This window comes from Bufo gargarizans, chromosome 5 (genome assembly GCF_014858855.1).
Source record: "Bufo gargarizans isolate SCDJY-AF-19 chromosome 5, ASM1485885v1, whole genome shotgun sequence".
In the NCBI taxonomy this organism is placed as follows: Eukaryota; Metazoa; Chordata; class Amphibia; order Anura; family Bufonidae; genus Bufo; species Bufo gargarizans.
Window position 1 is genome coordinate 301,636,240 of NC_058084.1, and position 576,716 is coordinate 302,212,955.

At 41.8% G+C, this 576,716-nt stretch overlaps 1 protein-coding gene across 4 annotated transcripts; it reads left to right on the forward strand.

The window, feature by feature from the left end:
- The first annotated feature begins 112,683 nt into the window (after window positions 1-112,683).
- On the forward strand, window positions 112,684-473,881 carry LOC122938642 (cadherin-6-like). 4 transcript variants are annotated; one of them, XM_044294304.1, is made up of 12 exons: window positions 112,684-112,798; window positions 242,266-242,637; window positions 338,513-338,807; window positions 360,491-360,610; window positions 368,918-369,085; window positions 371,889-372,076; window positions 403,286-403,539; window positions 425,839-425,975; window positions 440,017-440,138; window positions 456,283-456,400; window positions 459,685-459,936; window positions 472,308-473,881. In XM_044294304.1, the coding sequence occupies exons 2-12, from the start codon at window positions 242,404-242,406 to the stop codon at window positions 472,796-472,798; spliced, it is 2,379 nt and encodes a 792-aa protein (XP_044150239.1). In that variant the 5' UTR covers window positions 112,684-112,798; window positions 242,266-242,403; the 3' UTR covers window positions 472,799-473,881. The 4 variants fall into 4 exon arrangements, with proteins under 4 accessions (XP_044150239.1, XP_044150240.1, XP_044150241.1 ...); XM_044294305.1 differs by lacking the exon at window positions 112,684-112,798 and adding an exon at window positions 112,997-113,106; XM_044294306.1 differs by lacking the exon at window positions 112,684-112,798 and adding an exon at window positions 149,083-149,144.
- Window positions 473,882-576,716: the final 102,835 nt, after the last annotated feature.

Here is a 576,716-nt window from a genome sequence, read left to right on the forward strand (position 1 = left end):
TTTCTCCAATCTCTGACCCTGACACACACAGAAGGTATTAGACAGATGTCTCTTATCAATGCAGACACCCTCTATATAAAAAGCATTGAATATTATAGAAAATTTTTAGTAATTTTCAGTTATATTTCCCCAATCTCTGGACCTGACATATAGAAGTTATAATACAGATATCACTAGTCACTGCAGATACCTTCTATAGAAAAATTATTAAAAATGATGGAAAAATATAGTAATTTTCAGTTATATTTCTTCAATCTCTGGCACTGACACACAGAAAGTATTGGACAGATGTCTCTAGTCACTGCAGACACCCTCTATATAAAAATTATTGAAATTGATGGAAATAAATTGTAGTTTTGATTATATTTCTCAAATCTCTGGCCCTGTCACACAGAAGGTATAGGACAGATGTTAGAAGTCACTGCAGACACCCTCTATATAAAAAGTATTGACAATTATGAAAAAAATATAGTAATTTTCAGTTATATTTCTCACATCTCTGGCCCTGCCACACAGAAGGTATTGGACAGATGTCTCTAGTCACTGCCGACACCCTATATATAAAAAGTATTGAAAATGATGGAAAAAATATAGTCATTTGCCGTTATATTTCTCCAATCTCTCCAATATTTCTCCAATTAACCTAATCATTTGAGCTTATGTGGCTAATATTTTTTTATAAATATGCATACATTATAGACATTAAAAAGATCATGTCAACTTTTATTACTTTAAAGGGTAACTGTTATATTTTTTGCTAGTTTATTAGAGCTAGGCATATATACATGAGTTAGTCTGTCAATGATTGTCAAAAGATCTGTAATTACCTTATAATAACAGCTTTCATTAATGTCCTCTGTCCCTTTCCACTGCTCCCTTAAAAGACTGTTGCTAGGGCTTTTCTGTCTTCCTTTCAGTATGAACAGAAGACAGAGGAGCGGTCTTCCACACTGCAAGCCTATATTAGGCTTCAGAGTAAGGAGGCCTGTCTCTCAGTAATCCAATCTGATTGGCTGGCAGGGAGCTGCTTGCTACAGCAAGTGTGCATGGGAAGTGAGGGGAAGCAGTTTTGGCCACAGAGAACTGGCAGAGGAGCCATCTTGAGAAGGTCCTCATATTGTAAATGTTTAAACAGCCTTAGGGTCCATTCACACGTCCGCAAAATGGATCCGCATCCGTTCCGCAATTTTGCGGAACGGGTGCAGACCCATTCATTTTCAATGGGGCCGGAATGTGCTGTCCGCATCCACATTTGCGGATCCGCACTTCCGCATCCGTGCTTCCGTTTCCACAAAAAAAAGAACATGTCCTAGAACAGGCAAATTCTATTAGTGCCGGCAATGTGCGGTCCGCAAAATGCGGAACGCACATTGCCGCTTTCCGTGTTTTGTGGATCCGTGGCTCCGTGTACCCGCAAAACACATTGCGGACGTGTGAATGGAGCCTAAACTAAGGGAAAAACTGAAGGAAAATAGTGGTATGTTAAGAAACGAAAGATTACTTTATGCATAATGCTGCTGCAGCAGTAACACATGACAAAATAGATTTTTGATAAAAAGATGACAGTTACATACAACAGCCTATTATTTACTTAAATGCTATGTACACATAAACAGGCAATTTTTTATTATTGCATTTTACTCATTTTTGGCTAAAAAATCTTTTTCAATTTGCCTTTATTCAAAATATTTAGCTGTTCTATCGCAAAGGGTTAACTGTTTTCTAGCTCTGTGACTGGTACTTTCACTTTCGATTTGTGTTCATCATCTAATAAGCCTTATCTCTAAACTACTGATAGGTAGTTAAGCCACATTCTTATCAGTAAGATAATGAGTGTTCCTAATGTCAGAGAGCAGAGTTAAGGAGTCTGTGTGCTCTTGGTATGGTGGACAAGACAGAAAATCCTAAGGGTGCTACTAGAGCATCTCAGCTATGTACAGAAAAAGGACTCCATATTTTGTTTAAAAGATCAATTCAAAACATTATTTTTAGCTCAAAATTAGTACAATGCAATAATAAAAAAAGTTGTACATAGCCTTTAAGACAGATAGATAGATCACCCCTGTGAACAGTTAAGCAAGACAAATATAAAATGATTGTTTGAGAAAAAAGTAGTAGGACTAGCTCACTCTTATGTGACAGCGAACAGGTGCTCTAGTCCAAATGGCTGTATCACCCGTACAGAGAAAAATATTGAAATTACTTGTAAATTGTGGACTGGCACTCTGTATGTGTGGCTTCAAATGAATACATAATAATTATGGTAATCACACTCAAATTTAATAAATGAAAAACAATCGTAATGACACTATAAAACTATTAAACATTTAACAAACATATGCATGCTCACACATATTAAATATTGTAGGAAAAATACGTCATAAATCGTATATGCAAGTAGTTCATAAAATAAATGAGGGTGGTTTTCTAATGAGACTGAACTAAATCTTTGTATTTGATTTAAAAGTTCGCTTAAAGTGCCTTCAGCTGTTATTGTGGCTTGCAGCTTGCAGGCCAAGATTTTCTTAAAGGGGATGAAAAACAATCCTGAATACTGTTCACCAGTTACTGCTTGATTATAGTTGTTTGCGGTTTAAATGTCCAGACCTTAGTTTATGTCTATGATGGAAAAACAAGTACTGGTATACTGGTATGTACTTTAATCACCGCCTATACAGGTCTTACCTGCTTCTAGGTGGATAAGAATATTCGTGTTCCAAGATATGGCATTACATACCCGACCTAAAAGTTGCTGCTGTGTTCGTTTCTCCACGCTATTCAGGCAGACGCCGGCATATCACGTGGTCTGTATCAGGAAACAGGTTTGTATCTCGCAGCAAAGTATCGCAGGAACTTGGTGTTGAAAATGGGATCCGAAATTTTTGGGGGGATCCGAATTTTTTTTTCTTATTTGGAGCGCTCCAATTTTTAGTAAGATTGATTTTAATAGATCATCCGTATAAAGGCCTTTTCTTAGTCCAGTGGGAGTTCTCAGCTGGTTACGCCAGACGCGTTTCGGGGACCTCTTACCCCTTCCTCAGTGGCAGCTCCCCAAAAGGCTTAAAGTTAAAGATGACACATTCCCTTTGTATTTGAAGCTAAAAAATTTATTTTCATCTTCTACATTTTCAAAATAACAACAAATGTAAAGGACTGTGGGGGCTAGCTCTAGTAGACAGGATTAGCAGACGCAGTATAGAGGCAACAACAAGTTCTTTGGATCAAACAGTTCAGTGTTTTATTTACATTGTAGGCAAGTGACAAAACAAGCAGTCATATTCAAACAAAAAAGTCACCTTGCGGTATTGGTTTTAATTCACACCTCGTGGCAATTCTGCCTCAAATAGTCCCTGCTCATAGCAGCACCAACCTGTTTTCACGCCAAACAGGTAGCAAGACTTCATCCAGACACAAGGCTCCCAGATCCCAACACAGAGATATGGCGCTTCTGAGCCCAGCTGCCTATTTAAGGACAGCCAGATGCTGCCAAAAATTTGACCTCCCCTGGTGGTATTTCAGCCCAGCTGCACATGCTAGGAGGAAAATACCTGTTCTCCCAGACCAAACCTCTCACTGTGTCACAGGGCCCAAAGCAAACTTTGGGGCCTCTGCACAGTTAGTAGCACCGCTTTTTGCAAGTATCACAGCTTATAAACGCTTTTTGTCTTGTTTTAAAATTGTTTTTATTGTTTTCCAACAAGAAATACGTAACAGAGAGGTCAGCATTTCTTACAACCTTTTGGAGGTATACACATAGCCTGCTCACACATTATAAACATATGATTGTAATGGCAAATGATTACCATATTCAGTCTCATCTAGATGATAATTTCAAATACAACTCATCTGCTTATCTCAATACACAGACACATGAGTATCCATTAGAGATCTAGTCGGATTACCTCTAAACACAACAATGTATAAAGGAACAAAGACGGGGGGGGGGGGTAAAAGCAAAAGAGGGAAAGAAGAGAAGTGGGGAGGTGGGGGGTAGAGATTAGCATTACAAAACACAGAATTCCATCGAGGCAGGCGCAGAGTGTAATGTCTTGTACGGACTCCAACTAGGAGCGACCATAAAAAAGTGCTCACAACTAAAGAAAATCCATTCAAAGGGAATCAACTCAAAGGGAGGGGTCTCACTTTCGCAGATAGCTCCACCTACTGTAAGGACTCATGTCCCGGAAAAATTTGTAAACGTTTTCCAGGGATTCCAAACCTGTTCGAACTGCATAGGGGTGCGAGCATCCCAATGTGCAATTTGTTAGAGGCGATAAAGTTGATCACATTTGAGGATCCAATTTTGAATAGTTGGCGGGTTTGGTTGTTTCCATGTTATTGCCAGCATAAGTCTAGCTGCCGCTAGCAAAGTGTTACATAGCGAACGTATATGTTTGGGGTACCTGAATTCCTCTAAGACTCCTAAAAGGCAAATCTTCGGGGAAATAGATAATTTCAAGTTGCAAATGTCAGATATATGTTTACAAATCTCATGCCAGTAATAAGTTATCTTGGTACATTTCCACCAGATATGTGTGTGCGTACCTATTTCTAGGTTGCATCTCCAGCACATAGGACTGCACTCAGGAAACATGCGATGAAGTCTTTGAGGTGTATAATACCATCTTGTTAAAACTGTATAGCTGTTCTCTTGCAGTTTGATATAAACGCTTTTTGGAGCCAGCGAAGAGTCTTTCATTTCTGGTTTGAGGGATTTTAATCCATTCTTCCTTGCAAAAGTCTTCAAGTACTGTGAGGTTTCTGGTCCCTCTTGCATACACTGCTCTTTCCATGTCTGTCCACAGATCTTCAGTGATTGTCAGATCAGGGGACTGTGAGGCCCATGGTAAAACCTTCAAATTGCTTCTTTTGAAGTAACCTATTGTGGATTTTGAGGTGTGTTTAGAATCATTATTTTTTGTAGAAGCCATCCTCTTTTCAACTTCAACTTTTATACAGTTGGTGTTATGTTTGCTTCCAGAATTTGCAGGAATTTTTCATTGAATACATTCTTCCCTCTCCTCGTGAAATGTACCCTGTGCCATTGGCTGCAACACAACCTCAAACCATGACTGATTCACCCCCATGCTTAATGTTTGGAAATATGTTCTTTTCATGAAATTCTGTGCTTTTTTTATCCAAATACCTTTGTGGCAAAGGGTTCTATTTTAACCTATGTTACACTATGTTACTATGTAAGCCTCATTGGTCCACAGGACTTGTTTCCATAATGCATCAGGCTTGTTTAGACTTCTGATGCTGAATTTTGCGGTAATGATGCAGGGGAGGTTTTCTTCTGATGACTCTTCCATGAAGGCCATATTTGTGCAGGTGTCACTCAATAGTAAAACGATGTACCACAACTTCATAGTCTGCTAAATCTTCCTGAAAGTCTTTGGGAGTCAAGTGGGAGTTCTGAATTTCCTTTTTTTTTAGCAAACCTATGAGTAGCTGTCTCAGAATTTTTTTTTTATCTTAGAGACCTTCCCTTGACCTCCACTGTTCCTGTTAACTACCATTTCTAAATGAAGAACATTTTGAATTGAAGAATTGGCAACAATCCTCCTTTTCAGTGTATTAGACAACTGCTTAGAAGAACCTATGTTTTTTGGTGCTAGGTTAGAGGAGTCTGTGTATTTATAAAGCTTTGAAATCACCTTGCCTTTCCTAAAATTAATTGTGAATAAGCCTTAACCCTAAAAGTCTATTTAAAGGGGTTGTCCAGGATTAGGGACATTGCTCTAATAGTACAAGTGTGGCATACACATTACATACAAGCATGTAGTACCTATGGCACAGATTTCTGCAGCCCTGTTTTCATCTTTGAAATTCATGGACGGAAGTTACTGGTTTCTTCTCCTCATTGACGTACTGGTTCCCTTGCAGGCAAGCAAAGCTTCCTCTTCCCCTGCTCAGTAATTTATGCAGAGTGGATGGAGGGGCGGTAACTAGGCTGGCCGACATTGCGCTAAGCCCCGCCCCTCCAGTCCGGTGACATCACCGTGCAAGGAACTTTAGAATGAATGGAGGTGAATATTGATGAGAGGCTGAGTTACAGCTGCTGGCCGACATCCCGCTAAGCCCTGCCCCTTTACATCCCGCTAAGCCCCGCCCCTCAAGTCCAGTGATGTCACCTGGCAAAGAGCTTTATAATGAATGGGGGCAAATATTGATGAGGGGGCGGAGTTACAGCAGAGCAGAGAGACAGCTGTAACCACCTGATGCTGCGCTGCCCCAGGACCCACAGGGCAGTGCAGCCGTAAGTTAGGGAAAGATAAACATATATATAAACAATGAGTAGGGGACCGTTGGAGCCACATAGAAGTGTCAAAAATAGTTGAAAATATATGGAGGCCTTTATTTAGATGTACATTGTGAGTTCTACTTTATTTAGATGTGCATTGTAATTTCATATCTTAAATTGTCAATGGTGGACACTGTTTTAAGACATGCAGCCCACAATCTCATTCTGTCTAGCCCTGTCAATCAAAGGGGGAGGGGGGAAATGTAGCAGCAGAGCTCTAAGAGTTAAGCCAACACCTCAGTGCTCCAACTGCTTAAAGGGGTTGTCAGGGTTCAGAGCTGAACATGGACATACTCATAGTTTCACCCAGGCAGCCCCCCTGATGCTAGCATCGGTGCATCTCATGCTCCGATGCTCCCCCATATGTTAGGGCAAGGGCTCTATTGTTTACAACACACTGCCGGGCGGAAGCTTCTGCCCGGCAATGTGTTCGGTGACATCACCAGCTCTGATGGGCGTGCTTTAGCGCTGCCCTAGCCATTTTACTGGCTAGGGGAGCGCTAACGCCCGCCAATTTGTGCCGGTGACGTAACTGGGTTTGTCACCAGAACTCCTAAAAATGCCTTTGCCCTGCACGATTTAGTGCAGGGCAAAGGAGAGCATCGGAGCATGAACTGCTCCGATGCTCAAGTCAGGGGGGCTGCCTGGGTGAAAATGGAGCTATGTCCGAGTTCAGCTCTCATCCTGGACAACCCCTTTAATTTGCATAAAGATAAAAGTAACAATATCTCCACTACACTGCAAAATACAGATAAAAGAAAGATATTGTTTTCATCATGATCAACTCTACCAGTCAAAATACCTGGTTTAATATACTAAAATAGGCTCTTTAATATTATGTTTTTGCATATTTTTTTATCAATACACTTGCCTCCTCAATCTCTAAATAATATGACTTCAACAGTATCAATAATTGTGTAAGTTCTGCTAAAGAGAACAAAGAGAATACTTGTAAACCAAAGGGTAAAGTGACATTTCAAGGGAGAGCAGGCATCAGGTGGCACAGAACTAAAAATATAAATATGCATGTTGCTCGGTGACCTTTTCCAAGGTTTCATTAAACCACAGCGATCCTGGAATAAAATTGGTACAGAAAAGCTGATTTAGGTTTAGGAATGTCTTCTAGGTTTTAACTGGAAACGTTACAAATGTAATGCTATTGCTGTGCCCTGGATTTGCAGTCTACAGAGTTCTATAAATTACCCTACTGGTATCAATAGAATACTTAGCTGCTAGATTTGGCACATTCATTATGTGTCACAGGGCACACTCAACTATATGAAAGTGCTGTGGGGGCCCTTAGGGCTTACTGTCAATAACATGTAACCCTATTTTCTATTTGTATGGTCGTTAGTTTATAAACTATCCATACTGTATGGAACGGTAAAAGGCTGGGTTAAATAAGATGAAATATTAGGATATCTAAAGATGTGGAAAATATTATAATGGGAGCAGTATTTATATGTATCTTGGTAATTCTGAGAATACTCAGTGAGGCTGTAATTATACAGCACCATTAAATATTATTACCTCACCAATGACATGTTTCTCCTGGGCACAACATAGAATCGGAATATGGTTTTAAATATAGCTAAGATGAGCAGGGAAAATTGTACAGTAATCTCGTATTGAACCTCTCTGCTGTAACCATATCTGATAAAGATGCATTTTCTAGTAAACTGCATATGTTATGGTTTCCCAAAGCAGATATATCATTTCATGGCCATTTCATAGCTTGACAAGTATAGCTATCATATCACCCAGGTATCCTGACAAATGCGACAAGATTTTCCACTCAAGTCAACACATCTTAATTGCTGATATCTGAATATTTTTGAACTTCTTAATTTGCAGCCCATAAATCTGCACATAATTCAGGAGTCACGAGTAAGAATTTTCTTTTTTTTTGTTTTTCTTTTTTACATTTACTGCATTTTGGATAAATTATGCTATTATCAATTACTTGTAAACTTTTGAAAAGAAAAAAAGTTTGCCTAGTAAATCAATGTGGATTTTTGACATGTACAAACTGTCATTTTAAGCATTCGCATTAGCTTTTGAGATATAAATGTATCAAATACATTACAAAAATCGAGGGAGACATTCAGAGCCATTAATAGGAGGGAGAAAAGAAATAAGCAAAGGAAAGGAAAGAAAATGTAACACAAAGCTAAGAAAGTGAATAACGAGAGTGCTGAAAATGGGTTTATACAAAAATCATAGGCCCCCACAGGAGATTTTAGAGTCGATCCTCCCTGAAACTTATGTCTGTTAATGTAAAGACTCTTTTAGATGTCTGTGTCCATGATGATGTCCTTGACATGCTGGTCAGTAGTTCATCTGTGAAGGGTCTGTGTTTGGTCCGTGTGTCCTTTTGTTGCCCTCTGTGTGTCATCTGTATTTCACACACACACACACACACACTGTGTTAAAAATTCGTTTTCAGAGCATCTCCTATCAATGGTCTGTGAAAATCACTGACAGTACACAAATGCCAAATATGGTTACACTGGTTAAAAAAGACACACCAAGTTCAACCTTGTTCACCCCAAAAGTTATATTTTGGATGTATATAAGTAGGGATGAACGAAGCAAGCTTCAAATGCAAGATCAAAAATCACATTGCTCCAAAATTTGTTTTAATGCTGTACGGAGATCCGTCTCTATACCGCATTAAGATTTATGCACTTCAGTTATCACCGAAGTCTTGCAGGACTTTGGTGAATAACTTCGGGGTTTGATTTTTGAACTTTAAAACTTGGTTCCGAAGTTTGCTTTAGTACCAAAGTGCCAATCGGTACCAATGTCGACATCAGATACCTGTTTTAAAAAAGCTTTCAAGTTTAAGAATCAAATATCGAAGTTATTCACCAAAGTCTCGTGAGACTTCGACGATAACTAAATTCGCCTCACTGAAGAGATTAGACGGATCTCCACACAGCATTAAAATACATTTTTGAGAGAAGCAACTTCTGACCTTGCATCTGAAGCTCACTTCGCTTATCACTATATATATATATGCTGTAAAAGTGCCATAAGTATACTGATTAATCTCCTTCAGTGAGGGCCATATCCGATTGTAAATGATAAGACTCATGGATACCTGCAGCCACCAGTAATGGGAGCCTAGTTGATATGAATTTATTTTATCAACACCTTACCTCCCTGACTGAAGCATGAGTCACCAGTATTTAATGCAGGAGCATTCTTTGACAAGCCATTCTAATTGAATAAGGCAGTCAGATGTCTAGCAAAACGTGTTTCAAGAAAAAAGTCTGGTCGCTCAGACTTATTACTACTGATATACTTCAACCAAACTCAATAGGTTATGCATAAACCTCTATGTGATAGCTACAAGAAATTCATTTGAAAGTCAGAAATCTGTGAAAGTAGCTTAGTGCCAGCCCCCTTTCTACCATGGGAAAAATTGCAGTTGCACGGTCTGCCCTATGTAAGGTACACCACTGGTTCTGAACAGTTTAAAGTTACCTCTTGACTATCCTTTATTAAAGCTTTTTTGCCTCAGTATATGTATTGCATCTACCTGATAATTAGAGATTAGTGAATTTCTCTAAAATTCGATTTGGCTGGTTTGCCAAATTTTTCTAAAACATTTGGTTTGATCCAAATTTATTTGCGGCAAATTGCATAAAAAATGGCTATTTCCTGGCTGCAGAGAGCCTTTATAGTGGTGAAGAACACTGTGCCTTGCAGCAACATGCATAGGGAGTCTGCTGTGGTAGTGAAACAATACTGTGAGTCAGTATGACATGCAGATGACAGGCGTTGCTCTTTGAATCACTGCACACTTCACTTATTTGGGCAGTTACGGGTCAACAACTGACCAAATAACTCAAGCCTTACAGGTTAATGTTAGCGTCAAGAAGAAGCGCACTCCTTTTACACCATCGGCAACTGATTCCACATAGATGTCTACAGAACCTGTTCTATAAAAAGCTTATATTAGTAGAGCCCCCCAGCAGAGTGGAGAGGGTGTCAGCACTAAGTTTGTGTTGACGTCACTGATTATTTTGCCCTTCCTTCTTCAGAACAATAACCCCAAAAAAACAGATTCTGTCTGTGGAGCATCCGCCTTCATTCAGTCAGCATTAAGTCATTAATACATCAGTATTTCTAAAGCCCAAAAAAAACTGGAGGGGATCCAAAACAAAGATAACACGTGAATGGAAAATTTGCATGTATTCTGTGTTTTGTACCCACTCCTACCTTTGGCTACCAAATCATAAGCCAATTCTGGTGCAAAATAGGGACCATGTCATGCAGGCCTTACAGCTGTTACATAGACATCATCTGTTGTGCGTCTAATTTTTCCTTCCTTCTGACAGATCAGAAGAAGGGTCAAATAAATCATGATGTCAGCCAGGCCGAAAGGCAAAATAGTGGCCCAGTCATGAAGTGGGGAGGGTGGGAACAGCATGAGAAGTCCACAGAGTGGCATTATAACATAGTAGTGAGGTGGAAGCAGCATAAGGAAACCACAGAGTGGCTCAATGACAGAGTCTGGAGGTGACAGCAGCATCAGGAGGCCACCGTGGCACAATGACAGTGTGGATGTGGCAGCAGCAGCAGCATGAGGAGACCAAAAAGTGGCAATAGGACAGAGTGTGGAGGTGGCGGTGGCAGCAGCATCAGGAGGAGGCCACAGGATGGCACAATGACAGTGTGGAGGTGGCAGGAGCGTCAGGAGGCCACAGAGTGGCACAATGACATAGTGTGGACGTGGGAGCAGCTATAAAAGCGCAGTTGTTTGCACATGTCGCTATTGCTTGACAAAGGCTCCATAGAGAGCTGAAACTTTGCTGTCACATGGGTTAATAAATCACCTGTTTTTCTTTATGAACTTCTGGAGTGCTGCCTTCTTTTTTCTCAAGATAACTAACAAGACCTTGGTTGTTGGTCCTTTGAAGGTTTTTTTGCACCTGTATTTGCTGTCTGTTTTTATTTTATATATATATATATATATATATATATATATATATGACATCATCACCGGTCTCTAACTCAGGAGGTACACTCCTTAAATATAGGAAATCACACAAACAAAATGGAGTGCAACCACAACAATTTTCCAAGAGTAAAAATTACAATTTATTTATATCTCAGTAAAACAACATATATTATAATACATAAATATGTGTAAGCAGGGACAAATCACAGTCATGCATCACCTTGCCAACAGACCCATAGCACTAATGTTGCCAAGATATACTCCCTTGCACTATACTATCTGGAAAAATCCTAGCAAATTAAGTCCAAATGAAGGGATATGAACTATGGCAGGGGTGGCCAACCTTACAGACACAAAGAGCCAGAAAACAAAATCGTATGACTGCCAGGAGCCACAAGCTATCCGTTTACACAAATATGCGTGCACACGACAGTATTACTGCAATTGAGTTATCAAACATTTAAAAGTGCATTTAAACCACCTTTCCTACCTGTAGTGTAAACAGCTTTAGTGAGAATTCTGGCAATCTTTGTTTTTCACAATGTGTTTCAAGATTGCTCAGATGACGCCCCATGCTCAGATGCTCAGGGGTGATTTGACATAGGGGAGATGTGAGCATGGGGTGTCCGATTTTTCGTGTCTTATATGAGCACTGGTGAGGCTTATTTTGTGGGTCTGATGAGGATTTGGGGGTCTAAGGCTACTTTCACACTAGCGTTCGTTGGTCCGCTCGTGAGCTCCGTTTGAAGGAGCTCACGAGCGGACCCGAACGCAGCCGTCCAGCCCTGATGCAGTCTGAATGGAGCGGATCCGCTCAGACTGCATCAGTCTGGCGGCGTTCAGCCTCCGCTCCGCTCGCCTCCGCACGGACAGGCGGACAGCTGAACGCTGCTTGCAGCGTTCGGGTGTCCGCCTGGCCGTGCGGAGGCGTGCGGATCCGTGCGGATCCGTCCAGACTTACAATGTAAGTCAATGGGGACGGATCCGTTTGAAGATGCCACAATATGGCTCAATCTTCAGGCGGATCCGTCCCCCATTGACTTTACATTGAAAGTCTGGACGGATCCGTACGAGGCTATTTTCACACTTAGCTGTTATATGCTAAAAATAATGCAGACGGATCCGTTCTGAACGGAGCCTCCGTCTGCATTATTATGATCGGATCCGTTCAGAACGGATCCGATCGAACGCTAGTGTGAAAGTAGCCTTATCTGAGCTCATACTACCCCCATGTCAGATAAGACCCCCAGATCAGTACTTTAATAAAATAAAACTGTGTAGGAGGCTTATCCTACCTCTGCTGCCGCTGCTCTGAAGACTTTGGCGCCCTCTCCACAGTGACCTGACGTGCACAGCGTCAGGTCAGAGCGCGGGCCTTCACGTATTAGGGGGGGGGGGCCTGCGCCACCAATGACATGTCAATTAACTGCCGCGGATCTCAGCTATAGAGGTCGGGTGCGGGCTAAATTATTCTGCAGCCTGCACCCGCCTACTGTATTTGAATAAATGAGTGCGTTACCTTCATTGGTGGCAGTGGCCACAGCCCCTCCCCTCCTCTTTCCCTCTGTATTCTTATTGGTGGCAGCGGCAGCAGCACAGGGGGTAGGGCGGACTGCTTTCTTCTTCCTTCTCCCCTGTACTGCTAATATTTTGATCCCCGATCCCCTGCGAGCCGCATATGTAAACGAGAGCGCGCTCCTCTGAGAGCCGCAGGTTAAGGTGCAAGGAGCCGCATGCGGCTCGCGAGCCGCGGGTTGGCCACCCCTGAACTATGGCGATCAAATCAATTGCACGTATGCCTCCCATGTAAATGTGTCCCTCACTTATGCAGCTCTAATCCCAAAGATCAACAAAGCCGAAAGGTGCATAACATGAATAAGAAACATACTGAAATTGCAGGGGCTGCGGGCAAGGTGAAGATACTCCTCAACGCGCGTTTCGCGTATAGTTTGCTTCCTCAGGAGGAGTTAACAATCAGGGGCGTCAGGAGGCCACAGAGTGGCACAATGACATAGTGTGGACGTGGGAGCAGCTATAAAAGCGCAGTTGTTTGCACATGTCACTATGGCTTGACAAAGGCTCCATAGAGAGAGCTGAAACTTTGCTGTCACATGGGTTAATAAATCACCTGTTTTTCTTTATGAACTTCTGGAGTGCTGCCTTCTTTTTTCTCAAGATAACTAACAAGACCTTGGTTGTTGGTCCTTTGAAGGTTTTTTTGCACCTGTATTTGCTGTCTGTTTTTATTTTATTTATATATATATATATATATATATATATATATATATATATACACACACACATCTACACAACATCTCGGGGACAGCCATAGCAGATACATATATTCACATGTATGTAATAACTGGGGCATACATACATCTATATATAGGCATACCCAATTATAATATATATATATATATATATATATATATATATATATATTTTTTTATATACAGATGTGTGGAATATAAGGGGAATACACACATCTATATATTTACACATACCTGGGCCCATACTGGCCATACATATAACACAGGATCTGTGGTATCTGTCATTCTAATCCTGTCTGTGATGATAACTGCTGAAACATGATATGTAGAGTCCACAAAGTGATGCCTATTAATAGGTCTAGTGGCCAGAATGAAAACTGTAGGACTTTATGTTCTTTTTTTTTTTTTTATTAAAGTCATGGAAAACTAAAATACCCACCCAAAATTATTTTTACATATATTGAACATAAAAATGTGTTCTATACAATAGGTCATTTTATGATTATACATTCCATTTAAAAACAGGATTAACAGGATGCCTGAAAATAGGATCAGTCTGTATCATGTTTTTTGACAGGACAGGGAGTGGAAGGCTGTGTTTTTTTGTAAAAAAAAACAGGACACTTCAACAGAATAATGAATAGTCTTTTTGCAGTATGTTTTTGTGATGATATCAAACTGATAAAAAAAAAACTGCAGCAAAGGGAATCAGTTTGAAGAAAGAAATACAAAAAAAACCTTTTGCATGGATGTGCCACTACACACATAGTTATTCCATTATGCCACTAGCGTAACAGTCCATGCTTGAGCTAGAAGTGCATATCCCTTTTAGTTTTTTTTTTGCATGTATCGACAGAGGACAGTTAGAAACAGTGTGACAATCAACAGCGGAAATAAAATAAATTTTTTATTGCAATATAAATTAATGTCATTGGAATTATTTTTAAAAAGATGGTTTAATAGCGTAACCTTGCAAGAAACTTTGGAAATATCTGAAAATATTTTTTCAAAAAGTAACAAAATACGATTTGACAATAAAAATAGTTTTGTAAAATTGCAAAGTGCTTTGGACAATATGATATTGCTTGGATTTTTTTTACAGTTTATTGGTAAATTCCACTGTGATTTTCAGAATGACACGAGGCACAGTCCTGTGGCTATGGGCAGCACAACTTGAGAGGTAGCTATTTCCTCATACAGAACAGATGTCAATGTTATTTTCTATTTGAGGAAAAGAAAAATGATCTTAGAAAATAAGAAAATACTGAAGTAAGGTTAAATGAGGTGACTGCAATTGTCTAGTGTAGACACATTATACACTTCAAAAAAAAAAAAAAACATAGGCTACATAAAGTTATGTGTCTAATGGATGATGATGGAGTAAAGTTTGAATTTCTAGGAGTCCAAATGAGTAAATCTAAGCCGATTTTTACATTGTGATTTTCCACAATGTATGTGCCGCAAGTAAAAATCTGCTCAAACTCCAACCATAGATACCAATAACTATGGAAGAAATTAGCTGTTATTGCTCTAAGAATATCATTACATGAACAGACAGACATTAAAAAACATAATTGTATAATATGCAAAACAAAAATTTTGAGAACTAAAAATTATGTATAATATTGAAATTGAAAAAGGTAGTTATGACTTGTCTATAGAATATGTCTGATAGGTAAGATTCCCACCTTAAAAAGGTTTTATGGTTTCATGATTTGGTTACCCATCCCCAGCATACATTAGGTCTTCAGTATCAGACCAGCTGTTTGAAAGGACAAGGTGCACTCTCTGTGTCCTCTTCAGTGTACAAATTCTGTGCAAAATAATAGCAGTCTAACATCTCTGATGTGTTTAATTACTGTTTTTGGCATAAAAGATAATAAATACAACATGGGAAAAAGTTCATTGTGTAGTCGAGTAATGAGCAACCAACACAATCAACAGTCATGACATGCACGCTGCTAATTGGTTGTGAATGACTAATTTAATGAAAGGGGCGTGTTCAAATAAATAGCAGTGTGGACTTCAATTAGTGAGGTTAATTATTCTGTGAAGAAACAGGTGTGAATTATGGCCCTTTTTAAAGACGGAGGGCAGCAAATGTAATATCTGCTGGTTTTAGCCCTTGCTCAGTGAGTAAAATGTCTCATTCCAGACATTGTACCGAATGCATTAAATGGCAAACAAAACCCAAAATACGTGGAAAAGAAAATAAATACTACCATCTGTGTAGATCACACAATAGCAAGAATGGCAAATAATGATTAGCTCCAGAGAAATCAAAAGAAGATCTTCAGTTACCCGTGGGTAGTGCAACAATCAGAAGAAGCCTACATGAAGCCAAACTATTTGCAAGAAACCCTCTTAAAGTACAATTTCTGAGAAAAATACATGTATTGAAAAGGTTATAGTTTGCCAAAGAACACGCTGACTGGCCTAAAGAGAAGTGGTGCAACATTCAATGGACAGATGAGAGCAAGTTTCCTCTTATTGGGTCTAAAGGCTGCAGACAGTTTGTGAGATGACCCATAAACACTGAATTCAAGCCATAGAACACTGACTGGAAAACATGGAGGTGCCAGCATAACGGTTTGGGGATTGGGGTTTCTCATACTCTGGAGTCAGGCCAATTTATCGCATACCAGGCACCATGGACCAGGTTGAATATATCAAAATACTGGAAGAGGTCATGTTGCCTTATGCTGAAGAAGAAATGCCCTTGAAATGGGTTTTTCAGCAGGACAACGACTCCAAACACACCATCCAGCGGGCAACAATCCTGGTTCCAGACCAAGATTGATGGTATGAAGTAGCCAGCCCAATAACCTGACCTCGATCCAATTTAGAATTTGTGGAGTGATATCCCAAACCCAAGAATGTAGTCCAGTCAGCTGTAAAGCAGTTATCAGAAATAAAGGTTATACAAAGAAATATTAGCTCAGTGATTTAACAGAAAATGTAAATCTGTAGATACATTTCAGTTTATAGTGGAAATTTTGGAGTATGTAACTGAAAATAAAAACACTGCTATTTTTGAACAGCCTATTATTCCCCTTTCTTCATTTTCAGTTAAAAAAAATTGGCATTTTGTTCATGTTTTCATTTGAAAATGAACGTGCAGTGCTCCCAGTGCCCTTGGAAATAAATGCTATTATGAGGAATTAGCTTTTTCTCAGTTGTTTTAAACACACTGCTATTATTTTGCACATGTATACCTCCATATTTTAGCAACAGAGCAGGATAATTACAATTTGTCCTCCCATTCACTTGAATGAGGGAGGAAGCTATAGTTACCATGCATTCTGCATTGATGAATATAGTGAACATTATGGCCACTTATATGTTGTCATTTTTTTTTCTTACACAATTTTTTCATGTTTTCCCTTTATTTTCCTGCAACACCAATGAGCATGGAGTGGACAAATGATGGATTATTATTTATAGAATCCTAGTTCTGGATGAAGGTATTACTAACTGTGTTAACATAATAACTTGTCATATTTATAAAGCATGATATGCAACGGTTACAACTGAATGTTATTATGCACTGTGCATGTAGGAACCATCAAAGTGAGTAAGTGTATTGAAAATACACTACGTGTCTCAAAGTTGGCATCATTGACTCAATATTTTTCATCCTTTTTATTCAGATATAAACATATTTTAATTTCTTTGTTCTTGTATAGGCAACATGTGCTACTCTCGAGCCTCTCTCTACTACATGAGAATAGAGAAAGAGAAAGAATAAAGGATTTCCTCCTTTGCCTCCTGTGTCTCCCCCTGAATCTTGTAAAGGAGATGTGAAAGGGGAGACGGTCTTTAAATATTTATACAATTTTCTCTTGTCTCTTTTCTAAGCAGATGTCTATATATTGTGGGATGGTACCAAGGGAGAGGAGGAAATCTGAGAACCTCTTAGTTAAGTAAGGTTATGTGCAGGATATGGTTTCTACTAATTTTCCATATATGAATGAAAAGGGAGAGAAAAGATTGGTGAAGACTGTCCCTTCCAAACTTCCACAAGTTCCTTGTAGGCTTCTGATCTTCTAAAATGTGCTTTGGATACTGTCTGTTCCAACAAAGCAGTAGTTATTTACAGAAGCAAAATGTTAAGATACTCTACTGGTTGTTAAAATATCCTATGGCTTCAATGTTCTCCCAATATAAAGCAAAGTTTGAGCTTCCCAAGATAGAACTCAATGCCACGATTTATTAATATTTTTATTTTAAACATTATTTAAAAGTTGTGAGATTGAAAACACTAAAAATTGTACTCTAAATCATGTGAGCAGTGTAGCATACTAGCAACATTTTCCATAAGCTGGATAAGCTGCACAAAGGTATGTCTAATGACTTCAAAAAGCTTGTCCCATACACTTAAAAAGAATATTGGCTGGGTTTGCTTTTAATGAATGAGCTGATTTTTGTAAGATGTTTTAGCTTGAATTTGCGGTAAATGCCAAGTTTTAATGGAACATTGAGTGCTGCCTCTATCTATACTTTTCTGTCACAAAGTTAATTGAAAAAAAACTTCATTGTATTTTCAGGATGGGAATGTTTGAAGATGCAACAACATATTTTTAATTTGAAATCAAAATAATTAGATAGAGAAGCAAATATGTGGATTATTTCCACAGGCTACACAAATGGCTTGATACCAGAAGACAAGAAGGGGTCAGGCACAGATCTTATTAGGCATTAAATGTTGTAAATATCTGCCTCATCTGCCCCTGTTTGATTCCTGAAAGTAAGTATTCATGTCTTTTGGACTGAGCATGACCAGAGTATATAATAAAAAAAATAACATTAATAAGTGAAAGAAAAAGGCAAGTAAAGAAATTCTGCATTTTAGTAGACAGTGACCCAAGTTAACCAATGTGTCTGTGCTTAGAATCTGCTTAAAAAGAGGCACAAACTGATACAATTAGGGATTGAACAACTGACTTTTTCTGTAAGAAGTAACCTGGGCAAAGGAACTCTCCTGCACACTGTGGAACTATAGCTTCCATGAGACTCTGTCTAATAGAGCCTGCTGCAGAAAGCCAGCACTGTTTTGATTTACACATGTGCAGTGCAGTGAGACGTCAGCCAGTGGATCCCTTTAAGATGTTATCAGTGCTTAAAAGTTTTTGTTGTGACGCCATTTGCATTTCAGCAATGAGGGATTAGGTCCCTGTAGTTGGTGGTACTGGTGGTACCCAGTAGTAGGAATGCCAGAGCGGTGTAAGGGTTGCCTATAGTGTCCCTTTAGGTGCGGATTTTGCACTTGTCATGGTGCTCCTACCTGGATATCCTGAACCCCGGGTGTAGTCGTCCGCAGCGGTGCAACTGAAATGGTTAGGTGGTAAGGATGAGGGTGAAATAATTTGAGTCCATACTTGTATTAACGTTAAAAAACAGCTTTACTTGGCATAAACTTTCATCAAGGAACAATCTTCCAAACATTATCTTGGCTGTCAGCAGATTTTGGCTGAAGTTCTGGCAGGCAAACACTCTCAGCTCTGCTACATCTGAACTCTCTCAGCCCTGCTATGTTGGCTGGATCAAATAGGAACTCTTTTCTACTTTCTGCTGCAACTTAATCTTCTGTAGTCTGACTCTATCTTTATCTTGTTCTGTATCTTTAGCTCTATCTTTATCCAGGGAATATTTCCTCCTGGCTCTGAAGCTCTTTACTCTTTTCCTTTGGGCCTAGCCGGGCAGAAGGTGCTCTGCTGGCTGGCACACAGCCTTCCCTTGCAGGGGCTGCTCTAGTCTGCTCTTCACTAACTAAAACCTCCCTCTCTAGAGAGGGCTGGAAAGGCTAGAAGGTTCCACTCCAGGGAAACTAGCTCTGCCAAGATTGACGCCATCTGCTGGTGAACCAGGCACATTACATTTTAACAGTCATTTGCAAGGAAATATACATACACATTATGTAGGATATGGCAATAAATATGCAAGATGATACAGAATCAACCTTAGGATATCAACCTTCGGAGTGCACAAAAAGGTGGTAATGACACTCTGGGGTATTACAAATGCTTGCGCTGAGTATCTGGTGAGTAGAGATGGCCTTGCGGTTCGCCCAGCGGTCGTTTAGTGGCAAACTTTGCTTGTTAGTGGTTCGCTGAACAGGCGAACATATGGCGATGTTCACCGGCTCCAAATTCTTTTACATTGTGAAGAACTTTGACCCATCTGGAACTTTGACATACAGATGTAGGATCTTACAAATTGCTCAAGAGTCTAATTTAGTCGTCCCGTCTGACCATTGATATCGGGGTGAAAAGCAGACGAAAAGGCCAAAGAAATCCCAATTCTCTGACAGAAAGCTCTCCAGAATTTAGAAACAAATTGAACGCCTCTGTCAGAAACAATATTTTCCGGGATCCCGTGAAGCCGTACAATGTGATCAATAAAAACAGTAGCTAGACTCTTAGCACTAGGAAGTTTACTCAGAGGAACGAAATGTGGCATTTTACAAAATCTGTCAACCACTACCCAAACCACTGACTTATCCTCAGAAGACGGCAGGTCAGTAATGCAATCCATAGAAATATGCGACCAGGGCTTACTGGGAATGGGTAGTGGTTGTAACTCTCCGGCAGGACGTGTCCTAGGAGTTTTGGATCTGGCGAACACTTCACAAGCAGATACATATGCATTGACGTCTCTTAACAAAGTAGGCCACCAGTATGATCTAGAAGCATACTCACGAGTGCCTTCCATGCCAGGGTGACCACATAAAACTGAATCGTGACACTCACCCAACAACTGGAGCCGAAAATGCGCGGGAACGAATAACTTATCTGAAGGTGTATGTGCAGGTGCTAGATGTTGAGCTGATTCAATATCAGAGGCCAAATTAGATGATACTGATGCCATGCTGATATTGGCTGGAAGGATGGGTTCCGGAGGGGTATCGGAGGACTGAAAGGCAGAAAAACTTCTTGACAAGGCATCGGCCTTTATGTTCTTACTTCCTGGCCTATAAGTAATGGAAAAAGTACAAACCAGATTCCCAAAAAGTTGGGACACTAAACAAATTGTGAATAAAAACTGAATGCAATGATGTGGAGATGGCAAATGTCAATATTTTATTTGTAATAGAACGTAGATGACAGATCAAACGTTTAATCCGAGTAAATGTATCATTTTAAAGGAAAAATACGTTGATTCAAATTTTCACGGTGTCAACAAATCCCAAAAAAGTTGGGACAAGTAGCAATAAGAGGCTGGAAAAAGTAAATTTGAGCATAACGAAGAGCTGGAAGACCAATTAACACTAATTAGGTCAATTGGCAACATGATTGGGTATAAAAAGAGCGTCTCAGAGTGGCAGTGTCTCTCAGAAGCCAAGATGGGTAGAGGATCACCAATTCTCACAATGTTGCGCAGAAAGATAGTGGAGCAATATCAGAAAGGTGTTACCCAGCAAAAAATTGCAAAGACTTTGCATCTATCATCATCAACTGTGCATAACATCATCCGAAGATTCAGAGAATCTGGAACAATCTCTGTGCGTAAGGGTCAAGGCCGTAAAACCATACTGGATGCCCGTGATCTCCGGGCCCTTAAACGACACTGCACCACAAACAGGAATGCTACTGTAAAGGAAATCACAGAATGGGCTCAGGAATACTTCCAGAAACCATTGTCAGTGAACACAATCCACCGTGCCATCCGCCGTTGCCAGCTGAAACTCTACAGTGCAAAGAAGAAGCAATTTCTAAGCAAGATCCACAAGCTCAGGCGTTTTCACTGGGCCAGGGATCATTTAAAATGGAGTATGGCAAAATGGAAGACTGTTCTGTGGTCAGACGAGTCACAATTCGAAGTTCTTTTTGGAAATCTGGGACGCCATGTCATCCGGACCAAAGAGGACAAGGACAACCCAAGTTGTTAATAACGCTCAGTTCAGAAGCCTGCATCTCTGATGGTATGGGGTTGCATGAGTGCGTGTGGCATGGGCAGCTTGCATGTCTGGAAAGGCACCATCAATGCAGAAAAATATATTCAGGTTCTAGAACAACATATGCTCCCATCCAGACGTCATCTCTTTCAGGGAAGACTCTGCATTTTTCAACAAGATAATGCCAGATCACATTCTGCATCAATCACAACATCATGGCTGCGTAGGAGAAGGATCCGGGTACTGAAATGGCCAGTCTGCAGTCCAGATCTTTCACCTTTAGAGAACATTTGGCGCATCATAAAGAGGAAGGTGCAACAAAGAAGGCCCAAGATGATTGAACAGTTAGAGGCCTGTATTAGACAAGAATGGGAGAGCATTCCTATTTCTAAACTTGAGAAACTGGTCTCCTCGGTCCCCAGACGTCTGTTGAGTGTTGTAAGAAGAAGGGGAGATGCCACACAGTGGTGAAAATGGCCTTGTCCCAACTTTTTGGGGATTTGTTGACACCATGAAATTCTGATTCAACATATTTTCCCCTTAAAATGGTACATTTTCTCAGTTTAAACTTTTGTTCCGTGATTTATGTTCTATTCTGAATAAAATATTAGAAGTTGGCACCTCCACATCATTGCATTCAGTTTTTATTCACGATTTGTATAGTGTCCCAACTTTTTTGGAATCCGGTTTGTACATTGAGCAAAGAATAATGCCCATCTGGCTTGACGAGGGTTTAGACACTTAGCGGACTCAAGAAATAAAAAATTCTTATGATCAGTAAGAACGATAATTGTATGTTTTGCCCCCTCCAAAAAATGTCTCCATTCCTCAAATGCCCACTTAATAGCTAGCAACTCATGGTTCCCAATATCATAATTCCTTTCTGTAGGAGAACATTTTCTGGAGAAAAATGCACAGGGTCTGAGGTTAGAGAAGTTAGAAGGTCCTTTGGACAGTACATCCCCTACTCCATCCTCAGAGGCATCTACCTCCACCATAAAAGGTTCCTCCAGATTTGGTGGAATTAAGACTGGGGCACTACTAAAACTTCTTTTAAGATTCTCGAAGGCTTCAATGGCTTCCTCAGACCAATTGACTAGATCCGCCCCTTTCTTGGTAAGATCTGTTAACAGTTTGGCGATAATGGAATTTTTTTAAATAAACTTACGAAAATTGGAAAAACCCAAAAAGCGCTGTAAGGCTTTAAGGGATGATGGCCTCACCCACTCCTGGATTGCCCGTACCTTCCCAGCATCCATTTTGAAAGATTCAGGAGTGAGGACATACCCAAGATACAGAATCTCCTGTACTCTAAAATGCATTTATCAAGTTTAACTGATAATTGGTTAACTCTTAAAATGTCTAGTACTTGTCTTATATGTCTCACATGCAAGTCCCAGGTCGGAGAAAAAATCTGAATATCATCAAGATAGACTATTAAAAACTTCCCAATGAATTCCATGAAAATGTCGTTCATGAAATTTTGGAAGACGGCTGGGGCATTAATAAGCCCGAAAGGCATGACTAGGTATTCAAAATGTCCCTCAGGAGTATTAAATGCCGTCTTCCATTCATCTCTCTCCTTAATTCGGATTAAATTGTAGGCTCCCCTCAAGTCGAGTTTGGAAAACCAGGCAGCTCCTAAAACCTGATTGAATAGGTCGGGAACTAAAGGGAATATTGATATTTAACAGTGATCTTATTTAATTCACGGTAATCAATACAGGGTCTGAGTCTTCCGTCCTTTTTCTTACCAAAAAAGAACCCCGCACCCATTGGAGATACCGAGGGCCTAATGTGCCCCTTGCTCAAACTCTCTTTAATATATTCCCTCATTGAATTTTGTTCGGCACCAGATAGATTATAAATTCTTCCTTTGGGATATTGGGACCCGGATACTAATTCAATAGCACAATCATATGGTCTATGGGGTGGTAATTCTTTCAGCTCGGATGATGAAAACACATCAGCATAATCTCTAAAATATGGTGGAAGGGTTTGGGATACAGTATGAACCCCTGCTAAAACAACCGATAAACAGGACTTACACTGAGAACCCCATCTTTCTATCTCACCAGTAGCCTAATTAATAACCGGACTATGTAATTGGAGCCAGGGCATACCTAATACTACATTTATGGGTAGATAAAGTCGAGCACCAAGTGATGAGGCCGAATACAGATCCTCGCTCACGAAGCTAAGCAGCAGGTCTGAGGCTGATGGGAGACCGAGTGCGCCTTCGGTGCCCCATTACAGTTGTCATGCTGTGCTGTGGCTGTTGTGCCTGGAAGCCAAGAGCCACACCGGTCCTGCCCTCCTTTCAGCTTTGCGGTCATAGGCCGATCAGTGGTTAACCCCGCTTAATTGTTGGTAAGGTGGTGTGCATTGCCAAATACCCCGGGGTCCAGGGGTCTTGCTGCAGGCCAGGATTGGCAATTTTAGAAGATCTTTCAAGACCATGGCTCGCCTTGCTAAAATTCAGCAGCGACAACACCTGTCCGTCATACGTCTGATTTGTGACTGCCCGACGCACTGGAACTCCACCTTGTATATGCTTGATATGCTGCTCCAGCAGAAACGTGCAGTTAACGACTTCCTGTACAAACTCTGCGGCAGGACAGGTTCTGGGAGCTTGTTTTTTTTTTCACTGCGTCAGTGGCTGCTCATGCGCATCTCATGCATCTCATATTTTGATTTCAAACTACTTCTCACGCATTAGGGCCCCTAAAATGCCAGGACAGTATAACTACTGTGGGGCATAGTGCGTTCATGGAAGTTTTTATTTTTTGTCACAAAAATCATCATTTTCCGCTAACTTGTGACAAAAAAAAAAAATTCTAGGAACTCGCCATGCCCCTCACGGAATACCTTGGGGTGTCGTCTTTCCAAAATGTTTGTACTGCCCTAGCATTTGAGGGTCTCCGCAATCATTACATGTATGGCCAGCATTAGGAGTTTCTGCTATTCTCCTTATATTGAGCATATAGGTAATGAGATTATTTTTTTCCGTTCAGCCTCTGGGCTGAAAGAAAAAATGAACGGCACAGATTTCTTCATTCGCATCGATCAATGTGGATGAAAAAAATCTCTGCCAAAAAGGCGTCTGCCAGGACATAGGAGCTCCGCCCAACATCCATACCCACTTAGCTCGTATGCCCTGGCAAACCCGATTTCTCCATTCACATCAATAGATGTGGATGAATAAATCATTGTCGGGATTATTTTTTTTTTATATACAAAGTGTTTGCCAAACCATATGAACACTGCCGCCCCCTCAGCTCATATGCCTCGGCAAACTTATCTTTTACTGCAGAGGAGAAATCTTGTCTTGCAGCGCCGCATACACCAACTTTTGTGTAATCTGACAGCAGCGCAATGCTTCTGTCAGAATGCACATCAGTGCTGCAGCTAGTCGATCGGTTGGTCCACCTGGAAGGTAAAAAAAACAAAACAAAAAATAAAAAACCAGGCCGCAACGCAATACATTTATTAACTTTATAATAACATTTGAACGGAACATATGAACTTTATTAAACTTTTTGAACAGAACGTTAACTTTTTTGCTTACTGGTGATTTTTTTATTTTATTTTTTTACCTTTATAGGACAAACCTCTCCTTCCCAATGGGACAATGTGCAAAGCGCAAATCGCCCAGAGATGTGGCGAAGTACATTATGCACTTTGTCCCAGGTGAAAGGAGAGGTTTGCAGCAGCTCTGTGTGAATGGGCCCTAATAGCCCTGTGTGCCTGTCCTGTGAGATGCAATCCCTATGCTAAGTGTACCTATGTGTGGTACTTCCGGAAACACTCCCCTAAGCATAGGACAAGGTGGTCAGGGCAGTCAGGACAGAAATAGCGGGTGTCACGCCTTATTCCACTCCTGCTACAGACACAACGGTTGGATTGAGGTACCAGCAACGACATTGGGGAAATAAAGAGCCAACATTTGGTCATTGAAGTCCACCCCTCCCATGAGTGAATTATAGTCGTGGACACAGAGGGGCTTTTCAATGACACTGGTTGCTCGTTCAATTTGTATTGTCGTGTCTGCGTGAATGGAGGAGAGCATGTAAACGTCACGCTTGTCTCTCCATTTCACCGCAAGCAGTTCTTCATTACACAAGGCAGCCCTCTCTCCCCTTGCAAGACGGGTGGTAACGAGCCGTTGGGGGAAGCCCCGGCAACTAGGTCGCGCGGTGCCACAGCATCCAATCTGTTCTAGGAACAAATGCCTGAAGAGGGGCACACTTGTGTAGAAATTGTCCACATAAAGATGGTACCCCTTGCCAAATAAGGGTGACACCAAGTCCCAGACTGTCTTCCCACTGCTCCCCAGGTAGTCAGGGCAACCGACCGGCTCCAGGGTCTGATCTTTACCCTCATAGATCCGAAATTTGTGGGTATAGTCTGTGGCCCTTTCACAGAGCTTATACAATTTGACCCCATACCGGGCGCGCTTGCTTGGTATGTATTGTTTGAAGCCAAGGCGCCCGGTAAAATGTATAAGGGACTCGTCTACGCAGATGTTTTGCTCAGAGGTATACAAATCTGCAAATTTGGTGTTGAAGTGGTCTATGAGGGGCCGAATTTTGTGGAGCCGGTCAAAAGCTGGGTGGCCTCTGGGACGGGAGGTAGTGCAGGAAACGCAGGATGGCCTCAAATCGTGCCCTGGACATGGCAGCAGAGAACATGGGCATGTGATGAATTGGGTTCGTGGACCAATATGACCGCAATTCATGCTTTTTGGTTAGACCCATGTTGAGGAGAAGGCCCAGAAAATGTTTTAATTCGGAAACTTAGACAGGTTTCCACCGGAAAGGCTGGGCATAATAGCTTCCCGGGTTGGCAGATATAAATTGAGTGGCATACCGATTTGTTTCTGCCACGACTCTGTCCAAGAGCTCCGCAGTCAAGAACAGTTAAAAAAAATCCCAATGCCGAACCGATCTGAGCTGTCTCAACCCGAACTCCAGACTGGGCGGTGAAAGGGGGAACTAATGGTGTGGCTGAAGTTGGGGACTGCCAATCAGGGTTTGACAGAACCTCAGGGAACTCTAGGGGCTGTCTGTGCGGTGGCTGCGACGGGGTAACTATTGCACGTGCCACCGTACCAGCTTCAACTGCCCTTCTGGTGCTCGCCACTTCACCCTGTTGTACGGCAGTGCTGGTACTAGATCCAGGGTGGGCTGCACTGCTGGTGTTTGCCTCACCATGTAATCCGACAGCGCCAGCCCCACTCTGCTGCCCTTGAAGCGGATCCTGCGCAAGCTGTGGTGTAGCAACACGGGGCCGGGTACGCCTGTTGGTATCAGGGACCTCAACCTCCTCGTCCGAACTTTGGGTCAGACTGCCACTGCTTTCTACAGGTTCATATTCTGACCCACTGGATTCGTCAGATGAGGGTTCCCATTCCTCATCCGACTGGGTCAGAAGCCTGTAGGCCTCTTTAGAATACCCCTTGTTTGATATTTGGACTACTAAATTTAGGGGGTATTCCCTGAGACTATCCAAGAAAGAAAGCAAGCCTGTCTTACAAAAAGGAGGCTAGCGAAGTACCGGAGGCCGCTGCGATTGATAAAAAATATCAAAACTGATTTTTTTTTATCGCCGCAGCGCTTGTAAAGTGATTGTGCAGTGATAAAAAAATAGATATATTGTGTCACTGCGGCGGGGCGGGCGTGGGTTGAACGCACGTGTGGGCGACCGATCAGGCCTGATCGGGCAAACACTGCATTTTGGGTGGAGGGCGAACTAAGGTGACACTAATACTATTATAGATCTGACTGTGATCAGTTTTGATCACTTACAGATACTATAAAAGTACAAATGCGGATTAGCTATACGCTAATCAGCGAATCAGTGACTGCGGTGTGGTCTGCTGGGCGCTAAATGATTGCTAACTACCTAACCAAGGGGCCTAAACTATCCTAAAACCGTCAGTCAATACCAGTGAAAAAAAAAAAGTGACAGTTTACACTGATCACTTTTTTCCCTTTCACTAGGTGATTGACAGGGGCGATCAAGGGGTTAATTGGGGTGATGGGGGGTGATCTGGGGGCTAAGTGTGCTGTTTGGTGTACTCACTGTGATGTCTGCTCCTCAGCTGGAACCAACCGACCAAAAGAACCAGCAGAGGAGCAGAGAAGCCATTTAACACCTTATATTTATAAATATAAGGTGTTAAATGGCTTGTGATTCATTTTTTTAAAACTCATCAGCCTGCCAGCGATGATCATTGGCTGGCAGGCTGATGATCACTCTTACTTTTGCCGAATCGCGATGCGCATGCGCGGGCCGGCTGTGAGCGTCATCTCGTGTCTCGCGAGATGACGCATATATGCGTGACTCTGCCTCAGACAGCTGCCTCCGGACTGCGATCCTGCGTTAGGCGGTGCGGAGGCGGTTAATTTGTTTTGCGGAGCTGTAGAATGGAAGAAAAAAGCCCCATAGAAGTGAATAGGTCTGCATCTAATATGCAAAAAAAACTGATCCGCACTTTTACAGACAGCAAACGGCTGTCTGAATGAGACCTTGCAGCCGAGTACCAACAAAGATCAAGGCGTATAGTGTAGTAGTCCATGAGGTCATAAAGGAACCCGAAGTAACAATTTTTTGTAGACAGATGATTTAACCCCTTCAGTACCAAGCGACTTTTCACCTTAAATCCCAGGCCGATTTTTGCAAATCTCTATATGTCATTATATGTGGTAATAACATTGAAACGCTTCTACTTATCAAAGCCATTCTGATACTGTTTTTTCGTGACACATTGTACTTCATGACAGTCATAAATTTGATTGATAAAAAATTGGTTGCACAACTTTATACATACAAACAATAGAGCTGAGAAATGGGGATCATTCTAAATGAAAGTGGTTGTCATGCCTTCAGCAAGTTTATTGTTAATTTATGCATAGCTTTCATACATAGTTAATATGTTTTCTGTATCATACAATTGCAGTTATTCATACTACAAGTTTGGTCTACTTCAGCTTCCATATCTTAGTGACATCATCATCCCTGCACATAGCAGCCATTTTCTTCATTCACAGTCATCACTACATGAGGATAGCACATGGCTTGGAAGCCTCTTGAGACATCCTCTACATCTAAGCTCACAGTAGCATCGCTGGTATGTCACATAGCCACATTGCAGCCTGTTTGCATCTGTTTTCATATACATTTTGCATATTCTTTTCCTCTCCTTTATAGCAGCTTATAGTTAGCAGATAGGAATCATGCTCTGGTTTAAATATGTATCTGTGTTTGTATGTGCATTGCTATGCACAAAAATGTATTATATGCATTACTCTATGTCAGACCCCATTAGTAAGCGCATAGTTTTTTCTGTTCCCCAGTTTTACCACACTGATTTACATCCTTGCAATAAAGATAAAGTTGGACGTTACTCTATTGTCAATTCATTGCCGGGATAAGGTTTAGCTGTCTGTCAAGCTATGTACCTTCACACATAAGGAGGACAGAACAGTAAAACAGCAGCTGCTTACGAGCTAGATATGTGGAACTGCGACTCCCTGACCACAGTGAAACAACGGCTTCTTACAAGCTAGATACTAGAAACTGTGATTCCTCAAACCCTGCGAGTCAACAACCTCTAACAAGCTGGACCGCATGGTACTGAACCCTGCAAAGTGCAGCATCGTCATCCACGACAGTTGCAAGTGTGCAAACCTGTTCGCAGTGTCATTATGTCATCAAGAGAATCCGAACTGTACAAGACGAGGTCTCGCGTCTCGGCTAGCTCCAGAAGTACAAAGAGATCAGTGAGCAGCTCTACGGTCGCTATTGCCCATGCAAAAGCTGAAGCAACCAAAACCCGCGCGACATTTGCTGAGCAAGAAAGACAGTTAAAGGTGGAGAAAGCAAGCATGGAAGCAACTCTGGCTGAACAACAAGCAGCTCTGGAAAAACTAGCTGTGGAAAAGGAATCTGCAGCTGCTGTAGCAGAGGCAGAAGCGTTAGAAGAAGCAGCAAACTCTGCAAGTGATAGACCCAGCAGCATAGTTGGGCCTGAACCTGATCATAACGATAACTTGCAACGCACTTCAGATTACGTCATGCAGCATGCGGAGTCAGATGACAGCCTAAATTCAAGTCCAAAAGCAGCGTCAACCCCTGCTGAAGAACCCCGCTTTGAACGAGACAACTGTTTCATAGGACTTCCAACGCAACCTGCATTCAGACCTGCAAATGATCGCAGTATAGTCAAATCCTTTAAGAAAGAACAAGTATATGGTGACTACTACAGCAACAATCCACCAAACAAAGAACCAGGTATGTCAGAGTTCCTAAAATTCCTTGCCCAACATCAGTTAATAACCAAGGGGCTCTCCAAGTTTGATGACAGACCTGAAAGATATAGGTCATGGCGATCATCATTCAGAAATACAATGACCTAGATGTGTCTGCATGTGAAAAAATTGATCTTCTTGTCAAGTGGCTAGGAAATAATTGGCAGAGCATGCCAAACGGATTAGAGCCATTAATATTAACTACCCAAGCACTGGGTTAAATATGATATGGAAGAGACTTGAGGACTGTTACGGTTCACCAGAAGTAATAGAGAATGCACTCTTCAAAAGAATTGAGGATTCCCCCAAAATCCAGAACAAAGGGTTCCAGAAACTGAGAGAACTGAGTGATCTGCTGACAGAACTCCAAGTTGCCAAAGCTGAAGGAGAGTTACAAGGTCTGGCATTTTTAGATACTGCACATGGTGTAAACCCCATAGTACAAAAACTACCATATAACCTGCAAGAGATTGCTCAAGGCTTCAGGTACAAGCAACAGCACAACGTCCCATTTCCTCCATTCTCTTTCTTTGTGGACTTCGTGCACCAGCAAACAAAGACTAGGAATGATCCCAGCTTTGACATCTCAATGTTTGACACCACTTACCCCAAACCAGGTAGGCCTGTCTTACTCCGTAACATGAAAGGTACACCTATTGCAGTACACAAGACCAGTGTATCTTCCAAAGACCCCTCAAACAAAACCTACAGTACCTCAGAGACTGAGAAGAATGTCCCCTACATAAGAAACCACACATTGCTGAAATGCAGAGGATTTAGAGAAAAACTTCTCAGGGACCGCAAAACTTTCCTCAAGGAGAACCATATTACAGGTGTTGTGCATCAACCTCTCATCGTAAACATCAAATGCTCTGAATGCAACCATGAAGAGCACAATACAGCCTTACACCCTGGGCCAGCTCCATGGACTTTCACACCCTCAGAACAGGCCGTAGAACACGATGGGGAGAAGAGAGACACAGTACCTCCTGAAGTGACACCCCAGTGCACCGAAGTCTTCGGAAAAGGTCTTAGTAACAAATCTTGCTCCAAGATCTGTCTTGTCACAGTTTATCCTATTGGGCATAAAGAGAAAGCGGTAAGGTTGTATGCCATCCTTAATGATCAGATTAACAGATATCTTGCTAACTCGACTATCTTTGATATCTTTAATATTAAAGAACATAGTTTTCCATATTCACTTAAAACTTGCACAGCTGTGAGTGAAGAAAAAGGAAGAAGAACTACTGGCTTCCAAACCGAATCCCTAAATGGTGAAGCGTCCCTACCGTTGCCTACCTTGATCGAATGCAATCGGATGCCTAATAGTAGAGAAGAGATTCATACACCTGAGGCAGCATTACATCTTGGACATCTAAAATCCATAGCACATGTCATACCTGCACTCAACCCAGAGGCCCAAATAATACTTCTGCTAGGAAGAGATATCATAATAGTCCACAAGGTGAGAAAACAAATAAACGGTCCTCACGATTCTCCATATGCCCAGAAGCTTGACCTGGGGTGGGTCATTATAGGTGATGTCTGCTTAGGAAATGTTCACAAGCCTACCACAGTGAATTCTCTTTACACGAATACCTTGGCTAACAGACGCCCATCCCTCTTTCAGCCTTGTCCTAACAGATCAGATTCCTTGTAAGAGAGAATCCGACAAGTGTGCTGTATCCTAACTTTTCAGAAATCGAGAACCTTCCTTGTGGTGAAGACCAAGACCACTTGGGGTGCACGGTGTTCCAGAGGACAAAGGAAGACTACAAGATAGCTCCCTCTATTGAAGATGAGGCCTTCTTAAACATAATGGAGCAAGGATTCTTCAAGGATAAAACGAACACCTGGGTTGCACCACTACCTTTCAAAACACAGAGACGTCATCTTCCCAACAACAGAGATTGAGCCTTTAAAAGCTTCTGTTCACTCCAATGCAACTTTCAGAAAAGACCAGAAATAATTGAACATTATTTTGTATTCATGGACAAGATATTGGAGAACCGTCATGCAGAAGAAGCTCCACCCCTAAAAGAAAAGGAAGAATGCTGGTACTTACCAATCTTTGGCGTTTACCACCCCAAGAAGCCAGGACAAATCCGAGTGGTATTTGACTCTAGTTCACAATATGAGGGAGTCTCTCTCAATGATGTTCTTTTGACAGGACCAGACCTCAACAACACACTTCTCGGTGTCCTCATCAGATTCCGCAAAGAACCCATTGCTGTAGTTGCAGACATACAACAAATGTTCTATTGTTTCCTAGTTAAAGAAGAGCACAGGAGCTTCTTAAGATTCTTTTGGTATAAGGACAACGACTCTACCCAAGACCTCATAGAATATCGCATGAAGGTGCATGTTTTCAGCAACAGCCCATCTCCTGCAGTCGCTATTCTATTAATGGACTCAGACTTTCTGCCCAAGAAGGTGAAAAAGTCTATGGGGAGGATGTTAAAAGGTTTGTTGAAAGAGACTTCTATGTAGATGATGGCTTAAAGTCGCTTCCCTCACCAGAGGCCGCAATCGGTCTACTCAAAAGGACTCAAAGTATGCATGCCTGTTCAAACCTCTGGCTACATAAGATAGCTTCAAACAGCAAAGTTGTTATGAGGCCTTTCCTACTCAAGATAATGCCAGTGATTTGAAGGATCTAGACTTGGAAACAGACCCATTACCCATGCAGCGCAGCCTAGGGCTCAGCTGGGACCTCAAGTCTGACACCTTTACTTTTCAGGTCGACCAAGAACAAAAACTCTTCACACGACTTGGAGTCCTGTCCACCATTAACAGTCTATACGATCCACTTGGGTTTGCAGCCCCTGTGATCATCTAAGACTGCTCAGGGAGCTAACCACAGATATATGTGATTGGGATTTGCCACATCCCTCAGAGAAAGAGGCACTATGGGTAACATGGAGAGATTCTCTAAAGGCATTATCTAAAGTGCGTATACATAGCTCACTTCTCTCCTGCTGAGGTTCAGTCCAAGCAGCTGTGCATGTTTTGTGATGCCTCAGTAAAAGCAATTCGCTGCAGTTGTTTACCTTAAAACGATAAACATTAAAGGCCAAGTCCAAATTGGCTTTACAATGGGCAAAGCTGTCACCAAGTCCTGAGCTTACCATACCAAGATTGGAACTTTGTGCTGCTGTTCTAGCAGTAGAGATAGCAGATCTGAAATAGATGTAAATCTTGATAGTACAATATTTTACATGGACAGCAAATTAGTGTTGGGCTACATCTACAATGAGACTATAAGATTTTATGTCTATGTTCATAACAGAGTCCAAAGAATAAGGAGGTCTACACAGCCTACCCAGTGGCACTATGTACCAACTGACCTCAACCCTGCAGACCATACTACAAGAGCCATTCCTGCAGCCCACCTTAAAGATACCACATGGCTCACAGGACCACCATTCCTCTACAAACCTGTGCTTGGCACTCTTCAGAAAGACAAATTTGAACTACTGGAACCAAATGTTGATGCAGAGATTTGTCCTCATGAGAGAGCTTGGATCCAAATGATTCAACAAGTTTTCTACATCGAGATCACTGAACAGAGATATAGCTGGCTTAATCCACATAGCCAAATCTTTCATAACCACACCTACAGGATCAGAGCACTGCAAAGGTTGTCATTACTTGTCACAAGGCTCATACAGTAGACAAGCTCACACAGGCAAGAGATGTTATCATCCGTTGTATCCAACATGAAGTTTATGCTCAAAACTTGGACTCATCCGAAATCAAAACGGTGTTCCTAAAGACAGTTCACTCAGAAGACTTGACCCCTTAGCAGATGGCTTCTGGAATAAATGGAGGAAACAATTCCTCTCTACACTACATGTCCGGAATAAATGGCAAACCAGCAAACCCAACATGGAGGTTGGTAATGTTGTCCTTGTCAAAGACCCTCAGTCGAAAAGAAATGACTGGCCTTTGGGACTGATAACCAAGGTGTTCCCAAGTGAAGAAGGGAAGGTCAGAAAGGTAGAAGTTAAAGTCTGAAGGTAACATGAGTCTGAAGTAAATCAACAACAGAATGGCTTAAACAGAAGAAAATATGCCTTCTGGAGTGGCCCAGTCAGAATCCTGACCTCAACCCGATTGAGATTCTGTGGCATGACCTCAATAAAGCAATTCACACCAGACATCCCAAGAATATTGCTGAACTGGAACAGTTATGTAAAGAGGAATGGTCAAGAATTACTCCTGACCGTTGTGTACGTCTGATCTGCAACTACAGGAAACATTTGGTTGAAGTTATTGCTACCAAAGGAGGTTCAACCAGTTATTAAATCCAAGGGTTCACATACTTTTTCCACCTGCACTGTAAATGTTTACATGGTGTGTTCAATAAAAACATGGTAACATTTAATTCTTTGTGTGTTATTAGTTAAAGCAGACTGTGATTGTCTATTGTTGTGACTTAGATGAAGATCAGATCACATTTTATGACCAATTTGTGCAGAAATCCATATCATTCCAAAGGGTTTGCATACTTTTTCTTGCAACTGTATGTTTTCTGTATCATTCTCTGTTGATTGTGTAACAGCTCCATCTAGTGGCCATTTTACATACAATTGCAGCTATTCATACTACAAGTTTGGTCTACTTCAGCTTCCATATCTTAGTGACATCATCATCCCTGCACATAGCAGCCATTTTCTTCATTCACAGTCATCACTGCATGAGGATAGCAAATGGCTTGGAAGCCTCTTGAGACATCATCTACATCTAAGCTTACAGTAGCATCGCTGGTATGTCATATAGCCACATTACAGCATGTATGCATCTGTTTTCATATGTATTTTGCATATACTTTTCCTCTCCTTTATAGCAGCTTATAGTTAGCAGCTAGGGACCATGCTTGCTATGCAGATAGGAATCATGCTCTGGTTTAGATATGTATCTGTGTTTGTATGTGCATTGCTATGTACAGAAATGTATTATATGTATTACTATATGTCAGACCCCATTAGTTAAGCGCATAGTTTTTTTCTGTTCCCCAGTTTTACCACACTGATTTACATCCTTGCAATAAAGATAAAGTTGGACGTTACTCCATTGTCAATTCATTGCCGGGATAAGGTTTAGCTGTCTGTCAAGCTATGTACCTTTACACATAAGGAGGACAGAACAGTGGTATTATAGCTACTATAAATGGAAAAATGAAAGCTCTTAGCGCACATTTTTGATCAAACGAGTGTCGGGCCCATCTACCAGGCGTCAAGGTGGATTCCTCAGACGGGTACCTAACACTAATATACTGCCTCTCTTGAAATTACCTAAGCCTACATTTTCAGGGCAGTGTAGGAACCAGCTACATTTGTGCTCTGCTCAGAAGACCCAGGCAGATCGGCGTTGCTCAGTCTAAAAGAGGTGCTACCCTCAATATATACTACAAGAAAATTTTGACTAGCATATTCATATACATAGTCACAGGGATACCATATGACAACAATGAGGTAGAAGTGAAAGAATTTTATCAAGAAGGTTGGTAATTTGCCAATACAATATATTTACAAAAATGATCACTGGCACATAATTAACAGATTAAACAGTGATCATTGTGATGGGAATACCACTGTAATCAATTTTTTCAAGCAAGGGTTAACAGCAAAAATAAACTCAATATATATTACTCTTATTCTGCAGTTTACAGAAATACCTTATATATGGTGGTAACCTGCTCTATGGGCATGTGGCAGTGGTCAGAAGAAATAGAGCGGCAAATGGATTTTTTAGGCAGATTTCTCTAGAATATTTTTTAGGCACCATTTTGTATTTGAAAAGACCTTGACGTACCCCTACAGTGGAAACCCTCAAAAAGTGACCGCATTTTGGAAACTGTACCCCTTAAAGAATATATTAAGGGGGGTCCTGAGCATTTTGACCCCCTAAGCGTTTGGAAACACTTGGCTGTAAAAATGAAAAGTTTTGTTTCTTCCAATAAAATATTGCTTTAGCCCCAAATTTTTAATTTTTGCAAGGGGTAACAGGAGAAAAAGCACCCCATAATTTATTACCCATTATCTCCTGAATACTGCAAAACCCCATATGTGGTGGTGAACTGCTGTGGGGACACATGGCAGGACTCAGAAAGGAAGGAGCGCCATATAGCTTTTGCAGCGCACATTTTGATGGATAGGTTTACGGGTGCCATTGCTTTTTATTTTTTAAGTGATTGTCTTATGTGGGGGCACATTTTTTGTGGGATGATGTGACGGTTTGATTTGTACCATTTTGGGGTAGACTTTCTGATCGCTTGGTATAAAACTTTTTGTGAGGCAAGGTGAAAAAAATGCCTGTTTTTGTATTTTTATTTTTAATTTTTTTTTACAGAATTTACCTGAGGCGGCATTTAATGTGATATTTTTATAGAGCAGGTTTTTACAGACGCGGCGATACCTAATATGTCTATCATTTTTATTTTTTAAGTTTTACACAGTGAAATCATTTATGAAGATTTTTTGAGAGCCCTATTTTTTTTGGGGGGGGCTATTTTCTTAGGTAGGGGTTCATTTTTTGCAGGATGAGATGATGGTTTGATTGGTACTATTTTGGGGTACATAAGACTTTTTGATCGCTTGGAATTAAACTTTTTGTGATTTAAGGTGACAAAAATGGCTTTTTTGGCAAAGTTTTTTTTTTTTTTTACAGCATTCACCTGAGGGGTTAGGTCATGTAATATTTTTAAAGAGCAGGTCATTACGGACAATAATATCATTTTTGAAACAAAAAAAAATCATGTTTTAGTGTCTCTATAGTCTGAGAGCAATAGTTTATTTTTTGGGCAATTGTCTTAGGTAGGGTATCATTTTTGCAGAATGAGATGACGGTTTGATTGGCACTATTTTGGGGTGCATATGACTTTTTGATCGCTTGCTATTATACAATTTTTTTAGGAAATTTTGTATGAAGGTAAGAACAGTGGAGTTCCCCAGGCCATCAAAGAGGTTTGGCATGGGTCTGACACAGCCTTCTTTGTTCAGTAGTTCTGATATAGGTATAGTTGAGAGTCTAATTGGAAGAGGGCACATCTCTTTCAAAGCCGTAGGGGCTAAGTCTATTATGTCTCTTAAGGTGAGGAGAGGTGAGGGAGTTGTTAATAGTTTATTATATGAAGAGAACCAGTCCCAGACTGATAATGTGCTCCATATCATGGGATTCAGAATTTGTTGAGGTAATGGGAGGTGTTTGCCTGATAGTAAGAGAGCTCGGGGAGAAGAGGGGAGGAAGGTTTTTTCCATGTGGACCCACGCTTTATGTGGGGGAGATCTGAACCAGTCCACTACTCTGGCTAGATGTATGGCTTTCATATACATTTCTGGATCAGGAAGATGAATTCCCCCCAGTCGTTTAGGCTTGGTAAGAGTGTCAAAGGAGATTCTAGGACGCCGTCCTTTCCAGGTGAACTTACGGATTGCTTTATTGAAATTAATAAAGAAGGATTTCGGAATTTTGATTGGGAGGGATTGCATTATATAAGCCAGTCTGGGCAAAACCAACGCAGAAACCATGTTTTTCATGCCAAACCAGGAGAGGTATGGGAGGTCCAACGAGTGCATCTGAGAGATCATAGAGTGTAAGAGTGGTAGGTAGTTGAGTTTGTATAAGTCTGCAGTGTTAGGGGAGAGTTTCACGCTAAGGTAAGTTAGCTGTTGTGTGGACCAATTAAAAGGAGAATGAGATTGGAGGGACTTAAGAGCTGACAGGGAGAAGCCCCTGTGGAGGAGTTGGAATTTAGCAAGATTGACTTTAAAATTAGATAGGGAGCCAAACAGGTCTGGTAAAGATAGGATAGCTGGGAGGGAATTTTTCGGGTTTGTTGTAAGGATCAAAAGGTCATCAGCAAAGGCTGCCAGTTTGATTTCTTGATACCCAACACGGAGACCTATAATATTTTTGTTGTTGTCTTAAGGCCTGCAGTAACGTTTCCATGACCAGTACGAAGATGAGGGGAGATAGGGGGCAGCCCTGTCTAGTACCATTTTTAATGCGGAAGCAAAGGGATAGAATGCCATTCACTGACACAGATGCCGAAGAAGAGTGGTACATAGCAGTAACTGCGTTAGACAATTTTTCCGGGATATTAAACTTAGCAAGGGTAAGGTTAATATATGACCAGTAAATTCTGTCAAAAAGCTTTTTCGGCATCTGTGCCAAGCATGACTAGTGGGGCTGCCTTTTGGGATGAAAAATATAAATCATTCAAAATTTTTATTACATTGCCTTTCCCCTCTAATAGGCTGCAGGAACTGCTATAGCCTATTAGCTAACATTTTGGCCAATAATTTAAGATCAGTGTTTAATATAGAGATGGGACGGTAATTAGAGCAGAATGATGGGTCTTTACCAGGTTTTGGGATGATTGTTATAGTGGCTTTAGTCATGTCAGCTGAAATAGGAGTGTTAAGGAGGGCTCTGTTGCATACTGGGAGAAAATGAGGTAGGAGTATATCTGAAAAGGATCGGTAGTAGGAGAGTGGTAGGCCATCTGGACCTAGACATTTCCCTGTTAGGGAAGATTTGCGTGCCTCTAATAAGTCTGACGAGGTAAAAGGAGCGGCAAGCAAGTTATGTTGTGAGGGTGAGAGAGTTGGGAGATCTAATGATTTGAGAAAGGAGGAGATATTGTGCTCTTTGTCATACCGAGGGTCTGGGAGAGGTGGAGAGGGGAGGTTGTAGAGGGATTCGTAGTAGAGCTTGAATTGTTCTGCGATATCTTCTGATCGAAACAGTGTAGAACCAGAAGGGGCAGTAATGCTCTGTACGTAATTTGCAAGTTTTCTACGTTTGATTCTCTGCATTTGGTATTTTGTGGCTTTGTCTCCATGGGCGAAAATCTTTTGTTGAGAGGATAAGTAACGCATTGAGCATATTCTTTAATTCAGTTTTAAGGGATGTTAACTCAGACAGGTGGAGCTGAAGTAGAGATATGTTATGGTTTTTTTCTAAGGAGTTAATCCTTGAAAGGAGGGAGTTTAGCTTTTTTCAGATTCTCTCTTTAGATAAGAGCCTTTAGATAAGAGCCTCTTATATAGGCTTTATGTGCATCCCATAGTACGTTAGGGGAGGTGGAGGGGGTTTGGTTTATGGTGAAATATTCTTTCAGGAGAGATGTTATACAGTTTTTGTGTAGATCGTTACCCAGAATGGACTCATTGAACCTCCAGCAGGAATTCTTACCCGATCCCGAGGGATAGCGGAGGGTGCAGAAGATGGGTGAGTGGTCAGAAAGCGTCATAGCCCCTATTCGTGCTGAGGAACAGAGTTGCAGATGCTCCTTCGACACTAATATATAGTCAATTCTGCTGTAGGAATTGTTAGCTGAGGAATAAAAAGAATAATCAATGACATTAGGATTCAAGCATCTCTATATATCAACAAGCCCTAGGTTAAACAATCTAGCCAGAGTAGATCGGATCGCCCTAGATGATAGAGCAGACTTCTTTGAGGAGGTATCAATCAGAGGGTTAAGGGCTAAATTTAGATTGCCTGCCAAGATAAGGATGCCCTCCCTATTTATCTCCACCAAGGAGAGAAGTTCAGCAATCCATCGAGGTTGGTCAGCATTGGGTCCATAGGCGTTAACAAAAGTATAGAGCGTCTGGCCTATTTGGCCTTTCAGGATAATGTAACGACCCTCTGGGTCCTGGATATGGTTTAGATATGTGAAGGGGATACCTCTGTGAAACCCAATGCTGACTCCTCTAGAAGCTGCACATTAGCATCACAGTTGTACCATGTCGGGAATTTAGAAAAGGAAAGGTTAGGGTAGTTGTTGTGTTTGTAGTGGGTTTCTTGGAGGAATACTACTGAACCATTTTCCTTCCATAGAAGGGAGAATATTTGGCAGCGTTTAGAGGGAGACCTTAGACCCTTTACATTATAGGATACTACATTTAAATCTGTCATGACTTGTCTGGATAAAGGCAGCAAACAAAGCTGAGAATAGGTATTGTGGCAATTATGGAGAGCCCAACATTATAACTAAAGAAAATAAAAACTAAAACTAATAACCTTATTGAAGAGGTTAGTACCATAGCGAATGATTGCACAGTTATAATCTGGTACAATCTGGTACAGTCTGGTATATCCAACGGAGAAGTATCCAGTGCGTTGAAAGCCTCTGGGAGATCCGAAAAGGAGGAGATAGTAATCCTTTTACCGGAGACAATAAATGAAAGTCCAAATGGGAAGGACCATTTGTAAGGAATCTGTTTCTCTTTAAGGAGAGATGTGAGAGGCCTTAAGATTCTTCTTTTTTGTAAGGTGGATGGAGATAGGTCCCGGTAGATCTGGATAGGGACCTCGTCCAGGAGGATGGATGGCGCAGCTCTGGCCACTTTCAGAATCACTTCTTTATCCTGAAAATTCAGGAAATGGCTAATAACGTCCCTTGGAGTATCGCTTTGTTTAGGACGCGGGCGTAGTGCTCGGTGTGCCCTTTCAATAATTAGCATGGAAGGATCAAAGTCCCCTAGTAGGGATACAACTATCTTCATGATAGCGGCTGGGATGTCTGTGACCAATTCAGGGATCCCCCTGAAACGGAGGTTGTTTCGCCTGCCACGGTTCTCCTGGTCTTCCAGGGATGTATAGAGCTGGTTTATATGTGTTTGACATATTGAAAGGGATTGCTTGACCGCAGCGCTGTGATCTAGGGTCGCAGCTTGCGTGGTTTCTAGTGAGTCCACCCTGTGGCCTATCTGTTGGACTTCATGAGCCACCTCCTGAAGATTGGAGTAGATGGGGTGTAAAGCCTCTTCCAGGGCTTGTTTAATAAAGCGACAGGAGATCGGGAGGTTCTGTGACTCACCGGCTTCTCCTGAATCATCTTCACAGTCGGATTGGCCTGATGCACAAGAACACGCAGTGCTGCTGATAGCCGCCCCCTCCACAGAACCTGTTCTGTTACACACTGAAACAAGTAATGCCACCGTGCCGAGGGGTGAGGTGGCAACAGCATGAGGAGTTAAAACTGTGGCCCAGTCACAGGGTGGCGAGAGTGGGAATCGCATGAGAAATCCCATGGGAAATCCCATGAGGAATCACATGTGTCGTCAGTAGAGATGAGCGAATCGAAGCTGACGAAGTGGAATTTGTTCTGAATGTCAGGAAAAATGTGATATGCACCAAATGCGAATTTCCTCACACTACGTGGTAACATAGAAACATAGTAACATAGTATATAAGGCCGAAAAAAGACATTTGTCCATCCAGTTCGGCCTGTTATCCTGCAAGTTGATCCAGAGGAAGGCAAAAGAAAACCCTGTGAGGTAGAAACCAATTTTTCCCACTTAAGGGGGAAAAAAATTCCTTCCCGATTCCATTCGGGCAATCAGAATAATTCCCTGGATCAACGACCCATCTCTAGTAACTATAGCCTGTAATATTACTACACTCCAGAAATACATCCAGGCCCAGCTAGAACTCTTTTAGTGAACTCACCATCACCACCTCCTCAGGCAGAGGGTTCCATAGTCTCACTGCTCTTACCGTAAAGAATCCTCTTCTATGCTTGTGTACAAACCTTCTTTCCTCGAGGTGCAGAGGAGGTCCCCTTGTCACAGTCACAGTCCTGGGGATAAATAGATGATGGAGAGCTCTCTGTACTGACTTCTGATATATTTATACATAGTTATTAGATCTCCCCTCAGTCGTCTTTTTTCTAAAGTGAATAACCCTAATTTTGATAATCTTTCAGGGTACTGTAATTCCCTCATTCCCGTAATTACTTTAGTTGCCCTCCTCTGAACCCTCTCCAGCTCTGCTATGTCTGCCTTGTTCACAGGAGCCCAGGACTGTACACAGTACTCCATGAGTGGTCTGACCAGTGATTTGCAAAGTGGTAGGATTATGTTCTCATCATGGGCATCTATGCCCCTTTTTATGCAACACATTATGTTATTGGCCTTGGCAGCAGCTGCCTGATACTGTTTTTTACAGCTTAGTTTGCTGTTCACTAAAATTCCTAGGTCCTTTTCCATGTCAGTGTTACCCAGTGTTTTACCATTTAATATGTACGGGTGACTTGTATTATTCATTCCCATGTGCATAACCTTACATTTGTCAGTGTTAAACCTCATCTGCCACTTCTCTGCCCAAGCCTCCAAGCTATCCAGTTCCATTTATAGCAGTATATTGTCCTCTTCAGTGTTAATTACTTTACACAGTTTATTGTCATCTGCAAAAATTTATATTTTACTGTGCAAGCCTTCTACAAGATCATTAATAAATATATTGAAGAGGATAGGGCCCAGTACTGACCCTGAGGTACTCCATTAGTGACACTGACACAATCTGAGTGTGTACCATTAATAACCACCCTCTGTTCTCTATTACTGAGCCAGTTACTTACCCACATACAGACATTTTCTCCCAGTCCGAGCATTCTAATTTTGTATACTAACCTTTTATGCGGTACAGTGTAAAATGCTTTGGAGAAGTCCAGATATACGACATCCATTGATTCGCCGCTGTCAAGTCTTGAACTTACCTCCTCATAGAAACTGATTAAATTAGTTTGACATGACTGATCCCTCATGAAGCCATGCTGATATGGCGTTATTTGCCTATTTTCATTGAGGTGCTCCAAGATAGCATCTCTTAGAAAACCTTCAAACAGTTTATTCACGACAGATGTTAAACTAATCGGCCTATAGCTCCTTTTTTTTAACCCTTTTTGAATATTGGCACCACATTTGCTATACGCCAATCCTGTGGAACACTCCTTGTCAGTATACAGTATACAGTCCTTAAGCATCAGAAATAAGGGACTGGCTATGACATTACTTCTCTTAGGATACGGGGGAGTGTGCCATCCAGTCCTGGCTATTTGTTTATTTTAATCTTGTTAAGACGCCGCTGTACTTCTTCCTGGGCACTTTTAATGGGGAATTTACTTTTACATTCTGCGTTTCATCTGACAGTTTATTTACTTTAGTGAATACAGTGGAGAAAAAAATATTTAATAGCTTTGCTTTCTCCTCATCACTCTCTGCAACTCCCCCCTCATCACTCTGTAAAGGGGTGACACCTTCAGATTTATATTTTTTACCATTTATATAATTGAAGAACATTTTAGAGTTAGTTTTACTCTCTTTGGCAATTAATCTCTCGGTCTCTAGTTTGGCCGCTTTTATTTGTTTTTTACATATTCAATTTGTTTCCTTTTCAGTGTTTCCTCACTATCCTCCTGTTTTAGTGATTTAAATGCTTTCTTTTTTGTCATTTATTGCCTTCTTTACAGTTCTTTTTATCCACATTGGTTTCTTCTTGTTCCTTAACCTTTTATTTCCATAACGTATGTACCTCTCACAATTAGATTTTAGGATGCATTTAAAAAATATCCCATTTTGTGACTGTATTTTTATTTTTGAGGACTTTGTCTCAGTTAGTTAGGCCTATGGCATCTCTCAGTTGGCTAAATTTAGCTTTTTTGAAGTTTGGTATTTTTGTTCCTCCTTGAAGAAACACTCTTTTAAATGATAATTGAAAGGTTATTACTTTATGGTCACTATTTCTCAGGTGTCCCCCAACCTGCACATTTGTTGTTCTGTCAGGTCTATTGGTTAATACTAAGTCTAGTATGGCCATCCCTCTAATTGGGTCCTGAACCAGTTGGGAAAGTTAATTGTCTTTGGTTATTGCCAAGAACCTGTTTCCTTTATGAACCCTAATGTAACCCTGTACATTAACCACCCAGTCATAGCTATCATCCAGCCATGTCTCAGTTATTCCCACTATGTCATAGTCCTCCCCACACATCACTAATTCCAGTTCATCTGTTTTATTACTCAGGCTTCTGGCATTAGTATACATACATTTAAAAGGTTTATGTATATTTTTTACCCTACACCTTTCCTTCTGAACTGCTCTAGTCCCTCCATCCATTTCTCACCAAGGTCCCAATACCTTGCCCCCGGTCTCTATCTATACTATCTTCCCCTCCTATAACGTCCCTAGTTTAAACACTCCTCCAACCTTCTAGCCATCTTCTCGCCCAACACAGCCGCCCCTTCCCAATTGAGGTGCAGCCCATCCCTACGATAGAGCCTGTAGCCAACAGAAAAGTCAGGCCAGTTCTCCAGGAACCCAAACCCATTCTTCCTACACCAGTTCTTGAGCCACTTGTTTACCTCCCTAATCTCCCGCTGCCTTTCTTGTGTGGCTCATGGTACCGGCAGTATTTCGGAAAATACTACCTTTGAGGTCCTTGCCCTAAGCTTTTGACCTTGTAAAATGATTTACAAGTGCAGGGAAAGATTATTCAAGGTGTAGGGAAAGGATGGGGAGGAATCATTACACAGCATTTCTGTTGAACAGGGTTCAGTCGGGGAGGTGACAGCCTGGGTAATAGGAACATTACAATAGGAACATTGGGGATCCAAATTGCCATTATATAGCTCTGTAATTCCATCAAACTGTTCTTATTAGAGTGCAAGAGCTGTTTGGTACAGGCATTTACAGGGGTTATTACAAATAAATATTTATATGTTTTATTTGCCCTAGTGCAGTGCAGTTATATGTTCTAAAGCATTTTGTGGCTTGTATTAGTGGGAAAAAAGGGCTCAGCAGTGCAGTTATCTGTTTTAAAGCCCTTTTTTGTGTGTATTAGTGGAAAAAGGAAAAATATCGTTGCCACTCAGCGGTGCAGTAATATATTCTAAAGCTCAGTTTAGAATATGTTTTATATGTTTTATTTGCCCTAGTGCAGTGCAGTTATATGTTCTAAAGCATTTTGTGGCTTGTATTAGTGGGAAAAAAGGGCTCAGCAGTGCAGTTATCTGTTTTAAAGCCCTTTTTTGTGTGTATTAGTGGAAAAAGGAAAAATATCGTTGCCACTCAGCGGTGCAGTAATATATTCTAAAGCTCAGTTTGCCGTGTATTACTGGCGAAATAAAATTAGGGCCTAATTGCCGTTCTGTGGTGCATTACTGGAAAAAGGAAAAATATCGTTGTCGCTCAGCGGTGCAGTGATATATTCTAAAGCCCAGTTTGCTGTGTATCAGTGGCGAAATAAAAATATACCGTATTTTTCGCCCTATAAGACTCACCCCCCTCCAAAAAAAGTGGGGGAAAAATATCAGTCCGTCTTATGGGGCGAATGCTGCATTTTGCTGAACTGGTAATGATACAGTTGTGTATCAGCTGAGAGAGAGGAGGGGCTGGGGGCCGGCATCTGGTTTTATGATAACAGCGGGGCCCGTGCAGTGACTGTATTCTACTACACGGGCCCCGCTCACTGTATATACCGTAATCTTATCTATAATTGTGGCATTGTTAATAGTAATCAGCGCTGTGTATTACTTACAACAAGTGCTCGGTAGCAGGGAGGAGGCAGGACGGGAGGACGGGCGCTGGCAGCGTGCCTGCGCTGCCCACTTTATGAATGAAGCAGGCGGCGCGGGCGCATGACATAGTGACTCACGCTGCCAGCGCCCATCCTCCTGGCCTGCCTCCGCCCTCCTCTCTGCTACCGAGCGCTTGTTGTAAGTAATACACAGCGCTGATTACTATTAACAATGCCAAAATTATAGATAAGATTACGGTATATACAGTGAGCGTGAGTGTAGTAGAAGACAGTCACTGCACGGGCCATGGTGTCATTATAAAATCAGATGCGACCTCCACCCCCTGTATTGGGGGTCATTCACACTACAGTGACACTGTTATGGGGGGCATCTGTGGATGACACATATATGTGTCATTCACAGATCCCCCCATAACAGTGTCATCCACAGATCCCCATAACAGTGTCATCCAGAGACCCCAATAAGAGCCATCCAGAGATCCCCATAACAGTGTCACCCACAGATCCCCCATAACAGTGTCACCCACAGATCCCCCATAACAGTGTCACCCACAGATCCCCCATAACAGTGTCACTCACAGATCCCCCATAATAGTGTCACCCACAGATCCCCCATAACAGTGTCCTCAACAGATCCCCCATAATAGTGTCATCCACAGACCACCATTAGTTCAAAACCCACCAAAAGCACACCTTTTTGTTCAAAATATTTTTCTTCTTATTTTCCTCCTCAAAAACCTAGGTGCGTCTTATAGGGCGAAAAATAAGGTAAAAAATTATTGCCTAATTGCAATTCTGCGGTGCAGTGAAATATTCTAAAACCCAGTTTGCCGTGTATTACTGGCAAAATAAAAATATATTCGGCATTCAGCATTGCACTTATCTATAGAAAAGCCTTTTGTGTAAAAGTAGGAAAAAATTAAGGCCCTAATTGCCGTTCTGCGGTGCAGTGAAATATTCTAAAGCCGAATTTGCCGTGTATTAGTGGCAAAATTAAAATATATTCACAGTACATCGTTGCACTTATCTATTGAAAAGCCTTTTTTGTAATGTAAAAATAGAAAAACATTAGGGCCTAATTGCTGTTCAGCGGTGCAGTGATATACTCTAAAGCCCAGTTTTCCGTGTATTAGTGGCAAAATAAAAAATATTGACTCTAACATTTGGTTATTTGATCTAACAGTATGTCATACAGAGAAGTGCCAGGCCCTGCACAGGGGAATGGCAGAGGCCTAAATGTTTCTGGAGCAGGCAGAGATCGCAGCAGAGTAAGATGCCGTGGCAGCAGGGGTCAATTCGAGAGGCCGGAGATCCCAGAGTTAGCTAGCGGTCGTTTCGTGACCAGCAACCCAAAGGTTTTAGAATGGTTGACTCGATCTTCGACTTTGTCGCAAGTGACATCAGACACCCCCAGCCAAGAGTTGGTAGGTTTGTCAGATGCAACTATTATTTGGCATGGCCCAGGAGCATGCCCTGTGCCCTCCCCTGTCCTCAACCTGCCTCTGTCCTTTTCTTCTCCCTCACCGCGAGAAATATTATATGCTGTAGGCTCGGCTCCACTTTAAAGCGAGGAAGAGCTACTAGAGGACCGTCAGCAGCTACTGGCCAGCCAACATGTGGAGGAGACACCCGCCGCTTCGTCTGCTAGACGGTCAAGTAGTAATGAGGAGAGTGGCGTGGGAGTTGGTGTTGAGAGCGGTCAGGCTCCTGACCCAGAGACTGTTGAGGAGCACATCAGTGACGTGCAGACAGTACTCGATGATGATGATGTAGCTGATCACACTTGAGAGACAGGTGACGAAGGGGCTTCATCATCATCGGGAAAAGAGGGTGGCAGCTTGCCCGTGAGCCAGCGGCAGAGTCAGCAAGTTGCTAGCATGGGCGGGAGACAGCAGGGTGGCAGCAGTGGGAGGTCAGTAGCCAAACATGCCTGGGGTAGACCACCTGCTTTGCGGGAGACTACCGGCCCGGGAAGTAGCGGTGAAGGGGGTTCAAGGAGGCAGCAGCGGTAACAGTCAGTCAGTGCGTAGTGTCGGAGGTAAAATCACCTACTCGGTGGTGTGGCAGATTTTTTTAAGCCGCCGGAGGAGGTGAACGTGGCCATATGTAGAATCTGTGGGCAGAGGGTAAAGCGTGGCCAGGGTGCCAATGTTGGCACTACGGCCCTGCGTCAACATATGTAGCATCACCATAAAGTGGCCTGGGAGAACCGTGGCTCCTATGTGGTAATCCAGTCTGCTGCATCAACCATTAGCACACACCCGGTTTCTGTCAGTCAAGGCTTCACCACCTCAGCCGAAGGGAGCTGTCTGTTTTTCCCATCATCTGCCGGTCCTGATGCTTTTGCTCCTCCTACTCCTCGTCACGCATTCCGTCAGCAACAGTATGCTTGCACTCATCCAACGGCGCAGAAGTTGAACATGCTCCTGGCCAAGTTGCTGGTGCTGCAGTAGCTCCCTTTCCATTTCAGAGAACCGATCGCTTGTGCAGAGCCGAGGTGGAGAGTCTTAAGCCGTCATTTCTTTGATAAAAAAGCAGTTCCAGCCCTGCACAAATATGTAGAACAGAAGGTGGGCCAGTCCTTGAGTCTGTCAGTGTCTACGAAAGTGCATGGCAGTGCCGACATGTGGAGCTGTAACTATGGTCAGGGACAGTGCATGTCTTTTACGGCCCACTGGGTGAATGTGGGCCCTGCACAGTTACACCAGCAACTTGGCCAGGTGACGCCGCTTCCACTTCCATGTTGCCACGCCGTTGATCAAGCAACAAATGTCCGCTTCTGCCACCTCATCCTTCACCGTGTCCTCAGCCTCCACTGCAGGGACAATTCACAGTGCCCCTCCAGCATACCACATGTGTAGCGCACGGCGGTGTCATGCTGTTCTGCGCCTCGTTTGCCTGAGCGAACAGAGTCACACATGCGAGGAACTGCTCCATGTCCTTCAGCAAGAAATCGAATCCTGGCTTTCTCCGCGACAACTCAAAATCAGAACCATGGTGACCGACAACGGGAAGAACATTATGTCAGCGCCGATCAAGGAGGGCTAAGCCATGTGCCCTGCATGGAAATATGTTCAATCTGGTTGTCAAGTGGTTCTTGAAGTCTTCCAACCATCTGTAAGACATCCTAAAAATAACCAGGAAACTGTGCATGCACTTCAGCCACTCATACACCATAAAGCACACCCTCCTTGAGCTGCAGCAGCAGAACGGCATCCCCCAACATAGGCTGATATGCAATGTTTTCACCAGTAGGAATTCCACTCTCCATATGTTAGACCGACTATACGAACAGAGAAAGGCCATAAACGATTTCTTGATGATTCAAGCGGACAGTACTTCCCTGTGTAACTTCGATGTCCGCCAGTGCCAGCTCAAGCGTGACACCTTCCGTTTGCTCAGGACCTTTGAGGAGGCCACGTTATTTGTCAGTCGCCAGGACTACTGGATGAACAATGTCATTCCACTGCTTCATGTCCTGGAACAGATGCAGGTAAATATGGTTGGTCAGGGGACTGTAGACGTGGCGCCTAGATCTCACAGCCACATGAGCCCTGTGGGGGCTGAACTGGAGGAGGAGGACATTGGAGCACAAGCAATGTGTAGTGAAATGGGTGGTTTTTCTACATAGGTGACAGGAGAGGATGAGCAGGAGCAGCCAGAGGAGCTACAGGGTGGTGAGAAAGATGAGGCAGAGGACCCAGATGCACCGCGGCAGTATGCAGTGGAGATGGAGGCAGGGAGTCCCTCCTAGTCACTTGCGCAAATGGCCCGCTGCATGCTCACTTGCTTGGGTAGTGACAGCCAAAATTTTCACCATTCAGCAGAGGGATGACTTTTGGCTACCCACCTTGTTAGACCCTCGCTACCAGTACAAAATGGGGGCCTTTTTTACACCCGCTGAGAGGGAGGACAAACTGAACTACTATAGAGACATCCTATGTAGTCAGTTGGCCACTGCCTATCTGCGCCATCATCCATCCTATCACAGGTCTGACAAGGGGGGCCATCTGCGCTCATGTTCCACTGACATGGCTGCTGGGGGGGTGGCACGAGCAATACCAGCTCCATCAGCGCAGCCTGAGTCTACAGTCGCTGATGAGCAGCTTTCTTCACCCGCCTACTGAAGAAACTATTCACCAGCAGCAGTATGTAGACCTGGAGCAGAACCTGAACCAGCAGGTCGAGGCATACTTGGAGTGCACCCTGCCAGCCGACATTGAAGATCCGCTGGACTACTGGGCAGCCAAACTGGATTTGTGGCTGCAACTGGCCGAGTTTGTCTTGGAGAACTTGCTTGTCCACCCAAAATGTGGAGAGACTAACCTTTGTCAAAATGAATCAGGCGTGGATCAGCCAGGATTTCCAACCACCAATTCCTGATGCATTTAGACTAGATAATCCATGGTGCCACTCCAACACTTTGACAAAAGAGACTGGTTTCGTCTGGCTACCTGCCTCAGCTATTATTCTGATGCTGCCACCTGCCTGATGACACACATCTGATGCCAAGTGCTTCTTATTTCACCCACCATCTTTAGCTGGTACTGGTATTGCTACCCACCTCCACACTATGTATGTCACCTTGCCACTCTGTGGTCTCCTGATGCTGCTCCTACTTCTACTTTGTCAACTTGCCACTCTGTGGCCTTCTGATGCTGCCGCCACCTCCACTCTATGTCACCTAGCCACTCTGTGGACTCCTGATACTGCAGCCACCTTTAAACTATGTCACCTTGCCACTCTGTGGTCTCCTCATGTTGCTCCTAGCTCCACTCTATGGCCTCCTGATGCTGCCACCACCTCCACACTATGTCATTGTGCCACTCTGTTGCCTCCTGATGCTGCCACCACCACCACACTCTTTCATTGTGCTACTCTGTTGCCTCCTGATGCTTGAGTCACCTACAGATTCTGTGATTGGGCCAGTCTGTGGTCTCCTCATACTGCTGCCACCTCCACACTATGTCAGAATGGTGAGGTGACAGCAGCATGAGGAGACTACAGAGTGGTGAGGTGGCAGCAGCATGAGGAGACCACAGTGTTGTGAGGTGGCAGCAGCATGAGGAGAGTGGCCCAGTGACATAGTGATGAGGTGGCAGTAGCCTGAAGAGACCACAGAGTGGTGAGGTGGCAGCAGCATGAGGAGACCACAGAGTGGTGAGGTGGCAGCAGAATGAGGAGACCACAGAGTTTTGAGGTGGCAGCAGCATGAGGAGACCACAGATTGGCCCAGTGACAGAGTGGGGAGGTGGGGGCAATACTAGTACCAGCTGAAAATGGTGGGTGGCAGTTGGAGCACCATCAGGCCGGTGGCAGCATCGGAATAGTAGCTGAAGCAGGTAGCCAGAAGAAACCGGTCTCTTTTGACAAAGTTTAGGTGTGGCACCATTGAGGAACTAGTCTGATCCATCACGCACTGGTGTGAAATCCTGGCTGATCCATGCCTGATTCATTTTCACAAAGGTCAGTTTATCCACATTTTGGGTCGACAAGCAAGTTGTTCTTGGGGTAACTATGGCCCCCACCACACTAAACACCCACTATGATGCCACACTACGGGCCAGGCAGGAAAGCTTGACCAGGGCAAACTTGGCCAGTTGCGGCCACAAATCGAGTTTGACTGCCCAGTAGTCCAGGGGATCTTCAATGTGGGGTGGCAGGGTGCAGTCCAAGTATGCCACAACCTGCTGGTTCAGGTTCTGCTCCATATCTACCTGCTGCTGCTGGTGAGTAGTTTCTTCAGTAGGCGAGTGAAGAAAACTGCTCATCAGTGACTCTAGACTTAAGTTGCTGCTGATGGAGCTAGTACTGCAGCTGTCCCCCACCCACCCCCAGCAGCCATGGCAGTGGAACATGAGCGCAGAGGGCCCACCCTCGTCAGACCTGCGTGAGGATGGGCGATGACGCCCACAGATAGCAGCCAACTGACTACATAGGATGTCTCGATTGTAGTTCAGTTTGTTGTTTGTCCTCCCCCTCACTGGATGTTAAAATGGACCCAATTTTGCACCGATGGTCTAACATGGTGGAGAGCCAGTAGTCATCCCTCTGCCACATTTTCTTCATCACCCTGTAGCTTCTCCAGCTGCTCCTGATCCTCCTGTCCTGTCACCTGTTTAGAAATACCACCCATTTCTCTACACATTGCTTGTGCTCGAATGTCCTCCTCACCCTTCTCTAGTTCAACAGGGCTAATGTGGCCATGAGATTTAGGCACCACGTCCCCTGTCCCCTGGCCAGCAAGATTTAGCAGCATCTGTTCCAGGACATAAAGCTGTAGAATGATGTTGTTCATCCAGTAGTCCTGGCAACTGACAAATAAAGTGGCCTCCTCAAAAGGCCCAAGCAAATGGCAGGTGTAACGCATGAGCTGCCACTGGCTAACATCGAAGTTACATAGTGAAGTACCTCTGTCCACCTGTATCATCAAGAAATTGTTTATGGCCTTTCTCTGTTCATATAGTCGGTCCAACATATGGAGGGTGGAGTTCCAATGGGTGGAAACGTTGCATATCAGACAATGTTGGGAAACGCCATTCTGCCTTTGCAGCTCAAGGAGGGTGTGCTTTGCAGTGTAAGAGTGGCGGAAGTGCATGCACAGTTTCTAGGCCATTTTTAGAATGTCTTGCCAATGGGTCGAAGACTTTAGGAACCTCTGTACAATCAGATTGAACACATGCGCCATGCAGGGTACATGGCTCAGACCTCCTTGACACAGCACAATGTTCTTCCCGTTGTTGGTGACTGTTCTGCCCAGCCGAGTTTGAGAATCATTAGAGATCACGTCTGCCTTAGTTTTGGTATTTCTGTAGTGATTAGTGTGATTATAGCACCATCTAGCGGTGTCAAGTTGTATTACACTTTGTTTTCCTGTTACAAAGACTACTGCATTGTGGGAGTGCAAATAATCCTGGGAAAGAAAAGTCTCCAGTCACCAGGACACATCATTAGAGCTCTCCTATGCATGTCTCCCTCTCAAACTCCACCACCCTTGTAAAAGCATATCTGGTGAGAGATCTACCTTTGTTTCAGGAATATTATGTTATGCAGAGCTGTTCAGTCAGTTGTAACTGTTATTCTGGGAGTTGTTACTACTGTTACTACTGTTAGTTAGACATGTAGTCCTATGTTAGGCAGCCATTTTACCATGTGCTTCAGTGTTATGCAAAAGTTCATGAGATTCTATACGTTATACTTATACATGTTATTTGTATTCTTGTAGTTTTACCAAACAATCCTGTTTTGCCAATCAAACAATTGTTACCAATAAACAAGTTAGACTACAAAGAATAGTCCTCTTATTTGGAAGACAGGAATGGTTTATGCTGAATGTCAGACTGCACACGTGTATGAAGACAGAACAGTGACCATGCTTCCAATTTAGAGTTGTCCAGGAGAAAGCCAGGATTCGATTTCTTGATGAAGGATGCGGAGCAGTTCCTCCCCTGTGTGACTTAGTTTGCACAGGCAAACTAGGTGCAGAACAGTGTGACACCACCGTGCCCTACAAATGTAGTATGCTGGAGGAGCACTGTGAATTGTCCCTGCAGTGGAGGCTGAGGAGACGGTGGAGGATGAGGAGGCAGAGGTGGACAATGTCGCAGGACCAACAGCGTGAGAACATGCAGGCAGCAGCGGCGTCACCTGGCCAAGTTGCTGGTGTGGCTGGGTAGGAACCACATTTACCCAATGGGCCATAAAGGACATATATTGTCCTTGACCGTAGTTACAGCTCCACATGTCGGCGCTGCCATGACAGGCTCAAGGACTGGCTCACCTTCTGTTCTACATATGGGTGCTGGGCCTGGTACTGCATTATTCGCAAAGAAATGACGGCTTGGGACTCTCCACCTCAGCTCGGCACAAGCCATCAGTTCTCTGAAATGTGCAGAGTCCACCACTTGGAAAGGGAGGGACTGCATTACCAGCAACTTGGCCAGGAGCACGTTCAGCTTCTGCGCTGTTGGATGAGTGCACAGGTACATCGCTTTGGTGATCGATTGCTGATGAGGAGTAGGAGGATAAGGAGCAGGAAAATTAGGACCAGTAGATGATGGGAATGACAGACAGCTCCGTTCGGCTGAGGTGGTGGAGCCTTGACTGCATGAAATCGGGTGCGTGCCACTGGGTGATGCAGCGGTTGCTGCGGGAGGCTGGACCACCACATTGGAGCCATGGTTCTCCCAGGCCACTTTATGGTGACGCTGCATTTGTTGATGCAGGGCTGTGGTGCCAACATTGGCTCCCTGGCCACTCTTCACCTTCTGCCCACATATTCATCAAATGGCCATGTTCAGCTCCTCCCACGGCTTAACAAAAAATTGTCACACCGCCAAGTATGGTATTTTCCCCCCAACAATCCACACTGACTGCCTGCTACAGCTATCTCTGTGAACCCCTGCACTGCTACCTTCCGGGCAGGTAGGCTCCTACAAAATGGGCGGTCTACCCCAGGCATGTTTCGCTCCCTACTTTCCATTGCTGCCACCCTGCTGACTCACAACCACACTACCACCTTGCTGGCTCAGCCACTGCCTTACGCGCAAGATGCCACCCTCTTCTCCTGATGATGATGAAGCCCCTTCTTCATCCGGCTCCGAAGTGCGATCGGCTACATCATCTTCCACTACTGCACATCACTGATGTCCCTCTCAACAGTCTCAGGGCCAAGAGTCTGACCGCTCACAACACCAGCTCCCACGCGCCTCTCATCATCACTACTTGCCCGCCTACCGGAGGAAGCAGCGGATCTCTCCTCCAGATATTGGCTGGGCAGTAGCTGCTCACTGTCCTCTAGTAGCTTGTCCTCACTGAAAAGTGGAGCCGAATATATGGAATATAATACTTCTCAAGCCGAGAGGATAGAAAATGACAGAGGCAGGTTCAAGACAGGTGAGGGCACAGGGCCTGCTCCCGGGCCATGCCAAATAAGTGTTGTGTCAGAAGAACCCACCGACTTTTGGCTGGGGATGTCTGATGTCACTTGCGACGAAGTAGAGGACCTAGTCAACCACTCATGCACCGCTGGGTTGCTGGTCAAGACACAACCACTAGATGACACTGGGAGCTCAGACCTCTCGCTGTGACTCTTGCTTCCACCCCTCCCCCCTTCTTCTGCTGCTACTTGTGCCTACGCCAGAAATATTTGGGCTACTGCCCGTTCCCTTTGAAGGGCCTGTGAAATAATTAAATTAAATTAAAAGTAAATTAATACACCCCAAAAATGGTTGTAAGTTCACTGCAAAATGGCTAATAAGACTAGGTTTTTTCTTATTAATATACCCCAAAAATGTCTATGAAACAATGTACATTCATCGCAAAACAGCTAATAAGACATACTTTTTTTCTTATTAATACACCACAACATTGTCTATAAAACAATGTACATTCATCGCAAAACGGCTAATAAGACATACTTTTTTTCTCATTAATACATCACAAAAATGTCTCTGAAACAATGTACGTTCATCGCAAAACGGCTAATAATACGTCCTTTTTTTTTCTTATTAATACACCACAAAAATGTCTATGAAACAATGTACGTTCACCGCTGAACGTCTAATAACATACTTTTTTCCTATTAATATACCAGAAAAATGTCTATAAAACGATATACGTTCACCGCAGAACGGCTGATAAGACATACGTATAGTTACTAATAATACACCCTGTAAATGGCTGTATCACACATCACTTGCACCCCAATAGCAAGCACAGTTTGCTGGAATTACTAAGCTATCATATAGTGCAAAACTAAAAGTAGCAGTATAACAGCAATTTGGATCCCCAATAAGTTCAGTAAGGTGTAATAGAATTGCTCCTATTACCCAGGCTGTACACTCCCTTATTGGACCCTGTTCTCCTTTTATAGTGTGGATAATGCCTCCCTATCCTTTCCCTAAACTTCTAATGATCTTTCCCGTCCCTGAACTTCTAAATCTTTTTTTTTTTTTTTGATGATTAGTCTTTCCTACACTGAAAAATGGCAGAATCCAAGATGGCTGAGGCTATTTATAGGGCTGTGACATCAGAGGGTCTGGCTGGCTGCTGATTGGCTGCATGCATGGCCTTGTGGGTGATCCCTCGTTCCCAGAGTTCTTAGCTCCATGTTCTAACATGTGCAGCAGCCATTTTAGGAAAGAAATGCAATTCATTACAACGAAGCATGAGGAAATTCGTCTTCGGTGCAAATAAAATGTTTCCTGAAATTCGGATCGAATTCCACTTCGTCAACTTCGATTCGCTCATCTCTACTTGATGGAACAATGAATTCTGAATTATACTAGCAAATTCTAAAAGAAAATGTCAGGGCATCTGAATGTGAGCTGAATCTCATTCACCTACTTTTGCCATTCACAGACATGTGATATTGGATCATTTTCCTCAATACCTACCAAGTCTAATACTTTTGACTAATTTGTTTGATTTGGTTATTTATATCTACATTTAGGACTTGTGTGAAAATGTGATGTAGTACGCAGAAATATAGACAATTCTGAAAGGTTCACAAACTTTCAAGCACCATTGTATTTCTTGTTACTTTATATCATTAAACCCATTAATATTGTCTGTGGTTCTACCAAGTTGTGATAATAAGCCACTGATGGAAGTGATAAAATGTTCCAGTTTACACCATGTCAAAATTTTATATGAAAGATATTTTGGTTCTAAACAAATTACTAATTAGTTAAAGTGTAACTGAATTAGTTTTTGTAATAACATTTCATGTAAAGTGTCTCCTTAGCAACCTTCTAACTGAGCATTGTGTAGGAAAATCAACAATAAGGCTTATAGCCTTCCTGGCTCTGCTCTCCCTGACCCAGCCATTGCCTCCTTACATGTACTATATATTTTAATAAAAACTATGGGGGGAATTTATTAAGTGATATATGGCCACAATAGTGGCCTATTAAAGTCACAGATTTAGGCGTATGCCACTTTTGCGGAAAAATCTTTGACTTTTCCCCATTCACACTACTTTTTTGAAGGGGACAGAAAAGGGGGCATGCCAAGGAAGCGCCAAATTTATGACCGGCATGGAAAGTGCCGGTCTTAAAAAATGTTCCCCTATAATTTTAAACGTTTCTCTGCCTATCTGAGTAGGTCCAGTACCAATCGCTGGTAGCAGTGCTGATCTCTGGCAACAGCACTGCACTCTATTTTACCAGTGCATCTTTGGTTAATAATGGGAAGGTAGGGGTGCTGCTGTCCGCAATCAGCGCTGACGTTAGATATACAGGAACTCTTACTGCTCTCTTCCCAGTGCTAACTGGGTAAGAATATTAGACATGTGCAGAGACAGAGGCTTAGGCAGGGACAGGAGAGGTTGGATTTTAATTATCATTTGCTGCACTTTACATGCCATTTTCTAATAAAAGTTTACATAATAAGCATATTACAAAAACATATTACAATAAATTCATTGTCCCTACATAATTAAGAAAAATGACAGTTAACAGTTTAAGTAATCAAATGACCTTATGCCCAAGTATAATGAGAAATATATGTATTAGCTAATCTTAAATCAGTGAACATACAATGCTTTCAATAATAACTACAGTATGTACTGTATGTAATATTGTGAGTTGTCTCTTTGTCCATCTACACACATTAGCAATGTTTGAATACAATCAGTTCACCCAACCATGCAGATTTAGCTACTATTCGGGTAGTTTTAGGAAATCACACTATTTATCAGACTTTCTAGCTGTCCCAGGCATGTGCATTTATCTGGCTGATAGGCCTCCCAGACATGACATCACCACAGTCAATCAAAATCAATCAGCAGAGTGGTGCAAGATGACAAGACTGGGATGGCCCCTGGAGCTAAGAAATCTACACATGTGACAATCTCCTTGAAAAGTCTTTTATACCTAGTGCATGTTTTGTCTAGTCAATGAGTAATTGGCCTCAACTATGATGAAGAAGAATGCCAGGTAGTATTGGTGTTCTTGTGATTAAGTCTTTACACGCATTGTTCAATTAGAAGACAACACAATTCTTACATTAAAAAAACTAAAACATAGGGTATGTAATTTGTCCAGTGAATCTAATGACACACATCGACTTTATTTAAAGCGCCATAATACTGACATTATAGGCATCTAGATGATTACGTAGATTAATGATAAAATAATTGCTATATTAAAATAATAACTATTATTATTAATAATACACAATATTTTATAACTGATTGTATACATACACGATACATTTTAACAGTTGAGAATCTTGGCTGCCACATGATAGATTGGCCTACTTCCTTGTATTCATAGGTCATATAAAAGGTTTAGAGAGTCATTTTCCTGTCTTCTTTCTTTTGTAATTTAGCCATTGGAGATAACGCTTGCAAGTTAACTGTGCTCAATATCTGGAATTTCTGTACAAGATAAAATATTGTTTAGTGTGCCCGTTCCACTGGATATTTTTTAAGATAATTATCTGTCTGTACTATTGCTATTGGTCAAAATTCACTGAGCCATATAATACAAAATTCTCCAGAAAAATAGGCTGTACACAACGCAGTTGATATCATAATCTTTCACACATTTTGCCATAGAAATGCTTTTACTAGAATGAAGTGGAAAGCTATTTATTTAAGTACACCTCTATTGTATCTGGAGTTTGAGAAAGACAAGGATACAACGTTTGTCGGTGGTTATTCATGCAGAAGACAGAGCATTACCTCACCTCTATATCATAAAATTATTGAGTTACTCGCAGAGTCACGTATCGGTCTAGACTGTGGTTCTTACACTCTCAAGCACTTATTCAAGGGGCAAATAATGGCTTCCTCTTATATTCACTATACAGGTATAATGAAAATGTTAATAAAATGATTTCATAAACAGACAAGCAGAAAGACCAGCGGAAAGTCTGAATGAGCATGCTCACTTAGCTATCCACCTTTTGCCACTAATCACCCACCGTTGGTTGAGTTATAGTTTTCTTGTTTAAAAGAGGGTATTTAATGCAAACTAGTGTCCGCAGCAATACACTGACTTCTGAGCGAGGTCTCCAACAGAAGCCCTGAGTCGTCATCTCATTTGTATTCACTGCACAATATATTCTTTCATGGGCAGCACAGACACAAAAAGACAATGACCTTTAGATGTCTGATACGTAGTGCTCTAGGCAACATAGCTTTAATAATACAGCTGTATATCACGTCATTTCAGGATTTGCACAGTCACATTAAATAATCATTGAGTAATCTGCTGGTGTTGTGCCTCATTAACGCGGCAACTACATTAACTCAAGTGACTGCTATATTCAGAGACAGACATAGCCCACAGAAGACCTCTGGCCTGAACTGTAACAGGCAACTGCCTGGGTATTTAGGGACTATAACATTGAGGGCTTATTGTTAGGATAAATAAAAAATGAAGATGGCACATGCCCTCATCCTTAAGGCCATCAATTGGTGGGGGCTTCATCTCCAGGACCCTAACAATCAGCATAATAAAAGTGCCGCAGCATCCCCTTCATTGCTTATATAGTCAGAGCAGCTGGTACATAGGAGGACAGATCCTGATACTGCAGCTTGACCCATTCAAGTGAACAGACCAAAGGTTGGGCCCCCACATGGTGAACATTGAAGGCCCATTAAGTATGGGAGTAATTCTCTGCTTTATGGTTTAACTATCCTAAAGGCCCTTTTACATGGGCCTATGATCGATAAACATTCATTTGGACATTCATTCCTGACAACTGGTCTGTGTAAATTCAAACAATCACATTCAAACACCTGAGCTACCGTTGATGGTAGCACATTGCTTTGTGTAAATGGACATGTACTGCCAACAATAATGAAAGTACATGTGATCACAACAACAATTGTTCGGTCACATACAGTGCTGATGGTTGCTCCATGTACAGGTAAATGAAGCCAAACAAGAACTATCAACATCCTATACTCATTTTGGGCAGACGATCTGCTATTGTAAACCGATTTTAAGGATAGGTCATCAATGTTACAGTCCTGAAAACCCCTTTAAGTGCTCATTGTTGATCACCACCACCTTTGCGACTCTCTAGTGAAACTATAACCATAACATTTATTTGGGAGTGCTTTAATTCACTCACCTTCCCTCAAGATGGGTCGTAAAGCGATCGGAGGTCCCCCAAGAGTGAACAGAAGCCAGAAAACGCCAGCATTCAGAAGTTTTTTTGCTCCCAGCCGTCTACAACGGGCCTGCCGGCTACACCTAAGATGGGCTACACCTAAGATGGCCGCCGGAGTGCCTCTCCCTACAGCGGATCGTGGAGCACGCTCCACTCCCTCGGATAGGGAATCAGGGAGCCCGACTTCAGGTATCTCTGCAGGTGAGTGGGACCTCCGCTCCCAATTGCTAGCCCTCCCCACTAAGGAAGACCTGGAAAGGTCTGTCTTCCGGCTAGAACAGACTTACCGCTCCGAAATGGAGACACTCAAACGGGAAATCAAACATCTGGGAAATCGTGTGGAGGCCTCTGAAAAGGTTCAGGAGGCTGTTCATGGTCAATTAGAAGACCATCATGCAGCTCTGACGGCCCATACGCAACACGTTTCTCATCTGATGTCCCATATAGATGATATGGAGAATCATCACCACAGGAACAACTTGCGCATACGAGGGGTTGCAGAGTTGGTTACTACCGCTGACCTGGAGGCCACAATACAATCCTTATCTGGCTCTATCTTAGAGGATTCGACCCCCATGCCCATTCAGTTGGACCGTGTTGATAGAACACTAGGTCCCAAATCTAATGATGCGGCCAGACCAAGAGATATTGTTTGCTGCGTACATTTTTTCAAGATTAAAGAGGACATTCTGCAAGGCGAGCAGACAATCTGGAGGTGGGGGGCTCTCCCATACAAATTCTCCCGGACCTCTTAAGACAGACCCTACAACTACACAGAGTGGTGAGACCTCTGCTCTCGCTTCTAAAAGAGAAGGACATCATCTATAGATGGGGGTACCCATTCCAGCTTATTGCCAGGAAAGATGGCCGGTCAGCGACGTTTAGAGATCCGGAGGACTTACCTAAGTTTCTGGAGACTTTCTCGCTGCCAACGGTCTCATTGCCCGAGTGGCCAACAATTCGACTTCCAGCTCCTCTTCCTTCCAAGGAGCTTTGGTCTCAGGTGTCGCCCAGGGCCTCCAGGCAGAAGAAGGCACCGTGACTTTTGTCCCTCTATACTGTAGGCTTGAGTTTGTAAGCTTGGCTCTGGTTCGCAATCTTTGGTGGCCTGAGCCAGGTTCCCAATTTTAAAGGGCTGTTCTATACAGTTTAGCATGTTTGGCTTCCCCTGTTATTTTAAGAGGTCTCTGTTATCCTGGCAAACCTTCATTAGGTTCAGTGAGTCTTTGTGTGTAGGGACTCTGCGGTGGAAAGAGGTATTGTCATGTTCTCATCATATCAGGTTTAGCGAAGTTAATATGCTTTATTATGCTTATTATTCCAAGCACAGGGATGGGGGGGACTTCGCTCACACTGGGCTTCCTTTTCTCCCACGGTTATATTTGGTGGCAGGTGGGGTGTTTTTTTTCCTTCCTTACTGGCTGCTAGCTTGTGTACAGCTATACCACAGTACCATTGGTACAACATGGTATTTTTGTTTTATTTGTGTGTCTTGTCTCCCCTGGTTTGCTGTGTCTTCCCTCATGTGTCCTCTACCCTTCCATATTCCTTGGTTTCCATACCTTCTGCCTGTTCGCTTGCTAACAGTGCTATGACCTCTATCAAGACGTTCTCGGACAATACGAATGGCCTAAACGATCCAGCCAAAAGGAACCAAATTTTGTACAGCCTCCACAAGCAGAAGGTGGGTATTGCCCTCCTACATGAGATGCATTTTAAGTCAGGACATGTTCCTGCATGTAAAAACAAGGACTTCTCGATCTGGGATCATAGCACATGATGTTTCTAAATCCAGAGGGGTGTCTATTGCAATACATAAAACAGTTCCTTGCACCATTTTGAATACTGTTTATGACTGTCAAGGTAGACATTTATTCTTGAAAGTATCCATATACTCAAGAATCCTTGTGATTGCTAATGTATACTTCCTTAACACAGGTCAGCTGACTTTTGCCTCTGAGGCCTTTGCAGCTCTGGAGGACTTTGCAGATGGTCTACCATTCATTATGGGCGGGGATATTAATCTTCCCCTAGATGTCAGACTGGATACTTCCACAGGTAGGTCCTCTATCTCTCCTGGGGTGGCCCGGGGACTCTTGAGACACCTGCACTCCTTACGCCTGGCCGATGCATGACGTATCCTCCACCCTACGAATAAGGACTTTACATTCTTTCCCCTATCCCATAATTCATATCACCCCCTTGACTATATTTTTATATCTCACTGTCTGCTAGATTTACACCCGGGGGCAGGCAGGGGTGGGGGGTCTTCGAAACTTAACGATTATGTGATTAGAGACCCTGTCTGCGTGGCAGACATCAAGACTGCTATCTTGGACTTCGTGGAGGTGCATAAATTAGATGCCTCTAGTCCTACCATCTGTAACGGTCGCGTACACACACACACACAGGGGGGAGGGAAGTGACCACTGCGCTCCACCCTTACCCCTGGCCCTGCCTACTTGCCTCGCGAGTCCTAATGACAGGGGACAACTGGGTGGCAATCCCTAGCTTGAACTAAGTGCAGGGATGACAGACAGACAAACAACAGAATGTGAACGGACCGAGTCAATACCAGGAAAGCTACAAAGGACAAATGGAGCAAGCAGAGAATAGTCAGGAGAAGCCAGGGGTCATAAATACCAGGAGAGTCGTGAAGTACCAAAGGAGTAAGCAGAGGATCGTCAGGAGGAGGCCGGGGTCAGAATACCAGGAGAGCAGCAAAGTACACAAGGAGCAGGCAGAGGATCGTCAGGAAACAGCAGGAGGTAAGTACACCAGGAAATACAACATCACAGGTGGAACCTAAATGTGTAAACCTGTGGCCAGCAGGCTGCCTGTATTTATAGTGGGGAGTGAGGGTCATGTGACGTGGCCAGCGTCACATGACCGACAGACCAACCAGTCGAGCACCGAGTGATCAGCTCGGCGCTCAAGGCAGACTTAGGAGCAGGGAACCTCCCAGCTAGCAAAGCCGCCCTGGGAACGAGGTCAAGCACAGGATCCTCGCTCCCGAAGCTAAGCAGCAGGTCTGCGGCTAATGGGAGACCGAGTGCACCTTCAGAACCCTGTAACACCATGCAATGGGAGGCATTAAAATGCATAATCAGAGGTAGACTGATATCCCATGCTTCCAGGCTGAAGAAGATGCGTTCCACAGAGATTGCAGAACTCCTGCAGAAATTGGCCAATTTGGAGCAACACCATAAAAAAGACCCTTCATTGTTAGTGTTTCGCGAGCTTAGTGACACCAGATCTGCTTTACGGAAAATTATAGACCAAAAATACCTGGGGGCCAGAGATAAACTCAGGAAACGTTTCTACGGTTATGGGGACAAGAGTGGTAAACTTTTAGCCAGAATGTTACGTGCGAGACAACCAGTCACCTACATCCCTTCAATTAATTGCAGGAATGGGGGAAAGGTCCATACTACTAGGGATATTTTGCAAGAGTTCCAATCTTACTATGAAAGCCATTATAATTTGAAAGGGAAGTATGCTGATTTGGCTCTGGACCAGAAAGTTCAGAAAATTAGGCATTATATTTATTATAAGTCTTCCGTCAGCTGTGGTTTGTAAGAAAAAAAAAATCAAGCTTATGTCCACATGGTATAGGATGCCAGTTGTCTTGCATTCCTTCTACCCAACTTGCTTGGATTTATGTTGGAGATATGGAAGGGAAAGGGGTACCATGTCTCACATTTGGTGGCAGTGTCCTAAAGTGTCCCCATTTTGGGAAGCATTGAACGACCTATACAATCAGGTTACAGGTACCTAGTCGAAGTGGTCCCTGGAGGGGAGTCTGCTATCCATACTTCCCGGATCCATTCAAACGTTAAAGAAGGGCCTTCTGAGATTTTTGGTGCAGGCCGCGCGTTTGGTTGTGCCTAGACACTGGAAGTCTCGGGACGTTCCACACATTAAAGAATGGTTAGACACTTTTGAAAACATACGTAGGATGGAGGAATTAATGGTTGCAGATGAAGGTACCGATAGGAAGTATCTTAAAACGTGGACCCCTTGGTTTCTATTTAAGGATACTCAGGCATTTCTTAGTTGGCTAGCTCAGGCTGATAGTAGCGGGTAACTATGACAGATACCCACCTTTACACAGTGTTACCTTCCCTCTTGTGTTCCCCTTCCCCTGTCAATTTGGTGTTGTCATTGTCTTAAGTGTTCTTGTTTTGTGGAATATGCTTTATTTCATTTTCTGCTCCATAAGAAGTTAATATAGATTTATGCTGTTCAATTTCAGTGTCACCTACAGTGGTTTATATGTATTATGATCTCAATTTGATAGAATTATTGTATGTCAGCTGTACTGCTGCTTTCAATATGACTTCCTTATTAAAAGTAATTGAACAACATTATTTGGTGGACTGCAAAACTTATGTATTCCATATAGATAATTATTGCAGTATGTAATCCAGAAGAATGCACTGTAATTTTTGTAAGAATGGTGTACCCAGGCCAATAATATTGCCCAACTATATTATGAATTTAGGTAGATCTAGCTGCCATGATATTTTTCTGCTAATTTTGGTTGCATGCAACTTTACAGCCCGTGAAGGATATGTCCATCAAAGGTGAAAACATGTTCGCACACTGTTGATGATTCTACATACCGCCACCATAGATATATAAAAATGTAATAAACAAGGGTTAAAAACAACTTTCAAAGCAAAATTGAAAATCCACCCTGCCACAAATAGATTTCACTAAAGAGAACAATAAAGTCAAGCATGAAAAAAAACCTGATTCTGAATGTAATAAATTAATTCAATGAGCATCCATAACATTTGGTGGATAGTGGGTCTTTATTTTATTTATCTCTATTTTTTTCAATGGCCTGTATTTCTTTCTGGACCTCATGTCCTTGAATGTAGAAACATACATACAGCTGGTTCACAAAAGCAGGCTTCTTCCTAATGCCTTCAAGCTATCTTTTCCCTCAGCCTTTAGATTTTTACCAAGGAGGAACTTTGTGTAAGCATAGCAATACTGCACAATTTTCACAAAGGAGATAATACAGAAGAGTCCCAGATGACTTGGCAAAATCTTCGAATAGCCTGCAGTTCTATAAAGCAAATTGTACACCGAAATACTCTGTAGACTTTCAAAATACAAATTAACTTTGCAACTTTATAACTGAGAACTGCAGGAGGTTGGTAATAGAGGCAGTATAGAAACTACCCAAATAGCTAAACCTAGGCCACAGGACCACATTCCAATTGTGTTTTTGCCCACAGATTTTTTTTCCAAAACTTGAGTCAAACAGGTAAGCGATGTATAAAGTCGGGCTCTATGTTCCTCTTACCTGCGGGGAACTGTTCAGCTTTTGTTGCGCTCTGCTCATACTACACCATTGATTGTTATTAAAAGTGCAATCCAATAAAAAAAACATGCACCATCTATCCATCTATCTACAATACAGAGCTCAGCTGTCTGCATCAGTCTATAGACTTTGAATGGAGTGGAAGGGTGAAAGCATGACCAATGCTCCATGCAAATTCCTCCGTAGTGGGGGCTCGGATTCCCACTCTAGCAATCTATTCTGTGGACAGATGATAAATGTTTGTCATGGGATAACCTCTTGTAATGGTTCCATGACAGCTTTGACAGGTCTACTGTGGAGAGGAGTGTAATAAATTCTGACGGAGCTCACCGGCATATAATGGGTCTATCAGGTCTACATTAGTTTTCTTTTTTATGGTAAAGTAGAGCAGCAGACTACACTATTCTTGCTGTCAAAACACAACAGAAACTAGACAGAACTCAGACTAGCAATGGTGTGAACACAGATAAAACACAAACAGCTAGGGCACCATACTGCAACCGTTTCTGTGTCACGGTGACAGACGAGAGGGCTGCTTTTTTGAATTACTATGATGATGATGATTGCTTTTTTTTTCCATTTTAAATTAGTTACTTCTCAATGTGATGCAAAGGGGTATAATCACAACCAGGAGCATTTACTGAAACTCACTCACCAGTGCAATCCTACACACATTTTACCATAAGACGGTTAATGGTTACAGATGCGGCTGCTGGAGGCAATTTTTACAGTTTCTAATGAAAACATCTGCTGACTGATGAGTTTTTGACATACACAGCTTTGTGGCTGTGAATGATTTCAGGAAATTATTTGCTATATCTTCTAGGAACTGCACTATCTTTGCTGCAGAAAATGTACTTTTATATCATTCTGTCCCATCACACCCTTTGACACTTAGAAGATGAAATTATATAATAATATGACAGCGGCTCTTCATGATGTCCCTTGATTTCCTGTTATCATGAAACATATAAATGGTGCTGCAGTTGAGTCATTGCCCATTCATTTCTGCTTACTTTCTTCAATTTCAATTTGGCAAGCCTTCTCTGCATGCTGTTAAAAAATAAAGATGTATTAGGCTACTGTCACATCTGCATTTTCCTTTCCAGTCTTGAGATCAGGCAAAACATCTCAAAGCCAAAGGAGACTGCTTCAGTTTTGTTCCCATTCATTGTCAATGGGGACAAAACTGAACAAACCAGAACGGAGTGCACTAGAGCACATTCCCTTCTGGTTTGTTGTGTTCTCATGCCAGACACAAAACAACTGCAAGCAGTAATTTTGTGTGAGGCATGGTACAATTAACAAAACCATATAAGTCCAGCGCTTATTTACTTACAATGGTTTTAGTGTCAGATCCGGCATGTTCATTTTTGTTATAATACAACGGAGTCCGTTCTGAATGGATGCAGCCATTTGTAATATTCAAACGGATGCGTTTTGCTGTGGTTTTGCGATACCATGAAGGATCTCAAAACTGACAGCAAAACTGCATATGTGAAAGTAGCCTAAATATGTGTACGTTAAGGATATGGCTACATGGCGATTTGGGGTGTGATACATTTTGCATGCCCAAGTATCGCAGTGTTGCAGCCCTGCCACAGGAATGAATGTAGTTTCTGCATGATTTGCAAATTTGCTGCGACACGCAAATCGCTAAAAAATCCAGACTTTTTTTCTGTACACAGCTTACATGCTCTAGTAGCACCCTTTGGATTTTCTGTCTTTTCCGTCAGACCAGGAGTAGACAGACTCCTTATCTCTGCTCTCTGACATTATAAACACTCATTATAGATCAGATCTTATCTTACTGATAAGAATGTGGCTTAAAAAAGTGACCTTTCGGTAGTTTAGAGATAAGGTTTATTAGATGACCGACACAAAGTTAAAGTACCAGTCACACAGCTAGAAAAACAGTTAACCCTTTGTGACAGAACAGCTCAATATATTAGTAAAGGCCAATTTAAAAATTGCCTCCAAAGGTATACGTAGCCTTTAAGGTCAGGACTCTATTTGGCCATTCCAAAACACAAATCTTCTACAACAATTTTTTACTTGAATTACTTGTGGGTTTTAGTTCATTGTTTTGTTGCATCACTGAATGGTTCTTCACCTTGAGGTCATGGACTGCTGCCCTTACATTCACCTGTCAAATGTTTTGATACCTATTATAAATCATTGTTTCCTCATTGATCTCAAAGCATCAAAGGAGCTCAAATGTTGATGCTCCCTACACCATGCTTCACAGTTGGGATGATGCTTGCTGCGCAGTGTTGTTTTTTGCTACAAGAAAAGTTGTGCACATGTGCTATAAAGTTTCACTTCTGTATCAACTATCCAGAGAATATTTTTCCAGAAGCATTGTTTTACATCTGGGCCATCTCAGCCATAGTTGAGATAGGCCACAATGTTTTTTAGACAGTGTTGGCTTCCTTCATGTGTCCTTCAATGACATTATGCTTGTTCTGTATTTTCCTAGTAGTGGGCACATGAACAGAGACTTTTGTAGCATGTAGATACTTCTGTAGATCCTGTACTGTAAAAATCGCCACAATCCTAGGGAAAGTAACAACAGTCTTTCATTTTCTTAGTAGAAAATGTGTCTCTCCATGAATTGATGTACATCAAGGTCTTTAGCATTGGGGTGGGATTGGGGGGGGTGGAGGGCATAGTGTGGGTGTGGCCAGTTTACTGATGTAAATGATGACTGAAATCTATGGCAGCTAGAAGCTGGATCATATTTCAGTCTATGGGCATGGACTGCCAGAGGAAGTGCCCAATTTATGACAAGACTTGTGCCTGGTCATAAATTAGACACATCCTTCAGCGGTGTGGGAAATATCAAAGACTGACATATAATGCTGGTCTTTGATAAATGACCCCCAATGTGCCAATAAAAAGACATGAACTGTATTATTTGTGCAATTCTGTAAACAGTACTTCTCTGTAGAGCAGAGCAGCAAACGTGAATAGCTTTTTGCCCTGCTCTTTAGAAAAGGACTCAAGCCTCAACAGTAGCATGGCAGCAAAGCTAAGAATTGACAATTGAGAACTGAGACTCATTCTGCCCAGCAGCTCTGGTTACCAATAGCACCAAGGGGGGACATGGAAGCAAGAATTATGAACATTACACAGTACGTTACTTTAAAACAGCTATTAACTGTTTTTCGTGACTTTTGGCATGAAAATGATTCATGGAGTGCCAGTTAACTGTAGTTTGCTGATGGTTAAAAAATAAATTTGTAAAACTGTGTAAATGAGCAGAAAATCTAACTCTGTATATGTGCCATTTCAGTTCTGTGAATAGTTCGGAAACACCCCTAAGGGAACTGTTGCAAAGGAAGTTAGTGATTGTCACCCTGCATCTGTAGTGTTCAAGATTGAACAGCTAAGTAGAATGTTAATAGACTTCAAATGAAAGAGATTATCAATAAGCCTTGAGTACCCAGGATAGTAGGCTTAGATAAATACTTATGGCATTTGTTCATGACCAAGGAAACATTAGCATTGCTCTCTGGCATCACCCATTTCCATTTGAACCAAAGGTCCTCCAAGAAGGTCTTTGGATGGAAGTACCTATGTCTACAATTCGGCTTACAACAATACAAGGAATATTCACTTTCAAAGATCCTTTCCATAGTGTAACCTTGCTCCCCTGTGATTGTAAAACTTTCTTAATTTTTGCAGTTAGGGACCATCTGTTTCTTTTAATTTGGATGCAATCATTAGTCTATTTAATGGTGCTATGGCAAGTTGCCTCTTCCCCATAGAGACTTCTCAAAATATCAGTATTATGTCTCAACAAGTCTGTGCATGTGCATTGGAGTGAAAGGGATGCTATAAAGATGCAATGCATGATATTTAGTTAGGACATTGGATCATCAGTCCTTTCTGTGACACCTATACACAACTAGGCAAAATATAACTGAGGCATTCTGCATGTCCTGTTGTGCTGCCATTTTAAATTGCTAAGGAACAGCAATATTAAACTATGGTCCCAAAATGCCCCCCAGGCAATGTCACCAGGAGGGAAATAGAAAGAGAGCACTACACAGAGACAATGTATTAGATGCATTAACGCCTTGTTCAGTAATAAGCGTGTAAGGAACCCCATCCCACACAAATCTGAGTCTGTCAAGGGGGAATTATTGAAGGGTCGAGGAAGTGGCATCAATTAAAATTGTCAGCTAAGTTCTGCTTCCAATTGCTGCTTTTAATGTGGCTTTTCAGCCATCATCATATATTATACTGTAGTTGGATTCAGATTAATTCGATCGATTAATATTTTGCAAGTCTGTGTTATAATATATAGAAGAATTTGGCAAGTTGAAGAAATACATTTCATTTCATAAACTACTAATATGTTTAGCTACTCAAAAAATATGAAGCATAGTGTGCCAGTGATTGGCTGTACAGACATCTCCTGGGTGTCGAGAGGCACAAGAAGAAGAGACCAGCAGGACCAGGACTGTAGGAACAGGAGCGGCAAGGGATCACAGGAGTAGAGTATGATTTCTTTTTGCTTTTTTTATGCCACTCAGACCCTTTAAATAAATGATCACAGACCAAAACCCTTGGTGTACCTTATGTATTGGAGGTCACACACCTAATAACTTCTACCTAGACAGCCTGCTCATGCCTTAGTCTGCTCACCCAGACAGATATAGCATTATTGTCTTCTTCTGTAATATAACCATTTATAGCAGGAAAATGGTTTTAACTTTAATCGAGGGACTGAGTGTACGTTGTAAATATTCCTTACAAGACTACTTCCCTAAACTAGTAATAAAATATATATTTTTTCATGACAGTGTTCTTTAAGAGTAGGCTCCAATATTATATAACCTTACCAATGGACCTTTGCTGTGTAGCATGAAACTGCCAATGTAATTTCCACCTAACGTTGCACACTCCCATAACTATTGAGAATGAGAGGTCACCACAGGTGATCAATCCTATATGAGTGTACACCACATTCAGCTTCACACACCCTCCGCACAGGTCATGATTTCAGATGATACAGTACATTTACAAAGATCCTGTAATAAACAAGTGCAACATACAAATTCAGCTAAAACATGCACGTGCTCTGTATTTTTGGCAATATCTAAATTCTGGATGCTGAAGACACATTTTTACGTTGACCTCCAAATCTCTCAAGTGATAATGTCAACACCTGCAGGAAATAGCCTAGAGATCAAATTGGTCAGCATGGTAGGTTAGCACTAGTGTCTCACAGCGCTGGGGTCCTAGGTTTGAATCCCACCAAGGACAACATGCATGGAGTCTGTCTGCTTTCCCTGTGTTCGTGAGGGTTTGCTTCCACACTCCAAAGACATACAGATAGGGAACAAGCAATAATAATGTCTATAAAGCACTGCAGAAAATGTTACAGCTATTTAAGTGAGTAAAATAAAACAAAAGATAACATGCAGGCGATCTTGTCCACACTTCAGGTCAGTCTACAGCATTTCATGTATGTTCCTGAAGCAATTTTAAATTCCCCCTCACCCCCACCCTCCAGACCTGTGAAGGGATCTGCTATGGCTAGTCACTGGTTGCAATGGCAATGTCACTCTGTCCATTCTCAAAGTTCACATGCAGGGACAGAAGCGCAGTGAGCTGGTGGTTAGCAGGTAAGTGTGCTTTACTTCATAGGTCCAGCGGAGAGGGGGCATTTAAAATAGAAGGGAATCCCAGATAACACCTTTGAAGAAACCCTGCAGTGGACACACAACCTTAATCTCCTGCTGATTTGCTCCATCTACGGCTGGAGATCAGAGGTGTGGTTTAGCTAATTGTTTTGTCCTACTGCAGACAGGGCAGAAGATCAGGCTTCTGATCTCGCCAGTTATCTTACAGCCAGACACAAGACAATGAGGAGGAAGGGGATATGACTGAGCTTCTGGAACATACTGAGAAGATTTTTCAATACATTTCTTAGTATTAATTGTAACATGACAAAATATGATTGAAAGAAAAGAAGAGATTGATGGAGAAAAGGTTGAGATATTTTTTCTATTCTTATGTGCGTCTTCTATCCACATAAAAATGGTTAGTGTACCTAAGGATCAGAAGAATATTTTTAAAGGGGTTGTCTGTTTTTTTTAATCCCACCCATAGCCAGTAGGACCTGCTAAGGGAAACATATTTACCTGGTCGTTGCTGCTCGGTTCATTCTCCCTGACTCCTGAGCCCTTTACACTGCACTTCTGTCCCCATCTGTCAACATTTGCACAATGGGATCACATACTCCACTGAAGCTAATGACTGGCAGAGGCACATGACCCTATCTGATGTAGACAAACAGGGATCAGAAATTCAGTGCAGAGAGCCTGGGAGCAAGAACCGAGTGGTGGGGGACAGGTTAAATATATGTTACAATGATGGTTTGCGAGCACCAGTTTCCTGTATGTGAAAAAGGGCTATTATGCATTGTTTATCATCTTACTCTGCAGTACTGCAAGGGTTATCCTCCTCTTGCTGAGTGTGCAACTACAAGGCTGTGTCTAATTGTTAACCAGCCAGGGCTATATATTCGGTGCTCTTTGGTTCATTCCTTGCCTCAGCAATTGGTCTCCCATGGATCCTGCCTGGTCCTCTGGTCTGCCAAACCCTGTAATAGAGCTATATATTTTCATCTGTCTGTGTACTGACTTCTGCCTGACTCTAGGACTCTGTTTCTCTGTCACCTGGACTGACCTGTACCCGTTCACAGTGTTGACCATGAGCCGCCTGCCCAAACTCTGAGCTGAATTATGGATTTTCATGAAGTCTGCCTACCCTGACCTCAGCAATTTTCCTGACTACAAGTATAGTTTGATTCCTTGGCATTCTGCACCAGTTTCTCGGACTTCTGTGGGTGGGTCAGCAACCAACCACATGGAGACTACTCAAAGAGGTAACAGTCTGAAGTGTTCCCTGCAGCGAAAGCCAGATCCCTCTATAGGTGTTAAAGGGTGAATAGCAAAGAGCCATCAGGATAAAGCCCTTAGGATTAGCCCTAAGCCAAATCTGTTGGCACAGTGAGTCCACATCCACTGATTGTGAAAGTAGGGTTCTCTTCACAGGTCCCACTGGCTGGGGTTGAAATAAAAAATAAAAAAATCCCAGACAACATCTTTAAAGTAGAAATGTGGGCTGGCTCACAGTATTTTCGCATAAAATTTTATTAATAACTAACAAACAGTCTTTGTGTCATCATATCAGCATATATAAACATATATAAACATGTAATTTACATAGGTATGTGCGGAGCTCACGCACAGACTTCAATAGCTGGAGTACTCCTAAGTATAGGACCAGAATGGCTATATTGGGGCTGCAAGAAATGGTTACTTATACCGCTTAAATGTCCAGGACGTAAGTCTCAATTGTCAGGTAATTGAGACACAGTTGTAACACAGTGGCTACAGCGATTGCGATACGTCCTTGATGTAATGTCTACAAGAACGGTTTCTCTGTACGGGTATCCTGTAGTAAATCTAGACCGCTTTTGTTGTAAGCAATATCCCACTTACTTTTGGCTGTCAGCTTGCAGCACAAGACCTCAGACCCGTTCGTTCACTCAGCGTCCCACGTGTCCAGCCAGGTAGTTGATCGCTGGAAGATGACGTAGGTGCCCGTGGCCGTCAAGCACACGGAAGGTGGCTGAGCTGAGCTGAACTGGTGGTTGGCTGGGCCTGTCTGTTCGGCAGTCGAGGATACAGCACAATTTGACCTTAAATTTATGATGATAATTGAATATAGCAGCATAAGTTTTAGTCCATTTGGTAGATGGTTGATGAATACAAAAGGCTTTCAGATGGTTTGTAGCGTCTTCAAATCCTTGTAGATGTTGTAAAGGTTGAAGATTAAAGAAAGTCCTTTTCTTGCATATTAAATGAAAAAACCGCACCTGTAGCCTTGGTCTCTATACACACTAGACGCGTTTCGGAAACAAGTTCCTTCCTCAGTAGACAATCATAGAATGCTGCATGTAGACACAAGACTTGACTTAAATACCCTTTTGGGGTTAACATAAAGGCTGGACCGGATTGTGGACTGGGCTGATTATACAGCCTCATTACGCATCTTCACAATATATACAATGGATTTCCACAGATTAAATACGATATAGATCTCACTAGCATATTTATATATTACTGTGCATAATCTTTATTGAGTATACTGGACAACCATGACACATACTAAATTATATCATAATAATCCGTATTGCAATATTGTAGGTTCAATGGAAGACATGAATCAAACTATGCATGAAGCTGTTCTTATGTCTATAGCTTTCTTCATGTATTACATTGATCCACACACTTCGGTACATGTTTGCATTATTCAGAAAAATATTGTAAAAATAAAAATAAAACTACATATAAAAATAGCATTAAAATAAAATAAAAATAAAATACATCTATGAAAAATAATAGATATACTTTAAAAATTTATTAAATATAGACCTATAAATGAAAACATATAGATAAAAAATATAGATAAAAAACATAAAATAATCTCATGCTGGGACAGTTATGTGTGGCTTGAAGGAGAGAAGGGGAGGGATGCAGGAGGGGTCGGTGCGCTGGTAAACAGCCCAGCACCGACTCCCCATGTAAGCCAACCCATCTCTCCTAGAGGAATCCAAAGATTTCAATCTCCGAGTTTAGACCCTGTGGCATCAAGGACCCAAACTCGAATATTTTCTTGGATTCCAATCTGGACATTTTAGCCACAAAATCTCCTCCTCTCCAGTCTTGTTTTACAGACTGGATGGCCATATATCTCATTTTACTTGGATCACCTGCATGGAATAGTTTAAAATGTTTGGATAGAGGATGCGTTTCAGATTGCTTTTTGATATTATTAATATGTTCAGATATTCTGGTCTTGAATATCCTTTTTGTACGACCAATATACTGTTTTGGGCATGGGCACTGAATGATATAGATTACTGACTTACTGTTACATGACAGAATATCTTTTATTTCCCATTTAAAGTTATTGGATGTTGATACTATTTGTTTTGTATTTTTGTCAAAGTGTGTCTGTCTGCAATTCTGACAGCAGCCACACCTATAGAAGCCTTTTAAATTATCCCAAGGAGTTATCATTGATTTAACTTGATATTTTCTTATGGTGGGAGCCACTTGTAATCCCAAATTGGGGGCCCGAGTGTAAACTATTGGCGGATGTGCCGGAAGTATAGGGCCTAAAACTTTATCATCTTTTAATAGATGCCAATGATTATGGACTATATTGCTCACCATTTTATAATCTTTATTGTACGGTAATATTATTTTGGCCGTGCTATCTTGCTCTTGTGTGGTAATAGATGCTTCTTTAGGTTTAAAAAATAGGGCTCTGTCTAGTTGCCTTACTCTTTGAATTGAGTTCTCCAACAAATTAATGGGATACTCTTTTGCCAGAAATTGTACTTTCATATTCTGTGCCTCTGCCTCAAATTGTTCCTCTGCCGTACAATTCCTTCTCAAACGCCTAAATTGGCTAAAAGGGACATTCAAGAGCCACCTAGGGAGGTGACAGCTTGTATTTAAATAAAGCTGTTTTTGGCCACATCTTTTTGGTACGTGCTGCAGACAAAAGTTTCATTCTTCTTTTCAATATGCAAATCCAAAAAATCCACTGTGTTTGGATCAACATTAGCTATAAATCTCAAATTTAACTTGTTGGTATTTATATTTTCAATAAACTCCAACAATGATGCATGGGATCCCTTCCAGACTAACAGAATATCATCAATGTAGCGCCGCCATAGGACCAGGTCCGCTCCAAGCTGTGGGGTAATGATGTCTTTTTCCCAAGATGCCATGAATAAATTGGCATAACTCGGAGCGAACCTGGTACCCATGGCGGTGCCTGTAGTCTGTAGATAATAATTGGATCCAAATTGGAAATAGTTGTGGTTTAGCACAAAATTGATCCCGTCCAGTATAAATTGAAGTTGTTCAGTTGCAAGGTTCCCCTTATAGCTCAGGATTTTAGACACTGCCTGTATACCCTGATTGTGATTGATGCTTGTATACAGAGAGCTCACGTCCAATGTAGCAAGCATCCAATCTGGGTGACAGTACATATTTTCCAACAGTGTCACTACTGTAGAGGTATCCCCAAGATACGAAGGAGTGTCTCTGACATAGGGTTGTAGAAACCTGTCCAGATATTGGGACAGGTTAGATGTTAATGATCCTATGCCAGAGACTATAGGCCGTCCCGGAGGGTTGGCCAAGTCCTTATGTATCTTGGGGATACAATAAAAGATGGGTAATCTTTTTTGTGTACCTAAAATGAAATTATATTCTTTATCATTTAGAATTCCCATTTCTTTAGCTTTATTGCACAACAATGTTAATTGTTTGCAATATAATGTTAGGGGATCCTCTTGCAGCTGCATATACGTTGAAATATCAGACAACTGTCTGAGGCACTCTTCATTGTATTTTACAGTGTCCAAGATCACAATAGCCCCTCCCTTATCGGCTGGGCGTATTGTGATCTCTAGATCTTCCTGCAGTTGCTTAATCGCCTGGATTTCTTGTTGGGAAAGATTTACATTTCCCTTCTGTTTTGGATTCAATTTTCTTATGTCTGCCTCAACAGCTCCTCTGAATGTGACCAATTCCTTACTTAGTTCTTGTTTGGGATACATCCTTGATTTAAGTTTTACATCGACATGTTGATATTAAGTTGTCACTATTTCAGACTGATATAACTTTTTCATAAAATATTTTTTACAACATAATTTTTTGATATATTTTTCAATTCCAATATATGAATCGAATTTGTTGAGTTTAGCACTAGGGGCAAATTTTAACCCTTTAGGACAACAGTGCTTTTTGTGAAGGGGTAAGTTCCTTTTATACTCAAATTGATTATATTATCTCCTATGATTTTACTAGCTTTTGTTGTGGACCCTCGTTTATTTCTACTTCTTCGTGTTCTCTTTTGCGTGTGGTGGTGTTCGATTGTGTGAAAGGATTGTGTATTTGTGCTTGTGCTGTGAATATTCTTGGTCGCATGTTCAGTGGTGGATCCTTTGTGTGTGTTTCTAATGTTAGTTCTTTGGACAATGTTGGTGTTGGGTCTAGTTCCTTGGATAGGGAAAAAGACCAAGGAATCTTGGGCTGTGGTGTCTGTTTCTCTATAGTATTCCTGTGGTGCTGTGATTGTGAATAGGCCCCTTTCTGCTGTTGTTTCAGATGTTGATAATTTTGTTTGGGTTTGTATTTTTGATATTCTTGTTTTTTCAATCTCGGACTTTTTACTCAATAAAGATTATGCACAGTAATATATAAATATGCTAGTGAGATCTATATCGTATTTAATCTGTGGAAATCCATTGTATATATTGTGAAGATGCGTAATGAGGCTGTATAATCAGCCCAGTCCACAATCCGGTCCAGCCTTTATGTTAACCCCAAAAGGGTATTTAAGTCAAGTCTTGTGTCTACATGCAGCATTCTATGATTGTCTACTGAGGAAGGAACTTGTTTCCGAAACGCGTCTAGTGTGTATAGAGACCAAGGCTACAGGTGCGGTTTTTTCATTTAATATGCAAGAAAAGGACTTTCTTTAATCTTCAACCTTTACAACATCTACAAGGATTTGAAGACGCTACAAACCATCTGAAAGCCTTTTGTATTCATCAACCATCTACCAAATGGACTAAAACTTATGCTGCTATATTCAATTATCATCATAAATTTAAGGTCAAATTGTGCTGTATCCTCGACTGCCGAACAGACAGGCCCAGCCAACCACCAGTTCAGCTCAGCTCAGCCACCTTCCGTGTGCTTGACGGCCACGGGCACCTACGTCATCTTCCAGCGATCAACTACCTGGCTGGACACGTGGGACGCTGAGTGAACGAACGGGTCTGAGGTCTTGTGCTGCAAGCTGACAGCCAAAAGTAAGTGGGATATTGCTTACAACAAAAGCGGTCTAGATTTACTACAGGATACCCGTACAGAGAAACCGTTCTTGTAAACATTACATCAAGGACGTATCGCAATCGCTGTAGCCACTGTGTTACAACTGTGTCTCAATTACCTGACAATTGAGACTTACGTCCTGGACATTTAAGCGGTATAAGTAACCATTTCTTGCAGCCCCAATATAGCCATTCTGGTCCTATACTTAGGAGTACTCCAGCTATTGAAGTCTGTGCGTGAGCTCCGCACATACCTATGTAAATTACATGTTTATATATGTTTATATATGCTGATATGATGACACAAAGACTGTTTGTTAGTTATTAATAAAATTTTATGCGAAAATACTGTGAGCCAGCCCACATTTCTATTTTATCTATTCCTATTTTTCAGCTGGTAACTGAAGGGCCGAGCTCCAGTAGTTTGCTGGTAGAGCCTTTCTTAATTATTTGTTAGTAGTATATTTCTTACCATATAGAAAGTGCTCCCAGCAGTTTTGCATCATTTTTAGTAGTGTTTAGTGGTTTATTATTTTACAATATTTGAGTGTATTACTGTGTACTCGTTTATAAAAATGGATATTTGGCAATATATGGCGTTAAAAGAAGAAAAAATTGAGAAATTTGTTTTTTTAGATGGTTCAGATAATGTATCTAAACAGATAGGGACATCCCAACCAAATATGTATGATACATTTAAAACGCTAGAAAAAGTACTAATGCGAAAATTAAGACACCAGTGGGAGGTCAGATCATTAACCCAATATCTGAAAGCTGGAATCACCCCACAAGGGTTGACATTGTTTAAAACTCCCGCTTCAGATTTATGTGGGGAAAAATTTGACTCCCAATGGGAATGTTTTTTCAAAATACAGTCTACTGCACTAGTACAACTAGTAATACAAAGAAGAGAAGAATTGATAGTTGAGTTAGAGCAACTAATAAAAGAGAAAAGGACAATTATGGATACTTTTAGGAAGGACGATGAATATTTAAGACTCCAAAATGAATTATTTATGAAATTGGATAAAATAGAACAGGAGATTATTGAGAAAAAAATTAAAAAATTTACAATAACATCACGAAAACAGAGTAATACTCATAAAAACTCCATTTTAAAATCTGGTAGTAATGAACTAGGAGCTAATGATGTATCCATCCCAGTTAGGAATGTTCTCAATGACACAAAAAATCATTTAAAAAATGTTTTAAAAAATGATCCTAATTCTTCAAAGAATAAAAATAAGTCAGATATAGGTGTAACATCAAATGGAGCTTATAGTACATCGTCTTTTTTAGTAAAAAGTCCGAGATTGAAAAAACAAGAATATCAAAAATACAAACCCAAACAAAATTATCAACATCTGAAACAACAGCAGAAAGGGGCCTATTCACAATCACAGCACCACAGGAATACTATAGAGAAACAGACACCACAGCCCAAGATTCCTTGGTCTTTTTCCCTATCCAAGGAACTAGACCCAACACCAACATTGTCCAAAGAACTAACATTAGAAACACACACAAAGGATCCACCACTGAACATGCGACCAAGAATATTCACAGCACAAGCACAAATACACAATCCTTTCACACAATCGAACACCACCACACGCAAAAGAGAACACGAAGAAGTAGAAATAAACGAGGGTCCACAACAAAAGCTAGTAAAATCATAGGAGATAATATAATCAATTTGAGCAAAAAGGAACTTACCCCTTCACAAAAAGTACTGTTGTCCAAAGGGTTAAAATTTGCCCCTAGTGCTAAACTCAACAAATTCGATTCATATATTGGAATTGAAAAATATATCAAAAAATTATGTTGTAAAAAATATTTTATGAAAAGTATATATCAGTCTGAAATAGTGACAACTAATTATCAACATGTTGATGTAAAACTCAAATCAAGGATGTATCCCAAACAAGAACTTAAGTAAGGAATTGGTCACATTCAGAGGAGCCGTTGAGGCAGACATAAGAAAATTGAATCCAAAACAGAAGGGAAATGTAAATCTTTCCCAACAAGAAATCCAGGCGATTAAGCAATTGCAGGAAGATCTAGAGATCACAATACGCCCAGCCGATAAGGGAGGGGCAATTGTGATCTTGGACACTGTAAAATACAATGAAGAGTGCCTCAGACAGTTGTCTGATATTTCAACGTATATGCAGTTGCAAGAGGATCCCCTAACATCATATTGCAAACAACTAACATTGTTGTGCAACAAAGCTAAAGAAACGGGAATTCTAAACGATAAAGAATATAATTTCATTTTAGGCACACAGAAAAGATTACCCATCTTTTATTGTATCCCCAAGATACATAAGGACTTGGCCAACCCTCCGGGACGGCCTATAGTCTCTGGCATAGGATCATTAACATCTAACCTGTCCCAATATCTGGACAGGTTTCTACAACCCTATGTCAGAGACACTCCTTCGTATCTTGGGGATACCTCTACAGTAGTGACACTGTTGGAAAATATGTACTGTCACCCAGATTGGATGCTTGCTACATTGGACGTAAGCTCTCTGTATACAAGCATCAATCACAATCAGGGTATACAGGCAGTGTCTAAAATCCTGAGTTATAAGGGGAACCTTGCAACTGAACAACTTCAATTTATACTGGACGGGATCAATTTTGTGCTAAACCACAATTATTTCCAATTTGGATCCAATTATTATCTACAGACTACAGGCACCGCCATGGGTACCAGGTTCGCTCCGAGTTATGCCAATTTATTCATGGCATCTTGGGAAAAAGACATCATTACCCCAAAGCTTGGAGCGGACCTGGTCCTATGGCGGCGCTACATTGATGATATTCTGTTAGTCTGGAAGGGATCCCATGCATCACTGTTGGAGTTTATTGAAAATATAAATACCAACAAGTTAAATTTGAGATTTATAGCTAACGTTGATCCAAACACAGTGGATTTTTTGGATTTGCACATTGAAAAGAAGAATGAAACTTTTGTCTGCAGCACGTACCAAAAAGATGTGGCCAAAAATAGCTTTATTCTAAATACAAGCTGTCACCTCCCTAGGTGGCTCTTGAATGTCCCTTTTAGCCAATTTAGGCGTTTGAGAAGGAATTGTACGGCAGAGGAACAATTTGAGGCAGAGGCACTGAATATGAAAGCACAATTTCTGGCAAAAGAGTATCCCAATAATTTGTTGGAGAACTCAATTCAAAGAGTAAGGCAACTAGACAGAGCCCTAATTTTTAAACCCAAAGAAGCATCTATTACCACACAAGAGAAAGATAGCACGGCCAAAATAATATTACCGTACAATAAAGATTATAAAATGGTGAGCAATATAGTCCACAATCATTGGCATCTATTAAAAGACGATAAAGTTTTAGGCCCCATACTTCCGGCACATCCGCCAATAGTCTACACTCGGGCCCCCAATTTGGGATTACAAGTGGCTCCCACCATAAGAAAATATCAAGTTAAATCAATGATAACTCCTTGGGATAACTTAAAAGGCTTCTATAGGTGTGGCTGCTGTCAGAATTGTAGACAGACACACTTTGACAAAAATACAAAACAAATAGTGTCAACATCCAATAACTTTAAATGGGAAATAAAAGATATTCTGTCATGTAACAGTAAGTCAGTAATCTATATCATTCAGTGCCCATGCCCAAAACAGTATATTGGTCGTACAAAAAGGATATTCAAGACCAGAATATCTGAACATATTAATAATATCAAAAAGCAATCTGAAACGCATCCTTATCCAAACATTTTAAACTATTCCATGCAGGTGATCCAAGTAAAATGAGATATATGGCCATCCAGTCTGTAAAACAAGACTGGAGAGGAGGAGATTTTGTGGCTAAAATGTCCAGATTGGAATCCAAGAAAATATTCGAGTTTGGGTCCTTGATGCCACAGGGTCTAAACTCGGAGATTGAAATCTTTGGATTCCTCTAGGAGAGATGGGTTGGCTTACATGGGGAGTCGGTGCTGGGCTGTTTTCCAGCGCACCGACCCCTCCTGCATCCCTTCCCTTCTCTCCTTCAAGCCACACATAACTGTCCCAGCATGAGATTATTTTATGTTTTTTATCTATATTTTTTATCTATATGTTTTCATTATAGGTCTATATTTAATAAATTTTTAAAGTATATCTATTATTTTTCATAGATGTATTTTATTTTTATTTATTTTAATGCTATTTTTATATGTAGTTTTATTTTTTATTTTTACAATATTTTTTCTGAATAATGCAAACATGTACCGAAGTGTGTGGATCAATGTAATACATGAAGAAAGCTATAGACATAAGAACAGCTTCATGCATAGTTTGATTCATGTCTTCCATTGAACCTACAATATTGCAATACGGATTATTATGATATAATTTAGTATGTGTCATGGTTGTCCAGTATACTCAATAAAGATTATGCACAGTATATATAAATATGCTAGTGAGATCTATATCGTATTTAATCTGTGGAAATCCATTGTATATATTGTGAAGATGCGTAATGAGGCTGTATAATCAGCCCAGTCCACAATCCGGTCCAGCCTTTATGTTAACCCCAAAAGGGTATTTAAGTCAAGTCTTGTGTCTACATGCAGCATTCTATGATTGTCTACTGAGGAAGGAACTTGTTTCCGAAACGCGTCTAGTGTGTATAGAGACCAAGGCTATAGGTGCGGTTTTTTTCATTTAATATGCAAGAAAAGGACTTTCTTTAATCTTCAACCTTTGCAACATCTACAAGGATTTGAAGACGCTACAAACCATCTGAAAGCTTTTTGTATTCATTAACCATCTACCAAATGGACTAAAACTTATGCTGCTATATTCAATACCATCACAAGTTTAAGGTCAAACTGTGCTGTATCCACGACTGCCGGCCAGACAGGCCCAGCTAACCACCAGCTCAGCTCAGCTTAACCACCTTCCGTGTGCTTGACGGCCACGGGCACCTACGTCATCTTCCAGCGATTAACTACCTGGCTGGACACGTGGGACGCTGAGTGAACGAACGGGTCTGAGGTCTTGTGCTGCAAGCCGACAGCCAAAAGTAAGTGGAATATTGCTTACAACAAAAGCGGTCCTAGATTTACTACAGGATACCCGTACAGAGAAACCTTTCTTGTAAGAATTACAGCAAGGACGTATTGCAATCGCTGTAGCTACTGTGTTACAACTGTGTCTCAATTACCTGACAATTGAGACTCACGTCCTGGACATTCAAGCGGTATAAGTAACCATTTCTTGCAGCCCCAATATAGCCATTCTGGTCCTATACTTAGGAGTACTCCAGCTATTGAAGTCTGTGCGTGAGCTCCGCACATACCTATGTAATTACATGTTTATATATGTTTATATATGCTGATATGATGACACAAAGACTGTTTGTTAGTTATTAATAAAATTTTATGCGAAAATACTGTGAGCCAGCCCACATTTCTATTTTATCTATTCCTATTTTTCAGCTGGTAACTGAAGGGCCGAGCTCCAGTAGTTTGCTGGTAGAGCCTTTCTTAATTATTTGTTAGTAGTAACATCTTTAAAGTGTAACTGCCATTTCATTTTTTATTTCTTAATGGTATAGTATACCCTGCTGTATAGGTGCTTTTGTGATTTAGAATTTGATCATTTTCAGTTTTACCTGCTAATAACTCATCTCACAGCGTTGCCGTGTGCAGTCTGTCTTCTCAGTATTATAACAAGAGACGGATGAGCTCTGGGAGGAGGAGCTCAGCCCTTACAGCCTGGAGCTGGGCTGAGGCAGAAAGTGGAGAGGGTGGGCTGCTTTAGATAGTGATATCTTCTCAATGGTAGCAGCTAGAAATATGCAACTGGTCTTGTTTGAAAGCTGACAAGACCAGAATGATAGCTCTAGTTCAAACAACATAGGAGAAATCACTGTTAGAAATAGAGTCAGGAATTATCACGGGTAAGATCTGCTTTTACTTTCAGCTTCATTCACAGCATCCCGATCTCTGTCATTGATATCTTCCCCTGTAGTGAACAGATTTATATAATTCTGGTATTGTCAGAAAGCTTTGAATGTCAGCTAGTACCAAACCATAGATCTAAGCAGCTAAAGCAGGGCTTGTCATTGGTTAGCTGTATGTGAGGATACACACTGCTCTGGGTACTATGGAAAGTTATCTTCGTACTGATTGGTCATGTCAGGAGAGCAAGGGCTTATGGAAAGTGAGAGAAGTACAGGATGGCCTCAAGGAAAGGTCAAATTAGCTGAAAAATGCAGGTTCATGAATATCTTCCCTTCAGCATCACATATGTTAGGAATTTTATTTTTGGTAGTAAAATGGCAGTTACACTTTAACTCTCACTAACATGAATAATGCATCTTGTTTTTAAGAGTTATAACTACTAACATGCAGCTGGTCATGCTATGCAATCTATAAAAAGGGAGCAGCATATATGTATAGATACATGGTGACATGTGGTCACCAGCTGCAGAAGATACATTCTAGTTGATTAGAAGTTAACAGAATCCATTATTTGCAATGGAGAACTCTCTCTTGTATTCCGCTTCCTAGTTATTAATATGCCTCTAAATTTGTAAATTTCTAATTTAGAATTATTTTCTTCTTCTCATCACTTTCTTTGGTGGTGTGGACTGGAAACATCATATCTGTTAGTGTGCATATACTTCTCTGGTTGTATATTAAGACTGCTAGGGGAATTCTGATTTAATTTGGAGATAGAAACATAGAATGTGTCGGCAGATAAGAACCATTTGGCCCATCTAGTCTGCCCAATATACTAAATACTATGGATAGCCCCTGGCCCTATCTTATATGAAGGATGGCCTTATGCCTATCCCATGCATGATTAAACTCCTCCACTGTATTTGCAGCTACCACTTCTGCAGGAAGGCTATTCCATGCATCCACTACTCTCTCAGTAAAGTAATACTTCCTGATATTACTTTTAAACCTTTGCCCCTCTAATTTAAAACTATGTCCTCTTGTAGCAGTTCTTCTTCTTTTAAATAGTCTCTCCTCTTTTACCTTGTTGATTCCCTTTATGTATTTAAAAGTTTCTATCATATCCCCTCTGTCTCGTCTTTCTTCCAAGCTATACATGTTAAGGTCCTTTAATCTTTCCTGGTACGTTTTATCCTGCAATCCATGTACCAGTTTAGTAGCTCTTCTCTGAACTCTCTCCAAAATATCAATATCCTTCTGGAGATATGGTCTCCAGTACTGAGCACAATACTCCAAATGAGGTCTCACTAGTGCTCTGTAGAGCGGCATGAGCACCTCCCTCTTTCTACTGGTAATTCCTCTCCCTATACACCCAAGCATTCTGCTAGCATTTCCTGCTGCTCTATGACATTGTCTGCCTACCTTTAAGTCTTCTGAAATAGTGATCCCTAAATCCCTTTCCTCAGATACTGAGGTTAGGACTGTATCACTGATTTTATATTCTGCTCTTGGGTTTTTACATCCCAGGTGCATTATCTTGTACTTATCAACATTACATTTTAGTTGCCAGATTTTTGACCATTCCTCTAGAATTCCTAAGTCCTTTTCCATTTGGTGTATCTCTCCATGAACATCAACCCTGTAACAAATTTTTGTGTCATCAGCAAAAAGACACACCTTTACCATTCAGGCCTTCTGCAATTTTGCTGATAAAGATATTAAACAATATGGGTCCCAGAACAGATCCCTGAGGTACCCCACTGGTAACAAGACCTTGGTCTGAATATACTCCATTGACTACAACCCTCTGTTGCCTGTCCCTCAGCCACTGCCTAATCCATTCAACAATATGGAAGTCCAAGCCCAAAGACTGCACTTTATTGATAAGCCTTCTATTTCTCTTCTGCCTGTGCTTTAGAAGCTCTTATAACTTGTTTGGCCTCTCTCTGCCTAATCTTATAAATTTGTCTGTCATCCTCGTTTTAATTTTTTTATAATTCCTAAATGCTATCTTTTTGTTTTTAATGATTTTGGCCACTTCTGCTGAGTACCACAGTGGTCTCTTCCTTTTTTTGCTTTTACTGACAAGCCTAATGCAATTTTCTGTTGCCTTCAATAGTGCCACTTTTAAGTAGTCCCATTTCTCCTGGACTCCAATGAAACTGTTCCAGTCTGATAGGGACTCGTATACCACTAATCTAATTTTAGAAAAGTCAGTTTTTCTAAAATCTAAAACTTTTGTTTGTGTGGTGTGACTCAGTGACTGTACTTATAGTAAACCACACTGACTGGTGATCACTAGATCCCAAGCTTTCCCCTACAGTAATATCAGATACCAAATTCCCATTTGTGAATACTAAATCTAAAATGGCCTCCTTCCGGGTTGGCTCCTCCACTACTTGCTGTAGAGATAATCCCAGTAGGGAATTTAGAATATCTGTACTCCTGGCAGAACTAGCTATTTTGGTTTTCCAGTTTCCATCTGGAAGATTGAAGTCTCCCATAATGATAACTTCCCCCTTCAATGTCATTTTAGCTATTTCCTCAACTAGTAGATCATCTAATTCTTTGACTTGGCTAGGTGTTCTATATATATCACACCTACACAAGTTACCTTATGATTATCAAGCTGCAAGGTAACCCAAACTGACTCTAAATTGTTCTCGCTAACTTGTATCAAATTAGATTTTATGCTATCTTTCACATACAGGGCCACCCCTCCCCTTCTTGCCTTCTCTGTCTTTCCTGTATACAGGGAGTGCAGAATTATTAGGCAAATGAGTATTTTGACCACATCATCCTCTTTATGCATGTTGTCTTACTCCAAGCTGTATAGGCTCGAAAGCCTACTACCAATTAAGCATATTAGGTGATGTGCATCTCTGTAATGAGAAGGGGTGTGGTCTAATGACATCAACACCCTATATCAGGTGTGCATAATTATTAGGCAACTTCCTTTCCTTTGGCAAAATGGGTCAAAAGAAGGACTTGACAGGCTCAGAAAAGGCAAAAATAGTGAGATATCTTGCAGAGGGATGCAGCACTCTTAAAATTGCAAAGCTTCTGAGGCGTGATCATCGAACAATCAAGCGTTTCATTCAAAATAGTCAACAGGGTCGCAAGAAGCGTGTGGAAAAACCAAGGCGCAAAATAACTGCCCATGAACTGAGAAAAGTCAAGCGTGCAGCTGCCAAGATGCCACTTGCCACCAGTTTGGCCATATTTCAGAGCTGCAACATCACTGGAGTGCCCAAAAGCACAAGGTGTGCAATACTCAGAGACATGGCCAAGGTAAGAAAGGCTGAAAGACGACCACCACTGAACAAGACACACAAGCTGAAACGTCAAGACTGGGCCAAGAAATATCTCAAGACTGATTTTTCTAAGGTTTTATGGACTAATGAAATGAGAGTGAGTCTTGATGGGCCAGATGGATGGGCCCGTGGCTGGATTGGTAAAGGGCAGAGAGCTCCAGTCCGACTCAGACGCCAGCAAGGTGGAGGAGGAGTACTGGTTTGGGCTGGTATCATCAAAGATGAGCTTGTGGGGCCTTTTCGGGTTGAGGATGGAGTCAAGCTCAACTCCCAGTCCTACTGCCAGTTTCTGGAAGACACCTTCTTCAAGCAGTGGTACAGGAAGAAGTCTGCATCCTTCAAGAAAAACATGATTTTCATGCAGGACAATGCTCCATCACACGCGTCCAAGTACTCCACAGCGTGGCTGGCAAGAAAGGGTATAAAAGAAGGGGGAGGGGGGGGGGGAAAGGGGGTTATGCTGCCGGTATCTTCTCAGTCCTTAAAAGCTGTGTACTAGGTTGTACACAATGTGATACCTCTTGGCGCAAAACCACAATTGCGAGTGACGTCTTTTTGAAAGGTATTTATTCAGGTGACCTCTCAAGAATGGGATCTAAAAACACTAGACATAATTAAACATTTTGTGCCATTTCTTTGTGCTGTTTAAACAACTTAATATGTCTGATATCTTAGCTGTTGGGTAGAACTCATCCAAGTTTACTTCTTACATGCCAGGAGACCACTGTAGACAATGAAAATAAAGTGGAGTATACAGAGTGCCAATCTACCCCAAGCTGCCTGCACTTGCGTTCTGTTAAATACTAAAGCATAACTCTACTTTTGCAGCATTTTACCATTAAACATCTATCCAAGCCATGTGTAGTGTAACCAGCAGTGTTGATCGCGAATATTGTAATCGCAAATTTTTATAGCGAATATTGGCACTTTGAGAATTTGCAAATATCTAGAATATAGTGCTATATCTTTGTAATCGCGAATATTCTAGATTTTTTTTTCATCAGTACCCATGATCTCTCACTGCTTCTTGCTTGTGGGCCAATGAGAAGGCTGCAATATCTCTGACTTTAGGAGTAGTGTTGATCGCAAATTTTCGTATCGCACATTTTTATTGCGAATGTTCAGATTTTCACAATCAAGAAAATAATGAATGGAGATCACAAATTCTTGAATTTGCGAATATATAACGAATATTTACCCAAATATTTGCAAAATATCGCAAATTTGAATATTGCCACTGCCGCTCACCACTGGTAAGCAGCAGTGATGTGGAACTGCAGATCCCAAAATGTCCAAAGTTCTTGTAACAAAAAAGGTGAGAAGGGGGAAGCAATCAGTTAATAACTGCTACAACATTTGTTCATCGTAGCTCGCTATGTATTAGGAATATTGACTCTGACCACAGAATATAACTGTATATAACACACTTCATGGACCTATTTGTCTTGATGTGCTTGGTGGACAACCCCTTTAAATGATACACCATGCACTATCCTGTAGACAGAACTTGGAGTCTTTAATCCTGAATATCCCATGGATGCACATGTGAATAGGAAGCTATCCGCCTCTTCCCATACATACAAAGCATGTATACAGTACAGCAACATTTTGACCGCCGCAGTAGCTGAGTCTTTGTGAAGCCTATACAGTAGTAGACTCGACACGCAAATTGGTCTGTCTTCATACACGTTCGCATAGTGTGCAGTCTGACATTCAGCATAAATCATTCCTGTCTTCCAAATAAGAGTGTTGCAGCATGATAGAAAAAATGGAGGTAGAAAAAAATAAATTAGGAAGCATCAAGGAGACTACAGATGGGTAGAAGACGATGATTAAACGGAGGGGTAGGTATAGGGTGATAAGTATACCGTTATCAAGGCTGCACCCCAAGGCAATGTGAAGCAGTATCCAAAAGTGTAATGCAAAGTATGTGCAAAAATGAGAAAAAGGAGGAGAATTGCATATAGTCCTCTTATGAGCTCAGGTGGAATCAGAGGGGGGAAGAAGAAAGATACGCAGGGGCGCCAGGAAAGCGGTGTGGGCAAATGAATGAATTACATGGTGTCAGAATGGTGTCTATTGGAACAAATCAACCACCAGCAGAATTATGAAGATTGGCGATCAAAAACAATACATTAGGGTTATAGATTGATAATGGTGTGGCAAAGGGGTATAAATAAAATCATATTATAAAGTAAAAATAAAAATAAAGATAAAAATGAAAATAAGATGAGAAATTGTTGCAGCAAGTGGGGGACTTACTTCACCAGGGAGGGAGGTATAGGATAAGCATAATACACCTATACCTTCTCCTCCCCCGACGAGATCGCTTGTCAGATGGTATAGAATCGCCTCCCTGTCCCAAGAAGAATGGTAACCAGGGTTCCAGTGGGAAGACTTTTTATTAGTTTACAGCTCAACGCGTTTTGGGGTATATATCCCCATTTCTCAAGAACAAGATAAAATATAGTATACATACTGGCTGACGTGAAATCAAATTTTTCTTAACCCTGCTGGGCAGAACACAAATTCTAGGGAAGGTCTAACCTGGCGTGCAAAATTCAGTTGACAGATATTATGGGGATGTCTAATCTCAACCTATTTTTGAAAAATAGCCAGCCATCAATCAGATTATGATCACGTTCACCACTTTTGAAGCCAACTATACATTTCCACTGCAGCCACACAAGTTTCCTGTGACCCCCACCTCCTCCAAATGTAGTACTACACGGTGCTCATTAAAATGAATGGCAGTCCATGTAATATATAGAATGGGCGAGGTCCTCCAAAGTAGAACTACCAGGATCCCCCACTGTGATGTCTATATGCTGTAGTATATTTATTAGACCACCTGCAATACTATCCTCATTATATTGAAAACAAAAATTTCTTATGGGGTTAGTCTCCTCTAGAAAACCCCTTTTTATATCCTCTATTAGGACACATACCATAAGACAGGGGTCCTGCCAGGGATGCTTCAAGCCTTTTTGCTCCTTGAGTCAGACTGAAATGTTACCACCAGCACTTACCAAAATAACTGCCCCCTATTTTCAGGTAAAGGTGGTGCTTCGGCCAAATTTTTCATCTTCCTCATTGTACAACCCTGGGGCCTTTCCCCTGTTTCAAGACCAACTTAGCTGAAAATGTTCACTTTTTGGTTTATGACAACCCCCTAATGGAGTTTGTGACTATTTTTGCAAAAAGACAAAGTGATAAATCTAGAGCAAAACTACGGTAATTACCATAGAAAAGTATGCCCAGTTGCCCACTATCTTATCCACTTTTCAAACGTGGTGACAGCGTTGAAAAATTGCAAAAAGGCACAAATGTTGGCGCAAAACAAGATCTGTGCCAAAATTTGCAACTTTTTAACTCTAGAAAAATGGCATGCATTTCCCCTTAGAACAAAAGGCGGAATTTATCATAAAAAGGAGCTTTACACCAGCCTATGATATCCCCTGCACTGCAGGCGGGTGCACCTAACTTATAACGAAGCACACGCATCTTCTGGCAGTCCATATGCCAACTCGGAGCTGCCATTGATTTCAGTCTTTTACGCCAGAAAACTGATGTAACTAAAGATACATTAACCCTCCTCGTTCACCCTTTTCTGAAAGATGGTGAGGGCTCCATAGAAACGCCAGTTGCCACTCCTAGATTTAGGAGCAATGGCATTTTTAAAGTCGTAAAAACAAGTTTTGCAACTTTTGTATGTAAAAAATAAATACAAAACTGGCATAAATTCCCACCAAAATGTGCTGGTATAAGATTTGCCAAATATTTTAAGACATATTATAATTAATACATTTGTATTATCTTTGCTTTTGGTGTAAAATATAGTATAATCTGTTGAGCCATCAGAGGCCATGCCCCTCCAACTAAACCTGCCACACTTAAAAAAAAAAACTAAGTGTTGTGAGCGATATAAAAAAAAGCACAAAAAGGTCACAAATATTTCCGCAATTTGAGCTTCTGTAAAAAACGGAGACTTTTTGACAACTGACACCTCTTTTCTAGCGCAAAGGTCATGATACATTCCTACTTATGTGTTATATTGTGACATAAACTAGCATCTGTCAGCAGATTTGTACCTATGAAACTGGCTTGTAGGAACAAATCTTGCACACACTGGGGGTCATTTACTAAGGATACTTTCACACTAGCGTTTTAGTTTTCCGATATTGAGATCCGTCATAGGGGCTCAATAGCGGAAAAAACGCTTCAATTTTGTCCCCATTCATTGTCAATGGAGAAAAAACTGAACGGAACAGAACGGAATGCTCCAAAATGCATTCCATCCCATGTAGTTGCATTCCTATACCAGAGAGCAAACAGCAACATGCTGTAGTTTGCTTTCCAACCTGGGATACGGAGCAAGGTGGATCCGGCATGACCCACAATGCAAGTCAATGGGGACGAATCAGTTTTCTCTGCCACAATAGAAAACGGATTCATCCTCTATTCACTTTCAATGGAGGATCCGTCTTGGCAATGTTAAAGATAATACAACCGGATCCGTTCGTAACGGATGCAGATGGTTGTCTTATCAGTCATGGGGGTCTGACACCTGGGACCGCTGCCAATGAGCTGTTTGAGAAGGTACCGTTGCTACTATTAGCGTTGCCTAAGCAATGTGGCATTGCTTTCATCGATCACGTGGCCTAGGGCAGCTCAGCCCCATTGAAGTGAATGGGGCTGAGCTGCTATACCAAGCATAGCCACTGTACAATGTATGGCACTGTGCTTAGTGAACTGAGATAAGGCTCCTAGTGTCGGACCCCCATGAAAAAAGGTGCTGTTTTTTATAAACTCAAGAAAACGGATCAACCACATTAGACACATCCTGAACTTTTGAAGAGGCAAAACACAAATCTAACAGGGCTCGAGTATTTGTATCCACAAAACTGATACTGATGTGTGAAGCCCTATAGTGGGGATCTTGTAGTGACAGTAATAGTACTAGCAGTGATATTATCAGTAACGGAAGCGTTTTTGCTGAACCCTGCCGGATCCAGTAAAAACGCTAGTGTGAAAGTAGCCTTAGGCCGGCTTTTTACGCTGGTCTTTGATTCCCTCCTATGCTGCCACAACTTCCGGCTAATTTATGATGGGGTGTGCGAGTCTCTTGATAAATAGCCACACTGACTGTACGGTTTGCTGCATCTTATGTCTTTGCAGGTTTACATTTTTCTGGCCGCACATTAGTTGTGGGGGTTTTTGTGGCTTTTCCATATATAAACATCAGTAATAAACAGCACTATTAATATCTTGCTTTGTGTTGTGGTTTTATGTGTGCTTTCTAATGCTTTGTGACCAAATCCTTGTGTGAAAGAACCCTAAGGCCTTGTTCAAACAGTGTTAAAACAGGGATTAGATGCAAAGGAGAACTGAAGAATATGCTTTTTCATTGTGCTTTTCTCTGTTAAAGGGGTTTTCTGAGATATTTTCACTGAAGACCTATCATCTGGATAAGTCATCAGTAGCTACTCAGCGGGGTCTGACACCCGGGACCCCTGCTGATCAGCTGTTTGAGTAGGTACCGTCGCTAGTAGTAGCGTTGCCTAATCACAAGGCCTAGGGCAGCTCAGCCCCATTGAAGTGAATGGGGCTGAGCTGCTATACCAAGCATAGCCACTGTAGAATGTATGGCACTGTGCTTGGTGAACTGAGATAAGGCTCCGAGCTCCAGTGCCATCTCAAACAGCTGATCGACGGGGGTCCTAGTGTCGGACCCCCATCAATCAGATACTGATGACCTATACAGAGGATAGGTCATCAATTTAAATATTCTTCTGCTAAAGTATAATGTGAAGGCTATTCTATCTTTTTGCGGAACGATAGTACGGGACGAAACCCCACGGAAGGGTTCCATTCTGTGGTTGGGTCCGCATCCGTGGTGCGGAATGCCCACGGAATGGTGCTTATGTATTGAAGCCCGTATTTGGCGGGCCGCAATACGACAACGGGCCGCACAAGCCACTTTTTGTCATTTTGTCTTTTTCTGATATGCTAATGAAACTCCAAGGTGCCCAGAGGGTCATTTTTTTCCCCTCTCTGGCGCCCAGTGACGCCACCCTGCAGTGCCCAGCCCGCCTTAATTTGAAGCCCAAGAACGCCTCCTGATCCTGAAATAACCTCCCACAGCCCCGGCAAACAGTTCCACCTCCTCGCCACGTCATCTTCTACCTTCAAGAAAAGCCCCGTTCTTCTTCCTGTTGGCCACCAGAAATCTCGAGCAGGCTCAGTACCGCCTGTGCGATCATCAAGCTCCTGAGGCAGGGGGCGTCACTGGGCTCCAGAGGACCACTGCAGGAAATAAGGTACTTTATTAAACATGGCAATGTTGAAACTCAAAAAACGGATCAACCACATTAGGCACATCCTGAACTTTTGTAGAGGCAAAACATGAATTTAACAGGGTTCGAGTATTTGCATCCACAAAACTGATACTGATGTGTGAAGCCCTATAGTGGGGATCTTGTAGTGACAGTAATAGTACTAGCAGTGTTATTGGTATTAAAAGGGATGATAATTATCATGATGATAATAATAGTGTAATCTTAATAATGATGGTGAAAATAATAGGAATAAGGTAATATGTATAGTAATAATGGTAAGGCCTCAGGCACACAACAGTATTTTTCAGCCATGTACAAGCCGCATTTGTTGCGACAGCACACTGACCCATTCATTTGTATGGGGCCACGGACATATTTTATGTGGATCCATGTGGCTGTATCAAGAGCAGGTCCTACTCTTGTCCGCATTGTGGATGAGAATAGCCCTTTCTACTGATGGGACTGAGGAAAGTACGGAATGCTCACGGAAGGAATACATATTTTTCTGATCCATTGTTTGCAGACCAAAAACCGGACCCCGGCAAGTGCGTAAGCGTAATAGTGCTAATAATACTGATAATGGTAGTGCAATGATAGTGATGATGAGAATATTTACAATATGATAATGTAATAATAATAATAGTGAGAGTAATTACAATATGATAATTTACTAATAATAGTGAAGAGAATAGTAGTAATAGTGCTAATGATATAAATTATAATGTAATAATAACAGTGATAATGTAATAATGCTAATGATGACTGGAATTAATAACACTAATACTGATGACAATAATAGTGATAATGTAATAATAATAGTGATGATGATGATGATTACAGCAGTGCTATATATAACATACTAGCAGAAGGACCCGACTTCTCACGGGTATATTTCATCTATTTCATTTAATGTTTATGTGTGTCGTTTAAAAGATATCAACAGTATCCCCCATAACATTTACCTCTACAGCACACTGCCCCCTTAACAGTGAACTCCGCAGCACCCCACCTCCTTAAAAGAGAACTCCACCGCACCTCACCCCTTAACACTGACCCCCCCAGTGCCTCGCCTCCTTAAAATGGGACCTCCACAGGAGCCCATCCCCTTAACTTTGACCTTCCCAGCAGCCCGCCCCTTTAACAATGAGTTTCACAGGACCCCACTCCCTTGACATTGATCTCCTCAGGGGCCCGCCCCCTTAACAGTGACCTATACAGCACCCCGCCCCTTAACACTGACTCTAGGACACCTAGGACGTACCGTTCCTGAAATATTCCCAAAAAATGACCAGCATTAGCCAATAGAAGGCAGCAAGCCTTTCACTGAAATCCGACCTGCACATGTCCCTTATTAGCCAATAGAAGCTCGCAGGTCCTACTCCAGGTTGCCATAACAACTGATCACAGGTTTTAGCAGTACGCAGGTTCTTAAATATTCAGTCATATGACGTATGACGGCACAACTACACTGCTACATGCATGGGGGGCAGAGGCCACTATTAAACAGACGGGCGCTGTGGAGTTTACTGCTAAAGGGGTGGGCACTGTGGTGGTCACTGTTAAAGGGGCTGGCACTGTGGAAGTCACTGTTAAAGGGACGGGCACTGTGGAGGTCACTGTTAAAGGGGTGGCCACTATGAAGGTCACTGTTATAGGGGTGATCAATGTTAAAGGGGTGGGCACTGTGCAGGTCACTGTTAAAGGGGCAGACACTGTGGAGGTCACTGTTAAAGGGACAGGCAATGTGGAGGTCACTGGTAAATGTGCAGGCACTGTGGAAGTCTCTGCTAAAGGGGCGGGCACTGTGGAGGTCACTGTTAAAGGGGCTGGCACTGTGGAAGTCAGTGTTAAAGGGACGGGCACTGTGGAGGTCAGTGTTAAAGGGATGGCCACTATGAAGGTCACTGTTAAAGGGGTGATCAATGTTAAAGGGGCGGGCACTGTGGAGGGCACTGTTAAAGGGGCAGACACTGTGGAGGTCACTGTTAAAGGGACAGGCAATGTGGAGGTCACTGTTAAATGTGCGGGCACTTTGGAAGTCTCTGATAAAGGGGCGGGCACTGTAGAGGTCACTGTTAAAGGGGCAGACACTGTGGAGGTCACTGTTAAAGGGACAGGCAATGTGGAGGTCACTGTTAAATGTGCGGGCACTGTGGAAGTCACTGTTAAAGGGGTGGCCGTTATGAAGGTCACTGTTAAAGGGGTAATCAATGTTAAAGGGGCAGGCACTGTGGAGGTCACTGTTAAAGGGACAGACACTGTGGAGGTCACTGTTAAAGGGACAGGCAATGTGGAGGTCACTGTTAAATGGTCGGCCACTATGAAGGTCACTGTTAAAGGAGTGGTCAATGTTAAAGGGGTGGGTACTTTGGAAGTCACTGTTAAAGAAGCGGGCACTGTAGAGGTCACTGTTAAAGGAGCAGACACTGTGGAGGTCACTGATAAATGGGCGGGCACTGTGAAGGTCACTGTTAAAGGGGCAGCCACTATGAGGTTCACTGTTAAAGGGGCGGGCACTGTGGAGGTCACTGTTAAAGGGGCAGGCATTGTGGAGGTCACTGTTAAAGGGGCAAGCAATGTGGAGGTCACTGTTAAATGTGCGGGCACTGTGGAAGTCTCTATTAAAGATGGGGGGCACTGTGAAGGTCACTGTTAAAGGGGCGGCCAGTATGAAGGACACTGTTAAAGGGGCGAACACTGTGGAGATCACTATTAAAGGGGCGACACTGTGGAGGTCACCGTTAAAGATGCGGGCACTGTGGAAGTCACTGTTAAAGCGGCGGGTACTGTGGAGGTCACTGTTAAAAAGGCAGCCACTATGAAGGTCACTATTAAAGGGGTGGCCAATGTTAAAGGGGCAGGCACTGTGGAGGTCACTGTTAAAGGGGCGGGCACTATGAAGGTCACTGTTAAAGGGACTGGCACTGTGGAGGTTACTGTTAAAGGGATGGTCAATGTTAAAGGGGCGGGCACTGTGGAGGTCACTGTTAAAGGGACTGGCACTGTGGAGGTCACTGTTAAAGGGACAGGCTCTATGAAGGTCACTGTTAAAGAGGCGGGCACTGTGGAGTTCACTGTTAAAGGTCTGGGCACTTTGTAGGTCACTGTTAAAGGGGCGGGCATTTTGGATGTCACTGTTAAAGGGGCGGGCATTTTGGAGGTCACTGTTAAAGGGAAGTCACTGTGAAGGTCACTGTTAAAGGGGCAGCCACTATAAAGCAAAAACTGTTAAAGGGGTGGTGAATGTTAAAGGGGCAGGCACTGTGGAGATCACTGGTAAAGGGGCGAGCACTGTGGAAGTCACTGTTAAAGGGGTGGGCACTGTGAAGGTCACTGTTAAAGAAGTGATCAATGTTAAAAAGGCGGGCACTGTTGAGGTCACTGTTAAAAAGGCAGGTACTGTGGAGGTCACTGTTAAAAGGTCAGGCACTATGAAGGTCACTGTTAAAGAGGCGGGCACTGTGAAAGTCAATGCTAAAGAGGTGATCACTATTAAAGGGGCGGGCACTGTGGAGGTCACTGTTAAAAGGGCAGCGACTGTGGAGGTCACTGTTAAAAGGGCAGGCACTGTGGAGGTGACAATGAAAGGGGCAGGCACTGTGGAGGTCACTGTTAAAGGGGTGGGCATTGTGAAGGTCACTGTTAAAGGGGCAAACACTGTGGAAGTCACTGTTAAAGGGTCTTGCAGTAGGTAGACCAGCATTTGCTGAGGTGCACGCCGCGTGGGATAGGACCAGCCCCTCCACTCACTTTGACACCTTTCAATATGACATTGATCTGAATCATTTTTTCCGCAAATTGCGATTGAAAGTCCATTTTCTGGATCAAGGCAATAGGACAGCTGGTCCGGACGATGGTGAGGGACCGTGTGTCCTCCGTCTGCATGATTTGGGTTTAAAGAATCCAAGTAAATTCATGCCTCCTAAATTCTACCATCCGGTGGAGACTTATATAGAATTGGTCTATAAAGACATTAAGAAACATTTAGATGGGATCAAGAAAGGTGAATGGCGATTCACACACAATGTGACACCACAAGAACGGATTGCAATTAAATCATTGATGGATGATAAGAGGGTCGTATTAAAGCCAGCTGACAAAGGGGGCGCTATTGTCCTTATGGATAGGACAAAATATGTGGCAGAAGTGAACCGACAACTTTCAGATTATAATACATATGAACCTTTGACAACTGATCCAGTTTTTCGTATTAAAGAAAAAATACTGAGAGTTGTGGATCACTTTGCCACATTAGGCATTTTTGATAAAAACATGCATACCTTCTTGATAAATCAAACACCTATAACACCTGTGTTTTACGTGCTCCCCAAAGTCCATAAAACCTTAATAGACCCCCCAGGCCGCCCAATAGTGGCCTCAGTGGGATCCATCTTATCTCCGTTAGCTATAGTACTTGAGAAAATCCTAACACCCTTGATTAGGGATATTTCATCATATCTAGCAGACACACAGCATTTTCTCAGTACTATCTTTGAAATGGGTTCAGTACCGGCGGACAGTTTGTTGGTGACAATTGATGTGGTCAGCCTGTATACCTCCATTGAACACAGTGGAGGTATCCAGGCTGTTAAAACATTTTTGGAAAAAAGTGATTATTCCATTATCGAACGAGAATTCTTTATAGAACTTCTCCACCTGGTTCTATATGAAAATTATTTTATGTTTGAAGACCAATATTATTTACAGAAACGGGGGACCGCGATGGGTTCGAATGTGGCCCCGCCCTATGCAAATGCATATATGTCGAAATTTGAAGATGAATTCGTATACAACAGTCAATGGTATCATAACCACATTTTGTTGTGGAAAAGATTTATCGATGATGTTTTTTGCATATGGGCGGGGTCACAGGAGGCCCTTACATCCTTCACCTTCCATCTGAACCAGGCATGCATTGGTCTACAGTTCACGGTTACATGCGATGATCACACTGTCAGTTTTTTGGACACTAGGGTGATTAAGGATCCTTTAGGCAATCTCTCTATTGATTTACACCGTAAAGAGACAGATAGGAATAGCATCCTGCATTTCACCAGTGCACATCCACCCTCTTTAAAAAGAGCCATCCCGAAATCCCAGTACCAGAGGGTCAGACGAATTGTGTCAGATCCCTCAATACGGGAACTCAGAATCCACCAAATGACCACGAGATTCAAAGAAAGAGGGTATCTACCCTCAATCTTAACACAAACTTTAGACGGTTTAGAAACCCCTGTCAGCTCTGATAAAGAACAAACTAACAATCAAAGAGTGGCATTGATCCATAAATACCATCCGTTTAATAAGAAATTGGATAATGTTATAAGGAAACACTGGCATCTACTAGAGAAAGCGTACCCCCAGATTGGAGAGTTTAAAAATCCGCCCCTCATCTGTAACAAAAAGAATCAAAGCTACAGGGATAAACTGGTACGTGCAGATATTGGGAGCACTCGTGGAGCCCTCAAACAGAGTGTACTGGTCACACAGCGGAAGGGGACCTTTCCGTGCCTGCATTGCTTCCAATGTTCTAATATAATTAAAGGTCCCAATATATATCACCCACACACTGGACGCACATACCCTGTGAACGGCTTTTTTACATGCGACTCAGCTAACGTTATATACTTGATTAAATGTCCATGTGGGCTGCTATATATTGGTGAAACAATACAGAACATTAGGGATCGGATTGGGAAGCATAAGTCAACCATTAGGACCAAAAACTTACTTTTGCCCATCCCCTCCCATTTTGAGAAATATCATCATACTATTGCCCAATTAAAATTTCAGGTTATAGAACAAGTTATGAGGCCCAGACGGGGAGGTGACATCAAAAAACTGCTGCTACGTCGAGAGGCCTACTGGATTCACACCCTAGATACCCTTCATCCAAGGGGTCTCAATAGAGATTACGAAATTATGCATATTTAATTTCTGGTTCTGTTTACTCATGCATTTTTTGTTTGTCATTTATCATTTTTCTAGACATCTGTTCATTGAAGAATTTCTCAGCTACACTGGTATTTATTATTTACTATTCATCAGTATGTGTTCTAATATCAGTGCCGCCCACTTGAGTGACTAACCCTTGATTTGTATACCTAATTGAAATGTACCACCCCTTATGGGCGGTGATGCCACTGGGAGACTCCCTATCCTTAATCATTGATGCCTGTATATAGGGGTGCACCGAAATTTCGGCGGCCGAAAATATCGGCCGAGAATGCACCTAATCTGTTTCTGCCGATATTTTTACATATCGGCCGGAAATAGCAGGGAGGAGCTGGGGGCCGGTGCGTTCACTGTGCTCCGGCCCCCAGCTCCAGTAGTTATAAAATGTTGTACAATTAATAAGCATTCTATTAATTTGGCCCCCCTCTGCAGTATTACATTCAATACAGCCACATCCTACTCACAGGGCTGTGCTGGCCGGCCGGGCAGACGAGCGGCAGCATCACGACTGACGTCACATGCCTGCGCCGCCTCCTTCATTCAGAAAGTAGGCCGGGCACATGACGTCAGTCGTGACGCTGCCGCTCCTCTGCCCGGCCGGCCAGCATTAAGATGACAGCCCTGTGAGTATGATGTGGCTGTATTGAATGTAATACTGCAGAGGGGGGCCAAATGAATAGATTTCTTATTAATTGTACAACATTTTATAACTACTGGAGCTGGGGGCCGGAGAACAGTGAACGCACCGGCCCCCAGCTCCTCCTCCCAGTTCCTCCCCGCTATTTTCTATTAATCTATTAATTGTACAATGGGGGCTGTGGATGGCACTGTTATGGGGTGGGGGTCTGTGGATGGCACTGTTATGGGGTGGGTGGGGGTCTGTGGATGGCACTGTTATGGGGTGGGTGGGGGTCTGTGGATGGCACTGTTATGGGGTGGGTGGGGGTCTGTGGATGGCACTGTTATGAGGTGGGGGGGTCTGTGGATGGCACTGTTATGGGGTGGGTGGGGGTCTGTGGATGGCACTGTTATGGGGTGGGTGGGGGTCTGTGGATGGCACTGTTATGGGGTGGGTGGGGGTCTGTGGATGGCACTGTTATGGGGTGGGTGGGGGTCTGTGGATGGCACTGTTATGGGGTGGGTGGGGGTCTGTGGATGGCACTGTTATGGGGTGGGTGGGGGTCTGTGGATGGCACTGTTATGAGGTGGGGGGGTCTGTGGATGGCACTGTTATGAGGTGGGGGGGGTCTGTGGATGGCACTGTTATGGGGTGGGTGGGGGTCTGTGGATGGCACTGTTATGGGGTGGGTGGGGGTCTGTGGATGGCACTGTTATGAGGTGGGGGGGTCTGTGGATGGCACTGTTATGGGGTGGGGGGTCTTTTAAAAGTATTTGGGCAAAAAGGCAGTTTCGGTTTCGGTTTCGGTCAAGGGGTATCCTGAATTTTCGGTTTCGGTTTCGGACCAGAATTTTCATTTCGGTGCACCCCTACCTGTATATATATGTGCTTTTGACCATGTAAATTCACCTGTTGAAAAAGGCAGTTGCCGAAACGCGTCCTTGATGATGGGACATATTTGATTTGTTAAAATAAAATTCTTTGAAGACTAAAGTCACGTCTGCTGGGATTCTCTATTACACTGTTAAAGGGTCGGCCACTATGAAGGTCACTGTTAAAGGGGCGGTCAATGTTAAAGGGGTGGGTACTTTGGAGGTCACTGTTAAAGAAGCGGGCACTGTAGAGGTCACTGTTAAAGGAGCAGACACTGTGGAGGTCACTGATAAATGGGCGGGCACTGTGAAGGTCACTGTTAAAGGGGCAGCCACTATGAGGTTCACTGTTAAAGGGGTGGTCAATGTTAAAGGGGCGGGCACTGTGGAGGTCACTGTTAAAGGGGCAGGCATTGTGGAGGTCACTGTTAAAGGGGCGAACACTGTGAAAGTCACTAATAAAGGGGCAGGCACTATGGGGGTCTCTGTTAAAGGGACGGGCACTGTGGAAGTCACTGTTAAAGAGGCGGGCACTGTGAAGGTCACGTTTACAGGGTCGGCCACTATAAAGGTAACTGTAAAAGGGGTGGTCAATGTTAAAGGGGTGGGCACTGTGGAGGTCACTGTTAAAGGGGCAGTCACTGTTAAAGGGACAGGCATTGTGGAGGTCACTGTTAAAGGGGCGAACACTGTGGAAGTCACTATTAAAGGGGCGGGCACTATGGAGGTCTCTGTTAAAGGGACGGGCACTGTGGAAGTCACTGTTAAAGAGGCGGGCACTGTGAAGGTCACGTTTACAGGGTTGGCAACTATAAAGGTAACTGTTAAAGGGGTGGTCAATGTTAAAGGGGTGGGCACTGTGGAGGTCACTGTTAAAGGGGCAGCCACTATGAGGTTCACTGTTAAAGGGGTGGTCAATGTTAAAGGGGTGGGCACTGTGGAGGTCACTGTTAAAGGGGCGGGCACTGTGGAGGTCACTGTTAAAGGGGCGGTCACTGTTAAAGGGACAGGCATTGTGGAGGTCACTGTTAAAGGGGTGAACACTGTGGAAGTCACTATTAAAGGGGCGGGCACTATGGAGGTCTCTGTTAAAGGGACGGGCACTGTGGAAGTCACTGTTAAAGAGGCGAGCACTGTGAAGGTCACTGTTAAAGGGGTGGGCATTGTGAAGGTCACTGTTAAAGGGGCAAACACTGTGAAAGTCACTATTAAAGGGGTGGGCACTATGGAGGTCACTGTCAAAGGGATGGGCACTGTGGAAGTCACTGTCAAAGGGTCGGCCACTATGAAGGTCACTGTTAAAGGGGTGGTCAATGTTAAAGGGGTGGGCACTGGGGAGGTCACTGTTAAAGGAGCAGACACTGTGAAGGTCACTGTTAAATAGGCAGGCACTGTGGACGTCACTGTTAAAGGGGCGGTCACTATTAATAGGATGGGCAATTTGGAAGTCACTGTTAAAGGGGCAACCACTATGAAGGTCACTGTTAACTGTTGACCAATGTTAAAGGGGTAGGCACTGTGGAGGTCACTGTTAAAGGGGTGGGCACTGTGGAAGTCACTGTTAAAGGGGCAGGCACTGTGGAGGTCACTGTTAAAGGGGCGGCCACTATGAAGGTCACTGTTAAAAGGGTGGCCAATGTTAAAGGGGTGGGCACTGTGAAGGTCACTGTTAAAGGGGCAGGAACTGTTAAAGGGCTGGCACTGTGGAGGTCACTGTTAAAGGGGCGGGCACTGTGGAAGACACTGTTAAAGTGGTGGACACTTTGAAGGTCACTGTTAAAGGGGCAGCCACTATGAAGGTCACTATTAAAGGGGTGGTCAATGTTAAAGGGGAGGGCACTGTAGAGGTCACTGTTAAAGGGGCAGGTACTGTTAAAGGAGCGGGCACTGTGTAGGTCACTGTTAAAAGGGCGGGCACTGTGTAGGTCACTGTTAAAGGGGCGGACACTATGGAGGTCACTGTTAAAGGGGCGGGCACTGTGGAGATCACTGTTAAAGGGGCGGGCACTGTGGTGGTCATTGTTAAAGGGGCAGGCACTGTAGAGGTCACTGTTATGGGGGAAACTGTTGTTATCTTTTTACGACACACAGAAACATAAAATGAAATAGATGAAATATACCTGTGTGAAGCCGGGTCCTTCTGCTAGTCTCTTATATACAGGTCCTTCTAAAAAAAATTGCATATTGTGATAAAGTTCATTATTTTCTGTAATGTACTGATAAACATTAGACTTTCATATATTTTAGATTCATTACACACCAACTGAAGTAGTTCAAGCCTTTTATTGTTTTAATATTGATGATTTTGGCATACAGCTCATGAAAACCCCAAATTCCTATCTAAAATAATTAGCATATCATGAAAAGGTTCTCTAAACGAGCTATTAACCTAATCATCTGAATCAACTAATTAACTCTAAACACCTGCGGCTTTTAAAAACTCCCAGCCTGGTTCATTACTCAAAACCGCAATCATGGGTAAGACTGCCGACCTGACTGCTGTCCAGAAGGCCATCATTGACACCCTCAAGCAAGAGGGTAAGACACAGAAAGAAATTTCTGAACAAATAGGCTGTTCCCAGAGTGCTGTATCAAGGCACCTCAGTGGGAAGTCTGTGGGAAGGAAAAAGTGTGGCAGAAAACGCTGCACAACGAGAAGAGGTGACCGGACCCTGAGGAAGATTGTGGAGAAGGACCGATTCCAGACCTTGGGGGACCTGCGGAAGCAGTGGACTGAGTCTGGAGTAGAAACATCCAGAGCCACCGTGTACAGGCGTGTGCAGGAAATGGGCTACAGATGCCGCATTCCCCAGGTCAAGCCACTTTTGAACCAGAAACAGCGGCAGAAGCGCCTGACCTGGGCTACAGAGAAGCAGCACTGGACTGTTGCATGTCATTCAGAAATCAAGGTGCCAGAGTCTGGAGGAAGACTGGGGAGAGGGAAATGCTAAAATGCCTGAAGTCCAGTGTCAAGTACCCACAGTCAGTGATGGTCTGGGGTACCATGTCAGCTGCTGGTGTTGGTCCACTGTGTTTTATCAAGGGCAGGGTCAATGCAGCTAGCTATCAGGAGATTTTGGAGCACTTCATGCTTCCATCTGCTGAAAAGCTTTATGGAGATGAAGATTTCATTTTTCAGCACGACCTGGCACCTGCTCACAGTGCCAAAACCACTGGTAAATGGTTTACTGACCATGGTATTACTGTGCTCAATTGGCCTGCCAACTCTCCTGACCTGAACCCCATAGAGAATCTGTGGGATATTGGGAAGAGAAAGTTGAGAGACGCAAGACCCAACACTCTGGATGAGCTTAAGGCCGCTATCGAAGCATCCTGGGCCTTCATAACACCTCAGCAGTGCCACGGGCTGATTGCCTCCATGCCACGCCGCATTGAAGCAGTCATTTCTGCAAAAGGATTCCCGACCAAGTATTGAGTGCATAACTGAACATAATTATTTGAAGGTTGACTTTTTTGTATTAAAAACACTTTTCTTTTATTGGTCGGATGAAATATGCTAATTTTTTTAGATAGGAAATTTGGGTTTTCATGAGCTGTATGCCAAAATCATCAATATTAAAACAATAAAAGGCTTGAACTACTTCAGTTGGTGTGTAATGAATCTAAAATATATGAAAGTCTAATGTTACAGAAAATGTTACAGAAAATAATGAACTTTATCACAATATGCTAACTTTTTTAGAAGGACCTGTATATAAAAATGAGTTTCTGTTTGTCTGTCTGTCCGTTCTTTATGAGCGCTCATACAACTGGACCGATCTTCACCAAATTTGGCATATAGGTACATCTGTGTCCAGTAAGGTTTTAGACCGGGTCTCAGCTCTCTAGGACTTACTTTTCTTGAGATATTCCCAAAAAATACAAATATGGCATCACATGACCTGCATTAACCAATAGGAGCCTGCAGGTCTTTCTCCTTATATTCCAACTGCCATACACGCGGTCACATGAGACTTATCAGCCAATAGAAGCTAGCAGGTCCTTCAGTTTTTACATGCACACAGTTTTACACCAGGTTTCCATAACAACCCAGACATTTTTCTTTATTGCTGTTCACTGCTAAGGGTGGATGTCACAGTTAAGAGGATGGTCAGCTATGGAGGACAGTGTTAAGGGGCAGAGTGCTGTAGAGGTCACTGTTAATGGGGCGTGTTAAAGGGGCGGCCCTGTGGAGGTTAATGTTAAGGTGGCAGGGGACTGTGGAGGTCACTATTAAAGGGACAGCCGCTGTGGGGGTAACTTTTAAGACAGCGGGGTATTGTGAAGGTCACTGTTAAGGGAGTGGGGTACTGTCGCAGTCACTCTTAAAGGGGTAGGTGCTGTGGAGGTCTCTGTTAAGTGGGCAGGGGACGATGGAGGTCACAGTTAAGGGGATGGTCTGCTATGGAGGTCAATGTTAAGGGGCCTTGTGCTGTAGAGGTCACTGTAGAGGTCATTTTTCTAATACAAATGTATGATTTCAGAAATTAAAGCATATTACAAAAATGGTCAGTATCACTGCCCTATACATTGCACAAATAAAAGTAGAATAAACGTTACACTTTAATAGTGATAATGTACTAATAATAGTGATGATCACAATAATGATAATGTAATAATAATTGTAATAACGACTAGTATTACTTATACTACTAGTCATAATGTCATAAAAATAGTGATAATGTAATAATAGTGATGATGACAATAGTGACATACTAATACTAATAGTGATGCTGATAACAGTCAGAATTTAATAATAACAGGGATGATAATAATAATGATAATTAAATAATAATTGTAATAATGACTGGCAAACATTATACTACTAGTGTTAATTTAATAATAATAATAATAATGATGATGACTTAAAATAATAACACTACTAATGACTGGTATTAGAAACAGTACTAGAGATGATGACTGGTGTTAATAACACTAATAGTGATGAAGACTAGTATTAATAAAGCTAATAGTGATGGTGAGTGGTATTAATTACACTAATAGTGATGATGAATGGTATTAATAAAGCTCATAGTGATGGTGAGTGGTATTAATTACACTAATAGTGATGATGACTGGTATTAATAAAGCTAATAGTGATGGTGAGTGGTATTAATAAAGCTAATAGTGATGGTGAGTGGTATTAATTACACTAATAGTGATGGTGAGTGGTATTAATTACACTAATAGTGATGGTGAGTGGTATTAATAAAGCTAATAGTGATGGTGAGTGGTATTAATTACACTAATAGTGATGGTGAGTGGTATTAATTACACTAATAGTGATGGTGAGTGGTATTAATAAAGCTAATAGTGATGGTGAGTGGTATTAATTACACTAATAGTGATGGTGAGTGGTATTAATTACACTAATAGTGATGATGACTGGTATTAATAAAGCTAATAGTGATGGTGAGTGGTATTAATAAAGCTAATAGTGATGGTGAGTGGTATTAATTACACTAATAGTGATGGTGAGTGGTATTAATTACACTAATAGTGATGATGACTGGTATTAATAAAGCTAATAGTGATGGTGAGTGGTATTAATAAAGCTAATAGTGATGGTGAGTGGTATTAATTACACTAATAGTGATAAAGACTGATATTAATACCTCTAAGGCCTCATGCACACGACCGTTGTTGTGTTCCGCTCCGTAAAATGGGATTCCGTTGTTCCGTGATCCGTTTCCGTGTGTCTTCCTTTATTTTTGGAGGATCATCAGACAGAAGGAAAGTAACAAAAAAAAAAGTCTAAGTCAAGTTTGCCATGCAAATGATAGGAAAAAAACTGACGCGGACGCGCGGACGCGGATGACAATCTTGTGTGCCTCTGCGTTTTTTCACGGACCCATTGACTTGAATGGGTCCGCAAACCGTCTTCCGTGAAAAAAATAGGACAGGTTATATTTTTTTGACAGACTAAAACGCGGATGACAAACGGTGCATTAGCCGAGTTTTCAATGGACCCATTGAAAGTCAATGGGCCAGCAGAAAATCACGAAAAACTGAACAACGGACACGGAATGAAACAACGGTCGTGTGCATGAGGCCTAATAGTGATGATGACTATGATTAATAACAACAATAGTGATAATGACTGGTATGAATAACACTTGATGATGACTGGTATTATTAAGACTATAGTGATAGTCTTATTAGTATAAAATACTATAGTGATGGTGACTGGTATATAAAATACTAATAGTGATGACTGGTATTAATAAAACTATAGTGATTATGACTGGTACTAATAGTGATGGTGACTGGTATAACACTAATACGGATGGTGACTGTAATTAATAACACTAGAGTGATGGTGACTGGTATGAATACCACTAATAGTGATGATGTCTGGTATTAGTAACACAATAGTGATGATGGCTGGTATTATTAACATTATACTGATGGCAACTGGTATTAATAACACTAATAGTAATGGTGACTGGTATTAGTAACACTATAGTGATGATGGCTGGTATTATTAACACTAATAATGATGAGGACTGGTACATATAATATCATAGTGATGAGGACTGGTATATATAATATTATAGTGATGATGGCTGGTATTATTAACACTAATGCTTCATTCACACGTCAGTATTTTGGTCAGTGATTTCCATCAGTGATTTTGAGCTAAAACCAGGTGCGGCTCTAAACACACATCAGGTGCGGATCTTTCCCTTATTCCTTATGTCTGTGGAGGCTCCAGTCCTGGTTTTAGCTCACAATCACTGATGGAAATCTCTGACCAAAATACTGATGTGTGAATGAGGCTTAATAGTGATGAGGACTGACACTTTAACCACTAATAGTGATGGTGACTGGTATATATAAAACTATAGTGATGATGACAGGTATTAATAAAACTAATAGTGAAGAGGACTGGTATATATAATATTATAGTGATGATGACAGGCACAAATAATATTATAGTGATGAGAACAGGTACATATAATACTATACTGATGAGGACTGGTACATATATATAACACTAATAGTGATGGTGATTAGTATACTGTATATAATACTATAGTGATGTGCACTGGTATTAGTAACACTAATAGTGATGAGGACTGGCATTAATACCACTAATAGTAATGGTGACTAGTATATATAATACTATAGTGTTGAGGACTGGTGCATATAATATTATAGTGATGATGACTGGTACATAAAATATTATAGTGATGATGACTGGCACTAACACCACTTACAGTGATAAAGAACTGGCACTAACACTACTTACAGTGATGATGATTAGTATATATAATACTATAGTGATGAGGACTGTTACATATAATATTATTGTGATGATGACTGGCACTAACACCACTATTAGTGATAAAGAACTGGCACTAACACCACTTACAGTGATGATGATTAGTATATATAATACTATAGTGATGAGGACTGGCAAATATGATATTATAGTGATGATGACTGGCACTAACACCACTATTAGTGATAAAGAACGGGCACTAATACCACTAATAGTGATGGTGACTAGTATATATAATACTATAGTGATGATGACTGGCATTAATACTGTTAATAATGATGGTGACTAGTATATATAATACTATAGTGATGAGGACTGGCATTAATACCACTAATAGTGATGGTGACTAGTATATATACAAAGTAATACTATAGTGATGAGGGCTGGTACATATAATATTATAGTGATGATGACTGGCACTAAAACCACTTATAGTGATAAAGAACTGGCACTAATACCACTAATAATGATGGTGTCCATTACATATAATATTATAGTGATGATGACTGGCACTAACACCACTTATAGTGATAAAAAAACTGTCACTAATACCACTAATAGTAATGGAAATTAGTATATATAATACTAAAGTGATGAGGGCTGGTATCTATAATATTATAGTGATGATGACTGGTTCATATAATATTATAGTGATGAGGACTGGTACATATAATACTATAGTGATGAGGACTGGCACTAATACCACTAATAGTGATGAGGACTGGTACATATAATACTATAGTGATGAGGACTGGTATTAATACCACTAATAGTGATGAGGACAAGTATATATAATATTATAGTGATGAACACTGGTACATATAATACTAAAATGATGATGACTGGCACTAACACCACTAATAGTGATACAGAACTGGCACTAATACAACTAATAGTGATGAGGACTGGTACATATAATATTATAGTGATGAGAACTGGTACATATAATACTCTAGTGATGAGGACTAGTACATATAATACTATAGTGATGAGGACTGGTACATATAATACTATAGTGATGATGACTGGTACATATAATAATAGAGTGATGAGGACTGGCACATATAATATTATAGTGATGATGACTGGTACATATAATACTATAGTAATTAGGACTGGTACATATAATACTATAGTGATGAGGACTGGTATATATAATACTATAGTGATGAGGACTGGTATATATAACATTATAGTGATGATGATTGGTACATATAATACTATAGTGATGAGGACCGGTACATATAATACTATAGTCATGAGGACCGGTACATATAATACTATAGTGATGAGGACTGGTACATATGATATTATAGTGATGCTGACTGGCACCAATACCACTAATAGTGATGGTGACTAGTATATATAATACTATAGTGATGAGAACTGGTATATATTATACTATAGTGATGAGGACTGGTACTTATAATACTATAATGATGAGGACTTGTATATATAATATTATAGTGATGACTGGCACTAATACAGCTAATAGTGATGATGACTGGCACTAATACCACTAATAGTGATGACGACTGGCACATATAATACTATAGTGATGAGGACTGGTATATATAATACTATAGTGATGAGGACTGGCACATATAATACTATAGTGATGGGAACAGATACATATAATACTAATAGTGATGATGACTGCCACTAATACCACTAATAGTTATGAGGACTGGTACATATAATGCTATAGTGATGAGGACTGGTACATATAATACTATAGTGATGAGGACTGGTACATATAATACTATAGTGATGAGGACTGGTATATATAATACTATAGTGATGAGGACTGGCACATATAATACTATAGTGATGAGGATTGGTACATATAATACTATAGTGATGATGACTGGCACATATAATATTATAGTGATGATGACTGGTACATATAATACTATTGTGATGAGGACTGGTATATATAATACTATAGTGATGAGGACTGGCACATATAATATTATAGTGATGATGACTGGCACATATATTATAGTTTTGAGGAGTGACACTAATACACCAAAATGATACACAACGGACAACACTAGCTAATTCCTCAGGCCGATGTTAAAAGCTGAGAACTTTGACAATATCTTCCAGTCAGGAACATATCGGAGCCCCTCATGCACCACGTCACGGTGTCTCAGCACGCATGGGGTCCTACCACTAACCTGCCTGTGGTGTGTGAACAGGGTCTGAGCAATGCTAGAAATTACCTCACAGCCAGGCTCTCACATGCCTCCATAGTGGTATCACCAATGCATTGTGAGGTAAAATGAAGCTGTGAGACGCACCCACAACAGACCATGTGACACAGAAGCCACCAGGTGCAAAAGAATGCTACCAACAAAATACATAAAGACAAAAACCTCCCTGAAAAAAGTGGCATAAATGGGTGGAAATGCTCCAAACCCAGACACTGTAGCGCGTCTATAACTGGGTGAGCAATTCCTCCGCATGCGGTCCGCAGACAACAGCACCTGCACAATGTATCACTTTGTGTAGGATGTCCTTGTGGTGCATGTGGTCCGCACTAGCATCCTCCATTGTACGCATTTTTTTGCTGGGGATTGCTGTTGTCTGCGGACCGCATGCGGAGGAATTGCTCCCCCGGTTATACACGCGCTACAGTGTCTGGGTTTGGAGCATTTCCACCCGTTTAGGCCACTTTTTTCAGTGAGATTTTTGACTGGCACTAATACCAATAATAGTGATGAGGACTGGCACTAACACCACTAATAGTGATAAAGAACTGGAACTAATACTACTAATAGTGATGAGGACTGGTATATATAATACTATAGTTATGAGGACTGGTACATATAATACTATAGTGATGAGGACTGGTACATATAATATTATAGTGATGAGGACTGGTATATATAATACTATAGTTATGAGGACTGGTACATATAATACTATAGTGATGAGGACTGGTACATATAATATTATAGTGATGAGGACTGGTATATATAATACTATAGTGATGAGGACTGGAACATATAATATTATAGTGATGAGGACTGGAACATATAACATTATAGTGATGAGGACTGGCACATATGATATTATAGTGATGAGGACTGGCACATATAATACTATAGTGATGATGACTGGCACATATAATACTATAGTGATGATGACTGGTATATATAATACTATAGTGATGAGGATGGGTATTAATACCACTAATAGTCATGATGACTGGTACATATAATACTATAGTGATGATGACTGGCACATATAATACTATAGTGATGAGGATTGGTACATATAATAATATAGTGATGATGACTGGTATATATAAAACTATAGTGATGAGGACTGGTACATATAATACTATAGTGAAGAGGACTGGCCCTAATACCACTAATAGTGATGATGACTGGTACATATAATACTATAGTGATGATGACTAGTACATATAATACTATAGTGATGATCACTGGTACATATAATAGTATAGTGATGAGGACTGGTACATATAATACTCTAGTGATGATGACTGGCACTAATACCACTAATAGTGATGATGACTGGCACATATAATACTATAGTGATGATGACTGGCACTAATACCACTAATAGTGATGATGACTGGCACATATAATACTATAGTGATGAGGACTGGTACATATAATACTATAGTGATGAGGACTGGTACATATAATACTATAGTGATGATGACTGGCACATATAATACTATAGTGATGAGGACTGGTATATATAATACTATAGTGATGATTACTGGTATATATAAAACTATAGTGATGAGGACTGTTACATATAATACTATAGTGATTAGGACTGGTACATATAATATTATAGTGATGATGACTGGTACATATAATATGATGACTGGCAGATATAATACTATAGTGATGATGACTGGTACATACAATATTATAGTGATGACTGGCACTAATACAGCTAATAGTGATGATGACTGGCACTAATACCACTAATAGTGATGACGACTGGCACATATAATACTATAGTGATGAGGACTGGTATATATAATACTATAGTGATGAGGACTGGTATATATAATACTATAGTGATGAGGACTGGTACATATAATACTATAGTGATGAGGACTGGCACATATAATACTATAGTGATGAGGACTGGCACATATAATATTATAGTGATGAGGACTGGCACATATAATATTATAGTGATGAGGACTGGCACATATAATATTATAGTGATGAGGACTGGTACATATAATGCTATAGTGATGAGGACTGGTACATATAATATTATAGTGATGAGGACTGGCACATATAATACTATAGTGATGAGGACTGGTACATATAATACTATAGTGATGAGGACTGGCACATATAATACTATAGTGATGAGGACTGGCACATATAATACTATAGTGATGATGACTGGCACATATAATATTATAGTGATGATGACTGGCACATATAATACTATAGTGATGATGACTGGCACTAATACCACTAATAGTGATGATGACTGGCACATATAATACTATAGTGATGAGGACTGGTACATATAATACTATAGTGATGAGGACTGGTACATATAATACTATAGTGATGATGACTGGCACATATAATACTATAGTGATGAGGACTGGTATATATAATACTATAGTGATGATTACTGGTATATATAAAACTATAGTGATGAGGACTGTTACATATAATACTATAGTGATTAGGACTGGTACATATAATATTATAGTGATGATGACTGGTACATATAATATGATGACTGGCAGATATAATACTATAGTGATGATGACTGGTACATACAATATTATAGTGATGACTGGCACTAATACAGCTAATAGTGATGATGACTGGCACTAATACCACTAATAGTGATGACGACTGGCACATATAATACTATAGTGATGAGGACTGGTATATATAATACTATAGTGATGAGGACTGGTATATATAATACTATAGTGATGAGGACTGGTACATATAATACTATAGTGATGAGGACTGGCACATATAATACTATAGTGATGAGGACTGGCACATATAATATTATAGTGATGAGGACTGGCACATATAATATTATAGTGATGAGGACTGGCACATATAATATTATAGTGATGAGGACTGGTACATATAATGCTATAGTGATGAGGACTGGAACATATAATATTATAGTGATGAGGACTGGCACATATAATACTATAGTGATGAGGACTGGCACATATAATATTATAGTGATGAGGACTGGCACATATAATATTATAGTGATGAGGACTGGCACATATAATATTATAGTGATGAGGACTGGTACATATAATACTATAGTGATGAGGACTGGTACATATAATACTATAGTGATGAGGACTGGCACATATAATACTATAGTGATGAGGACTGGTACATATAATACTATAGTGATGAGGACTGGCACATATAATATTATAGTGATGAGGACTGGCACATATAATATTATAGTGATGAGGACTGGTACATATAATGCTATAGTGATGATGACTGGCACATATAATACTATACTGATGAGGAGAGGTACATATAATACTATAGTGGTGATGACTGGCACTACCATGGTGAGACTGCAAACTTCCACGTGCAGCAGAGGGTGGGTGCTGGAGGAGCTCTGACCTTCGCGTGGCTGCTCCCTCCACACTTCACAGAAAGTCCTTCTCTGAGGGGATCTCTGACAAAGCCCCGCCCCCTCCCACATCAGTGTGTGCTCCTTAACCCCTTGCTCCGCAGTCCGCGCTGCAGCTCCAGTACCGGCAGCACAGTCTCGGAGCTCGGGGAGGGCGCTCAGCTCTGCCTCTCCCCCATTATTAAGCAGCCCCATGGTTGCTTCTCCCTGAGTTACAAGTGATGCTGTGCAGAGGCTGAGGAGGTCCATCTACTGTGCAGGAGGAGGAGTGACAGCACAGTACCACAGCCGGCGCTCTGCCCAGCGGCCACTCACTCAGGAGGCTCACCCCGCGGACACCTCACCCGGCCGGTAAGGACACGAGGACCTCTGCCTTCCTCCTCCGTGCTGTGACTAGGGCTTCTGCTGTAGAAAGTTGCTGCCTGCTTGGCAGGTTATTGAAGGTCACCTCACTCGGAGGGATGCCCGGTGCCCTGCACGGCTGGCGGCAGCGGACTAGCGTGCACCGCCGCGGTCACACTCAGCGGTCTGCGACATATGTGTATGGGTGCTGCTGCTGAGGTGTCGTGTCGTGGGACCCTGCTGTACTAATAGTAACGGCTGACTGCTAGAGGGGGTCTCCAGCCGGGCTGCTTCCACCCAGGGGAACTGGGCACCAGGTATGTCCCCATAGTCACCTTACTGTACCCCCTATGGATGAAGCTAGTGGGAAGAAGTATGCCCCCATAGTCACCTTACTGTACCCCTATGGATGAAGCTAGTGGGAAGAAGTATGCCCCCATAGTCACCTTACTATACCCCTATGGATGAAGCTAGTGGGAAGAAGTATGCCCCCATAGTCACCTTACTGTACCCCTATGGATGAAGCTAGTGGGAAGAAGTATGCCCCCATAGTCACCTTACTATACCCCTATGGATGAAGCTAGTGGGAAGAAGTATGCCCCCATAGTCACCTTACTGTACCCCTATGGATGAAGCTAGTGGGAAGAAGTATGCCCCCATAGTCACCTTACTGTACCCCTATGGATGAAGCTAGTGGGAAGAAGTATGCCCCCATAGTCACCTTACTGTACCCCTATGGATGAAGCTAGTGGGAAGAAGTATGCCCCCATAGTCACCTTACTATACCCCTATGGATGAAGCTAGTGGGAAGAAGTATGCCCCCATAGTGATCTTACTGTACCCCTATGGATGAAGCTAGTGGGAAGAAGTATGCCCCCATAGTGATCTTACTATAGATGAAGTTAATGAGACTAGGTATGACCCCCATATACATGTAGCTATGCCCCCCATAGCCACCTTACTATACCCCCTATGGATGAAGCTAGGGGGACAGGTATGTCCCCACATAGTCACTATACCTGACTATACCCCCTATGGATTAGACTGTTGGGTGGAGTAAGATAATATACTTTAGTAACATTAATGCTGTGATATCATACCTGGTGCTCCTGGGGGTGTATAGATGGGACATTACTGATATCATACCTGGTGCTCCTGGGGGTGTATAGATGGGACAATACTGATATCATACCTGGTGCTCCTGGGGGTGTATAGATGGGACATTATTGATATCATACCTGGTGCTCCTGGGGGTGTATAGATGGGACATTACTGATATACCTGGTGATGCTGGGGGTGTATAGATGAGACATTACTGATATCATACCTGGTGCTGCTGGGGGTGTATAGATGGGACATTATTGATATCATACCTGGTGCTCCTGGGGGTGTATAGATGGGACATTACTGATATACCTGGTGATGCTGGGGGTGTATAGATGGGACATTACTGATATCATACCTGGTGCTGCTGGTGGGGTATAGATGGGACATTACTGATATCATACCTGGTGCTGCTGGAGATGTATAGATGGGACATTTTGGATATCATACCTGGTGCTCCTGGAGGTGTATAGATGGGACATTACTGATATCATACCTGGTGCTCCTGGAGGTGTATAGATGGGACAGTACTGATATAATACCTGGTGCTGCTGGGGGTGTATAGATAGGACATTATGAATATCATACCTGGTGCTCCTGGGGGTGTATAGATGGGACATTACTGATATCATACCTGGTGCTCCTGGGGGTGTATAGATGGGACATTACTGATATCATACCTGGTGCTCCTGGGGGTGTATAGATGGGACATTATGGATATCATACCTGGTGCTCCTGGGGGTGTATAGATAGGACATTATGGGTATCATACCTGGTGCTCCTGGGGGTGTATAGATGGGACATTTTGGATATCATACCTGGTGCTCCTGGGGGTGTATAGATAGGACATTATGGGTATCATACCTGGTGCTCCTGGGGGTGTATAGATAGGACATTATGGATATCATACCTGGTGCTCCTGGGGGTGTATAGATAGGACATTATGGATATCATACCTGGTGCTCCTGGGGGTGTATAGATGGGACATTTTGGATATCATACCTGGTGCTCCTGGGGGTGTATAGATAGGACATTATGGGTATCATACCTGGTGCTCCTGGGGGTGTATAGATAGGACATTATGGATATCATACCTGGTGCTCCTGGGGGTGTATAGATAGGACATTATGGATATCATACCTGGTGCTCCTGGGGGTGTATAGATAGGACATTATGGATATCATACCTGGTGCTCCTGGGGGTGTATAGATGGGACATTACTGATATCATACCTGGTGCTCCTGGGGGTGTATAGATGGGACATTACTGATATCATACCTGGTGCTCCTGGGGGTGTATAGATGGGACATTACTGATATCATACCTGGTGCTCCTGGGTGTGTATAGATGGGACACTATGTATATGATACGATGTCATTTTATATATATATATATATCTATATATATCTCATAGATGTGATCTCTGCTCTTCCGAGTCACGTTGCTTTGCCTATAGATATATATGGTATTAATTAGGGCCTCTAACGTCTCCTCACTTTCATGTTACTTTGCTGTGACTGTAGCCGCCAAGTCATAGTGAAGGGTGTCAGTGGTGACAAAGGTGACGTGCCATCTCCCTATAGAAGAGGCGACATTTGTTAGATCTCTGCAATTACTGGATTTTTAGTTGGAGGCATCCTTTGCTGCTTGTATGACCTCCTTGGAAAGAATAATGGTATTTTGCTTGGAGAAAGGGAAGCAGTCACATAATAGAGTCACAGGCTGAAAGAAGGACAATTCTGCCTGCATGTGGCGTCGAATGTAGCAGAGCCGAGCAGGTATCCGCTCGCCTCTACCTGCCTTTTCGGTGGATACTCCCAGCGCTCGGCTCCCTGCACTAATTCTAGATAATGACATTAATCTGATTTGCACACCTCACTGCACAGACGTCTATGTGAAGGGGGGGGGGAGAAGTCATGTCTGTGCCAGGCGGGTTCCTCTCACAATGCACCGCTCTTTTTTTATTTATTCATGTGAAAAGTGGGACAAATGACAAGAAAGGCAAATGAAAGAGTCAAACCTGTGCCCAGATCTTCTCCAATAGGGAAGCATTAAAGGGGCTGTCTCCCTTCAACAAGTGGCGTCTATCTACTACAAGGCACTTACTAATGTATTGTGGTCGTCCATATTGCCTCCTTCGCTGGCTGGATTCATTTTTTCTTCACATTATACACTGGGGTGACGACCACCCTGCAGTCCAGCTTTGGTGGTCGTGCTTGCACACTGACTGTGGGAGCTCACATAGTGACGCATGCGCAGCAGCGATGGCCATAAACTCTGGCTACAAGCAGAGTATAATGACTCTATAGACAATCCCAGCCCCTTAGTAAGTGTCTTGTAGTAACTTTCTCTACATGATAAATGGCACAGAAAGGGCTCTGCAAACACTAACTATTGATTGAAGTGAAATGGGATCCATACTGTTGTAGGGCAATGCTATTACAGCAGCACTGGGACTCGCTGCTTACTGTTTTCTTCTGCCGTCTTCAGTTGTCCTTTAAGGAACGGGCACGCTTCCTTGTCTCCCGGGAATGCCCTGTCCCTCTGGGTTCTGCAGGAAAACCAATTTGGAGCCATCAGCTCAGTCAAATACGTCCACGGCTGAGAAGAAATTGACATATGCAGTATTTTCCCTCATCACAGTCGCAGGATTCACGCCGGTCAGAGCAATTTGCTGGCTCCAGATATTTCGCATTGGGCATACCTTGTATTGTGGCAGCGAGAAAAGAGGATTAGGGGGGAATTAACGAAAAAATAGTAATTAAGAAGTTAGTGGAAGTGGATTTCTGACGGAAAGTGACTGTGGGCCCTCCCGCTCGGCTCCTGTGGGACCGAACTAATGTTCCAGTCTGATTTCTCTTTGAAGCAAATGCCTATTCCCCGGGGAAATGTGATTCTCCTCTCTCCGCTCCCAGTCTCTTCCCATCAAAGGAGACCCTCTCATTTATTTGACTGCCTTGGATGTGGGTTACTTCTAATTAAGCCAGGACATGAGGTTTTCAGCAGACTGCGCTTGCACAGTATTCAGAAGTTACCGCAATTATGTATTAGCTTATTGTGCGCTTCCCTGGCTGCTAGGCGTCCATTCACACTGCACGCAGGACCCCCAGACAAGACCATGAGAGAGCATCACACGCCAAATTTGGACGCTTTCTCTTTCTTTTTTTTAGCGTTTTTATTCTCTCTCAGTTGGCTCTACTGGCGGGCGGCCAAATGAGTCAAATAGAGAGCTTTCAGAAATGAAACAGCGAGCGCTCGAGATGCCATTAGTTTTCCATTTCCTTGCACTCTTCGAGGGAAAGCATGTGGCCATATTAGAATTAGGCAGAAAGTTCTGCATGGAGAATCAATATTCCCGCTGATGAAATGCAGAACTTGCCTTGCTATTGAACGGCAAGTGTAGCCTCTGAAATGTGCTCCGGCGCAGATAAAATTCAGGGAGGGAGGGGGGGGGGGGGGGTCGCTTCATTTACTTCTCGCCTAGTCATGAGGCTACTATATTCTAGCAGGTTTACAATAGGTCGATGCAGGATGTGTCACATTATCACATTTCTGATGTAGAATAGGAAGGAGCTGACATCCAGTATGTGCCACTTGTCCAGGCAGGCCAACCATTATCTTCTGAAGATAAGGGCTCCTTCTTTGAGCTTCAGAGTGAAGTCTAGTGGATTTATAGCTCAGGTGGCATTGGGGGGCATCCAGATGCTGCACCTTCTCCTGCCCTCTTACATGAGCTCTGGAGCTTTCCCGTTGGATGTATGTTCTCTGGTCAGGGGCTCAGGAAATATATTCCAGGGTAGGAGCTGCTAACAAGGAAACTTCTTTCTGAAGCTGAGCTCAAAGGGCCAGGGCATGACTAATTCACTCTGCATGAGGTGGCTTGCTCATCACACAAGATCAGGGCTGGTGGCTTCTGTGACAAGCTCAGAGCGTGCACTTAAATCCGCTCAAGCTCGCCAATTCTGTTATCTGGGTGTAATGTTTGCAGCTGGTTGGCAGCACGCGGGCTTCTCCAGCAGCTTGTTATGTGGTGCAGTAGATGCTTTGGCTCAGAAGAAGGTGACATTATTCTCTGTGATATTTAGTAAGAAACGCTCGCATGTTTCAAGGTGAAAGTAGAGGTGAGCGTGAAACAGTCCCCTTCTTCCTGCACAATGACTGCGGAGACTGATTAATCATGATGATGGTGGTGGATCCGTTCCTAGGAGCTGGTGAAAAGAAAGGGCTGGCATTTCAGCCTCATCTGGAGTCGAGCTGATGGAGAGTAGTCATTTGAGGTTAGGATGTAGCTCTCTTCTAGATTTCTTGTAACGGTGCCCGGGTGAGAGCAATCTTCATTACTTTAGAACCAATTTGATGTAAAGTGGTCAGCCTAACATAAAGGAGGCCATTTCCATTCTGCTGGTCAGTCTGGGAATGTTTCTCGATAGAGTAAATCAATGCGCTGTGTGCTCTCGTATTCTGCAGAATTGTATTATTTCAGTACACAGACAGCAGCGGGCGTGGATTCTACTTACATTGTACTCCATGGCCGTTAATGTTGCAATATGTTCATTAAAAGGTTAACGAATGAAAGAAAAAGAGAATACATTTTAGGGAGAAATTTGCCCCTGGAGTTTTGGCGCAGACACCAAGCCATGGTTCCAGCGGCCGCCGCATGGAGTCTGCCTCCCATTGTTTTCATTGGAAGGCCGCGCTGGAGGTTTAAAGCCGGGACGGCGGGCTGCCAGTGCTTGAAGCTGTGGCAGATGTCCGATGGCAGCCTAGCTCCATTCAGTGGCGCTAAGCCACGATAACATCCACGGCACCTAAAGTGAACACCTGTGGCAGAAACGGGGGTGTACGTGGCCCCAGGTCTGGCTCAAGAATCTCCTCCAATCAGGAATCCATGTTCTGCTTGTTGCCCTAATGTCTGTCACGACCATGGTCATGGTCGTGACTCCTGAACCGCAGGCTGTTGCCTGCGGTTTGGTTGTTTCAACCACAGGTGAGGGCCGCTACTATGTTGCCTCACTTGTGGTTGCCGCGGGCAACAAGTTGTTATTTTGTATGTTGCAGCATAGCAGCCTGAGCTGGTGCTAGGCAGCTTGCTGCAATGTGCATGCGGTTGCACCTGGCAACCTGTCTTTGTTAGGTGTGTGTTTAGTATGTCTGGTGTGCACAGGGTTTTAGTTATGTGTGCACTTTCCCCTTTAAGTGGCTTCCATCCCTTGCCTGGTGTAGGAAGGGTTAACTCCCTCTTTGTGTGAACACTGGGTGTGTCTGTGTGTGGGTGTGGCTACATGGGCTATTTAGCCTCAGTTGAGAGCAGAGGTCTGAGGGGTACTCCAGGCATGTTGCTGGAGTCATCCTCCTGGTTTGGATACCATCTGCCAGTCAGCGCCACCCTTGTGGTCATAAATGTTATATGTGATGTTTAGTTGTTTTCCTTTTCATATTTTATGCACCTATGGATCTGGGTTCCTGTGTGTGTGCTGTGTCCGTTTATGTTTGGGTGTGGACACTGGCTTGTATTGCACGGGATCCAGTCAGTGTGTCTGTGGCAGGTAGGTGTGGAAGTGCTTTTCATCTTCCTGCCATATCCATAGGCTGTTTATGTTCTTATCCCCTTGCAGCTTGGCTAGTGAGACTCCTGTTCTTCCGTGCCTAGGAGGAACAGGTCGTCTTACCCTGCTCCTTGTTCCAGGGCAATCCTGAGGGCTAGCAAGGACCCCAAGGTTTCCGGTGTATCAGGGTTGGCTCATATGGTTAGGAGTCAGGGTCAGGTTAGGGACGCAATAGGAGGTGACCTGCTCCCTAATTCTGTTGTCCTAGCCGAGCAGCCAATAACATCTTCTGGCATTGCACGGCTGAGGGTCTTCCCCATCCTCAACCGTAACAATGCCCCTTTTAATACTTGCGCACCAGTATTAGACCATGCTTGTGGTAGGATAGGCTTTCAGAAGGCTTGATTGAACAACTGCCAAGGACCCTCTGGAGTACCGCAGGCCCTCAATACACATTACTTTGCATGCTGGATCACACATTGGGTGCTGTTATATGGTATTCTGCGTCTCTAGCATGAGATCTGGAGCAGCTCCTCCTGTGAAGGGCCCGGGCATATGTACATTACAATACAAGGATGGACTATTCATTTCAGTGACTCCTTGGTGTCCTTCAGTGCAGGGCCGGTTCTAGGTGAAATGAGGCTCTGGGGTTCTTGATGACTTTTACAGAAGAAACTGTATATTGTGTGGCAATATACACATATAGGATATAGTGTATCCTATATGTGTATAACAAACATATTTCATATGAAAACTTACAATTACTTGGCTTGGCCCTTGGGGATCTCGGACACCACTTCAACACTTTGGCCGGGGGCTCGGCGGAGCTGATGTGTTTTATCCTAATGAGAAAGATTTCATAATAAGGATTTGGAGAAGGGGCAGAGGAATAGCAGAGCAGAGAGAGGCTGGTGTTGCTACTAGGGGGCTCATACCATGAGGGAGTAATAAAGCCCACCATAATCCCCCCCCCCCCCATTAGTAATAATTCTCCTTATAATGTGACAGTGCAAAAAATGCCCCCAGTTGAGCTAATGTCCCCATAGTGCCCCATAATGTGCCAGTATAAAATACTCTTATATAGTGCCCCCAGTAAATGCCCCATAGTGCTCCTCTGCCCTCTTCTGCCTAGTGCCCCCCATAATGTACCAGTATAAAATGTCCCATATATAGTGCCCCAGTAGATGCCCTCAGTGTCCTGCATAATTTGTAAGTATAAAATACCCCTTCTCAGTGCCCCTGTAGATTACCCCATAGTACCCACCATAATGTGTCCCAGTATAAAATTCCCCTATACAGAGCCCCCCATATAAAATAACCGTTCTTTGTGGCCTCAGTAGATGCCCCTATAGTGCCCACCAATAATGTGCCAGTAAGAAGTGACCCCATAGTTGTCCCCCAATAATGTGCCAGTAGCCAGAGCCCCCCTATATCATGTGCCAGTAGCCAAAGCCTCCCCTATATCATGTGCCAGTAGCCAGAGCCCCCCCTATATCATGTGCCAGTAGCCAGAGCCCCCCTATATCATGTGCTAGTAGCCAGAGCCCTCCCTATCATGTGCCAGTAGCCTGATCCTCCCCATCAACATGTGCCAGTAGCCATAGGCCCCCCTATCATGTGCCAGTAGCCTGATCCTCGCCATCAACATGTGCCAGTAACCATAGGCCCCCCTATCATGTGCCAGTAGCCTGAACCCTCCCATCATGTGCCAGTAGCCATAGGCCACCCCATCAATATGTGCCAGTAGCCTGAACCACCCCATCAACATGTGCCAGTAGCCATAGGGCCCCCCTATCATGTGCCATTAGCCAGAGCCCCCCTTATCATGTGCCAGTAGCCAGAGCCCCCCTTATCATGTGCCAATAGCCAGAGCCCCCCCTATCATGTGCCTGTAGCCATAGCCCCCCTATCATGTGTCAGTAGCCTGAGCCCCCTCATCAACATGTGCCAGTAGCCATAGGGCCCCCTGTAAATAAAGCCAGTGTCACCCAGTGTGATGATCATATGATCAGGTGTCCCGGCACGGAGTATGTGATGGCCTGTGGCTTTCCATTTCACTAGTAAAAGGATCTGTTCCGATAATGAGAGTATATTGGGGTTCATGCAGTTTCCTAAAATGTAAGTGAAACCTACAAATTAACATCCTTTCATCGGTATCATTTTTGTTGTATCCAATATCCTTCTCCATGGAAGATTTGTCTTTGCTCCTCCAAAGGGGTTTATTTCAATTTTTTCCAAAAGTGTAGCGATGAGAAAACAGCCTACTCACACCTAAGGCTTCCGTCACATCTCCCCTAGGCATCGCGTCATAGACCAATGCAATACAAGACAAATCCAGATCTGTCAAATGAATGAAGGCAACGCCTCCCGACTGACCATAATGGGGCTCCGTCAGTGTCCATCATCTGATCAGACTAAATAGTACATTTTCTATGGAAGATACAGTGGTGGCTCCTAATGGAGAGTCCAATGTAGATGTGAAGGACACCTCATCCTACAGCTCCTTGGTATATGTTCTATAGGAGCATTCCTCATCTATGTACAGGATATAGAAAATCTCCAGCACTTTATTAGTATCTTTAAAGGGAACCTGTCACCTCCCAAAACCATCCCAAGCCGCCAGCAGTACCTGCGTGTAGCCAGCAGTGCTTTTCTGATGATGCCTTTCTTCCTGAAGGTAGATGCAGCAAAAGTACTGAAAACGTTGTTTTAACCCCTGCCGGCATTCTTCTCCACACAAGCTTTAAGTCATGGGGACAGCAGCCTCCTTGCTTCACGTCACAGTAACCACGCCCCCTTCCCTGCCCCTTGGCTGTGACTGGCAGTTCAGCTGGCTTTGCCGAACTCTCTGCATAAGCGCTGTCAGTCACAGCAAAGGGGCAGGGAAGGGGGCGGAGTTACTGTGACGTGAAGCAAGGAGGCCGCTGTCCCCATGACTTAAAGCTTGTGTGGAGAAGAGTGCCGGCAGGGGATAAAACAACGTTTTCAGTACTTTTGCTGGATCTGACTTCAGGAAGAAGGGCATCATCAGAAACGCACTGCTGGCTACACGCAGGTACTGCTGGCGGCTTGGGATGGTTTTGGGAGGTGACAGGTTCCCTTTAATAGCAAAATCCCCTCTTATTGATACGGCCCTCAGCATCTAATAGACCCCATTCTAGTCTCCCACTTTAATGTCCCCTTGACACTGGCTCATGGGACGTCCTTTACTTACCTGGAAACCAAGTGACAAGTAAATGATATTACCTACAGTCCCAATGGAACATAAACATAAGAGAGCCATCTGAATGGATCCAGCAGCAAATTAAAATGTGCACGATCCTCACAATATCTCCAGTTTTCTTCCACAGGCGAGCTACGGGGAGCTTGGGTTAAACTTTAAGCAATAACAGCAGGCCATGATGCCATGCATGGATCCTTATCTCAGCAACCTCTCATGCTGCCTACTGGCTTTACATTTTATTTTTTTGTGTGTTATTCGTCTAAAAAAAATATATATATTTTTAATAGATTCTTCCTCAGACAAAGAACACCCACACTAAAATCGGTACCTTTCCCACCAGCCTGTGGAGATCATAGTCCTCTTCGATTCTGTATTACATCCACGTGCTGCCGGCTACATGGAAACTGAAAGTCTACATACAATATTAAACATCATCTGATTTTTGACACCCATCAAGTTGTAGGTGTCAGCTTTACCTATTATGAAAGCTGTGCTATGTGTAATAATGGTCTACTACCAGCGGCTGCTCCAGGAATTGATATTTAGGTGGAAGAGGTCATTAATCATTTTTTTCTTTTTTTTTTTTACATCTCATGCATTTAGTAAAACATTTGATTGCATTTCTATCAATGGCATACAAATAATAATTATGTCTCTTGACATTTTTTATTTGAAATGGATACAAAATGCTCTATATTCACAGAAATGGCTCTTAATATATGTAAATTTAGTACTAGTGGCATACTTATTACAAAATCAATCACTGAGGTCTAGGACATAGAGCATCGCTTTATCATACGGTATGCATCAAATCAGTGTTCAAGCAAGTGTGACAGGTATGCGTTAGCGTTTCCTTTACACATAGATATGTCTGTATGTGGCTGCACCTGAGGGGTTAACTGCTGCTGCTGATCGCAGCTCCCTGTCAGAGGCAGGGTGCCGGCTATGTGATTCTGCGCTGAAACACCGGCCTCCTGTATTAGACGTTAATTATCATTGGTGGCGCAGTGCGCCCTCTCCAGTATCAAAAAGATTGGTGGCGCAGCACATCATCCCCCATCCCCAGTATTAAAATCATTGGTGGTGCAGTGTGTCCCCCCCACCCCTCAGTATTAAACTCATTGGTGGCAGTGGCCAAAGGGTCCCCTCCCCGCCTCTTCATTGGTGGTGCAGTGGCAGCTTCTGATCGGAGCCCCAGCGGTGTAATCCTCGGGCTATGATCGGTTTCCATGGTGGCCAAGACTCTACTGAAGCCCTGGCTGCCATGGTAATCTCCCTGCTGCTGTGTGCACTATGCACAGGGCTGCAGGGAGAGTGTGAAGTCCTGTTCACCCTAATAGAGCTCTATCAGGGTTAATAGGACAAGGGATTAAAAGATCCCAGGTTCTAGCCCCTAAGGAGGGGATATAGTTATTAAATAAAAAGTTTTAAAAAAAAGTAAAAAAAAAAACACCTAAATATTAAGTATAAAATCACCCCCTTTCCCAATTTTACATATAAAATATATAAACAATAAATAAATAAATAAACATATCACATATTGCCACGTCCGAAAAGTCCAAACTATTAATATATATATATATATATATATATATATATATATATATATAAAAATATCCTATGTGGTGAACGCAGTAACAGAATAATTTTTTTTTCAAAAAAAAAAATTGCACAGAATATCGGTATAAGTTATTGGCTATCGGCTCTAAAAAATCTATATCGGTTGATCCCTAATGTACATGGCAATAAATTGTAGCAGAGTGTGTAGTTTATTAGTCTCCTACACCCTCTGTTAAGTAACAATGTGCACTTAGGTTCAAAGTTTTCCTAAACTTTGGACCAAATTCTGCTTCGCTCATCACTACTAGATACCTCTCATGAATAAGGCACACATTTTCTTGAATAAATCAGACCCTTTTTTCTAAATCTAGAGAACTCCTTTAAATAAACTTTTGAGTTTGAGAATATTTTGAGAGTAAATTTGCACCCAGTGGTGTATGCAGGATTTCATGAAGGGTTAAGGGCCTCTACAGCCGATAAATACACATATACTGTATACACACAGGCACAACTCATTCACAACGATGGGCGCATGCACACACGTGTGCCCATATTGCTCCCTTTCTACGTTTCCATATTAGTTGGCGAACAGTTGATACCAGAATTAATATTTCTCATTGTTAGGCTAGGGCCACATGGCAGCTTGGGGTCACCTAAACAGATGTTGCGCTCCCGATTGCACCTAATGATATTGACTATGGTTCCATAGAAATCCACCACACAGGGCCACAGTCAGTCATTGTAGTTAGGGATCCACTGCGTGTTCCCTCAGCAGCACAGGGGGAAAGGAAGCAGTGTCTCCCCCTGTGCTGCCGCTAATGAGAGGAAGGAGGACAAGAGAAGGGGAGGGGCTATGGCCACTGCACCACCAATGAAGATAACTCATTCATTAATTCATATACAGAAGGCGGGAGCTGTCTGCAGAATCACATAGCCGGCTACCGACCAATGATTAATACTGGGGGTCTTGGAGGGGTGCACTGCGCCACCAATGAAGAGAAATCTCTCATTATGAGCGGTAGCTGCGATCTGCGGTAGTTAACCCCTCAGGTGCTGCGGATTGCAGCTACCGCCCATAGAGGTTGGGAGCCGGCTATGTGATTCTGCAGCCAGCTCCCGCCTCCTGTATATGAATTAATGAGAAATTTCTCTTCATTGGTGGCGCAGTGCGCCCCCCCAGTATTAATCATTGGTGGCGCAGTGCACCGCCCAAGCCCCCCAGTATTAATCATTGGAGGCGCAGTGCGCCCCCCACCCCAGTATTAAAAGCATTGGTGGCGCAGTGCGCCCCCCAGTATTAATCATTGGTGGCAGTGGCCACAGGGTCTCCTCCTCCTCCGATCGGAGCCCCAGCAGTGTAATCCTGGGGCTCCGATTGGTTACCATGGCAGCCAGGACGCTATTGAAGCCCTGGCTGCCATGGTAAGCTCTATGCTGCTGTGTGCACAAAGCACCGAGCAGCAGGGACAGTGTGGGCTCCTATTCACCCTCATAGAGATCTATCAAGGTGTTCTTCTAGTCCCTAAGGGGGCTAAAAGTTAGTTAAAAAAACAAAACAAAAAAAAACACCAAAATATTAAGTATAAATGAAAAAGAAAGATTTACAAAAAAAAAAATAACTACACGTTAACAATAAACGTATTAATTTACAGCAGATTCTTTCAGGATGGGTCATCAATACCTGATTGATGGGGGTCTGGTTCTTGGGACCCCTGTCGTTCAGCTGTTGGAAGGCGCCATGTTATCCTGCTGAGGGCTGTGGCCTCACATGGACTTTGAAGTGAATGGTATTTGGCGTCAGTACCAAGCAGAGCCGCTATACAATGCGCAGTGCTGTGTTTATATACTATGAAGAGGCCACCCTACAGCCCCTATAAACTGCTTATTGCGGGGCGCTTGGCATCAGACTCCCACCGATCAAATGTCAATGGTTTAATTTAACAAACATATTCCTGACACTGAACAGACCAAGAAGAAATGCAAAGTATGCATCCAGTAGATGAACGTCACAAAGCATGGTAGGCATACAGTAAAAATGTAAGTGTGTAAATGTGAGCAAAACCGCTCTCTTCTGATAAGAAATCCTGCTAATATTTACATACGGCAAGACCACCTAAGGAAATGTTTCTACAAGGCTGCTAGCAGAGAATTAATCTTCCGGACACCATGTTATGTTTAAGCAGAGCTACGTTTCAGGCTTTTCATCCAGATTGTACAGCTTATTCTTTCTTTTTATTGCTGCCAGGCTTTATTCCAGACCCCAATTTAATACAAATATAACAGTTTACACAATCAGAAAAAACACTGGAGAAGCAGCTAATAACAAAGGCAGGCGGCGGTGCTCCTTGACATTGCCTATACATCCAGGTCTTTGTGAAGGCCACGGCTGATATACTGTTCAATGCTGGAAGTAGTAGTCAGGTGCACACGTGTAGTGAATATGTATGGTTAGGACGCAAGCATTCCTGGCTATATGCTTTCTGTGTGGTTTCAGCCCATATTCACTGTTCCTTATGATTAGAAACAGTCTAGTAATTCGATTTTGGACAGGTAGCACAAACTACCAAGTCTAGCAGAGAACATTTTTTCACTTCAGCTCAGTTACATCCATACATTCTAAGCTCTTTCATTATGGGCAGCAGTGTCTGTGACCTCAGTCAGACCACCAGTCCAGAACTTGCTCTCCTGTGTAGGCAGAATGAAAGTCTCCTCACATATCTTGTATTCAGGGCTAATGGGACTTAAAAAAAAAAAAAAGACTTTAGTGGTCTTTTAGGTTTGTTAGGGTTAGGTTTAAATCAAGGGTTGTTGGGGTGGTGGACATTTTGGGTATTGCTTATGGGTTGGCTGGATTTTTCAGACACAACCCTCCTCTCTGTTCTCGGACACCTCTCCTCCAGACCAGGCTCTACCCCTCTTGTTCCTTTAGAGTCCTCCTATACATAGAGTGCATGACTTCTCCAGGGATCAGGAGTGCTGTTATTTAAAAGATCCCTACAATTATTATCTGCAGACTTACTTACAATCCCTCCTGTGACAGAGGTTAGAACATCTTAGAGACTTGCATCACGTAAGGTTATCTGACAGCCTCTCGCTTTTCACTTTGCAGTGTTGTTGTTTGTATGACCACACCTCTTGTTTCAGGTGTAGCTTTTGGTCATTCCTGTTCCTCTATTAAGTCTGGAATCACACCTCTTACCATGCGGTTGATATTATCTGCCTGGAGTTGGTGTGTTGTCCTCTTCTGAGTTACTGCTCATCCATTTTCTATTGAAGATAAGTGCACTCCCCTTTGTATTTGGTTTCCCCTTTTGCTCATTGTTTTCTAGGCCTCAGGAAGACGTTGGTTCGTTCATCTGGGAAGGAACCAGTGGTCTGAAACCCTGTCACTACTCCTAGGGATTTTTAGGGTATCTAGGGCCTAGGTATCTGGTGTATGAATAGTCCCACACCTTCAGGGTCTATTCATACTGACAGGAGTCAGGGCTAGGTTTAGGGTTTCCTAGGTGGTGACCTTTTCCTTTCCCTAGCCGTGAGGCTTAGTTTCGGGTCATTTTCCTTCTGTTGTCATTCTGGTGTTCCTCCCCTCGCCATACATTGTGACACTTACATACAAAATCCCTTACTCACACTACCTGTCAGTACTATCTGTGTGTGCTGTATTCAAGTTGTCCGTTGTATTCAAGTTGTCCACTGTATTCTAAGCTTACTGCTTGTAGGAGCCAATGGGGAAAACCTATCAGAAGCAGGAGGCAGTGGAAGAAGCAGCCTCTTATAGGAATATACAGAACTTCCTGGATACATCACTTTCAGATGGTATCAAATGGCAGTGTACATGAGGGCAGTTTTGCAAACCTCTTATCATCCTGGCCTCATACTGCTTTTCCCTGCTTCCTGCTTGTGATTGATGTCTCCCTGTCATGTGAGAGTAGTAAGAAGAAGAAGCATCTCTTGGAATACAATGGAGGCTTTGCAGTTTAGAGGGGAAATGTTCTGAGTTGCTGATCTCTATAACCTGGTGCCCATAAATAGGATTCATAGTAAGGGCAGTTTGATGAGCCACCACCCCCTTTGCCTCTGGAAAGCTAGAGGCATAATAGGAATTGCAGGCTGCAGTAGGGGAACCAATATGGAAGACAGACCATGTATGTTGGCTCAACTAGTAGAAGTATACACAAGACATGCACATGAGCCTCACTCCTTCATAATAGCCTGCACAATGTAGTCAGAAACATATTGCTGGAGTGCTTGTTTCCTTTTTGCACTCACTGCCTGCATTGGTATATACCCACAAACAGGCTGTGAAGAAAGAGACAAAGTATTATTTTAAATGTGAGTGGGAATTCCTGAGGGTTTTCTGCACTTCTTTGTTTACTCCCTGGAGTTTTACACCTGACTTGACAGGTGATGAGCAAACTAGAAAGCTAGTGAAACCTGCACGCCTTAACGGTCGCTTGATGGAAAAAAATTAGCAGAACAATATTTCATTTTTTTTTCTTAGTACTGAATCTCTCTATATTTTGTTTCCTATCTGTACGTACCACCACTTATATTACCAGGCTTACACAATTTAGTGACCTTTTGAGGGAGATTTATCAAGACTGGTATTTTCTATGCAGTTTTTTTTTATTTATTTTTTATCCCCTGCGCCAACAAAGGATGCACTTAGGGGTTGTCCTGGTTCAGACCTCAGATGCTCATGTCAGAGGCGCTGAGTGGAGGAAGAAGGGCGCATGTCCAGTTTCAACTCTGAACCCGGACAGTCCCTTTAATGAAGTGCATCCTCCGGCAGGCTGAGCAAAAGTCTATGCCAGTTGATTGGTGACATAGATTTCAGTCGTCATTAACGCCTGAAAACTGGTTTAAATGAAGATAAAAATTCCTGGGCCAATGGCTCCGCCCACATCATGATCGCCTTTTTTGGGAATGGACGAGAGTGGTTATTAAACGCCATTTGCACAACATTTTTTGCACAAATGGCATCTAAATACTTTTTATGCCAGCTTTATGGCCTATGGGAATGATAACGCTCCCACTTTGATGGGTGCCTTGGTAGAGTGCAGGCAGCGCTGACGAGCAGCAGGCATCATTCTCTGTAGAGCTATATGTTTATGGTAAATGAGAACTGCTGATCCATGTCTAAGTAAGGACTCACAACACACATGAGGTATCCAGTATTTACAGGTCTTTTTTTGTGGACTGAATATCAGATGCATTTTTATAAAGTGGGATAAGAATGTATGAATCTTTTACTGTAAGTTGGCGCATATAATAATTGGAGAATTGCAATCCCTTGTCCAAAAGCTGTATAGCTTATTGAAGATTGGGATGAGTACTGCAATAGGGTCAATCGCAGCCCAGCGATGCAATACGTTTCCGTAGGACTTTTTGTTTAAGCATATTTTTGATCCAGAGCACTATATCAGCGCAGCCTGTCTATTGTAGTCTATTCGGTCCCTGCCACCCGCACCATTAATCCTGAAACTGAACAGAGCTCCAGATCACCGCAGGAGCCCAGCACTGACTGAAGTCGGGCTCCCACTGTAAGGCTACTTTCACACTTGCGGCAGAGTGATCCGGCAGTTCCGTCGCTGGAACTGGCTGCCGGATCAGGCAATCTGCATGTAAACGGACAGCATTTGTAGACGGATCCGGATGCAGATCCGTCTCACAAATGCATTGCAAGAACGGATCCGTCTCTCTGTTTGTCATACGGACAAACGGATCAGTTTCTATTTTTTTTCACATTTTTACCGGTCTGCGCATTTTTACTGGATCCGGCACTAATACATTTCAATGTAAATTAATGCCATTCCGGCAACTGATCCGGAATTTTGGACGGAGAGAATACCGCAGGTATTTCCTCCTTTCAAAAAGCCGTTCAGTGACTGAACTGAAGATATCCTGATGCATCCTGAACGGATTTCTCCCTATTCAGATACATGGGGAGGAAACCGATCAGTTATTTTCCGGTATTGAGCCCCTATGACGGAACTCAGTGTCAGGAAAGAGAAACGGTAGTGTGAAAGTACCCTAAGGATGCAGCTTCCCGCCATTTCTCCTGCTGCGGCCCCTGGACTCTGTGCTCCTGGCATGTAATGTCCTCCATCGTCCCACAGTGACAGCAGCAGCCTGGTCCTGGAGTGTCGGGTCCAGGCCCTGCATCGGTTGCTCAGTGAAAGGACTCAGTAACATCCTACCTGATAGGAGCAAGTAAGAAACGTCAGACAGGACCACTCTGGTGTCACTGTTGGAGGGACACTAGTCATCACTGTTAGGGGGACACTGGCTGTCACCGTTGGGGGAGCACTCTGCTGTCACCGTTGGGGGAGCACTCTGCTGTCACCGTTGGGGGAGCACTCTGCTGTCACCGTTGGGGGAGCACTCTGCTGTCACCGTAGGAGGACAATAGAGGAAATAGTGTCAGAAAACCCATGGGTGCGCAGCGCACTTTTACTCTTGATTGATGGGTAGTAAATGTTATATATAGACATGATGTGGCATTAGTCGTCAGCCATGCTGGAAGTACATTATGGTCAGGGCTGTCTTCAGTATGCCATAGCCTTTGCTGAGGCACCACCGCATATCTTTATTCTTGTACCTTTCCTTTTGGTCTTAGTTCTGTTTGTTAAAAACTTCAGTAAAAATGTAGCAGACATATTGATTGTAAAACACATTGAACTCTAAATAGCTAGTCGGGTAATTTTTAGTATTTCCAGTGTATGGGAATTCTGTAGGTACTATTGGTAGAAACACAGCAACAACTGTTAAACCTTTTTGAATCATTAGTTAATTTGAGGTCATTTCATCATTTATGTAACTTCTTGGTTTCAGTAAACAAGTTGGTGCCAAAATGAAGAGTCAGTTTGCAAATGAAAGTAGTGAAGATGGAGGCAGGTTGCCATGGAGAACAAGGAGTGACAGCACCGTTGTCTACCAGTTTCCTTGTCTTCCAAGTCAGTCCTTTACTTAGTCACAGTCAAATCAGTGCCAGCTAAACAAATAAGAGAAGGCCTCCAGAAGGCTTGTCATTATACAGTGGGCACTACTGAATAATGCATGCATGCCAGGCCTGCTTACTGAGCTCCATGCGCTCTCTGTAATCTAGTATATCATAGAAACACCAGGCGCTGGAAATTGCTTTTATGCTTTAGAGTTTAGACTGTCATTGGGCCAATTTACTAATCCTGAGAGCAATTTGTAGAAATAATCAGTCGGCACCCTGGAAGGTGGTGCTCGTATCCTGGGTCGCAGGCCCATACATCCCAGTAGAAGAAGTTGATCAGCACTCACTTGTTAATGCTAATAAATCTTCACTTTATTGCCATAAACAAAGTACAGCCAAATGTGACGCGTTTCGGCTAAACAGCCTTTTTCAAGCAAGTGATTTATTAGCATCACAAAGTGGGCGATGATCCACTTATCTCCATATTTTGAGATACAAACCAACAGAAAAAATGGCGTGGTGTTACACAGGCACGAAGTGCTCAACCCCATATGCACTGTGGCCCGTTGTTACTGGCGATCTCAACCAAAAATGCATACAGTGGAGGATGCCTGCAGCGGACCACAAGTACCACAATAGACATCTTACACAAGATAGCAATTATGTGGATGTGAAAATCAATATAACACTATATATTTGCAATATAACACAACAATATTTGCAAAGACAGGTGCACTTTGCGGTCTTACTAAACCCTCAAACTGATGTTAAAATTGAGAGATTAGCCAAACATATCCTACTATGGAGGACATGTCTGAGCCCGAGCACCGAGCCAAGGTTTCTCAAGTAGCTCGGGTCCTAACACTCACCTACCTGAGCCGTGTGGTCCGACTCACAGACAACTCACCAGTTACCTCCAGCATGTAGCCATGCTAGCTATGGGAGGAGGGAGGAATCTGCGAGTCCCACTCAAGGCTGTCTAATATGGCCCAGGCTTCACAGGTGCACCTAAATGTAGCCTGTAGATGGAAAACAGGAACATTTAAAGGGATTCTGTCAGCAAGATTTTTGATATGGAGCTGTTCATATCATCCTATCAGTCTCCATTATCTAATTAAAAATATACAAGTTTTGCCCCCACCTGTCCTGCGCCCTAAATCCAGTGGTCAGTGCCCGCGAGCGAAGTGCACAGACAGCTGGTGCATGCGCGCTTCGTTCGCTGAAGCTACTGGCAGCACACCACACGAGCGCTGACCAGTGGATTTAGGGCGCATCTGCGAGATTACGGCGCACCATTGGCGATGAGAGTAGTGCATAATTAGCAGTGGGGAGGCGCTGGGCTACGAGATAAGGGGCGCGGCTGGGCACAAATGGCCAGAAGGACAGCCCCTTGGACACGTTAGTAAGGTAATTAGCATATTAATAAAACCAATTTTTATCAAAAATGAAAGGACAGGTGGGGTAAAACTAGTATATTTTTAATTAGATAATGGAGACTCAGAGGATGATATGAACAGCTCCATATTGAAAATCTTGCTGACAGAATCCCTTTAAATTGGAGTTAATACACCTCCAGGCATCTCTATATACAAACCAGCAGGAAGTGCTCAAACCCATATGCAGTTGAGCATATATATACAGGGGAGCAAATCCTACACTTGTGGCCCGTTGCTAATGGCGATCCCCAGCAAAAATGCATACAGTGGAAGATGCCCGCAGCGGACCACAAGTCCTCAGACATGTCCTCCACAGTAGGATATGTTAGCTAATCTCTCAATTTTAACATCAGTATGCGGTTTAGTAAGACCGCAGAGTGCACCTGTCTTTGCAAATGTGTCACGGCTGAGGATGGGGAAAAGCCTCAGCCACGCGATGCCAGAAGATGGTAGGTCGCTACTTGGCCAGGACCACAGAATTAGGGAGCAGGTCACCTCCTGGAGCTTCCCTAATCTGACCCTGACTCCTAGCTACATGGGCCGACCTTGAAGGTAGGAGGGCTCATGCTCAGGAACCTCGGATCCCTACTTACCATCCGCAGATCCCTGAGCTAGGAGCTGGGTAGACAGCCCGTTCCTCCTGGACACAGAGATACAGGAGTCTAAAGTGGCCAAGCTGCAAGGGGATAGGAACATGACCGGCTTATGGATATGGCAGGAGGATGAAGAGTACTTCCACACCTACCTGCCACAGACACACAGACTGGATCCCGTGCAATACAAGCTAGTGTCCACACCCAAACATAAATGGACACAGCACACACACAGACACACAGGAACCCAGATCCATAGGTGCATAAAATATGAAAGAGAAAAGAACATCAACTGAACATCACATATAACATTTTATGACCACAAGGGTGGCCCTCACTGGCAGATGGTATTAGAGACCAGGAGGGTGCCTCCAGCTTACAACAAGGCTGGAGTACCCCTCAGACATCAGCTCTCAACTGAGGTTAAATAGCCCATGTAGCCACACCCACACAGTCACACCCAGTGTACACACACTAGGAAGGAAGTTAACTCTTCCAACACCAGAGAAGGGAAGAAAGCCACTTAAAGGGGACGTGAACCCATAAATAAACCTTGTGCACAGAAACAAGGCACACCTAAATAGACAGGTTGCCAGGTGCAACCGCATGCACAACATAGCAAGCTGCCTCGCGACAGCTCAGGCTGCTATGCTGCCACATAAACAATGTTGCCAGCGGCAACCACAGGTGAGGCAACATACTACAGCCCTCACCTGTGATTGACAACCAGAACCAGACCGGAGGCAACTGCATGCGGTTACAGGAGTCATGACCATGGTCGTGACAAAATGTTATTATATTTATATATTTTGAGAATATAAACTGACCAGATGATATTTTGGGGCATGATGTTCCACTTAAACTATTCCCCTTTTCGCTAAGTGACACCCCGTTCTGGCTAAGCCACACCCATTTGTCACAAAAAGTGTCTAAATCATGAAGTATAAGTGGTGGACACCAAGAGCACCAGACTTCTAGTTCAGTTTGATTTGTAAATCTGCCCCATTTTGTTATGTGAAAGAGTGAAAATCCGTAAAAAGGGACGTTGCCATTTATGTTACTATCTGGGGTGACACTAATTATTCTATCTGGTGTTTCCTCTCTCCCCCTTCCTTTTTCCCGTCTTTTCCTTCAGTCTTGAATGCTGATGCCCTCTCTGCTTTCTTTATATCATACATTTTGTGGAATCAGGTCATTGAGCTTTTATTTGTTACACGAGGCTATCATGTACCCTAGCTTTAAGGCTGAACCCCTGAGAATGACAGTCTAAGGCTACTTTCACACTGGAGTTTCGGCTTTCCGTTTGTGAGATCCGTTCAGGGATCTCACAAGCGGTCCAAAACTGATCAGTTTTGCCCTAATGCATTGTGAATGCTAAAGGATCGGCTCAGAATGTATCAGTTTGCCTCCGTTCTGTCTCCATTCCTCTTTGGAGGCGGAAGCGTTGTGGTGTCCGTCTGACGAAACGGAGCCAAACGGATCCGTCCTGGCACACAATGCAAGTCAATGGGGATGGATCCATTTTCTATGACACAATCTGGCACAATAGAAAACTGATCCCGTCCTCCATTGACTTTCAATGGTGTTCAAGACGGATCCGTCTTGGCTATGTTACAGATAATACAACCGGATCCGTTCTGAACGGATGCAGATGTTTGTATTATCTGAACTGATCCCTCTGTGCAGATCCATGACGGATCCGCACCAAACGCGAGTGTGAAAGTAGCCTAATGTGTATGGGGAGCTCATGACACTCCTTGGACAGATTACGTTTGGGGAGTGAAGGATTGGGCTGAATGAATATTTTTTCCAGATCCTCTTGTTCTCCCAGGAGGCAAGCAATCGCCAGAAGTGTCTAGCAGTAGCTTTGTCCCCTCCCCCATGAAATACACGTACACGGCCAAGCTGAACATGTATGTATATGGGGGAATTGGGCAAACAGCTGCTGAATGTGTACGGCCGCCCATAGTCCTACTGTTCTTAAGTGATATGTCGTCTAAGGGCCTAAGATGTGACCTAAGGCTCCCTGGCTGAGAACTTGTTTGGCTCTATGGACTGTTGTCATGTAAAAAGGTTAATAAAATAATTTATAACAAAAGCGGAATGTATCAGTGTGCCGCATCCCAGAATAACTCCTTCTAGCTGGTGTAAAGCACCACGGCTAGGACTCCGCTGACCCTTACCCACTATGTTGCAGACACAGATGTGACAGTTTGTGACAGAAATTAGTGCTTTTTTTAGCAAATAATATCAGCATGCCTGATGAAAAGATGAAGTCAGCTTTTATTTCCGCTGAATGAATGTGCAGCACGGCATAAAGACTGGAGTGATTTCCCCACTGGCGGTCGGGGCAGGCTGTCGGGCTTATTGCAGCTTGATGATATGTTTTATGGGGTTGTCTTCTGAAAGTAGAAGCCTCTTTACACAGTGCAGCCTTTCTATTTGGAGTCTTCTTTACCAGATGATTCTCCCGTCTCTTCTCACTTCTGTCTTGCTGTCTGGTTGAATTCCTTATCTTAAAGTTTTCAGCAGCTGCAGTATTTGCAAAACAGCTTGGAAATTTTGGCGACTACAAACATAAAGAGAAAAAAACGAGTGGCAAAGCGAGCTCATAGCCATCTGATGTCTGGTCCCAGCAGATCCACCTTGTGAATTACTTGGAGGCACTGCCAATAACTGAGCGGTGAGCGTCAAGACGGTTCTAAAGCAAGTGAAATTGACTTGACGTGCGGTTAACAATTAGATATTACAGATGGTATTTCATTTCCCTTTTTTTATTTTCAAGTAAATGGAAGCATGATTGATTAATTAAGAAATGTTGACGCAAGAAGCATGGCTGAGCCATTACATTATCACTTCGTTCTCCATTAAGTAGTTGCCATCTTTAACTCATAATTTTTATTTTTTTAGCTCCAATCTACTGTACCAATTGCTTGTGCTTCGTGAGGTTTTTTAAAAAGAAAAACACATGCTTTAGTTACTGTAACAAGCATCGGACTACTGATGCCCACTGTAGGTTCTTAGGTGAAGCAGAACCGGGCACATTGAATTTGACGTATCTGAGTTGTGTTGTGTCCAGGAAGCTAACCAAAAAGACAAAGGGCCCATCTTCCACAGAAAGGAGGGTAGTCAGCACCCATATGGTGGGTATCCGTAGCCAGAGTAAAGCTCCTGTGGCACGATAGCTTTCTCATACCTTGCCTGAATGGTTTTCAGTCTTTAGCCCTGTGTGTCATTAGAGGCTACATTTCAGACTTGTGTGATCTTCATAACCCAGCCATCTTAGGCTTTCCCAGCATATAGTATTCGGTAAGCAAGTCATACACTTAGGGTTGTTGCGATACCAAAATTTTGATTCGATTTCGATACCATAAAAAAGTATTGAGATACTCAATACCATTCGAAGCAACGTGAAAAAAATAACACACCAAACAAGCCGTGTGCATTCTGCATTTAAAAAAATGGCGAATCGTGCAGTTTTAATCTATTGATTTTTTTCTATTCCAGCGTTCACCGCATAGGAGATTTTTATTAGTTTGGACTTTTCAGACATGGCGATATGTGATATGTTTATTTATTGTTTATATATTTTATATGTAAAATTAGGAAAGGGGGTGATTTATACTTAATAATTGTCATATTCACCATAGTAGAGCTCTATTAGGGTGACTAGGACTTCACACTCTCCCTGCTGCCCTGTGGGAGAAGCCATGGCTGCCATGGTAACCGATCGGAGCCTCTGGATTACACTGCTGGGGCTCCAATCAGAAGCTGCCACTGCCACCAATGAGGAGGAGGGGAGAGGACCCTGTGGCCACTGCCACCAATGATTTTATTGCTGGGGGGTTGAGGGGGGGAGCGCACTGTGCTACCAATGATTTTAATACTGGGGGGTAAGGGGTGGGGGGCACACTGCGCCGCCAATGTTTTTAATACTGGAGAGGGGCAGGCGCACTGTGCCACTAATGATAATTAACCTTTAATACAGGAGGCGGGTGCTGGGAGCTGCTATCAGCGGCAGTTAACCCCTTAGGGTTAATGTGATTCTGCTGCCGTCACCTGTATTTGTATTAAATGTTAACTTTCCTTGGTGGCTCAGTGCACCCGCCCCTCCTCCGCCTCTCTCTCATCTTATTGGCAGCAGCAGCACAGGGGGAAGGGAGAAAGTGACTCCTTCTCCCCTGTGCTGCTGAGGAGAACATGTGCGCGCTGACAGCAACGCGTATCATGTTCTCTGATGCTAGGCTGCGCAGTATAGATACCGGGACAAAAGTATTGATTGGGTATCGACATTTCGATACCCGCAACAACCCTACATACACTTAGTTCATTGCTTTTGGCAGCAATGCTTTCCCCCAGAAGCAGCAGAACTCCATTGGCCTAGTTTTGGGAAATGATTGTGGGGGAGGCCTTGGACATAGTCCCCCTTTATCATGCCCCAAAAACTCCTCCAATGGCTCTTGACCACTAGTAATGCACATGTAGGACTGTACCTGTATTAAATGGGATGGACAATTTATGTCTTTTTGCATGGTGTTAAACCAGAACACTACACCCTAGAATTCTGCCCAGCACCCTAGAGCAGCCCCAGCAGACAGACTGTAGCCTGCAGCATACAGACCTCCTAGGCCACTGCCAGAGTGGCTTACCAGTGCCAGCTTATATGTCTGCCTGCCACAGACACAGCGTAGATACCAGGGGCGCCATTATCTGCCATAAAGTTCAGGCAGAATAAAAGGTTAATGGGAGTCTCCCAGACATTTCAGGAGAGTAGGCCCCAGTGAGAGGTATAAGTCTGGCATCCACTTTCACCGGCCATATCAAGTTGCCACCTTGAAAAGGGGGTTGTCATGTTAAGACAGCTGCTCTAAGATTTGTACTTTTTACTTATTTGTTAGAAATTCAGGCGTTACGAAGCTTAATGGAGCCTATGCTGTGAAATGTAACCCGCACACGCTCAGCAGCTCCGATGAAAACCATTATTTTTAATTCGCGGATTTGTAAAGAAAAGTATATATACATTGTCACCCCAGGGATTAATGACACATTACAGCTCAAGCTTTTAATTGCTATGTTAGACATCTGCAACAATAGAAAATGAATAAAAAGCGGAACCATAGAAAGAACGCTTGTGCATGCTCAGATCTCCCAGATAGGAACCTGTATCTACCAGGAATTAGTCTGAGGGTATAATACGGAGGAGGGGAACCTATGTGTTTCTTAGTACTATTATTATTATAGCTCATAAAGCACTAATACTACCAGTAACACAGCACATTTCAGCAGGAGCGTGCAGTATAGTTTACGGACAGGAGCATCCAGAGGAAAGGCTTAGAAATCAGTGCACAGTTCTTGTCCTTCGAAGCTACAGAGAAGATTCCAAGGCGGCCATTCCCAGGGCAGATGCCCTCTCTTTCACCAGATGTCCTGAATACACTGTACATATATTCTCAAAGTTCAGATACGTCCAAATTAACCGGAAAAAAAGATGTATATTTGTACCTAATACCTTAAAACTTCAGGTGACTTGGTTGATATATATTTACGTACGTTTATTTGGTCATATAAATATTTTAATTTTATATATACTGTGTGTGTGTATATATATATATATATATAAAGAAACAATATCCAAAAAATACAGCAGTGTGCCAGCAGTCACAAACATGACTAATGTTCAGCAAAATATAATGAAAAAAATTATAATACTGCTGCAGTCCCAGGTAGTGAAAATGTGGCGTCCGTTATTCACCTATGTGTGTGTATACACTCACCTAAAGAATTATTAGGAACACCATACTAATACGGTGTTGGACCCCCTTTTGCCTTCAGAACTGCCTTAATTCTACGTGGCATTGATTCAACAAGGTGCTGATAGCATTCTTTAGAAATGTTGGCCATATTGATAGGATAGCATCTTGCAGTTGATGGAGATTTGAGGGATGCACATCCAGGGCACGAAGCTCCCGTTCCACCACATCCCAAAGATGCTCTATTGGGTTGAGATCTGGTGACTGTGGGGGCCATTTCAGTACAGTGAACTCATTGTCATGTTCAAGAAACCAATTTGAAATGATTCGAGCTTTGTGAAATGGTGCATTATCCTGCTGGAAGTAGCCATCAGAGGATGGGTACATGGTGGTCATGAAGGGATGGGCATGGTCAGAAAGAATGCTCAGGTAGCCCGTGGCATTTAAACAATGGCCAATTGGCACTAAGGAGCCTAAAGTGTGCCCAGAAAACATCCCCCACACCATTACACCACCACCACCAGCCTGCACAGTGGTAACAAGGCATGATGGATACATGTTCTCATTCTGTTTACGCCAAATTCGGACCCTACCATTTGAATATCTCAACAGAAATCGAGACTCATCAGCCCAGGCAACATTTTTCCAGTCTTCAACAGTCCAATTTTGGTGAGCTCGTGCAAATTGTAGCCTCTTTTTCCTATTTGTAGTGGAGATGAGTGGTACCCGGTGTGGTCTTCTGCTGTTGTAGCCCATCCGCCTCAAGGTTGTGCGTGTTGTGGCTTCACAAATGCTTTGCTGCATACCTCGGTTGTGACGAGTGGTTATTTCAGTCAATGTTGCTCTTCTATCAGCTTGAATCAGTCGGCCCATTCTCCTCTGACCTCTAGCATCAACAAGGCATTTTCGCCCACAGGACTGCCGCTTACTGGATGTATTTCCCTTTTCACACCATTCTTTGTAAACCCTAGAAACGGTTGTGCGTGAAAATCCCAGTAACTGAGCAGATTGTGAAACACTCAGACCGGCCCGTCTGGCACCAGCAACCATGCCATGCCCAAAATTGCTTAAATCACCTTTCTTTCCCATTCTGACATTCAGTTTGGAGTTCAGGAGATTGTCTTGACCAGGACCACAACCCTATATGCATTGAAGCAACTGCCATGTGATTGGTTGACTAGATAATCGCATTAATGAGAAATAGAACAGGTGTTCCTAATAATTCTTTAGGTGAGTGTATATATGAAGCCTGGTGTAGAAGTAAGAACCGTTTGTCACTAGCAGAAGCAGATTCTTTATCGGCATATTATTCTAATGTGCTACTTCTTTTTAATTTTCTCCTTTATTTATAGATCTATTCTGTTTTTCCCCAGATGTCTGCATAATCTATTATTACGGGTATATAGATGAAAAATGTATCTCATATCACATTCCAGTAACTGCAATCTCTTGCTGGAAAAAATCATCTATCTTTGCTGACTTGAGGTCCCATAATGCACTCAGGTAGCCGCATAAGAGTACTGCTAAAAGTGCCTAAACAATAAAAAACATCTGTAATGGGGAAGAACTAAATCGTTGTGCCGTAAAATTATGTTGTACTTCTTACATGAATACTGGAACTGATTTATGTATGATTTTTTTTATTAAAAAAACACTGGCACTTTCCAGTGTTTTTTTGACATGTGATGCTAACTTACCAGCAGTATTATAGCAGTGTAATTGGATTCATTCCCACTCCTATACATTGCTTTTCATCATGGGCACCTATGTCATGTGATCTTCGGTCTAACCACCGTTCCAGACTTTGCTCTTCTGTGTAGACAGGAGATAGTCTATACATTGTGGCTGACTTACTGTGACCTACAAGATGTGCCAGTTCCCTCCTGGCAGCTCTCAGATGCCATCACCACCAAGCTCTACCCAATTGGTTCCTCTGTGTCACTAGTTTCTGCCTTATCTAATGAAGCAGGAGTGCAGTGATGTAGTAGGCAGTCCATACAATCATTAGCTGCAGTTATAAAACGCCCTGACTCTCGGCGTCTGTCTATACTATCAGTGAGTGCTGTATGCAGAATCCCCAGTTTGTTTCTATGAGATGCAGCTTCACACTGCTCTCCTTTGCCTCCTGCTTGTATGATCTGACAGGAAGAACCCACAAGCAGCGGTAGGGGAGACAGGGTGAAGTTGCTTTACAGAGACTCCTGAGGGTGAGATAAAGGAAAGATAGTACTAGGTCACTGATCTGTCACTTGCCCTTAGATAGGACTCTGAACATAGAGAGTGTAGTGTGATGAGACTCTGATCTCTCTCTATGAAAAGCCAGTGGAATAATGAAAATGTGGGGTGGAATAGGGGAACGACATCAGAGAGGAAGAAGGAATCAAGATGATAGGCAGCCCGTAAATGGCTCATCAACCTAAGCAGGAGATACACAAGACACTTGACATTGTTCTTTAATAATAGCCTATGCTGCACAAAAAATTGCTGGAGTGCTTCTTTAAACCACTGTGATGAGATGAAAACTTATTCAATGAAGACGGTCAAAAGTGGTGACAGATTCACTTGAAGTGTGTTTTGATCTTGGATAAGCCAGTTATGCTCCTGAGTCCGTAGCTTGCATTTTATCTTAGCTTTACTTTATAGAAATTAGGGATCGACCAATATTGATTTTTTAGAGCCGATATCGATAATCTGTGAACTTTCAAGGCCGATAGCTGATAATTTATGCCGATATTTTATATCTCATAATATATATTATATTAGTTGGTACTCACTGAGGTGGTGGAAATTTGCATTTGGCACTAGTAGATTAAAAATGTAAATTATAAATTAGTAAAGCCCTTAGTTGGTAGTCAATTTATAATTTACATTTATAATATACTAGTGCCAAATGACAATTTCTACACCATCCTCCCCTCCTCACTGACTTTATTAACCTCTATCAGACCCCAGATCAGACCTTTATTAACCCCTATCAGACCTCAGATGAATAAAATAAAAAACTCCTCACCTCTGCTGCGCCGCGGCTCCTCTTCATCTCCGTCTCGCTCCCCTGTGTTTTCCGGCCCGCGCTGCACTGTCACCTGGCAGCGTTCAGCGCCTGGTTATAGTGCGCGCACTACGTCCTGACGCTGTACGGGGTCAAGACAGTGCATCGCGGGCCCTATCAAAGAAGACCAGGGAGGGTGAGTATCGGAAGCACTTGCTGCGCTTCTTCCCCGCTCCCGGCACCCGATGCATACTAGTGTGTGCTTCCATATCGGAAGCGCTCACTAGTATTCGCTTTATATACATTATCGGTATATCAGCAAGGTTAGATGCCGATACCAATAATGTACAAAATCCTGAATATCGGCCGATAATATCGGTACTTCCGATAATTGGTCAATCCCTAATAGAAATGCCTATGGGCAAATTTAGTAATCCTATGAGTGACACACTTTAGACTTGCGCCAAAGTTGTCACAGTGGCTCAGGCTGGATAATACATTTTGGATAGATACTTTTGTGTAACTCTATGCCAACTATTGTTTGGCTTTGAAACTGAATTGTATCGCAATTTTAATGCAACGCGGCACATATTGTACTTTTTCCCTATGAAGCCCTGCCCATTTCCCGTTGAGCCACACCTCATTCACCGTCTAAACCTAGATGCACCAAATTAGTAAATGTGGCCCATTGTCTCCTTTTTTCTGGCATGTATTTTACACTCAAAGGACTTGTGTGTGAATAATTACAAAAAGATGGTTGTCTTCTTCTATGAGCAGTGCCACATCTATCCATGGGTCATGTCTGCTGTCGAAGCTCATCTCCATCGATCAGAATAGGGAGGAGCTGCTATACTATATGCAACCTGTAGACACGTATGGCATGGAATGTTTTTTGGAAGTAATCCTGGATAACCCCTTGAACTCGGTGCCTGGTCTATGGCAGCCTGGATGTATCTATATAAATCAGATAAGGTGTTTTTTTCTTACAGTGGTCTTTAGTAGGAAAACTTCTGCTGACAATAGACGTAAAGCTTTTCCATGTCCCAGCTGTTGTTGTAATATAGCCTCGTAGTCTCTACACCGCCTTAGGGCACTCACATGAAGTAATGACCACTCCACGGGTTTGATAATCTGCCACATGTTCATTATCCTTGCCGTACTCTTATCTGCAAGTAGTAGCTGAAAATCCCCTGCAGGAATTCAGAGCTTCAGCTTTACATTTCTGTGAAATTTGAGGTCAGGATTTGCTCCTGCAGATCCTGACCAGGTGTACTTGGTGTCTGAAGGCTCCATAGGCTCGCTTTACACAGCCTGTCCGGGGAGGCTCCTGTTGCAAGGACGTTTTACTTCTGTTGGGAACAGAACTACTGTATATTATGGTACTTTTATTACTTTTATTTCCATTATAGGCAATCTGTCACCTCCAGCAACCCCTACCTAATAAGTACAGCCATATATGTATACAACACCTCCCTATTGACGCGCACCCCCATCTCCAGGCGCTATACAATGTAAATGCTGCAAGACGGCTGCGGTTCACCGGAGCTCTGGTGAGTGCGTGGCTTCCTCAAAGAGCTGATCGGCAGGGGTCCAGGGTCCTACCGATCAGATACCGATGACCTATGCTGAGAATGGGTCAGCAGATAAAAAATTGGATTTTGACAAATTAGTGACCAATGATGCTACTAACAAGGTCTGGATTATCTGGGGCTAGCATTATTAAGGCATACAGGGATTTGATGTTTACGAGGGGCCACAAACCATCTGGTTTTATTTGTTTGAAGTATGTGACACTTTTAAGACACCTAAAGTCTGACTGTCAGACAGAGAAGCAGCCATACTTGTAGGGGGGAGGGAGGAGGGTATTTTTAGTCTCATTTATCCACAGGTGTGTGAATTATTCATTCCACTTCACCGTGTCAGTAAGATTACGTTTCCTGAGCTGGAGAGGTAGCAAACAAAAACTTCAGAGCATCCTCCTCCTAATCACACCTTCCTAAATTTAGCTGCAGTTACTGATGTAACTTTTCTGAATCCAGGATGTTTAAAACACATTATTCATGGCTCTAAAAGGGGTCATCAGAGCACCTTCCATAATCTCCGGATAAAATACATTGGCTGGATTTTTTTCTCTGTTCCTGCATGTGCTCGGCATGATGTCTATCTTCTTTACAAATGCAAATGAAGTTTTAAAGATCTAAACGATGATGTCCAGATAATCCCTGTTAATGCTCAGTAAAATCTAATCCCACACTTTCTCCTAGTTCATTTGGAGGGAAGTATGTGTGATGACAGCTTTCACATTTGTAAGGCACAAACCACCAGGAAATCCACCCAAACAAATGTTACGTCTTGGCAGGAGCCCCTGCCTGAAGATCTCCAGAAGGTCTTTTGAAATCAGTGCTGTGGAACACGTCTTTATACTGAAGTCAAGCAGTGAAGTGAAGAAGTGGAAGAAAGAATCAAAGTTTAAACAACATACAGCTTCAATGTATACAATCAGTCAATGGAAACCATGCCCCACATGCCGCGTTCCTTAGAAGGTTCTTTCACTTCTGTGATTAAGATCACTCCCATGGGAGTCCAGATCTGATCATATCCCCTTCTGCCTCTGTCACATTAGAAGATGGTTTTCAGAACACCATTTTCTGTATTTAAAACAGAGAGGATATTGAGGGTGAAAGGCAGATGAAAGCACATATTCCCCGAAAGGAAGGCTTCTTTTATTGTCTTAAAGGGATTGGCCACTTTCTGTCTGCTTGTCATCCATGTGTATGTAAGTTCACTATATGGCACTTACTTATATAGCCTTTGTTGATATTCTTTGCTGTGTGCTATGTTTCATAAGAAGTGCCCCCTTATTAGGCAAATCTTCCACATACAGGTCCTGTTCACAAGATGGCCGCCGATGGAGGGTCATGTGACCAAACACGTTACTCAAACACATTGCTCCTCTTTTATTCACACACGCTGCACCTGCGCTAAACTTCCAACAGCGCAAGTGCAGTGTATTTGAATGGAGGAGACATCACATGAAGGTGATATGCTTGGTCACAAGACCGTGGGCAGGACCTCCATGGGGACAGAACAAAAGACTTGGACGACAAGGGGACATATCTTCTGAAATAAAGAAAATTATGCAGCCTATCAACAAAGGCTATATTAACAAGTACCATTTAATCATCTTACAAACTCATTGGTCAAAGTAAACAGAAAGTGGACAATCCCTTTAAGAAATGGCCTGTGATATGTGGACTGAAATGTTCAGTAGCAGGCTTTGATATTATGGGTCAGAATATATATAAAGAAATAAGGCGTGATGGTGAACAGATCAAAAAGACATTTCTTAGTGTCTCTTCAAGGCTTTGCAGGCACTGATGAAGTCCATGGTTTCCTTTGATTATAAATTCAGTATCACTGATGCACATCAGCATCAAAGTGCTATCCTTTGCTTAAATATTCCCTAAACTCCTTTCTTTTCACCCATTTTTTTTCTGAAAATGCTGATCCATCTATCTTCACACCTCATCTATTGCATTAATAATATACTTTATAATTTAGAAGGTATTCAAAAATTGAATATATTTCAAAGCGCTTGCTCAGTTGGCCCGAGGCTACACAAATCTTGATTGGGCTACCAAACTTTCCAGCTCAGGATCCCAACCGTCTTAGCGCTTTAGGCAGCATTTTTATTAAACTTAGTATTAAACAATACTGCCTAGAGACTGATTAACAATTTATGTCTTCCTTAAGAAAGGATTAACGGTGCTCTATCATTTTGATATTTAAATCTTTATTTAAATTTCATTCTGAATGCCAGTTATAAACCTATAAATTGTAATATAGTGAATTAACTAAGACACCTGCTTTGCATTTTTGTTGTTTCCAAACAATCTAAGTTTGCACTTCATGTATGTATTCCTCCCTATTCTCCCTATTTTTACACTGTATATTAACCCCTTAATGACCAGGACTGAAAAGGCCTTGAAGGGACTATCCAACTCTTTGTAACTAATGACCTATCCTCAGGATAGGTCATCAGCATCTGATCTTTGGGGTCTGACACCTGGAACCCCAGCCGATCAGCTGTTTGAGAAGGCCCTGGCGTTCCTGTGAGCAAGTGAAGTTAAGGGGGCAGAGCCTCATCCAGGCCACGTGACCAATGGTCTTGACCTCACTGGCCTAGGGTAACCAGCAAAAAGGCCACGGCATTCAAAGGAGCACCGGGACCTTCTTGAACAGCTGATGGACAAGGGGTCCCGTGTTTCAGACCTCAACTGATCAGCTGCTTATGACCTATCCAGATAGGCCATCAGTCAAAAAGAATGGAATAACCCCTTTAATGACCAGATAAATTTTTATGGTTTAGCGCATATGGTGGCTTAACTTTTGTAAGTTTTTTATTTTATTTAGTGAAGTAATTTTTCACAACTTTTTTGTTCTATTTTTTTTCAGCGTTTTTTTCCCCCTTTTTTAGTAATTGTTTTCACACTATAGCTCCTTATACTTTAAATATACAAATGACCCCCAAAATAAATTATAATAATGGGCTCCCTATTTTGTTTCAGTCATTTTGATATGTAATATGTATAGTTTCACGCTAAAGGGACAATAAAGATAATGATTTTGGTTGTTGCACTTTTTCATTGTGTAACTGGAGCATCAAAAGGAGACCCAGTTACAGTGAAAAGGCAGAGCTCATCGAGGTTTGCTTAGGCCCTGCAGTTCTCGTGTGCCTGAGACATCCGGTGATCACCTGATCAACAGTTCCAGTAGACCTGTGAGCGCTATGCAAAGAGAAAAGGAGAAGACAGATACGGTGATAAATTGCTTCTGCCTTTTCCTCAGGGTCCCTGGCTGTTACTGACAGCCGGGGACCTGACCTGGTCCTGCTAGATTGCAGGAGCTATAATCTAGCACCATAAATGTACAGGCGCTCTGGGTTAAAGCTGGTGGTTGGTCATTTAACCCCTTTGATGTTATAATAACCTCTACAAAACTTATAGAGTGAGAGGAGCTGAGCGATTAATGTATAATTTTGTGGCAAAAGAGAAATTACTCTGTACTACTATATTGCTGTGATCTCATGGGCACTGTAACTATGCCCACTTGTTCTGGAGCAGGACCACAGCTGTAAAACACAACCGCAGTCCCACTCTAACAATGGATATCAAGCAAACCTCAGATCTCCGCAGTTTAACCTCTTGTTATCAATTTCTGATTATGGAATGCAATGGGGCTCTGTTGATGCTCTGTGATCCATGCTCATACCTTGCATGGATAGACAGCCCAGGGTCCATTGAAGGTGGGCCTTATCTCCAGCCTATGTCCTAACATATACTTATAAGTACAGACTAATGGGATTTAAAAAATGATAACAATTAAAAATATTTGTTAAAAAAACAACATTAAAATGCACACACACACATACACTATTTTTTTTTACTTATAATAACCTTTTAGCTATTAGAGATTCCTCACAGTTGAAATCTCCTGGCCTGGACAGATTCCTCTATGATTTTATAACATATGTGGATGTATTGGCTCCTATATGAAGGGATTTATATAATGTTGCTATGAGGACTGGTTAGATGCCAGAGTTTACCTGGAGGCCCAAATTATTGTATATTGATATTAAAAAGTCTAAAAACAAATAATAAATTAGACACAAAGAGTCTGGCAAAAAATCCTGTCATCTAGATTAAGATTATAGCCTCTTTGTCTATAACGATCAATGTAGATGTATGCCATCTCCACAAATGTCAGTCGGCTGTCTGGGTATTTACAGCTGGGATTGCAAGCAGATGGGCGGGATGGCTGCTCCATCCTGTCCCTGTATGCTGTTAGGGTGTTTGAGAGAGTCCAGTGGCCCTTCCTATTATTCATTTTAAGAACTTTGGTTTAGGAGTCAGACTTAAAAATTGGACGTGTTATATAGTAGGCTTAAAGCGGCTATCCAACTCTTTGTAACTGATTGCCTATCCTCTTAATAGGTCATCAGCATCTGATCGGTGGGGGTCTGACACCCGTGCCCCCCGCCATTCAACTGTTTAAAATGGCATGTGCTCCTGTGGGTGCCGCAGAATTCTTGCCGCTTACCCTAGGCCAGTGATGTCATGACCATTGGTCACGTGGCCTGAGTGCAGCTCAACCCCATTCAAGTTAAACTTTGGCAGAATGTAGTCTTTTTTTTCTTTTCCCAATTCCACCCCATTTGGATTTTTTTTCCATCTTCCCATTACATAATATGCAATATTAAATGCTGCCTTTAGAAAGTACTACTTAAACCACAAAAAAAAAAAAAAAACAAGCCCTGATACGTCTATGTGAACAGAAAAATGAAAAAGGTTAAGAAAGGTGAACATGAGGTGATCCTTATAGAAATGGTCCTATAGGCAGAGAGTGCCTGTCACCACAAAATACAATGCAATCTGGACGCATGTTATAGAGCATATATTTTTTTTTGTGGGAAAAGATTCAGTAAAACCTGTAATTTTTACATTTATATCTCTGCTTTTAACACTTTCTGTGAAGAGCTATCGGTACAAGAGGGCGGTGTTATCAGTGACTGACAGCTATCAATCACTGATAACCCCTCCCCCTGTACCAATAGCTGTTCACAGAAGGTATAAAAGGTAGGTTTTACTGGCTCTTTTCCAACAAAACTATACATTAATCACTCAGCTCCCCCCCCTCTATAACATTTTATGGTGACAGGTTCTCTTTAAATTTCCCTTTGTGGACGTAACAGAAATGTTCCTGACTGTTTAACGTTGTTCTTATTATCTTTTAATTATGAGGTATTTTTTAAATAATATTTCATAAATGCTTCACTATCTAGTATTTGCTCTGCCCCTAACTAAGATAGGAGAGAGTAAAGACCGAGTACCATTGCTAACAAACTAATGTAGGTAAAAGGAAGGAGATAAGGAGGTCTCCCACGTCCAGGAACACAATGATAACTGAGCCGCCTGTTTAATGGTAACCATTATCTTTCCACTGGGAACTGTGGCTGATTATCTGAAGAATAGGCATATTAGAGGATGAGGCAATTAAATAGACTGCAATCTTACGCCAGTTTTTAATTATGTTTCTACAGCAAGAAAGTGACTTGGCAGCTTCCATTTTTTTTTCTTCCAAGGCAAAATGGGAACTTGCAATCCCTTACACGGAAATATCCATTTTCTTCCAAGGCTAGAGACTAGTAAGTACGTAATCACTGAACCGTTATCGGCATTGTGTTTTAAGAGATACAAGAAGACGTGTAACTTATTAGGAAAGCTGTGATTTACCAGTATTTTCTGTCCCAATAATTGTCTGACGTTACAGGCATATCGGATATGATAATAGGTGAGCGTGGCATTTTCAGGCATGTGAGGTAACAAATGCCATCCGTTGTTAATTAGCTGATGTCTGTCAGGGGGAAAATGACTATATAGTAATTACTGTCACTGCAAGATCTCATGCTACACACATATATGAGGGGAAAATGGAGAACTAATACAGCGATGCACGTCTGCATAAGTAATGCCTTCTGGGAGTAGAAGTATCCTGGGATATTCGGAGAGGCAGCTTTAGCAGTAGGTGTACTCAGGGGCGTAGCTAAAGGTGCCCTGGTGCAAGAGTGGCCAGGGGCAGGGAAGCACATAGCCTTCATGCTGCCTGAGGCAAAAATTGAAACGGCACCTCCATCCCTCCATGCCAAATTCCTGACCTAACCCCTTCCCTCCAGCCGGCAACTTGACCAGTATGCATTTGCTATAATACTGGTGTCTTCTTATGTGGCACAATGGTCTTTGGGCCCCCTCAGGCTCCTGGGCCCAGTAGCGACTGCTACCTCTGCACCCCCTATAGCTACTCCCTTGGGTGTACTAGAGTTTTGCCAATGGGTGAAAGAGGTTTAAAGTTGTCACCTTTTCTACATTGCATGGAAGGCAAATCTTACTTCATACATGAGCAAAATATAGATGGAAGACCAGGCAGATATTTCTTGTCCTCCATAAAGTTGTTGGGATTTCTAGTCAGCTTCTCCTGGAGCTTGTGGACAGCCAATATTGCCGCTCTGATAGTAGCTATCTGCATGTTTTACACATATTGCCTAGATATACAGGAGATAGATACAACAGTATAAATGACCATATAAAGAAGAAATAAATGCCCCCCTCCTATTATCGTAGCGTAATCTTCTCAGATGAAATCATTGTATCCTTGTAGTGAACGACATTCCTGATCTTGTGGGGCTTAAAGGGGTTTTCTGACAATAGCGGAAAATTGACTAATTGGATGAACTGGCATAAAATAACCAAACAATTTATAACAACCTGATAAATATGCCGTTGCGCCAATGGTGGCGATCCAGTGCTTCTCGCATATCTTTCTTTACCTGGCTTCACATCTGTCTACCCACATGAAAACTGCAGCCTGTCAGTGGCCTTGGCTCTCTTGAACCATTGAGACCATTGATTAAAGGGGTTAAGCCCCTCCTATAGATCATACTTACCCCGCCCCCTGGCACCCGTATCACTCTGGATCCCTGCACTGCTGTCACTGCATCTCCCCTTTGTACAGATGAAAACATCCTCCGACGGGGATGCAGCCAATGCAGGCCACGATGGTGACCAGCCCCCTTGCATCACGGGTGACATGTTTTGATCCATGCGACGGGGAGATGCAACGGCGGCCGTGCAGGGATCTGAAGTGATGCGGGTGGTGGGGAGTGGGTGGGGCATTTTCAGAATTGGATAACCCCTTTAACTGGAATGGTCATCTCTGTAGACAGACAAGTGCAGGAAGCAAAACTCAGCAGAGCGCAGTGGAGAGGCAGCATTGAAGTGGCAGGGGATTTATCTGATGCGTATAGGTTCTTTTGTTTTTTTATGCCATTTCCTTCATTCAGTCAGTTTTCAGTCTCATGCACATGACCATTGCTGTTTTGCAGTCCGCCAACCGTGGATCCGCAAAATACATAAACCGGTCGTGTGCATCCCACTCCTTCCTCTGTCTCTATTATAGACACACTTATTCTTAGCCACAGAATGGACAAGAGTAGGACATGTACAGTTATTTGTGGAACGGATGCGGACAGAACACATGACATTCGACTGCTGTCCGCATTTTTGTGGCCCCATGGAAATGAATCACACATGGACCCAGAATGTGGTCATGTGCATAAAGCCCTCTTATGATTTTGGAAACCTCTTTAAATACTTCAGCCCATCTGAACAGACTGAGCTGTAGTGTAAAGCATGAAGAAATGACAGCAGAAGCCTGAGCCACTGATGAGAGAAGAGATGCATTAGTTAAAATGAATTAAATAGTGGCTGACCTATCACCCAAGGCTGTGTAAAAATGTATTTTCTCTATGCCGTATGCAATGCAGGTTCCTTAGTCAGATTTACTTCCTATTAACTGAAGTTTTATAAGGATACAACATTGAATTGTGCCAAACACTGTTAGAAGCTGGAGTTGATTTTTTTCTCACCGCATCCTTAGGGATCTATATAAATTACCCTGAAAAGTTAAGCCAGCTGTAAACTTTATGGTGCAGTGCTTCCTTGGCACCCATAGTTAGTGTTGATCTGCTTTTCAGATCTTCCAGCGCCAAATGCTATGTTTAATGTATAACAGACTGTAAGCTACTTAGCATAAATGGCAGATAGGGATCTCAACCAGGTGTACAGTAGGTTGGCTTTCCTACAAGACTGGGGTACCTTCATCTATTCTCCTGCAGGATGGTCCTTGTAGCCATCTGCTGTGCGGGGATAGCAAATAAATAATGGGTATAGCTGTATTGTAATTGTGGGGCTGCAACATGTCTACAGCCTCATTCACATGATCATATTTCATATGTGTAATAGTTCCACTATTCTGATGGCATAAAAGGAGTACATATTGTTTCATGCTTGTGGATTCTGGATATTATCTCAGCGCTTAGTTTTGTCCTCACAGTGGCACTACTACTACTGAATTTCTGGTTCACTGTCATGTATACAGTTGCAAGAAAAAGTATGTGAACCCTTTGGAATGATATGGATTTCTGCACAAATTGGTCATAAAATGTGATCTGATCTTCAGGATGAGGTTTTGATGTTGGTATGCTGTGCCTCTTTTTCTCCACACATAGTGTTGTGTGTTTCTTCCAAACAACTCAACTTTGGTTTCATCTGTCCACAGAATATTTTGCCAGTACTGCTGTGGAACATCCAGGTGCTCTTGTGCAAACTGTAAACGTGCAGCAATGTTTTTTTTAGACAGCAGTGGCTCCCTCTGTGATATCCTCCCATGAAATCCATTCTTGTTTAGTGTTTTACGTATCGTAGATTCGCTAACAGGGATGTTAGCATATGCCAGAGACTTTTGTAAGTCTTTAGCTGACACTCTAGGATTCTTCTTCACCTCATTGAGCAGTCTGCGCTGTGCTCTTGCAGTCATCTTTACAGGACGGCCACTCCTAGGGAGAGTAGCAGCAGTGCTGAACTTTCTCCATTTATAGACAATTTGTCTTACCGTGGACTGATAAACAGCAAGGCTTTAGGAGATACTTTTATAACCTTTTCCAGCTTTATGCAAGTCAACAATTCTTAATTGTGGGTCTTCTGAGAGCACTTTTGTGCGAGGCATCATTCAAATCAGGCAATGCTTCTTGTGAAAAGCAAACCCAGAACTGGTGTGTGTTTTTTATAGGGCAGGACAGCTGTAACCAACACCTCCAATCTCATCTCATTGATTGGACAGTTGGCTGACACCTCACTCCACTTAGCTCTTGTAAATGTCATTAGTTCACATACTTTTTCCACCTGCACTGTGAATGTTTACATGGTGTGTTCAATAAAAACATGATAACATTTAATTCTTTGTGTGTTATTAGTTTAAGCAGACTGTGATTGTCTAATGTTGTGACTTAGATGAAGATCAGATCACATTTTATGACCAATATGTGCAGAAATCCATATAATTCCAAAGTTCAGTCCAGAAGGAGAATGTCTTGTCACTAATATACTGCACATAGTAAGGCATGGGATATCCCTTTTACTATTCCAGCAGTGGTCTGAAGTCATTAGCAAAAAAACTATTTAAAGGGGTTTTCAGCATTTTAATATCAGACCAATATCAGATTGGCAGGGGTCTGACAGTCGGCACCCCTGCTGATCAGCTGTGTGTGGAGAACGCGCCGTGCATGTGTTCCATCTACTGGCTCTCTTTCTTCTTGCTACTGCAATGTAGACAGCATGCAGGAAGAGAGACAGGAGACAACAAGTGTGCATGGCGCATTCCTTTTCATCATACAGGATAGGTCATCAATATTAAAAGCCTGGAAAATACATATTTGGTATCACCGTAATTTAATTGACCCATAGAATAAAAGTAACATGTGAATATCAAAAATTTCAAGTGAAAAAATAAATAAAAAAATAGCAGAACAGCTTTTAGTCCCATTTCCACCCCCCAAAAAGTTATGCAAAGTTAATTAGTACATTTTATATGAACCTCAAAATGGTGTCACTAAAAATACATTTAATTCCGCAAAAAAAAGCAATCTTTGTATGACTACAAAATTATAAAAGGGTTCTTGGGGAATGATTTAAAATAGCCGCCAGCAACCCTTCGTAAAATATGAGCATGACCGGTTACCTCCACTTGCATAGCTGCCTAGGTGGTTCAGGGGGCGTGACCTCACTATACTCTAAGCTCTGGCCCTCATATACCACACATTGGTGAGTGTTCCTGTCAGGCTGCTCAGTCATAATGGCATATTGTAGGCAGTATCACACTACTGTTCTCTCTACCTAGGGGGAGAGGGGGGTGAGGCCTAGGTAGAAAATGTTGCAGATACAGATAGATGTTAGTTTAAAGTCAATGGGGAAACCTGAAATGTAGTACAAACAGCTTTTTTTTTAAGTTTTTTTCTTCTTCATTTTTGGGCTCAGTGGCCTTCCTTTTTTTTTCAAAACTGAGCCCCCCAAAAAACACAAAAGGTATGGGGGGAATTTATCACACCGTACACTCAAGAATTTCGGCTGAAAAAAAGTCACAAAATAGTGCTTTTATGAATTTTTGGATTTATTTGAACAACAATTTGTGGCTTTTTGCATTTTTACACCACTCAGTGTAACATTTTTTGAAAACTGAGCTTGGTAAGTTATATTAATCAATTCCACTCCAGATTTTAAGGGTGGAGGGGAGTAGGAAAATAAAAAAATGGGGATCTGGACACCTTATCTACAGTGTTATTCATGTATTACGGTACTTTAGATAATAGTCCACGATTGTGGTGACAGATTCCCTTTATAGGGGTTTTCCAAGACTTCTATACTGATGACCTATACTCTTGATACTCCTCACTTCCTCCCATCAGCATGAGCCTGGAGATCAGAGGTCCTCTATCACTCAATGGTCCTGCTACTTTGCTAAAAATTTGTCTGAAATTGATTTATAATGTCAGATCCATACATGGATTTGAAAGTTTTCATACATTAAGTCGGTATTGGGTTGTTGTCCCAGAAGAAACTTTGTACTTGCGTATTGTCACACTCGGCTGCTTTCCCTTTTCTTTGGAATGTGCTATATATTATAATGTTTGCTTCTTTCTAATGCTTGTAATGTTATTTTTGGCTTCATTGATCATAGCTTCCCTGCAATGTTGTTCTGGGTATTTAGAAATATTAGAGAGAAACCCATAATTTTAGCAAATGTCAGTGCACAAATTTACATATGCACTGCATATTGCTGCTCTTTGACAATGAACTGTTCCCTGCGCGAGTGAGAAACCAAGAGACTAGCGGTTGCCAGAACCAGCATCATGTGGAAAACAAACTATGATAATATCAAAAGCAACAACACTAACAGCAAGAAAGCTGAGAACAGAGGCGCGGCTGGAGTTTCCTTTCTGTAATTACAGAACATTACACAAATAGAAATTTTTCTGCTCCTTCTTCTCACATTTAGACATCATATTATACACTATAAAACTGAACAACTTCCACTTGCTACAGTATTATAGTGTGACTTAGTCACTCCGTGTACCTTATCCATCCGTGTGCCAGTATATGTCCAAGCATACGGTAATAGCTGATTCAATGGGCCAGTAATTCACGCTGTGAGATCCAAGAAATTAATATCCCACATTGATAGAGAAACATATATATGCATCACTATATAGAAAGTAGAAGACAGAGGTAGATGGTTGCTTTGTACCCTGTGTGACTGGGGGCTAAACATCGGGTCTTATGTATCTGGATAGAGTATTATCACATATTGATTAGATATGTGAAAGCTTAAAGGGGTTTTACACCTTTGATTGGTCTTTTGGCGAGACCCAACCGGGTCGCCGAACCTGTGGAGGGAAGCATACTTAGTATCCTTGTCACCGGGTTCTAGCTCCTTTGGTCCCCTGCTGCTTCACTCTGGTCCTACACGTCAAAATCCATTTTAACGTGGGTGACTTGTCCCCATGCATCACATGACCCATTGATGTGATGCATGGGGGAAATATCACTGCAGCAACCAATGATTGACTGCAACAGCAAATCTTATCCCCATCAAATTGGATGTTTACAAGCAGGACCAGAGCACAGGAACATCAGCAGAGCACCGAAGGAGCAGGAACCCAGCAGCAGGATGCAGGTAACTCTGCTTCCCTCCATAGGTCTGGGGACATGGCGCATTCTGGCCAAAAGGCTCTTCAAAGATGGACAACCCCTTTAAAGGGGGGCTGCCAGCAGTTTTGATCATGCCATATTTCTGACAGCAATTAGGTAGTGGCTGAGGTGAGCAGTAAAAACATACTTAATGTGGAGCTTTTATCTTCAGAAGGGAATAAAATGTCAGGTTCTGAGCCTGCAAGTCATTGGAGGTGGACCTTAATTTTGACTTTCTCTCACATTCCCTCCCCTTGCTCTGAGTGACAGCTGTAGCCTTCTCAAACAACTGATTGTGTGGGGGGGGGGGGGGGGGGTTCCATCTGTCGGATGCCCACTGATCAGATACTGATGACCTATAGGTCATCGGTATTAAAAAGCCAGAGAACACCTTTAAAAGAACTCAAAACCCTTAACAAAGTGACTGCAGCTGAAACATAAAATAGCAAGCAGCACACCTTAAAATATAACCAGAAGAAGCATTTTTCAAATCTTTAAGAGATCCATAAATTTGCTGATCTTCACATCCACATTTTGCTACATTCTGAAAGCTTTAGAATGTCTTTTAATCACATCTGTTTCTTTGGAACAAATCCTTTCAGCGTTTGAGGGATTTACGACAGGTTGCTAGACGCTTCCTGAAATCAATTAATGAGGAAAACTGTCAACAGTGGAAAGCTTGGACAGGAAAAGCTCATGATGAGTTAAATAAGAGAGGCTTCTCATATATGGATGAATAATCTCACAAGTAAATCCTTTGAAAAAACACAAAGTAGCACATTGCCTTTTTTGGATTATTATGCTTTAAGCTCCAGCGCTGATACATGTTTACCTTCCCTTTTAGATTACTCCAGCAGGAACGGTCTTCACTTTGATGGCTTGAAATTGTCTCTGTGTAGTGAGAACCGAGAGGTTTTTTTATGAAAAACTTACTTCACCATTGTGGTCTGCATTGTTCTTTTCTGTCTATCATGAAGCAAAATGTGGAAATATTCCAGGGCAATTATGAGAAATGGGTTTGTCCCATAGTTATTTTTACATGACTTGAACAGTTATCTTACGTGACATCTGAGAATTTCTGGATCCGTTTGCTTCTGGTAGAGTTCTGTGATGGAGCCATTATTCATAAATATTCTCTTGACCCATTTACTTTCTAGCCTATTTTTATACAGAGGTAATGCATGCCATGCATCAAATGGTATAGAATGTAGTTTTGGGAATCTTTGTTGCCTCCCTGTAGATCGATATTTTAAGAATTCCTTGTATAATTTGGTCATAATACAAGATGCTTTTTTTCTTTTCAGAAACAGGTCTCCTGAATTGTAAGGTTTTTGTGTCGTAACGTGGCTTTAGATTTAGTAATATCCGGTTTATGTTGCTTTTAATGGACCAAATTACATTGCCACACCGTTCTACCTGACTGGAGTGGTAGTGCGCATGTCGGACCACTACTCCATTCACTTCTGTGGGACAGTCCCATAGATGTAAGTGGAGCAGTGGACCAACATGCGCTCAATCCCATCATTCAGAGTGAGAACTCAGGGACCATCCTGTCTCAGGATCACTGGGGTCTTCCAATGATCCGATCCAGTTACCACCTATATTGTAGTTCGAAACTAAGCACAAAATTATGCTGGTTGTAATTGATAACAGTCAAGCTTGTCTGACATCCTTAAAGGGGTTGTGCATGTTATCGCGGCTCAGTACCATTGAAGGTTTGACGCCATTTTCAGAAGAGAGCAGTTATTTTGTTAATCTTTTGCAACCTTGTTTAACTTACCATACATCACAGTAGACAATTCACTACATCAGATTACTGTATAGTTCTTAGGTTAAAAATCACTTTCCCAAAATATAAATCACCAGTACAAGAGTTCTGCACCCAGAAAGGACTGAAGGGAGATTTCATCACAGAAACATGGAGAATTGTGGATGGATGTAAGCTTAAGCAGGAGTAAGATGATTTCAGTGTACATTTTCTATCTGATATGAATACAGTGTAGATATTGAGCTACAGAGGCTTAAATTAAGATGCAAATCTGTCATCATTTATGACTTACTAGAATACTATACTGGTTATGTGTCTCAGATTTGCTTTGGAGATGTTAAACCCCTTTTATTAATGCTTAGAATTCCCCAAAAAACTATATTAAGATATCTTGTTTCCCCTTTCTAATGAGTTTATTTTTCTAACTGGTGGGCAATTTAGTCTGTCCGTCCCCAGAGGTTCCATAATTTACAATTTAATTCTGACATTAAGTTCTCCCAAATCTTCATCCTAACCTTAGAAAGGCCTAGAGGAATTGAAAAGATCTAACATTACCAAATCAACCATAGAAGCTCCTCCACACTTAATATGTCCACAATTTCAATGAAGCAGAAACTCTGTAATCTGAATCCTAATTGAAGACAGGTTTCCCTTCATTTTCAGTGTGGAGGTCAAATTACGGCAAAATGCATTCCAATTTTCTGGGAAATGAAAGCGGTCTCCTGGTAAAGTTAAACCTATATCTAAAAGAAAACATGTCCTCTGTGCTTCCCATAGGCTACACTGTTAGTCATTGTCATGGAATATATGTAAAATAAGGGCTTGACCTTAGCTGGCCATACACATTATACTTTTGTCTGAACCCACTGAGATCAAGTTCTCGAGAACTGATATAGGTGGGGAGCTCCAGTCTTTCCCCGACATCATCTGACATCATCATTAATATTTTTGCCTATCCTTTTGTTCTCCTGGGTGATAAGCCACTACCAAAACTATCTGGTGGAGCTTTCTTTGCTCTCCCCATACCATACACTTTCAGCCGAGCAGCTATTGAATGTGTGTGTCCAGCTTAAGAGTCCTATTAGATGAACTGCTCTCTAATGGAGAGCAAGTGATGCGTTAGAGAGTCGTTTGTATTGAAAAAAAAAGGTTCAACTTCATACACCATACAGTTTCTGTAGCTTATCTATCTGTACTGTATCGTCTTATCCCTCTGCCTACATATGGGTACCTTTATGGCTATAGTTTGTTCTACTTATCGAAAGTTGGATGAAACAGGAGGTACCTGTTATAAAGATAAAGTTAACATCTCTTTGTATTAGTTTGTATCCCTCTGATTGTACTAGCTAGATCTTCTACCTGTGCTGCTGCCTCCTACATGAGTGGAAAATTACATTTTCACCTGTGGTGGACCAAGATAAGATAGTTCCTGCCAGATAGAGAGAAAATGTTACTTTTTTTTTAACCTTATTTCACTTACATTACTTGTAACACAGTGTCACAAACTAACGTTAAGCAGGTAAGGTTGGGCCTAGATATCCTTATGCTCAAGGGTATAACGGTCCTAATTGAAGTAAATTGACTTTGAAACATTGAGCACTTCTTTGAGAAGAGCACCCCTGGACAAGGTGATGGATTTTCAGTTCCTTTATTTTCCCTGGATTTCGCCCCTCTTCCGTTAGACCATTTCTTGGGTATTTGCCTCGAAGATGCATTGCTATACAGTTGCATACTCATTGTATTAACTATGAATTGTGTTCATTTTCCTTGCCCATTTTTTAGATTGGTTGCCTCTCCATAGATTTACTTCTGTCTGTGAACTGCCTGAATTGAGATCCCTACATTAGAAGCACTGTATCTGGAAAATGAGTTTCACCTGTGACATGGCCCTAGAGGGTGTTAGAGGAACTTTGGATTGAGGCACATTTGGCTTATTTAGGAGGTCATGACTATTACACCAAAATATAAGGTTTATGTTTTCTTATGTGGAGGCTAGCTGAACTAGGTATCTCAATAGAGGTTTATGATCAGGGATAACAGTTCATCCAGGCGAAAAAGCACAGACTTGTGGTTTTATTATAATAAATAATTGTTATACTAATAATAACATTATTTTAGATTGTTATTGCGTTGTTTTAGTATTCATAATCTTATTATACAGTCAATAAAAGAACACACCTGCCTGATATATCACACGCAAAGAAGCAACTAAGTGACACAAGTGAAGTTTACATTGTTATCTCTGTGATGTCATTCATACACCTTACACTGCACAGGAACATATTGTGACAAAACCTTAATCTTTAGACCTCCATGGTGACAAAGGGATTATCAAGCAGGGAATGAATCATTCTGACACATTCATCCATCTACTATTGATGAAATAATCTGAACTGGTGTCAGCAGATCCACAAGACATACACTGGTAGGTGACTCGAGGAGTAGAGGTAATGCACCTTCTGCAGTCTAATTTATATACCTCTATAAATATTTTCTGTGACCCATTACTCTGTCATCGTAGTGTCGACAATACATAAAGAAATACGTGGCTAGGATGATTTCTGCATGCTGATAATAATGACAGATTGTTTTTTTATATTTTAATAGTTGTGTGCATTTATTTTAAAGGGCTGTTGCTTAAACCCTTTATATCTTGCTTATTGAAAGATACATCTGAAAAAGGAAAAAAAAAAGATTGAAACATATGCTGCTTTATCTGCATAGAATAAGATATACTGCTAGGCTATTAAAATACCGGTATGTGGCAACTGTAATCGAGGCATTTGGCAGTGCTACTACAGTACCCATTGACTTTTAATGGCCGGCTGCATCTCTGTAATGCACACTGGATGAGTCCTATGGACTGAAAGACATTCCTTTTAGCTGCTCTTTGCTGTGGCTAATAGATGAGGTTCTGGAGTGGGGGACCCTCTCCATTATTTCAGAATACCTAGTAAGCATATTTAGAAATGGAGTGAAATTGGAAAAAAAAAATTGTATAGGTTTTGTTATTACTGTGCTCCTTTTGAGGTAAAATTGACCCATGACCTTCATTATCTGGGTTAGTACGATTACCACAATACCACATTTGTAAAGTCTTTCTTGTGTTTTAATATAAAAAAAAAATAACTTTGGAAAAAATTATTATTTTCTTTTCATGGCCATATTGGGAGGTGCCATTTTTTGGAAGGTGAAATGACAAAATTGGGGAATTGTCCGTTACTCAGTTCATCACATGGCATAAATATTTTTATATTTTCATAGTTCTGGCATTTTTGCATGCAGCAATGCCTATAATATATTTTTTTATTATTTATTTTTATTGTGGGGAAAGGGGGGGGGGGTGATACAAATTTTTAATACTTTTTTTATATTTTTTAAGACTTTTTTTCTACTTTGTTTTATAATGCAGTGGTTAGATTGACACTGCTATATAGCAATGGAAATAAATCCATTCACAGACAGAAGATTCAGCAGGCTCTGGTCCTTCACAGACAGCAAATTGTCGGCTGCTGGAGCCATTCCAGGCCTAGAAGTGCCACACTTCTGGGTTTTGCACTCTCAGATACCGTAGCCACTTTTGACCACTGCATTTGAGGGGTTAAATGCCTGTGATCGCTTTATCGCCGAACTTTGTCATTATCCCTATGTGTCCATCTTCAATAGCCATATTAACAGATAAAAAAAAAAAAAACACTTGTTTAATATGGTTACAATGGCAGTGAGGACCTTGGGTAATTAGGTGCTGGTTTACAAAGGATTTGAAATCCTTTTGCAGACTATGGGGTGCTGTTTTGTTTCAGTTTGTAGGTATAAGCTTCAACACAATATTGTTAATTACATCACGCATCATTACGCAGATCTCATAGGACCCCATAGCAAAACTTAGTAAGGACCCCCCTGCCCCACTCAGTTTCCCATTACAGCAACAATCACTCCCAGGCAAAGCACAGCATAACACCTCAGATTTCTGGCAAATGTATGATTTTTTTAAGCAAAATGCAGGATGTGCGGCTGGCTGATGGAGTCCGCAGGAGACGGACCGCGTCTACTTCCCAGCATGCACTGGGAGGGACCTAACATCACACACAGCGTCCGCCAGCGCGCTGATGATGTGTGCATGCAAGGCCCTGGCCAGTGCAGCGCGGTGCCGAGTCAGGAGGCCACAGAGCGGTGAGTGAGAAGCTTCTTCAATTGACTACCGCTCTGTGGTCATCTATCGCGATAGGGCAATAAAGTCAAAATCTATGTTGTTGCCCAAATTTATATTGTTTATATCGTATATCGTTTATATCGATCACTCCTACATACATATAATGTCGACTGTGTCTTGAACAATAAGAATATGAAGACTAAAGGGTGTATTAAACCGTCAGATTATCAGATCGTCACTAATGAGGAGAACACTGCATATAATAGCAGCGGTCTCCTCCACAAACGAGCATGCGATTGCTGGGATCGTCTGCACGATCGCTGTACGTAACATTAAGAGTTAACATTCTAATTTGAGGCAACTAAATACTTGTCGTTTAGGATCAATTGCAAAACAATAAGATACATAACAATGTATTTCTTCCTGTGTTTTTGTAGATAAATACGAACAATAGCGCCTCAAGTTCAGAACAAAAGGACTAACGGTATAATGACATGTATCAAATGCAATTACTTTCAGTACAAACGGTTTCCTCTTTTTTTTAACAAGGGAAAAGAGACAGTGTTGTGTACCAAGAAGAAGAGATGGGGATTTTAACTAGTGGGAACTGTCTTTTGTGGCGCTTCTATTATAGTCCTTAAAAATTCCAAAGGGTGCATCATCTTTCTCTGTTAATACATATCTAAGGCAACTATTCATGAATGACTGAATAGAACAAAATGTCTGTAAATGCCTGTAAAAGCGCTTGTCGGAGTTATGTCAAAGATCCCAGAAAAGCAGCATTTGTGATAACATACTGTATATCACCAACCGCTAATGCTGCTCCGCTCCTCCCCGCTGCAGTGCCAGCCTTCCATATTACTCCTTGTGACTGCTGCAGCCGGTCACTAACCTCAGTGGTCATGTGCCATATATCGCTGAGGCAGTGAGGAAGATCGGAGCAGCTGCGCTAGACCTGTCAGGGGATAAAATACTTATTTATTGTATCACAAATGCTGCCTTGCAGATTTTATTTTTAATACTTCAGGCAATCCTTTTTAAAGTGAATCAGTTATTGAGGGTGGCATATTATCGGGAAAAGGTCTCCTGTACTATTAGCCAAACTGGTGAAAATAAAATACAGTACTATGCACCTTGTCTAGAAGAACCTCATAAAGAAGTCCACTATATTCATAAGGGGAGTCATTGATGGCTGCCTTGTACAGTAAACATGCAGATGCTGTACACTCTTTTAGCCTACAGAGGGACGTTATATTTTATACATTTTTACATTAAACTGGCATTACAGCAGGATACCTTTTTAGAAAAGTGTCCTAATGGTTTAAAAAAGTTAAGAAGGCATACTCCCCCTCACTGATTACCTGCTGCTTCCGTTCCAACGCTTACTGGGCCTCCATTGGCCTCTGATTCCTGGTTCTAGCTCAACACACAGGAAATGGCAAGAATGCTCACCATCTCAGACAGGTGGTTCCCTGAGTGGCAATTTCAGGCCATTTCCTGTGTGTTGGGCCAGGACAAGAAGCAGGGACCAGTAGATTTGGGTTGGATAAAGTTACATGAAATACAGGGAGTGCAGAATTATTAGGCAAGTTGTATTTTTGAGGATTAATTTTATTATTGAACAACAACCATGTTCTCAATGAACCCAAAAAACTCATTAATATCAAAGCTGAATATTTTTGGAAGTAGTTTTTAGTTTGTTTTTAGTTTTAGCTATTTTAGGGGGATATCTGTGTGTGCAGGTGACTATTACTGTACATAATTATTAGGCAACTTAACAAAAAACAAATATATACCCATTTCAATTATTTATTTTTACCAGTGAAACCAATATAACATCTCAACATTCACAAATATACATTTCTGAAATTCAAAACAAACAAAAACAAATCAGTGACCAATATAGCCACCTTTCTTTGCAAGGACACTCAAAAGCCTGCCATCCATGGATTCTGTCAGTGTTTTGATCTGTTCACCATCAACATTGCGTGCAGCAGCAACCACAGCCTCCCAGACACTGTTCAGAGAGGTGTACTGTTTTCCCTCCTTGTAAATCTCACATTTGATGATGGACCACAGGTTCTCAATGGGGTTCAGATCAGGTGAACAAGGAGGCCATGTCATTAGATTTTCTTCTTTTATACCCTTTCTTGCCAGCCACGTTGTGGAGTACTTGGACGCGTGCAATGGAGCATTGTCCTGCATGAAAATCATGTTTTTCTTACCTTGCAGACTTCTTCCTGTACCACTGCTTGAAGAAGGTGTCTTCCAGAAACTGGCAGTAGGACTGGGAGTTGAGCTTGACTCCATCCTCAACCCAAAAAGGCCCCACAAGCTCATCTTTGATGATACCAGCCCAAACCAGTACTCCACCTCCACCTTGCTGGCGTCTGAGTCGGACTGGAGCTCTCTGCCCTTTACCAATCCAGCCATCTGGCCCATCAAGACTCACTCTCATTTCATCAGTCCATAAAACCATAGAAAAATCAGTCTTGAGATATTTCTTGGCCCAGTCTTGACGTTTCAGCTTGTGTGTCTTGTTCAGTGGTGGTCGTCTTTCAGCCTTTCTTACCTTGGCCATGTCTCTGAGTATTGCACACCTTGTGCTTTTGGGCACTCCAGTGATGTTGCAGCTCTGAAATATGGCCAAACTGGTGGCAAGTGGCATCTTGGCAGCTGCACGCTTGACTTTTCTCAGTTCATGGGCAGTTATTTTGCGCCTTGGTTTTTCCACACGCTTCTTGCGACCCTGTTGACTATTTTGAATGAAACGCTTGATTGTTCGATGATCACGCTTCAGAAGCTTTGCAATTTTAAGCGTGCTGCATCCCTCTGCAAGATATCTCACTATTTTTGACTTTTCTGAGCCTGTCAAGTCCTTCTTTTGACCCATTTTGCCAAAGGAAAGGAAGTTGCCTAATAATTATGCACACCTGATATAGGGTGTTGATGTCATTAGACCACACCCCTTCTCATTACAGAGATGCACATCACCTAATATGCTTAATTGGTAGTAGGCTTTCGAGCCTATACAGCTTGGAGTAAGACAACATGCATAAAGAGGATGATGTGGTCAAAATACTCATTTGCCTAATAATTCTGCACGTAGTGTATCATGTAGATTATCACCACAGATCAAAAGTCTTATAGAACTGAAATCTGAATCTGCATATGGACCTTGAAAAAAACGCATTCCAAAGCAGAGAGTCACGTGGGTCACATAGATTGTGCCTTTGCCCACCAGTCAATTCATGCTACTCTCCTTCACTTATGTAGTATTTTGGTGACACTCTATTTTAATTAGTAGATGTTATATTATAGCTAAAATTATGAACTGTATTATTAATTTGTTAATTATTTGATGTATGATTTTTTTCAGTATGTTAATTATTTTGGCTGTATAGTCATTTCTTTTCTTATATATTGTTTATTATGTATTGCATTTTCTTTACACATTGAACTTTAATTCACCATTATCATAATCATATATTATAATTGGAAGAGTGATTCATCTTTAATGTGCTGCATATTTGTATGCAGTGGTTTACTTTTTCGACATATGCTGTATCCCCTTAATCTTTATTAGCCATTCCTGCAAAGCCTTGTAGACATGTTCTTCAAACTACTCCTGATGTCAAAGTAAGATCCATATGGATGCTAGGACCCAGCCAAACATTGACCAGAACATCACACTTTTGTGAAACAATGCATACATTCATAAATGTGATTTATCAGATCAACGCCCCATTGTAGGCACTTTCAGTAGCAGACATAGGTCACCATAGGTACAGTTCTTCTGTGGAAGCAGACCAGATGAGATAGCTATTGCCCCTCATGCTCATTAATGAGCATTGGGCAACCTTGACCCTACCATCGGTTCATCAGTTGTTCTACTGCTTTGGAAATGCTCTGACCCAGTTGTCACAAGATGGTTCTTGTCAAAGTCGGTCAGATCTTTACACTTGACTAATTTATCTACTTCCAGCAACTTCAAGATCTGACTGTTCACTGGCTGGCTAATATTTCTTACCCATTGATTTCTGCTTGTAGTGGTTTTATATATATATATATATATATATATATATACACACACATGCACTGTATAGCGGATTTAACCATTGCTAAAGCAGTGAGTCGACCTTTATCAAGACTGGCATTCCCATACGCCAGTCTTGACTTCCTGTTAGTGGTAGTGAGATGCGCCTAATTTATTATTCATCTTTTGTGCACCAGAACCTCAGATCTATGCCAGCTAGGAGTTGGCATAGACTTGAACTATAACTGATGCCAGTTTCTGCCATAAGTTATAGTAAATCTGGCAAACGGTACAGGCCCCACCCCTTTTCAGTAAGCCCAACCCATTCCCACTTTAGAAGAGTGTCCAGAAGCTCAAAAAGTTGCAGTTTATGGCACAATAATGCTGTGCGCCATAATTTGCAACTATTTCATGCCACAAAGTGGTTTTAAAGTATTAACAAATCTCCCCAATGTCTTTAATTAAGAATAACAAGGAATAAGGAAATTACTCAATAGTGATTACAGAAAGGATGTTTGAGTAAAATACTCATTACATTTCCCTTGATGGCAAGTAGTACGCATTGGCACAGATGTAATGCCTTTAGAAGTCATGGTTTGTATTTGCAGTACTAAGTAGATGTGTGCTACAAGAGCCCCCATGGCAATGGAGCACAATGTGGAATGAAGAAAATAGCCTACAAACTATCCTTTGGCAGAAGACTGCTTAGCACAAAAGGGCCGGATCCTGTGGGTCTGTTTCATTAAAGTATCATAACTCATTACCTGCCTTGCAATGCCATCTGTCATGGGATCACATTCAACCATTGCACATTAATGAATCCCTCATGTCCCCTGTCATGTCACTTAAATTGAAAAATCCTGGAGGAAGAAATCTCTCATTTCCGACAATCTTTTTTTCCTCTATCTTTATTAGTACAGTATTTCTTAAATAAATTCTTAATAACTGATTATGTGATTATAATTAAAATTGATAGAACAAGGTTTTTTCCACTCAGTTTTTAAGCATTGCATGTTCTCTATCTTTCGATATTGTTGACTACTAGTGGTCCCTCTCGACAGTTCCTGCTACTAACCTTGACACATACAATGTGGCTCTAGAGACTCACTGGACCTGTTTTTGCTTTTTAGGTTTCTCATTAAAGAGGTTTCCATAAGTAGAATATTAATGACCCAGCTCCAGGATAGGCCATCCATACCTGATCTGTAGAGATCCGACTCCCTTCACATCCGCTGATCGGTTGTTTGTAGAGGCCACGGCGCCCTGTTCAGGAATGTGGTTTCTTCCTATGCTAGCAACGTCACGTTCATTGGTCACATAGCTTATGTGCGGCTCAATCAGTGAATAGCTCGGGCTGCAATGCCAAACACAGCCATTATACAATGTAAGGTGCTGTGCTTGGTATGCCATGCGGGTCAAGCAGCGCTCACCAGAACATCTGATCAGTGGCAGTGCCTTGTATCAGAAAACCACCGATCAAATATTACTGACCTATCCTGAGTTCGTTAATATTCTTCTCTTATAAAACCCCTTTAATATGAAAGATGAAGAGTAGACAGTCGTTCAAATACTGAGTAGAGAGAATAGATCATTACAAGGACTACTATACATTAAATCTCATACATGTATTAAATATGCCAAGGAAATTGTTTCTCGCATGGCTACCTTTGCACAAGCCATCAGTTTTTATGAAGAAAAACCTGTGGTGTCTTTGAGGAATTTTTATTTTACATAATGTGATGGGTTGAAAATTGGTTTGTAATTAGGAAAGTATGCGAAAAGGGTTTTTCATTGATGTTTCCCAGTAATCCAGGGCTGAAACCCCTTACTGAAACCTTCAGAAATAAAGCCTACACAGAAAAGGGTTAATGGGAGAGCAATTTCGTGTACATATTGGAACATAATAGTATCATTTAGAAACTTACTGTTTTCTGGACTACAAGACACTTTTTTTAGGCAGAAAATAATGCCTGTGTCTTATAGTCAGTCATGGTGGTCCAGCAGTGACAGACCTCCCAGTCTGCTTCCTTCTTAATCTGGCAGAGTGCTCATCCAGCACTTTGTCCGATATCAGCTGATGCGAATGCCATGTTCTGATCAGCAGCCACAGTGTTAGGCACCAACTCAGCCCCGGACATTCTCACCTCCCTTTCTGCAGTTGTTCCAACAGTAGATCCTAGTTGGGCTAACTTTTTGTTCGACACTCTTGCATGAGTAAAGGGAACCCATCACCTGGTTTGTGACAACTAAATCAACAGCATACAGGTGATGCGCTGGGGTTTAGGGTCCCACACCTGCCCATGACAAACCCATCTGCCCCTGCAAAAGAAAGTAAATGAAAATCAAACTTATTGGGAGAAATGTCCAGTACTCTTCTCCAGCGATGTTAGAAGCATGAGCACTGTGTCTATGGAGCTCCATAGCGCATGTACTCATTGTGTGGTACTTGTACAGTGAAGCAAGGAGTGCCATCCATGGCTTCATTGGTGTAGTGGTGTAGTGTGTAGACTGATGCAGTGTGTCCTGAACTCTTCTCCCAGAAAGTTTAAATTTCATTTACTTTCTTTGGTGGGGACAGGTGGCAGGTTTTGCAACCTAAACTGGTGGTTTAGTGGCCTCAAGCCAGGTGACAAGTTCCTTTTACTCTTTTCCGACTTTTGACCTAATAATATAGTGACCACGGCATCTGAGAGAGGAAAACCCAGAAGTGCTTCACTTCTGTGTCTGGAATGGCTTCCCCAGGCAGCAGTTGGGGGAGTCATTTTTTATCTGTGAAAGTCCAGGCCCTGCTGAGGCACTGATGCCTTTCACAGATATATTTCAATGTAGGCCAGCAGGTGGCAGCACTTCATTTGAAAATTCCATTACTTTTTACAAATTCTAATCCAATGATTATATGTTATAGTCACTTAGGGTGACTTATAAAAGTAAAAAAAATAAACATCATAGGCATTGCCATGTCCGAAAACACCTGTATTATAGCATAACAGAAAAAAAAAAAAATCGAAATGGGTGATTCAGTTTTTTCATCGCTTCTTCTCCACACATTTTTTTTAATAAAAAGTAATCAAAAAGTCATACACACCACAAAATGTTGTACCTGAAAAGTAAAGATCGCCCCATAAAAAATGAGCCCCCTCTGTAGACATAACTAAAAGTTATGGGGGTCAGAATATGGTGATGAAAAAGAAAGTAATTTTTTTCAGGATTAAAACACAAAAAAATAATGCATAAGTGGTATTGCTGTAATCGTACTGACTTGGAGAATGAAGAGCGCAAGTCAGGTTCCATGCATACTGAACCCCGTTAAAGAAAAACTCGTGGCGGAATTGTGAATGTTATCCCTATTCCAATCCATTTGGATTTTTTTTTCCAGCCTCCCACTACATCCTGTGCAACCTTATATGGTGCCATTAGAAAGTACAACTTGTCTAGCAAAAAACAAGCCCTCATCCGGCCATGTGAATGACAAAGTAAAAAGTTATGGCTCCAAGAAGGCAGGGAGTAAATAACGAAAGTGGAAAATGCCCAGGGGTAGAAGGGGTTAAATAACGGAGGAAGCTTAGTAGCATATGATATTAGCTTTGTGTTATTCTCTGCATCATTTTTTATTTTATATAGAGCTACCGTATGTTTCTATAGCACCTCTATAAATGTATCTATCTCCAGCATCTGTCTAGCTGTATGTCTGTCTATCTGTCTAGCTCTCATCATTCTACCTATCATGTTTCTGATTATTATGCCTCTACCTACGTAGCTGGCTCTTTGCCTGCCCATCCTAGATAAATGTGTTTGTATATGTGAAATTGTGTGTATATATATATATATATATATATATATATATACAGACGTGGACAAAATTGTTGGTACCCTTTGGTCAATGAAAGAAAAAGTCACAATGGTCACAGAAATAACTTTAATCTGACAAAAGTAATAATAAATTAAAATTCTATAAATGTTAACCAATGAAAGTCAGACATTGTTTTTCAACCATGCTTCAACAGAATTATGTAAAAAAATAAACTCATGAAACAAGCATGGACAAAAATGATGGTACCCCTAACTTAATATTTTGTTGCGCAACCTTTTGAGGCAATCACTGCAATCAAACGCTTCCTGTAACTGTCAATGAGACATCTGCACCTCTCAGCAGGTATTTTGGCCCACTCCTCATGAGCAAACTGCTCCAGTTGTGTCCGGTTTGAAGGGTGCCTTTTCCAGACTGCATGTTTCAGCTCCTTCCAAAGATGCTCAATAGGATTGAGGTCAGGGCTCATAGAAGGCCACTTTAGAATAGTCCAATTTTTTCCTCTTAGCCATTCTTGGGTGTTTTTAGCGGTGTGTTTTGGGTCATTGTCCTGTTGCAAGACCCATGACCTGCGACTGAGACCAAGCTTTCTGACACTGGCTAGTACATTTCTCTCTAGAATTCCTTGATAGTCTTGAGATTTCATTGTACCCTGCACAGATTCAAGACACCCTGTGCCAGACGCAGCAAAGCAGCCCCAGAACATAACAGAGCCTCCTCCATGTTTCACAGTAGGGACAGTGTTCTTTTCTTGATATGCTTCATTTTTTCGTCTGTGAACATACAGCTGATGTGCCTTGGCAAAAACTTCGATTTTTGTCTCATCTGTCCACAGGACATTCTCCCAGAAGCTTTGTGGCTTGTCAACATGTAGTTTGGCATATTCCAGTCTTGCTTTTTTATGATTCGTTTTCAACAATGGTGTCCTCCTTGGTCGTCTCCCATGTAGTCCACTTTGGCTCAAACAACGACGGATGGTGCGATCTGACACTGATGTTCCTTGAGCATGAAGTTCACCTTGAATCTCTTTAGAAGTCTTTCTAGGCTCTTTTGTTACCATTCGGATTATCCGTCTCTTAGATTTGTCATCAATTTTCCTCCTGCGGCCACGTCCAGGGAGGTTGGCTACAGTCCCATGGATCTTAAACTTATGAATAATATGTGCAACTGTACTCACAGGAACATCTAGTTGCTTGGAGATGGTCTTATAGCCTTTACCTTTAACATGCTTGTCTATAATTTTCTTTCTGATCTCTTGAGACAGCTCTTTCCTTTGCTTCCTCTGGTCCATGTCGAGTGTGGTACACACCATATCACCAAACAACACAGTGATTACCTGGAGCCATATATATAGGCCCAATGGCTGATTACAAGGTTGTAGACACCTGTGATGCTAATTAGTGGACACACCTTGAATTAACATGTCCCTTTGGTCACATTATGTTCTGTGTTTTCTAGGGGTACCATCATTTTTGTCCATGCCTGTTTCATGAGTTTATTTTTTTACATAATTCTGTTGAAGCATGGTTGAAAAACAATGTCTGACTTTCATTGGTTAACATTTATAGAATTTTAATTTATTATTACTTTTGTCAGATTAAAGTTATTTCTGTGACCATTGTGACTTTTTCTTTCATTGACCAAAGGGTACCAACAATTTTGTCCACGTCTGTATATATGTTGCCATTTACTGGATTGAATGCTAATTTCATTTTACAAGCTTTACATTATCTTTACCACCTTTGGGAAAACAGAACAAAAGTATTATTTGATTTGGAAAACACTTGTGTCTCCTGAGTAAAGTATGAGTGCATTAGATAAAGATTTAAATTGCATTATGCATCATTGCATCCAGCAGGCTAAAAGTACAGAATGACAACACATTTTACCCTCCCAAATCTATGAGCAGCCAGAATAGACCGCCATGGAGAAAATGTATCAAAGCTGTGCTTCAGCCTTGTTCCAGACAGCAGAGCTAAAAATAATATTGCACCTGCATTTTTACTTTTCAGACAATGGAAGTGTTTTCTTTTAATGTTGTCTTTGAGTAAATGTTGGATAAGTCCTTAACGTCTTAAATGTTTTATTAGTTCCCCAAAGGCAGGCTAAAAATTACAAGACGTACGGCACTTTTTTCAAGGCAGAAAATGTATCTAAACCCTTCATTCTTGGCCCCTGCATAAATAAAGAGGAAATGAATTATCTCTGAGGACGGGAGCACAGATGTATGTTGAGAGCTGTAAATTACATAGAAAGGAAATTAGTTTAGCGGTTTAACATTGTACAGTGACCATCAGCAATCAATATCTGTGATGCTGGTGTATATTTAGAGGCAAATATGCGTGTTTATATCTCCCATATCTAGATTAGCGCCAAACTAGTCAAAACTGTAAAAAGCTCCGTGAAGTAGTCATCGCCGCACCATATGATGCCTTTCTTGTAACCTTGGAGTGACTAGTGACAGCAGGCAGAAAGCTCTGTGGAATTTTAGGCTGTCAAAATTTACAAATAACGTAAGATGCTCTGTACCTACTTTCAACAGTATAGATATATGGGTGCCGAGGTGGCATTCTGATGCCTAAGGGGCCTAAAGGACTGTCTGCCACATTTAAAGACACCAGTATTAAACATAGCATATGGTAGGTGGGGTTTCTTTTACACATTGTGCATTGGGACTCTTGAGCTTCCAAGCACTTCGTTGCATGCGTTTACCACCAATATAATGATATAATTGAAATATTGATCAAAACCCAGTGCTTTTGCACAAATTTGAATATATGTTTTTAGGAACCCCAGTTATGTGTATAATGCCGTTAGTAAAAACTGAGTTTGTTACTCCTACAACAACTCTGCAAATAGCCCCTATTAATAATGAGAAATACTCACATTAATTATCAAGCGAAAATCTTTATTATTGGTAAAATATATAAGACATAGTGAACACAAAAGGGAGGAGGTGGCTGCAAGACCACCTCACCCCCAACCCCTGATCACACTAGAGAAACCCAGGTCATGAGTCAACAAGGATAATAGTATAGTATCCACAGGTGGTAGTTGTGCATTCAGACCAGGTGGCATGTACTGGCTAGTGCACCAGTTCAATTAACAATCCCGGACATGTGCAACAGTGATATAGGAAGAGGTCGCCAGACCAAATTATAAATAAAAATAATTAAAGTGACAGTGCAAATAAGGGAGCTGATTTTTAATATGCATCCGCATGTTAACGAGGCGTACTACATCTCGCTGGAGAAAAATATATCTTCAAGGGTGCTGAAAATAAGAAAGACCAAGACAAGAATTTATTTTTATTTTTTTGTTAAAATACACATAAAGAATACCCACATTCAATCTTAATGAATAAAACAGCGCAATCATAAAAAGGACCTGAGGTTCTAAAACTAAGTTTGTTCACGTGAACAACTAATTCTGAAGGCGTTTGGTTTAATAGTAACCATATTTGACAGCGTTATCACCAACGGTATTGTGAAGTAAGGCTCTAACATGAAGGTTAAAAGTATAGAAAAGCATTTCCATTTTTGATCATGTAATAATCCACTGGACAAGTTAGTTCTCCTCCCAAAAGAAAGAGTACAGAATGACCTTTAATTACACTTCTCTGAAAGAGTCATGCAAGTAAGTTTTCCTTCTAAATCGACAAGAAAACAGAGTGTCTAAAGAGAAAATTGTCCTAGTTAGCTGAGTGGCCTTTGTTGAGGTATTGGGAGTACTATTTCTCATTAGGGAGACCACCTAGTATGAATGAGGAGTATTGTAGTCCAGCCAATGCTGCTCTGCATTTCTAGGAAAAATATATGGAAGTTTGCATATTATACTTCTACTGGCATCATATAGACTTAGTGTTCATTGCTTTTTGGAAGAAAGGCTAATTTGAATATCTTTCCCCAAAACCCAAGGGTTGGCTCTTCATTATTCATGCCCAACCTATCTCTCCATCCAACTGGCAGATATGAAATATGATCTTTATGACTTCATGCATGTACCGAAGAAGTTACCAGCACAGGCATACTTCCATAATTCATGTTTCACTATATATATCTTATCGACACTAATTATGAGCCATAGTGTTTACAGGAGATGAGATCATTGTTAAGCCGGGACTCATGCAGTGAGGTATGGGGTGTTTGGGCTTCATGTGAAGCCCTTGATATACCAAACACGATTATGAAAATTATTAGGTCCTAACAGGACTGATTTACAGACTATTATATAGTGACCCATATTCCTATGTAAAGCTATGACTGTCACTAAGCCCCTTGCTGTGAGTGCAGCCACAGTGTCTGCACCCTTCATGAATTTCCATAGGATTGAGTGATTTGAGAGTGTGAGGAACCGTGCGTACCTAACAGTTCCAATGGTGTTGGCATCGGGTAGGCAGATGCTAATAGAATCAGAAAAAGAGAATGTTTATCTATCCACAAATTAATGCAGACCTCATGGAGCCAAAGGGGTCATCATTACCATATCAATAAGACCATCTCAATAGGGGATCCCTCCCTAGCAAAATACAATATTACCATTCGATATATAATGGAACATATGACATAACTAAAAAATCACATAACAGATTTTGTGTGATACAAGATGTACAAGATGGCCATCTGCTATCATATACATTAGATACATTTTGGCCAAACCAACTGATTACAACATGACAGGCACCATCTAATATGTATGGAGCCATCAGACAGCAGATGTTGGGGTAGATAAGGATTGGGCAGTTAGATTTCAATGGTTGATCCTTTTGTTTTTGAGAAATAAGCTACTAACAAGAATCTGTCAGCTGCTTTCTCTCCTCCCCTTGTTGAGGAGATATGCACACTTGACCGACCTAAGTGGACATGTGCATGAGGGTTGGAAGCGAAAGCTGAATAATGAGTATGGCCAGCTTTATGTCCATTGCCTTTGTGTTGTTGATGTATATTCCCATTTCTTAAATGGTTTCACATTGTCTTTGTGACAGTGGTTGTATGCTGCAGTCCCTGATGTCATGGATGAAGTGTTTGGAGTCAGTTCTTGTCTAGCGATTTTTGTGCTTACTGACCATTGCTTTAGTACTTTAAGCTTAAAAGTATATACCAGACAGCACAATTGTGTAGGTCCTCTGCCTAGGTGTTCAACAGGGGACTGCCAACTCTTCCAGTGTGCATGCAAGAAGAAAAAGGCAGAACTGCCCACCAAAGATTTTCATATTGCTCTAATATGGGATTTTATTCACAAATTGGTTCAAAAGCATGAAAAAATGCTTGGAGCTACTCAAATGTTATGTACAGTACATTATTTCAGGTCCTTAAAGAGGACCTTTCATGGATCCAGACTTTATAAACTAAGTATCAGGGTATTTAGGGCATACAGCGGGGATCTAATAGCGTTAACAATTTTTTCTGGGCACCGCTCCGTTAGCCCGCTGTGGCCCCCCGTTAAATTCTCCCGCCCTGTATGCAAATTTTTGCATCGGTACAGGGAGGAGGAGACTGCCCTGTTTCTCAATGGGCGTCTCCTTCTCCCTGGCTGTGCCGCGATCCTATCACAGCGGAGAGCGTTACAGCCAGGGAGAAAAAAAAAACCTCCCCTTCTCCCTGGCTGTGATGTTCTCCGCTGTGATTGGACAGCTCGCAGCCAGGGAGAAGAAGATGCCTATTGAGAAACAGGGCAGTCTCTTCCTCCCTGTACCGATGCAAAAATTTGCCTACAGGGCGGGATCATTTAACGGGGGCCACAGCGGGTGAACGGAGAGATGCCCAGAAAAAATAGCTAGCGCTATTAGATCCACGCTGTATGCCCTACATACCCTGATACTTAGTTTATAAAGTCTGGACCCATGAAAGGTCCTCTTTAATCCTTCTTCAGGCCTTGATCAGGTCACCGTTACATATAAGTGACAGTCTCAGACTTGATCAAGTGATAAGAGACACCTGAATGTAGACTGCTTCAGGAGAGATCTGCCTTTCTTTCTACCTTTTACACTGTAGAGTAAAATAGAATAGGACAAACTGATCACATCCAGAAATATCTCGGTATAGTGAGAAGACACGATTAGAGAGGCTAGGTGTTAATCCATCAGTCTTGTACTCGCTGTAAGAAACAGACACAATAATATTTTAATCAGGAAAAAAAACGAATGGCTGCCGCAGTTTTGAACCTTGTTTGCTTTGTTATAAAGACAGTGACCCAGTTCTGATAAATTGCTCTAAAAAAGCTAATGTGACATAATAAAAAAGAGTAAGTGTAAACTAAATGTAAAAAAATAAACTGTGTATGAAACGGGGGATACAAAAGGAACGAATGTTAAAGAAAGTTCAGGCTACCAGTGCAATTATGAATTCATTAGGAATGTAAATTCCATTATCTAAGTAATAATGGAGCTGAAGGAACAGATAAAAGAATATGTTATTTTATAATTTTAGCGAAACAAAACACTGTCATGCAAGTCTATTACTCTGGGTGTCAATAATTTAATCAGGCTCTGAAATCTACACTTTAATTGTAAGAATTTCCAAACAGATCTTTATAAGAAGCTTTTGAAAGTGGGTGCCGATTCGTGTCTAGGAAGAGAAAATGTGTTTCACGTCTTCATCTGCATTATATGGTCGCCACAAATCATGTTATGAGCTCAAAGCAATTGTGTCTCCATTTCCACAGCAAATTGTAGGCCCTGCAGACATCTCACTTGGCTTAGTGAATAAGAAATTCATATCCCTTATCTCTCATTGTCTTCACCCACCAAAGACAGTTTCAAGGTTATTGCTAACTTTGAAATCGCTAAATAGGTTTAAATATAATACAAAAAGTTACACACGGAGAAATGCCATGCCGGTGTGCCATGCTGTATTATGTCAGCAGAATGCCCAGACCATTGTGCTGAATATGAGCAGGGATTATCTTTTCACACAGCTGGAATATCCACCTACCGATGATTTCTCAAGGACAACATTGTTTTAAAGGGCATCTGTCAGCAGATTTGTTCCTATGAAACTGGCTGACCTGTTGATTGTGCGCTTGGCAGCTTGAAGGCATCTGTGTTCATATGTGCCTGCAGCCTCTAGGAGCTACGGGGGCATTGCCGTTACACCTAGAGGTTCTACTTTATCTGCACTTTGATTGACAGGGCCAGGCAGACATGACCACATGTATCCTGCCTGGCCCTGTCAATCAAAGTGGAGGGTGTAGCAGTTGTAGAGAACAGAGCCTATAGGTGTAACTGCAACGCCCTCATTGCACCTAGAGGCTCATTTGCATATATTAAAACATCATTTTTCCCAGCAATGCGGGAACATATGAACATGGGACCAACACAGATGCCTCCAGCTGCCAGGTGCACATGTAACAGGTCAGCCAGGTTCATAGGTACATGCCCTTTAAATTGGTCACAAGCTAGAACTGGACATGAACATGGCTGAACAATCAAATTCTTCTAATAGAGAAATGCAAAGACTCCATTACAGGCCATTATGTACCCAGGTTTACACATGACGATAGGATAGGATGTTGATCTGCTCTGTACATCTACGTACAGACATAGAGAACTGCCTCTTACATGCCTAGTATATTGCATCAGATATATGATGCCATGTGCACTATTTTAACACCTGGGCACCATGCCACATATAACTTGCCTATGTAACTACAGAGTACTACTGTTTGGGCTGTGTTATATTTCAGATTATGGCAGCGCTCTGTGACTAATACGGCGATGCCTGCAGAAACGATTCCAATGGTTGAATGAGAAATCCTTTAGTTTCGTTGCCCTGGTTTTTATATATTACCTAGCTGTGCATTTATATAGTATTAACTATTATCTGCAGCTTACGTTGTGCAGCTGTGTGAATGTTAGTGAGAGTGACATTGTTTCTGGCTGCTACTACAGACAGTGGGAAACATGTATGTTTGACGTCATGTATTTGATGTAAAAAAGGTGCAAATTATGGTGCGTGCCAGACTTGTAGCATCATTTGTGTCTTTTCACTGGTCTTGACACTTTTAAAAAGTAGTGCGAAAAGTAGCCGGGGATTAGGGGGAGGACATGGCCCGCAGCTGACAGGCGTAAATTATCATTCTTAGCTGCCATAGATTTACCTTTCTGGAATACCGACTGCCGGGAATGCGCCAAATTTATTAAAGTGACCTGTCCCCCTTATTAACCCTTTCATGACCAAGGGTCATTGATGCCCCAATGTCCAGGTCAAAATTTACAAATCTGACATGCGTCACTTTATGTGGTAATAGCTTTGGAACACTTTTACTTATCCACGCCATTCTGAGATTGTTTTCTCGTGACACATTGTACTTCATGACAGTCATAAATTTGAGTCAATATATATCACCTTTATTTATGAAAAAATCCCATATTTACCCAAAAATTGTAAAAATTTGCAATTTTCTAAACTTCAATTTCTCTGCTTCGAAAACAGAAAGTGATACCTCATAAAATATTTATTACATAACATTCCCCATATGTCTACTTTATGTTGGCATCATTTTGGAAATGTTATTTTATTTTTTTAGGACGTTAGAAGGCTTAGAAGTTTAGAAGCAATTCTTAAAATTTTTAAGAAAATTTCCAAAACCCACTTTTTAAGGACCAGTTCAGCTCTGAAGTCACTTTGTGGGGCTTACATAGTGGAAACCCCCATAAATGACCCAATTATGGAAACTACACCCCTCAAGTTACTTAAAACCAATTTTACAAACGTTATTAACCCTTTAGGTGTTCCACAAGAATTAAAGGAAAATGGAGATGAAATTTCTAGATTTCACTTTTTTAGCAGATTTTCTATTTTATTAATTTTTTTTCTTTAACACATTAACTGTTAACAGCCAAACAAAACTCAATATTTATTACTCTGATTCTGCGGTTTACAGAAACACCCCACATGTGGTCGTAAACTGCTGTACGGGCACACGGCAGGGCGCAGAAGGAAAGGAATGCCATACGGTTTTTGGAAGGCAGATTTTGCTGGATTGGTTTTCTGAACGCCATATGTTTTTTATTTTTCTACCGATCGTCTTGTGCAGGGGCTCATTTTTTGCAGAAAGAGTTGAGGTTTTTATTGGTACCATTTTTGGGTACATAGGATTTTTTGATCATTCATTATTACACTTTATGGGACAAGGTGGCCAAAAATTGGCTGTTTTGGAACAGTTTTTTTTTTTTTTTTTTTACAGCGTTCATCTGAGGGGTTAGGTCATGTGACAGTTTTATAGCGCAGATCGTTACGGACGTGGCAATACCCAATATGTATACCTTTTCTTATTTATTTAAGTTTTACACAATAATAACATTTCTGAAACCAAAAAAATGATGTTTTAGTGTCTCCATAGTCTGAGAGCCATAGCTTTTTATTTTTTGGGTGATTGTCTTAAATATGGGCTAATTTTTTGTGGGATTAGGTAACGGTTTGATTGGTACTATTTTGGGGTATATACGCCTTTTTTGATCGCTTGGTGTTGCACTTTTTGTGATGTAAGGTTACAAAAATGGCTTATTTTTTTACACCGTTTTTATTTTTTATGGTGTTTATTGGACGGTGTTGATGATGTGATATATTTATAGAGATGGTCGTTACGGACGCGGTGACACCCAATATGTGTGGTTTTTTTTTGTTTTGTTTTTTTATAGGAAAAGGAAATTTATTTTTTACATTTTTATTTATTTATTTTCACTTTTTTTTTTTTTATCAGTTCCCTCTTGGATCTTGAAGATCCAGTGGGGCTGATGGTTGTACTATACTTTGCAATGCTCTTGCATTGCAAAGTATAATACAATCAGTAGGTGGCAGCACTGGACGCCTATGCCATGGCAACCGGACGCCTTTGCAAAGCGTCCGGTTGCCATGGCAACCATCGGGCGCTGCGATCGCAGCAGCCCTGATGGTTGAGAGAGAGGGAGCCCTCTCCCTCTATTAACCCTATGGATGCCGCTACTGCGGCATCTATTGGGTTACAGCAGTGTCAGCATAGAGCTGACACACGCTGCTGATGGCGGCGGCTCAGGAATGGAGCCGCCGCCATCACACACAGAAGGGGGACCGCATCGGGGGCAGGGGACGGGGCATCGCTGGAAACTGGGGAGAGGAGAGGGGGGCAGCATTTCATTACCTACAGGAAGGGGCTGCAGGAAGGGGCGGACCGCATCGGGAGGAACTAGCAGAAGATGGACAAGAAGGGGGCGCAGGTCGGGGCAGGAGGGGGCGGACCGCATCGGGGGGGGGGGGGGCAGGACAAGAACGGGGCACAGATCGGGGGCTTCAAGGGGGCACGGGGGCTTCAGGACACATTACCGATTTCAGGCTCTGATCTGCAGAGCGCAGATCAGAGCCTGAAACCGGCATTTTTTTCACACAGCGATCCGATTAGTTAGTCTGCACAGACTAACCAATCGGATCGATTGCCGGCAAGGGGCCACTCTGATTGGTCCCTTGCCGGCATTACTGCACTGTATGCTGTCCGTGACAGCAGCAGTGCAGGGACAGAAGCTTTAATCCAAGCGCTTTGCAGCGCTTGGATTAAAGAGCTGCCAGAACGTTTATATACGTGGTAGCTGCACGGGGTATGTGCAGCTATCACGTATATATACAGATTGCAGTCGTGAAGGGGTTAAGTTTTGTGCATTAAATGCCGTTGGACTTCATACTAAGACAGGCTAAAGTCTCAGTATATCTACCCCAGGATTTCAAGACAACCTTAATACCCTTACATAATACCCACTACTCCAGGAAGACATCTTTCCTTGCAAAATAGTAGTAGAAATGTAGTAGTAATATATGCCTCCAACATTGCAGCATACAGAGGGCATTTCACATTCCTGTTATTCTTTAAGTTCTGCCCCGTTTTTGCCCTTTATCTTCTGCCATGTCTTTGTTTAATCCCTTCGGACCATGTAGCCTGTAGTTGAGAAGCATCTTAATAGAAAGGGTTTTCATTATGGTGCAGTCCTGTAGCTCGCTTCTTGCCTGTTTGATTCCATTACTGCTGCAGACCTGCTTTGGGCTTAAATACATTATTCAAACATAATGCATTTAAAAAAGGTTTCTGGTTCTATACAATTATAGGTTACGGCTCCGTGGTGACTTCACCTGCAAGACGTGTAAACTCGGTGCTCCTGCCGTCGGATTACAATGCTGTCTATACAGGAAAACCTTTCTGGTGATGGGTGCGAGAGTTCTGACTAACTTTTAGCCATAGGAAACCATATTGTGCCACTAGGTTAACGGCGTGGAAATTCATGCAGTGCCATGGAATCTACCCTACGGGTCCACAGTTCTCTCCATATGGAAACTAGCAAGAATTGACATGTCAATTCTTTGTTTTCTGCAATGCGGATTCAGTTCCACATGTGAAAATTGAAAACCACGGGAAGCTTATTGTAATCTGATTTTTTATTTTTTTTTAAATGCATGCATATGCCTTTAAAGGGGTGCACAACAGTTTTTTGTTGATTGGTACAGGCCGATACAGAGTGGATACATGAATTGGGAGGAATGGTGGGTACTACAGTGGTTCCTCCCTCATCCAGGTCTACTGATTATCAGCAGCACACCTCTGATTACACAGCCAAGAATCGGACATCTTTCATTCTGCTAAAGATGTCAATCAGGTGGAAAATTTGTATCTGCTTTTTATTGACTGCTTGGCAGCACGATTATACAGGCTACTTTTCAAGAACGCGTGTAATTGACTCTTAACTCGTGCAGTGTAATAGGGGCTTAAAGGATAACTGTTTTCATAAAAAAAATATATATTTTAGCATATGTTACTGCTGCAGCAGCATTATGCATAAATCAATCTTTAGTTTCTTCATTTACCACTCTTTTCCTTTAGTTTTCCCCTTAGTTACGGCTGTCTTGAATCCTACAATATGAGGATCTTCTCAAGATGGCTCCTCTGCCAGTTCTCTGAGGCCAAAACTGCCTTCCCTTACTTCCCATACACACTTGCTGTAGCCAGCTTCCTGCCAGCCAATCAGATTGGGTTACTGAAAGACACGCCTCCTCACTCTGAAGCCTAATGCAGGCATGCAGTGTGAAGGACCGCTCCTCTGTCTTCTGTTTACATTAAGTTGGGAGACAGATGAGCCCTAGCAACGGTCTTTTAAGGGAGCAGTGGAAAGGGACAGGAGACATTAATGAAAGCTGTTATTATAAGGTAATTACAGATCTTTTAGCATTCATTGTCAGACTAACTCAGGTATACATGCCTAGCTCTAATAAATTAGCAAATAAAAATATGACCATTATCCTTTAAGTGGCGACATTTCTTTCACTGCACTCCTACCTGCTATTCATAAATGAGCGCTTTCCTTCACTGCAGGGGGCAGCACTCATTGGTTATTACCGTCTCCTGTCTGACAGCGATAGGTTATATCTGTGTGACAGATGCCATGTAGTAACCAGTAGGCACTTTGCCTTACTAGCAGGGAAGGTGCTCACTAGTTAACTCTTTAATGACTAGGTCTTAAAAGATTACTACCAGTAATTGCCCCCCCCACCCACCCAATGCACATTTCTTCAGTCCAACTGTCCAAACAGAACCAGGGCCGGCTAGTATACTGGCACTGGGACGGGTGAGATGGTGCCTGGGATGGATCCGACCCAGTTTAATCAACCAACCTACCAGTAACTGGCCCCCTCACACCCCCCAAATGCACATTTCTCCAGTCCAACTGTCCAAACAGAACCAGGGCGGGCTAGTATACTGGCACTGGGATGGGTGAGATGGTGCCTGGGATGGATCCAATCCAGTTTAATCAGCCAACCTACCAGTAACTGGTTGGTTGATTAAACTGGATCGGATCCATCCCAGGCACCATCTCACCCATCCCAGTGCCAGTATACTCGCCTGCCCTGGTTCTGTTTGGACAGTTGGACTGGAGAAATTTGCATGGGGGGGGGGGTGGAAGTTGTGCAGAAATTACGTCAAAGTCAGCAAGTGTCATATGGGGCGGGCCCTTATTGTTTTCCGCCCCAGAGCCGCATTTCACCTAGAACCGGCTCTGGGGAGGGGGGATAGAAAGAAAATAAATAAATAATGATGAGATATACTTGAACATGGCACTAAATAGAGGTGCATAATCCAGTATGTTCTCAGAAACCATTAGACAGTATGATCCACAGAAAAAGGAAAAAGAAGAAAAAAAAAAAAAAGGAAAAAAAGGGGGGGATTTGAACAAAAAACAAATAGTAAAATATAAACAAAAATGTATCCAAAAAGATGCACGAATAGTAAAGAATCCAATCCACTAACTAATATGCAACAATGAATTGCCAAATATGAATGGCCATGATTGATAAATATGTACAGGGCAACAAAAGTATTAAATTAGCCTTCTATTTGGATGATATCATCAGATTGTATACACAATTCATTGCTGCATAGATCACTAAACATGTGTACTAAACATGTGTACATTAAATCAACTACATAATCAATCCCCTACTTTATAAAAAAAATAATCCCTAATTATGTGAACTATGCAATTATTTATTTAAAGTTATTATTTTATAAGATTAGATTTATTGTGACAATATCATTTTATCTCTCTCTCTCTTCTCACCTTTCCATTCTATCTCACCCTGTGCTATATTATTTTGGATTATTTATCTTTTATTGTGCATCTCTTTTCATATTGCACCCTTATTAGCATTTATATTTATATTTAACTATTGCGCTTTATTTTTTATTATATAATTTATTATTGTTTTGTATTTTTATTTTATTTTTTATTTATTTTTTATACTTTATTATCCATTTTGTTTTTTAATTAATTGAAGTTTTTGATATATTATTTAATTTACTTTTTATTCCTTATACTTTATTTTTCATTTAATTCTATACCCTATACATTATTATTGATTTGATTTTTTCTATATATTATTTACTATATTATATATTTTTGATTTTATTTTTTAGTGTTTTAGTATTTTTTCGTATCCTCTATTTTCTATATTTTTATAAATTATTTATTTTATGATTTTGTATTATTTATATGTATTTTTATTATTTTTTATATAAATTATTGATTTATATTATACATTAATAATACCAAAGAAGAAAAAGGAAAAAAAAAAAAGGGAAAAAAAAACACTTTGTCACATTGCCCACAGAGCACCCACACAAGGCCAGAGGGGAGGGGGAGAGTTCTGCATACAATAAATTATTGCAAATGTTGGATTAGAATGATATAATTCAAAACAAGTACTATGTATACATGCATAAAAACTTGAGCAATAAGTCCTTCGCTGTATATCCATGTGAAGGGATCTTGGACAACAATCCAGGGAAATCCTTTCTATTTCATGCTGAACTATTCCAAGTAGGGGGAGGAGAAAGAATATAAATTCCGGCGACGACCAAAGTGGAGAACCAGTGATCTTGTGCTGAGAAAACGTAAACAATGTGAAAATCTAAAGAAAAAGGATGAAAAACAAATATGTGTGAATGAAATATTACCCAACATAAAAACCTATGAATAAAAGTTCCTTGTTAAGACCCTGCAGAGACAGACTATCTAAATTATTAATCCATCGGGATTCAGCTTTAAGCAAGCATTGTGTCATATGTGTACCCCTAATATTATGCTGGACCCTTTCTAAACCCACCACCTCCAAACCATTGTACTTACCACCATGGTAATCTAAAAAGTGTGTGGCCACAGAAGTGAGAGGTTTCTCCTTTTCAGCCCTATCCCGGGCAGCCAGAATGATGTTGGACATATGTTGCTGGATCCCTTTCCGCAATTCCTGTGAGGTTTGCCCCACATATATTTTCCTGCATGGACAAATTATGCCGTATACGATGTTCCTATTGCGGCAGTTTACATAGTGATTAAGGCGTATACATTGCTCATCGTTTATGAAGTTATCCTTGCCCAACATAAAAGGGCAAACATTGCATTGGCCACACGGATGTGTGCCCTTTAGTTTGACCCCTCTCCCCAGCCCTCGCGTAGGGTGCTGAAAATGACTCTGTACGAGTTGGTCTTTGAGAGAAGGTGCGTTGCGTGCAATAATCTTTGGTTTGTTATGCACATAGGGCAGCAGCCTTTGATCAGACATGAGCAGGAACCAATGGTTCTCCAAGATCTTATAGAGTGCTGCCCACTGATTGTTGTAGCGGGTGATAAGATGTACTTTGCCATCCCTGATTTGGGGTCTTGGGGTGAACATAAGGCTTTTTAATACATTATTAGCAATTGTTTTTGTTGGAGAGAACTACAAAATGTTTAAGAAGGTCAAAACAATAGCTCCTCATTTTTTAAGGGGTTTTCTACGCATTATGAAAAATATAATCATTCCTTGGAACTGTTGAAGAAAGATAGTTTAGTACTTAATGGTCCCTTGCCACGCCGATGCCATTGTCCCCACTGCACTGGCACAGGCTAGGCGTTTTTCGGCTCGGGTCCCGACTTTTTTTACCTGTTCAGCTGCATTTGCTACCCAAGTGGAAGAGCTCGGAGCCAGTACAATTGAAGTAGGGACGAGGGCATTGGTGGAGCCAGGGTTGGGTAAGTACTAACTAAACAGGTCTGAGGAATTATTGCATTTTTCATAAATAGATAATTCATATTCGTAAATGCATTATTCATAAATAGATAATTAAAATGAGTTCTCTTTTTTTTGTGTCGTCATTTTGAGATATAACATATATATTTTAATGTGAACTGGGCGATAATGACAAGGGTTTCATTTTGCATGGGCATATTTATTTTGTATTTTTTTTATTTATTTATATATTTTTGACATATAATATGTTCCCCCAATGAGGTCATTAAAAGATCTCTGAGGGATAATAAAACTTTTTTTAAATTTTCCACTATTATCACTTTAAGGGTCCATTCACACGTCCGTGGTGTTTAACGGACCCGCAAATTGCGGATTCGCAACACACCCGGCCGGCACCCCCTATAGAAATGCCTATTCTTGTCCGCAGATGCGGACAAGAATAGGACATGTTCTATGTTTTGCGGAGCTGCAGACCGGAAGATCGGGGCCGAAACCTGGAAGTTCGGGTCTGCACCCTTTACGCAAAATAGTGGAACTGGTGCGGACCCTTTTGGGGACGTGTGAATGGGGCCTAACTGGGGAATCCAAAGGATTTTGCCCATGAAGTAGTAAACGCTGTTAAAAACGCACTTGGTTTTACCGTGTTTGCTGCTGGTTTGTAATTTGGTTATTGGCCATGCAGTTTATTAAAGTGAAATACATTTATTTTTTCTTATCCTTGAAAAATTACACAGCAAATAACCAAATCACAAAACTGCAGCAAACCCATTAGAACTGAGCGCGGTATTAAACACCTTTTTTAATGCAATTTTGACTGTGTGGTTAAAAACATCTCATGTAAATCTACCCTTGCAGCTGCCAGTAACATATGAACCTACTGCTCAAGTCCAAAGGCGTCTCAATCATTGGATGGTGCATGCTATGATTGGAAATATCTTGAGTGGCCTGAACACAAATGAGTTTAACATCGCTTATCTGAATGAGCCATGACTCTTTACGTTGCCTGATGTTCAGGCACATTATCTCTAACGAACGTTCGTACGGACGCTCGTTAGCAATAATCTGATTGTGTAAAGGTGCCGCCAATTACCTGATGAACGAGCGAAATGATCATTGGTGCAGTTACCTAAATCATGATTCTGTATGGGAATGAGAGATGGCAATACCGATGGACCCTTACTCTGTGGCCAGTGTTTTTCTTTTTTTCTGACAAGCTTTACTACTTTTCGTGTGAGCGTTTACATTATGGAATGGTCTGCTTTGTGCCAGACAGAGAAATTATCTGCTAGTTGGCATTGTAGATGTGGGTCATATACTGGCTTCACCTTTCTTCTCATCTGACTGCTTTGAAGGTCTCCTTATCACTTACATTTTGTTAACTGCAGCACCAAGTCAAGAGATTTAACCCTTACACAGCCTCCCTGTACAGATTACTGTTACATTAGCTGTAGAATAACTGTGTGAGGGTTAAATCTCCTGACTTGTAGCTACTATATATGTTATTGACAAGGAGACCTGCTGAAGAGCACTGAGAAGCAACACTAAGGTGAAATAATCAACATAAATATTTTTTTTCTATGTGAAGTGCTAACCCCCTCCTTCCTGACACCCTAGGCACGTGCCCTCATGTGCCTTGTTGTAAATACAACTGTGCTCATAACACTGTATGTGCCTCTGAGCTGAAGCATCTCCAAACCAAACAAATATGTTTTTATCATAAATTAGACTTAGCTTTAAAAGCAGATATGTGCCACTGACAATTTATTGCGAAGACAAATCTCTTTGAAGAGAAATGTTTGCGGTATTAAAAGCTCACATCAGAACTTCACATAAAAATAAATCTCAGGTAGGTTTACTAAAGGTCCTGCAAATGCCAAAGATGAAAGTTGCAATTAGATTCACAGCAAGCACAATACTATTTAGCAAAGCTACTCATTGCAAATGCAGAAGAGAACCCATGGACGATGTGTCTGGGCTCTTATTCTGTGTACAGAAATTCCAGCACAAAAAGCTTCACCGCTTCTGTCTAGTTCTAATCCAATAAAACCTCTAAAAGAGACAAGTCATTTGTCATGTAGAAGCATTAGGTAAGCATATCAGCACATTAGAAATGCATTCTAAAACAGCCTTTACTTAAGGACACCAGCGAGAACCACAACTCTGTGTATGCACTCGTATACAGCATAGCCAGGAATATAAAACTCAAGAAGCAGTTGGGATTTTACACTACTGGTAGCTTATGCTTAAAGGCATAGTATATATGCCAAGCTGTACTAGTAGCTGTACTAGTTATTTAAAAAGCCAGGGGCTATGTGGTTATGCAAAAATGTGGCCAAAGACTAAGAGACTAAGGTAACTTAGAGCATACCAAAACGTTTAGATAATTGTTCAGGGTAAACTGCCTTATGTGTATATATTAGTGATGGTCAGTTCGCAGTGTTCGCCAGTGAACACATGCGGGCTGCCATCTTTAGTAAGGTAGACTCACCCATCCGGCGATGCACAGGTAAGCCCTTAACTGTGCCTGTGCCGGGAATCGGTCTGAAATCAAATGCAGTCACCGGGAGCAGGCAGTTCCGAGAACAGCCCGATGAAGGCCCCCAGCGGCTGTTCTTGGAACTGCCTGCTCCCGGTGTTTACCTGTGCATCGCCGGACGGATGAGTCTAGCTTACTAAAGATGGCAGCCCACATGTGTTCGCTGGCGAACACTGCAAACTGTCCATCACTGTCAGTGATCACACTGTTTTGGCCATTGTATGACTTCACATGAAGACAGCAGATTTCACTCCTTACTCACTATCTCTGCAGCAGCATATAGAGAAGTAGTGAGTAGTATAGATGTGAATAAAGCAGTTGGGATGAGATAGAAAACATACTATTCCCTGCTGAATCATTCCAATGCTGTCTGATCTCTGTATACTTCCTCTTCGCTCCCCTCTCCATGGCTCCATCGAGATGATGTTATCTGAACCTTCAGTGAATAGGCAGCCTGTCTTGATCGGATTTCTTATACATTTCAAAGAGAATGATAGTTTAGGAAAGGTGGAGGGGGTACAGCTGATTATTCTAGAACAAGACATTTGACTCTATTACGATATATCAAAAAGTTATTTTTATATTCATACTGTTCCTTGGACTTAGTAGTGTGAAAGTACATTGACTATTTGACAAGCGCATTGCTACTTCAATGCCTGCATCCAAACTTTGTCTAAAGGGGTTTTCCAGGACTTAAAAAAACCTAGTCCTCAGGAAAGGTCATCAATATCTGATTGGCAGGGGTCCAAATTCTGGCACCTCTGCTAATCAGCTGTTTTAAGAGAACACAGCACTTGTGCATCGTGAATGGAACGGAGCAGCGGTGTCGGCGACATGCAGGTAAACGGTGAGCAGAATGCAAAGCTCATAGGAGCACTGTGGTTTCTTCAAACAGCTGATTGGCAGAGGTTCCTGGAGTCAGACCTCTGCCGATCTGATATCTGGATGGGTCATCAATATGGAAACCTGGCAACCTCTTTAAAGTTACAGAAAGTTAGCACATCCTATAAAATGAAGTAAATGTGCAGATTTGCATTGCTGTGACTGAAAATGCAAAAGTAAAACCAAACACAATGCAACAGCACTCATTGAATAAATAGATTGTACATTTTCTCTAATTGTATATCCACTGTCTACATTACATACATATGAGGCACTTAGCAAATATTTTTCTCTTTCTTTCTTTCCTTCTTTCATTCTTTCTTTCTTTCTTCTTTTGATTTGCTATAGGTATAGGGAATACCTAATATATTTTACCGAACAACTGATTTCTTAGTTAAGGAACATGAATGAAGAGTGAGAAAAGAACCACCTAAAGAGATTAGTGTGTGTTCCAGAACAAATTAGGTTTTTAACAGAAAATCTATTCTGCTGCTGAAAAATACCTTGGGCTATAGAGTGTTTTCTAGCAAGAGATGTGCCTCATGGAGTAGAAAATACAATAATATACCTACTCTTCTTGAAATCGTATAGAAACTCATGTGGGAGCCAGGAACAACACAAGGTTCTGACGATGAATATATTCCGAATATAGGAGCATGCTAGCTTTTCCTGTTCTCGCAGCAGTATATGCATTTTCCTTCTTGTGGTGCTTATTAGTCTTTTTATATTACGGATGAACGCATAGCTGGAGAACAGGCGTATCAGGGAATTGTTGACCTATGTAGTGCTGTAGTTTTCTGCGACTAAACCCTTAGCACTTTGTCTCTGCTCTCTAGAGTAAAATATGTCTTGGTTTCCTAAAGCTAAAATGTGAACTTGATAAAGGGTATTAGGTCTGTGTAAATATTTTACATCATGCTTCTTTCTTTGGTTCCGGTTGAATTGTTTAATGATTTTTTAAATATAGGTCCGCGCTGCAACACTTCCTAAACCCCAGTGATGCACTAAAAGGATTTCTATTCTTATCACCCATCATTCCTAATGCAGCCAGGGACCCTTTGTTTCACTGAAAGTAGATTCTCGTTTAATTTCAGCCCACTGATTATTTACATAACCACGTGTCATATTTAATCTCTGATACGTGAAATGCCATCTGACAAGCTTGTAGGCTCAATCTTAGAGTGTCTTTCATAAAGGATAGAGCTCCCTCAAGAGGACACAGATTAATTGCAGCCCTCCTCTAAGGTTCTTCATTAGTAGACCCGCAAGAAACTCCTTTAATTTGTCAGCTTTTATCTTAAACCATAGCGATGACATCTTCATAGCATTCCTCAGTCCAGCGTATCGGAAAAGGGTTAAGAGGCAGGAGTAAGCCTGGCAATAAGTAAGCCGAGTTAATAATCTAGAGCCAATTAATAGGCACTAACCACAGCGCTGTTATCGAAACAACACCATGCAGAGTCTGCCATTTATAGCAATAAAAGTTATCCAGCAAAGTCTTGGAGGTGTTAATGTGCTAATTCCAGCCAAACCTCCCACTGATGTGAGTAGGGAGCTTAATGAATTATTTGTGGAAGAAGACATGGAGATTTCAAGGCAAATTAGAGCATTGTTATCTAAAAGCCAGTGCCCAGGTCCCCAAGTGCGCAGGTTTCCTGGATATAGTCATGGCCAAGGCAAGGGAATCAGTAAGCCCACAATGTCGGCTGAAATTTGCTAATGACAGAGTTTCCTGTGTCCATGCAAGAGAGCTCTTAATTTCTGAACTCTCAGGATGGGCCCGGCTTCTTAACCTCGTTACACCTGCAGATATGTTAATGCACTTTGCCTGATTCAAGTTGTTAATGCACGCTTTAATTTTCAGATGAACTTTTGTGTTTGCTAAGCATTATCCTGTATACTATTAGCTCGGTGTCCTTCAACAGATGTGAGGAGCGTCCAAATCACTGAGCAGCTTAGAGCTGAGGCTACACAGCCACTGAAAGCCGAGTGCAAACCGAGGGTCCAATGGTACTTTTAGCTATTTTCTATAGTAAAACCCTGGGAAACTTTCCAGCATGGTTGACTGCAACCGTCGTGCCTAAAAGGAATCATTGAAGTTACACTGCAGATTCTATTGCAATTCACACATGAATTTAACTCGCCTCGTCTAAAGGATACATTACATTACTTCTGGTGAATTTCTGTAATATGACCCCTGTTTTTTCCATTGAAATTATTCCCTTTTAGCTGTTATTGTTCTTCATATTACCGTTTGGTACCACTTCAGCAGTGTTTAGCGTTTAGACATGACATTTCCTTTGCCCTTACTAAAACACTTTTGTTTCTAAAAGTTACTATGGTAATAATATCATAGAAGGTTATTGCTGTTTATGCAGTGCCTTAGTATTATCCTATAAGCTATTCAATGGTAAATAGTTTTTTTTTTTTTTTTTTAAGATTGAGTGTACCGATCTACAAGCATGTAGAAATACCGTTTGTGCCTATTTGTGGCACTATGTTATTTCTCTAGTTTTAGAACATATTTTTAGAACATAATTGCTGATTTGTGGGAATATACAGGTAAACTGACCGGCGTACATTTGTAAAATAATGTGAAGTTGTGTAAGTTCCAAATTCAATTATTACTAATGTAGTAAAAAAAATAAAATAAGATGCAGAAAAAAAACACAAATAAAGACAACCATGATGAATGTTACTTGGAGATAAGTCCGGCAGCCATTTGTAGAGCAGAGATTGTGCATTTTTATGCATCAGAAATACTTCCCATTCAGATCACTGCGCTTTTTCAAAACCCAGTTGCTATATTATATGAGCTGTCTGACTTATTAAAAAATATCCTCCACATCAGGAATTGTCATAAAATAATATAAAGAAATGTATCTCCCTAAGGAGCTTTTGTGAATTTTCTGCTTTCTGTTTTTTGGTGCAGATCCACGTCAAAAGTCTCGAACTGGAAATGCAGTTTTGTATTGTAGTGAAAACCCATTGGTAAAAAAAAAAAGACTCATTAAAAACCACAAAAAAAAGCTGAGAAAACATGCGGATTCTGCACTCATTTTTTGGCGTGTTTTTCAAAATCCGTCATGTGAACTGGCCCTTCTGAAGTTTTCCTCTTTTCTTTTTTTCTATCAAAATAAACCTCTTTGTACCTCCATACGATATTGGATGCATATGGAGGTATAGTAGAAGCCCTGTGTACCTCTATGGGAGGCCTCTTATGGCTCCATACAATTTAGAGCCCTAAAGCCTCATGTACATGGCCGTTTGCCGACCATCGCCATATTGCGACCCAGCAAATTGCGGTCCCCAATGCACGGAACCGCCGCATAATGGCCGTGTGCATGAGGCCTAATACAGTTTAGGCATAAGCACTTAAATGTCCTTGTAGAGGACAGTATTCAATACACTGAACACTGCCTTCATACATCGATTCCAGCTACTGAATATAGCACATTGCAGTGAAATCCTTTCCAAAAATGCCATTAAGTAGAGTATCTGCAGTCTGCTTGAATCCGCACTAATTATTAACGCCATGACCGCAAGGATTCTCCAGTTAATTATCAACCATAGTTTATAACTCGCTGTCATTACATGCACCTCATGGGTACTGCATATTCCCCATGGACCCTCCTACATGACATGATAGGCTAACAGACTAATTAGGTTATGATACAATTTTACTCTGAATTATTATTGAAATTTGTGATTGTTAATGGTAACATATACTGTAAACTGACCGGCCATAGCACTGCCTAATGTGTAGGTCCCCTTTATATCATCAAAATAGCCCTAACCCATCTAGGTATGGATTACACAAGACCTCTGAAAATGTCCTGTGAAAGTGTCTTGTGATATCTTGCACCAAGATATTAGCAGCAGATACTTTAAGTCCTATAACTGTGGGGTTGGGCCTCCATGGATTAGATGTATTTTTCAAGCACAGATGTTTGATTAGATTGAGTGCTAGATGGCCTCCCACACCCCTCCAATCTAACCTTAACTCTGATGCCTGGTTAATCTGCCTCTCCCCTCCTTTCTCCTCTACCTTTCCCTCTGCCTATCCTTTTACTGCCTCCCCATTGCCCAGCAAATTCAGCCTAAAGGGATTCTGACACCAGATTTAACCCTATTAAGCTAGCTGACATTAGCGATGTGCTCAGATAAACCTAACTAGCCTATTCCTACTTTCATCTATGCCCCCATTACGCTGGAAATCTAACTTTTGTAATATGCTAATTAGCCTCTAGGAGCAGGGGGGCGTTGTTCCTGCTCCTAGTTTCTCCGTTCTCCCACCTTTGTCGCCTCCCTCCATGTCCTCATTGACAAGACCAGGCAGCGCTCGCATCTGTCTGCAAGCCCTGTGCTCTGGTGAAATCTCACACCGTTCAGCATTCTCACCGCTGAACGGCACAAGATTTCACCAGAGCACAGGGCTGGCAGACAGATGCGAGCGCTGCCTGGTCTTGTCAATGAGGACTTGGAGGGAGGCGACAAAGGTTGAAGAAGGGAGCTTCTAGGAGCAGGAACAACCCCCTCCCCGCTTCCAGAGGCTAATTGGCATATTATAAAAGTTAGATTTCTGGCGTAACAGGGGCATAGATGAAAGTAGGCGTAGGCTAGTTAGGTTTAGCTGACATTAGCACATCGCTAATGTCAGCTAAGGTAGTTTAATAGGGTTAAATCTGGTGACAGAAACCCTTTAAATTACTAACAATATTTAAGGCCCTCTACAATCTGTTCCTTCCTTTCTCACCTACTTTCCCGATGCATCCTCATATATGATTTCTGATCCTCACAAGACCTCCTTCTTTGCTTTCCGTTGTCTGTTCCTCACTCAATCATCTTCAAAATTTCTCATTTGCATCTCCTTACACTGGAACTCACTACTCAAGCTTTACACTCTCCCCAATACTCAAAACTTCAAGAAGAACCTAAAAAGTCACCACCTCAGGAAAATGTACCACACAGCCACACAAGTATCTTTCACCCTCACCTGCTATCGCAGTGATGGCGAACCTATGGCACGGGTGCCAGAGGCGGCACTCGGAGCCCTCTCTGTGGGCACCCACACCCTGGAAAAAGTCTGAGTGTACCAATATGCCTTAGACCTTTCCTGCCATTCATCAGCGCAGGACGCACCCTGAACAGCACAGGCAGCGCACTGAATGTAGACAGGCTATTATAGCTACTACATGATAAAGTACATGAAAGATATACTATATTGGACTGTAGGATTCAGGATAACTTGCCACGTTGGCACTTTGCGATAAATAAGGGGGTTTTGCGGTTGCGGTTTGGGCACTCGGTCTCTAAAAGGTTCGCCATCACTGTGCTATCGCCTTCACTCTTCTCTTGTAGATTGTAACCCCTTGTGGGCAGGGTCTTCACCCCGTTTATACCAGTCTATTAATAAGTCAAAACTTATTGTAATTTTTTTTATATTGTGCGCCCCTTTTAGATGTACAGTGCCTTTGAATAAATAATAATCTTGTGGACTTGGAGGCCAAATCAACACGTTGAGCTGTTTGTCATGTTCCTCAGACTACTCAACAATGTTTGCAGTGTGGCATTATGTTGTAGAATGAGACCACTGTCATTAGGGAATACTGTTGCCTTGAAGGGGTCTGTACCTTTGTTTTCTAGAGCTTTTTTATTAGTGTTTGTTAAATGTGAATAAAACAGTAGATGAAACTGTCACAATAATGATTTCTTTGTTGTATTTACTTATTTATATTCAATTTTCAGAGCCAAGTGATTTTCCAGTGCATTTTAATTGTAGTCTCAGTGTATAATACTTACAGGATTCAGTCTCTGTGCATATTTAAGTTGAAGTTGTGACAATCAATAAGATGAGGTGAGTTAATGAATGAAAAGTGTGTTGTCTTGTGTGAGAATGATCAGAGGAGTCATTCTGAAGAACTCCACCAAATCAAGTCAAGCCAGACATTAGTGCAAGTTAAAAACATCCATTATTATTCACTGGGGCTTTATTTAGATTGATACTTTTATGTTGTTTTGGGTCAAAGCACAACATGTTGATGTAGTTATCTTCAATCATTTAATTAAATGTGGTTTTTCAATGGCTCATTATTTTCGTTAGATCTAACTTTCATACATGCAAGTTCGCTCACTCTCTGTTCCCTTTTAGATTTAGAGAACAAAGTCAGCAAACAGTAAATAAGGGATGGCGGTCTCTGGTTTCTTATGCGTATGGAAAATGCTAATCTGGTGCTAGGCTTCATGGCCTTCATATGATTGTACGGTGACCTGTACGCACAGAAATGTGTTTTTAACAGGCAATATATTAAACAGCACATCAGCAAATGTAGGACATGGAATCTGCACATGGCCAATGGGTGTGTATCTGCAGTGAAGCGGCAAGATTTTTACATATTTCTTCTAAAAATGTAATCTATTTTATAAGTGTTTGCTGTTGTTAAACAAGATTATCTATACAATTCCCATTCTTTGCTTTTAATTGCACGCAACTCAAATACATGTGTATGTGCAGGTATATAGAAAAAGACACTTGTCACTTTAACCAACAAAATGGCCATAGCTTACAATTTTTAATGGAGGCTAAGCTTAAATAAAATGTAAAGATTAAAAAAACACTAGCAGCACTGTTCTAATATTACAGTATAAAAGCAGACCAAACAGGTAGAAACTGCACCACATGTGTCATACATGCCCACCCTGGTAAATTAAGCATATTTGGGGGAATTTGAAGTCAGTTTTGCTTGAGTCTGCGTTAGAGTATTTTATGCCACATTTATCAAATGTCACAGGTTGTTTGATAAATTTGTGTTATCCTTAAACCTAAAACTTTTGTCTACAAAAGCTACTCCAGTTTCTCTACTCCACCCTCCTGGAGTGAGATTGCGACTTTTTTAGCGATTTTTAAAAAGTCTCAATGATAAATCTGGAGTGAAACTCAATAACATAGCTAACCACACCCACTTTTCCACCCATATTTCAAAACTGGAGCGAGTGGTGTAAAAACGCAAAAAGTCACAAAATTTACTTTTTGAAGCCAGAATTCTGGAGTGAAGGCATGATAAATCTGCCCCATTGTGTTGGCAGACACTTTTCTCTTCCTTCGATCATTTTTTGACTGGTGTACCTTACATCCTCTGGTGGTACATTTTATGTCTCCTCTTAGTCTTGCCTCTTTTTCTAGACATCTGTTGAAGGACACATAAAAAGTGTCTAAAACACATAATTTTGCATGTTCCATGTATGACCCTTTTTTGACACATTTTGTATAATAAATGCTTCCCAATTTGTCCCTTTTCCATTTATGCAAATTGGGTTTCAAACTGCAAACAATTTGTGTTTTTCTAGAGGCCTTCACTTTTATCTTTCCGTCCTTGTTCCCACCCCGGTGCCTAGACTAGAGGTCCCCAACCTTTTTTACTTCTTGAGCCACGTTCAACTTTGAGTAGCTGTCAAGAGCCAAGTCCAATTTAAAAAGCATGCAAGGCACAGGCAAGATAGTAAAGAGAACCTGTCAGCATGAAAATGTGGTATCTGCAGGCGGTATGTTATAGAGCAGGAGGAGCTGAGCAGGTTGATTGTTAGACTACAGTGATACAGCCATATGCATTTTACAGATGCCGGCCTTGTGCATCCCACACTTATCGCGAGCCCCATTGTCAAAATGCATATTCTTCTAAAAACAGACAAGAATACAACATGTTCTATAATTTGCTGAACGGATGCCAACAGCACACAGATGACATACATGTGATATCTGCAATTTGTTCGGCCCCATAAAAAGTAATGGGTCAGCAACCTGCAAAAAAACTGACGCTGACTCTAAATACGGTTGTGTGAATGAGGCCTCAGTTTTGTGGAAAAAGATCCAGTATCACTGATTGACAGCGGTGATTGAGCTACCCCATCATTTAACCCCTCATGTGCCACAATCAACACTGATCCTGGCACCTGTGAGTGAAGCATAGGGATGTGGTTGAAATCGATGGTCTCCGATTGGTTGCCATGGCAGCCTGGACGCAGCTGAAGCGCTTCAAGCCTGTCAAGGCAATATCCATGCTGAGCTATGCACAATCCTATTCACCCTTATTTGTGGTCAAGGCTACGGCCAAGAGATATCCGAAGAACCCTAGGGAGAGAAGCCACGGGAACAACCTAACCCAGCTAGGCGTGTCTTAGCTAACTTGACTAAATGGCTTGTTGTGTGCCCTCGTATATGAAGAGCCTCCGCCCCTCCCATAAATGCAGGCTGACTAATCAGCCTTACCAACATATCTCTCTTAGGCCACTTGCAAACGACCGTATGGCATTTTCAGTGTTTTGCGGTCCATTTTTCACGGATCCGTTGTACAGTTTTTTGTTTCCGTTGTTTTTCTGTATGGTTTCCATAAGTGATCCATTGTTTGCATAACATAACATTTTTAATCATTAATGTAATGTACAGTAATATATTTTTAACAGTATACACACATGGGCAAAGTGGGCATGGATCCGCAAAAAACGGATGACATACGGATGTGTTCCGCATGCATTCCGTTTTTTTTGCGGACCCATTGACTTGAATGGAACTACGGATTGTTATTTGCTGGCAATAATAGGACAAGTTCTATTTGTCAGCGGAACGGAAATATGGAAACGGAATGCATACAGAGTACATTCAGTTTTTTTGTTTGCGGAAAGCGGAACCATTGAAATGAATGGTTCGCCATACGGACCGCAAACGGAAATATGCAAAAACAGAACAAAAAAATGTTTGTGTGCAAGAGGCCTTAGGGTGAATAGGAGAGGAGATCAAACGATCCCATGTACTAGCCCCCTAAGGGGTCTAATAGTTATAAAATAAAAAGTGAAGAGTAAAAAAATAAGTAAAATACAAAACATTTAAATAAGCCCCCGTTTCCCGATTTTACATCTAAAAATATATTAACAATAAAAAAATAAACATATTAGTTATTGCTGCGTCCGAAAAAAGTCTGAACTATTAAAACATAAAAAAAAAAAAATTCTGTCTGGTGAATGCCGTAACTGAAAAAAAAGTGAAACACATGCGATTAGCCATTTTTTAGTCACATACTGCCCCTCCCACCCAAATTTTTTTTAATAACAATGATTAAAAAGTTGTATGTACTACTATACAGGCAGTGCAGAATTATTAGCCAAGTTGTATTTTTGAGGATTAATTTTATTATTGAACAACAACCATGTTCTCAATGAACCCAAAAAACTCATTAATATCAAAGCTGAATATTTTTGGAAGTAGTTTTTAGTTTGTTTTTAGTTTTAGCTATTTTAGGGGGATATCTGTGTGTGCAGGTGACTATTACTGTGCATAACTATTAGGCAACTTAACAAAAAACAAATATATACCCATTTCAATTATTTATTTTTACCAGTGAAACCAATATAACATCTCAACATTCACAAATATACATTTCTGACATTCAAAAACAAAACAAAAACAAATCAGTGACCAATATAGCCACCTTTCTTTGCAAGGACACTCAAAAGACTGCCATCCATGGATTCTGTCAGTGTTTTGATCTGTTCACCATCAACATTGCGTGCAGCAGCAACCACAGCCTCCCAGACACTGTTCAGAGAGGTGTACTGTTTTCCCTCCTTGTAAATCTCACATTTGATGATGGACCACAGGTTCTCAATGGGGTTCAGATCAGGTGAACAAGGAGGCCATGTCATTAGATTTTCTTCTTTTATACCCTTTCTTGCCAGCCACGCTGTGGAGTACTTGGACACGTGTGATGGAGCATTGTCCTGCATGAAAATCATGTTTTTCTTGAAGGATGCAGACTTCTTCCTGTACCACTGCTTGAAGAAGGTGTCTTCCAGAAACTGGCAGTAGGACTGGGAGTTGAGCTTGACTCCATCCTCAACCCGAAAAGGCCACACAAGCTCATCTTTGATGATACCAGCCCAAACCAGTACTCCACCTCTACCTTGCTGGCGTCTGAGTCGGACTGGAGCTCTCTGCCCTTTAGCAATCCAGCCACGGGCCCATCCATCTGGCCCATCAAGGCTCACTCTCATTTCATCAGTCCATAAAACCTTTGAAAAATCAGTCTTGAGATATTTCTTGGCCCAGTCTTGACGTTTCAGCTTGTGTGTCTTGTTCAGTGGTGGTCGTCTTTCAGCCTTTCTTACCTTGGCCATGTCTCTGAGTATTGCACACCTTGTGCTTTTGGGCACTCCAGTGATGTTGCAGCTCTGAAATATGGCCAAACTGGTGGCAAGTGGCATCTTGGCAGCTGCACGCTTGACTTTTCTCAGTTCATGGGCAGTTATTTTGCGCCTTGGTTTTTCCACACGCTTCTTGCGAACCTGTTGACTATTTTGAATGAAACGCTTGATTGTTCGATGATCACGCTTCAGATTTTAAGAGTGCTGCATCCCTCTGCAAGATATCTCACTATTTTTGACTTTTCTGAGCCTGTCAAGTCCTTCTTTTGACCCATTTTGCCAAAGGAAAGGAAGTTGCCTAATAATTATGCACACCCGATATAGGGTGTTTATGTCATTAGACCACACCCCTTCTCATTACAGAGATGCACATCACCTAATATGCTTAATTGGTAGTAGGCTTTCGAGCCTATACAGCTTGGAGTAAGACAACATGCATAAAGAGGATGATGTGGTCAAAATACTCATTTGCCTAATAATTCTGCACTCCCTGTACAATAAACACCAATAGAAACTACAGTTCATTACGCAAAAGAACAAGCCCTCATACAGCTCTGTAGACCGAAATATAAAAAAGTTGTCTGTCAGAAAATGGCAATGCCAAAAAGTTTTATTTTTGCTATTTTTTTTTTTTAAGTTGTAAAATAAAATAAAAACTTAGCAAATTTGGTTTCACTGGATTCGTATTGAGCCATAGAATAAGGACATCATATTATTTTTAGCGCACTGTGAACTCTGTGATGTCAAAACCCCAAAAACCTTGGAGGGATTATGTGTGTTTTTTTTTTTTTTTTCAATTTAACTCCACAAATAATGTTGTATATTTTATATTATATATTATACTTTAGTTACTGGACATCTGCCCTGTACACACAACCTATTCTGTATATACAACATTTATTGAATATTTGACAGTTTCTATTTTTCACTGTAGTTACCCCATTTCTAGAAGAGCCTCATTCACCAATATTAATACAGACGCTAACGTTTCTGCCGGCTTCTCATGGCGTAGACGTTCCCATGTGCTCCACGTAGAAAGTATAGAATATGAGATGAGCATGTTGCAAGTTGATCTGAAGTTGTCTGGGTGCCTTGTGTAGGTTCACTGAATGAATATGTATTTTCTTCATGCCTCACACTACGAGTCCTTCATCCCTCCTAATGAAAGCACTTGCAGGCCATATTTATTGCAGATGAACATTAAGCAATTCAGGTTTGTTTGTTCCCAATTAAATTGCTTGTTTGGAAATATCAGAATATCCCAGCTCTCCAATTATTACTAATGTGCATATGCCGGCGTGCCAGGGCCAAGATACTCCTTCTCATAATGTTTCTGTAAAGATCTGGGAAAGCCGCTCACCACGTAGAACTGAAGGCATGTTTTTAGAAGTAACCTTTATCTGTTAAGAATGTCAATAATTTTAGAAAAATTGCTTCAATGATTTAAATGTCAGGGACAATTTGCAAATAACTCATTTGCCGTGTGAAGAGGACACGATGAGAAACTAAAGTTTAACATATTAGTAATAGGGACAGCTCTCTTCTAGTCCATTGGTTTTCTCTACATGGATCAAATTATCAATTTCATGGTGTCTACCAGTTCAACTTTCTACCATCGGGTCTCAAATGCATGTAAAGGAATGTCTGTGTTGATTCTGATTCTTTTCTTCTAAGTCATAGCTCCCTTGTTTCCTCCGTTCTTACATGATAGTGGCCTTCCTGCCCAGACAAATAGCAGAATCCATGTAAAAATGAATGGTATATGGTGTGAGGCTCCTATGTCACCAGAATCTCTGCTGAAATCTCAGCCACTCTGGGTCCCACCTTCTAGTGCATGCGCAGTAAAACCAAGCAAGTTTGCTCTGGCTTTCACAGTGTACTGTGCATGCCTAGGAAGCCAGGAGACAGAGTATGATTTCGACAGAGATTCTGGTGACATCAGTCACATCATAATGGGTTTCACTGCAGCCCAGACTGTATAATTATTCACAGGTAAGGCACCCACATGACTAGTAGGAGGTAATTTTCGTATAGCACATGCATGTATGTGTTTTTATTTTATTTTATTTTTTTACTTCTTCAATATCAGACAGTTTATCTTAAACCATATTGCTAAACTGTTGGTGGTGGGTTAGTAGAAGAAAAAAAGTGACAGGATCCCTTTAAATACGTACATCCAGAAAGGTTCGTAGCTCCCCTCAACGAGCACTGACTTTTTACGTTATAGTCCATTAACAACATCACTACAACAATGTCTGAAAAAGTTATTATTTTGTTCTGATCCTGTATCATATTGAAAACAAAACTTTCAAAATATGTAAATATATTAATGTCTGTGTATCCAAAAAGATCAGCCAATACTCACTCCTACTCCTCGCAGTCTGTCTGGACTACTGACCGCAAATGAAGCCTTCCTTACCTTTTTGTACCATCTGTAATAGAAGATCAAGAACAATAAACCTCTTGGTTAAGCCTCACCCCCACACCTCTACCATCTGAAAATAGAAGGGATCCATTCAAAATTAGACCTATGTCCACTGCAAGATTTCTACTGCTTGTTTTAACAGAATTCTGAAACGTTTACTGTCTGTGACACACCATGACCAAGTGACGACACAAGTAAACTCAAAAAGCATCTTTTAAATGAACTTTCCAGTTATTGAAGATAAAGATTTATACAAAATCTATATCACCATTTGAGAAAGTAGTTGCCCCCCTCTCCCCTAATCAACTGATTCAGCCACTGTCACAGTGCGGTTCACTGTGACACTGTGTTGCCATGTAGGCTGGCTGCCAGCACTCCTGGGTACTGTCTGTGGGCCATTACCTGTGTCTGCTGGTTGCTTGGGTGATGCTTGCTGGCTGAGGCCTTTTATAGTTTGTGAACTGTGTCCTGTGAATTTGTGTACTCCCTGTGTCTTATATGACAGTGCGGTTCACTGTGACACTGTATTGCCATGTAGGCTGGCTGCATGCACCTTTGCGTAATGGCTGTGGTTTATATTCCTGTGTATGCTGGTTGCTTGGGTGGTGCGTGCTGGCTGTGGCTTTCTTAGTGTGTGAACTTTGTGAATATTGTGCTCCTTGTGTATGTATCACAGTGCAGTTTACTGTGACCCTTTGTTGCTGTGTAGGCTGGCTGCCTTTCCGCTTGCGTACTGGCTGCAGTTGGCATCCCATGTTGGTTGCTTGTGTGTTGCGTACTGGCTGTTAGCCGTTACTCGTGTATGTTGGTTGCTTAGGTGATGCATGCTGGCTGAGGCCTTTTATAGTTTGTGAACTGTGTCCTGTGAATTTGTGTACTCCCTGTGTCTTATATGACAGTGCGGTTCACTGTGACACTGTATTGCCATGTAGGCTGGCTGCATGCACCTTTGCGTAATGGCTGCTGTTTACATTCCTGTGTATGCTGGTTGCTTGGGTGGTGCGTGCTGGCTGCGGCTTTCTTAGTGTGTGAACTTTGTGAATATTGTGCTCCTTGTGTATGTATCACAGTGCAGTTTACTATGACCCTGTGTTGCTGTGTAGGCTGGCTACCTTTCCACTTGCGTACTGGCTGCAGTTGACATCCCCATGTTGGTTGCTTGTGTGTTACTTACTGGCTGCGGGCCATTACTCGTGTATATATACCGATTTGAAGGAGTAAGGGAAAATGAAATATAGCTTGATTTGAAGAACATATACTACAATAGTACACAAATACTCAATTTTATTAAGAGAATCACAAAAGACACATGATCAGCACTGGTCACAAATAAGACAATACATACAGGTTACAAGACATGTTTAAAAACCAAGTGAACCGATGGTAGGCTGCCAATACAAATATCCAGAGTAAAGTGCAAGTGCATAGTTATACCCAAAAGGTCATAAGTGGTGGACATATAGTGTCCAAACGCTATAGCTATTGGACACCACTAATATCCACATGTATATATGTGTCAAAATCTTTGCCACTGGCCAGTGGCAAAGATTTTGACACATATATACATGTGGATATTAGTGGTGTCCAATAGCTATAGCGTTTGGACACTATATGTCCACCACTTATGACCTTTTGGGTATAACTATGCACTTGCACTTTACTCTGGATATTTGTATTGGCAGCCTACCATCGGTTCACTTGGTTTTTAAACATGTCTTGTAACCTGTATGTATTGTCTTATTTGTGACCAGTGCTGATCATGTGTCTTTTGTGATTCTCTTAATAAAATTGAGTATTTGTGTACTATTGTAGTATATGTTCTTCAAATCAAGCTATATTTCATTTTCCCTTACTCCTTCAAATCGGTATATATATTCTAATTAGGGGTAAGCCCGCAATTTTGTTAGGGCTATATATAGGTTCTCATTACTCGTGTATGTTGGTTGCTTGGGTAGTGCGTGCTGGATACGGACTTTTATAGTGTGTGAACTGTGTCCTGTGAATTTGTGTATTACCTGTATCTGTATCACAGTGCGGTTCACTGTGACACTGTGTTGCCTTGTAGGCTGGCTGTCTGAACTCTTGCGTAGTGGCTGTGGTACGTTCCAGTGTTTGTTGGTTGCTTGGGTGGTACGTGCTGGCATCGGTCTGTTAGTGTGTAAACTGTGCTCTTTGTATTGTGTTCTCTCTGTGGTAGGGTTAATTCTTCCCTTAGCCTGTGTTTGATTACATGGGTTCCTCATGGGTTCCGGGCTATGTACATTTCTGTGTTGCTCTTTCTTACTACGTCTTTGTATGTCCAGATTGGTCTGTATGTGCTGTGCATTAGTTCTGCATGGGTTCAAGGCAATGTATTTATGTTGTTTGCATGTCCTGATCTGTCTGTGTGTGCCATGCAACAGTTCTACATGGGTTCCAGGCAATGTATCAATGTTGCCTGTATGTCCTGATCTGTCTGTGTGCCATGCATCAGTTCCGCATGGGCTTCAGACAATGTATCAATTAGGGTTGAAACGATTACTCTATTGAATTGAGAAATCTGACACAAAAAAATCCTCGATGCAAATTTTTTCCATCAAGGATTCGTTTGTGTCATGTGACCACGGACCGGCCCGTAGCACATTGCAACCTCCGCCAGGCACAGCTGCGGCCTCTCATCTCTCCCACTGCTTGAACCAGTCTGTGCGCTTCCGTCTGTTCATCAAGAAAATGGCCGCCGTCTACTTTGTATGGAGGCACTTTGTATGCTGCTCACCCTCTAGCGGCCGCAATGGCATGTGGTTGCTATGGGGACGGGAGCTTCACTCTGGAGATCACGTTTGTGTATTTCAGTTTAACTGAGTTTCATAGTGATCATTTGGAGATCAGTGCTGCAGGTATTCTACTGATTTCCCCATCTGTATATGTATGCAAGCGAGGCCATCCCTCCATTAACTTCTATGGAGCTGATGGAAATAGCCGAGCCAGTGCTTGGCTATTTTCCGCACTCTCTTAGGAATTAATGGAGAGCAGCCATGCATGCACGGTGTGCCACCCAAGTTCAAATCACTCTCCTTTTCTTAGGCCTCTTTCTCACGGGCGTTGTGTGTGAGGGCCGAATAAGATGCGGGTGTGTTGCGGGAAAATGCTTGATTTTTCCGCGCGATTGCAAATCGTTTTGATGCGTTTTGCACGCATGTGAGAATAATTGGCATGTTTGGTACCCAGACCCGAACCTCGAGTACTTTACAGAAGTTCGGGTTTGGGTTAGGTGTTCTGTAGATTTTATTATTTTACCTTTTAACATGATTATAAGGGAAAATAATAGCATTCTTAATACAGAATGCTTAGTAAAATGTCCATTGAGGGGTTAAAAATAATAAACAAATTTAACTCACCCCATCCACTTGGTCGTGTAGCAGAGAGATTTTAGCGCATATCAGCGCAGAGCTTAACGCTGAATACAAGATTTTTTGACACCCAAGTATTTCTTTTATCTTTTCTTATTTAACAACTTTATTGGTATATAAAACAAATACACAAAGAAGAGTTGAGTAGACACTTAATATAGTTAATACCTTTTTTTCCTCCAGTAAAAACACTAGTGTGAATACTATAAGTAGTTTGATGATCTGAAATATTCAAATATGCCAAATATGCAAAAATAGAAAGGAATTGGGGGGACAAATCAGTATACACAACTCTATACTAAGTCACTATACCAACACCACCATCCCTCTGTCCTTATCGGTAGAGGGACAGCAATCATCGATTTTTCCCAGATTGGCACATAGGACAAAAAGTTGACTGCCAATCCCTATTAGCAGCCATACGCGTCATCCAGCCTTCATGGAAATAGATGTAACTAAGAAAGAACTACAAATGTTAACAGAAAAGACCATACCAATTGTCTGTTTCTAAGCGGAATGACCACACGTATAGGGTCATTTATCAAACTGGTATAAAGTAGAAGTGGCTTAGTTGCCCATAGCAACCAACCAGATTCATTTTTCATTTTTGACAGCTTCTTTGGAAAATGAAAGATGGCATCTGATTGGTTGCTAAGGGCAGCTAAGCCAGTTCTACTTTGCACCAGTTTGATAAATGACCCCATTAGTGTACATTTTAATAGTATGTGAATACAATTTTCTATCTGTTCTTGTAGACAGTACACAAGGTCTATAGGCCATGAAGTTGTGATCAAAATGACTTGAACCACAGTATTGAACTTATTACATGTACTCATCCACATCAAATGCATGGAAATATGGTAGGGTACATCTGTCTTATTGCATGCAACACAACTTTTTTTAATCAGTACTGTCACATCCAGCATTTCTGCCAATACCTTCCAATGTATTCAGATGTATTTTGCTTGTACAGAACCTCTTGGGAACTGCATAACTATGTGCATGCCCTAAAGCAGAATTGTTTTGCCGACTGTCCCTTTTCTACGGTGGTCCCAGGCTGGAGGGTTTGGAGAATATATTTCCCAGAGTTTATCCATGTTTTTCAATACCAAAGAATTGCCAAGTGTTTTATCTTTCATTTTCGGGATAGTTTTCTCTGTCTTCAGATTAGGCTGAAGATGCAGTCAGGTAAAGGCTCACAGTAACATGCTACTAAATTAACAGTTTGTGTTCTCATTCATGTGAAAAGCGCATTGCTATATGGAGGAATAAATTTAGCTCTTCCGTATAAATACGGCACTTTTGATGATTCTGCATATGGAATATCTACGAGTTAATGCTTCTGTACCTGGATTATCTCTAATGTTGACGGCACTATAAACAGTATGTTTTAGGCCTCATGCACGCGCCATTTCGTGGGCGTTATGTGCATTGGGGACCACAATTTTGACGTGCGGCAGCCGAGACAGATCGAGATCCATTCGGGCCTCATGCACATGGCCGTTGCCTGGCCGTATTGCGGCCCGCAAACAGCGGGTCTGCAATATGTGGGCACCGGCCGTGTGCTCCCCGCATCACGGATGCGGACCCATTCACTTGAATGGGTCCGCATTCCGGAGCTGCGGTGCGGAATGGAGGCACAGAACCCCACTGAAGTACTACGGTGTGGACGGATCAAGGACCCATTCTGTAGTACTACCGTGGGGTTTCGTGCCTCTATTCCGCACTGCAGCTCCGGACTTGAATGGGTCCACATCCGTGATGCGGGAAGCGCACGACCGGTACCCGCATATTGCGGAACGGCTGTTTCCGGGCAGCAATACGGCCACAGCCAGGCAACGGCCGTGAGCACGAGGCCTTAATGTGATGAAAAGATCTATCTCAGCTAAATACTAAATATAGTTGTACATGCCTGTGACTGTGAAAAGAAAATGTCTTATGTTGATGAATGCTGGGAATCAGTAACTATGATTTTTATTTGCTGATGCTTTTAAAGCTTGGCTCACATTTGCCACTATTTTTGTTGGGTATGTGAGCAAATTATATTTTATGTCTTTTTCACTCATATTTTTGTACTAAAACAATATGCTGAAAATATAATTTTTTATATTTTTTTTATTATACATTTATATTTTCAGTTTTGTCACACGTGTGGAGGCACGTATTAACTCATATCACTGCTCTGAACTACGATCAGCAGTTTATAGATTTGTCTTACCACACCCACATGAACATAAGTCAGAAAACAACTGCTTTGTTTCAATGAGAAGCATGCTCAGAGATGACTGTACAGGGAGGGGGTGAGCTGTGACCATCACACATTGTGAATTGGTGCGTCCTGTGTTATCTTTCTCAAGCTTTACAGTAGAGGTGTTACCGTTTATTGTTTTTCTGCATGTAATGATAGTGTGATGACTACTGAGAAGTGATCTTTACAGAGCAGGAAGGGTCAGCCTATTATGAGGTAGTGGCAAGTGGCAATGCTGCAGTATTTCAGGATCTTTCAAATATAGATAATGACACTGAAAATTAAAAAGCACAATAGCATTGTAAAAAAATATGTTTAACAAAAATAATTTTAATTGGTATGGACAACTTTGCAATTCTAAAGCGAACCTTTCACCAGGATTTCACTTAATAAACTATTACCAGTACCTTATAGATTATCCTCATTGTGTTTCAATGCATTCTTGTGCCGCTTTCCTGGGATGGATATTCATGAAAAAAACGACTTATAAAGTCCTCGTCTAGAGCTCCTGAAGTCACGCTAGGAGTCAAGGGGGTAGCCCTTCCCTCACTCCAGGCTGTAACTCCCCTGCCCTAACCCCGCCTCTAAGTAGTGTAACTGACACCCGGCTCAGTTGCCGGGACCGCGCTTGTACAGGTGGCGCATGCGCCGTCGGACTCAAGCGCAATCCTGTAACTGAATCGCGCGTGAGGAAGAGAAGACAGGCACATTTAATGCAGGCTGCTGAGTTCCATTCAGAATGAAATCTGTCCGTTGAGCTCTCTGACTGCTCACCATTCCTTGTGCATTCCGCAAATCTGGAGATGCGGAATGGAAGCACGGAAATGAACACTACGGAAGCACTACGGGAGTGCTTCCTGGGGTTCCGTGCCTCGGCACTGTAAAAAGATAGAAAATGCTCTATATTTTTGAGGAACGGAGGGATCACGGACCCATTCAAGTGAATGGGTCCACGATCCCCATGCGGCTGCCCCACGGACGGTGCTTGTGCATTGCGGACCGCAATTTGCGATTCACAACACGGGCACCTGCTTCACATATAACATTATAACGAGACCTTATAATGATATTGTGTACAGAGCAATAAATTGATTCTTTGTTCCAGCAGCCATAACAATTATTTTCTTCTAGGTTTTCTTTGTAAACTCTTAGAAATCGGGATGGCAGTGAATGCAGCTCAAATTTAAAGTAAAGCTACTCGATTTCTAACAGCTATATCTCACGATAATGGAGATAATGCTGTGATATCTCCAGCTGCTACCAATTCTGAGATATCAGCAGCTAAGCTGCCCTTTCCTCCTCAACCTGTTGCCAGAGCTATGCTCCGTCTGAACTGTCAAGTGTCTTTCCAAAAGCCAGAGCAGAGTCAACCAGTGAACTCAGTGCCAATTATAACCTGAAGCTTTTAAGTAAACTTTAGGGGAATTTATTATGACCTGCAGTCCAGGATAGTAACATAAGGCTAAAAAAAATACAACTATCTCCCCAGTTCAGTCACAAAATAGGAGTTTGTGACTCTGGGCTTATTTGCGCAAACATTTTGTGATATATTAGATTGTTGCTCCAGACACACTTTTTTTGAAATATGTGAAACTGAATATGGTTAGCCTATCAAGCCTGATTTATCTTTTTAATCTGATTTAACTTAACAAAAACTTGCACAAATTTTCACAATCTACTTTAGTAAAAGGGTAGCATAGAAAGTGGAGTAATATTTGAAAACAGAAGACTTAAAGGGGTTATTGTGGCAGGCGCAGCGCTATGAATTTTTATATCTCTAAATTTTAATCTAACCAGGCTGTCTATTACTCTGTACTTCCTATAGCACCGTTCTATGGAAATAGTATGTTTAACCCCTTAAGGACTCAGCCCTATTTCACCTTAAGGACTTGGCAATTTTTTGCAAATCTGACCAATGTCACTTTAAGTGCTCATAACTTTAAAACGCTTTGACTTACCCAGGCCATTCTGAGATTGTTTTTTCGTCACATATTGTACTTCATGACACTGCTAAAATTGGGTCAAAAAAGTTAATTTCTTTGCATAAAAAAGTAGAAAAAAAATGTTGAAAAATTTGCAAATTTCAAAGTTTCAGTTTCTATACTTCTGTAATACATAGTAATACCCCCAAAAATTGCGATAACTTTACATTGCCCATATGTCTACTTCATGTTTGTAGCATTTTGGGAATTATATTTTATTTTTGGGGGATGTTACAAGGCTTAGAAGTTTAGAAGCAAATTTAGAAATTTTTCAGAAATCTTCAAAATCCCACTTTTTATGGACCAGTTCAGGTTTGAAGTCATATTGTGAGGCTTAGATAATAGAAACCTCCCAACAATGACCCCATTCTAGAAACTACACCCCTCAAGGTATTCAAAACTGTTTTTTCAAACTTTATTAACCCTTTAGGTCTTCCACAAGAGTTAATGGCAGATTGAGAAACAATTTCAAAATTTCAATTTTTTGGAAAATTTTCCAATATCTATTTTTTCCAGGAGTAAAACAAGGGTTAGCTGCCAAACAAAACACTAAATGGGTTGCCATGATTCTCTAGTTTGCAGAAACACCCCATATGTGGTTGTAAACTACTGTTTGGCCGAATGGGAGGACATAGAAGGAGGGGAACACCATATGGGTTTTGGAAGGCAGATTTTGCAGGACTGGTTTTGTTTCAACCATGTCCCATTTGAAGCCCCCCGTTGCACCCCTAGAATAGAAATTTCAAAAAAGTGACTCCATCTAAGAAAGTACACCCCTCAAGGTATATAAAACTGGGTTTACAAACTTTGTTAACCCTTTAGGTGTTCCACAAGAGTTAATGGCAGATGGAGAAACAATTTCGAAATTTCAATTTTTTGGAAAAATTTCCAATATAATCAATTTTTTCCAGGAGTAAAACAAGGGTTAACTGCCAAACAAAACTCAAAATTGGTTGCCTTGATTCTGTAGTTTGCAGAAACACCCCATATGTGGTCGTAAACTACTGTTTGGCCGAACGGGAGGACATAGAAGGAGGGGAACACCATATGGGTTTTGGAAGGCAGATTTTGCAGGACTGGTTTTGTTTCAACCATGTCCCATTTGAAGCCCCCTGTTGCACCCCTTGAATAGAAATTTCAAAAAAGTGACTCCATCTAAGAAAGTACACCCCTCAAGGTATTCAAAACTGGGTTTACAAACTTTGTTAACCCTTTAGGTGTTCCACAAGAGTTAATGGCAGATGGAGAAACAATTTTGAAATTTCTATTTTTTTGAAAATTTTCCATTTTAACCCTTACTTTATTACTGGAAAAAATGGGTTAACAGCCAAACCAAACTCAAAATGGGTTGCCCTGATTCAGTAGTTTGCAGAAACACCCCATATGTGGTCATAAACTACTATTTGGCTAAATGGCAGGACATAGAAGGAGGGGAACACCATATGGTTTTTGGAAGGCAGATTTTGCTGGACTGGTTTATTTACACCATGTACCCTTTCAAGCCCCCTGATGCACCCCTAGAGTAGAACTTTCATAAAAGTGACCCCATCTAGGAAACTACGTGATAAGGTGGTTGTTGTTTTGGGACTATTTTAGGGGTAAATATGATTTATGGTTGCTCTATATTACTCTTTTTTGAGGCATTGTAACAAAAAAATGTAATTCTAAAATTGTTTCTACATTCGCTATTTAGTTTTGTGGAACACCTAAAGGGTTAACATAGTTTGTAAAGTAACTTTTGAATACCTTGAGGGGTGTAGTTTCTTAGATGGGGTCACTTTTGGAGTTTCTAGTCTAGGCTACATCAGGGGGGGCTTCTAATGGGACATGGTGTCCAAAAAAAAACTGTCCATCAAAATCTGTATTCCAGAAACCGTATGGCGTTCCCTTCGTTCTATGCCCTGCCGTGCGGCTATATAGCCATTTACGACCACATATGGGGTGTTTCTGCAAACTACAGAATCGGGGCAATAAATATTGAGTTTTGTTTGGCTGTTAACCCTTGCTCTATTACCGGCAAAAAGGATTCAAATGGAAATTTTGCCCAAAAATGGGTGTTTTGGCACCGTTTTTATTTTATATTTTTAACACCGTTCATCCGAGGCGTTTGGTCAAAAGTAATTTTTATAGCGACGACTTTTACGCACGCGACGATGCCCAATATGTATGGCTCTCAGACTTTGGAGACACTAAGCAGGCATCCTAAAACTGCGGCCCTCCAGATGTTGTAAAACTACAATTCCCACCATGCCCTGCTGATGGCTGTAGGTTGTCTGGGCATGCTGGGAGTTATAGTTTTACAACATCTGGAGGGCCGCAGTTTGAGGATGCCTGCACTAAAACTAATATTTTTTTGGGGGAAAAAAATTGTTTCTGTGTCTCCAAAGTCTGAGAGCCATAGTGTTTTATGTTCTCTAGTGGACTGTTGGGGATTATAAAAATTTAATAAGCAATCGATAACGCAGAGGCCATGATGATCGGGGCACGTGTCGCACTGAGTGGTGGTGTCCTTCCGTATCCCCCTCCTGCGACACACTCTGCACTTTTTTTGGGTTCGTCCCTTCTTTCCAGTATGGGGGACCACACCTGGAAAGTGTTGGCCAGGGACGATCCGGGCGCCTCCGCCTTGAGGACTGCCTCATAGAACTGGAGGAATGTCCCTGTGCTGCCAGCACTTCGGGATAGTACAAAAGAGTTGTACATGGCAACCTGTACCAAGTAGACCACAACTTTTTTGTACCATGCCCGGGTTTTGCGCATGGCGTTATATTGCTTGAGGACTTGATCAGAGAGATCAACTCCTCCCATATACCGATTGTAGTTGACGATACAATCGGGCTTGAGGACCGTTGCCGTGGTACCTCACACAGAGACTGGGGTGGTGCTGTTACCGTGGATTGTGGACAGCATAAGGACATCCCTCTTGTCCTTATACCTGACCAGCAACAGGTTTCCACTGGTAAGTGCACGGTTCTCACCCCTGGGGATAGGTACCTGGAGGAGGTAGGCAGGGAGGCCGCGTTGATTTGTCCGCACGGTCCCACAAGCGAACGTGGATCTGGCGGCAAGGGACCTGAACAAGGGAATGCTGGTATAAAAGTTATCCACGTACAAGTGCTAACCGTTATCCGGCAGTGGGTACATAAGGTCCCACACGAGTTTCCTGCTAACACCCAGAGTGGGGGGACATTCTGAGGGTTGAATACGGGAATCTCGCCCCTCGTACACACGAAATTTGTAAGTGTACCCTGAGGTACTCTCACAAATTTTGTATAGCTTCACGCCATACCTCGCCCGCTTTGTGGGAATATATTGGTGGAAACTGAGTCTCCCCTTGAACGCAATGAGAGACTCATCAACCGCGACCTCCCTTCCAGGTACGTAGGCCTCCATGAATTTGGCCCCAAAGTGATCGATGACCGGCCGCATCTTATACAGCCGGTCATAGGCAGGATCACCTCGGGGTGGACATGCTGCATTATCGGAATAATGCAGACATTTCCGGATGGCCTCAAACCAGGGATGTGTCATTACCATACTGTACAGTGGGGTCTGGTACAGGACGTCCCCACTCCAGTATTGCCTGACACTGGGTTTTTGGACTAGACCCATATGCAGCACGAGGCCCCAAAATGTCCTCATCTCGGCTGCACTGACCGGCGTCCAGCCACCAGGTCTAGCTAAAAATGAGCCTGGGTTTTGAGCGACGAACTGTTGGGTGTACAGATTCGTCTTCTCCACCATCAGATTCACCAGTGGTTTACTGAAAAAAAAACTAAAATAGTCAATTTCAGTAAACCCCACTATGGGAATCTGGATTCCAGGATTGCCAGCAAAATCCGGAATCTCAGGCTCAAAGTCCACTGGGGGACACCAGCTAAGTTCATTGGCAGGGGGCTCCGGTGAACTTATTTGGTGGGCCAGGAAACCAGTACGAACCCCAGGGCGGCTCGTACTAGGGTGGGCCACAGGATCCCTAGCATGTGGGGCCCCTGGCTCCGCCTGGCGGCGCATCAGCCGCCTTGGTGGCTCATCGTCATCCGATGATGATGAGGAGGATGCGGATGATAAAAGGAATGTGGGGTCATCCTCATCCTCACTGGGGCTCTCAGAGTCGGAGGCAATCTGGGCGTATGTCTCCTCGGCCAAGAACATCCATGCGTGTGTGGAAAACTTTATTCTATGTGCGCGTGTGTGGGGGCAACGGGTGTTCGCGTACTTAAAAAAGGGAAAAAAAAGGGCAAGTGTTAGGAAAAAAAAAAGTTCAAACTTGCTGATCAGCGGTACAACGCTGATCAGCGGTGGGGTGGTGGGGCGGGCGATGCGCTAACAGTGGACGGACGCTAAAAAGTGCCGACCAGTCAGTGCACTCAGAAAAAAAAAAGTGGTGGTAAAGGGGCTGGTGGTGAAGGGGGGGGGCTGGTGTTGGGGCTGGTGGTGGTGGGGGGCTGGTAGTGGGGGGCAAGTGGCAGGGGGGTCTGGGGTCTGAGAGATGGATCAAAGAAAGTTTGGAATAAAAGTGCTTTTTTTTCCCCTAACTTTTCCCTTCTTTCCCTGCCTAACGGTGCCTCTCCCTCACTGACCCTAACCTACCTGGGTGGCGATGGGTGCAGGAGGGTGATGGATGGCGATTAGGGGGACACGGGAGCTGGTGCTGGACGATGCTGCCGGGTGCTCGTGCAGAACAGGAAGAGGAGGGGAGAGAGGAGCGCAGGAAGTTTGAATCTCGCGCCTCTCTCCCCTGCACCAATCAGCACCCTGGACAGCAGTGTTCAGCACCAGGGCCAGCACCGCCTCTGCAGATCTTCGCACTGTGATTGGTGGTGTGTAATCACGCTACTGATCACAGTGTTTTTCCGGTTCATCGGGTCACAGGACATCGGAATGGACCGGAAATGCAGAAAACCGCAGGTCTGAATTGACCTGCGGTTTTCTGCGATCGCCAATACGGGGGGGCAAATGACCCCCCCCTGCGTCATTACGGGATGCCAGCTGAATGATTTCAGCCAGCATCCCGTTGCGATTAACCCCCCGCGGCGCCGGAATCTCGATTTAAAGTTAGGATGTATCAGTACGCCTTGAGTCCTTAAGGACTCGGGAAATAGGGCGTACCGGTATGCCCTGCGTCCTGAACGGGTTAAAGAGTACACCAAATGCTTGAAATAACTTCTTTATTAACTTCAAATTGTCTTCATATAACACTGCCACCTCCACAGCAGATAGTCCATGAACATAACACGTGTTGAAAATATATCACAAAATTGCGGTATGATTAAGATGGTGGTTCAACTGTTCAATGTTGTCATTCAACATAAAATGGTGGATATTTTTCTCTCTTGAGTATCTGTACTCACTTTGAGATATTTAAGCACTTTATGATCTCTCTGAGAGGTTTATCTGAGCTTTAACAGCTCTACTGGCTAAACTAGGTTTGCAGTAACTATTTGCAGATTGGTTGAGTATGATCTGGTATGGTTGTATGCAATTTAGATTGCAATATGGATCTGAATGCTTGCAATTTGTAGCTTGCAATTTGTATTTGCAATTGGTGGAACTATTTTGGCCTCTTGTTCCCATAAAACTGGATTCTGACTGGAACTGTGTGTTTGTTCAGCTCCTCTCTCTGGTGAGTAATGATTCCATCAGCTCCTGCTAGGGGAATGCCCAGACAGTCTGTGTGTGAGGCTGGCTGTGATTGGTGAAAACTCTTGCTGTGTGAGAAGCTGGCTGTGATTGGTCTAGGCATCTGCCCAGCAACAACAGATTAACACTATGCTTTCTGTTGTTTCTGTTTCGTCACTGAGCTTACCTTACATTACAAAATTATATTTTTCTGCTTCTGTGAACACTAAATATAACAGTTATATGACATCCAAAACATTATGTCACAGTAAATAATTCTGCTTTTGTCTTTAACACATAAATATAGGAACTGTATTTAGGTTATTAGCAGGTCTACCTGTATACACATATAAGCTATACTAGCAACCTAGGACAGGTCTTAGCTGGCCAGCTACAGTTATCTCATGATTAATCTAAAAAATTAAAATAGTACATCATATAGTACAGTACATGACAAGCTCTCCATACTCTTACTATACTACTGTAATATTGTATATTTTATGGAAGGCTTTGAACAATTTTTAACTACATGCTGTTACAAAAGTCTTCAAAGGTGGTTCAACTGTTCAATGTTGTCATTCAACATAAAATGGTGGATATTTTTCTCTCTTGAGTATCTGTACTCGCTTTAAGTTATTTAAGCACTTTATGATCTCTCTAAGGTACTCAATGGTACTGGTTTGAAAATTGTGAATGTTTTTCATGGGACAACCAAATTTTTTGAATATTATGTGATTTGATCAATTTGGCACACGTTACCATAACACTGACTCCTGCAAAACTGACTTTAAAAATCCCTCTCATTATTACTTCCTTTATTTTTATAAGAAATGATAAACCATCATAAAGTTGGACAAACATTGTTTAGTGGCCAATCTTTATAAAGATTAAGCTTACTAAGACCCCAAGCTAAAAATTGCAGAGACTGGTGCTTAGAGGTTCCGGTTTTGTTGACAAGAGCAGCTGTTCTTACAACACTGCCTCTATAATAAGTCTACATGATTTTTTTCCTCTGTTTAAAGCCATTAAAGACACATGAATAATCCTGTAAACTAATCAAATACAGTTCAGCAATTAAACTGCATATTCATCAACATTTCAGTTTCAAAAACGATGAAATGCATTTTAATCGGGTTACTTTGTAATGCTGACAAAAATGTGCTAAATTCTCCATAGTGTTGAAAAATGAATAGCAGCAATCTCAAAATATGCTAGTGTTTATAAGTGATGGAAAAAACAAAAGATATAATTGTCATGGATGACTTCAAGGGGTTGCCCCATGAAAATGATTGTGCATTTTCCAAATCAGCACCTGGATCTGAATACTTTGGTATTTACATGTAATTCAGAATTTGGTATGGCATGTGACCTATTCAATAAAATTTATCTAGCGCCATCTGATATTTGTTCTTTTCGTTATTTTTCCATCCTGCATGACTGAGATGATCACACATGTTCAGTTTAAATCTTCAACTATTACCAGCATAACCTCTTAGAAGCTGTGGCACTTACAGGGAAAGATCTACAGCAGAAAGGACACACCCTCTATACTGCCAACCTGAAATAAATCTAGCAGAATAATTGGAGCTATGAATGGGGATATCTGTGATGTGAGGAGAAGGAGAGGTTTTTTGCTTTCTTAGGAAGATATCTTCATATACTATATGATGTCTGAATTTCATGTTTTACATTAATCATGGCATAATCTCTTTAAGTTATGGATTGCAGACCTTCCCTGGCTTATACTGCTGTCTTAATGGACACTTTAAAAACTTACCCACTCTTTGTCCCCTTTCAGTAATTGACTTTATGCTTGTGAAGATGTATTCATATGTATTAAAGTACAGTTAATGTTAAGGGCAGTGGGTGTGGACTATGGCTGCAACGATTACTTGATGTAATCAATGCAAAAAAATCCTCTATGCAATTTCCCTGCATCGAGGATTAGTTTAAATTGCGTGACCACTGAGCGTGAGTGAAGTCTCTCTAACTGCTGGCCTCCCGTCAGCACTGCGCTACTCTGACCAGGGCCTGGTGTGCATACTAGGGTTGTTGCGGGTATCGAAATTTCGATACCCAATCGATACTTTTGTCCCGGTATCGATACGATACCGGGATTTCCGTTTTTTCGATACTGGGCTGCGCTTCTGCGCAGTCTAGTATCTCTGAACATGAGCGCGCTGCTATCGGCGCGCTCATGTTCTCTCTCAGCAGCACGGGGAGAAGGAAGCTGTCCTCCCTCCCCCTGTGCTGCTGCCGCTGCCACCAATGAGAAGCGAGGGGCGGAGGAGGGGCGGCAATGAGAAGAGAGGGGCGGAGGAGGGGCGGCAATGAGAAGAGAGGGGCGGAGGAGGGGCGGCAATGAGAAGAGAGGGGCGGCAATGAGAAGAGAGGGGCGGAGGAGGGGCGGGCGCACTGCGCCACCAATGATAGGATTATTTCCACACAGAGCGGCGCCCAGCGATGTCTCAGCACTCACCATTAGTCCTGGGCGCCGCTCCGTTCGCCTGCAGTGCTCCATTACTGTCTCCTCTCCTGCTCCACATGCTGCTGATTACTATCGGAGCGATGGGAGGAGACATCAGCTTCACTAGTGGGCGTTCCTTCTCCCTGCGCTGCGATTGGACAGCGCTACAGCCAGGGAGAAGGAACGCCCACTAGTGAATCTGATGTCTCCTCCCATCGCTCCGATAGTAATCAGCAGCATGTGGAGCAGGAGAGGAGACAGTAATGGAGCACTGCAGGCGAACGGAGCGGCGCCCAGGACTAATGGTGAGTGCTGGGACATCGCTGGGCGCCGCTCTGTGTGGAAATAATCCTATCATTGGTGGCGCAGTGCGCCCGCCCCTCCTCCGCCCCTCTCTTCTCATTGCCGCCCCTCTCTTCTCATTGCCGCCCCTCCTCCGCCCCTCTCCCCCTGCTGTGAATTTCACACTTTGCAGCGCAAATGGTAAAATCAGCGGTGGGTTTTGCTGCCGGTTTCCATGGGTTTCGCTGCAGAAATGCAGTAAGATTCACAGCAGACTTACCCTTGAGTGCGCCCAAAGCAGCGGAAATTGAGCAGATTTGCTTTTGGGTTTCGGCTCCAGCTCCTGGTGAACATGAAGCAGTATACCCCTCCTCTGTCACTACCTGACATACTGTACCAGGTCCTGTGCCAGTCTTTGTATAACCAGGCTGTCTGCAATGTCCTCTCAGGAAATCAGGTTGTACAGAGACTGGCATGGGATGAAGGGAGGGCAGTATAGCTATTTTTATTTAGGACTTTTGCTGTGGCTGCATGGGTAATTCAGCAAAATGTGGAACATTTTAGGATTGCTGAGGATATGCCACCTACTTCTAAAACGGGGCTCACAAAATGAACGAAAGCGAAGCGGACAGGTGCAGCCACCCTCGATTCACTTCTGTGGAAGTTCCGAAAATATTTCCGGCAGTCCTATAGAGGTGAACGGAGGAGATGGGCATGCTTGGAGCACTCTGCTGTTCTTGGATCTCCCACAGAAGAGAGCGGAGAGCACGCCGCGCAGTGCGCTCTAGTTCTCTTTGGGGGTCCCGTTCCAGAGGACATTGGTTGTATATCCTAGTGACGTGCCACCCCTTCTAATGGAGAAAAATCTGCAACAATCCTGTCAGAAATGGACAGGCTGTGGATTTAAAAATGTATGCAGATGGCTTTGCATAAATCTTACTCACTTTCTCCTACTATAATCAGCTGCATATTTTTGTATGCAAATCCAAATGGAAAATCCGCAGCGCTTCAGTAAAAGGGGGTCCACAGCATATCCACCAGATCCTCAGCCATGTTTGTGGTTTTTAGCCATTGGTGGTGCAGTGGCAGCTTCTGATCGGAGCCCCAGCTGTGTAAGCCTGGGGCTCCGATCGGTTACCATGGCAGCCAGGACGCTACAGAAGCCCTGGTTGCCATGGTAACATCCCTGATGCTGTGTGCACAAGGCACAGAGCAGCAGGGACAGTGTGAAGTCCTATTCACCCTGATAGAGATCTATCAGGCTGAATAGGAAAAGGGATGAAAGATCCCAGGTTCTAGCCCCTAAGGGGGAAATAGTTATTAAATAAAAAGTGTAAAAAAAACAAACAAAAAACACTAAAATATGAAGTATAAATCACCCCCTTTTCCCAATTTCACATATAAAATATATAAATAATAAACATATTACATCGCCACGTCAGAAAAGTCCACACTATTAAAATATATTAAAAAAATCTAGGTGGTGAATGCCGGAACAGAAAAAATAAAATCAAAACTGCGCGATTCGCCATTTTTAAAAATGAGGAATGCACGTGGCTTTTTTTGTTTATTTTTTTCGCGTGGTATCGAATGGTATCGAGTATCGCAATACTTTTTCATGGTATCGAAACCGAATCAAAAAATTGGTATCGCAACAACTCTAGTGCATACATCGTCAGCACGCTGCCTGACGCTGTGTGTGACATCAGGTCCCTTCCAGTGCCTGCTGGGAAGAAGACGCGATCCATCTCCTGCGGACTCCATGTCAGTGCACTGCCAGGAAAGGTAAGTATAAAGTTAGCAGGGGCTTGAATCTGCCGGCGCGGGGATGGCGGAGGGAAATTGGTAAAAAAAATTATTAAAAATAGTCTAGAAGTAGGAGAAAGTAGGGGCAGATTGATTTCAACCAGACCCCGGTACATCACCATACCTGCGGAGGGAAGTATACTTACCTGCTCCCCTTCACAGGATTCTGTCAAATGTACCGCTGGAGCCAATGACTGGCCTTAGCAATATGTCCCCCATACTTGACATGACCCATTGACGTTATGCATGGGGACATATCAATGTAGCATAGTCCATAATCGGCATGCTTTTAATGAATTTGGCTTGGTTGGCAGGTGAAGAGATTCCATCTAATGCCAGGTCACCTGTTAATAATGGTTTGGCACAGATATTTCACTAATACTATATATCATTCCATTAATCCAATATTGGTAAAGGACTGTCTTGTAAATATCTGAGCTACATCATTTTCTTTCAAACTAATACGTGATTAGTTAACATCTTTACATGTGGAAGATCTAATTAGATTCTTCCATGGAGCAACTTTGTTCTCTTCATGATGATTTCTATTTGATATAACTCAGTAACAATCTTTGCATTGTGTGAAATAAAATAACATTTCAGGAAGGCGACCTTTTTTTATTTTTAAACCTGATGCAGCGGGTTCAGTTGAAGAGAGAGTAACAGCCACAATCACTCCACAATTGCACATTACCTGTCATTCAGTTTAATGTAGTATAATTTATCAAGGCAGCTACATCACATTAATGAATCTCCCATTGCAGCAAGTTTTGCAGAGGAAAAAACTAAAATTTGAGTTTACATAACATGAGGATTACTGACTACAGATGAAGGTTTTTCTGCGATCAGGCAGAGAAAATAGCCTGGCAACAATTATTATCTCGCTTGGTTTATGAGTGTTAGGCATCACGTGTGAATAATGTGTACAGTGAAGTATGTTAGAATGGTTAGCCATAATCCTATAATTCAACCAATCATCAATTTTAGTAGTTGCTTTTATTGCTTATTAAATTGCTTTGTATCCTTTAGTTTATTCCTGATACACTAAAATGTAAATTTTAAAATGAGCAGAATAAAAGGGAAAGAAAAAAATAATGTCTTGAATATGAAAATGGCTACCGTATATTGCTTCCTATTCCAAATGGCATCTCTCCAAATAGATTGTAATTTTAAAATGTTTCATTTATTAATCTTTAAATATAGATATCATGTAAGTTGTTTATTGGGAATAAAACAAGTATCTAAGCAATTTAGTTACACATTTCATTCATATTTAGGACTGTTTAACAACATATAGAAAAAGTAATGGGTGGTAAAATAAATTCCACGTGCCAGGTGTTTCAAAAAGTACTTAATTATTAAGCCAATTTAATACTTTATATTCAACTTTGGAACCAATATACAATACAAGAACAAAGCTACATTTAGTATACAACCTACAAATACACCCTAATAAAAAAAAAGCGTTCAAGTTTATCCAATATACCACTAAAGGAATCCATATTGGTAGAACACATTAATACACTTACTTACATGTATAATACAAAATTAGTAAAAAAAAAAAAAAAAAAGAAAGATACCTACTACTCCCCTACTCAAGGAACCGAGAGCAGAATAGGAAAAGTGAAAAAAAATACTGCTTACCAGCATGTATCAGAGTGCCACACCGCCCCTGTGTTTCTCTGTGCTTTGTCAGGAGGTTTTATTGGAGACTGTGACTCCAGTGTCTCTGTACGTTGTATAATCAGTACCATAAAAAAAATTAAAAGCAGATAGAGGTTCTTCATGGGTAGAGTAGCTTTAAAACTATTTGACAACTTGAAATGTTCCCTTTTTTGCTGTTGCTGTCATCAAGAACTTGTTAGGGGATAATCTGTTTAAAATGATGATTTATTTGTGTTAGACTGAACTGTCTTGTTTGGGGTCCTTCAGGTTTAAATGAGTTCTCAGAACTACTGATATTGATGACCTATCCTCCGGATCTGAATGGTGGGTGTCTGACACGCGGCACCATCACTGATCACCAGTGGTGGCAGAAACTACAAACAGTTCCATACACTTTGTAGTGGCTGTGTCAGTGTACTTCACTATGCTGGCACCAGAAATTACAAAGTATACAGGGCCATCTGCTTCCATCAGTACACTATTAGATTCCAGCACCAGGGCAGCTGATAAGTGGGGGTGCCAGTGTAGCCCAGACAACCACATTAAATACACAATGACTGTGTTTTTATGCCTGAAGAAAGACCTGGTCCAAGTAAGAAGCGCATTATTTATAACATCATTTTATTTTAATTTTTAACCCCTGTATGGCGCTGGCAGAGCCTTTAAAGATGGCGCCCACTCCTGAGCGCTGTGGACACCATAGCCGCGGGTGGCCGCCTGCTTCTTATTAGCAGACACCCACGGCTCATGTCCGCAAGCTGGTAATAATGCCGTTCGCGGACAATTAACCCCTCAGATGCTGTGGTCAATCCTGACCATTGTATATGAGCGCATGAAACATAGCGCAAGTTTCTGGTGATGCTCCGGCTCCCCTGTGTGGCGATCGGTGGAGCCGGAGCGTGTGTGCACCAGCCCCTGTCTTTGTGAATGACAGGAGGCTGCTGCATAATATTTCCTATGGAGTCCTTGCCTGTAATAGGGCTCCATAAGAAAGTAGTAAAATCATAGATCCCAATGCAAGTGCATTGGAGTTTATGATAATAGCAATCTAATCTCTGCATGTTATAGTTCCCTATGGGGAAAAAAAAAGTGTAAAAATAAAGGTTTTAAAAATAAAAAAACATAAAAATTCTAATCACCCCCTTTTCCCAAAATAAAAATAAAAGAGCTAAAAAAAATAAAAAAACGCCCATAGTATTATTATTATACACACTTATATAGCGCTACTAATTCCGCAGCGCTTTACAGACATTATCATCCAACTGTCCCCAATGGGGCTCACAATCTAAGTTCCCTATCAGTATGTCTTTGGAGTGTGGGAGGAAACCGGAGTACCCGGAGGAAACCCACGCAAACATGGGGAGAACATACAAACTCCATGCTGATGTTGCCCTTGGTCGGATTCGAACCTAGGACCCCAGCGCTACAAGGCACCAGTGCTAACCACTGAGCCACCATGCTGCCCATGTATAGAAATATATTCCCCATACAGCAAACAGCAAAACGGAAAAAAGCGTCCAAATGGCCGATAGGCCATTTTTGGTTGCTTCATTTTCTGCAAAACAATTTAATAAAAAGTAATCAAAAAGTTCAGATCGCCCCGCAAGTAATGAGCCCTCTGTACACAAAGTTATATGGGTCAAAATATGGCGACACAAAAAAATAAAACTGATTTTTTTCCCCTACTTTTTAATTTCTAAGCACTATCAAAACGCAGGAAAAACTATACATATAAGGTATCAACAGATTCGTACTGACCTGTAGAATAAAAGTAACTGGTCAGTTTTATCGTACATCGAATGTCGTAAATGAAAAGAAAACTTAAATCTGTGGTGGAATTGCTTTTTTTCTTTGCAATTTTACCCCATTTAGAATTGTTTTCCCGCTTCCTACTACATCATATGCAATATTAAATGGTGGCATTGGAAAGTACAACTTGTCCCGCAGAAATCAAGCCCTTATATGGCTATGTGAACAGAAAAATAAAAAAGTTATAGCTCTGGTAAGGCAAGGATTGCAAAACGGAAATGCAAAAAAAACAAAAAAAACTCTGGGCCTGAAAGGGTTAAATGAATCCATAACAAAACCCTTGATGACAGCGGCCAATTTGTTTTGGTCTGTATTAATAGAAAACTACAAGTATAGTATGTGTGATGTGTGATAGCATACAGCAGAACAAAGTACAATAAACACATGGTAATAGAGAGTTGGAAGAGATGGCTGATAGATGAGTATATAGGATTCAGAGAACGTTTATATGAGAGGGTAAACATTTATACCATGTCTACTGTGTATTGTATAACTGCCTGGCGGGTGCAGAAAACATAGATCCACTAGGCAGTCTGCATAGTCTCCATACAGTTTGTTGAAATGGTGACTCCGCTTGCTGTTATAAGTGCCATTTACATTCGCATGGCTCTTGTGAAAGACCTTACAAAGAACCTTACAGATCTCCATCCAGAAACTAATTTATGTGAATTCCAACAGCCACAGTGAAATACTGCGTGAGCTTTTGGGGGGTATATTTACTGCTCAGAAACATATCCTCTAACAGTGAAATGCTGTGTGAGCTTTTGGGGGGTATATTTACTGCTCAGAAACATATCCTCTAACAGTGAAATACTGTGTGAGCTTTTGGGGGGTATATTTACTGCTCAGAAACATATCCTCTGACAGTGAAATGCTGTGTGAGCTTTTGGGGGGTATATTTACTGCTCAGAAACATATCCTCTAACAGTGAAATACTGCGTGAGCTTTTGGGGGGTATATTTACTGCTCAGAAACATATCCTCTAACAGTGAAATACTGTGTGAGCTTTTGGGGGGTATATTTACTGCTCAGAAACATATCCTCTAACAGTGAAATACTGTGTGAGCTTTTGGGGGGTATATTTACTGCTCAGAAACATATCCTCTGACAGTGAAATGCTGTGTGAGCTTTTGGGGGGTATATTTACTGCTCAGAAACATATCCTCTAACAGTGAAATACTGTGTGAGCTTTTGGGGGGTATATTTACTGCTCAGAAACATATCCTCTGACAGTGAAATACTGTGTGAGCTTTTGGGGGGTATATTTACTGCTCAGAAACATATCCTCTAACAGTGAAATACTGTGTGAGCTTTTGGGGGGGGGGGTATATTTACTGCTCAGAAACATATCCTCTGACAGTGAAATGCTGTGTGAGCTTTTGGGGGGTATATTTACTGCTCAGAAACATATCCTCTAACAGTGAAATGCTGTGTGAGCTTTTGGGGGGTATATTTACTGCTCAGAAACATTTCCTCTAACAGTGAAATACTGCGTGAGCTTTTGGGGGGTATATTTACTGCTCAGAAACATTTCCTCTAACAGTGAAATGCTGTGTGAGCTTTTGGGGGGTATATTTACTGCTCAGAAACATATCCTCTAACAGTGAAATGCTGTGTGAGCTTTTGGGGGGTATATTTACTGCTCAGAAACATTTCCTCTAACAGTGAAATACTGCGTGAGCTTTTGGGGGGTATATTTACTGCTCAGAAACATTTCCTCTAACAGTGAAATACTGTGTGAGCTTTTGGGGGGTATATTTACTGCTCAGAAACATATCCTCTAACAGTGAAATGCTGTGGGAGCTTTTGGGGGGTATATTTACTGCTCAGAAACATATCCTCTGACAGTGAAATACTGTGTGAGCTTTTGGGGGGTATATTTACTGCTCAGAAACATATCCTCTGACAGTGAAATGCTGTGTGAGCTTTTGGGGGGTATATTTACTGCTCAGAAACATATCCTCTAACAGTGAAATACTGTGTGAGCTTTTGGGGGGTATATTTACTGCTCAGAAACATATCCTCTGACAGTGAAATGCTGTGTTAGCTTTGGAGGGGTATATTTACTGCTCAGAAACATATCCTCTGACAGTGAAATGCTGTGGGAGCTTTTGGGGGGTATATTTACTGCTCAGAAACATATCCTCTGACAGTGAAATGCTGTGTTAGCTTTTGGGGGGTATATTTACTGCTCAGAAACATATCCTCTGACAGTGAAATGCTGTGTGAGCTTTTGGGAGGGTTATATTTACTGCTCAGAAACATATCCTCTGACAGTGAAATGCTGTGTGAGCTTTTGGGGGGTATATTTACTGCTCAGAAACATATCCTCTAACAGTGAAATACTGTGTGAGCTTTTGGGGGGTATATTTACTGCTCAGAAACATATCCTCTGACAGTGAAATACTGTGTGAGCTTTTGGGGGGTATATTTACTGCTCAGAAACATATCCTCTAACAGTGAAATACTGTGTGAGCTTTTGGGGGGGGGGGGGGGTATATTTAATGCTCAGAAACATATCCTCTGACAGTGAAATGCTGTGTGAGCTTTTGGGGGGTATATTTACTGCTCAGAAACATATCCTCTAACAGTGAAATGCTGTGTGAGCTTTTGGGAGGGTATATTTACTGCTCAGAAACATATCCTCTGACAGTGAAATGCTGTGTGAGCTTTTGGGGGGTATATTTACTGCTCAGAAACATATCCTCTAACAGTGAAATACTGTGTGAGCTTTTGGGGGGTATATTTACTGCTCAGAAACATATCCTCTGACAGTGAAATACTGTGTGAGCTTTTGGGGGGTATATTTACTGCTCAGAAACATATCCTCTAACAGTGAAATACTGTGTGAGCTTTTGGGGGGGGGGGTATATTTACTGCTCAGAAACATATCCTCTGACAGTGAAATACTGTGTGAGCTTTTGGGGGGTATATTTACTGCTCAGAAACATATCCTCTAACAGTGAAATACTGTGTGAGCTTTTGGGGGGTATATTTACTGCTCAGAAACATATCCTCTGACAGTGAAATACTGTGTGAGCTTTTGGGGGGTATATTTACTGCTCAGAAACATATCCTCTAACAGTGAAATACTGTGTGAGCTTTTGGGGGGGGGGGTATATTTACTGCTCAGAAACATATCCTCTGACAGTGAAATGCTGTGTGAGCTTTTGGGGGGTATATTTACTGCTCAGAAACATATCCTCTAACAGTGAAATGCTGTGTGAGCTTTTGGGGGGTATATTTACTGCTCAGAAACATTTCCTCTAACAGTGAAATACTGCGTGAGCTTTTGGGGGGTATATTTACTGCTCAGAAACATTTCCTCTAACAGTGAAATACTGCGTGAGCTTTTGGGGGGTATATTTACTGCTCAGAAACATTTCCTCTAACAGTGAAATACTGCGTGAGCTTTTGGGGGGTATATTTACTGCTCAGAAACATTTCCTCTAACAGTGAAATGCTGTGGGAGCTTTTGGGGGGTATATTTACTGCTCAGAAACATATCCTCTAACAGTGAAATGCTGTGGGAGCTTTTGGGGGGTATATTTACTGCTCAGAAACATATCCTCTGACAGTGAAATACTGTGTGAGCTTTTGGGGGGTATATTTACTGCTCAGAAACATATCCTCTGACAGTGAAATGCTGTGTGAGCTTTTGGGGGGTATATTTACTGCTCAGAAACATATCCTCTGACAGTGAAATGCTGTGTGAGCTTTTGGGGGGTATATTTACTGCTCAGAAACATATCCTCTGACAGTGAAATGCTGTGTGAGCTTTTGGGAGGGGTATATTTACTGCTCAGAAACATATCCTCTGACAGTGAAATGCTGTGGGAGCTTTTGGGGGGTATATTTACTGCTCAGAAACATATCCTCTAACAGTGAAATGCCGTGTGAGCTTTTGGGGGGTATATTTACTGCTCAGAAACATATCCTCTGACAGTGAAATGCTGTGTGAGCTTTTGGGAGGGTTATATTTACTGCTCAGAAACATATCCTCTGACAGTGAAATACTGTGTGAGCTTTTGGGGGGTATATTTACTGCTCAGAAACATATCCTCTAACAGTGAAATACTGTGTGAGCTTTTGGGGGGTATATTTACTGCTCAGAAACATATCCTCTGACAGTGAAATACTGTGTGAGCTTTTGGGGGGTATATTTACTGCTCAGAAACATATCCTCTAACAGTGAAATACTGTGTGAGCTTTTGGGGGGGGGGGGTATATTTACTGCTCAGAAACATATCCTCTGACAGTGAAATGCTGTGTGAGCTTTTGGGGGGTATATTTACTGCTCAGAAACATATCCTCTAACAGTGAAATGCTGTGTGAGCTTTTGGGGGGTATATTTACTGCTCAGAAACATTTCCTCTAACAGTGAAATACTGCGTGAGCTTTTGGGGGGTATATTTACTGCTCAGAAACATTTCCTCTAACAGTGAAATGCTGTGTGAGCTTTTGGGGGGTATATTTACTGCTCAGAAACATATCCTCTAACAGTGAAATGCTGTGTGAGCTTTTGGGGGGTATATTTACTGCTCAGAAACATTTCCTCTAACAGTGAAATACTGCGTGAGCTTTTGGGGGGTATATTTACTGCTCAGAAACATTTCCTCTAACAGTGAAATACTGTGTGAGCTTTTGGGGGGTATATTTACTGCTCAGAAACATATCCTCTAACAGTGAAATGCTGTGGGAGCTTTTGGGGGGTATATTTACTGCTCAGAAACATATCCTCTGACAGTGAAATACTGTGTGAGCTTTTGGGGGGTATATTTACTGCTCAGAAACATATCCTCTGACAGTGAAATGCTGTGTGAGCTTTTGGGGGGTATATTTACTGCTCAGAAACATATCCTCTAACAGTGAAATACTGTGTGAGCTTTTGGGGGGTATATTTACTGCTCAGAAACATATCCTCTGACAGTGAAATGCTGTGTGAGCTTTTGGGGGGGGTATATTTACTGCTCAGAAACATATCCTCTGACAGTGAAATGCTGTGGGAGCTTTTGGGGGGTATATTTACTGCTCAGAAACATATCCTCTGACAGTGAAATTCTGTGTGAGCTTTTGGGGGGTATATTTACTGCTCAGAAACATATCCTCTGACAGTGAAATGCTGTGTGAGCTTTTGGGAGGGTTATATTTACTGCTCAGAAACATATCCTCTGACAGTGAAATGCTGTGTGAGCTTTTGGGGGGTATATTTACTGCTCAGAAACATATCCTCTAACAGTGAAATACTGTGTGAGCTTTTGGGGGGTATATTTACTGCTCAGAAACATATCCTCTGACAGTGAAATACTGTGTGAGCTTTTGGGGGGTATATTTACTGCTCAGAAACATATCCTCTAACAGTGAAATACTGTGTGAGCTTTTGGGGGGGGGGGGGTATATTTACTGCTCAGAAACATATCCTCTGACAGTGAAATGCTGTGTGAGCTTTTGGGGGGTATATTTACTGCTCAGAAACATATCCTCTAACAGTGAAATGCTGTGTGAGCTTTTGGGAGGGTATATTTACTGCTCAGAAACATATCCTCTGACAGTGAAATGCTGTGTGAGCTTTTGGGGGGTATATTTACTGCTCAGAAACATATCCTCTAACAGTGAAATACTGTGTGAGCTTTTGGGGGGTATATTTACTGCTCAGAAACATATCCTCTGACAGTGAAATACTGTGTGAGCTTTTGGGGGGTATATTTACTGCTCAGAAACATATCCTCTAACAGTGAAATACTGTGTGAGCTTTTGGGGGGGGGGGGGTATATTTACTGCTCAGAAACATATCCTCTGACAGTGAAATACTGTGTGAGCTTTTGGGGGGTATATTTACTGCTCAGAAACATATCCTCTAACAGTGAAATACTGTGTGAGCTTTTGGGGGGTATATTTACTGCTCAGAAACATATCCTCTGACAGTGAAATACTGTGTGAGCTTTTGGGGGGTATATTTACTGCTCAGAAACATATCCTCTAACAGTGAAATACTGTGTGAGCTTTTGGGGGGGGGGGGGTATATTTACTGCTCAGAAACATATCCTCTGACAGTGAAATGCTGTGTGAGCTTTTGGGGGGTATATTTACTGCTCAGAAACATATCCTCTAACAGTGAAATGCTGTGTGAGCTTTTGGGGGGTATATTTACTGCTCAGAAACATTTCCTCTAACAGTGAAATACTGCGTGAGCTTTTGGGGGGTATATTTACTGCTCAGAAACATTTCCTCTAACAGTGAAATACTGCGTGAGCTTTTGGGGGGTATATTTACTGCTCAGAAACATTTCCTCTAACAGTGAAATACTGCGTGAGCTTTTGGGGGGTATATTTACTGCTCAGAAACATTTCCTCTAACAGTGAAATGCTGTGGGAGCTTTTGGGGGGTATATTCAGTGGTGTATCTTGGTTTTGTGCTGCCCTAGGCGAGACTAAACTCGGGCACCCCCTAATATAAATTTGACCCACCCCTTCCTGTCAAGGCCAAAGTTTTTGAAGACAGCAGGCTCAGGGATTAGTGCATTTGTGCCCGGGGCCTGGCCTCAGTGTTCACGGTGACCGAGTGCAGGATCCGTTCTGCACTTGGAGGAGATAAGGCTCACCCTAGCGTTGCCGGCCCGTGATTCCACCTCCGTGTGACGTCACGACGGCAACGCGCGAATGCAAAAGGCAGGGGAGGTCGGGAGGAAGTCAGGAGGAGGAGGAAGTAAGTCTTTCAACTCCTTCAATATGCGGCACCGGCGATGCCGCTCGCATAGTGAAGGATCGGACAAGGGGCAAAAAATATTTAGCATATTGTGTAACTATCACTAAGCAAACAAGGCATTTTGCCGCCCCATTGGCAAGTGCCGCCCTAGGCAAATGCCTTGTTTGCCTTGTGATAGATACACCCCTGGGTATATTTACTGCTCAGAAACATATCCTCTAACAGTGAAATGCTGTGGGAGCTTTTGGGGGGTATATTTACTGCTCAGAAACATATCCTCTGACAGTGAAATACTGTGAGAGCTTTTGGGGGGTATATTTACTGCTCAGAAACATATCCTCTAACAGTGAAATGCTGTGTGAGCTTTTGGGGGGTATATTTACTGCTCAGAAACATATCCTCTGACAGTGAAATGCTGTGTGAGCTTTTGGGGGGTATATTTACTGCTCAGAAACATATCCTCTGACAGTGAAATACTGTGTGAGCTTTTGGGGGGGTATATTTACTGCTCAGAAACATATCCTCTGACAGTGAAATGACTGTGTGAGCTTTTGGGGGGTATATTTACTGCTCAGAAACATATCCTCTAACAGTGAAATGCTGTGTGAGCTTTTGGGGGTATATTTACTGCTCAGAAACATATCCTCTGACAGTGAAATGCTGTGTGAGCTTTTGGGGGGTATATTTACTGCTCAGAAACATTATCCTCTAACAGTGAAATGCTGTGTGAGCTTTTGGGGGGTATATTTACTGCTCAGAAACATATCCTCTGACAGTGAAATACTGTGTGAGCTTTTGGGGGGTATATTTACTGCTCAGAAACATATCCTCTAACAGTGAAATACTGCTGTGAGCTTTTGGGGGTATATTTACTGCTCAGAAACATATCCTCTGACAGTGAAATGCTGTGTGAGCTTTTGGGAGGGGTATATTTACTGCTCAGAAACATATCCTCTGACAGTGAAATGCTGTGGGAGCTTTTGGGGGGTATATTTACTGCTCAGAAACATATCCTCTAACAGTGAAATACTGCGTGAGCTTTTGGGGGGTATATTTACTGCTCAGAAACATATCCTCTGACAGTGAAATACTGTGTGAGCTTTTGGGGGGTATATTTACTGCTCAGAAACATATCCTCTGAACATTGAAATACTGCGTGAGCTTTTGGGGGGGTATATTTACTGCTCAGAAACATATCCTCTGACAGTGAAATGCTGTGTGAGCTTTTGGGGGGTATATTTACTGCTCAGAAACATATCCTCTAACAGTGAAATACTGTGTGAGCTTTTGGGGGGTATATTTACTGCTCAGAAACATATCCTCTAACAGTGAAATGCTGTGTGAGCTTTTGGGGGGTATATTTACTGCTCAGAAACATATCCTCTAACAGTGAAATACTGTGTGAGCTTTTGGGGGGTATGTTACTGCTCAGAAACATATCCTCTGACAGTGAAATACTGTGTGAGCTTTTGGGGGGGTATATTTACTGCTCAGAAACATATCCTCTGACAGTGAAATACTGCGTGAGCTTTTGGGGGGTATGTTTACTGCTCAGAAACATTTCCTCTAACAGTGAAATGCTGTGGGAGCTTTTGGGGGGTATGTTTACTGCTCAGAAACATATCCTCTAACAGTGAAATACTGCGTGAGCTTTTGGGGGGTATATTTACTGCTCAGAAACATATCCTCTAACAGTGAAATACTGCGTGAGCTTTTGGGGGGTATATTTACTGCTCAGAAACATATCCTCTAACAGTGAAATACTGTGTGAGCTTTTGGGGGGTATATTTACTGCTCAGAAACATATCCTCTGACAGTGAAATACTGCGTGAGCTTTTGGGGGGTATATTTACTGCTCAGAAACATATCCTCTGACAGTGAAATACTGTGTGAGCTTTTGGGGGGTATATTTACTGCTCAGAAACATATCCTCTAACAGTGAAATGCTGTGTGAGCTTTTGGGGGGTATATTTACTGCTCAGAAACATATCCTCTAACAGTGAAATACTGCGTGAGCTTTTGGGGGGGGGGGTATATTTACTGCTCAGAAACATATCCTCTGAGACTTGAAGGCAGTTGTTATAAAAGTACTTTTAGTCCGGCTGCCTCTCGGCGTGCGCTTCCGTGCTGCCACCGGAACTCATCCCTCATTATAGTCAATGGGGATGGAGCGGCAGTCCGGGGGCACACGTGAACTAGCGGCAGGACGGATCCGACAGGCTGTTCACCCGCTGCAACAGCCTGCTGGAGTCCACTGCCGCTAGTGTGAAAGTACCATTGGATCTTTTTTAATATTTTGCTGTTATTATTCCAAGGGTCATCGTGTGCTAACTTGAAATGTATAAAATTTGAAGAAATATATATAACAATAGATCTGAAGGTTGAGCCTCACATCTCTGATGTCCGTAGACATCTCTAATCCTGTTAAACTTTTGTAGTTTGGTTGTTTTCCCACAATTCATTTTGTAAAGAAAAGGTGTCAAATATGAGCCTTCCAGCAATTTGCTAATTGGTGTCATCCTCAAAGAGGTGAGACTGAACATCTCTGATATATACTTTGTTATGCTGAAAGCTGTTGTCGAAGTGCAAGTTAAGTAAAGGATATGTATGACCACTACTCTTTTCTTTCCACTGGGCTTTACCATTAACATTGATCCTGCATGACCCTACTTTCCGTTCCATAGAAGTGATTCATCTACCAGTAAATAGCCCTTGCTCAGCACAGACTGACAGTGGTAGCAAATCACCTTTGACGAGCTCCTACAAAAAAAGACCACCCATACTTCTGAACAGTTTTCTTTTTTCAGTTCACTTTACATTTCTTCCCGATAAGAAAAGCTAGAAGATTGCAATTAGCTTCATTAAAATTACTAGGAATAGTACAGGGGCTAACAGTTGGGGTTTCAATAAGAATATACCGCCACAGCATAGCAATATTTTTAAATTGATTTCCTGTGTTGTAGAAGAAATGAAATGTTGATTAGTGTGATCAAGGCTATAACAGTACAGGATTAGTCTTCTGGAGCAAGTAATCCTTCTTGTTATTCATTTAAAAGCTCCTACCGTCTAGAATAAATAACATTTCTAATCATTTTATACGTTAAGTAATTTTAATGCAAGTACATATACATGCAATTGTCAAAGTCATTGATTTTTCAATTTCTATTATTTTAAGTGTACTGTTTTATATAATAATATTTTGTCAATTTTATTTTTTTCTTTTTCTTCAAAAATGTTGTAGCCCTTGCATGTATACATGACCTGTTTTAACTGCTTTGAAATGTACATAAGTGTAATTAAAGTTGGCCATACGCATTAACTAGTTGGTTGATGGTTGAACACCAATTGAATAAACAATCATTTGGTGTACAGTAGTTTTTATTTTGCTGATTGTCTTTCATTGGTCAGCTAAAACAATCATTCACTGTTAAATTGTTTTGGCTAAAATCGTCTGTTTTGATCAACTTTGACTAATATGGCCACCTTAAGGGTATTTAGTTAGTGATTTGCCTGCAGCACAGTATACCAAGTGTGGTAGAGATTCCTAAGATTAGTTTTCGCTGCTACTTAATTTGCTATTCATATACATTAAAGGGGTATTCCAGTTCAAAAAGAAACTCCGGCCTTACTATAGATTTGTCTTTGTTTTTTCACCTTGAAAATAATGATGTTTTTTAAGCAACTCAAATAAATTTGTTCAAGTGGGAGTACAGGATGCCTTAAAGGGGTTTTCTAGGATTTTAAAAATGTTGGCCTATCTTCAGTATAGGCTATCATTAGCTGATTGACAAGGGTCCCGCACCTGGTGCTGGGGAAACCCTTTAAACTTCTTGAATATAACTGAAGAACTCTTGGGCGTGCTTAAGCAGCTGGCTTGCTCATTTGTAATTTAAAACAATTATAATTGTCTACTATAATCACTTCATTTTATTATAGAATATATGAAGAAGAAAAGCATCTGTATGAAGTAACATTGAAATGTATCAACAGTGTTTTGATCTTTCCAATGCTGGACATCTGAAGGAGTGACTGCATTTCCAGTGCAGATCTAGAGGCTGTCAGATGGCACACGGAGGTCCTGTGGCTCCATACTAGGGAGGCATGGGCTATTTTCATACTGCCTTATAGTGGTCTGTGCCGCACCATGTTATGTAATCATTCTACCCTGCTTATAAAGTATGTACAGAATCCGACAGTAGAGCTGTAAAGCACCCAGAACTTTAAAGGGCACTGCACTGTGACTCCATACAATTTATACATTGTATGAACCCGTATTGTGTGTGACGCCTAATATTTTAGTATTTTATGCATTTGTAACTCTATCATTATAATATTAATTACATATTAAAGTTTTTTTTTTTATTGATGACCTATCCTTTGGATAGGTTATTAGGATTTGAACGTTGGGGGGGTCCGACACCCGTAACCCCCACCAATCAGCTGTTTCAGAAGGCACTGGCGCTCCTGTGAGCACCACGGCCATCTCTTTGATTTTCCTAGGCCCAGTGACGACACGTTCATCGATCGTGGGGCGGAGCTGCAATACCAAGCACCACTGCTATACAATGTACGGCTTTGTTCTTGGTAAGCTGCTCACAGGAGCACTGCTGCGTTCTCACAACAGTTGTTCGACAGGGGTCTTGTGTATCGGACCCCCACCGTTCAGATACTGATCTCCTATCTAGAAGATAGGTCATCAGTAAATAAGTCTCTAAAAACCATTTGAATGTACACAAAGTGTGCACTAAACTATTAATAACATGAAAATGACTCATACTATAAGAAGATAACGAGGAATTCTTCGGCATAGGACATCCTGGGTTACATTTATATTCTTCTCCTGTAGTTTAGATAAAAACCCACTGTTAAAAGGGGGCTGTGTCACCAATCTTTACATCACTATTTTCCTTTTGACTGTAAAAGTCCATTTCTAGTAAAGAAACATTAAAAACCAGCATGACACAACGCAATCTAAACATCTAAGCGTTCAAGTATCCCACAAAGAAATGAGGCGTTTCATACAGAAATATATTTTCACAAGATGATTTGTATAATCATGCCATATGAGATATGAAAAGAAAATGGAGGTTGAGCGTAATTTTATTTGTTTATTGAAGCAGAAGGCTCAGCAGTCTGCTTACTGTGTTGTCTTTGCCATCTTTATTCTGTATGTGAGAAGGTTTACGGAGTGAGCTGGATGATGATCAGATATACAAGTTTGTGGCCTGAAGATAAGACTGTAGCCAAATGATGACGGCTTCTGAGAATACATGAAATGTAGTCATTTAAAGTCACTAATGACTTTACTTTTAGCGATGAGTTCTTGGCTAACTCTTTGAGGATGCCCTCCCAAACAGAAATGAATTACAACTAAATCTAATATGACAAATTTATCACAAATGACAATTTTACGAACACTGTATAGTATCTGGCTCTCATAAGCAGGAGTTTGTTTTTCTTAATAATTAAATGTGCATTTAAACAGGCCGAGGAGCAGCAGATTGTCTGGAAGGAAGTGTCTTTCCCGATAGTCATCTGCTCGTTAAGTGGAGGTGAAGCGCTGCATTTACATGCAAAGATTACCTCCTATAGTCTTAGCCTGAGTACATTGCCTCAGAGGTATCCCTCTGTGTAGAGTTATCATACAGCAACAGCCACCAGCCCTTTCTGAACTAGACAGGTAGAATCAAGAGAGAGAGGCAAGCAAATGCATTTAGATCAGGGCTTGCTAACATGTATGGGAAATGTATGAAACACTAAGGGGAAGATTAAAGAGGTTATGCCGTGACTGATGTAAAAATGAAAAGTACATGACAATACCTTTCTAACAGAGCCAGAACCAGCCATGTACCTCACGTGGATCCAGAGATCTCCCCATTCTGGCTCCAATTGTTCTGCTAGATCAGGGATGCTCAACCTGCAGCTCTCCAGCTGTTGTAAAACTACAACTCCCACAATGCCCTTGTGTAGGATGATAGCTGTAGGTTGTCAGGGAATGATGGGAGTTGTAGTTTTGCAACAGCTGGAGGGCCACAGGTTGAGCATGGCTGTGCTAGATAATCTTCAGCCTGGCAGCTATGGGGATGTGCCCTTTCTGCTGAAGTTGTCTCCCTGTAACTGCCACAGCTTCTATCAGAACATATGGCTGGTGGCAGTTGAAGATTTAAATTGAACATGTGCAACCAACTCAGTGAGACGGACAAAAAATAAGAAAAAGAACAAACAGCAGGTGGTGCTATACAGATACATTTTATTGAATAACTCAGTGGTTATGCTACATTTATATTACATGTACTGTAATTACTAAAGTATTCAGATCCAGGTGCTGGTTTGAAAAATGTAGAATATGTTTCGTGACACAACCCCTTTAAGCTAGAGTTCTGCCAAACTTAACCCACATTTATTAAGGCTTTTAGACAGACATTTCTGATGGGTCCAACATGGGGTGTGGTTTCTGGAAAAGATGAACATAAACAAAAGGTGGTATAAGCTCCTGTATCTTACCGCTATCATGTTAACTGAAATATACCTGGCCTAGTCCCTTATATTTAGTGATATACTCACAGATATTACATACAGATATTTTGGGACTTGTGGTCATCCTTTCTAGCCAGTGGCCCTATGAGCTATCCCTTCAGTCCTCCATGCAAGATTTAATAGGTCACAGAACATGGGGTTATCTGAAAGCAGACGATACCTTATAATATTACTCATGTAACCAATAAGTCAATAGGTTGTGGTTTTACTCATTCAGTAAATCATGCCGATGATTATATTAATTGTTGTTACTAAGTAAGTTCAGGCTCCAGATTTTGCAGAATGTAATGATTGGTAAGAACCATGCAAGTAGAATAATGAGTCCCAAGAGCAATGAGTCATGGTCAAGTTAATGTCTTCTCCCTGCATGTAAATTATTAATAATTAGACATAATAAATATAATATTGTTCATAGGTGTGTACAGATCTTGTGTGATATCTGTATAATCCGCAGCTCAATGGACCATCAGTGTAACCGAATATAGCATAAGATGTACTAATACAAATTGATGTCACCTACTATAGTTCAGTAAATGTGCAGAAAGTATCCAGAACGTGAATGCATACAGTGACACGGAGAAGAATCCGGAACTGCCCTTTCAGAGGAACACTACCTAATATGTCTTGTGGACGATCACTCCCAAGATGTTGGTACATGTCCCAGCAAGAAATCTGTAACATCCCAAGGGAAAACACGCCTGAGGATGTCATCAGACAGAAGAGACTTGAAAGGATACAGAAATGAGAATAGAGGGGAGGGTGTAGGATGGGAAGAGGAAAAAGAAACAAAATGGCTTATGGAGAAAGAAATAGAAAGACAAGAGTCACAGTCAGTTTTGAAAAGCCTGATGTTAGCACCTTACTACGGTACATTTATTTTTACTAATTATACACAAGTCAAAATAAAGGAGCTGGAGTCGGACATTTTGCTTACTGACTCCATAGGCCAGGGCAAAGCAGTCACAGTTGCCGAGAGTCTCACCTCATAACTGCTGAGGAATACATACTAGAGATTTACATAGAGATTAATTGTTGTAACCCTTAAAAGAAGATTAGAAAAAGATGGCAGCTTTCTTCCCGAAACAGAAGCACCACTGCACTCAGGTTGTGTGTGATATTGTGGTCCTGCCCCATTGACTCCAATGGAGCCGAGCTGCAATACCACACACAACTAGGGATGAGTGAACCCCAACTTCACCAGGTTCGGTGTTTGGGTGGGTTGGGAAAACGGAATATAATGGGATATAACGGAATTCGTAGACGGAATAAGGCGAACTTTGGATTCGTTCATCTCTACACACAACCCATAGATACAGGTGGTGCTGTCTTTGGCAGAATGCAGCCATGTAGTTCTAATCCTGGACAACTCCTTTAAATAAAATCTATTGACATTCAACATGGAGGTAAACTGATTTGACTTGTTTATCTTTTGAAAATGAGGTTCCCTCCGTTGTTTAGTCCGATTAATGAGTTCTAATGAGATAAAGAAGGTATAGAATCTAAGCCATGGCTAGAAATGGTGGACAGTTTTATACTGAAAAGCTATTGTAGGGCTCCAGTCATTAGGATAGCGACAGTGTAAGAGATCCCCATTAAAGGGGTTGGCCACCTTCTGGCTACTTGTGACTAATGTGTATGTAAGATGTTTATTAAACTCCCAACAGAACACGTGTACATGGCAAGTGCAGTGTATTTGAATGGAGGAGCCATCACTTGGAGATTATTTCCCTGGTCACATGACCCTCCAGCAGCAGCCATTTTATGGACAAGACCTCTGGGCATACCTTATAAAATATAGACAATAGTGCAGACTATATTAGTAAGTGCCAAATAATCATCTCACAAACACATTGGTCAACAGTAACCAGAAAGTGGCCAACCCCTTTAAATGAAGTCACTGTATCATCAATGTCCACATGAAGTGGCAGAAGAAGAGTCAAAAGAACCAAAGTTTCAGTGGGAGTTAAAATAACTCAGTAGAGGTGATATATAAAAATTTGTGTGTAAAGAAAAACTGGCCTAATTGCCCAGAGCAACCAATCAGATTCCGTCTTCCATTTTCCAAAGCTCTGAAAAACGAAAGGTGGAATCTGATTGGTTGCTATGGGCAGTTTTGATAAATCTTCCCCAGTGGGTGATGTGAAATTCCCCTTACTAATTGACCTGACCAATAAACCCTGGGACTTATTACCGATTTTCTACTTTTCCAAGACCTACTTTAGATAGCTCTTAAATCTGCATAGGTTAGTCACAAGCAAGGGTGCACTTCTTCATTTTCATTGCACAGATATTAATATAGATTTTCATCCCTTTGCTATTGTATATTTAGCAGTGTGTTAACAGGATCTGCAAGTGAATGGGGCAAGTAAATGAAGAAGATTTATTAAGCTATAAAGCGCCAGAATTGATAATTGTGTCAGCATTCCTGGGATGTTTTATACATAATTATTGCCCAATAACTTTTAAGTTGGAAAGAGAATGAAGAGAGCGCGGCTTTCCGCATGCACACCTCATCGCCGTCGGATTAGCCGCCGAAAGATCATTACATTTCTCAAGTGCCTCCTTAATTAGGATTTTGCTGTAACCTTTGCAGCTTAAATAAGTTTACCAGACAACGCGCGGTGAGGTGGTAAAACAAGAAAACCCTTTCTGTCATTTCCTACTTGCGCGCTTACTTGGTGACTATATGTCAAGTGCTCGGCAACTGGTAATAAATGTCACAGAAATCAGAGCGCGTCCCGCAGTAACAGTGTCTTTGTGTCAGGTTCTTCAGGAAGGCGGTGTCGTTACAGTCTTATTTATTTATCTAGGAGTCAATTAGACCTGGAAATAAAGCCGTTTTCCTGAGCGGTAATATTTTGGATATTTTCTAAGTGGACATTAAGCGGCAGTAACGATAATGCAAGTGACTAATTATAAGGCTTGCTGTCGTTGGCGGAAAGCAAGAGCTGATTAGTCACATCTAATGAAATAAAAAGCAGATGTTTTCTTGGGAAGTGCTTAACTACATGTTTCTGCGCTGGAAATACAACCGCGATTGCAGCAGTTGCTTGTGTCATAGTCATTAATTGGTAGCTTCTAATAGGACGTTGTGCCGCTCCTGTGGATACAGTAACCCCTGTGTACCGTCTCATTTTCCAACCGCTTGGGCAGACACTTGACACTCTTTACCTTTGCCAGCAGTAAATTGCTGAGAGAATACATCATATCCGTGGGCACAAATGGCTGCACTGTTTAACAATGTAAGGGGTATATTTAGATAGAAGAAAGTTCTGCCTATATACAGTATATATATATATATAATCTTTCTCTATGACACCCCGTTGTGAAGCATGTGGTTTGATTTTCTAGTACATGCAGATCATACTGTCTTCTTTTTTCTGTAATTGTACCTAGGAGAATAGAGCAGCATGCATTAATGTCATGGTGGTTATAATAGGGCAGAGAGAAAGGCAAAGAGCGAGGATGCAGTTGAAACGGAGGGGAAAGGAAAGAGCCTTGCAGTGCCAGGCAATTGCACATTTCAGGCCCTGCGATTTCTGACAGATTCAGAATGACCCACCAGCCGGGTGACAGGTTTCGGAGGACAACATAATTATTAGTGTGACTTGAATGCTGAGACCCCATTTCATTGGGCTTGAAACAACTGTCTTATACTTTTTTTTCTAGTAATGATAACCTCTACGTTGAATTGGTTTTGTTTAGTTTTACTTGTCAGTTCTCCATCGGTGACATGTGACACTACAGCTCCATACTGTGCTTCATTAATGGCTGAGGACCAGTGCGGTATTCTGTGCACCACCTAGCAAATGTTTACTGGTTTAATATGAAACTGTATTGTCCTTAACTGTTTCCGTGGAATGAAAGACAAAGTTTCCATGCTGCCTTATAGGAGATGGAGCTATTTTCACATTTTAAAGATTTTTTTTTATTATTTTTTTTAAACGTTTGTCCAGCATGCTTTGGGGCACATTTATTAAGACCGGCGTTTTAGATGCTGGTCTTAATAAAGCCCTAAACTGGCGGCGGCGCCGAAGTTATGAAGAGGCGCAAACCTCACCATAACTTCAGCGCATCCAGTGCCAGTTCTAAATGTAAGACAGTTTCTGAACTATCTTACATTTAGACCATTTTCCACTTATTAGCTTTCTGTGGCCATCCCCTCCCTGGCTGCTTTTATTGACAGGGGCCAGACAGTGGCAAACAAGTGAGCAGAGGATGACCACAGAAAGGAGTGGAGCATGGGTGCAACAAGAGCAACGGTGACACCCTCATTGCACCAAAGACCTAATATGCATATTGAGAAAAAAATATCATTACTTAAAGGGAACCTGTCACCGGGATTTTGTGTATAGAGGTGAGGACATGGGTTGCTAGATGGCCGCTAGCACATCCGCAATACCCAGTCCCATAGCTCTGTGTGCTTTTATTGTGTAAAAAACCTGATTTGATACATATGCAAATTAACCTGATATGTATCATGTACGTGAGATGAGTCAGGGACAGGACTCATCTCAGGTTAATTTGCATATGTATCAGATCTTTTTTCTTACACAATAAAAGCACACAGAGCTATGGGGACTGGGTATTGCGGATGTGCTAGCGGCCATCTAGCAGCCCATGTCCTCAGCACAAAATCCCAGTGACAGGTTCCCTTTAAGAACAGAGCCTCAGATCAACCAAAGAAAAACATCATTTTAATCAGGTGGACCACAGCTATGTGTGTATGCAAACAGCTGGAATGGGATGTTGCTGGTGACAGATTCCCTTCATGTCTGAGAGTAAAGCTTTAGATTATAAACTCCACTGGAGATGGGGACTAGGTAATTGCAACCTGAAAACTACACCTTGCAGTATTTTGGGCTGTATAAGCAACAATACATGATTCATTTAATATTTGGTAACTTGTCAACAGCTGTAATGTAAGTTCCTGTAGCTACAAGTGCTTACGCTGATGACACTTAAACAATGTGTATTTATTTGTATTTTTTAATTTTTTTACAAATGGATTTTTTTTTTCTTCCTTTTTTGGACTTTTGGCAAGGCAAACAGCCTCACGACTTTATAAGTCATGATATTGACTCCAAAACAGAAGGGGATGACTGTAATGCTCTTCTGTAAGCATCTCTATATGGTCCTGTCGAGAGCACAATAGAGCTATCACAGCAGCAGTAAACTGACAATTAATAACCTAGAAAGACAGTATGTTGTATTTGATTGTCAGTGGTATAGTACTCCAGTATTTAAATAGGAAAAAAGGTTTTCTATGAATATTGGAGGTCATTTATTATCCTGAAATATGCTATGGTTAGTTGTGCCACAATCTGCGACTTTTCACTGCTCATGCCAGATCTAAAAAGTGGGCGTGATGTAGGTGGGGAAGGAGACTGGCCAGCAGGCACCTCTCGTTCATCATTTTCTACTCCTATTTTAGGCATAGAAAAAGATCTAAGGCTCGGAAGCTGTTTTACCTTTAGATCGGCGCTGGATGCATTGAAGTTATTGCGTCTAAAATGCCAGTCTTTATAAATGACCCCCACTGAGTTTATAAATACAGTATCTCTTTCTGACAGAAGTGTTTCTTTACATTAATTTTGTTTGACTGATAACTCTAAAACCATCTTGGTAGTTATTTTATCTATTCATTGTAGCACTTACTTTACGTCAGTGGCAGTTGCCAGTCCACTATATATCATATGCTGAGTTTTCTTATAGATCTTCATTTTCAGTTGGTAATATGTTGTGTGAGCTAGTATTTGCCAGTCTGCCGGACAGGTGCAAACCACAGGTTCTCAGCCTTTGCCAGATATAACCAAAATTATCTCATGTAGAAAAAAAAAGCTGAAAAATGTAAAAAAATAAAAAAAAAATTAAAAAAATCCTATAGCATCCATTCAGATCCTTTCATTTATTGTTGAAGGAAAAAGTTGGAAAACTCCTTTAAAGAGAACATCTATTCATCTATTAGGGCTATGTATTTCACAGAGGAGGTCCACCGGATGGGACCCCCTTTTTGAGCCAGAACCGAGAGCTACACTGTAAGAGCGGATCTTGTTGTGGAAAACTTGAGTCAACCACGTATTACTTGGACAATCAGCCCTCTGAATGGCCATTATGTAACACGACATTTTTCATTATATTCTTGGGGGTGCTGGAAGTTGCTGCTTCTATACTACATGATGTAGTGGATGTAAAACACATCCTTATAACTGAGCCGGTCTCTTCAGATGCCTAAAGACGGTTATATGCCACAGTGACTAAGTGATTCTTAATCCACTTGTTGGAGGTTACACCATTTATCTCCTCTCGCAGTGTAATTTAATGAATGTATTTTAATACAATGTTACAGTCAACTTGTTTAACAAATTCTTGCCTTCACAGTAGGGTGAACTGTAGTGCCTTGCATTACAATGAATGCTAGCGCAGGTCATATTAGAAAATTATTCAGACTAGTACAATATGTTCTGCTGTATTTCGGTAATACTTCTCCAGTTCCCCCCTCCCTGTATAATGCATTTTATGCTCTTACTTTTTAACCTTTTGTATCTCCTTTACAGAACACAATTTCCTTGCCGTTATGGCACAGATCACAGTGTAGCTCTGGTTGATAGACATTTTTATCTCATAAGCAGAAGCGTATAGACGTGCTGTAAATCAGTATAAAATAGACATATTTCTAAAGTGAATTCATGTTTTCCATGAATTTTTAACATACACAGCCTCATTTTATCACTGCAGTCATCACAGAAGGGAACACAGGCAGCCAGGCACATTGTACATGGTTTTATTGTGTGTTTAACTGTACAGCTGTAGGTCCAGCAATGTCAAATTATAATTTCTGTTGGATTTTCTTGCAGATATCCGCTGAGAGTCAGAGACCTAGAAATGGGACAGCTCGAAGATTGATGCTGAATACAATAGAAGAAATAACCTGGTTTGAGAATTAAAAAGGAATTGTTCTGTATGCTTTCTGCTCACATCTTCGTGACCACAATATGAGGACTTTGGGATGCTTTTTATTTCTTCTTTTTTGGGTTAGTCAGCCCCAGAAAAGCTACACGACTCCTCTTCCCGAAAGGACTACTCCTAGCGCCGAACCAACTGCGGCGGACCCAGAACCCGGACAAGAAAATGAAATGGAAAGGAGCCGCTCTAAAAGAAGCTGGATGTGGAATCAGTTTTTTCTTCTTGAGGAATATACAGGATCAGACAACCAATATGTGGGCAAGGTATTGTGTCTCTCTTCAAGTATTAGATCTAGATGTTGGCATGCCGTACTGTAGAGGCAGTCGAGATGAAAAGCGCAGTCCCTGCCAGTAATTTACTACCTGTGTTATACAGCCAGCATCTGCGCGTGGCTTGTGGGAGACAAGAAGAGCTGATATATGGCACGCAAATCAAGAACTTCTCTCCAAGCAATTATACAAATGTTTGCCGATAGTTATTCCCATTTCTGACATTTTGGCAGGACTCCTGCTGCATGTGTTGAGTAGTCCTTTGCAGGACTGAATTCTAGGTGTTAATACTCTGGTACTTTATACTTCCTATGATATGATAAGATGTTCTCCAAAGCATTCTTCCAAAAAGCTGCTTTTTCTACTGTCTGCTCTTTGGTTTAAATATAGGTTGTTTCCGGTGACCTTGGATAACTACTGTCAGTCAGAAAGCATATTAAATTTAAATGTGTGAATTGTATCTCTCCGTTTAGCTGGAATGATAGGGACTAAAAGTACTGGTGAAACAATTACAGTGACTTCTATTATGGCAAGTTTTTAAAGGAACACCACTTTCAGGGTATGTTTGCTTGATTAAAATCTGCCACTGATGTTTTCCCATTGACTTCAATATGAAGATATTTTTAATCCATAAGCAAATGCACAATTAAGTGCACCAAGGACAGGACCAAGCCACTCTGTGCAGACTTGCTCCTCCTACTTCCTCTGCCAGACCCTCATTTTCTTGATTGACAGGTCCAGGTTCCTGTTTAGTCATCTTATCAGGCCCCACCAATTGAAAAAGTAAGGAAAGGGCTGTCAGAGGAGGGAGAAGCAAGGGTGCACAAAGTGGGTTGGGCCCGCCCTCAGTGCACTTAAAGGGGTATTTTGGTTACCTTAAATGTAACTTATGTTTTAGACTAAGGCCTCATGCACACGACCAGCAGCAAAAAACAGATCCTCAAAAAATATGGATGACGTCCGTGTGCATTCCGTATTTTGCAGAACGGAACAGCTGGCCCCTAATGTAAATTTCACATATTTACCGTTCAGTAGTTATAAAAGTAGTTTTATTCCTCTGCTACCCACTGTGTTTCCTCATAAGTTACCATGGCATCGACCTTTAGTTCTGAGCCTTTGTTAGGTCGAGCATGCTCAGTGTGTTGCTATCAATTCTCTAGCTAAATATCTTGTGAAACAAAGGGCGTGTTAGTGTACTGGTGATTACTGAGTAGAGAGGGGGCGTGAATGGGCAGTATATCAGGCAGCCAATCAATAAGCATCAACACTCAACAGGAAAGCTAGGGATTGTGGGGATTGTAGTCTTGTGAGGGAAGATCAGGTGCCATGATACTCTCAGTGTGTTGCAGGAGCTAGTCAAATGGCTTGCAAGATAAATGGAAGCTCTGGTTATATGTATAGTTATGGGTTCTGGTTGGGTCACAGCTTGCAGACTTAATGCAGTTTAAAAACAATTTAGTTACTTTACAGGAATACCCCTTTAACTGCTCATTTGCTTGTGAATTAACAGTACCTTTTCTCCGCAATGAAGCAATGGATCAATAAGGATGTCATTACAGTCAGATAAGCTAGCCCTTCAAGATGGTGTGCGTGGCTTAATAGTGAATTTCCTAGTGACAGGTTCCCGGTAATAATGGACGGATAATGGATGGGTATGTATGTATACATCACATATGCTTTTTTTTTTTTTTTACAATAAACAATAAGGTAAAGGCCTATTTTTCGCCCCAAGCTGGAAAAAGTTTTTTTGAAATATTGCCTCAAATGACACTTTGACATATTTTTGGCCTATAGAGGGGGCTTTGTCAGGGACTATTCGCATCATGCTACTTATTTCCATAGCAGCAAACATCCGACTCAAAATCCCCACTGCATGGTAGTAGGGTTGCATGCATGAGATGCAGATTGTAGTCAGATTTGACGTGGATTTCGGAGTGATATCCAGAATGTATGGATATTCCATTATGGTGAACAATGCACAGTAATAATTTTTCTATATAATCACTCTGCTTCTAATGAGCAGCAAAGACCTGACTGCCTTGAGCAGAATAAACCATGTAAGGCCTCATTCTTGCAGGCACATCCAATTTCCAGCCCGCAAAAATGGCTTCTCTGTACATTCCGTTTTTGTTTTCTCAATCCCTTTAATAGTAAAGGCTATTCTCATACAAAAAACAGACAAAGAATAGGACCTGCAGTGAGATTATCACATCGGGCACAAGGATACGTGGAAAAAAAAATGAATAGCCGCATTGACCTTTATTGGTTAGTATGCGATCTGTTTTGTTTTTTTATGCATAGCTTACTGAAGAAAACATAGTTATGTACATGAGCCCTGTACTACATGATCACCCCACTATTTAAATGAGTGCTTTGAAGGCTACTTTTCCCTGCGTCGCTCATTTCATACGTGACTACACAAGTTAGAGATCAGTTGATTGCTTGGGCAGCATCATTCTAAGAAAAAGTAGGACAACTACCTTAGGTTGAGTCTACACAGTGACATGTCACATGAGATGAAGATCACAATGTCACATTGTGACATTACATCTAATAACTGTCAATAGGGACAGCAGCAATTTGCAGAAAAGGAGCACAAATGGTTGTCGTTCACTTTTCTGAGATGTGTTGTTGCACAACATGCCGCCGTTTTGCATCAGCTTAAAGGGAACCTGTCACCTAAAAACGCCGCCCAAACCACCAGCATTGCCTTAAAGTAGCCATCAGTATGTTTCTAATGACCCTATTCTTCCTCCGGTCAGATGCACCAAAATCTTGAAAAACAAGCTTTATTCCCCTGCATGCTCTATGTAACAGCAGAGTTTGAAGTCAAGGGGGCAGCGGCCTCCTCGCTTTAAGTCAGGATAACCACGCCCCCTTTCCCTGCCCTTCACCTCTGATTGACAGCCGTGCACGTGGACGTTTTGGTGCGCACTCACACCCGGGAGCCTGAAAATTGAGCTGCTAAATACTACCTAACAGTGGTATACAGCAATGTGCAGGCACGTTAGTAGAGAGGTCAGGGCACATGTGTGAGACTTCGTCCGGCTTTGCTGTACAGCCGACAACTATCTGCTGTCATTTAAAAGTGAAGGGGCAGGGAAAGGGTGTGTGGTTATCAAGGCCTCTGCCACCTTGACTTCAAACTCTGCTGTTACATAGCGCGTGCAAGGGAATAAAGTTAGTTTTTCAAGATTTTGGTGCATCTAGGCGGAGGAAGAATAGGATCTTTAGAAACATACTGCTGGCTACTTTAAGGTAATGCCGGTGGTTTGGGAGGCATTTTTTAGGTCACAAGTTCCCTTTAATTTCTTATATTTTAAGCTATAATATTATTTTAACATATTATTGTGGGCTGTGTCTTCAGGCTAATGTACTATTAAAAAAATGAATTCTTTATTGGCAAGCAAGTTTCTAAATCAGTGTCAGTCAGAAGCATGTGATGTACTTTCCAGTTTTGCTGTGCATCTGTGTATTAAGTTAGGTATTCTGCCTAGCAGGGTTAGAGAAGCATTACAGATCACATCTAGCTCAGTCTTGGTATTTCTCAGGTGTTTATTGTGATTATAGCACCATCTAGCGGTGTTAAGTTGTATTACACTTTGTTTTTCCTGTTACAATACTACTGCATTGTGGGGGGTGCACCGCATTGTGGGAGTGCAAAGCATCCCGGGAAAGAGAAGTCTCCAGGACACATTAGCAGAGCTGTCCAATGCATGTCTCCTTCTTAAACTCTACCATCCTTGTAAAAGCATATCTGGTGTGAGATCTACCTTTGTTTCAGGGATATTGTGTGCTGCAAAGCTGTTCAGCTAGTTGTAATTGTTACTCAGGGAGTTGTTATTACTGTTAGCTAGCTATGCAATCTTATGTACAGGCAGCCATTTTATCATGTGCTTCAGTGTTAATGTAATCTTATAGTACATGCTATGCTATGCTTAATACGTATACATGTTATTTGTATTCTTGTAGTTTTACCAAACAATCCTGTTTTACCAATCAATCATATATAATCAATCACATACAGGGAGTGCAGAATTATTAGGCAAGTTGTATTTTTGAGGATTAATTTTATTATTGAACAACAACCATGTTCTCAATGAACCCAAAAAACGAATTAATTTCAAAGCTGAATATTTTTGGAAGTAGTTTTTAGTTTGTTTTTAGTTTTAGCTATTTTAGGGGGATATCTGTGTGTGCAGGTGACTATTACTGTGCATAATTATTAGGCAACTTAACATAAAAAAAATATATACCCATTTAAATTATTTATTTTTACCAGTGAAACCAATATAACATCTCAACAGTCACAAATATACATTTCTGACATTCAAAAACAAAACAAATCAGTGACCAATATAGCCACCTTTCTTTGCAAGGACACTCAAAAGCCTGCCATCCATGGATTCTGTCAGTGTTTTGATCTGTTCACCATCAACATTGCGTGCAGCAGCAACCACAGCTTCTCAGACACTGTTCAGAGAGGTGTACTGTTTTCCCTCCTTGTAAATCTCACATTTGATGATGGACAACAGGTTCTCAATGGGGTTCAGATCAGGTGAACAAGGAGGCCATGTCATTAGATTTTCTTCTTTTATACCCTTTCTTGCCAGCCACACTGTGGAGTACTTGGACGCGTGTAATGGAGCATTGTCCTGCATGAAAATCATGTTTTTCTTGAAGGATGCAGACTTCTTCCTGTACCACTGCTTGAAGAAGGTGTCTTCCAGAAACTGGCAGTAGGACTGGGAGTTGAGCTTGACTCCATCCTCAACCCGAAAAGGCCCCACAAGCTCATCTTTGATGATACCAGCCCAAACCAGTACTCCACCTCCACCTTGCTGGAGTCTGAGTCGGACTGGAGCTCTCTTCCCTTTACCAATCCAGCCACGGGCCCATCCATCTGGCCCATCAAGACTCACTCTCATTTCATCAGTCCATAAAACCTTAGAAAAATCAGTCTTGAGATATTTCTTGGCCCAGTCTTGACGTTTCAGCTTGTGTGTCTTGTTCAGTGGTGGTCGTCTTTCAGCCTTTCTTACCTTGGCCATGTCTCAGAGTATTGCACACCTTGTGCTTTTGGGCACTCCAGTGATGTTGCAGCTCTGAAATATGGCCAAACTGGTGGCAAGTGGCATCTTGGCAGCTGCACGCTTGACTTTTCTCAGTTCATGGGCAATTATTTTGCGCCTTGGTTTTTCCACACGCTTCTTGCGACCCTGTTGACTATTTTGAATGAAACGCTTGATTGTTCGATGATCACGCTTCAGAAGCTTTGCAATTTTACGAGTGCTGCATCCCTCTGCAAGATATCTCACTATTTTTGACTTTTCTGAGCCTGTCAAGTCCTTCTTTTGACCCATTTTGCCACAGGAAAGGAAGTTGCCTAATAATTATGCACACCTGATATAGGGTGTTGATGTCATTAGACCACACCCCTTCTCATTACAGAGATGCACATCACCTAATATGCTTAATTGGTAGTAGGCTTTCGAGCCTATACAGCTTGGAGTAAGACAACATGCATAAAGAGGATGATGTGGTCAAAATACTCATTTGCCTAATAATTCTGCACTCCCTGTATGTACGACCTATTGACCAATAAACAAGTTAGACTACAAAGAACAGTCCTCTTATTTGGAAGACAGGAATGGTTTATGCTGAATGTCAGACTGCACACTGTGTGAACGTGTATGAAGACAGAACTGTAAAACAGATGCTAGTCACCAGCGATAGTGGATCTGACTATACAGAGCCGCCATCACACACACAGTCTTGTGCACAAGGTTGCATCGGCTGCCATACAGTCACAAGAAGTGAGAGTGCAGCACGATCCAGACCACGCTGAAGTCTGTTTCTACATAAACTGAGTCCGCACAGAGACATTAAGCAGCCACCCAACAGGCACACAATGTCCACGAGCAAGCTGCTCTAGCAAGTCCTCAATAAAAGAAATTGCTGCTCTCGCTCGTGCAGAAGCTGAGGCAGCAAAATTAAGGTCTTCCTTTTCCGCACAAGAGATGCAATTAAAGCTAAGGCAATCAGATCAAGAAACAGACAGAGCATGCCTGCAAACATCAGTGGAAAAGGAGAGAGTACGCCTGCAAGCGTCACTGGAAGAAGAGAGAGCACGCCTGCAAGCGTCACTGGAAGACGAGAGAGTATGCCGCCAAGCGTCAATGGAAAAGGAGAGAGTACGCCTGCAAGCGTCACTGGAAAAACTCACGCAGAGAAAGAAGTGGCAATTGCAGTAGCCAAAGCAATGTTCCTAGAAGCCTTTAGAGTTCCCCGAATCCGAGAAACACAGCCAAGTACTTGGGCCAGACCTAGATGAACAAGATCCAACACAGTGTGTTTCAGAATATGTCCATCAGCATCCGAAGACAAATGACGACTATGATCCAGTATATCAGCCAGCTTATACAGAGTGTCAAAGATCCTACCTTGAATCGCAGGACGGTATGTGACAAAGCGATGCTGATCACAACTCCCGCCCTACAGAACGAAAGATACAACCTTCGCTTCGACTTAAACGGACAACCTTCACGTGAGAACGGTTCCCTGCAGACTTCCCTAAGCCAAAAAACCCTAAAAGGTATGGCACACAGCATAACAAGAGCACACCGGGTAGTATTGGCGCTAACTAGGCTGCCATGAACTTCGCTAAGTTCGTTGCTAAATGGGAGCTGGTTACCAAAGGACTTATAAAGTTCACCGATCGCACCGAGAACTACAGAGCATGGCGAGATTCCTTCCAGAACGCCATAAGAGACTTAGATCTTTCCTGTAGCGAGGAGTTAGATCTCTTGGTAAAGCGGCTTGGAAGCGAGTCTATTGAACACTCCAAAAGAATCAGAGACATTAACATGAACTATCCGGGCAAAGGCCTAAAGATGGTGTGGGAAAGACTTGTTGAGTGTTATGGGTCAATAGAAGCTATAGAAAATGCTTTATATAAAAGAATTGATAATTTTCCCAGAATAGTTGGTAGGGGTTACCAGAAGCTTAGGGAACTCAGCGACTTGTTGATAGAGGTACAGGTTGCTCAGGCAGAGGGAGATCTGCCAGGGCTAGCATTCCTGGACACCACTAGAGGTGTCAACTCCCTTATAAGCTACAGGAGAAGTGGATCACGCATGGTTCTCATTATAAACAGGTTCACAGTGTACCATCCCCCCCCCCCTCGTGGTGTTTGTAGACTGTTGCTCAACAGGCAAGGATCAGAAATGATCCCAGTTCCACTACCCCTGGTGTCAAACCTCAAGATCTTACCAAACAATGCCCCCTGCACAAGAAACCACATTCTCTATTAAAATGCAGAGCCTTCAGAGAGAAGTCTTTAGAGGACCGCTGCGCTACAACATCACATTTCGCCAGGAATTGTAAGGTCAGTGTGACATGCACAGAGTGCGGTAGCACATAGCACAACACAGCTTTACACCCTGGAACACCCTCTCATGTATCATCCCAAGCAGAGGAGCATGACGGAAAGCAGATAGACACCGACATAGATACTCAAGTAGTTACTTCTCAGTGTACAGAGATCTGTAAAGGATTTGCAGGAGGGAAGTCCTGATCAAAAATCTGCCTTGTCAGAGTTTATCCGGTCGATCACCGATATAAGGCGATCAAGGTATATGCAATCTTAGATGATCAAAGCAAAAGGTATTTAGCTAAATCCACCTTGTTCGACACCTTCAACATATGCTGGTACCGTTGAGACGGCGGGGAAGAAAGCAACTGGGTACACGTTAGAGTCTATGGATGGTCAGACCTGCTTGTCCCTGCCAACCATACTGCAATCACATTCATGACAACCGGTCTGAGATACCTACACCAGAGGTAGCGGCATACCACCCCAAACTGAAGCGTATAGCTCACCTGATATCAGAACTGGACCCAGAAGCCCCTATAATCTTATTTCTTGGAAGAGACATACTACGAGTTCATAAGGCTAGAGGACATATTAACGGTCCCCAAAATGCTCCATACGCCCAGAGACTTGACCTAGGTTGGGTCATCATAGGACATGTCTGCCTAGGAGGAGCACACAAGCCGACCTCAGTCAACAGGATGCTCACCGAGACACTTGAAAATGGATGTCCTTCCCTATTTCAGCCATGTCAGAGCAGTTTCCTGATAAAAGAATTGCCACACAGAGCTCCTTGTCCTTTCACAGATCCCTCCTGTGAAGACCACGCCTACGATGGCGAGCAAGATCACTTAGGGTGCATAGTCTTTCACAGGACAAGAGAAGACAACAGGATCGCAATGTCCATAAAAGACAGGCTGTTCTTGGATATCATGGATTGAGGAATAGTAAAAGACAAGTCAAAAATCTCGGTCTCACCTTTACCGTTTAAATCCCGGAGACTACGCTTACCTAACAACAACAGTCGATTTATCTATCTCAAACACAAACTTCAAAGGACACCAGAGACGAAAGAACATTTATTTTCTTTCATGGAAAGAATATTCCAGAACAACCATGCAGACATGGCACCCGCTCACCAAGACTCCGAGGAGTGTTGGTACTTCCCCATATTCGGCGTGTATCATCCTAAAAAAACAGGATGACTGCTTGAAATCCAAACCCACGAATGAGACCGCAATCAGTATCCTGAAAAGGGATCAAAAAATGCTCACTCTATCTAATTTTAGGTTGCACAAAATCGCCTCCAACAGCTGTGAGTTAATGAAGGCCTTCTCACCCCAAGACCATTCAAATCACCTAAAGGACTTGGATCTTAGCACCGATTCCCTTCCCATGCAGCAGAGCCTCGGTTTGCTCTGGGATTTAAACCAACATGGAAAGATACTTAAACGAGCAAGGATGCACTTGGACCTTTAATCCACCGCATTCTCCTCACATGGGCTGCATCTGGGAAAGGATGATAGTGATAGCAAGAAAAATCTTGGATTTCATCTTCTTGCAAGTAGGGAGAACGAGACTCACACATGAAAGTTTGACCACATTCTTGGCGGAAGTCTCAGCCATCATGAATGCAAGACCATTGACTACCCTTTCCAGCGACCCTGAAGATTTGACTATCCTTACTCCTGCCATGTTACTCACACAGAAGACCAGCACCCCGAATGCTCCTCTTAGAGAATGTAATGACAAAGACCTTTATAGACGACAATGGAGGCAGGTGCAAAGTCTTTCTAATGCCTTCTGGGACAGGTGGAAGAAGCAGTATATCTCAACCTTACATTCAAGAAGGCAGTGGCAAACTAACAAGGGAAAGAGAAATCTGTAAAGAATAAATCAAGGCAACTGGAGTTACTGTAGAGTTCTCAATTCTGAGTAACTGTACAAGAATACTCTGGGAATAAATATGTAACTGAATCAACATCTGGTAATTATACCCAGCATGGGGTCAGAGGTCATTATACCCAGCATGGGGTCAAAGGTGTTGATTCCATTATCCTAATTGGAGTCAAAAAGTATCTAGACTTTAGTAAGGCTTTTGATACTGTACCACATAGAAGGCTTATCAATAAATTACAGTCTTTGTGCTTGGACTTCCATATTGTTGAATGGATTAGGCAGTAGCTGAGGGACAGACAACAGAGGGTTGTAGACAATGGAGTATATTCAGACCATGGTCCTGTTACCAGTGGGGTACCTCAGGGATCTGTTCTGGGACCCATATTGTTTAATATCTTTATCAGCGAAATTGCAGAAGGCATCGATGGTAAGGTGTGTCTTTTTGCTTATGACACAAAGATTTGTAACAGGGTTGATGTTCCTGGAGGGATTACACCAAATGGAAAAGGATTTAGGAAAACTAGAGGAATGGTCAAAAATCTGCCAACTAAAATTTAATGTTGATAAGTGCAAGATAATGCACCTGGGGCATAAAAACCCAGGAGCAGAATATAAAATCAGTGATACAGTCCTAACCTCAGTATCTGAAGAAAGGGATTTAGGGGTCATTATTTTAGAAGACTTAAAGGTAGGCAGACAATGTCATAGAGCAGCAGGAAATGCTAGCAGAATACTTGGGTGTATAAGGAGAGGCATTACCAGTAGAAAGAGGGAGGTGCTCATGCCGCTCTACAGAGCACTAGTGAGACCTCATTTGGAGTATTGTGCTCAGTACTGGAGACCATATCTCCAGAAGGATATTGATACTTTGGAGAGAGTTCAGAGAAGAGCTACTAAACTAGTACATGGATTGCAGGATAAAACTTACGAGGAAAGATTAAAGGACCTTAACATGTATAGCTTGGAAGAAAGACGAGACAGAGGGGATATGATAGAAACTTTTAAATACATACAGGGAATCAACAAGGTAAAAGAGGAGAGAATATTTAAAAGAAGAAAAACTTCTGCAAGAGAACATAGTTTTAAATTAGAGGGGCAAAGGTTTAAAAGTAATATCAGGGAGTATTACTTTACTGAGAGAGTAGTGGATGCATGGAATAGACTTCCTGCAGAAGTGGTAGCTGCAAATACAGTGAAGGAGTTTAAGCATGCATGGGATAGGCATAAGGTCATCCTTCATATAAGATAGGGCCGTGGGCTAGTCATAGTATTCAGTATATTGGGCAGACTAGATGAGCCAAATGGTTCTTATCTGCAGACACATTCTATGTTTCTATATTGTGTGTTGCAGAGCTGTTCAGCTAGTTGTAATTGTTACTCAGGAAGTTGTTATTACTGTTGGCTAACCATGCAATCTTATGTACAGGCAGACATTTTACCATGTGCTTCAGTGTTAATGTAATGTTATAGTCAGACCGGCTCGCGCACAGGCACAGGTAAGGGCTTACCTGTGCCTCGACGGACTTGTGAAAAAGGATGGCAGCCCGCATATGTTCGCGGGCGATCAATGCAAACTGGCCATCACTGGTTATAGTACATGCTATGCTTGATACTTATACATGTTATTTGTATTCTGGAAGTTTTGCCAAACAATCCTGTTTTACCAAACAATCAATCGTATATAATCAATTAATCAATCAATCATATATGTACTGACCTGTTGACCAATAAACAAGTTAGACTACAAAGAGCAGTCCTCTTACTTGGAAGACAGGAATGGTTTATGCTGAATTTTAGACTGCACACTGTGTGAACGTGTATGAAGACAGAACACTAGGTGTCATGAAGAATGCAAAGCTGTTAATTTTTTCTCATTATCTGTACATTTGCTCGCTGTGGATCGGTCTTTTTAACATTTATGCCAATGTTTTATTTGAATTAAGAGTGGATCATTTAGAGTCTGCATATTTTTCTACAAAAAACTGAAGCGTAAACAGGCCACCTGTTAGGCTATGTTCACACTTTGCATTTTGGCAAAAACAACTTTTTAGCCAAAACTGGAACTTCCAGAGACAAGATTTAAAAAGCTTTCATTATACTTCTCCTTCTTTTATGCTATAGCATATTGCAAAATAGCACATAAAAAATGTGAACCTGGCCTTAATATGATTCAGCAACTGGCAATTATCATGTAGAGAAAGTTACTACAAGGCACTTATTAATGTATTGTTATTACCCATATTGCCTTCTTTTCTGGCTGGATTAATTTTTCCATCACTTTATACACTGTTCGTTTCCTGGTTACGTCCACCCTGCAATCCAGCAGTAGGAAAAAGTGCTGGCCTATGTGCACTCCCGTGGTCCCAGCAACCAGAAAGGCTTTTTCCTACAGTGTGCAGTCACGACCACCACTGCCGGATTACAGGGTGGTCTGTAACCATGGAAATAAGCAGTTTATAATGCAACTGAAAAATGAATGAATCCAGACAGAAAAGGGGGCAATATGGACAATCACAATACATTAGTATTGTGTTTTTGAATATTTAACTTTGTCTACGTGATAAATACCACTTGCTAAAGTGAGATAACCACTTTTAAAGGGGTTATCCCATCATAATGATCACTTAAATCTGTTAATGATTTGACAGTGATCATTTTTGTAAATATACTTGATTAACAAATTCCCACCGTTTAGGATAAAATGAATCCGCACTTATTGTGACTCGGTCTCCCCTGGTTACGACCACCGCTCTTCTCCAAAATCCCGATGGTCGCGCTTGCGCAGAAGACTCCTCCTTTTCTCCCGGCCGGGCCGCTCTCTGTCCTGAACGCGCACGCTGCCGCGCATGTGCGACGGTGACTTCTTCCCGGCCAGAATAGTACAGAGCTGCGAACGCGCACGGCGGCTCTGTACTATACTGCCCAGAAATAAGTCACCATGGAGCATGCGCGACGGCGTGTGCGTTTAGTCCAGCGCGCGGCCCGGCCGGGAGAAGACTTCAATCAAGATGAAGCCCAACCCCAGCCAGAATCCAGGAAGTGAACGCGCGGCGGCAGCAGGTAAGTATAAAAACTCAAAGTGGGATAACCCCTTTAATGGATGCATGCAGTTGTAGTAAAAGGGATCTTTAAACAGTTCAAGACCAGGCCATTTTATGCGATTTTCATTTAAGTTTTTTTATTTTCTTATAAAAAGGAAAATGTAAAAAAAAAAAAGGAAAATAGTCTGTTTCACATTTTTTCTATTGTTATTAGCACAACATGCTACTAAAATATTTACTTTCCATAACAGTCATTTTGATGTATGGGTTATGGTTGCTGGGGGCGGGGCTAGAAGCTGCAGTGTGGCATGTGGTGTTTTTTTATTTTGTCTTAAATTTTTCTATTTGACACTTTGTTCTCTCCCATAAAATTATACAAGACCTATGGGGGAATTTACTTTATAACTTTTTTAATTTATTTATTGGAGATCTCTTCTGTAGCCAAGGCTGTCATATTAGCCCCAGAGAGGTTGTACAGGGCTGATCCGGATGGCACAAACTCACGTCCCCCAAAAATAGCTTGACGCCTAGGACTGGAGCAGAAAGCGGCATTCTGATCTCTTCACACAGCATTTGTTCAGCACAGTGTATAGAATGATCAAGAAGGCATGGACTATGAAAATCCATCCCTACCTTCTCTCTGGGGACCGTGCTGTCACTGACAGCGGGCTCCCTGCTCCTGAAGCTGCATGGTTAGCATTCAACTGCAGTCTTTGCCATGTCATTGTAAAACTTCCATGCAGAGATGTGTGCCAACCGCCCGGACATATATAGTCAAGTGGTTGAAAATAACTGTTTATGCTGTGCTCACTTGTCATAGTATACCACCTTTAAAGGGGTTGCCCAGCCAATCAATTTTTTTTATGGTGTTCAATAATAAAATAAGTGCTCACCATACCAGTCCCACATTGCTCCCATTTTGGTTCTTCACATAAGTGCATATTTCTCATTTTATAATGCAATGAGTGATAATGTTGACATTTGTGTTGGGAATTAGTTGCATCTGCCCAGGTTCATTCCAGCCATATGTTGGAAGCCCCTAGTGAAGGTAGAAACACCTGCTTCTCTCTAGGTGAGAAATATATGTGCATCATGCTTTAAAAAACAAAGAGGAAACAGAAAGGAAATTTATCAGTCCCATTAAATTTTATTTCCCAGCCGATGAATAATGTATTTACAGTTGTTTCGAGACCGCTTATTTCACCATTTTAAATATTAAGTGGACTCGTTTTGGTTTCTCTGCTGAGTCTGAATTTGGAATGAAAAAGATGAAAACCTAAACTCACAGTGGATTTTCTCAATATATTTTAAGAATAGCTCCTGCATTACTTTATTACTTATAAATAAAAAAAAGTAAGCAAGTGTGATTATCAGGATTTCATATGTAATTTATTCATTAATGGCACTCAAATCAATCATCCTGCCTACTGATGGCATCCATATCTTAACCTAATTGCTATTATTATTGGGTTATTTCTCTTCAGTGGATTCTCAATGGTTCTCTCCCCATTTGTATTGCCCTTACTATAACAGCGTGTGGATAGGTAGGGTATGTCTACATGTGCCAGAAAGGTGCACCGAACTGTTGTTCCCGATCTTCTGGCTGTCTAAATGTACTGCCGATCCCCCAATGATCCAGCAAAACGCTCGTTCATTGGGTGATCCTGTTGTTCATGCGGGCACCACCGATCATGGCTTCTGAGCAGCAGATCATGTGGTCTAAACTGATCTGCTGCTCAGAAGTCATGATTCACTATAGCAATCGCCCATCCTCATACAATGAAGGAGATCGCTGCACGTAAATGCAGTGGTCATCTTCGTTGAACAAGCAGCCAACATTCGTGAAGGAACTTCCCAACAATCAGCTGCTCAGTAAACCAATCTAAATCCACCTTTACTTGAGGATATTCTGCTGATTTCAACACATGTATTTCAAAGGGCCAAATCTTCAGCAAAAATTTTAAATCTGCACCACAGTGTGAGCATGAGATTTGTTAAAATGTTATCCACTTTTCTGCTACTGTAATACACTGTGGATTTTCTGTCACTATTCTGGGCAGAGAATTGTCAGTAAATTCAATATATGTGCACATACCGTAAGCAGATGGAGGTTCTGAGAGCATAAAACATTATGGGCCAAGTACCAATTACATTGAATGTCACAGTTATGACATTGTAGATAGCTGTAGTAAAAGATGTAATCTGAATCATATTAAACCCTGGTCTTTGAAATCCATGCTATATATCTTGGCACTGGTTTGTGTTCACTTGTACTTCAAGTAGTGAGAGGTTGAGCACAGAAAGGGTCCCTATTGCTCTTAGCATTGGATCAGACTCCATATTTCATTTTTCCATTACAGTTTATTCAGATGGGAACTTTGGTTATGTGGAGAACAAGGCCCTAAGTGCAGCGGATCCCAAGCTAAATATGATTTTGAGGTCTGACACCAGCTACTGTAGAGAGTAGATTAAATGGGTTGGCCATTTTCTGGTTACTGTTGTTCAATGTGTTTGTAAGATGACTGTGACACTTGCTAATATAGTCTTTGTTGATATTCTGCGCCATTTTCTAGATTTAATAAGGTATGTTGCCTTGTTGGTCAAGTCTTTTGTGCTGTCCACACAGAGGTTCTGTCCATAAAATGGCCGCTGATGGAGGGTCATGTGACCAGACATATCACCCAGTTTCCTCCACTCAAACACACTGCCCCTGCACTAAAACTCTGAACAAGTGCAGATGACCAATGTATCTGAAGTTATTTTTGGATGATTACATGACCCTCCATCAGCAGCCATCATATGAACAGGTCTTCTATGTGGACATCACAGAACATTCGTCCAACAAAGGGACATGACATGAAATAAAGCAAACGGCACAGAAAAGCAACAAGGGCTATATTAGTACCATATATGCATCTTACCCATACACTTTAAGTAAATGTTGACAAAACAATCTTTGTCATGACATTTAAGAGTCCCATAATATGCTTGTACCTTCTGTTTCCTCTAGTGTGGAAAAAATAATAATAAAATTAAATGTAAATTGTTAAAATACGATATCATAATTGGACATCCTCTAAACCAGTGTTCCTCAACTCCAGTCATCAGGCCCTACCAGCCGGCTTTAATTTGAGAATATCCACTAGAATGAATATCTGTGGTAAGTCCTGATGCACTGACACTAATTATATCACCTGCTCAATACTAAAGCAATCCTGAGAACATGATCGGCAGGTGGGCCCTGAGGACTGGAGTTGAGAAACCATGCTCTAAACTGTCTGTACACAACCCTGGTCCTGAAGATCATGGTAAAGTACCTGCACTCTTTGGCATTGACATCATTAGCATGTCATTATCAAGGACTTAATTGTCATCTTAACCTGTTCTGGACACATGACGTACCAGTGCGTCATGATGTCCTGGTACTTAAGGATTCATGACGTACCGGTACGTCATGTGTAGGTCCGATCACCACCGCGCAGCGGCCGGTGATCGGAACTGGGTGCCTGCTCAACTCATTGAGCAGGCACCCTGGGACAATTCAGACCTGCGGTTTGCGGCTTTTACGGGAGTTGCGGCGGGGGCAGTCGGAGGTGCCATCGGGTCCCCACGTGGTTCTAATGGCAGGAAGCTGTATGAGTAATACACACTGTATTACTCATACAGACAATGCATTCCAATACAGAAGTATTGAATGCATTGTAAAGGGGATCAGACCCCCAAAAGGTGAAGTCCCAAAGTGGGAAAAAAAATAAAGTTAATAAAAAAAGTTGAAAAAATAAAGTCCCCCCCAAATTAAAAGTTTCAAGTAAAAAAAAAAACTAAAACGTCATTTCCTCCAAATAAAGTAAAAAAAAATTGGTAAAGAATAGGGAAAAAAAAAGTTGACATATTAAATATCGCCGCATCCGTATCGACCGGCTCTATAAACATATCACATGACCTAACCCCTTAGATGAACACCGTAAAAGATAATAAAAACTGTGCTAAATAAACCATTTTTTGTCACCTTACATCACAAAAAGTACAACAGCAAGCGATCAAAAAGGTGTATGCCCACCAAAATAGTACCAATCTAACCGTCACCTCATCCCGCAAAAAATGAGCCCCTACCTAAGACAATCGCCCAAAAAATAAATAAACCATGGCTCAGAATATGGAGACACTTAAACATCATTTTTTTTGTTTTAAAAAATCTGTTATTGTGTAAAACTTACATAAATTAAAAAAAGTATACATATTAGGTATCGCAGTGTCCGTAATACCCTGCTCTATAAAAATATCACATGACCTAACCACTCAGATGAACACCGTAAAAAAAAAAATATATAAAAAAGGTGTAAAAAAATGCCATTTTTTGTCACCATATATCACAAAAAGTGTAATAGCAAGCGATCAAAAAGTCATACGCACCCCAAAATAGAGCCAATCAAACCGTCATCTCATCCCGCAAAAATCCTACTCTACCCAAGATAATCGCCCAAAAACTGAAAAAACTATGGCTCTCAGACTATGGAGACACTAAAACATGATTTTTTTTTTGTTTCAAAAATTAAATCATTGTGTAAAACTTACATAAATAAAAAAATTGTATACATATTAGGCATCGCCGTGTCCGTGACAACCTGCTCTATAAAAATACCACATGATCTAACCTGTTAGATGAATGTTGTAAATAACAAAAAAAGGTGCCAAAACAGCTATTTCTTGTTACCTTGCCTCACAAAAAGTGTAATATAGAGCAACCAAAAATTATATAGTACCAACAAAACTGCCACCCTATCCCGTAGTTTCTAAAATGGGGTCACTTTTTGGGAGTTTCTACTCTAGGGGTGCATCAGGGGGGCTTCAAATGGGACATGGTATCAAAAAACCAGTCCAGCAAAATCTGCCTTCCAAAAACCGTATGGCATTCCTTTCCTTCTGTGCCCTGGTGTGTGCCCGTACAGCAGTTTACGACCACATATGGGGTGTTTCTGTAAACTGCATAATCAGGGCCATAAATATTGAGTTTTGTTTGGCTGTTATCCCTTGCTGTGTAACTGGAAAAAAATATTAAAATGGAAAATCTGCCCAAAAAGTGAAATTTTGAAATTGTGTCTCTATTTTCCATCAATTTTTGTGGAACACCTAAAGGGTTAACAAAGTTTGTAAGATCAGTTTTTAATACATTGAGGGGTGTAATTTCTAGAATGGGGTCATTTTTGAGTGGTTTCTATTATGTAAGCCTCACAAAGTCACTTCATAACTGAACTGGTCCTTAAAAAGTGGGTTTTTGAAAATTTTTGAAAAATTTCAAGATTTGCTTCTAAACTTCTAAGCCTTGTAACATCCCCAAAAAATTTAATGTAATTCCCAAAATGATCCAAACATGAAGTAGACATATGGGGAATGTAAAGTAATAACTATTTTTGTAGGTATTACTATGTATTATGGAAGTTGAGAAATTGAAACTTCCAAATTTGCTAATGTTTCAAAATTTTGGGTAAATTTGGTATTTTTTATAAATAAAAATATATTTTTTTTACTCCATTTTACCAGTGTGATGAAGTACATACAATATGTGACGAAAAAACAATCTCATAATGGCCTGCATAAGTCAACGTGTTTTAAAGTTATCACCACATAAAATGACACTGGTCAGATTTGCCAAAAAATGGCCCGGTCCTTAAGGTGAAAATGAGCCCGGTCCCTAAGGGGTTAAAGAGTCACCACAGACCTGTCAAGTCCTGGGTGATTATCAGGATTTCCAGACTATAGCATTCAGGATTAGGCTAGTTTCACACTAGCGTTCGTCGGTCCGCTCGTGAGCTCCGTTTGAAGGAGCTCACGAGCGGACCCGAACGCCTCCGTCCAGCCCTGATGCAGTCTGAATGGAGCGGATCCGCTCAGACTGCATCAGTCTGGCGGCGTTCAGCCTCCGCTCTGCTCGCCTCCGCACGGACAGGCGGACAGCTGAACGCTGCTTGCAGCGTTCAGCTGTCCGCCTGGCCGTGCGGAGGCGAGCGGATCCGTTCAGACTTACAATGTAAGTCAATGGGAACGGATCCGCTTGAAGAGGTCACCATATGGCTCAATCTTCAAGCGGATCCGTCCCCCATTGACTTTACATTGAAAGTCTGAACGGATCCGCTCAGGCATCTTGCGCACCTAGAAAATTTTCTAAGTTATTAATGCAGACGGATCCGTACTGAACGGAGCCTCCGTCTCCATTAATATGATCGGATCCGTTCAGAACGGATCCGATCAAGCGCTAGTGTGAAAGTAGCCTAACAATACTTTTCTTTCATTTTTCAAATAATTATTTTTTCTGTGAGTTGACTGTTTTTTAGGTCAGTTTCTGTAAGAAAAGATCCTGAGCATCACCTGACAGTAAGAACTGTGCTACTGACAATTAAATGTTAAAGGAATCCATCCCTGACTGTTTAATCTCTATGCATATAGGTCAGTTAGAATGATGTGTGTGTGGGGGTCACTGAATAATACAATTCCAGTTCACAAAAGTAGGCTATCAGACTGTCATGGGGAGACCCTTAGAATATTAGAATTCAGACAGTCATACAACCACACTCGCACACATATAAAGTATAATTTCCCTTTTCACAAATCAACAATTTCTGCTGAAGAGTTAAATTAGCCCAAATCTCTCACCTCTATAACCTTTTCTTTTAAGATAAGCTATCAGCTTTAAATGTATAAGAAGAATTAGATAGATGTGAGTATTTAATGGACGCGAGGCCTGCGTATCAGATGACCCGGCATAAATATAACATTAACTTCAGACCTTACACCGTGCAAGGCAATCACTTTTTAGCACATGTAGGATGGAAATTGATTGAGTGCAAATCACAGGAGAATAAATTGCCTTATCACAGGCTGGCCAAATAGTGTTTGAGAGCTGAAAACGTAAGGTGACAAATAGTTTTCCACAATTTAGCAAACAGAACACGCTTTTTGGGTGCTAATGTAGATCGAGTTTGGTATGGTTCAGTGGCCCTTTTGTATGCTGAGAGTAGACTAAGTAAATGTTGACATAATGATCTTATTGAAGGTTGTAACCGACGAGTATAGCGGGAACATTTGTCCGTGTAATAACAAAAATATACTTCCGTGCAGCTCCAGATAATATCATATCACGCTGGTTGATTAGCCCTTCCATGATGTTTTGCCTCCTGTATGAACATATGTAAGATATAGACCCCAAGATGCAGAGCGGGTGGTGCCCAGCTCAGGATGTTTCTGTGTAAATGATGCTAAACCCAGCTTTCCAACAGATGACTGGGACATAAAGCCATTCCTTCTTGCAAGGGATGAGAATATCGGAAATGTTTTAGAGAAGATTTATCAAACTCACTGCGCAAGAATAGTGGTGCAAAAAAGTCATCTTTTTTTCTTTATTTTTGCACAAAACTGGTTTTGCGTAAAAAAATTGCAACTTTTTGCCTTTTTTATGCTGCACTCACCACTTTTATAAGGCTACTTTCACACCTGCGCTTTTCCTTTCCGCTATTGAGATCCGTCATAGGATCTCAATAGTGGGGAAAAATGCTTCAGTTTTGTCCCCAATCATTTTCAATGGGGACAAAACTGAACTGAAGAGACGGAGTGCTCCAGAATGCATTTCCATTCCGTCTCATTGCGTTCCCATGACACACACAAAAGCAATGCAAGCAGCGTTTTTGTGTGCATCATGGGATACTCATCAAGACGGATCCATCATAACTTACAATGTAATTCAATGGTGACGGATCCATTTTGTCTGACACAAAAGAAAACGGATCCGTCGCCCATTGACTTAGGCCTCATGCACACGACCGTTGTGTGCATCCGTGGCCGTTGTGCCGTTTTCCGTTTTTTTTCACGGACCCATTGACTTTCAATGGGTCCGTGGAAAAATCGGAAAATGCACCGTTTGGCAGCCGCATCCGTGAGCCGTGTTTCCTGGCCGTGAAAAAAATATGACCTGTCCTATTTTTTTCACGGCCAACGGTTCACGGGCCCATTCAAGTCAATGGGTCCGTGAAAGAACACGGATGCACACAAGATTGGCATCCGTGTCCGTGATCCGTGGCCGTAGGTTTTAGTTTCATACAGACGGATCCGAAGATCCGTCTGCATAAAAGCTTTTTCAGAGCTGAGTTTTCACTTCGTGAAAACTCAGATCCGACAGTATATTCTAACACAGAAGCGTTCCCATGGTGATGGGACGCTTCTAGTTAGAATACACTACAAACTGTGTACAAGACTGCCCCCTGCTGCCTGGCAGCACCCGATCTCTTACAGGGGGATAGGTTAGGACAATTAACCCCATCATATCCCCCGGTAAGAGATCAGGGCTGCCCGGCAGCAGGGGGCAGACCCCCCCCTCCCCAGTTTGAATATCATTGTGCGGCCCCCCCCTCCCCTGTTGTTAACTCGTTGGTGGCCAGTGTGCGCACCCCCCTCCCTCCCTCCCTCTATTGTTTTAATACATTGGGGCCAGTGTGCGCACCCCCCCAACCCCCCCCCCCCTCCCTCCCTCTATTGTAATAATAGCATTGGGGCCAGTGTGCGCACCCCCCCCCCTCCCCCCCCCCCCCCCCCCCCGATCATCGGTGGCAGCGGAGTAGAAGATTTTCATACTTACCTGGCTGCTGGCTGCTGCGATGTCTGCGTCCGGCCGGGAGCTCCTCCTACTGGTAAGTGACAGCAATGCGCCGCACAGACCTGTCACTTACCAGTAGGAGGAGCTCCCGGCCGGACACAGAGATCGCAGCAGCCAGCAGCCAGGTAAGTATGAATCTTCTACTCCGCTGCCACCGATGATCGGGGGGGGGGGGGGCACACTGGCCCCAATGCTATTATTACAATAGAGGGAGGGAGGGGGGGGGTTGGGGGGGCGCGCACACTGGCCCCAATGCTATTATTACAATAGAGGGAGGGAGGGGGGGGGGTTGGGGGGGCGCGCACACTGGCCCCAATGCTATTATTACAATAGAGGGAGGGAGGGAAGGGGGTGCGCACACTGGCCACCAACGAGTTAACAACAGGGGAGGGGGGGCCCACTGGCCACCAATGAGTTAAAAACAGGGGGGGGGGGTCTGCCCCCTGCTGCCTGGCAGCACCTGCCAGGCAGCAGGGGACAGTCATGTACACAGTTTTTTTGTATATTCTAACCTGAAGCGTCCCCATCACCATGGGAACGCCTCTGTGTTAGAATATACTGTCGGAAATGAGTTTCACGATGTAGCTCATATCCGACAGTATATTCTAACATAGAGGCATTCCCATGGTGATGGGGACGCTACAAGTTAAAATATACCATCGGATTGGAGAAAACTCCAATCCGATGGTATAACAGAACTCCAGACTTTACATTGAAAGTCAATGGGGACGGATCCGTTTGAAATGGCACCATATTGTGTCAACATCAAACGGATCCGTCCCCATTGACTTGCATTGTAATTCAGGACGGATCCGTTTGGCTCCGCACGGCCAGGCGGACACCAAAATGACTTTTTTTTCATGTCCGTGGATCCTCCAAAAATCAAGGAAGACCCACGGACGGAAAAACGGTCACGGATCACGGACCAACGGAACCCCGTTTTGCGGACCGTGAAAAAAAACGTCCGTGTGCATGAGGCCTTACAATAGTTTTAGAGATAATACAACAAAAACGGATCATAACGGGTGCAGACGGTTGTATTATCATGATGGAAGCGTTTTTGCTGATCCATAACGGATCCAGCAAAAAGGTAGATGTGAAAGTAGCCTTTAAAGTGGGTGGGAAGCGCCAGGGCCTACATGGCCCAACATCTGAAATTCACTCCAGCTACTTCCTGGCTTAGATTTCAGATTCCTGCACATGGGCCTTCCAAGACACCCCAAATTTACCATCCGCCAAATAGATCAAGAACGCCAGTCTTAATAAATCTCCCTCTCTTTCTATTTTTCGTGATGTTTTCTAAAGTTTCTGATTTACTTTAAGAGTGTTTTTGTAGCACTTTTAATTGATTTTATCTATTGAATTACAGCTGTAGGCAAAGGCAGTATATTGACTTGTATGCAATCTTATACACTTCAGCTCCAAAAAATGCTCCAAAATGTCTGTGGGCCTCATTTATCAAAACTAACAGGAAAACTGTAGCAACCAGAGTTCACCTTTCATTTCTCGTGACATCTGATTGGTTGCTATAAACAACTAAGGCAGCTTTCCTGTTAGACAGTTTGGATAAATGAGGCCCAGTAATTAGCAGAGGATGCTGCTGCCAGGCCACATGGATGGATTTGTCTGTGACTGCCATACACTATGTTGCCGTGTAGTTGTGCCCTATGTGTTGCGCAGCCCTAGCCTAAGAAGCGGAATGCTTTTCCTGACCTAGTCCTTCTCGTACAGGTGCACAGCGCACTACAGTGTATAATAGGCTTGTTTTCTATTAACAAAACTGTTGGTGGGAAGCTCACTAAAATAGAGCACAGCCCGCTACCATCCAATAGCTGGACAAAAAATATACAAAAAAGGCCAGCTCACAAGAAGTCACCTAAATCTTATTTATTTCTCACTTATAAAATGATGCCTATTCTAAATGATCCCACTATCATATACTGACATAAATATGCCACATAGCAATATAAGACCAATATATTTATAAAACTGTTATAAAATATAACAGTAAAACAAAATAACAGTGTAATTGTAATAGAAAGGAGGGACCGTGACTATTACAATTACACTGTTATTTTGTTTTGATTTTATATTGACTTTATGTTATATTTTATAACTGTTTTATAAATATATTGGTCTTATATTGCTATGTGGCATATGATAGTGGGATAATTTAGAATAGGCATCATTTTATAAGTGAGAAATAAATAAGATTTAGGTGACTTCTTGTGAGCTGGCCTTTTTTTGTATATTGTTTTCTATCAAGCCTTGAACCTGTGTGAGCAGGACCTGCATGGTGTTCTACCTTTGGATGCAAAACATGTATAGACATTTTTGAAAAAAAAAAATTTTTATTTTTAATGCAGTGTGTGCTATGGATTTTTTCAGCTTTCAGGTGTTTTCCTTTGGGCTTCTCTGTAGAGTAAAAAATGTACCGTATTTTAAAAATGATATACACAATGGCCGGCTCACAAATAAGAATAGTAATGAGCAATTTATTAAAACATTTCAATAATTCATGTCATCCAAATAAATACATATATAAAAAATATCTAAAACCATATGTCTAGTTGATACATGCAAAACTGTTCACAGTCTCGGTCCCTTTTATATGCCCGATTGTGGAGCTCACGCAAAGGGGACTACATTTAGTTCACACAGTGCGGTATAAATGATATGTTCCCAATGCAAGTTATTAGTTCATCTCTAAATATATTGGTTATTCATGATCATATCAGTTCCATTAATGTTAGAAGTAGCAGAGTTGGTATAGTGCAGGCATGGCCAACCTGTGGCTCTCCAGCTGTTGTAAAACTACAACTCCCACCATGCCCTGCTGTAGGCTGATAGCTGTAGGTAGCCTGGGCATGCTGGGAGTTGTAGTTTTGCAACAGCTGGAGAGCCTCAGGTTGCCCATCGCTGGTATAGTGCAATTGATAATAGCAGCAAAAGAAAGGCTTTATCTTTACATGTGCAGAGTGGATCGTGCTGTAGCGCTTCTTACCAGTACCCGGCTCTGTCCATTCAGCCGCACGGCTTATCGGCAGTGTCACATAAGTTGGCATGGGTAGTTGGTGCGATCCTGGTTTGGTAAGCTTTAGATGTGTTTTGTTCCTCTCTGCTATTTGCTAACTGCTGAGATTTGCAGTTGGCGCTTGTGCCGGCACAATCCCTTGCGGGGTCACGATGTCTGAACGCCAATCGTTATCCTTGCTGTACAGAGGTAGATTGTTTCCTCTCGATATCTCTGTATCAAAGTTGCATTGGGTAAGTCGATATGGCACCTTGCTTCTTCTCCAGACGTGTTTCTTCCTCAGTGGTAAAAATAATATGATAATGAGGCACCTCTCACTCCTTATATGGAGCCTGGACCGGACCGTGAATATTTCTCTCTTGCAATACACATCTTGCGGTTTTCTCATTGTCTGTTCTTGCTTCATAACGTACATACCACATTAAGTTACCATACACAATAGAAGCCTAATTACTTGCAATACGATGAGTAATAGTCAATGAAGCAAACATTTAAAATAAATACCTGACAAAACCTGAAAATGCTGGAAATAAAAATATACACAAAATAATGCAAATAAAAATTGTAATAATACATAAAAGATACACTGAAATGTTAATAATAGCTGGTCTCCTATAGTGTGATAGGGCCAATGAGAGGGTGCAGGCCACGTCGAGGCGCTGGAAAACAGCCTGGCATCGATATGTCATGGCATGTCAATGGCAGAAAAGGAAAGGAAAGGTATACATTAAGGCCTCATGCACACAACCATTGTGTGCATCCGTGGCCGTTGGGCCGTTTTCCGTGACTTTCAATGGGTCCGTGGAAAAATCGGAAAATGCACCGTTTTGCAGCCGCATCCGTGATCCGTGTTTCCTGACCTGTCATATTTTATTGACGGACAGCGGTTCACGACCCATTCAAGTCAGTGGGTCCGTGAAAGAACACGGATGCACACAAAAGTGGCATCCGCGTCCGTGATCCGTGGCCGTAGGTTACTTTCATACAGACAGATCCGCAGATCCGTCTGCATAAAAGCTTTTTCAGAGCTGAGTTTTCATTTCGTGAAAACTCAGATCCGACAGTATATTCTAACACAGAGGCGTTCCCATGGTGATGGGGACGCTTCTAGTTAGAATATACTTTGAACTGTGTACATGACTGCCCCCTGCTGCCTGGCAGAACCCGATCTCTTTACAGGGGGCTGTGATCCGCACAATTAACACCTTGGTGGCCAGTGGGCCCCCCTCCCTCCCCTGTAGTTAACACATTGGTGGCCAGTGCGGCCGGCCTCCCCTCCCTCCCCTGTAGTTAACACATTGGTGGCCAGTGTGGCCGCCCCCCCTCCCTCCTCTGTAGTTAACACATTGGTGGCCAGTGCGGCCGACCTCCCCTCCCTCCCCTGTAGTTAACACATTGGTGGCCAGTGTGGCCGCCCCCCCCTCCCTCCTCTGTAGTTAACACATTGGTGGCCGCACTGCCCACCAATGTGTTAACTACAGGGGAGGGAGGGCGGGCCAGCCGCACTGGCCACCAATGTGTTAACTACAGGGGAGGGAGGAGGGGCCGGCCGCACAGTATGCATAATGTATGCTGGAACTGAAAATCTGTCACACAAAATCTGGTCTGGATAAGGGGGTGGTGTTCCCAAAGAAGAGCTCTTTTGGAGAGGCTGCACTATATTTAGTCATGGCCTCCTCAGCTGTATACCCATCTCTGGCTGGCTAATTAGCCCGCTACATGCAAATCCCTGACCTAATCCAGTGACTTTTAAACATGTCTGCAATTAACCATTTTATGTCTTTTATGCAGACATAAAATTAATTGACCCCGGCATATCCCCTTGTGTAAAGAGGGGATGTGCTGCCGACAGTTATGCCAACTATATGAGGATCCACAATCATTAATCTGACCAAATGATGATTGTGCAATGTAAATGGAAGAAAACGAGCACCGATCGGGTTGCTACATTGTCCTTTAGAAATATTTGTAGCTCAGTGTTTTGTGCAAATTAATTATTTCCGTATATAATGTAATGAAAAATAGCAATATTCAGAAGGCATCTTTGTTTGTCTGAAACATGAGCCCTCAACATGAGATTGATAGGGAAGCAATGCTTAACTTCTGCTGATGACGGTAAATTTATTTATGTAAGCTACAGTAATAAAGTCATAGGAAGATGTTTGTTGTCTTCAGGGAGGTTTTGATGGATGGGAGAATACACCACTTAATGACAGATGAGATCTGAAATATATAAATATATTTTGGGAACAGAATCAAGGTTACTTACTCTTTTAACAAAATTATATGAGACAATTCATTGATGGAGAGAAACCTGGAAAAGCCTGCTGACAATAGACTCAGCACGATTTAAAGCCAACAACAAAAAGACATTGTACAGTGTAAAATAGTTATTGATTGATGAGAAGAGTGTATCATTTATTCACAGTGCAGCGTCTTTATAGTCTTATGAAAGTTAAATATCGTGTGGGTGAGGTTTCTAACCATGAAAAGGAAGACAGAAATGGGATAATACAGCATATGAGAAAACCAATAATATATAGTGGCGGTTGATCATATATAATGCTGCTTCATTCAAATTCTATAGCAATGCCAGAAGTAGCCAAGCTCTTCACTCACAATCTTCACCAGTCCCATAGTCTTTGAGCCTTCCCTCCATTTGGGTTACACAGAACCCTTGTTCTGGTGATCAGCAGGAGTCCCAATGTTGGACCTCCACTGATCAGACACTGAGTAGCCATTTTGATTAGACATAGTTGCCATTCTAGGACATCCCGTTTAAGGACAAAGGCATATATTTTGATTCTTACATTCCAAAAGCATAACTTTTTTATTTTCCTATAGCTGTATGAGGGTTTGTTTTGTTTGTGTGGGATGAGATGTATTTTTAGGGGTACTCAGGGGCGTTGCTAGGTTCTCAAAAGATCCAGGGCCCAAACCACAATGAATATTGCCCAATTCTCAAAGTCAACTAATCAACCCCCCCCCCCCCCCAGCCATTTTGCCTGCAAACACTAGCACTGAAGACATTTTTACTGTACTTGCTATATAGCAGCACGTACCTTTCACATGCAGTGCCTCCCAGGTGACGTCTCCTCTGATATTGATCTTCTCTGTCATCATCTTCTCCATTCGGTCCAGACAACTTCTTTCAGCCGCGCTTCGTCTCTGCAGAGTGTGAAACACAGATATCTTAGCTTCCTTACTTATCTCTACCCCCCAAATACTATCATGAAGAAAAATGAGTGCCCCCATAGAAATAGTACTCCTCATAGTCCCACCAATAGTAATTCCCTTCTAGAATGCCCTCATTAATAATACTGCCCCCTACAGTGCCCCCAACAGTGATAGTGCTCCCCAAGAGTGCCTCCATTATTAGAAGAGCCCTACGGTATTAATAATGGTCTTACAGAGCCCCTAGTAGAAATAAGGCGTCCCTATTGTTATTCCAGTGGTAATAAAGCTCTCTACAGACCCCTCAGTAGTAATAATGTTCTTAATTCTTAATAGAAATAATGTGGATCTATAAGTCCCTCCTATCCTATAGCGCCCCCATTAGTAATAAGAACGCTTAATGTTCCCTGCATTTAAAATGTCCCCACAGTGACCCCAGTATGTATAATACCCCCTACTGTTATAATGCTCACTCTGAAGTGCCCTAGTATTTATATCGCCCCCTACTGTTATAATAACCACACAGTGCCCCCAGTATTTATATTGCCCCCTACTGTTATAATGCTTGCCTTTAAGCCCCCCAGTATTTATAGTGCTCCCTGTAGTTATATTCCTCCGTTTACTGTCCTCAGAAATTATAATCCTCAGCCCCTCCATATTCAGTCCCATGTAAATAACATCACTCCACCTCACTGTCCCACGTAAATAACTTCAGCCCTAACATACAGTCCCAGTTAAATAACTACAACTCCCAACATTGTTCTGCATATCACACTGAGTAATTTACCCCTTCACTTACCTCTCCTCATGTAGCAGCTTCTTCCCAGGACTTCTCTTCACTGCTGAGCCATCCTCTCCTGCACTGGTCACATGATGGTTACATCATCGCAGGTCCTTTTCAGCTACTGCATTTAGAACTGATCACATGGACTGGGATGTCATCATAGGTCCTTCAGCTGTTGCAAGGCATTAGATTCGATTGTATTGCCGTCTTGAGGATGGCAATACAGCTGGATCTATCTGGTAGGCAGTACATTCGGGGCCTGGGAGAAAACTTCAGGGGCCCTGGCCCTGAATGTTTGAACCTAGCAACACCTATGGGGGTACTTATAACTTATCGATTAGGTATTATTAATTATTTGGGGGAAATGAATACAAACACTACAGCTATTCTGTCCGTTTTTTGTTGTTGTTTTATGCACAAAACATGAAAGACCAGCACCCCCAAACAATATGTAATCTGGTGCAAGTGCATGCTGCTACGGATGCCATGCAAAAGCAAACAAGCACTATATGCAGCAGCACACTGCCCCATGTGCAAAGACACATGGAAACGGTGGAAACATGGGTAAATCTGAGTTGTATTACTGCTATACTTACTATATGAAAATTAGAAGCTCTTTGTGCACATTTTGATCAATATTGTGTCGGCCCATCTACTAGTGACAAGGTGGCTTCCAACAGATGGGCAGATGGACAGGATTACACGGTCCAAATGGCATTCAAGCCTCCCTTAAATATACAATGCAAAAATTATATATAAACTGGATTCTATATTGCCCTTAATTTGGGGATTAAGCCCAGGAGAGAAAAGTCTGCTAGTGTATATCCCATCTTGTAACTGATTTTTGATCAAAATGTGCAGAAAGAGCTTCTAATTATGAAATAGTAAGTATAGCAGTAATACAATTCAGATGTATTCATGTTTCCATTGTTTGCTTGTGTCTTTGTGCATAGATCAGTGTGCTGCTGCATATCGTGTTTGTTTGCTTCAGTTTTTTGGCCTTTTTATGAATACTGCAGTATGTTAAGGGCAAGTAAAATATTAATGACCAGTCATCTGGATTAGATAGGTCATCAATATCTAATTGGTGGGGGCAGACTGGGCACCCACATCTCATAGCTGTTTAACCACTTCCCGACCACTCGTAGGATATAAACGTCCTATGGGCGATTGTTCATCTCTAAATGCACATTCTATAACGTCCATTCTGAGATGGCAGCTGCACGCTAATCGTGCAGCTGCTGAGCGGGGGGCCCGCTGTCAGTGATAGCAGGGTACTGCAGAGAGAAGGCAGGGACAGTTCATAGGTGTCCCTGCCTTTTAGATCGCTATATACACATCACTCAGCGGGCGCTGTGTATACAGATCAGGAAACGCTTCCTGTCCCGGCCCGGTGGTGATGTGACTGCCGGGGCCGGGAGAGTGCAGGAGCTGTCTTGTCTTCCACAGACCTCGATCAGTCCTGCACTGAGGCTGTACAGTGCAGTATTATGCTGTACAGCCTCTCTGGGGGCTGTATTTCTTCTGTAACTGGGGCTACTATGTCAGCCCCGGTTACAGAAGAAATCAATAGTGAAAAAAAAAAAGTGAAGTTAAATGTCCTCCAGAGGTCTTGTATGACCTTATGGGGGACGCAAAGTGTAAAATAAAAAAAAATTAAAAAATTAAAAATAAAGTGTTTTATTTAAAAAAAAAAAAAAAAAGGTTTCACATAAAAAAATCCCCATTTAAGTGGTAAAAAAAATAAAAAAAAATAGGAAAAAAAATAAATAAAATAGGCATATTTGGTATTGCAGCGTCTGTGACGGCCGGCTATATAAATATCTCACATGATCCACTCTGTCCGATAAACACCATAAAAAAAACCAAAAATTTTTTGTCACCTTACACCACAAAAAGTGCAACACCAGGTGATCAAAAAGGTGTATGTCCCACAAAAAATAAGCCCCTACATAAGAAAATTGTTAAAAAAATTAAAAACATAATTTTTTGTTTCAGAAATGCTATTATTGTGTTAAAGTGAAATAAATAAAAAAAGTATACATATTTGGTATTGACGCGTCCGTAACAACCAGCTCTATAAAAATATCACATGACCTAACTCCTCACGTGAACAATAAAATAAAAACTGCAAAAAAGCAGTAACATCACATAAAGTGCAACACAAGTGATCAAAAAGGCTTATGCCTCCCAAAATAGTACCAATCAAACCATCACCTCATCCCGCAAAAAATTAGATTCTAACTAAGACAATCGGCCAAAAAATAAAAAAGCTATGGCAAAATGATATTATTGTGTAAAATATAAATAAATAAGAAAAAGTATGCATATTAGGTATTACCACATTCGTAACGATCTGCTCTATAAAAATGTCACATGATTTAACACCTCAGGTGAACGCTGTAAAAATAAATAAATAAAAACTGTGCTAAAACAACCAATTTTTATGTCACCTTGCCGCATAAAGTGTAATAATGAATAATCAAAAAATCATATGTACCCCAAAATGGTACCGATAAAACATCAACTCTTCCTGCAAAAAACGAGCCCCTGCACAAGACGATTGGCAGAAAAATAAAAAAATATGGCATTCATAAAATGGAGACACAAAAACATAATAAAATTAAAAGAAAATGCTTTATTATGTTTAACTGAAACAAACAAAGAAAGTAGGCATATTATTGCAGGCATGACCAACCTGTGGCTCTCCAGCTGTTGTAAAACTCCCACCATGCCCTGCTGTCGGCTGATAGCTATAGGCAGTCTGGGCATGCTGTGAGTTGTAGTTTTGCCATCCCTGTATTATTGCATCTGTAACAACCTGCTCTATAAAAATAGAACATGATCTACCCTGTCAGATGAATGTTGTAAAAAAAAATATATATATAGAAACAGTGCCAAAACAGCAATTTTTTTGGTTAACTTGCCTCACAAAAAACATAATATAGAGCAATTAAAAATAATATGTACCCCAAAATAGTACCAATAAAACTGGCACCCTATCCCCCAAAATGGGGTCAATTTTTTGGAGATTCTACTGTAAGGGTGCATAAGGGGGGCTTCAAATGGGACATGGCATCTAAAAACCAGCAAAAGTTCAGCAAAATCTGCCTTCCAAAAACCATATGGCGCTCATTTTTTTCTGCGTCCTGCCGTGTGCCCATACATCAATTTACGACCACATGTGGGGTGTTTATGTAAACCGCAGAATTAGGGTAATAAATATTGAGTTTTGTTTGGCTGTTAACCCTCGATATGTTAAAGAAAAAAATGGGGGGGTTTTCACTGTGTAAGCCCCATAAAGTGTCTTCAGACCTGACCTGGTCCTTAATCCCTTCCCGCATTATCACGTACATGTACATGAGCGAACGTGACTCCTTGCCGCATCCTCACGTGCATGTATGTGATGGGATTGGGCGGGTGCAGGAGCTGCACCCGCCAGATCCAAAATGGGCCCAGCTGTTACTGATAACCGGGCCCCTGCTACATCCGCCGGCATTGGTGTGTGCGGTAATGCCGGAGGATTAACCCTTTCACGTGCGGCAGTCAGCGCTGGCAGGGGGTCGATGGTTGCCATGGCAGACCAAAAGACTTACACAGGCATCAAAGCTGCCAGCCTCCGGAAGCCCAGGAGATCTAACCTGAGCGCTGGGTCTCCTAGGCAACTGTCAGCGTCTCACTGTGTGAGACGCTGACAGTTCAATTACAGAATGTATTGTACTGAATTAAAACAGGGATCAAACATTGAAAAGATGAAGTTCCACAGTGAGACAAATATAAAAAGTTAAATAAAGTGAAAAAGTGTTTTTTTCTAATTAAAAAAATTAAAATTTTAAGTTAAATAATGCGTCCTTTTTCCAAAATAAAGTAAAACAATTGTAAAAAAAAATAGGCAAAAAAAGAAAAGTAGATATATTACGTATATCTGCATCCTTATAGACCGGCTCTATAAAAATATCAAATGACCTAACCCCTAAGGTGAACACTGTCAAAAAAGTAAAATAAAAACATTTCGTCACCTTACATCACTAAAAGTGCAAAAGGCGATCAAAAAGGTGTATGCCCCCCAAAATAGTACCAATCTAACCGTCATCTCATTCCGCAAAAATGAGCCCCTACCTAAAACAATTGCCCAAAAAAATAAAAAAACTATGGCTCTCAGACTATGGAGACTAAAACATGATTTTTTTTGTTTAAAAATTATCAGTGTATAAAACTTTAATAAATAAATAAAAAAGTTGACATATTAAGTATTGCCGCATCCATAACGACCTGCTCTACAAAAATATCACATGACTTAACTCCTCACGTGAACACCGTAATAAAAATAAAATAAAAACTGCAAAAAAGCAATTTTTTTGGTCACCTTACATCACAAAAAGTGTAATCCCAAGCGATCAAAAAGACATTCAAACCCAAAAATTATACAAATCAAACCATCATCTCATCCTGCAAAAAATGAGACCATAACTAAGACAATCGCCCAAGAAATAAAAATAAAAAACTATGGCCCTCAGTTTATGGAGGCAATAAAACATGATTTTTTGTTTAAAAAATGCTGGTATTGTGTAAAACTTTAATAAATAAATATAAGTATATATATAAGTTATCAACGTGTCCGTAATAACCTGCTGTATAAAAATATCACATGACCTAACCCCTCAGATGAACCCCTTAAAAAAATAAAAATGGTGTAAAAAAAAAGCAATTTTTTGTTACCTTACATCACAAAAAGTGTAATACCAAGTGATCAAAAAGTCATACCCACCCCAAAATCATACCAATCTATCCGTCATCTCACCCCGCAAAAAATTAGGCCCTACCTAAGACAATCGCCCTAAAAATATGGCTCTCAGAATATTGAGACACTAAAACATGATTTTCTTTGTTTCAAAAATGCTGTTATTGTGTAAAACTTTAATAAATAAAAAAATGTATGTATATTAGGTATTGCCACGTCCTTGATCACCTGCTGAATAAATATCACATGACCTAAGCCCTCAGGTGAACACTGTAAAAAAAAAAATGGTGTCAAAAAAGCCATTTTTTGTCACCTTACATCACAAAAAGTGTAATACCAAGTGATCAAAAAGTCATACACACTCCAACATAACATTGTACCAATAAAACCGTCATCCCACAAATAATAAGACCCTACATAAGACAGTCACCCAAAAATAAAAAATAAACTATGGCTGTCAGAATATGGAGACACAAAAAAAACCTATTTTTTTCAGATCATATTTGGTATTGTTGTGTCTGTAACAACCTGCTCTATAAAAATAACACATGATCTAAGCTGTCAGATGAACATTGTAAATAACAAAAAATTTAAATGGTGCCAAAACAGCTATGTTTTGTTACCTTGCCTCACAAAAAGTGTAATATAGAGCAACCAAAAATAATATGTACTCTAAAACAGTACCAACAAAACTGCCACGTTATCTCGTAGTTTCCAAAATGGGGTCATTTTGGGGAGCTTCTACTCTAAGGTTGCATCAGGGGTTGTTTAAATGTGACATGGCCCTCCAAGAACCATATGGCATTCCTTTCTTTCTGTGCCCTGCCGTGTGCCCGTACAGCAGTTTCCGATCACAAATGGGGTGTTTCTCTAAATCTACAAATGTTTGGCTGTTTGGCTGTTAACCCTTGCTTTGTTACTGGAAAAAAATTATTAAAATGGAAAATCTGACAAAAAAGTGAAATTTCCTTTTAATTCTTGTGAAACACCTAAAGGGTTAACAAAGTTTGTAAAATCAGTTTTGTATACCTTGAGGGGAGTAGTTTCTAAAATGGGGTAATTTGTGGGTGGTTTCTATTATGTAAGCCTCACAAAGTTACTTCAGAGCTGAACTGGTCCTTAAAATTTTGCTTCTAAACTTCTAAGCCTTCTAACATCCCCCCCAAAAAAAGGCATTCAATAAATGAAGTGGACATATGGGGAATGTAAAGTAATAACAATTTTTGGAGGTGTTACTCTCTATTATAAAAGTTGAGAAATTGAAATTTGGAAATTTTTCAAACTTTTTGGTAAATTTGGTATTTTTTTAATAAATAAAAATGAATATTTTTTTACTCAATTTTACCACTTTCATGAAGTGCAATATGTGACGAGAACACAATCTCAGAATGGCCTGGATAAGTAAAAGCGTTTTAAAGTTTTTACCGCATAAAGTGACACATGTCAAATGGCCTGGTCCTGAAGGTAAAAACTAGCTTGGTCTTGAAAGGGTTAAAAAGTGGGTTTTGTAAATTTTCTTAAACATTTTAAGAATCGCTTCTAAAATTCTAAGCCTTCTAACGTCTTAAAAAAATAAAATGACATTTACGAAATGATATAGGAAATGTTAAGTACAAAATATTTTATGAGGTATCACTTTCTGTTTTTAAAGCGGAGAGATTCAAATTCAGAAAACTTTTTCAAAATTTTCGTCAACTTTTGGATATTTTGTTTACAAGTAAAGGTAAAACACATTGACTCAAGTTTACCATTAACATGAAGTACAATGCGTCATGAGAAAACAATCTCTGAATGGCTTGGATAAGTAGAAGCTTTCCAAAGTTATTACCACATAAAGGGACACATGTCAGATTAGCAAAATTGGTCAAGCTCCTCCACCTCTTCCTAGGCCAGAGTATGTAACTTTCCTTTGTCACCAGGTTCTATGTACAGATCAGTCCTATTCTAATGAATTGGACTAGGCTGCAGCATTATTATTGCCTTGGTGATATTTGGATAACTTGTGTAGAATTATTCACAGCGCTCCAAATATGCTCACCAAAATATACTTCAGTGATGAGAAAGAACTGCCATAATAATTTTTTAACCTCACAAATATTCTGAGAGAACAGTTTGAATACGTAAGCATGTTCTGGAGTTCAAACCACACCTTGTGGCCTACAACACGGCTAGTTAAAAATATAAATATATCCCTAGATAAAGAAAGCCACACATTGTGCTTCGTACCTCTCTGCACTGGAGTCAACAAAATCATTCCGACCAGAAAACAATCAGTCAATTAATATACTTAAAGGTTATCTGCCCAAAAAATGGTGCTGTGTGTGTATCTGATATAGGATTCTTATATTGTGTGCATCTCTGGGACAGGCAGTGATTTACCGCATTTTTTGCCCCATAAGACGCATTTCCCCCCCAAAAAACTGCATTTTATGAGGCGAATACTTATGAAGCGCTTCATTAGTACCAGAGGATCGGGAAGCGGTGAAGGCTCTGTACTTACTGCTTCCTGGTCCTCGGCTGCCGGCTGTGCAGGTCTGCGCACAGTGTGAGGGAGCACTGTGACCTCACGCTGTGCGCGCCGGGTCCCAGCACAGCAGACTGAAGAGGAGTAAGACCGAGCACGAGAGGGTAGGAGCGGCGGCGTCCGGAGCAGGAAAGGTGAGTGTTTTTTTTAATTTTTTTATTTCATATGAAGTTTATGGATGCTGCTGGGGGCATATATGAGGCTACTGGGTGCATATATGTGGCTACTGGGGGCTGAAAAGAGACTACTGGGGGCATATATGAGGCTACTAGGGTCATATATGAAGCTACTGGGGGCTGAAGAGAGACTACTGGGGGCATATATGAGAGTACTGGGTTCATATATGAGGCTACTGGGAGCATATATAAGGCTGCGGGGGGCTGAAGAGAGGCTATTGGGGGCTGATATGAGGCATGGGGCTCTTATCTAAGGTCTGATTGGGGGTCATTTATATTGAGGTTTGATCTGAGGTCTTATTGGGATCTTATTAACATTGGGGGTCTGATTGGTGGATTGACCTGAGGTGTCATGAAAAATATTTTTTTCTTATTCTCCCCTTCTAAAACCTAGGTGCGTCTTATGAACCGATGCGTCTTATGGGGCGAAAAATACGGTAGATGCTTCCTGATCCTATGTGCAATCTGTAACCAACCCGATTTACACCAGGGCAGCCAGCATCACTTTGCCGTAGGTATTCTTCTGATGGGCAAACTAGATATTTGATGACAGGACCTGCTGATTTATGTCTGGCATTTAACTTTTATTTATCATGTGGATGGTGAGATGCCCCAATATGTCATCTCTTTTAGTCTATGCATAATTGCAGAAACCAAGGATGCTTACACATTTTGAGCACCTCTTCTGTTCTCAGTCAGCTCATAGTCATATGTGTGTTATAACTAAGGACACGAGGCATCGTAAGTGTCCCTGACTCTTACACTTTGATTGGAATGAAGCTGATTACTGGATGGATCAATGCATTGGTTTCTGAGAGGGTCAGAGAGAGGCGTGTGCGCCGGGAGGTTTGGAGGACTGTATATGACACATATTAGCCTGCATTTTCAACAGATGAACATTAATGGTCACATCAGTTATAATTTAAAAAATATTTTGTGTGTGCCCTTCAAGTTAGCTGCAATGTTTGCCTAGTGTAAGGCAGTGGTGTTCCTGCTGTATGGAGATATTTCAAGATGAGTGAATCCCATTCACCGCCTCTGAACGTTTTATCTTGCGTTCTACGTTCAGTACAAGCATATTCACCTTGAGAGTTATTATCAGTTTAGCTCGTAGCCAAATGTGTGTTTATGTATTTAAATAATCCATGTTCTATGATAATCTGCATGCAGATGTCTCTGTGGCGGGTGCTTTTGGTTTGCCTACCTACATATAAAGATGAGTAAATTGACTAAATTGTGTACATTGGCAGCGTTCCTCTCATTAGCTGGTAAATATCAAACCATTAGTTTTAATTTGCCTCACACCTCCAAGGTACCATTCATTTCCTAATCCTATGGAGGTCACTAAAATAGTTCTCAGGTTTTTCATGTACTATTTATTGCGTAGTCGCAGGGTTAAACAGAGACGTTTCCTGGCCTGTATTTTCTAATTGTCTGCTTAAGTAATGTCTTTTGATTGTTCTAACTTTTAACAATTAAATGTCAATGATCGCTCTTTCCTGGAATGAAACATTAATAGTTACTGGAAATAGTCTGCCCCTTGTCAGCTTATGTGGGCCAGATAATAGGATTGCGCTACCAATGGGTGAAACCAACATCTCTCCTACCCTTCCCCGCCAACCACATATTGATTTAGAGCATCACTGACTCATTTACAAACAATACCCAGGCGTCTTTTTTCTTCCTCAGTTGCTTAGAAACAGAACAGGCTATTTAATCTCCCTGTTATTGGTCAAGTAACAATTGTTTGGCAAGAATTGTTAATAATTGGAGATATAGAATGTACAAAAATGTTTTAATAGGGTTTTCTGTATTTATATTAAAGGGTTTCTACCACTTAGGTGTCACATATTTAGCTGTCAGACACTAGCGATCCGCTAGTGTCTGCTCTGGCCAACCATCCTAATATAATTGCTTTTGGGGCGGTGGTTTGGCTAAAAAAACTACTTTTATTAATATGCTAATGAGCCTCTAGGTGCTATGGGGGCGTCATTAGCACCTAGAGGCTCCGTCTACCTTCAGAAACTGCCGCCGCCCAGCGCGTCCCTCCAGCCCGCCCATCTCCTCCTGAATGCGATCCTCCTTGTGAGCGCCTGTATTCGGCGCATGCGCAGTGAATGTCTGACAGCTTCCCTGCTCAGACATCTCCACTGCGCCTGTTCCTCGGAGCACTATGGCGTCATCGCGCAGGCGCAGTGGAGATGTCTGAGCAAGGAAGCGGTCAGACATTCACTGCGCATGCGCAGAATACATACGATCGCATTCAGGAGGAGATGGGCGGGCTGGAGGGACGCGCTCGGCGGCGGCAGTTTCTGAAGGTAGACGGAGCCTCTAGGTGCTAATGACGCCCCCATAGCACCTAGAGGCTCATTAGCATATTAATAAAAGTAGTTTTTTTAGCCAAACCACCGCCCCAAAAGCAATTATATTAGGATGGTTGGCCAGAGCAGACACTAGCGGATCGCTAGTGTCTGACAGCTAAATATGTGACACCTAAGTGGTAGAAACCCTTTAAAGGGGCCATGCTTGCACACTATAGTAAAAAGTACTGGCCTATGCACGCTTCCACAGTCCTGGCCACCACAGAGGCAGGTGCTTTTTCCTATAGGGTACAAGCACAGCCACCACTGCTGGATTGCAGGGTAGGCATAACCCCTGGATACGAGCAGTGTATAAAGTGATGGAAAAATGAATCCAGCCAGCAAAGGAGGTAATATGGACGACCACAATACATTAATAAGTGTCTTATTTTAACTTTCTCTACATGCTGAAGTGAGACAACCACTTTAACGTATGCACATGTAAAGCACATGTAAAGCATTACATTTGCATATGTCACTTCAATGTAAAAAAGTTACATTAGTATTCTGTCCCCAGAAAAAGTATGACAGAAGTATGTATGAATGCCTTTATTTATTCAACCAAATACACTTAAGGCTTCCATACACTGACACTAATTTGTATGGGGACCTCCTAAATTTTTACCCGATCCTCCTTGTTCTCCTGGAAGATAAGCTGAAGTGTCTGACAGAGGCTTTCTCCGCTCTCCCCATAGCATACGCATACACGTTCAGACCAGCCAAATGTGTATATGTATGTAGGAGTGGTTAGGGAGTCAGGAGAGATAGGTGACGGCTGATCGGACGGTCGGCCAACAGCTATTGAATGTGTATGGCCAGATTTAGTGTAGTGACGTGAGCTTCAGATGCTACATCCAAAGTTGCTTTGTTCAAAACTTCAGATTAATACTGTACTGAGATCCATCTCCATACAATATTAAAATGTATGGGGGCCGATGACCCGAAGTTAGGTATTCCCGAAGTCGTGCAAGACTTTGGTAAATAACTTAAGTTTTTTATTTTACAGTGGAAACCCACTTAAAAACTTGGAACCGAACTCTGCTTCTGTTCCAAGGTACCAGTCGGCACCGAAGCCGAGTTTGGTTCAAATTTTTAAAGTGGTTTTCCGCTTTAAAAATCAACTACCGAAGTTATTCGGTCTTCGTCAATGAGTGACTTTGGCTCATCGGAGCCTATACATTGTAATAGTGTACAGAGACGGATCTCCGTACAATATTAATCCAAAGTTTTGAACGAAGCAACTTTAGATGTAGCATCCGAAGCTCACTTTGCTCATCACTCATACATGGATTTGAATAAATACCCCATGCTTCTAGATTACCATGTGGGATAAATGCACCAAGTAAAGAGGAAGCTGCAGTCTCTACCCTTCTGGTCTGGCTGATAACATTACAGAACTACATATGTGATCATTATCTATACAACCATGTAGCACCCCATTAAGCTAAAGATTAAATAGCAAAGGTTCACTTCATATTCATTCATAATTTTCGGTTCAGTTATCTCACATTGATTATTCACAAATAATATATTCCTGCAGCTTTTGTTTGGAGACCATATGGTTGGTCAGTGTCTGCCTACAAGTGTCTTGTCCATGCAGCTATGTAATAGCACACAATTCTGTGAGTTATGTCAGTGTATTCAAGGAGCTGCTGTTGAACATGCAGCGACTTCATGCTGCAATCTAATTATCACATAGTCATATGAATCAATTTTTATATCTTCTGTGCTCTTGCCAGCTCTTGCCAGCATATGATTGTCCCATTGATGAGTGATGGCATACATTGAGAACAATAGGATACATCCCCTTAAGTGATGCAGGATAATATGGAATTATTAGATTTCTCAGTTAAGGTGGTTGAAACGTTTTATATTTATGGAATATCGTTTTCAATGTTCTTGTGATCTACAACGCATTAGATGACACCAGGAAAATGTTTGCGAATGTTCATACGTGCAAACTAAGGAGTCAACATGATAACAAAGAGAACAAACACCCCAAAACAGCTGTTTATGGATGGATATTTCCCATTGCCATTTTCTCTTGTCATGTCCCATGTCCTTATACAGCTGGTGTCTTTAAGGAGACTTAGCAGACTGCCTAAGCTGCATCCCGGGCATGGCTCTCAGCCAGCCAGAATCCTACCTCATACTCACGAGGCTGTCTACGGATGGATTTTTGGGCTTGGCTATTTTCCCTTGTTGTGTCCCAAGGTTTGTTAAAAAGTTGGACTTTGATAAAATCCACTTCCATGAGGTGGCTCTAGCAATATAGTTCTCTTTCCTTGCCAGATACCTCCTTGTTTATTATTTTCTCATGGAGCATTGGCAATAAGTCTCCATGCATGGCCATAGACTAGAGATGGCCTTGCGGCTCACCCGGCGGTCGTTTCACGGTCGACTTTGCCCGTTCGCTATTCGTTGAACATGCAAACATATGGCGATGTTCTCATGCGCCATATTATTTTGCATTGCACTGAACTTTGACCCATGACACATCCATCAGGTGGGACAGGACAGCCAATTGAGACGTTTCAGCAAATGGATACACCCCCACCCAATAACAGAACCCAATCTGGCAGCCATTTTACATTCTGTGTTTTGCCAGTGTAGGGAGAGGTTGCTTTATGGAACAGGGACAGACTGTTAGGGACACCAAACACTAGCTAATAGGGCCACAAAAGTCCTTTTAAGGACTGGTATAGGGGTGCTATTGATATGTGTGATATACTGAGGGTTGTGATATACTTATAATATACTTTCTAACATAGAAAGTATATTATAGTGCATTTGTATTGTGCAGCAGTTGTGTGCGGTTCTGCTGCGATACCACAGCTATATAAAGGGACAAACGCTATTGGAATAACTAATTGCAACTGGTGTGATATACCTGTTGCCCCCCAAAACATGATTGAGGTGTTTGATATCCACAAAATACTGATTGAGGGATGCGTTATACCTGTTTCTACAAAATACAGATAAAGGGGTTCTATATACCTGCTTCCACAAAATACTGATTGAGGTATGCGATATACCTGCTTCCACCAAATATTGATTCAGGGGTTCTATATACCTGTCTCCACAAAATACTGATTGAGGGGTGTGATATACCTGCTTCTACAAAATACAGATTAAGGGGTTCTATATACCTGCCTCCACAAAATACTGATTGAGGGGTGTGATATACCTGCTTCTCCCCAGGTGAGACGTTGCCATGCTGTGCTGCAACTGTTGTGCCTGGAAGCCAAGAGCCACAACGTTCCTGCACTTCTTTCAGCTCCGCGGTAACAGGCCAGTAAGTGGCTAACCCCGCTCAATTTGACAGTTGGTAAAGTGGTGTGCAACAACGGTGCCAATCTGCTGAGCGCGCTGAAACAGGGCAAAATGAAATACTTGCCGCGCATGGCACACGTCCTGAACTTAGTCGTGCAGCGTTTCGTTGCCAAATACCCCGGGGTCCAGGACGTCTTGCGGCAGGCCAGGAAAATCTCTGGCCATTTTAGAAGATCTTACACGGCCATGGCTCACCTTGCTGACGTTCAGTGGCGACACCACCTGCCCGTCAGATGTCTGATTTGTGACAGCCTGACGCGCTGGAACTCCATCTTGTATTTGCTTGATAGGCTGCTCCAGCAGCAACGTGCGATTAACGACTACCTGTACGAACTCTGCAGCAGGACAGGTTCTGGGGAGCTTGGTTTCTTTTCACCGCGCCAGTGGCTGCTCATGTGCGAGACATGCAGACTTATGTTGCCATTTGATGAGATCACCAAACTGGTCAGTCGCAGCCAGGGCACCATCAGTGACATCATACCTTACACCTTCTTTCATTGCGTCATGTCTTTGAGCAAGCTGTCGAAGAGCAGGAGCTGGAAGATGAGGAAGTCACAATGCTAAATGAATTCCCGGGGGGGCTACTTCATCTGAAACAAGTCAGCAGGAGTCTGAAGAGGTGAATGCCTAATGTTTTGGGCCTGTACTCCACTGGCCTGCAGTAAAATGGTTTTCCACTGACTGCCTAATACACCTCCAGCCACATAATCACTTATTCTTTTTTGTCAGGTGAATGTTTAATGTTTGGGGCCTGTAATGGCCTACAGTAAAATTGTTATCAACTGACCGTCTAATGTACCTCCAGCCATATAATCACTTGTTCTTTTTTGTTCGGTGAATGCATAATTTTCGGGGCCTGTACTCCACTTAATATAAAAACGTATATTTCTTCTGAAATCCCTGCTGATTTTAGCTTTTCCAACCTGTTTTCTACTTTTTCCTTTAATTGATACTTTATTCTTGTAAGTGATAAGCATAATTTGATTCAATGAATTTGAATATTTGTTCATTTCTCACTTCTGTACTGTGTTAGCATAATTGTATTAAAATCCGTCCATGGAAAGGATTGTATTCTTAGCCAGTAGAAACTGCAAGCTCCGTATTCTGTCCTACTTAGTAATTCAGTTGCATTGCCCTAGAAGAGAAAATGCCAATGATTCAAGTGAAATGAAATCCCATATATATTACTAATGTGTCAGCAACTAAGAACATGTCCTTTTAGAGGTAAAGGAGGCTGAGTGATGTAGCAACACTTGCTTCAAGGAGACCAGGACACCATTAGTAGGCTATTTAAATGCTGATCACATCACACCATCAAAGGGGAGAGGGGTGTCAACAGTTTTCCTGAAGTTAGCAATGAGGTAAAAATAAGCTGTTATTTTGCAGGTTTTGCACCACATATCATCACAGTTGAGTTATTGTAGTAACTTGTGTCTCACCGATACAGTCAGAATCATATTTGCACATCTAGTCCCCATGACCTGCATGTAATTGCATCCTATATCAGCATTTTGTTGGAGAACAGTATTGTTTACTGAATAAATTTGAAACTCTCCAACATCCGAATGAAACGGCGTCTTTATTTTGTTACCGGTTAAAAGTACATATATGAGACTTCACCACCCTCCACCGCAGGTTAACATGTTTCAAACGCAATGTTCTTAATCATAACCTTCTGACGTGTGTAACACCTGGGTAGAAGTAACCCACGTCCACCAATAGGAAAAGGGGAGAGAAGGGGGCAACAGTGGATGGAGGAACAATCAACCCCAGATACACACCTAACAATCTACTTACTACCACCAACATGGCATTTAACCTTTTACATCCAGTGCATATAAGCAGTGCCTATTTCTACACAATAACTTTCCCACATTCATAAGATAATATTATCACAAAGAGGAAAGAAAATGTATAGACTGGAATCATTAAAAACATAGTATAAAAAAACAAGACCATATCTTGAGTATAATCATATGTAGCAACTCCAGAAAAACCGAATTACATAAACAGCTTACTGGACCCTGGTCTGAACAGAGACCAATAAATGCTGTCCTCCTGACAAGTGCTGCAATGTTGAATGACTAAGTTTTTAATCCGTGTATATGTAGATCTTATAAAACAGATGACCCATGCTGACAATACACCTCCTCCTATTAATATATGTAAAACAGAGACAAGTGTACTAGGCGAGAGTTGTTGAGGTACTCACAGTTTTTGCAGTCATAGGTCACAGTTAGTGTTGCTCACGAATATTCGAATTGCGAATTTTAATCGCGAATATCGGCACTTCGAGAATTCGCGAATATTTCGAATATCGCAAAATATATTCGTAATTGCGAATATTAGATTTTTGGGAAAATAACAGTTCATGCGAATTTTCATGCGAAAATTTAAATGCAAATTTTATGCGAATTTTCACAATCAAGAAAATAATGCCTGGAGATCATGAATTCGTGAATTCTCGAATATATGGCGAGTATTCGCCCAAATATTCGTGAAATATCGCGAATTCGAATATTGCCCCTGCCGCTCATCACTAGTCACAGTCCGTTGGTCACGGAGTTCAGTCTGCCACCTGTTACTTGCGTGTATCATGCTCGTTTTCCACAGTCGTTTGGTGTCTTTATCGCGAGGTTGTATCCAAGTCTTGCTTCCTTGTCACTGTGTTATCGCGAGTATACCTCCATCTTTCCGTTCTTTACAGCTGGCTGCTCTTAGCAATGTTAGGCAATTCATTCCTATGCTGAATCGATTCTTTGTCGAAAATATTTACTACCGGTAGTATTCTAGTAACTTTTTCTTGAAAAGGCACTGAAAAATATTGAAAATTGACCAAACGCGTTTCGGAGTATAATTGGGGTCTTACTCCTTCCTCAGTGGTAGTTTTATAAATCTCCATGTGCCCTTTTATACCCTCTAAGCTCCTCCTCAAATTTCAGGAATCCCAAAAACTCGAGATGGAATCCTGATTAAACTCATAAAAAATCCTCATATGGATAAAAGTTCATTCTTTATGTCATATTCATCCTATAATCCATAATCCACCGATCTGCAATAATACTCAACCTGAATATAGAATGAGACATCAGTGCCGGCTTCAATTAAGCGGTCATATCGAACTTTCTTTCCAACTAAGTTCGTAGTGAATTATCGCTCTATTAAAGGGTTTCTACCACTTGCATATCACATATTTGGTGATCAGACACTAGCGATCCGCTAGTGTCTGATGTAGCTTACAAGCTAATTATTACCTTAATCCGTTCGGCCCATACCTCAAAAAAAGCACTTATATCTTTATGCAAATGAGCCTCTAGGTGCTATGCAGGCGTTTTTCCAGCACCTAGAGGCTCCGTCTACCTTGCAGTTTGCCGCCCATCGCCTCGCTCCAGCACGCCCATCTCTTACCGTATTCGATCCTCCCCCTGCTTCAGCCTTCAGAAATCCCGCGCCTGCGCCGTTCGTCGCGGCATTCGGAGGCATTCGGCGCAGGCGCAGTCAATGTCTGACCGCTCCGTGCTCAGACATTTCCACTGCGCCTGCGCCGATGTCATCGGCGCAGGCGCAGTGGAAATGTCTGAGCACGGAGCGGTCAGACATTGACTGCGCCTGCGCCGAATGCCGCGACGAACGGCACAGGCGCGAGATTTCGGAAGGCAGAAGCAGGGGGAGGATCGAATAGAGTTGAAGATGGGCGTGCTGGAGCGAGGCGATGGGCGGCAAACTGCAAGGTAGACGGAGCCTCTAGGTGCTGGAAAAACGCCTGCATAGCACCTAGAGGCTCATTTGCATAAAGATATAAGTGCTTTTTTTGAGGTATGGGCCGAACGGATTAAGGTAATAATTAGCTTGTAAGCTACATCAGACACTAGCGGATCGCTAGTGTCTGATCACCAAATATGTGATATGCAAGTGGTAGAAACCCTTTAAGGTTTGACTGCGAATATATACAAGAGTTTGGAAATTATTCAGCTATCTTGCACCCGGGTATATAGAGTGAAACAGCAACTGTCATGCACATTTTGATCAATTAACCCATTGTGACCATCCTGGACAAAAGACCATATACACGTTTATTGCCAACAATTGGTGTTTTTCTTATGTGAGTCCTATTGATTTGCGGAATTGCTCCAGCCCATACTTACCTGGTGTAATATCCTCAGCAACCTTGTAGTATTGGCCAATACTTACATTTTATCATGTTTTCTGTTTTTGTTATTAATGTGAATACATTTTAATCTAATTATTAATATCCTGCGTGACCCATATAATTGTGAGTGGCGATCATTCTATTTTCACATTATCTATTTGGTAAACGGGGGTTTACAACTGATTGTGCACCTGGACAGAATTCTCCACACTGAGTAGAGCCACCCATATCTGAATTCCAAGTGTACTAGGCATTTTATATATGAAAAGCTATTGGTATAGGTATATCAATTATCTTTTCAGATTGAGTCCCAAAGGAAAGCGGGTAGTCAATCTGAATATCCAAAAAGCTTCCCGTAATAATATATTTTTCTTTAAATTGCCACCCCTAGGGGGGAGTGACACTTTCTCGATCGCGTATGCCCAAAAGCTATCCACATTTCTGTTATGTCTATTAATAAAATGGTTTGCTGCGCTAGATATTTCTATAGCTCGGGGATTGGTGATGTAATTTAAATGTTCACGTATCCTACCTTTGAATTGCCTTCCGGTACTACCCACATACATCAAATCACAACTAATGCATCTTACAACATATATTACCCCTGTAGAATTACAGTTCAGATAATTTTTTATATTGGCACTGGTTATATACACTGAATTTAATGTGTTAAATGCCATGTTGGTGGTAGTAAGTAGATTGTGAGGTGTGTAACCTGGGGTTGATTGTTCCTCCGTCCACAGAACCTAACCTGTTGTCTCCCCATTTCCTATTGGTGGACGTGGGTTACTTCTACCCAGGTCAGAAGGTTATGATTAAGAACATTGCGTTTGAAACATGTTAACCTGCGGTGGAGGGTGGTGAAGTCTCATATATGTACTTTTAATCAATAACAAAATAAAGACAACGTTTTATTCGGATTCTGGAGATTTTCGAATTTATTCGGTTGTGAAAAGGATGGGTCCGGTCTACTCCGTGCACCGAACATGTATGGTGAGCTGGAACTATTACACTTATAATATTGTTTACTGAGTAAACTGAAAGTGACTTGGTAGCAGGAGCCAAACATGGGTGTTGAAGCATATATTAGTGTTCAGTGGGCACCATTGTCAACTTAAGGGTCACTTACATACGGCACTTAGAGCAAAATCAGCCGTACATTTAACCCTGACCATATTTGTAAGTTAGGGAAATATCAGAAGCACTTGCCACCACTGCTTTGCAATAAAGGGTTCTCCCACAAAAAATATGTATTCTACAGTTTTCAAACCAGCATCTGGATCTGAATACTTTTGTAATTGCATGTAATTAAAAATTTAGAGCCACTGAGATATTCAATAAAATGTATCTGTATAGCGCCACCTGCTGTTCTTTTCCTTATTTTTATGTCCGGCTCATTGAGAAGGCCACACATGTTCAGTTTCATCCTTCAACTGCCTCCTGAGCTGTGATAGGGAGAGCATGGACACGCCCCCTGACCTGTGATAGGGAGAGCATGGACACGCCCCCTGAACTACAGCAGAAAAGACACTCCCTTGAGCTGTCAGCTTGATATGAATCTAGCAGAGCAATGCATGGAGAGATCTCTGGATCTATGTGAGGTGCAGGGCTGGTTCTAGCTTTGTTAAAAAGAGATTGTCATGTACCATATGATATCTGATTTTCATTTTTTACATTAGTCATGGGATAACCCCTTTAAAGGGGTTGTCCGGGTTCAGAGCTGAACCCGAACATACCCTTATTTTCACCCCGGCAGCCCCCCTGAGCCTAGCATCGGAGCATCTCATGCTCCGATGTGCTCCCGTGCCCTGCGCTAAACCATGCAGGGCACGGGCTCTTTTGTTTTCAATAACACACTGCCGGGCGGTAACTTCCGCCCGGCAGTGTGTTCGGTGATGTCACCGGCTCTGAGGGGCGGGCTTTAGCTCTGCCCTAGCCGTTTTACTGGCTAGGGCAGAGCTAAATCCCGCCCATCAGTGCCGGTGACGTCACCGGGGTTCCTGTCAGCCCCATGGACAGCCCCGGTATGTCCCCGGAACTCCTAAAAATGCCTTTGCCCTGTGCACTTTAGCGCAGGGCAAAGGAGAGCATCGAAGCATGAACTGCTCCGATGCTCCTGTCAGGGGGGCTGCCAGGGTGAAAATGGAGGGATGTCCGGGTTCAGCTCTGAACCCGGACAACCCCTTTAAGCTTTGCTACTGTCCTTGCATGGTTCTGAGGGACATACATCCATGTGTATGCCAGCCTAGAAAGCATCTTCAGAAACATGAGTTAACAGCTTATTGCCTGGGAAAGCTTCAGCCAGGGGTTCTGGAGAGCAGAGGTTCCCTTTATGACGTTCATATGTCCTAACAGGACACATAGAAAGGGGTTCTCTCGATGAATGAACTATTTTCAGATGTAAAGGTACTCTTGTGTGTTTGTTATAAAAATCTATAGGGAGCCTGTCAGCAGTCTCGTGAAGCACATGCTCCATGACTTTGGTCCCAGGCTGAAATTTTAGTTTGCGCATGGAGTGACCCTTTAATTTTTTATTTAACATTACATGTGCAGTGGCCGGGTACGGGGGGATAATATTCTGTATTTGTTCGTGACGCCAATTGCAGCGCGCGCAGGGTACTATGCCAGGGCCCTTCCAAGATGTTATAATGCACGTCCCAGATTAGGAATGCCAATGTGGTGTAATGGCCTATACTGTCTCTGTAGTTTGGTGGTAGTTGTGTCACGGTATCTCCTACAGCCGGACTCCTGGCTCACTTGCAATAAATTTGAGTGTAATGATAGTAGGAGTAATATAGGAACTTTGCAGAATAAATGATGTCCAGACCTTTAGATAAAGTTCAAACGTTGCTTTACTTGAGGTAACTTGCATCCAAATGGTATACAGCTTTGGTCTCTTTGTCCCAGCAGGTTTTGGCAAGGATTGGCAGGAATGAGTACTTCTGCTTTAAATGTACGGTAACTTCTGCTGTGTGGGGATATAGACTAGCTGAGGAGGAATTGTCTTCTCCTAGGCACTGGACTCATCTCACAGATGGATTCTCAGGGGATGCTTTCTTCCTGGAACTCTGGAGGTTGTCTGTAGTTTCTGCTTTCCTCATCCAGCAGATCTGAAGGTGCTGTAGCTTGGAATATGGCCAAGTCTCAACTGAGACTAGGTCCTTGCTGTCTTCCTTATGCAGAGGGTTCAGTAAATCTGGATCTAACAGTTTTTTCCCTCCCTTGCTGCAGAAAGAGGGACTAGCCCACTCTCCACAGCTCAGATACACTAAACTGTAGTTAGTACCTGCCAATGTGTTGCCACCTACTGGTAACCAGGCTAATTACATGAACAATTGCATTTAATGTAGGTTTGTATGCACATTTGTAGAAGACATCATGTAAATTATATCAGATGACAGTATAAAGGCTCTTAGAAGATAGTAGCGGGGTAGAGGCATGTAGTAACACAACTTTGGGGTGTTACACATGTAAAGGATTGTGTCAAATCCCTTCCATGTATTTCTTTATGTAAATCAGCCAGACAAGAGAGCACTATTTCGGGCTTCCATCAGTACAGTGCAGGGTACTGGCTGGCTGGATGGGATGCCTTCAAATGCTATTCAGAGGTGAAACTGTTTTCCGCTAAAGAAACATTGCATTGTATGGGGACTGATATTAGCTCATAGCAGCCAAACTAGAGACACCCACCTGTAGACAGCATTGTTTCTTGCCCCTCATCATAACAGAGTAGGATACTGGCTGATTGGATGAGATGAGTTTGACACAGCTCAGAAGAGGAAACACAGCTGTCTACGCGTGAGGGTCTTTGGTTTGGCTGCGATAAACAAATTTGTGTACTCATTCTCCATAGAGAATTGTCTGACAGATAAGTCTCCGTACACTGTGTCTGTTCAGTGAAAAACAGTACCCCTACCCAGCCTTGCTTACTTCTAAAGCTTTGTCTGTCGCTGACATTCTGTCATTTTATTCAGGATCCTGGTAGATAAGGAGGAATGGTATTAGGTCTAGGTCCCGCTCAAATTGGAGACTGTAAAAACTGTGCCGTCCTGCAGAGTGATGGCTAATAAAATAAAATAAATCTTTTAAAGGGGACTTGTCACCATAAAATGCAAGGCAGGCAGCATGTTATAGAGCAGAAGCTGAGCAGATTGAGAAAATATTTAGTTTATACATTTATATCTCTGTTTTTTCTGATTTCACTGTTCACAGGGCCAGTCTTATTTGTGACTGACAGCACAGGGTCAGAAAAAGCAGACTGTTGCATGTATAAATGACAAGTTTTACTAAATCTTTTCTCATAAAACTATACTTCAATCTGCTCAGCTAATCCTGCTCTATAACCTGCCGTCTGCAGATTTCACTGGGTTTTGTGGTGACAGGTCTTCTTTCAATGACACAGTGAAAAGATTTTCTTGGACTGTGGAACTTTTCCTGAAGAGTATATGAGGATTTCTGCATTCACACTTGGAATCTATTATCTCGTTTGATTACAGAAGACATTGAAAACCTTCGCTGCTCGCTATTTTTAGCCTTCAGCTAATTGTACAAGACTTGATTTCTAATGGAAACATTAAAATATCAACATTTGTAAGGCAATCAATTTAGTAAGCTTATTATTCTTTTGGCAAACCCTGCAAAAATTCATAGCCTGACGAAAAAAATGATTGTTTTAAGATTGTTGTATGTGTAAAATCTGGAGATCTGGAACGGAAGCACGGAACAGAACACTACGGAAGCACTATGGAGTTCTTTTTGGGGTTCCGTTCCGTGTCTCCGCACCGCAAAAAGATAGAACCTGCTCTGCGATCCCCATGCGGCTGCCCCACGGATGGTGCCCGTGCATTGCGGACTGCAATCTGCGGTCCACAGCATGGGCTTCACGCGGTCGTGTGAACAAGCCCTAACATTGTTATTCCTCTGAGCAATGTGTACAGATCATTTACAGAGGTTAGGAAGCCGGGGAGAAAAAAACATTTCTCCTTTACCCAGTGTGAACATATAATGCGTGTCCAACATAACATAGGCGGGAATAAGTGCTTTAATAAAGTGTAATGCATTGCGTGTCATGCGGTAAGAGGAGCTTTCGTAAATAAAGGCAAGATTTCCTCCCTTGGTAGGATTCCAGAAAATAAGTCAGTTTCATCTGTTTTCCACTCTTGAGATTATCTTGGGCTAGTAGAAACTTATAAACATAAATTGTTCTCATGATGGCTCCCCACGGCATAGCCCGTAGTGATTTATAGAATTCGGTATGATGATAGAAAGCCGATGATGCATCTACTACACAGCATGTCACACACAGGTCTATCAGCTTCAAGCACTTAAAATATCAAGGGGTCATCTGTCAGCAAGCTAAGGATGCAAGTTTACCTACTGCCTTATGCCCCGGGGAGTAGTAAAAAGGCTGCTACCTGCTGAGAAGGCATGATGTTTTATTTAACATCCAGTCACGGATATCTTTATTTTTTCAACCAGATTGGATTGCTTTCTATCCTTGCTTCTGAGTGCTCCCCCAGCGAAGATATTCTGTTAACTGCTGCTGAAGTCATCATAATTTAAATTAGATGACAGATATCAAAAGCAGTTTTCGTCCTCTCTACCAGCGAGCACTATGCACACGTTGCTTTATTACTCATCGGTGCGCCCTTGCTAGACAGTTCAAGGCCCTGCGCTGATTTAAAAGGCGATATTTCTCCCCAATTGTCAGCCATCACTTTCATTCTGTTTAATGAATCAATTCAGGATAATCTGCTTTCACTTGAATATAGATAAATTGTCATATATGTAAATATCAGTGGATCGCATTGCAAGCTTATTTACCATCTGCTGTGAAAGAAGAAGATGGACCAGGGGTATAAGAATTCAGATACATCCACACAAGACATATTTTGGTGTGGAAAATCCACAATGAATCCGGAGCAAATTCCACATGAGTTCCATGTGGATTTTGCTGTGGATTTCACACTATTGCAATGCATGAAATTTATGGTGTAAATCCCCAGCATATATTGGAATATTTAAAATCTACACCTCAGGGCAAGTTATACACTGCAGATTTTCTAGATAAGGTATACCCGAACAGGATCCTAAGGAGGGCGTTCACAGATGCGATTTGCACTCCCTAAGACAACACTGAAAAATGTTTGAGTGATTGGAACTTTTGGTTCAACTCACCAATAAATCAGGAGAATGTGGTAAAAACTTTGGGGAATCCAACAGACAGACCCAGATTTAAGGGGTTATCTCACTTCAGCAAGTGGCATTTACCACGTAGAGAAAGTGAATACAAGGCACTTACTAATGTATTGTGATTGTCCATATTGCCTCCTTTGCTGGCTTGATTCATTTTTCCATCACGTTATACACTGTTCATTTTAATTGTCATGACCACCCGGCAATCCATCAGTGGTGGCCGTGCTTGCACAATATAGGAAAAAGCATCAACCTCTCTCTGGTGGGCAGCACCGTGGCAGTATGCATAGGCCATCTCTTTTTCCTATAGTGTGCAAGCATGTTCACCACTGCCGGTTTCCAGGATGGTCGTAACTCTGATGAGCCGAAGTCAGTTATTCACGAAGACTTGACCAGTCAGAACTGAAGCCGAGTTCGGTTCCAAATTTTAAAGTGGTTTTACACTTTAAAAATAAGCTAAAGAAGTTATTGTGCAACTTCTTGAACAACAGACTTCGGCAGATCAGAGCCCATACATTCTAATACTGTACAGAGACAGCTCTCCGTACAGTATTAATCCGAAGTTTTGAACAAAGCGACTTTGGATGTGCAGCATGCTGGGGCTCCCTAATGAGGATGTGCACGTGAGCGTACTAGTGATAAGGTGCCAAGGATAGTAGTCCTCATGGTTTAGTTGTCCTTTGGTGCCGGCAGTGCAGTGGATGGGAAGACAGCACAAAATCCTCCGGGGCACTTTCTGTTGCAGGGAACACCAGCCAGATGTTGGTTGAGGTGCCCTTGATGGTAATTGGTGTAAGGTGCTTTTGTGGCTGGGCCTCTGTGTTCGTGACGCCAGCACCGTAAGTTGCAATGAGGAGGAGAAGTGTAATGATGAGAGAGGCAGTGGTTGAACCCAGCAGGAACTTTACTTGTCAGATGTAGTAAGGCATCCAATAACATCACTGTCTTTCATACAGATGGAAAAAAGGATAAAGCTGCAAAATCCAAATTATCAGGCTACTTATGGTCAAGTGCAAAGGTTACCTCCAGCCCACTTGAGTGAAGGATAATGTTCTTACTTGTGTTTGGTGCCTGGTCATGCCCTGATCCCTCAACCTTTCACTATTAGTTTAGATCCTCTGTAAATGAGTATTCTGACAGATGGCTTTTCTGTCCATGATTATGATGGTGCTGCTGGAAGCCTTGAACCTCTCCACCTGATGTAAAAGAGTCTGGAGTCTGATAAATGACAGTTACCTTTCTTTGTCAATATAGTCTTTAGTTCAATGATCCAACAACCCAAGGACGATCTCCCTCATGGCAGTCAAACTCTCTACTTCATTATTTGAAAAGGTTGTGGTCTTCAAAGTGATACTCCACTTGATACCCTGGAAGGGTACTCTACAGCGTAGGATCCTATAGTTCTGATTTGACTCAATGGTTGAAACCAGTTAGTTTTCCTGGGCAAGGCCCAGGAGGACAGAGACAAGACTGTCTCCTCTCCTGCCTCCTAACTCCTCCACTCCTATTCTCTACTCCCCTTTCACTTCCTGCGTCTGCACTATATAAGTAGTGTGTTAGAGACCTCTAGTGGTGAAAAGTATGTAGCGCGGGTTACCAGCCTGAAATATGGATTTAGCAGCATAGACAAAGAAATAGTATAAAATAACATCATATTACACAACAATTTGGAGTGGACCATACACACAGGAGTGGGACACTACAGATGTAGCATTTGAAAGCTCACTTCGGTCATCACTAACCTCTATGCTTCTATCTGAGACTCTCTAAGCAGCTAGTTCAGAACTCACCACGGGTTAGCACAAGGATCTTAATGGTCAATAAAAAGCCTAGGTTTCTGGGCCAGCTCGGGTTGCTCTTTTCAGGGCAGGTGCCCCGATTTTACCAGTGATAGGGTTTAATATACAGACACCCAGCTAGTGTATAGCACCAGAATTAGACCCCGTAAACAGGTACAGCCAAAAAAACTTACACAATGCATTTATATCACATGAATCACACAAAACCAGTATATAATAAAAGTAATGTTTTATATGTAGTACTCCCTACCTAGCTGAATGGTACACTGCAGATTTTCCACACACAATTTCAGTATGGAAAATATACATTGTATCCGCCTTCAGCAGTACCCTAAAGGTCCCTTTACACGAGTTGACACACTAGGTAATTATTGGAAGTAAACTGGTCCCGATACTTGCCTACTCGTTACAGTAGGTGAAAGCCCCATTTACAACGGTAGATCAGTAGCACCTTTAGACTAGTCAGTTATCAGGAAGAAGTGTTCTCAGGAACATTAGATTCATTCCTGCTTCAGATTTGTAGCTGACCATCCTTTACCTTAGAGAAAAATGAGCTCCTTAACCTAGCCCTCTATCTGAATACAGTGGTCAAGGTAGTGTGACCTCATGGCCCCTATGGCTTTGTTCATACCTATCAGTTTGTGGGTTGTTGTGACCATAATGCCTCATTCACACGTAAGGGTTTTGGTCAGTGATTTCCATAAGTGATTTTGAGCCAAAACCAGGTGCAGCTCTAGATGCAGAACAGGGGCAGATCTTTCCATTATTCCTCATGTCTGTGGAGGCTCCAATCCTGGTTTTGGCTCACAATCACTGATGGTAATCACTGACCAAAATATTGGTGTGTGAGTGAGGCTGAAAAGTGCATGTAAAGAGACATTGAGATGGGCCATATTGATTTCAGATGTATTTTAGGGATGTTCAGAAGGTATCTGTGGTATAATCAGAAAATCCAGTATTCCAGTTATATACTGATCTGTCAAGAGTCTTACTTTTTCAGTTATGTGCAGCCATTAAAAATCATGTTTTTTTAATCCCTTTTTGCATATTTCAATCAGTTTTACCATAAATTCCAATCATTTCATTAACAGAAAAAAAGCTAGTATGAACATAGTGTAACCCAGCAAACCTTCCCTAGCTTTCCATACTTGATAGGACCAGTGATTGCAGAGAAGTATGCTGCTCACTATGCATGTCAGTCAAATAGATTGATAGGAATACCAGGGCACAGGCAGAAAAGCTATGAGACACAGTAATAATTAAAAATATAGATTTTGAATAATAGATACATGTTTTAAAGGTCAGATTCAATTATACTAACTGCTGAATAAACATAAAATGACAATGAGTGAGCAAAATTCTGAACTTCAGTTTGTACTGCATTTGCATACTACTTTTATAGCAGTTGTATTTCTACAGAGCAGTAAAACATACAATATGTCCCAGTTGAATAAAAGTCTATGGGCCTGTTGGATTCCATCCTCAGCAGCTCAGAGAGTGTGCTTTGTTCTCTCCCCTTAATCTCTCCAATCTCTATGACATATATATTTTTTTTTTTATCCACTATTGGTACAAAACGGTAATGCAGAATACTTTATTTGCAACGTTTACTCCCCATTATACTGTAAATAGTGTAATAATACATGATCATAAATAAAACATATACAGCTTACACATACAAGTGAAAAGAAAAATAACTATATGGGTCACACCTGTTGGTGAAACTGGCATTTTCACTACTATTGATTATTAATATAAAATGCTGACTACGTTTTTGAATATAATAGATACTTAACTTGTACTGATCCTACATTTTAGCCTCTATTATAGACCAAAACTGGATTATAGTTCTGTAAATTTTAGAGCTGAAATCTCCCAGTTTTCACATGCTTCCCTAAATCCATGCATTTCTACTTCTATCTCTAGATTGGTTTCCTGACTCCTACACCATACTCTGGCCATACTTTGCACTCTACATGCCCTGCCTTGTATCCATCCAAACACCTTAGCATCAATGGAACTGCAGCTACAATTAGACAGGAGCCCCAGAATGAGGTTGTGCCCCATCCTTTCACTGCATAGCCCTAGGGGGCAATAGTGTGAGGACAATTTTTTCCAGCTTCGCACTACACATACGGCTATTTGATTGGAAAAATAAAAAAGTTACAGCCCTGGAAAGGCAGGGAGTAAAAAATAAAAACGAAAAAACCTTTTAAGCAGAAAGGGTTAAAGGGAATCTGTCACCAGTTTTATGGTGTTATAAGGGCAACATAAACTAGTGACAGATCCCCTTAGCAAAATGCTAGACCACTTTCTTTTAATTGACCAAGCCTTTTTGCTAAAATGTTGTGCTAAACAGCTCCAGCGCATGCCAATGAGTCCCCATATTCATGAGCTCCTTGCCTCTCACTGCCCACCTGCTGAATTGGAAGAAACGCATAAAACTGATGACAGATTCTCTTTAACACATCTGCCACAGATGCATGCGGATAAGTAAGGTTATGCACCTGTTAAAATACATGATAAAACACTTGGTAAAACCGATATGTAAATGGTGTTTTAGTTAACAGTAAACTGTAGCAGCTAGTGTCAGACATCTGCTGCCAAGGCTAAAAGGGAACATGGGTCATCAAAATGGGCCTAGATTCACATGACAAGAACATAGCTCTGCCACTTCACACACCATTAGACCACCCATGGAGTATTGTGTATGATTTTCGCATCAGTGAACCACAGAGATACAGTAGAGATTGAGCAGGTTCAATGGTGGACAACAGTACCCAAAATTAGGGTTATTTAGTTTAGAAAACGACAGTTGAGAGGGGACCTAATAACTATGTATAGATGTATTGTATCAAAGGTCAATACAGAGATTTCTCCCATGATCTATTTATACCCGTGACTGTGACAAGTGGACATCCTCTGCGTCTGGAGAAAAGAAGGTTTGTACACAAACATAGAAGAGGATTCTTTACGGTAAGAGCAGTGAGACTATGGAACTCTCTGCCTGAGGAGGTGGTGGCGGTGAGTTCACTGAAAGGGATGTAATAATATTACAAATTATAGTTATAGATTACTTGAGAACGGTTGTTAACCAAAGGAGTTATTCTGATTTGGAATTTGAAAGGATTTTTTTCCCCACTACAATGATGAAAATTGGCTTCTACTTAATTGGGGTTTTTGCCTTCTTCTGGGTCAACATTATAAGAGAATAGGCTGGACTGGATGGATGTAAGTCTTTTTTTAGCCTTACAAGCTATGTTACTATGTGGTTAATGTGAATGCCTGCTTCCAGTAACCTCACATTGTAATAGATTACTCTATATCATTTATTTTATGATGAAGATTTTTAGTAGAAAAAAATTACAGACACAATGAGAAGAAAATGAGAAACTGGGAGTGTGCTGCCCCCTCCTAGTTCCATTCTGTATCATTTAATAAGAGTCACTGATTAGAGCAGATCTTTTGTATCAGTGAAAAGATACCCAGAACTTGAACTCCTACTGTGCATTTCGCCTGATACTGTTATAATATGTTCTACATGTTACAGATTATTTTTAGTACACTGTGTAGTTTACCAATGCGTGATTTTTTATTTTATTTTTTACATCAAGCACATGAATTGTAGTGGAGAAAGCGTGTACATTAGTATCAGAACTGAACAGGGGGCAAATCAGTCAGCATTTTTTTCATAATCAAAGCATATTGAAACCTAGGGTGCCAATAGCATCTGCTAATGGTGAGTTCAAGAGGGGCCTGGATGTATTTCTGGAGTGTAATAATATTACAGGCTATAGCTACTAGAGAGGGGTCGCTGATCCAGGGAGTTATTCTGATTGCCTGATTGGAGTCCATTTATTTCCTGTAAAATGAGGAAAATTGGCCTCGACCTCACAGTTTTTTTTTTTGCCTTCCTCTGGATCAACTTGCAGGATAACAGGCTGAACTGGATGGACAAATGTCTTTTTTCAGCCTTACAAACTATGGGGGATATTTATCAAACCAGATATGTCAGGTTTTTGGTGTAAAAATGTTGTACGACATGCCAATTGCATCTTTTTTGTGACATTTCTGCGACATTTTGGAAACATGACACTTTTCATTGTCGTCTATGTTTAAGGCAGAAAAGTGAGATTAGGCCTGCATCATAGCACATTTAGGGTACAGCTAGACGACGACATTTGTCAGTGACAATAGGATACAACAACATTTATGTAGTGCAACATTTTTTGTAATGATAGTCTATGGTGTCGCACTGCAACATGTGATATGCTGTGACTGTGACAATACAGTTGCACAAAAATCCAACTTGGATGGTCCTTTGTGCCACTGTCGTGTGTCCGGCGCAGCATGCGCTTGTCACAGTAGACTGTCTTTATAAAAAAATGTTGCATGACATTTCTGCAACAAATAGTCGTGCAAAAAATGTCATTGTGTAGGCGTACCCTTACTGTTTGCGACACTTGAAATGTTGCAGAAAAGTTGCATTCTACACCAGATAGCCCCCTGGTGTATTTTCTAGGACTAAGTCATACAAGACCATGTAGTTGCATCAAATACATGAAAACTGTGCACTATTTCATGAATTTGGTCCAACCACACAATGCAGACTTAAAAGTGACATGGAAACAATCTCAAATGATAAATTACCCCCTATGTTACTATTTAATGTCACTATGTAATAGAATTGGTATTTTATTTGTGTGATGCATGTCTGGAGTGAACTTCATTAGTATGCTGAAGGCTTTAAGGGCCTTTACGCACAGTTTATCGCTAACAAAGGTTCATAGTAATGCTCGTTAGCGATGATCGGGCGGTGTAAATGAATGTACTACTGATTACCTGATGAACGAGCGAAACACTTGTTCATCGGGTAATACGATTGTTTGTTCGCACGCAAAAATGATCGTTAACTGGAAGCAGATCGTGCCGGCAAACAACAAGTCAATATGGGGAAGGGTGATGGCATTAGCCCTATAACCCCATACTCTGGAGAAGATCCTTTATGTAAATGCACCGATCTCCTCTGCTAGTGATCAGCAGATTGTCAGTGAGGAATGCTTTCTTCCCGACAATCTGCTGTAATATCGTCCCGTAAAAAGGGACTTTTACTGATGCTGACATTAAAAGGAGTATGGGGTATGAATTACCACTTACAAATGCTAAATGGGGGTGAGTAAAAGGCACACGGTATGTGCAAGTCAGGACAAGTTGGGTTGCCATAAAATTGCCAAATAACTGGTTGCACAGGATTCAGCTTTCCATACTGGGGGGGGGGGGGGGGGGGGGGCAAAAGATTAATGGATAAGAGGTATTGTAGCATGGGGGGTGCAGACAGGGTATAAAAGAACGGGGATGGACTGAGAAGATACCAGGTTGAAGGTGCTGGAGGGTGCTTGATGATGTAGGAGGGACTGGAGAAGCCCTAAAGACCCCCATGCACTTTAATTAGGGAGTTCTAGATAATTCTAGAAAAGAATGATTGTATAAATATTATTGGTTACAGTTCTATATGTAACATTTCATGATGCAATGTTCATCAGTAGGGTTGCTTTTTTCCCATTCTTTTTCCTTAGCAATATTTTCATGCAGCTCTTGAGCTAAAACAGCATCTTCTCTGCATTCACTGCATCCATATATTGTGTTTAGCTTTTCAATAGAAGTTCAATTTCATGCTCTTACTCTCCGTTTATGTGGCCTTGTAAAAGGTTTCTCCCAGTGGGACAAACAAGGCAAATGTTCAATCATTCTTCACGTTCAATACAAACAAACAAAACAAAAAATGCATGGAATAAGATGGATTGTGTTACTTACTATCTGTGTACGGAGAGACTTTGCATAGCCATTGGATGTGTTCTCTAATGATGGGTCAATAGAAATGACGGCAAGATGAGTGATTCGTGTGGAACAGTGTTTTTTTTTTCTTTCTCCCAAAAAATGTATTGTGAATATAGCTAAAACACATTATCATGCTAAGAATAAGCTTGACTATAGTGATTTCAGTTTTACAGAGCTCAAATAATGATTAAATGATATGTGTGTGAAAAAGAATGTCTTTTTGGAAATTGTGATAAAAAATATACTTTCCCAGTGCAGGTGTTATTTATAAGTGGGAAAGAAATTCTAAATGTGTTCATACGAAGGAATCCCAAAGCTCTGTCAGTGTCAGAAGTGTCGGAATGAATGAGTTGTGAGGAATAGCTGTTGGTCAATGACAGCTATGTAAGGAGCATGGTCATCTTAAGATGTAAACTTATTTACCTGCTGATGTTAAAAGGCTTTACTGAAGATATCTTCTTTATGATTTAACTCATATCAAACTGCAACAAATCAAACTGTGTATACAGTGTCGGACTGAGGGGCCTAGGGCCCACCAGTAAAATATATTCTGTGGGCCCAATGTACAGCTACATGCAATACCCGCTCACACAGCAACAGACAGCAGCATGACGTTACAAGATGATTGATCCTAGGTGTCCCTGCACCGACTTCAAGATGGCAGGTCCCTGGGGAAAGAGGATGCTAGCTGGTCTGCTTTCTATACCTAGAAGTTATCTTAACTGCCTAATTCATCTATTATAATAAAATGAGTATTTTATGTGAGCATAGGCTGGTTGAGGTGCTGTATCCTGCCCTCAGTCTACTGTATCATCTACCACTCTTGCAGAGGGTAGACAGCTAGGGGCCCACCTTGCTCAGGAGCCCACCGGGGGCTTCAACTGTTCCCCTGTGGGCCAGTCCGAGGCTGTGTGTATAGATTGCTAGCTGTGCTTAGCTCAAGCTTGGACGAATGTTGGTCAAGTCTGATAGCAGCACATTTATATTAAAAAAAGGCTATATCCCCCTTCAGAGCTTTCTCCCTTCCAGTAGTCAATGCAAGGCCTCCCCTCTTTGAATACTGTCCTCCATCATGTTCTTGTGATGTGCCATCTACTGACAATAAGGTATATACAGTGGCCCAGAAATATCACCAGATTTATCAAAGTGGATTAGGCTGGATGATAAATGTGAAACAGGGATAGACACTCCTGTCTAATTCTATACCAACTATTGATTGACTTACTTTGAGACATAATTTTATGCCAGTATTGTGGGACAGAAATAAAAGGAAAAACCGCGGCACTCCAACTTCTCAAATCAAGTCTGTGTTTATTTTTCACCCAGCGTGCAACGTTTCGACTCCACTGAGTGCTTGATAAAGACTCAGTGAAGTCGAAACGTTGCACGCTGTGTGAAAAATAAACACAGACTTGATTTGAGAAGTTGGAGTGCCGCGGTTTTTCCTTATATTTCTGTCCCACAATACTGGCTAGGATCCGACACCACAGGCACCACCACCGAATGGTCTCACTGAGACAACTCAGAAGGTAGTGCTGTTATTTTTTCAGTATTGTGGGACAAGTTTGGTGCAAAATCGAGTGTGAAGGGCTGCCCCTTTGATAAACCTGACCCTTTTCAAACAAGTCAGAAGAAAATATAGAAACCCCAGTTGCTCCATCTTTTTAGACATATTTTAGGTACAAAGTAAACCCATAAGTAAATCTGAGATTGAGGAATGGGGAGCACACAGCTCTGCCATTATATGATGGCCATTGTATGTTTAGTCTGCCTTGCACTAGCAGTCGGTGATCACTTCCCGTGGAGAGAGATGATCTGGATGCTGTTAGTGAATTTTTGAAGGGCAGCATGCAGAACCTGGTCAACAGGGCTGGTTTTCTAGCTGCCATGGTGGTTTTGCGACAAGTTTTTATATTCCTAATGTAAAGAAATGTGAATTGATTGATTGACAGACAGCAATAGAGAGAATGCAAGAAGTTTGGAGATTTTAAATTTTTATTAGTTTCCCTTTTTTAATCTAATACCATTTATTTGTGAAGTAATAACCTGAGTGCTTTTGGGAAGGCTCTGGAACCTTCATTTTTAGGAGGAACGTGTTCAGTAATGTTGAAAAGTTTCACTTCTAATAATGAGATACAGTTGGTACTCATAACCTTCTGTAGTATCTGGTTGTATTTTTTACATTAGTCAACGGTTGTCATCTAAGATATTAATGATTTGTGTCCAAAGAACGTGGGTGGCTTTCTGCATAATTACATGGGTGTGTGTTGGCACAAACTAATATATCAACAGCATGCTCATCATTATTCTTGAGCCACATGCTGTGGGTTTATACAGAGCAAAGATATTATTTCTGCCATTAAAATGTAAAAAAATATATAATTGACTTTGAAATATCAGACGGAGGTGGAGAGACTGGGCGTTCCGAACAGGTTATTGCTGTTAAAATCAGAGAAAACTGTGCTGTGATCCAGCAAGACGTTTGACTATGAAATGCTGAATGAGTCACATTCACACAGCAGCAGGAGACGGATGATAATGCAGGGGCGCCTGTATACACATCTCCGTGTAATGACGGGTTCTATGAAGATTTCACTGTGCAGACTCACAACAGCTGCCTATAAAGTGGAGGTACGATACCCCGTAAAGAGCACCGACTGTCCTTTGTCAGAGAGCAAGGGGGCTTGGTTTCTTAGAACAGCCTTTTGCTCTACTGCCAGGATCGGTGATAACTCCAGTCCCAACTGTTGACCCTTTTTGCCAAGGTCTGTGACAGCATGATCACATTGGATTTCCACCTCTGATTGGCTCTCAGTGATCTGATGGGAGGCTTGGTAAGCTCTCTGCAGCCATCTCTAGGGACCTACAAAGGACTCCCAGCTAAGTCTGTGGACTAAGGCCTCTTGCACACAAACGTTTTTTCCCCCGTTTCTGTTCCATTCTTGCGCATTTTATTTGCGGTCCGTATGCGGAACTATTCACTTCAATGGGTCCGCAAAAACAAGGGACGGCACGCCGTATGCATTTTGTTTCCGTATTTTCATTCAAAGATAGAACATGTCCTATTATTGCCTGCAAATCACGTTCAAGTCTATGGTTCCGCAAAAAGAAAAACAGAATGCATGCGGAAAATGCATTCCGTCTTTGCGGAACCATCTATTGAAGATGTTATGCCCAGCTATGTACTTACTGTTTAAACATTATTGTATGCTTCCGATTCCTATTCGCAAAAAATGGATCACAAACTGAAACCAAACGGAATGGCAAAATGGAACGGAAGCAGAAACACTACTGAAACCAAAAAACGGACCGTAAAATACAGAAAAAGCAATACGATTGTGTGCAAGAGGCCTAATGCTACTGTTAGGTCACACTAGTGTAGCCCTTGCCGTAGCCATACTAAACAGAGCATGACGTATGAGCTTACAGGAGCTTATGCTAATAAATCATTTTTAATGGGATTATAAAAATGTAATAAAATTTTTGAATTAAAAAAAGCTTGCAAAAAATAAGCAATTATTTTTCATAAAATGCATTTTAGTGTGCATACTTGAATGAAAAAAACTACAATTATTAGGTATCCACATGACCAAAATAACCTGAACAACTCATTTAACTGGTTATTCAGTGTGATATATGTACAGTATAAACAATATAGTAAAAAGCTATGTCAAAAATCACTTTTTCTATATTTGCAATGCAAAAAATGTCTATAAATTGCAAAGTATTTAATATTAACCCTCAAACAGCACAAAAAATTGAATTTCTGTTCCATAACGCAAGGCCTTATACAGCCATGTCAATAAAAAAAAGTTATGGCTGCTTAGACATGGAGAGGCAAAAACGGAAAAAAATATCTAATCATTAGGGGGTTAAAGGGGATTAACCTTACTAAATAACCCCTATTCATATGTCCTATAGGAGCCTGCACTGTGGTGGACATGGCACAACCATGTACAGATGTGTTCTTCCTTACATTTCCCGTAGGCTCAACATATCCCAAGATCTGTGGCCCAACCAGCTTGGAAAGGAAACATGATTCCACAATACTCTGTAGGATGATGTCTATGCTATATACCGTTTATGTCTGTGTGTAGCCACCCAGTGGATGTGATGTGGATTGCAGCCTGCATTGCATGTTTCAGTAATGTACAGAATTTGTATCATGAGTAATTAAAGTCATTAACAAACTCTGCGGACGGATAAGAGTGTATACATTTGTATTACATGGTCGTCAATGTGTGTGTGGTCACTGCGTAACACCACATTCTGCTACAGTGGAATCACGTTTCCCCTGCAACGTTCTCTGCTGGATGTTTCAGCAGCTCGACCCGTCATGACTAGAGACATTTGTCATCTAAAACTCCGTTCTGTAGGATCAGCCACCCATATGTGCTTTTAGAATCTACGTTTCCCATGTCCTCTTGGATTATTTCTAGCTAATGGTCTCTTTCACACAGTCAGTATTTGTAAGCCAAAACCAGGAGTGGGTCCAAAACACAGAAGAAACAGACCTATTTCTATATCTTTTCTCTGTAGGACCCACTCCAGGTTTTGACCGTCTGAAAGAGGCCAATAGCAGGGAGTTTTCTGTTAGCTGAAGATAAGCACCGAGTCCGATCCAGCCATACCTCCATAAACATATTTTTATTGTAGTCTGCCTTATCCTTTCCTGTCTAATGCTCGTATGCTGACCCACATTTGTCATGTTCCATTGCATCCATCACCCACTCCTCGCTGACATTCAGAAGGTTGCAAGGGACAGGTAGAATAGAGTGTGACTGCAGGACCACACTAAGTGCATATATAATGTACAGGAGCTGTAGATACAATAGTCATTTTTTTAAGCAATACTCTTTTTAATCAATACTATAAAAAAAAGTGCCATTGTATCCGTTTTGTATGCCTAGGAGCAATATGAAGCGCTTGCAGAATTGTGCGTACCTTTTAAAAGGGTTGACCATCTTTTGGGGATTTTTTGGCAAACCCCCCTCCTGGCCAGACCTGCGTAAGGGAAGCATACTTACCTGCTCCCTGTCTCCTTCGCCCCTTGCCTCATTCGCCTCACCAATTGTACCCAACTTTTAGGCGCAGCAGGGAACCTGCATCCTTTGTGTCAATTACTCCCTTAAATTGGACAGGCAGGTTATCTCTATGGCGAGTGATTGGCTGCAGCGGCGTCAAAGCAGATGTTGATAGTGAGTCAGCCAAGGAACCAGGACTCAGCAGCAGGGCGTAGGTAAGTAGGCTTCCTTTTTACAGGTCTAGCCAGTAGGTGGCTTAGCCAAAAAAAGGCCAACCCCTCTAAGTAAGCCAGTGATGCCATTCTATGCAGCCATCTCTGGAACACCCCATGTTTGGTCACTATTCAGCAAGCCAATGAAGAAGACATGTGAGTAGGTCGCTGTGCATAAGTGTGGCTCTCTCCATTGCAGATTATGGGAACCTGTGCATCGCCGGATGGGTGCGTCTACCTTACTAAAGATGGCAGACGCATATGTTCGCTGGCGAACACTGCGAGCTGACCATCACTGCTGATAAGTAAACGACCCATAAGTGACCCCATCATATATTTAGGGGGTACATACTAAATGATGCTGCAGGCCACTGATTATCTAATGTGACTATGTTGGGATTCTTACACGGACACTGTATGAAGAGCTAGCTATACCACCTATGCGTGGTTGGGCTTGATGGACTTATATCTTTTTCATCATGTAACTATGTACCGGCAGTTATTTCAGTGCACTCTCTCTCTTTATATATATATATATATATATATATATATATTTATACATTCTAAAGCATGGAGGCTGAACACGTAATTTAGATCTACATTTCACAGTAACTGTTCCAGCTGCATAACCGCCCATTAAAATGGATTATGATCTGCACAGGACTCGCTTCTTGACATCACTTTCCTATTCTATTCCTAGGCTTTTATTGCAATGTAAAGTTAACACTCATGTGTCCTTCATAGTCCTAGTAAAAATGTGTGGCATGTGGCAGCTGTGACCTAATCCTCAGCCGCATTGTGTTTGCCACAAAGCATTCCATTAATTAGTATTGGAGGATTCAAGGCTTACTTATTATTGTGATGCAGGGCTTTACCTATTTCACGAGCTTTCACATGAAACGTTTTCCGAAGTGCAGAATATTGCCAGGCTCGTAGAACAGAACTTAAAGAGCTAGGGTTGTAAAATGTGGTCTTCATTAATAATCATGACTGCATCAAGTGGATTTTACTGAAGTTTATAACGATTTCTATGAATATTTGAATTATTATGTGCACTTACCTACAGAGGGTCAGAAATAGGAAAAACTCAGCAGCACTCCAAAATCCATGAAATGTGGTCCTGTTTATTCACCAAAGCAAACCTTCAGGCCACTTTCACATTTCCATATTCAGGAATTAACGGGACTGTTTCATCCAATTTGTCCTCCTATCATGTATTTCCTATCATTGATCTATCTGTCAATCTAGCCATCCATCTATCTTATCTCACCTCTGCCTCACAGGGCAGTAAAGCCTCATTCACACGTCTGTGTCCGTGCTTAAACCTTTCAAAAGGTGGTCATTGATGCCTTTGTGAAGATTTCCGTGATGGGTGCGTGTGTCCGTTTTTTGCTGTCCGTGTGTCAGCCGTGTTTCACAGTGGAAAAATAATTTTCTAAACATCTCTTCCTAATGATCCGCGAAACACTGATGACATTCGTGTTGCACCCGTGTTTTTAATGGACCCATAACTATATCCCAGGACTATAACGGGCGTGGTGGGAATAGAGTAATGCATCCATGCTAAAAAAAAAAAAGTGCTAAGACACTGAATACACACATTAAAATGAATGGGGACGTGTGGTGTCTGCAGAGAACACGTACGGCGCACATTCGTGGAACACTGACGCTTGAATGAGGCTTAAAGGGGTGGCTGATGGGAGCTCACTGACTGCAGACTCCGCCCCCTCTGTATCTCCTGTACTGAGAGGATCCGGCCTGCATGTGAGGATGTAGCAGAGTCAGGAAGGTGCTGTGGACCACAAGCTGTTAGAAATCCCAGTGTCTGTCCTGGTTATGGCCCCTCTGATCTGTGATCTTATCACAGACATGATATCACAGCCAGACAAACAGTTCAGGAGCTTTAACCCCTTGTGAGCTGTCAGTGAGGCTGAGGTCAGTGATATCAGCAGCAGTCACTTGTCTCATCCGTAAATGTGTGCCCTCTCCTTCCTGCGCACTGTATATAGTGATATGTGACCCCCCCATACAGTGATATTTGACCCCCACCACTGCATATAGCGATCCATGACTCCCTGCACACTGTATATACAGATATGTGACCCCCCCACCACTGCATATAGAGATCCATGACCCCCTGCACACTGTATATACAGATGTGTGACCTTCACCACTGTATATAGAGATCTGGAACTCCCTGTACACTGTATATACTGATGTGCAACCCCCATCACTGTATATAGAGACTTCAGACCCCCTGTACACTGTATATACTGATGTGCAACCCCCATCACTGTATATAGAGACTTCAGACCCCCTGTACACTGTATATACTGATGTGCAACCCCCATCACTGTATATAGAGACTTCAGACCCCCTGTACACTGTATATACTGATGTGCAACCCCCATCACTGTATATAGAGACTTCAGACCCCCTGTACACTGTATATACTGATGTGCAACCCCCATCACTGTATATAGAGACTTCAGACCCCCTGTACACTGTATATACTGATGTGCAACCCCCATCACTGTATATAGAGACTTCAGACCCCCTGTACACTGTATATACTGATGTGCAACCCCCATCACTGTATATAGAGACTTCAGACCCCCTGTACACTGTATATACTGATGTGCAACCCCCATCACTGTATATAGAGACTTCAGACCCCCTGTACACTGTATATAATGATGTGCAACCCCCATCACTGTATATAGAGACTTCAGACCCCCTGTACACTGTATATTCAGATGTGTGACTCCCTGTACATTGTATATAGAGATGTCTGACTACACTGGTTCCCCCCTTTTCCCAGGTTAAGGGTAGTCATACATTCATAGATCATTTCTAGGCTGTCAGCTGGTAGTAAGTTATGTATTGATAGACAGGCTGCTCCTCTGTCCGCAGATCGATTTGTACAAATTTATTCATCAGAGTTCTTGTGCAACAAAGGGCTGTCCCCCCACTCAAAATATCCCTCTCCTCCGGCAGTCCGCGCACCTAGACGAAAATCTCAGAAAACGGGCGAAAATTAACCCTTTCATGACCAAGGGTCATTGATGCCCCAGTGTCCAGGTCAAAATTTACAAATCTGACATGTGTCGCTTTATGTGGTAATAGCTTTGGAACACTTTTACTTATCCAAGCCATTCTAAGATTGTTTTCTCGTGACACATTGTACTTCATGATAGTCATATATTTGACTCAATATATTTCACCTTTATTTATGAAAAGATCCCAAATTTACAAAAAAAATTGAAAAATTCACAATTTTCCAAATTTCTATTTCTCTGCTTCTAAAACAGAAAGTGATACCTAATAAAATATTTATTACTTAACATTCCCCATATGTCTACTTTATGTTGGCATCATTTTGGAAATGTCATTTTATTTTTTTAGGACGTTAGAAGGCTTAGAAGTTTAGAAGCAATTCTTACAATTTTAAAGAAAAATTTCCAAAACCCACTTTTAAAGGACCAGTTCAGGTCTGAAGTCCCTTTGTGGGGCTTACATAGTGGAAACCCCCATAAATGACACCAATATAGAAGCTGCACCCCTCAAGTTACTCAAAAATGATTTTTCAAACTTTGTTAACCCTTTAGGCGTTCCACAAGAATTAAAGGAAAATGGAGATGAAATTTAAAAATTTCACTTTTTTGGCAGGTTTTCCATTTTATATATTTTTTTTCTTTAACACATTGAGGGTTAACAGCTAAACAAAACTCAATATTTATTACCCTGATTCCGCGGTTTACAGAAACACCCCACATATGATCGTAAACTGCTGTACGGGCACACGGCAGGGCGCAGAAGGAAAGGAATGCCATACGGTTTTTGGAAGGTAGATTGTGCTGGATTGGTTTTCTGAACGCCATATGTTTTTTGTTTTTCTGCCGATTGTCTTGTGCAGGAGCTCGTTTTTTGCAGAAAGTGTTGAGGTTTTTATTGGTACCATTTTTGGGTACATAGGATTTTTTGATCATTCATTATTACACTTTATGGGGCAAGGTGACCCAAAAATTGGCTGTTTTGGAACAGTTTTCATTTATTTATTTTTACAGCGTTCATCTGAGGAGTTAGGTCATGTGATAGTTTTATAGAGAAGATCGTTACGGACGTGGCAATACCTAATATGTATACGTTTTCTTATTTATTTAAGTTTTACACAATAATAGCATTTCTGAAACCCAAAAAATGATGTTTTAGTGTCTCTATAGTCTGAGAGCCATATCTTTTTTATTTTTTGGGCGATTGTCTTAAATAGGGAATCATTTTTTGCGGGACGAGGTGACGGTTTGATTGGTACTATTTTGGGGGTCATAAGCCTTTTTGATCGCTTGCTGTTGCACTTTTTGGGATGTAAGGTGACAAAAATAGCTTTTTTGGCACTGTTTTTTTTATTTTATTTTTATGGTGTTTATCGGACGGGGTCCATCATGTGATATATTTATAGAGACGGTCGTTACGGACGCGGTGACACCTAATATGTGTATTTTATTTTATTTTTTCATTTTTTTATAGGAAAAGGCAATGTCTTTTTTTATTTACATTTTTTTATTTATTGATTTATTTTTACTTTTATTATTTTCACTTTTTTTTTTATCAGTTCCCTCTTGGATCTTGAAGATCCAGTGGGGCTGATAGTTGTACTATACTTTGCAATGCTCTTGCATTCCAAAGTATAGTACTTCCAGATTGCCTGTAGGTGGCAGCACTGGACACCTTTGCCATGGCAACCATCGGGTGCTGCAATCACAGCGCTGCAGCCCCGATGGTGGAGAGAGGGAGCTCCCTCCCTCTGTTAACCTCATGGATGCCGCAACCGCGGCATCTATGGGGTTACAGGAGAGTGTCAGCATAGAGCTGACACTCTGCTGATGGCGGCGGCTCGGGAATGGAGCCGCCGCCATCACACACAGAATGGGGAATTGGGGGCAGCGCTGGAAGGGAGGGGGGGATAAATCGGGGGTACAAACTACAGGAGGGGCAGAGGGGCGGACAGAAAATTAATGCAGGGGGCGGGGAGGGGCGGATCGCATGGCAGGAAGGAGATGAGGGCCAGATCGGCAAGGCACAGTGGGGCATCATGGTCTTAGAGCGGCACAGATCGGGGGGGGGTGCATGAGGAACACTATCGGCTTTCAGGCTCTGATCTGCAGAGCGCAGATCAGAGCCTGAAACCGGCATTTTAACACTGCCGCGATCCGATTGGTTAGTCTGCACAGACTAACCAATCGGATCGATTGCCGGCAAGGGGCCACTCTGATTGGTCCCTTGCCGGCATTACTGCACTGTATGCTGTCCGTGACAGCATACAGTGCAGGGGCAGAAGCTTTAATCCAAGCGCTTTGCAGCGCTTGGATTAAAGAGCTTGTTTGAAGTTTATATACGTGGTAGCTGCACGGGGTATGTGCAGCTATCACGTATATATACAGATTGCGGTCGTGAAGGGGTTAACATATATTTCCCTCTCTATTCTTTATGTTCATCGCTTATATCCAGTGGCACAACTAGAAATGACTGAGCCCCACAGCAAATTTATGAACAGGGTACCCTCCACCACCCAGAGACATATGTGGGATGGGTAGTGACCTCTCTTTACTGCTGGGACTGGGGCGTTCCTTCTATTACTATTTCTGTACAGCTTACTGCTGGGACTGGGGCGTTCCTTCTATTACTATGTCTTTTCAGCTTACTGCGGGGACTGGGGCGTTCCTTCTATTGCTATGTCTGTACAACTTACTGCTGGGACTGGGGCGTTCCTTCTATTGCTATGTCTGTACAGATTACTGCTGGGACTGGGGCGTTCCTTCTATTACTATGTCTGTACGGCTTACTGCTGGGACTGGGGTGTTCCTTCTATTACTATGTCTGTACAGCTTACTGCTGGGACTGGGGCGTTCCTTCTAATAATATGTCTGTACGGCTTACTGCTGGGACTGGGGCGTTCCTTCTATTACTATTTCTGTACAGCTTACTGCTGGGACTGGGGCGTTCCTTCTATTACTATGTCTTTTCAGCTTACTGCGGGGACTGGGGCGTTCCTTCTATTGCTATGTCTGTACAACTTACTGCTGGGACTGGGGCGTTCCTTCTATTGCTATGTCTGTACAGATTACTGCTGGGACTGGGGCGTTCCTTCTATTACTATGTCTGTACGGCTTACTGCTGGGACTGGGGTGTTCCTTCTATTACTATGTCTGTACAGCTTACTGCTGGGACTGGGGCGTTCCTTCTAATAATATGTCTGTACAGCTTACTGCTGGGACTGGGGCGTTCCTTCTATTACTATATCTGTACAGCTTACTGCTGGGACTGGGGCATTCCTTCTATTGCTATTTCTGTACAGCTTACTGCTGGGACTGGGGTGTTCCTTCTATTGCTATGTCTGTACAGTTTACTGCTGGGACTGGGGCGTTCCCTCTATTACTATGTGTGTACAGCTTACTGCTGGGACTGGGGCGTTCTGTCTATTACTATGTCTGTACAGCTTACTGCTGGGACTGGGGCGTTCTGTCTATTACTATGTCTGTACAGCTTACTGCTAGGACTGGGGCGTTCTGTCTATTACTATGTCTGCACAGCTTACTGCTAGGACTGGGGCGTTCTGTCTATTACTATGTCTGCACAGCTTACTGCTAGGACTGGGGCGTTCTGTCTATTACTATGTCTGTACAGCTTACTGCTGGGACTGGGACGTTCCTTCTATTACTATGTCTGTACAGCTTACTGCTGGGACTGGGACGTTCCTTCTATTACTATGTCTGTACAGCTTACTGCTAGGACTGGGGCGTTCCCTCTATTACTATGTCTGTACAGCTTACTGCTGGGACTGGGGCGTTCCCTCTATTACTATGTGTGTACAGCTTACTGCTGGGACTGGGACGTTCCTTCTATTGCTATGTCTGTACAGCAGTTATTTACTGATGACTTAGTTATTGATATTTATCTGAGAGGCTCTTGTCTCTATGGAAACAGAGGTGGGTGGGGATGTCATGTGACCGCTCCTCTGAGGATGCTTGCTGCAGTGCATGCTGGGATTTTTACTTTCACTTTACAGCTGCTCCTCCCCCACAGCCGGTCTGAGGAGCTCCTCCAGGGAAGTGAACAGGTTAGAAAAATGATATATAGCCAGTACATTTAGCTTTAGATACTAATACTTCATGGTTTTGGCTATTGTTTGAGGCACTTTGTATTTTTGATACTTAGGGTGGCCAACCCCTTTAACTACCTCCCGACTGCCTAACGCACCGATGCGTCCGGGAGGTGGTTGATTTGTTCCTCCTGGACGCATCAGCGCGTCATCTCGCGAGACGCAAGATTACGTCTCAGCCGGCCCGCGCATGCGCATCGCGGGCCGGCATTTCGCAGCAGAGTATTTCGTCAGCAGCCTGCCGGCCACGATCATTGGCTGGCAGGTTGCTGATTTTTAAAAAATCCAATCAGCAGCCATTTAACCCCACATATTAGTAAATATGATGGGGTTATATGGCTGCTGTGCTCCTCTGCTCCTTCTTTTGGTCGGTTGGTTCCAGCGACAGCACACCAACATCAAAACCTCATCCCAACTGTGAAGTATGGTGTTGGTGGCATCACATCACTGTGAGTACCCACTACACCACATACTAGCCCCAGATCACCCCAATTAACCCTTTGATCACCCCTTTGATCGCCCCTGTCAATCACTAGTGAAAGGAAAAAAGTGATCAGTGCAAACTGTCACTTTTTTTTTTCACTGGTATTGACCGTTAGGTTTCAGTATAGTTTTAACCCCTTGGTTAGGTAGTTTAGGGATCGGTTAGCGCCCAGCCCACCGCACCGCAGTCCGTTATTCGCTGATTAGCGTATCGCTAATCAGCATTTGTACTTTTATAGTATCTGGAAGTGATCAAAACTGATCACGGTCAGATCTATAATAGTACTAGTGTCACTTTAGTTCTCCCTCCACCCAAAACGCAGTGTTTGCCCGATCAGGCCTGATCGGTCGCCCACACGTGCGTTCGCCCACGCCCGCCCCACCGCAGTGACAAAAAAAAATATTTTTTTTTGATCGCTGCACATTCACTTTACACGCACTGCGGCGATAAAAAAATCAGTTTTGATATTTTTTATCAACCGCAGCGGCCTCCGGTACTTCGCTAACCTCCCATTTGTAAGAAAGGCTTGCTTTTTTTTTTCTTGGGTAGTCTCAGGGAATACCCCTAAATTTAGTTGCCCACATGTCTAACAGGGGGTATTCCTCTGAAGAGGCCTACAGGCTTCTGACCCAGTCGGATGAGGAGTGGGAACCCTCATCTGATGAATCCAGCGGGTCAGAATACTAACCTGTAGAAATCAGTGGCTCTCTGACCCAAAGTTCGGACGAGGAGGCTGAGGTCCCTGATAGCAGCAGGCGTACCCGGCCCTGTGTCGCTAGACCGCAGGTTGCGCAGGATCCGCTTCAAGAGTAGCAAAGTGGGGCTGGTGCTGTCGGATTACGTGGTGAGGCATACACCAGCAGCCCAGCCCTTCCTGGACCTAGTACCAGCACTGCCGTAGAACATGGTGAAGTAGCGAGCACCAGAAGGGCAGTTGAAACTGGTACGGTGGCACGTGCAGTGGTGACCCCGTCGCAGCCACCGCAAAGACGTGCCCGTAGAGCCCCTAGAATCCCAGAGGTGCTGGCAAACCCTGATTGGCAGTCCCCAACTTCAGCCGCACCTGTAGTTCCCCCTTTCACCGCCCAGTCTGGAGTTCGGGTTGAGACAGCTCAGATCGGTTCGGCCCTGGGATTTTTTGAGCTGTTCTTGACTGCGGAGCTCTTAGACTTAGTTGTGGCAGAGACAAACCGGTATGCCACACAATTTATAACCGCTAACCCGGGAAGCTTTTATGCCCAGCCTTTCCGGTGGAAACCAGTCCAAGTTTCCGAAATTAAAACTTTTCTGGGCCTCCTCCTCAACATGGGCCTGAAAAAAAAGCATGAATTGCGGTCATATTGGTCCACGAACCCGATTCATCACATGCCCATGTTCTCTGGGTCCCTTATACATTTTACCGGGCGCATTGGCTTTAAACAATACATCCCAAGCAAGCGCGCCCGGTATGGGGTCAAATTGTATAAGCTCTGTGAAAGGGCCACAGGCTATACACACAAATTTCGTGTCTATGAGGGAAAAGATCAGACCATGGAGCCGTTCGGTTGCCCTGACTACCTGGGGAGCAGTGGGAAGATAGTCTGGGACTTGGTGTCACCCTTATTCGGCAAGGGGTACCATCTTTATGTGGACAATTTCTACACAAGTGTGGCCCTCTTTAGGCATTTGTTTCTAGAACGGATTGGCGCCTGTGGTACCGCGCGAACTAGTCGCGCGGGCTTCCCCCAACGGCTCGTTAGCACCCGTCTTGCAAGGGGGCAGAGGGCCGCACTGTGTAACTTCAGGAAGGAGGTTCCGTGGCCCCATCCACCAGTGTAGTTAGCCGTCTACACGAGCGACATTTCCCCAATGTCGTTGCTGGTACCTCAACCCACCCGTCACCCCGAAAAAGATGTCGTGTCTGTAGCAGGAGTGGAATAAGGCGTGACACCCGCTATTTCTGTCCTGACTGTCCTGACCACCCTGCCCTATGCTTAGGGAAGTGTTTCCGAAAGTACCACACACAGGTACACCTAGCATAGGGATCATCTCACCAGGATAGGCACACAGGGCTATTAGGGCCCATTCACTCACAGCTGCTGCAAACGTCTCCTTTCACATGGGACAAAGTGCATAACGCACTTCGCCACATCTTTGGGCGATTTGCGCTTTGCACATTGACCCATGGGGAAGGAGAGGTTTGTTCTATAAAGGTAAAAAAACAAAACAAAAAAAAAAACACGTTAATGTTTAGTTCAAAAAGTTAAAGTTACATGTTCTGTTCCAAAGTTAATAAAATTATTGCGTTGTGGCCTGGTTTTTTATATTTTTTTTGTCTTTTTACCTTCCAGGTGGACCAACCGATCTACTAGCTGCAGCACCGATGTGCATTCTGACAGAAGCATTGCGCTGCTGTCAGATTACACGCAAGTCGGTGTATGCGGCGCTGCAAGACGGGATTTTCTCCTCTGCAGTGACAGATACGTTTGCCGAGGCATACGAGCTGAGGAGGAGGCGGCGTTCCTATGCTTTGGCAAACACTTTGTATATATATAAAAAAAAAAATGAAAAAATCCCGGCAATGATTTATTCATCCACATCGATTGATGCGAATGGAGAAATCTGGTTTGCCAGGGCATACGAGCTAAGTGGGTATGGATGTAGGGCGGAGCTCCTATGTCCTGGCAGACGCCTTTCCCCTCCATTTTTTTTTTTTGGGCAGAGATTTTTTCATCCACATTGAATGAAGAAATCTGTGCCGTTCATTTTTTTCTTTCAGCCCAGAGGCTGAACGGAAAAAAAAATCTCATTACCTGTATGCTCAATATAAGGAGAATAGCAGAAACTCCTAATGCTGGCCATACATGTAATGATTGCGGAGACCCTCAAATGCCAGGGCAGTACAAACACCCCACAACTGACCCCATTTTGGAAAGAAGACACCCCAAGGTATTTGCTGAGGGGCATATTGAGTCCATGAAAGATTTAAATTTTTGTCCTAAGTTAGCGGAAAGTGAGACTTTGTGAGAAAAAACAAAAAAAAATCAATTTCCGCTAACTTTTGCGAAAAAAAAAAAAATTCTATGAACTTGCCAGGCCCCTCATTGGATACCTTGGGGTGTCTTCTTTCCAAAGTGGGGTCACATGTGGGGTATTTATACTGCCCTGGCTTTTTAGGGGCCCTAAAGCGTGAGAAGAAGTCTGGGATCCAAATGTCTAAAAATGCCCTCCTAAAAGGAATTTGGGCACCTTTGCGCATCTAGGCTGCAAAAAAGTGTGACACATCTGGTATCGCCGTACTCAGAAGAAGTTGGGGAATGTGTTTTGGGGTGTCATTTTACATATACCCATGCTGGGTGAGATAAATATCTTGGTCAAATGCCAACTTTGTATAAAAAAATGGGAAAAGTTGTCTTTTGCCAAGATATTTCTCTCACCCAGCATGGGTATATGTAAAATGGCACCCCAAAACACATTCCCCAACTTCTCCTGAGTACGGTGATACCAGATGTGTGACACTTTTTTGATGCCAAGGTGGGCAAAGGGGCACATATTCCAAAGTGCACCTTTCGGATTTTGCAGGCCATTTTTTACACATTTTGATTGCAAAGTACTTCTCACACATATGGGCCCCTAAATTGCCAGGGCAGTATAACTACCCCACAAGTGACCCCATTTTGGAAAGAAGACACCCCAAGGTATTCCGTGAGGGGCATGGCGAGTTCCTAGAATTTTTTATTTTTTGTCGCAAGTTAGTGGAATATGAGACTTTGTAAGGAAAAAAGAGAAAAAAAAAATCATCATTTTCCGCTAACCTGTGACAAAAAAAAAAATATTCTAGGAACTCGCAGTGCCCCTCACGGAATACCTTAGGGTGTCTTCTTTCCAAAATGGGGTCACTTGTGGCGTAGTTATACTGCCCTGGCAATTTAGGGGCCCATATGTGTGAGAAGTACCTTGCAATCAAAATGTGTAAAAAATGGCCTGCGAAACCCGAAAGGTGCACTTTGGAATATGTGCCCCTTTGCCCACCTTGGCAGCAAAAAAGTGTGACACATCTGGTATCGCCGTACTCAGGAGAAGTTGGGGAATGTGTTTTGGGGTGTCATTTTACATATACCCATGCTGGGTGAGAAAAATATCTTGGTCAAATGCCAACTTTGTATAAAAAAATGGGAAAAGTTGTCTTTTGCCAAGATATTTCTCTCACCCAGCATGGGTATATGTAAAATGACACCCCAAAACACATTCCCCAACTTCTCCTGAGTACGGCGATACCAGATGTGTGACACTTTTTTGATGCCAAGGTGGGTAAAGGGGCGCATATTCCAAAGTGCACCTTTCGGATTTCACCGGTCATTTTTTACAGATTTTGATTGCAAAGTACTTCTCACACATATGGGCCCCTAAATTGCCAGGGCAGTATAACTACGCCACAAGTGACCCCATTTTGGAAAGAAGACACCCCAAGGTATTCCGTGAGGGGCATGGCGAGTTCCTAGAATTTTTTATTTTTTGTCGCAAGTTAGTGGAATATGAGACTTTGTAAGGAAAAAAGAGAAAGAAAAAAAATCATCATTTTCCGCTAACTTGTGACGAAAAAAAAAAAATTCTAGGAACTCGCAGTGCCCCTCACGGAATACCTTGGGGTGTCTTCTTTCCAAAATGGGGTCACTTGTGGCGTAGTTATACTGCCCTGGCAATTTAGGGGCCCAAATGTTGGAGAAGTACCTTGCAATCAAAATGTGTAAAAAATGACCGGCGAAACCCGAAAGGTGCACTTTGGAATATGTGCACCTTTGCCCACCTTGGCTGCAATAAAGTGTCACACATGTGGTATCGCCGTACTCAGGAGAAGTTGGGGAATGTGTTTTGGGGTGTCATTTTACATATACCCATGCTGGGTGAGAAAAATATCTTGGTCAAATGCCAACTTTGTATAAAAAAATTGGAAAAGTTGTCTTTTGCCAAAATATTTCTCTCACCCAGCATGGGTATATGTAAAATGACACCCCAAAACACATTCCCCAACTTCTCCTGAGTACGGCGATACCAGATGTGTGACACTTTTTTGCTGCCAAGGTGGGCAAAGGGGCACATATTCCAAAGTGCACCTTTCGGATTTCACCGGTCATTTTTTACACATTTTGATTGCAAAGTTCTTCTCACACATTTGGGCCCCTAAATTGCCAGGGCAGTATAACTACCCCACAAGTGACCCCATTTTGGAAAGAAGACACCCCAAGGTATTCTGTGAGGGGCATGGTGAGTTCCTAGAATTTTTTATTTTTTGTCGCAAGTTAGTGGAATATGAGACTTTGTAAGAAAAAAAAAAATAAATCATCATCATTTTCCGCTAACTTGTGACAAAAAATAAAAAGTTCTATGAACTCACTATGCCCATCAGCGAATACCTTAGGGTGTCTACTTTCCGAAATGCGGTCATTTGTGGGGTTTTTCTACTGTTTGGGCATTGTAGAACCTCAGGAATCATGACAGGTGCTCAGAAAATCAGAGCTGTTTCAAAAAGCGGAAATTCACATTTTTGTACCATAGTTGTAAACGCTATAACTTTTACCCAAACCATTTTTTTTTTTGCCCAAACATTTTTTTTTATCAAAGACATGTAGAACAATAAATTTGGCGAAAAATTTATATATGGATGTCATTTTTTTTGCAAAATTTTACAGCTGAAAGTGAAAAATGTCATTTTTTTGCAAAAAAATCGTTACATTTTGATTAATAACAAAAAAAGTAAAAATGTCAGCAGCAATAAAATAACACCAAATGAAAGCTCCATTAGTGAGAAGAAAAGGAGGTAAAATTCATTTGGGTGGTAAGTTGCATGACCGAGCGATAAACAATGAAAGTAGTGTAGTGCAGAAGTGTAAAAAGTGCTCTGGTCATGAAGGGGGTTTCAGCTAGCGGGGCTGAAGTGGTTAAATGAGCTCTATTATAAATAGGGTGATTATAGTTTCTATTCTTTTCTAGATGCACATTCACTGCTCTTTTATTTTTTTGTTTGTTTCTCTGCTTCTAATAGAGATTGAAGCACGTTTAGGGGGGGGGGGGGGGGGAAGTATCCTCTATTTAGTTTTTAAAAGTCTGGTTTGCAAGCTGCCAGAACTTTGCTCTTCGTGTTTTTAATGTTTTTACTGTGAATGTGTTTTCTTCTGAGGAAATGTATCTCTGATTGGTGTTCTTGCATGGTACTCTCATACTGCTTTTCTACTTTGTATGCAAGGTTTAGATATTTTCCCTTCAAGAGACACTACATACAACCTACATTTTGTAGTGTACAGATGTAGTACATGCCAAACAAACATTTGGTGCACTACACTATTATCGTAAAAGGAATCTGTTGCCTCCTTTTTGCTGCCCTAGCTGAGGGTAGCGACATATTTGTGCTTCTGATGCACTTAATTTTAAGTTTATTAGGTGAGCAAGGAGTCCATAGTATCCATCATCTGCAGGCTACACCTGCCCATCCCTCCAGATGATTGACAGGATTCTTCCCATTACTGTGCCTGCATAGGGAGAATGTTGTCAATCAATAGCAAGAAGGCAAGACCAGCAGCGCAGCTTGGGAATTTTAAAGACTCGTTTAGCAGCTAATAAATTTCAAGAAAAGTACATCATAAGCACACATAACCACCATGCCTGTCACTATTTTATGCTGCCCTCATATAGGCCAGCAAAAATGTGGTGACAGCTTCTCTTTAACTTTCCAAACCTTTGGAGCTGTGCGCTATTTACATGTTAAGCCTATGAAAGACATGCGACAAAAAGAGTGTTGGCACGTTATACTTACACCATAGCACGTCATGGGTAGTAACATCTTGCATGGTACATCTGTAGCTCTTAGCTTATTAATGCCGTTAGAGTTTTTGTATTAAGACTATCTTGTTCAGAAGTGTTGAAGCTTGTTTCACATTACAAGCCAGTAAAATATTCTTTGGTGCCTAAAGGCGTTGCATCATCTTGCTGTTACTAAGCCACCAGCCGACCGCAAAACAGTGGAGCTCGCTGTTTCAGTAACTCCCATCGGCGTTACAGCAACAGCGTAGCACCACAATATATGCTGTTTCCGAGTGCACTCCATATTTCCCGGCCCGCTGGTGGTCAGCACTGGGTCTCATTTCACCTCAGTAACAGCAAGATGAGACAACCTCTTTAACAAGGATTTCCAGATAAAATGTAAAGTGAGCTTATTATCTTAGTAAGTCTTAAATGGGTTGTGCCACAAAAAATATTCAAAATTTTTCAAACTAGCACCTGGATTTGAATACTTCTGTAATTGGACATAATTAACAATGTTGTATAGCCAACATACTATTCAGTAAAATATATCTGTATAGCACCACATGATGTTTGTTCTAATTAGCTCATCGCCCATGCCCACTTCTGCCTCGTTATCCTGGGCAGGCATAGGCTCCACATTGCTCACCCTCCTTGTCATGCCCAGCAGCCTAGATCTGTTGCCCCTTCTCTACATTATCCACAGCAGGCCTGGCCCCCAAGGTCTCTTTCTGTTCCAGCAGACCACATCCTGCATTTTCCCTTGTGGCCTCCTCTCCCCACCCATAGGGCATGTGCATGCTTTCTGGACCTTTCTAATTCTCCCTCAGCCTATGACTGGAGACCTCTTGATTTTTTTAAGTGCTTTCCCTAATGGGTGGGTGCCTGAGCTTAGGTTCTTAGTTTACTAATTTAGCCAGTGAAGGTGTGCTATTCTGATTGTACGTCTGTGTACTGAACATCTGTATGTTAGCTGACTCTGATACTGCTTCCAATGACCACTGATTGGTTTCTCAGAATCACACAAATTCTGCCTGCCCTGACCTCTGCCTGTTAACTGACTATGATTGCCTGATCCCTTGCTGCCTTTCATTGGTGTCTCTTGACTCCCGTGGGTCCACTTCCTACTACTCTGGGACTATTTCAAGAGGCAGCGGTCTGTTGGATGTCCTGCAGTGAAAGCCAGATCTCCTTTTATATGGGTTAAGGAGTGAAAACCAGAGGACCACCAGGATAACATCCTGAGGATTAGCCCTATGTCAAACCAGTTCACTGTCACAGTGGTTCCACAACCATTGTCCCTAACAGTTCTTTCCCTTATCTCTCCATCCACTTCATTCAGGTGGTTTTACACGCTCAGTTTAAATCTTCAACTGCTACCAGCCTTAGTTTCTGTAGCAGTTACAGGGAAAGAGCTAAAACACAAAGGAAAGATATCTGGAGAAGGACCAGGGAGCAGTGAGTAATACCAGTGCTAGCAGCGCTACACTCACTGCTCCACAGTCTAACTGTACAAATGGGTCATTCTACAATGGAAACTCCCATTAGTATTTGCTTTATCAGATGCACTGCCATTTTCAGAAAAAGTGTGTCTTATAAAATGAAAAATACGGTATATCTAAATGTTTCAATCATGCCCCCTCCCCCCTTTCTGTTCTTTCCTTAAGAATTTTAATTTGAACTTATGTGTACATAGACTTTTCAATGTTGAACTAGTTACCACTAAAATGAGAGCCCTTAAGTGTCATTTCCGGAGACCTAAAGTGCTATCCACTTCTTCATTGATGATCTTTCACAAGAGTAGGGGCTGTAGGGAGGTGTATCCCTTAGGCAATCTCTCTTTTGTACTCAAAGTGAGGACTGGCCACATATAACCTTTTAGCTTATCAAATTTAACAAGCTATTTTACAGCCACCTGATTGGAATTTTTTTGCGAAAAAATAAAGAGAAATATTAGTTATTAGGTCAACTAGCAAAACTGCTATAACTAGCGTGCGATAGGGAAGACATGTACACAGCTAGATAGATGTGGGCTGCAATAGAAGGCGCATTAACAAGTCATATGCTGCTGGAGTTCACAAACATATAGTTACTGTGGAATATAGACATCACAAGTGGGGTGCTACCAGGCCACTTGTTGATGATGCACAATTAAAGAAGTCCATACTCTATGCTCATTTCTTTTCATACTCCAGCAGTACTCATAATGGATCTGGTGTCACATAGTAGCAGCTGAGTATACACCAGTTAAAGAGTGCTATAGCATACTGGTGATTCTAAGCACTTTACAGTGTAGAGGGCACATGATCATCGATTGTAGGACGTTTATCAATCATTCCAACTGGGGCTGATTTTAGGGTCACAGGGGGTGCATGCTGTGGGTTTGTGTAAGTTATTATAAACCCCGATGATATGGGTGCCTCCTGTGATACCCCAGTTGTGATTGGGATTTTTAAATATTTTTGATTTATTTAGGGTTATTACTTCCTGTCCTTTGTTTTGTTTTAATTGGATATCAAATAAAGATTTAGTATTTTATCAACGTTCCTTTTTGGCAGTGATAGGCAACTGTCAAAACTGGCTCTAAAACTATTTTTGAAATAATTCAGCAGAATATGGCCACCTAATATATACTCATTGACAAAAAAAGAAGGAATTGTTGGAATTGACTGGAACTTTATGGGGGAGATTTATCAAGAAAGGGGCTTTCTATGCTGGTTTCCCCTGCACTGTAGACAATTTGTGCGTAGGTGCAGGCCTAATTACATCCATTATCTCCAAAGTAGAAACCAGTAGGCACTAAAGGGCCCTTTACATGGGCTGAGAATACACTAGATAATCGCTAAAGCGCATTCATAGGAACGCTCAATAATTATTATCTGGCAATGTAAAGGTGCCACGATTACCCATTGAACAACTGAAAGGCTTGTTCGTTGGGTAATTGAATAATTTTTTTTTATTGCCAACTTATAACCCCTTATTGACCACTCATAGGTATTTTTACGTCGGTCACTAAGGGGCCTTAGGCTGGGCCGACGCTTTTTTACAGCAGCCCAGTCTAAGCACTGCGCGGATTCCCTGGGCAGCGGGGAGCGTGGACCCGGCTCTCACATGAGAGGCGCAGCCCTGCTCTAACAGCCCAGACCGGCAGAAGTGCCTATCCGGGCTGTTTAACACTTTACATGCCGCGGGCAATGGCGCCTGCCGCATGTAAAGTGCTGACGGAGGGAGCGGACTTCCTCTGACTCCCATCGGCGCCAGATTATGGGTCTTGGAAAGCAGCAATGCAAAAACATTGTTTTCTTTAAAAAAAAAAGGGGGTTTTATTGCAAAAAGTAGTAAAATATAAAATAATTATATGTATTTGGTATCACTGTAATCGTACTGACCCAGAGAATAAAGATATTATGTTATTTATACCGAAAAATGAACGCCGTCAAATTTATAATGTAAAAGCGCAGTGGCAATATTGCTTTTTTTTCCCCATCTCCCTCCCAGAAAGAGTTAATAAAAGTTAATCAGAAAGTTGTGTACCCCAAAATGGAGCCATTAAAAACTACAACTTGTCCCGCAAAAAACAAGCCTTCATAAAGCTATATAGACAGAAAAATTAAAAAGTTATAGCGAAGATGAAAAAAGGAAGAAAAACGCTTGGTCAGTAAGGCCCAAACAGGCTTGGTCACTAAGGGGTTAAAGTGCCACAGTAGAACAAATCCCTATAAAGCAATGTACAGTAAACACAGATTGGTCTTTAACATAAATTCATGCAGTATAAATAATAGCTTCATTAGACTCATATAGATGGGCTCTACTTTCCTCATGGCTTGAGATATCCTGAAATGAGTGGTGGGAGATGACCAGCTTTTCAGAACAATTTGTGTTACCCTATAGGGCATTGTTTATGCTGTATGTGTCTGCTCGAGAGTGTTTCCGATTGATAAATTGTGAAATTCATGGAAAGATGATGGTGGGCGCATCTGTTTGACTATATAAGAGTAGGGTATACATTACGTGAGGAACCCCATTCCATATTCTTGATATCATTTACCTATATTCAAAATTTCATTGGAGAACACAAGTTATCTAGTGTGGGATTCTTGACGTTCTGTTTATAAAGTTCAGCAATAAATCTAGACAATACAAGGAAGAGAGAAAGAGCAAAAAGGGTAAAAAATAATAATAATAATACTTTATGGTGAGAGTCAAAGAAAGGAATGATATACTCCTCCCCTAGCAGGTCATAGACCTAGCATCACATGCATATTCAAGTGCTCTGCCCTTCTGTTACCTCTTAGTGCTTTTTCCTGGCATCAGTAAACATTAGCTGTAAGTGTTCAGGGCATGCCGCAATTGTCTAAATGGTTATTTCAGACCTAATTACCTCAACGCAAGTATTTCCTAATGTGAAATGTGGCAGTCTTTGAGAAAGCAATACACCTGTATTATATGCTTAGCATTTTCTTTCTTCTCATGCAGATCAATATCGGAGAACATTATAAGCTAAATCAATCTTAGGCTGAAATGTATACAAATCAATACATCTCAGGATTTCATTCCTTGTACTGGATATCTAGACTGCATGAAAAACATGAATATTTATATACAATGCAATACCCAGTATTAATATGCCATATGAGAATTACAGCTCTACCTCTGGCTGTGTAATGCTACCCACGTACAGTCATATCAGCCTCCACAAGCTCCCGGTCTGTAGGTTCTCATTCAAGCAGAATTGCCTTCTGGTCACAATGGCTGATATTATCTGCAATGTAAGATACTGCTTACGTCATGCCCTTCAGAGATGACCACCAAGCTCTCAGGCCTAAGTAACGTCATTCATTGTAAGATAATAATTAGAGATGACACTCATTGCTAATATATGTGCGCAAATGATAAAAAAAATTATTGTGAACACCTTTGGCCAAAATTATTTTTGATTTACACTAGCTTTCTCATAAGATCCCCCAAACATAAATGTATAATATAGTGTAATCAGTCAAAACTTAAAAGGAATGTATCATCAGTTTTTATGTTTAAAAATGTGTTAACAAACTTTTTGTGGTTATTTTTTATTTTCCATGACACTATATTTAAACAGAAAACTTAAATTCCTGCAGTTATTGCACTGGCCACTAAACCTAATAATAGGTCTTGCTGGTAGAGATGACTTCGCTGCAGTCACTTCTTTATCTGTCATTCTAATCCTGCCTATAATGATATCACCTCTGTGTATAGATAAGAAGGATCTACCATTCACAATAGGTGATTGCCAGCGCTTATCTATTCTTTCCTTGTACAGTGACTTCTGCACAGGGCACAGAGCATGTCTAGAAAACTCCCCCATAGAAGTCAATGGCCATCGTGTCTATGGACCATGGGGCTGCTGTAAAGCAATTTTCTTAATGGTAACATGGCTCCCCCAAATTCATGTTCAGGAAACAGAACATTTTTGGTGACACATTACCTTTAAGTAGATGGAGCATCCCAATAGCATAAATGACAGAGTCCCAGCAGTAGGTCCAACATTTTTGGTTGGTTTATGTCTTTATATATCTTTATAGTAGTTGGAGATCCATTTTTGTGATACAGTGCTCTAGATCCAGTTTGTAAAGTTAAAGAGGTTTGCTGACACTATGATAGCCGGAACCTTTGCTAATCAATGACCTTATCGCAGCTTACCCTGGGCCAGTGACATCATGTTCATTGGTCACGTGGCCTAGGTGCAGCTCAGTCCCAATCACGGAGGTTTTTTTGGAGCTGTGTGTCAGTAATGAATCAAGTTACATGGTACAGTACTCCCCCGATCCAGACATTGGTGATTTTTTTATTTTACATTGCAGCATATTACTCACTATTGCAAAATATTGTTTATGGGTATTGCTGCACGTACATTTTATTGTACAATATCTGATTAAATTCTACAAGTGTAGAGTTTAGTCAGTAAAAACCAAGAAACAGTCCTTAATCTGTTACGACTAATGGAGCAAATTTCTGTCTGTCACGTCCAATTGTTTTAGTTACACAGATTCACCTGGGAATGAGGGAGAATTTGTATTTCCCCGCAGTCTGGCATGCCTGTGTATCATAACTCCCAGCAGTAATAATTTACTGTCCGGATCTTATAATAAACTACATTTTTGTCCATTTTTTACAGTCTGTAGCAGGTCCCATTTGTGGCATTTAGCTGATGTTTTTTCCTCGTTCACTTTAGTTCATGACAAATACAGAATAAAAAAAAAAGGTGTAAACACACAAAATTGGTATTGTCATTAGACATTTCGCATAGAAGCAGTATTAGGAGTATTTACAGCCTGGATGCCCAACCTATGGCCCTCCAGCTGTTGCAAAACTACATCTCCCAACATGCCCGGACAGCCTACAGCAGGGCATGATAGGAGTTGTAGTTTTACAACAGCTGGAGGGCCTCAGGTTGAGCATACCTGATTTACAGAAACCGAAGCAGGCAAATGTGGAAAATTGTATAATTACATTGACTATTAATATGATTGACAGTCGTTTTGCAGTGGTGGTGCTGCACAGATCCCTCTATTGGGTATGGTGGCCATACACATTAACTTCCTGCACGGACAGGGTCACATGTGCTGCTGTAGCCAATAACGTGTCTCCAAGCGGCATGTTGCTGCTAGCTCACATGCAACTTGAGGACACATCACTGCTGAGGCCTATCATTGGCTACATCAGCACACGTGACCCTGCCCTTGCAGAAAGTTTACAGGTGTGACCAGAAATCCGATGAAGACAGCCTGGGACCTTCTTAACGAATGCCCAGCAATAGAGAGCAGTTAAGTAAAGTTCTCTTCACAGATCCCACTAGGTAGGATGGATTTAAAAAGGGGAGATAACCGATCAGCAATGGTGTCTGGCAATGGCTTATTCACCTTTCCCTATTGAGAACACATGCACACTCAGCCAAGTCAAGACTGCGTGTATTAGAGAGGTCTGAAAGAATATGGAACAAACATTTCCATGTGTATATGTTGAACACAGCCTAAATAACAAATTTGACTTGCTACACCTGTATGCAGCTGTCGACATCACTGTCCACTCTTTGCCCTCACCACTTCCAAACCTACCCAGGCCAATACTAGTCCTCTTCATGAACAATATTGCACGGTATTATAACCAGGTTACAAGGATCACATGGATGATGAATTATGTTGTTGGAAATGTTAATAGTAATCTACACACAACTAATGCAGATTGCTACATACATTTATTTTTTATCTACATCGAAGACATGAGCAATCAATGCTTAATTAAAATATTACTAATATGCATTTAGTCCTAGCCATACAATATGATGTAGACATTCTGCTCTTTTATATCGGAGATTCAGCATAAGACCGGAAAGTGCTGATGTGAGACGGAGAACAGAGACATAGCTGAAATCCCATCCCTACTGTCCATATATTGATTGTCTCTTTCACGAGACTTTATGAAATAATTGTTTCTGCTATTGTTGCAAAAATAAAAGAAGTTAAGCGTCTTACAAGTTTCATTTGCACTGGTAGGGAAATTGATTATGCACGTTTAGAGCAAGGCTGAATCAGGTGGAATTAGGGGATATACTGTACATGGATTATGTGACAGGGACTATAACCTTTGGTAGTTTATAGTGTTGGGTGCTCGAGTAGAAAACTTTGGGATGCTCGGGTGCTCCACTGAGCACCAGAGCACCAGAGCACAGTGGAAGTCAATGGGAGAACCAGAACATTAAACCAGGCACCCCCTGCTCTGAAGAGGAGAGGGTGTCTGGTTCACAGGAAAAGGTTAGAAATTGATGGAAAGACCACTGAAATTGCTCGGGAACAGCATGGGGAGGATGTCTGGATGCATCTTGGACTCCCAGGTCGCTGCTGGGAACAATGTTGTCCGAGTAGTACACCACTTTTATAGACTGACAATAATACGCACAAAACCGAAGATAAAATCAATTTTAGAGGAAAAATTGTTAGGAAACATTATTTTCTGTATATTTACTTGTATATAAAGTGTAAGTGTTGCCAAACATTACAAGGAAGAGGCACTCCAATACAACCTGTATATCACATAAAGGAGGGCCTCATTCACATTGTGGTACAAAGGTAGTGGGACTCCTACACCTATATAGCCTATGCACTAAGTGAAAGGGCTGCCAAAAATTACAAGGAACCGGCACTACAATACACCCTTTATTACACATAAAGGAGGGCATCATACACACCCTTAAAAATCTATGATTGATTGCCTGCTGGTGACCCTCAAAAACATTAGGAGCAAGGGCCTGCTGGTGACCCTCAAAAACATTAGGAGCAAGGGCCTGCTGGTGACCCTCTAAAACATTAGGGGCGAGGGCCTGCTGCTGATCTGACCATCTAAAACACTAGGGGGTGAGGGTCTGCTGCTGATCTGACCCTCTAAAACATTAGGGGCGAGGACCTGCTGCTGATCTGACATCTAAAACATTAGGGGTGAGAGTCTGCTACATGCATTAGGCAGTGGCTGAGGGACAGACAACAGAGGGTTGTAGTCAATGGAGTATATTCAGACCATGGTCTTGTTACCAGTGGGGTACCTCAGGGATCTGTTCTGGGACCCATATTGTTTAATATCTTTATCAGCTAAATTGCAGAAGGCCTCGATTGTAAGGTGTGTCTTTTTGCTGATGACACAAAGATTTGTAACAGGGTTGATGTTCCTGGAGGGATACACCAAATGGTAAAGGATTTAGGAAACTGAGAGGAATGGTCAAAAATCTGGCAACTAAAATTCAATGTTGATAAGTGCAAGATAATGCACCTGGGGCGTAAAAACCCAAGAGCAGAATATAAAATCAGTGATACAGTCCTTACCTCAGTATCTGAGGAAAGGGATTTAGGGATCATTATTTCAGAAGACTTAAAGGTAGGCAGACAATGTCATAGAGCAGCAGGAAATGCTAGCAGAATGCTTGGGTGTATAGGGAGAGGCATTACCAGTAGAAAGAGGGAGGTGCTCATGCCGCTCTACAGAGCTCTAGTGAGACCTCATTTGGAGTATTGTGCTTAGTACTGGAGACCATATCTCCAGAAGGCTATTGATAATTTGGAGAGAGTTCAGAGAAGAGCTACTAAACTAGTACATGGATTGCAGGATAAAACTTACCAGTAAAGGTTAAAGGACCTTAACATGTATAGCTTGGAAGAAAGACGAGACAGAGGGGATATGATAGAAACTTTTAAATACATAAAGGGAATCAACAGGGTAAAAGAGGATAGAATATTTAAAAGAAGAAAAACTGCTACAAGAGGACATAGTTTTAAATTAGAGGGCCAAAGGTTTAAAAGTAATATCAGGAAGTATTACTTTACTGATAGAGTAGTGGATGCATGTAATAGCCTTCCTGCAGAAGTGGTAGTTGCTAATTCAGTGAAGGAGTTTAAGCATGCATGGGATAGGCATAAGGCCATCCTTCATATAAGATAGGGCCATGGGCTATTCATAGTATTCAGTATATTAAGCAGACTAGATGGGCCAAATGGTTCTTATCTGCCGACACATTCTATGTTTCTATGTTAAAACATTATGGATGAGGGCCTGCTGCTGATCTGACCATCTAAAACATTATGGGCGAGGGCCTGCTGGTGACCCTCTAAAACATTAGGGGTGAGGGTCTGCTGCTGAGCTGACCATAAAAAACAGGCATGATCAACCTGCGGCCCTTCAGCTGTTGCAAAACCACAACTCCCAGCATCCCTGAACAGCCTACAGCTATCAGCCTACAGCAGGGCATTGTGGGAGTTGTAGTTTTACAACAGCTGGAGGGCCGGAGGTTGAGCATCCCTGATCTAAAACATTAGGAGCGAGGGAATCCTAATAAGCATGTTGATATGATGGAGGAGGAGAAGGAGGACGAGAAAAGGAAGATTGAACCATATACCCTATTTTGTGGGAGAAGGGGTGCATGGGAATACAGTGTATTCAATACACCATAAAAGCCACATTGAAGGGCAGGACAGCACCTCCAAGGCGTAGAGTGCCAGTTCCTGCAACGTTCCAGCTTGGACACCCAATATTTGTAAGGCACAGAGGGAATCACTGAGGATGCTGACACGGTCTGCTACATACTCCTTTGCCATCTTCCAAAACTTTTTCCTCCTTGTGACACTAGGCCGTGCATCAGGGTGAGGATGCTGGTGGGGTGTCATGAAATTGTCCCAGGCCTTGGAGAGTGTTGCCCTGCCTCTGTGGGAACTGCTGTGTGTTCGCTTTGTCTCCCCTCCTCGGTTGGCCAAGGAACTACGTACTCTGCAGACAGCATTGTCAGCTGGAAATTTTTGGAGCAATTTTTCCACAAGGACCTTCTGGTATTGCACCATTTTGCTAGTCCTCTCCACCACAGGAATGAGAGATGAGAAGATCTCTTTGTAGCAGGGGTCGAGAAGGGTGATCAACCAGTAATCGGTGTTGGCCAAAATGCGTATAACGAGAGAGTCACGGGAAATGCAGCATAACATAAAGTCAGCCAGGTGTGCCAGAATCCCAGCAGACAAGACCTCACTGTTCTCATCAGGAGGATGACTCTCAATGTCTTCATCTTCTTCCTCCTCTTCAGCCCATCCACGCTGAAGAGATGGAATAAACCTGCTATGGGTACTACCCTCCGTAGCAGAAGCAACCGTCTCCTGCTCATCCTCATCATCATCCAATTCTTGCTGAGAAGACAAACTGAGGGTGGTCTGGCTATCACCCTGTGTACTGTCTCCCCCCATTTCCACCCCTTCCACAGGCAAAGTGTCCGCCTTCATTGTTAGCAGCAAGCATTTCAGTAGACACAGGAGTGGTATGGTTTCGCTGATAATAGCGGTATCGCCGCTCACCATCTGTGTTGATTCCTCAAAGTTGCGTAAAACCTCACAGAGGTCCGACATCCATTCCCGCTCGTCACTTGTGAAGAGCGGAAGCTGAATAGAAAGGCGACGACAGTGTTGCAGATTGTATTCCACTACTGTCCTCTGCTGCTTACAAAGCCTGGCCAACATGTGGAACGTGGAGTTCCAGTGCATGCTCCCGTTGCACAACAGTCGGTGAGCTGGCAATTGCAAGCGCTTTTGCAGCTTTGCCAGAACAGTGGCAGCTGTAGATGACTTGGGAAATGGGCACACACGCAGCACACCTTCACCAGTAGCTCAGGCAAATTGGGGTAGGTTTTGAGAAACCGATGAATCACTAAGTTGAACACGTGGGATAGACATGGTATGTGTGTGAGCTTGCTGAGCTCCAAAGCCGCCACCAAGTTACAGCCATTATCAAACACAACCATGCCTGGTTGTAGGTTGAGTGGCGAGAACCACAGCTCAGTCTGGTCCCTTACACCCTGCCACAGCTCTGCAGTGGTGTGCTGTTTGTCACCTAAGCAAATTAAGTTCAGCACGGCCTGTTGCCGCTTCCCCACTGTAGTATTACACTGCTTCCAGCTATTGACTGATGGCTGACTGTTGTTGCAAGATCAGAATTCAGAGGTGGAAGTGGAGGAGGAGGTGGTGGAGAAGAAGGGGGGGTTGAAGCCAGTAATGTAGGTGGTGGCGGAAATCCTGATGGAAGTAGGGCCTGCAATCCTTGGCGTCGGTAGCACCTGTGCCATCCCAGGGTACGACTCGCTCCCGGCCTCCACAACGTTCACCTAGTGTGCCGTCAGGGAAATGTAGCATCCCTGGCCAAAAGCACTTGTCCATGTGTCAGTCGTTAAAGAGGACTAATCTCCCAGGCTGTGAGCTCTACGCTGCGATTGGACAGCGCTACAGCCAGGGAAAAGGAACACCCAGGGAGAAACAGTGCAGACTCCTCCCTGGTGAACAGATAGTAGCAATTACCATACAGCGCAGGAAAAGATAACGGTGCCATAGCGGGCGAATGGAGCGGCGCTCAGGGATAATAGTAAGTGCAGTGAGATCCCTGGGCGCCGCTCCACATGTCCAGATAGTTTTCTTACAATATTCGGACCCATGAAAGGTCCTCTTTAAGTGGACCTTCCCAATAACTGCGTTGGTCAGGGCACAGGTGATGTTACGAGACAAATGCTGTTGTAAGGCAGTGACGGCACACCGGGAAAAATAGTGGCGGCTGGGGACTGAGTAACGAGGGGTGGCCGCCGCCATCAGGCTACGGAAAGCCTCAGTGTCCACAAGCCTAAATGGCAACATTTCCAGGGCCAGAAATTTGGAAATGTGCGCATTTAGTGCTATGGCCTGTGGGTGGGTGACTGGGTATTTGCACTTTCGTTCAAATTCTTGGGGTATGGACATCTGTAGGGTGCGCTGGGACACAGAAGTGAATGTGCTAGCTGATGGTCCTTGCGAAGGTCCAGGTGCAGGGCGGGAGGCATCCGGGCCTGCGTCTTGGACAGGGGATTGGCCAGCACGTAACACAGGGAAAGAGGAGGCAGTGGTGTGACCCGCAGACACTGATTGTGGACCCAGGCAATTGGCCCACCTATTAGGTTGCTTTGATGCCATGTAGCAGATCATGCTGGTGGTGGTGAGGTTGATAGTGTTCACTCCCCTGCTCATTTTGGTATGGCACGAGTTGCAAATGATATTTCTTTTATCGTCCACACTTTTCTCAAAAAGCGCCAGACTGCGGAACACCTACTCCTTGGCAAGGGAGATTGCTGCAAGGGGGTGCTCCGTCGAACAGTTGCAGACCTGTTTGGTGTGGCCCGCCTTCTCCCTTTTGCCACCCCACTGCCTCTTCCAGCCTATTGCGGTGCTGCAGATCCCTCCCCCTCTGTACTGCTGTCCTCACTCGGCTTGCCACCTTCCGAGTTTGGGTCAGTGATTTCATCGTCCACCACCTCCTCTTCCACTTCCTCACTCTGGTCATCCTCCTGACTTGTTGACCTAACAAAAACCTCACTTATTGACACCTGTGTCTCATCCTCATCACCAAACTCTTTAGACACTAATTGCCGTTGACTTATAGGCAACTGTGTCTCATCATCATCAGCCACCTCGCACTGGTAATCAGTGCACAAGATCTCTTCATGTCACTCTTCAAGCGGGCTTGGTGAGAGGCCCAAATCAAGGAATGGCGATGAAAAGAGCTCCTCCGAATATCCGAGTGTGGGATCACTTGTTTGCCAAGACTCTCCATGGTGGCAGGATCAGGGTGAGGATTCTGTTGACCAGACTCTTGGCTAATGAGACTGGACTTTGTGGAAGACAGGGTGATGCTTTACCAACTAGAAGCATTATCTTCTGCAATCCAACCGACCACCTGGTCGCACTGATGTGACTTCGAGAGTGGTGTCCTGCGCCGCCCTGCAAACTGGGAAGTGAAGCTAGGTATTGCGGATGAGTGTGTTTCTTGTGCTCTGGCAGCAGGCACAGTTTCACCGCACCCAGGGCCGCGGCCTCTGCGTGCACCATCAGCAGCACGGGCAATTCCCCGTCCCTTACTGCTCGCCTTAAGCATATTAAACGGTATATATGCTTGCAAGTATGTCACACATATAGTAGCGCAGGTTTTGTAAGTGTATGCTCAAATAAATTACAATGAATGTCAGATATTTAGGATGCGCAAATGTTATACAGGAGATGTAGGGCAGGTAATGTTGCTGTCACCAGCGGCGCAAAAATTACACTGAGTGTCACGGATATTTAGGATGCGCACACGTTATACAGGAGATGTAGCGCAGGTAATGTCGCTGTCACCAGCGGCCCAACAATTGTGCTGAATGTCACAGATATTTAGGATGCGCAAATGTAACACAACAGATGTAGCAGAGGTTGTTTCACTGTCAGCAGCAGCCAAATAATTGCACGCAATTTAGCGCAGGTTGCTCTAATAATATATATTGCAGCCAGATAAAACAATAGTCCTTAAAAGTACTTTTGGGTCTCTATCACCTTTCAATACTAAACCCTGCCTAAAAAATAAACAATTCCTGTCCCTACACTAAGTGTCCCTTATGCTGCAGCTCTCCCTGACTAAGACTGAGCACTCGATGATGCTTTCCGGCCAGCCAATCACTTTAATGCCGGTAACCAACATGGCTACGGCATTACAGTGAGTGCCAGTACTGCCCCGCACGTTTATTGGCTGCGTAATTTATTATGGAGAAAAAAAAAAGCATTGGCTGCAGCAGTCAATGTAAAAGAGAAAATCAAAGGGAGCTATTTAGAGCGTTGTTTAACCCTTGCAGGAAAGTGCCCTGATGTCACTGGCAAATCGATTGCCTAAGAAAACTAAATAAACGGCCTAATTGTGAAAATGAAATCTATACTGTCAGCCACACCAAGGGCTCTAAGGGCTCATGCACTTGACCGTAATCAGCCGGGGCAATACGGTCTGTAGGTCGCCCGCATCTCTCGGACCGATCCCGGCTCGTGACCTGAATTTACTGTATCATAGAAATTTATAATACAGTCAGTTCTTGTCTGATTGCGTGGCTATTGCAGTATACACAAATCATCATATGCTTACACAGCAGCTATTACTATGTGACAGTAAGTTCTGGTCAGGGAAGCCGCGGTCAGTGTAGGAGATGCGGCCAACACATGGACTGTATTTCTTAGGCCCATTATGGTCATATGCATGAGCCCTCAGGCTTATTCTCCAATGAGACCCCTTGTCACAGTTTAAACACCCTGCCGAGGTGAACGCTGCCGATACACCAGCCGTGCTGCAGGCACCGCTGACATAAGGTTTTTGACCAACAACCTAAAAACCTCCGACTTGATAAAGGGGTCAGAAGTACCCCGAAACGCGTTGTCTACCAATAAACCTGAAAAATACAAATCATCCAGTTGCGCCTCCTACTTTCCATACGTTCGACTGAAACAGTCAAGCGTCCTTTCTTCTTGTTCCCACTGTCTAACCCGAGTGGTGGGGTGGCTCCCACTCAAGGGATTTGGAGAGATCTGGGCTGCACCAACTGTGAACCGTCCACAAACAACTTTCACTGGGGTTGCACCCAATTGGGTGCAACCAAAAAAGGTGAGCAAACAAAACCCTTTTTTTTGTGGATTTTCCACTTATTGAACATACTCACCCTATGAGCGCCTTTCTCTACCCTCTGGCCATCATTTATTGAATGGGGTTGTCCAGGATTAGACAAACATGGTCGCTTTCTTCCAGAAACATCACCACGGCTGCCCATGGTTGTGCCTGGTATTACAGTACTGCAGTACCTTGCACAACCCGTGAACAGGTATGGTGCTGTTTTTGGAAGAAAGAAGTAATTTTCTTCTGATCCTGGACAAGTCACTATGTGAATGCATAAGTTTTGAAACTGGATATGTAAACATTTTATTGTTAGATTTTTCACAGAAAAAAAATTAAAGCAGGCTTCCAGTTATTTCTTGTACACATGTGCCCAGTATGTAGGTATACCGGTATTTGTGTAGCGTTTTTTACCCAGGCTGTACCGCATGGAAAGGAATTTCCCTTAGAGAAGGAGATGGTATTGCTAGTATCAAGGTTCCATGTGTTCTCATCCTATACTACTAACACAAGTATGCACATATTGTACATTTATGTACGTGATTGTCTGTGTAGTGGGCTGTAGATAGGTGACTAGGTGAAGTGAAGACTTGTAGACCTCTGTAATGTAATATACGTACCTGACCCATTTACAGTAACAATGTTATTCCTAGCCTTTGTCCTGCATATAGCACATCAGCATCACGGGTTTTCATATCCTCTTATTTCTAGCCTTGAATACTCTGGTAACAGCTTCCAAACATCTCCCGTGACAAGTGTGCTAACTGTAGTGCTACTAGTGCTTGCCTTATAAAAGAGCATTTGCTATTTCCCCTAAGGTCAGAAGGGTGGGATTTGTTTAAACAATGTAAAAGATTCATCCCCGTATCAAAACGGGACATCACGGAGGCTCAGTGGTTAGCACTGGTGCCTCGCAGCGCTGGGGTCCTAGGTCCCAAGGTTACCATCTGCATGGAGTTTGTATGTTCTCCCTATGTTTGCATGGGTTTCCTCCGGGTACTCCTCCCACACTCCAAAGACATACTGATAGGGAACTTAGATTGTGAGCCCCACTGGAGACAGTGTGATGCTAATGTCTGTAAGGCGCTGTAGAAAGTGTCAGAGCTATACAAGTGAGTAAAATCCATAAAGAAACATGCTAAGTAGGATCATAAATAATAAGAGATCTTCTATTAGGAGCCACTGTCTATTTAAGTGGATAATATGATCAAATTAGGGTTTTCCCCTGACTGATCAGTATTACTGCTTGTCATAGGGAAACCACTTTAGCAACCAATGCCAGGTGGCTGCTGCAAGGCCAGATTAAATAATAGGGTGTATCAGGCATGGATGCTCTATACAGATCTCTTGTCATCTGGATTATTGTGTACAATTTTGAACACCTGCCTACAAGCAGGACATATCTGAACTATAGCAGGGAAAGTTAAGTAAAATGATCCTCATGTACCAAATAAAACTTTCACATTAGCTGGGGAATGGAGAGTATATTTACCTGGTGCCTTCCACTTCATCCTTTGAGCTATGGATTCACCGATTCCTGTGGCCCTCTTCTGCCACCTAAGATAGTAACGTTGTTTCTCAGACCACCCGATGCACACTTCCTGCTTGTCCAGCTCTGCTCTTGGATTGGCCAGTACTGCTCACCTGACATCATCAGGAGTTATGTGTACTAGGCTTCTAAGGGTGCGTTCTCCATATTTGGAGTCAAGAAGGGTTTTTCCCTCTAATATGCTGTAATTGGTGACTACTTCATAGGGTTTTTGTCTTCCTTGCAATCAGCACTGTAGAACTATAGCTTGGACATGATGGACCTGTGTCTTTTATTGACTTATCTACTGTATAACTACATATATAACTTTTTCTTCCAGTAAAAGTTACTAGCGTAGCAAAGCATCTCATAAAAATACCATAAAATTAGAAATACTCAACAGTGGATATCAGACCTGCACAACAAAAGAGAACCATCTTGTTAAGATTATTATGATTATATCCAGGTCTATTAATTACATATCAAATTTGTATTCTATTCATAGCATACAAATAGTGAACACAAACCGAATACAATGCATAATTATACACAACTATTCATTAATCGCATGCAATTAAACAATCCAGTGTCTAGTACACAATGAGCCTAAATACTTATAATCTGTGTCTTGTATTCCAGCTTCACTCAGACCAGGATGGTGGAGATGGATCATTGAAATATATTCTCTCTGGAGATGGTGCCGGGGATGTTTTTATAATCAATGAAAATACTGGCGACATTCAGGCAACTAAACGTCTGGACAGGGAAGAAAAATCTTCATATATTCTACGTGCCCAAGCTGTGAGCAGGAAGACAGGAAGACCTGTTGAGCCCGAATCTGAGTTTGTCATCAAGATTCACGACATTAATGACAATGAGCCAAAATTTACCAAGGATGTTTACACTGCCACAGTGCCAGAGATGTCAGAAGTGGGTAAGTGTGGTCACCGTGCTTCCGAATATATGAGCTGCCAAGGAATTCTGTCTTCTGATGTCTGAAATTTGCTTTATGATTGCTGTCTGGATATGAATGTGATTAATAAATATGTATTAATATAAATAAATGCAAAAAATGCAGGCAGAAGAGCCTGCCCTTACTTCTACTTGCTGCTTACTTATATGTTGATATGATATCTGCAGAGCAGTCATTTTGGATATGTATCAAGCAAGAATATTTATTCACATCTCATAGGCCAGAGCAATATCTCCTGCAGTTTAAGGTCCATTCACACGTCCGCAAGTGTTTTACGTACCGCACATGGCCGGCACTATGATAGAAATGCCTTTTCTTGTCCGTGGCTGCGGACAAGAATAGGACATGTTCTATTTTTTTTGCGGGGTCGTGGAACGGAAGTGCGGCTGTGTGCTCTCCTCATCTTTTGCGGCCCCATTGAAAATTAACGGATGTGGACCAATTTTATGGACATATGAATGGACCCTTAACAGTATGAAAATGAGAGGGATCAAACAAATTGGGCTTAACAGTAATTTATTATTTTTTAATATGTGTCAAAACATTTTTATGATAAAGGCAAGTTTCCTGCAATTCCTTACAGTCACATGAGATTTTGGGGGTTACTGAGCATTGCTAAGGAGAGCCCATCTTCAGCGTTCTACTGAATGCTGAAGATGACTATGTAGAACATACAGGGGCAGGCTTCAAGCCTGCCTCTTAGCTCACTACCCTAACCATGCCCCCTATAAGTGCCCTATCTGCCAGTCTCCCTGTCTATCTGATTTGCTGACAGCACTAACCGAATGCAGCTCTGCTATTTTATTTCCAATTCTTGTGCTTCTCAGTTGCTGAGCGCAGTGAACAGAGAGAACAGGACTGAAAATGCTCAGCACTGACACTATATACTATGTCTATGACTCAGGGCCGGTGCAAGGATTTTTGCCGCCCTAGGCAAGATAAAAATTGCGTCTGTGGATGACGCACTGTTATGGGAGGATCTGTGGATGACAGACACTGTTATGGGGGAATCTGTGGATGACACACTGTTATGGGGGATCTGTGGATGACACACTGTTATGGGGGATCTGTGGATGACACACTGTTATGGGGGAATCTGAGGATGACACACTGTTATGGGGGAATCTGTGGATGACTCACTGTTATGGGAGGATCTGTGGATGACACACTGTTATGGGGGATCTGTGGATGACACACTGTTATGGGGAATCTGTGGGGGACACACTGTTATGGGAGGATCTGTGAGGGACACACTGTTATGGGAGGATCTGTGGATGACGCACTGTTATGGGAGGATCTGTGGATGACAGACACTGTTATGGGGGAATCTGTGGATGACACACTGTTATGGGGGATCTGTGGATGACACACTGTTATGGAGGAATCTGTGGATGACGCACTGTTATGGGGGATCTGTGGATGACGCACTGTTATGGGAGGATCTGTGGATGACGCACTGTTATGGGAGGATCTGTGGATGACACACTGTTATGGGAGGATCTGTGGGGGACACACTGTTATGGGAGGATCTGTGGATGACGCACTGTTATGGGAGGATCTGTGGATGACACTTTTATGGGGGATCTGTGGATGACACACTGTTATGGGGGATCTGTGGATGACGCACTGTTATGGGAGGATCTGTGGATGACGCACTGTTATGGGAGGATCTGAGGATGACACACTGTTATGGGGGATCTGTGGATGACGCACTGTTATGGGAGGATCTGTGGATGACACACTGTTATGGGGGATCTGTGGATGACGCACTGTTATGGGGGATCTGTGGAGGACACACTGTTATGGGGGATCTGTGGAGGACACACTGTTATGAGGGATCTGTGGAGGACGCACTGTTATGGGAGGATCTGTGGATGACACCATAAGTGTCATGTACAGACACTTATGGTGTCATCCATCAGATACATCAGTGTGGAGGGAGGAGGCAGAGACACTCATGGTGGGGCCCGATGCAGAGATTCTACTCTAATACACCGGGCCCCACCGCAGCTGTTAAGTACATTCAATCCGAATGGGTCCGCAATTACCGTACTGTACTTACTGTAGTAACTTATGTATAGCATTAAGACGGCGCAGACCGGCAGCTCCCTCCTCAGCTACGGGGCCCGGTGTATTAGAGTAGAGTCACTGCACCGGGCCCCGCCATGAGTGTCCCCGCCTCCTCCCTCCACACTGATACTTCGCTGGCCGCGCTGTGCAGCATAGAGGCCAGCGAAGTATCCGCAATCCGCTTTATAAGACGCACAGCCATTTTCCCCCCACTTTTGGGGGGGGGGGGAGTGCGTCTTATAAGGCACAAAAATACAGTAAGTAAACATATTGCATTGTCTACTGACTACTTACCAGTCCAGGACAATAAGATGAGCTGGTCTCGCCTGCAGTCTGGCTCTGGGGACTGGTCCTCCTGGAGACAAACAGGGTAGGTAGTAATTCACCAATGTCGCCCTGGGGTCCATCCGTCAGTCCTGGGGAAGAAGAAAGCAGCTGCACTTGTCCTGCTGCACTCCAATCCAGGTAGGATGGTCTGAACTGGAGCCCACTTCTGTTCTGTTCTGTCCCAGAAGAACTGTCTAGGACTTTAGGCACTGCCGCCGCTGCTGCCGCACTGGGGGTCGGGGGAGGCAAATTGCTTGTGGCTGCTGGGCTGCTGCTCAGTGTGCAGCCTTCTCTGCCTCCTTCGCTCCGCCTCCACCCCCTCTCTCTCTCACGTGACGTGCTCAAGGGTGGGAGGGGTCAGGGGGTTCAGACAGTTCAGATCGATTCAAGATCATTCAGGGAGCCTGGGAGGGCGGCAGAGCTCCGCCTCCGTTGCACCCTCAGCAGCCAGCCAGAGCCAGGAACGGTAAGCTAGCACTGCAGGCGCAGCCTCGCAGACCGCAGTTAGTCACTGACTCACTAGTCAGACTCAGACGACAGCAGTGACTGTGAGCCGCCCGGCCGGAGATTCTTTAGATCTGCAAAGCGCTCACCCTCAGCCGCTCAGGCGGCGCAGCGCAGCATGAGGGGCGCCTCCGGCCGGCCGCCCAAACTTAAATTATAACCAACCTTTTTTTTTTTTAAGCCGCAATGGGCGCCCCCTGCTATATCTACTGTCAACACTCAGAACTCCATGCACTTAGTCACTAGCGGGGAAGATAGAGAAGAACAGGACTGAAAGTGTATACCTATTTTCATCACTAAGTGCTGGAAGAACCAGTCTTCTCTGTCCTCCATGTCACTAAAAGGGAAGGGGGAAGAACAGGACTGAAAGCACATAGCGCTTTTGTTGTGTTTTATGCCCCTGTATACCTACTAGGGCAAGGCTTGAACTGGCCCACAAGGGTACAGGTGAATCCCCGGTGGGCCCCTAGTCTCCCACCCCCTGCACATTACACAGTAGACTTACTGCACTACATACATATATTCAATGTACAGCACCTCAACCAGCCGATGTTCATATGAAAACCTAAGAAACTCCCCAGTTTAATATTATAGATCCGATCAGAGCTGAGATGACTTCTAGGTATAGAGAAAAGCTAGCAGTATCCTCTTTTCCCCAGGATCTACCTTCTCAAAGTTACTGCAGGGACCCCCATATTCAATTATCTGGTAGCATCTTGCATCTGTGTGAGCAGGTAATATTTAAATGCACCTGTATGGTGGGCCCCCAAAATACATTTTACTGGTGGGCCCTAGGCACCCCAGTCCGACACTGAGTAGCGCTATGTGCTGGAAGCGTCTTTCTCTTTCCTGTTAAATACTGAGTTCATGGAAAATATAGGCGAAGGGGACTTCCAGCACTTAGCGCCAACAGTAGGCTTACAGGGAACGTAGTACACACTGTCAGCGCTAAGCACTGGTATCAAGTCAGATAGGGAGACAGGCAGAGCTGGCAGGGCACATATTGGGAGGCAGGGGCTGGGACAGTGAGCTGGAAGGCTGGATCTTAAGCGCTCAGTAGAAAGACAGGCTCTCCTTAGCGATATTCACGAGAGAGAGACTGTTTACACCCTGTTTTCTAGTACAAAGTTATCTAATAAAGTACATTATGGAAATGTTTAACATCCCTTCCCCTACAAAACATTTAAAAAAAATGATAGCCACACTTAAAATTTCTTAAAGAAAACTTACCATGTAGTTCTCTTCTAACCCAAAGGACCCCTCTCAGTATGATTCTTCTGACAGCGGTAAGGTACCTTTACACAAGCCGATTATTGTGTAAATTATCATTAAATTGGGCTAAATTGCACAATTATCGAGCAGTGTCAAAGCAATGAATGATAGAGTTTCTCGTTGGTTCAATCGTTTGTGTGGGCACAAAAATCATTGTTGGACGTTAATGATTTTGAACCTGTAAACAGGAATCATTCACTGTACGCCACTCAAATTTCGCTTTGTGTAAATTCAGCAGTCTGCTGTACAAATGTAATATGTGATTAAAATTACAATTTTGTGAACAATAATCGACGCGTCTAAAGAGTAATTGTAGAAACGTTCACTACACCAAGAAACGACTCGTTTGGTGCTCAGTCGTACACCCTATGCAAAGGTACCTTTAGAGCAGGGGTGCATAACCTTTCTGGTTGGGGGCCACATTGTCAGCCTGAAAAGATTCCAAGGGCCGAAAATAAAATTTAAAGGGGTATTACTAACTGAAATACTACATTTATGGCATATTGATTGTACAATATATATGTCTAGTTACACTTCTGGTACTCCCATCTATGGGGGAATACATTAAATATATGTGAGCAACCACAAGATAGGCATAAATTTCTGCTACCAGATGGTTGGGGCCGCACAGAATTGTATCATTGTGCACCCCTGCTTTAGACTGAAGTCTATGGGTGTGTCTATTTGTCAAATAACTCCAGTCACATAATATAACTACATACAGTATACTGTTGGTATACATAATGATTAGGTACATAGAGCAAACAATTTTAGCAACCAATTAATGTGAAAAATGGTCTTAACAGGGTGACTTCACACATGGCAGATATTTCTTTTCTTTTCATTCACTGAAATGCATCTACTCAGTTGGAGTGATGATTTTTGTGGATTGTTTTTTAAAACTTCTGTTTTGCCCCACCCCCACCCTCATTTTGACTGTTACATCCATGGCCATAAGGCAACATCCATAGATCAGCCAGTTGCCTGATGAAATATACAGTGCCTTGCAAAAGTATTCATCTCCCTTGACTTTTTTCGTATTTTGTTACATTACAGCCTTAAGTTCAATGTTTTGTTAATCTGAATTTTATGTGATGGATCAGAACACAATAGTTTGTGAAGTGAAATGAGAAAAATATATAAATAAAACTATTGTTTAAAAATAGAAAACAGAAAATTGGCACGTGAGTATGTATTCACCCCATTTGTTAGGAAGCCCAACCAATTAACTTCAGAAGTCACATAATTAGTGAAACGATGTCCACCTGTGTGCAATCTAAGTGTCACATGATCTGCCATTACATTTACACATATATTTTTTGAAAGGCCCTAGAAGCTGCAACACCTAAGCAAGAGGCATCACTAACCAAACACTGCCATAAAGACCAAGGAACTCTCCAAACAAGTAAGGGACAATGTTGTTGAGAAGTACAAGTCAGGGTTAGGTTATAAAAAAATATGCAAATCTTTGATGATGCCCAGGAGCACCATCAAATCTATCATAACCAAATGGAAAGAACATGGCACAACAACAAACCTGCCAAGAGACGGCCGCCCACCAAAAGCCAACGGACCGGGCAAGGAGGGCATTAATCAGAGAGGCAGCACAAAGACCTAAGATAACCCTGGAGGAGCTGCAGAGTTCCACAGCAGAGACTGGAGTATCTGTACATAGGACAACAATAAGGCGTACGTTCCATAGAGTTGGGCTTTATGGCAGAGTGACCAGAAGAAAGCCATTAATTTCAGCTAAAAACAAAAAGGCACGTTGTGAGTTTGCAAAAAGGCATGTGGGAGACTTCCAAAATGTATGGAGGAAGGTGCTCTGGTCTGAGGAGACTAAAATTGAACTTTTCAGCCATCAATGAATACGCTATGTCTGGTGCAAACCCAACGCATCACATTACCCAAAGAACACCATCCCCACAGTGAAACATGGTGGTGGCAGCATCATGCTGTGGGGATGTTTTTCAGCAGCCGGGACGGAAACTGGTCAGAGTTGAGGGAAAGATGGATGATGGTAAATGCAGGGATATTCTTGAGCAAAACCTGTACCATTCTGTGCGTGATGTGAGGCTAGGACGGAGGTTCACCTTCCAGCAGGACAATGACCCCAAACACATGGCTAAAGCAACACTTGAGTGGTTTAAGGGGAAACATGTAAATGTGTTGGAATGGCCTAGTCACAGTCCAGATCTCAATCCAATAGAAAATCTGTGGTCAGACTTAAAGATTGCTGTTCACAAGCGCAAACCATCCAACTTGAAGGAGCTGGAGCAGTTTTGCAAGGAGGAATGGGCAAAAATCCCAGTGGTAAGATGTGGCAAGCTCATAGAGACTTATCCAAAGCGACTTGGAGCTGTGATTGCTGCAAAAGGTGGCTCTACAAAGTATTGACTTTAAGGGGGTGAATACTTATGCACATTAACTTTTTCTGTTATTTTGTCCGATTTGTTGTTTGCTTCACAATAATAAAAAAATATCTTCAAAGTTGTGGGCATGTTCTATAAATTATATGATGTAAATCCTCAAACAATCCATGTTAATTCCAGGTTGTGAGGCACCAAAATATGAAAAAGTCAAGGGGGGTGAATACTTTTGCAAGGCTCTGTACCTCAGTTAACCAGCAAATATGTGTGACCATTGGCTGCAGCTGCGGGTAGGCAGGGTTGTGACCACCTCATGGCTTTGTGGAACCCAGTCTTTTACTTACACCTAGATGCATAAGGTGTCAGTCACATGGTTTAGTATAGTGTACCGTGCAGGCTTATAGTCTAATGCTCATAGCCATATTATGAGGTCAGGTGGGTGACCCTGTACCCTTTGGGATTACAACACAAATACTCCATTCTTCCCTAATATCACAAGGCCTAGCTGCTTCCTTCAAAAATGTTAAACACCTTTCTATCAGTATGTAAGGGCTTTTTCTGTGAGTTTAAAGGATAACGGTCACATTTAGACCCTAATTTCAATTTTCATATATGTAGTTACTAATAACATGATATTCCAGAATCAGTTACTATTAGACTGACTTACCCCATATTTAATAAGATTCAGCCCTTAGCAACCAGTCTGCATAAAACTGCAATTTCACTATTCAGTTAAGATGGCTGCCACTGCCCTCACCCTGAGGCTAATCCTGCCTGCCCTCACTAGCTAGTAACAATAGCCCCTCAAAAGTGTCAGTAACCAGAGCCCTCCCCCTAAAGGGTTAATCTCCTGCAGCACAAAGGGGCCCTCTTACCACATGTGCTTTCATTTATACACTGAGCAGAGGCCGATTTCCCTTCCCTTGTGTGCAGTGCTCCAACTCTGCATTGTCCTGCTCTGCTGAGTGACGGAGCGCCTGCCAAGCGCAGGGACAGGGAGAAGTGCACACAGCCCAGGCACTGTTATCAGCTGCTGGGGAGGATCTGGCTTTAATCATTTACTTACAGTCCCTGGCTGTCAGTAATGTGACCCTAGATAGACGGACCATGCCTAGCAACCCTATTTTAAGCACTGGTAAAAGTAGGCCGTACAGGGAACAAAAATGTGGAATTAAGGGGTAATTGAATACACAGTGAAAAGACAGACATAAGGTATTAGGGAAAGATCTGAAACTGTTCTATGTTTAGAGCCGCACCTAGTTTTGGCTCAAAATCACTAATGGAAATCACTGACCGAACACTGATGTCCGAATGTGGCATAAAATGATTTTTCAAGACTTTAGAACTGATGATCTATCTTCTGGTAAGGTCTTCAATATCTGATCAGTGGGGGTCTGACACCCGGGACCCCCGCCAATCAGCTGTTTAAGAAGGGACCACGACCTTCTCTGTGCCTACCAAGCACCATACATTGTGTAGCTGCTGTGCTTGGTATCGAGCTCAGCCCCATTAGCTTGAAACAGCTGATTGGTGGGAGTCCCAGGTGTTGGACCCCACCAATCAGATACTGATGATGTCTCCAGAGGATAGGTCATCATTATAAAACTCCCTCCATTTTCTCAACTGAAATTCTATAAAAATAGACCAGATAGATTTAATCAAACTGAATAGATTTATAATAACGTTGGCCCTGAGTTATTACGCTTTCACTCCAGAATTCTGTCTTCAAAATGTTGCAAAATAGGGCCTTTGCGACTCACTCCAGTTTTGAAATGTGAGTGGAAAAGTGGGTGTGGTTAGCTATGTTAATGAGTTTTACTCCAGATTTATCATTCAGACATTTTTAAAAAGTCGCAAAAAATTTGCCGTCTGAATCCACGAGGATGGTAGAGTAAGAAAACTTGAGTAGCTTCTCTAGACAAAACTGTTAGGTTTAAGGATAAGACAAATATACACTGTGACATTTCATAAATGTGGCATAAAGTAAGCAAATGCATACCAAAGCAAAACTGCCTTCAAATATTACCCTCATGATAAATCCCCCCCCCCCCCCTCGAGTTTAATCTTTCATTTTTCTTCCCTTATTGATGGCCATCTGTCACTGAAATGTATGTACAGGTTTAACAAATGTATGCATACATAGAAATTATCTCTAATACTACATACAAATATGTTAACCAATGTAAAATTTGGTATTTATTTCTGTTATAAAAAATGATATTGTCACTTTAAGGACAGACGACCCAGTTGTATAAAGTGTCTAACAGCTTAAAGGGAACCTGTCACCATGAAAATGTCAGTCAGCAGTGAATGAAGGAACTGAGCAGCTGGATATAGAGATTTATGGGAAATAATTCAATAAAGTTTGTCATTTACTCATTTACATCTCTGCTCTTTCTGATCTCATTGGACATGTGGGTGTTCTCAGTGATATACACTCACCTAAAGAATTATTAGGACACCATACTAATACGGTGTTGACCCCCTTTTGCCTTCAGAACTGCCTTAATTCTACGTGGCATTGATTCAACAAGGTGCTGATAGCATTCTTTAGAAATGTTGGCACATATTGATAGGATAGCATCTTGCAGTTGATTGAGATTTGAGGGATGCACATACAGGGCACGAAGCTCCCGTTCCACCACATCCCAAAGATGCTCTATTGGGTTGAGATCTGGTGACTGTGGGGGCCATTTTAGTACAGTGAACTAATTTTCATGTTCAAGAAACCAATTTGAAATGATTTGAGCTTTGTGACATGGTGCATTATCCTGCTGGAAGTAGCTATCAGAGGATGGGTACATGATGGTCATGAGGGATGGCCAAATTCGGACTCTACCATTTGAATGTTTCAACATAAATCGAGACTCATCAGACCAGGCAACATTTTTCCAGTCTTTAACAGTCCAATTTTGGTGAGCTTGTGCAAATTGTAGCCTCTTTTTCCTATTTGTAGTGGAGATGAGTGGTACCCGGTGGGGTCTTCTGCTGTTGTAGCCCATCCACCTCAAGGTTGTGCGTGTTGTGGCTTCACAAATGCTTTGCTGCATACCTCGGTTGTGACGAGTGGTTATTTCAGTCAACGTTGCTCTTCTATCAGCTTGAATCAGTCAGCCCATTCTCCTCTGACCTCTAGTATCAACAAGGCATTTTCGCCCACAGGACTGCCGCATACTGGATGTTTTTTCCCTTTTTCACACCATTCTTTGTAAACCCTAGAAATGGTTGTGCGTTAAAATCCCAGTAACTGAGCAGATTATGAAATACTCAGACCGGCCCATCTGGCACCAACAACCATGCCACGCTCAAAATTGCTTAAATCACCTTTCTTTCCCATTCTGACATTCAGTTTGGAGTTCAGGATTTGGATTCAGATTGTCTTGACCAGGACCACAACCCTACATGCATTGAAGCAACTGCCATGTGATTGGTTGACTAGATAATCGCATTAATGAGAAATAGAACAGGTGTTCCTAATAATTCTTTAGGTGAGTGTATACAGTGATAGCTGTGAGTCATTGAGCACACTTGCTGCACCCTGCATTTGGTGGTAAGAGGTTCTCTTTGAAGGGTTCTTCCCAGACTTACTTATTTATGGCCTATCCTTTGTATAGATCAACAGTAACAAATTGTCTGGGGGTCCAACGCCCAGCACCCATGCTGATCAGCTGTTTTTAAAAGCTGTGGTGCTGGAAGGAGGCAGTAGAACTACACTGTGTAATGACTGTGTTCAGTTCCTGTAGTGCTGCTCCCATTCACCTGAATTCACTTGAACCATACACTGCAACTACATGGCTCCATACACTAGCGACCATGCCTGGTTACTGCAGCGCTGCTACCATTCAAGTGGTAAATAGGCGAAGCCATTACACAGTGTATGGAGCGGTGTAGTACCAGTGACTATTTGAAGCACCACAGCTAGTAAAAACAGCTGACTGGCAGGATATCTTAGGATCTAAGAATAGACACTGGAAAGCTCCTTTAAAAAAATCCCCTTGAAAGTGATAAAACTCAGTATTAAAATTCCCCTCAGTATATGTGTGGCAGTTACCTGATAGTCTTCCTTTTCTGATCATTAGTTTACTAATTTTTACTTTGTAATCTTTCTTCCCCGTTGTACAGGGGTGGACTGGGAAAAATACTAAAAGTGACCCCATTTTGTAGTTGAGTCCAAATTGATGGAAGGCAGTCCCAGCAATACCATATTGTGGCAGATTATACTACCCCAACAGAGCCAAATACCACAGTCCATCACAAAATACGGCCGCCATCAGCACAAAATACATCCTCAAAAACTTCCACTGGCTGGCCATGAGGAGGACTCAGGCGGCGCCCTGGGCATCAGCCCACCGGGAAATTTTCCTGTAAGGTCTATAGCCAGTCCACCCCTGGTATTGTAGTAGAAATAGTTTCTCCATGCACCGACTTCCTTGTGAGACTCTTATAGACCTGTATTGACAAGAGGCAAACTGAGAAGGCAGAGTTTTAAGGGAGGGAGGGGTCAGTTTGAACCAATGATAAGAAAGGGTGTGTGTCACAGATTACATCATACTCAGGCTCAGTAGCTCAGGCTACGTTCACACTTGTGTTGTTAATTGCGGTATTGAGATCTGGTAGAGGATCTCAATGCCGGAATTAAACGGATACGTGATTTTGCACATCAGAATGCATCCATTCCGTTAGGATGAGGTTGTGTGAAATCAAAATGGAAAAAAGAACAGATCTGTCACTAAATACATTGAAAGTCAATTGGTGACGGATCCATTTTCAGTGACAGTTTTTCTCCCGTTTTTATGAACGGACACAAAACCGCAGCTTTCAGCAGTTTTGTGTCCAGTGACAGAACGGAATGCTGCTGAAACGGAAGACATCTTGATGCATACTGAATGGATCACTTTCCATTCAGAATGCATGAGGACTAAACGGAAACATTTTTTCTCCAGTATTGAGATCCTCTGCGGGATCTCAATACCATAAAACAACAACGTAAGTGTGAAAGTAGCCTGAACTGTAGTCACACATTTCGATACCCAATCAATACTTTTGTCCCGGTATCGATACGATACCGGGATTTCCATTTTTTCAATACTGGGCTGCGCTGCTGCGCATCTAGTATCACAGGACATGCGCGCGCTTCTGTCAGCGCGCTCATGTTGCCTCATCAGCACAGGGGAGAAGGAATCAGTCTCTCCCTCCCCCCTGTACCGCCGCTGCCACCAGTGAGGAAAGAGGGGCGGGCGCACTGCACCACCAATGATAGCAGGACTTTTCATGGGTCTGGACTTTAAGTTAGCAGGCAACATACAGAGGGATCTCCCTGCACTTACTATTATTCCTGGGCGCCGCTCTGTTTGCCTACTGTGCCCCTGTTACCATCTCCTGCTCCTTATGCTAATTACTACTATCAGAGCAATGGGGAGGAGACATCAGCTTCTCTCCTGGGTGTTTCTTCTCCCTGGCTATAGCGCTGTCCAGTCGCAGCGCAGAATGTCACAGCCAGGGAGAAGGAGCGCCCAGGAGAGAAGCTGATGTCTCCTCCCCATTGCTCCGATAGTAGTAATTAGCATATGAAGCAGGAGACCGTAATGGGGGCACAGCAGGCGAACGGAGCAGCACCCAGAAATTATAGTAAGTGCGGGGAGATCCCTGGGCGCCGTTCTATGTAGCCTGCTACTTAACAAAGTCCGAACCCACAAAAGGTCGTCTTTAACTTTTAATACAGGAGGCAGGTGCCGGCAGCAGAATCACTGAAATTCTATAAAACTAGACCAGGTAGATTCCATCAAACTGAATAGATTTATAATAACTTTGGCCCAGAGTTATTACGCCTTCACTCCAGAATTCTGCCTTCAAAATGTTGCAAAATAGGGCCATTGCGACTCACTCCTCTGACAAGAAGCTGTGATCAGCGGCAGTTAAGTTAACTGCCGCTGATCTGCTGCCGGCACCCGCCTCCTGTATTAAAGGTTATTTTTCATTGGTGGTGCAGTGTGCCCGCCCCCCCCAACCCCCCCCAGAATTAAATTCATTGGTGGCAGTGGCCACAGGGTCCCCTCCCCTTCTCATTGGTGGCAGTGGCAGCTTCTGATCGGAGCCCTAGCAGTGTAATCCTTGGGCTCGCTTACCATGGCAGCCAGGATGCTACTGAAGCCCTGGCTGCCATGGTCAGCTCCCTGCTGCTGTGTGCACTATGCACAGAGCAGCAGTGAGAGTGTGAGGTCCTATTCACCCTAATAGAGCTCTATCAGGGTGAATAGGACAAGGGATGAAAAGATTGCAGGTTCTAGCCCCTAAGGGGGGAAATTGTAATGAAATAAATAGTAAAAAAAAGGGGGGAAAAAACACTAAAATTTCAAGTATAAATCACCCCCTTTCCCAATTTTACATATAAAATATATAAACAATAAATAAATAAACATATAGCCACGTCCGAAAAGTCCAAAACGGCGCCATTTTTTGAAAATGCGGAATGCACGTGGCTTTTATGGTGTTTTATTTTTTTCGCGTGGTATCGAATATCGCAATACTTTTTTATGGTATCGCAACAACTCTAAATGGAGAGAAGCAGCAAGAGCTATATAAAATAAATATCAGGTAATCATCCACTCTTGGTACTGACCTGCATATCATTTTTCAACTCCTGACTGGACAGTGGTTTTAAATTTCCCACAAACTTTAACTTTTAACTATAACTTTGACTTTGCTTGTTACAAACCTTGGTTTGGCAATTAAAGACAAAAAAAAAACAATAAAAAAACACAGGGAGTTGGAAGAAGACAAGTTAAAAAACAACTGTCATAAGCCAGGATAATGAAGCATGTAATCAAAGATTAAAAGGAAATGGCACATTGTAGAAAGAAAGATATTTTAATGGGCTGATAAAAGTGTTCAAAGACAAAGCTTTCACAACTGTGTATCTCCTCTTATGATGACAGTTGTTAAAATGTGGCAACACAGACGAACAATGGGAGAACTTAGTACCACATATCAGATCCGTTGATCTTCCAGACTGCAGCAAGGAAAGAAGAGTAGATAATTAGTTCTCATTAGGGCTGCCTTTGTAGGCAGAGATAATAACCCAAGTGCACATAAGTGTCTGTTCCTCGTTTTTCTTGACTCTGGTCACACAGGCATACTTTACTCTTTGAACCATTTAATGTAAATTCCATTTCCTTGTTGAAGGCTTATAATCTTGGATAAAAATGCTATCAATGTTACTAGCAATCTATACATGTCTAGAAATCTTTTCATTAGACTGTATATATTGAGCATAAATTCTTGTAGCAGTAATAATTACAAAAATATTATATATAGTGTGTGCGTGTATTATATATATATATATATATATATATATATATATATAAAACTATTATAATTTTTTTATCTTTTACATTTTCAAAATAACAAAAACTTTGGGCACCCTGCATGGTTAGTGCCTAGTAGCACCCCCTTTGGCAAGTAGCTTGTAAACGCTTTTTGTAGCCAGCCAAGAGTCTTTCATTTCTGGTTTGAGGGGATTTTCATCCATTCTTCCTTGCTAAAGTCTTCCAGTTCTGTGAGATCCTGGACCATCTTGCATGCACTGCTCTTCTGAGGTCTGTCCACAGATTTTCAATGAGGTTCAGATCAGGGGACTTTGAAGGCCATGGTAAAACCTTCAGCTTGCGCCTTTTGAAATAGTCTGTTGTGGATTTTGAGGTGTGTTTAGGATAATTATCCATTTGTAGAAGCCATCCTCTTTCCAACTTCAGCTTTTTTATGATTGGTGTTATGTTTGCTTCCAGAATTTGCTGGAATTTCATTGAATCTATTCTTCCCTCTAACCGTGAAATGTTCCACGTGCCCTCAGCTGAGCATCATTACTCAGCAATGCGCAGATTTGTCAGAAGTAATGATTTGCTGCAGAGAAAATGACCCATAGAAGACAGATGCAAATTGAATTTATGTAGACAGCTTTAAAGCACTCTATTAGAGTAAAAATTGCCTGAATGAGATCCTTCGGATTTGCTTTTTGCTTTTTTTTTTTTTATTAATACTGTAGCATTCCCATTACAAAATGGGTTCTTACCCGGTTTACTATAAATGAATGAGAATTAGGAGAACATCAAATATGATGTTCTGAGAATAGTATTGGCTTTGACAGAAAAATACAAGAGTCCTTTTTTCTGCTCGAGGGGTTAGACAGCATAAGCCAGCTTTTAACTTAATGGCCCTGTAGGTAAAGAAGTGTAGATGCATTTTGCACTACTGTGTAGTTTTCTATATACCTCCTGATGTGTGCACTGGTGCTAAATTAATACGTTTAACAAAATTATGCTTTTTTCATCACATGAATAAGACTCATTTCATAATTATCTGTGCATTAGCCTACTTTTCACCATATGTCACTGCATTCATCCATTATCTGATTGACATATTTAACCTTGTAAATCTGAAGCCTCGGAAATGGCATATAGCTGAGAAGAGGACATTTTTTTCTGTTGATAAAAGGATCCTCATTTTTCCGTATAAATAAAAGAGTGGAACAATACGCTGAAGCCTAATGAGCGTTTCTGCAAAGATCTCTTAGATATATTTTCTACTTAAATGATGTACTAAGCAATTTAATGTGAAAGTAAGTTGTGTATGAAGCTTCCTGAGTATGGCCAGTTAATGAAACATACCATCTAATATAATAAGAATGTTTTACTAATGCTAGGAGCTATAACTCAATGAAATATCTTCATATAGAGGTGAGAGCTCTCTCTCAATGTGAAGTGTTCCTTCTTTGAAAGTAACAGTAAGAAGTAAATTATAGGGATTTATTTCTGGAGAGAACATTTTGTAGTCTCACCTTCCGTTGAGATGTAATTTGGAAGGCTCTGTGGTAATCAGCAGTATGTAGGTCTTAACATGACTTTACTAACACCTTTGTGTTTAAAGTGAATGGATTAATCCAAAAACCGCTAGATTATTGTGAAGTAAAACCTTTTTACCTGTCTGTTTTAAATGGGTTTTCACATTTATGGCTTTAATATTATGGTATATTCATGTGCTGAGAATTTTTGAGTATTGGGGGTCCAACCATTGGGACCCAAACTAATCAGTAATACAAGGACCACAATGTCAGCACTTTATAACCTATGTGCCAATATCATGTCTTCTTTGTTTAAGGTGTTTTCATAGCATCTTAAAAGGAGTCTGTCACCTAAAATTGGTTTCAAAGCAAGCATACCGCCATGTGGGGTGGGTGCCCCAAAACATAGCCATACCTTTTTTTGCAAAAATCCATTACCGAAAGAAGAACTCCCACAAAAAATATTATTCCTTGACCTGCTAAAAAGGTACAAGATGTAATCTGTAGTGAAGGTAATCTTATTACCAGTGTCTGTATTTGTGAGTTATAACCTCCCTTCTGCTTCTCAGCTGTGTCTTGTGACCAGCAATCAGACTCTCCAAATAACACAGCATCTTATGTGTGGATAGGAAGTCTATTTCTCTATGTATTGCTATGGGAGCCTCAATGTCAGTCTCATAGGAATGAAGAGTGAAGTAAGTGACTTCCTGTCCTGTGTCAGTTGAGGATCATAGATCTTGTCACATGACACAGCTGAGGATCAGAAGTAAGGTTATTATTGAAGAATACAGTCATTGATGGGATTCACTACAGATTACATCATGTTCCTTTCTAGCAGGTCAGAGAATAAACATTTTTGTGGGAGTTCTTCTTTAATCCTAAGAAGTGCTTCCTTTTATTAATATGTAAATAAGAGTTTTTGTGTACCATTGTTGGAACCACTTTGCTATGTGCATTATTGCTCTGTCAGTAACTCAACCCAGTGCCTCTCCTCTGGTTTGATTGACAGTCCCTGAGATTCAGAGCTGGTAGTGATTACACGGGAAAAGCCCTGTGCACCAAATGGAGCGGCCTTGGCTACAGAACATGAACTACAACATTTCTATAAAAATAAATATTTATCAGAGTTAGGCCGAATGCACACAGCCGTTTTTCACGGCCGTGAGCGGTCCGTGGAACCACGGGCTGGATTCCTGCTGAGAGCAGGAGCGCACAGCGTCACTGGTTGCTATGACGTCGTGCGCTCCCTGCTGCCGCCACAGTACAGTTATACACTGGTATAGATCATACCACTGTACTACTGTATTGCGGCGGCAGCAGGGAGCGCACGGCGTCATAGCAACCAATGACGCCGTGCGCTCCTGCTCTCAGCAGGAATCCAGCCCGTGGTTCCACGGACCGCTCACGGCCGTGAAACACGGCTGTGTGCATTCAGCCTAAGAAGAACAGATTTTCACAAGAAAGGTATGGATATGTTTTGGGGCACCTACCCTACATGTTGGTATGCTTACAATGAAACTGGTTACTACCAATCAATACTAAATGTAAAGTTATTTTACATGCCCCCATTGGATTTGGAAATGGCTGAACATGTAGATAGAGTTAAGAAAGAGTTAGACATTATCCTTGAGAAGCACAATTTTACATGGTTACTGGTATGTAAAATGTGGATCTTGAAATCTGTCTAATAGCAATGAGGGGAGTAATAAGGGAAATGTAAGCTGCTTTACATGGGCAAATAATCACAGGGCAATTATTGGGAAGAAGCATTCCCAGGAATGCTCGTTCCTGATAACTGCCCTGTGTAAAAGGCTGATCACTTCATTGGGTAAAAGCATTGCCTGTGCAATCACCTAAATCATCATTTCTGGCCAGCAGATTGTGCTGTCTAAACAGCAAACTGTTGCCCAGAAACAAGGAGTGAGTAAGTAGACAGATGATTGCTGTAGTAATAACTCATCTCCATACAGAGGAGGTGATTCCTACACTGGATGCAGCTTTCACCTCCCTTGATGAATGAGCAATTATCTGGAACAAATAGTTTGTTCCTGATAATTGCCTGATGTATTGGCTCATGTAAAGGGCCCGTTACATGCTATCCCATGCAGGTTCCAGCTGTATCACAACGACCCCATACAATTTAGTCTTGATCTAATAGATCATTCTTTTGTATGTGGAGGAGCAGAAGCTTTACCACTTAGAAGCTGCAAATCTGTAGCTTGTTTGATTATATCATTTATGGTAAATCAGTGTTTATTGAATTTTCAAAGAAAAATACAACACTCAGAACATATACAGTAGGTATCATTACACCAATGTATCACATGAGAGTAATAAAATCTACAAAAAAAAAGAAAATTAGTGAAGTTGGTGGTCAAAGCAGTCACTGCCATAAATCAAACACAAACTAATGGGAAAATAAGGAGAGGAATAAACAAGTTGGGAAACAAAGAAAAAAAGGGGTTTCTAGTGCCCAAACTCCAAAGCCTATTGTGTAAAATTAAATGAAATGATCTCCGCTCCAACAGCCCAGGCATGCTCCTCTGCAAACTCCATAAATGCATCTCAGTGATACCACAGTCTACAGAAAACATCACATTTATCATTGTACTGTATCTGGCCACTATATCCTCCATTCTACAAATCCTGTGTATGGTATCAACAATCTAGGTTAAACAGTGATTGATTTGCAGCTAGAAAATGGCTTAGGAGAGCCCTTTTTGTCTTTGACAAAGATTCCAGAATCATGGACAAGAGCGCAATTTCAGGAGATGCCAGACCAATGCCAGATCAAATTATATCATACAAGTCAAACCCAGAGACTCAGAAATGTGCAAATAGGAGCCCACAGCACATCTCGAACAAACATTAGATGACTATGGGAGCATTGTATGGACCTGTTGGCACCAGTACCATCTAGAGAGAAGTTTTACTCCTGGACTCCACATGAAATAGAAGATTGATTGTCCAGTTTCTAAATCCTATGCAGTTCCTAATCAGTAAATGATCTGTCAAGTCACCCTCCCACTTAAGTTCTCTTTACACAGCCGACAATCAGGGCAATTATTGCAACAGAATGAAATGCTTGTTCCCGATAATTGTCCTGTGTAAAGGCAGTGCTGATCACTGGATGAGCTAGCAAATGCAAAGCATTGTTGATGTGGACAGGGAACAAAATCATGGTTTTTGGGCAGCAGAAAAGGATCTTAGTGGTGTTGCAAAAAGAACTACCTGTACACAGGGTTTATGCACAAGTGTAAGTGAGTTTTATAGAGGTGTGAGGGGTCCCAGATGAGAGTAAAGGACTTTTTCTTAGTCACGGAATCCCAAATCAACAGCATGGAGATAAGAAGGAATATTTATAGTAGGCAGGCAAACCACTAAGGAAATCCCAGATATAACAGAAAGATGTATAGGGAGAGACTATCTTGCAGGGCTACCCATTGTTGTGATGCTATGATTTAAATGTGGTCCAGAAGCTCTTAGAAATGTTTCGGACACTCAGAGCTATGGCGACTATGATATATGCAATAGAGAAGTCAGAAGGGGTCCTACCCAGTGCTTATTAAGATGTCCACTGAGAAGATATGTTTTGTATCAACCAATAGTTGCAGGAATAAAAGATTACCACGGTGGTGATTACTGCCTTCCAACTCCATACTGCTTGAATGCAGAAGCCGATTGTGTCAGATTGTAATCAGCTATTACAGACTGATATAACCGAGTCTGAGCTGGTAGTCAGCGGCAGATCTAATAGAACAGGGCTGGCCAACCTGCGGCTCTCCAGCTGTTGTAAAACTACAACTCCCACTATGCCCTGCTGTAGGCTGATAGCTGTAGGCAGTCTAGGCAGTCTGAGTTGTATTTTTGCAACAGCTGGAGAGCCACAGGTTGGCCATTCCTGTAATAGAAGTACCATATGTTAGGAAATTGCTTTAAGGCTCTGCTCTTACCTGTTCTTTAAATATGTTCAACCTGCCCAACTTATCTGTATGGGTCCGTACCCTTTATTTTTATTTTTTGCTGTATAGGAAAATGTAGTCTGTTGCACTTTTATACAAGGGGATATAGTAATAAATATATATTACTCCATGTAATTTTCTATAGAAATTGGAGTTCTTATTAAATATTAGTGTTGGGCGCGAATATTCGAGTTTCGAATATTATTTGCAAATATCGGCACTTCGAGAATTTGCGAATATTTAGAATATATGTATATATTTGTAATTTCGAATATTCTAGATTTTCTTTTCATCAGTAACCTCCCTTCTTGCTTGTGGGCCAATGAGAAGGCTGCAATGTCTTTGTCTGTGCTTAGCAACATCCCTAGTAACCAATAAGAAAGTAGCCTACCCCTTACTATATAAGAACCTCCCAGCAGCCATTTTCTACAGTTTTTTTAAGTTCTGAGAGAGACAGCAGTGTCATTGCTGTGCTCTGTGCTTTCCACTCACTACATTAGATAGATAGTTAGAAATCTTATATATATAATGTAGATAGTTAGTGGGAGATAGTCAGTGTAGGTTATATCCTGATATAGTGTATCTGTGCAGTGTATTAGGTAGTGTGATAGGTTCTGCTGCCTATGCATACAGGCAGGCCTGCTAAAATGTGAAGTTTCACATATTGCGCCAAAATATTTACATCATTAGTGCTGATTAGCACAATCGCGAATATATTGGAGCACTCTATCTGTATATAAAGCCATTTTTTATCTTTTGCCTTGCCAACCATTTTCTCCAGTCTCCGGAAACTTCTAGCAGCTTGGAAAATTTAGCAAAAGTGATCCACGCCTGTATTTCGGGTGCATTACACAAATATTACATTAATTTTTCGCAATCAAGAAAGTAATCGCGAATTCGCGAATATATGATGAATATTAGCCCAAATATTCGTGAAATATTGCGAATTGTAATATAGCCCCTGCTGCTCATCACTATTAAATATAGGGTCCAATACTGATGTTCAGTTGCTTCTAACTTACTAGAGTAAAATTGCTAAAGAGAATGTCAGAAAGAACCCCTCATTATAAAACCCTAATGAAAGTGTAGTTATCAATAGGGCCGTATTTATTAGGGTTGTTCAGTATTCGAAAAACTTGGCTGCTTTTGTCAAAAAAACTGGATTACCCCAGTCCACAGGTTGTGTGTGGTATTACATCTCAGCTTCATTTATACTGCAAAACCATGCCCAGTAGTAACCCCATTGTGTAAATTAACCATATGCCAGTAGTCACATTACCTATCTCCAACACTTCCATTCTAACGCTTCACAGACCCCCACAGTTCCCTGCTTCGTGGGCCCTCTCATCTTGCGAGAATTGCCCACTGAGCCAGTCAGTGACTGAGACAGGTGACCGCTGTGGACAGTGATTGCTTAGGCAGACATTTCCTGCACGAGAGGGACCAGGAAGTAAAGGCCAGCGGGGGACCATTAAAGGGAACCTGTCATGTGGATATTTGATTATAATCTAACGAATTATATACAATCATTAACTACTAAAAAATACCTTAAATGTATTCACTTACTGGTGTGACAGATGGTTACCTCATAATATGCACACAAAGATGCCGCATGCTAATGAGCTGATTTGAGTCCAGCGTGATGTCATTGAGTCCAGCGTATATTTAATTAAGAGCTATAGCCACTCCCCTGCCCACCTGCTGCTGATTCATATAGAAAATAACTGTCATTCTCAGGTTGGCGGGGAGAGTCAGGAGCTCATGAATATTCAGGACTCATCATTATTAGCTGGAGCTTTTCAATACAAGATGTTGGCAGATTGACTGGGTCAATTAAAGAAAGTGACCCAGCATTTTGCTAAGAGAATCAGTCACTTATTTATGTTGCCCTTAGTTAGGACACCATAAAACTGGTGACAGCAGAGTATTGGTAAAGTGTGCACTGAATTATTTTGCACCACGAGGAACCTTTAAAAATGTTTATGGCTGAACAACACCTTTACTGTACAAATAATCTTTATGCTTTGTTATGATATATTTAAATAAATGTATTGTATAATTTTAGATTATCTATTTGTTTTTGCTTGCTTTTTGCATTTTTTCTTCTTTATTTTGATCTTTTAACATTTTTGTTATTCATTATACCATCACTTCCATTTTTACCCTTTTTATATTCTTATTATTTTTCTTACTTTTGTTTATTTTATTCTTATTATTTTTCTTACTTTCGTTTATTTTTATTTATTTTTTATTTACTTTTTGTGAAAACCATTTTGATAACACGTTCTTTGCCTTTCATTGCAGGAACATTTGTCGTTCAAGTCACAGCCAATGATGCAGACGATCCAACCTATGGAAATAGTGCAAAAGTCGTCTACAGTATTCTGCAGGGACAGCCATATTTCTCTGTTGAGTCTGAGACAGGTCAGAAGACCTTAGCTGTGTATTTGTTTCTCTAATTGAAGATGACATGTTAAGTCAAGCTAGGACATACTAGACAAAACTTGAAAGAGATTACATTTTCCACCCTGCACAAACTGACAAACTCAATCGAGCAAGACATCTGTAAGCATGACACCAACGTTATTAGAAGCTCAGAATCAAAGCTGAAATATAATTAGGGTTGTACACAAAATAGCTTCTCTTGGAACAAGAAATAGAACTGAGATTTCTTCAGAATAAATACTGCAAATAATATTTACTCATAGTACCCAGCTATGTACTTCGATATCAACACTCAACTGGACATTTCTTAGAAAACCAGTTTCCTTCGAAAGAATGGACACATTTTTTGTTATCCTTTTAAATTCAATATTTATGCAAATTAATAATTTCTAAGTGTATACATTATTAAAGGGACAAGAAACCAACCATAAATCCACTACTGCAACCCCTTAATGCCAAACAAAACACAATTCGGGAATATACCCCCTTACCGGCTCTATCAGGGAACCACTATGTATGAAAAGCTGACGATGTGTCATGGTGAGCAGAGACTCCTGAATCGATAATTGAGAAAAAAATCAGCACCGCCGTATTCCAAACTGGTCACTTTATTTGTAGAAACAAGTAAACACTCAAGTAGTAAAAAAACATCACTTTCTTAACGCGTTTCGGGCACCCAGGCCCTTTGTCAAAAGAATGGTATGATAATGAACATAGAAAAGTTAAAATACACGTTTAGAAAATGGATCCACCTATCAGGAGAAAAGTTTCATAAACAGATGGGAGGCAACATAATGTTGAATCAGCCTCAGGGTAACAACCACCTGTGAATGGAATATACTTCAGTAAGTCTTCAAAGCAAGCAAATAGAGCACTGTTCAGACACACTTGAGGTGCTTTTGCAATACAATCGAAAAAAATACACTAAAAACAAAAGCAATAGATTAATATACATAAAATCCCTGATGTTAATAGTAATATTTAACATCCTGTCTCCTATTTAAACCTGTTGGGAATCTGGTTTCAAGCATAAAAATCCAGAAAGTTTCCCTTGCTAGTAGTTTTTTCTTATGCCCCCTCTGTATGGTTTAAATACCCTTTCAATTCCGCAGAAGGTGAAGAAAGATAAATGACCCCTGTGGACATCACGGAAGTGTCTGGAAACTGCAGAGGTGTTCAGTGCATTCTCATTGTTCGCATGTTTACGGATCCTTGTTTTTAAAGTATTAGTACTGCATCCCATGTACTGCAATTTAGAGGAAGTGCAGCAAATGAGATACACAACATACTTAGTGTTGTAATTAATATAGGATGACATTTTAAAGGTAATATTGGTTTTGTATAATGTAAAGTTTTTTTGCCCGCACAGTACACAATGGTTTTTCAGAAAGGAACAAGCTGGGGGATAGTATAGATCCGACCGTACGAGCTCTTTTTGCAACACATTTAACTCCCCCTTGTAAAATACCCCCCAAAAAATTGTCTTGGTACAAAATAGGAATATATTTATTTATGATATTGGTAACCTGTTTGTACTCCTGGCCAGGGCCGGTGCAAGGATTTTTGCCAACACAAGCAAAGCTACATTTTGGCGCCCCCTCTCGCATCTCATCTGGCCCTGGTCCCGTCTGCAGCAGCTCGCTCCTCCTCTGTGTGGTCTTGGTATCTTCTCTCTGCTTCAGACAATCGCTGGTTTGAGAGCCGTATTTTTCGCCCTCTAAGATACACCTAGGTTTTAGAGGAGGATAATAAGAAAAAAATATTTTTCATTACACCTCAGGTCAGACCAGCAATCAGACCCCCAATGTTAATCAGACCTCAGCTAACAGCCCCAATCAGACCCCCAGTGTTAATCAGACCTCAGATCAGCCCCCCATGTCAGACATCAGCCCCCAATGTCAGCCATCATGCCGCCATGTCAGCCATCATGCCCCCATGTAAGCCATCATTCTCCCATGTAAGCCATCATGCCCCCCATGTCAGCCATCAGCCCCCCATGTCAGCCATCAGACCCCCATGTCAGCCATCAGACCCCCATGTCACATTTCTCCCCCTCCATGTCAAATCACCCCCCTATGTCACATCAGCCCTCCATGTCACATTTCTCCCCCTCCATGTCACATTTTTCCGCCCTCCCCCAGGGTGCGCCCTAAGGCAGCCGCTTGGTCTGCCTTATGGTAGCACCGGCCCTGCTCCTGGCTATATGCTGTGGAAAAAACAATGCACTTCTTTTTGGACTGGTTCTCATGCTCCTGGAAAATGGAGCTAGTAAATCTTTCCTCCTGGTATCAGAGGCATATTTTATGCCTCGTTCCAAAGACCAGGTGGGATATTTCCTACCCAAAAAACGGCTAGAAATTATCTGAAAAGTCACATCATCTGAGTAGTTACGTCTAGACTTTATAAATTCGCCCCTTAGAGTATTTTTAATGATGTGTAATGAATGACATGATGTCGCATGCAATAAAGAATTGCCCGCAGTAGGTTTAATGTAAGTGGCAGAGACAATGTCATGATTTCTTGCAGTGAGCAACAGATCCCAAAAATGTATACTCATTGTGTCAAAATTTTAAGTGAAACTTAAATTTCAATCATTGATGTTGATAAATGTTCCAAAAGCAATGATGTCCTCCTGACGACCTTCCCAAATAAGGAGGAGGTCATCTATAAATCTACCATACCATATTAGGTGCGATGAAAAGGGATTTTCTCCTGAAAAAATATAAGACTCCTCCAACCACACCACAAAAAGGTTAGCTAACGAAAGTGAAAATTTAGCCCCCATCGATGCGCCTCGCACTTGTAAGCAAAACTCACCATCAAAAACAAAATAATTGTGTTTTAACAAAAAATCAACTGAGGACAAAACTAATTGTTTAACCCATTATTATGAGCCTGTAATGCTAATTCATGCGGTATGCTGGAGTACAAAGAGGCCACATCACATGTTACCCAGCAGTAACTGGATTTCCACTGAAGGTCCTGAAAGGACTGCAAAACATGCTTGCTAACCTGGGACCTGTAGTACTAAAGTTTGCAGGATCCTATCCACCTACTGACCTAATCTTTTATTCAGGGAACCTATGCCTGCAACTATGGGTCTCATAGGAGGGGGAAACACCTCCTTATGGACCTTAGGTAGTGAGTGGAAAATGGGAACAATTGGATGAGAGACAAGCAAAAAATCTTTCATTTCTTCATCCAAAACCCCTAAAGACAAACCATCAGCCAGAAGATTGGCAAGGGAATTTCTAAATTGTAACGAGGGGTTACAGGGTAATTTCCAAAACGTAGAAGTGTCACACAAAAGCTCCATATTGACTTTTAGTTAGATTGTTAGGATGCTTATTGTTTAGGGAGGTTCTATGGAGGCGAACTAGTTCTGAAAATCACCCAGCACTAAAGTCCTGGACCGGACAAAAATCAGGATTTGGAACAGTAAATGCTGGCACTTGAGTACTCTTCCTCATAGATTCGGACTCTAAGTGTCTCAGAACAGTACTTGACAACTCATCCTGATGATAACAAAGAAGGTTGAACAGTAGAGATATTCAATTCATCATTAGGAAATGGACTATGTGTGACATTTATTTCATTTGACTCAATCATGTCTATTAAGGAAAAATGTATCTTAACAGTCAATAGCCGAGAAAAACGATTAACGTCCACAATAGTCCCAAATTAATCAAAATGACAGCTCGGTGAGAAGCCCAACCCCCTTATTCAGGAGTGAGATATGCTCCTCACTTAATATCTGGGCAGAAAGGTTAAGGACATTAGTTATTTGTGCCTCCTGGAAGGATAGCGTATCCTTCCTCCCTTGCCGGTGTCCGGTTCTGCAAATGTGTTTTTTGCACAGCTTGCACAATTGGGAGTAAAAGGACATGTCGAGTCTAACTCAGAAGTCTCCACGTCAGAAAATGACACTTTATTCTGTTTGGTGACTGAAAGTCCTTTACCATATTTCGGTGTATCAGAGAAACGTGAATTTCTTTTCCAGTCATATATTTTATTACTCTCATAGTCCAGATTGTCTTGACTGCATTTGTTCTTTTTTATTTGTGTGATATCATTTTCCAATTTCAACATGCTAATTTTCAATTTGTCATCAAGTTTTTAGAAAATTTGTAAATCCTTGTGCAGCTCCAGTAATTGCTGTATCTCCTTTATATCCACATGTAAGGACGGTAATAATTTCTCTTCGTGTTCCACAATAAGTGCAATCAATTTAACAAACATTCTGATAGGATTCCATTCCATTTGGTAGAAAAATCCTCACCATATATTGTTGTCGGTTTCTTTTTTATGCGGAGACCCCTAGGGATCATACGTTTCTCAAGATAGGTTTTTAGACTGGTCGAATCCCACCACACCTTTGTTTCTTTTATTAGAAGATCCTCTAAACGAAACATTAAATCCGTTACACCTAAAACATCCTTTTTCTCCACATGAAAAATTGTTGCAAGTTTTGTTAATCTATCCGAGCAATCTCCTACACATTTACCTCTTAATCTCCCACTGATCAGCATCACTAATTCAGACAGTGAAGTAATAGATTTTAATACAAATATACTGTGCATAACTGTTAAAAGCGTGTTCTAAGTAAAAAAAAAATACAAAAAAATACAAACACTGTTGACATTCTGAAACATGTCATGGCTGCCGGATTTAATATGTGAGTAATGTGTATTTCTATCTTATTATATATTTTTCTACAGTTTTTTATTACTGTTATTTTCCTCAGGCTTTTATTGAAAAAAATGCAGAAAAAAAATACCGGTATTTGAAATATTCCAGTTTTCACAATGGCCATTAGAGAAGTTACTGTTTTTGACAGTGTACTTGTCAACTTTGCTGTGTAGACCTGGAGAGAATGAGCAGAGATCTCACCATTAGATGGTGGATGAGTTAATTACAGCTCCATTGTACTGCTGGAGCCCTAGCTATGGCAGGATAGCAAAACTATACACTAATTGCACAGGTAAAGCACCTGTATGCATCTTCCCTGTCACTCTAGTCTCTGGGGGAGTGAACTGTACTCTATCAGTTCCTGGAGACTGTAATAATCTATGATATATCACAGTTAATTGACTTCCATTTATTCCAAATGCCGTAAAGCGCAGACAGTGCAGGAGTAAATCTTCAGTATAGCAGTTTTAAAAAGTAAAAACATGATTGATTCAAAGTATGTAAAAAATGTTTATATATATTTTACACACGTTTTATGGTCCAAACACAGAGTTGCCTCCATTCTAGATTTTACTGCACATCAGAACTGAGAAAATAAGACCAGTGAAAATGGAAAATATGCTTTATATGTACACCTTAAAACTCCATAATGAAGGACAATGCTGTCAGCCTGTGGACACGTTGTGACTAATGTCAAGGAAATGCTTTACATAAAGCTTCAGAGAATGTATTAATACATTGCAAACACAATGCAAAATGCATAAAAGAAAATTCCTGCCTTTAAAAGAATACATTTGTCCCACGAAAAATATTCTACATATTTCAAACCAACACGCGGATCTGAACACTTTTGTAATTGTATGTAATCAAATATTTAGCATAGTCACTTAGTTATTCGATAAAATGCATCTGTATAGTGCCACTTAATTTCTTATTTCTTTGACCGGCTCACTGAGAAGGCCGCACATGCTCAGTTTCATCTTTCGACTGCCTCCTGACCTGTGATAGGGAGAGCTGAGACACGCCCCCTGAGCTGCAGCAGAAAAGACACTCCCCTTGAGCTGCCAGCTTGATATAAATCTAGCAGAGCAACGAATGGGAGGATCTCTGGAGGTACAGGACTGTTTCTAGCTTTGTTAGAAAGGTATTGTCCTGTACTGTGTGATGTCTGATTTTCATTTTTTACATTAGTCATGTAAAAAATAAATATTACACCTTCTGTATGTTTAATGGGTGCACTGCCAACTTCTTGAGTTCAACAGATATTTTATAGAGCTGCCATGTGTACATGTTTGTGTATCTATGGTGGAAAATAAATGCCCCCAAAAATGAGCTTCTTAATCAAGAGACTGAGCCAGAACCCAAATTCCCTTGAATGCCCATTGAAGCTCTTAGCGTAGGGCGTGGCTCACTTTTTATTCTAAGGATGATTACGTTTTGGACAACCCCTTTAATACAATTATAATCAAGGTTACAAGACATAGTCATACACACATGTACACCTTAAGCGTATTCTTGATTAAAATAAGAAAACACATTCACAAAGCTACTTATACACAATTAATAATGCTGGGCCTGCTCTGATTAAAAGTTCAATGCCTTTTAGAAATGCAAATGTAATTATGATGTCCTTATTCTGTTTCTTCCTCATTATGGTATAGCACTTTGATGAAAAGCATCACATATAGGAAGGTTTTTGAATGAATGCATACACCATTAACAGATGAGGCAGCGTTACAAAAAATATACACAATAGCAAATAATTCTATACACTTCTGATAAGTGCCAAACACATTGCAGTCTCATGTGTAATTAAAATGTTAGTCATGTTGCATATTAATAACGTATAATTTCATATTTACACCTATACATAAGGAGTAAATGTGAAATGAACATTTAGGTCAGTGGTATATGAAGCTGAATTATAGGAGGGAGTGTAAGAAGTGTTGTCTGTGCCATAGGACTTGTACAAATTAAAGGAAAAGAGACGACCACAAGAAACAAAAACATATGTTTACTAAAGATAACCTCATTTGAATGAGAAACCTCAATCAGATACCATCAAACTCATATCAGTTGTTTTCTGCTCAATATCCAAAAATAGGTCCAATCTGCCCATTTCCAAAGGCCATTCACTAGCCATCACCTCGCATGAGAAACTTTAAAGGCTATGTACACCTTTAGGGGCAATTTATTTTTATTATTGCATTGTACTTATTTTGAGCTAAATTGGCCTTTATTAAAAATATGTAAGGCTACTTTCACACTTGCGTTCGGAGCGGATCCGTCTGGTATTTGTACTGACGGATCCGCTCCTATAATGCAACGGAACTGTTTGCATTATATTTCACTAAAAAAGTCTAAGTGTGATTTGTAGTCAGACAGATCCATCCAGACTTTACATTGAAAGTCAATGGGGGGCAGATCAGTTTGAAAAATGCACCATATTGTGTCACCTTCGAACGGATCCGCCCCCATTGACTTCCATTGTAACTCTGGACGGATCCGTTTGCCTCCGCACGGCCAGGCGGACACCTGAACGCTGCAAGCAGCGGAGGACAGACGGTGCCAGACTGATGCATTCTGAGCGGATCTGCATCCACTCAGAATGCATTAGGGCTGTACGGATCCGTTCGATTAGCCCCAAACGCTAATGTGAAAGTAGCCTTATCCTTTTTCTGTACATAGCTGAGATCCTGTAGTAGCAGTCTGTGGATTTTCTGTCTTTTCCGTCAGACCAGGAGCAGACAGACTCCTTATCTCTGCTCTCTGACATTATAAACACTCATTATAGCTCAGTTCTTACCTTACTGATAAGAATGTGTCTTAAGTAAGTGTTTATGACCTCTCAGTAGTTTAGAGATAAGGTTTATTAGATGACTGGGCACAAAGTGAAAGTACTAGTCACAGAGTTAGAAACGCTGTTAACCCTTTGTGACAGAATTGCTCAATATTTTTAATAAAGTCCAAATGAAAATATGATTTTTAGCCAAAATTTAGTAAAATGCAATCATAAACTAAAATTGCCTCCGAAGGTGTACAAGACATTTTGTAGAACACCATCAAAAAATATACTGTATTACCTTGCTGCCTATTTGAAAAGTATTTATCATCAGGTAGTTAACCTGTTAACTGAGATAACCCATCTACAGTCCTTGAAGAGGGTTACAGCTATGGCCCTATTATTAGCCTCATTGTTGAATGCCCTCCTGGGGACCTCCAGAGTTACGTCCTCGTTCTTGTGGAAATTGCTCTATGTATATTGTACCGTCCGTCTATAAACAGATGTTACAACTAGACTGCAATAAAAAGAGAACTTTATTTTTTTCCTTGTTAAAAAAGAAAAACGTCTGTTGCCAGAATGTAGTATAGAAGACCAAAGGGAGAAATCTAGTTGTTATAATAAAAATCTTTCTCAACTTTTATTACCACACAGACACTTCAGAGCTAGCTGTAAATATACATTGTGTAGCCAGTGCCATTGACTTCAGTAAATGTTTATGGATCTCTTGATGCCCAGTATGTAGGTCACTGATATTGTCACTTACTGCTCCAAGGATGCACTTCAATATTATACAATTATTGTTTTTATTGCAGGTGTCATCAAGACCGCCTTGTCAAAAATGGACAGAGAGAACAAGGAGCAGTACCAAGTGGTTATACAGGCCAAAGACATGGGGGGACAGATGGGAGGACTGTCTGGGACGACAACTGTAAATATCAATCTGTCAGATGTCAATGACAACCCCCCACGCTTCCCTCAAAGTAAGATCCATTTACTGTTTATTTTCTTCTGAGCTGTCCTAGATTACGGAAAAATAAGAACTAAGGCAAAGAAACGGTTTCCTCACATTTTTAAACCCACAGGGATGGAAATAGCATTAAATGTTGCTCTGCAGAGCATTTTGATTTATTTTGCTGGCAGATTTTTCAGCCTTCCAGCTTTACCAGAATATTTTGAATTCTGTATATCCTATATATCGATGTGAAGGATAATGTCTTTGTTTGGAATTGAACGGAGTGTGCTCTTACCCTGAACGAGAGAGCTCCTAACGTTTATTCCTTAGAGAAACTATTTGTGATTCCTTTAACCATGAAATGTAATCATGTTTGAAATGAATGTATCTTTGCACATTTTCTTCGGCGTGCGTTTCAAAATCTCTGAAGCTTTAACTTATTTTATTCTCGGAGTTCATCACAATGTAGCATCTGTCTTGAAACTCCCACTGTTGTTTGTCATGGAGCAATACCATAAAACAAAAGTCAAAGGGAAGAAAAGCAGCACAAAAGTGCTGTAATTGCATTATGGAATAAAAATGGAGTCAATATTTCAAATGTCCTCTGTCTAGCCCCAGGCTGTCCATTACAGCTGTACTGTTTGCTAAAACACACAAAAGAACATTTTTCAATGTAACCCAATCAGAGGTTTGGGATTATTGGCCAGGAAAAAATTTGCAGTCAATAGACCATTCTGTTGCTTTTAACATACATTGCCATTTTTGTATAGTGTAAAACAATTAAACATTTTTTACCAAATTTATCTAAATGAATATCCTAGGATGATTCATTTTGAATTGGATCCAGTGGTATGAAGCTTCTTGTTCCTTCACATGCTTTGTCCCTGGCAGAAAGAGACAAATATATTCTGTGGGCATCTTATGTAGTACAGTAGAAAAGTAGATTTATTTCAACACTGATGCACAAGGAACAAAGAGAAGGTACACATTAAAATGTCAACATAGACCACTATAAGTTATAAGGGGTTCCTCACTGTGTGAACCCGGATCATGTTCCAGTGATTGACATTTTTACAGAATTACAAGTTTATATTATGTAGCATATTGTTATGACATAGAAATAGCTAAAGTGTGAAAAATATAAATATAAATAGCACATCAGAAAAAAAAAACTCGTATGCAAGATTCGTCCTCCAACTGAACTGGGTTCATCCAGTTGCTCTGTTGCATGTGGTAGGATCTTATGCCCATATCTTTTTTTTTTCCCAAGAATTTACTATTGCCATTATATTGCGATTTTTTTAAATAAAAGATACCAATACTAAAACACACCATGTTTGTTTTGAATTCAAGCCAAAATACATGTATACCAAATTGTAAATTGTATTTTTGGAGCAAAAAACAGAAAGATCTTGCTGATAGTGTCATAAAATTTTACACCACCTGCTGAAGGGACTGGTATGATTCAGAAATGCATTGATATCTGTACACCAATAAAGGTCTTTGTGTTAAGGGAAATCTGTAACATATTTCTACCATTTGTAACCCATGCCAATGCACTGTAGTTCCCTTAAACATCATTTAGACCATACCATTGTTAGCTTTATCCATATTTCTCACTTCACAGAAAATGAACAGTATGCAAATAACGCACAAAGTGCCCAGCAGGACATCGTAAACAGTTCAAAGGGCTGAAGACCACTCCCCAAAGAGCCCAAGAGTTGCTAGAACTAGATGACAGATTCCCTTTAACTTACAACCACCAGCATGATACTATATATTTTTTTTTAACTCTGAACACCGCATTGTGTATGGGATCCTAGAGACCACTTAAGAGAAAGCAAAATCAGCTAGTTTAAACCCAAGCCCACAGTGGTGTTGTGTCTGGAAACAACCTGACCAAGCAAGAGGTTTCCTCCCTCTGGATAACAATAATTCTTTTGCAGGGGTTTTCTATGAAGTTTTCCAATTTTTTTGTGGGAACTATTTCTGGTACAATGGCATAATGGCCATAAATATAAGGAGGCTTAAAGTTAAACTGTCATTGCCAAGTAAAAACACAAAAAACTCCTTAAAAAGCATTAGATATGTACCTAATGTATGGAAGCCAGACATGTTGAGTGTGGTCTTCCACCTTCTGCTTCCCCACTACTCTCACAACATGCATTCTCACAAAAATGTTAAGGAGGAGATTAAAGATTGCAGATTTTGAACATTTGCAGAGAGCTGAGAATGGCTTTCTCCTTATTTACTAATCCAAGAATATACAGGATGCCATCGTGTAGAGCCTCACCATTGATGTGGCTATGCCAGACATAAAAGAGTTTGTTCTACTTCATGTCCGTGACTGTGAAATGCAAATCTGACCTCTTCAGAGCCCGTGTCGTACATACATATGTGCGTGGCACATACATATTGGAGTGGTCTTAGAAACTGACAAATGATAAAATATAGAAATGTTATAAAATATTGGAAAGTTTTGTATGGTGTTCCCAGTTCAGACAGCCCATGTCAATATTCAGACCTGCATGTCTCTTGATGCTTCATTATGTACAACTTGCAAAGAACTGAGCTTGTTTTCTTATTTGTTGCTCAAAGTCTGCACAGATACACAGGGAGATGATAGCTGTATCAGAAAAATATAAAATTAATTTCTGATATCTGGATAATTCCCCTGTCTGTTTTCAGTTATGCACTCATTGCTCAACTACTTCTGCTGCTTTAATCTGTTCATGGTATTTCTGTTACAAGTCTCTTCAGATGATATTTTCTGAAGCTCTGTGAAGGGACCATTAAAATATTTTTGAAAGCTTCTATTTTTCATTCTCCAGGTACCTATCAATTCAGGGCCCCAGAGTCTTCCCCTGTGGGTTCTACAATTGGCAGAATCAAAGCTAATGATGCAGATGAAGGTGTGAATGCTGAGACAGAATACAAAATCATTGATGGAGATGAACACAACATGTTTGAAATCATCACAGACAAGGAGACGCAGGAAGGAGTTGTTATTGTCAAAAAGGTAACTCAAAGTGAACATAAAAAGTGCAGAGGAAAAACATTTTCCTTAATAGGGCAAAAGAAAACAACTATTTTTGGGTCTGGCTCATGTTAGATTCATAAAAAAAAGGTTTCATTTTAAAGATTTTGTTTATTGCTTATTTGAATGATATAAAATTGCAGACTTTGAAGACTGCTATGATGGAGCGTGCTTGGAAGCACATTCATATTCTTCACATACTTGCTCATATTCCATGATGTCCATTAGAAGAGAAGAGATTTAGAGGTATGCATTAGTTGGCAGTACATGCCATGGCTTACTGTTTCAAGGACATTAAGGTGCCCTAATCGAAAAGAAGTGATGGAAGTTACCACACATTTCTATTTTAGTAAATTATGCTATTACCCATTACTTAACAATTCAAGTCAATTAACTGTGTCATACTATTCCTCTATTATCCTACCTAAAAAGGCATAGATGAATTGACAACTGGGTGCTGCTATTTTACCATGTGCCCCCACGCAATGAGTTCTGATTACCCTAATACCAAGATGTCAATTTATTCACACATTTCTGGGCTGAATAGCAAGATGAACAGTAAAATTCCAAGTTCTAAGAAAAAGGTGCTCGAGAACTGTTAAGGGGAATACAATTATATAGTAAAACCAGACATGTCAGATGATAGCTCCTCTTTAAATGTAATATCATCGAGTGGAACTAACATTAAAACTTTTGGTGCTTGGTACATGTTTTTAATGTTTTTTTGTGTAAATGTGGAACTGGATGTAATGAACTGTTTATTAGCTTAGTGTATACAATTATTTCTTTAATGGGCCATTTGAACCATTTTGGAACAATTTCAAATTATTTGTTCTTTAACAATAGTAAGGTTGCAGGAACAGGTTTTTCAGATTTGCATAGTACACAAACTAAAATATATAGCACAAATGTATAAACTAGGGACGTGTAAATGATGAAAACCATGTTTATCTTTAATGGCTGCTTAAATATTTCTACCTCAGAACTGCAGTATCAAATCTCCTTCAATAAAATCAAATGTAAGAACCTACTGAGATGTTGTTGAGTAGATGTATATAGAGGCAATGTTTTGATGGGAATGCAATCAGCAACAGTAAGCAACACACCACTGAGGTGTCAGCCGCTCCTAGGACCACCTGTGGAGCGGCTGTGAAGATTTGTGATAAGCCAGGCTATTCTGATTGCCAATTAATGATACTGTGGCATAGTTTGGAGAACCCTGCGATGGATAACGAGCACAAAGACAATGCTCGTTGATGGTAGATGAAGTAATGAATTGCTGTTTGTTTTGTACATTTGTCCAAGGCGTCCTCGTACCACAGATTAGTGGACCAATAATCCATCCAACATAAAATTGATGAATAAGCAAAATAACTAATTGCCTTTGACACTTGTGAAGTTAGAAATCCAATACAAGTCTGTAAATCCATTGACGCTCCATGCAGAGATGATCATTGACAAGCATGGCTGTTTGTACAGCAAAGCATTCATCTTTTATGTCTGTGATATCAAGAGAGCCCTTACATGAACACCTTTTATCTTTTGTAGCAGCATGAATCACACTGATCAAAAGTGTATATATATATATATATATATATATATATCTACACACACATTTGCTCTGGGCCATATGTATATAGGCCAGATGAAATGTGATCTCTCCCCTATCTAAATCTCTCTTGATATATGTTTAAATGTTCCAATATCACTCTTACAGAGAGGTTACTATAACAAAGGATATTGACATTGTTTCCCCTGAGCTGTGGGTATAAACATGGTACTTGACTTTCCATTTGTAACAATGATGTTAGAATTCCACTTCTACAATATTGTTATTCTTAGAGGTCACAATTCACACAGCTTTCATAGCTCCATACACTGCTTAGGAGCAGATAGACTGAGTAAAGGATTTCTACTAAGATGAACTTATTCTCTACCAATGGTATCCCCACCAATCCTAGGAACAAGGGTCCCAACTCCCCTGAATGAATGGAGCACCAGTCATTCTAATTATTCTCTATGGGACTGCCAGATATAGTCTGGCACTCTAAGTGCCTATTTTCTATATTCATCTGTGGGTACGGGATATGTTTTCATTTTCATGCCCACACTGAAGACAGCATAAAGTAGTGGCACACAAATTTCACCAGTCTGTCACTCATGAGCCAATTGTGGGTGCCTAGAACCAGCAGTCTAATAATCACAGCCCTGCCCTGGAAAAGAGTCACAGCTGCCTGAGAAGAGTCACTATTATTCATCAGCTCCTTCTCTCCCCATGCACAAGCTGATGATTGACAGTTTTCTCCTAAAGAGAAAAAAAAAGGAGAAAACGGACAGTCATCAGCAGGGGGGTAAAAAGAGCAGGAGCTCATTAGTAACTGGGACTCTTCTCAGAGAGCTGGGACCCTTCCCCAGCATTGGCTGTGATGATTAGACTGCTGGTTCTCAGCACCCACTATTAGCTCTTGATTGACATACCACTAAAATCAGCTGGTTTGTCACTAGTTTATATCTCCCTCAATAAGGACAGCATAAAGTAGATGACAGGTTCCGTTTAGAGGTAGGCAGGCCTCCTCCTCCTTCTTCTCTCTATAGAGAGAGCAATACACACAGCATTCCGAATATAAATCGATCAGTTGTTTTCTTATGATCTCTATAATCTCTATATGTCTCTATAATCTTGTACATTTATGTAGTATACAGAAAACAATTACAAATAAAAACAAGTTATAAGAGATACAAGTGAGACATTCCCATTGAATATCCTGCCAGAAACATGAATAGGGGTACTTTCACACTTGCACCAGAGGATTCCAGTCAAAACGTATGCAAACTGATGGCATTTGTCAGACGGCTCAGGATCCTCATCCTTCTGACAAATGCATTGAAATGCCGGCTCCGTATCTCTGGTGTCATCCGGAAAAACAGATCCGGCATTTATTTGCTTTCCATTCAGAATGCATTAGGATAAAACTGATCAGTTATTTTCCGGTATTGAGCCCCTAGGACGGAACTCTATGCCAGAAAAGAATAACGCTAGTGTGAAAGTAGCCTAATCAAGGTTTCGCTTGTTGTTTTTTTACAAGTGCCAACCCTGCACCTGCAGTGTATCTGAATATATTTCCTTACTCAGTAGAAGACATATAGGAGGATACAACATTTAGCAGTCATACATACATGTTAAAAAAGTTTGAATGATCAACCACATATCTACGAAACACTAGATTCCAGTGCCCAGTCCGTTACTGCCCTTTCAGGCTCCTATTCAGTATATAAGCTGGAGTACCCTAACACACTTAACTTTTATATTCTACATCTAACATATGTGCTTACAGTGGTGTTTAAAAGTTTGTGAACCCTGCAAGATTTTCTAGATTTCTGCAAAAATTCTACCTAAAATTTCATCAGATTTTCACAAGTCCTAAAAGAGTTAAAAATATTAAAATTGTTTATTTATTTATTTATTGAGTAGGATTATCCAATATCAGGTCTAGGAATCACAAAAATATGTGAACTGGTGTGGCCGCTTCTACAGCAATAACTGCAACTAAATGTTTTTGTTAATTTTTGATTAGTCCTGCACATTGGCTTGGAGGAATTGTAGCCCATTGTAGGTGAAGTTTTCTGGTGTTGGGCATTCTCCCATGAACTGCTCGCTTCAGGTTTGTCCACAACATTTTTATTGGAATAAGGTCAGAATTTTGACTTGGCCATTGTAAAACGTTAATCTTCTTTAACCATTCTTTGAAAAAACAATTTGTGTGCTTAGGGTCATTGTCTTTCTGCATGACATTCTCATGAGATTCAGCTCACGGATCAATGGACTATCATTTTCCTTTAGTATTTGCTGCTATAATTCAGAATACATTGTTCCATCAATGATGGCAACCCATCCTGGCCCAGATGCAGCAAAACAGGCCCAAACATGATACTACCACCACTGTGTTTCACTGATGGGATTACGTTTTTTATGCCAGAATGCAGGGTTCTCCTTTCTCCAAACATATGGATTCTTGTTTAAAACAAAATATTCTGTTTAGATCTCATCCAACCACAAAACATTGTTCCAATACTTGTCCAAGTGAACTTTAGCAAGCTGCAGATGGGCAGCAATATTCTTTTTGGAGAGTAGTTGCTTTCTCCTTGCAATCCTTCCATGCACACCATTGTTGTTCAATATTCTCTTATGGTGGTTAGCTAATGTGAGAAAGGCCTTTAGTTGCTTAGAAGTTACCTTGGGTTCCTTTGTGACCTTGCAGACTATTACATGCCTTGCTCTTGGCATGATCTTTGTTGATCGACCACTCTTGGGGAGGGTAATAATATCTTGAATTTCCTCTTGTACACAATCTGTGAATTGGGGGAGTCCAAACTCTTTCGGATGGTTTTGTAACTTTTTTCAGTCCTATGGGCATCGAAAAGTCCTTTTCTGGGGTCCTTAGAAATTACCTTTGTTTGTGACATGATACACTTCCACAAACTTCTGTTCTGAAAATTACGCTTTAATAGATCCCTATTCTTTAAATAAAATAGTTTGCACTTGTAATAATCTAAAATAATATTAGGTCCAACTTACACAGAAATATAGACAATTCTAAAGTGTTCACAGACTTTCAAGCACCACTGTACAGATATGTCCTTCGTTAACTTCCTTCATGGCCTAACATATTCCAAAATAAAATTGGGTTACAAAATTTGTGAAAATGTGAGGAAGGACACATTTGCATGATAACAAGGTCCATGAGGTTATGCATCAATGTTCCTTTGTTAAAGAAGATACTAATTCGCATTTCATAATAAACCATTGGAATTTTATTTTTCATCATTTTACTTTTCAGTTCTTTCCATTTAAACCCATAATATAACAGAATTAACACCTATAGCTTCAGGTTAGAGAAAAACCTGTAATGTGTACAACATGTAGAGTTCTCATATATTTTTTTTTCCTTCAGTGAAGTTTAATATTTGTTCCAAGCTCCTCAGCAAGGACAAATTATCATATAAATTACAAAGGGAAAAAAGAATAATTAAAAATGTTTAATTTTCTTTTTTTTCACCTGCGTATGTGTGTAGAAATGTATATTCTATGTATATTAACACGGAGACATTAAAATAACTTTGTCATTATTGTGAATACTCAGTACTCTCAACCAAATGTTATTTTCATATTTTATGAGTAGTATATATTGTCGGCATTTTTGAGGTCATTGTATTTTGTGGTAGACAAACAGCAAGTAGCTTACCATGTAAAAAAAATTGGGTCATTTATCGAACTGGTGTAGAGTAGAACTGGCTTAATTGCCCATAACAACCAGATTCCACCTTTCATGTTTGACAGCTCCTTCGGAAAATGAAAGGTGGAAACTGATTGGTTGCTATGGGCAACTAAGCCAGGTCTACTTTACACCAGTTTGATAAATGACCCCAAAAATGTTTATTCATCTGATTGTTGACTTCACAAAGATCATAATCCCTTAAATAAGGGGCCTGTTTTGGCCCTTTTTTCATTCCCACCTTTCGAGAGCCAGGATTTTTTTTATGGCTTGTATAAAGGAATTGTCTGTTAGGAACTCCAATTCCAAATGCCATGTTTAGGGCTTTCTAAGTAGGAAAATTAAGGTTCACTAATAAAGACCCTCATCTGTTCCCTTCCCAAAGTGAAGAAGGGTGACATGGACATGCTAGGTCTTCACTGTGGAGGACCTAGTATGTCCATGTATTACATAGGCAGCCCAATCATTTCATTGTGAATTGTGCAATGTTACACCTCTCCTGTGGTGGCACTCCTAGCGAATTCAAGACATTTTTCATACAAATTATATCTAATTGCTGGGGCCCCCTGTGGTCAGTTTCACAATGGCAATATTTTTACATGATGGATTGCTGGATGATGAGACTTTTACTGTAGTAATGAAAAATAATGCTTTTTAATGCTGTAATCATTATGGAAGTTCAAGAATTCTATGTGAAATATTAGCAGAATCTTTGACTCTGATCATCATTGCCATGTTCTGATTTTATCCAAAACCTAAAATTGATTTTAAGGATAAACCATTTTGATAAAATTAGAGTGGCTGAACAAGCTATAAACTGTCAGAGGTTTTCCATACAAAGAATCTGATTGCCATCTTTGAAATAGATGTCTAAATCTAGAATTAAAACGTGCAATGAACCACACCACACAAAAAAGGAAAAATGCTAGAAAAAAATGAACTAAGAAACTTGTGGAACAGACTCAATTGTGTTAAATTTCCTTATTGTTTATTGCCAAGGATGCCCCAGCAGTACCGGATTGCAAGGCTGGTAAAATGTTATGCTTGTTGGAAGTGAAAGGTTAGGCTTTTGTAACTCAAGAATTTGCATTCATTTTACAAGTTGTTAATTGTCTTTTGGATAAAAGCATACTTTTTTTTAACTTATAATGTCCTTCTGCCCTTACATATTAATTTCCTTTTATGCCAACTATTTAATAGTCCTTTTGGGTCATCAAGTTCAACTTGTAGATTGATATTCAGTGTGAAACTTTGCTAATGTTTTTCATTGCTGCTATCTGTATACATCAGCATCCATCAATCCTTGGTGTGAGGGATCTCAGTACATGAATACAGTATTTATAATTATGCAACTGCTCTATTATTTTTAAGTGGCTGTTAACCATTTGTATGCCATTCAATATAATAGCTCTTCAGGCCTGTCATTCTAATATAATATGCTTCTCTTACATAGGGGATTATATTTTCATGACATCTGCTTTAAGATAGTTATTGGTGTATTTTGGGCAGATTATTTAATTATATGCATATCCGAACTGGGTTTCTAGCTCTGTAAACTTGCATGATCTGCAGAACCAAACTAGTGCAGAACCAAAGTAGATGTATCAGTCGTATGCACTGTCCTAAACATTATTTTCCATTCTCAGAATAGGATCTTCTTATCTTTCAAGTATGGATCGAATTTGTGGTCTACACAGTTGTCATAAGTGTGACTGGTATTTGTTGTTATAGTAACATAGCTGATCACAGCCTTTAATTTCTTGCCTTCACTTGAAAATGGATTGAGCCTCTCTCTCTCTTCTGGTATCTTTCCCTCCTCTTTGAAACATTCTATTGTAACCCCACTACTAAAGAAACCATCTCTTGACTTAACTTGTGCTGCTAACTACCGGCCTGTTTCTAACCTCCCCTTTATCTCTAAACTCCCTGAACGTCTTGTCTACTCTCGCTTAATAAGCTATCTTGCTGCAAACTGTCTTCTTGACCCCTTACAAACTGTCTTTCGCCCTCTTCACTCTACAGAAACTTCCCTTACTAAAGTGTCTAACGATCTCCTTACAGCAAAAAGAAATGGTGACTATTCTCTACTGATTCTGCTGGATCTCTCTGCAGTGTTTGATACCATAGACCATAAACTCCTCTTCACCATGCTCCACTCAATTGGCCTTAAGGACACTGCTCTCTCTTGGTTCTCTTCCTATCCCTCTGGCCGCTCCTTTAGTGTATCATTCACTGGCTCTTCTTCTCTTCCTCTTGATGTCGGCGTTCCTCAGGGCTCAGTACTAGGTCCTCTACTATTCTCCCTTTGTACAGTCCCCCCCATCGGACAGACTATCAGTAGATTTGGCTTTCAATACCATCTCTATGCTGATGACACCCAACTATACACGTCATCCCCTGACATCACCCCTGCTTTACTCCAAAACACTAGTAATTGTCTGTCAGCTGTCTCTAACATCATGTCCCCTCTGTATCTAAAATTGAACCTCTCAAAAACTAAACTTTTTGTCTTTCCCCATCTACTAATTCACCTAAACTTGATTTTTAATTTCAGTCTGCAGCACTATCATAACTCCTATGCAACATGCCCGCTGTCTTGGGGCCACATTTGACTCTGATCTTTCCTTTGTTCCCCATATTCAATCACTTGCACGCTCTTGTCATCTGCACCTCAAGAATATCACCAGAATCTGCCCTTTTTTTACGGCAAAAACGGCAAAAACTCTTGTTGTTGCCTTGGTTCATTCTCATCTTGACTACTGCAATGCATTACTAATCAGTTTCCCTCTCACTAAACTCTCCCCCCTTCAGTCTGTCCTAAATGCTACAGCCAGGCTCATCTATCCATCCAACCGCTACACTGATGCTACTAGTCTGTGCCAGTCACTTCACTGGTTGCCCATCAACTACAGAATACAGTTCAAACTTCTCACCATCACGCACAAAGCTCTCCACAGTGCTGCACCTACATACATCTCCTCCCTCGTCTCCACCTACCACCCTACTCGTGCTCTCCTTTCTGTTAGCGACCTAGGATTAATAACCTTCATAATTTGTACCTCTCAATCCCATCTTCAGGAAGGAAACGGAGATAATAAAGGGAGAGCCAGGAAAAATTTAAAATTCCATTCTCCCCATATCTTAACCCCTTCTACCCCAGGCCAGTTTTCACCTTCCTGCCCAGGCCATTTTTTGCAAATCTGACATGTCACTTTATGTGGTAATAAATTTGGAACGCTTTTACTTATCCAAGCCATTCTGAGATTGTTTTCTCATGACACATTGTACTTCGTGACAGTCATAAATTTGAGTCAATATAGTCCACCTTTATTAAAGAAAAAATCCCTGCAAATCCTTGCAATTTTCAAAATTTACATTTCTTTGCTTTTAAAACAGAAAGTGATACCTCATAAAATATTTATTACTTAACATTCCTCATATATCTACTTTATGTTTGCATCATTTTGTAAATGTCATTTTATTTTTTGGTGACGTTAGAAGGCTTAGAGTTATGTTTTAGTGTCTCTATAGTCTGAGAGCCATATTTTTTTATTTTCTGACCGATTGTCTTCGGTAGGGGCTCATTTGTTGTGGGATGAGATGACTGTTTGATTGGTTCTATTTTGGGGGACATACGCCTTTTTGATCACTTGGTGTTGCACTTAATAAATGATTTTAGGTGACCAAAAATTGCTCTTTGGCACAGTTTTTATGTTATTTTATATAGTGTTCACCTGATGAGTTAGGTCATGTGATATTTTTATAGAGCAGGTTGTTACGGACACGGCGTTATCTAACTTATCTACTTTTTATTTATTTATCTTACTTTAACACAATAATAGCATTTTTGAAGCAAAAAAAATCATATTTTAGTGTCTCCATTGTCTGAGACTCATAGTTTTTGAATATTTTGGCGATTGGCTTAGGTAGGATCTCATTTTTTGCAGGATGAGGTGACTTTTTGATTGGTACTATTTTGGGGAGCATACACCTTTTTGATCGCTTGGTGTTGCAATTTTTGTGATGTAAGATGACAAAAAATAGCTTTTTTTTGGCACTATTTTTATTTTACTGTTTTCACCTGAGGGGTTAATTCATGTGATATTTTTATCTGGTTGTTACAGACACGACAATATATAATATGTATATTTTTATTTATTTATTTCACTTTAATACAATAATTGCATTTTTGAAACCCAAAAAATTATGTTTTAGTGTCTCCATGTTCTGAGAGCCATTTTGGGGGGCATACGCCTTTTTGATAGCTTGGTGTTACACTTTTTGTGATGCACTTTAAACAGTTTATATTTTTTTATGGTGTCTATCAGACTGGGTGCATCATGTGATATTTATACAGCCGGTTTTAACGGATGCGGCTATGTCTCATATGTGTGTGTTTTCTTTTTTTTTATATCAAATCAGGGAAAAGGGGCTTTTTTTCTTTTTCTTACTTTTCTTTTACTTGTTTTTTTTATTAAAAACTCTCTTTTTGACTTTTTTTTTAAACTTTATTTCTGTCCCATTCTGGGACTTTACTTTTGGGGGTCTGATCCCCTTCTGCAATGCATTACAATACACCTGTATTGTAATGCATTGCCTGTTAGTGTATTACACTGAGTAATACACTCACAGGATGCCTAGGAGACCAAGCCTGAGGCTGGATCTCCTGGGCACCTGTAGAAGGCAGCTCCCGATGCTGTTCAAGGCATTGGGAAGCCTCTGCAGGGCATAAAGCTGCCTTCTTGCCCATCGGGTCCCTGCCACAGCAGCGCTGGGACTCGATGGGCTCCCTCACCCGCCTCAAATCCCTTCTATTTCACGGTCAGAGCTGATTGAGGCATAGAAGGGGTTAATACACCAACATTGACTTGTGCAGCGATGCCTGCTGATACAGCAGGGGCCTGGCTATCAGGGACTTCCGGACCCCTGCAGTGATCGGGCAAGCACTGCTTCGGTGCCAGCCCGATCACCATGACGTAATAGTATGTCAAAAGCCGGGAACGCACCTGCCGCCATGGCGTACTATTATGTCATATCTCGGGAAGTGGTTAAGCCATTTATGCTCTGAGTTTCTTTGTTTATATAAAACATATTCATACCTTTTGATCTTATTAACAAGATTTAGCCATGTATTTATACTTGGAGTATTAGATATAAACCAAGCCCGTGAAATTGAGAGCCTTGCCAAAAACATTATTTTAACCAAAAGAATCCTTTTATACTTGTGGCACCGAACCTTGGAAAGATCACTCAGAATTTAACACTCCACCACAATTGGAATCACCACTTTCAATTTTTTGGTAATATAGTTATGAATTGTCCCCCAATATTTTTTTTGTTCAGGACAAGTGGGCAGTTTCTTTAGCCATAAAGGTGTAACATAAATTCTGCGTAAAATATTAATTTGAACTGATATATGATTGAAATTATGAAAATCTAATTCCACATTCACCAATATATCATCCCAATCATCCGATTTAATCATTGGGCAATCCCTTCTCCAGGCATTTTGTCCAGGGGAATGTATATTCATAAATCGTGCATTAATTAAATATTTATAACATTGAGAAATGTTACCCCTCAGTGTTGTATTTGCTATAAAGTGGAACAAAAATGTGGGGTGTCTATATCAAAAAGTGATTTTTCTTTTATACTAGAAAGTGCTGAACGTAACTGAAGATACCTAAACCAAGATAAATTAGAAATATTTTCTCTTTGTTCCAATTCCAAAAATTAAAAAAATTGGCCATTCCCAACCACCTGTGCAAGATAATAAATGTTATTATTTTGCCAATAGTGATCCCCAACCAAATCATCTAGGGCCTGTAAATAAGAATTATGCCAATGGAACGTACAACAGAGGGATCCCTTTATTCTCAACCAGTCTCTAATGGTACTCCCGGACTTAATAAGTAGCTTCACAGCAACTCTGTAGTCCTGTTGAAGATTGATTAATTGACCCAATTCCAATAAAGTAAAGATGTTGTCATGTGAACAAGTCTAAACCAAGGTTCTATAAAATGGGCTTTTCTCCCATTCATAATACTGCCATAACTGTGATGGTATAAAATAGCCCTTGAAATGGGGAATATTTAAGCCTCCCAGTTCCAACGACTTGTAGAAATACTTTAATTTAAGCCTTACTCGCTTTCTCCCCCAAAGTAGGTCATTGGTGATTCCTTCAATCAGTTTTAAAAACTTATCTTCAATCCATACTGTTCCTAAGGATGTACAATAATTGGGGCAAAATTACCATATTTACAAACGATATTCTATCAGCTTTAGATATTGAGAGTCTGAGCCATATCTTTATTTTAAATCTCAATTTAGTTATCAATAGGAATCAAATTGAGCTGTGGAAAGGCTTCAGTCTTGGATGAAATAGTGATGCCCAAATATTCAAATGAGTCAGAAATCTTCAAATTACTAGAAAACTCCTGAGTAAAAGGTTCTAATCTATCTAAAGGCATCAGAATCGTCTTAGACCAATTAATATCAAGGCCCAAAACCTCACTAAAGGAGTTGACAACTCAAATAACTCTCAAGAGTGTAGTATTAGTATGTTGTATTTAAAATATGTTCCCAATATCCCAAACCCTTCAATCCTGGGATCCTCCTTGACCCTCACAGCGAGAGGCTCAATATAAATATTGAATAATAGTGGAGAGAGTAGGCATCCTTAGCAAGTACCTCTTTCCAAAGAAATATACCTTGTAAACATCTTATTGATATTCAACCTCACCTTAGGGAATTTATATAAAAGCTTAATCATATTTATAAACTTACTCCCAAATACCATCCTCTCTAATACCCTTCAGAGGAATCCCCGTAGAGACCCTATCCTTTTCTGGATCGATGACACAATTAAAGTCCCCGTTCACAAGAACAAGGCATTCAGGCCATCGATCCATAAAAGTTAATAGATAATTAAGTACATGAAGAAAGAAAGGGGGGATATAAATAAAGGCCAAATACATAGTGTCCCAGATAAGTTTCCATAGAGAAAGACGAACCTCCCTTGCTTATCGATGGAGGAGGCCCGGCAGACAAAACCAATCCCTTTATGAATTAATACTGTTGCTCCTTCTTGAGTGGCTAGTAAAAGTGGAATGATAAGTCTGGATAGCCCTTCCCAACCAAGGCAAGGGGTCTCCCCATCAGAAAAACTAGTCTCCAGTAAACTGACAATCGCTGGAATGTGTCTCTTAACCTGATCACAAACTGCCTGTCTTTTTAATTTATCGCCAAGACCCTGGACATTCTAGGTTAGAATTCTAACTGACATCAATCAAATAAAAAAATAAAAAAGGGGGAAAAATAGGAGACGCATCGCAACCCACCCCAATAATACATAACCCCCTCAATCTCCTGATAGCCACCTTGTTAGGACAGATCTCTCAACTAAGAGCACCTCTCCCCACCCCCACCCCCACCTGCCACAGTGAAAAATAAAAGATTAGATATTATTCTGATCAAGCCAATCTACCACAAGGTCAGGAGTATCAAAAAAGAGAGTCCCAGTATTTGACATTATCTGCAGTTCAGCTGGATAGATGAATGAATATTTAATATTCTTTACACAAAGTTGTCTCTTAACCTCAATATTAGAATGTCTCTTCTCTTGAATATCCTTAGAAAAAAATCAGGAAAAGAGGACAATCTATTTCCATTATATAGAGTAGGGGGGCACTCCCTTGCCCTTCTCAATATCATATGTCATGAGGCAAGTATCTTCACAAGAAGTATCCGTGGGTACCTTCCAGGAGTTGGTTTACCCCCTGAAACCCGGTTAGCCCTTTTCTTACAAAAAAGTGGAGAAAAATGCGCTTTCCAAAATTCTCCAAAATTAAGTTCTGAATCATCGCCGGGATTATCTCCTTCCATGCCTTCTGGTAAGCCCACAATTTGGACGTTACATCTCCTTGACCTGTCTTCCAGGTCCACCATCTTTTTTCTTAAAATATTAGCCTCAGATATCAGTGTGGTGATTTCAGTTTTAAAGATTTTAACTTCCTTCTTCAGGACCTCAACAGTTTTTTTCTATGGTAGTTACTCTGTCCCGTATTTTAGAGACATCATCTCTTATAAGAAGCACATCATTCTGGATCACCCCAAGTTGAGTTTAAATATTTTTTATTAACTCTTAATTTTTTTGGGACCGCACTTAGGATTTAATTTCAATCATCTCTCTCCACCCCAACCTCCTGAATGTCATGATCCAGTACTTCTTCCATTCTAGATTTGCCCTTTTTTTCTACATCTGAATCGTGAAGCTCTTTTTGTCCCGCTCTTGTAGTTAGAACCTTTGGGGATTTCCAAAAATTTTGGCCAGTTCTGTCAGTTTCTGACCAATTTTGGTAGATGTACAGTATACTCAGCAGAACATCTATTTTGCTTAGGGGCCTTTTATTTTTTCCCCTTTCCTTTTTCTCTTCTTTTTTCCTTCCTTCTCCCTTATTTTTCCTTCTTCCCTCCTCTTTCTTTTATTCTCTTCCTTTCCTTTTTATATTAATTACCTCCGAGGAATATGGTAGAGACACTCTAGACAAAACTTAAAAAGAAAAGAAAAAAGCCAGAAAAACAAAACGGGACAAAAACAGTTAATCTGAGTAATTCTTCCAATATGTGGCTAATAGTCATACAATAGTGTATTCAACAGATAGAACGAATGTTTAGATGTAACAAGGGAAACACAGGAGGATGAAGGGTATGCACAGGAGACAGAAAGAGGGATTGATCAGACATACGAACCAAAAAGGACGCAGGGCGACATCTCACCAAACCTCAGTCCCAAGTCAAATGAAGGCAATGGGCACAGGAGCGGAGGGTCCAGGAGCAGAGGCAAGGAAAAGCAGACGGAAACTGGAGGAAGCAAAAACCATCCACGAGCGCTTGGTGGAAGCAGGTAGCCCCGGTGCAGATCTATAATGAGAATCAGGCGGACCGTCTGTGGAGAGGAGTAAGCAGGCAGCAGAACCAGGGACCGTCCACAAACGCCAGACGGGAGCGGGCAGTCACAGCAGGGAAGCAGGCAAGATGCTGGAGAGGTTCAGGGCTCAGAGGCGGATCAACCGGGGCAGATCATAGTTTGAACAGCGTGGCGAGGTGGAGAGGGAGTATGGAGGCGCAATGTAGCGCAACTAGGTCATCACGTCCTCCAGCAATGATGTTTTGACGTGCATATGTAACTACCACAGCCATTTGTCTCTATATTGATAGCTGAAGACCATGATACTGGGTCCAACAGGGGACCCGGAAAGTGGTGGCATTGGAGTGACAGGGGAATGGTAAGGTGAATATTACTCAGTTTGTAATTTTATAGCATTCTAAGCTTATGACAAGCAATTTTGTGAGATGGGACAATTCCTTTAAGGAAATGGCAGAACTTCAAACATTGAAATATACAGTATGAAACATTGTCACAGCGTATAAATATGGCATCTAATACTTGAGAGCTTAACTTTAAGGCCTTCACATTTGATTGATGTCTATGTTAGAATCCATGAGGACTGTGCTATTGCAGATCTGCATTTGTAAAACCATTGGGAGAGTATATTCTAATATGGCAAATGTGAACATTCATCTAAAATCTGAACACATCTGGATGCTTTTTAATCATTGACTCACCTTAAATGTGTCTTTGTAGCAAGTACATTCAGTTCTACAGACACATTAATCAGCTTGCTCTAGTTTTTCTATTTCATTTTCCTGTTAGGCATAAGCAGCGTACAATTTATTGTACATGCAGCCTCTTGCTTTAGTTGTATTTAGATTAAATGTCCCATGAGTTTAGATAATTTGCAATTCATAGGTCTGGAATTTTATGGCTGCACATGGGTCCAGAGACACTCACAAGTCATTCTACAAACTCCAGTTGCTAGATGACTGTAAAACCTTTTGTGTTCATAAGTGATGCTCATAATATATATTCTGGGAAGTGGCCCAAGCTGAGATGCTAGAAAACATTACAGCATTGTGCAGCTTCAGTTGTTATGTCTTTGATACATTTCAATTATGGTGCCTGGCTTAATGTAAATGACACTCGTCATATTTTTCGATTTGGAGGTTTAAGTAGCTAATAATGGGCACATACCTAATGTGTGTGGATGTCTTTGTTTCCATTACACAAGGAAGGCTCAACCAAAAAGTGAAATTGATTAGATCATTATTGAGCTTGTTACTTAATCCACTCCACAGATTATCTTTGTCTGCTTGTTTGTATAGTCATCTTCTGGACTCATTAACAGGAATACATTGTAATAAGAGCTAAACAATACACTGCAGTTAGTGAGATCATATGTAGGGTGGCTTCTACTGTGTCGCACTTACTGTATTTTTCATCCTATAAGACGCACCTGCCTATAAGGCGCATCTAGGTTTTAGAGGAAGAGAATAAGAAAAAAATATTTTTACCTCATACCCCCATGCCTCAGATCAGACGCCCATGCCTCAGATCAGCCTCCATGCCTCAGAGCAAATAAAATAAAAATAAACTTATCTCTCCTGCTCTGGATGCCATGGGCTCCTAGGATCCAGTTCTTTCTCTTCTTTCTACCGTCGGTTGTGCTGTGGCTGCGCACACCGTGAGGTCTGCGCAGTCACAGCACAGCCGACGGCAGATGATCAGGAAGCGGTGAGTACATAGCCCGGGGAGTGCTGCATTCACCACTTTACAGTCCGGTCCTCAAGTACTAATGAGTGCTTCCATAATGGAAGCGCTCATTGGTATTCACCCCATAAGACGCAGTGACATTTTTCCTCCACCATGGAAGGGGGGTTGCATCTTATGGGGCAAAAAAATACGTTAAATCGGCTTATCCCTAAGGGTTAAAGTCACGTCATGTTTTATTTGACATATACAAAAATACAAAAACACAGCACACCACATCTTGTATCCTACACAGTCCGGTAAAAAAAAGTATTCACTCTATAGTGAATGGATGTCACTGTATGGCATCAGTCAGAGGCATATGTTTAACGTATATGTTTTTGTATACATTAAACGGATAGGAAAAGCGCGATGTGAGCACAGCCTTAAAAGCACTTCAGACTGTCTTGATAACAAAGAACTGTGTGTGATCCTGGAAACAGATAAGTTTCCAGGATCACACTATATTGATATGCACATAGGTTTGATAGATAATATTTTGTAGAGGGCAGCCATGTATTGAAATGTGAAAAGCTGGGCATACACATCAGTGGGCAAGTGGCCACATCCCGTTTTTGGTCCACAAAAATGGACCTTGATAAACAGATACCTTCCATGAGCATTCCATTTTTTTCTCACTCCCATCAATAGAATGGGTTAGACTCATACACAAATGCACACGGGAATGGGACCTGCACTTAGGTTTATGATTCAGACAAACGGACCTGTGCAAAAGAAAACGTGTGTATGGCCCCATAGAAATGAATGGGTGACTGTGCCATCTGTGAAAAAAAGGATAGCACACCGAAGAAAAATACAGTAGTGTGCATGAGCCCTTAGCCTAATTTCAGCGGAACAAAAGGAATTTCAACATGTTTGATCTTTTGTTTTCAAGAGAGATGAGCTGCTGCACACCTTTCTCTGCATCTTTGTCTGAACCAAGCATGCACGTGTATAGACGATTTACACCAGACAATTGTCAGGCCGATTATTGGGAATTAAGCGTTACTACAAACACTCATTCCTTATAATAGGCTCATGTAAATGTGCTGTCGCTAGTCCCCATACAGTAGAGGAGATTGGCGCATGTAAATGCACTGATGATCAGGAACTTATCAGGAAGGTTCCCAATAATTTGCCTTACGGAGAAAATTATAAAGAATACCTATTGAAGATGTATGGTCACCCCCCTCCTTTTCAGCCTACAGCTTCTCCCTGCTAGGCTTGACTGGCAGATGTCTTACTATTTTCATCTAGCGAAAGACCTCTCAATCAATCCAAGAGGGGTAGGGAGAAGGTGCACTGCAGATTGTTCTCTCCTCATTTGTAGAACTGTTTGCACTAAAACACTAGTCTTTTAAAGTAAAACTTATCTCCCTTGGTTGGGGCAACATCAAATTGATGACAGGTTTCCTTTTAAACATTACAAAAATGCTTATGGAAAGGCTTCTCCAAAATGTTCTTTTTTATTAAAAATTTCACTTCTTTCATGCTTCACTACAGTTCTCTTTAGACTGCAGTTCTTAAATAATTTTTTATCCTGACAGGTTTTTTACTTCTGTGTACTTAGAGAGGCTCTTAATAAGACCAGTGTTTGATACAATGGTCTTAATCTTTATGCCAAGGCATCAGACGTGCCACAATTCTTAACAGGCACACACCACACATCTGTGCTGGTCAATGTGCCAGAATTGAAATCTATGCCAGCAAGGGAGTTTGGATACTGTAGATTTCAGGTATAGTATATGTCATTTTTCTCCCACTTTTTGGAAACATGCCAAATGAGGTTCAAAACTCCCAAGGAAGTCACAGATTAGGTCACTCAACAAATTTTGTGGCTTTTTTATCGCCAGTTTTGTGACATACAGGGGTTGGTAAATGTTCTCCATAATCTCTCTTTCCTTGGTAAATCCATGTGCGGCTGTAGCAGTATTTTGTTGCAGAGGACAGTACAGTGCTAATGAATGGGGTTTTACAAGAGCAGAAATCTGCTCAGACTTTACAACACGATGCAGATTTTCAGCTCCGCATCATATGCTATATTGTCACAGATTTTTGTGCATTGTTGTCTCCAGTTAAGCAATGCAGAGGGTAATATTGCAAATGCCGCATGTAACATATTTAAATACAGTATTTCATTGTAAAATAGCATTGATATAGTCTTCATAGATTTTTATAGAATTTATTTAATATTTTATAGGGGTTGTCCTACAAAAAACTATTCTACAGTTTTCAAACCAGCACTTGGATCTAAATACCTTTGTAATTACATGTTATAACATTTTTAGCTCAGCCTTTGAATTATTCAATAAAATGTTTCTGAAGAGCGCCACCTGCTGTTTGTTTTATTTCTTATTTCTTTGTCCCGCTCCCTAATATGTCCGCACATGCTCAGTTTCATCGTTTCATCCTTCAACTGCCTCCTGAGTTGTGATAGGAATAGAATGGACACGCCCCCTGACCTGTGATAGGAAGAGAATGGATACGCCCACTGAGCTATAGCAGAAAATACACTCCCCTTGAGCTGCCTGCTTGATATAAATATAGCAGAGCAATGAATGGGGAGATCTCTGGATCTATGTGAGGTGCAGGGCTGGTTCTAGCTTTGTTAGAAAGAGATAGTCATGTACTATATAATGTCTGATTATTATATTTTTTTTTTACATTAAGTCATGTGCTAACCCCTTTAAGTAAAAAATTACTTATTTTTGTTTCTTACTATGCTTTTATAGTTTGTTGCATTTACTATACCGTATTTAGAGATGAAGCAGTATGTGAAATATTCCTAGAGCTTCACATCATGCGTTATTTTTAGAAAAAAATCTGGTTTGTGCTCCCGCTGGTATATATAAACTGAGAACAGGTGTTTTATACTAATCCTGTTCAAACTAGCTCATTTGCATTAAACAAACACAAAACAACAACAGGCAGTCTAATGTAAAAGCACAATACATTTAATGACATCTGTTTCTAGGGCACGATGTCTTGGTCCTCCATGGGACCACTAATTCCAATGAGAATTCCACCAAGGAATGGAGAGCTCTGTCAGGTTAGAAACACGTTTAAATCATATTAAAGTACATTGCATGGTGCACAGTAAGAATTATGCTGCATTTTATTGCAGTGTGGGTGCTGGTAGTGAGAGCTGATATATGCGGCATACACTTTTACTCACATCATCTGCAGTAATTATTTTTATTTTAAGATCTCCTGCCCTTGCATGGAAAATATACTCTGCAAATATAGTACAGTTGGATCAGCAGAGGTATTTTATCATAGCTAATTCTCCACCATATTAAATTAAAACAACCTATAAACGCATTGTGGCTTGATTACTTTCTATGAGAAATCATTGTCCCCTAAATTTAATTCCTCCAGAGCAGCCAATTAAGCAGGTGCTCAGGATATTACTAACACTTAATTAAACAATTAATCTAATTCTTTTTGCATCTAGACAATTTGCTTATGGATTGGCTACACAGCAAATTTTCTGCTCACAGTTTGGTTTCTTGTCTTTAAGCACTGCACCTGTAAAGCAAGAAGGAAATCAAGAAGGCTAAGTTATTCTAGAGCGTCGCTTGGGAACATATGTGTGTATAGTGATGATCAAGAATCGATATGGCCCAAGCTGTATTCACCATATCGGCAACCTAAGCCCATGTCTTGACTAGCACAGTAGGGGTAGGGTCATATGGAAGGGCAACCACAGGACATGGCGAGCCGGAAAACTACCAGCTATGATCAATCAACCAAATATCAATTAAGAATGGACTCTGCAAAAAACAAAATATTGATTATAGCGTCACACAGTGTTGAATGTGTAGCAGTATAAAGTCACACCCAAATTAGAGCAGAGATTATATGTGAACTGGGTATCTTAAAACATAGCTTTTACTAAATCATTTAAAATAGGTATAACACCACTAGGTGAGAACAACAAAAAATTCAAATAACTCCACTTTTTCTAAATCACAATCAAGTGAAAAAAGGGTGGATCTTACCACATCTTGTGGGTTCCACATCCAGTGGAGGTAAGTCCCTGTGGTTGCAAAAGGACCAAGGTGACCACGGTGCTTGTGTCTGGTGGCATGAAATGAACTCCTAGTATACCCTGATAATAGGTTCCCTACCTATATGAGGGCTAGGGGCTGTTCTTGACACCTGCCTAACAGACACAGAGCACCCGCCGCGACAGGGGCAACCCCATACGGAACCTTTCCCTCAGTATGGGCCTAATATCGTACTTTACCCTGTTAACAAAGCCCTACATGCCATGTTTCATTCTTGTTTTTCAGAAATCATCAGGGGACTTCACAGAGATATTCAGGGTTAACTAAAAACTAAATTACAAAGATACGCAAAATATTGGTCACTTATGATTCTGATTGCCAGATGTTAGATAACAGGAAAACTCAGATTAGCCACTTACTGGAATCTAAGGTAGTTTAACTCCCTATTCTCTGTATGGATAGTAGGTAAATCGTATCCATGCTGAATTGAGGGAAGTATCCCATATCAGACTGTGTCTCACCTCAAGTGGTGGTAATTTGGGTGAGCAACTGGTATCAGTCAACCCCCCTCTCTAGATACCCCAAGACCGGTAGGTTATGCCCCCCCCCCTAATTACCTGCCTCACCTGTCTGTAGCGGCACAAGTGTCTTTCTCTGCCTGTGGAACGCCCGCGTGCGTTCCACCAGACCAGAAGTAGGAGTCATGTGGTACGGGCTCACTGGAAGTGAGGTGGGGGCCTGTGTCTGAGCTTCGCCCGCTTCTTGGCAACGTCCTGGCTCACACACTCGGGACCCGGAAGTGCTGCAAATTATATCTTGCCAGCTATTAAACATATGCTGAATCCCTATATTGGATTTAATTGGCAGGATTGCCAAATACATTCAGAGACACCGGTCAGTTTACCAAATCTAGGAGAAAGAATCAAGAGGCAAATCATGCAGGGCATAAGATGGGGCTTATTATCAAAGTCGCTAACAGCAAGGGACATCATAGATGAATAGGTGTCCTAACCCCCAACTATTAATTAACTATCAGCAGTGTCAATCACTACCCCTCTTAATATGTAGCAACTATGATTCTCTGCTCATATACCTCTTTAATGGCAGACGAGCATATAGGGAAGTTATTTAATGCATTCATACAGGGGGGTAACACGGTAAGAAGGTGGTCGCCATGTGACTACCTAAATAGTTATTTAACCCCTAAGAGGGGGCCTGTAAGTGATGCTGGGGTGTTCCTTTATGACCTTGCAAATATCTGGATCCATTTGTAGTACGTGCCAGTGCTTGGAGATAATATCCCTAATTGCAGAGGAACAACCGTTGAACGTACTGATGAAGCCAATTCTCTATTCGCCTGTGAATAACCTACACTTGGTGCTTCTTTTTGGGGAGTAAGGACCTCCACTAACTTTCTCCTGAGGTGGGAGAGTAGCCACCCCTACCCCCTCAAGAGAGGGATTCCGCGAGGACAATATCTGCGACTTAGGAGGAATTGCTCCAGACGCTCTGATTTTGTACAACAGGCCGAGGACCTAAGAACTAGATTTTTGGATCGAGGGTACCCGGCGGGCATATTGACACCGGCCTACCAGGCGGCCCTTAATCAAGACTGAGGGTCCCTCCTTACTCCCCAAAAAGAAGCACCAAGTGTAGGTTATTCCCAGGCGAATAGAGAAATTGGCCTTATCAGTACGTTCAACGGTTGTTCCTCTGCAATTAGGCATATTATCTCCATGCACTGGCACGTACTATAAATGGATCCAAATATTTGCAAGGTCATAAAGGAACACCCCAGCATCACTTACAGGCGGGGCAGGAGTGTCCGGGACCTTATGGTGCATAGCCACTTTACACCCGCTGCCACCAATAAAACGTGGCTCGAAAGAGGTATCCATGGCAATTTTAGATGTGGAGGATGTGTGGCGTGTTCCTTTATGACCAAGTCAAAAATGTTTAGGAGCAGTAATACCGGAAAGACATACACGGTCAGAGACTTCATTAATTGCAAAACTACAGGAGTAGTGTATAAGATTACATGTGACTGTGGAAAAGAATATGTGGGAAAAACAACAAGGGAACTCAGGAGGAGGATAGGAGAACACTTGGGGGACATAAAAAATGGAAGAGGCACGTCTGTGTCTTGACACGTTAGAACTGAACATGGAGGGGGGACGGAGTGCCTGTCGTTCATGGGTATTGAAAGGATCAAGCCGGGGGTGAGACGGGGTGATGTTGATAGGAGGATCCTCCAGTGTGAGGCGAAATGGATTTTTTATCTTAAGACCGTTCACTCCACAGGTTTAAATGAGCAACAGAATTACAGTTGCTTTATATAAATAGAGGCTGCGATGGCCCCCTCTTAGGGGTTAAATAACTATTTAGGTAGTCACATGGCGACCACCTTCTTACCGTGTTACCCCCCTGTATGAATGCATTAAATAACTTCCCTGTATTCTCGTCTGCCATTAAAGAGGTATATGAGCAGAGAATCATAGTTGCTAATAGCTGGCAAGATATAATTTGCAGCACTTCCGGGTCCTGAGTGTGTGAGCCGGGACGTTGCCAAGCAGCGGGCGACGCTCAGACACAGGCCCCCGCCTCACTTCCAGTGAGCCCGTACCACATGACTCCTACTTCCAGTCTGGTGGAACGCACGCGGGCGGGGTGCGTTCCACAGGCAGGGAAAGACACTCGTGCCGCTACAGACAGGTGAGGCAGGTAATTAGGGGGGCGTAAACTACCGGTCTTGGGGTATATAGAGAGGGGGTGACTATACCTGCTGCTCACCCAAATTACCACCACTTGAGGTGAGACACAGTCTGATATGGGACACTTCCCTCAATTTAGCATGGATACGATTTACCTACTATCCATACAGAGAATAGGGAGTTAAACTACCTTCGATTCCAGTAAGTGGCTAATCTGAGTTTTCCTGCTATCTAACACCTGGCACTCAGAATCATAAGTGACCAATATTTTGTGTATCTTTGTAATTTTGTTTTTAGTTAACCCTGAATATCTCTGTGAAGTCCCCTGATGATTTCTGAAAAACAAGAATGAAACATGGCATGTAGGGCTTTGTTAACAGGGTAAAGTACGATATTAGGCTCATACTGAGGGAAAGGTTCCCTATGGGGTCGCCCCTGTCAGGGCGGGTGCTCTGTGTCTGTTAGGCAGGTGTCAAGAACTGCCCCTAGCCCTCATGTAGGTAGGGAACCTATTATCAGGGTATACTAGGAGTTTGTTTCATGCCACCAGACACAAGCACCGTGGTCCTTTTTCAACCACAAGGACTTGTTTAGTAAAAGCTATGTTTTAAGATACCCAGTTCACATATAATCTCTGCAAGAATGGACTGCAAGAAAGTCCTTTTGAAAACCACACAGACATGTATTTTTATGTGGTTTTCAGCCATGTTGCGTCCCCTTGACTGCGGCAGCAGTTGAAGGACCTTATGTTAAAGTCTATCAAGTTGGATGATTTCTTTCTAGATAATGTTTTAATGTATGAAATTGTCCATACACATTTGATTGACTTCGGTCCAATCTGCCAGTCTTGATGAGGTTGATTACTAATGTATATGGGCAGCCAGACAGTCCCCAGCACCTTTAGGCCCCTTCCACAAAAGCGAATGCAATGCGTGAAGTAAACACGCATCATTTCTGTATTGCATGAGAATCGCACCATGTTCTATATTCTGCATTTTTCATGCAGCCCTGGCCTCTTTCACATAAACGATCCGGATTGGCTCAGGATGCGTTCACGGTGCGTTCCGTGAAACACGGACCATTTGGCAAGCAAGTTCAGTAAGTTTTGTCTGCGTTTGCTTTCAGTGTTTCAGGTTTTTTCCATGCGGGTGCAATCAGTTGTGATGCGTTTTTTACACGCGTGAAAAAACTGAAGGTTTACAAACAACGTCTCCTAGCAATTATCATTGAAAAAACGCATTGCACCCGGACTGCGATTCTCAGGCAACACAAACCTGATGCGTGAAAATAAAACGCTCAGGTGCACAAACCCATTGAAATGAATAGGTCAGGATTCAGTGTGGGTGTAATGCGTTTACTTCATGCATCTGAAAACTCGCTCGTGTGGATGGGGCTCCGGATCAATGCATTTTTCACTCAGTGTTGCTGGGAGATGTCGTTTGTAAATCTTCATTTTTTTTCATGCACATGAAAAACGCATAAAAACTGATTGCACCAGCATGGTAAAAACTGAACAGAATTGCAGAGAAAACTGAAATGGTGTGAGTTTCACTTAACGCAGCTTGAACGTTTCCTGACACAATCCGTATCGTTCATGTGAAGGAGGCCTTATGCCTTTTTCACACAAGTATTATGGATTGTATGGACGTTATGGAACCAAACAATGAACGGGTCTGCAATCTGGAAGACACGGATCGAAAGGCCACAGAAGCACTAACGAACGCTTCCGTAAAATTTCGGTCCATGCCTCTGCATTGCAAAAAAAAAAAAAAGATTCTCTATTTTTTTGTGGTGTGGACAGATTGCAGACCCATTCAAATTGAATAGGTCTGCATCTGCCAGCGCAGGCCGCATGGATGGTGCCCATACGTTGCGGTCCCCAATGCATGGCACTGCCGAACACATTGGTGTGCATGAGCTCTTAGCCTCATACTTCTGTATTTTGTCCCAAAATTATCAAGACCTTTGATTACAATCCTTTTAAAATTAAGTGGATAATTATCAGCCTCTGAGGAAACCGCTGGAGATGTGTATATCCTCATATTCTGACCATGAAGCCTGGTTTCAGTGGGGCCTGAAGTGATTAGCAATAACCTATCTAGTGTATGTAGGCCAAATCTGTCATTACCCTTTATACTTTTCTTTGGGGGCACTAGGTTCTTTACGTAATTAATTGAAGCTTAGTTTATAGTACATGGCAGTTTCTATGAAGTGCTATCTCTGTATACTGGACACCGAAGTAGGTAAATTATGCATATAAGCAGAAAGGTTGTACTCAGCCACCATTAACATTTTAGATGTATTTAATACAGAGGACATTGAAATAATCAGTATACAGTGGGATGCGAAAGTTTGGGCAACCTTGTTAAACGTCATGATTTTCCTGTATAAATCGTTAGTTGTTACGATAAAAAATGGCAGGTAAATATATCATATAGGAGACACACACAGTGATATTTGAGAAGTGAAATTAAGTTTATTGGATTTACAGAAAGTGTGCTATAATTGTTTAAACAAAATTAGGCAGGTGCATAAATTTGGGTACCACAAAAAAGAAATGAAATTAATATTTAGTAGATCCTCCTTTTGCAGAAATTACAGCCTCTAAACGCTTCCTGTAGATTCCAATGAGAGTCTGGATTCTGGTTGAAGGTATTTTGGACCATTCCTCTTTACAAAACATCTTTAGTTCATTCATGTTTGATGGCTTCCGAGCATGGACAGCTCTCTTTAAGTCACACCACAGATTTTCAATTATATTCAGGTCTGGGGACTGAGATGGCCATTCCAGAACGTTGTACTTGTTCCTCTGTATAAATTTTGAGCAGTGTTTAGGGTCGTTGTCTTCTTGAAAGATCCAGCCCCGACGCAGCTTCAGCTTTGTCACTGATTCCTGGACATTGGTCTCCAGAATCTGCTAATACTGAGTGGAATCCATGCGTCCCTCAACTTTGACAAGATTCCCAGTCCCTGCACTGGCCACACAGTCCCACTGCATGATGGAACCACCACCATATTTTACTGTAGGTAGCAGGTGTTTTTCTTGGAATGCTGTGTTCTTTTTCCTCCGTGCATAACGCCCCTTGTTATGGCCAAATAACTAAATTTTAGTTTTGTCAGTCCACAGCACCTTATTCCAAAATGAAGCTGGCTTGTCCAAATGTGCTTTAGCCCACCTCAAGTGACACTTTTTGTGCTGTGGGCGGAGAAAAGGCTTCCTCTGCATCACTCTCGCATACAGCATCTCCTTGTGTAAAGTATGCCGAATGGTTGAACGATGCACAGTGACTCCATCTGCAGCAAGATGATGTTGTAGGTCTTTGGTGCTGGTCTGTGGGTTGACTCTGACTGTTCTCACCATTCGTCGCTTCTGTCTATCCAAGATTTTCCTTTGTCTGCGACTTCGAGCCTTAATTTGAACTGAGCCTGTGGTCTTCCATTTCCTCAATATGTTCCTAACTGTGGAAACAGATAGCTGAAATCTCTGAGACCGCTTTCTGTATCCTTCTTCTAAACCATGATGGTGAACAATCTTTGTCTTCAGGTCATTTAAGAGTTGTTTTAAGACCCCCATATTGCTACTCTTCAGAGAAAATTAAAAGAGGAGGGAAACTTACAATTGACCCCCTTAAATACTCTTTCTCATAATTGGATTCACCTGTGTATGTAGGTCAGGGGTCACTGAGCTTACCAAGCCAATTTGAGTTCCAATAATTAGTTCTAAAGGTTTTGGAATCAATAAAATGACAACAGTGCCCAAATTTATGCACCTGCCTAATTTTGTTAAAAAAATTATAGCACACTTTCTGTAAATTCAATAAACTTCATTTCACTTCTCAAATATCACTGTGTGTGTCTCCTATATGATATATTTAGCTGACATTTTTTATTGTAACAACCAACGATTTATACAGGAAAATCATGACGATTAACAAGGTTGCCCAAACTTTCGCATCCCACTGTATGTCTGGACACTTTTTTTTTTCAAAAGGACCCCCCGTTTGCCCGCTGTGCTCCTCGTTTGTTTCGTCGCCTCATATGTGTCACCACCAGACATCTGAGAAGCTCTGACAGACGTTCTTCAGAACCTCCTGCTTGAGGTTCTTTTGTTTTGCTTTTGTTTTGTCATCTCATTAGCCTCTCTCAGCTGTCATGTAGTTGCACTGATTTCATCCCTTTAAATCCCTTCCCATACTGCATCACTTTGCGGTTTATACAACTTCCTGGAGTGTGTACATGCTGGATGCTACAACTGATCCTTCTACAGATAAGTCTGTTCATTGAGTTGTGTTTTCCTGGTTGCTTGATCCTAGGTGACCCTGACTCCCTCCGTATTAAGTGTAGGGAGACGGTGGTCGTGTCCCCTCACTATTATAGGGTGTTCAGGTGTCATACAGTCGAGGCACGAGGGCATGCAATTTTCTGTCATAGAGATCTTTGCATGGGCTGAGAAGACAGGGAGAGTTTCAGGGCTTAAATAGGGGTCACCCTTTTGTTCCTTAGTTTCGGATCAAGCCAGTCGGATCCTTATTTGTAACTTCTTGTTTTCTGTTACACCATCCATTACAATATGCAAATGAGGCGACTTGGTTATAGTAGGCGTTGACATTTTAGTTCTGCTGGGCACAGCGAAGGAGCTCAAGTTCTTGCGAGAATCGCGAGAACTTCAGCTTGTAGACATCCGGACCGAGCTTGAGAACTTAAGAAAATGCATGGTAAGGACCCAAGAGGTTTGTGGTTTGCAGGAGTGGAAAAGGTGAAATTGGACTGGAGAGGAGGCGACCCCGTGAGACAGACAGATCAACGAGAAGTGAAATGGATATTCAAAATGAAGACATTACAGCCCCTTGGCTTAAACAATTATTTAGATTTGAAGCCCTGTTTGGTGGAATAGCGTGGGATCTCTGCTTATTGGCTGAGTAAAAAGTGGGTGTAGCCGAAAGTGGTTTGGTGGTATGAATTCATGTGACTAGGAAAGAAGTTATGAATGAAATTAAGAAATATAGGAGGGAGGTAATTATAATGAAACTGTACGGAATGGACCAACTAAGGAGTGTCTGCTAGATGTATGACTGTGTTGGATATTGTTTCTTGTAACATTGGGAACAGTTGCAGCGCTCCGAATAGGAGTGGGTCTGTATTGGATTCTGATATCAGATATGATCTGTTTTTATGTTCTTATATTCAGTATTTATGTATGTGAAGTGCGTATATATTTTTCTTTTTGTACTGAAATAGGCCACTTAACGCATTCACCACACATAACAACAACAGTGAAGTGCGCATATATTTTTCTTTATGTACTGAAATAGGCCATTAAACACTTTCACCACAATTAACTGCAACAGTGAAGTGCGTATATATTTTTCTTTCTGTACTGAAATAGGCCACTAAACGCTTTCAACACATATAACTGCAGAAGTGAACTGAGAATAAATTTTTATTTTTGTACTGAAATAGGCCACTAAACGCTTTCACCACAAATAACTGCAACAGTGAAGTGTGTATATATCTTACTTTTTGTACTGAAATAGGTCACTAAACGCTTTCACCACAAATAACTGCAAGAGTGAAATGCATATATATTTTTCTTAACTGAAATAGGCCACTAAACGCTTTCACCACAAATAACTGCAACAGTGAAGTGCGTATATATTTTTCTTTCTGTACTGAAATAGGCCACTAAATATTTTCAAAACATATAACTGCAGAAGTGAACTGAGAATATATTTTTATTTTTGTACTGAAATAGGCCAATAAACGCTTTTGCCACAAATAACTGCAACAGTGAAGTGCGTATATATTTTACTTTTTGTACTGAAATAGGCCACTAAACGCTTTCACCACAAATAACTGCCACAAGGAAATGCATATATATTTTTCTTAACTGAAATAGGCCACTAAACACATTTACCACAAATAACTGCAACAGTGAAATGCATATATATTTTTCTTTTTGTACTGAAATAGGCCACTAAACGATTTCGCCACAAATAGCTGCAACAGTGAAGTGCGTATATATTTTCTTTCTGTACTGAAATAGGCAACTAAACGCTTTCAACACATATAACTGCAGAAGTGAACTGAGAATATATTTATGTAATGAAATAGGCCAATAAACGCTTTGACCAGAAAATAACTGCATCAGTGAAGTGTATATATATTTTTCTTTTTGTACTGAAATAGGCCACTAAACGATTTTGCCACAAATAACTGCATCAGTGAAGTGCGTATATATTTTTCTTTCTGTACTTAAATAGGCCACTAAACGCTTTCACCACATATAACTGCAGAATTGAAATGCATATATATATTTCTTTCTGTACTGAAAAATGCCACTGATCGCTTTCACCACAAATAACTGCAACAGTGAAGTGCGTATATATATATTTTTTTGTACTAAAATAGGCCACTAAAGGCTGGAATGACAGAGCTGTATAATGGCTATTTGGATCCCCAAATAATCTTTCTCTGCACTTGTAAATTGCTTTTCTAGCACTGTCCCTAGCGCCTTCTGACATCTCTCCCTGCACTAAGATGCTGTGAAATGATTCCTCCCTGTCCTTTCCCTGCACTTGTAAATCGCTTTTCTAGCACTGTCCCTCGCGCCTTCTGACGTCTCTCCCTGCACTAAGATGCTGTGAAATGATTCCTCCCTATCCTTTCCCTGCACTTATTTTTTTCAGTTATTTTTTCACAATGAAGGTTTTTCCGATTGCTGTCCCTAGCGCCTTCTCACGTCTGTCCCTGCACTCAGAACACTGGAAAATGTCTGAATGTAAGATGGCCGCCGTATTTATAGGGCTGTGACATCACAGGGCTGGCTGGCTGCTAATTGGTTGCATGAATGGCATTATGGGTCATCCCGATTTCCCACATTTTCTTGCCCCATGTCCTCACATGTGTAGCCGCCATTTGAGCAAAAATTGCAATTCGTTACCATGAAGAGCGAGGAAATTCGCATTTGTTGCAAATCGAATTTTGCCTGAAATTCGGATCGACTTCCACTTCGTCAGCTTTGATTCGTATATCTCTAACTGTAACCACCTGTCTAATAGCCTCCACAAGACTTCTGAAGGTGTCCTGCAGTATCTAGCACACACATTAACAGCAGATCCTTCAAAGGGAATGTGTCAACAGAAAATTGCCAATTGTTTAAATCAATTTGTTTGTGTTAAACACATTTTTTTAAAGAATTTTTGGTGATTTTATTCAGTGTCACTATCTATATTTAAAAAAATCATGCAGTTTTTACACTGACTACCAGGCCTAAAAGACTTCCAGTCTTTTTAGAGCAGCTACCTGGCCCATAAATGCAATGGATAGAGAAGCTGGCTCCATTGACTTCTATAGGAGAGTTTTCTAGGCATGCTCTGTGACCTGTGCAGAGGTCAAGATGGAACTGATAAGCTGTGAGATCACCCATTGTAAATTGTGGATTCTGTGTTATCTATATAGAGGTGTTACTTGTCGTTGCAATTCTGCAGGAAATCATGACCTATTAGAGCTAGTGGTGAGAGTGAAAATTCCAGGATCATATATATATTTTTTTTTTTTAAACATAGATAGTGACATAAAAATTCTGAAATAAAAATATGTAAAATCCTGATTTAAATAGGAATTTTTTTGCTGATGCATTTCCTTTAAGTCCTGTAAGTTGTGAGGTGGGACCAACATGTGTCAGAGATGTTTTTCCAGCACATTCCATAGATGGTCGATTGGATTAAGATCTGTGAAATTTGGAGGCCAAGTAACTCTTTGTCAGTACTGTTACCATGAAGAGGTGTATGTTTATCTCCAACAATGTTTAGGTAGGTGTAGCATGTTTAATATCAGTGCAAGGTTTCCCAGTAGAACATTGTCCAGAATATCACCCCGCCTCCCACCAGCCTGCCTTCTTCCCATAATGCACCCTGTGCAATTTTCCCCAGTCTTCTACATGATTTAACAGAAAACATTATTCAATAGCTGATCCCATTTTCTTTCACTAGTCTATGGTACGGTTCAGAGTTTTTCATGCCAATTGAAAGTTTTTTCATCAGTGAAGAGCGGTCAGAGTTCTACTGTAGCTCTTCTTTTGGATTAGACCAGATGGGCCAGCCTTCGCTCCCTACACTCATCAGTGAGCCTTGGGCGCTGATGATCCAGTTGCTAGTTCCCCTCTTGACCTTTGTTGAAGGACTTTTGGCAGGTACTAACCACTTCATACCAAGAAAACCCCATAAGACCTGACATTTTGAAGATGCTCTGACTCATTTATCCATTACAATTTTGCCCTTTTCAAAGGGTTATTGTAATGAAGTAATTAATGTTTCTTCTTTCAGTATTTTTAATATTATGATTGACCAGTGTATATTAGACTATTATGTATTATGACTTCCTTTATATTGCTGTAAATAGTATTGAGTACCAGAGACATGATACATACAGAAAGAAATATATGGCTATAGATATATAGCATAAAAACCACTATTTAGAAATTAACATATTGGAAAAACTTGTATTTTTGTAATTAGCTTTTTTAATTCAACTATATATTTTTTTTCCAGCTGATGGACTTTGAGAGAACGAGGATGTACAATTTAAAGGTCGAAGCTGCCAATGTATATGATGATCCAAGATTTCACTACTTAGGACCCTTCAAGGATGTTGCTGCTGTAAAAATTATAGTGGAGGATGTGGATGAGCCTCCATTATTTAGCAAGTCAGCCTATGTACTCGAGGTGAAAGAAGATGCAAACATTAACACTATTATAGGAACAGTTACAGCCCAGGATCCGGATGCAGCTAGAAGCTTTGTGAAGTAAGCATAAGAAACATGCACATCTATTTCCCTGTAGTGATCAAAGCAGCAAAATGTTATATTATTAAAAGCCTTGTAGATGATGAGACCAGAATTATCAAAGGATGTTATGGTTTAACACTTTAGCTTTATGTGTCATTCATGCAAATGGGATTTTAAGAACTGCTATAATTTTACATTCTTTCTTTAGGCTCTAAACCATGTGAACAGATCAGTCCAAAATGTGACTGCAAGATGGCATTTTATTTTTTCTAGCTACTGTAAATTAAGTCAAATTTTACCAGATCGTTGTGTTGCCGTAGAAGGCCATTTTGTATGTTCTCCTCATTTGTACAGGTGACTCTATAGGTTGGCTGCTTTATAAACAGTGTACAGAAATTATCTGTATCTACATATTAATGTCATTCTCTGTTCCCCTATATTTCCAGATTTTAGCACTCCTGTTAATTTAGCTGAATCTATATAAAGGGGTTCTTTGAAAATTATACAAGATGGCCTCCAGTAACCCATCCCAGAATATTAATAGGATGGGTTCCTTCCACTTGTAGGTCTGCCTGAGAGGAGTACGATCATTTACAATAATGATGCAATCATAAGCGCAGTTTCTGTCAGGCTGCTCAGCCATGACTGTATGTTGTAGGCAGGATTGAATCATTATTATCTATTGTAAATCAGAGTTTCTCCTCTGCAGTAGGGTCCATCTTGTCTAATTTCCAGAGGTAGATTCACACATGGCAGGTTAGTTGCGGAAATTTCTGGAACTGAAAAGCAAATCTATTAATCGAATGGAGTTGCTTTGGCCGGAAGCACATGGATTTCTGCAAGCCAAATTCAGAAGAATTGGACAGTCTCAAATTTCTGCTACAAGTCTGCTATGTGTGAATTCACCCTGCTGATATTTTTGGCGCACAGAGGATTGCCTAGACTTGATACAATTCTAACAAACTTTCAGCTATGAGAAGTGTCAGGGCTGTATTGGTTTCCAGCAACTGGATTTTAAGTGCTTTTCCAAAACCTCAAAAATGTAACTGAAGGCTGGGTATGTTCTCCCACTGTTCCAGGGCCACCTCTCTGGTTCTCCCAGTAGTCTATGTTTCAAGTGCTTCCAGTTTCCAGTCACTTGTCTGCTGTGGCCAGTGATTGGCTGCAATGGTCACATGGAGTAGTCAAACAATCACTACAACACCGGTAGCACAGACCACTGGGAGCACTGTAGAGGTGGCCCTGGAACAGCGGGTGATTGAGCAGCTGAATATTGCTTCTTTTATATTTTATAATGTTCCCAGCCTCCAAGTCAACTTCATGGTGTCTTGGAAAACCCCTTTAAACAAGAATGGTTTTATTCAGTTACAAAAAACAGGGATAGAGATTGGTTGCATACAATTGGGTGTGTACTGACTGCCGGGTCCCATGGAAGGCATAAGAGCGTACAAGGCCACACTTATCCTATTTTGCACAGAGCTTGTGCTGCTGGCCGCATTCTTCCACTTGTTCTGGGAAGAGAAATGTCACATTTGCATTCTTCCAGTGCGGAGAATTGAAAGCATAAAAAGATTGCCACAGCAGAACTCTTTTCCAACTTGTTAACCTGGCGTTGCCATCCTTCATTGTAGTCTGACGTTTTAAGAGATATGTGACCTATCACAAGATTGATGTTGCTCCTCTCATACATAATATTCCTGTGATATACTTTCTACTGGAGCTCCAGATTGTGTGTGTTGAGTGTAACACCTTTGTTTACTGCTCATTGACCTTGAGCTTCATGGCTTCAGCAGTATTTATCAGGAAGAAGCACCCGTTTTCGGAGATCACAACATATTTTCCTATTACAAATAAAATCTTCATTCTTGCCTTCTAATAATTAGAAATATCTACGGTAATTTCTCAGGCAGTTTGATTGAAGATTATCCTAGACTGTTACAGTGTGTTTCCTGAACGTTACATGTGTACTATACCCAGCTTTATTACATAGCAAGCGTTCTGGAAATGGCAACACATTTCATTTGAAATGAAATTGTTTTTCTCCTCAGCTCATTACCGCAAGGGTTTCAGTACAGAGAAGCTGATCACACATGTGACTTGAAGCTTGCTTAATACATAAAAGCTACCCTCTGTTTTTTGGATGTCAGGTGCAGTCAAATAACTGTACAAACCAATATCCATTTATTATTTTTAATCACGATGCATCAGAAGCGTGCCTTGTATCAAATTCAACATTTAAAAACATCAAACCATGGTGCAGATATCCAGGAGCGCGTCTTCCAACACAGAATTTTTTATTTTTTTTGGATGGCACTGGTGACAAATAATTGAGAAATAATTGAGTTGGGAATAGTAATATAAAATCTGCAAAATCCCTGTAAAAAGCTTAGATTATAAACATAGCTGTGAAAGTAGCATCTCTACCCACAGTAAATAGCTTCTTCCTAATCTCTCATTCTATTCTATACCGCACCAGCATATGCTGCATTACTGTACAGATAATGTATTCATTTAGTCATTGCCCCTCACAATCTGATATCCTTCTCAGGCATACCTAGGCTAGGACCAGTTTTTGTTAGGGCCTTACACGGGCCGAGAATCTAACAGATTATCACTAACGAGCGTTCATAGTAACACTCGTTAGCGATAATCAGGCAGTGTTAATGTACCGCTGATTACCCAATGTACCGCTGATTTACACAGGATGATATTACCCGACAATCTGCTGATCGTTAGCGGAGGAGACCGCTGCATTTACGATCTCCTCCAGAGTATGGGGAGGAGCAATTGCTAAAGCCATCGCTCTTCCCCATAAGGACTTGTTGTTTTCCGGCACGATCTGCCTCCGTTAAACGATCATTTTTGCACACGCACAAACAATCGTTATTACACGGCACGATCTGTTGCCGGAAAATGATCATTTTTGCATGCGCACAAACGATCGGATTACACGATGAACAAACGTTTCACTCGTTCATCGGGTAATCGGCAGTACATTTTCACCATCCAATCATCATTAACGAGCGTTACTATGAATGCTCATTAGTGATAATCTATACAATTCTCAGCCTGTGTAAAAGGCCCTTAAATTTGAGAGATTTTCAGTTTTTTCATTTTGTTTATTTTTTACTCATGCATTCCCAGAGCCATAATGTATGTATTTTTTTTCCATTCACATAGCCATATGAGGGCTTATTGTTTTACGGGACAAATTTTACTTTCTAATGGTACCATTTAATATTGCATACAATTTAGTGGGAAGCTAAAAAAAAAATTCCAAGTGGGACGGAATTGGAAATAAACACACACAGCTCTGCCACAGTTTTATGGGTTTTGTTTTGTAAAACTGACCTAATGCCTTAATTCTATGGGTAAGTATGGTTACAACGATAGCATGATTATATAGTTTTTCTTGTATTTAGATGCTGAAAAAAACTTAGGATTTTTTTTAATTACCATAATCTGACCCCCATAATTTTTTTATAGTTTACTAGCTGAAGGACCCGGCTTTGCTCGGGTATATTTAATCTATTTAATATAATGTCCGTGTGTGTCGTTAAAAGATATCAACACTATTCACTATAACAGTGACATCTACAGCACCCCGCCCCCAAAACAGTGACCTCCTCAGCCCCCCCCCCCTTAACACTGACACCCCCACAGTGCCCCGTCCCTTAAAATTGGACCTCCACAGCAGCCCACCCCCTTAACTTTGACCTTTACAGCAGCATCCCCCTTTAACAGTGACTTTCTCAGCATACCACCCCCTTGACAGTGACCTCCACAGGGGCTCACCCCCTTAACAGTGTTCTTTACTGGATCGGGGGGGGGGGGTCCTTTTGAACAGCTCACTCTAAGACAGCAGCATGTCCTATTCTTGTTCGCAATTGTGGACAAGAATAGGCATTTCTATGGGGGTGCCGGTTTGGTGTATTGCGGAATTTTTCCATCCCCGTTGGTTCAGGAGTGGGATGGGGCATGGCCTAACTGGATCATGGGAGTGACGTAGCGGGACCTGGTGTCGGGATTTTAACTCATTTGAGGGTGGACACATTGTTGCAGGGGGCGTGTCTGGGCTCCTTCCTGCAAGAGTGATGCCCCTCTGGGCACCTTACTGGCTCACTTGCATATCAAATAAACTGGATTTTCAGAGGATAAAAACATCTATTGCTGGAACAAAGGCACATCTTGAAATAAGGTACTAAGTGCTATTAGGCCATGGCTTTACTTCAATAGCAATTATCCTTGTGACAGATTTCCTTTAAAGCTCACCTACAGCAGTGAAAATAAATGTCTGGGTTGTTATGGAAACCTGAAGTAAAACTGTATGTGAAGGCTGAAGAACCTGAGAGCTTCTATTGGCTGATAAGGGTCATGTGACCAAGCTTCTATTGGCTAATGAATTTTTGGGGAATATCTCTGGAACGGTACGTCCTAGAGAGTGGAGACCTGCTCTAAAACCTTCCCGGACCTCTGATGTACCTGTGTGCCAAATTTCGTGATTGTAAATGCGACGGTGCAGATTCCTTTAGCGGACATACACACACACACACACACACACACACACATACACTCAGCTTTATATATTAGACGTCTATGTAGCTGTGTTAGGGCCCAGTTTTTGCAAGACAATCTGTGATTATCTGACCCCCATAACTTTTTTATAGTTTATGTCTATGTAGCTGTGTCACGGCCAAGTTTTTGCAAGACCATCTGTGATTTTATATTTTGGTAGTATTATTTTAATAATAATAATAGTATAATAATAATTCTTATTATTATTGTTATTTTATTATTTATTTATAATTTAGGAAATGGGGATGATTTCAATTGTTATGTTTTTTAAACTTTTTTTTGGCCCCTAAGAGGCCCCCCTCATTTCTATTCAGTATTGGAATTTTAAACATTAATAGAAATTTCTGTATATTCTAATGAAGGCCAGCAGGTGGCAGCACTGTATTGGAATATACCAGTTATAGGCCTAGAAGCCTTTTTAGGCTTAGGCTTATTAGTACTGCTCTCCTCAATCTCAGCAAGTGGAGAGAGTTCTGGACAGGAAACACATGTACCTCAGATTTATTACCTCTCAGATGCCATGTTCGCATTTGACCACAATATCTGATGGTTTAAATGTCTGGGATCAGCATTATTGCCAATCACAGACATTAGCTCTGGTTGTGTGTTCTGTGAAAGACAAGGCACCCGGTGGCTATGACGCTTGTTCCTCCCCAGAGTAGGCACCATCTTTAAAGTGTACAGCGGATGTTGGGGAGGGGGTTAAAGAAACAATAAACCTAAAAATAATTAATGAAATGATGCTGCAGCATTTTCAGTCTGATCTCTTCTTGTTGGGGTTAATCTACTGATCAATTCCTTTTTCAGCTGGAAAACGATTGTGTCGAGTGTTGGATCTTATTAAACAAAATGTTATCCTACTGTTGACAGGGCAGAGCAGGGAGAGTCCTGCTGCAGCCAGGTGTCTTACAGCCAGACACAGGACAGTAAGGGCTGTTTCACACGAGCGGATGCCGTGCGTGACATCCGCTGCGTGAATGACAGCCAAGACCCGATGCAGACTGCAGAGGCACGGAGCAGTAACATGATTGATAATGCTCCGTGCCTCTCTGTGACCTCTTTACTACGAAATCACAGTGAGATAAAGTTGTCACCGTGATTTCGTAGTAAATAGATCACAGAGAGGCATGGAGCATTATCAATCATGTTACTGCTCCGTGCCTCTGCTGTCTACATCGGATCTTGGCTGTCATTCACGGAGCGGATGTCACCACGGCATGGCATGGCCACAACATTGGCATGGCTGAGCTCCTGGGATACACACAGAAGATTTTGGTATATACCGCTCAGTATTAATTGTAATAGCAAGATAAGCTCAAAAGAAAGAAGAGATTTAGGGAGAAAGTGCTGGGATTATTATTTTATTTTTTATGTACATTTTCTACGTCTAAGGTTCCGTTAAAGGGAACCTGTCATTAACTTTATGCTGACCTCACTGAGGGCATAAATGCTGATTTCAGCGGTGTGTCACTCATGAGCTAAAAGTAAGTGGTTGCCAAGAACCAGCATCATAATCATTGCAGCCCAGGCCTTGTAAAGAGTCAAATCTACCTGAGAAGAGTCCTGGTTATTCCTAATCTCCTGCTCTCCTGCCCATCTGCTGATGATTGGCAGTTCTCTCCTAGAGAGAAAGGAAGAAAACTAGGTAGAAGACATCAGTCATCAGCAGGTGGGCAGGAGAGCAGGAATTTATGAATAACCATGACTCTTCTCAGGTGGCCATGACTCTTTTCCAGGACCAGTCTGCAATGATTGTGATGTTGGTTCTCGGCAACCACTTACTTTTAACTTATAAGTGACAGACCGCTGAAATCAACTCACCTGTCTCTATTTTATTCTGTCATAAAGTTGATGACAGGTTCCCTTTAAGGGTTTAGCTATTTAGCTATGGTTGTAGTCAAAGCTACACATTTATACTTTATAGATGAACTTTGGACTGTTTTGGTCCTTTGAACATATATCTGTTTGCTGCCTCAATGGAAACTGTATGTTTCATATTAAGATTATGGATATCAGATCATTGAAGACTAATCAGTTTAACAAACAATCACTTTGTCATGAAGCGCATTTGTTTGTAAGTAGTGGGTGCAATGACAGCATCGGTGATTGTGCTGCTCCATGTCATTGTACTCCTCAAATGCCGCCTTCAAAGCTGATCACTGCATATGATAGTATAACATTTTAAAAAAATTAATGAAATCACACTTACCTCATCCATTTGATCGCGTCAGCTGGAGTGGTGACGTCATGGTTCACCGCGCACAAGATTTTGTGCGAGATCTTCAATGAAGATGGCGGCAGCCAGCTCGTCACGATCAAATGGATGAGGTAAGTATGACTTTTTGATTTTTTACCGCCATTCAGGGAAAATCGATTTGCTACCATGAAGCACGAGGAATTTTGGCTTTGCGGCAAATCAAATTTTCCCTGAAATTCCGATCAAAATCCACAGTTCAAAGTTTGTGGACTTCGATTCGCTCGACGTTGAACTTTTAGGGATCACATGCTTAAAAATAAAACACTCCAGGTATTTGAAGAAATGATTAAGTTCAAGCCTTTCATTTTATGGCATTGTTATACAGAGTAAATGGATGAGAGCTGCCCTTCAAATGCTACATGTCATTGCAGAATGCTGCTCCCTTTTCTTCAATAGTACCGCATATTGTTGTTGAAGTGTTCGTATGACAAGCAACCCTTCTAGAAGAGCCCTCAAACGTGAAATATAATTAGACCCTAAAAGAAAAGGCATATTACAAGATTCTCAAAGACACTTATATGTAAATGTACTTATACTGTGAGAGACAATAAAAGGTTTAACACTGCAGCACTTTTCATCTACTCACTTTAATTCATTGCTAACTATTCATAATACAGACTAGTGGTAGACTCTCAATACTGTCATATGCTTTTCATAAGTTTTTATCCTTTGTTTCCATGCTTTATTGATAGGGCACCTGACATATAGTAGGTAACAGTATTAAAACGATATGCATAGTAATTCAGTGCTGACTTATGCTGAATGGTACAGTATGTGTACAAGGGCAAGGAGCATGGTTATAGGGGGTGCAGATGTAGCAGTTGCTTCCAGGCCCTGGTGCGTCAGGGGTTCAAAATGCTTACAGAGGTATTCTCATCTCAGGAATTTATGTCATATCCACAAAATATGCCATACATGTCTGATAGATATGTATAATGCATGGGCATGCAGTCATGCAACCTTTAGGCTATTCCCACTCAGTTGGAATGACAGTCCATTCAGCCACAGAAAGGTCAGTGCAGCAGCACATGATGATGGTTTGGAGTCCAAACCACATTTACGAGCTGTAAAAACAGACAGCTGAGGAGAGATATCCCCCCTTTATTGGCTGATATCACCAATCAGAACTTTTTTGAGGAAGGGAGGAGAAATGGGGTGGGGAGGAGATGTATCAGCAAAGCTCATTCGTAGGCTGCTAACAGAATATATGGATGTATTTAATGAAGAAAACAAGTTATGTAACTTCTCCAATGCTCTCCCTGTACACCACAAGTTAAGCCCCTGGAAAATGGCTTATAGTAATGGACAGCCTGTAAGTAAGTAAGAGGTCAGTCATTTCCATAAACACTGTGTATGTACACAACATAAATATAGAGTTAAAGATGAAATGATCTCCAAAAGGCATAAAAGTAAAGATGAAACACACTTTTCAACATTTTAAGCAATATCAGTGTATTATGTTTGTTTCGTTCAATTTTACAGTGAACAAGGAAAGGAGTACCTTGAAAAAGTATGGGAACCCAAGAAGATTTTAGTGCTCAGATAACTTTGACCGAGGTCTCAGACCTTAAATAGCCAGTTAGGGTTAAGGCTTGTTCACATTCATCATTAGGAAAGACCAGGCAATGCAAATTTTAAAGCTTTATAAATACCCAGACCACCCTAACCTTGTCCCAAAAGCAGCAGCCATGAGTTCTTCTAAGCAGCTGCCAAAACACTCTGAAAATGAAAATGGTTGAAGTCCAACAAGCAAGAGAAGGCTATAAGAAAATAGTAAAGTGTTTTTCAGGTTGCCATTTCCTCAGTTCAAAAAGTAATTAAGAAATGGCAGTTAAAGGCTCTTTCACACTTGCGTTGTTCTTTTCCGGCATAGAGTTCCGTCGTCGGGGCTCTATGCCGGAAGAATCCTGATCAGGATTATCCCCATGCATTCTGAATGGAGAGAAATCCGTTCAGGATGCATCAGGATGTCTTCAGTTCAGGACCGGAACGTTTTTTGGCCGGAGAAAATGCTGCAGCATGCTGCGCTTTTTGCTCTGGTCAAAAATCCTGAACACTTGCCGCAAGGCGGGATCCGGAATTAATGCCCATTGAAAGGCATTAATCCGGATCCGGCCTTAAGCTAAACGTTGTTTCGGCGCATTACCGGATCCGACGTTTAGCTTTTTCTGAATGGTTACCATGGCTGCCAGGTTTGCCATGGTAAAGTGTAGTGGGGAGCGGGGGAGCAGTATACTTACCGTCCGTGCGGCTCCCGGGGCGCTTCAGAGTGACGTCAGGGCGCTCCACACGCATGGATGACGTGATCGCATGGACATCCATGCGCATGGGGCGTTCTGACGTCATTCTGGAGTGCCCCGGGAGCTGCACGGGCAGTAAGTATACTGCTCCCCCGCTCCCCACTACTACTATGGCAACCAGAACTTTAATAGCGTTCTGGCTGCCATAGTAACACTGAACGCATTTTGAAGACTGATCAGTATTCAAATGCTTTCAGTTCACTTGCAGTGTTACGGATCCGGCGGGCACTTCCGGCAAATGGAGTACACAACGGAACCGGACAACGCAAGTGTGAGGAAAGAGCCCTTAGAGGAACAGTGGAGATCAAGAGAAGGTCTGAAAGATCAAGACGAATTTCAGATATAGCTGCTCGTGGGATTGCTAGAAAGGCAAATCAGAACCCCTGCCTGACTGCAAAAGATCTTCAGAAAGATTTAGCAAACTCTGGCGTTCTAGTGCATTGTTCTACTGTTCAGTGACATCTGCACAAATATAGCCTTCATGGAAGAGTTATTAGAAAACCTCTCCTGCATCCTCCCCACAAAATCTCAGCAAGTTTGCAAAAGGACATCTAAACAAGATGCATTTTGGAAACAAGTCCTGTGGACCGATGAGTTTAAAATAGAACTCTTTGACCACAATGAGAGAAGCAAAGGTACAGTCAGGTCCATAAATATTGGGACATTGACACAATTCTAACATTTTGGCTCTAAACACCACCGCAATGGATTTGAAATGAAACGAACAAGATGTGCTTTAACTGCAGACGGTCAGCTTTGATTTGAGGGTATTTACATCCAAATCAGGTGAACGGTGTAGGAATTACAACAAATTGCATATGTGCCTCCCACTTGTTAAGGGACCAAAAGTAATGGGACAATTGGCTTCTCAGCTGTTCCATTGTCAGGTGTGTGTTATTCCCTCATTATCCCAATTACAGTGAGCAGATGAAAGGTCCAGAGTTCATTTCAAGTGTGCTATTTGCATTTGGAATCTGTTGCTGTCAACTCTCAAGATGAGATCCAAAGAGCTGTCACTATCAGTGAAGCAAGCCATCATTAGGCTGAAAAAAAAAAAAACATCAGAGAGATAGCAAAAACATTAAGCATGGCCAAAACAACTGTTTGGAACATTCTTAAAAGGAAAGCATTGGTGAGCTCAGCAACACCAAAAGACCCGGAAGACCACAGAAAACAACTGTGGTGGATGACTGAAGAATTGTTTCCCTGGTGAAGAAAACACCCTACAGTTGGCCAGATCAAGAACGCTCTCCAGGAGGTAGGTGTATGTGTTTCAAAGTCAACAATCAAGAGAAGACTTCACCAGAGTGAATACAGAGGGTTCACCACAAGATGTAAACCATTGGTGAGCCTACAAAACCAGGAAGGCCAGAATAGAGTTTGCCAAACAACATCTAAAAAAGCCTTCACAGTTCTGGAACAACATCCTATGGACAGATGAGACCAATATCAACTAGTACTAGAGTGATGGGAAGAGAAGAGTATGAAGAAGGAAAGGAAATGCTCATGATCCTAAGCAAACCACCTCATCAGTGAAGCATGGTGGTGGGCATGTATGGCTGCCAATGGAACTGGTTCTCTTGTATTTATTGATAATGTGACTGCTGACAAAAGCAGCAGGATGAATTCTGAAGTGTTTCGGGCAATAATATCTGCTCATATTCAGCCAAATGCTTCAGAACTCATTGGACAGCGCTTCACAGTGAAGATGGACAATGACCCAAAGCATACTGTGAAAGCAACCAAATAGTTTTTTATGGGAAAGACGTAGAATGTTATGCAATGGCCAAGTCAATCACCTGACCTGAATCCGATTGAACATGCATTTCACTTGCTGAAGACAAAACTGAAGGGAAAATGCCCCAAGAACAAGCAGGAACTGAAGACAGTTGCAGTAGAGGCCTGGCAGAGCATCACCAGGGATGAAACCCAGCATCTGGTGATGTCTAAGCGTTCCAGACTTTAGGCTGTAATTGACTGCAAAGGGTTTGCAACCAAGTATTAAAAAGCGAAAGTTTGATTTATGATTATTATTATGTCCCATTACTTTTGGTCCCTTAAAAAGTGGGGGGCACATATGCAAACGGTTGTAATTCCTACACCGTTAACCTAATTTGGATGTAAATACCCTCAAATTTAAGTCTGTAGTTAAAGCACATCTTGTTCGTTTTATTTCAAATCCATTGTGGTGTTGTATAGAGCCAAAAATGTTAGATCTGTGTCAATGTCCCAATATTTATGGACCTGACTGTATGTTTGGAGAAAAAAGGGCACAGGATTTCATGAAAAGAACACCTCTCCAGCTAATACGATTGGGGAGTGTCAAAACGATCATGCTTTGTAGGTGTGTTTTAGCAAATGGTACAGGAAACATTTCACAGGTAGAGAGAAGATTGTATTCAATGGAATTCCAGCAAATTCTGAAAGCAAACATAACACCAGCTGTAAAAAAGCTGAAGTTAAAATGAGGATGGCTTCTACAAAAGGATAATGATCCTAAACACCTCTCAAAATCCAAAATGGACTACCTCAAAAGACTCAAGCTGAAGGTTTTACCATGGCCCTCATAGTCCCCTGATCTGAACATTATTGAAAATCTGTTGCTAGACCTCAAAAGAGCAGTACATGCAAAACGGCCCAGGAACCTCACAGAACTGGAATACTTTTCAAGGAAGAATGTATGAAACTCCCTCAAACAAGAATTGAAAGACTCTTGGCTGGCTAGAAAAAAGCATTTTACAAGGGGGTGCTACTAGGTGCTAACCATGCAGGTTGCTTTGGGCCCTTTTCATTGTTCGCTATTTTGAAAATTTAAAAGATTACAGTTGCACAGTAACAATAAGTTTTTCCAGGGGTGCCCCGGTATATATATATATATATATATATATATATATACACACAGTATCTCACAAAAGTGAGTGCACCCCTCACAATGGCCACCATTTTCCAGCACTGCCTTAACTCTCTTGGGTATGGAGATCACTAGAGCGTCACAGGTTGCCACTGGAATCCTCTTCCACTCCTCCATAACAACATTACAGAGCTGGAGAACCTTGCGCTTCTCCACCTTCCGTTTGAGGATGCCCCATAGATGCTCAATAGGGTGTAGGTCTGAAGACATGCTTGGCCAGTCCAGCACCTTTACCCTCAGTTTCTTTAGCATTGCAGTCGTCATCTTGGAGGTGTGTTTGGGATCATTGTCATGTTGGAATACTGCCCTGCGGCCCAGTTTCTGAAGGGAGGGGATCATGCTCTGCTTCAGTATGTCACAGTACATGCTGGCATTCATGGTTCCCTCAATGAACTGTAGCTCCCCACAGCCGGCAGCACTCATGCAGACCCAAACCATGACAATACCACCACCATGCTTGACTGTAGGCAAGACACACTTGTCTTTGTACTTCTCACCTGATTGCCATGACACACACTTGACACCATCTGAACCAAATAAGTTTATCTTAGTCTCATCAAACCACAGGACATGGTTCCATTTATCCATGTCCTTAGTCTGCTTGTCTTCAGCAAACTTTTTGCGGGCTTTCTTGTGCATCATCTTTTAAGTAGGCTTCCTTCTGGGATGACAGCCATGCAGACCAATTTGATGCAGTTTGCGACGTATGGTCTGAGCACTGACAGACTGACCTCTTTAACCTCTGCAGCAATGCTGGCAGCACTCATACGTTTCTTTTTTTAACGACAACCTCTGGATATGACGCTGAGCTTGTGCATTCAGCTTCTTTGGTCGACCATGGCGAGGCCTGTTCTGATGGAACCTGTCTTGTTAAACCACTGTATGGTCTTGGCCACTATGCTGCTCAGCTCAGTTTCATGGTGTTGGCGATCTTCTTATAGCCGAGGACATCTTTATGTAGAGTAATAATTATTTTCTTCAAATCCTCAGAGTGTTCTTTGCGATGAGGAGCCATGTTGAACTTCCAGTGGCCAGTATGAGATAGTGTGAGAGCTATAACACCAAATTTAAAACACCTGATCCACATTCACACTAACGAGTCACATGACACCGGGCAGGGAAAATGGAAATTTTTTTTGCACAATTTGGCCATTTTAACTTAGGGGTGTACTCTCTTTTGTTAACAGCGGTTTAGACATTAATGGCTGTGTGTGGAATTAATTTGAGGGTACACCAAATTTACACTGTTATACAAGCTGTACACTGACTGCTTTACATTGTATCAAAGTGTCAGATCTACAGTGTTGTCCCATGCAACAAGAATGTGAGGGGTGTACTCACTTTTGTGAGATACTGTATTTATACAATGTCTTGCAAAAGTATTCACCTCCTTTGACTTTTTACGTATTTTGGTGCCCCTCACAACATGGATTGTTTGAGGATTTGCATAATTTAATTTACAGAACATGCCCAGAACTTTGAAGATGTTTTGTTTTTTTGTATTGTGAAGCAAATAGGTTAAATTACAGAAAAAGTCAATGTGCATATCTATTCAAACCCCCCCCCCCCCCCCCCCTCCCTAAAGTCAATACTTTGTAGAGCCATCTTTTGTGGCAATCACAGCCCCAAGTCGCTTTGGCTAAGTCTCTATGAGCTTGCCACATCTAACCAAAACTGCTCCAGCTCCTTCAAGTTGGCGCTTGTGAACAGCAATCTTTAAGGGCTCTTTCACACTTGCGTTGTCCGGATCCGGCGTGTACTCCACTTGCCGGAATTACACGCCGGATCCGGAAAAACGCAAGTGTACTGAAAGCATTTGAAGACGGATCCGTCTTCAAAATGCTTTCAGTGTTACTATGGCAGCCAGGACGCTATTAAAGTCCTGGTTGCCATAGTAGGAGTGGAATACTTACAGTCCGCGCGGCTCCCGGGGCGCTCCAGAGTGACGTCAGAGCACCCCATGTGCATGGATGACGTGCCATGCGATCACGTCATCCATGAGCGTGGGGCGCCCTGACGTCACTCTGGAGCGCCCCGGGAGCCGCACGGACGGTAAGTATGCTGCTCCCCCGCTCCCCACTACACTTTACCATGGCTGCCAGGACTTTAGCATCCCAGGCAGCCATGGTAACCATTGAAAAAAAGCTAAACGTTGCATCCGGCAATGCGCCGAAACAACGTTTAGCTTAAGGCCGGATCAATGCCTTTCAATGGGCATTCATTCCGGATCCGGCCTTGCGGCAAGTCTTCAGGGTTTTTGGCTGGAGCAAAAAGCGCAGCATGCTGCGGTATTTTCTCTGGCCAAAAAACGTTCCGTTCCGGAACTGAAGACATCCTGATGCATCCTGAACGGATTTCTCTCCATTCAGAACGCATTAGGATAAAACTGATCAGGATTCTTCCGGCATAGAGCCCCGACTACGGAACTCTATGCCGGAAGAAAAGAACGCAGGTGTGAAAGAGCCCTAAGTCTGACCACTGATTTTTTTTATTGGATTGAGATCTGGGCTTTGACCAGGCCATTCCAACACATTTACATGTTTCCCCTTAAACCACTCAAGTGTTGCTTTAGCAGTGTGTTTGGGGTCATTGTCCTGCTGGAAGGTGAACCTCCATCCTGCCTCAAATCACGCACAGAGTGGTGCAGGTTTTGCTCTAGAATATCCCTGTATTTAGCACCATCCATCTTTCCCTCAACTCTGACCAGTTTCCCAGTCCCGGCTGCTGAAAAACATCCCCACAGCATGAGGCTGCCACCACCATGTTTCACTGTGGGGATGGTGTTCTTTGGGTGATGTAATGTGTTGGGTTTGCGCCAGACATAGCGTTTTCTTTGATGGCCGAAAAGTTCAATTTTAGTCTCATCAGACCAGAGCACCTTCCTCCATCCATTTTGGGAGTCTCCCACATGCCTTTTCGCAAACTCACAACGTGCCTTTTTGTTTTTAGCTGAAAGTAATGGCTTTCTTCTGGCCACTCTGCCATAAAGCCCAACTCTGTGGAGCGTACGGCTTATTGTCGTCCTAAGTACAGATATTCCAGTATCTGCTGTGGAACTCTGCAGCTCCTCCAGAGTTACCTTAAGTCTCTGTGCTGTCTCTCTGATTAATGCCCTCCTTTCCCGGTCTGTGAGTTTTGGTGGGCTGCCGTCTCTTGGTAGGTTTGCTGTCGTGCCATGTTCTTTCCATTTGGTTATGATAGATTTGATGGTGCTCCTGGGGATCATCAAAGATTTGGATATTTTTTTATAAGCTAACCCTGACTTGTACTTCTCAGCAACATTGTCCCTTACTTATTTGGATAGTTCCTTCATGGCAGTGTTTGGTTAGTGATGCTTCTTGCTTAGGTGTTGCAGCCTCTGGGGCCTTTAAAAAAGGTGTGTATATGTAATGACAGATCATGTGACACTTAGATTGCACACAGGTGGACATCATTTGATTAATTATGTGACTTCTGAAGGTAATTGGTTGCACCAGAGCTTTTTATGGGCTTCCTAATAAAGGGAGTGAATGCATACATGCCAATTTTCTGTTTTCTATTTCTAAACAATAGTTTTATTTATATATTTTTCTCATTTCACTTCACCAACTTAGACTATTGTGCTCTGATCAATCACATAAAATTCTGATTAACAAACCATTGAACTTAAGGCTGTAATGTAACAAAATACAAAAAAAAGTCAACAGAGTGAATACATTTGCAAGGCACTGTGTATATATATATATATATATAGCAGAAAAGGAGATTTGGCGGCACCAGTCTGTTGGCTCAGGTGCTATGTCCAAAGGAATGAGCTTTCCACCTTCTAATATATGCAGAGAATCGGACAGCACTCCAAGACTTGAAAAAAGTAGAAATCTTTATTCACCCATGTGAAAAATAATTGCAATTATTTTTCACATGGGTGAATAAAGATTTCTACTTTTTTCAAGTCTTGGAGTGCTGTCCGATTCTCTGCATATATATATATATATATATATATATATATACTGTGGGGTTTCGCTCTGGTACACAGGATTAGGAGATGCAGTATAGGGGAAATAACAAGTTCTTTGGATCAAACAGTTCAGTGTTTTATTCACACTTTAGGCAAGTGACAAAACAAGCAGTCATAATCAAGCAAAAAGTCACCTTGCAGTGTTGGTGGTAATTCACACCATGCAGCAATTCAAGCAGCACCAACCTTTTTTCACACCAAACAGGTAGCAAGCCTTCATCCAGACACAAGGCTCCCAGATCCCAACACAGAGACATAGCTTCTGAGCCCAGCTGCCTATTTAAGCCAGGTGCTGCCAAAACCCGGATCGGCACTTAAAATCGGGTTGGGTATTTGACCTCACCTGGCTGTAAATCAGCCCAGCAGCACACGCTGGGAGGAAAATACCTGTTTTCCCAGACCAAACCTCTCACTGTGTCACATATTTTCCCCCTTTGTTCAACCCTGAGGGGGTGAACACACGCTAGACAGTGTACCCAGGACGGGGCAGTCCGCTTTTCCCTGTAACCAGCCTGCCCTGTGTTCCACCGAAAACTTAAAGTTTTGTAGTGAGAGAAACCAACAGGTGACCCAGGCATTTCTGTCCTTGGACTGGCTCATTCCCTTGAGAGGGGAGTGGTCAGTCACCAGGCAGAATTTTCTCCCCAATAAATAATAGCGGAGAGATTCTAGTGCCCACTTGATAGCCAGGCACTATCTCTCCACTATACTTTACCAGGTCTCGGTTGGGGTGAGCTTAAGTCTGAGGAAGACAACGGGATGCTCATCTCCGTTGACTTCCTGAGACAGTACAGCACTGAGGCTTACTTCGGAGGCATCGGTCTGTACTATAAACTCCCTTTTGAAGTCGGGCATCACCAAAACCGGAGACTCGCACACGGCCTACTTCAAAGCCGCGAAAGCCTCTTCCCCCCGATCATCCCAGCGAACCATCGTTGACTTGTGTCCCTTCAAGAGTCCTGTCAAGGGAGCGGCTAGAGTAGCAAAGTGGGGAACAAACCTCATGTAATACCCCACCATTCCCAGGAATTACTTCATTTGCTGGCCTCTATTTTGTTCACTTGGGGTTTGATGACTCGGTGCACAATGACGAACCCCAGGTACTTAGTCTCTTCTAACCCAATCGCACATTTTTTTGGGTTAGCGGTTAGGCCAGCTTTCCGAAGGGAGTCCACTACAGCCTGCATTTTGGGTAGGTGACTTTCCCAGTCGGTACTGTGGATGACAATATCATCCAGATAAGCTGAAGCGTACCGACAATGTGGACGAAGGACAATGTCCATTAGTCGCTGAAAAGTGGCGGGGGCGCCATGCAGACCAAAGGGTAAGACCTTATATTGATACAGCCCCTCAGGCGTGATGAAGGCAGTTTTCTCTTTGGCAGCCTCCATTAAGGGCACCTGCCAGTACCCTTTAGTGAGGTCCAAAACAGAAAAATACCAGGCTTGTCCTAACTTCTCGATGAGCTCATCCACCCGGGGCATGGGATACGCATCAAATTTGGAAACCTCGTTAAGTTTTCGAAAGTCCGGCTTGGGTATCAATAATATAGGACTGGTCCACTCACTTTTTGACTCCTCAATGACGTCTAATTGCAACATTAGCTGCACCTCCTCCAATATGGCTTGTCGCCGAGCCTCGTGTACCCGGTATGGTTTTAATCTGACTTTTGCCTGAGGCTCAGTGACAATGTCATTCTGCATTATGGAAGTGCGTCCAGGGAGGTCCGAGAACACATCTGTGTTCCGACTAACGAACTCCCTGGCCTCCTGAGTCTGTTTAGAGAAGAGGCTGTCAGCAATTTTTACTGTGGCATCTGCCTCTCTTGCATAAGGCAGAGGGGCCGTTACCATCTTCTCCTAGAAAACCCGGCCGCGGGCTGTCGTCTGTACCGGTTTCCCTATCTTTCCACGGTTTCAGTAAATTCATATGGTAAACCTGCTCCGGCTTTCGCCGCCCTGGCTGGTGTACCTTGTAGTGTACATCTCCAGTTTTCTAGAGTACCTCGTAGGGCCCCTGCCACCTAGCCAGGAACTTACTGTCCACAGTCGGCACCAGAAGTAAAACCCTATCACCCGGGTTAAAGATCCGGACCCGAGCCTGCCGATTATAGACCCGACTCTGGGCTGGCTGAGCTGCCTCCATATGCTCCCTAACAAGAGGCAACACTGTCTCTATCTGATCTTGCATCTGGGTGTCTGCCATATAGCAGTTCAAAGGGTGAGAACTCAGTAGAGGCCTGGGATACCTCTCGCACTGCGAACATGAGATAGGGCAGAAGGAGGTCCCAGTCCTTCCCATCTTTAGACACTACCTTTTTCAACATATTTCCCTCATCATCTTGGACATAAAAGGGGTCCCTTCCTTGGTCGGTAAGAACCTCTGTAGGTAGTCCCACTCGGGAAAACATCTCCATTAACTCCTTTGCTATGAGTTTGGCCGAGGTATGTCGCAGTGGCACAACCTCCGGGTACCGAGTGGTGTAGTCTAGAATGACTAAGATGTGTTGATGCCCTCTGGCGGACTTCGGAACTGGGCCTATGAGGTCCATAGCTATTCGGTCAAATGGTACTTTGATAATCGGGAGAGGTACTAGGGTACTACAGAAATGTGGCTGGGGGCTAGTTTTCTGGCAGGTCGTGCAAGACTTACAAAACTCTTCCACTTCTTTGAATATACTGGGCCAGTAAAACCACTGTAGAATATGATCCTGAGTTTTCTGAAGCCCCAGGTGACCCCCGAGAACGTGATTGTGGGCTAGATCCAACACAAGCTTGCGATAAGCCTTGGGGACCACCAATTGTTCAATAGGCTCACCCCGTAGTTGGTTTACCCGATACAACATATCCTGATGAACCACAAAACAGGGAAACACTGACTCTGCCCCAGGTTGTTATGGTTCACCATCTACTATTAACACATTTTCCCAGGTGCTGGATAGGGTTGGGTCCCGACGTTGGGCGGTACCAAAATTATCCCCGGAGACATTGAGGTCTGCCAATTCAGGACCCGGTGGCAAATCCTCCTAGTCTCCCACCATCACACTTAGCGGGGTTGTCTCCCCCTTTTCCACTGAAGTGGCGGTCACCCCTACCGCTGGCCCTTCGGTCTCAGGTTCCCAGGATTCTGGCCTTCCCCCTGAGCCGGGCCATTTTGCTAGGGTTATCCCTGTCGCATGGGTATCAGTGACTCTCATAGCAGGCCACAGTGTCGGGAAGTCTCTCCCTATTATAAGTTCATATTGAAGATTTGTGGTGCCACCTCGTAGGTCCATCTACCAGCCACCCTGGTTAGAGACACCGACGCTGTGGGGTAGTCTTTTAAGTCTCCATATATGCACATCACCCCGACTTTCCGGCCAGTATACTCAGTGGACCGCACCAGTGTACCCCTTACTAGGGTCACCAGACTCCCTGAGTCCAGCAGAGCCTCCGCCGGAGTGTCTCCCACTTCCATCTTGCACAAGTGATCTAGAGACACTGGGGTACCTGTTGCACACAGCCTCCTGGCATATATAGCGACTGACAGTGGCCATAGTTAGTGTCCATGGGCTCAACCCAATGGGGACAGTCAGCCTTTAAATGGCCAGGCTCCTGACACTGCCAGCAGACTATCGGAGCCAGTTCCGCCGTGGGTACATCTGGGGTTTCCGACCCCCCTCCCGACAGAACCCACCTTTATATTCCTGGTAGCTTCATAGCGTTCCGCCAAGTCCACCATCTCAAGGGCATTGCCAGGAGACACCTGACTAATCTAGTGCTGGAGAGGGTATGGAAAAGCCCTCCAGAACATATCGGCTAACAGACGATCCAGCATAGCATTGGGACTCAGCACATCAGGCTGTAGCAAGAGGTGAAGTAATTTATAATATTGGGGTCTTGCAGGCTCAGCCGGGTTTAACCCCCACTGATGCACCTGCTGGGCCAGGACCAACACATTCACCCCCAGTCTTGCCAGAATCTCACCCTTGACTTTCTGGTAGTCGGCCGCTTGATCGTCCAGCAATTCGAAATACACCCGCTAGGAATCGGATGCCAGGAAGGGAGAAACGACCTCAGCCCACTGATAACGGGGTAGCTTTTCCCTGATGGCCACTTTCTCGTACATCATGAGGTAGGTTTCAATGTCGTCTGCGGGTGTCATCTTAGGAATCGCGGCACAGACTGCTTTCCGGGTATCATGGACGCTCAGGGTTGCTCCTGCTGTCTGCAAAGCCATCACTGTGTTGTAGCAGCAACTGGTTAGTCTCCTGCTGCTGCTTATTAGCCTTGTGTTGCTGCAGGTTTGTCTCTCGCTGCTGCAGATTAGCCTCCATGAGGGTCTTCACAACAGCCCCCATTTTGTCGTGGGGCACTGGTTGTAACACAGCTGGTTTAATGTACGACATACAACCGTGCCTAAAAAATGCAGAAACCAAAAATAGCAGCGTTCACACCAGCCTCACTGCTCTTGCCCACATACTCCACCAATTGTTACGTTTCGCTCTGGTAGACAGGATTTGCGGATGCAGTATAGAGGCAACAACATGTTCTTTAGATCAAACAGTTCAGTGTTTTATTCACACTTTAGGCAAGTGACAAAACAAGCAGTCATAATCAAGCAAAATGTCACCTTGCTGTGTTGGTGGTAATTCACACCATGCAGCAATGCTGCCTCAACGAGTCCATGAGCATAGCAGCACCTACCTGTTTTAACGCCAAACAGGTAGCAAGCCTTCATCCAGACACAAGGCTCCCAGATCCCAACACAGAGACATAGCTTCTGAGCCCAGCTGCCTATTTAAGGACAGCCAAGTGCTGCTAAAACCTGGGCCGACACTTAAAATCCGGTCCAGTATTTGACCTCACCTGGCTGTGAATCAGCCCAGCAGTGCATGCTGGGAGGAAAATACCTGTTTTCCCAGACCAAACCTCTCAATGTGTCACAATATCACTATATATATATATATATATATATATATATATAGTAAATGTGTACATCCTTGTATGTAGTAACTCTAAGTATAATTGTCTCCATATGTGTGGTAAATGTGTCTGTGTGATTGCCTCCCTGTAAGACTTAAATTTGTCAGGCTGAGATTTGTGGCTTTAATATGAACGCTAGCTCATACTACGGACATCTGAATGAGACTGAAGGTCTCACATGTCATAGTCAAATTGCATTTTTTTCCAATTATTTTTTCAAAAGCGGTGCTAAAGTTAATGCAAATTAAACAGAATGTGTGAACACACCCTAATAGCACATAACCCCAATAGTAACTTTATGTACCCTACATTAAGGGTACAACCCCCCCAATGCATCGGTTGGGCAGCCAAGTTGTCACATGTTTTAAATTTATTGTTAAAAGTAGTGGTTAAAAGAATACAAATTGTTAATGGTGGTACATAATTGCTGGTTTACATAGCGGGCCCTACACCGGACTGTATACTTATTAACAAATTGTCTACTTTTGATGGAATAGTGCCCAGCTCCCTAATTACTCTATTCAGAAGCTGGTAAGGCTTAGAGGTAACATCCCCATCCTTCCTCACCCGGTTCTTCTGGCCACCACACCGAGGCTCCAAGAGATGGCTGTGTTTACTGCTCACTGTACTGTGCTGTTTCCCTAACTCCCATAGAAGTGAAAAGGAGTTACTGAAACAGTGTTGCTCGGCGAGCCGTGTTGTTTCCGCCTCTCACAAGTTACAGAAAGCATAGCATGCTCTAATTGTTGTGTGTAATTTGTACGATACATGTGAATAGGGCTTTGAAAACCCCAACCTCTTGTATTGTATGGTAAGTTGCCAGAGTTTTGCTGTGTGAAATCCGCTGTACATGGACACAGCCAAGTGAGTGTGCTACTCAAACAACATGAGATTGGTTGTATCTTTACAAAGAGTTAACATGGAGGTAAGAATCACAAATGTATCCCACATTTGCCATTCTGGAACATCTCAGGACAGAGTGTGCTGCATGTAGAAAACCCAGTAATTTAAGCTTCCATCAGAAATATATTAAAGTGCTTGTTGTTAGGAAGCTGAGATTTTACTGTATTTAACATGTTTTGACATTTATAGTGTTAGATATTTCCAGATAGTAAAACGTTGTTCTTAACAATGTAGTGACATTGCAGGCTTTCTACGTAATCGTATGCTTTTTTGCTGCTATTTTGAAATAGCAGCAATTTTTAAATGTCATTTCTTATTCAACGTATTGTATTATTGCTGTTAACATTATGAGGTGACATCTGGGCGCTGCACTGGGTAAAGGATAACAATTAATTGGACTGTGTTTGCAGGTATTCTGTGGATCGCCATACAGACATGGATAGGATATTCAACATTGACTCTGGAAATGGATCGATTTTTACTTCTAAACCTCTGGATCGAGAGTCACTGCTGTGGCACAATATTACTGTAATTGCTACAGAAATCAGTAAGTCAGTCCTAAATATCAATGCTGTCCCTATCGTGATGAAGTGGGGTCTTTTTATGCTTAAAGGGAATGTGTCATCGAAAAAACAACCCATTGTTTAAATCACATTTTTATTTTAAACACATTTGTAAAGATTTTTTGATGATGTTATTTTTAATTTTCCATGTCACTATATTTAAACAAAAAAACTTAAAATCCTTCAGTTCCACTAGGCCTCATACTATACGCCATTTCTTGGTTTGTTCCAATCACTTTACCGCAGTTATCTGCTTATTATGACATGCACGATTAGGACTGTATTATACAAACAGATTATCTGTATTATATGTCTGACAGATTTCTGACCAGTCATTGGTCCGATGGCCGCTTACACACCAACTATTGGTCTGATTGGCCAGATAATCTGTTTGTGTAATACAGCCCTTAGACGTAAATCACCTCTGTGTATAGATAACACAGGATCCACCAATAGGTGATTGTCAAAGCTTATCTATTCTTTCCTTGTACAGTGACTTCTGCACAGAGCATGCCTAGAAAACTCCTATAGAAGTCAATGGCCATTTTGTCTATGGACCATGGGGCTGCCGTAAAGCAATTTTATTATTACTTTCTAAATGCTGTTATGAACAGCTCAGGCAAGATGGCTGCCAACATAATAATGTTCAGGAAACAGAATAAAAGAATCTGCAATCAGAAAATAAAAACATTAGAAAAATAGGATATATTCTGGTATCTGGTTTTACCTGACAGATACAAATTTGTGACAGGTTCGCTTTAAGATATTTTGGAAAACGTAGTTAGTCGTCCTGGATTCTAATTGTAGCTTTCTTTTTTCTGGATCCATGCTTTTAGCAAATATGAGAACTGGAGACAGGGACTTTGGGAGTGTGCATGTGTGTTTTCAAAAGAAGCACAGATAAATGGAAAACGCTCCGTTAATGGAATGTAATTGCGCTAACAAATGATGTTTGGCTATAATAATTAAATCTATTCTAAAACAATAACCATTTACTAATTGCTTCGTACTATATTCCCAGTCAAAGCTGACACAAATGCATTGCTGTCTTTACTGGAAGTCACCCAGAGCAAGATTAAAGTTAATAAAATTAGTAACCACTATGAAGTCAATCTGAAAGGCAGACACAATTACACATGAGGATCTGATATTGGCAGATGCACACACTTTCAAATTGCATCTTGTAGACTGTATAGGACACGCTGTCATTGAAGTGTGTAAAAGAGAACATTATCAAGTGATTAAATGGCACTTAAAATATGATTTTAGTTATGGCTCTATGTGCATAGTAAAAATCCTTTAATACAGCATTAGGGTTCTATAGATGCTGCAGTAGAAGAAGAAGAAGAAAATCCCTTTATTGTCCCTCAGTGGGGAAATTTTGGCATAACAGCAGCAATCACATTCACAACAGGAGCAGAAATAAGAGTAATTAGAAATTAAAGAGTAAAATACAAGAAAAACATAACACACAATTTACTTAAAAAATTCACTACTGGGTTTCTGAGAACAGCGGTGGTTATAGATCCTAACCGCTGCTGGGAGGAAGGACCTCCAATAACGTTCCTTCGTGCACCTAGGATGCAGCGGTCTGTCACTGAAAGAGCTCTCCAGCTCCACAACAGCTTTGTGCATGGGGTGGGAGACATTGTCTGACAGTGATGTTCATTTTGCTAGAGTTCTTCTGTCACCCACCTCTTGGATCAAGGGGACAACCTAGGACAGAGCTGGCCTTCTTAATGAGCTTACAGTTGCAAGAAAAAGTATGTGAACCCTTTGGAATGATATGGATTTCTGCACAAATTAGTCATAAAATGTGATCTGATCTTCATCTAAGTCACAACAATAGACAATCACAGTCTGCTTAAACTAATAACACACAAATAATTAACTGTTACCATGTTTTTATTGAACACACCATGTAAACATTCACAGTGAAGGTGGAAAAAGTATGTGAACCCATAGACTAATGACATCTCCAAGAGCTAATTGGAGTGAGGTGTCAGCCAACTAGAGTCCAATCAATGAGATGAGATTGGAGGTGTTGGTTACAGCTGCCCTGCCCTATAAAAAACACACACCAGTTCTGGGTTTGCTTTTCACAAGAAGCATTGTCTGATATGAATGATGCCTCGCACAAAAGCTCTCAGAAGACCTACGATTAAGAATTGTTGACTTGCATAAAGCTGGAAAGGGTTATAAAAGTATCTCCAAAAGCCTTGCTGTTCATCAGTCCACGGTAAGACAAATTGTCTATAAATGGAGAAAGTTCAGCACTGCTGCTACTCTCCCTAGGAGTGACTGTCCTGTAAAAATGACTGCAAGAGCACAGCGCAGACTGCTCAATGAGGTGAAGAAGAATCCTAGAGTGTCAGCTAAAGTCTTACAAAAGTCTCTGGCATATGCTTACATCCCTGTTAGCGAATGCACGCTACATAAAACACTAAACAAGAATGGATTTCATAAGAGGATACCACAAAGGAAGCCACTGCTGTCCAAAAAAAACATTGCTGCACTTTTACAGAGCACCTGGATGTTCCACAGCAGTACTGGCAAAATATTCTGTAGACAGATGAAACCAAAGTTGAGTTGTTTGGAAGAAACACACAACACTATGTGTGGAGAAAACGAGGCACAGCACACCAACATCAAAACCTCATCCCAACTGTGAAGTATGGTGGTGGAGGCATCATGGTTTGGAGCTGCTGTGCTGTGTCAGGGCCTGGACGGATTGCTAACATCGAAGGAACAATGAATTGCCAAGTTTATCAAGACATTTTGCAGGAGAAATGAAGGCCATCTGTCCACCAGCTGAAGCTCAACAGAAGATGGGTGTTGCAACAGGACAACGACCCAAAGCATAGAAGTAAATCAACAACAGAATGGCTTAAACAGAAGAAAATACGCCTTCTGGAGTGGCCCAGTCAGAGTCCTGACCTCAACCCGATTGAGATGCTGTGGCATGACCTCAAGAAAGCGATTCACACCAGACATCCCAAGAATATTGCTGAACTGAAACAGTTCTGTAAAGAGGAATGGTCAAGAATTACTCCTGACCGTTGTGCACGTCTGATCTGCAACTACAGGAAACGTTTGGTTGAAGTTATTGCTGCCAAAGGAGGTTCAGCCAGTTATTAAATCCAAGGGTTCACATACTTTTTCCACCTGCACTGTGAATGTTTACATGGTGTGTTCAATAAAAACATGGTAACAGTTAATTCTTTGTGTGCTATTAGTTTAACCACTTCAGCCCCGCTAGGTGAAACCCCCTTCATGACCAGAGCACTTTTTACACTTCGGCACTACACTCCTTTCACCGTTTATCGCTCGGTCATGCAACTTACCACCCAAATGAATTTTACCTCCTTTTCTTCTCACTAATGGAGCTTTCATTTGGTGGTATTTTATTTCTGCTGACATTTTTACTTTTTTTGTTATTAATCAAAATGTAACGATTTTTTTGCAAAAAAATGACATTTTTCACTTTCAGCTGTAAAATTTTGCAAAAAAAACGACATCCATATATAAATTTTTCGCCAAATTTATTGTTCTACATGTCTTTGATAAAAAAAAAATGTTTGGGCAAAAAAAAAATGGTTTGGGTAAAAGTTATAGCATTTACAAACTATGGTACAAAAATGTGAATTTCCGCTTTTTGAAACAGCTCTGACTTTCTGAGCACCTGTCATGATTCCTGAGGTTCTACAATGCCCAAACAGTAGAAAACCCCCACAAATGACCCCATTTCGGAAAGTAGACACCCTAAGGTATTCGCTGATGGGCATAGTGAGTTCATAGAACTTTTTATTTTTTGTCACAAGTTAGCGGAAAATGATGATGATTTTTTTTTTTTTTTTCTTACAAAGTCTCATATTCCACTAACTTGCGACAAAAAATAAAAAATTCTAGGAACTCGCCATGCCCCTCACGGAATACCTTGGGGTGTCTTCTTTCCAAAATGGGGTCACTTGTGGCGTAGTTATACTGCCCTGGCAATTTAGGGGCCCAAATGTGTGAGAAGAACTTTGCAATCAAAATGTGTAAAAAATGACCGGTGAAATCCAAAAGGTGCACTTTGGAATATGTGCCCCTTTGCCCACCTTGGCAGCAAAAAAGTGTCACACATCTGGTATCGCCGTACTCAGGAGAAGTTGGGGAATGTGTTTTGGGGTGTCATTTTACATATACCCATGCTGGGTGAGAAAAATATCTTGGTCAAATGCCAACTTTGTATAAAAAAATGGGAAAAGTTGTCTTTTGCCAAGATATTTCTCTCATCCAGCATGGTTATATGTAAAATGGCACCCCAAAACACATTCCCCAACTTCTCCTGAGTACGGCGATACCAGATGTGTCACACTTTTTTGCTGCCAAGGTGGGCAAAGGGGCACATATTCCAAAGTGCACCTTTCAGATTTTGCAGGCCATTTTTTACACATTTTGATTGCAAGGTACTTCTCACACATTTGGGCCCCTAAATTGCCAGGGCAGTATAACTACGCCACAAGTGACCCCATTTTGGAAAGAAGACACCCCAAGGTATTCCGTGAGGGGCATGGCGAGTTCCTAGAATTTTTTATTTTTTGTCACAAGTTAGCGGAAAATGATGATTTTTTTTTTCTTCTCTTTTTTCCTTACAAAGTCTCATATTCCACTAACTTGCGACAAAAAATAAAAAATTCTAGGAACTCGCCATGCCCCTCACGGAATACCTTGGGGTGTCTTCTTTCCAAAATGGGGTCACTTGTGGCGTAGTTATACTGCCCTGGCAATTTAGGGGCCCAAATGTGTGAGAAGTACTTTGCAATCAAAATCTGTAAAAAAATGACCGGTGAAATCCGAAAGGTGCACTTTGGAATATGTGCCCCTTTGCCCACCTTGGCATCAAAAAAGTGTCACACATCTGGTATCGCCGTACTCAGGAGAAGTTGGGGAATGTGTTTTGGGGTGTCATTTTACATATACCCATGCTGGGTGAGAGAAATATCTTGGCAAAAGACAACTTTTCCCATTTTTTTATACAAAGTTGGCATTTGACCAAGATATTTTTCTCACCCAGCATGGGTATATGTAAAATGACACCCCAAAACACATTCCCCAACTTCTCCTGAGTACGGCGATACCAGATGTGTCACACTTTTTTGCTGCCAAGGTGGGCAAAGGGGCACATATTCCAAAGTGCACCTTTCGGATTTTGCAGGGCATTTTTTACACATTTTGATTGCAAAGTTCTTCTCACACATTTGGGCCCCTAAATTGCCAGGGCAGTATAACTACGCCACAAGTGACCCCATTTTGGAAAGAAGACACCCCAAGGTATTCCGTGAGGGGCATGGCGAGTTCCTAGAATTTTTTATTTTTTGTCGCAAGTTAGTGGAATATGAGACTTTGTAAGGAAAAAAGAAAAAAAAAGAAAAATCATCATTTTCCGCTAACTTGTGACAAAAAATAAAAAATTCTAGGAACTCGCCATGCCCCTCACGGAATACCTTGGGGTGTCTTCTTTCCAAAATGGGGTCACTTGTGGCGTAGTTATACTGCCCTGGCAATTTAGGGGCCCAAATGTGTGAGAAGTACCTTTGCAATCAAAATGTGTAAAAAATGGCCTGCGAAATCCGAAAGGTGCACTTTGGAATATGTGCCCCTTTGCCCACCTTGGCTGCAAAAAAGTGTCACACATCTGGTATCGCCGTACTCAGGAGAAGTTGGGCAATGTGTTTTGGGGTGTCATTTTACATATACCCATGCTGGGTGAGAGAAATATCTTGGCAAAAGACAACTTTTCCCATTTTTTTATACAAAGTTGGCATTTGACCAAGATATTTTTCTCACCCAGCATGGGTATATGTAAAATGACACCCCAAAACACATTCCCCAACTTCTCCTGAGTACGGCGATACCACATGTGTGACACTTTTTTGCAGCCTAGATGCGCAAAGGGGCCCAAATTCCTTCTAGGAGGGCATTTTTAGACATTTGGATCCCAGACTTCTTCTCACACTTTCGGGCCCCTAAAAAGCCAGGGCAGTATAAATACCCCACATGTGACCCCACTTTGGAAAGAAGACACCCCAAGGTATTCAATGAGGGGCATGGCGAGTTCCTAGAATTTTTTTTTTTTGCATAAGTTAGCGGATATTGATTTTTTTTTGTTTTTTTCTCACAAAGTCTCACTTTCCGCTAACTTAGGACAAAAATTTCAATCTTTCATGGACTCAATATGCCCCTCACGGAATACCTTGGGGTGTCTTCTTTCCGAAATGGGGTCACATGTGGGGTATTTATACTGCCCTGGCTTTTTAGGGGCCCTAAAGCGTGAGAAGAAGTCTGGAATATAAATGTCTAAAAATGTTTACGCATTTGGATTCCGTGAGGGGTATGGTGCGTCCATGTGAGATTTTATTTTTTGACACAAGTTAGTGGAATATGAGACTTAGTAAGAAAAAACAAAAACAAAACAAACAAAAATTTCCGCTAACCTTGTGCCAAAAAAATGTCTGAATGGAGCCTTACCAGGGGGGGGGGGGGGGTGATCAATGACAGGGGGGTGATCACCCATATAGACTCCCTGATCACCCCCCTGTCACTGATCACCCCCCCTGTAAGGCTCCATTCAGACATCCGCATGATTTTTTACGGATCCATGGATACATGTATCGGATCCACAAAACGCATGCGGACGTCTGAATGGAGCCTTACAGGGGGGTTATCAAGGACAGGGGGTGATCAGGGTAATCAGGGTGATCACCCCCCTGTCACTGATCACCCCCCTGTAAGGCTCCATTCAGACATCCGCATGATTTTTTACGGATCCATGGATACATGTATCGGATCCACAGAACGCATGCGGATGTCTGAATGGAGCCTTACAGGGGGGTTATCAATGACAGGGGGTGATCAGGGTAATCAGGGTGATCACCCCCCTGTCACTGATCACCCCCCCTGTAAGGCTCCATTCAGACATCCGCATGATTTTTTACGGATCCATGGATACATGTATCGGATCCACAGAACGCATGCGGATGTCTGAATGGAGCCTTACAGGGGGGTTATCAATGACAGGGGGTGATCAGGGTAATCAGGGTGATCACCCCCCTGTCACTGATCACCCCCCCTGTAAGGCTCCATTCAGACATCCGCATGATTTTTTACGGATCCATGGATACATGTATCGGATCCACAAAACGCATGCGGACGTCTGAATGGAGCCTTACAGGGGGGTTATCAATGACAGGGGGTGATCAGGGTAATCAGGGTGATCACCCCCCTGTCACTGATCACCCCCCCTGTAAGGCTCCATTCAGACATCCGCATGATTTTTTACGGATCCATGGATACATGTATCGGATCCACAGAACGCATGCGGACGTCTGAATGGAGCCTTACAGGGGGGTTATCAATGACAGGGGGTGATCAGGGTAATCAGGGTGATCACCCCCCTGTCACTGATCACCCCCCCTGTAAGGCTCCATTCAGACATCCGCATGATTTTTTACGGATCCATGGATACATGGATCGGATCCACAAAACGCATGCGGACGTCTGAATGGAGCCTTACAGGGGGGGTGATCAGTGACAGGGGGGTGATCACCCTGATTACCCTGATCACCCCATGTCATTGATCACCCCCTGTAAGGCTCCATTCAGACGTCCGCATGTGTTTTGCGGATCCGATCCATGTATCCATGGATCCGTAAAAATCATGCGGACGTCTGAATGGAGCCTTACAGGGGAGTGATCAATGACAGGGGGGTGATCAATGACAGGGGGTGATCAGGGAGTGTATATGGGTGATCACCCGCCTGTCATTGATCACCCCCCTGTAAGGCTCCATTCAGACGTCCGTATGCTTTTTGCGGATCCGATCCATGTATCCGTGGATCCGTAAAAATCATACGGACGTCTGAACGGAGCCTGACAGGGGGGTGATCAATGACAGGGCGGTGATCAATGACAGGGGGGTGATCAGGGAGTTTATATGGGGTGATCAGGGGTTTATAAGGGGTTAATAAGTGATGGGGGGGGGGGGTGTAGTGTAGTGTGGTGTTTGGTGCGACTGTACTGACCTACCTGAGTCCTCTGGTGGTCGATCCTAACAAAAGGGACCACCAGAGGACCAGGTAGGAGGTATATTAGACGCTGTTATGAAAACAGCGTCTAATATACCTGTTAGGGGTTAAAAAATTCGGATCTCCAGCCTGCCAGCGAACGATCGCCGCTGGCATGCTGGAGATCCACTCGCTTACCTTCCGTTCCTGTGAGCGCGCGCGCCTGTGTGCGCGCGTTCACAGGAAATCTCGCGTCTCGCGAGATGACGCATATATGCGTGACTGTGCGCCAGCCTGCCACCTCCGGAACGCACATGTGCGTTAGGCGGTCCGGAGGTGGTTAAGCAGACTGTGATTGTCTATTGTTGTGACTTAGATGAAGATCAGATCACATTTTATGACCAATTTTTGCAGAAATCCATATCATTCCAAAGGGTTCACATACTTTTTCTTGCAACTGTATCTAATCTCTGTCTCTCAGCCACAGTTTAGTTCAGTTCGGTTTTTTCCCCTTTGACAATGAGTGGGAATAAAACTGAAGTGTTTTCCCCCGCTATTGACACCCTATGATGGATCTCAATACCGGAAAGGGAAAACCACAGATGTGAAAATAGCCTTAGACTGTCAACCAGAATGATAAGCAGATAACCTTCACAAGGAAGGCCTAAAAATGAGTAACTCATAGTTTACTAATATTAGATGTTTAGACCTTATTCATACAACCATATTTTTCGCCCACATCCGATCCGCTTTTCTTGCAGATTGTATGCAGATCCATTCATTTCAATGAGGCCGCAAAATATGCGGACAGCACACCATGTTCTGCAGCCCCACAAAAAAAGATAGAACATATCCTATTCTTGTCCGTTTGGGGACAAGAATAGGCATTGCTACAAAGGGTCAGCAAAAAACGGACACAATATGGATGCCACACGGACGTCATTCCTATGTTTTGCGGACCGAAAAATGCATACGGTCGTGTGAATGCATCCTTAATCAGAGGACTTTCTCTCTATATACAGTATATGTAACACAGCTAATTTTGAAATGTGGCACAGTTTATTGTGATGATGTGGAATTTGTTGTTTAAGGAGTGCAAGTAAATCTGCAAAATAGGGCTGCACGATATGGGAATTTTGTTTGATTGCGATTAGGGCCCTAAAAATTGCGATAGCGATATGCAAAGCGATATTTTAAGGGAATTGTGCTAGAGGTCTATTTGCTTGGATTTTCAAGGCAAAAGCACACAGAAATTCCTGAGAATGCTGAAATGTAGTTATGCTTAACTCAAGAACTGAAATGCACAGTGTTTTTCAAAATAAAACATCTTTTACTAAATTAAATAACATATTTGCATTACTGCAAAAGTACAAAATACAAAACTTGCAATTTTCTTAACAGCACTGCACAGAACATATAAATAGAATAAAAGAACATTTGTTCATTAAAATAACGACTTGCCTCCAGCCCCTCCTCCCTCCCCGCACTGTAACTGATGTATCGCCGGCCGTGCTGTGCAGCATAGCGACCGGCGATACATCCGTGTCAACCACGTAAAAAGTCAACCATCGCTTTATGGGGGGGGGGGGGGGAGTTTGTCTTATAAAGCGAAAAATATGATAATACAATTGCAGCATTTTTGGGTCTGCCAATTGGCGATTGCGATATGTTGCGTTGCGATTGCTTTGGCGATATATTGTGCAGGCCTACTGCTAAATTTTCAAGGAGTTTTACCGTGATTACCACTTTTGTACCCTGTACCATATATATAGAAAGGAGGAGAGGTCTCCCTCTGTCACTCAGCTGACAATCACTGGTGACCACAATGGGATTACTGGGTACTGATGGATTGTGATGGCAGCTGGACCTAATGAAGGACCCCAGTGAGTTCCAAACATAAAAAATAACATAATTGCATTTTTCCCATTCAGCTAAAAATGGTTAATAAAAGTTAGTCACAAAGTTATATGTAAAACGGTGGCATCGAAACAAAACCGTGTATGGCTATATCAATAGGAAAATGACAGAATGCATAGGTAAAAAAAGAAAAACAATGCTGTGTCCTCTGGCACAAAAGAATATCCTTAATAAAAGAAACATCTTAGGCTACTTTCACACTCTCGTTTTGGTTTTCCGTTTGTGAGTTCCGTTCAGGGCCCTAATGCATTCTGTAAGGAAAAGGATCTATTCAGAATGCCTCAGTTTGCCTCCGTTACGTCTCCATTCCGCTTTGGAGGCCAAAACTGAGCCAAACGTTCTGACACACAATGTAAGTCAATGGGGACAGACCGTTTTCTATGACACAATCTGGCACAATAGAAAACGGATCCGTCCTCCCTTGACTTTCAATGGTGTTCAAGACGGATCCGTCTTGGTTATGCTAAAGATAATACAAACGTACCCGTTCTGAACGGATGCAGGCATTTGCATTATCTGAACGGATCCGTCTGTGCAAATCCATGACGTGAAAGTAGCCTTACTGATAAATTCAGCTCTGCTGCATCTGTGTATGCATATAGAACTGCCTGTGAGGATTAGGTTTGTGTGACATACGGAAAATGCTAAACGCATGCAGAATGATGAAAATAGCTTATGCCTTTCATATACGGAAAGCTTTTGTAGTCTCTAAGAGCAAATAAATCTCAGTGGCTGAGATCCCCTTCTTAGTACAAAGCTTGGGTGGTTTGGTACTGAAATGAAACCATCGCATGTAATTACCGTATTTATCGGCGTATAACACGCACTTTTTCCCCCTGAAAATAGGGGGCAAATGATGTATGCGTGTTATACGCCGATTAGGGCTGAAACGTGTCCTCCGGAGGCCAGAGAGGCAGGACTGAGCCGGCCGGCACAGCGGAGGGAGGAGGAGGGAGTCCCTCCCTCCCCACTGTGAGCGGCTGCCGCTGAAGACCAACGAGGACAGAGTAGGAGGAGGAGGGGAGGGACTGTGGCCACTGCGCACCAATGAATGTGCCGGCCATATCCCACAGTTCCGATCGGAGTCCCAGCAGTGTAATGCTGGGGCTCCGATCGCTTACCATGGCAGCCAGGAGTCACGCTACTGAAGCCCTGGCTGCCATGGTATGTTAGTGAGCAGAGAGCAGCGCATTATACTCACGTGCGCTGTGGCCGCCGGTCGCTCCTTCTTCTGTCTGTGCGGCGGATTGCTAATGCTTACAGCATTAGCAATGCGCCGCACAGACCTATGAGAAGGAGCGACCGGCGGCCACAGCGCACGTGAGTATAATGCGCTGCTCTCTGCTCACTAACATACCATGGCAGCCAGGACTTCAGTAGCGTGACTCCTGGCTGCCATGGTAAGCGATCGGAGCCCCAGCATTACACTGCTGGGGCTCCGATAGGAACTGACACTGCCACCAATGATGGGGGGGAGGAGGGGGACCCTGTGGCCACTGCCACCAATGATTAATACTGGGGAGGGAGGGGGGGGGGTTTGCGTTACCAGTGGGGGCAGATCAGAGGCTTTATTTGAAATTTATTTATTTTTCCTGAAATTTCCCTCTAAAATGAAGGTGCGTGTTATACGCCTGTGCGTGTTATACGCCGATAAATACGGTACTTTACATTGCAATGGTTATTTCATAACTTGTGGTGGAAATCTGTGCTGCAAGAAGCGTTCAATGTCAAGATGGTTTTTCATCTCACAGTTGCTGGAAAACTACTACAGATCACTCTCTGTGATCTTTACAAGTGCACAATCCAGAAGTGTAATTTACAGGGCATTTCAGAGTAGTGTCTTCTATATACATGAGGTGAAATAACATCATTAGGGTGCACCCATTCATTTATCAGTAAAACACACAATCAGCAGTCTCTGGCCATTTATGCACACAGTTAAGGGACATTTATCAAGACTGGAGCTCCTATACACCAGCAGTGATGGCCAGTTCGCATTGTTCGCCAGCGAAAACACATGTGGGCTGCCATCTTGACTCACAAGTCCGGCGATGCACAGGTAAGCCCTTACCTGTGCCTGTGCCGCGAGCTGGTCTGAAATCAAATGCGGTCACCGGGAGCAGGCAGTTCTGAGAACAGCCCGATGAAGGCCCCCGGCGGCTGTTCTCAGAACTGCCTGCTCCTGGGGACCGCATTTGATTTCAGACCAGCTCGCGGCACAGTTAAGGGCTTACCTGTGCATCGCCGGACTTGTGAGTCAAGATGGCAGCCCGCATGTGTTCGCTGGCGAACAATGCGAACTGACCATCACTGTACACCAGTCTTGATCCCGCTGCACTGGAGTGAGATGTGCCTAATTTATTAGGAGGCAGATGCCACTATATATTTTTGTAGCGTCACTGGCAGTCTGTGTCCCAGAAACTGAAGTCTACTTAACATATGCTCGTTTGTTGTGTAAGTTATAGTTAATCCAGCAAAGCCGTGCCCCCTCCTGCTAAGCCCCCCTTCTCGCAACTTCAGAGAAATGTTGAGAAGCCTAAAAAATTGCAAATTGTGACTCACATATGGCGTGTTCCATAATGTGTGACTTTTTTATGCCACAATATTGACATCAAGGGCCTAATAAATATCCTTCAGCGTGTCTTACCTCTAGTGATGTGATAACACCTGACAAAACACCAAGACCTACAACATGCTGTGTTTTTGAAATGAAACAAGAAATCTATAAAAAAAAAAAAAAAAGCCACATAATTACTAAAAATGTGAGAAGCAAAAAACAAAAAAAAAAAAATGTGTTTCTATGTCCTGCATTTCATCTTTTCCATAGACCTTCAGCTGATATCCGGAGCTAACTTTTTGCAGCAAAAACACAGCTAAAAATGCAAAAGTGCAGAAAAATATGGTGGTTAATTATTAAGACCAACATTTTAGACGCTGGTCTTAATAAGCCCCTGCGCTGGCATTGGCCTCTACATAACTTCGGGATATCCAGCGCTGGTCTAAATGTAAGCCAACTTCCTTGCTGGCGAATATTTAGACCATTTTCTAAGCCTAAAACCACCGACACCACCCCCACCCGACACCACGTCCACTTTTTCAGACCTGGTGTGAGCCGGGAAAAGTCACAGATTGCGGTGCAAATAACCTTTGCGCTGTAATCTGGGCCAGAAATATGCTTAATATAGGCGTATTTCTGATCATAAATGGCCCGCTATGTGTAAAGGCACCCTAATGAAGTTAATTTTTAAAACGTATCCTAATCTAAAACAGATTCTGCATGTGATAAAGGAATATGCACCATATGTATGATGTGTAGTGTGAAGCCGGTCATACACATTAGATAAATGTTGGCCAAATCCTTCTATTTGAGGGGGAGCCGCTGACCAGCTAATGACTGTAGGACGTTCCAGGACACATCTACATATTATAAGATATTTCTACAACTTTTCCCATCTTGTCATAGAAAAGGGTGCTGTCAAATTTGTAGAAAGTGAATTTTCTTTTTCTAGAAACAGCGCTTCTCCTGTGCATGGGCAGTGGATAGTATTTAGCCCTATTCATTGAACAGAAATGAGCTCCAATGCCAGATACAGTCTATTGATTGATGTGGTGCTGTTTTTTTGGGGGAAAAATGGCCTTCCTTCTCATCCCATACAACCCGCCTACAATTCTGTCCTTTTGCTATGTACAATATTTACAGCATATATGACTAGTGTTCCTAGGAGATACATGCATGATAAGTTTCTTTTAATAGGGTTGTATTTTCTAGTTTTAGGGTACATGTATTTTTTCCCCATTTGATTTTGTAACAAAAGTGTCATGCTACATTTACTAAGCGGCTATGATTTTCTGCTTGAGAAGGTCGCTGGCAAATTGGCGATACACAGCTTGTGTTCTTCTAATTAAGCTTCTGATTGTCAGATCCAAAAACTCACAGAGACGGAGAGAGAGAAAAAAACTGTTTCCAGAAATCAAGCCTTTAGCAGCTGCCTTCTGATCTCTGCACAATTTAGCCCTCTATCAACCACTGTACCCAGCTCTCTCATCTTTTTTATTCCAGGTAATCCTAAAGAAAGTAGCCGCGTTCCTGTGTTCATTAAGGTCTTGGATGTCAACGACAATGCCCCCGAGTTTGCCATGCTGTACGAGATCTTTGTGTGTGAAAATGCAAAGGCAGAACAGGTGTGTATAATAGCGCCACTCTCCGCTCATTTGCATTGAAATTAGTGCTGATGGAGCAGTGTTCCCGTACTGATGGCATTGTGAAAGCGGGAATGGTCATCAGCTTTATTGGTTCCGTAAACTCGCAAAACTAGTCTCACTGGCAAAATGAGGTGACACTACCATCATGGTACAAAATATATCATGTTGTGAATGGGAACCGGGTGTACAGTATGCTAAGACCCTCAAACTGTGCACCTGTAAAATCATGGTTTCCATATTTCACCCAAGCCTGTTCTAACTGAAGTGTCATATGCAGGTTGTACGAGATTAAGAAAAAAAGGTTTAATTTTCCCAGAAGCATCTCCTTTTTTGGACCGTGTCTGGTATTGCCACTCAGTTTCTTGAAAGCGGTGCAATGCCAGACACAGCCAATGAACAATAGTGGTACTGATACTATTACTTGAGTAACGTAGCCTTAAATGGTGTTGGCCACTTTCTGATTACTGTTGACCTATATGTTTGTGAGATGTACAGTATACAGTATATGGCACATATAGTCTTTGTAGAAATTCTGCACCATTTTCTATATTTCATAAGGTATTCTCATTTGTTTACAAAGTCTTTTGTACTGTCCACACAGAGGTCCTGTCCATAAGATGGCTGCTGATGGAGGGTCATGTGGCCAGGCAAATCACCTCCATGTGATGTTTCCTCTATCCACACTACACCTGCACTAAACCCCAACAGAACAAGTGCAGATGGCAGGTGCAGTGTATTTGAATGGAGAAGGCATGATATGGAGGTGATTTGCCTGGTCACATGACCCTCCATCAGCGGCCATCTTATGGACAGGACCTACGTGTGGACAGCACAAAAGACTTTGTAAACAAGGGGGCATACCTTTTAAAATATAGATAATGGTGCAGAATTTCAAAGTGCCATATAATCATCTCACAAACACATTAATAGCAAAAGAAAAATTAGAGTTGTCCTGTGAGGGTGAGAACGGTGCGAACGTACCTCTCCCCAAGGTACTGCTATAAGCGTAATAGGAAAAACAAAGGGGCAGTAACAATTAAAACGTGATATTTATTGGTATGACTAAAACGAGTAAAGTCCCCTTACAAGACAGACAAACAGACACAGTCGGGTACTGTGTACAGGTGTGCCACTAGAACGGTGACTCACTGTACCCAGAATCCCTAGAGCGAGCCCTTTATGAGGCTGTGTGGACCCCAAGGGTCACGAGGTACCACAAAAGTGCTAATAGACCCCGGCAAGGGTGTCCTGGATCCCACTTGGAGAGCAGGAGAGAGCCTAGACGGGATAAGAAATAAGGATGGATCTTACCGGTACCGTGGCAAGCCGTGCTTGGTGACGAACAGGCAATGCAGACGACCAAGGTAAGTTCTTGTTCCAGTACGTGGATGGGGTGTTCCGATTTGAGGGAAGGGTACTTCGTAGGTAGAAAAATGCCTTTTTGGAAAAGGGGGGCGCAAGGGGAACAGCTGTCCCTATTGCGCCCTACTTGACCTACTGTGACCCTGTTACCCTAACACGGGATCCGTGCCCCGCAAGGGGTGGTCCCGTCCGGAACCTTACCCTGAACTAAGGTCCCTATGACCAAACACATTAGTCAACAATAACCAGAAGGTCATTAGAGCAGTAAAATAAGATGGGTTTTGTTAAAGGCAGGCAAAGTCCTAAAAAGAATTATAAAACCACCATTCACCGTCAGCACAGCTGCTCTGGTGCTCCCCAACAATCTTTCTTTACTTGGCTGGAGCGATGACATGTCCATTTACATATGACCACTGCAATCAGTCACTGGCTTTAGTGGTGTATAGCTTGAGATATCTTAGGCCAGTGATTGGCTGCAGTGGTCACGTATGTAGAAGGGCACATCATTGATTATTTTATCACATTCCTTGCCTTTGCCCAAATTTTATATGCTCTCTGACAGCCCTTGTAGTTATCTAGGGATCCAATGGTCAGTGCCCAGTACATTTTTACAACTATTGCAAGTTCAAAAAGTTTTCATAGAGTGAAATTTTTTCCAGAAGATTTTGTTTATCTATTGGTTTTAATTAAAAGAGCATATTTTCCCACTACATGTATTAAAAGACGAACAGCTACAGATTTGAAATAACACCTGTACTGGCAAGAGTGGCATAGTTCTGAAGACGTGTACATTATGATGATGAGTGACAATTATGTTAATTACTGTAATAGAAGAAAATGACATGTTAGGCCTTGTTGAATTTTATTGTACATTAGTACAGTGCAGGGTTAAGTATTCCTTTACTTGCAGGTGGACACGCTAATAGTTGGTTCTAAGAACCCATTTAGTCAATTACCATCTCACTACATAGCCCTATATTGGAACTTACTTTCATACTTTTACTAGTAGATTTTTAGATAGTTAGCAGGAGATAGATAGATAGATAGATAGATGGATGGCAAGAGATAGAGTACTTGAAATGTTAGACCTTTGATCCAGTTAAATGGATACCAAAGGTGCCCATGCACCTTCAGTAGTTTTTTTTGGCCAACAGCTATATCTTGGTTCGGTGGGGAGAGAGTGAAGTAAGCTGCTGCCAGAAAAACAAAATTATTAGGCCAAAAAAATCCCCCAATCCTTCTCTGGTCCGATGTCATCTGTCGGGGGAGAGTCAGGAGCTATTGGTCCTGCTGAAAATCCAGTGATTTTTTGAATAATTATACGAGTCCTGTAGATTCCAATAAAACTTTCACAACTTTTTATCCTTCTACACAAAGCCTTATCTGTATTCTGGCATGTTTATTCTATTATACCTTTTATATTGTTACACTTATGTGTGAGTAATCACAAGTCAAGTGCATTTGGTAAATTAAGTGATAAATTAGTGACTTAGCACAAATAATGATGTGCTCCACACATGATTTACAAGATGGCGTTCATACATAACTGATAAAACATTGTACATTGAGCAATAATAGACCCCTGCAGGTTTGCATATCTGAAGAACTACATAAATGTGTATATTAACCCCTTAATGACCAGGCCATTTTGCACCTTCATGACCAGGCTTATTTTTGAAAATCTGACATGTATCACTTTATGTGGTAAGAACTTTGGAACACTTTAACCTATCCAAGTCATTCTGAGACTTTCTCATGACACATTGTACTTCATGACATTCATAAATTTGAGTCAATATATTTCACCTTTATTTATGAAAAAATCCCAAATTTACCAAATTTCTCTGCTTTTAAAACAGAAAGTGATACTTCATAAAATAATTATTGCTTCACATTCCCCATATGTCAACTTTATGTTGGGATCATTTTGTAAATGTCATTTTATTTTTTGGGGACATTAGAAGTCTTTTTAGAAGCAATTCTTAACATTTTTAAGAAAAGTTCCAAAACCCACTTTTTAAGTACCAGTTCAGGTCTGAAATCACTTTGCGGGGCTTACATAGTAGAAACCCCCCATGAATGATCCCAATGTTCATCTGACAGGTTAGATTATGTGCTATTTTTATAGAGCAGGTTGTTACAGATGCAATGATATCAAATATGTCTACTTTCTTTGTTTGTTTGTTTCAGTTTTATATAATAAAGCATTTTTGAAAAAAAAAAAGTTTTTGTGTCTCCATTTTCTGAACATCATATTTTTTAATTTTTCTGCTGTTTTTCTTGGTACCATTCTTGGGTACATACGATTTTTTGATCATTCATTATTACACTTTTTGGGGCAAGGTGACCAAAATTTTTTTAATTTTGGCACAGTTTTTGATTATTTTTACGGCATTCAACCTAAGGGGTTAGGTCATGTGATATTTTTATAAAGCAAAAGCAGGTCGGTACGGTCGTGGCAATACCTAATATGTATACTTTTTCTTATTTATAAAATTTTTACACAATAATAGCATTTTTGAAACCAGAAAAATATGTTTTAGTGTCTCCATAGTCTGAGAGCCATAGCTTTTTTATTTTTTGCCCGATTGTCTTAGGTAGGGTCTTATTTTTTGCAAAATGAGGCGACGGTTTGATTGGTACTATTGTGGGCGGCATACACCCTTTTGATCACTTGGTGTTGCACTTTTTGTGATGGTAGGTGACAAAAAAAAATGATATTTTTATAGAGCTGGTTGTTATAGATGCGGCTATACCAAACGTTTAGGGTATTTTCTTTTCTTCATTTTTACCCAATTATAAATGTGCGTATATGGGAAAATATTATATTGGTTTTTTTTTTTACTTTTTTACTTTTTATTTTTAAACTTTTTTTTACTGTATAGTGTACTGCAGTGTATTTTCATGCACAGTAAGCCTAATCAGGCTCCTGCCCCTGGCAGGACCCTGTCAGGCTAACATACCATGGCAAGCCTGGATGCCTGTGTAAGGCGTCCAGTTGCCATGGTAACCATTAGGACACTGCCACAGCAGAGCAGCAGCCCAATGGGAGTGGTAAAGGGGGTTGATCAACACAGCAGCGCAGCCTTGATCTTCTTAACACTCACTGAGGAAATTGGAGCTGCGCTGCTGAACTATGTGACCAATCACAGCAATTCAAAGGCAGGGACCACACTGATTGATCCCTGCCAGGTGCCCGGACAGCTCTGCTGTCCATGACATCCGTTTACATGCTGGTGTCACACAGTACGTAATTGGTCATTAAGTGGTTAAAAGCATTCTGTCACCTACTGCAAGCCCTATTAATGGTTTCCAGGGTCAGTTTGTGGGTACATAGTAAGAGAATGTTTGTGAGTATCGACATACAGATGGAGCAGTTCTAAACATGAAATTGATATCATATCATGGTGCATAATCACATCGCAAAAGCCATTTGAAAGGCATTCAAAAAGTCAATAAAAAGTTTATTGCTATTGTTTACTTAAAGGGGTTGGCCACTTTCTGGCTACTTGTGACCATTGTGTATGTAAGATCACTATATGCCACTTACTGATATAGCCTGTGTTGATATTCTGTGCTGTGTGCTATATTTCATAAGCCATGTCCCGTTGTTAGGCAAATCTTTTGTGCTGTCCACATAGAGGTCCTGTCCTTAAGATGGTTGCAGATGGAGGGTCATGTGACCCCTCCATGTGATGTCAGTACAAGTGCAGATGGAAGGTGCAGGTATCTGAACAGGGAAGACAACACATGGAGGTGATTTGCCTGGTCACGTGACCCTCCATCAGCAGCCATTTTATGGACAAGACCTCTGTGTGGATAGCACCAAAGACTTGGCAAACAAAGGGGCATATCTTATGAAATATAGAAAATGGTGCAGAATTTCAACAAAGGCTATATTACTAAGTGCCATATAGTCATCTTACATACACCTTGGTCAACAGTAGCCACAAAGTAACCAATTATTTTAAATTGTTAAGAATCAAAATAATTATTGCTACATCTGTATAAATTATTGATCTGGAGTCAGTGGGGATGGTACTATTCATGTAGTACTACTTAAAATGGTTTGCAGGAGGTGACAGATTCACTGTAATGTCCCCTGGTGTGTTTCGGCATACATGTTTTACTTTATGTTCTTCTGTATTATTTATCGCTAGTTAAAGGTAAAGGTATAAAGTGACAAGACAGCATTTAGTGTGTCAGATTGCATCAATGAAAAGGTCCTTGAGCTTTAGAACAGGTAATCAAAATTGAGTACTTATTTTTCTAGCATAGTTAAGGAAATGAGAGTTTATGATAAAAGTAAGCCACTAGATTGCAGGGACACAAAGTGTTGGCTGGGGGGCAAAAAAGTGACAGGAGGTCTTTAACTTCAAACATGAATAAGGAATTAGATATTTAAATGGGTTCTCCAGGCACTCCAGTGATAACTTTTTCCTAGACCAGTGATGTCACATGCAATTGAACGGGCTTGAGCAATTTACAGCAATGTACTTGGTAAGCTGTGAGGAGGCCAAGGCACTCACCAGAGTGTTGCAGCCTCTTCAAACAGCTGATCAGCAATGGTGTTTAGAGTTGGAACTCCACCAATCAAATATCGATGACCTATCCTGAGGATGGGCCATGAGTATCAAAATCCTAGACATCTGCTAGTAGTAATATATAAAAGGCCCTTCAGATGAGAAATGTGAAGAAAATTTTTATTAGCCTATTTCTTTTCGTTTTAAGCTTGAAGTTATAGATCCAATGACGCTCCACTGCTCCTGTATCCTCAGGACTTCATCTTCTTTTCCTGTGGTCTTGTATGTTCTGAGGATCCAAATCAATGTCTACATCAAGATCTACAACATCCTAAGAAGCTTGTATAATGATAGTTCTGTGCACATAGATGTGATCGTGATATAGAGCCAAACTCTGTATGTCCCTGTGATCTGACTGAACAGAACACAGAACAGGCACTAAAATAATATATTAATAGAGTCATACTAAACCCATCGATTTAGTGCCTTTAAAGGTGTTCTCTGGAAATTATTTAAAATGGCCGCCAGCAACCCATCCTAGAATCTAAATAGGATAGGTTGCCTCCAGCTACAGAGCTGTGTGGGTGGAGGAGGTTGTGAGAGGAATGAAGCCTTGCTTCAACTAGCACTGTCTAGCGTTCCTGTTAAGCTGCTCAGCCATGACAGTATATCGCACACAGGATCAAATCATTACTATTATATAACAGTAGTTAGCAGTGAGGTGCCAGGATGGCATATTGTAGGCAGGATCACATCATTACTATGCATTGTAAAGCAGAATTCCTTACATTACGACACGGTTACCAGAGCACAGCTATTAGCCAGAGATCCATATAGCAGATATTTAAGCCAGAGAAATATGAGGGCCAATGCTGTCATCTGCTTGGCTCATGCTGGGACATCTGGGAGGAGGCATTGTATACAAACTACTGCTGGACGGATTACAACTTCAGTCCTGCATACAGTAAAGAGAGAATGTAAAAAATGGAATACAGCGGCTCACCCCTGTTTTGTATGGATAGGTGCTCACCCTCAGGTCCTACCCTCAGGACCAGTGAAAGAGATTGTACCGTATAAATAAATGAGGGGGCACACTCAAGAGGGAAACACTGACTGGATGTATCAAGTTATTTAATATGTTCAAAATATATTAAAAACAAACCCTTAAAATACACATAAAACATACATCAAATGATAAAATATGTGATATGCAGCATTAGCAAATAGAAACAATATCTCCTTTGAGGTTAATATAGCAGCCGACACACTGCTGTGTGTGTAAAGGGACAAACACAATGGTAACAGCAGTGTCCAAATTCCAATTGGGATGAATGTAGCAATTCTATAATAGATAATGTTCCAATTTAGATGGTATGGTATGGACGTCAGAATCAACAACTCTATGTATAGATAATGCTCCAATTAGAACATATGATGTGAATGTCAGGGTCGACAGCTCAAATGTCCCGTACCTTTCCACAAATGAGGCACTATACCACTTGGGGTAATGATTACGCGACTTATATGGGGCGCAGATTTTATGCCAGTGTCCGGTACTCAGGATATGTAGAGATGCGTGTAGCAACCTCCAAGTTACTCACAGTTTCTAGCCGCTGTAGTGTTCCAGTCTCCCCCTTCCTTGCTGCGTGACTGCAGCGTTGATCTCCCAGATAGCCGTGGCGTCCCACGTGACCTGGTCTTTTGGGTTCCGGGTTGACGCTTGTATGACGTCACTACTATGCGGCAGTAGCTTTCCGGCGGTAACTTTGATTGTGGAGGTGAATCGTTGAATCGCTGGACTTTCGAAAGTATGCTAGTATATAGCTGTTGTTCTCCGCTTGGAATCCACGCACTCTGAATTGCCAGACGCGTTTCAGGGTCTTGCACCCCTTCCTCAGTGGCCACCGAGTGAGTGGATTCTCACTCCTTATGTATGGTGTTGTCCCACCCATCATTAAGCTCTCTAGTGCTTGTTCAAATATGTGGGATGGATTTCATTGCTGCTTTTCATATTATGATTCAAAGTAAAACATTAAAATAACACTAAAATTCATAAATATTGTACCCAAATATTCACTATATAGTACTACTTGTAAAAACAGCTTTGTGGATAAACTACAAAATCAATTATAAAAGAACCGCATAAAAAACGCATCAGTGTGAATTGCGTCTTATATGCGGTTTTTATCCAGCATTGTAAAAACAGCTATGTGGATAAACTGCAAGGTCAATTTTAGGAAAACCGCATGAGAACCGCATCAGTGTGAATTGTGTTCTATATGCGGTTTTTGTCCAAAAGGGACAAAGATACTCTTTACCTAAATGTATAGTTGTTTGATGTAATTTTTGTGTTTTTGTACTTTGCTCATTGTATTTTTTGGGGTATTTGTATGGTGGAGTTTGTTGAGTATAGGGGGCCTTCCAGTGGGGAGGGGAAATCACAGCGTCAAACAATTGACAAACTGTGATGTCCCATCTCCACCGGACGGCCCCCCAATGCTTACAGGAATCCAAATATCTCCATCTCCGCATTAAGTCCCCTTGGGATGATGGTATCATACTCAAAAATTCTGCGGGATTCCTGTCTCGACATATGAGCAATGTGATTTCCTCCTCTCCACATTTTCTTAACTCTTTCTATAGCGGTGAATTTGAGGCTGGTCGGATCACAATTATGTTGAATTTTAAAATGCTTCGATAGGGAATGTGTTTCTAAGCCTTTCTTTATATTTGCCACATGTTCAGCTACCCTTTTTTTGAGTGTCCTTTTGGTTCTACCTATGTACTGTTTCTTACATCCACATTCCAGCAGATAGATAACATCGGTAGAGTCACAGGTCAGGCATTCCTGTATTTCTACACTAAATGTGTTTACTGTGGATGTTACCTTTGTTGTTTTTTTAGGGAAGCTAGTAATTTTACAATTAGTACATCTCCCACATTTAAAAAATCCATTAGTTGTCAACCAATTCTTTTTTTGTAGTTTTTGTTGTTGATTATCCTTCTTGGCTATTATAGTTGGGGCTATTTTGCCTGCCAAATTATTCGCCCTTGTGTACGTTATTTTTGGTACATCGCTCAATAGTGGGCCAATTAGCTTATCATTTAGTAAGTGATCCCAATGCTTTCGGATACTTCTTTCTATCACTTTATGTTGAGAACTAAATGGAAGGATAATTCTTATTATCTCATCTCGTGATTGTGGCAAACCTGTCTCAAAGAAGCTTTTCCTTTCCATCTTTCTTACTTTCTCCAGTGATTTGTCTATAATTTGTACTGGATAGTCCCTTTCTAGGAATTGTTGTTTCAAGCCAGCTGCCTCTTCATCAAACTTGCTATCCACTGTACAGTTGCGCTTTAGTCTGCGGAACTGACTAGTTGGTATGTTAGTCAGCCATCGCGGAAGATGGCAACTAGCAAATCTGATGAAGCTATTCTTGGCCACTGGCTTGAAAAACGTATTGCATTGTAACTGGTTATCTCTAATCCAGATTTCCAAATCTAGAAACTCAACTTTTTCTTTACTGGTAATTGGACTGAATACAAGGTTTTTATCATTTTTATTGATATCACTGAGAAATGAATTGAGGGACTCTGTTGTATTGCACCAAACGAACAGGATATCATCAATGTATCGCCGCCACAGCACCAGATCCGTCCCCAGCCTGGGCAAGATGTGTTCTTTTTCCCATTGAGCCAAAAAAAGATTGGCATAGCTGGGGGCGAATCTGGTGCCCATGGCGGTACCGGTACACTGCAGGTAGAACTCCTGCTCAAACATAGAGTTGTTGATTCTGACGTCCATACCATACCATCTAAATTGGAACATTATCTATTATAGAATTGCTACATTCATCCCAATTGGAATTTGGACACTGCTGTTACCATTGTGTTTGTCCCTTTACACACACAGCAGTGTGTCGGCTGCTATATTAACCTCAAAGGAGATATTGTTTCTATTTGCTAATGCTGCATATCACATATTTTATCATTTGATGTATGTTTTATGTGTATTTTAAGGGTTTGTTTTTAATATATTTTGAACATATTAAATAACTTGATACATCCAGTCAGTGTTTCCCTCTTGAGTGTGCCCCCTCATTTATTTATACGGTACAATCTCTTTCACTGGTCCTGAGGGTAGGACCTGAGGGTGAGCACCTATCCATACAAAACAGGGGTGAGCCGCTGTATTCCATTTTTTACATTTATTCCAATACCCTCAAACAGCTGAGCTCCTCCAGTTCTGATATGGACATTTGGGAACACTTAGATAACAAATATAAAAGAATTGAAGCCTTTTCCTTTAATCTGGAAGGTGAAGCTTCAGTACAGATAACAAGATCTATGGATGATGTTTTTAAAGCTTTGGAGAGGATTCTGCAACGTCAATTGCGTAACAAGTGGGAAATTAGATCCCTGACGCAATATTTGGATAGGGGTTTCATCCCTAAGGGTCTAACACTGACCAAGACACCTGCATCTGATTTGATGAATGATGAGTTCAGAAAGGAATGGGATGGATTCCTAAAAATACAATCTGGAGCCCTTATCCAAATGATCATTAAAAGAAGAATAAAAATGACAGAGGAAATGACAGGACAAATAGATACTCTAAAAAAAGAAATAGAAATGTTTCCAAATACTGAGGTAGTCCAGAAGTGGCACGAAAGAATCTGTAAAAATTTAGATGCATTAGAAAGAGAAATAATAGGTAAAAAATCCAAAAAACTACACAATATGGAAAAGAAAGAAACCACAGAAATTTATGGACGGGAGGTAGAACACACGAATACACAGGGACAAATGGAAAATGTCAAAACATCAAATAGATATGAGGCACTAGCAACACCACATTTTTTAGACTTTACACCCCCACATCACAAAGCACGAATAAGAAATACACGAACTCCCACTCCAACACGCCAAGAGACACAGAAACACAATTATATAACACAGAGTTATGCTCACGATTACAATTTGAGGGATCGTCCGAGGGAACATACACAGAACAGAGGATATTACCAGACACACAGACAGGAGCACAGACACTATCAGGACACAACACACCAATACACATCAGGAGTAAACAGGTCACAAAAACACAATCACAACGAAGAATACGTAGAGGACGACATGCACAAAAGACGAAAACACAAGAAATAAAAACGCCAATTAATAACATAATAAATATTAGTGATACCACACTTACAGAAAGCCAAGTGCAGCTTCTTAACAAAGGTTTGAAATTTGCTCCCACTAATCCTATGGATAAATTTGCTACATACATAGGAGTGGAGAAATTCATCAGACGCCTATGTCTCAAAAAATATTTCCTAAAAAATCCTATTAATAGGGAGATAGATATGGGAAGCAATACAAAGCAATATCCACATACAGATCTAAAGGTTAGATCAAAGAAATATCCCAGGCAGGAAATTAGTAAAGAAATGGCCACATTTAAGAACAATGTAGAACGTGATTTAAGAAGAATTAAAAGTCGCAGGGTAAATCCAAATCTCAACAGGGAAGAAATCAAAGCCATCAAATCCCTACAAGAAACAAACAACATTATCATTAGGCCCGCAGATAAAGGCGGGGCCATTGTGATATTGAACACAAAGGACTATACAGAAGAATGCTATAGACAATTAAGATCTGGAAGCACCTATCAAAAACTAAAAGGAGACCCAACACAAGAATACTATAGCATCTTACAAAATTTCTGCATAAGGGGGGTTGAGGCCAATTTCCTTTCTGATCAGGAATCCAAGTTTATTTTGGACACTGAGAGGAGGGTTCCAATGTTCTACTGTGTCCCCAAGATCCACAAAAACCTGGAAGCACCTCCAGGTCGTCCGATTGTATCGGGCATTCAATCTATATCATGCAATCTATCCAAATATATTGATCAATGGCTGCAACCTTATGTCAAACGGGTGCCATCGTACATCCGGGACACCACTGACATTATTAAGATATTGGAAGAAGTCAGTTGGGTAGATGGATGGATCTTGGGGACACTGGACGTTGGATCTCTCTATACAGTTATTGAACATACAAGTGGGATACAAGCACTATACGAGCAGCTGTCAGGAGATGATGGGCTCTCTGCGGAACAATTACAGTTCCTGTTAGATGGAGTAAATTATATCCTAACTCACAACTATTTTGCGTTTGAGCAGGAGTTCTACCTGCAGTGTACCGGTACCGCCATGGGCACCAGATTCGCCCCCAGCTATGCCAATCTTTTTTTGGCTCAATGGGAAAAAGAACACATCTTGCCCAGGCTGGGGACGGATCTGGTGCTGTGGCGGCGATACATTGATGATATCCTGTTCGTTTGGTGCAATACAACAGAGTCCCTCAATTCATTTCTCAGTGATATCAATAAAAATGATAAAAACCTTGTATTCAGTCCAATTACCAGTAAAGAAAAAGTTGAGTTTCTAGATTTGGAAATCTGGATTAGAGATAACCAGTTACAATGCAATACGTTTTTCAAGCCAGTGGCCAAGAATAGCTTCATCAGATTTGCTAGTTGCCATCTTCCGCGATGGCTGACTAACATACCAACTAGTCAGTTCCGCAGACTAAAGCGCAACTGTACAGTGGATAGCAAGTTTGATGAAGAGGCAGCTGGCTTGAAACAACAATTCCTAGAAAGGGACTATCCAGTACAAATTATAGACAAATCACTGGAGAAAGTAAGAAAGATGGAAAGGAAAAGCTTCTTTGAGACAGGTTTGCCACAATCACGAGATGAGATAATAAGAATTATCCTTCCATTTAGTTCTCAACATAAAGTGATAGAAAGAAGTATCCGAAAGCATTGGGATCACTTACTAAATGATAAGCTAATTGGCCCACTATTGAGCGATGTACCAAAAATAACGTACACAAGGGCGAATAATTTGGCAGGCAAAATAGCCCCAACTATAATAGCCAAGAAGGATAATCAACAACAAAAACTACAAAAAAAGAATTGGTTGACAACTAATGGATTTTTTAAATGTGGGAGATGTACTAATTGTAAAATTACTAGCTTCCCTAAAAAAACAACAAAGGTAACATCCACAGTAAACACATTTAGTGTAGAAATACAGGAATGCCTGACCTGTGACTCTACCGATGTTATCTATCTGCTGGAATGTGGATGTAAGAAACAGTACATAGGTAGAACCAAAAGGACACTCAAAAAAAGGGTAGCTGAACATGTGGCAAATATAAAGAAAGGCTTAGAAACACATTCCCTATCGAAGCATTTTAAAATTCAACATAATTGTGATCCGACCAGCCTCAAATTCACCGCTATAGAAAGAGTTAAGAAAATGTGGAGAGGAGGAAATCACATTGCTCATATGTCGAGACAGGAATCCCGCAGAATTTTTGAGTATGATACCATCATCCCAAGGGGACTTAATGCGGAGATGGAGATATTTGGATTCCTGTAAGCATTGGGGGGCCGTCCGGTGGAGATGGGACATCACAGTTTGTCAATTGTTTGACGCTGTGATTTCCCCTCCCCACTGGAAGGCCCCCTATACTCAACAAACTCCACCATACAAATACCCCAAAAAATACAATGAGCAAAGTACAAAAACACAAAAATTACATCAAACAACTATACATTTAGGTAAAGAGTATCTTTGTCCCTTTTGGACAAAAACCGCATATAGAACACAATTCACACTGATGCGGTTCTCATGCGGTTTTCCTAAAATTGACCTTGCAGTTTATCCACATAGCTGTTTTTACAATGCTGGATAAAAACCGCATATAAGACGCAATTCACACTGATGCGTTTTTTATGCGGTTCTTTTATAATTGATTTTGTAGTTTATCCACAAAGCTGTTTTTACAAGTAGTACTATATAGTGAATATTTGGGTACAATATTTATGAATTTTAGTGTTATTTTAATGTTTTACTTTGAATCATAATATGAAAAGCAGCAATGAAATCCATCCCACATATTTGAACAAGCACTAGAGAGCTTAATGATGGGTGGGACAACACCATACATAAGGAGTGAGAATCCACTCACTCGGTGGCCACTGAGGAAGGGGTGCAAGACCCTGAAACGCGTCTGGCAATTCAGAGTGCGTGGATTCCAAGCGGAGAACAACAGCTATATACTAGCATACTTTCGAAAGTCCAGCGATTCAACGATTCACCTCCACAATCAAAGTTACCGCCGGAAAGCTACTGCCGCATAGTAGTGACGTCATACAAGCGTCAACCCGGAACCCAAAAGACCAGGTCACGTGGGACGCCACGGCTATCTGGGAGATCAACGCTGCAGTCACGCAGCAAGGAAGGGGGAGACTGGAACACTACAGCGGCTAGAAACTGTGAGTAACTTGGAGGTTGCTACACGCATCTCTACATATCCTGAGTACCGGACACTGGCATAAAATCTGCGCCCCATATAAGTCGCGTAATCATTACCCCAAGTGGTATAGTGCCTCATTTGTGGAAAGGTACGGGACATTTGAGCTGTCGACCCTGACATTCACATCATATGTTCTAATTGGAGCATTATCTATACATAGAGTTGTTGATTCTGACGTCCATACCATACCATCTAAATTGGAACATTATCTATTATAGAATTGCTACATTCATCCCAATTGGAATTTGGACACTGCTGTTACCATTGTGTTTGTCCCTTTACACACACAGCAGTGTGTCGGCTGCTATATTAACCTCAAAGGAGATATTGTTTCTATTTGCTAATGCTGCATATCACATATTTTATCATTTGATGTATGTTTTATGTGTATTTTAAGGGTTTGTTTTTAATATATTTTGAACATATTAAATAACTTGATACATCCAGTCAGTGTTTCCCTCTTGAGTGTGCCCCCTCATTTATTTATACAGTAAAGAGAGACTCTTGTTAAGTCTCATCTGGCCTGGTCTCCGACTCTCTTAACACCACATGCTTGCCATTGAATTTCCATCATGTGCCCTGCCTAGCATCCACATGCACATTAACGCCATGGGCACTCCTGAATTACCATCATGTAGGGAGCCCACAGGTACAAGGACTATGCCAAGGGAACACACGGTGCCCCTCCTTCACTGCACCGACCACAGGGAGCGATGACCTGAGGGAGTACACTGTGAAACATTATCATCAGGGCCACTACCACTCCCACCCTCTGCTCAGGCTACTCAGGGGCTCACTGCACTAATTACATTCTACCTTGGTTTGTTGGTGGCCATTTTAAATAATTCTTGGAGAATCCCTTTTAGGGGAGCACATGAGATATCACGTGATCGTTTTCAGCCAATTAGCATCTCTGACAAAGACGATTGTGATTCGGTCTGGGGCTCTTCTTTCTGAGGAGTCATGGTACCTTTCAGACTGGAAGAGATCTTGACCATGTGACAGAACCAGAAAGCGCTGTATCCCCTTCCATCTCTTTGGGACTGTGTGCTGGAAGAAATTGCAATTAGTAGTATAGAGCGTATGACAATGTTGCTTTAATTTTCAAATAACTGTAGTGCATTTCAATTTACTTTCATATATTATATATGGTAGCCTTCTACATATCTGGCCCTTTAAGTCTTATTCTTTGTTAACTTTTTTTTTTCTCTAAATAAAAACCCCTATGCAACACTTGCTATACAGTACCTCCATACATGTCACTTTAGTCTTAGAAGTGTGCGTATATTCTGTAATGATAAAATATTACCATTATATAACAATGATTCATTCTTTCATTGGCACTTACTGCCTTCATCAGTCTTGAGGATATATAACCTTACATATTAGCAAGCTTCCTGGTGGCCAGTCTCCTACAAGAAGCTAACTAGCTTGTCACATCCACAGTATTTCACTAGAACTCAATGCTTATGAATTGAGTATTATTCTCTTCAGTGTTTTATATGTTTCTAATTGTCTCCAGAATCTTTATGTGCTTTGGGTTGAATATACATGTCATAGTTTGAAAAGGTTCAACACAAATGAAACTGCAATCTAATCTCCTCTTGTATCGTAATTCATGTCTTAATGGCCTTGGCTGCAGAATGGGCGAAGTTTATTCACTTCTCATCCATCAAATATTTGTGTATATGCTGTGTTCATGGACAAGGAGTAAGTATACGGTCAGCCCTGCAGCCATTGCCCCAGCACATGGCGATCGAATAGTAACAGAACGCTATATCATGATTTTTATTGTTTATATTACCTAATATTCCCTTCACCTATGCCATTTCATTTTCTTACAGATAATACACACTGTCAGTGCAATTGATAAGGATGATTCTTATAGTGGACTTCAGTTTTCATATGCAGTAGCTAATCCAGCAGTACACGGTACAAACTTTACAGTCAGAGACAACAGAGGTAATTAGATGTACATGTGGACTGTATGTGTGTATGCGTCTGTGTAAATGTATGTGCAAAGTCCTGATTTTCTCGTTAAAGAATCACTCACCCTACTTACAGGAAACCCTTACTGATTTTCCAGTGCAAGAACATTCAGGGTTGGCTGCCTGAGGCAATATTCCAAGAAATAAGGGATTGTCCAGCACTTCTAAAATGATAGGCTTTGTTAATTCCTGGAAAATATTATAGTCCTTATCTCTGAACTACTGACAGTTCATAAACACTTAGGCCCCTTTTACACGGGCGAGATTTCCATGCGGGTGAAATGCGTGAGGTGAACCCGCACTAAATCCGGACCCATTCATTTCTATGGGGCTGTGCACATGAGCGGTGATTTTCACGCATCACTTGTGCATTGCGTAAAAAATCGCAGCATGCTCCTCTTTGTGCGTTTTCCACGCAACGCAGGCCCCATAGAAGTGATTGGGGCTGCGTGAAAATCGCAAGCATCCTCAAGCAAGTGCGGATGCGGTGCGATTTTCACGCACGGTTGCTAGGAGACGATCGGGATGGGGACCCGATCTTTATTATTTTCCCTTATAACATGGTTATAAGAGAAAATAATACCATTCTTAATACAGAATGCATAGTACAATAGGGCTGGAGGGGTTAAAAAAAATTAAAACATTTTTTACTCACCTTGCTTGCGCAGCCCGGCTTCTCTTCTGTCCCATCTTTGCTGTGCACAGGAAAAGGACCTGTGGTGACATAACTGCGCTAATCACATGGTCCATCACATGATCCATCACCATGGTAAAAGACCATGTGATGGACCGTGTGATGAGCACAGTGACGTCATCAAAAGTCCTATTCATCAAGGAAGAAGACAGAAGAGAAGCCAGGCTGCGTGAGCAAGTGGATTAAGGTGAGTTAAATTATTTTTTTATTTTTTTTTAACCCCTCCAGCCCTATTGTACTATGCATTCTGTATGAAGAATGCTATTATTTTCCCTTATAACCATGTTATAAGGGAAAATAATAAAATCTACACAACACCTAACCCAAACCCGAACTTCTGTGAAGAAGTTCGGGTTTGAGTACCAAACATGCCGATTTTTCTCACGCGTGTGCAAAACGCATTACAATGTTTTGCACTCACGCTAAAAAATCATGCATTTTCCCTCACCGCACCCGCATCTTATCCGGGCCAAAAACATGACGATACGGCTTGGCTCAGGATGCGTTCAGTGAAACTCGCACCATTTTGCAAGCAAGTTCAGTCAGTTTTGTCTGTGATTGCGTTCAGTTGTTCAATTTTTTCCTCTTGGGTACAATTGATTTTAATGCGTTTTTCACACACGTGAAAAAAACTGAAGGTTTACAAACAACATCTCCTAGCAACCATCAGTGAAAAATGCATTGCATCCGGATGCAATGTGTTTTTCCCTGAAGCCCCATTAACTTCTATGGAGCCAGGGCTGCATGAAAAACGCAGGAAAGTATTTAATTATCATTATTTATTATTAAAGCGCCATTCATTCCATGGCGCTGTACATATGAAAAGGGGTATACATACAAAATACAAAACAATTGCAATAAGCATGAACAAGATGAGTTACAAACTGGAACAGAAGGAGAGAGAACCCTGCCCACAAGGGCTTACAAGCTACAAGTTATAAGAGAAGGGCACAGTTTAAATCACTCGGAAAACACGTATCAATGGCTATTATCCAAAAAGATTCTCACTGTAAAGGGCATCTTTCACCAGCAAACTCCCTATCAAATTGCTTGTATAGGCGTTTGGTGCAATGAGAGCTTCACCATTGCTCTTGTTGCGCCGAAATTCTACCCATTTCTGTGGCCAGCCCGTCCCTGGCTCTTTTGATTGACAGGGCCAGGCAGTCGCAAAGCAGCGAGTGAGGGAACGGCCACAGAAATAAGTGGAGCTTGGGTGCAACAAAAGCAATGATGATGCCCTCATTGCTATAAAAGCCTAATTTGCATATTAAGAAAAAGTATAACTCGAGAATGGGGCCTCAGATCAACAAAAGAAAACCAGTTTTAATCAGGGGAACCACAGCTATGTGTTTGCAAACAGTTGGATTCCCTTTAACCCAGCTCTACCACAATTACTTCCACGTTTGGGCTTGTTAACCATTTCCAAACACCTTATCTTCAAATGACTTGTGTCTTTATTGTGATTATATGCAAAGCATCTAGAAACACCAGATATATTGTTTCCATCTGGATTACTAATACCTAATATATTCTCAGCTATTCTATTTCTCAAATGGGTTATCCAGGAGTTGGTAATGATGACCTATCTTCAGAATAGGTCAGGGCTGGCCAACCTGCGGCTCTCCAGCTGTTGTAAAACTACATTTCCCACCATGCCCTGCTGTAGGCTGATAGCTGTAAGCAGTCTAGGCATGCTGGGAGTTGTAGTTTTGCAACAGCTGGAGAGCCGCAGGTTGGCCAGCCCTGGGATAGGTCATCATTGTCACATTGATGAGGGACTGAGTCTGGCATCCCCGCCGATCAGATTTTCCGGGTACCGCAGCACTCACCAGAGCTCTGATGAGCGCTGCAGGCTCCCACCAGCTTTCTGAGCAAAGCGCCGTACATCGTAAAGTGATATTGCTTGGTATTGCAGCTAAAGCCCATTGACTTGAATGGGGCTAAACTACAACTAGGCCATGTGACCGATGTATGGTGATTCCACATGACCTAGGAAGAGGTCACGAAGTGCCGGACTCTTGTAAGAGCTGATCAGACAGGTCCTGAGTGTCGGACCCCCACTGGTCTGACCTATCCAGACAATAGACCATCAGTATAAATTCCTCGATAACCCCTTTAAAGGACGAGTTGTACAATCAATGTATGGAAGTTGGCATTTGGTGCATCCTATAACATACACTACAGGTGTTGTACTACAGTTCACCAGGCTTGGGACTTTATAAGGACAAGTTTTGCTCCACTTGTTACCACATTTAAAGGGTAACTGCCATTCTATTTTTGAGTAATGTATAGGGCTCAAATGGGCCACTTTATAGCTATTTTTCTAATCGAAATGTATGATTTCAGTAATTAAAGTATATTACAAAAATGGTCAGTATCACTGTCCCCATACATTACACAAATAAAAAATAGAACGGCAGTTACACTTTAGGTTTTCGTCCAATTTTCTTTACAGCTTATGGTGTGTAATATATATAGTTGGTTCAAATATGTTACCTAATTGTACTCTCTTTTTATCTACAAAATGACATTATTATAATATGTTCATATTGTTTACCTTTCAGATAACACTGCTAGCATCTATACACAGAGAAACGGATATAGCCGCCATGAGATGAATACTTACTTACTGCCAGTGGTGATTTCAGATTATGGGTTTCCCGTACAGAGTAGTACTGGTACTCTGACTATTCGTGTTTGTGCCTGTGACCACAAGGGTAACATGCAGTCTTGTACCGCTGAGGCTCTAAGTCATCCCACTGGTTTGAGCACAGGAGCGCTGATTGCCATTCTTCTCTGCATAATTATACTGCTAGGTAAGTAATATTAAATGAGTTTACAGAACTGAAATACCCATCAGAAAATTCTTAAATAATAGACAGATGCTCCCCATTGAGAAACCTTTTCAATGTAGAAAAGCAGAGGTTGAACCAACACACTCACACTGATGGACCCTGGAATTGTGGGCAGTGGGAAATGTGAAATCTAAATCAATATTTGGTGTGACCATCCTTGAAAACAGAATTTATTCTTCTAGGTACACTTACACACAGTTTTTAAGGAATTTAGCATTAGCAGTGAGGTTGTTCCACATATCTTCTGTGGAAGTAGGCTTAGGGTCCATTCACACATCCGTAGTGTATTGCGGATCCGCAATACACCCGGCCAGCACCCCCATAGAACTGCCTATTCTTGTCCGCAAGAATAGGACATGTTCTATTTTTTTCCGGAGCCCTGGACCGGAAATTCGGGGCCGCTCTCCGGAAATGCGGAGAATGAATGGGTCCGCACCCGTTCCGCAATTATCCGGACACATTCTACAGACATGTTAATGGACCATAACTCAAATCCTTCTGTCTTTTCACGTAAGCCCAAACATACTCGATGGTGTTGAGATTAGGGCACTGTGGAGGCCATATCATCACTTCCAGGACTCCTTGGTCGTCTTTACATTAAAGATAGTTCAAAGTTGCTGTACCGCATCAGCAAGATCTCTCCTAGGGTTTCGAAACGTTCTGTTCTTATACTTTACATTTATATTTATTGCCAAGAAAATCTAAATACCTGTCATTCTTGGTCAAGAACATTAAGAGGCAAAATACTGTAGGAAATCATTTAATCCTTATAGAACATTCCACCTATCAGTCACCATTTGTTTTTCTAGATAGTCTGTGTTTGTACGGGGGTTTAGTAGTGGCTTCTCAATAACATGTACATGAACTTAACTTGAACTGATAGAATTGTAGTGGAACCAGAGTAAACATCTCTCATTTAGCCTTCCTCGTGTAATGTAAGGCAATCAGTATTTCTTCTAAAACGTACGTTTCTTGTGGCAGATAATAAATAATAACATGTATTGTCAGAGTAGAGCAGCACTTATTGTTTTGTGAAATGTTTATTGACTATTGCTACGTGGAAAACTCTCAGCCTCAACATCGATTACTGAAGTGTGCTTCCTACAGTTCAGTGTTCCATTTTGTATTTCTACCTGACAGTCATAATGTCGTTTTCTATAGTTGCGCTTCCAACAATTATTTTCATGCTATTTACAACCAAAAATGAAACATATTCATGGTGGGAATGTAAATGTGTGTCTAATGTTTAATTGTTGACACTCTTCCCATGACACCTAATACATAAGATACATAAGAGATTCATACATGATTTCTGTTTAATGGCCTTTCTATGAGAGCGGCATTCTTTTGTTATGTGAACAACCACTCTTGTTTTAGGCTTTGTCGGTTATTGATGCTTAGCCTCTTTCAAGTGAATGACGCTGGGCTGCAATACCATGCATAGCGTGTGGACAACATTTTTTCAGAAAAAAAAAATCCAAATTTTTTTTCTGATCTCACACAACCCTTTACCACCAATGTTTTGCTGGAGATCTGCTTACAGTTCCTCCCGAGCAGTCACAAAACAGTTTTTTTTTGGGGGGGCGGCTGCTTTAACTGCTCATATCTCAGGGTTGGTAGCAGCTAGGGCCTGTTCTTGTTTGAGCTGGCATACTCATCACATCAAGGGATATAGCTATTAGAAATCAAGTCTAGAGTGAAAACGGTGAAACCAGCTTTTACTTGCAGCTGCATTCACTACCATCCCGATTTTGAACTGTTATATCTTCAGATGTAGTGGAGATAACGTGATTCTGGTATTGTTTGAAAGCTTAGAATAGCAGCTCTCAATAAGACTAGACCCATATCTCTAGCTCCTACCAATCCCCAGATATGAGCAGCTAAAGTAGCCCCCCTTCAGTCTGGAGGTGGCTGACAGCATGCAGGAGGAAAGAAAAAAATATTCAAAAATATATTTAACTTTGTTATTATCATATTTTTATTTAATACTTATATATATACACCTCAAAATAGTTCCTAAAAACATGTAACTAATCCCGCAAAACATAAAACTCATTTTTTTTGTGGGTCACGATGCATTTTTAATAGCACTATTTAATTTACTATGTCTTGTATTGGAAAATGGGAAAAATGTATTTGTAAAATTGAAAAAAGAAAAAGCACAATCACAATTGCCAGGATTTTTTGGGTTTTGATATTGCGACGTTCACTGTGCACTAAAAATGACATGACATCTTTATTCTGCTGGTCAATACAATTACGGTGATGCCAAATTTGTATATTTTTTTTTTGTTTTACTACTTTAAAAAAAATAAAAACTATAACTTTTTATATTTCCGTCTACAGAGCTGTATGAGGGCATGTTTTTTTGTGGGACGAGTTTTTATTGGTATTCCTGTGATATATACGACTTTTTGATCACTGTTATACATTTTTATTGGGACGGACAAGGTGACAAAAAAAATTGAGAATTGTGCTTTTTTTTTTTTACTCATTAAGGTGTTTACTGCCCAGTAAAAAGTAAAAATTTTTTACTAACTTAATATCAGAAGTAGCAATACTAGTTATGTTTTTTTTGTTAACTTGCCCCAGGCTGTCATAGTAACCGGAGCCCTCTGATTCCCCTGCAGGGGTTCCGATCGGGAGGCAGAGGGAGGCAACTTCCCTCTGCCTAACCTCACAGATGCTGCTATCGCTATTGACTGCGGCATCTGAGGGGTTATATGATGCCAATCTCAGTCATTGCGGCAACATGCCTGCTGCATTATACAGTCAGCATCCGCCATGTATGGAACGGGCTCAGCACTGCAACCCGCTCCATACAAGCCCTTGCGCATAATTACTTACAAAGAAATAATTGCTTAAGGATACATTCGCATCTGGTAACAATTGGCTATGCTGAATCTAGAGAGGTCCAGCAGGCTGCCGTAGACAGAATGTAACATAGATGCATAAGTGATGGTTCTATTTCCATGTTATTGTTTCTTTTATGCAGACTTTATCATGCCCCCGAATACAGTCAATACACATATGGTTTCCCACCAATTACATAATATACATTGTTTCTTCTTTTATGAGAATTTATCTTCTGTTTATATCCATGCGAAGTGCACAGCCATAACAGGATAGATCAATATGGCTTTATTTTTTAGAAGTATAGAACCAGCAGAGCAAGTCAAGTGTTGGTGTATTTTCCATGCAACGATTTTCTGCTTCATTTTTAGTTTCTGCCCAGTGTGTTCAGGGCTTTCTCCCCTTTTCTGTTATTGACAGCCTGTGCTCCTTAGTTACCTTTATTTCACATATCAGGGCATGTGATTGGTGGATTGGATGCTGAGTTGTAGCTGGGCCTTTGATCTCCCAGTCACTTGCTCCTGATCTAGTATATGACAGGGAAGAAGTATGAATATGTGCTGGATGTCAGTAAAGAAAATCAAAGAGCTTCTTCTGTATGAATGGAGAGGACAAGAAATCACAGTGAAAGCAACAATGTTTTCAGATATAGAAATGTGTCAGCCTGTACAGAAACAAACTATCCTGGATAGTAAGCATCTAATAGTCCCGAAATTTCAAGTGCTAGAAGAATGTGCTCCATCCATCACAGGTCTCTAAATAAGCCGGGTGGAATTGAAGGGTTTTATCCACAAACTCTTTATTTGATTACTTGTTGTTTTACTTGTGTACATAGTGCTCACATATTCCATAGGGATGTACACGTGATTCATTGATATTAGTACTATATCATTTTACAATAAGGCACATGATCTAATTTGTCTTTTTAAGGTATATGTTACAAGCTAATATCAGAGAGGCCAATTAACTTGAATGGTATTTGAAGCATAGCAAGAACAGGGGTATCCATTGGGAACCTGTTCCTACAGATGCTTCCCTTACAGGAAATAACAGGACATGATAGATGTATGCCTAGTAGCGTAGCTATGATTAAGTCTGTAGCCTTGTCATATGGTATACCATAATTTACAGCTATCATATCATCAGCAAACACATAGCCACCTAGGTTCAATTCATTGTGATATGCACTGTTATATAGAACACAGTGAAGTGAATGGAAGATGGTATAGTACAAAGGATGATGACAGATAAATGACAGGAGAACAGGGAGAATCTATACTGAACGGACCCTGCTCTGAATAGAGCCCCACAAGACAATTCAACAACTCAGCAACTGACGAATTTCCAAGAACAGCAGTGAAAGACCGTAGGAATACAGATTCGAGAATACACACATAATTCAGTAGACTAAAACATGATACAAATAATCTGGTAAGAAATCCACATAGCATACACCATCCCTGGCAAAAAGAATAGGATAAGGCCTAGGCATGTAAAGGCTCCACCCTTATCAACCAGGCCATGTTGGGGGATAACCAGCCTAGACTCAGATGCAAGGTAGTTGTATAGTAACTGCCCCAACAAAGTAACTAGGTGAACATAAGGCAACGGATAAATCCCTGTTACTAGTAATAGGCATCAGGTCTGTATGCAAAGAGACTCCTACTTGTTTCAGAGTGGACATTCGTCTCAGGGAGACAGCTGCTTTTATATATGTCTGGACAACATGCATTGCAGACCATTAAGTATTACATAGTGTGTAATAACCTACGTACGTCATCATGTCTCTATCCCAAAAAGCTAGTACAAGCTTGAGACCGGGAATTTGTCTCACCCTGTTGGTATAAGTGCGCCCTAACATACCAATGTGCAGAGCAATGGAGATTACAACGCTATGTTCCAGTTTCATGTAGTAAGACTTGTCATTGAGTTCCTTCAATAATTCAGTGAGTCTTTAAATCATCTACAGATGAGCCTTGTGTCAGAAGCAAAACAAAAGTGGCGCTGCTATACATAATTACATGGTTATTAAGGAGAAGCGAGACCTTTCCCTTGTGTTTACCGCCTTCACAAAAGGACAATAAAAATGCCTTTCCTGTATTAATACATCTCTTATATTTTGAGAAATGACTATGTTAGTGAGGAATAATGTACTATTAATTAAATAGTCTAAATTCAGAGGCATCATAAAATTATCTCCCAAGAAGCCATTTATTTGCACTAGCAGGAAGGAAAAGCAATTCATTTCCTTGGTTTAAGACTTAATTGCTATAACAGCTTCATGATTATTTTGGCTTTAACAATTGTATTCGACAGGTAATGCATTTTTATTTCCGTAGGCTACTTTCACACTAGCGTTTTTGCTGGATCCGGCAGGGTCCAGCAAAAACGCTTCCGTTACTGATACTACAACCATCTGCATCCGTTTGAACGGATCCGGTTGTATTATTTTTAACATATTTTTAACATTGCCAAAACGGATCCGTCATTAACTCCATTGAACGTCTATGGGGGACGGATCTGTTTTCTATTGTGGCAGATTGTGCCAGAGAAAAAGGATCCGTCCCCATTGACTTGCATCCGTTTTGCTCAACATCCCCAGGACGGAAAGCAAAATACAACATGTTGCGGTTTGGTCTGGAAACGCAACTAAACGGAACGGAATGCATTTTGGAGCATTCCGTTCTGTTCAGTTAGATTTTGTCCCCATTGACAATGAATGGGGACAGAACTGAAGCGTTTTTTTTCCGGTATAGAGCCCCTATGACGGAACTCAATACCGGAAAACTTTAACGCTAGTGTGAAAGTAGCCTTAGATAAGTTTTACTTGCAATTTTAAGCATAAAATAAAATTCAGTGGTCCCTCAAGATACAATATTAATTGGTTTCAGGATGACCATTGTATGTTGAAATCATTGTAAGTAGGGTAATCGGTTCCAAAGCCCCAAAATGTCATCCAAGATAAGAGAAAATGACGATTTAAGAAAAATAAGCAGATAACTAAGACAGAAAAAACAAGTCCTTACATATAACAGTCAGGAATAGCTGCTAACTAGCAATAATCCAGCTATTTTACCAGAGAAGTGACCTTTATTGGGTGGGTCTGAGTCTGAGGCATTGTATGTTTCAACCTACGATGGGTCAGAAGAGATCATTGTGTGTTGAAAATATTGTATCCTGAGGCCATTGTATCTTGAGGGATCACTGTAGTTTAATTTAATCGTCTTCAAAGGGACTCCAAGTGTGTTGATAAAATGATTGCAGGTTTGGAACCCAAACTTTCTTACATGGTGTTCTTTGACCTTTCCTTTTGAATTAGTATGTTGGCCCTTTATGTGTCAGATGCCATAGAAGCTCCTATTATTTGTAACAGTTTTTCCTTTTTTGCATTTTGAACATAAACTCAGAACTGGGACGCATTAATATGAAATACAAAGGCAAAGGCACAATTGTTCACAGTGACATGTTTCTCTATGCTTCAGCTGGTGATTTTACAGCTTGCATATATTGATTTTATTAGGCAGTATTTCTATCACATCTTTTTTTCTGCTCTGTTGCAGAGGATACCATGGCATATTCAGTAGTGAAGTTTATAAAAGAGATGATACAAATAGCATATATTAGAATTCTGACATGTCTCTTCATTTGCTGGTAGACTCGGCACACATCCCTTGGGTCCTCAGACCCTTATTATTGTAATTGGAGCAGCAATCCCTCTCTGGGTGCACCAACTGTTAATTATGTTAGTGCGTGCATGCGATGGCTACATAGAAAGAAATAAGCATTAGGGACAGTTTTGGGCAAACAGATACGAGGGCAATGGCGCTCAGCCAGTGCTGGTAATATTTTAATTTCAAAAACTCATTTCTCTGGCGAATTAAACATAGCGATGAATGGCATAAAACAAAATTTATACTACACAGCCAAGAACGGAGGATGTAAAGGAAGATGTCACTTGCCTCACTAAGTGCCATCTTTGTCGTAAGCAAGAGAGATTAGCTATTCTTCCCTGATAATAAAAAAGCACAGGGACTTGGCACAAACTGCCAGCCAGTTATACACAACAGCAGAACAATAAAGCTTTGTCCATGCGACATCCCTGCTAATTCCTGCTCCAATGAAAAGAGCAGAGAGAGATGCAAATTAGAGTATACAGCGCTTTCAAAGTGATTCGATTAAATAATTAGCATTGTTTAGCCACTCAATACAAGAAGGGAAAGGTTACTCGAATTTCAATTATTTTGTGAATGACTGCTGAGATCACATCAAGCACAGCCTACCATTGATCGCTTGGGAATGCTTACCAGGATGGACACTTGCGGTGCTCTGTCCCAAATCACATAATCTATTATTATTGTCCATATTTACTCACTTCTTCCGTGAACAGTGAATAAGATTATTTCTGAATCAGAACAGCAACATTACTTACACGGTATTAGTATAATAAATGCTTCAGGAATGCATCTTTTCACATATATATTCAAACTGGATAAAGTCATTGTAAAATATGATTATTACATCACTATTATTATCATATATTTAGTGGACATAAACTGTTCCGTGTTATATTCATTACCATTCATCTGTCCTACCTGTTAATGACCTACATATAAAAGGAATGATTTCCCTAACACACACCTAATCATCAAAGTAATGCATAGTCCTAAGCAGTCCTGTAACATACTGCCACATATTTAATGATACAGGGAAGCCATAGAAATACCATCAAGGTGCAAGTCTTCAATTTCCTTAGTTACTTTTACAGCAGATAAAGCCATAAGTGTAAATTTGCCATATGTAATATCGGAATATGCCACTCATTCTGTTCTGATCATGCACTCTTCAACATTGAAACTGCAATACCAAGAAGGAAAAGTTGTGAAATTATGGCAATCACAGGATCGAAAAACATATTAATGATATCCCCAAAAAATGTTAAAGAAATTATTTAGAACATCTAAATTTATTCAGTATGGAGTATGAGCACCACGCACCGAAATACAAACACTTACATACCTTTGCATGCTATCAGTGAGGTTATTATTTGTCTGAGGAATGTTTTGCCAGTTGAATGCTCTTGGGCACACAAATCAGCAAGATCCACTGCTGGCAGCTCCCTTTAAAAGTGCCAACCAATGATGTCCCAGATGTGCTAGATGGGAGAAAAGTATGGAAACTTTGCAGGTCATGATAATACATTTGGGTCATGCAGTCTGTTCACAGTAGCGCTAGTAATGAGCAGTCTGATGTTTTCCTGTTGAAAAATGGCTCCTATGACAACAAGAAATGGTTGTACCGCTTGTTTTCATGATCAAATTGATGTATGTAACACTGAGCTGTTAGTGTACCTGAAATAAAGATTAGAAGGTCTGTCTACTGTACATTGTGCCACAACATAATCCCAACAGTAGGATTACTGTGACATTCACTTATGATGGCCTCTTCATGGTATTGTCCATGAGGTCTCCAGTCCAACCTCCAACTATAATTTTGTCTGAGGCTTTTGATATGATCTCCAATTTCACTTGCAGTACAGAACAGAACACTACGCGCCATTGTTCTAATCAGACAAAACTTCTGAGCAGAGCTTCGCCTCTGTGGACCTCTTGGTGTCGTTCCAGTTCGTCTACATTGAGAAAAAATAGCCGCGCTCACCTGTGTCCGGCTCAATGGAGCATGAACCATAAATCTGGATCAGGCAAGATTAAAGTCCCCAAAAAATTGTTGCATCTTTATTCTTCAAAAATCATGAATAATAAAATCCAAGTGTGATATCATACAGACAGGATAGCATGTATGATTTCAATTTGACTTTTATGCCTCTTCCCTGATGCTGCATATTTGAGCTAGGTGCTTGAAAAATTTGATTATCTGCAGATCTTAACGACACCTGCTACTTCCTCAATTTGCACAACCTTACATCTTGTCCTTTGGTGTTGGTGTTGCAATTTTAATGTTGAGGAGTGTATGGGGAAAGCAGATGGCAGGTATGCTATCCAAGTCACCAATCTTAATGTGTATATTACATATATATATCATATTAAACCTCTTTTGGTAGATATGGGCTAATTCACATCTATTCACCCAAAAAATCTTTCTTTCCAAATACTGTTATTAAAACTTTACTCTTTATTAATTACACTCTAAAAGGGTAAATTTGCAAATTTTAAGAAATAATTACTCTTATGCCAGTTTTATGCCACCCTATCATAGACTGGTGACAGAGCCCTTAATTAAAACACTGGCTCACTTACTGTACCTTTTTTGGTCCAGCTGTTTTCTTAAAATACCTAATGAAAAGTTCCTAATCAGAAGTTCTACCCTGAAGTCACAATATTCATGACCAGAGGCTCCCCACTCCTTACTGCACATGATTGACAGCTTTCTTCATATAATGTTCATAGGGAGAAATATACCAATATGCAGCAGGAATAGGTGGGGCTGGAAGAACTGGGAGCTCATGAATGTTAGGATTTCCAGGCTTTTGCATTGCACTGAATGGACTCAAACCTTTGGATCTAGTGTTGATTGAGCACCAAAGTGCTCGGGTACTCGAGTCCAGTGCGTGCTCACGTCGCACAACAGTCGGTGAGCTGGCAATTGCAAGTGCTGCTGCAGCTCTGCCAGACAGGCGGCAGCTGTAGATGACTTACGGAAATCAGTACACATGCGTCGCACCTTCACCAGTAGCTCAGGCAAATTGGGGTAGGTTTTGAGAAACCGCTGAGCCACTAAGTTTAACACGTGGCCTAGGCATGGTATGTGTGTGAGCTTGCCGAGCTCCAAAGCCCATACATGTCAAACAGGAGATGTAGCGCAGATAATGTCGCTGTCCGCAGTGTCTACGAAAAAAGTACACTGGATGTCACTGATATTTTTAGTATGTGCACACGTTAGACAGGAGACGTAGCGCAGATAATGTCGCTGTCCGCAGCGTCTACAGTCGTTCCAACCTTGTTCTGTTTTGTTGATTATCGGCAGCACATCACTGATTACACCGTGAGATTTGCTGCCGATAATCAGACATCTTTTATCCTGAAAAAAGATGCCCATCAGTTTGCTTGTTTATCAGCTGATCAGCTGCTTCATTATAGGGACCAATTATCGGAACGAGCATTCCTATGAAGCATTCAGTCTCACATGTTTTGTTGGCAGTCAATCTCAGGAGAACTAAACTGATGCCTTTAGCCTTTTTTACCCATGAAAAAGCCACTAGCCAGCAAAACATGTCAGGGAGGCTTAATGCATAAATAGTTTTATAGTCACTTTGGAAACAAATTTGTAAATGGAAAATATTGTCCATTAGTGCAGATATCTTTCCATATTGCCCTCTTTGTTTACTGCGGTTCTGAAATACTAGGGAAGAAAGCTCAAATATGAATACCTCTCCATGAATAATGATTGGTGGTTCAGCTTTCATCAAAGCGGTTATACTGTAGAATAGGGATATCACCTTGTTAGGTGGCTTTAAGCTACCATACTGGTGGATATCTTCTGTCCTCCTTGCTTTTAATTTCTTTTGTTTCTTTTTTTCTTCCCTCTTTCTCACGGGAGTCTCTGAATTGAGATTTGTTATACACTGAGTATTTGAGAAGAAAATGAATTGCTGCATATCAGTAGTATATTATGTATATCTCAGCTTTACTTTTGGATAGTGACATATAAGCTGGCCATCTTTAACTCCTGCTGCACAGGAAAAGGCCATTTGTAACCTCGTCTTGTTCATGTAGCCCAACATTGTAGTCTACTCACAATTGATATTAACCTCTGAACACCAAAAACACACACTGAGTCACATTTATATGTTTTCATGGAAGTTTTATGGCTCAGGGGCCTGTGCCACTTTTTGGATTCATGCAATTGTGTTAGAAAAAGAAGGTAGGACTTCAGACTTATTTACTAGTGAACTCTGACACTTTCCTTATTACAAATGTTGGAAAACAAGTCCATTATGACGAAATGAGACCAGTACAAAGCTAGTGGTAATTAACATACAATACCAGTGATTCTTTTCTTTTTAGTTTTATCCTGTTGTCACCTTACACAAGTAATGTATTAATCAGAAACACTCCCAAAGCATACTGAAGTCCATACGGGGGGGAAGTATCTGATAAGTTAAAAAAAATCTTACAACCATTATGGCAGATATTTTCTGCATGGTTGTGTTTAAGTGTGGTAGTTGCAAAATTATGTATGTATAACATTGTATTTCTCTTGTGTTATGTATTATAACAAAATCTTTTGGAAGAGAATCAGAAGATTACCTCTCTGGGAATCTCTCCAAAAGACTTTTGTGCTTTGATCGCTGCTAAATATGTTTGTCTATAGAAGTGAACCACACGGATACACCTCTACTTCACTTTTCTTTACATTCTCCACTCTAATTTCTCTAGATTTACAGTAAGGGATCATTTGAGTACAGCTGTGTAATTATACCGTAGCCTATTTTAAGTCTCTTGTACAGTTCCTTCAATCAATGTGCCTATTTAGGTATGATAGGACAATTATGCTGCAGCATTCAGACCATTAGTCATTCTTCTTTCCGTTCAGATAAAAGCAGCTGAAAATGGAGCTCTGTTGGCAAAAGTTTGGCCAGCTTCCTTCTCTTCCATTCTCCACTTGAGCTCCTTGATATAGAAAGAGGAGAACAAAGAATTATCTAGTAACTGAAAAGAGATGTAGAAGAACAATATGTAGTTACACCAGTTGTTAGTGATGTAATGGTAACATGCTAAGTGTAGTGCAAGTAATTTATATTCTCAGTGTAGCCAGTTGTATTCTGTAAGACAAAGTTCTACAAAGATTGTAATAACTGGAACTTAAGTGTGACATACAACAACAGGAGAAAACCTAGCCATATAAGACTTAATGTTGCTGTCTCATTCAATGGATAACATTTAGATCCAAATTGGTCTTGACATCAGTAAAACAATTATACAATTTAATTGGAAGCCAGGTAAAATTGAGGCATGTACGACTAGTGATGGAAAACTGCCACACCTTGAACCCTACTGCTATCACAGTGAACACCATTCCTTTTTTATAGGTTACTGGAGTGTGTAACATGCTGCGATGTTGCTATTTTGAGTACTTACTATTATAACTCTTTTCACCTTGAACTCTTTTATTTATAATGTTTATATTCTTTGGCTGGCCATATTCTTTAGATGTCAAATATTCCTCCCAATCCCCCCATTACAGATAGATTCTTCCTTCTGTATAGAGAGACATTGGCAGAATCCTGTTATATTGTTTGACTACAGAAGTATTAGACATGTTGAGATTCAGTAATTCGGGAAGAGTAGGGACATGACCATGCACATTAGATTGTGCGCAGGTCCCAGCCAAATCAGATAGATTGCTCAACATTTATATAGTTTGTATGTCCACTGAATGCCATAGAAATGTATAAATGTCTACATGTATATGATAAATAAACTTTTGTACTGTATGATAATCAAAACTCCCTTTTGTTTCAGTCACAGTCGTGCTGTTTGCTGCTCTAAGACGACAGAGAAAGAAAGAGCCATTGATTGTGTCTAAAGAAGATATAAGAGATAACATTGTGAGTTACAATGATGAAGGTGGTGGAGAGGAAGACACTCAGGCTTTTGATATTGGCACCTTGAGGAACCCAGAAGCCATAGAGGACAACAAATTGCGCAGGGATATTGTTCCAGAAACACTGTTTTTTCCACGTCGAACTCCAGCGGCCAGAGATAACACTGATGTAAGAGATTTCATTAACCAAAGGTTGAAGGAAAACGACCTCGATCCAACAGCACCTCCCTATGACTCCTTAGCAACTTACGCATATGAAGGAAATGGTTCCGTGGCAGACTCTCTCAGCTCTTTGGAATCTGTCACTACAGATGGAGACCAGGACTATGACTACCTAAGTGACTGGGGGCCACGTTTTAAAAAACTAGCAGATATGTACAGTGGTGCAGACAGTGACAAAGACTCTTAATATATTGCCTTTTTGGATTTCCAATTTTTGGAAAAGTAAACAGCATTTAAAAATGAGGAGTAACTATGTCCATGGCCTCTCTTTAGGCCATCTGCTCATCCAATTGTTTAATTTTTAAGAATTGTGAAGACTAAATGTCAGATCCTTTTTATAGTACAATTTATGAGCTTCCAAGAGGCTTTTTTTTTTTTTTTCATTTGTTGCTTTGCTTTTTTATATTGCCACATTTTAGTCATCCCTTTTTATCGAATTAGTCTTATAAACACTACGTGATGGAGGGGGAGCAATATTTGTACACAGTCTACTCGCATTAATATACTGTACTTACTGTTTCTATTGCCATAGGCAGTCACATGTTCTTTTGTGCACCAGTTGAACCTTATACCCACTGAATGTTATATAGTTATGATGTGGGGATATAAATATTACAGGTTAGGCTTTGTGGCTTTAGATCTACCAGTGCATACATGATGTGTGACTATATTATATAAGAAAGTAAAGGACATTAAAGTGGATCTAATATTTAAAGCTTTTTTACCTTGTTATGGTGGGAATACATTTTTTTCTCACAAGCATCACTTTTAACATTTTGATGTCCACTAGTTTGGAAAAGAAGACACACGTGGACTTTTTCATATTCTGATTTTTCCATAACTGAACCAGTGAAGAAAAAATAAAGATTTTTTTTTCCTCTTACTGTCTGTGAGAAGACAATACCAGCTGTCAAATGTAAAACTTTGTGAAGTGCAAAAATAGGTTGACATTGTCTCTGTTCTGAACATCACGGAAAGTGTTTAGTAGAATTCTATACCAGTGTAACAAGATTCCCATAACTTCAGGAGGTTTCACATTAAAATGCAAGAATAGGCAAGAACATTATCTACCTTCTTATTGTTTTAGGTGCGATAGCAGTAGAGGTTCTGTCAGAAGCTTAACACTATACATGCTGTAATTTGTATACACCAAAAATATGAAATATTCTTGTTGTATGATTTGATGTGCTTAAAAATGACACCTCTTGGATAGGCATTTTGTCAAGAATGTTTCAAGGACTGGGACATAAGCAGTTTATACTATCGTAAATGAGACCATGTTATCTACTGATCAGTGTTATTTTCAACTATTTGGTATGATTTCAGTGTAATATTTTTTGTTTAATTTAAATAATTATAAAGCCATTGTTTTTATATAAATTGTGTCTTTACTTGAAATTAGGGGAATTTATAAGCAAAGTAGTGTACAGAGGGTTAGATACCTACAGATATCTGGCTCCAGATAGTAACATAAAGTTATATAAGATCCATTCCAAAGGTACCTAACAGAACACAGTGAGCACTGCAACAAACATGTCTCTGACTCTGAAAGAGCTGTTACTTAAAGCAAGGATGACAAACTCATGCTGAGCATGTCAACAGGCAAAGCCGTCAACAAATCACAGCCAAAATCTCTTTTAGTCAAGGATGAGGGTTGTAAAAAAAAACCTTTTTTTTTTTTTGGGAGGGGGGGGGGGGGGGGTTACCATGGTTATTACTGATGCCTGGTGTATTCATAGTAAAGGGTCACAAAATCTAAAACAGAAATGCTACATTCACCTGTGTGCATACAAATGTGTACATCTGTTCACCATTAAACCTCACTCATGCACATGGCCATATTATGAGACTAGGACTCAGAAAGGTGCCTGGGGCATTATTGTACCTCTGTATTCCTCCATACAGAGTCCTAAAGAAAGAATGTAGCATGTTTCCATTACATTGATCAAGGTATTTTCCTCTAGAACAGGCATGTTCAACCTGCGGCCCTCCAGCTGTTGCAAAACTACAACTCCCAGCATGCCCGAACAGCTTACAGCTATCAACCTACAGCAGGGCATTTTGGGAGTTGTAGTTTTACAACAGCTGGAGAGCCACAGGTTGAGCATGCCTGCTCTAGAATAATTGCTTCCAAGGGAGAATATCTCACATACAGAGCACCCGTTGAAACATCATATGACCACACGTGGACTCTTTTTGCTGTTTTCTGCACAAAGCTTTCTCATTTGCATTTGATCTGTTCCAATGCTTTATTGAGTTCCAGTTATAATAGGCAATCATTAGGTGTATGGTGATGAATGATCAGCAATACGATCATTCATCCCCCCCCCCCCCCAAAAATGATTTTTTACAATGATTTTTGGTGCATAAAATATGCGATTGCTGAAAAATGACGGCTTGCTCGTTTGTCGGGTCATCAGAAACAGGTTTACATCTGGCATTGTTCATTCCCGATCATTTGCCCATACAAAATACCCCTTTAGAGAGTACTTCAATTCCTAATTGATATAGTAATATAGATGTTTGGAAACTGTGTTGTGTAATCAGCCCTTTTAGGATGGGAACATTTTTATTTTTATGTGCATTTAAAAGACAGACAGCCTTAGATGTTTAAGAAGTTATTAATCCTTCAAAATCAGTTTGTTGTTGTAATGATGTATTCAATTTATATTTAATCTAATAAGATTCAGTAAGTATTAAATATATACTTATAAGGCTGGGCCATATGGTGGCTCCTGTCTCTCATCTATGGTTATTAATAGAAACTACAAAAATCAATCCTAAAGGGTCCCAGTAACCACAGGTAAGCAATAATTAAATGCAACATGCAAGGAAACAGGACTCACTAGGTGTTGTCACACCATGCATGCAAAATAGCTTGGCAAGAGATGTCCACTATGTGAGATGCTCAATCAGACCATGACTCAAATTTGCTGTGATAAAATATTCAATAAAAGGTTAGAAATAGAGCTTACTCAAGTGATCCAGATACTGTAGGATTTTAGAGGATAATTCACCTAACATGTATGAGGGAGAAAGAAATCCTAGGAAGCTAAAACTGCATTCCAGCAAGGTCCTCCATGCTATACTGTAACACTCTATATTTTTGCAGTACTAACATGGGTTTAACAGCGTGGTCAGAAGAGAACTTTATTCATTTAACAAAGACTCATTATTCATCATTGGTGTCTATAAGGGGCCCATTGCAGAACTTGGAAGTGAGCCATAACATTTTGACCACCAACAACAAGGTAACATTTAAAACCTTTCCTTTGGGGAGAGCAAATTGCCTTAAAGTGATATAGGAGTTTTATCTCTTTGCGCTGACTTCTACAGATGGACAATATTTTGTACTTAATTTGCAGTGGCATAGTACTGATAAAATGAAAAAGTCTAAAATTCTTTACATTTTTTTTTCTACCAATGTTGTATGTATAAAAATACTCCTTTCTAATGGAAGTGTCCCTTTAGCATCAATGACGCCCAAGGAAAAAAGGTACATTTACTTTTGAAGAAGCCTTAGAGGTTTGGGAAAGTTAGTGATCATCATGTTACTACTAATGGAAAAATAAATCTGAATTCACTTTCTTCATTTACTGTGCAGAATGGCCATATTCAAAAGATCATCTTCCTCTGTACATGTCATTTCTATATATATTTAATGTCCTAAAATCTTCATGGATTTGAGGATAATTTTTAGAGATTCTCTAGTGACTGGTACAGTGCCAAGTGACTGTCATAAGCAAATGTGGTGCCCATATTCAAAAAGGGCTCTAGGTCTTTCCCAAGTAATTATAGACCAGTCAGCTTAACCTCTGTTGTGGGAAAAATGTTTGAAGGACTCTTAAGGGAATATCTACAGGAGTATGTGACTGCAAATAATATCATAACTGGGTTTATCAAGGACAGAAGTGTTGTAGAAATATTAATAGTTGTAATCTGCTCTCCAATATCTTTGTGTAAGGAAATGTAAACCCCCTTTCCCTCAGCCGCAGTCAGACCCAGACCCAGGTGTTACCATCTTGAATTCTGAGCAACTCCTCTCCTTCCTGCCCAGTCTGTTTCTTTTATTTACTCACAAAAGGTGTAAAAGGGCTTGCCCAAGACAAGGATACAGGAAGTAATGACATACAGGAATTGATGACATGTCAAAAGACAGGGAAGGGCATTAATGTGGCTGGACAGACAATGCACACACCCCATCCCTGTATAAGGAAGGATGAGACATGTCCATTGTCTGACCAGCCAGGTGGCCTCCCATCCCCCATCACCTGTCAGCATGGACCTCATTCAATACTGCTCAAAACGACCAGTATCTAGTGAAGATCATTCTACTGGTTCTTATAGGTTTGAGATTTGTGAGACATTGCTACGGTTATTGTTAGTATACGGTACGAGTATACCGACAAGGCAGATATGCATGTCTTAAAAGCAGATATGTATCCAGAAAGGGATAGCGAAGCCGCAGCAGAGGTATAATATGTATCTCTCGTTATGCAGACTTCACTTCTCTAATGTGTATAGACATTTGAAGGGAAGAAGCCCAGTGCATTGCACTTAGTGCTCACAAACCGGCAAACGCCCCCCTACACACTGAGAACACGTCTGCAAGCCCATGAGAAGGTTTTCATACTGACGGTTTTACCACTGGTCCCGATTCAACCCAAGTACCCTCTACTAGAGTGTTCTTTGTCCAAATCCGACACCGGGAGACAGATGACAATCTATAAAAACACACACATCCTATGATAAAATATCTGCATAATAAAATTTATACAACAGAAGTTATCAGACTATCCAGATTAGTTTTTTTATAAGTAGATGAGTAGAAGCCTGGACAGAGGGGTGGCTGTGTATGTAGTGTTCTTGGCTTTTGCAAAGGCATTTGATACTGTCCCTCATAGACATTTATTAGGTAAAATAAGGTCTTTGGTTTAGACATTATAGTTTGTAATCGTATTGAAAACCGGCCGAAGGACTGTGTCCAGAGAGTTGTGGTCCATGATTGCTATTCTGAATGTTCCCCGGTTATGTGGTATACCCCAAGATTTAGTACTGGGTCCCCTATTATTTTACTTATTTATTAATGATATAGAGGGTGGTATTAAATGCACTGTTTCTATTTTTGCAGATGACACAAGCTATGTAGTACTGTGAAGTCTATATAAGGCTACTTTCACACTTGCGTTTTGGGCGGATCCGTCATGGATCTGTAAAAACTGATCAGTTACAATAATACAACTGCATGCATCCGTCATGAACGGATCCGGTTGTATTATCTGTAACATAGCCAAGACTGATCCTTCATTAACACCATTGAAAGTCAATGGGAGACGGATCAGTTTTCTATTGTGCCAGATTGTGTCAGTGAAAACGGATCGGTCTCTATTGACTTACATTGTGTGGCGGGACGGATCCGTTTTGGCCTTAGGCTACTTTCACACTGGCATTTTGGCTTTCCGTTTGTGAGATCCGTTCAGGGCTCTCAAAAGCGGTCCAAAACTGATCAGTTTTGCCCTAATGCATTCTGAATGGAAAAGGATCCGCTCAGAATGCATCAGTTCAGTCTCCATTCCGCTTTGGAGACGGACAGCAAAACGCTGCTTGCAGCGTTTTGGTGTCCGTCTGATGAAACTGAGATAAACGGATCCGTCCTGCCACACAATGTAACTCAATGGGGACATGTACGACATGTCGTAGTTTTATTCTAGCTGCCTCTTGCCGTGCCTCGCCAGGAACTCTACTCCCATTATAGTCAGGGGGAAGGGGCGGCAGTCCGGGGGCACACATTCACTAGTGGCAGGATGGATCCAACTGGCTGTTCACCCGACGGAACAGCCTGCTGAAGGTCCATGCCGCTAGTGTGAAAGCAGCCTTAGGTGTGAGGCAGAATATCTCTTCTGGTAAAGAGCTGTGTAACTGAATCACATAACAGCTCCATGGCTGTGGGTATAGCTACAATTACCATCTGCATCTTACGCTAGAGCTGGGTGGCTAATTGTGGCTGGGTGAGCCATGTGCAGATTGTGGGCTTCTTTCCTGCTGCTCCTAAGAATTGTCCAAAAGGATTTCTTGCACTATCTGGGAATAACAAACTTGTGTCTCTCCGGATTCTGACTGTAACAATTGTCAAAGAAAGGGTTACATTTGAAGAACCGTGTATATTTATTGTCCACGTGTAAGTGCCTATTAGTAGGGTAAAGAACAGTGCAAGGACCATGAAAGAGATAAAGGCATAGTATTCTAGGACATTGCATGTGCTATTTTATGTGGGCCTACCACCTGTAGGAGTAAATAATACTGACATGTTTATGTGATTATTTTATGGTGACTGCTATGTGGTAGCACAATTCTATGGATAATACAATGTGATGGACACTACTTGTCTGCTTACAGGTATGGCAGTGTGGAATATCCTAAGGCAGGGATGTCAAACTCGTGGCCCTCCAGCTGTTGCAAAACTACAACTCCCAACATGCCTGGGCATACTACAGCTATCAGGGAATGATGGGAGTTGTAGTTTTGCAACATCTGGAGGGCCATGAGTTTGACATCCATGTCCTAAGGGTTATGCGTTATTCACACAGTACCTGTTCGGTCAGTGATTTTCATCTGCAGTAATTGTGAGCCAAAACTAGGTGCAGGTCTAAACACAGAACAAGTGCAAATCTTTCTCTTATACCCTATCTCTGTGAGGGCTCCAATTCTGGTTTTGGCTTACAATCACTGATGGAAATCACTGACATGTGAATAATGCTTTATGCCACTGGGTAGCAGTGGTCTCTAATGGGGTGACAGTTTGCTGTGACTACAAGAGATTGAAACAGTACAGAACAATTCCAGGGTGTCACAACCAGACAGCTGACAAGCTTTGACAGAGGCCTTTCAGAACCTCCTCCTTGAGTTTTCTTTGTTGTGGTATTCAGTTCCTCATCTCGTTAGCCTCTCTCAGCTGTCATGTAGTTGGACTGATTGCTTCCCTTTAAATTCCTCCCCATAATGCTTTACTGGGCGGCTTATACTTCTTCCTGGAGTGTGTGTGCATGCTGATCCTCCCAGTCTGCTACTAAGTTAAGTGCTGTACATTTATCTGTTATTTTCTGTTTGCTGGATCCCAGGTGACCCTGACTCCCTCCGTGTCTGGTATAGGGAGCCGGTGGTCGTGTCCCGTCACTATTGTAGGGTGTTCAGGTGTTATATAGTCGAGGTACGTGGATATGCAACCATCCACCTTTGGGATTTTTGCATAGGCTGAGCAGCCAGGGAAAGTGCCAGCTCTTGTGCAGGGGTCTCCCTTTTGGTTCCTTAGCTTTGGATCCAGTGAGTCATATATGCATGTTGCATTGTCTTGTTTCCTGTACACCGTCCGTGACACAGGGCCATTCTTTTTTTGGGAGAATTCAATAACAGCATTACGAGACTACATGGTTGGTTTTGAGGGGTGGACTGTGGGCCAGGCTCATAAGCTTCCATGAATGAGACTCCTGAACAGCAGATAGCCATTATTGTGGCTCCCAAGTGGCAGTATGCCAGCCACCGCTGCCATATCATTTTGCTTTATGTGGGTTTTAAAAGCAGTTATTTTGTGAGTTTAATGTTAGAGCATCCGTCACTCATTACAGCATTATCAGCATTAATGAAGGGCTAACCGAAAAAGCAGTCTCATTGCCATGAAAATTCTATAAACAAAAAACTGTTTTATGGACCTATAATCTCAACCTTTCCTAAACCAGCTCTTACCGTTTCATAGCACTTAATTTTTTGCTGCTGTAAATTCACTTTATTGCAGTTTTAATTAAATTGCTCAGACTATGCACTGAACATAGGATTTATATATACCAAGTGGTGGCAGTCTTCCAAGGCCCCTCCAGCACATCCAGCTCTATACTATAAGGTCATCTTCATTTTCATGAAATAGGTCCTGCGCAGACATATCTACACTTGTGACACGGATTGTATAATCAAACAGCTTTACACAGCTTTCTATGAAAAATCTTTGGCTCTGCAGCAAATACTTGTAATTACATTAATATTCCTACAAACTCTGCTACCTGGAACAGCTTGTGTGTGACACTTCATCATTTCGGTACTGTTCTTTATTTTAAAGATCCTCAGAGGTAATTTATACTGTTTAAGTAAGAAGCCCAGAATATCAATGAAAAATAGAGCAATATCCTTTAGCGTTCTGTAAGTCTCCTGTAGCACATTGTGCATGATGTATACTGTGCTCAAAGTGACAAACAATTGCGCTGCAGTCAGAATATGACTTCTAGAAATTGCAATAATAAATAATGAGCCAATACTGAATAAATAACGCATAAAGCTACAGGAGGCTGTAGAGCTTGCAAATATGGAACAGCAGCATTTAGTATAATCGAATATTGAGAATACAATCTTTTATTAACCATGGTTTTTACGGTCAAAGTCTCAGTCAATACCGCATACAGCAGAATATCAAATAGCGGCTGCAGTCACAACTTTCTCTCTTCACTTATTAGTTTTAAAAACATAGAAACTTAGAAGATTGATGGTAAAAAAAGACCACACGGTACATTTAGTCTTTCCTCCTTATTTTTTCTTAGGATAGATAAATCTGTATGTCATTCAGTTACTACTTATTTTTCAACCATATTTTCTCAAAGTTTGTTCCGCAAAATAGTATTTTCTGACATTGCTTCTAAACTAACTCCCCCCCACCCCCACACTTTCTTATTTAAAACACTTCCCACACTTCCCACTAATAAGGCCACTTTCACAAGGGCGAGATTTCCGCGCGGGTGCAATGCGTGAGGTGAACGCATTGCACCCGCACTGAATCCGGACCCATTCATTTCTATGGGGCTGTGCAGATGAGCGGTGATTTTCACGCATCACTTGTGCATTGCTTGAAAATCGCAGCATGCTCCTCTTTGTGCGTTTTCCACGCAACACAGGCCCCATAGAAGTAAATGGGGCTGTGTGAAAATCACAAGCATCCGCAAGCAAGTGCGGATGCGGTGCGATTTTCACACACGCTTGCTAGGATACGATCGGGCTGGGGACCCGATCATTATTATTTTCCCTTATAATATGGTTATAAGTTAAAGTAATAGCAGTCTTAATACAGAATGCATAGCACAATAGGGCTGGAGGGGTTAAAAAAATATTATAATAATTTAACTCACCTTAATCCACTTGTTCGCGCAGCCTGTCTTCTCTTCTGTCTTCATCTTTGCTGTGCACAGGAAAAGGACCTGTGGTGACATCACTACGCTCATCACATGGTCCGTCACATGATCCATGATCATGTGATGAGCGCAGTGACATCATCAAAGGTCCTATAACTCAAAGAAGAAGACAGAAGAGAAGCTGCGTGAACAAGTGGATTAAGGTGAGTTAAATAATTTTTTTTTTTTAACCCCTCCAGCCCTATTGTACTATGCATTCAATGCTATTATTTTCCCTTATAACGATGTTATAAAGGAAAATAATACAATCTACACAACACCTAACCCAAACCCGAACTTCTGTGAAGAAGTTCGGGTTTGGGTACCAAACATGTGGATTTTTCTCACGTGCGTGCAAAACGCATTACAATGTTTTGCACTCGCGTGGAAAAATCACTCATTTTCCTGCGACACACCCGCATCTTATCCGGGCCAAAAACATGACGCCCGTGTAAAAGAGGCCTTATTGTTTCTGCCAGTTAAAACCAGATGACGTCTTCCTTTTTTGTTTTTATTTTCTTATTGTACATTTTTTTTAAATTCTATTTCCTGAATATGGGGCTGCCATCTCACCAGAGTTTTTGTTAATAGCATTTAGAGGTATGTTTTATAGCAGCCACATGGACTATAGACCCAATTGACTGGAGGGGACCCATTGAGTTATATGGGATTATTTTCTAGGCTCTGTGACCAGTGCAGAGGTCATTGTACAGGGAGGAAGTGGATAAGCTTTGACAATCATTTATTGTGAACGGTTGGTCCGCTGTAATCTATGTACACTACGTGCAGAATTATTAGGCAAATGAGTATTTTGACCACATCATCCTCTTTATGCATGTTGTCTTACTCCAAGCTGTATAGGCTCGGAAGCCTACTACCAATTAAGCATATTAGGTGATGTGCATCTCTGTAATGAGAAGGGGTGTGGTCTAATGACATCAACACCCTATATCAGGTGTGCATAATTATTAGGCAACTTCCTTTCCTTTGGCAAAATGGGTCAAAAAAAGGACTTGACAGGCTCAGAAAAGTCAAAAATAGTGAGATATCTTGCAGAGGGATGCAGCACTCTTAAAATTGCAAAGCTTCTGAAGCGTGATCATCGAACAATCAAGCGTTTCATTCAAAATAGTCAACAGGGTCGCAAGAAGCGTGTGGAAAAACCAAGGCGCAAAATAACTGCCCATGAACTGAGAAAAGTCAAGCGTGCAGCTGCCAAGATGCCACTTGCCACCAGTTTGGCCATATTTCAGAGCTGCAACATCACTGGAGTGCCCAAAAGCACAAGGTGTGCAATACTCAGAGACATGGCCAAGGTAAGAAAGGCTGAAAGACGACCACCACTGAACAAGACACACAAGCTAAAAAGTCAATACTGGGCCAAGAAATATCTCAAGATTTTTCTAAGGTTTTATGGACTGATGAAATGAGAGTGAGTCTTGATGGGCCAGATGGCTGGATTGGTAAAGGGCAGAGAGCTCCAGTCCAACTCAGACGCCAGCAAGGTGGAGGTGGAGTACTGGTTTGGGCTGGTATCATCAAAGATGAGCTTGTGGGGCCTTTTTGGGTTGAGGATGGAGTCAAGCTCAACTCCCAGTCCTACTGCCAGTTTCTGGAAGACACCTTCTTCAAGCAGTGGTACAGGAAGAAGTCTGCATCCTTCAAGAAAAACATGATTTTCATGCAGGACAATGCTCCATCACACGCGTCCAAGTACTCCACAACGTGGCTGGCAAGAAAGGGTATAAAAGAAGAAAATCTAATGACATGGCCTCCTTGTTCGCCTGATCTGAACCCCATTGAGAACCTGTGGTCCATCATCAAATGTGAGATTTACAAGGAGGGAAAACAGTCCACCTCTCTGAACAGTGTCTGGGAGGCTGTGGTTGCTGCTGCACGCAATGTTGATGGTGAACAGATCAAAACACTGACAGAATCCATGGATGGCGGCTTCTGAGTGTCCTTGCAAAGAAAGGTGGCTATATTGGTCACTGATTTGTTTTTGTTTTGTTTTTGAATGTCAGAAATGTATATTTGTGAATGTTGAGATGTTATATTGGTTTCACTGGTAAAAATAAATAATTGAAATGGGTATATATTTGTTTTTTGTTAAGTTGCCTAATAATTATGTACAGTAATAGTCACCTGCACACACAGATATCCCCCTAAAATAGCTAAAACTAAAAACAAACTAAAAACTACTTCCAAAAATATTCAGCTTTGATATTAATGAGTTTTTTTGGGTTCATTGAGAACATGGTTGTTGTTCAATAATAAAATTAATCCTCAAAAATACTACTTGCCTAATAATTCTGCACTCCCTGTATAGGTTATATTGTTTATTGTGATCCTGCCTATGGTAATAATGAGATGACTGCCAAAAAGTTATCTTTACAGACCAGGAAGTGGTTCCTATTTTTATGCTTAGTGGCCTGTGAGAAACTACAGAATTTTAGTTGTTTTTTTTTTTTTTATATATATATATAGGTAGTGACATGGAAAATTAAAAACAGCATCACCTATAATTCCTTAAAAATCAGTTTCACATAAAAATTTGATACGACAATACGATGTTTACTGTTGACACATTCACTTTAAATACTTAATAAAGGTTTCAATCATGTTCCCCCTTTTTCCTCCAGGCTAAAGAAATTAAGGTCTTTAACTCTCCCCGATACATTTTTTTTTCTGTGTTTTTAGACTCCAGGCAGAGTGTGTATCTAATAGAGTATACACAGATCACACAGCTACAGTACTATGGGACCTGCGTGAAAGTGTGCCCAGCTCAGGCTAGAAATATACTCCTTCTCTATAGACTGTGTGACCATATTATGGTATGAACCAGCAGCAACAGAAGTCCATTTTTATTTCTGATGACCCCCTCTGCTGTATGAATCAATTCTGAGCCTTTTAGCAGATCTGGGCATTATTCTTCAACTTGTTTTTGAGGAACACATTTGGGAGGACACACTGATGTTTGGCTGTATGCTTAGATTCGGATGGTCCTGTAGCCTGCTAGAAAATACCCATGAATCTCCTGTTTAATGAAAACTATGCAAAAAAGAGACATAGGATAAGTGCATCCACCTCAGTCATCTGGTGATCAGCCTCAGCATTAGGGTTTGTTCACACTACCGTACTGTGTTTTGCGGTCGGCAAATTGTGGATCCGCAAAACACGGATGCCTCCCGTGTGCCTTACGCAATTTGCAGAACAGAACGGACGTCCCTTTATAGAAATGCCTATTCTTGTCTGTTTTGACCAGGCTCATAATTTTTGCGGGGCCACGGAACGGAGTAACGGATGCAGACAGCACACGGAGTGCTGTCCGCATCTTTTGCGGGCCCATTGAAGTGAATGTGTCCGCACCCAAGCCGCAAAAAATGGTTCTGTGAATGAGCCCTGTGGGGTTTTGCTCTTGTAGACAGGCTTGCAGACGCAGTATACAGTAGAGGCAATCACAAAGTGTTTAGCTTAAACAGTTCGGTGTTTATTCACACATAAGGAAAAACAAAATGACCGTTCACAGTCTTGGTGTTTGTTCACACCATGCAATGTCCATAGAACAACATTTTCACCTGGTTTTCCATCCGCAGTCCACAGCAGGCTTTAGGGGCCTGTTTCCGAGTATGTGTCTCTCAGCCCTTTAGCATGGCACAAATTCACAGGTCCCAAAACACAGAGACTCCCCAACTTCTCTGTCAGATGGAGGAAAAACCACACCCAGCTGAGACTGCTGGCTGGGTTTTATATAGACCAAAAACCTGGCCTGGAGCGTGCGGAGAAGCCACCCACCCAGCACTTTGGCTACTATCTGTAAGAGCCAGCCCGGATCGGCTTTACAGCCATACTAACAACAAAACAGTGTCAGTTAGCACTAACTGTCTCTGAAACTTAAAACTACCGGCTCTTACCTCACAGAGTCCAGGAATCTCGGTGACACATACCTTCCATCAATGACAGCCCCTTGCGCCTTCCTACATACCCCCCCTTTGTTCAAGCCTGAGGGGGTGAACACCCGCCAGACAGTGTACCAGGGACAGGGCATCTGCATTTCCCTGTAACCTGCCTGCCCTATGCTCCACGGAAAACTTGAAGTTTTATAAAGATAAGAACCATCTGGTGACCCGAGCATTCCTCTCTTTGGCTTAGCTCTCCACTTGAGAGGGGAGTGGTCGGTCACCAGACGGAACTTTCTCCCCAACAGATAATACCGGAGAGACTCGAGTGTCCACTTGATGGCCAGGCACTCTCTCTCCACTATAGTGTACCTAGTTTTGGCTGGGGTAAGTTTGCGGCTCAGGAAAACAACAGTATGTACCTCCCCATCGATGTCCTGAGAGAGTACAGCTCCGAGGCCTACTTCAGAGGCATCGATCTGTACCACAAACTCCCTCTTGAAGTCAGGCGTCACCAATACCGGGGACCCACACAGGGCAAACTTCAAAGAGGAGAAAGCCTTTTTCGCCTGCTCATTCCACTGAACCATCACTTCAAAAGGCCTGTCAATGGTGCAGTGACTGTAGCAAAATTGGGGACAAACCTCATATAGTACCCCACCATACCCAGGAACGACTTTACTTGCCGAGTAGTGACAGGTCGGGGCCAATTCCTAATTGCCTCAATTTTGTTCACCTGAGGTTTAATAATTCTGTGCCCAATACATACCCCAGGTACTTGGTTCCTTCTAACCCTATCGCACACTTTTTCGGGTCAACGGTTAAGCCAGCCTTCCTAAGGGAGTCCACTACAGCCTGTACTTTAGGTAGGTGACTTATCCCAGTCGGTGCTGTGGATAACGATATTGTCTAGGTACGCGGATGTGGACAGAGTACAATGTCCATTAGCCTTTGAAACATCGCGGGAACGCCATGTAGACCAAAGGGTAATACCTTGTACTGATACAGCCCCTCTGGCATGATGAAAGCCGTTTTTCCTTGGCAGCCTCCATCAAGGAGACCTGCCAGTACCCTTTGGTGAGGTCCAACACAGAAAAATACAGAGCTTGGTCCAACTTCTCAATAAGCTCATCCACCCGGGGTCGGCTTTACAGCCATACTAACAACAAAACAGTGTCAGTCAGCACTAGCTGCCGCTGACACTTAAAACTACCAGCTCTTACCTCACCGAGGCCAGGAATCTCAGTGACACATACCTTCCATCAATGACAGCCCCTTGCGCCTTCCTACAGCCCTTACACAGGGTAATTATCAGGAACGAGTGTTTCATGGACTGATTTTTCCTGATAATTGTCCTGATCACTGGCCTGTGTAGAGGGGCCTTAAATCTTTGGATCTTACAGATTTATTTTCTTGTTGGTGGAAATGCATTCCAGAGAGCAGTTGCTGCACTAACAAAGTCTTGGAGAACTGAATGGAACTTTCTGATTATGGAGGACAGTTGTTTGCAAAATGTAGAGATCAGGTAAAGCAATAAACTGAGATCAGGGATAAAGACCAACCTGGATGGTTGAGAAGGATGGCTCAATTGGTTCACACTTCAGTTATTTGGTCAGTTATTTCCATCAGTTAGGGCTCATTCAGACGGCCGTTGTCCCACTGTGCCCGTGCTGAGGACCGCAAATTGCGGTCCGCAATGCACGGCACCAACCGTGGACCAGCCGCATGCGGATCGCAGACCTATTCACTTGTGCTTCCGTGGGGTTCTGTTACGTGCTTCTATTCTGCACCACATAGCCGGATTTGCAGACCCATTTATGATGACAAGTGCTCTTCAAGACCCAAACAGATCTAGTCATTAAGGAGTTAAATTCATTCTGAATCTGCATTTCACCACTCCTATTAATCATTCGGTACTTTCTGCATTCCTGTGCTAAAAAATGTATGCCCTTTTCCCTCTACAATAGTCTTTACACAGGCAATACACTCCTCAATAACATTGGCTTTGGCTGTATTGTAGTTGAATAAAATTAAAGAACAAAAAGTAAGATGTCTCCAATGAAATGCTCAATACTGTACTGAAAACAGGACGAGAAGATAATATTTATACTACATTGCTTCTTTACTTTTTGCTTTATTGAAGGCCTCTCCTAATATAAACCTCTCCCTGTTTACATAACCCCCCCATATTTCCTTTTGGTTCACTTTTCAGTACATTATTCAGCAAGATCTGGACTAGCCATATGGCTTGCTCAGTCATGTGATCACACTAGGGCTGCCAGCTGCTCCCTTGTCTGCTATTTCTCCTCTTCGTTCCCAAAATAATATATACCTGTAATGACATAACATTGATTTTAGCTAATAAAACAGTGACAAGTGTAGTATCTAAACTTCTACAATACAATAAAATGTACAGTTATTATGGTGCATGTGACAAGCCCCTTCCATATTAATGTATGATAAGCTCATGAATGGGGTTCACTACATGGGTCTTCCTTTTTCAATTAGGGAGAGAGACAATGGAATTACTAGCTCTGAAATGTTTTGCCATCCATTGAAATCAGTGGAATTCTCGACATTTGCTGTATCGTTAAACGGTATATAGATAAGGGGCAAAGTAAATAATATATGGGTCACACCCCAAATATGATATCATTTAGTTACAAAACAACCATTGGAAATAATAAGTATAATGTATCTAAAGAACAACTGCAAACAGTTGCTTATTTCAGTTGATACTAAAACATAAAAGATACACATAAGTTCATCATGCATAGCATACTTACATGTGCAGGACCCTTTAAAGAGGTTGTCACATATGGCATATCCACAAGCTATACAGTACATTAATGTACGATACATGCGGGTGACATCTCTGGGACCTGCTCCAGTCTCAAGAATTGGATCCTGTTGAGAATGGACAAGAAGCAGAGCATAAGCTGCTTTCTCTATTTACTGCTATAGGACATCTGAAAAAAAGCAGTTAAATGTGCTATAATGTTTGAAGTCCCATAGCAGTAATGGAGAGAGTCACACATGTGCAGCATCCTCTCCATACCCCGCAGGTCCTGTTCTTGAGATAGTAATGGGTCCTAGAGGTGGTATCGGCATCTATTGAATATTTATGGCGTATCCTGTTGTACACAATTTTGTCTTTGATAAATTGGCTTTAAGGAGTTATTTACATGCGTTTCTATGGATCACATAGTTAGGGTTTCTTAGCGCTCCACCCATATAAATTCACTTTGTTGTTCCCTGCAGCTAAGTCTTGTGACATTTGTACAGCAATTAGAAGACACTCTTTTCTATACTGTGGTGTGCGGTCCGTATTGCTCTTCTAATCTGACAGTGGCCTGAGGGGAACAAGATTCCCTTTTCACTCTGTCAGAGGTGCCTTGATCAGACCATACTATCAAAGAACACATTCTACTATGTTGTCTGCTTGATTTAGTTTATATGGGTCTACCATCACTAGGTAAAATGCATGGAGATTGAAAACATATTTCTTAAATGCTTATATGTACTGTATATATTACATATTTCTTAAGAAATGACAACATATTTTTAAAATTTCCTAATGTGTACACGTGTACCATCACTGTGTATATCATTCAAATCGGAAGATAAATTTAACCATAGTATTTCCATATCTTCAGATCACATAAATTATGTTGTTTTTTTTTACATATTTATAATAGTAGACAACTGATCTACTTGGAAAAATGATAGATATGCAAAGAGTAGATAAATTGTATGGTGGTTAAATTTTATAGTAGTCACCATAATCAAGATAATGGGTTTTAAGTCTATACACTATTCAAATGGAAGTGGCAGTATGGGGATCAGCAGCTGTGGCTGTGGCAGCAGTAGCCATACGGTACAGAACATGATAGCAGGCAGACAATGGAAGTGGCATGATGGCGGTGGCAGCAGTCATGCGGTATGAAACATGATGGTAGGCAGTGGCAGTGGCATGATGAGACACCATCATCAATGGCAGATCTAGTCATCGGCCTCAGCGTACAGTACTGTAAAAATCCTCATTCATTTTCACAAAATTTTTATTTTGTACTCTGGCAGAGGACAACTTTGTTTATTTAGTTGTCACAGTGCCCACTGTAGCTCTGAAAATCCTTTCTGAGGTAAGACTGGACAAGAGGGAACAGAAAGCATACTGGGCCAATTCCAGACACTGTTCCAGTCTTCCCGCCCAGAAGTCCATGGGTCATGTAACATGGTATATGCCAGAAAAAGCCAAAGTCCAGGTAGGACTGAATCTGGGTGTTGAGGTGGTATGGTTCATGTTGTTACTGAAGTGGCTGCTGCTGCGGCTTCTGCTGCCTCGTGGAATTTCACAAAGAAATTGCATTTGTTATGAATTACTTAATTGCAAATCGCAATTCATTATATGTAGCAGGCACAATGACGGGGAACAGCGATTGTGCCACCCCTGTCATTGAACCCCTCAGATGCTGCGCTGATCGCATCATCTGACATTAACATTGAGGCATTTCAGAAGTTAGTGGTAAGAAAATAAATAAATACATACTCACCTCATCTATTTGCTCACGGAGAGGCCATCACAGCCATCTTAATTGAAGAAACCACGTCACCGGGCACTAGATTTTGTGCGGTTTCTCCAATAAAGATGGCCAGGATGGCCTTTCTGTGAGCAAATGGATGAGGCGAGTATGTATTTCTTACTGCCATTTCAGAAAAAATGTATTTGTTACCATGAGGCGTAAGGAAATTCGGCTTCATGACGAATCAAAGTTTCCTTAAAATTCGGATCAAAGTCAATTTGTTTCATTTCCAATTCGCTCAACACTTATAGCGGAAATGGCGAGGTGTGGGTGACCCTGCAGAGGGCATAAAGTGGCTTCCTAGTCAGATGTCTGCTCGCTGAAAGCTGTGGCAAGCTGTATACACAGTGTTTCCTGGTAAAAAAGTATTTGGCCTCCCTTTCAGTAACAATATGGAGGCCAGCAAAATGCGTACACTGTTCTTCCGCTGTTCCTTGTTGCATCAGTGTGAGGGTCTGCTCTATGATAAATGTCAGGGGGATGACCGTTTATACTGCAGTTGTCCCTACTTTCAAATCTAGTGGCCTGTTCGAAGTTCTTCAGTATGCGACAGGCATCTCTGATGAGTTGCCACTGCCTGACCCCGAAACAACACAGGCTCATTGCTGAGGTGGATGGTGCAAACCAAAATCATTCACCATTTTACGCTGCTCGTATAGACACTGTAGCATACTGAAGTTGGAACATTGTGGATCAAATGGTGCAATTGCAGACTGTTCTGTCTTTTCTTGTCCAGGAGGGCATTCCTTGCAACATAAGAATGGTTGAAATGCGAGGGCAGTCTCCTAGACATAGCCAGCATCCTCTGCAAGCCAGTATAATTTTTCAAAAAGCGTTGTATGGTTAAATTGATCAAGTGCACCATGCAGGGAGCATGTCTTATTTCCCCAAAATTCAACGCAGTCACAATGTTTCTGCAACTTGTATAGAAAGGACCGGCACTCGCTCTGGTAGTGATTTTCAAGTAATTTTAAAGGGGTTGTCCGGGTTCAGAGCTGAACCCGGACATACCCTTATTTTCACCCCGGCAGCCCTCCTGAGCCTGGCATCGGAGCATCTCATGCTCCGATGCGCTCCCGTGCCCTGCGCTAGATCGCGCAGGGCACAGGCTCTTGTGTTTACAATAACACACTGCCGGGCGGTAACTTCCGCCCAGCAGTGTGTTCGGTGACGTCACCGGCTCTGAGGGGCGGGCTTTAGCTCTGCCCTAGCCGTTTTACTGGCTAGGGCAGAGCCAAATCCCGCCCATCAGTGCCGGTGACGTCACCGGGGTTCCTGTCAGCCCCATAGAGAGCCCCGGTACGTCACCGGAACTCAGAAAAATGCCTTTGCCCTGCGCGATTTAGCGCAGGGCAAAGGAGAGCATCGGAGCATGAACTGCTCCGATGCTCATGTCAGGGGGGCTGCCGGGGTGAAAATGGAGGTATGTCCAGGTTCAGCTCTGAACCTGGACAACCCCTTTAATGGTCACATACAAATGGTAAGTGACGCGTTTCGGCTGCTATGAGCCTTTGTCAACAGTCTCTCGCTCCCTCAAAGCTTTCCCTGATCAAAATTCCTAAAATGTACACAATTATTTTTTTCCATTCTTTCCCTATAGTGTCCATATCACACTATGATAGTTGCTTGTGAATAATCTGTAATAGTTTTTTGGGGCAAACACTGCCAGACACATTCATTCCTGGTCAGAAGCTGAACACACTATGGAGCTTCTGCTGGTTCAGCATATGCATCTCCATGCCTACTACCTCCTTGATTGGCTGTCTGAGGCAATAAGAGCAAGCTCTCCCCTCCACCTTTCCAGTGTCATGTGATCCTCCATTTTCTTCCTCCTTTTCGCCACTAATAGTGCTGGGTGCCAATTTTATGCCATTTGTCTGAAGCGACTCACAAAAGGTTTGGATTAATTTGACAGACACATTTTTATGAAGTTTGTAACTAATCTGATTAATTTAGAATCAATTCATTCCACCTTAAGATACATACTTCTACATTAGCAGTAGATTCAAATTTGTTGTGATTTACAATAATGGACTCCCTGGCTCAGCATGTGTAGAACTATTCTCCATTGAGAAACAGTCTAAATACTGTAGATTACTGCAAGAACAATGGCCCGCAGCCATTAAATTTAATTTCGAGAAAATTACAGAACAGAGTAAAGATGTAGATAAACCAAGGTGAGGAATCGTTTCATAGGTTGAAAAAGTTACAGGTCCATCAAGTTCAAACTTTAGGGAGATGAGGTACCAAAGTGTGAGGCAGAACCATAATTGGGTTAAATGGTATTTCCATCTTAAGCTTTTATACCATGTCCACTAGATGTGTCATAAATACATAATTAGTGAATGCCCCACCTCTTAAACCCTCACCTGTTTGGAAAATGATTCAGTGATCCCCTATTCAACAATTCCTGGCTACTATATGCTCCATACAGTTCATGGCACACAGGCTCACTCTGTTAAAGCTTTTGTGAGTTATCAAAAAAGCCAAACATTTCTTAGAACCAAATTTTGAACTGTATAAAGCAATAGCATGAAACTGTCAGTATAAAATCCAGATTAAACCAAGAATTGTAGAACTAGAAAACAAATAATCTGAAAACCAGAACCGAGACAGAGATCTGGCACAAAATGTGGTCAGGACTTACTCTAAGACCAGCATTTAAGGATGAAAAAGACTGGTGAGATAGTCATGGCATCACATCTTGTACATTTTTAACAGTACATTAGATACATTGGAAGGCCAGACATCCAGATGAGAGCACTGGATCTGAAGAAGGACATTTCTGTTGAATAATCGTGAAGCCAAGAAGCCAATGAAAATCCTAAAGTTCTTGACTATATTACTAGCCATTGAGCAAATCCAGTAAGCACATTGGGAATTTTTTGTCATATAAGTGTCATCTATTTCAATAAATGTCACTTAAACTGAAATGATAACCACAATGATTCATTGTAGCATTATTTTGCATAGATGTCTATGTTTTAGAGTTTGGCATTATAATCTAGTACGTGTTAAAAAATCAGTTTTACATAGACATGTGATCCATGTAGTACAGTTTACCTGTAACATTAAAAATATAGTCCAAACTGCAGCATGTTATAGAGCAGGGGGAGCTGATCAGATTGACATATAATTTTATGGGAATACATTCAGTATAAATTGTAATTTATACTCATTCTGGGCTTTAAAGTCAAGGAGGAGGTCCTAGCAGTGATTGACAGCTATCTGTGCATACACAACCATGGAGGAAAGGCTGTCAATCACTGATTGGACCGTCTCCTTGATAGAGTTCGCACATGCGCCAAGGATAGAAATAATTCTAGTCCTGTCCACAGAGGAAGTGACATCCTTTCCATAGCCAAGCCAAAAAACCTGGTAAAGGAAGTGACATTGATGGAAGCAGGATTTTCAGAAGAGGAGCATCAGGTGACCAGGTTCTGGAGAGGCGACTGCAGCAGTAAGTATATTATAAGCTTTCTTCTTTCTAGTTATGTGTAATTAAGGTGGGTTTGCCGGACCCCCTGGGTCCCAGAAAACCTGATTACTAAACAAAGGCTGAATCTATTTCCTAATGAGAAAACATTGCCATTCTTCTCCCTTTATAATATATTAAAATGTTGTTACCATAAGAACAAAATATTCACGGAGAGCTGAAGTGTCTCCTCAGCAAATTTTGTGATGAAAGTAATTATAAGTCTTTGTTCGCGCTACTATGGATAAGGCTCACAGAACATAGCGAAAGATATATCGTTTAATGTTTGTTTAGCTTTCGGCCCTGTAGGGATCCTAAATTACCCAATTCTGGTCCCCTGTTCACATTCATTAATGCGTGTCTTCCGATCTGACAACTGAATAGAAGATGCATTAGGAAGTTTATAAGGTTGTAGGTGGAAACGCAGGCTACCTTCAACCCCCTAGTGTTTTCAGTTTACAGAAAATAGTTGTCTGAAGGATGGCAGGTGTAGCTCACTACTTTATATTAACAAGTAATCTACAGTTTACAGAGCCAAGCATGCATTTGGTAACTGTCTCAAGCAATTCTCTAATTCGCAGCAACACATTGTCGATCACTTTAAAGGTAAGATGTTGTCTGTGCTGAGACAGCGCTGGTATCTGCTACAGATAAATGTCTCTTAGCCGCCTTCCCCTGCTCTTGATACTTTTTCAAGTGCTAAATAACAGCTGTTGGATTACATTGTAAATCAAGTTCAATTCACCTACTCAGAGTAGGAAAATCTCCAGGGAGGTATGCTTCACGAGTGTCCTACGGACAAACTAAGTGCTAGATAACATGAGGTTTTTACATTTTAATTATAATAAATCATTAATGCAAACACTTAACAAGGCAAAAGTGCATACAATTAAGTATTTTACTATTTTCCCCTGAGTGACGGTATAGTGGAAACGCAATAGGCATTCAAGCATTGCTCTTCTGCACAAATTACATATTAACATTTTTCATTACATTTCTAAATGAAGTGCTGGATGTGCGCTAGGCAGTGACATGCCTCAGTATATACGAGAGTTGAGCTATACAAAAAAAAATCTGTGTCAAAATGGAAATTGACTGTTAAGAAATAACTATATTTTTGCAGCATGAATGTTATATAACGTGCCTAGACCTAATACAATAAATATACAAAAAGCTACCATGTTATAAGAGTGAAATGCTGTAATTGTATATGATTTTCTATTGTATTCATATGAATGTGAACAGATTGAACATATTGAACAAAAAATATAATCAGATTGAGATAAAAAGACAATCAAACAATAATTCACCTGCTGATCTATCACTACACTTTCTTAAAAAAAAAATATTAAAAACCAGAACCCCAGCCTCCAGTACTGACAATAAGTTCCAATCTTCCTCCTTAACCTTCTTCTAGAGGTGCATTGCTAGTATATGGCAGATTGTTTGCACAGTGCTTTGTTTTCATATCTGGAACATTTACGTCAGATAAATGTGGATCCCAAAAATCTTCCAAATGAAGGGAGAACAAGCTGAGGATCAAGGTTGCCATACTGAATTTTTCCTTTTTCTGGACAACTTATCCCCAAATCATGGACCATTTTAAAGATTCTAAGTAATACATGTCCTTAGCTCAATATACTGATAGGAACTAATTACCAGCATTTACTGTGAGCTGTAAAATGATGATAATTACTACCAAAATAATCTAGTCAAGTATCACCAGCCTCAAAAAAATTATGGACACATCATTTTTTTCACGGACTCAGAAAAAAAGTCACCAATTTTTTGGACTGTCCAGAAATGTCTAGACAGTTGGCAACCCTGCTAAGGATGTGCTCCTGATTCACCACTATGTGAGTTCTGAAAATAGTGAAGCTCACATAGCTTGGCTATTTCCAGAAGTCCCATTGTGGTGAATGGCAGATGGCTATGGGACATCAGAAAATAGCTGAGCATGCTCAAACTGCTATGTTCGGAAATCCCGTAGCAGTGAATCTATAGGATGCCACATATGCATGATGTGCTATGCTAGATATGCCATAAATATCACAGATGGAAAAAAAATATGTTTTTAAGTCTATTACCTGGCAGTCAGTGGGTGACTATGTAGCCACTCAAGTCTTGGTTATTTAAAAAGTGGCATGGCGACTTTCTATTTTCTAAAAGTGCTGTTGGTGTGTCATCCCTTGCATTTATAAAATGAAGATGCCCAGTAGTCCTCAAAGCCATAGAGAAACACATAAGTCCATCTATTCTTAATCATTTTTAAACGCTGTGGCTTTAATGTACTGACACGTGGAAACCATGAAAAGAGACATTTGTTTCTCTGCCAGAGTTTTATTTTTTCATCTGTATTAAAAATAATATTTTGTGATGATTACTAATAAGTGCAGATAATAAGCATATATCCCAGCGTAGATTGTTTCCATTAAGCTATTTATGTGAAAACATGAATAGCGATAATTATGGTAAATATTTCTGTATCCAAATAAACAAACAGAATGAAAAAAAAAATCTGTTGCTTTGCATACAAAGCTGAACAACAACATAGCAAATGCACTAAAGTCGAACAATACAATCAAAGAGCAGTTATGTAAATGTATTTCAGTTGTTGGATTATTGATTGAATGAAGATATAATTCCCATTCACTAGAGATAGGAAGGGGTCTGTGCTAACATGAATGAACCAATATTAATTGCTGGATCAATTAAAACATTTCAGCAACAGTAAACAGGGGAGGACTTTACTACCACACCACCCAAGCAAATGCTTGGGCTCCCCCTGCTGGCTGCAAGCAGATGGATGAATAAAGGGGCTGGAGTTCAGCATGGGGCAGAGTTTAGCAGTGTGACAGGGCAAAGTTTATCAGCGCAGTGGGGGTACCAGACATAACTTTGCTTGGACACCCAGAAATGCCAAATCGTTCCCTGGAAGTAAGTAAGAATTATTTTTCCTAAACTGGGATGTAGCGATTAGTGCCAAGGTATGAATTATGATGCACTTCCAAACCAACATGAATTTTATAGTTTGCCTATAGAAACCTTACAGTTTCTATGCTCATAATGCAGGGAATCTTTTTAACTTTTTTCATTTAGTATTTATTTATTTTTTTGCTGTCAACTCCATTGCATAAGAGGGTAACCACAAGGTGTTTTGGTAATATATTTTGCTGTAGCTTAAAGGGGTTGTCTAATAGTGCATGTAATCATTGTCCCACACAGGGGTGCCACTCAACAATCCTGGGATATAAGGAGCATCAACTGTTCCAACCGCTACTCTGATGCCTCCGCCCCGTGCCAGTCATTGCACTGGTTGCCCATACACTATAGAATCCAATTTAAACTGCTGATGCTCATCCACAAAGCCCTCCACAGTGCTGCCACCCCTGCATCTCTTCTCTTATCTCTGTCTACCACCCTACCCGTGCTCTACATTCAGCCAATGACTTATGATTGACATCTGCCATAATCTGAACCTCTCACTCCCAACTCCAAGACTTCTCCTGAGCTGCACCAGTTCTCAGGAATGCCCTACCCCAAGAAATCAGGCTAAATCACAACATACACAGTTTTAGGCTCTCCATAAAAACACATCTTTTTGAGAGGCCTATCACATCCTCTGATCTAACTCCTCTCCATATATAGCCCATTTATCATTTCCTGAACTTCATCCCCCACCAAACTGTCCAACGCACCCAGAAGCACTTCATACAGTATATTGGCTGCTGACCGGCTCATGCAGCTTTATATCTGCTCCCCTATTCTCCCAAGATGGTTGGATCATTGTACAAAACAAGCACTTTTACCTTTTGTGTCACCCCTAGCTCCTCAACAGTAAAGATCTGTTGTATTTTTTATGATTTATATTCCATATTACATCTACCTATATATAAATTGCATCTATATACACAGCACGTTATGAACCCTGGTCTCTGAGCAGCCTTCTGTGACATCCGATGAATGACAAACTGTGCTGCTCTTTCTGCCTTTCACCAAGGACTATTTTAAAGTATTTTATTAGGCCCCTAGCTCCTGCAGGAGATCCTGTAATAACCCAGTAATGGCCTTAATTACTGTCATACTTTGTATTGCCAGTGATTGAACACTAGTGAAGAGACACCATACAAGTAACATTAACCAGAAATTATTATGCCAGCAATGGAGTATTGGCATAATCTCACATGTAAGCTCCACGTTAAAGCTACTTCAATCCTTCTATTAGAAAACTGCATTATCATTGGTTTACCAATATAAAGCCTTTATTGAAATAGCTTCCTTTTCAGGCAGGATGATACCTGTTCAGTGCGGTAACCACCAAAAATACATTAAACACACTGTGCACAAAAACACTTCAAAGGTTTGGCCACTTTCTGGCTACTTTTGTACAATGTGTATATATCACAGAACCACCACCGTAAACAATCATTTTTATTATATATTAGGCCTCATGCACACGACAGTTTTTTTTTAAGGTCCACAAAAACGGTGTCCGTAGGTCCGGGATCCGTGACCGTTTTTTCATCCGTGGGTCTTCCTTGATTTTTGGAGGATCCACGGACATGAAAAATGAAAAAAAAATCTAAGTCAAGTTTGCCATTGAAATGATAGGAAAAAAACGGACACGGATCACGGACGCGGATGACAATCTTGTGTGCATCCGTGATTCTCACGGACCCATTGACTTGAATGGGTCCGTGAACCGTTGGCCGTGAAAAAAATAGGACAGGTCATATTTTTTTCACGGCCAGGAAACACGGATCACGGACGCGGCTGCCAAACGGTGCAGCTTCCGATTTTTCCACGGACCCATTGAAAGTCAATGGGTCCACGAAAAAAAACGGAAAACGGCACAACGGCCACGGATGCACACAACGGTCGTGTGCATGAGGCCTTATAAATAGCATCTCGGTTTTCCCCAGTTTTTCTGTTGCATTGCGGGGCAGGGAAAGACATTGTCATTCAATAGTGTCCCTAGCATAATCAGGCCCTGCCTATAAACGGAATAGCCGCCCTGATATGGAGCAATCCCATGTCTAGAACCTCCTAATGTCCATAAGAGGTCATGTACCCTTGTTTGCCAAGTCTTTTGACCAATGAGAGGTTCTGTCCATAAAATGGCCCTGATGGAGGATCATGTGACCAGGCAAAAATAACTTCAGACTGGTGTTGATCGAACTTGTGATTTGCAAGTTCGGCATTCGGGTTATCTTAGAATTCCATAACCATAACAGAATTCTATGACGGCAGCACCACGGAAGAGGCATCATAATAGAAGTCTACGGGGAGCTGTCTCAGATTCTACCTCTCATACATGTGTGGACCAAACCACAACGTTACCCCTTTTATCACAGGGCTTAAAGTGATCCTGTAACACTCTTTGTTCCCCAGAAACTTATTGTGTTGTCACTTATTTCCTTCTATGTTCTGTTCATTTAATATTAACACTTTTTCAAATGATGACTTTTGGACCTGTAAACCACCCATGTAAAGTTTTCCCATGCGGTATGTAAATGAGGAAAGATCAGTCCGATAGATGCAACATAAAGGAGATGAGTCTGATGTCTTCAAGGTCATTGTGCTTCTCTCCTCCCCTCTCTCTTGATCGACAGCTCTACGGGTCTTTCTATTCATGCCAAATCCTGCAACTGTGCTTTCTGACTTTCATCTTGCATCTACTCAGTAGGTACACCCTCTCTTCCCTTTTTATTAACATGCGCAGAGGCAGGGAATTAAATAAAAAGTGTGCAGGCGTGAGGTTTCAAGTGTGATTTGGAATGCGGTGGGTACTTAACAGAAACCAAAGGTGGAGTAGAAGACTGTGGTGTGATGATGTGGGAAAGCTAATGATGATAAAGAGCTGGAAAATTGAGGATTTTGGTGCGGACATGCTGCAGAAATGCAGATAAATCCGCACGGAAATTCGTATGGATCTTATGTGCAGTCACTTGCACTCGTGTGCAGGTGGCTTAAAAGAGGTAAATTGTGGCAAATAAAAAAAATATAATAATGCATACTGGAATTAGAATAAATGCACAGTATATGTGGTGAATAGTGATCAGCCAAGCATTGGAAAATTCGATTCGGCTGCTTCACCAAATGTAAAAAAAAAAATTGGCTTCATGACGAATTTCTTTGTCACAAAGCGTATTTCTTTGTAAGTAGTGGGGATTGAGGCGCTCGTCATCATTGTACCCCTCAGATCTCACATTCATAGCTGATTGCGGTATCTGACAGTAAAAACACAGGGTAAAATAAAAAAAATTATATTTAATCCTCATCCATTTGATCGCGAAGAGCCAGTCGCCGCCATCTTTATTGCAGATCCAGAGCAAATTCCTACGCGGCCCATGATGATGTCATCACGTCACCGCGCACAGGATTCCGCATGAGATCTTTAATCAAGATAGCAGTGGCCAGCTCTTCACGCTCAAACAGATGAATCAAGTGTGATTTTTTTTACCCCATTCAGGGAAAAATGATTTGTGTTTAATTCGTTACCAAGAGGCTTCGCGGCGAATCAAATTTTCCCTGAAATTCGGATCGAATTCCACTTCGTGGAGTTCGATTCTCTCAACAATAGTGGTGATTTCTGGGTGACAGGTTCACTTTAATGATGATGCCCTTCTTCCATCCACGCTGTTTAGTGGCCTCTCTTTGGGCCCTATCTTGAACAATATGAATGGAGTTTTTTTTTCAAATCCTCTGGTCACCAGCTCAGTGCTAGGGTAGAGAGAGGGGAGAAAATGTAACTGAGGATAACTGCTGGAAACTTACCAGTAACAGGTAGTTCCTGCTCCTTCAAGAAATCCTGAAAAATATTTACTGCTTCTCTTTCTTCCTGTCTGGTATCTTGGTAATAAATCTTCTTAAAATTAAAGGGAACCTGTCACGTTGAACATGTAACCTGAGCTGAAGGCAGCTTGTTATAGAGCAGGAGGAGCTGGGCAGATTCATATCTGGTCTGTATGACTGTGCATTGAGATAGTGATGACCACGTCTTTGACTTCAAAGTCCAGAATGTGCAAGAATTTAAATAATTGAAATGCAATTACACTGAATGAATTGCCACAAAACTATATATCCGTCTGCTCAGCTTCTCCTGCTGTATAACCTGCTGCCTGCAGATTGCACTGCATTTCGGGGTGACAGGTTCCTTTAAGTTTCCGTGCAAACAGTTGTGGTTTCTTTACCACTGTAAATGTAAGGCCATAGCTCCATCTGTGCTCTAGTTCACAAATTAATTACCTCCCACGCAGAGCTATAAACCTGTCTCTGTATGGTCATCAGAATGAAGTCCATTTATGGCAGTCTGTATTCTGTCAATGCTGTACTTTAGTGATGCAGGTGACGAATGTTCTGTGCTGTGAAGCTGTACTTCTAGTCTACTCTGGCTAAAGATGGAGAGGTACCATAAAATAGTAGACGGGAACATACTCGTTTAAATAACATATTAGAGCAATGTTTGTTTTATGGATTGTCTGCTTACGTGGTCTTTAAGGCAATAAATAATTTATCTAGATAAATAATTAATCCGCTGACATAGACAGAGTAATTATAGTAAAGTCATACAGTCTAGCATTATGATTATCTGTATGTGTAAATCCTTTTGAAAACACTGTTAATGCTTTTGTATGTGTCTAAGGCAGCCATAGGCTACCAGAATCGGGTACTGCAGCGATGGTCAATTCCAACCTCTATAGACCTTTATATCTGTCCGTTGTTTTGCACCAGTTAGGCCTAGTTCACACTTCAGTTATTTGTCAGGTATTTCCATCAGTTATGGCTTGTGCACACAAACAGATTTTTTATCCATGTCTGTGACTTTTTTTTGTAGTCCTTATGCGGAACCATTCATTTCAATGGGGCTGCAAAAAAAAATATATGGAAATTAGTCAGTGAGCATTCCATATCCGTAAGTCCACCAGTCCGTTCCACAAAAACATAGAACTTATCCTATTCTTGTCCATTTTGTGGACAAGGACAGGCATTGTTCCAAAGAGCCACAAAAAAACTAGCGGATTTAACATGGACGTCACACGGATGTCATCTGTTTTTTTTGTGGATCCGTATTTTCCGGACCGCAAAATATATACAGTCCTGTTAATGAGCCCTTATTGTGAGCCAAAACCAGTAGTTAAGCCTACTCAGAGATCAAGTATAATGGAAAAATCCCAACCGTTTCTGTGTTTTTGTCCCGCACCTGCATTTTGGCTCACAATAACTGATGGAAATAACTGACCAAATAACTGAAGTGTGAACTCAGCCTTAGAATAGATCCATCAAACAAAAATAATCCTGTTTCTACTATGCCACAACATTGACATGATTATTCGCTCACTTGTAAAGTGCATTGGATCCATAATTGGATAAGAGTGGGGCCCAAATGATCAACCAATTTAATAAGATACTGGTTTTCTTGTACCAACGGGTTGAATAATGGCAAACAGTACCATGTAGTCATTTTTATCATATTTCACAGTTCTTTACAGAGATTATCATCATACACATTAGTCCCTTTCTGCATTTGGGCTCATCACAATCTAATTTCATTGTTACACATTGTTAAAGGGCCACCATCTGCCCTTGCTGCCTATTACTGTCCATTGTATGTATACCAAATATATGGAGAGAGCTTTAAAGGAAAACGGCACTAAATTTAAGATTTAGAAATCTCTTAGCTTTCTTCCTTTATGATTTATAATCCAGCTGGCTGGAAACAGTATTTTCCTGACTCAGACTTGCTCCCTGCCTGTGACTGTGTCTGATCTATTCCCTGCAGTGTGATAACATTAAATGAAAGTCTTTGCTTCTAGTATAAACATTAATAATATTAATTTGCTATTTATTATGTTAATTTACTATTTCTTGGATTATATTTGTTTCTAAAATGTGCTCAATCTCTTTTATTAGCAATTAAGGAAGTTTGGAGATTGTGGAGGATAGCTCTAGACCTAATAAAGGCTCCCAGGCAGACTAGTAGCAATCACTGTTTGGGCTTACCTGAGATGTCTGGGCATTTTAGACGCCCAAGAAGGAATAGACAGTCATGCAGAAATGCAGTATTTTATGTTTAAAATAAGTATTTAAAAAATAAATGTCTCCTAATGAGACAAAAAATTTGGCTTGAGTGAATCGAGCTTTGGATCATAGATCTGAAGTCGAGGGACATACTAAAACATTTAATGTGAAAATGGCTTAATGTAGCTTAATGTACCATAATGTGCCTGAACCTTTATCAATTGTCTTGAAACTTTGCACAACCTAAGTTCCCAGCTTCCCAAACCTATCCTGGATTTTGGCTCCCCACAAGGCAAATGAGTGACATTAAGCTTGTTTTTTGGGGAGCTTAATGTGGCTTAACGTACACAAAACAACTTGGACGTTAACCGATTTCCCCCAAACTTCCCATCCTACTAGACTCTCTCTATGCCAACATATTCTGAAGATTTGGGGTCTTTTGAGAAAACATACCAAAAATGATTCACATTAAAACAAACTATTTTATTCCAATCCTAAAACATTTAATGTGAACAGCTTAATGTAAAAAAAATAATAATTGTACAGACGCTCAGCAGTTTTGTAATATGGATAGAGGTGCTCTATCATCGGCACACCCAGAAGCCGTTTAGTTAATGAAAGGGAATAAATAGATATATGAAGGTACCCTTAAATTTGGTGTTGCGCAGAATAAAAATAGATGTAAAGCGATTGTAAAAGTATATATATAGTGGCACAGAGTTGGACAATGTTTGGTAAAAGGATAAACTTTTATTTAACGATAGTACTGCTAAAATACCAATTGATCAAAAAATATAATAAAATAAAATATACAATTAAAAGTATGCAAATAAGATAAAGAGGGCCCTCCTTTGATTGTATGCAGCATGTGTATATGCACTGGATGCTAAACCTTGGATGCTATTTACAAGCTATATGCATAAAGTGCCTGGTGCCAGATGATTACATGAAAGTGCTGGGTGCAAGCTGAGTACACAAAGGCATATTGCATGCTGAGTACACAGGAGGTAATAATTCAGTATTGCATAAATCAATACATCAAGTGCTGGATATGAGCTGAGTACATGAAGTGCCAGGTACTTGCTGAATACATAAAAGTGCTGAGTGCAAGCTGGATACAAGCTGAATACACAAAAGTTGAGTGCAAGCTGAGTACACAAAAATTGATGTTTCAATATTAGATCGTTACGGTTTGATGCACGCTGAATACTCCAAAATAAAATGCACGCAGAATACGCTAGAGTTGGTATTTTAGTGCTTAGTCACTGAATTAGTAGTTCAGCACTTAGTTACTGTGCGTGTCAGGCTATGTTTCTCTCAAATGTTCATGCTGTAGGAGTATACAGTTGTAGTTTACAGGAATTCTTATGATCATTGATACTTACAACATAATGTTTTATCACAATTGGGGGTTCAGTACTTTACCACTCCACGCCGCTTTAATCGTCCGGATCGTATGTTGTTTCTTTGCCCTGCAGAGACCTACGCGGCGTCCCACGTGGACAGTCGCACCTCCACGTGGCATCCCATGTGACAGAGGTGGGGCGGTATGTCACTCACTAAAAGAGTCGTGATTCATCCTTAGTTCCGGGCTGTGGGAAATGCAGCAATTTGTTAAATCGAGCAATTTGTTGATAGTCCAGCGCTAGATTATAAATATCTCCAGTGATCTTAACTTGAATATTCCTTACTGTTCCTTCTACCGAACGAGTTTTAGAGCTAATTTCTGCTCCTTCCTCAGGGCTTATAGTTGTATACTGGAACTAGTGGGGGTGGTACATTTGTTTAATTAAGTGTTCCTGAAATTCCGGACTGGAGTCTGTGTTTTTGGTGCATTTAGGCTCCTATAATAATAGATATCTAACACGGTAATATTTGTTTCATGTTGTAAGTCTTATCAGTTCAAAATATAGTACTAATTGTACCGTGCATAACCAGAATTTAAAAAAATGTGCAAATAAAAAAATATAAAAGCGCGGATGCGTTTTAAATGCGATATATGTGCGTTTCTGGTGTTTTGTTCAATATTCATATTCCATATTCTACAATGGGCCCACAGCATCTTTGATGGATTTTATTCTTATTTTTACAGTATTCATTCTGATGGTAAGACAGTGATATGTTAATTGTCTATCAAACAGTATCAATATTTGACAATTGATGGTGTTGTATTTAGCAGTGGACCAATAGTTTTGTCTTTTAGTAAATGGTGCCAATGTTTATTAATTATTATTTCAATTATTTTATATTGTGCATTATATGGAAGGATCAATCGAATTTCATCGTTTTGTTGTGTAGTTTTTTCTCTATCTCTAAAAAATGTACCCGGATAAGTTAATTGAAAACACATTGGAAAAGGTAAGAAAAATGGACAGACAAGAAGTTTTATAGATAGAACGATGAAATGAGATTGATCCTTCCATATAATGCACAATATAAAATAATCAATAAAAATAATTTATAAACATTAGCACCATTTATTAAAAGTCAAAACTATCGGTCTACTGCTAAATACAACACCATAAATTGTACATGCTAAAGCTCCCAATCTAGGAATTAAGATAGCCCCAACAATAAAAACTGAAGAAAAAAGGAACATCTAACAATTGGCTTTCACTAATTTTTAGATGTGGCCGCTACAAAATAACAAACTTCCCCAAAAAGACAACACAGGTCCATTCTACTCAAAACTTATTCAGTCACTGAGTTGATGACTGCCTAACGTGTAATACCACTGATGTTATATACAGCCGGGTCCATAAATATTGGGACATCAACACAATTGTAATATTTTTGGCTCTATACACCACAACAATGGATTTAAAATGAAACAAACAAGATGTGCTTTAACTGCAGACTGTCAGCTTTAATTTGAGGGTATTTACATCCAAATCAGGTGAACGGTGTAGGAATTACAACTGTTTCCCACTTTTTAAGGAATAAAAAGTAATGGGACAATTGGCTTCTCAGCTGTTCCATGGCCAGGTGTGTGTTATTCCCTCATTGTCCCAATTACAACGAGCAGATAAAAGGTCCAGAGTTCATTTCAAGTGTGCTATTTGCATTTGGAATCTGTTGCTGTCAACTCTCAAGATGAGATCCAAAGAGCTGTCACTATCAGTGAAGCAAGCCATCATTAGGCTGAAAAAACAAAACAAACCCATCAGAGAGCTAGCAAAAACATTAGGCGTGGCCAAAACAACAGTTTGGAACATTCTTAAAAATAAGGAAGGCACCGGTGAGCTCAGCAACACCTAAAGACCTGGAAGACCACAGAAAACAACTGTGGTGGATGACTGAAGAATTATTTCCCTGGTGAAGAAAACACCCTTCACAACAGTTGGCCAGATCAAGAACACTCTCCAGGAGGTAGGTGTATGTGTGTCAAAGTCAACAATCAAGAGAAGACTTCACCAGTATGAATACAGAGGGTTCAACCCAAGATGTAAACCATTAGTGAGCCTCAAAAACAGGAAGGCCAGATTAGAGTTTGCCAAACAACATCTAAAAAAGCCTTCACAGTTCTGGAACAACATCCTATGGACAGATGAGACCAAGATCAACTTGTACCAGAGTGATGGGAAGAGAAGAGTATGGAGAAGGAAAGGAATTGCTCATAATCCTAAGCATACCACTTCATCAGTGAAGCATGGTGGTGGTAGTGTCATGGCGTGGGCATGTATGGCTGCCAATGGAACTGGTTCTCTTGTATTTATTGATGATGTGACTGCTGACAAAAGCAGCAGGATGAATTCTGAAGTTTTTCGGGCAATATTATCTGCTCATATTCAGCCAAATGCTTCAGAACTAGTTGGATGGCGCTTCACAGTGCAGATGGACAATGACCCAAAGCATACTGCAAAAGCAACCAAAGAGTTTTTTTAAGGAAAAAAAGTGGAATGTTATGCAATGGCTAAGTCAATCCCCTGACCTGAATCCGATTGAGCATGCATTTCACTTGCTGAAGGCAAAACTGAAGGGAAAATGCCTCAAGAACAAGCAGGAACTGAAGACAGTTGCAGGAGAAGGCCTGGCAGAGCATCACCAGGGATGAAACCCAGCGTGTGGTGATGTCTATGCATTCCAGACTTCAGGCTGTAATTGACGGCAAAGGATTTGCAACCAAGTATTAAAAAGTGAAAGTTTGATTAATAATTATTATTCTGTCCCTTTACTTTTGGTTCATTAACAAGTGGGAGGCACATATGCAAACTGTTGTAATTCCTACACCGTTCACCTGATTTGAATGTAAATACCCTCAAATTAAAGCTGACAGTATGCAGTTACAGCACATCTTGTTTGTTTCATTTTAAATCCATTGTCGTGGTAGAATGCCCGTGTCACAAACAACACATAAGCAGGACCAAAAGACCAATGAAAAAGAGAATAGCCGAACACATTGCGAATATCAAGAAGGGATATGAACACCGTATCCGAATTCGACACCATATTCGAATTCGACACCCCGCAGGCCTCAATGCAGAACTCAAAATTCTGGGATTTTTATAATATGACACAGATTGGAGGGGGTGCCACTTGGGGATGGGAAATATAGGTCCTGCTGCTCTACAACGTTCAGCACTTCGACTAACATCTTCTGCAGATTTCTAGGTTCCTATGTCCTTCCAACCTACACTCCAAAGACCATACAATAGGCAAATATATGAAGTATTTTATTTCACATATACCCAAGTAAATTAAATGTTTCACATATAAATCAAGACATATTTCACATATGTAGAACATAATTTAGGAGCAACCCACCAAAGGCAGTGTAGGGTGACCATATGATGATGGCAATGAACAAAATATAACAAACGCATTCAAACCGCATCCAAAATGTACCTGCGTTTTTTGATAATACATTTTTGAAATGATTTTTATACAAATGATTTTTTTTTTGAGGGGATTTTACTTATTTTATTACTCATTATTTTCTACTGAGTATATTGAGAAGATTGTCACTAATTTTCAGACAACCAAAAATATTTTTGTCCCAGTGTTATATAATATAAAAAGGACACTGTAAATGCAACCATACCGCCTTCAAAACGCAATAAGGTTTTTACTATTTTACTTTATTTTTACTTTATTGTCATTGTTCGTTATACAACAAATATCATTACTGTTTGATAGACAATTAACATATCACTGTCTTACCATCTGAATGAATACTGTAAAAATAAGGGTAAAATCCATCAAAGATGCTGTGAGCCCATTGTAGAATATGGAATATGAATATTGAACAAAACACCAGAAACGCACATATATCGCATTCAAAACGCATCCGCGTTTTATTTTATTTTTTACTTGCACATTTTTTTATTTATTCTGGTTATGCATGGTACAATTAGTAGTATATTTTGAACTGATAAGACTTACAACATGAAACAAATGTTACTGTTTTAGATATCTATTATAGGCGCCTAAATGCACCAAAAACCCAGAATCCAGTCTGGAATTTCAGGAAGACTTAATTAAATAAATGTGCCACCATCTTGAAGAAGACTAATTATAAACCCCCACTAGTTCCAGTATACAACTATAAGCCCTGAGGAAGGAGGAGATATTAGCTCCGGAATGCGTTTGGTAGAAGGAACAGTGAGGAATATACAAGTCAAGATCACTGGAGATATTTATAATCTAGCGCTGGACTATCAACAAATTGCTCAATTTAACAAATTGACGCATTTCCCACAGCCCGGAACTAAGGACGGATCACGACTCTTTTAGTGAGTGACGTAACGCCCCACCTCTGTCACGTGGGACGCTACTTAGAGGTGCGACTGACCACGTGGGACGCCGCGTAGTTCCTTGCAGGGCAAATAAACTACATACAACATGGGTTGCTAGATCGCCGCTACCACATCCTCAAAACCCAGTCCCCATAGCTCTGTGTGCTTTTATTGTGTAAAAAAACCGATTTGATACATATGCAAAATAACCTGAGATGAGTCCTGTCCCTGACTCATCTCAGGGACAGAACTCATCTCAGGTTAATTTGCATATGTATCAAATCACTTTTTTACACAATAAAAGCACACAGAGCTATAGGGACTGGGTATTGCAGATGTGCTAGCGGCGATCTAGCAACCCATGTCCTGAGCTCTATACACAAAATCCCGGTGACATGTTCCCTTTAATGTAAAAAGAGCTTAATGCACCATAATGTACCTAAACCTCAATCAATTGCCTTGAAACTTTGCACAACCTAAGTTCCAAGCTTCCCAAACCTATCCTGGAAGTTTCATGGATTTTGGCTACCCACAAGGCAAATGAATGACATTAAGCTTCTTTTTTGGGGAGCTTAATGTGGCTTAACGTATAAAAAACAACTCAGATGTTAACTAGTGTTGATCGAGCACCAAAGTGCTTGGGTACTCGGGTGCTCTGGCTGAACACATCGGGATGCTCTCGAGTATAATGGAAGTCAATAGGAGAACCCGAGCAATAAACCAGGCACCCCCTGCTCTGAAGAGGGGAATGTGCCTGGTTCATAGGAAAAGGTCATAAATTGATGGAAACACCACCGAAATGGTTCGGAAACAGCATGGGGAGGATGTCTCGATGCATTTTGGACTCCCAGGTAGAGATGTCCCGAACTATTCGCCGGCGAATAGTTCCCGGCGAAAATAGCTTGTTCGCGTTCACCACTGCGGGCGAACATATGCGATGTTCGGTCCGCCTCCTATACGTCATCATTGAGCAAACTTTGACCCTGTACGTCACAGTCAGCAGACACATTCCAGCGAATCAGCATATCCTCCCTCCCAGACCCTCCCACCGCCTATCAATAAGCAAGGACAGCATCCATCTTAGATTAATTCTGAAGCTACTGTGTCACAAAGTTGTAATCGCAATGTGATTAATGCAGGTTATATTAATCGCATTGCGATTACAACTTAGAGCTGGGTTCCTAATGGTTATATTGATAGACTATAACGAAGATTGAGAATATAGTGCTATATTCGTTGTCAATTCTAGCAATACAACCATTAGGAACTCAGATTTAAGTTGTAATCGCAATGCGAATAATGCAGGTTATATTAATCGCATTGCGAATTCAAGCTAGCGAATGCAAGCTAAGTTCCTAATGGTTGAATTGCTAGAATTGATGAATATAACAAATATAGCACTGTATTCTCAATCTTCATTATATTCTAGCAATAAAACCATTAGGAACCCAGCAGCTCTAAGTTGAATTCGCAATGCGATTAATATAACCTGCATTAATCGCATTGCGATTAGAACTTTCTCAAATCCGACAGTACATTCTAGCATGGAGCCGTTCCCATGGTGATGGGGACGCTCCATGAGCACGGAAGTCGGCAGAAGCTCTAAGTTGAAATCGCAATGCGATTAATTCAAGCTCTATTAATCGCATTGCGATTTCAACAGAACTTCTGCTGACTTCCGTGCTCATGGAGCGTCCCCATCACCATGGGAACGACTCCATGCTAGAATGTACTGTCGGATTTGAGAAAGTTGAAATAGCAATGCGATTAATTCAAGTTCTATAAATCGCATTGCGTTTTCAACTTACCACACTCTGCGTCAACTACGTAATTTTCCATGGGAGTTTTGCCATGGATCTCCCTCCGGCATGCCACAGTCCAGGTGTTAGTCCCCTTGAAACAACTTTTCCATCACTATTGTTGCCACAAAGAGTACCTGTGGGTTTTCAAATTCGCCTTCCTATTGATGTCTATTGCGGTTCACCCGGTTCGCACGTTCGCGAACATTTGCTGAAATTCGCGTTCGCTGTACGCGAACGGAAAATTTTATGTTCGCAACATCACTACTCCTAGGTCGCTGCTAAGAACTATGTTGTCCGAGTAGTACGCCACTTTTACAGACTGACAATAATACGCACAAAACCGGAAAAAATATTTTTTGGGAGGCAAAATTGTTAACATTCTTTCCTGTATATTTACTTGTATATAAAGTGCAAGTTCTGCCAAAAATTACAAGGAAGAGGTACTCCGATACAACCTCTGTATATCACATAATGGAGGGCATCATTCACATTGTGGTACAATAAGTCCGGTATTGGGACTCCTACACTTATAAAGCCTATGCACTGAGTGAAAGGGCTGCCAAAAATTACAAGGAACCGGCACTACAATACACCCTTTATTACACATAAAGGAGGGCATCATACACACCCTTGAAAAAATTAAGATTGATGGCCTAGAGGTAGTGACGATAAATAACAATACAGCACACTTAAGAAGCCCTGTTATTGGAATGAGTACACTTTCCGTTAACGAGGATCTATTGGAGGGCAAGTCTGGTTCCAGCAGCCAACTTGCTCCTGGCCTCCACAACGTTCACCCAGTATGCCATCATGGTCAGGATTGTGTTGACCAGACTCTTGGCTACTAAGACTGGACTTGTAGGTGAGGGCCTGCTGCCGCTTTGTTAACTCTAGATAACTTCTAGGCCATCGCACGTCCCCCCGACGGCAGCAATCCATTTGGATGTCTGCCCTATCAACTTTGGAGCAATTTTTCAACAAGGACCTTCTGGTATAGTACCGTTTTGCTTGTCCTCTCCACCAGAGGAATGAGAGATGAGTTCTCTTTGTAGCGGGGGTCGAGAAGAGTGAACAACCAGTAATCCGTGTTGTCTACAATTCGTAAACGCGCGGGTCGTGCAAAAGGCAGCCTAACATGAAGTCAGCCATGTGTGTCAGAGTACCAGCAGGTAAGCTGACCCTGTAAAACATTATATGCAAGGGCCTGCAGTTGAGCGGACCTTGTAAAACATTATATGCGAGGGCCTGCAGATGAGCTGACCCTGTAAAACATTAGATGCGTGGGCCTGCAGTTGAGCTGACCCTGTAAAACATTATATGCCAGGGTCTGCAGGTAAACTGTCCCTGTAAAACACATTATATGCGAGGGTCTGCAGGTGAACTGACCCTGTAAAAAATTATGTGAGGGCATTATATGCGACAAATTAGCTTGTTGATATGCTGGAAGAAGAGGAGGAGGAGGAGAAAAGGAAGATTTAACCATATACCCTTTTTTGTGGTGGAAGGGGTGCATGGGAATACAGTGTATTGAGTACATTAAACAACACATTTAAAGTGCCTTTGTTCATCCGCTTTCCTCTGGTGGAGTCAAGAAGTCTGGAGAAATCAAGGCCTTGTTCATTTTGCTAAGAGTCAACCTGTCAGCATTTTCAGTTGACAGACGGATACGCTTATCTGTTATAATGCCACCAGCAACACTAAATACCCGCCCAGACAAAACACTGGCGGCGCACCTCCAAAGGGTAGAGCGACAGTTTATGCCACGTGTCCAGCTTGGACATCCAGTAGTTGTAAAGCACTGAGGGATCACTGAGGACGCTGACATGGTCTGCTACGTACTCCTTCACCATCTTCCAAAACTTTTCCGTCCTTGTAACACTAGGCCGTACATCAGGGTGAGGGTGCTGGCAGGGTGTCCTGAAACTGTCCCAGGCCTTGGAGAGTGTTGCCCTGCCTCTGTTGAAACTGCTGTGTGTTCCCCTTGTCTCTCCTCCTCGGTTGCCCAAAGAAAGAACGGACCTTCTGATATTGCACCATTTTGCTCATCCTCGCCACCTGAGGAATGAGAGATGAGAAGTTATTTTTGTAGCGGGGGTCGAGAAGGGTGAACACCCAGTAATCCATGTTTTCTAAAATGTGTATAACGCGCGGATCTCTGGCCCTGACACACAGAAGGTATCAGACAAATGTCACAAGTCACTGCAGACACCTTCTATAGAAAACGTTTTGAAAATTATGGAAAAAATATACTCGTTTTCATTTATATTTTTCCTATCTTTGGCCCTGACACACAGAAGGTATTGGACAGATGTCACAAGTCACTGCAGACACCCTCTATAGAAAAAGTATTGAAAATGATGGCTACTGGCATTATTATGAGGGCAGTACTTACCTGCACGTTTACTGGCTGAATATCAGCTGCGAAACATGCGGGGAGGAGACTCTAGCATGACGCTCGAGCATATGCGGTACTCGGCCGAGTACCGCCATGTGCCAAGCATAGCGATGCTCAAGCCGAACAGCAGTGCGGCCGAGCATGCTCGCTCAACAGTAATGTTAACCAAATTCCCCCAATCTTCCCATCCTACTAGACTCTCTCTATGCCAACATATTCTGAAGATTTGGGGTCATTTGAGAAAACATACCAAAAGTTATTCACATTAAACTATTTTATTCCTTTTTGAAAACATTTAGCTTAATGTAAAAATAGCTTAATCTACCATAATGTGCCTAAACCTCAATCAATTGCCTTGAAACTTTGCACAGCCTAAGTTCCCAGCTTCCCAAACCTATGCTGGATTTTGGCTACCCACAAGGCAAATGAGTGACATTAAACTTGTTTTTTGGGGAGCTTAATGTGGCTTAAGTACACAAAACAACTCAGATGTAAACCAATTTCCCCAAAACTTCCCATCCTACTAGACTCTCTCTATGCCAACATATTCTGAAGATTTGGGGTCTTTTGAGAAAACATACCAAAAGTTATTCACATTAAACTATTTTATTCCTTTTTGAAAACATTTAGCTTAATGTAAAAATAGCTTAATCTACCATAATGTGCCTAAACCTCAATCAATTGCCTTGAAACTTTGCACAACCTAAGATCTCAGCTTCCCAAACCTATCCTGGAAGTTTCATGGATTTTGGCTTCCCACAAGGCAAATGAGTGACATTAAGCTTGTTTTTTGGGGAGCTTAATGTGGCTTAAAAAACAACTCAGATGTATAGGAGCACAGGGTGACACTGGGTATTAGAGCAACAGCTGAATAGTGACAGGCATGAGCTCTTCAGTAGGAGAAACACCAGACTTGGTCCTGAGGTCCATTTCAATACCATGTACCTTCGGTAGACATCCAGATTCTCTGGTCCTCCTCCTCAATCACCATCTGAGGCCTCCTGTAGGCTTCAGTCCTACTCAAACTTTTCCTACACTTGAGCATTCCCACCCTCAGACCAATCATGGAGAGAGACTGAACTAAGACCTGGAAAAAGATGGTAACCACATAAATTTATAACCAGCCTTGGTAGCAGGGTGCACAGCTTACAACAATAGAAAACACAAAAAATCCCCAGCACACCTGCCAACTGGCCTGCAACAAAACAGATTGCCCTGTCTAACAGTATACATTAAAAGCTCAGGTTTTAGTTGCACAAACCTTTGGCCAAAAATATGTAGAAACCACACTGCCACTGCCACGGAGGTAAAGTGTGGTCCTAGCTCTATTTATATGTCTCCAAATGGAAGCATATTGATTCAGTTGATAAATTAAATGCAGGTGTACCTGGAGGTAGCCTACTCCCCCTCACAAGGTGCAGGGACTCATTGGAGGCACAGCAACCACAGATACATGCTGGTAACCCCAATGCGTCACCACAACCAAGATAGACTAAGACCTGAGCCGGAGCTATGGCTGATCCTGCGGCTAGCTTTGTGAATAATCCTTCACATTTCTAATAGCCGCTGCACAAAAGGTAGTAGGGGCTATGCGAGCCTAACATCACTCAATAAGAGAACTTAGGTTGTCCAAATTTTGAAGGTAATTAATTGAGGGTTATGTACATTATGGTACATTAAGCTCTTTTTACATTAAACTGTTCACATTTAAATGTTTTAGGATGGGAATAAAATAGTTTAATGTGAATAACTTTTGGTATGTTTTCTCAAATGACCCAAAATCTTCAGAATATGTTGGCATAGAGAGAATCTTGTAGTATAGGACGTTTAGGAGAAATCGGTTAACATCTGAGTTGTTTTTTGTACGTTAAGCCACATTAAGCTCCCCAAAAAACAAGCTTAATGTCACTCATTTGCCTTATGGGTAGCCAAAATCCATGAAACATTCAGGATAGGTTTTGGAAGCTGAGATCTTAGGTTGTGCAAAGTTTCAAGGCAATTGATTAAGGTTTAGGCACATTAGGGTACATTAAGTTACAGTACGCCATTTTCACATTAACTGTTTTAGGATGTCCCTGAAGTCAATTCGTAAAAAAAATGTATGGGCTCCGTGTAGCAAAACTTTGCTTCCACTTAAGTTGCGCAAGGCTTCGTTGAATGACTTAGGTATTGCTATCTGTGTATTTAAAAACAATTTCAATAGGAATCTAAAGTCGTCTTTAGTACTGGCTGGTATCTTGGTACCAAAGCTGACTCCTATTTTTAAGTGGAGACAAAGTTTTGCTACACAGAGCCCATATATTTTAATGCTGTACTGAAACAGCACTACAAAGTTTTTTTTACGAATCGATTTGCTGAACCCTACTAAAAATGTTCATAACATTTCAGTAAAATAAGGAGTCTTAGGGTACTTTTACACTAGCGTTATTCTTTCCTGCCATAGAGTTCCGTTTAAAGGGCGCTATGCCGGAAAAGAACTGATCAGGCATATCCCAATGCATTCTGAATGGATAGAAATCCGTTCAGTTTGCATCAGTATGCCTTCCATTCAGTCACTGTCAGGCGTTTTGGCCGGACATAATACCGCAGTCCAAAATGCCTGATCAGTCGCTGGAATGCTGGATCTGGCATTAATTCCCATTGATTTGCATTAGTGCCGGCACTGCAAAACAACTGAAGGACTGATCCGTCCTTCCGGTCTGCGCAGACCGGGAAAACTGTGAAAAATACTGCAAGACGGATCCGTCCATCCGCATGACAAGCGGAGAGACTGATCCGTCCTTGCAATGCATTTGTAGACAGATCCGGACCCGCAGGCAGCGACGACGGAACTGCCTGCCGGTTCACACTAACGCTAGTGTGAAAGTACCCATAGCTGTTTAGCATACAGGCAATTGCCGACAGGGACACAACTGTATCTACTTCTCACCTGTGAGCAGGACTAGCTATGAATGACTACTGAATGTTATATAGTTACATGAGTTGAAAGAAGACACAGGTCCAACCTTTTGTAGACCAACATTAACTGTTAAATTATGTATAACCCTCAGTTCCACTTGCTATTAGATAAGTATCTAGACCTTTTTATAAGTTGAGATAGTATCTGCCATTACTACCTTTTGTGGTAGGGAATCCACTACTCTAAAGGCTACTTTCACACTAGCGTTTTTGCTGGGTTCAGCAAAAACGCTTCAGTTACTGATAATACAACCATCTGCATCCATTATGAACAGATCTGGTTGTATTATCTTTAACATTTCCAAGACAGGTCCGTCATTAACTCCATTAAAAGTCAATGGAGGACGGATCCGTTTTCTATTGTGTCAGAGAAAACGGATTCGTCCCCCATTGACTTTCAATGGAGTTAATGACGGATCCGTCTTGGAAATGTTAAAGATAATACAACCGAATCTGTTCATAACGGATGCAGATGGTTGTATTATCAGTAACGGAAGCGTTTTTGATGAACCCATTGACTTGTTTTGTGGGTCATGACGGATCCGTTTTGCTCCGCATCCCAGGACGCATGCTATGGTTTGCTCTCTGATATAAGAATGGGACGGAATGCATTTTGGAGCATTCCATTCTGTTCAGTTACGTTTTGTCCCTATTGACAATGAATGGGGACAAAACGGAAGCGATTTTTTCCGGTATTGAGACCCTATACTGGAAAATATTAACGCTAGTGTGAAAGTAGCCTAACCATAAAGAATCCCTTCCTGTATTGATGTCTGAATCACCTTTATATCAAGAAAGTCCCCTGGTGCTTCGTAAAGTCCCTACAATGAAAATATCATGTGCCAGTTCTCTGTATTCACCACACATGTATTTGTACATGTAAATGAGATCACCTCTAAGACTTTATTTTTCCAATCTGAACAAGCCCAAATTTTTAAGCCTCTCATTATAAGAGAGACTTTTCAATCAATCCATTTAATAACCTGGTCACCCGTCTCTGAACCCTTTGAAGCTCACCCATATCCTTTACAGTATGTGAAGCCTAAAACTGAAATTATATTCAAGATGTGGATTTACAAAGGATTTATAAAGGGAAAATATCATTTTTTTTTATCTCTCATTTATGCACCCTAAAATCTTATTTGCTTTGCTGCTGGTTGGCTTATGTGTGGTAACCATATAATTAAACCCCCTTGTTCTAACATAGTAACATAGTATATAAGGCTGAAAAAAGACATTTGTCCATCCAGTTCAGCCTGGCATCCTGCAAGTTGATCCAGAGGAAGGCAAAAAATAAAATAAAAAACTGTGAGGTAGAAGCCAATTTTCCACACTTTGGGGGGGGGGGGGGGGGGAGGTGTATTCCTTCCTGACTCCAATCAGGCAATCGTCATTACTCCCTGGATCAACGACCCCTCTCTGGTAGCTATAGCCTGTAATATTATTACACTCCAGAAATACATCCAGGCCCTTTTTGAACTCTTTTAGTGAACTCATCATCACCACCCCCTCCATAGTCTCACTGCATTTTTTTTGCAGCTGGGGTCAGAAGTCAAACAATGTTGGGGATTGAGACCTATCACTGGTAAGATAACAGTATTGTGACCTGCAGTAACCTGATGCTGGCTGTTCTCGGAACTGCATGTGTTTCAGAGCGGCTCGCGGCGCAGGCACAGGTAAGGACTTACCTCTGCATCGCCGGGCTTGGGAGTGAAGATGGCAGATCGCATGTGTTCGTCGGCAAACACTGCGAATTTGCCATCATTGGTGAGGAACAGACAGGCACAGTATGGTCAATTGACTGCCAAACACTAATGTGAACATTGATCCTTGCAGCTGGAAATCCTGACTGACACCTCCAGCAGGTTCTGAACTGCCCACAGCACACCCCTTCCGAAACTGTGACACCTACCGGTCCCCTAGTCTAAGAAGGAGGATGGGAGCTGGAACATCACTTGCAGCAGATTTAGGAAACTGAATTTGATGTTGGTCACATGAACAGCATTGGAATAAGGACACTAGGGCTAGATAGATAAATACAATACATTAACAAAAGGCTAGGTGGAGATATTGTAGTTGACTGGGAGGCACCTGTTTAGAGGTGCACTACCCCTCTAAAGAGAACTGGGCCTAATGCAGATCTTTGTGGTATGCCACTGCTGACTTTAGCCTGTAACTAATTCTTCACATGTGCAAATATTTTCCCCTAATGCCTGAATTTGTAGATTCAGCACAAGACTCTTGTATGGCACTGTATAAAATGCTTTTGTGTAATTCAGATATATCACAAGGACCGCATGACCAACATCCAGATTGAAGAAACGAAGCATGTTGGATAGGTACAACCTTTTTACATTTCCTACTGAGTTCTTTGTAAGCCTAGAATGTATTATCTGAACCTTCTGCCTGTTTTAATGCTTTTTGTTTTTGTGTTATGTTGCATACATCCCTTTTTAGCCAGATTGGTTTCCTTTAATTCCTGGACATATTGTTACTAGAGATGAGCAAATCAAATCCCACAAAGTGAAATTCGATCTGAATTTTAGGATAAATTCAATTAGCCTAGAAGCCGAATTTCCTTGTGCTTCGTGTCAGCAAATCGATTTAACCTGAAATAGTATAAAAAAAAACAAAAAGGTGAGGGCCTACCGGTGAACAGACCGTATGAAACATTCGAGGTGAGAGCCTGAAGGTGAGTGGAGCCTATAAAACATTGTAGTGAGGGCCTACAGGTGAGCAGACCGTATACAACATTAGAGGTGAGGGCCTACCGGTGAGCAGACCGTATAAAACATTGGAGGTGAGGGCCTGAATGTGAGCGGACCCTATAAAACATTGTAGTGAGGGACTAACGGTGAGCAGACCGTATAAAACATTGGAGGTGAGGACCTGAAGGTGAGTGGACCCTATAAAACATTGTAGTGAGGGCCGACAGGTGAGCAGACTGTATGAAACATTGGAGGTGAGCGCCTGATGGTGAGCGGACCCTTTAAAACATTGTAGTGAGGGTTTACAGGTGAGCAGACCGTATAAAACATTGGAGGTGAGCGCCTGAAAGTGAGCGGACCCTTTAAAACTTTGTAGTGAGTGCCTACAAGTGAGCAGACCGTATAAAACATTGGAGGTGAGAGCCTGAAGGTGAGCGGACCCTATAAAACATTGTAGTGAGGGCCTACAGGTGAGCAGACCATATACAACATTGGAGATGGGGGCCTGAAGGTGAGAGGACCCAATAAAAGTGAAGGCATATATACTGTATGGAAGAGGAGGAGGAGGATGAGAAAACAAGATTTAAACGGTGAAAAGGGTGCATCTGAATCTTGTGGATTGAGTACATTATAAAGCATACATTAAAATTGCGTTTTTGTTCCTCATTAGCTCAGCGTTCCTCTGGTGGAGTGGAGAAGTCATGGGCAATCCAGGCCTTGTTCATTTTTATCTGAGTCAACCTGTCAGCATTGTCAGTGGACAAGCGGATATGCTTATCTGTTATAATGCCACCAGCAGCACTAATACACGCTCAGACAATACGCTAGTGGCAGGGCAGGCCAGCACCTCCAAGGCATAGAGTGCAAGTTCGTGCCACGTGTCCAGCTTGGACACCCAGTAGTTGTAAGGCACCGAGGGATCATTGAGGATCACTGAGGATGCTGACACGGTCTGCTACGTATTCCTTCACCATCTTCCAAAACTTTTCCCTCCTTGGGACAGTAGGCCGTGCTTCATGGTGCGGTTGCTGGCGGGATGTCATGGAAGTGTCCCATGCCTTGGAGAGCATTGCCCTGCCTTTGTTGGAACTTGAGTGTGTTCCCGTTGTCTGCCTTCCTCATTGCCAATGGAAGTACGGACTCTGCCACCAACTTTGTCAGATGGAAATGTTTGGAGCAATTTCTCAACAAGGACCTTCTGGTATTGCACCATTTTACTTGCCCTCCCCACCACAGGAATGATAGATGAGAAGTTTTCTTTGTAGTGGGGGTCGAGAAGGGTGAACACCCAATAATCTGTGTTATTTAAAATGCGTATAATGCAAGGGTCGCGGGAAAGGCAGCCTAACATGAAGTCAGCCATGTGTGCCAGAGTACCAACAGGCAAGACGTCTATGTCAACATCAGGTTGACTCTCAATCTCTTCATCCTCCTCCTCATCCCCTTGTGCCTATCCATGTCAAACCGATGGAATTAAAGTTCCGTTGGTAGTACCCTCTGTAGCAGAGGCAACTGTCTCCAGCTCCTCCTCCTCCTCCTCATGGTCCAATTCGCGCCGAGAAGACGAAATGTGGGTTATCTGGCTATCACCCACACTAAAGTCCTCCCCCATTTCCACGTATGTCACATTCAGAGTGTCGTCCTTAATTGTGAGCAGCGATCATTTGAGTAGACACAGAAGTGGGATGCTTATGCTGATTATAGCGTTATCGCCACTAACCATCTGTTTGGATTCATCAAAGTTTCTTAAAACCTCACAGAGGTCTGTCATCAATGCCCACTCCTCGCTTGTGAATAGTGGAAGTTGACTCAAAAGTCAACGACCATGTTGCAGCTGGTATTCCACAACTGCCCTCTGCTACTCACAAAGCCTGGACAACTTGTAGAACTTAGGGTTCCAGCACGTGCTCACGTAGCACAACAGTCGGTGAGCTGGAAGCCCCAAGCACTGCTGCAGCATTGACAGAGCGGCTGAAGCTGTGGACGACTTGCAGAAATGGGCACCCACGCGGCTCGCCTTTACTAGTAGCTCTGTCAAATTTGGGTGTGTTTTAATAAACCGCTGAACCACTAAGTTTAATACCTGTGCTAAGCATGGCATGTGCATCAGGTTGCCAAGCTCCAAAGCCGCCACCAAGTTACTGCCATTGTCCGACACAACCATGCCTGGTACAACCATGCCTGGTTATAGGTTGAGTGGCGACAGCCACAGCTCAGTCTGGTCCCTCATACCCTACCACAGCTCTGCAGTGGTGTGCTGTTTGTCCCATAGGCAGATCAGCTTCTGCACAGCCTGTTGACATTTCCCCACAGCAGTGCTACACTGCTTCCAGCTTCCAACTGATGGATGACTGCTGGAGGTAGAAGTGGTGGATGTGGAGGTGGAGGCGGAAGAGGAGGAGGAGAAGTGGGGGTTGGAGCCAGTAACATAGCTGCTGGCAGAGACCCTCATGGACGTAGGGCCCCCAATCCTGGGTGTGGGTAGCACCTGTGCCATCCCAGGGTACGACTCACTCCCGGCCTCCACAACATTCACCCAGTGTGCGGTCAGGGAAATGTAGCATCCCTGGCCATCAGCACTTGTCCATGTGTCCAAGGTCAAGTGGACCTTCCCAGTAACTGTGTTGGTCCGGGCACAGGTGATGTTTTGGGACACATGTTGGTGGGCACTACACACCGAGAAAAATAGTGGAGGCTGGGGACTGCATACCGAGGGATGGCTGTAGACATCAGGCTGCGGAAGGCCTCAGTCTCCACAAGCCTATATAGCAACATTTCAAGGGCCAGTTGGTGGCGTATTTAGTGCTATGGACAGTGGGTGGGTGGCTAGGTGTTTCTGCTTGCGTTCAAATGCCTGGGGTAAGGACAATTGGATGCTGCGCTGGGACAGGGAAGTGGATGTAGTTGCTGATGGTGCATGCGAAGGCCCAGGTGCAGGGCAAGAGGCATCTGGCCCTGCGCCTTCGACAGGGGATTGGCCAGCAGTGTGTAACACAGGGGAAGAGGAGGCAGACCCAGATTGTGGACCCAGGTGTTCGGCCCACTGATTAGGGTGCTTGGATGCCATGTGGTGGATCATGCTGGTGGTGGTGAGGTTGCTTGTGTTCGCGCCCTCATTTTGGTACGGCACAGGTTGCAAACTACCACTCTTTTGTCGTCTGCACTTTCCGCAAAAAAGTGCTATCCCTTGGCAAGGGAGATATCACGATCGGCGTGACTATCACATACGTGACACACAGGGAGGGAAAGAGGAAGGCCCTGCCCAAGTGAGAGGGAAGGTGGTGACCCCTGACTCACCTTGCGGCTGGCACCTGGCTGCCCTGACGTCCCTAGACGGGTTCCTCACCCGTACGCCGATCACGTGCCTAAAACCCTGGCTTTCCCTAAGATGAGCCCTAGATAGTGAACAGGGCGGTGGGAACACTAGTCCGCACCACTAGCTCTAAAGGAAAACACCAAGGGGAGGACAGACAATACAGACTAAACATATAATCCCAGGTGGGCGACAACAGGAGACAACAAAAAGCCCAACAGGGATCCGGAGGGAAGCACTCTGGAACAACAACCAGGATTCACAGCTCCAGTGGGTCAGTATAGATGTCCAGGCAGGAAGCTCTATAACTGGCAACTAGAGAAGTGTGAGAGGAGAATATAAGGAGGTTGGGAGTGGCAGACAAGAAACAGCTGAGGAGGAGAAGCTACGGATCCCTGAGTGAGACAAAAAGGATTGCAAGGCAAACACAGAAAACAATCACTAAGAAACAACGTGATCTTTAGACATAGAGCGCGCAGCCACCCGCTGCGACTTCCTGACCCCGGGTATAACGGAGTCAGACGTGGCTCTTGACACCCTCGTGACAGTACCCCCCCTTTCACGAGGGGCCTCCGGACACTCAGGACCAGGTCTCTCAGGATGAGAGGCATGGAAAGCCTGAATTAACCTGTTGGCGTTTACCTCTGACGCTGGAACCCACATTCTTTCCTCGGGACCGTAACCCCTCCAATGCACCAGATACTGAAGAGAGCGGCGGACCCGACGAGAATCAACAATTCTGGATATTTGAAACTCCAGATTACCATCCACAATAACAGGAGGAGGTGGCAGCGGTGATGGTTCTAGAGGTGGAACATACTTCTTGAGTAACGACTTATGGAAGACGTTATGGATCTTAAAAGTCTGAGGTAGCTCCAGGCGAAAAGCCACAGGGTTAATGACGGCTACTATTTTATAAGGACCAATGAACCTAGGACCCAGTTTCCAAGAGGGAACCTTCAACTTAATATTCCTAGTAGACAACCACACATAGTCATTCACTCCTAGGTCCGGACCTGGCGACCGTTTCTTATTGGCCATGCATTTATATTTACCACTCATATTTTTCAAGTTAGCTTGCACCTTCTGCCATACCGATGAAAGAGATGAAGAAAACCGTTCCTCTTCGGGAACCCCAGAAGACCCCCCCCTTTGAAAGTACAAAATTGGGGATGAAAACCGTATGCACCAAGAAATGGTGACTTGCCAGTGGATTCCTGACAGCGATTATTTATGGCAAACTCGGCTAACGGTAAATATGATGACCACACCTCTTGGTTTTCAGACACAAAACACCTTAAATATGTTTCTAGGTTTTGGTTGGTACGCTCAGTCTGTCCATTCGACTGAGGATGGAAAGCTGAGGAAAAGGACAAGTGTACCCCCAAACGGGAACAAAAAGCTTTCCAAAACTTAGAAATAAACTGGGTTCCCCGATCCGAAACCACATCGGAAGGGACCCCGTGAAGCTTCACGATTTCACTGATAAACACCTGAGCAAGAGTCTTAGCATTAGGAAGTGCGGGTAGCGCAATAAAGTGTACCATTTTGCTAAACCTGTCTACTACTACCAAGATAACTGTTTTACCCGCAGACAAAGGTAAGTCAGTGATGAAATCCATTGATAGATGTGTCCATGGCCTATTGGGGATGAAAAGTGGCAATAAAGACCCTGCTGGACGTGTATGAGAGACTTTCGCGCGTGCACAAGTAGAACAAGTAGACACGAAATCCATTACATCCTGACGCAACCTTGGCCACCAAAAGCGACGAGACAATAGCTCCAAGGTTGCTTTACTACCCGGGTGCCCAGCAAGTGCCGAATTATGATGTTCCTTTAATAGTTCAAGACGCAGGTTTAACGGTACAAACAATTTCTCTGAGGGGCAAGAGGCCGGGGCGTCCCCCTGGGCCTCTAACACCTTTCCCTCTAGAACAGCAGAGTGTACAGCAGAGACAACCACTCCTCTTTGTAAAATAGGTACCGGATCACTAACATTACCCCCTCCAGGGAAACTACGAGATAATGCGTCTGCCTTGGTATTTTTTGCCCCAGGACGATAGGTGATTACAAAGTTAAATCTGGTAAAGAATAGCGACCACCTAGCTTGTCTAGGGGTGAGACGCTTAGCCGATTCTAGGTACAGAAGGTTTTTGTGATCCGTAATCACCGTGACGGGGTGGATTGCTCCCTCTAAGAAGTGACGCCACTCTTCAAACGCCAGTTTAATCGCCAACAGTTCCCTATTTCCAATATCATAGTTCTTTTCTGCTGTAGATAACTTTTTGGAAAAGAAAGCGCAAGGACGCCATTTGCCAGGAGACGGACCCTGAGACAATACAGCCCCCACTCCCACCTCTGACGCATCTACTTCAACAATAAAAGGCTGGGAGACATCAGGTTGAATTAGAACAGGTGCCGAGGTAAATCTCTCTTTTAGAGAGGAAAATGCAATTTTAGCGGCGTCAGACCATTTAGAAAAATCAGTCCCCTTCCTAGTCATGTCAGTAAGGGGTTTAACGATCACTGAAGAATTTTTAATGAACTTTCTATAGAAATTTGCGAAACCCAAAAACCGTTGTAGAGCTTTAAGGTTCTCAGGAAGATCCCAATCTAAAATTGCCTGGACCTTCCTAGGATCCATACGGAAACCTGAAGCGGATAATAGATATCCCAGGAACTGTATTTCCTGAACGGCGAAGACACATTTTTCAATTTTCGCATATAATTTATTCGTCCGTAGGACCTGCAGTACTTGCCTGACATGTACTTCATGTGTTTTCAGATCAGCCGAATAAATTAAGATATCATCTAGGTATATGACTACAAACCTGCCGATGAGATGACTAAAAATATCATTAACGAAATGTTGGAAGACAGCAGGGGCATTGGTCAGACCGAAAGGCATGACTAAATTTTCATAATGCCCCTCAGGGGTGTTAAAAGCTGTCTTCCACTCATCCCCTTCCTTGATACGAATCAGATTGTAGGCCCCCCTAAGATCAAGTTTGGAGAACCACCTAGCACCCGCAATCTGATTAAAAAGGTCAGGAATGAGAGGAAGAGGGTATGGGTCTCGGATGGTTATCCGGTTTAGCACACGGAAATCTAGGCAAGGACGCAGGCCCCCATCTTTCTTTTTAACAAAGAAAAACCCTGCAGCCACGGGTGAAGAAGATGGTCTGATGTGTCCCTTAGCCAGACTCTCGGAGATATAATCTTTCATGGCTTGTCTCTCGGGACCCGAAAGATTATACAACCTGGACTTGGGTAATTTTGCACCGGGAATCAGGTTAACCGGGCAATCATAAGGACGATGAGGTGGTAGCTTCTGACAACCCTTTTCAGAAAAAACGTCCTCAAAGTCCGAAATAAATGTAGGTAGGGAAGCTATGGAGGCGATTAAGCAATTGTTATTTAAGCAATTCTCTCTGCAATGCTCACTCCACTCCAATATCTCCCTGGCCTGCCAATCCATCACTGGATTGTGCGCTACCAACCAGGGAAGACCCAATACCACAGGAGAGGGAAGGCCCTCCAGAACGTAACATGAAAGATACTCATTATGGTGGTCCCCTACCCGAAGGTGTAAGTTATGGACAATGTGAGTGAGGTTTCTCTGAGACAGAGGAGCAGAATCAATAGCGAATATGGGAATAGGTCTCTGCAGCGTACAGAGAGACAAACCCATAGTGCGGGCAAAATGGGCATCTATCAAATTTACCCCTCTCCACTGTCTAGAAAAAAAGAAATAGACTCCGTCTTCACACCAAAAACAATAACCGCTGGCAACACAAATTGAGATGTTCGTATGGAGGAAACGTATACCCCCCGGCTGACATCCTCCGCACAGCCTGGGGTTAGTAGTTTTCCGACGGTCTTTTGTTTTTGAGAAAGGAGGGACAGACATTAATGAAATGACCCCTCCCCCCACAGAAAAAACAAGCCCCCCACCTACGGCGAACCTCAGGAGGACGGACCTGACGAGAAGTTCCTCCTAGCTGCATAGGCTCATCTAAGTCAGTACAGACTAACTGCTGCTTGGGAGAGGTTACCGATTGCTCAGGAATTTTCGATCTCTCCCTAAGACGTCTATCTATTCTGATAGAGAGGGACATAACAGCATCAAGGAAAGGGGGGTCTCATACAGCGCCAGCGCATCCTTAACCCTTTCAGATAACCCAGAGCAGAACTGACTCCTGAGAGCCGGGTCGTTCCACTGAGTATCCGTAGCCCACCTACGGAACTCTGAGAAATATTCCTCTGCTGGCCGATCTCCCTGTAGGAGTCTCCGTAACTTCGACTCAGCCAGGGCGACTCGGTCAGGGTCATCATATATGAGACCCAAAGCCCCAAAAAATCCCTCCACTGACCGGAGAGCCTGGGAACCAGGGGGTAACGAGAACGCCCAGGATTGCGGGTCCCCCTGAAGCAGGGAAATAACAATCCCCACCCGCTGTTCTTCATTACCTGAGGAGTAAGGGCGCAGCTTAAAATATAATTTGCAGGCCTCACGGAACGTCACAAATTTGTCCCTTCCCCCAGAAAACCTGTCAGGAAGAACAACCTTGGGTTCCGTAACAACCTGGTTACCACTAGCAACCGCTGGGCTTGCGGTCTGCTGCATTTGCTGCTGTTGTTGGAGGACAGACGCCTTCAATCCTGCCACCTCCAAAGACAGGCCTTGAAGCTGTTTTGCCAAAGCAGTAATAGGATCCATATTGGATTCTAAGTAGAGAAAAATAAAAATAAAAAATTTATTTTTTTTCTCAAAAAATAAGGGCCAGTTATAATATCACGATCGGCGTGACTATCACATACGTGACACACAGGGAGGGAAAGAGGAAGGCCCTGCCCAAGTGAGAGGGAAGGTGGTGACCCCTGACTCACCTTGCGGCTGGCACCTGGCTGCCCTGACGTCCCTAGACGGGTTCCTCACCCGTACGCCGATCACGTGCCTAAAACCCTGGCTTTCCCTAAGATGAGCCCTAGATAGTGAACAGGGCGGTGGGAACACTAGTCCGCACCACTAGCTCTAAAGGAAAACACCAAGGGGAGGACAGACAATACAGACTAAACATATAATCCCAGGTGGGCGACAACAGGAGACAACAAAAAGCCCAACAGGGATCCGGAGGGAAGCACTCTGGAACAACAACCAGGATTCACAGCTCCAGTGGGTCAGTATAGATGTCCAGGCAGGAAGCTCTATAACTGGCAACTAGAGAAGTGTGAGAGGAGAATATAAGGAGGTTGGGAGTGGCAGACAAGAAACAGCTGAGGAGGAGAAGCTACGGATCCCTGAGTGAGACAAAAAGGATTGCAAGGCAAACACAGAAAACAATCACTAAGAAACAACGTGATCTTTAGACATAGAGCGCGCAGCCACCCGCTGCGACTTCCTGACCCCGGGTATAACGGAGTCAGACGTGGCTCTTGACACCCTCGTGACAGGAGATTTACGCATGTGGGTGCTCCGTGTAATGGTTGCGGGTCTGTTTGGTGTGGGCCGACTTCTCCCTTTTGCCACACCACTGCCTCTTACAGCTTGTTGCGGTGCTGCAGATCCCTCCTCGTCTATACTGCTTTCCTTGCTCAGCTTTTCACCTTCCCAAGTTGGGTCAGTGACCTCATCATCCACCACCTCCTCTTCCACTTCCTCATTCCCATCCTCCTGATTTGACCTAACCACAACCTCAGTGATTGACAACTGTGTTTTATCCTCATCCACCTTGTGAACAAATAATTGATGTTCACCACCCTCATCTTCTTGACCCTGTGATAGGTCAAGAGGTTGTGAATCAGGGCATAAGATCTGTGCTTGGCGAGAGGGCCAAATCTAGTGATGGCGATGAAAATAGGTCCTCGGAATGTCCAAGTGTGGTATCAACGGTTTGTCCGACTCTACATGGTGGGAGGAAGGAGGATCAGAGTGAGGATTCTTTGCTTATATTCTGCCATCCAACCGACCACGTGGTCGCACTGGTCCGACTTGGACAGTGTTGTCCTGCGATGCCCAGTTAACTGTGAAATGAAACTGGGTATGGTGGATTTTTTCTTTTTTCCAGTTTCACCGGCAGCTGGCACAGTTTCATTGCGCCCAGGGCCACGGCCTCTGCCTGAACCGTCAGCAACATGACCACTTCGTGCTCGCCTTCTTCATATTAAAAGGTTTATTAAATAGATGTTGGACAACTTATTTAAATTTGCCCCAGCAAAATATTTCTCTGCTGGAATACTGTATATATGGTTGCGGCCTAAATGCACACACAGATGTGCCCAAAAGTAGTTAAATGTGTCCCAAATACAAATAATTCTCTGCTGGATACTGAATATAATGTTTGTGGATTGAACACACAGATGTGCATAAAACTAGTTTAATTTGTCCCAAATAAAATGTATTCTCTGCTGGAATACTGTATATAATGTTTGTGGATTGAACGCACACACAGATGTGCCCAAAAGTAGTTAAATGTGTCCCAAATACAAATAATTCTCTGCTGGAATACTGAAAATACGGTTGCGGCCTAAACACACACAGGTATAACGGTTGCGGATTGAACGCGCACACAGATTCCATCATGTGTGAAGAGGGGGCGAAGCTAGAGGAGCCGAGGCAGCAGCAGGAGATAATGGAGACACTGCTCCTTCTGACCTCCTGTATTACTGTGCCTCCAGTATAATGTTCAGTCCCTCACTGGTCGTCCTACTCCACACAGCAGCACTGGGGTAAGTTACTGTGGGAGGAAGGTTAGGGTTCTGAAGCTGCTGCCCCACCTGCACCTCTTGTGTCCCCTGTTGTTCCAACCCCTCGTAGAACTCTGCCCACTCACATATGATGTAATATCTCTGGAGGTTATATCAGCGCTGGAGTGTTATAAGAGGAGCGGCTGATATCACTCACATATGATGTAATATATCTGGAGGTTATATCAGCGCTGGAGCGTTATAAGAGGAGCGCTGATATCACTCACATATGATGTAATATCTCTGGAGGTTATATCAGCGCTGGAGTGTTATAAGAGGAGTGGCTGTTATCAGTCACATATGATGTAATATCTCTGGAGGTTATATCAGCGCTGGAGCGTTATAAGAGGAGCGGCTGATATCACTCACATATGATGTAATATCTATGGAGGTTATATCAGCGCTGGAGTGTTATAAGAGGAGCGGCTGATATCACTCACATATGATGTAATATATCTGGAGGTTATATCAGCGCTGGAGCGTTATAAGAGGAGCGGCTGTTATCACTCACATATGATGTAATATCTCTGGAGGTTATATCAGCGCTGGAGTGTTATAAGAGGAGTGGCTGTTATCAGTCACATATGATGTAATATCTCTGGAGGTTATATCAGCGCTGGAGCGTTATAAGAGGAGTGGCTGTTATCAGTCACATATAATGTAATATCTCTGGAGGTTATATCGGCGCTGGAGCGTTATAAGAGGAGTGGCTGACATCAGTCACATATGATGTAATATCTCTGGAGGTTATATCAGCGCTGTTGCGTTATAAGAGGAGTGGCTGTTATCAGTCACATATGATGTAATATCTCTGGAGGTTATATCAGCGCTGGAGCGTTATAAGAGGAGGGGCTGATATCACTCACATATTATGTAAATGTCTCTGGAGGTTATATCAGTGCTAGAGCGTTATAAGAGGAGCGGCTGATATCACTCACATATGATGTAATATCTCTGGAGGTTATATCAGCGCTGGAGAGTTATAAGAGGAGTGGCTGTTATCAGTCACATATGATGTAATATCTCTGGAGGTTATATCAGCGCTGGAGCGTTATAAGAGGAGGGGCTGATATCACTCACATATTATGTAAATGTCTCTGGAGGTTATATCAGTGCTAGAGCGTTATAAGAGGAGCGGCTGATATCACTCACATATGATGTAATATCTCTGGAGGTTATATCAGCGCTGGAGTGTTATAAGAGGAGCGGCTGATATCACTCACATATGATGTAATATCTCTGGAGGTTATATCAGTGCTGGAGCGTTATAAGAGGAGTGGCTGTTATCAGTCACATATGATGTAAATATCTCTGGTGGTTATATTAGTGCTGGAGCGTTATAAGAGGAGTGGCTGACATCAGTCACATATGATGTAATGTCTCTGGAGGTTATATCAGCACTGGGACGTTATAAGTGGAGCGGCTGATATCACTCGCATGTAATGTAAATATCGCCGGCAGCCTTGCTGTGATGTCATTATCATGCTGCTAGCCCTTCTCCTATCAGTAGGCTGCCAATACCATCTGCTGTCAGGTCATTTGACACCCAGCGGCTGGATATAAATCACAACATACTTTTTTTTTTTTTTTACATTATAGGGGGCTAACATTATTTGTGGAGGCAGCAGTACTATACAGAGGGCATAAATACTGTGTAGGGGTACAAAAGGGCATAACTACTATGTAGGGGTAGAACTACTGGGTGGGAGCAGAAAGGGGGCATAACTACTATGTGACAATAGGTGGCATTGGGCATATACAGAGCACAGAGCAGAGTTAGAGGCTTGGCTTAGTGGAAATAAATTTGCTGTTGCACAATAAGCACACTCCACCTATTATCCCTCCTTTGGCTTTTCAGAAGTCGGGTGGTATGCTATGTGAACCACGCCTAATGGTTTGCTGACCATGCCCACTTGGCTTGACCCTGGCTCCTACTATTTTGGCTCCACCTACAACATGGGCCACTTTTATGCTTTTTTCCAGGGCCACTTTGAGTTCCAAATCCGCCCCTGATAGTAGTTGCTACTACAGTATGAATCAGGACTTTTACACATGAATCAGGACAAGCTGAATGCCTCATCTCTTTGGGTACAAGATGCAGTCTGATGGACTATGTTATATGTTGCTTTCACAGGTCTGCACTAAGGATGAACTAGGTTCAGTCTGAACTTTGTTTTGTTTTGGATGGCAGACAAACCCATATATTTTCAGGTTTGTTTCGGACAAATCCACTAAAACGTGCACATTTTAGTGCACGTCAGCGAGAAAAAAAGCACTAGGGAGGAAAAAGCAGGGGTCTCACATAAGGGTCCATTCACACGTCCGTGGTGTATTGCAAATCCGCAATACACCCGGCCGGCACCCCCCCATAGAACTTCCTATTCTAGTCCGCAATTGCGTAGTTTGGGGCCAAAGCCCGGAAGTTCGGAGCCACGCTCCGGAAATGCGGATGCGGAGAGCACATAGTGTGCTCGCCGCATCCTGTTCTGCCCCATTGAAAATGAATGGGTCCGCACCCGTTCCCGATATTGCGGAATGGATGCGAACCCATTTGCGGAAGTCTGAATGGAGCCTAAACCTGAGAAGTGTTTTTTTTTTGGGGGGGGGGGGGGGGGGAAGCTTGCCATGATTGGCTCACAAGCTGACAGACAGCCTGGATGACCAAGCAGAAGGTCATTCTGTGCTGGGCTGTGGATGAGGGTGGTTGGGTCTTACAGTGTCTCAATCAAGCTGGTATTCTATTGCCAGGGAGACTGAAGGGAAAGGCTAGGATTACAAAGAAGAAGAAGAATTGTGTGCGTAGAATAGGGAAGCTGACAGCCAGGGAGGAAAAAGTGAGGAGTTGTGGATGCTGTGCCTCTTAGCAGAGTTGCAGCTGCTGCAAACCTCAAAACCAGCTACCTGAAAGGAAATACTGCCGCCTCCATCATGCCACTGCCTACCATCACATTCTGTACGGCTGCTGCTGCCACCTCCATCGTGCCACTAATGCAACCTGCCTACCATCACGCACGTTACTAAAGATAAGATCATGAACTCACCTGATGGTGCTCCCGCCGCAGGTCTCTTCCCTACATGGTGGCGGTGCCTGCATGATTCCATTACCATGCGAGCCGCTCGGCCTATCAGGGGGAAGAGGTGTCACATACTCTCTGCCAGGAAGATTTAAACAGGCAGCTGCTGGGAACAGGTGTCTGTGATTGGTTTTCCAAGCCTCACTAGCGTGTATTAATTTGCTCTTTGGGTGCCTGGTACTCTTACTTTTGGATTGTCCCTGACTGTTGTTTACTTCCTTACGTGATCTCCTGGCTCTGACCTGATCTGGTATTTGACTCTGTGTTTGTATCTTGTCTTGGTTCTTCTGAGGTATCTCCCTGGTTTGGACTCTGGCTTGATTTTGACTTTGCTTTTTGATTCTGATCCAGTCCCGGTTTTTCCTGTCATTACATTTATTTTCTCTATTTGTATTTTTCTTCTAAGACCCCAGCACCTAGTCAGGAAGGGACTGTTGTCCAGTTGTGGGCCATCACTTTAGGACGCTTCATGCAAGAAGGAAGGGGCAGTGGTGTGGGTGATTTCAGGACTTCACCACTCCCTACCGTGCCAGATAATCCACCATATGCTACCAGTGGGCAGTTGAATCATACTGCATGTGATATTATGATGTGATACTGCTTCATGTGGAGAGAAAGTAGATCATGTCTGCTGCTAGTTTTGCTTAACCCCTAGATAACATGCTGATAGTTTTCTCATTTAGAAAAATGGCAGCCATATTGTTTTAATATAAAGCATGTGCATGTTCGAGGACATTTATTGGTATAATTTTGTCATATGCTTTCATGAAAAGCACGGTTTCTATGTACTGCGCTGTCGAATCAAGGCATTAAGCTGTTGAAATGAAGCACCACACCGATGAGCATTCCATATGGCAGATAACCACTTAGGAGAAGCTCTGGGTGACAGAGAGCAAGCATCAAGATACTGCTGTTCTACTAGCTGGCAGAGGTGAAGACTAAGCAAAGGTGAGGGCAAACTAAAATGAAATAGGGACCCTAATTAAGTGAAATATCTCCAGCAGTTGGAAGCAAAGTGAAAGTGAGTGATGGGCTGCGGAAGTGAGATAAAAGAACACTGGTTTTGATGATAGGACTGGGAGAATGAAAGAACATAGTTCTTAAGTCAGGATGTCAAGAAAAGACATTGTCTGAGAACTGCCACACAGAATACTTGGAAATTCTAATTAGGAAGGGAGAAACAGAGGAGGAAAATAACTTCTCTGTGACCTTATAGTCTTGAAGAGGTCAAATAAGGAGGAAAGATGATAGATAGATAGATAGATAGATAGATAGATAGATAGATAGATAAAGAGATACAGTAGATAGATAGACATAATGGGCATATATATATATATAGGCTAGACAGATAGATAGATAATAGGTAGATAGATAGGCGGATAGACAGTTATATAGAGTGCTGTTGCATTGTTTTATTTTGATTTTCAGCCACAGTGATGCATAGCTGCACATTTACTTCATTTTATAGAATGTGCGTACTAACTTTGTGTTTTGGTTTTGCAGAATGTATGTGGAGGTGCGGCTGCCTCCATTTTGGTCCTGCACCCTAGCCACCCATCTTTTCCAAGGCTATTTTTAATTAGTACAGTATATAGCTTGAACCTACTTTCTTAGGATTCATTTGAGGCCTACTGACACAGAGCGAGGAGTCATAATAGAGCATCCCATCTAAAACAGGTCACTTGTTGTGGTGGAGGGGCACAAAATATGTATTATATATATTTGCTATGTACTTCATTTTAATTAATATAGTGAGTATAGCATTAGTAAAATTTATAATCCATATATTCAATGTTTGTTGCATTGTGTTTAGGCTGATAGATAGACAGACAGGTAGATAGGATGTTAAGTCTTAATAAAGACATTAAAACCATAGTTTTTCCCTACATTACCGCTCTACCTGTGATGCAATTTCCTTGTATGAACACAACCACCAATTTTTTTTTATCACATATTACCAGCTTATACGATAATTCAATATATATTGTTCTATAAAAAAAAAATGTGTGGATGGTTTTCTTATTTCTGTCTACTTCCTGTCATGGCTCTTTGACTTCCTCTTTGTTTGTTAAAAACATCAGGTCAACCAAAACTCACCCTGCTAGTTTGTGTTTACCTTATTGTGTTGTGCTATAGGCACAACCCTAACGTAAGGTTTGTGAATTGGGTAAAAACATCTGGTGCTGCCGATGTGAGACATCCTCACAAATGGGTGCCAGCCACCAAGAGGAGTAGAATACTGTAAAGCGGGTAGGAAGTGGATTTGAAGTGTAGAGTCAACATCAAGTCACTGGAGACATCATGTGGTGCAAAACACAACCAGATCAAAGGTAGCTGCAACTTCTTTATTGGGATGTCTCATGTTGACAGCGTATTTTGGAGCAAAAGCGTAAATAACTCTTATAGACGACCATAAAGCCTTTTTATCTCTGCCTGCACCATAGATTACCTATCTATATAGACGGTCCTATCACTTATGTTGACTGCTATAGAAGAACAATATGTTGGTTTCAATTTTCAACTATTGATGAACTGAAGAAAGGCAAAAAAAAAGAAAATCTCTAATTTACTGAAAATTTGGAAAAAGCCGCAATTTTTTAATTTGAATGTCTCTGCTTTTAGTAATAACACACAAAATAGTCACTATTTCTTTATTTCCATTTTCACCTCCATTTTGCTTTAAATCCTGTTGAACACCTAAAATATTAACAAAGCTCATAAATTCAGTTTTAAATAATTTTAGGGGTTTCTGAAATGGGGTCAGTTATGGGTTGTTGCCAATATGTGAGCCTCTCAAAGTAATTTCAAAACTGAATTGGTCCTGAAAAAAGTGAATCATTTCCATTTTGCTTTAAAGGGAGTCTGTCACCGCAATTTGCCCTTATAGAACACTTACATAGCACTGTAGCGTAACTACAGATCAGTCAAATGGTATCTTTGTCTTTTTGTTTGGATATTCACCAGGGGCAAAAACTGAGTTTCATTCATATGTAAATGAGGGCTCACAAGTGCCCAGGGGCGGCATTCGGGCTGTAAGTGCCCAGGCCGCTCTGCCTTCTTCTCACATAACCCCGCCCTGTAAGCCTCTTACGTCATCCAGTGTACTGGCCGATATCCCGCCCACGCATGCGCACTGCATGGAATGATGCTGCTGCCCACAATGGTCATCACAGTGTGCATGCGCCGGCGGGATATCGGCCAGTACAGTATAATAATTCAGTTATTGCTGTAAAATGTGTTCACTGAAACTGCATGGTACTTTGAAGCAATATAATGCATTAACTGAAACAGATATATTGATGTACTAAAATGTACTGAAATACCAAATTAAAAAGTGTAGAATTGTTGTTTAGAGTTGTTTTTGTTTTTAAGGGAAAAAACAGGAGAGGGGGAAATTGCTCAGCATGTGCCGCAGAATGTATGCTATTGATGCTAGAAACAATGAACTGTAGAAACAAGATTTTTGCAAAAAAAAAATGCTGGCTGTCCATTTATAGAAAAAAAGGTTGTTGCAGGATTTGTAATGCAGATGTTGCCAACAGCTGTATGAAACACACTAGTCCATCACTATCTATGCTTTCCCTCATAAAACCCTAAATCCACCTACTTATATCTCTATACTCTTCCTATACTCTGCTTATATTCTCCCTATCACAACTTGATTGCTAGCTTGTGTCGGTAATAGTTTTTTGGTACAAATGAATCATACCATTATTGTATAGTCAATCTAAATAAAACATACAATAGAAAAATAGATAAAAGCAGATGCACATCTACAACACTGTGTTCTAGTAAGGTGGGACCAACCTCTATATTAAAAGTTTCTATGTCAAGCATATTTTTGGCGATGTTTTATATTTTTATGTCATTATCTGTAGAAAAATAAATTCCAGATACAATACAGTATATTCCAATTTTTCTTTGGCCACTGGGCAAACACAATAGGATAAAACTTTTCAGCAAATGTTGACAGAGGGGGTCCCTGCTGAGGCCGCAGAGAGAATTAGCTGGGACACATTATTGGGAATATGCTTCCCTTTTGCAGGTCTGGCCAGAAGGTGGGTTTGCAAAAAAAACTCCCAAAAATTGGTCAACCCCTTTAACTCCTTCCAGTTTTCATTATTTTAAATTTCTCCTCTCCATGTTACAAAAGTAATATTTTCTTCCCCGCAATAAAGCTGCATGAGGTCTCTTGTTAAACTATTTACTCTACCATGTAATGTATTTACAACCTTAATTTTTTTTAATTTTGTGGAATGGAGTTTTGTCTTTATGACATCTGCTCTGCTGTAAAGATGACATGTTAACCTTATTCTGAGGGTCAATATACCAGTGATATAGCTTTTTCATATTTTACTACTTTTGCCATATAAAAAAATATTTCTTAAAAAAAGGTTTTGTGTCACCCATAAAAAAAATTTCCCCATCATTTGAACTGTATGAGGCTTTTTTTGTACCACTTTGGTGGTTATTTACTGTATATATTAAATTTTTTGGCAATGTAACCATTGTTGTAACAATTTTTTTTTTTATACCACCCAACTGCATAAAAATATGATATCTTAATAGTTCTGACTTTTATGGGTTGAAACATTTTACTATTAGGGTGGGTTCACGCTAGCGTTAGGGATTCCGTTATGGCTTTCTGTTATAACATGGTTATAATGGAAAATAACGGAATCCATAAGACGGAAGGACGGATCTGTTCTTCTGCCCATAGACTTGTATTATGATGGAATGCAAAACGGAAGCCTTTAAAAGGCATTCAGTTTGCTCTCCGTCCTAATAGAAGTCTATGGGAATCAAAAGGGACACGTCTGGGTCCATTTATGCAAGACGGAAAACAAAGTCCTGTCTTACATAACGGGACCCAGACGGATCCGTTATGCTTTCCCATAGACTTCTATTAGGACAGAAAGCAAACGGAATGCCCTTTAAAGGCTTCCGTTTTCCATTCTGTCTGTGTCTGGGCATTCCGTTTTTTTCTGTTATAACTATGTTATAACAGAAAGCCAAAACAGAATCCCTAAGACTAATGTAAACCCACCCTTGCTTGTATAATAAATGCAATATTTCTGTATTACAGGTTATTGTGCTTATCACTGTTATCTTACTACACCCTCTCCGTCAGTGTACAATTGTACTGTATAGGTATATTAAGAAGGCAGGCCTGAGGACTTTCACTAGAACCCAGGCTGCAATGACAACACTCAGCACTATTATCTGTCATAGGCAGTGGGTGTGGAAGCAGTGCACCAACCAACAGGCTTGACTTTGGGCTAGACCTAAGGGCGGTATCCTGGCAGTCCCCTGGTTTTCACCCAATAACCTATATACAGAGATGTGGTCTTTGCTGCAGGGAAACCATCAGGCCACTATCTCTTGGAATAGTACCAGGGTGGTTGGCTGCTGAAACAAAGACACTTTGCGAAGCACCGAAGTATTAGTCTAAACTCATAAGAAAAAAGCAGAGATCAGGGCAGGCCAAGTACATGCGAATCTGTGAAACAAGTCCGTCAGGTCAGGCAACATAGGGTCAATATGGTAAACATGAAATGGTTAGGTCAGGCAAAGAAGGAGCAGAATCAGTCAATGGCACAGTTTGGAACAAAAGTAGAACAATAAAAATAGCACACCTGTGCAGGGAACTAGCAAGCTAGACGACCTAAACCTCATCCTCCCCTAGGGGAAATTGTCTTAAATACACTGATGTGACCATCTACTGGTGTGCGCATGCTGGCCCTTTAAGAGCCGAAGAGCATGTATGCTCAATTCCCTAGTGACAGCCAAGGAAAATCTGACAGGAGAACGCAGAATGCATCCTGCAGCAGGGAAAGTGATGTGGGATGCCAGCAGTCAGACTAAGTAAGCGGGTCCAGACCTTCAGCACAGAAGAAGCTGGGTAAGTGACACGGCACCCATGCCCACTCACCAGCTCAACATTATCTCTGATCCCATTGGTTTCCTTTCCAACTTCCACTGTACATATATTATGGATGCTGGGAATAGAGATGGCCTCGTTTCACGGTGAACTTTGCGCATTAGCGATTCGCCAAACATGCGAATATATGGAAATATTTGCTTGCGCCGTATTTTTTTGCATTGAACCGAACTTTGACCCATGACACATCCATTAGGTGGGACAGGACAGCCAATTGAGACATTTCAGCACATGGACACTCCCCCACTCCTGCCACAGTAGGAAGAGGTTTCTTTGTGGAGCAGGGGCAGGCTGTTATGGACACCAAACGCTACTGATGCTGCCACCACCTTCACACTGTCATTGTGCCACTCTGTGGCCTCCTGATGCTGCTGCTGCCACCTCAACACTGTCATTGTGCCACTCTGTGGCCACCTCCTGTTGCTGCTGCCACCTCCAGACTCTTTCATTGGACCACTCTGTGGTCTCCTAATGGTCTGGGTTCCTGTGTGATGTGTGGTGTGTGCTGTGTCCGTTTGTGTTCTTGGACAGCAGCACTTGCACATGGGTTCCAGGCTTTGTGTCTGTGGCAGGTGGGTGTTGTGCTTGTTGCATTTACCTGCCATTGCCATAAGTTGTTTCTGTTCCCCTTTTCTTGTAGCTTGGCCAGTGAGACTCCTGTTCCTCCGTGCCTAGGAGGAACAGGTCGTCTTACCCTGCTCCTAGTTGAGGGCCACCCTGAGGGCTAGTAGGAATCTTTAGGTTCCGGTGTATGAGCCCTTCTACCATCAGGGTCGGCTCATACGGCTAGGAGACAGGGTCAGAGTTAGGGATATGTTAGGAGGTGACCTGCTCCCTGAGCTCTGTCCTGGCCTTGCAGCGACTAACATCTTCTGGCATCGCACGGCTGAGGGTTTTCCCCATCCTCAGCTGTGACAATCACTTTGTACACACGATCTACAATCATATCTGAGACAGCTGGGAAATACCGTTGCTTTGCTTGCGGAGGCTGAGTGTTTCTTATTTTCCTTTGTTCCCTCACCACAAATATCGAGTTTCACCTCATCACTGCATTTGAATATCCAACCCTTCACATTGAATCATGGCTGACCTTTTCATAGCATCCTTCAATATGAAGGGCTTCAACTCTCCTTCTAAACGTAGCCACATTTTTTCTTACTTGAGGAAGGAAAAGTGTTTGATTATTTTCCTCCAAGAAACCCACTTTAAGTTTGATAAATACCCAAATCTCACACACTCATTATTTTTAGACTGGTACCATTGTGGTTCAGGGTACTCGGCCTCCAAAGGTGTAAGCATAGGGATCAGGAAACATCTCCCATTCACATATATCCATCATATTCAGGATAATGAGGGGAGATATATGCTGCTTAAGGGATATATAGCAAATCAAGTTTATACTTTTATTAACCTTTTACGCCCCAGTGCTGGCCAGGCTGCCTGGATTAAAGAGGTCTTATCCTTACTAGAACCATACAGAGAGGGAGTGGTGATTCTGGTTGGAGATCTTAATTTAACACTAGAACCAAATATTGATTCCACCTCTAAAAGATCAGCAATATCAACTAAAGTTCTCAGACATCTCAAGAAATTCCTGCACAGCTGGTCGGTTTGTGATGTCTGGAAACTCTTTAATCCAAAGGAGCAAGATTACTCCTTTTTTTCTCCAGTACATGGGTCTTATCACAGACTAGACTACCTAATCATATCAAAGGAACACCTCCAGTTTTGTAGCCTGGCCAGCATTGGTACTATGCACCTATCAGATCACTACCCGGTTTTCTTGACATTGTCTGGCCCCACTCTGGAACCACGTCACGGCGCCTAAATGAGCAATTAATCTCTCCAGGTGACCCTCTAATCCAAACACAAAAAGCACAAAAATAGAGGATTACTTTTCTCTCAATTATAAGTCAGTCACATCTTGTCAAGTGTTATGGGATGCTCATAAAGCTTTTATGAGAGGTCATTTTATCTCTATGGGAGCTAAAGCCAAGAAAGCCAGAAGAACCCAAATATACTCTCTATTAGCCAAAACCCCAAAACTTGAATCCCTACACAAACAGTCTCTGTTAGAATCTCACCTTTCAGAATTAACTGAAACGTGTGAAGCCTTAAAAAAGATCTTAATGCCTCAGCCAAATATTATCTACAAGTGCAATTTAAGTATTATGCCCATGGTGATAGAGTTTCACAAAATTTATGATGCAACGTATAAAACAAAGGAAAGCCCATAATTACATTCATCAGATTAAAATTCCAAGCGGTGGTCTGGCCTTCTCCACCACAGACATTGCGGCCCAATTTAGAGAATTCTATAATTCTCTATACAATCTAAAAGACCCCGAAACAAGATTATAATATCCCTTCCCACTGCACGAGTCCATAACAAATTTTCTGCATTCCTTGTCCCTCCCGACCATTTCTAAACAACAGGCACAAATATTGCAAGCCCCTTTTACATTAGATGAATTAGAAGCCACTATTAAACCCCTACCTAGAGGGAAATGTCCAAGCCCTGATGGCCTTCCAGCCTCCTACTATCGCTTGCTGTCCAAAATACTAAGTCCCCATCTACTTAAGATGTGCAACAGCTCTCTAACTGGCACTAACATGTCTACAGATATGACTAAAGCACATATCTCCCTGATTCATAAAGAGGGGAAAGATAGCTCCTACTGTGCGAATTATCATCCGATTTCCCTGCTAAATTTAGACTTAAAATTTTTAGCTAAGCTGTTGGCCACACGGTTATCCGCATTTCTCCCTATTCTGATCCAGAAAGATCAGGTAGGCTTTGTGAGGGGCAGAGAGGGAAAGGACAATACCTCTAGAGTCTTAAATTGCATATTTCACGCAAAAAGATTTAAATGTCCTCTAATCCTTCTCAGCACTGATGCTGAGAGGGCATTTGACAGAGTAGATTGGGATTTCATGAGCAAGGTACTATCCATATTTGGTATCCCAGTTCATTTCATAAATGCAGTATTTTCCTTATATTCAAATGCATCAGCTTTGGTTATTAATAACTCCCTGTCCTCTCCCTTTGCTATCCATAATCGGACCAGACAGGGTTGCCCCCTCTCTCCCCTGCTATTCATACTGGTTATGGAATCCTTGCTACAGGCTATTAGGAGAGAGGGGGGAATTCAAGGGGTCTGGGTAGGAAGATTTGAACACAAGGCCGCAGCCTTCGCTGATGACCTACTTATTATGTTTACAAACCTGGCTTCAGCCCTTCCCCACATCTACCGTATAATTGAACAATTTGGTACCCTTTCAAATTTTAAGATTAATGCAAACAAATCCCATGCTCTTAATATTGGCTTTCCCTCATCAACGATACAAGAACTTAAGTCTAACTCCCCTCTTAACTGGGATACCCCACACATTACGTATTTGGAAATTAAAATAGGTCCAGACCCCGACTCATTGTTTCGCCTAAATTATATTGCACTGCTGAACTCAATTAAAGATCAACTTTCCTCACTTGACAATCTTATGTTGTCCTGGTTTGGTAGGAAAAATATAGTAACCTCACTTATAGTTCCCAGATTGACCTACCTCCAGAAAGTTCTACCAATTCCGGTGTAAAAGTCATTTTACAAAACAACGAACCAAATAATCAGATCCTTTATCTGGGCAGGGAAAAAAGCTTGTATAGTGTTAACCACCCTAAACAAGCCCAAACCTTATGGTGGGATAGGGATGCCCAATCCCAAGCTATACAATAACGCAGTTCTTCTGGCTAGGCTGGTGGGTTGGATTAAAGGAGCATTGGATGAACCTTGGGTTGACCTTGAGCAATCACAATATGGCATCCCTTTCAGAGGACTTCTAGTGGGAACTGGAATTCCTACAAACATAGTCAAATCCTGTAATCCCATAATCAAATCCACCCTGAAAGCTTGGGAATGGTTCCAATCCAATACATGCGCCTTTCCCTTACCTTCCCCTTTGATTCAAATCAGAGATATTTTAGGACTTGCACCTAAAGCTTTGTCAAATAGCCTTCCTCTATCTATAAGACACTCGCCTCACTTAGTAGTGTCTCTCTTTGATGATTGTTGGAAATTATTGAAACCATTATCCCTTTCCCAGCTGTTCCCAGAGTGTAAATTTCCTCCCCCTTTAATTTCCTTTTTACATTCCTTTATCTCTAGACATATTACAAAAAAGTTCCTTAATGCGCCCGCTTACCTGGTTTGAAAACCTATTGTCAAGGCCCGACTCGCAACCTAAATTGATCTCTCTGATATATAAAAATTTAAATACCCCTGTTCTCATGCCAAAACCTGCGTTTATTGGTTCATGAGAGAAAGCTCTTGAAACCTCCTTTACCCAGGACACAACTTCAAGGATCCTTCTGATGTGTTAAAATATAAGAGAATGCATACAAGATTCTAACAAGATGGTATAAAACCCCAGAAATAACCTGTAAATTCAACACAGATGTGAGTCAGCACCCAACCACATGTAGACTACTTCAAGAGGTAGTGGCCTGGTGCATTTCTTGCAGTGAAAACCAGATCCATGTATAGAGGCTTAAATGTGAAAACCATGAAGTTACTAGGATTACACCCTTAGCATTACTTCTAAGCCAAATCCGTTGGTTGGCACAGTGATTACACCCACAGTCTCTAACACATGTTTACTGCAACTTTCTGAAGTTCTTAAAAGAGGAACTGTCATGATTTTTGAAAATTGACCAGTCCCACCAGTCCCCTAAGTATTCTGCCTTTTCTTTTGATGCGATCCCCCACTCCAGAAATATGGGTCCTTGGCTGCCAGGCCTGAGTGAGTGGCAGGGCTGAGCACAAGCTCCGCTTCCTGCCCTGATATGGAGACATCAGTGCAGGGGTGCTGGCTGGTCCCCCTGCACTTCAGCCGGGGGCACAACGGAGCTGCTCCTATAAGTTTAATGTGCCCCTGGCTGATGTATTTTGAGCCGCACTGCAGCCCCTCCTGGTTGCTCATTATATAACCATGAAAAAAAGCTGCCAGTTCAGTGAAAAATACAGCCATCACTAGAGATTCGCGGAAATGTGCTTGTAGTCCGGGGCCCAGGCCCTGAATCAATATACCTAGCAATGGCCCTGGTTAGATCCTACAGTTTGTAAAACAAGTACCATATCCTAATTGTGCTTTTAAAGCCCTCTTATTCAGACCAGCCTCCAATTGGAGTATCTTTTCTGAAACCAGGAATCCGTTCACACATCTAAATAGGGTAGTTTCTGCAACTTGTAATTGGACTGCCTAACGCAGATCTGCGGTCCGGAGGCGGCAGCTCTGCGCAGAGTCACGCATATATGCATCATCTCGCGAGAGCCGTGATTTCCTGTGAACGCGCGCACACAGGCGCGCGCGTTCACAGGATCGGAAGGTAAGCGAGTGGATCTCCAGCCTGCCAGCGGCGATCGTTCGCTGGCAGGCTGGAGATGTGATTTTTTTTAACCCCTAACAGGTATATTAGACGCTGTTTTGATAACAGCGTCTAATATACCTGCTACCTGGTCCTCTGGTGGTCCTTTTTGTTTGGATCGACCACCAGAGGACATTCAGACGTCCGTATGATTTTTACGGATACATGGATACATGGATCGGAGCCGCAAAACACGTACGGACGTCTGAATGGAGCCTTACAGGGGGGTGATCAATGACAGGGAGGTGATCACCCATATAGATTCCCTGATCACCCCCTGTCATTGATCACCCCCCTGTAAGGCTCCATTCAGACATCCGTATGATTTTTACGGATCCACGGATACATGGATCGGATCCGCAAAACACATACGGACATCTGAATAGAGCCTTACAGGGGGGTGATCAATGACAGGGGGGTGATCACCTCATATACACTCCCTGATCACCCCCTGTCATTGATCACCCCCCTGTAAGGCTCCATTCAGACGTCCGTATGATTTTTACGGATCCACGGATAGGATCCGCAAAACACATACGGACGTCTGAATAGAGCCTTACAGGGGGGTGATCAATGACAGGGGGGTGATCACCTCATATACACTCCCTGATCACCCCCTGTCATTGATCACCACCCTGTAATTAATCATCCCCCTGTAAGGCTCCATTCAGACATCCGTACGATTTTTACGGATACATGGATACATGGATCGGATCCGCAAAACACATACGGACGTCTGAATGGAGCCTTACAGGAGGGTGATCAATGACAGGGGGGTGATCACCTCATATACACTCCCTAATCACCCCCTGTCATTGATCACCCCCCTGTAAGGCTCCATTCAGACGTCCGTATGATTTTTACGGATCCACGGATACATGGATCGGATCCGCAAAACACATACGGACGTCTGAATGGAGCCTTATAGGGGGGTGTTCAATGACAGGGGGGTGATCACCTCATATACACTCCCTGATCACCCCCCTGTCATTGATCACCCCCCTGTAAGGCTCCATTCAGACGTCCGTATGTGTTTTGCGGATCCGATCCAGGTATCGGATCCGCAAAAGATATTTCTCTCACCCAGCATGGGTATATGTAAAATGACACCCCAAAACACATTCCCCAACTTCTCCTGAGTACGGCGATACCACATGTGTGACACTTGTTTGCCGCCTAGGTGGGCAAAGGGGCACACATTCCAAAGAGCACCTTTAGGATTTTACAGGTCATTTTTTACACATTTTGATTTCAAACTACTTCGCACACATTAGGGCCCATAGAATGCCAGGGCAGTATAACTACCCACAAGTGACCCCATTTTGGAAAGAAGACACCCCAAGGTATTCCGTAAGGGGCATGGCGAGTTCCTAGAATTCTTTATTTTTTGTCACAAGTTAGCGAAAAATGATGATTTTTTTTTTTTTCTTACAAAGTCTCATATTCCACTAACTTGTGACAAAAAATAAAAAATTCTAGGAACTCGCCATGCCCCTCACGGAATACCCTGGGGTGTTTTCTTTCCAAAATGGGGGTCACTTGTGGGGTAGTTATACTGCCCTGGAATTTTAGGGGCCCATATGCGTGAGAAGTAGTTTGCAATCAAAATCTGTAAAAAATGACCGGTGAAATCCGAAAGGTGCTCTTTGGAATGTGTGCCCCTTTGCCCACCTAGGCTGCAAAAAAGTGTCATACATCTGGTATCGCCGTACTCAGTAAGTTGGGCAATGTGTTTTGGGGTGTCATTTTACATATACCCATGCTGGGTGAGAGAAATATCTTGGCAAAAGACAACATTTCCCATTTGTTTATACAAAGTTGGCATTTGACCAATATATTTCTCTCACCCAGCATGGGTATATGTAAAATGACACCCCAAAACACATTCCCAAACTTCTCCTGAGTACGGCGATACCAGATTTGTGACACTTTTTTGCAGCCTAGGTGGGCAAAGGGGCACACATTCCAAAGTGCACCTTTCGGATTTCACCAGTCATTTTTTACAGATTTTGATTGCAAACTACTTCTCACGCATATGGGCCCCTAAAATGCCAGGGCAGTATAACTACCCCACAAGTGAGCCCATTTTGGAAAGAATACACCTCAGGGTATTCTGTGAGGGGCATGGCGAGTTCCTAGAATTTTTTATTTTTTGTCACAAGTTAGTGGAATATGAGACTTTGTAAGAAAAAAATAAAAATAAAAAATAAATCATCATTTTCCGCTAACTTGTGACAAAAAATAAAAAGTTCTATGAACTCACTATGCCCATCAGTGAATACCTTAGGGTGTCTACTTTCCGAAATGGGGTCATTTGTGGGATGTTTGTACTGTCTGGGCATTGTAGAACCTCAGGAAACATGACAGGTGCTCAGAAAGTCAGAGCTGCTTCAAAAAGCGGAAATTCACATTTTTGTACCATAGTTTGTAAACACTATAACTTTTACCCAAACCATTTTTTTTTTTTTACCCAAACATTTTTTTTTATCAAAGACATGTAGAACAATAAATTTAGCGAAAAATTTATATATGGATGTCTTTTTTTTGCAAAATTTTACAACTGAAAGTGAAAAATGACATTTTTTTGCAAAAAAAATCATTACATTTCGATTAATAACAAAAAAAGTAAAAATGTCAGCAGCAATGAAATACCACCAAATGAAAGCTCTATTAGTGAGAAGAAAAGGAGGTAAAAATTCATTTGGGTGGTAAGTTGCATGACCGAGCAATAAACGGTGAAAGTAGTGTAGTGCAGAAGTGCAAAAAAGTGGCCTGGTCATTAAGGGGGTTTCAGCTAGCGGGGTTGAAGTGGTTAAAACATCCACTAAGATGTGTGATGTAGTTGCATATACTTCTGCAACAAACCAAGCCAAGTGCGAATAAATCCTTAGCTAAAGCCATGAGTCACATCAAATATTGCTCTTGAACAGAGGCATAACTAGAAGATTCTGGGTCCCAGGGAAAAATCTGTAACTACCCCCAACTACCATGTACAGTCGTGGCCAAAAGTTTTGAGAATTACATAAATATTGGAAATTGGAAGAGTTGCTGCTTAAGTTTTTATCATAGCAATTTGCATATACTCCAGAATGTTATGAAGAGTGATCAGATGAATTGCATAGTCCCTCTTTGCCATGGAAATTAACTTAATCCCCAAACAACCTTTCCACTGCATTTCATTGCTGTCAAAAAAGGACCTGCTGAGATCATTTCAGTAATCGTCTTGTTAACTCAGGTGAGAATGTTGACGAGCACAAGGCTGGAGATCATTTTGTCAGGCTGATTGGGTTAAAATGGCAGACTTGACCTGTTAAAAGGAGGGTGATGCTTGAAATCATTGTTCTTCCATTGTTAACCATGGTGACCTGCAAAGAAATGCATGCAGCCATCATTGCGTTGCATAAAAATGGCTTCACAGGCAAGGATCGTCAAGAGCTTCAAGAAAAGAGGTTCAATTCTTGTTAAGAAGGCTTCAGGGCGTCCAAGAAAGTCCAGCAAGCGCCAGGATCATCTCCTAAAGAGGATTCAGCTGCGGGATCGGAGTGCCACCAGTGCAGAGCTTGCTCAGTAATGGCAGCAGGCAGGTGTGATCGCATCTGCACGCAAAGTGAGGCGAAGACTTTTGGAAAATGGCCTGGTGTCAAGAAGGGCAGCAAAGAAGCCACTTCTCTCTAAAAAAAACATCAGGGACAGATTGATCTTCTGCAGAAAATATGGTGAATGGACTGCTGAGGACTGGGGCAAAGTCATATTCTCCGATGAAGCCTCTTTCCAATTGTTTGGAGCATCAGGAAAAAGGCTTGTCCGGAGAGGAAAAGGTGAGCGCTACCATCAGTCCTGTGTCATGCCAACCATAAAGCATCCTGAGACCATTCATGTGTGGGGTTGCTTCTCATCCAAGGGAGTGGGATCACTCACAATTTTGCCCAAAAACACAGCCATGAATAAAGAATGGTACCAAAACACCCTCCAACAGCAACTTCTTCCAACAATTCAACAACAGTTTGGTGAAGAACAATGCATTTTCCAGCACGATGGAGCACCTGGCCATAAGGCAAAAGTGATAACTAAGTGGCTCAGGGACCAAAACGTTGCCATTTTCGTCCATGGCCTGGAAACTCCACAGATTTTAATCCCATTGAGAACTTGTGGTCAATCCTCAAGAGGCGGGTGGACAAACAAAAACCCACTAATTCTGACAAACTCCAAGAAGTGATTATGAAAGAATGGGTTGCTATCAGTCAGGATTGAGAGCATCAGTTGATTGAGAGCATGCCCAGTCGAATTGCAGAGGTCCTGAAAAAGAAGGGCCAACACTGCAAATACTGACTCTTTGCATAAATGTCATGTAATTGTCAATTTTGAAACGTATGAAGTGCGTGTAATTATATTTCACTACATCACAGGAACAACTGAAACAAAGATCTAAAAGCAGTTTAGCAGCAAACTTTGTGAAAACTAATATTTGTGTCATTCTCAAAACTTTTAGCCACGACTGTACTTTCTATAACACTGGTATCTTTTTATATGGCAGAAGGGTTTGGGGCTCCCCCAAGCTCCTTCACCAGGCAGCAAATGCTACATTTGTAACCCCTATAGCAGTGATGACAAAACTTTTGGAGACAGAGTGCCCAAACTGCAACCCAAAACCCACTTATGTAAGTGCCAACATGCCAATTCAACCTGAGTACTGAAAAACATTGGCCAAGTTAAGCTGTGGGGACATGGCTTAACCCGGGCCCCAGTGAAATGAATGTCCCTATTGGCACCCCCTAGAATTAAAAATGTCCCATTCGTGGCCCCCAGTATTAATAATGCCCCTCTTGGTGGCCCCTAGTTTTAATATGGCCCCCATTAGTGGCCCAGAGTATTAATAATGCCTCATTAGTGGCTCCCAGTATTAATAAGGCCCCGTTAGTGGCCCCAGTATTAATAAGGCCCCCATTAGTGGCCCCCAGTATTAATAATGCCCCATTAAAGGCCCCATTAGTGGCCCTTAGTATTAATAAGGCCCCTATTAGTGCCCCCTAGTATTTTACTCCATTAGTGCCCCCATAGTATTATTTTTCCTCCATTAGTGGCTCCCTGTGTTAATAATGCCCCAATCAGAGGCCACAGCATTATTAATATCCCCTTCCACACTCTTCTTGTGCAAAAAAATAAATAAAACTCACCTCATCCATTTGATCGCGCCGCAGTGAACACTCACTGCACATTGGATGCACAGGACAGGATCTGCGCTCCAGTGTGATGATGTTTTACAGGTTCTGCTGCTTATAGTCAATGCTGCAAAATGTCATCATGTCCTGTGCATCCAGTGAATAGTGACTGTTCCCCGCGGTGCAATCAAATGGAGGAGGTGAGTTTTATTTTTTTTACCATCAGCAGAAAAGGGAGGCAAAGTCTATACTAATGAGCACTCCACAATGCAAGCGCTCATTAGTAATAATGCACAGGTGGCAACCCTACACACGTCCCACACAGAGCCACATGCCCACAGAGAGGGCTCTGTGTGCCTCCTCTGGCACATGTGCCATAGGTTCGCCATCACTGCCATATAGCTACTCCCCTACACTTGAAATCAATGGGCACTGATTAATATGAGTTAGTGTGCTGTTATTCAGTTATATACCGTAGTAATTCTGTTTGCTGTGGATCCCAGTAATTAGATTCTCCACAACCAACTTGGTTTTCAGGAACACATTGGTTTGACTTGATAAGGGATGCCCAAAACTGGTCAACCTCCTGAAACCAATACCAAAATAACCCTACAGTAATAAAAAAAAGGGCCAAATCCCATTTAAATCTGAAGCCGTTCATGCATACTGTATGTAATGTGAAAATAGAATCGGAAAATCTAATTTGTACAGATGCAGCTCTTTAAAGCCCGGCAAGTATTTATTGTGTCAGTTTTTAATTGCTTTCTAAAGTATGTTCAAAGAGGGGGGGGGGGACAGTTTTACAATAAATGGTGTGTGCTATTAAAATTCTACCAGCTAAAGGAATCAGACATTTTCTTGTTGTAATCTGCCACTGTAAACCACTAAAATAATGTATTTCCATATTGATTTTGTTTAATTAAAATACTTTCAGGCATAAATTGAAACTGATGCCATCGTGACTGCTTCCCTGGTAGGAGTGCATTAGCTGCACAGTCATTTTGTATGTCGGAATCGTGTGCAGTAGAGAGACAATGCAAATTTATTAGTTTAAGAAAAATTAGCAGGCTCCTTGAATAAATCAAAACTGGATATAAAATGCATTCTGGCTGAGCCCGTTATTGCCATCGAAATTAGAACATATTTGCCTTCTTCTGCTGGAAATTTTGCTTCTATTTTTCATTTACTCTTCAGTTCACGGTACCACGTCTTCTATGTGAAATTGTATAATTCTAGTAACATATAGGAGCTTATAAATCTTCTTGTTTCATTAATTAAATTATCACCATATTAACAGTTTTAATATACATAAAAGTAATTAGCATGTGCAGCAAAGATCAGGTCTTTAAAGATTGTGCCTGCCCAGGTGTTCAGCATGCACCATAGTCAGCAGATGACTGCTTTGCAGACACCTAAGGGCAGTGTCTGTGATCAGAGTCAACTTCAATCACAGACCTTTTTGTTATCCCTCAGATAATGTGGTCAGTTATAACCACAGCATCTGAAAGGTCATTAACCAAGAGTGTGCTGCTCCCTGAAACCAAACACCCCTTCATAACAAGATTGGGGGAGCAGTTTGGTTGCTATGGCAGCCTGGGGCCTTGAGGAGGCAAGGCTCAATGGGAACACAACAGTTTTAAATCATTACAGTCTATGGTACAAGTGTTCTAAAAATTGCATGTTCAAGTTCCCCAGGTGGACTAAAAGGAAAAAGAAAAAAAAAAAAAAGGAAATCAAACCGCCTTTCCCTATTTTTACATGAATGAAAGTTATGGATTAACTTTAATTAACGCTTTCTGGGAGGGAAATGGGAAAAATTCTTCAATATGGCCACTGAGTTTTTACATTATAAATTTTGCAGAGTTCTTTTTTGTTTCAAAAGATTTTTATTGAGAGATTCAATAGATCATGGAGAACAAAACCAAGGACTGTGCCATAATGAGAAGCCCAACGCAGGAGGAGGCTTATGGCTAAGTTACATAAATGCACAGGAAAAAAAAAAAAATACAAAACAGAAAACATATAAAACACAGGAAATATATCCCATGAAGAGTATCGCTTTGGGAATAAGTTCAGTTAAATAGACAGGGTAGCAGGGGAGGATGATCACATACCACCCACAACTGGTATAAATAATGCAAATAATAGATCGAAACCTCTCCCAGAACTCCTATAGTGTGAAGTATGGCAACTTGTGAGATGAGTGGGAGGAGGGCAGCCAAGGCTGCCAGAGTTTCAGATATGAGTCAACAGAGTCCCATATAATAGCTGCAATCTTTTCGTATATGGCCATACAATCCATTCGTTGCAGAACTTCGGATAAATTGAGGGCGTCAGTAACAAAAGGAATTGGGCCAATTTAAATGGTGCATACCTTAGCCCTATCGGTGTGTCCCGGAGTAGACATGCAGATGAGGTTTTGTGAAAGGTGGTGCCCAGAACATCTGAGATGACTTAGCATACATGTGTCCAGAAGGTGCTTACTATAGGCTACACCTACCAAATATGGTACATCGATCCTATGGAATCACAGCCTCGGAAGTAAAAGGGCACAACCGATGGATAGATATGATGTAATCTTTTGGGCACTAGGTAGGCCCTATGGAGAACTTTAAGGGAAGTTTCCACCAGGGAGACCTGCCAACTATCTTTGCTAATAGTTTCACAGCATGCATGCCACTTAGATAGGGGCATCGAGCAGTGGATGTCTCCCTCCCACTTTGACATGAAGGGCAACTTGTGGTCAGTAGATGAAGTGTTTAGCCAGGTATAGAGATGGGAAAACCAATCCCACACTTTTAAAAGAATATAAAAGGTAGCATTCTAAGGGAGTATATGTAATGGACAGGGAGGCTAGCACGATGGTCTGCCGAAAGGACAGCGTCTGAACTAATCTATAGTCCAACAGAGACATACATACCATACAGCTAACAACAGCAGCAAAAGAATAGCAACCTTTTTCATCCTTAGTGACAGCTAGATAGCGATGGGCGTTCCTTCCAATGATGCCACAAATGACGTCACGCACATCAGCTCCCCGCCCAACAAACCACTGGCCTGCGCGCCAAAATACTGCTTTTAAAAGACAATGTTTTACTATGATACAACATATGCTTTTATTGTCCTGACGAAGAGGGCTGTGAGCCCTTGAAACGCGTTGACAAAAAGAATAAATAAGCTATTTTATTTTCTAAAAATATTCTATAAGATCTTGGCTCCTGTTTTCAGCGCCGCAGAATAAGGGTTCAAAAAACCACCATTTTTATCTCTTCACTCATTTGTCGTGCCACTTCGGGGGCAGAGAAAAAGGAACCTTTGGCAGCAGTACAGGACCCTGCATGCTGGACGGGAAAATACCAGCACAAGCCTTTCACAGCTGTTGTGGCTCCACACAACAACATACGGTAAGCGCTTCTTGTATAGAGTGCAAAAAGACCAAATATACAGCCACACACACGAGGCGCGGCCTCCTGTTTCTCTCTTTCTCCCTTTCTTTTAATCTATAGTCCTGAGATGGAGGAAGAGAGTATTTGGATCTCAGCTGTGATGCTAAAAGTAATTTCCCATCAGTGAGAAAGTTATGTAGACGTGTCAGGTGATTGGCAGACCACCAGGAGTGAGTCGCCAAATCCTCACCCGGTGGAAATGCAGAGTTAGCCAATAGTGGGGTAAGGGGAGTAGGCCTTCACTAGAGATAAGCCTTAAAACGTACAGACCTTCATAGTTGTAGGGCATAAAAAGATAACAGGGCCTTGTGGGAAGTGGGTTTGAACACCAAAATAATGCAAGCCAGGACAGGGGGGTGATCATGGACGTCTCCAGGGCCACCGGTGACCATGGATAAGGAGGAGCTGTGCTAGTCATGCAGCTCTATAGTATATAATAAAGTTGGGGACTGAGAAGCCTCTCCTTCGCTTGTGGAGGAACAAAATCTCTAGCTTAATCCTTGGCCGCCGATGCCCCCAGATGAAGCAAGTGAGGTCTTGATAGAGCCGGTGGAGGTCCGCCAGGGGAACTGGAAGCGGTAAAGTCCTAAATAAGTATAATAAATGCGGTAAGATTACCATTTTAATAAAGTGTATTCTGCCTAGCCAAGACAGTAGCGGTGAGTCCCATTTGTCTAGGTCATTCCTGACATCACGATAAAGGGGGAGATAGTTCACTCGGTAAATGTTGGATAGGTGAGGAGTGATATATGCCTAGATAAGTGGGGAAAGTGCGAAATATTGGAAGGAGTGTTACAATGCAGGACTTCAGACTTGGATGTATTTATTTTTAATCCAGAGACTTTAGTAAACTCTTGTAGAACGATGTTAAGGTTGGGAAGAGAGTTAGCCAGGTTAGTGATTGTGAGTAACAGGTCATATGCAAATAGATTCACCTTAATTTCTTCAGTCCCAACAGCAATCCCTGTAATGTTGGGGTTTTGCCATACAAGGGCAGCTAGGGATTTAATTTCCAAAGCCAAAAAGGGCTGGGGACAGAGGACACCCCTGCCTCGTGCCTCTTTCAATTTTGATAGGCAAGGGGGAAGAAGTTTTTAAAAAAAAGCTGTAGGGTGGGAGTAAAGGGTTGTCAGTGCCCGAATAAAGGGGCCTTAAAATCCCATTTTCTTGAGAACTGAGAACAGATAATCCCATGAGAGGCAATCAAAAGCTTTTTCCAAGTCCAATAAAAGTAATGTCAAGGGGAGGTGGTGCTGCTGGGACCATGAGACCCCATTATGTATTTTGCGGACATTATCAGGGGCTTCACTGTGTGGGATGAATGCCTTCCTGGTCACGATGGAGTTAAATATCTTGGTATCAAGGTTTAAAAGAGATATTGGTCGACAATTGGCAGGGTAAAGGGGCTTCCTATTGGGTTTGGGAATAACTGCTATAAGAGCGTCAAAAAATCATCTGGCATTGCATGACCCTGAAGGGGGTGGTTACAGTAGTTTTTGATATGAGGAGTAAGGATGGTGGAGAATTTTTTAAAATAGACGGCAGTAAGGCCATCCGGCCTTCCCAAGTTTTAGGCATTTGAAGGAAATATCAACCTCTGTAACAGATACTTCCCTATTGATTTGTTGCAGTGCCTCTGGGGTAAGTTTAGCGAAGTTCGCTTTAGAACGAATAGCGTCAGTGAGTGTAGGGGTTTGCGACTGGCCTTAAAGAAGCTAGTGAAGGTGTCGTAGAAACGATTAGGGTTGCTTGTGACCTGACCCTCTTAGGTTTGTATATTAGGAACTTGATTAATGTGAATTCAGTTCAAAATACTTACAAATACATACAAGGCTGTCCACAATCTGTCCCCTCCCTACATCTCTGAGCTACTTTCCCGATACAGCCACACACGCAATTTCTGATCCTCACATGACCTCCTTCTCTCCTCTCCTCTTATCACCTCTTCCCTCAATCGCCTCCAAGATTTCTCCAGTGCATCCCCCACACTCTGGAACTCACTACCCCAACATATCAGACTCTCACTTACAGTGCAATCCTTCAAAAGAAACATAAAAACCCATCTCTTCAGACAAGCCTACAACCAGTGACCCTGCTGCCTCTATACCGCCATGACCAACTTTACCCTCTCCTACTGTGTCCTTCTCCCATACCATATAGATTGTAAGCCCTCACGGGCAGAGACCTCTCTCCTTCTGTACCAGTTTGTAACTCGTCTTGTTCATGCTTAGTGCAATTGTCTGTATTATGAATGTATACCCCTTTTCATATGTACAGCGCTATGGAATGAATGACACTTAAATAATAATAATAATAATAATAATGCGTTGTTGAGTTGTTAGCCTTCTAGCCAGGAGTATATCAGGCTTATTGGCCCACTTACAGTATTTTGCTTGAATCCAGCGCAAGGCTTTCTCCATCCTATGAGAAAGGACAGTAATTTAGTGGCTTTGATGGCCTGGTGTAGGTATAAAGATGGGTGTTGTTGGTGGGCATAAAGTAGCCTAGCTAATTTGGTTTCCAAGGTGGTTTGCGCGTAATCTCTTTCCCTCTTCCTCTTTGAAGCTATTGATATCAGTTTGCCTCTGACAAGGGCTTTATGGGAGAGCCATACCCAATGAGGGGAGGAGTCTGTGGTGAGATTCTCATTGAAAAAGGAGTCAGGTCCGTGGCAACTTGGGCTTTAATGATGGGATCAGTGATCAGGGCCTCATTTAGGCACCATGAGAAAGAGACCCTCTGGGTCTAAAATCAAATGTAGAAAAAATATTGGGGTCAGACCACGCTGAGACAATATGCCTGCTGTGCAAGAGAAGTGGGAGAGTGTTAGCTGAGGGTAGGATCATATCAATACAGGTGTAAGAGTTGTGCGCGGAGGAATAAAATGTAATGCCCCTGGCAGGTCCATTATGTTCTCTCCAGGTGTCTGCTAAGGAGAGTTGATGAATAATGTCGTTAATGGTCTGTTTTTGTTCACGGGTGTGTTGAGAACCAGTTGTGTGGTGTTCAGTACAAAGTTGAAGTCTCCACACCAGATAATGGTATTCCAGGGAATCAATTACAGCAGCTAGAATCTTGAAAAAGCGGATTGGATGTTTATTAGGGGCATAACAGTTTACAACGCAGATGGAGGCATCATGTAAATGTGCCCACTAGGATTAAATACCTGTGTTCCTGGTCAGTAATGGTCTGCTGCACCTGGAATGGGAAGCCATTCTTGAAAAGAGTAACCACTCCCCTTGTCTTGGTAGTGAAAGAAGCAGATTAAAAAGCAGAATAGCGTGAGTGGATATAGGAGGTGGAGAAGGTTGGGAAGAAGTGCGACTCCTGCAGACATACAATGTCGGGCGAATGTTTTCAATGTCGGGCGAATGACATTATGAGATATTATATGACACATAGGAAAGAAATAAGTGTCTGCGAGAGAAGGTCAGTCACAGGCGTACACAGTCCCCCCCCCCACCCCTTTAAAGCCACACAACTAAAGTACCATACTATATAGGTAGAAATTCCAAAGGCTATCACAAAGAACAATATAGTAACCTAAACAAAATGAACAGTAAAGGAAAATGAGCAAACATAAAGTAACAGTGTCTGGAATGGGGAGACCAGATATCTGGTCCCCTAGACCAGGGTGCAGGAAGCAACATGGTAGTCCATCCACTGTAGGGAAAATATGTAGCAATATCTGAGCAGGAGCAGCAATATGCTGCAGCGGATATGGGACATACAGCGCATAGGGTGGCCATGATCTAGGTACGTTCCCCCAGTCTGCAGTATGCAAGCCGCAGCTTAGCCCAGAGAAGGACCTTCCCACTGAGGCCAGGAGCCATAGGTAGGCCCTCAGACAGCATCCTACCCGTTCTTGTGGCTGGGATCCATGTTGGACTGGTAAACAGATCGTGGTCAGTCCTGAGTTCCCGATCTTGGGATCAGCGATGGACACACTTAGGTGGAAGAAAGTCAAAGAAAATGAGAAATCCCAACGGTAGCATACCTGGGCCTCTTGGAGGGCCAACGTGATGGGTTTCATGGCACTGCTGCGCCCCCAAGGTGGAAGGGGCAAGATCGGAATACAGCCGGGCCGTGGGTGATAGCCTCTGGGCCTCCGGATAGTGGAGCTTCAGTACAACGTCTCTGGTGGAGTCCAGGTTCTTTGGGGTGCCCATAGCCCTGTGAATTCTGTCAATCCGGAACAGGGAGTCATTTTGTTGCAGTAGCAGGGCCTTGAAGAGATCCATGGATACTTTGTGAAGTAAGGTATGTATTTTGAGGATTCCCCGTATATGGAGGTTTGCTCTCCTGGAGCGGTTCTCCAGGTCTTCAATCTTTAGCTCCAGAGCTTCCAGTTGTTTTGCCTAGTTGTCAATGTCCCGTCTGTCAGCTACTATGGTGTCCACCATACTCTCGACCCTGGCCTCCACATCGGCGACCCGCTGGCTTTGGCGGGTAAATTCAGCCACCGCCTAGGCCAGTTCATCTCGGAACAGTTGTCTGATATTCTGGTATAGGTCCCTTAGTGGGGAGGTATTAGACGAGGAGCAATCTGGCAGTGAGGAGCATGATGCTCCATGATTAGAGTCCTCATTGTCTGCTGGTGAAGGAGGGTCTGCCATCTTGGAGGCCGCTTGTGAGGCAAAGATGGCAGGTATAGATTGCGATAAAGGCTGGAAAGCAGGTGTGCTAGCCGATTTCTTGGATTTAGTCATAGTCCCTGTCGGATAAGAGTTCTGGTCAGTGCTTTTGGAGCTGCAAAGAAGCGCTAAATCAACCCTTTAGTAGTGGTAGACACGGATCTCACACAGCGCACATCCGCTCCCGTGAACTGCGCTTTAATTAGTTTTTTACACAAATAACACAATAATTTTACTCTCTGGATCAGTATGATTACAGCTATACCAAATACATATATTTTTTATGGGTCACATAACACTTAGGGCCCATGCACACGGCCGTGTGCATTCCTTATTTTGCGGAATGGAACAGCTGGCCCCTAATAGAACAGTACTATCCTTGTCCATAAAGTGGACAATAATAGGACATGTTCTATTTTTTGCGGAACGGAAATACTGACATACAGAAACGGAATGCACACGGAGTACCTTCCATTTTTTTTGCGGACCCATTGAAATGAATTATTCCGTATACGGTATGCAAAAAAACCTGAATGGACACAGGAAAAAAATGCTTTGTGTGTATGAGCCCTTATTGATAGCTTTTTATTCATTTCTTTTTTTTTTTTGGTGGCGCATAAGTAAAAAACAGTAATTCTAGTATTCTGGTGTTTTTTTTATGGCGTTCACCATACAGGATAAATATCATGATAATTGCATAGCGTAGGTCGTTATGGATGCACCAATACCAAATATGTGGAGGAGGTTTTTTGTTTTTACAATTTTTTCCATTGAAAAGTATTTTTTAATCATTTCATATTCTCACAACAGGACTATATTAGGTAATCTTTTGATCGTGTGCCCTGCACACATATGTTGAACAGAAAGTGGGCCAGTCCTTGAGCCTGTTAGTGTCTGCTAAAGTTCAGGTCAGTGCTGACGTGTGGAGCTGTAACTACGGTCAAGAACAATATATGTCCTTTAAAGTACCAGTGGGTAAATGTAGTTCCTGCCTAGCCAGACCAGCAACTTGGTGAGGTAACGGCACTGCCACCTCCACGGTCTCAAGCTGTGGGTCCTGCGCCAATGTCCTCCGCTGCCTCCTCATCCTCCACCTTGTCCTCAGCCTTCACTGCAGGCACAATTCGAAGTGCTCCTCCAGCATACCACATGTGCAGGACACAGTGGTGTCACTCTGTTCTGCACCTAGTTTGCCTGGGTGAACAGAGTCACACAGGGGAGGAACTGCTCCACATCCTCCATCAAAATTGAATCCTGGCTATCTCCTCGCCAACTTAAGATCGGAACCATGGTCACAGACAACGGGAAGAATATTGTGTTAGCGCTGCATCAAGTAGGGCTGAGCCATGCATCCTGTGAAACATCCTGAAAATGGCCAGGAAACTGTGCATGCACTTTAGCCACTTACACTGCAAAGCACACCCTTCTTGAGCTGCAAAGGAAGAATGGCATCCCCAGCATCGCCTCATATGAGACGTTTCCACCCTTTGGAACTCCACCCTCCACATGTTGGCCCAACTATATGAGCAGAGGAAGGCTATAAACAAATTCTTGATTATACAGGCGGACAGGAGCACTCCCCTGTGTAACTTTGACATTAGCCAGTGGCAGCTCATGTGTGACACCTGCCATTTACTCAGGCCCTTTGAGGAGGCCACTTTATTTGTCAGTTGCCAGGACTACAGGATGAACAAGGTCATTCCACTGCTTCATGTCCTGGAACACATGCTGCTAAATCTGTCTGGCCATGGGACAGGAGACATGGCATCTACATCTCATGGCCACCTGAGCCCTGTGAGGGCTGAACTGGAGTAGGAGGACATTCACGCACAAGCAACATATACAGAAATAGGTGGTTTTCCTGGACAAGTTACAGGAAAGGAGGAGCAGGAGAAACAGAAGGAGGTAGAGGGTGATGAGAAATACCAGGCAGATGACCCCCGAGACACAGTGGCAGTATGCAGTGGAGATGGAGGCAGGGAGTCCCTCCGAGTCCCTTTTACAAATGGCTCGAAACTTGCTTCTTTGCGTAGTGACAGCCGAATTGTCACAATTTGGCAGAGGGGTGACTACTGGCTCTCCACTATGTTAGACCCTCGCCACTGGTCCAAAATGGGGGCCTTTTTTCCACCCGCTGAGAGGGAGGATAAACTGAACTGCTATTGAGACATCCTATGTAGTCAGTTGGCCGCTGCCTATGTCTATGTGCGTCATCGCCCATCCTCACAAAGGTGTGACTGGGGGGCCCTTTGTGCTCACGTTTCATTGCCATGGCTGCCGGGGGGGGGGGGGGGGGGAATCCCCTGGACTACTAGGCAGCCAAACTTGATTTGTGGCTGCAACTGCCCGAGTTTGCCCAGGACAAGTTCTTCTGCCCGGCAAGCAGTGTGGCATCAGAGGGGTGTTTAGTGCCACTATGAGCCTAGTGACCCCAAGGAGAACTCACCTTTCCACCCAAAATGTGGAGAGACTGACCTTTATGAAGACGAATCAGCCAGTATTTCCACATGCCAGTGCCTGATGCATCAGACTAGATCATTTTGGGTGCCACACCCAAACTTTGTGAAAAGAGACGCATTTCTTCTGGCCACTTGCTTCAGCCGCTATTCGGATGTTGCCCCATTCTGATGCTACATACCTGCTGCCATGTGCTCCTACTGCCACCCACCATCTTGTGCTGTTACTGCCATTGCCCCCCACCTCACTACTCTGTGACTGGGCCACTGTGTTGACTCCTAATGCTGTTACCACATCACCAGTCCACCTCACCAGTCACTGGACTGCTATTGTGCCTGTTTGGCCTTGTTGACATCACCATTTATTTTTTCTTTCTTCTGATCTGTCAGGAAATAGCAGTTTTTTTTATGCGATTCGTCACAAATAAATTTGGATCAAATCAAATCTTTTTGGGAAATTCGACGAACCATCCGAATCAAATTTTTGAGAAATTCGCTCAACTCTAAATGTTATCAATCTATAGCAGATCTCTCATCCAGCATTAGCCACTGTGATAAATCTGGTCCAGGTCTAGACAGCCAAAGTTTATGCCGTTTATAGGATTAGTAAATCTGGGCAATTTTGTTGTATGGCTAATGGATGTGATCAAAAATACAGTAAACTCATATGAGTTCATTGTATTCATTAGGATAGCACTTCCCTCCATGACTGACACGCTGCTAGGTATACGTTAATGTATAGTTATCATTCAATCATCACTAAGAGATGGTGAGTGTTTTTACTGCAAATTAATCCAGTGGACTCCCATCAGTCTGCTGTATTCTCTGTTGGCTTCTAGTAGCCAAATATTTGTGTGCTGTTTGGACTTATAGGAGAATAAACCTGTCCTTGTAATAAGCTGTCCTTACATAGGGCAGCATATTTAGGTGACAGATGCCCTTTAAATTTGGCACATACCCTTTAAGAGTTTGTATAACTTTTCTTAAAAGTGCTCTTTTTTAAAGAAATATATTAAACTTTTTATGGATAAGCAGAAATAAAATGTGGGGGTATCTATTTTTGCCTGATCAGGAGTAATAGACTGTAATAGACTGTAGTAAAAGCACATACAAAATACAATACATACAATATTATAAAAATATTTTATCATTTATAGTATTATTTATACTCATTTATGGTATTATTTAAAATCACTTCTAAGAATATCTGTCCTGAAGCTATGGTAGAGTCTTTGTAAATATACAGCCAGACACATCAACTAGGATGACAGATGGAGAAGACTTTATCAAACTGGAAGGTGCCCTTGAAATAGCTTAAATATGAAGAGCAACTAAAGAACAGATCACAGATAAGTAAAAGAAAACTGCAAATTTCTCATCACTTCAACCTTTCATCCTTTCTACTTGACTTCTCTCCATTTACTTCCCCCAGCACTGCTTAAGCAGGGAACATCGAGGAGTGTGTCTGTTAATGTATCTGTGCCTAATCCCTTATTAAAGGGGTGTTCCATGAAAACAGAGTTTATTATTAAGTTCACGTGCAATTCTGAACCTTTGCAATATACACTCTCTTAGATATAATCTTAACCCCTAACTGACCAAGCCTGTTTGGGTCTTAATGATCAGTTAAGATATTGAAATTCTGGCATGTGTCACTTTAGCAGAGAATAACTGCGTAAGCAGGGCCGTTTCTGCCACGAGGCAAGCTGAGAATCTCACCTCAGGCGGCAGTTTGCAGTATACTGGAGGGGGTGGCATCCACACAGCATTTAAAAACTGCTGGATGCCGCCAGTGTTTCCTTTAAGCTGCACACTGCCCCCCTCTCTCCCCAGCTCAGGGCATCTGTATGTCATCTCACCCCTGCACTCCATGTCAGAACATGGTAGATGGAGTTTCTTAGTGGGCTAAAGGACCTTCCTGATGTTATCCACCCATGTGACCAGTGGGAGAGCCAGGCTGGAGATTGGTGAGGCCTAGCTGTGTGTGTGTCTGTCCCTATGTGTGTGTGTGTCTGTAGTACATTTCATTTGGACCTTAAGCGTCTCTTTACACTCTTTAAATAACATACTTATAACCGCTATAACTTAAATAAAGAATTGTTAACCTTTTAAAGTGTTCCAGTAGTTCTGTGGCAGGTAGCTCTAGTACAGGGGTGGCCAACCTTACAGGCACAAAGAGCCCAAAAAAAAGGATAACTACCAGGAGCCACAAGCTATACATTTACACACAAGTCACTGTATTTTTCTCCCTACAAGATGCACCTAGGTTTTAACAATTTTTTTCATCTGATATGAGGTCTGATAAAAATATTTATTTCTTATTTTTCATTAGCAGAGAAAAAATAAAAAATATATTTTTCATCAGACCTCAGATCAGACTCCTAAATCAGATCCCCAACCCTCATCTGACCTAAAATAAGATCCTCAAACCTCATCAGATTTCCAAATCAGACCCCCAAAATAAGACCCCCAATGCTTGGATCAGACAACACATATCAGACTCCCAGTGTCAGACCCTCAGTGGTCAAACCCCCCCCCCCCCCCATGCTCAGATCTTCCCCCCATGCTCAGATCTCCCCCCCCCCCCATGCTCAGATCTCCCCCCTTCTCAGATCTGACCCCCATGCTCAAACAAGAACCCCATGCTCAGCTCTGCCCCTCCATGCTCAGGTCTGTCCCTGATGCTCATATCTGCCCCCGATGCTCAGATCAGATCCCCATTGCTCAGATCAGGGCCTCCCATGCTCATATCAGACCCACATTGCCCAGATCAGGACATCCCCCATGCTCAGATCAGAACCTCCCATGCTTAGATCAGACACACATCCTCAGTTCTATAATAAAAAAATAATCTCTTACCTATCCTGATCAGGCACTGGGCTCCTGTTCGGGCACCTGCTACTCTGCAGTTCTGACATGCTCTCCAGTGTGACCTGATAAGCACAACATCAGGTCATAGTGCGTGTCTCCACGTACTACGTTCTCACACTGTGTGCATCAGGACGTAGTGGAGAGTGAACTGGAGCTGCAAGGTAGCAACAGTGCCCGATCAGGAAAAGGGATATGAGCATGGGGTAGAGAGTGAGCGGGCCTGACTGCTTCCCAGCTCCACAGCTAGAGCCGTACTTGAAGAAGCAAAGAGCTGCATACAGCGCAAGAGCCACAGGTTGGCCACCCCTGCTCTAGTAGATATTTCTATCAATAGTATATCAGATGTTGCTGTTTTTCGTGTTTCACAGCAACTCATTAGCTGATTGCAACACTGCTGCTATAACCAGTCAGTACGCGCTCCGGCTGGCTACATTTTGTTTCCATATAACTTTTTGCGGCTATCTGCTGGCTACTGGTTCTAAAAACACATACAAATGCACACCCTGCCTCCCGACATGTTTCGCCTGCAAACTGGCGTCTTTAGGGGATCATGCAGGTTTTATAAGGTTGGTCGGTGATTTCACAATTGGACACACTAAAGGGCTTTACCTAACTCCAATTGTTTCCCAGAATCGCTAATAGACCTGTCTTGATAGGCTCACCTTTCTTCTATGTACCGCCTGTAATATTGAGTTATGCTAGCTTTTCGTCTGCTTTTTCGTTCACCTGGGAACTTTGCGCATGTGCGCTGACTTAGAAAAACTTTTCCTTACTGCCGTTCGTGCATGCGCGCCAACTGAGAGCATATTCATTGTTACCATGCTATTGCGCATGTCAAGAGACTTGGTCCATGTTCCTTCTCGTTTGTCTGCTAATAGTACTATTAACCCACTATTCCTTAAGCTGTCTATGATAGCCACCTTGTATTATATTTTACTTTATGCTGTAGGACTTGTATTTATTGGGCTTATAATTTTGATTAATATATTTCATCATATTTTTTTACTTATTAATCATTTATGTATATTTTTACTAATTGGGATATATATTGCTGATTATTAATGCTCCACTTATCAATATTATGAATTTATATTTTAATATTATTCATGTATTTATTCTTACTGGTTGATATCTCAACAGATTATCATGAATTATATATTTATTAAATCTTTAGAAACATTATGAAAGATCTCATTTTGTATTTTAATTAATTTATAAAGGAACAAATAATTCTGCAATAAATTTTATATTTCCCTAAAGATCATGTCTGATAATTTGATTTGATTTATATATAAATTTTCCGCTTAAAGGGATTCTGTCACCTCCCCTCAGCCAAAAAACGATTTTAAAGCAGCCATGAAGCACAGCTTACCTGGATTAGGCTGTGCTCTTTTATCTTGAAATCCGTCCAGCAGTTACTTCAAAAAACGACTTTGATCAATAAGGAAATGTGTCCTGAAGGTGCCCAGAGGGGCGTTTTTTTCTTCTTAGTGAGCCCAGTACCGCCCCTCTTTCAGTGCCCAGCCCGCCTTCCTTGTACTTCCTAACCGCCGCCCCCAGCCTGCCACAGCCTCCCCTCCCTCTCCTCCCCCTCCCTCACGCCGAACGAACTCTCGCACAGGCGCAGTACCCACTGAGGGCTGCGCCTGTGCGATCATCAGGAGACTGAGGGCGGCAGCTTCATCTTCGTCACTGGGCATGCGCCGAGCCCAGTGACGTCCGATGCTCGCTCTTTCCCTCAGTCAGCCTGGTAGGAAGCGCAGAGGATTGCCGATCGGCTGCTGCACCCTGCGCCTTCTCCAGTCTGCCTGCCACAGTGAAGACGGCCAGCGATTTCTTTCCCCACCCTCCCTTCAGGAAAGAAATAAGTATTTGTTGGGGCGAATTAGGTCTTATTATATTAAGTAAAGGCAGGCAGACTGGAGAAAGCGCAGGGTGCATCAGCCGATCGGCAATCCTCTGCGCTTCCTACCAGGCTGACTGAGGGAAAGAGCTAACATCGGACGTCACTGGGCTCGGCGCATGCCCAGTGACGAAGATGAAGCTGCCGCCCTCAGTCTCCTGATGATCGCACAGGCGCAGCCCTCAGTGGGTACTGCGCCTGTGCGAGACTTCGTTCAGCATGAGGGAGGGGGAGGAGAGGGAGGGGAGGCTGTGGCAGGCTGGGGGCGGCGGTTAGGAAGTACAAGGAAGGCGGGCTGGGCACTGAAAGAGGGGCGGTACTGGGCTCACTAAGAAGAAAAAAACGCCCCTCTGGGCACCTTCAGGACACATTTCCTTATTGATCAAAGTCGTTTTTTGAAGTAACTGCTGGACGGATTTCAAGATAAAAGAGCACAGCCTAATCCAGGTAAGCTGTGCTTCATGGCTGCTTTAAAATCGTTTTTTGGCTGAGGGGAGGTGACAGAATCCCTTTAAACAGTGGTCTCAAGTTGTTACTTCATAGACAAGATAAGATGGTCATGAGATGGGTGATTAATTGATGTAACTTTTGTTCCCTATAGGTTGTTATTTGCAATTATGCTTTTTATATCATCAATTATTTTTTACTCTTAGATTATCTCATACTTTTCTCCTCAATTTTGAATATTTTACTTTAGAGAACAATTGTTACTTAAGATAGCATTTATTGATTTTTTGGAAAATATTTTTTTATATTTGTGCTCCTACTCTTGGGATCATCCTATACTACATCCTTTCTTCTAATTTAGATTTTTTTGTTGCTTTTATTCATCTTAGGCTACATGCACATGACCGCAAATGCGGCATCCGTCATTTTTGGGAGGATCCGTTTTTTTCCACAGATCCCTTGTAATAAATGCCTATCCTTGTCCGCAAATGTGAAAATAGTAGGACATCCACAATTTTTTTTTTGCTGAAGGGAAACACGGACAATGGATGCGGAACACAAACGGATGAACTATCGGCATTTTTTTTCTGACCCATTGAAATGAATGGGTCCCCATCCTACCTGCAAAGAAAACGGAACGGAGGCCGAGAAAAACAACTGTTGTGTGCATGAGGCCTAATATTCTTTATTTAAGTTATTATTTTTGCTCCATTGTATTGCTCCCTATTTTTTATCCACAGGTGTCTGCTTTCTTTAAAATTGTATTCACAGTTGACAGTATTATTTATTTCGTATTTTTTCTGTATTTGTTCCGCATCGTGCCGGATAAGAGGGAGTCTTATCATTTTTCATACTGTTACAAGAATGATGCTTATGTGAAGCCTTCATTTATTCCCAATGGTGAAATGGAATTTAGGCGATAAGTTTCCTCCTGTTGTAGTCTCCTATTAATATCAGCCTGTCGTGGACCAGTTTTTATATTTTGTATACTCCATATTTTAAGGCATGAAGGGTTCCCTCTATGGTAGTTTTTTATATGTTTGGAGAGTGGCGTTTCTTCCTGGGTGTTCATATTGCTGAAGTGTTTAGATATGTATCTCCTCAATTCTTGAATTGTCTTCCCAATATACAATTTGGGACACTCACATTGAATAGCATAGACTACTTCTGTGGTCTTGCAGTTTATATATTCTCTGATGGCATACTTTTTCCAGTCAGTTGTATTAATAAACTCTTTTTTGGGGACATATACTTACAAAACCACAGCCTGCACAATCCCCTGAAGACGCCGGTTTGCAAGCGAAACATGTCGGGAGGCAGGGTGTGCGTTTGTATTTGTTTTTAGAACTAGTAGTGAGCAGATAGCCGCAAAAGGAATAGATGTATGCTATAGAAACAAAAAGTAGCCAGCGAGAGCGCGCAGTGTTGCAATCAGCTAATGAGTTGCTGTGAAACACAAAAAACAGCAACATCTGATATACCATTGATAGAAACATCTACTAGAGCTACCTGCCACAGAACTACTGGGACATTTTAAAAGGCTCACAGTTCTTAGTTAAGTTATAGTGGTTATAAGTGTGTTATTTAAAGAGAACAGAATAAAAGTGAAGTTTTAATTAGCAGCACACGTAAAGAGACGCTTAAGGAAAATGTAAACGTCCCACTTGTGCTGTGAGGTCCATATATTTAAAAAAATAGCAATTATATGTGTGTGTGTGTGTGTGTGTGTCTGTCCCTGTGTGTCCCTCCTGTACCTCTGTGGCTACCTGTTAGGGTGGCCACTCAGACCACCCTCAAAAGACGGACTTTATAACCCCCCCGACTCCGCTAAGTCCTGCCCCGACCCGGTTAGGACACACCCTCTCCCAGTTCGCAGTCGACGAAGATTAAAAAGAATTAAGGGAGAATCAACTTGGGGTCAGCTGCAGGGGTGGGAGGGAGGCTAACTTTACCCCTGAAGCTCACATTCAGACAGCACAGTGCTGCTTTCTGAGCGTGAGCTGTTCAATAGGAAATCCCTGCGTCTGTCCGGCACAGGGCCTGAAAGCCGGACTGTCTGGTCTAAAACCGAACCTCCGGCCACCCTGTGGTGGCCAGTCCCTGTGTGTGTGTCCTTTCCAGTGTGTATGTGTGTGTGTATGTCCCTGTGTGTGTGTGTGTGTGTGTGTCCCCTGTGTGTATCTTTCCCTGTGTGTGTGTCACCATAACCATGCCCACAGTGTTTGTATGTCTTGATGCAGTTGCATTAGGGTGTTCTGTGTGGGGTAAGAAGAAGAAGGAAGAGGACGCAGCACCGGCAGCATGGAGTCCAGTGGGAGAGGCACAGGGAGTCACACTAAGGACATAGGTAACACTACCACATGATCTACACTAGTGTTAGCTGTGGTTTAACACAGGACTACAGGTAACACTACCACATTATCAGCACTAGTGTTATCTGTGGTTTTACATAGGACTGCAGGTAACACTACCACATGATCTACACTAGTGTTATCTGTGGTTTTACATAGGACTGCAGGTAACACTACCACATTATCAGCACTAGTGTTATCTGTGGTTTTACATATGACTGCAGGTAACACTACCACATGATCACACTAGTGTTATCTGTGGTTTAACATAGGATTGCAGGTAACACTACCACATGATCACACTAGTGTTATCTGTGGTTTTACATAGGACTGCAGGTAACAATACCACATGATCTTCACTAGTGTTATCTGTGGTTTTACATAGGACTGCAGGTAACACTACCACATGATCACACTAGTGTTATCTGTGGTTTTACATAGGACTGCATGTAACACTACCACATTACCAGCACTAGTGTTATCTGTGGTTTCACACAGGACTGCAGGTAACACTACCACATGATCTACACTAGTGTTATCTGTGGTTTTACACAGGACTGCAGGTAACACTACCATATTACCAGCACTAGTGTTATATGTGGTTTTACACAGGACTGCAGGTAATACTACCACATTACCAGCACTAGTGTTATCTGTGGTTTTACACAGGACTGCAGGTAACACTACCACATGATCACACTAGTGTTATCTGTGGTTTTACACAGGACTGCAGGTAACACTACCACATTATCAGCACTAGTGTTCTCTGTGGTTTTACACAGGACTGCAGGTAATACTACCACATTACCAGCACTAGTGTTATCTGTGGTTTTACACTGGACTGCAGGTAACACTACCAGAAGATCACACTAGTGTTATCTATGGTTTTACATAGGACTCCAGGTAACACTACCACATTACCAGCACTAGTGTTATATGTGGTTTTACACAGGACTGCAGGTAACACTACCACATTATCAGCACTAGTGTTATATGTGATTGTACAGAAGACTGCAGGTAACAATACCACATGATCTTCGCTAGTGTTATCTGTGGTTTTACATAGGACTGCAGGTAACACTACCACATGATCACGCTAGTGTTATCTGTGGTTTTACATAGGACTGCAGGTAACACTACCACATTACCAGCACTAGTGTTATATGTGGTTTTACATAGGACTGCAGGTAACACTACCACATTATCAGCACTAGTGTTATATGTGATTGTACAGAAGACTGCAGGTAACACTACCACATGATCTACACTAGTGTTATCTGTGGTTTAACACAGGACTGCAGGTAACACTACCACATTATCAGCACTAGTGTTGTCTGTGGTTTTACATAGGACTGCAGGCAACACTACCACATGATCTTCACTAGTGTTATCTGTGGTTTTACATAGGACTCGAGGTAACACTACCACATTATTGGCAGTAGTGTTTTTTGCAGTTGTACATAGGACTGCAGGTAACACTACCCCATTATCAGCACTAGTGTTATCTGCGGTTTTACATAGGACTGCAGGTAACAGTACTATATTTTCTGTACTTAGATATCCATCACTGTGTTATCTCTGCTGTTACATAGGACTGCAGGGGATATCTACTATAGAGAGTTATCACTCTGTTACCTGTAGTGTTACATAGGACTGCAGGTGATATCAACGACATGATCTGTACTTGTACTGCCCCAGATCTGGCAGGACAGTCTCTGAGTTCAGTGGCTACTTGGCTTTTTATACTATTTTTTAATGGGAGGGACGCCATTTCAATTTTTGTCTCAGGCAGCACAGCAGAAGAGCTAGAATCGGCCCTGTACGTAAGGGTTTTGCACATCCAATTAATTCTGACACTGTTTTTTCATCACATATTGTACTTTATTTCAGTAGTAAAATTTTACCGATATTATTTGCATATATTTATAAAAAAAAATGCAAACATCTATAAAAATTTGTAAAAAGTGTCATTTTTTCCTATTTTCAACTGCAATATTTCACATAGATACTAAAAATACTGCTTGCTATTTTTATCATAAATATATTGCCAAATCTTAAATTTATTTTGGTTGCATTTTCAAAAAACTTTTACTATTTAAAAAAAACATAGGAGAATTTTAACATTTATGAAGTACATATTTTTTTCCTGCACCAAGCCAAGTTTGCAGAGGCTTTTAAGTGTAGACACCCCCCCCCCCCCAGAAGTGACCCCCCCCCCCTTAAGGTATTTAACTAGGGGTGTAGTTTTTTTGTTTTTTTTTAGAGCGTTCTGTTCTGACATGTATTAAATTATTGTGGGGAAAAAACTGTACAGTAGTGAAGGCAACATGTCCAAGAAAATGGAGGAAAATGTGTCAAACTATGTTGCAAATTCCAGTTTGTTCGCAAGATGAAAGAACACCTGTAGGACTATAATGACAAGCTGACATACGATGACAGTAACTTGTTATACAACGTCTCTTTAGCCCCATTAATTCCTATATGAGATACGAACGTGCCAAGTGACGCGGTGGACCATAACAGGTCCCTGCCCAGCAAGGTAGAAACCGCTAAACACACAAACAACCAATCACTTACAGAATATATAAAAGGACAGTGTCCAGAACCGTCTATAGGAACAGTATGTCAGTATTTCTAGATGTGTTATCGGGTGTAAGAGGTCCACCAAAAACAAATTCTTAATAAAAGCCTAAGTGTACTGGTGAGGAACAATTCAATCATTAGAGATCCTCCAAATAAAAGAATATCATGACAATATCACGATACAGTAATGTGAATGGAATTAACAGCTTTGTGTGGCAGAACATAATCATAAAAAATGAAATGATGAAAATCAGGAAAACAAATCAGAAAAGAGAATGAGAATAAATCAACTTTCTGAAAAGACCCGCCACCCACACACCCTGTTTGGCATTAAATTAATAATTATAAACCGTATGATACATTTCAAAACAGGGGTAACTGCAGAGTCCTTGTGATGGGCATCTGGGTCAGTAAAAATGGGTATAACTCCTCCTTCCATGTTTGCCACACACCAGCATCATTTCTGAGGATATTTCTGGGTGGCAGTGGCAGGGATGAGGTGAAGGAAGCAGTGTTCTCAGATAGGAGGCTTGTCTTGGGGCAGGGGACTCAAACAGGAAACTCTCAACCACCTTCTCCTGGATTTCAAGTAAGCTCAGGGTTCCCTGGGCCTTTTAAAATAAAACAAAACCATTTTGGCCCTGTTTTTTCACTTCACCAGGTAGAGTTGAAGCGGCTGGTCCAAGAGGTTTATACCTCCCATAAATTTGTCCTTCACACAGACCGTTTTGTGTTTGTCAGCAGTAGCCCTCCTCTCCATAACTGCCACTGTGGTGTCTACGTGCATGGTGGTAAGCACGTAGACATCCTTTCTGTCCTTCCACTTCACTGCAAGCAGCTGGTCACTTGCAAGGGCAAAGGATTTTTCTTTCTCAAAACGGTTGGACACCGGCGGTTGAGGGAAACCCACTCTATTTTTACGTACTGTCCCACAAGCCCCTGTGTTTCCAGCATGGAGGGATTACCATAAAGTGTATGTGCCAGGACTGATGGAGCCACTACACCACAAGTAGCAAGGACGACATACAAATGGCATTTGTGCCTAAATTTAGGCTCAATGACGTTTATGACTAGTATAAAACACTGCACATAGATAGCTGGTTAGGCACTTGCTTCCCTACTCTTTACCCTATGTTCCATTTGTTCCCATCCTTTAGTTAGTTAACCCTTTATCTAAAATTCCCCGTACCATTAATAAATACCCTTTCAAAGATCCAGCAGTTACTTTTGTTAATTTACAATTAACTGGCACCCCAAAACTCAGCAGATTCTACAGTGTGGTAGCATTGTAATCATACTGACCTGCAGAATGAAGGTAAAAGGTCAATTTTACCGTATAACGAACGTCGTAAAAAAAACAAAAAAACATCAAACTGTGGGAGAATTGCATTTTTTTTCCAAGTCCCATCCATTTAGATTTTTTTTCTGCTTCCTACTACATTGTATGCAACCATAAATGGTGCCATTAGAAAGTACAACTTGTCCAGTAAAAATAAGCTCCCATAAGGCGATGTGAACGGAAAAGAAAAAATGTATGACTCTGGGAAGGTGGCGACTGAAAAATAAAAAACAAAAATGGAAAATGGTTAATGTTGAAAATTGTCTGGTGATTCTACATTATCTCAAAATGGGACATCACTAAACTTTCTTTCAATAGGACATGCGCAAGCTTCACCTCTTTTCTGCACACGTCACCTCCCTTCTCTTCTGGCTCGCATTTATTTTTTACATAATTTTTTTTCCTGTCAATATGTTGCATTGGTGTGAATCTGATGAAGGGGCCTTTCCACCCCCGAAACGCGTAATCTTTTTGCTAATAAAACAATAAATATACATACTTACCGATCTTCTGCTGAAGTCCTGTACACCGATTTGAGCAGCAGACCCTCCAGTGTGGCAACCCGTGCTTTATACATTGTTCTTCTGGATATTGCTCTCCTAGCATAACACTGACAGGTGAGCCTCTTGTTGGCCTAATATTGGGTTTGGCTCTAGTGGTCCTGTCCATTTGCGGTATTCTTTTTTTATCCTTAGGTCTCTTTACATGAACGATACGGATTGGCTCCAGATGCATTCAGGATACATACAATGAAACTAGCAACATTTTGCAAGCAAGTTTAGTCAGTTTTGTCTGCGATTGCGTTCAGTTTTTCATTTTTTTTCCAAGCAGGTGCGAGCATCAGGACTTGCTTTAAGGTGCAAAGCGTTTCTCATTGAAGTCCCATTCACTTCTATGAGGCCAGGGATGCGTGAAAAATGCAGACTATAGAACATGCTGCGTTTTTCACACAACACAGAACTAATGTGTGAAAAAAAAACGCTCATGTACGCAGACCCATTGAAATGAATGGGTCAGGATTCGGTGCGGGTGCTATACGTTCACATCACGCATTGCACCCACGCAGAAAACTCACTCGTGTGAAAGGGACATTCCTCTCTTGACACCTCTGGTATCTGTTTTTCAGAGGATAGAATATTGCAGCATGCTCTGTTAAATGTTTGGACAGCGTTTAACATCAGTAGTTCACATATCAATGCAGAGCAGAACCCTGGTCTGCTGGATTCAGGTCCAAAAAACATTATCTCGCCAAATATGAACTATAAAAACAAGCAATACATTGAACTTAATGAACACAGAGCACTGGTACAGTCTTGGCTCCTCCAGTCTGGGCAGTCCAAAGACAAACTTATTGATCAATTATATTTATGGGCTGAAATTGTATGGGTCCTGGGTAATGAGCGCCAACAAGAGACTATGTATTGGCAAGGATGATTAGATCAGAGGCATAGGGCAGTGAACTAAATCTTTGTCCTTGGTGAAGGAAGGCCTGGCTACAACAAGTGTATAAGAACTTAAATTGCGATTCCCACCAGGGACGGGGACTGATGTCTACATATTTTTATGTCAATATGTTAGCCATCTATAAATGAGGAGAAACAGTGATAAATAATAAAAGATTACATTCTTAATGACATTTTACCAACTAAAGACTCCAATGATGATACTTTCTAATGCTTATGAGTTTGAACAGCGCCTCAAGTGACTAATAAACCAGAATCAGCAAGTTTAACTGGAACTATGATTTCTCTCAAGTAAAGCCAGTTTAGCCTATAAGACTATAAGAAAAGTGAGGGTTTGCTGGAAATGCCAGCCTTACGGCTCATTAGCATACTATTTCCATCTCGTTATTACTACTGGCCGATAAGAACAGACACAGTTGAGTAAAGCAATGTTACATTTCTAAAATGTCACATTGGTTGGCATCCTTTTTAGCAGTTTTGTGCAATCACGGGGCTGGTAAATGTTCAGCTTTACAACAAAGCCAGCTATTCTCTCTGCGATGGAGACAATCAGTCTCCCACAGCTTATCTCAGCATTAGGTTATTTGCCTTTATCATACTTTGTATTTCTCCAGACTGCACACATGTTAGATCTCGTAGCATTCCTATGTGAATGTGCCCTGTATGTTCAGCCAAAGATTCTGAATGTGGACATGCTGAGACATAATTATAGACCCAGTAGGGCATTCTAATATCTAATTAATACATATTGCTCTGTAATGAAGATTATTGGCTTCTATTCTACATGTGTAATATAATAACGTGCAGGGATTCTGATTTCAACAGTGTGCTGTCCTCCAGCTGTCAGGAGAGGAAATTGATATATTGCACAGATACCTGTGGCATTTAAAATTCATGGTAGCGCAGTGGCGGTAAGCACTGCTAGTCTCTTATATCGTCTCACCTCCATGCTTGGGCACAGTTAGAAGCTGTGCTTGAATATTACTGATCTTAGGAATTCATACTTTATTATGACTTATTTTATACACATACCTTGATTCTTTCAGAGAAGCTATCTCTACAACACTACTTCCCTGTGACTTCAGTGCCCACCCTTACTAGCCAACGGCACAGTCTCGGCATTCTACACATTTTTATAATTTTGTAAACTCTGCATGCATAAAACCTGTACAGTGGCACACAGAGAACTAATGCCCTATTACAATGCAGAATTTGGGGCCAATTATTGGGAATAAGAACGCTTGATCCTGATAATCGTCTTTTATAATTAATCAGCCGGTGAATGAGGAAAACGTTAATTCTTCATGAGGATGAAAGATACCGGCATCACATTTTCCTGTGTAATCAGGTATGTGCTGACGATAATGAATAGAACGGAATGAGGGAGGAACGACTGCGGTAGCAAGGCCAGTGCAAACGAGTGCCGATGGATGTGTTATCTTCCATTGGCCCTTACACTGCCAAAAGATCAGCAGTGTACTACCACCCTGGGGTCTAAATTAAGGAGCCAGTCAGTATCCATGAAGAGAAACAATGTAGGAGATTTATGAAACTGGTGTAAAGTAGAACTGGCTTAGTTGCCCATAGCAACCAATCAGATTCCACCTTTCATTTTTCACAGCTCCTTTGGAAAATGAAAGGAGGAATCTGGTTGGTTGCTATGGGCAACTAAGCCAGTTCTACTTTACGCCAGTTTCATAACTCTCCCCTAATGTTTCTACATGAAAATACCTCCGTCAGATGGCATGTGACAGACATGCTGCAATTTTTTTTTTACTTATGGAATACTATTTGTAATTCTGAATGAAATCGGAAACACGAGGCGGTATAGTATGGCATCCAAAACAGGTTATGGCCACCACAGTATATCACAAATCCATACTACTGCCATGTGCATGAGATCAAAGGGTGTGTTCAAAGTAGCATTTAGCTCTCTGCTGGGCTTTCTGGCAGCAATATACATTTAAACAAACTAAAAAAATGGTATTCCAAAGTTTATAGCAATGGATCCATTCACTTCACTGAGGTAATATTTGAACCTTCTAATATGTGGACCTTCTTGGTTGTATGTAACCATATAGATTTATTGGATCGTATGGTATTTATACATATATATTCTTTTTGAAAACTTGGTATATCCAGTGAATGATCGTGATTATAATAAAATACGGACCAGACAAATAATATCGTTATCAGACCGGAATAGGTCTCTATTTAATTATCTTATATGTGCTAGTGGGAATTGGTATCTTAGGTAGGACATATCGTTAGTTAATATTAAGCAAGAAGAGATCCTCCTATTTATTCCTACTTGCGGTCCCACGCTAGTAAACCAACTTGTGTCATCCTAAATATATATATACTCCATTGAGCTAGACCCCAAATAACCCTATATATATATATATATATATTATTGCCTATATTTATATATTTGTAATCAATGGTGGGGTCCCCATACCCCCCCCCCCCTCTTTTCTTACCAAAATATAGCCAGGCAAATTATAGTTATCTTTATATTACTATTAAATTCTGGTTTTAGGGTTTCTCTATGGTTGGAACGCATTTGCGTTCCACCGTTCACTTTTTACCACCTTCCTGCGTACACCTTCCGGTCTATGGCCGCTTTGGAACGCATATGCGTTCCAGTACTAGTTACGTTAGTTCCGGCGCATATGACCGACTTCCTGGCCATTCATGCGTCTCACACGGCATGACGCGATCCGGCATGCGTTCCACAGACGTCCAATGATGGGAGCCTGCGCACCCGCAACGACGCACTTCCGGATCGGGTATCGATGGTGGTGGAACGCACGCCGGATTCTAATAATAATGAGGTACACACCTGTCTATGTTTTCAATAATTATAGTGGGTATATATAGGGGAGTAGGTCCAGACATCACTCTGGACTGCATTATTCAGTTGGATCATCTATAGAGAGAGCGATTGTGCTATTGGCGATTGTGCCATATTCTTATATATATTTTTTGCATCTCTTTGTGGACATCCCCTGATGAATCCGGTGACAACTTTATCGGAGGAAACGCGTTGGGATTAACAACCAAATATTTTTTGGGATTAACATCTAAATATGTTTTGTGTTATCTGCTGACAATGGGAGTTTGTTTTTTATAGGGTCAGAATAACAGGGTCAGCCATCGATAAGTGGGGTCGCTCCTTTGGGGGTGATTCTCCCGCATTTAGGCGGGGGACCTCTCCGCTTTTAGGCAGGGCCGTATCAGTTGGCTAGGGATACTGTTCTCCCAGATACTTCACTCTCTCTGCACAAGGAGAGCCAGTGATTTTATTACTGTTTTTTCTCAGTACATCCTGCAGTGAAGACCTACTATTGGAACCTTGGTGGACCCTTCTACCACAAATTCGTTAATCTGCTGTGGCTGGATACATCTCCTTAAACTATTATCAAACCGTGAGTGGTGACTATATAGTCCAAAATTGTAATCTGAAAGTTTGCATACCCAGTGTCTGCTAAAACACACAACTCTATCGTATATATGCAGCTATCTAAATTCTCATTGTGGGACTTATTTTAAATTGATATTGATATAAAAGTTAAGTTTTAGTAGGACAATTATTCAGTGATATACAGGTAATATTTGAAGTTTAATCTGTTGGACTCAGTTTGCCTCATAAAAGTGAATGGATCCATTGCAGTATACGTTTAAAGATATTTTTTGTGTATTTAAAGGGAACCTGTCATGTGGATATTTGATTATATTCTAATTATATACAATCATTAACTACTAAAATGTACCTTAGATGTATTCACTTACTGGTGTGACAGACGGTTACCTCATAATATACACATGCTGCCTGCTAATGAGCCAATTTGAGTCCAGCGTGATGTCAGTGAGTCCAGCGTATATTTAATTCAGAGCGATAGCCACTCCCCTGCCCACCTGCTGCTGATTCATATGGAAACAAACTGTCATTCTCAGGTGGGCGAGGAGAGTCAGGAGCTCATGAATATTCAGGACTCATCATTATCAGCTGGAGCTTTTCAATACAAGATGTTGGCAGATTGACTGGGTCAATTAAAGAAAGTGACCCAGCATTTTGCTAAAAGAATCAGTCACTTATTTATGTTGCCCTTAGGACACCATAAAACTGGTGACAGGTTCCCTTTAAGTGTACCCCAGACAGAAAAACCCCATGGAGTGCTAAAGGGTGATGTGTACACTCCTATAGTCCTTCAGCACAACAGCAGCCTCTAAAAGCTTCAGTAGATAGTATGCAGAAAGCCTGATTAGCTACTGTGAAATTTTAATTGTTGTCTAGCACATGTCCAGCACATGCAGTAGCACCGCAGCCTTCTCGCAGTTTTACCTAGGCGATGTTATGTCACATAGTGATGTCGCGAACATAAAATTTTCCGTTCGCGAACGTGCGAAACGGGTGAACCGCAATAGACATCAATAGAAAGGCGAATTTGAAAACCCACAGGTACTCTTTGTGGCGACAATAGTGATGGAAAAGTTGTTTCAAGGGGACTAACACCTGGACTGTGGCATGCCAGAGGGGGATCCATGGCAAAACACCCATGGAAAATTAGTTGACGCAGAGTGTGGTAAGTTGAAATCGCAATGCGATTTATAGAACTTGAATTAATCGCCTTGCGATTTCAACTTTCTCAAATCCGACAGTACATTCTAGCATGGAGTCGTTCCCATGGTGATGGGGACGCTCCATGAGCACGGAAGTCAGCAGAAGTTCTGTTGAAATCGCAATGCGATTTATAGAACCTGAATTAATGAGATAGACGAGGCGGCAAATCATAATGAGGTGGTTATTACGGGGGACTTCAACTACCCAGATATAGACTGGGAAACTGAAACTTGTATATCTCATAAGGAAATAGCTTCTTGGCAATAACCAAAGACAATTTCCTCTCCCAACTGGTTCAGGACCCGACTAGAGGGACGGCCACACTGGACTTAGTATTAACCAATAGGCCTGACAGAACAACAGACGTGCAGGTTGGGGGACACCTGGGAAATAGTGACCATAAAGTAATAACCTTCCAATTTTCATTCAAAAGAGCATTTCTACAGGGAGGAACAAAAATACCAAATTCAAAAAAGCTAAATTTAGCCAACTAAGAGAGGTCATAGGCCGAACTAACTGGGACAAAGTCCTCAAAAATAAAAATACAGC

Bases quoted from the DNA above. Each gene is read 5' to 3' on its own strand.
- LOC122938642 (XM_044294304.1), top strand. From the start codon at position 242,404: ATGAGGACTTTGGGATGCTTTTTATTTCTTCTTTTTTGGGTTAGTCAG. The intron at 440,139-456,282 runs GTGTGTATAATA...ATTTTCTTACAG, and splicing joins AAAATGCAAAGGCAGAACAG to ATAATACACACTGTCAGTGC. The intron at 456,401-459,684 runs GTAATTAGATGT...TTTACCTTTCAG, and splicing joins TACAGTCAGAGACAACAGAG to ATAACACTGCTAGCATCTAT.